The 568,869-nt window shown below is 39.6% G+C and overlaps 41 protein-coding genes and 2 long non-coding RNA genes across 67 annotated transcripts in view; 17 read left to right on the forward strand and 26 right to left on the reverse strand.

The window, feature by feature from the left end:
* The first annotated feature begins 1,061 nt into the window (after window positions 1-1,061).
* On the forward strand, window positions 1,062-6,213 carry josd2 (Josephin domain containing 2). The gene is made up of 5 exons (XM_034697941.1): window positions 1,062-1,380; window positions 1,654-1,782; window positions 3,639-3,764; window positions 4,264-4,458; window positions 4,735-6,213. The coding sequence occupies exons 2-5, from the start codon at window positions 1,661-1,663 to the stop codon at window positions 4,844-4,846; spliced, it is 555 nt and encodes a 184-aa protein (XP_034553832.1). The 5' UTR covers window positions 1,062-1,380; window positions 1,654-1,660; the 3' UTR covers window positions 4,847-6,213.
* A 58-nt stretch (window positions 6,214-6,271) lies between these two features.
* On the reverse strand, window positions 6,272-29,162 carry ttyh1 (tweety family member 1). Of its 2 annotated transcripts, none has more exons than XM_034698029.1 (14): window positions 28,993-29,162; window positions 27,291-27,520; window positions 23,795-23,906; window positions 20,124-20,461; window positions 14,725-14,820; window positions 14,494-14,566; window positions 12,855-12,930; window positions 12,633-12,688; window positions 12,269-12,361; window positions 12,075-12,167; window positions 11,833-11,972; window positions 10,998-11,058; window positions 9,286-9,364; window positions 6,272-7,356 (listed from the first exon to the last, which is right to left on the reverse strand). In XM_034698029.1, the coding sequence occupies exons 1-13, from the start codon at window positions 29,125-29,127 to the stop codon at window positions 9,326-9,328; spliced, it is 1,542 nt and encodes a 513-aa protein (XP_034553920.1). In that variant the 5' UTR covers window positions 29,128-29,162; the 3' UTR covers window positions 6,272-7,356; window positions 9,286-9,325. The 2 variants fall into 2 exon arrangements, with proteins under 2 accessions (XP_034553920.1, XP_034553919.1); XM_034698028.1 differs by having other exon boundaries at window positions 10,891-11,058.
* A 7,866-nt stretch (window positions 29,163-37,028) lies between these two features.
* Window positions 37,029-60,129, reverse strand: leng9 (leukocyte receptor cluster (LRC) member 9). 5 transcript variants are annotated; one of them, XM_034696930.1, is made up of 9 exons: window positions 59,813-60,129; window positions 59,101-59,244; window positions 44,984-45,122; window positions 42,638-42,731; window positions 41,436-41,536; window positions 40,966-41,292; window positions 40,601-40,862; window positions 39,055-39,187; window positions 37,029-38,965 (listed from the first exon to the last, which is right to left on the reverse strand). In XM_034696930.1, the coding sequence occupies exons 2-9, from the start codon at window positions 59,176-59,178 to the stop codon at window positions 38,303-38,305; spliced, it is 1,797 nt and encodes a 598-aa protein (XP_034552821.1). In that variant the 5' UTR covers window positions 59,179-59,244; window positions 59,813-60,129; the 3' UTR covers window positions 37,029-38,302. The 5 variants fall into 5 exon arrangements, with proteins under 5 accessions (XP_034552821.1, XP_034552822.1, XP_034552824.1 ...); XM_034696931.1 differs by lacking the exons at window positions 59,101-59,244; window positions 59,813-60,129 and adding an exon at window positions 45,424-45,549; XM_034696933.1 differs by lacking the exons at window positions 59,101-59,244; window positions 59,813-60,129 and adding an exon at window positions 45,299-45,413.
* Window positions 45,669-55,890, forward strand: flcn (folliculin). 2 transcript variants are annotated; one of them, XM_034696935.1, is made up of 12 exons: window positions 45,669-45,938; window positions 46,108-46,320; window positions 47,411-47,569; window positions 47,684-47,905; window positions 48,031-48,197; window positions 48,284-48,375; window positions 50,878-51,041; window positions 52,277-52,390; window positions 53,175-53,298; window positions 53,405-53,530; window positions 55,088-55,190; window positions 55,272-55,890. In XM_034696935.1, exons 2-12 carry the CDS (start codon window positions 46,108-46,110, stop codon window positions 55,477-55,479), a joined length of 1,692 nt encoding a protein of 563 aa, XP_034552826.1. In that variant the 5' UTR covers window positions 45,669-45,938; the 3' UTR covers window positions 55,480-55,890. The 2 variants fall into 2 exon arrangements, with proteins under 2 accessions (XP_034552826.1, XP_034552827.1); XM_034696936.1 differs by having other exon boundaries at window positions 47,411-47,557.
* Window positions 57,379-60,645, forward strand: zgc:174888 (uncharacterized protein LOC558116 homolog). Its single transcript, XM_034696937.1, has 5 exons — window positions 57,379-57,958; window positions 58,301-58,407; window positions 58,779-58,850; window positions 59,134-59,280; window positions 59,857-60,645. The coding sequence occupies exons 1-5, from the start codon at window positions 57,946-57,948 to the stop codon at window positions 60,211-60,213; spliced, it is 696 nt and encodes a 231-aa protein (XP_034552828.1). The 5' UTR covers window positions 57,379-57,945; the 3' UTR covers window positions 60,214-60,645.
* Window positions 60,646-62,522: 1,877 nt separating this feature from the next.
* On the forward strand, window positions 62,523-70,919 carry grwd1 (glutamate-rich WD repeat containing 1). The gene is made up of 7 exons (XM_034697785.1): window positions 62,523-62,798; window positions 62,911-63,028; window positions 65,953-66,115; window positions 66,224-66,434; window positions 67,969-68,114; window positions 69,676-69,867; window positions 70,363-70,919. Exons 1-7 carry the CDS (start codon window positions 62,576-62,578, stop codon window positions 70,669-70,671), a joined length of 1,362 nt encoding a protein of 453 aa, XP_034553676.1. The 5' UTR covers window positions 62,523-62,575; the 3' UTR covers window positions 70,672-70,919.
* A 192-nt stretch (window positions 70,920-71,111) lies between these two features.
* cdc42ep5 (CDC42 effector protein (Rho GTPase binding) 5) lies at window positions 71,112-74,066 on the reverse strand. The gene is made up of 2 exons (XM_034697786.1): window positions 73,850-74,066; window positions 71,112-72,999 (listed from the first exon to the last, which is right to left on the reverse strand). The coding sequence occupies exon 2, from the start codon at window positions 72,995-72,997 to the stop codon at window positions 72,089-72,091; it is 909 nt and encodes a 302-aa protein (XP_034553677.1). The 5' UTR covers window positions 72,998-72,999; window positions 73,850-74,066; the 3' UTR covers window positions 71,112-72,088.
* Window positions 74,067-77,478: 3,412 nt separating this feature from the next.
* Window positions 77,479-88,897, forward strand: leng8 (leukocyte receptor cluster (LRC) member 8). Its single transcript, XM_034697628.1, has 15 exons — window positions 77,479-77,936; window positions 79,469-79,604; window positions 80,017-80,181; window positions 81,018-81,095; window positions 81,240-81,666; window positions 81,942-82,113; window positions 82,209-82,379; window positions 82,576-82,824; window positions 82,917-83,081; window positions 83,189-83,483; window positions 83,694-83,795; window positions 83,921-83,989; window positions 84,070-84,199; window positions 84,291-84,498; window positions 84,593-88,897. The coding sequence occupies exons 1-15, from the start codon at window positions 77,896-77,898 to the stop codon at window positions 84,753-84,755; spliced, it is 2,571 nt and encodes an 856-aa protein (XP_034553519.1). The 5' UTR covers window positions 77,479-77,895; the 3' UTR covers window positions 84,756-88,897.
* Window positions 88,898-93,115: 4,218 nt separating this feature from the next.
* On the reverse strand, window positions 93,116-101,137 carry rbfox1l (RNA binding fox-1 homolog 1, like). The gene is made up of 12 exons (XM_034698220.1): window positions 101,069-101,137; window positions 99,433-99,669; window positions 95,759-95,938; window positions 95,606-95,659; window positions 95,433-95,525; window positions 95,268-95,337; window positions 94,977-95,036; window positions 94,742-94,877; window positions 94,610-94,649; window positions 94,453-94,520; window positions 93,686-93,767; window positions 93,116-93,602 (listed from the first exon to the last, which is right to left on the reverse strand). The coding sequence occupies exons 1-12, from the start codon at window positions 101,117-101,119 to the stop codon at window positions 93,558-93,560; spliced, it is 1,116 nt and encodes a 371-aa protein (XP_034554111.1). The 5' UTR covers window positions 101,120-101,137; the 3' UTR covers window positions 93,116-93,557.
* Window positions 101,138-107,417: 6,280 nt separating this feature from the next.
* rps9 (ribosomal protein S9) lies at window positions 107,418-110,286 on the forward strand. Its single transcript, XM_034698146.1, has 5 exons — window positions 107,418-107,543; window positions 108,822-108,934; window positions 109,021-109,143; window positions 109,325-109,511; window positions 110,027-110,286. Exons 2-5 carry the CDS (start codon window positions 108,838-108,840, stop codon window positions 110,202-110,204), a joined length of 585 nt encoding a protein of 194 aa, XP_034554037.1. The 5' UTR covers window positions 107,418-107,543; window positions 108,822-108,837; the 3' UTR covers window positions 110,205-110,286.
* Window positions 110,287-110,886: 600 nt separating this feature from the next.
* Window positions 110,887-123,055, forward strand: mboat7 (membrane bound O-acyltransferase domain containing 7). 5 transcript variants are annotated; one of them, XM_034697371.1, is made up of 9 exons: window positions 110,887-111,034; window positions 112,969-113,051; window positions 114,924-115,053; window positions 115,489-115,615; window positions 115,724-115,880; window positions 116,254-116,449; window positions 117,797-117,949; window positions 118,098-118,274; window positions 120,474-123,055. In XM_034697371.1, the coding sequence occupies exons 2-9, from the start codon at window positions 112,976-112,978 to the stop codon at window positions 120,871-120,873; spliced, it is 1,416 nt and encodes a 471-aa protein (XP_034553262.1). In that variant the 5' UTR covers window positions 110,887-111,034; window positions 112,969-112,975; the 3' UTR covers window positions 120,874-123,055. The 5 variants fall into 5 exon arrangements, with proteins under 5 accessions (XP_034553262.1, XP_034553261.1, XP_034553264.1 ...); XM_034697370.1 differs by having other exon boundaries at window positions 112,972-113,051; XM_034697373.1 differs by having other exon boundaries at window positions 110,887-111,038; window positions 120,474-122,684.
* Window positions 123,056-123,145: 90 nt separating this feature from the next.
* tmc4 (transmembrane channel-like 4) lies at window positions 123,146-133,367 on the forward strand. Its single transcript, XM_034697368.1, has 16 exons — window positions 123,146-123,439; window positions 123,565-123,751; window positions 124,176-124,324; window positions 124,869-125,018; window positions 126,406-126,491; window positions 128,555-128,697; window positions 128,821-128,968; window positions 129,089-129,247; window positions 129,339-129,496; window positions 129,823-129,949; window positions 131,109-131,206; window positions 131,314-131,497; window positions 131,615-131,745; window positions 132,293-132,448; window positions 132,558-132,636; window positions 132,787-133,367. Exons 1-16 carry the CDS (start codon window positions 123,385-123,387, stop codon window positions 132,877-132,879), a joined length of 2,103 nt encoding a protein of 700 aa, XP_034553259.1. The 5' UTR covers window positions 123,146-123,384; the 3' UTR covers window positions 132,880-133,367.
* On the reverse strand, window positions 129,280-135,861 carry LOC117822570. Its single transcript, XR_004633214.1, has 2 exons — window positions 135,607-135,861; window positions 129,280-129,885 (listed from the first exon to the last, which is right to left on the reverse strand). It is a non-coding gene; the product is annotated as an uncharacterized LOC117822570 (long non-coding RNA).
* On the forward strand, window positions 135,252-140,688 carry leng1 (leukocyte receptor cluster (LRC) member 1). Of its 2 annotated transcripts, none has more exons than XM_034697374.1 (5): window positions 135,252-135,344; window positions 135,577-135,816; window positions 137,293-137,490; window positions 137,903-138,204; window positions 139,658-140,688. In XM_034697374.1, the coding sequence occupies exons 2-5, from the start codon at window positions 135,685-135,687 to the stop codon at window positions 139,875-139,877; spliced, it is 852 nt and encodes a 283-aa protein (XP_034553265.1). In that variant the 5' UTR covers window positions 135,252-135,344; window positions 135,577-135,684; the 3' UTR covers window positions 139,878-140,688. The 2 variants fall into 2 exon arrangements, with proteins under 2 accessions (XP_034553265.1, XP_034553266.1); XM_034697375.1 differs by having other exon boundaries at window positions 135,276-135,433.
* A 1,715-nt stretch (window positions 140,689-142,403) lies between these two features.
* On the forward strand, window positions 142,404-152,525 carry LOC117822756 (serine/threonine-protein kinase LMTK3-like). The gene is made up of 12 exons (XM_034697659.1): window positions 142,404-142,494; window positions 144,882-145,015; window positions 145,404-145,551; window positions 146,870-146,943; window positions 147,151-147,269; window positions 148,825-148,912; window positions 149,548-149,696; window positions 149,849-149,933; window positions 150,104-150,225; window positions 151,231-151,380; window positions 151,497-152,266; window positions 152,416-152,525. The coding sequence occupies exons 1-12, from the start codon at window positions 142,404-142,406 to the stop codon at window positions 152,523-152,525; spliced, it is 2,040 nt and encodes a 679-aa protein (XP_034553550.1).
* Window positions 152,526-152,766: 241 nt separating this feature from the next.
* LOC117823089 lies at window positions 152,767-165,131 on the forward strand. The gene is made up of 6 exons (XM_034698148.1): window positions 152,767-157,803; window positions 157,902-158,065; window positions 158,461-158,594; window positions 158,743-159,077; window positions 159,163-159,247; window positions 163,647-165,131. The coding sequence occupies exons 1-6, from the start codon at window positions 152,770-152,772 to the stop codon at window positions 163,778-163,780; spliced, it is 5,886 nt and encodes a 1,961-aa protein (XP_034554039.1). The 5' UTR covers window positions 152,767-152,769; the 3' UTR covers window positions 163,781-165,131.
* Window positions 165,132-166,284: 1,153 nt separating this feature from the next.
* Window positions 166,285-175,163, forward strand: prpf31 (PRP31 pre-mRNA processing factor 31 homolog (yeast)). Its single transcript, XM_034697128.1, has 14 exons — window positions 166,285-166,459; window positions 168,325-168,540; window positions 168,622-168,682; window positions 168,819-168,902; window positions 169,004-169,101; window positions 170,470-170,576; window positions 170,725-170,894; window positions 170,997-171,154; window positions 171,887-171,976; window positions 172,280-172,407; window positions 172,677-172,749; window positions 174,508-174,636; window positions 174,731-174,829; window positions 174,917-175,163. Exons 2-14 carry the CDS (start codon window positions 168,325-168,327, stop codon window positions 175,028-175,030), a joined length of 1,527 nt encoding a protein of 508 aa, XP_034553019.1. The 5' UTR covers window positions 166,285-166,459; the 3' UTR covers window positions 175,031-175,163.
* A 1,170-nt stretch (window positions 175,164-176,333) lies between these two features.
* cnot3a (CCR4-NOT transcription complex, subunit 3a) lies at window positions 176,334-188,129 on the reverse strand. Its single transcript, XM_034697127.1, has 19 exons — window positions 187,976-188,129; window positions 187,302-187,372; window positions 186,178-186,245; window positions 186,007-186,081; window positions 185,805-185,894; window positions 185,568-185,696; window positions 185,246-185,341; window positions 184,893-185,112; window positions 184,663-184,796; window positions 184,445-184,501; window positions 183,205-184,138; window positions 183,015-183,120; window positions 182,763-182,904; window positions 181,751-181,850; window positions 179,044-179,242; window positions 177,549-177,681; window positions 177,317-177,442; window positions 177,126-177,196; window positions 176,334-176,733 (listed from the first exon to the last, which is right to left on the reverse strand). Exons 2-19 carry the CDS (start codon window positions 187,324-187,326, stop codon window positions 176,661-176,663), a joined length of 2,778 nt encoding a protein of 925 aa, XP_034553018.1. The 5' UTR covers window positions 187,327-187,372; window positions 187,976-188,129; the 3' UTR covers window positions 176,334-176,660.
* A 4,407-nt stretch (window positions 188,130-192,536) lies between these two features.
* Window positions 192,537-198,265, reverse strand: tfpt (TCF3 (E2A) fusion partner). Of its 2 annotated transcripts, none has more exons than XM_034698058.1 (7): window positions 198,054-198,265; window positions 196,128-196,229; window positions 195,532-195,654; window positions 194,988-195,058; window positions 194,835-194,904; window positions 193,025-193,180; window positions 192,537-192,870 (listed from the first exon to the last, which is right to left on the reverse strand). In XM_034698058.1, the coding sequence occupies exons 2-7, from the start codon at window positions 196,227-196,229 to the stop codon at window positions 192,796-192,798; spliced, it is 597 nt and encodes a 198-aa protein (XP_034553949.1). In that variant the 5' UTR covers window positions 198,054-198,265; the 3' UTR covers window positions 192,537-192,795. The 2 variants fall into 2 exon arrangements, with proteins under 2 accessions (XP_034553949.1, XP_034553948.1); XM_034698057.1 differs by having other exon boundaries at window positions 193,013-193,180.
* ndufa3 (NADH:ubiquinone oxidoreductase subunit A3) lies at window positions 198,231-200,051 on the forward strand. Its single transcript, XM_034698060.1, has 4 exons — window positions 198,231-198,342; window positions 198,579-198,653; window positions 199,661-199,738; window positions 199,859-200,051. Exons 1-4 carry the CDS (start codon window positions 198,336-198,338, stop codon window positions 199,948-199,950), a joined length of 252 nt encoding a protein of 83 aa, XP_034553951.1. The 5' UTR covers window positions 198,231-198,335; the 3' UTR covers window positions 199,951-200,051.
* Window positions 200,052-200,601: 550 nt separating this feature from the next.
* zgc:158689 (uncharacterized protein LOC791177 homolog) lies at window positions 200,602-231,146 on the reverse strand. 2 transcript variants are annotated; one of them, XM_034698054.1, is made up of 16 exons: window positions 231,016-231,146; window positions 224,027-224,088; window positions 212,816-212,957; window positions 212,624-212,699; window positions 212,435-212,521; window positions 211,827-211,888; window positions 211,079-211,150; window positions 209,985-210,122; window positions 209,288-209,440; window positions 207,892-208,068; window positions 206,714-207,356; window positions 205,868-206,072; window positions 205,451-205,513; window positions 204,942-205,110; window positions 204,782-204,822; window positions 200,602-203,337 (listed from the first exon to the last, which is right to left on the reverse strand). In XM_034698054.1, exons 2-16 carry the CDS (start codon window positions 224,080-224,082, stop codon window positions 203,265-203,267), a joined length of 2,157 nt encoding a protein of 718 aa, XP_034553945.1. In that variant the 5' UTR covers window positions 224,083-224,088; window positions 231,016-231,146; the 3' UTR covers window positions 200,602-203,264. The 2 variants fall into 2 exon arrangements, with proteins under 2 accessions (XP_034553945.1, XP_034553946.1); XM_034698055.1 differs by lacking the exons at window positions 224,027-224,088; window positions 231,016-231,146 and adding an exon at window positions 215,415-215,972.
* Window positions 224,309-232,381, forward strand: LOC117823030 (neuronal pentraxin-1). Its single transcript, XM_034698056.1, has 6 exons — window positions 224,309-224,411; window positions 226,999-227,902; window positions 228,957-229,512; window positions 230,710-230,963; window positions 231,069-231,248; window positions 231,967-232,381. Exons 2-6 carry the CDS (start codon window positions 227,207-227,209, stop codon window positions 232,174-232,176), a joined length of 1,896 nt encoding a protein of 631 aa, XP_034553947.1. The 5' UTR covers window positions 224,309-224,411; window positions 226,999-227,206; the 3' UTR covers window positions 232,177-232,381.
* Window positions 232,382-238,101: 5,720 nt separating this feature from the next.
* si:dkey-283b15.4 (cytohesin-2) lies at window positions 238,102-252,155 on the reverse strand. The gene is made up of 12 exons (XM_034697745.1): window positions 251,968-252,155; window positions 248,178-248,328; window positions 246,582-246,648; window positions 246,376-246,494; window positions 246,209-246,289; window positions 245,886-245,998; window positions 243,228-243,376; window positions 243,037-243,148; window positions 242,265-242,341; window positions 241,371-241,442; window positions 241,118-241,272; window positions 238,102-240,962 (listed from the first exon to the last, which is right to left on the reverse strand). Exons 1-12 carry the CDS (start codon window positions 252,032-252,034, stop codon window positions 240,875-240,877), a joined length of 1,251 nt encoding a protein of 416 aa, XP_034553636.1. The 5' UTR covers window positions 252,035-252,155; the 3' UTR covers window positions 238,102-240,874.
* Window positions 252,156-254,512: 2,357 nt separating this feature from the next.
* Window positions 254,513-268,546, reverse strand: sphk2 (sphingosine kinase 2). The gene is made up of 8 exons (XM_034696979.1): window positions 268,291-268,546; window positions 264,058-265,660; window positions 261,985-262,134; window positions 261,810-261,904; window positions 261,568-261,683; window positions 260,173-260,376; window positions 257,969-259,565; window positions 254,513-256,525 (listed from the first exon to the last, which is right to left on the reverse strand). Exons 2-8 carry the CDS (start codon window positions 264,518-264,520, stop codon window positions 256,463-256,465), a joined length of 2,688 nt encoding a protein of 895 aa, XP_034552870.1. The 5' UTR covers window positions 264,521-265,660; window positions 268,291-268,546; the 3' UTR covers window positions 254,513-256,462.
* Window positions 268,547-268,742: 196 nt separating this feature from the next.
* Window positions 268,743-273,845, reverse strand: rpl18 (ribosomal protein L18). Its single transcript, XM_034696980.1, has 7 exons — window positions 273,809-273,845; window positions 273,156-273,242; window positions 272,917-273,024; window positions 271,315-271,413; window positions 271,076-271,199; window positions 269,826-269,895; window positions 268,743-268,872 (listed from the first exon to the last, which is right to left on the reverse strand). Exons 1-7 carry the CDS (start codon window positions 273,809-273,811, stop codon window positions 268,797-268,799), a joined length of 567 nt encoding a protein of 188 aa, XP_034552871.1. The 5' UTR covers window positions 273,812-273,845; the 3' UTR covers window positions 268,743-268,796.
* A 2,290-nt stretch (window positions 273,846-276,135) lies between these two features.
* si:ch211-120k19.1 (uncharacterized protein LOC563199 homolog) lies at window positions 276,136-278,209 on the reverse strand. Of its 2 annotated transcripts, none has more exons than XM_034698006.1 (6): window positions 278,089-278,209; window positions 277,617-277,693; window positions 277,009-277,352; window positions 276,547-276,617; window positions 276,398-276,427; window positions 276,136-276,273 (listed from the first exon to the last, which is right to left on the reverse strand). In XM_034698006.1, the coding sequence occupies exons 3-6, from the start codon at window positions 277,340-277,342 to the stop codon at window positions 276,154-276,156; spliced, it is 555 nt and encodes a 184-aa protein (XP_034553897.1). In that variant the 5' UTR covers window positions 277,343-277,352; window positions 277,617-277,693; window positions 278,089-278,209; the 3' UTR covers window positions 276,136-276,153. The 2 variants fall into 2 exon arrangements, with proteins under 2 accessions (XP_034553897.1, XP_034553896.1); XM_034698005.1 differs by having other exon boundaries at window positions 277,617-277,849; window positions 278,089-278,188.
* A 1,950-nt stretch (window positions 278,210-280,159) lies between these two features.
* On the forward strand, window positions 280,160-284,246 carry LOC117822996. The gene is made up of 3 exons (XR_004633294.1): window positions 280,160-280,270; window positions 282,095-282,284; window positions 284,042-284,246. It is a non-coding gene; the product is annotated as an uncharacterized LOC117822996 (long non-coding RNA).
* Window positions 284,247-288,052: 3,806 nt separating this feature from the next.
* myh14 (myosin, heavy chain 14, non-muscle) lies at window positions 288,053-327,921 on the reverse strand. Its single transcript, XM_034698623.1, has 46 exons — window positions 327,872-327,921; window positions 327,621-327,782; window positions 323,582-323,765; window positions 320,475-320,681; window positions 319,155-319,311; window positions 316,900-316,927; window positions 315,964-316,078; window positions 313,552-313,563; window positions 312,376-312,468; window positions 312,200-312,263; window positions 311,354-311,452; window positions 311,038-311,181; window positions 310,716-310,930; window positions 310,482-310,634; window positions 310,089-310,262; window positions 309,800-309,973; window positions 309,579-309,693; window positions 309,144-309,212; window positions 307,010-307,215; window positions 306,787-306,908; window positions 306,556-306,625; window positions 306,311-306,471; window positions 303,987-304,095; window positions 303,563-303,694; window positions 303,231-303,437; window positions 302,905-303,042; window positions 302,605-302,728; window positions 302,208-302,379; window positions 301,892-302,104; window positions 301,632-301,776; window positions 301,348-301,554; window positions 301,073-301,177; window positions 300,738-300,890; window positions 299,339-299,587; window positions 299,133-299,246; window positions 298,948-299,046; window positions 298,644-298,856; window positions 298,386-298,547; window positions 296,876-297,004; window positions 296,697-296,785; window positions 296,479-296,602; window positions 296,165-296,373; window positions 294,600-294,708; window positions 293,965-294,137; window positions 293,727-293,750; window positions 288,053-291,747 (listed from the first exon to the last, which is right to left on the reverse strand). The coding sequence occupies exons 3-46, from the start codon at window positions 323,750-323,752 to the stop codon at window positions 291,558-291,560; spliced, it is 6,138 nt and encodes a 2,045-aa protein (XP_034554514.1). The 5' UTR covers window positions 323,753-323,765; window positions 327,621-327,782; window positions 327,872-327,921; the 3' UTR covers window positions 288,053-291,557.
* Window positions 327,922-330,109: 2,188 nt separating this feature from the next.
* Window positions 330,110-370,230, reverse strand: kcnj14 (potassium inwardly rectifying channel subfamily J member 14). Of its 2 annotated transcripts, XM_034698625.1 has the most exons (7): window positions 369,677-370,230; window positions 346,204-346,275; window positions 337,191-337,259; window positions 336,235-337,042; window positions 333,856-336,118; window positions 332,521-332,838; window positions 330,110-332,015 (listed from the first exon to the last, which is right to left on the reverse strand). In XM_034698625.1, exons 5-7 carry the CDS (start codon window positions 334,912-334,914, stop codon window positions 331,785-331,787), a joined length of 1,608 nt encoding a protein of 535 aa, XP_034554516.1. In that variant the 5' UTR covers window positions 334,915-336,118; window positions 336,235-337,042; window positions 337,191-337,259; window positions 346,204-346,275; window positions 369,677-370,230; the 3' UTR covers window positions 330,110-331,784. The 2 variants fall into 2 exon arrangements, with proteins under 2 accessions (XP_034554516.1, XP_034554517.1); XM_034698626.1 differs by lacking the exon at window positions 346,204-346,275 and having other exon boundaries at window positions 333,856-337,042.
* LOC117823429 (urotensin-2 receptor) lies at window positions 351,644-361,396 on the forward strand. 3 transcript variants are annotated; one of them, XR_004633400.1, is made up of 2 exons: window positions 351,644-351,740; window positions 352,867-352,939. XR_004633400.1 is itself a non-coding variant. In XM_034698629.1 (2 exons), exon 2 carries the CDS (start codon window positions 359,412-359,414, stop codon window positions 360,555-360,557), a length of 1,146 nt encoding a protein of 381 aa, XP_034554520.1. In that variant the 5' UTR covers window positions 351,649-351,740; window positions 359,358-359,411; the 3' UTR covers window positions 360,558-361,396. The 3 variants fall into 3 exon arrangements, 2 of the variants coding, with proteins under 2 accessions (XP_034554520.1, XP_034554521.1); XM_034698629.1 differs by lacking the exon at window positions 352,867-352,939 and adding an exon at window positions 359,358-361,396 and having other exon boundaries at window positions 351,649-351,740; XM_034698630.1 differs by lacking the exon at window positions 351,644-351,740 and adding an exon at window positions 359,358-361,396 and having other exon boundaries at window positions 352,929-353,011.
* Window positions 369,679-380,231, forward strand: khdc4 (KH domain containing 4, pre-mRNA splicing factor). Of its 2 annotated transcripts, none has more exons than XR_004633399.1 (14): window positions 369,679-370,071; window positions 371,869-372,052; window positions 373,316-373,444; window positions 373,532-373,611; window positions 373,695-373,747; window positions 373,852-374,030; window positions 375,207-375,418; window positions 375,560-375,620; window positions 376,961-377,021; window positions 377,140-377,420; window positions 377,509-377,652; window positions 378,184-378,265; window positions 378,423-378,508; window positions 379,460-380,231. XR_004633399.1 is itself a non-coding variant. In XM_034698624.1 (14 exons), the coding sequence occupies exons 1-14, from the start codon at window positions 370,043-370,045 to the stop codon at window positions 379,690-379,692; spliced, it is 1,842 nt and encodes a 613-aa protein (XP_034554515.1). In that variant the 5' UTR covers window positions 369,682-370,042; the 3' UTR covers window positions 379,693-380,231. The 2 variants fall into 2 exon arrangements, 1 of the variants encoding a protein (XP_034554515.1); XM_034698624.1 differs by having other exon boundaries at window positions 369,682-370,071; window positions 378,156-378,265.
* Window positions 380,232-380,458: 227 nt separating this feature from the next.
* On the reverse strand, window positions 380,459-385,226 carry LOC117823428 (NADH dehydrogenase [ubiquinone] flavoprotein 1, mitochondrial-like). Of its 2 annotated transcripts, none has more exons than XM_034698628.1 (10): window positions 384,926-385,226; window positions 383,630-383,712; window positions 383,366-383,536; window positions 383,094-383,277; window positions 382,822-383,011; window positions 382,512-382,724; window positions 382,255-382,421; window positions 382,073-382,154; window positions 381,576-381,721; window positions 380,459-380,718 (listed from the first exon to the last, which is right to left on the reverse strand). In XM_034698628.1, the coding sequence occupies exons 1-10, from the start codon at window positions 385,007-385,009 to the stop codon at window positions 380,623-380,625; spliced, it is 1,416 nt and encodes a 471-aa protein (XP_034554519.1). In that variant the 5' UTR covers window positions 385,010-385,226; the 3' UTR covers window positions 380,459-380,622. The 2 variants fall into 2 exon arrangements, with proteins under 2 accessions (XP_034554519.1, XP_034554518.1); XM_034698627.1 differs by having other exon boundaries at window positions 383,630-383,715.
* Window positions 385,227-387,183: 1,957 nt separating this feature from the next.
* On the reverse strand, window positions 387,184-410,922 carry zbtb7b (zinc finger and BTB domain containing 7B). Its single transcript, XM_034698083.1, has 4 exons — window positions 410,555-410,922; window positions 408,587-408,685; window positions 390,642-391,717; window positions 387,184-390,276 (listed from the first exon to the last, which is right to left on the reverse strand). Exons 3-4 carry the CDS (start codon window positions 391,709-391,711, stop codon window positions 389,649-389,651), a joined length of 1,698 nt encoding a protein of 565 aa, XP_034553974.1. The 5' UTR covers window positions 391,712-391,717; window positions 408,587-408,685; window positions 410,555-410,922; the 3' UTR covers window positions 387,184-389,648.
* Window positions 410,923-420,110: 9,188 nt separating this feature from the next.
* Window positions 420,111-439,406, reverse strand: LOC117822404 (potassium/sodium hyperpolarization-activated cyclic nucleotide-gated channel 2-like). The gene is made up of 9 exons (XM_034697108.1): window positions 438,715-439,406; window positions 428,195-428,401; window positions 427,642-427,855; window positions 427,262-427,423; window positions 424,633-424,851; window positions 423,742-423,888; window positions 423,401-423,641; window positions 423,103-423,267; window positions 420,111-422,794 (listed from the first exon to the last, which is right to left on the reverse strand). Exons 1-9 carry the CDS (start codon window positions 439,404-439,406, stop codon window positions 420,300-420,302), a joined length of 4,542 nt encoding a protein of 1,513 aa, XP_034552999.1. The 3' UTR covers window positions 420,111-420,299.
* Window positions 439,407-443,663: 4,257 nt separating this feature from the next.
* Window positions 443,664-458,277, reverse strand: pklr (pyruvate kinase L/R). 2 transcript variants are annotated; one of them, XM_034698542.1, is made up of 12 exons: window positions 458,143-458,277; window positions 457,739-457,903; window positions 456,183-456,274; window positions 455,924-456,055; window positions 454,381-454,567; window positions 453,223-453,496; window positions 450,962-451,112; window positions 449,827-449,979; window positions 449,511-449,677; window positions 446,200-446,266; window positions 444,161-444,275; window positions 443,664-444,066 (listed from the first exon to the last, which is right to left on the reverse strand). In XM_034698542.1, exons 2-12 carry the CDS (start codon window positions 457,875-457,877, stop codon window positions 443,960-443,962), a joined length of 1,584 nt encoding a protein of 527 aa, XP_034554433.1. In that variant the 5' UTR covers window positions 457,878-457,903; window positions 458,143-458,277; the 3' UTR covers window positions 443,664-443,959. The 2 variants fall into 2 exon arrangements, with proteins under 2 accessions (XP_034554433.1, XP_034554432.1); XM_034698541.1 differs by lacking the exon at window positions 458,143-458,277 and adding an exon at window positions 458,004-458,025.
* Window positions 458,278-466,497: 8,220 nt separating this feature from the next.
* Window positions 466,498-474,239, reverse strand: LOC117823295 (cytochrome P450 11B, mitochondrial). Its single transcript, XM_034698441.1, has 9 exons — window positions 473,796-474,239; window positions 473,548-473,703; window positions 472,212-472,426; window positions 469,948-470,151; window positions 469,670-469,851; window positions 469,427-469,593; window positions 468,604-468,682; window positions 468,241-468,453; window positions 466,498-466,835 (listed from the first exon to the last, which is right to left on the reverse strand). The coding sequence occupies exons 1-9, from the start codon at window positions 474,122-474,124 to the stop codon at window positions 466,725-466,727; spliced, it is 1,656 nt and encodes a 551-aa protein (XP_034554332.1). The 5' UTR covers window positions 474,125-474,239; the 3' UTR covers window positions 466,498-466,724.
* Window positions 474,240-475,794: 1,555 nt separating this feature from the next.
* On the reverse strand, window positions 475,795-478,925 carry LOC117823297 (complexin-3-like). The gene is made up of 4 exons (XM_034698442.1): window positions 478,833-478,925; window positions 478,164-478,463; window positions 477,245-477,332; window positions 475,795-476,131 (listed from the first exon to the last, which is right to left on the reverse strand). Exons 2-4 carry the CDS (start codon window positions 478,400-478,402, stop codon window positions 475,907-475,909), a joined length of 552 nt encoding a protein of 183 aa, XP_034554333.1. The 5' UTR covers window positions 478,403-478,463; window positions 478,833-478,925; the 3' UTR covers window positions 475,795-475,906.
* A 5,934-nt stretch (window positions 478,926-484,859) lies between these two features.
* Window positions 484,860-492,224, reverse strand: clk2b (CDC-like kinase 2b). Its single transcript, XM_034698240.1, has 11 exons — window positions 492,159-492,224; window positions 490,182-490,272; window positions 490,031-490,097; window positions 489,836-489,952; window positions 489,590-489,756; window positions 486,960-487,054; window positions 485,636-485,765; window positions 485,456-485,538; window positions 485,290-485,369; window positions 485,120-485,210; window positions 484,860-485,033 (listed from the first exon to the last, which is right to left on the reverse strand). The coding sequence occupies exons 1-11, from the start codon at window positions 492,222-492,224 to the stop codon at window positions 484,860-484,862; spliced, it is 1,161 nt and encodes a 386-aa protein (XP_034554131.1).
* Window positions 492,225-492,900: 676 nt separating this feature from the next.
* LOC117822963 (meiotic recombination protein REC8 homolog) lies at window positions 492,901-505,289 on the reverse strand. The gene is made up of 17 exons (XM_034697948.1): window positions 505,119-505,289; window positions 503,356-503,424; window positions 503,125-503,267; window positions 502,978-503,050; window positions 502,761-502,881; window positions 502,562-502,643; window positions 499,471-499,538; window positions 499,272-499,350; window positions 499,060-499,183; window positions 498,827-498,986; window positions 498,053-498,257; window positions 495,215-495,396; window positions 495,092-495,134; window positions 494,714-494,798; window positions 494,557-494,637; window positions 494,337-494,449; window positions 492,901-493,412 (listed from the first exon to the last, which is right to left on the reverse strand). Exons 1-17 carry the CDS (start codon window positions 505,172-505,174, stop codon window positions 493,279-493,281), a joined length of 1,818 nt encoding a protein of 605 aa, XP_034553839.1. The 5' UTR covers window positions 505,175-505,289; the 3' UTR covers window positions 492,901-493,278.
* Window positions 505,290-506,200: 911 nt separating this feature from the next.
* Window positions 506,201-519,485, reverse strand: setdb1b (SET domain bifurcated histone lysine methyltransferase 1b). The gene is made up of 25 exons (XM_034697943.1): window positions 519,261-519,485; window positions 516,895-517,098; window positions 515,549-515,715; window positions 515,404-515,447; window positions 514,610-514,736; window positions 514,310-514,480; window positions 513,988-514,189; window positions 513,830-513,903; window positions 513,536-513,726; window positions 513,294-513,423; window positions 512,404-512,803; window positions 512,000-512,113; window positions 511,575-511,878; window positions 511,182-511,443; window positions 510,790-510,880; window positions 510,582-510,698; window positions 510,295-510,464; window positions 509,988-510,209; window positions 509,682-509,852; window positions 507,860-507,990; window positions 507,754-507,773; window positions 507,524-507,642; window positions 507,180-507,436; window positions 506,994-507,082; window positions 506,201-506,543 (listed from the first exon to the last, which is right to left on the reverse strand). Exons 1-25 carry the CDS (start codon window positions 519,275-519,277, stop codon window positions 506,426-506,428), a joined length of 3,912 nt encoding a protein of 1,303 aa, XP_034553834.1. The 5' UTR covers window positions 519,278-519,485; the 3' UTR covers window positions 506,201-506,425.
* Window positions 519,486-523,927: 4,442 nt separating this feature from the next.
* LOC117823183 (aryl hydrocarbon receptor nuclear translocator-like) lies at window positions 523,928-538,044 on the reverse strand. Of its 4 annotated transcripts, none has more exons than XM_034698273.1 (20): window positions 537,684-538,044; window positions 536,987-537,080; window positions 536,765-536,815; window positions 536,608-536,658; window positions 534,494-534,707; window positions 532,865-533,078; window positions 532,585-532,687; window positions 532,419-532,484; window positions 532,177-532,262; window positions 531,956-532,032; window positions 531,111-531,245; window positions 530,918-530,992; window positions 530,074-530,225; window positions 529,705-529,827; window positions 529,101-529,188; window positions 528,350-528,537; window positions 526,450-526,639; window positions 526,105-526,279; window positions 525,888-526,024; window positions 523,928-525,789 (listed from the first exon to the last, which is right to left on the reverse strand). In XM_034698273.1, exons 1-20 carry the CDS (start codon window positions 537,718-537,720, stop codon window positions 525,706-525,708), a joined length of 2,340 nt encoding a protein of 779 aa, XP_034554164.1. In that variant the 5' UTR covers window positions 537,721-538,044; the 3' UTR covers window positions 523,928-525,705. The 4 variants fall into 4 exon arrangements, with proteins under 4 accessions (XP_034554164.1, XP_034554163.1, XP_034554166.1 ...); XM_034698272.1 differs by having other exon boundaries at window positions 526,105-526,282; window positions 537,684-538,043; XM_034698275.1 differs by lacking the exon at window positions 529,705-529,827 and having other exon boundaries at window positions 537,684-538,043.
* Window positions 538,045-541,631: 3,587 nt separating this feature from the next.
* On the reverse strand, window positions 541,632-547,506 carry LOC117823548 (aryl hydrocarbon receptor nuclear translocator-like). Its single transcript, XM_034698769.1, has 5 exons — window positions 547,142-547,506; window positions 546,445-546,538; window positions 546,223-546,273; window positions 546,066-546,116; window positions 541,632-543,524 (listed from the first exon to the last, which is right to left on the reverse strand). The coding sequence occupies exons 1-5, from the start codon at window positions 547,176-547,178 to the stop codon at window positions 543,434-543,436; spliced, it is 324 nt and encodes a 107-aa protein (XP_034554660.1). The 5' UTR covers window positions 547,179-547,506; the 3' UTR covers window positions 541,632-543,433.
* A 3,582-nt stretch (window positions 547,507-551,088) lies between these two features.
* cers2b (ceramide synthase 2b) overlaps window positions 551,089-568,869 on the reverse strand; it is a 20,530-nt gene continuing 2,749 nt past the window's right edge. For both annotated transcript variants that reach the window (XM_034698498.1, XM_034698499.1), the window contains exons 2-11: window positions 563,213-563,386; window positions 561,841-561,958; window positions 561,623-561,741; window positions 558,187-558,244; window positions 557,923-557,973; window positions 557,210-557,302; window positions 556,642-556,770; window positions 555,804-555,910; window positions 555,563-555,716; window positions 551,089-552,981 (exon numbers count right to left, since the gene is read on the reverse strand). In XM_034698498.1, the coding sequence (XP_034554389.1) occupies window positions 552,826-552,981; window positions 555,563-555,716; window positions 555,804-555,910; window positions 556,642-556,770; window positions 557,210-557,302; window positions 557,923-557,973; window positions 558,187-558,244; window positions 561,623-561,741; window positions 561,841-561,958; window positions 563,213-563,385 (1,158 nt within the window). In that variant the 5' untranslated portion in view covers window position 563,386 and the 3' untranslated portion in view covers window positions 551,089-552,825. The remainder of the gene's footprint in view (window positions 552,982-555,562; window positions 555,717-555,803; window positions 555,911-556,641; window positions 556,771-557,209; window positions 557,303-557,922; window positions 557,974-558,186; window positions 558,245-561,622; window positions 561,742-561,840; window positions 561,959-563,212; window positions 563,387-568,869) is intronic.

A 568,869-nucleotide genomic window follows, 5' to 3' on the forward strand; every position in this document is an offset into this window, starting at 1 on the left:
ACGTGTTTTAGGTTAACAATAGTAGTGTGTAACTGCTTCAAACAGGAGGTAACAAAATGATTTTTATAAATTATTGTATAGTTTTTTCAAGAGTGTTTCATTTTGCAAAGGATCTGAGGTGATCTGCTACTTGTGTGCGCGTTTGTGTGAATTGTGTGTAGTGTTTTGACAAAATGGGCCCTGTTTTCAAAATCATGTTTAAGCAATAAAAAAAAACTGTATCACCAAGAAGCAGAATTGCTAAAAGTGTTTTAGGTTGCAACAGTAGTGTGCAACTGGTTCAAACAGGAGTAAGTCATGTGAAACATGTGTTTCATCCGGTAACAGAACGTGTTTTTTATAAATTAGTGTAAAGTTTTTACAAGAGTGTGTAATTTTGCAAAGGATCTGATGTGTTCTGCTACCTGTGCGTATGGTTGTGTGAATTTTGTGTAGTGTTTTGACAAAATGGGCCCTGTTTTCAAAATCATGTTTAAGCAATCAAAAAAAACTTTATCACCAAGAAGAAGAATTGCTAAAAGTGTTTTAGGTTAGCAACAGCAGTGTGTATCTGGTTCAAACAGGAGTAAGTCATATGAAACACACAAAACATGTTTTTTATAAATTAGTGTATAGTTTTTACAAGAGTGTTTCATTTTGCAAAGGATCTGATGTGTTCTGCAACATGTGTGTGTGTGGTTGTGTGAATTGTGTGTAGTGTTTTGACAAAATGGGCCCTGTTTAATCATAATAATAATTCATAGGATTTATATAGCGTTTTTCTGAATACTCAAAGTCCCTTTACATAAAATAAAAGTAAAAATAAAACAGGTAAATTAAACATAACAAGGACAGAGGTGGGGCGGGGGCAGAGGTCGTGTTGTATGCTTTTTTGAACAGGTAGATCTTGAGGTGGTTTTTGAATGATTGGAGTGAGCCAGAGTCGCACATGTGTGGAGGGAGAGAGTTCCAGAGAGCTTGGGGGACTTGTTTTCAAAATCATGTTTAAGCAATCATAAAAAAAACTGTAAAGCTTGTATTTATTCAAAAACTGTAAATCACAAACATCAGTTGATACCCATTCTCGCCACTAGAGGGCGCCTTGACATAACGGGCCCAGCCTGGTGGTTAGTGTTCAGTGTGTGTATCCGCCTTATATCCAATGAGATAAGTAGTCGGTAAAGTGTATTTGAGAATATATATTTTGTATTTTATTTAAACTAACAGAGTAGGAGCATAACGGAATTTAGCAGACGGAGCAAAGTTACACAGTGAATCCCATAAATGGGCGTGACAGGCGCACAATAACAACACAACAACAACAAAGGAACTGCTTCCGGGGTTCTGGATGTAGCTGTCAGACTCCAGCATCGTTTGATCGGGAAATTGCTTTATCAGCAGGTCAGTGCCTCATTTGACCATTGTTTATTGATAATTGTTCACTTCGCCTTTGATTTGCAAAAATGTCAGCGACCAAACCAGAGTATGATGAGAGTGATGTCACTCTTTAGCCACCCTTTGTTAGCTAGCTCAGACTTTTAAGTGGTCGCTCTCCTGAATGGACTGTGGACTGTGCTAGCTTCCATGTAGATGTGCTGTTTGGCTGCTGCTGATGTTTGCCTCTGTTATAACGGTGGTTTCTTCTGTGTGCTCTTTTTTTTTGTGGCGATGAAGCGTTAGTATGAGCGAGGGAGAAGTGTTTCATGAGAAGCAACGATTGGAGCTGTGCGCGATTCATGCACTCAACAACGTGCTCCAGGAGCGGGTCTTCACCAAGGAGACAGCCGATGACATCTGCAAACGGTAGGGGAACGTTTTCACAACATGTCTGTGTTTCTGCTGATTAAACTATTACAGTGAGAGGTAGAAGAAGAGGGGAAGACACGTAATAAGATGCTGCTATAGTTTAAAAAAAAAAAAAAACATATTAGATTAGCAGTGGTGGACAGTAACAAAGTAAATGTACTTGAGTACTGTACTTAAGTACATTTTTTGAGTATCTGTACTTTACTTGAGTATTATTTTTTGATTGAACTTCTTACTTTTACTCCACTACATTCAGAAGACAATTATTGTACTTTCTACTCCACTACATTTCTATCAGTGCTCTAGTTACTCACTACTTTTGATTTGAAGTCAGTTCATGAATTTCCTTCTCTTTCTGAAATCTGATCCTAAGACAGTGAAATGTGTTTGTGTAGTTCTGTTTGTCTCAGTGGTTTAGTCGTACCTGTATATCGTGCATCTCCATGGTTGAACGTGGAGCAAACACAGAACAAATTTCACTCAGATCAAGCAGTTCATTTAGAGGTGGTAATGATGGCTAGAATTCTCCACCTGAGCACCCATGGTCATATCTTCAGCCTGTGTTAGAGGTTTTTGAAATTAAGAATGATGCGTATCGTTTGAAATGTTCTCCCTGTTTCCCACTCTGCTCAAACATACAAACATTCACTGTCCAACCTGAGAAAGTGTGTTGAGCTACATAACATTTGTTTCATTCCAGATGAATATTTCAAACTAAGTTGTCTGTGCTTGGAGTAACTTAGTGTCTGTTTTTATTCCATGGTATAGTTTTTAGAGATTTCAAGTAATGGTTTCAAAATAAACATAATGTAACAGAATGTACTCCTATGTATTCTATACTGCACTTATGTGTTTTGAAAATACAATGTTTTGAGATTTTAAAAAAAGTACTTTGAATACTTAAGTATTTTTAAAAGCAAGTACTTCAGTACTTTAACTCAAGTAATAATCTGACAGAGCAACTTTGACTTGTATTGGAGTAATATTTGACCTGGAGGATCTATACTTTGACTTAAGTAATGAAGCTGTGTACTTTGTCCACCACTGTAGATTACTATTGTGGTGTAGCTAAGGTAAAATCTGCCCCATGGTCCCCAGTCCTACATATGACGTTACTGTCCACATATTATATCACAATCCAGTAGATCACTTCTTTTTTAAACTTGTTATACAGAAGAAGGTTGTTCTTCAAAGATATACCAGCAGAGAAGAGGAACAAAACATTGGAACATTGTTGTTTTCCTTTGCAAAATTATTATTATTTCAAGTCGGCTGGAAAAGATTAGTAAACACGTTCATGTGATCTCTGTTGACTTAATGTTTGAGTAACATACAGATGGCTTTTTTTTTAAATCACATCTTGGCTTAGTTTCACATAGCAGTGCAGTTTAACAGTGTGTTTAAAGTTAATAAAACCTCAAGTTTTATGATATGAGGGGAATGGAAACTAATACTTAAGAGTTGTGTTTTTTATAGACAGAAAAAAAACTAACACTTGGACAAACACTTTATGGCATGTGGACAATGTTTACTGAAGTGGTTTTCTAACCTAATTAACCATGAGACATAATAAGTTATAATCTATGTAGTTTATGATTATGGTCAAAGAATTTCATGCCGGAAACTTTGTGACCTGATGTAAAACAAGCTATATCTCTGTGTGTATTCATCAGGGATGTTCATCTTGACAGATAATCCCAGTGTGTAGACATTCGTATAGAAAATAGAGCAAACAGAACCTATGAAATGTCCTGATTTCTAATAATCATAACACCCATGGTCAACGCTGAGCTTTACCCAATGTGATGTCCCTTTTTAAAGATTTATTTTGCTCCTATTAATCATCTTTGCAGGCTGGCTCCGCAGTGTGTGGTGAACCCTCATCGCTCAGTGTTGGGCACGGGGAACTATGACGTCAACGTCATCATGGCAGCACTACAGAGCAGGGAGCTGGCTGCAGTGTGGTGGGACAAACGCAGGTGAGAGAGACACACAGATTCCTGTGGGACGATACACTTTTCCAGTATCTCAAGCTTGACTGCACAAACATGTTTGTATATCAAAGCATTTCAGGGGATGTCATTTCGTTTGGTCATGCATCTGATCTATTTTCATGCAAAACTGGCAGAACATTAATACAATTGTTTGGAGAATTTGTGTCTTGTGTCAGGCAATCATAAAACAAGGACATCTTGTTTGACTTTAAGAGAGATAAAGAACACTCTAACTGCACAAGCATTGGACCATAACACGAGAGCATATGTGCACTTTGCACTGTAAATCACATTTTAACCATCTCCACAGTCATGAGTATCTCTATTGTCTTACTTTATAACATCTAGTGCATCAAAAGTATGTGAAGCAGGAAGCAGTCAAGTGTGTTGTCTGCCAAATTAAATACCTTTAATGTACTGAAATAAAAACTCATTGAATTACTTAAAACATTTTAACTTCTCTCACTCTTTTTTTAAAATTCAGGACGGTTCAGAGCCTTTGCATGTCAAAGGTCCAGGGTTTCATTCTTAATGTACCATCACGAGTATCGCTTGGAATTGTGTCCCTCCCGCTCCGACGGCGGCACTGGCTTGCTGTCCGGCAAGTTAATGGACAGTACTACAACCTGGACTCCAAACTGAAGAGTCCTGCCTGTATTGGGGGAGAGGCAGAATTACGGTAAAAATGTGTTTACATCAAGAAAATGTCTCTTAGCTCTCAGGAGCAGATGTGTAGTCTCTATGTTTGTGGGTTCGCTCTGAGTTACATCAAATCTTGGCTTTTGTTTTCTGCTTAAACTCTTGTCTCATTGAGTGACTCACCCCGTGTAAGTAGTCACATGAGGCTTACCTCACTGTTTGTTTGTGTGCGAATCCTTCACTCCATCACTGCCCTCTGTCTGCGCCCACAGTTTTCTAACCTCTCCTCTTGTGTTGTCCTTTGTTTGTCTTTCAGCTCGTTTCTCAGTGAACAGCTTTCTCAGGATGTGGCCGAGATGCTCCTGGTCGTCAGGCGGGAGGTGGAGGAGGACGGCTCGTGGCTGAACTCCGACAACTCCAAGAAGTGATCTCTCTTTGTGACGGGACAAAGCATGGGAAAGGAAGAAGAAACTCCTCTGGGAAAATTAGACTTTTTTTTGTTACAAAATGAACACCTCATGACAGAAACCTCTTCAGGGAATGCACTAAATCCATGTAATATCTACACTCAGACTCACAGAGGATATTCCAAAGAGAAGCAGAGACGTTTGTTCACTCCTGACATGAAGAACTGTATTGATTGTAACAGCTGTAAAAGCGAATACTTGGATGTGACTGATGTCTCTGCGTTGTCCTGCTATGGTACCTTGTTATCACTGGGAGGGTTTGTTGAAGCTAATGTGGTTGGAGCTAAATGTGTGCTAGTTTGATGATAGGTTGATTGTGACACATGACTGATCTCACTGTTTCCTGATAGGACATCTGCAGTGTTAGTGCATGAAAAACCATCTGCAAAAAAAGTTAACTGGTCTACTTTGATAACTTAAACTATAATGTGTATCATTTTAGTGAGATGTCCACCTTAGATAGCCTTGTCACAGATTTTTACATCCAGGTTTGCCAATTTTAGATCAATATGTTATATTTGTGCAGGATGGTCGTGCAAAATCTGATCAGTCACAACCAAGTGCACCATCTCTTCCCAACACCTTTCTTTAGAACCTACTATGCACTGCAGAGTTAGATTTGTTAGCACTCTTTGTTTGTTTGTGTGAGTCCATACAGGCACGGGTACTGTGAAGGCATCACTTGGTGAGGCATTGAAGAACAACCAGTGTTTTTGCATGTTTTAATCCATTCACTACAACAGTAGAAACACTTTTCACAGCCTGCCTAAGCTGTGGAATTTTCTTTTGTTTCCTCTAGGCAGCCTTTATTTTCCTTTCATTAAACTTCATTAGAACAAAAACCCTGCAGAGATTTGATATGTGGTTGAGATCAATAATCCATCAAGAAGCATAGTCAAAGTCAAGTTATTGATGTGTTATAATGCAGCTGAAATGAAAACAGTAATGAAGCTTTGACAAAATAAAAGCTGGCATGGTGCTGAGTATGATGGATTACCATCTCAACCACATTTCATGTCTCTACAGGTATGTATCAAACAGCTGTCATGAATAAAAGCCTGTAGATCTCTGCAGTATCACCTTCCGTTAACTCTAAAAGCATCACAGGATAAAAAGACACTATTTCAGATATGCTGTATGAGTCAAACATGCAAAAACACTGGTTCTATGACTGTTGATGTAACTTTTATGTTTGTGTTGTGTCTCTCCTTTTTGATCTATGCATATCCAAAAGAATAGGAACACTGGTACCCACTAGTGACCTACTCACACATAAACCTATTGAAGCTTATTTATATTAAAGTTTGAACTCCTGTTTTAAGTATGAATCTTCTGTAACTGTGATCATTCTCTAAGCATTGATTTGTAGACACGATGCAGACGGTATGAAGGTTATTGAAGTTATTTTTATTTATATTAGACTCTTTGAGTGTAAAAGGATGCCATTCAAAAGGAGCATTGATAACCATACAAACTCAATTCAAGGGTTAACAAGGTCAGTTGGCAGGGACGGGGGATTCAATGAAATCTCCAACAAACCATACCTTATATATACACACAACATGGCGGAGAAGTCTCAGAAACCCAATGCTATACATAGTCATTATTGCTAGTTACGGTAGGGCTACTGCAGCACCAGTAGCAAGAATCATATTGCTATGTACCTGCTGTCGTTGCATGGGATTTGTAGTTCTCCACTCTCAGGGCTTGAGTGGCAGTTGTAGTTCTCCATTCAATCATTGAAAAAGGGTCTTGGCAGCCCTCAAGTATTTTTTTTAAGAGCAAAGGTTCATGATTATTCAGATATTATAGACAGTGAGATATACAGAATACCATAAGGTAATACAAGGAAAATACAGAATTGCCACCTATAAAAAGTAATAATAAAAAAAATGATACCAAGTGAGGAAACTGCATAACCATTCACAGAAAAAAATGTGTCTTGTTGCTACGTGCCAGTGCTTTTCCTACAACAATATTTATATAAAAACTTAAAAATAAATCGGTGGTACTGATACATTTAAGAATATAAAACTACAACGTTGTAACGTCAATACCATTCTGACTTGCCTCACCACTGTTCACAGTTTACACAGAGTTTGGACAGACGAGGGGAAAGAATTTAGACCAAGTGGACTTGGTTCAAAGCTTTGCTCAACCAGCATAAACCCTGTCAGTCACATCAACAGTCCCTTTAAACCTGCTTCTTTTAAGTGCTTCTAATTGTAATCATACTCAGTGGTACTGACGTTACGCACTTTTAATTGACACCTAGCATTCATTTTATTTAGATTAGTTTCTTTTTCATTTCAGTAAAGTGTCCATTCATATGAAAACTAAACATTTTTTTTCTATACATGTCCTAACAAAAAAAAAGTAAATTATAATCAACGTGAATACAGGTTCCGCGAATGGGCAGGGTTGGGGTGTGATTGACCTCCCCCGTAACCAGTCAGCATGCTGGGAGAGTACTGCACTTCCAGAAAAGATGAAGGGAATCAAGAGAGGAAGGGAGATATGGTCCAGAGGTGGATCCAGAGAAAAGGAAACAGAAGAGAAAAAAACGTATTATTCACATGTAAAAAAAATTAATACTAATCAAAAGTGCAGGCAGCATGTTTTCTCACTATCTGACAAACACACTTTATCTAAAACTTTCACTTCACCCTCCTGTTATGTTGCGTGTCAAATTGACCCTTTTTAAAGTCTATTTTAGGCAATATGTGCCTTACCAACCGGCTAAATGCAGCATAAAAATCTGGGCAGCATGTGACAGAAGAGGTGTTAATTTAACAACATAACTTCATAAAAATGAAAAAATTCTAAATTTAAAATAAAATAAACAAAAATCTATGTCATGTAAAACTATTGTATTCATATTTAGGGCTTTCCAATGTACATTAAAAATGTTTAACATTAATTTTAATGAAAAGCGAGTGAGTTATCCTCGTTGAACCATGATCTGTGAGGATTAAAGAACACCAATCGACTAAATGCTGATTTAAATGGTTAGTAATGGAGTTAAAAAATGTGATTAAAAACAAATGTGTATTGGGATTTTTTGGGGTTTCTGACATTTTCGGATAATTGAATATGCCCTGGGTCAAATTGACCCAGGAACATTACTGCTGTTCCAGAGAAACAAACATAACAGGAGGGTTAAAAAAGAAACTGTGTGTGTCCCAGATTTCAGCGCCATCTCATGATCTTCCTCAAAGAAAGTAAGTCCGCTCATTTGAGCTCTTGATAGTATCGCAACTCTAGACTCCAACTGTTTTAGAAGATCATGAGAAGACCGTCAGAGAGCTCATTCATTTTTGTGCTAATCACAAACGCGAAACGTACTCGACCGGCAGCGCACTCACAGTTTCAGTCAGAGTTTGAGTTTCTGAAAGTTAGAAAAATCCCGTGGTAGAGTTAACCCAAGCGGCAACCTCGGGTCTAAAAATATGAGGCCAATGCGGAAGTGCTAAAAACTGCAGTTCATCGAGGATCCGCTTGAGGCTGGCTAAGGAAGTACCGGAAGTCACATACACACCAATTCAAAAAAGACGATCTTTACAGAAGAAATAAACATGTTTACAGCCTGGTACAAAAGACGAGTGTAGTCTGGATAGCTCATTTCTCGATCGGCACACACTGTACGGGGAGTGAATTTTTTTCTAACGCGGCAATTTCGAAGATATTGAGATTACGAGTTTTCCAATGAGAGGCACAGCTGACTTTATTGACAGGCGGGAACACTGTAGCTGTTGGCCAGGGGGCTCAAAGCCCGCCTCTACATGTTGCAATCGCTCGACAGCAGCAATATGGCTGCCGCCGCCGATTGGCCTCAAAACAGCGTTCAGGAACAGATGGGTGACGTCACGGATACTATGTCCATATTTTATACAGTCGGTGAGTTAACCGTGTCTTTAGTGGCTGATGGCCTAGCCTCTACCCTGACTCTCAATAGTTTCTCTGGCTAGTTTCTCAACAAGAGAGCTGAGATGACCCAGATCCCTTCTGTGAAATACAGTTACTATGGAAGCGCACCTTATATAACCCCACCGAATAAAAATTAACTGTCCCTTTAAGGAACCTTTGGTAGATTTTTTTTTAAATCCAGTTTCTGTAGTTAGGAAAAAAATATTTATTAACATATGCTCAGTAAATGCTGTAATGGTCAAGCTAAGGTCCTCTGTAAAATGGTCCGATGGTGAGATAGTCAGATTTATGTTAAAAATAGTTGTGTAAAGGCTTGTTGTTCAAGGTAACATAAGCATATTGAACCCGCAGGGTCCTCGCCACCAGGTTAGTCAGTTTGACACTGATTATCAAAGCGAGCGTGTGCACTGACAGCTACGTTTAAAATGCCAGAGACTGCGGTGGTGTCACAAGTACAGGAAGGAGGAACTCACAGAGGGGGGTGGGGACTGCCTGTCAGTCAAGGGGAGGCTCTCATAGCCAGGGTTGCCATTGGAGGAAACGTTTGGAGTCCTGTATAGAGATAGAAAGAGACAAGGACAGAAGAGAGAGGGAGAGGAGGAGAGGAGGATGAAGAAGAGAGGGAAACAGGGGTAAGACACATTGAGAAGACAGAGGGGACGCAGGGAGGGGAAGGCCGCAGGGTGACAGGACCCAAGGACAGGTAACAGGAAAGAAGGAGAGATAGCGGTTAGAAATATAGTGCGGAGAAAACAGCACTCAATATAACTAGTTTGTATCAATACTGCTGGCATTGTGAGCACCATACAGTCCACTCCTGACTGCAGGATTCATACAGTAGTCTGCATTTGCATGCATTTAAAGCTAAGTGTGACTCATCAGTCCCATCTCAGCTGTTTGTTTCATGACTCTGTTGATCTGCATGAAAACCCAGAAAGCTTTAAAGCGATCCCGAGCAGATTCCATCTTAAAAGAGTGGACTGTATTTTTAGTGCTGGCTGAGTTTCTGAGCTTTATTGGTTCAATTGAGTCAGTATCCATTTGTTTTTGTCTTAAAATAAGATATGGAAGCAGCTGGTATTAGAACATGAAGTTAAAGAGTCCATGTTTAGGTTTCTCAGAGCTCTCACTAAGCTTGAAACACCAGTGAGTGTGAAAGGGAGGAGGAAACTTAAAAAGATGAGAAAATTGAAAGTGAGAAAAGGGAAAACTGAAGAAAGCAGGAAGGAAGAGAAAGCAAGAAGCAAGAAAGATAAACGGAGAGATTGGGACTCCACAGCGAGGAGATGGATGAGAGAGATGCAGGAGGGTGTTTTGGTTGTGGGTGGGTGGGTGGGTGAGGGAGGGGGGTTACCTACAGTCAACCTGAGCCTCACATCGCCGGAGTTTTTACGAGCGCGGCCTCGTCAATGACACCCTCCCCCCAACACAGCAGCACTCTGCTGCTGTTTAGGAGACAGGACGCCATTTGAGACCAGGTCTGTGAAATGAGCGAGCGGTCTACACATCGTCTGTCCTGAAACACTCGACAGACGGATAGACAGACACACAGACAGACAGACAGACCTCTGGAGTTGTGTCTGTTTCTCTGCCTACACTGGAGTCCATATTGACCTGTCTGTGTGTCTGTCTGCAATGCATGTGCTTGACCTGACTGTGGATTTACACTAATATAGACACAACTGTGCAAACCTAGCTGACTGTACTACACTAACACTACTCTCTCGTGGAGTTAGGTGTGCTTCATCTTGTATGTGTGTCATAAATAGAGATGCATGGTCTCAATGAAGAAATCTGCAGTTTTAAAAAAAGCACTATGTGTCTGCAAAAAGCTCTACATGGATCAGTCTGTTTGTGTTGTTTGAACATACTCTGTGTTGTCATATTGTGTCTAGATTATGTATAATCCCTAACCTTGGGGGGCATCAGAAAAAAGTTGCCCATTAGAACAGATCTACACACAAAACCACGTGTCTGATGCAGAACTGTATCTAAGAGCAACATCCTCCCCTTCCTGCAACATCTGGGCCGCTCTGTCTGTCTGTCTGTCTGCGTGCCTGTGTGTCTGTGTTACTCACGGGAGGGGCGGCGCGCTAGAAAAGGGGGGTGTCCACCCGGCCCCCGGGTAATTATAGAAGGGGGCCATGGCCCCTCGCTGAGACCCCGAGGCCTGAGGTCTACGTGCCTGATGGGAAGTGAAGGGGTCCTCACTCTCGCTGTCCGAGTCTTCGTACTCCTCGGATTCACTACGGTCACCAATGAAAGAGAGAGAGAGGGACACGTGTGAGCGGAGAGGTGAGGAGTACCACATTGTTCTTTTTGACACATATATTTGGATATAAAGGAATCTCATAAGTCAAATCTATCTCTCCTTAGTCTTTGAGATGGGTTAGACACTCATATATAAGGGTAAAAATCAGTGCACTCAAAATGGTAAGAAATAGTGCCAGCAGAAAAGATGCAGCACTTGAAGAACCATCACAAGCTATCACTTTAACACTTGATAATGAATCTCATATGCATACTTGTAATGTCTCAAAGCAGACTTAAAAAATGTACTAATATTTTACTCTTTAATATTTAACATTATTTTTCCACAAATTAAAGAACCCAACATATTCACCTGAGTAGAGACAGAACTCCAGCAAGTCTGTATGACTGTGTTACATCATTTTTGCATATGCCAATTCATGTTTAAAACCTATCTTGACTATATTTGAGCCAACCATATCCAATATTCTTTAATATTTCCTCTTGTAACATCAAAGATTAACTGATTCTGGATGCTTTGAACACCATTTCTTATTAATGTTGCAGCAGAGGAGTTTATATCCTCCTCGACACTGTGGATTTACTGCTTTTCAATGGAACTTCGACCCAAGATCAATTCATGTTGGCTTGCATCACTTTTTCTTTTTACTGCTTTTGGCAGTGTTTACACAGCTTGACCTTATTTTCTACCAGACATTTAAAGATGCTTCTTTAGAAAGCTACAGACATATTCCCACTCTCTCTCTCACCTGGGGAAGCTCCTCCAAGCACCGGGCAGGGAGCAGAGGATGGCAGTGAAGGCCAAAGCAGAGAGGAAAGAGTACAGAGAGAGGTAGAGCAATCCCTCCATCCCATCATAGCACAGGCCTTTCAAAGAGTCGATGTAGTCCTGCAGAAAAAGGCACAAAATTAAAACAGAAAAGCATCAATTTGGTAATCTCTGTTTTTCTGTTGGTCATCGTTAGTATGCGTGCACTGCGCATGTTGTTACCTTATTCAGTCCTCGGCAGTTCAGCAATGCCACTAGCTGATGGAAGTTTCCCTCTGTGGAGTTAAGTATCTGCTGAACCTCCCTGAGTGATTTCTACCACAGCAGAACAAGGCCCAAGTTAAAAGAAACAAACGGACTGGAAAGCTAAAGGATTTGTTTATGTTTGAGCTGCTTTCTTACTCTTTAAAACATACCTCAGCTTTGGGGAACTGTGTGAGAGCGTTTCTGTCCAGACTGGAGAGATGTGTGTGAATGTTGGACAGAGCCCTCTGTGACTGGGTCAGCAGCTGAAGCCAACAAGTTAGTGGAGTTAAGAACTTTCGTTTTGCTTTATTGCTGAAAAACAGCATTAATATGCTGTGCATGTAGAGCACATCATGTAAGGAGAGGACACGCAGTAACAGCTGGGCCTCCCGTCCTCACATAATTTGTCCTTAACCGGCCTTGAGCCGGCCTGACATGCAGCCTGCTCACTCACTTTAAATCAATGAGGGTGAGAGTGTCAGCTGAATGCCTGTGTGCAGTGTTGAATATATGAGACATGTGAGGTCACATTACCTGCTGGAATGGACTGTTCATGCGCCTGCTGCAGGTCAGGTAATAATCCAACACATCTGAATGGGGAAACAAAACAGCAGAGGACAAAAGAAAAGTGTTTTTACGGTGGGTTGTGCTGACAGGAGCACAGTTTGGAGGTAAATCAAGTTTACTGCAGAACCAGAAAACAGCCAGCACTTTCAGGCTTGTGTTATTTGTGCGGGGGCTGATGAAACACCATACCTGAGCTGGTCCCAGAGTTGAACTGTGTGGAGTTGAGTACAAACATGTTTGGATCGGAGCAGAAGTCGCTGAGAGCCTGATCGTGCAGGAAGAGTGACAGGGAGAGTGAGAGAGGATGACAGGGGAGAAAAGCAGCAGGAAAGAGGGACAGATGATGCAAAAGATGGAGGGCAAAAGAGAAAATGATCACAAGGGAAAAGTTAGTAGACACACTGACCGACTGACATACTTACCTCCTCAGATATCTAACAGCAGCTGACAGTACAGTGGCGAATATTGATCTGATGCATCACATGCTGTCCTGAATAAACCTGCACTACAATCTGACATCAAGTTTACTTTCCATTAGCTCATCAGTGATATCTACCACTCTGTCAACCTCTTTTTCCGCATCATCTCCATATATTCCTGTAAAATCCGACCTACTTTCAGACATGGTTCACCCACAAAACACGCTCAGCTTGAGTTCGCCCCACCAGAAGAGGGAGTGAGAGACACACAGAGCGCCAGGCGGCTGACGGGAAAAGCAGCAACCCGGGACAGAATAAAGTGGGCAGACCCACAGCTGGGCCATTGTTTCCCTGTCAGTGGTCAGGGACAGAGCAGCTCTGTTTGGACCCACAGGACTTGGGACATCTCCTGCCAGCTCCACATGACACTGGGACTTTTAAAGTGGGCAGCAGTGCAGAAAAACAGCCACATTTTACCCTCTTCAAACACCCCAAAACAGAGTCCCCCTTCAGAGAGTACGACCAAACTTTGCAGGGTGAACAGAAAAAGGACACTGCTCTGTTTGTGACATGAAAACATTCGTGTTTTTTTTTTATGTCCCTGCCTTTGAAAGTGGCTGTATTTCTGCCTGTAAATCACATCACTCTTGTTTTGTTGTCTTGTTGAGCTGTGAAAAGCATGGCTGGAATTTTGTCTAGCTATCATGTTTGTGAATTTCACTTTCACAGGATTAAACTCACACTTGCTTCTCCTTACATCCTCCTTCAGAAGCCCGAGGGAGGGAGGAACAGCTCCATCTTAGAGCCTTACACAGCTGATGGCAAGCTGTTGGTTTCTCTCTCTCTCTCTCTCTCTCTCTCTCTCTCTCTCTCTCTCTCTCTCTCTCTCTCTCTCTCTCTCTCTGTAAACTGGAGATGCACTCTCCTCCTCTTCCTCTCCTGAAAGCACTTCTTCTCATCTTCCATCTTCACTTCACCGAGCCAAACGCCCACATACTCGCAAACACACTTAAATGGAAAAACACGCACTTTCCCGCACAAACACACTTTGTTCACAAATGTGCACACGCGCATTGAATCTTTAATCTCTGCCCCATTTTCCAGCCTTTTTGGTCCTCTGCCACGGCTGCAGCGTTCCCTAGGAGGCAGGTCTTTTCACAGTTTAGCACAATGAGTACAGACATGACACACACACACGCACACACAAACGCATGCACACATATACACACTGCTTTGGCCTGCCATCATGGGTCGGCCTCCTATAGCTCCCTTTCCTCAGCTGTGGACAATCCTTCCAATGACAGCCTCATTCACTTCCTATCCCTCCAGTTCTTCATCCCTCTGCTGCCTCCCTTCCTCCCGCTCTCCCTCCCTGCGCTGAGCAGAGCACTTTTCGTGGGTTTACTCACCACTACAGTGGCTGTCTCCAAACCCAGGGAGCCCCAGCTCAGGAAAAGAGCCAGCCAGGCCAGCACAGTCATCCTGTGAGAGGAGAGCAGCACAAACTCTTCAGCCAAGAGGACACCCTGACATCAATCCACTGTTGTTTGGTTTGTGTTGAAGGAAACAAGTGTGTGTGTCCTTGTGTGTGTGTGTGTGTGTGTCCATGTGTGTGTGTGTGTGTGTGTGTGTACACTCACAAGATAAGCAGCCAGCGAGCCTGCTTGGCCAATCCCAGCAGGATGAACAGACACACTATGAGGTCGAGTAGCAGTAACAACACATAGGATAACCACCTAAACAAAGAGACATACAAACGCCACATACTGTAAATTATTTCTCATTACAAACTGTTGTACATGTGACGTGTGTGAAGCAAAGTTATCTATGATTCATCAAATCTTCACTCAGCATCCATTTGCAACTGTTCCCTTGTAGCTTTAAGCTGTGTTCAGGGCAGTGTCCCGGCATTTTTGACAGGGGCAGCATGAATGTGTGCAAACAGATTCTGATTATTTCTTTACCCTTCATGTCACCACTAGTCAAACTACTTTAACACCAAGTTATGCATGAAGAAAAAGTTGTAGTTTGAGCACAGTTTTACAGGCTGTAGTTGTTGGTGTCATTTAGTTGTGTACTGGACAGTAAGTGTTGTTCACAGCTTGTTGATAAGGATGGATTTTCACTCTCTAAGTTAACCTTGAACTGTTCTCTGGTTTTCAATGTAAAGGGAAACTAAAGCAGGTGCTGTTCGGTTATTTTTCCATCATTGGAAGTCGTTGGTCTTTTTCAGTTTGACTTTTAGTGAATAAAGGTTTCCACTTTGATTTTGTATGCCAGGGGTTCCCAAACTTTTCAGCCCGTGACCCCCAAAATATAGTTGCCAAAGACTCGTGACCACCACTGTCCCTCAAAGTAATTTAATGTTGCTTCTTTTAGCTTGTCTGCAGAAAATGACCCTATACTACATGAGCATGTGGCTGTGTTTCCTGTGCCTTTATGAATTAACCTACTGCCACTGATGCTTTTGATAACTGTTCACTAACCCTAAACTTAGGAGTCATCTGGCAAAAAGAAAGACAGAAAACTCATTACATTTTCTATTTTCAAGGTTTTGTTTGAAATTTAGCTACTATCTTTGTTGATATTTTTACTATAATGGGTCAAATGTACTTTTTTTTAGATTACTTAAAAAGAAACATTCTAGAAGACAACTCACGACCCCCCATTTGTGTCTCACCACCCGACCCACACTTTGGGAACCCCTATTGTAAGGTATGGATTTACTGTGATTTCTGGATATGAGCTGTGACATACATTTTCTAAGATTTTGTTTGTGCTTTCAATTTATTTAATTAATCTTTTAAATCAATACTTTTTTATTTGCCACTGCCTTCCTATCTTAGCTTATTTTAACTCACTTCAAATTTTAAATTTTAAATTTACTTTTAATATATTTCTAATTTTCTTTTTCTTTTCTGTTTTATTATATTTGTCATTTTAATTGTGCTCTTATATGCTTGTCTGAATGTTTCAAATGCTGTTAATGTTTTAATGTAAAGCACATTAAGTTGCCCTCGTGTATGAAATGCGCTATACAAATAAAGTTGCCTTGCCTTGCCTTGCCTTGCCTTGCCTTGCCTTGCCTTGCCTTGCCTTGCCTTGCCTTGCCTTGCCTTGCCTTGCCTTGCCTTGCCTTGCCTTGCCTTGAGGATAGGATAGAGTAGGAGACTGGGAGGAGAGTGTGGGGGATGACATGCAGCAAAAAGCCACAGGTGGACTGTATCTCTGCACATGGGGCACGCAATTTAACAGCCCCATGATGTGATATTTACAGATGTGTGTGAGTGGGAAATGGAAGGAGTCTACCTGGATATAAAATTCAACAGTCTTGACCTATAGAAATGTTTAAATTGAAAGCAGTGCAGAGGTCATGTGAGCTCCTTTCTGTCCTTCAGGCTTCGGACCCTAAAATGGTCTCATGTTCCTTTAAATGTATCTTGAAAGCACCCCAAATTATTATTATTATGTTTTAATGTTGCTTTGGATTTGATCCTTTTAGGAAAGGACAGCTGGACAGAGACAGGAAATGGGGGGAGAGGAGAGTGGCCTGCTCTGACTGAGCTAAACCTTCCTCTTGAAGGAAAACTGTGGTGATTTCACTGTCCCATCTCTTTATGCTAGCTGTAATTTTCAGAACAGTTCCTCCATTACTTCTTAAGAGCCCTATTAGCACTGATTTGTCATCTTGGCCATTGTATTTGTTGCGATGTGACAAATAAACTGTGTTTCAGTCATTCAGCTTTTTTCACCTGATCTCGGATTAAAACTTTCTCCTTTCACACTGTTCCCAGAATATAACAGCTGACAAGTGTAATAAGATTATGAGGACATCTCTGTCAGTGTTAAACAGAAAAAGTGAGTCATTCACACAGCGTGTGCCTGTGGTGGGATGAATAGTTTTATCTGCTGGTAAAAAAATGGCAGTAAGTCAAGGGAAGTGGTGAAGTTATGAGGGAGCTGAACCCTGTTTAACCTCTTACTCTCCAAAGAGACTGATGAATGACATCCTGTGTGTCTGCCGTGTCTGCTTTTGCTTATGGGAAGCTGTACTTTAACAATGTTGTAACTGCCAACATTATCAATCAATACCATCAACATAGTTATAGACTTTTTCCAAGCAATTTAAGAGTGCACATTATGGAAGATGTTTAAAAAGAGGTTATAGAGGCAAACCATCACCGCATTATGAGTGGGAGTGTTTGGTTTCCATTGCATAACCTCAACCATTGCAGCCATCTTGATAAACATGCAACATTTATGAATGCTGGTCAGAACAGTTTCCTCATAATCTCTTGAAACTGGGAGCAAGGGTCTGGCAGTGTTGATAAACAATGTGTACATGTTGAAGTTTGTGAAATCCTAAGGGTTTATGTGCATTCTTCTCCAAATACTTCCATCTGTTTTTTTGTTACGTCAACTTGTCAGAGTAGGAGACATTTCAGGACGAAGTTAGCTGGATTTCTTTTGGGGGAAGTTTACAGACTCCAAGCTGCAGAGAATGATAAATGTAAAGACATTAAAGTTTAAAGATACAGAAAAAAGGTCTGCAATACACAGCACATGTAATAAATTATTTAAAAAATAAGTTAACCTCTCCCACAGTTTCAGGAGAATGAGCACTAAATCAATGTGTTTATGCTCACAGTTGATTTGACTAATAAGTGTTTGTGAGGAGGATGTTCTAAGACCAGAAGAGCAAGAATTCAAGATTATTTTATGAGTGGAAAGATGAGAAAAGGGTTCCAACATCTATTTCATCAGGCACCTCTGAGGCTTGGTTTAGAGTTAGTGTCACATCTTGCACAATAAAGAAGACAAACAAAAGCTTTAATGAGGAAGACTATAAACTAAGTTTATGATCCTGAGCTTGTTTACTCTCATTTCACAGAAAACTAACAATCATTGCCAGTGTTGACCCCTGCTGCTGAGGCGTTATACATGAGTGTTTGTATGGAGTTGTTGAAAATGATTTCTGTTGATGAATAAGTAAACATCATTTGATTGAATCTAGATAGATTTGTCCCTCTATAATATAGGGTATAATGAAATATTATAATGTACTGTTACACTTTTTGGGGGATCTGGATATAGTGTACTTACTTTGATTCTTATGATAGAATAATTGGTGATTTTTAAGATCTGCTCTATTTGATGCCAACTTAATACTCCATTCACACTGCATTTATAAAAACTTTTATGTTTACTTTGCGGTTAGAATACATTTACAAAAACCTCCTCAGAAAACTTTGAATCTGTCTATTGTTATTTGGTTCAGTCAGTCAACTCACATTGAATTGATTAAAACTTTATTTCAGCAGCAAAAAATTGTTTGTGAACCTCATCCTGCCTAGCAGATTAACATTAAAAGCAAAAATGAAGGAGTGATGACATCATGTCTTAAACCCCCTTTAGTCTGAGCCTGCAGCTGGATGCTGGGGAGGTGGTAGGGCTGAAAGTTTGAGCATGGCACTGTAGGTGTAGGGCAGCAGTGGCATTGGCAAAGAAAAGGGAGAGACCTGAAATCTTGCAGCTAAAACAGAACGATTGGGATTGGGAGGATACTTTATCAGGTCAGAGTGACTCATGGCAAACATGAAAGGGGTGCAGCTTAAGTAACCTGCCTAGACTAGCATCGTTCAATAAGTTACAGACTGATCCAGGGGTTTCCAAGTAAGGGGTTTGGACCCCCAGCAAAGTCGCAAGATGTCTTTCAAAATAAAATTAATCTTTTTAATTGATTAAAATTTATATTTTATAATTTTTTTGTAACATTATGTATAAAATGTTTTAAAATTCTGAATAAAAGAGTGTTTTGGATTGGCTCATTTCTGTTAATGTACGGCTGTGAGCAATGTTTAACCCCCTTGAGGGATTGGGAGGTTTCCAGTCTCTGACACTGTTACTTTTGGGGTCACAGGCTGAAAAGTGCAGGACCTCCTGGCATAAACTATGGCTCAAACAAAAACTACACTTTGAACTGCAGTGCATTCTGTTATAAAACATCTGTGACAAAAAGAAACCATTACGTGTTTTTGATAAACTAAAAATGTGCTCTTCAACGTCCCTCTGGGTAACAATAAAATCACTGGTAATCATTTAAGAGATGCAGCCACTGGCATAGGAACAGTTTCAAAGCTACTTAATGATGTTTGTTTAATTTGTAATGCATCTATCACAAAGGGAGAAAGACCTTGCTATACCTCTCACAAACCAGCAGTAGAAAGTAATACTCTCGTTCTAACTACCTGTCAAAATGTGTGAGGTGAAATATGTGAGGTGATCAAAATGAGCATTTTGTAGTGATTACATATTACCTCACAGAAAATGAACTGTGATGTTTTAGGTTTGTGCTTGTGTGGCTTTGGCACTGACCAGAGGCTGAGACATTCTGGATTAATGTGACAGGCCTTTTGAGTAAAGTATTGGGTATCAATATATCATATTGTCCAGCAGAGGCTCTACTATGAAATAAGATAGATGGAGTAACTTCTGAAGAATTACAGCACTTGGTCAGTCTAGCTTTTTTATCTATGAAACGGACTATACTTCTGAATTGGCAAGCCAAATTGTTTTGATTTGAGCAGCTGGAAGTGGTATCTGCGGAGCGAGCAGCATCAGTTCTTTGTAGAGAGGAGTGAAGTGTGGCCACAGGCGTTCTTTAGGCATTATTATTACAGCTTTAAAAAGAAGGCCTTACATATTGGTGTTGGTCACCTTGAACATAATTATGTTTTAATGGACCCTTTCTGGAATCCTAATTTCAAGCCCCATGTGTATGTTGATAACTTAGAATTCTTTACTTTGTTTGTTACCTCCTGTCACAAGCCTTGTTCTGCTGTAGGGTATCAGGTCATCTAGATACAGTTAGGTCCTCAGTGCTTGACGGAGCTGAGCTGTCATCATTGTGTTTTTGTTTTTGTTTTTGTTTGTTGTACACGAGCATCCTCTGTGAGTCAGTTTTATGTTGTTGTACCATCATTTTGTCAAATCAATTACAATTAAAAAAACAGCTGCCCTATCTGGACTTCAGCCTCACCTGTAGTCCTCATTAACCATCAGCGTGTTGGCCGCCCAGCCCGGTGAGAAGGGGTTGGGCAGTAAGCCGCTGGCGGGCACCACTGTTGGGGCAACAGAAGGAGGGACCGGGGTCAGAGGGATGATTGATGCCCCGCTCACGCTGCTGTCATTCCCAAGGCCTGCGTCCACACTGGAGCGGGCCAGAGAGATGGAGGAGAGGAGGTTCATAACGTTCTCAGATAACCTCCGGCAGTTCCGCGTCGACACCAGGAACGGTTTACTACCCGTAAAAAGCTCCTCCATTGAGGTCAAAGGGCCAGAGACAGAGAGCTGCAGCCCGGCAATTGTGTCTGAAATCTGGAGGAGGAGGAAGAATGAGAGGGGAGTTAAGTGGGATGGTTACCACAGAAAAGAGAGGATGATGCTGGTACAATCATTGTGGTTGTTTTAAGGAGATGGACAACAGGCGATGTGGGGTTGCCGCAGCTTTCTAATGAATGTTCTTCCTAATCTATAAAGCTTGTTACAGATTGATCAAACTACCTCATACAAAACTCTGGACTTCACGTTTAATGCAACTTGAAAGCTGTTTATCTCATTGTCTCTGACATGAAGATTCTCTCAAACTGGAGATATTTGAAGGTTTTCAGGCTGTTTAGACAAGATAACAGAAAGCAGTAGTACAGAAAACAAGCAAGTGCAGACTATTAAGGATGTGTTTTAGAAATGCCTGTGTAATTACGATTAATTATTTTTTACCTACCTTATTCAGAACAGGGGGGTTTGAAGCGTACTGCTCAGGGCTACTTCTCTATTTGCAGAGACTCCACATTAGTGTTAACACCATGGCTCTTTATGACCTAACTGTGTACATGCATAAGTCTAACTTCTAAATATTACTACTTGTATTTTTATTTGATTCCTATGATGCAGCAACAAGAGAGGATACATTATCAGCTTCATCTTAGAGGGAGAGAAATATCTGAGTTTTTAACTTTAAGGTTAGTCTCTCTTTTGTTTCAAAAATGCGATTTTTCTTCATCCGAAACATTTTTCTATTTGTTTTTCTTATTCTTCAAGTCACTCACTGATGTGCTTTAACCCTCCTGTTATGTTTGTTTCTCTGGAACAGCAATAATGTTCCTGGGTCAATTTGACCCGGGGCATATTCAATCATCCCAAACTGACAGAACCCCAAAAAAATCTAAATACATTTTTTTTTAATCAAATTTTTAGCTCCATTACTAACCATTTAAATCAAGATTTAGTCCATTGGTGTTCTTAAATTCTCACAGATCATGGTTCAGAGAGGATTACTCACTTGTTTTTCATTCGAATTAATGTTAAAACTTTTTTTTTAATGTACATTGGAAAGACCTAAATATAAATTCAATGGTTTCACATGACATAGATTTGTGTTTATTTTTTTTTAAATTTCTAATTTTTTAAAATGTTTTCCTATGAAGTGATGTTGATAAATGAACATGACTCCTCTTCTGTCACATGCTGCCCAGATTTTTATGTTGCATTTAGCTGGTTTGGAAGGCATATACTGCCTAAAATAGATTTTAAAAAGGGTCAATTTGACCCGCAACATAACGGGAGGGTTAAGGATTGGTCAAAAATGATGCAGTTTTTTTGTTTGTTTTTTATTCTTATGATTCCTATTTTTTTCACATTCAAAATTATAGATATTAACACTTTTTTTCCTTATTTTTGATATGTAACGATAGGAAAATGAGTGTCAAACATAAACATCCCTTCATTATCTGCAGAGAAAAGCAGCTAAAAGATAAATATAACATTATGTATTTTACTCTGAATGTTTTGAGTCCACAATGCACGAGACAACTGGCACAGCAACACAGAACCTTTACTGCTGACTTTTTCTTTCGTGGAGTTCAGCGTGAGGGAGGATATGCTGATGTCACTTTTATTTCTATTCAGTAAACTTAATATTTGTCATCTTTTATAAACTTCCAGTGCTATTTTCCTTCATAAAATACATTTTTGAATATATTTTGATGTTTTAAAAGCTTCAAACAATGCACATGTCTGCCATGTTGTTTGAGTGGAAACAGGTGATACTGCTACAAAGGTTGAGGAGGCTGTGTGAATCCTCTTCTCTGATTGGATAATCTTAATCTGACACAATGTGTGATATTAAATGTGACTGAAGCTTCAATGGAAAAAATGCCCCTCCAAAAACAAGAAAAACTTATTTCAAGGTACTTTTACCCTGAAATAAGCTAAAAATTCTGCAAAAAGAACAAGTGAAAATTTACTTGGTAAGATTTCTTAAAATAAGACATAATATTTAGAAAACTGTGATCTTAATATTAGCAGGGAAAACTGATTTTAAGCAATATTTTAACAGTATTTTAAAGCTCAGTGTCACAGAATCAGACAGGAATGCTAACAATTAGTATTTTTTCACTCAAAAAATATTTTTGGACTAATAAATTTCATGTCAACTTCTTCATTAATTTGAGTTGTATTATAGCAGCACTTCTCCAGGTTTAAGACAATCTTGTACTCGAAGTAAGATGACAAAGTTTAATTTGAGCATTTTGAGATATAATGTCTTCTCATAGTGAGCTGGATATACTAATATTCAGTCAGGTTGTTTTTTAGGATAAGCCAGCTATGCTCTAAAGTAGGTGTTTCATTGTGTGCATGTAGTTTGAGGATGTATATTTTTATCTGATTTAGAAGAAACAGTGCCTGAAAACTGTAACCCACCCTTAAAAAAAACAACTTTTCTTTCTTTCTTTCTTTCTTTTTTCAATGGAGCTGTTTTCTGATAGATTCTCCAATAAAATACATTTACTTAAATCAAGTAAAGGGTTTGTCTTAAATCAAGATTATCCGTCTTCTACAAATTAGATCTCAGCTTGAAAAATGTATGAAATGTAAAATTACAACTCAAAACAAGATCATTTAAAGATTGTTTGACTTAACAAGATATTTAAGATGCATTGTCTTAAAACAAGTCTCTCTATCTTGCTCAAATGTTACTTGTTAAGTAAATGTATCTTAAATTAAGTGGGATAAGACATTTTGACAAAAAATGAGACAAGTTCACTTGGTAAGATTTTGAGTTTTTGCAGTGTTCGCCTATTCCTCATAATTGTGTCTATTTCTATAAAGTTGTATAATTACATCCCAGGTTGTACTTTTCAGAGTCCTTCAGCCTAACTCTCTCACGCTTTCACTTATCTTATGCTTCATGCTTAACAAGCCCGTTAGATGTGGTTAGATTGCATTGGACAATTACTCTTATGACATTTGATATGAGTGGAAATAAACTGGACTGATACATTTGTGTGTGTTCATTCACACATACTCATGTGTGTTGTTGTGTTTTCCTGGCCTGTATCTTCTACAGGGCTCAGCAGAAGGAGGACATTTATCAGCCTGACACACAAACCACTGTCTGACCACAGGGAGATCAATGCGACAGAAGTTTGTATCTGATTGTCTTTGGCTCTCTGCAGACCACATGCAAGCATCAACACATCCTCTTCCTCTCTCTCTCTCTCTCTCCCTCTCTCCATCTCCCACACACACACACACACACACACACACACACCTACACACAGACACAAACACACACACACACACACACACACACACACACACAGGGTAGATACTCTGCATGACAGTTTACTTGCGGAGAGCAGCACTCACCAGCAGATCGATGGAAGCTAGCGTATAATTGGCTGTGAGAAGAGACGAGGTCAACTGATACATCCCATCATTAGCCTCGCTGTTGCCATAGAAACCAATGCCTATGGCAACACTGCAAAGAGAAAAAAGGAGACTTGAAAACACTGTGGGAGGATGAATGTGTGTGTGTGTGTGTGTGTGTGTGTGTGTGTGTGTGTTGAGGGGGGAGAAGAAGAGATAGCAGAGGCATAAATGCAATGTTTAATTCAGTGTGTATGTACATTTTAAATGAATGTGACACAAGCAGATAGAGTTGAAGAGGATGGGATGTGTGTGCTCAGTGTGAGCATACCAACAGAGCAGTGCAGGGGAGGAAATAAACAGATGATGGGTGGGAAGAAAAGCTGACTCGTAGCACAGAACAGTTAAACTTCAGGGGGGAAAATATTTCCAATGTTTAACATAGCAACGTGTTCACACACTTTTCTGTTATTCAAATATTCAGATTAAAGCTCCAGCCAGATGTTTGTCAAATCCCCTGAAACCCGAGAGGAATGGTACGACCCAATCTCCCACAAAGTATGTGACCCAGATTAGAAAGCAGGGGGGAAAAAGGAGGAATGTGTGTCTGCGTCTGTGTGTGCTTTGCATTTCAAGCTGCCAAATGTGAACGCGGTGTAATGTGGCTGCACTTCAGATGACACACTGTTGTTTTTTTGTGACAAAAGGCCACCATCTGGAGCAAAGGGGTGTCACATGAAATATTTTCAAGATGTTAAACGCTGCATTATTTTTTCATCCTGTCTGGCATGGAGAGCTCTTTTATGGAGCACCACAGAAGGAGACGACTCCATTACTTTACATTAAGATCCATAAGGGGGAGACATGAACCACACCAACCTCAAGTCTGTACAAGATGACATCATTATGACACTTGAAATCTCATCCACAGTACATTATGTCCTGTGATATAAAAACAGTCTCAGTGTATATGAACCTGCATGTTATGGACTGTGATTTAATAACAAGCACTGCTGAAGCATTCACTTGCAGTCTAATTTTATTACAGCACACAGCTGGGCCCTCAGTGCACATTTTAAAAGGTCTGATGGGCAGCTGAGTCGTGCTTCCTCTATATGAGAGTGTGGTGGACAGATGTCAAGCAGCATTTCTGTCTAATGTACAGCAGAGACAATGCAGCGACTCGATGACTGCGTGTTCACCAGATCTAAAGGGGAACACCGGTGGGTAAGTGACTGTACTGTAGGTGGGCATGCTGAGATCACCCTTACAGACACAAGCAAAGGGGAACTACTGAAATACACACACACAGAAATCACTGTCACAGGCCTGTGGTTGGTAAACAGCGAGTCAACATGACCGTCAGCTGTCAGCCAGGCCTGCTGTCCTCTCCAGTGACATTGGTGACTGTGTGGGAGACTAAAAAGCACATGACCATAGAGGCTGACAGCGTGTGATTCACAGCCTCCATGCTGCTCCACCTTAAAGGCAGTGATGTGAAGTAACTCAGCACATTTGCCAGAATTTAAAGTTTCAGAGGAAATGCTGTGCTTTTAAAGGCATCAGTCCTACAGCGTCAGTCAGTCTAAAAGACTTTAAAAAGCTCAGAGAAACCCATGAAGTACAGTTCAGTTTTAAATATTAACAGACTGTCTTCTTCAGCCCTCGTGCTACATTTCAGAAATTTATGAGCTCTTTTAATTTCACCAGTACATTTAAAGGAACAGTTCAGAATCTTGGGGAATAAACTTTGCCTTCTTGCAGAGAATAAGATGAGAAGCAAGGTGCCGCTTTTTAGTCTGCAAGGTATATAAGACCGCAGATTAGCTTAATTAATTAAAAGAGTGGCTGTTCAAGGTTAACTAAATAAAATAAAGTTGACAGAATGAATTTTGCCAGAAAGGTATGAAAAAGCCAAAGTTTGGGATAACAAATATACCTTATATTAAGAGTATAATAATCACTTCTGGGTGATTTATTCACATCTATCCTCAAAAGTAGCTATTCTGCCAAAAAGTATTCATACTACAGATACAGATGGATCCTGTAATTGTAATATTGTACATTTTAACATTTTATCTTACTGCATCATTATTATACACGCACTGATGTATAAGAGACCCGTTTTTAGAGTTTTTGGAGGTGAAGCTTGCTCTGTTAGATATTTCCTAACCCTGATCTCAAATAATGCATCAGAGCCAATCTGGGCATTTTTTTTAACTGATCAGGGATCAGATATGTGATCTGATCACCTCACCCTGAGTCATTCATGTCAGCTGTCATTACTTACTTAGAATAGAATAGAATAGGAAATGATGACTAATGTTATATTACATTATTATTGTTTACTACAACTCATGGTCATATTACATACCCATATCTATTTATTTATTGCTTAATCTGCCATTACCAACCATAATCACATCATGTCAACCTGTCACTACTGAATCACTTACTAATACTGCCTATAATTACTGCTGTTTAATCTATATTCTATTTGTAACATTGTATATATCTAAATTATATTCTATCTATATTTATCTATTTTATTTTTACTTATTTTATTTTTCTTATTGAAACCTTTTCTTGATTGTACTTATGTCTGGGTTGCTGTTACAACTGAATTCCCCCCCCAGGGGATCAATGAAATGTGATAAAAGTCTTTACAAAAGGATTCACAAAATAATGAACTAATGATTAGGTAAAGAATAAGTAATAATGAATTACAGAGTAACTACCCATTGTAATGCCTCACTTTGTTCTTTGTTAAATAATCATTAGCTGCTCTAACAGGCTTGATTGGGAGTTACTCACTATCCACTGATTAACTAATGGGTAACTAATACTTAGTAACACATTTGTTACCTATCTAAAAACTAAATTGACAACAAAACAAGGCACATTTACTAAAGTAACAGAGGGGAAGGCTGCTGCACCAGAGCAACAAACTCTGGACTTTTAAAGGAAGAACAACTCTTGTTGAGAAAACAAAAAGGACAGATACGGATAACAGAGGAGATGGTTGAACTCATCACTTTGGACATCTCTGTGGGAGGGAATGCAGGTTTTTGCTGTCTTCTTAAACTTTGGATCCACAGTATGTATTCTAACACAGCACTGAGTGGATTTGGGATTTATTTTTGTGACTGAATATTAAAGGGAAACTGAACTTTGACGCTATTACACTGGACCCCTGCGAAGAGGACTGTGGCCTCTGTATGTGGGGTGCTTAGACCGCTAGGCCAGCAGCACCCCAATGTTACATTATATTTTCACTTCAGTAAATTCTAAGTGAATATTTCCTGACCCTGCTTAAAAATGACTTGTGTGTGTGTGTGTGTGTGTGTGTGTGTGTGTGTGTGTGTGTGTGTGTGTGTGTGTGTGTGTGTGTGTGTGTGTGTGTGTGTGTGTGTGTGTGTGTGTGTGTGTGTGTGTGTGTTTCCATCAAATACAACAAATAAGAGGTCAATAACGATGTCTGATTCCTCCTCCTCACCAGCACAGCGTGACAGCCGCCACCGCCACCCACGTGACACAGCAGATGCCCCTCCCCTTCTTCCCGCTGTAACCGTGACCTGTGCTGCCATCCTCATCCTCCTCCTCTTCCTCTGATCCCTCGCCCCGGTCGCCACGGTGACAGCAGCAATAGTGTATGAGGAAGGAGAGAACCACCAGGAGTGAGATAACGAGAGCGATGGCTGATAAGCTGGACAAAACCAGCAGAGTCTGAAAGCAAGGGAGGAAGAGGAGGGGAGAAGAAAAATCAGCGATGAGGGGATGAGGCAATGAAAGAGAAAAATGGCATTTTAATTCCATTTTTACAAGTGGAAGGGAGCAATTGAGAGAATCAAATATCACTTAATCCTGTTTAACTCCATAGCTTGTCTGTCCTCATTAGCAGCAGGAGATAGTGATTCAAAAGTAGGAGATGATCAGCCATGTGTTTAAAACAAGTGACACGGTACACTTCTTATAAACATACATTAAAGAAGGTGGAGAAAATACATTATTTGCAGCAAAGACTGTTTATATTTAATTCAAATGCTTTAACTCTTCAAATCCCTGATCGGCCTATGCACCAGAGTGATATTAATGTCACTAAGCCATCAGACTTTGCTTCTGATCAGGCTCCATGTCATAAAGTCAACATTACTGAAATGCATTTCACTCTCACACATATCTACAGCATTATCCTCCATCCATCTGCCCGTCTGTCACTCCTCGCTCCTCCACCTTCTCCCTATCTCACCTCCTGTTCCCTGAAGCCCCTCCCCACCACCCCCCACTCCACCCAACCCTCCTTTCCCCACGCTCTCACACTCTTCCTCTCCCCCACTCTCTCCCTCTCTCTTTCTTTCTATCCACACTGCTGAATCTCTATTAATAATCTGTGACCTACTTAAATACATTCACTGCCACTCTCTCTCTCTCTTTCTCTCTCGTTTTCCGTCTCTCTCACTCCCACTCCCTCACTCGCTTCTCTCTCTCTTTCTCTGTGTGCCCAGTCTTCTGTTCGGCAACCTCCTCGCATTACTCATTCCCTCTCTCATTCTCCCTCTCGGAGCACTTTCACTCTCTTTTGTCTTTCTGTTCTGCAGGATAATTTGCGTCCCCCTCCTCCCTTCTTTTCTTTGTACCGCAGAGAAGTCACAAACATGCACTGTGAGATGCTTTTTTTTTTTTTTTTAGTATGAGAGGGAGCCTGTTGGAGGAGAGGAAGGATGAAACCTTTGCAGTTTTGCAGCAGAAAAACTGCACAGTTCAGAGCAGACAATAGCGGCAATGAAAACCTGCAAATGAATCTTGTGCACTTACTGAGAGCAAAGTAGGCAAAATATCTTCATGAACAGAAGCAGAAGGGTGAGAAAAATGATGAGGAAAAAGTAGCTCTGAGTTAAGGAGCTCTTGAAGGAGTTAAGTGCTATCTTCCTGACAATAATCAGGTGAAAGATTTGGCATCAAAATGTGATTGAATGGACTACAAATTGCTGCTTCTTTGAGGGATTTCCGGGTCAGTTTATAGTGTAATGAAGCAAATTGCTCATAATCTGGTTGCTCAATTGTAGAGCAACATTCCTGTGCACTGGTACACTGAAACAGAGCAACAGGACTGTAATTATTATGCAATGAGGCACCTCAGACTGAGCATGTGGTTACAGCGTGTTACGCTAAGAGCAGATGTGGCAGGTGTCTGTTACCTGCTGGTACTCCCAGCTGTCGGGGACAAAGATGTTGTCCTTCATCTGCATGCTGAGGTCCAGCCGGGGGAGGGCGTGACACACTCTCACCCACAGTGAAGGGGTATAGCTGGGCACCGTTGTCATGGCAGCCATTTTCTATACTGCCGCTGTTACCCCCTCCTCCAACCCTGGGAGAGAGAAGAAAGAAAGGAGAGAGAGGTCAGAGAAAGCAGGGATGTGGAGTAAGAGAGGAGAGGAGAGGAGAGGAGAGAGGGGAGGTGAGGAGGAGGTAAAGGGCGAACCAAGAGAGAGGTCACTGCAAGCTCAACACAAGCAGTGTGTGCCTGCTTCAGGTGGAGACAGAGAACACAGCTTATGACCAGAGATCACCTGAGAAAAGTACAGGTCAAGATGTCAGCCATAGTTACTTCAAACAGGCTCTTGGGTGTGGGAATCAGTGCACACCACTCACTTAGAGGAAAGGTAGCGGTGTGATGTTCTGTTTTTTGTTTTGTCGGTAATATCGTAGCTTTTAAAAACACAAGACAAAACACATACAGCTCACTTTCAACGGATATTAATTTAAAGGGCTGTTATCTTTCCTAATCTATCCTTTTATCATTTTTTTCCAACACTTGGCTTATTTCACAAACAGGACAGTGCAACATGGGGGGGGGGGGGGGGGCAGGTACTGAAGATAGCATATTACATTTTATTATATAATTATCTTTGCCATATTATATTATGTTATATTACATTATTATTGTTTACTACAACTCACTGTCATATTACATACCCATATTTATTGTATTTATTGCTTAATCTGTCATTACCAATTATAATCACACCATGTCAACCTGTCACTACTGAATCATTTTAATACTGCCTGTAATTACTGCTATTTAATCTAAATTCCATTTGTAACATTGTATATATCTAAATTGTATTCTATCTTTATTTATCTATATTTATTTTTACTTATTGAAACTTCTTTATTTTACTTATGTCTGGATTGCTGTAACAACTGCATTTCCCCCCTGGCATCAATAAAGTAATATCTTATCTCTCTTATCTCATTGGGACAAGAAAAAGAAAAAAAGAAAAAAAGAGAAAAAAAATGTCTGTTGCATAAAATAAAGAATCAAGGCTGCTCGGTTTGGTGAGTTACAGAAAAGGCAACAAATTAATGCAAATACATAAATGGGATCCATCTCAGTTGGAGTTTAATTCAGCTGGGTGAGGATTCATCATCACTTCAATACACATAATAGTGTCAAGTTTTCACATAGTTTTAAGGATGCAGGGATGATGGTGGACATGTATTGTCAATATAATTTTTTTTATCAAATTTAAGGGACCATCACATCACTTAAAGATCCTGTGGGGAACTTTTACTTTGGCATTTTTCCTGTTATATTTTTGCTGACTTTGTCCTATACATGAGTAACTTTAGTTTTTAACAAGAAATCTTAGTCTCCTTTCTTTTAACAGCTCAATGCATAAGTAATCACAAGTGTCTACTACAGGCCATATAAAGGCTTCAAGTTAACCATCACAACTGTGTATTAACCATAGACTGTATAAAATATGGACGTACTGTAGTATCCATGACGTCACCCATCTGTTCCTGAACGCTGTTTTGAAGCCAACTGATGGCGGCAGCCATATTGGAAATGCAGAACTCAACCAGGTCGAGTGTGACGTAAAGAGGTTTGAGCCTCTTAGCCAACAGCTATGTGTTCCCAACCGGGAGTCCAGTCAGTCATGTCCTTATTTGGGCAAAAACTAGTAATCTTAATATCTTCTGAACCATTGTGTTAGAAAAAAATTCACCCCCCGTACAGTGTGTGCCGATAGATAAATTAGCTACGTAGAGCCAAACCGTTTTTTGAACCAGGCTGTAAACATGTTTATTAATGCTGCAAAGATCGTCTTTTTTGAACTGGTGTCTATGTGGTTTCCGGTGTTGGGCTTCATACTTTGAGACCGGAGAATGCTGCTTGGTATTAACCAGCTAAAAACTCCTCACAGGAGCTTTAACTCCCCATTTAATTTTTTTTTACATATTTTGAGGGGAAAAGAAGCTAATTTTCCTGAGCTTAGGTGTGACTACGACCCAAACTAATGTAAAATTAAGTGACAAACCAGGCAATCGACTGCATTTTTTCTAATCATTCATTTCTAATCATTCATTCAGTATTTCAAAGATTTGGACTGCTAGTAGGATGAGCAAAATATAAATCAAAGTATATAAGTGTTTGCATTTCCCTTTCTCTTTGCCAATTTTAAGCCCAAATAATTCATCAATGAGTTTAAAAACAATCAGCAGATTGAATGATAATAGAAATAGTCATTAGCCAGAGGGGCTTTAGCCTTTGAGATTACATGACCTTATTTGACAACAGGCTGTGATTCACAGTCCTCCCCCTTAACCTTATAAAAACGGTGTGTGTAATGGGAGCAGTGTGGATCATATAAGGGCTGTATGGGGTTCTTTGAAGTCTTCATGGTGGAGTATATACAGCAGAAGAAAGCTACACAAGGCACCAAGAAGACACAAAGGCAGCTATATTTGACTCAAACATCAACCCTCTGTTCGGCGTTCTCTTGCTAAAGCCGACCAAGGGGGAGAAAGTAGGGTAAATACAAAAGGCAAATCCGTTTATCCAAAACATACACTGCAATCCTCATTACAATGAAGGAGCAGAGGGAGGACGGAGGGCGAGACGGGGGCCTGGTAGGGTCCTGATACTGGCTGCCCAGATTAAGAGACCAGCAGAGCTTTAGTGTTTAAGAAAAGAGAGTTTTATAATGACAGCTCAGAGAGAGAGAGAGAGAGAGAGAGAGAGAGAGAGAGAGAGAGAGAGAGAGAGAGAGAGAGAGAGAGAAAGAGAGAGAGAGAGACATTCACAACAACAGCCATGATGCTTCAACACAAAGAGTCACACAGCTGAGCTCAGTGCTGATATTACAGGCAGATACAGTTCTGTGTTTGAGTGGAATACTGTTTGATAGATCCTGAATTAAAGGCTTCTTTTATTGTCTTTTAATGCAGCTGTTATTTATTCAACTCAACTTTAAAACAGTACATTATTCTACACTGCAGGGGCTTTGTACTCTCCCTATTGATCCAACCCATGGCCCATAAAGCTCTGCATGATAAAACTTTGGATGGACCCACAAGTCACATTCAATGCCAAACAATTTCCCTTTCACATTCGGGGCCGTTATGGCCCAGAACAAGTTAACAGCTCACCCATAGGCCAGACAGTGCTGCTGCTCTAAGCCCATTACAATAAGCCGGTTCACCTTAATGGTTCCAACAGCCCAACTGTCACAAATCGAATCACTGCCAGCACTCCATTTCCCTTATTAAAACTGTGCTGAACATAATGGTTCACACGCTGGGAGAGCTGCATCAGGCCACCACACATCAGCTCTGTAAACACACTGTACTCTGGTGTTATGGTATTCCCTCATAATCATTCATCTTGGCTGAATTTATTGGATTAGATGTATATAAGGAGCTGTTTGACAGGTCTATGAGGCGCATTCATCAGAGTTTGGAGAGGATAAAAGCAGTTTGAGCGTCGTTATAATCAAGTAAGGGAATCATTCCGCCATCAAAAGAAAATCAGGCTACCTGTTGTGTTCACCACAGCCAATAAAGTGGGTCAGTATAGAAAAGCGTTTCCTTTGATGGATGATGTTACTGTATAATAATGATTTTCACGATGGGTAGGGTTTTCTGATACGGATGCCAGTATTGGTAACAGGCTCCAATACTGTCTAAAAGTGATATAAGGCACTCGAGAGTTAACAATCAAAGCACAGATCAGACACCATATCCAAATTACCCAGCAAAATAATAAAAATCAGGTGAATTGTCATGTGACAGTAAGAAATAAAAACATTGTGGTGCTAACACAGAGTTTGATAAAAGTCAAAGAAAGAAAATGTATGCAATCAGGGTTTTCATGAACATGTTATGTATATCTTTAAAGATCCTTTGAGGAGTTTCCAGCTGGTAATGAAACAAACTGAAATGAACACTAATGCCTGTTATTTTACATGCCAGTCAACCCTCGAGCAAAGTAGATGTAATGGGAGTTGATCAACAGTACACTGCCGGAGCAGATATTTCTATTCTTTTTTCTTCTTACTATATTGAAGTTGTCAGTGTGAGTTGCATGTTAGATATTTGAAAGGAAGACGGATTAGCTGTTGTTTTCTTTGTCAAAAATCTCCACTTTCTAGTGTACAGGATGAGATCAGGATTTAAAACTCACCTTAAAACCCATTTTTATTCCTTGGCTTTCAACCCCGCATGAGACTCTGCTCCTGTTTTAGTGTTTTGTTTTGTTTTTTTAGTATTTTTTTGGCCTTTTTACCTTTATTTTATAGGACAGCTAAAGAGAGGCAGGAAGTGTGGGGAATAGAGAGCAGGGGAAGACATGCAGGAAATGGTCGACCGGCCAGGAATCGAGCCGGCAACCCCTGCGACGAGGACTGTAGCCTCTGTATGTGGGGCGCTGAGACCGCTAGGCCACCATCGCCCCCTGTTTTAGTGTTTTATGGTTTGTTTTTATTTATTGTTTCTTTTGTTTTATTGGTTTTGTTGTTTTCATTGTTTTACTATCCTTGTTTTATGCCTGCGTTGTTTGTCTATTTATGTACAGCACTCTGTTTCGGCTGTGGTCGTTTTTTAAAGCGCTTTATAAATAAAGTTGAGTTAAGCTGAGATCAATAAAAAGATAAGATTTACACTTTGTCCACAGGGGGTGCCAAAAGATACATAACCACAAAGTTCCTCACAGGAGCTTTAATCACACCAGCTTTGGAGGTGTATTATGAATTTGAACAGTACTCATGTCAAGGTATATGAAGGTATTGAGAAGGGATCCAAACAGGTTTATTAAAAGGTGGCACACATTGAACAAGCCATAAGAACCATATAAGGGAATAATCCAAGGTTCCCAGCAGGTGGTCTGTCCTTTTGTGATGTCAATTTATGTCCCAAATTATACAGGTCATGTGTATAACTACGGTAATAAAGAGTGATGGCACACATGAGGTCAAAGTTCAGGTAGGATATTCATGCTGACAGTTATTGAGGGGACCTAATGATGCGCTGATGGAAGTTAAAGGGGGGTGGAGGGGGGGTTACTGTCCAGGAGCAGCAGTTACTCAGCAGTTGTCACAGATATGAAGCCTCAAGTTGACTTGATGTTTCCTGCCAGCTTGTTATCATGCCTGTTACCATTGCATAAGTGAAGCCAAATAAATGTGATTTCTGAGTTCAGTCGTCAGCAGAGGAGAGCAAAAGGGATAAAAAAAAAAAGGGAGAAGAAAACCACTGACTCTCACCCCCCAAAATGTACATTTCTAAAAGAAAAAAGAAATCCCCTGTTTTGTTTTTAGTCTGCACGAAGCTCAGGACGACAGCGAGAATGAAATGAGCTGCATGATATGAGACTCCATCATGTCTGAATGTAAAGTACAGGGCCATTTTGTGAGACAGCTAATGAGAGCAAGGATGAGGCATCTCTGTCAGCTGAATTTAGGATCATCTGTAGCACGAGGACATCATCTCCACCTTCATCTTTTTTTATCACAGTTGGACTCGCTTGATCACAGGATGTAATTGATGTAGTCCTGTTGCTGCTGGAATGATGCATTTTGCCTCATAAAGTCAGTTACGATCCACATTAAAGCCAAAGTATCTTTCCAACAGCCCCTTAACCAACAACCTTAATGACTGTGATTTATGACTGAGGATTACAGCCCTATGACACTCTACACCAGCCAGGAGAAATTCATTAACGTCTTCACAAAGGGGTGCTAAGTTACATTTAACTCCTGTCTGTACAAACCAGAAAAAGAAGAATAATCTCAATTAAAATTCAATTTCCACCTGACATTCATCTGCAAAATTAATGCTCAGCTGAAACAATGAGACCTGGAAGTGAGTGCAGCTGACCGAAGGTAAGTAAGTGCATCTCATAGTCAGTAAGTCAGAGCGAATCAGTGCTGTGGTGTGTGCAAGAGTCCAGCATGACAAGTTGATGGTGACAAAACGCTTCCACTCTAGTGACTGAAGCCTGCACAGACCTAAATATTCAATCATGCTGCACATTAGACAAAAAGTGTTGAAGAATTTTAAGAAAAAATAATGCATGAAACAGGGTGGGAAATTATGGGATGCAGTCAAATCATTACAGCATCATGTGATAATTTTCTTTTTCTGCATGAGAGGACATGCATCCATTAGGTGTCACAGTAGAAAAGATGTGCATGTATCCATTTTGGTGTGATGCTTTCATGAACATTCGTGAAGATTTTTCTTAATAATGCATAAATGTAAAATAGCAACACACTTATTTTGTTTCACTGGATTTATGGTAATTTAAGCAACCACATAAAAATTAAGCAACAATCAAGATGAAGAATAGATCTCTTACCTCTGTCGGCTGCGTTGGGAGGTGTTCCTCTCCTTCAGTCTCTTCTCTTTGCCCGGTGTCCGTGAAATATTTACCCACTCAAAGAGGTATACTGCCAGCCATCAGCGCTTGATGCTCTTGAAAAAACATCATCTTGGAAAAAATGGCTCGGTGACATGCCAAAAATAGGTCAAAATGTAGGGGGAAAAGGAAGAAAAATAAGCAATAATTCTTGCAGTTTTTCAAATATTAAATAGCCAATAATTGTAGGGTAGCCTGGTGGCAGTGGAGAGGTGCTTGTGGTGATGGATGGGAGAGAAGCTCTCAGTGAGAGCGAGCGAGTGAGAGAGTCAGAGAGCAAAAGAGAGTGAGAGAGAGAGAGAGAGAGAGAGAGAGAGAGAGAGAGAGAGAGAGAGAGAGAGAGAGAGAGAGAGAGAGATTAAGATTGAGGAGACACCCCTAAGGGACCCTTTATCGTTGCATTGTAGCTCTTCATAGCTTAACGCCCATGCGACTTCACAACACGGCAGCAACACGATATTGCCCAAAGATAATTAATCTGTTAGCGGGGATTAGCAGGGTCCAACCCCTCTCTTACTTCATACCGAGATACCAGCGGCACACTTCTACCGCCAACCCCCACCAACATCCGCGCACACTCCCATCAACCTGACCAATCTGTGCCCAGACTTCCAGTCTGAACCTTGACCAGATTACTGAGAGAAAAGGTAAAAATGCAAACCTGCCAGCCAAGTGTGTGTGTGCTACATAATTGTGCAAAGAGTATTTTGTTTAGAAATCCACTCACATGTTTGACTCCCATTTTACCAGCACAGTCAGGTGGGGATGTGTTGGGAAGGAATGTGAGGTAGAGATGAAATAATTAGAGAATAAGCACACATGGATAATTAAGAGGGGTGAGATGCAGGGAGAAGCAACATACAGAGGGGAAAAAAAAGTGGGTTCCCATGGAGGGATGCTGAGAAAAAAGGGAGGGGGAGTGAGATGGAGTGAACAATGAATAGAGAAGGGGGAAAGAGGGATGCAATGGATTTTTTTTAAGGCAAAAGCAGTTTTCAGTGGCGGTGGTGGCTGCAGAATAGCACCAGCACTGATTGAGGGACCAGGAGGCTGAGGAGACATGCAGCAGAAGTGATGAGAGGGTGCTGATGCAGATGCTCTATGGGTGATTTGTCTGCAGATTTGAGCAATAATGGCAGCAAAAGGAGTAAAAAAAGAGTATGGTGTTTGTCTGCCAGTGGAGAAAGGGGGGCAGAAGCAAGCGAGTGAGCAGTGAGGGAGGGGGCGGCGTTAGTTTTTCTGTGTCACTGAAAGAGAGTGGGGGAAGGGAGGCTGGGAGATAATGCAAGCGAGGGAGCAAACAGGAGTGAGCCAGAGAGCATACTCACTGACTCATATAGACTATGTATAGTGGATGTATCTGTGAGGAAGACAGCAAAGAGGACAGAAAATGATGTTATGTATGCAAGAGCTGTTCAGGGAGCGATCACGCAGCAGCCTCCATGTGTTTGAATGTGAGACCACAGCAACAGCAACAGTACCACATCCAGGCCGTCCATCACTGCTCTGATAAAAACATCACAACACACAGGATTTAAAACAGCCAATTTAATATTTAATACCCTTTACAATCTACTGCTTATCATTCGTTGTAAAATGAACAAAGGCTTCTGTGGAAAACAGTGCATACAATATTCATAGAAAACAGATTGTAAAAACCGGGGAATTAAGAGCTGCAGATTACATCCACTTTGGTTAATTCATGGCCGCAAAGAAAAATGTAATCTTTTCCCCCTCGTAAACAATTTATGTCTGGTGCATAAGCCTTTATGGCAGATGCATATGTAGTGTCTGTGTGGCTGTTAAACAGTTGATATCAAAGCAAGGCATGAATAAAGTCAGGCTTGTGCATCAAAGCTGGCCTCATGCACCAGAAGTCATTTACATTCTACTGAAGGCGTTTTATATTTAAAGAAAGAAGGTATTCTAATCTGCATTGATGGTGAAATTATGGAATGACAACAGATGAAATGACAACAGATGAAAAACTATCTACATGTGTCATACAGCAGCAGGGGATCCACTGACAGTACTGTAGTTGCTTATTCTATGGGTTTGACTGATGCTGCAGCTAATGTGTATTGTGGAAACAGATTCATTTGTTGTTTAAATCTTAATGTGATAAATTAACTTTGGTCTAAAAAGATTAAAAGATTGTTGAAAAAAAAACTGAGAACAAACCCAAACTGAGTCGACGGATAAAAAAACATTTAAACATGAAATATAAACCAAACAGTAAACTATAATAAATGTAACAGCCCCTGACTGTTTTTATTCTCCATTAAGTTACATTGAGTTTACCTTCCTCTGTTCAACCATTTAACACCTGCACTAATATCCAGTCATGGATGTGTTGTAGCAGCTCTAACATCAAATTTAGCATGAATTTTCTTCTAGAATCATCAATGTCACACCGTTTAAACTACATTCATTAAGAAAATACAATCATTTTCATTCAATCCCTCATATAATCATTTAAGCTAAGCAGGACTAGAGTAACCTTGCAGGTTGATAAGGTTTAATCTGTCATTGTGCACCCCTGCATAGAGTTATACTCGACTCCCTTCAGGCCTTCCTATTCAAATTTGATTGGCCTAACTCTTAGAAAGTGCCCCCAATATATGAAATAATAATAATTTAACAATAATTGTAAAAATTATTATTTATCTTCTACAATAGTTAAAATACAAACACCAAATTTGGTTTGTTACGCCCCATCAAAAGTGCTTACGTCAGTAGTACTGCCCTCACAAGAGTATCTAAAGTATCACCGTACATGAAGGTAGTAAATGTGTTTAAAGTAGCTATCATCTGAGAGTTACGGTGCACACAGTCTCATAAAAACCATCTATTTTGGAGACTCCCATGGTACAAAGGTGTAAGGTGTTTACAGGCAGGCGACCAAAATTTAATCCCTTTCCCACCTTCAGGTCCCCTACCCCTTCAAATATCCTCTCCCCATCTCTGTCCTCTACCTTGGCCAGCGTAAGGTGGTAGCGTGGGTTGAAAGAGTCCCTGTGGAGCAAGCCCTCCTCCCTGTAAGCCTCCTGCAGGCCACTGTTGAGCTGCTGGAGGTGGAGCTGAGGTTGGGGACTCAGGTACAGCACCTTCCCGTTGAAATGTTTCAGCTTCACGGGAAAGGTCAGAGCCACGGGAGGGTTTCGATCCAAATGGGCAAACCGTTGCAGGATCTCCCCAGCAGCGGCCACCTCAGCAGGGCCGGACAGCACCAGGAGGCACATGGTGACATGGAGGCTGGAGGCTGTCTGCCAGTGAGGGGCAGAGGAGGGGAGGAGGGAGGTGAGCTCTTCCTGCAGCTGCTGGAAACAGGAGAGGACAGCAGGAGTGTTGGCTCTGAAGGTGATGAAGTGTGTGGGTCGCTTTTTAGCGGGGCGACCACCTTGCTTCTCCTCCCTCTGCTCCAGAGGGGTTGATGGATTCTGGCTGATGTTCAGGGCTCCTAGATTACTCTGTTGAACAAAGGGAATAACTGTTGAAGATAAACTTCAATATGCAGAAAACAAATGTATGTCAAGGTGGAGGTGTGTGAAGCACCCACCAGAGTATCCTCATTGCCTTCCCAACTCTCTTGCCATTCTGCTGAAGTATCCCCCTCAGTCTCCTCTTTTACACCTTCTTCTTCTTTTTCTTCTTTTTGGGATGAGGACATGTAGTCTGTTGAAGACTCCAGTCTAAATTAAAAGCAGTGGAGTTAAATCGTATGAGGGGGAAAACATTGCCTAACAACTTTACAAGTCACACAATGAACAATTTCGTGCAGAAAAAAATACATTCCAGGTTTTGATCTTGTTTTCTTGTGTTAATTGATGAGTTATGTTTATATTAAAAAAAAAAAAAAAAGCAATTATCTAGCATGTCTGCTTTAAATAGTTCAACTACCAGAACAATTTTAGATTGTTTGCACATGACGTAATTTCCGTTGCGTGGCAGTGGCGCGAAATGCAGATGGGGGTCAGGAGGTGATTTGCAGAAGTCTGCGTAGACCGGTGCAGACACATAAACACAAGATAAATGCCTACAGTTTGCGTTTTCTACGGTTTCCGTAACTGATCAAACAGAAAGAAGTTGACAACTGTTTATGGTGTCCAAAAGTGAGTGGTTCTCCAGGGGGAAAATGCAAAAAACTCTATGAAAAACGAGGAAACAGTGGATAGCAAACCTTCGTTTATGGTCAAGGGGAGCGGAGTCGGATTATGCCCGTGTGTGTGGTGACCACTTTGTCCAGGGTAAGTTGAAGTTATGTATGTATGCTGTAAATATGTCTATGTTTAAGAAGCTAACTCCTTCAAGACTTTGTAATGTTACGCTTTTCCCATCTTTGTTCTGCTGGACTTTTTAACCATTAATGACAAACAATAGGTAGTAATTGGTAATGCTAGCCAGATAGCTGATTTAATCATTTTTTGTAACAAACTACCGTTGACTGGACCGTTTAGAGTGGTTAACCTGCGGTAAGTAAACAAACGTTAGTGTTGATAGCATTGTGGCTAGGAGGACAATTCATATGGAAATTAATTTAATAATATTCACCCTGTCAAAAACCTAACGACAATCGTTGTTGAGCACCTTGATATCCAGGTCGTGGACTCAACCATTCAAGAAAAATGTAAGCCTCGAGGCTTTTAAACGCCTTCATTTGCTCGGTGGTGTAAAATGAAGTCTGGAGGACGAGGTAGTTAGTGATGTCAACGGCAGACACAATCAGAAATAAGCTCCGGTCAGTTAAAAAATCAGAAGTCCTCGTGAGAGGAGGATCTCTTCCGACATAATCCAGAATTTTTTTCTGTATCGCTGTCTTATTATGGTGTCTAGAGCAGCACAGTACAGGCTTTCCTCGGTTGCGTCCATTCTGAAATTTACTTCCTGACCCCCATTTGAATTCCACATGACACTGGCATGACGTTACTGCAAACAACCTATTAAGTCTGGTTCTTAAAATAACAATCCTGCTGTAATCTTTCAAAGACGACAATGATAAGTCTGTGTTTGTTTGAATAAATGGTGTGAAGAACATGTAGGCAATAAACTGATATTTTGTTATCAACAGGTGTTGGTGTCTATCAGTTTCACGGTGAACAACAGACCTTTTATCTGGATCCTCCATAACACATGCTCCTCGTGCTTCCTGTTTTTCCTGAGAAGTGTCTCTTCCGCACTGTGGAGCTGCTGGTGTTGAGTCAGGAGTGTGAATATTCATCTCCCTCTGCTTCTCCTCATCCAGATGTGTGTCTTCGGTATGAATACACTCGCCTGATTCACTCTCCTTCTGCCCACATACAGCAGGTGGCTGCTCTTCTATTGTTCTAGGGAGCTCTTGCTGTTCTTCCTGGCCGTCTGTGTTTATTTCTTGTAAAACAAAAGATCATATTTGGTCAGAGATACCTCTTCAATGCGAGCAGGCTTCTAGGAAAATGATTCTATGATTAACCCATAACAGATCCTCCCTTACCCTTTACTTCCCCCTCCCCTCCAAAGGGGGGAGCCAAAGATTGACCGGTGGATCCAAAGACCTTGTCGGTCCTGCTGTGGCGGTCCCACACGCGGTGCCCTCTGTAGGTGAAGTACTGGATCCTGTGTCTGGGGAGGGCCAGCTCAGTTGTGTAATCACAGTCACAGGGGTTGACGTCCCAGTTAAAGTCATCAAAGGGACGGTCCAACACACCCAGGAAGCGATCCACGTACCCCACTACAAACTCTGATGAGTCCACTGAGGAGTCCCACAGGATTCGAGAGATAACATCATCTGCTGTGCGCATGCGGGGCTTTTTGTTCACCTCTGTGTGAGGATAGTAAGAAAAAATGTTTTGACAGATTAATGAGAGGAAAAAGTGAGTCATTACAAACCAACGTCTCATTGGCCTCTTGAGAGTGTGATGTCATCAGCACATGATATAGGAAACTAGCTACACATGGTGTGACCTTTTGTCTCAGATCTTGGGTTTCTTGATTTGTTCACTTTCTTCTTGGATTTGTCATCCTGGTCAGAAGTTGCAACTCCTGAATCATCCACTGACGGGGCACTGAGAAGAGAGGGCAACAAGAGAGGAAATGTGTCAAAATAAACACGGACAAAAAGACATATGCATATTTAGTCATAGTGTTTTAGCTAAAAGAAGAGTATAAAGTTGAAGTAAAAAAAGAAACTAGAAAATAAATATCTTTAACTACATAGAGTTTCTCAATATTTGGTTAAATGATAGTTGATAGGTGCACTTCTTTCAAATCTCTGTTAAAACAATACTCAAATGTCTCCATGTATACTGGGAGAGTGACTGGGGCTGAAATTGTCCTTTTCAAACAGAATGAGAATTTTATCCCCCTGTGACGTGATCACATAACGCCTGTACTGGTTTCTCTTCACTGGCTTCCTGTCAGTTTCAGGATCCAGTTTAAGACTTTGTTGTTGGTTTTTAAAAGCTTACATGTGCTGGCACCACCTTATCTGTGTGAGTGTCTGCACCTGCATGCTCCGTCCAGAGCACTCAGGTCAACGCACCAGGTGGTTTTAGATGTTCCGAGAACAAGGCTCAAAACTTGAGGTGACCGAGCCTTTGCAGTGGCTGCTCCCACACAGTGGAACAGTCTGCCTCCTGATATAAGGCATGCTCAGACACTTGAGCATTTTAAAATCTCTACTTAAAACGCACCTCTTTGCACTGGCTTTTAATACCTATTGAGTGAGACATCCTACACTTTATTTATTTTGGCTTTTTTCTTGTTATCTATTGTGTTTCTAATATCTGTTCTTTTTTAATTACTATTTGTTTTTAATGATTGTGTTTTTTAAGCTTGTACAGCACTTTGGCCAACTGAGGTTGTTTTTTAAACGTGCTATATAAATAACGTTGACTTGACTTAACTTCAGTTGCATTTGAAGCAAAACACTTTAAGGTATCTTTTAAGTAGGAACAACAACTACAACAACCAACAATACTTAGATACTTAGTACTTTCTGTAAGGGCGTGAGTGTGTTCTTTAACTTTTAAGAGGCCATCCGTCATGGTAGCCTTTGCGCAACCATTATTTGCATACTCATTAAATACTGGTTTTACTAAACACAAATGATAAAAGTCTTCCTCTATCTTGTGGGTCAGTTTGCTGAAGAGATCAGGATAGCAGACCTGTGTGAGAAGCGACATCTGTGTCCAAAGTGGCACCTCCCCATCAGGAAAAACCTGCACACGCTGACACTGTTTTCATCCTGTCCTGCTGGCTCTGTCGGTGAAGAAGGCAAAGAGAAAGTAAGAATGACAGACGTGTTAGTAAAGTGTAATCAAATCCTGTAATACAAAAATATACCTGTGGATTAAAATCATATCAAAGAAACAGAGCACTAGCTTTTTACACGATGGCTCAGCTGATAAACGTGTGTTGCCCGGGACTTCATTCTGCACTGATTTGCATAGGGGCGAGTATTGCCAAGAACCTCAGGATACGATACGCATCATGATACTTGAGTCACAATACGATAGTATCACCATATATCACAATATTGTGATATATTGTGATATTCAACAAAGTAAACTAAGAAAAAATAGGTATGGTGTATACGTAAATCACACAATACTACTCAAAATTGAAAGGACAAATTAAGTCAAAACTATTTGATTGAAAACAACTTTTCCACTTTATTGTTTTTTAAATACTGAAGTTGTATTTTAGTTCCAACTTGGCTAAAATGTGAATTTTTATTATTACAAAAATATCAATATTAAGAGTTGAAATATTGATATCATATTGGAGGTCAAAGTATCGCGATATATTGGTGTATCAATATTTTTCACACCTCTAGATTTGTATGTAGTCACTTTCTGGTGGAGAGTTCAGGGTCCAAGACAAAATCCTCATAGTGGATCGCTTAACCCTCCTCTCAGTGAGAACCAAAGCACATCCTGCCAGTTCATCAGTTGTTAACACTGAAACGTCTGATGTCTGTCTGACGTGATCTTCTTTGAAATATTTTGAGACATTTTTTAAGATGATTTTTTTACTTTTATGCCTTGATTGAGATATAAAAAAGTAGAGAGGGTAATACTGGGAAGAGGGATATGTGGGAGAGGGCAGAGGGTTTGAAATGATCCCTCTAAGACAGGGGTTCCCAAAGTGTGGGTCGGAACCCCCTGGGGGGTCTCCAGAATGTTTTTTTTTTTAAGTTATCAAAAAATAGTACTTTTTACCCATTAATTATTATTTCTGATTTAACTTCTGTGGTTATCTGTAAATTATTGATGTCTTACTTACTTATCTTTATGGCATGTACTATCTCTGAAAAATACATTATAAAGATGATCAAATCTGGAGTACTGTCATTTTCATAGTGGAAGACTTGCTTGTTATATAATATATTCACAGGCAAAGAGCAGTAATAGAGTAGTTATGAGTCTTTTTGGATATGATGTAATGTTTAGTTTCTGCTATTTTTCTTTCAATACCTAGTTGAGTTCCACATAAGCCTCCATGTCAGTGGGATTTATTTTGCTTTCCCCCTGAGCACTAGAAAAATATTGCTTTCCCTTAGAATGCCAGACAACACAAAAATATTATTTGAGTTTGATAGTGTAATCAAAATCATAAATATATAGGTGATTTATCCCTGAGAGGACACGGTCTCTGGGAAAAACAGATGTGTTTAACAACTGATTTCCCCTCCAATACACTTCCCGAGAGTATTAATCCTGTAGCAGGTGGCAATGTCTTGCTCCAGAGGCTCATATGTCAGCCAAATTCGTTGGGATTTGGTTGCCTGTAAACTCGAACACATACCACACACCCTGTAATGCTATTTCCAGATAGTAGAACTGGATGTGACTCACGGTCCAAATCTTTTAATCATTTGCTGTAATATCTTCCCTCCCCATGGGAGAGCACAGGTCAGTCAGGACCTGACATAGGAGACAACATGAGTTCACTTTTCCAACTTCTTACAGTCATCCGTTCTCTGTACGACTGACTGGAAGTAACTGACTTAAATAATAATTATGAAGTTTCTCTGAAAGTTTATTTGGAAGGAAGCCCAGTGAGACAAGTGGGAGTCAGTGTAGACGCAAGAGTCTACAGAGGTCAAAGTCAGCTCTGGTGGATTATGACTCACTTCCCGGCTCCTGAAACATGTCCAGCACAGCAGCAGCATGGCATGGAGGGAAGTGAAAATGTTGGCAGACTTTGAAGTAGTTCATGAGCTCATTGAATTCCCCCTTTCAGGATGAGGTGCTCCATCCAAATGATAACACAACTAAGATCTCAACTGAGCTCACATGGCTAAGACTTGCATGGAAGTGAATCACAGACAGGAGGTGTTTGACTACAAGGAAATGATTCAACAGATTTCAGTAATATGATTTCAAAGAGTTAATATGATATAAATGACAGCCTCTTAAAAAGATGGACTGACATCACTTACCAGATGGAATTAAGAGTACAAAACAAACAGTTTGTCATTAAGTATAAACATGAATGGACTGATTTACCCGTTGAAGACTTTACTGTATCTTTGCCATTTTCAGGGTCAGGGGGGACCCCTGCCTCTGTGTCTGCCCCATCCTCCCTCTGGTCCTCTGGTGGAGATGGAGGCATCTCTAATCCGTCTGACGCCATGCCTGCCCAAGTCTGTGATTTAAAAAGGCAACGTTACTTCAGAAAAGTCTGCTGCTATGTCACTGTGATGTTTGCCGGTACACTTTTAGCGTTGTTTGTCCAAACACAATGAGAAAGACCTGACACTCCTCAAACTGGAATATTGAGTTCTCCCCACGAGCTTAGCTAATGCGGAAGTGGTTACAAACCTTTCATGATTCAGCAACAAAAATACCTAACATTTTAAAACGTATGTAGTATATTTTAAATTAAAAAAAAACCTCTTGAAAGCTCATTTTACAATGATTATTTATTACATCTTTCACATACTGACCCAAGGTGTAAACGATTTCAGCTTTCTATCGCCCTTTGACCCCGTACTTGTTGTCTCGTGTGGAATTATGGGTAATGAAGTTTTTAGTAGTATTTTGCCTTATAATACCTTTCTTGAAATATAACATTAAACCTTGAACAGCAAAGTAATGTGTTGATTTCTCATTTATTTAATGTTAGGATGATAAGTCGTTAATTTCGGATCAAAACGGTTAAATCTGAGGGGAGAAGAAATGCTTTCAATACGTCACTCGAGCGCGTGACTCTGCGTCATGTGACACGTTGTGTTATTGCCAGCTAGCAGCAGCTGCACAGGAGGAAAATAGAACAAGAAAAGATAAGAAAATCTCAATCTGACTGCTTTAGAAGTATGCATTTCTGAAAAACGGATCGAGTTTGTTGTGTACATGTATTTATTATGCTACTTTAATGAGTTGGTTGTTTGTACGTCGCGACCAATGAATGTGAAGTTGCATTGAGTGCCAGTCATTTGTTGAAGTTGGCTCTGTACTGAAGGTAAGATTATAACTAATACTGACAGCTTTAGTGACAGTGTCTTAAACCCCTGTATTCAGTAATTTACAAGAAACAAACACTACGTAATGAACTTCTTGATACATGTCATATCGGACTCATCATTAAGAAAAACAGGCACGGATAATAACTTATTGTTTCTGCTCTCCAGATGAACGCTTTGGTTGCTCTCTGTCACTTCTGTGAGCTCCATGGCCCTCGGACGTTGTTTTGCACTGAGGCATTGCATCCTCCGTCCCCATCCCCTTCGTCCCAGGCTGGTGCCCCGGTGCTTGGGGACAGGGACCGAGATGGTGACCGGGAGGGTGAAGGGCTGACAATGAGGGCCAACAGCTCAGCTACACAGAGAGGAGAGATGTGTGATGTGAGTGGAGGATGACAGTATGCTAGCTGCATGTTAACTTAATTAATTAATCTCTATACCTGTCATTGTAAGGCGGTAGCTGTTTAACTTTTTTCTTTTGTATTTATTTATTTATCATAACCTTTATTTAACCAGGAAATGCTCATTGAGATTAAAAATCTCTTTTCCAAGAGAGTCCTGGCCAATATAAGCAGCTGCACAGTTACAGAGTTACAAATAGACACTAGAATAATATAATAATATGTAATGAATATATATGTAATGTAATGTATGTGTATGAATTGTATGTGCTTTGGCAAAAACATGTCTTTGTTCATGCCAATAAAGCAAATTGAATTGAATTGAATCAATACACAAATAGCAGACGCATACAACAGCTACACAACAAATACCTCCAGAAAAACAGCATGAGTGACATTTGAAGAAAACATCTGCAGACAGATGCATCCGCCTCCAAGTCATTTAAGGAGCGCTTAAAAGCATCCAAAGTTATCCAAACACAAAGTTTCAGATCCTTTTGTAAGTCATTCCAGGTCGAGGGAGCAGCAAACCTGAAGGCCTTTTTTCCAAGTTCAGTCCTGATCCTCAAAACAGATAGTATCATCTCATAGTATCAAGAGATCATGAGGTCGAAGATTCTGAGATCCTGAGTTCTTTTGTGCAATGTAGGTGAGGAAGTAAGAGGGAAGTAGACCTAAGATGCACTTATAGATTAAAAGATGCCAATGTTTTTACCTGCGTGATGACAGGGAAGACCATCCTACTCTCGAGTACAGCACGCAGTGATGTCATAGTTTTGAGATTGGTGATAAACCTCAAAGCTCCATGGTACACGGTATCCAGCATGTGCAAGCTTTGAGCAGAGACATGCATGTATAAGACATCACCATAATCCAGCGCAGACACAAAAGTAGCAGCAACAAGTTTTTTTCTTGGCTTCAAAAGAAAGGCAGGATCTGATTCTAAAATAAAAACCCAGCTTTAATTTCAACATTTTAGCAAGTTGCTGAATGTGAGGGGTAATAGTCATGTAGATGAGTATTGTCTTGTATCTCAAAGTGTTGATTTTTACTCCTTCCGTGCCTCATAGGGATGTCGATCTCTTCCCGCATCTCACCCGGGTTTTGTGAGCATTGATGATGAAACAGGCATACGCTTCCTGAGCCACCAGCATCCCAGACAGCCGCAACTCTTCAGCGTCGTTCGCCAGGCCTGTGTGCGCAGCCTCAGTTGTGAGGTAAACAGTGACGTACGTCTGCATGTCTGGTGTTTGAGTTACAGGTGTCATGCATAAAATAATTGCAGCACTTTTTGAAATCCTTATTTGCTACAAACTGCTTTGCATTTTTCCCTGTTTCCTCAGGTGTGTCCTGGACGTGAAGGGCCAATTTTCTTTGGAGATGAGCAGCATGGTTTTGTGTTCTCACACACCTTCTTTATCAAAGACAGTCTGGCCCGAGGCTTCCAGCGCTGGTACAGTATTGTCATGGTTGCAATGGACAGGATCTACCTCATCAACTCCTGGCCTTTTCTGTTACGCCACCTTAGACTTACTATACAAAGTCTACAAAGCACAGCCCTCAAGGTAGGATACACATGTGAACACTACATGCCTTTATTCAGTTTATTCCAATGGAACATGAAGACTTTTTCAGCGTGCAGATATCTATTTGGAAGTATGTAATGTCTTATAACTGTGATCTCCATCAGGTCTTTGATAGTGAACAAGGAGTGTGTCCGCAGCGAGCGGTGAGGATGAACAGCGTCTTCTCGCCTGCAGTTTTCCCTCATCAAAGGAGTGGAAATGCAGCCAGATCGCTGACTTCTTTAACCCAGCATCCAAACCTCTGGGCCAGTCTGCACTCCTCCTTTAGCTGGTGAGTCAATATACCGTCACCAGTCCCAAGCTGATGACTTTTTCATTTGCTCATAATGACAACTAGTGTTTTCACATTGTCTCCAGGTTGCTAAAGGCCTGTGGTAGTCGTCTGACTGAGAAATTGCTGGAGGGAGCCCCAACAGAGGACACACTGGTGCTCATAGAGAGACAGACAGGTAACGCAAACTTTGGTAATTCATTATCTAATGGGTGTTCAGCCTGTAACTGGGTACATGATATTAACCATGGCCAAACTTCCCAGGTAAGTGGAAAATGCCTAACTGATAAATTGGAAGCCCTACAGCATCAGTCCTAATGTGCCTCTCTCTGATGTATCAATATTGGCCCCATTGTGCTAACTTTTTTTAGAAATCATATTATCCAGAACACAATGCTTTTGGTGATTTAGCAAGGGTGTCATTAAGCAGAAGGTCCCCAGAGCATGCTCTGACTCAGAATGACCATAGACTAGTCTTTCAGCACTGTCAGCTGCACATTTAGCAGACATTAAAGCTGAGCAGATTGTGGTCAGCATTACAAGGGGTTGTACATTTTTATTTATTTATTTAACCTTTATTTAACCTGGTAGGTCAATTGAGAACCAATTCTCATTTGCAATAACGACCTGGTCGAAAAGGCAACACAGGTGGCATGACAATAAATAAAAACAAAAACGAAAAACAGAGAGGACATACAGAGAAACATAGAGACAGAAAAATACAATACAATATGACAGGAGTGAACTATTTAAAAGCAACTTAAAAGCAAGTGCAGTGATGTTGAGTTACTGGGTGTAATAGGTTTTTGAAAGTGGCGAGTGGGCTGAGAGAGGTCAGCTTTAGGGATTGTTGCAGGTGATTCCAGTCGTTTGCAGCGGAAAACTGGAAGGAGGTGCGGCCAAAGGAGGTCCGGGCTTTGGGTGTGATGAGGTTGATAAAGTTACTTGAGCGCAGGCTACAGTTTGTGCTGTGAGTTTGATTAGTGACTGTAGTTATAACAGGGTTTTACCAGTGAGGGATTTGTAAATGAATAGAAAAATTTATGAGAAAGTTAAATAAAGTTGGTTAATTTTATAAAGAAAGTAGCTTCCTCAATACCATTGCAACTTTCATACTGGTGCAGAATTTGTGCCAAATCTACAAAGAAAAGGTCTATTTGCTTTCCACCACAAAAAATATGATATCTGCTGCCACATCTGTAATCTGCTCATTCCCCCCTTTTTTAAACAATATCAATATTAGTCATGCTGTGCCAAAAGTGCTCCACAAAAAGAGGTTATTGATTGGCATAACATCCCCATGCTCTCAGAGATGGAGAGTTTAAATTGATTTGAAGTTCAGGATTACTGACCACAAACTTCAAATCTAAAATGGGAACTCAAAAATTCACAGCAGCCAAAAGAAAACAGAAGACCTGGGCATTGTTATAAAAGTGAAGCTGAGACAGAAATGCTCTTCCCCCAACAAAGTTGAACATTTAGTGAAAAAAATAATGATTTACTTGAAAAGTTGATCTCTGTTAATTCAGCTTTTTTTTAGAGGTTAACCAGCTTTCGAAACGTGAAACAGTTTGGGTAGTGGGAAGAGCATATCTAGCTGCCTGATTTTCAGGACAGAAAAGGACTTGCAGACACACACACACACACACACACACACACACACACACACACACACACACACACACACAAACACACACACACACACACACACACACACACAAAACACATAAAAGTGAAATACGCAGAATTTAATGTTAATGTTGCTATTTGTCATTTTTATAATATTCTACTATATACTATGTGGTGTTACAGGTATTATGTTGTGTTTTTCAAATATTGGATCAATGTGTAGTTTTATGATTCCATCCAAATGAAACCTTTGATTCATATCAAATAGGATGGACTCCATTCAAACTGAAATGTATTAAACTAATTTCACCTGGGTTGAATTTTAACATCAGTACCTGAGTAATGAATCACCTTATAGGGGAACTTCGGTCTCCTGACAGAGGATGAAATCAGCAGATGTCATGTGTTTGCACAATGTGTCACAGTTTTATCATCTGTCTGTAGAGTCTCATGTAAAGGATCGAATCACTGGGTTTATCAGTGTGAGAGTATCAGGCCAGGAAAACACCATGATTCATCAAACCTCTGTGTTCACATACACTGCCTTTCCAGATCGTGTTTACACAGTTTTTATTCAAGATTTAGAAAGTGATTAAGAGATTTACAGCAACGAATCCGAGTACAACTCTGTGCTTAGGTTGTGTAATTTTAACCCTTAGTTCCCTTATGTTAATATTGAAAGTAACTACTGTTATTTCTGTTGAAGTTTATCACATCACAGTTACAACAGGATAAACAAATACACATTACAAAATACATGAAACTATAATCAATAAGCAATCAATAGCCAATTTGATGAACTTGGTTTTACTACCTACTGTGGCTTGATTTAGTGGTGTCACTCATGGAATTAATGATGGACAACAGTCCATTTGATACTACTGGCTTTGTTTTGGAAATAGAGGGTGGTTGGCATCACATGCTGCCTGTAAATGGAGTGTAATATCTAGACGCCCTTTCCTAATAACTTCCTGTGGAATCCCCCGACATTCTCACAGCTTTCCGTCATTCCTTTTTTTTTTGTTTTTATGTCATTCTTTGTTAACAACAGAGCAAGAGGAAGAAATGAGCTGCTGGGAGGGTGCAGAAGGAGGCGGTCCTAAGCCTCATCGGATCCAATCAGGGAGCGAGCTGGCCCACGACTTCCTGTGTGATGATGGAAAACTAGATGAATTACCCGGGCCCAAATTCAGATCCCTTAGGCATTTGAGACAGGTAAATTTGGATGCTTTCTGAATAGCTCATTGTGTTGTGCACAATTACAGTGGGGTGAGAAAGTTTGGGCACCCTAAACAAAAATTGTTGTTTTCATCTGTATTTTCTATTTCCTTCAGTGTGGCAGCTTGCTTCCCTCACATCTTATAACTGACCGAAATACAGACATTTTCAGCATGAACACTTATTAATTGAGTTAAATCAGGATGTACAATAAACTCTGAAACAAAATCAGACCGGTGCAAAAGTTTGGGCACCCTTAAACTTTCTTATGTTTGAGCGATGCTAGCAAGCGGCAACCTCCGGTCTGAAACTATGAAGCCCATGCGGAAGTGTTACAAACTGCAATTCATTGAGCATCCGCTTGAGGCTGGCTGCAGAAACACCGGAAACCACATAGACATGAATGGGAAAAAGACAATATTTGCAGCATTAACAAACATGTTTACAGCCTGGTTCAAAAAACGACTTGGTTCTACGTAGCTAATCGGCACACACTGTATGGGGGTGAATTTTTTTCTAACGTGACGGTTCAGAAGATATTAAGATTAAGAGTTTTTGCCCAAATAAGGACATGACTGACTTGACTCCCAGTCGGGAACACAGGGGCTCAAACTCCGCCCCTTTACGTCACACTCTGCCGCTGGAACAGATGGGTGACGTCACGGACACTATGTCCATATTTTATACAGTCTATGGTTGCTAGACAGCCTAAAAAGACTGATTTCCACCTTCTAAACATTGGAATTAGTTCACTGAATCTTCCACAACAAATTCACATACAACATCGACTTTGAGTACTTAGAAAAGCGCTATATATATTCTATGAATTATTATTTAAAGGTTTTGTTTCAGAGTTTATTATACATCCTGATTTAACTCAATAAATAAGTTTTCATGCTGAAAATGTCTGTATTTCTGTTAGTTATAAGATACGTGAGAAGCAAACTGCCACACTGAAGAAAATAGAAAATACAGATGAAAACAACATTTTTTGTTTAGGGTGCCCAAACTTTCGCATCCCACTGTATATTAAATGAACTGTTTAATTAACAGACAACTGATATAATCAAGAAAAGAGGAAGAAAATCTTCGATACTTTACCTACAAAAACATCACAGACATATTTTCTTATTCATCAGATTGTATTCATTATTCGATTTTAGATATGATATGGTTAACTCATACACCATTGCTGTAAGCTGTTATACATCACAGTCTGATTGGTTCTGCAGGTCCTCGGGGCGGCTGAGTTCCGTCAGCTTGTGTGGCACGTGCTCATGGGAAATCAGGTCATATGGAGAGGGGCAGACCCCGGGCTCATTCAATCTGCTTTTATAACGCTCAAGGTGCTTTGCTTTAACTCTGTTCCTTTTTCCTGATTGTTTAGGATACATGGTGTTATTAGGATGTTTGTAAACATATATAAGGACAAATTGTAACATCTCATCCAGTCAGACTTGAGTATTGTGTTGAAAATTGTGTAGCTGGTTGAGTACAGGGATGTTTAACACACTATTGGGCTTATAGATAATGTGTCATCAACAATCCCTGGCTTACATTTAATTTTGATTTCCACATGTCATATTTCATTTGGTTATCTCCCATGAAAAGTGTTTCAGTGTATTTACTGTCTGACAACGCTTACATAAAGACCAACTGTACTTTTGTTCATGGCAAACTTACACTGCTTGGCATTTTCTTTGCCTGGACATGCTCTCTTGAACTGCGATGCAAAATGCAACAACAAGACAGAGCATGCAACTGCAATACAGTTATTTATCCATTTTACTGTTGAGAAGTGTTTGATCACATGATACCAACCCTTTTAGATGCTGCTGATCTTTTTGTGAACTCACTTTTTCCAGTTTTATATGATTTTTTGCATCCTCCTGTTTTGTCCACAAGACACGTATTTAATTGTTATCGAAGGAAAAACACAGGTTTTAAATCTCTTATAAACTTTGTTACTTTAAAGTGTTGCAGTAAGTCATGACAGTGTGGTGCCATAGCTACATATTAGCATATTCAGCAGTCATTTATGGCAATAATTCATCCTGTACTTTTCCATCTGTGATGTGTCATAATGTTTACTAAGTTTACAACTTGAGTCTCTCTTCTGCCTCCCATCAGTCTCTGCTCCCTGTGGGCTGTGTGCGTTCTGTGCCATACAGTGCTCAGTACGAGGAGGCTTACAAATGTAACTTCCTGGGTCTGAGCCCAGATGTGATCATTCCAACACACGTCAGCTCCTCAGGTACAAGAGAGTCTTTGAACTCACGCTGTGATAGCTTGCCCTTACAGGTTAAGGTTTGTATTTGCATATAATTTCTTAATTTCATCCCCTCTGTTTTTTCCTGCAGAGTTTTCCTTACTGGTGGATGTCAGTACAGACAGAAGCTGCCAGATCTCAGCCGTAGGTGAAGACGACATCTCCTCATTTTATCAGTTTACCATCAGCAGTGCCAACACACAGCCCACAGACAAGGGTGAGTGCACATACCTGAGTCTTTTAATAGTCACGGTACATTTGGTTCAACTTCCAGTATCAAAAAACAAAACCAGCCCTTGACTTCCTTCACCTCAATAAAAAGGAATGCTGATTGTTGCCAATGTGGATTTGATTTCGGCAAATACACTTTTAACACAATCCCAGAATATATTTTAGAAATTTTAACGGCATTTGGATCTGAATCAGCATCAAGATGCTCAAAAAGATGAGTTATGCTCACCATTTTACTTCTATTGTATTTCGTTTCATCAAAGTAATAACAGATGTGAATGGGAAAAGTCTAGACATGTCCAATACTCTGGATCTGATTATACATGATGAGCAAACTGCATCTTCTCTACAGCTTTCATTCACATTTGTTCTGCCTACCAGTTTTTCAACTAACACATGGGAAATTGCTTAACCTGTGTGTTTAAGGTACTGAAAGGAAAGAGGAGTTGTACACCTTGGGCTTATCTTTGAACATGTTTTGAGGTTCTAGATATAAAGTGTTCAGGAATTGTTCCATTAGATGGCTTCTGTTGGCAAAGGCTGTAACTTTATCCTTGGAGGCAAATGTGCCTGATCAAAGTACATCAATCAAATGTGCTTGTGTTTGCTACTGACAAGCTCAAATTGTTATTCTACATGCCTGACAACCCACAGAAAAAGTCTCAAGATAAACTTTTTAGATAAGGTAAACCTGACCGAGCTTCTCCAGTATCATGTCCCTGCCAGGACATTGAGATCATCTGGTCAGTTACTATTGGTCACTCCCAAAACGAGGCTTAAAACCAGAGGTGACCGAGCCTTTGTGTATGCTGCCCCTCAGCTCTGGAACAACCTTCCCCAACATATCCGCTCTGCAGGATCAATTGAGGTTTTTAAATCATCTCTAAAGACTCACCTTTTCTCCCTGGCTTTTAATCAAGGTTGAGTGGACATCTGACATAATCTTAATTACATTTTAATTTATTTTATTCTATCTTATTTTACTATATATTTGCACTGTGTTTACATATTTTAGTATTGTATTGTATGTTATGTTTGTCATTTGTGCTGCTTTTGATCTGTACAGCACTTTGGTCAACCCCGGGTGTTTTAAACGTGCTCTATAAATAAAGTTTGAGTTGAGTTGAGTTGAAGATAGGATCCTTTTTAAACCAGAAACAGCCCAAACCTAAAACCACCAGACTCCATTTACAAAAACACAAGTTATACCTCAGTAGTTGCTGGTCTATCACTCCCTTTATCGTTTTTTTTTCTTAATGTTACCCTGATGTGCTTGATCAGAGCTTATTGTTCAAAACACAATTATCAAAAACAAACTTAACACGCCAGTCAAACAATGCAGCAGACGAGCAGATGTGTATGTACAAGGAGGAAAGTTACTGTTTTTGTCAGAGTAGTTTGGCAGCTTTGAGGAGCAATGTAGCAACTTTCCTCCTGAAAAAAGGATCCTGCCTTAATCCTTGTTTAGCAGTAAATACATAAGTTTGTCATTAAACAATAAAATTATGATTTAATGATGAACTCTCAAACCATCTGGTTCCAGGTCCCACGTTACTGAACAAGCTTGAGGTAGCCCTGTCCAACGAGAACCTATCTGTGGACGTCGTGTCTCACTGCCTGCTGTGTCTGAAGGAGGAGTGGATGAAGTAAGTAATCATCTTTAAAGAAGACCACCTGTGGGCTTTAGTGAGATTTCACCATTTCAAAGTTACTCCTCTGTCTTTCAGTAAGGTCAAAGTGCTGTTCAAGTTCTCCAAAGTGGACGGACGGGGGAGGGAGGACACCCAGAAAGTTCTGGCCCTTCTGGGGGCCACAGGGACCGGCGAGGAGGACAATGTCAGACTGCTAAAGTTCTGGATGACTGGACTCAGCAAAACATACAAAAGTCATCTAATGACGGCCGTGCGTGGAGGGGAGAGGAGCCCCAGCCAGTGAAAAAGAGAGGGGGGGAGGCAGAGGGGTGAAGAAAGAGGGCCTGAAAACAGGAGGAAATACTAAAGAAGGGAAAGTGAAAGCAGGGTTGTTTTCATCATTGCCTGTTTTGTGTAGCTGTGACTTTTTGTAGAAAGAAGGAGAAATGTGAATGGATGACAGGAATTCTTTGGCTCATTCATTCTTTCTTTTTAGGTGAGGGGAAATCTACTGTTAATAACCCTAATTATTCTGCTGCTCAGATTAACACATGCGGCCAGTTAGGATAATGTTTGCTTTTGTTTGTCAAAGGGAATTATTGTTAGAAGGCCATTTAAAATTAATATGACTATTTTTAACTTATTAAACAGACTTTGCACTTTCTTCATCTTTTTGCTGATGTTTTTAAATGAAATAAATGACTGTGAACTGTCACTGGCATCCTTCTGTTTTTCATTCCACACTTGGCTCCATCTTGTGGCTAACCGGGGGAAAAAAGAGGGAATGAGAGTGATTAAGAGGAGCAGAGCAGCTTTTCTCCGCCTTTTTTGTACTCACTTGTTTAAGTGGCCGTCAGCCAAAGAGCCCCAAGTGGTGTAAGACAACACTTTTTAAGGTTTTCTTCTGTCTTGAAATGTACAAAATGGTTGCATAACACTGCCTCACTCCAGCACAGCAGACCACATCAGCAGGATTTCAGCTTCTTAATGAGCCAGCCGCACACTGATCCACTATAAAGCAGAGTTTTTTCATACCTCAGTTATTTGAGCGTGTCGCTTTGCTGAAGCATGCAGACTTAAGTCAATAAAACTCAGTAACATACGGCTTTGTTTAGAAAGGAAGGCTGCTTTATTATCTTGACCCATACCTATGGAGTGATTACGTGAGGAAAAAAACAAGAGTTTCAGCTCACTCTGAATGAAGTGGGTAACCACTGACTCTGACTGCAGCTATTCTTGTAATACAATTTCCAAAACATTGTTAGCATACTGCTGAGTCCTCATAGATTTGACTTTTTTATTGTTATGGTTCTCTGTAACTTTCTCAAATCTGGATTTCATTTTGCAAGTTGCACAAATAGAAGCAAAAACATAATTTGCAGCAGCACCACAAATGAGTTACACATTAAGTCTCCTCAGCATGCAAGTAGTATGAAACAGGAAGTCAGACTGGATATTTATACCCGTCCTCAAAAGATAAAGTGTAGGTGAAGAGGTTTCGAGTTGATGATGCCCCTGGGAGCATTAATCTCACTGCTGCTCTCTCGTTTCCTTTTCGTTTTGAGAAGAGAGGGGACTTTGGGAAACTGTTGCTGTCTTTGGCTTGTGTTCAAAAAGGGACACATAGAAGAACAATTTGTCTTTGATTTGTAGGAACTACTTTGCTGTCCTTCCTTTTATGAGTAATTAACACCTCCTCTAACATCTAACAGGACACCAAAACATAATGAGACTTCACATAACCTGGGGGGACATTATGATGACAGCTGTGCACAATATTAGACCTCACAATCAACACCATCCACCTCTGTGCAGCCCGCCTCAACAGTAATGACTAAAGGAAGCTGTCACACATGGGATGACTTGCAAGTTCTGACAACACGGTGTTGCAACCGTGTTTGTTAAGGAATGTGCTCTTTAAAAAATAGAAAGAAAGATCATGTGATGATTAAACAGGATGGATAAGGAACAGGGGATCCGAGGGCGCAGAGGTGTGGGGGAGAGTCCAAATGAAAAACATACGCTCCAAGTGCATGACTAAGCCTCCTTGGGCCTGGTTTGGAGGAGGGGAGGGAGGGGAGGAGAATGGGGGTAAGAAGGAATGTGGGGAGCAAAGGGGGGGGGGAGGGGGCCGGGTCAGTCAATAGTGAGGTAAAACGTGTGGTGGTGGGAGTGGCCGAGACTTAAAGGGAGCAGACAAGCAATACAGCCTAGCACTTTCACTTTGAGCCGAGTGAGGATACACAGAGTGGCCAGAGGGAGAGAGAGAGAGGGGAAGAGGAGGCCAGAGTCTCTCCTGCTTTATCCATTGACCAGCTGCGAGAGAGAGGGGGGTGATTTAAATTAGGCTGTTCAGGAAGATTCTAGGTCAGTGGTGAGAGAGAAGGGAAAGGGAAAGAGATATAGGAACAAAAAAGGACAAAACAACAAAAGCTTTCATAGGGAAAAGGCTGCAGCCACTCAGGCTTAAGTGGGAAAATCCAAAGTGAGAGAGCAGGATGGCGTGAGAGGATAAATGAGGCATTTTTGTGGAAAGTACCAAAGGAACTCTAAAGGACAGAGTGCATAAGGGATGTCAACAAGAAGACTGAAAATCAAGCTGTGAAAAGAGGAGACGCAGCAGCAGCGCACTCAGTGTCAAAGACCTCAAGATACGACAGAGAAGGAAACTTTGCCTTTCACAGACTGACACAGAAACCCCCTGTCTGCAGAGTGACTGCCGTCAACACGAAGAAATGGAGAAGTGTCCCTTCTTAGAAAGATAAAAAGGATGTCACTGCCAGGTGAGAAACTGCAAGAAGTGCATGTCATTGCTCTTTGCAAACTTTCTTATGAAATATTAGATTATAACAACTAGTTGCTCTTGAAGTTTGAAAGCTGAATTAACCTGATTTATTTTCAACCGTTACTTTAGCATTTCCAGTGTTCTTATTTAATCAGAGGTGTTGCAACAACAGGCAACATTTCATGATGTTTTCTCTGCAGAAAAACCTAATTGAGGCAGGATGTGATGTAATGTTTCTTAGTGAGTATGCAGTGTGAACAAGCAACAAAACCACAGAAAGTTTCCATCAATTATCTGAACGTGGTCTGTCTATTCTTTTTCTTACTCATGCCTCTGTCAGTTTTGCTGTTGCTATCACTCTTGACTGTCCAATGTGGTGGATGTGACTTTGACTGGGAAGGCGTGAAAAACATTAAAACGACCATCGACTCTAATCCAACTGGATTTGTAAGTTGAGAACATTTGATGCTGTTTATGATGTTATGTAGACCATATGGTGCTTCTCAAGTAAAAATAATCCTCTCTCTAGTCTGTACAAATGACACATTCAAATAAAATTGCCAAGTGTACTATCCTTTAAAAGCCCAATCACTTACTGAGCTCCTTTAGATGTTAAGAAAGGGGAAGATTTGAATAACAAAACAAAATATAGTTATAATTTATTAGCTGTAATCTAATATCTGTAAAGTTCTATGATGATCATGCATCATTTTAAACTAATTCATGATTAAATTAAATTCAGTATGTAGTATACATGCTAACTTATTTAATCATTTGAGGGTTTGTTCTTATTTTTTCTATTTCATTTTCTCTTTCAGCGAAAAGTATTTCCAAAAAATTACTATGTCGTGCATCACTACACAAGAAGCATGCTGTGTGACACTGATCCGGTGAGTGTATTATCAGATAAAAACTGTGGAAGAGAGTTTGACATGCAATGAGTGGATCCTATATTTAGAAGTGTTCAGTTTTTCCCATCTTTACCTATTTCAGACATATCAACTTTGTCTTCTTCGGTCTTCTTATTTTTGTGTGTAGCAAATAATTGATGTTTTATGTTGCCCCCAGTCTTGCTTATTTAATGAGTAATGGATGTGGTTTTAGTGGTGGTTTGTCACATGTTTTGCATGTTAAACTTAACTTTGGTGTTGTTGTTTTACAATTTCCCTGCAGTGCTGTGTGTTCCCTGCTGCAGTTGTCCTCCTGGACTCCTGGCATGTGCTCCTTAAAAACCTCTGGGATGAGCACCTAAATCACTCCCTCATCCTGGATCTGAAGCAGACACTGGATAAAATTATAAAGAGAAACAAAAATACAGAGGTGAGGTTCCCATTCTTATAGTACTCAACTTAATACTTTGCTTTACTTTGTTGACGAAATAGGGCCAGCTCTGCTTTATTAATGTGTTTTACACCCAGTGCACTAATACACATGTTCATATAATGTGTTTTAATTCAAATGACAGTACACTAACATATGTGTTCTTAATCAATCAATCAAGCTTTAATTATAAAGCACCTTTCATTCAAATCAAATGCAACCCAAAGTGCTTTACAGGGATTGAAAAACAAGAAAGAAGCAGAAATAAAACCATGGCAAGACATATGAGGGGAAGATAATAATAATGATAATAATAAAAAATAATAAGAATACAAATTAAAAATAAGAACAACATAAAATAAAATAGAGACTAATGCACACCAAAAATTAAACATGTGTAATTAAAATAAGTTAAAGCATCAAAATTAAGAATAAAAATAGTTAAAATGAGAATTGAAAAATAAAACTAAGACTAAAAATATCTATAAAACTGAGTAGATAAATAAAAATTAAATAAATGAAAGCATCTCACCTCATGTGGATGATATTGATTTGCTCCTTGTTTTCTTGTACCAGAGGTTCCAGGAGGAGACGGACCTGGGCCAGTTCTCCACATTATCTTCCCCTCCTGAAGAACTCCTCAAGCTCACATCTGAACTTTTCACTCGCTGGCTCCATGATGGGTGCTCACCTGAGATTGAAACGTGCTCCTTGCCCACGTTGCCCCCCTCTGTGGAGAGGAAGGACTACGGTCCCTCGAGGGCCAGACTGTTGACCACCCGAGCCATCAGCAGTGAAGAGGACGCCCAGCCTGACAGGATGATAGACATTACACAGCTGCCGTCCAGCGGTGGCCCTGCAGCCTCGTCATCATTATACGCTCCCGTCTGGAGCCCTCTGCTATTCAGACTGTACTGGGGGCTGCTGCCATAGTTACTAAAAGGATCTTTTTTTAAGCTGCACACAAAATGCAAAGACATTTCCTGGCACTGAATGTTTGTTTCTGAGATGTGTGTGTCTATATGTTTGAATGCAGTAAGCTTTTTTATTTGAAGTGACATGCACAGGGTGCATTTAATGTCCAAAGCTAGTCCACATAGCTGCGTTCACTGCCCAGAAGTGCTCTGTAACAAATGATATCACACACATATAAACCTATAGCCATCGTCTTTGGAGCTAGCTACAAGCTAAAGCTAGCTATGCTCTGTATGCTAACAAGTCCAGATAAAGCCAATGCACATAAGCCATCGTCTATTGATGTGGAATTCATCACTGTTTACAATGAATTTTATGTAAATGTAAAATATTACATTCTATGGGTGTTTACTTTTGTACATAATTTTAAATTAAAGACATTTAGATATACATTGATTTTGGTTGAACTTTTTAAGGGTTGTAAAAGCTGCATTTATTGTGGTTTTTGCTGCTATTAGTGATGAAAGATTATTCAAGTATAACATTTCAGTAGGAGTTTAGCTACTTTAATTATTTACAATATTTTGTACTGATAAATCACATATTTTCACAGGGATGCCAGTAGATTAATCTGCCGGCCTATATGGTTACTTTACAGATATAATGTATGATCATAAATGAAATGAGTATTTAAATCTCCCACACTACAACAGGTTCCCTTTACCATACTCACCAAATAGAATCACAATAATTTAGCAATCAAAGGGACTAAATTCTGTTTTGCTTTTTGTACTTCAGCCTTTTTAATCTAATTTTTTTATGTTTATTTTCTCATACTTTTACTTCAGTATAGTTTTGATTGCTATACTTTTATTTTTTGAAGTACATGACATGTTTTTAACACTTGCTAAAGCAAAAGCAGTGTCTTCTTCTGTTCGTCAGTTAGTCACTTCAATATTTATATTTTATTCCCATCTGTTAATCGAGCTTATGTTTTTTTTGCATTCCAGTAACACCACTCACAGTTTATACTGGATCCATGTGAGCTCAACCATCACCGCGGTCTCTAAAAAAGTCATCCACAGTGTTCAAATCCTTCACAACTATTTTCCAACTTTGATAAACAGTGAAAGATGAGTTGCAGATGAGAGAGGAATGCGCTCTGGATGGGAAAGGACTCCAGGGATGTTCTGACTTCTGTCAAGATCTGCACAAGGAATAAAAGGGAACCATTTGCTGCTCACACTTGCCCCTGCTTGTAAACGCCCACGCATGTTATGTGCACCATTGTCCTCATTGGATCCTCCTGCAAGTTTCATAATCCTGAAAACACAGACCCAGACATTTTGCCCAGGACAGGATGGGAAAGAGTTTTGGATTGCACTTCAGTCTTTTAAAAACTGACCATTTTCTGCAGAATTTCTGTCATGATTGTTGGGGATGAGTCAGGCATGACACAGCATGAATGCAAATAACAGGAGTTATATAATCATTGGACTAAAAGAGTAATTTGGAAAAATTGAGAAAACTAAAGTCCAACAAAATCCTTGTGTATTAGCAGGGGCACATCCAGACTTTTTTGGCTAGGGGGGCTCAACTTGGGCTCTGATTTATACAGGGGTGGCATGTAGCTAGTTTTTGTTCATTCACACACAAATTGTGTTTGTTTGCCCTTTCTATATATATTAATCACATCTACTTTACTTACCTTAAGTAACGAAAATATGTTGCATTCCTGTGTATATTTATCAACTTTTAAAAACATTATTGCAAAATGTAAATCTCAGCTCAACTCAATGTCTTTAAGTCCCAATTTTAAGTACCGACAAATGGAAATGTGCAACACTGAAATTAAAAGAAAGCCTGTAGCAGCCTGTTGCAATTCAGCCTAAGTAACTGGTTTTAACTCAAGTCCTGCCTCTGAAAATCAAACAGGCAATAAGAGTTAGGGATTATATTGTTGGCACCTGTGGTGGCCAATCAGATTTCAAGGGAGATCAATGCTACTTCTTGTCCCCATCTGAAACCGTCCCTGCAACTTAAAATGGAAATGATTAATTGTATTCTTCAAAAGACTTATGTTCTCTGGGGAGTGAGAGAACATTGAACATCCACTTAACTCAGGCTGGGTTCACAGTTATGTTTCAGAAACATAGTTTGTGCAATTTCCTACACAAATATTTGTAAGTCTGAGTTTTCCTGGCAGCAGGGATCTAAGCGAGAGACAAGCCAACTGAATTCCCGTAAATGGAGGGAGAGACAGGGAGAGAGGGGAAAGAGGGAGAGACCAGGGAGAGACAGGGGAGGGAGGGCGAGTGAGTGCAGGGTGTTTAAACCACGTGGCCGCTCAGCATACCGGAAGTAAGCAAACTCTTCCAACATGTCTGCGCCCGATGAAGACACGTTTGCCGAGGAAGGACCCGAGATGGAGGAGATGGACGAAGCAGGCAGCGATGACGATGAAGGAGAAGATATGGATGAAGAAGGCGAGGATGGAAACGGAGAGAAGAAGGTTTACGTCCCCGGGATCGAGCCACTTAAGCCCGGAGAAGAGTTAGAGATGGACCGGTCCGCTTACCGCATGTACCATGAGTGCCAAACAGGCAAGTTTGAGCCGCTCAAGTTACCCAATGAATACATCTATTTTTGCCACTATGTACAGTTACAGTAGCTCCAATGTGAATACACGAACTGTGTTTTGTTGTTTGTGTTTAGGTGCTCCGTGTCTGAGCTTTGACGTGTTGAGAGATGGGGACGGAGATGGCAGGGAGCAATTCCCTCACTCCATGCTGTTGTGTGCAGGCACACAGGCAGACACAGCAATGAGCAACAGGTACACACCTCCACTCTGCATACAGATTATACATGTTGACCATGCAAGGAGGATCGAGGAGATTTAACTTACTCAGAGCAGGCTCTAACCGACTTGGTGCCCTAGGCAATATTTTAACTGGTGCCCCTTGTATTGTAACCAACTCCACCAACAATCACATCACATATACACTGAAAGGCAACTGACATACAGCTTTATGTTTTACACATCTTCTTATTTTAAAAGAACATTAATAAAATGGTAACAACACTGATTTTTAAGCAGGAAAAAAAACACAATTTCAAAGTACATAATGTAATAGTAGAAGAATTTATTCAGTCATTATATAACACAATAATTTTCAAAGTTCAGACACTGATTGATAGATAGATAGATAGATAGATAGATAGATAGATAGATAGATAGATAGATAGATTTTTATTTGGCCTTAATAAGGCGATTTGTTGTCACCGTCTGTACAAGAATGCATGTATAAAACAGAAATAACAATAAACATCCACCCAGCCTCACAACAATGGTGCACATCATCCCACATATAAACACACTGGACACATGAACACACCGGACACATATAAACACACCGGACACATATAAACACACCGGACACATATACACACACTGGACACATATAAACACACCTGACACATATACACACACCGGACACATATAAACACATATGAACACACCGGACACATATATACACACTGGACACATATAAACACACTGGACACATATAAACACATCGGACACATATATGCAAACCGGACAAATATAAACACACCGGACACATATAAACACATATGAACACACCGGACACATATAAACACACCGGACACATTATATGGGCATGTTATTTAGCTGAGCTATGGCCGACGGGACAAAGATTCTGCCAAACCGGGCTCGCCTACAGTATGGGGACAAAGCAACAGTAATATATTAAGTGATGATTGAAAAGGCAGAAGCAAAATGCTTATTTAAGCCGAACCTACATTTTCTATTTAATTAAGCTAACAGCTTCAAAGGTGTGAAGAAAACAACAAAAACAAAACATAGACAAGTAAATCATGAACACTTAAAGACTTTAAGAACTGCTTTGGAAACCTTTTTTTTTTTTTTTTTTTTTTTTTAAACATAGATGAATCACAAGCTTTTAAATGTTTACTGGCATCAGTCCTCAATTTAACCCAAAATTAAATTAGATGAAACAATATTATTTTTCCTTTTATCTTCAAATTTTCTTCCTCACTCATTTAGCTGCGCCCTCTATGGACAGACGGCGCCCCTATCATTTGCCTAAACTGTCTATGCCCCTGAACTTACTGTCATTAAAAAACAGTATGCATATAAATGTAAATGAACAGTTACATTTACTCAATTAGAAATGGACCAAGATTAAAAAATACTAAATGGATATGAATAATCAGCACAAATAAGTATGTACAAATTTGATTAACGCAGCATTATGTCACAATCACTACAACATATAAAACCCTGAATTCAGGTAAGCAAAAACTCTCCCAAAAGGACTAATGACTAATGAAAAATATAATGTAATCCTTAACACAAAATAGAATATAAATCATTTTGTATAAGTGGAATAGACAAAAGGTAAATTGGACACTATGGACAGTCATGATGACAGCACTGTACTTATGAAACCCCCAAAAGGAATGAAGAATACAAGCAACCTTCAGGTGTCACTAAACAACCTTGAAAAATACCGACTACACTGTCACAAAGAGGAAAAGCTGAGGCAAACCATTTAGGCTGACAAGATAAAGGAAGCCAACAGTTGGAGAGGAAAACAAGAGCTTTTACTTTCCTTGTTTTGTAGTCCCTCTAACCTGAGATGCAAGCAGAGGGCACAAGGACAAAATAGTTCAGACAACATACACTTAACAAATTGGGGCATCTGTACCAAGGTGCATTCGTTCTGAGGCAAAATGTAGCACAGCTGCAATGTCTGTCTGTTCTGTTTTCAAAGCCAGTAGCTGGATTTTGGGAAGAGAATATATAGAAAATCTACTACTACTACTACTAATAATAATAATAATAATATTTACACCAATAATTCATCAAATCATACATAAACCTACAAATTTGAATAATTTGACAATATTATCCGTAGTGCTCCTCGAGAGATGGATGCCTTAAAGATTTTGTTTTAGTTTTAAGCTAATATAGATTTTTGTCCCAAAAAGTCTTAAATTTAACATAAAAACTATGTTTGCAAGAGACTGAAGCAACCTGACTATGTGAATGTGATGTTTGTCTGAGAGACACTACAGTTCAGTACGTTTTAACTGTTACTATTGTTCGACTCTACATTAAAGTTTATGGACATACTTGATATTTTAAAGAGCAGAAGATTCTCACTCTCCAGTACAATTAAGGCAGTTACAGAACAAAAGTAACAAAGGAATATTCAGAGGGGACTCCATTTACAATGTTGTTAACAAGCAGAAAGTATAAATAATATTTTATTTTAATTTGAAGAGCTGAAATGCAGTAAAACTGCATTTGAGCTGTAACTTTGTGTGGGAGCATTTTTGTTGCAGAGTTGATGTCAGTGGTAGAAAACACAAACAATACAAACTTAAAAAGTTAATATTTCAAATGTAAGGGTAAGAATTGAGGAACATTAAAAAAACAGAAGCTGTTTTTGCAGTTTTATTTCTGTGATGACATCATGACAGCATGAAAACATAATTTTCCTCGTACGGAACACTTAAAGGGTCGTCTAAAGGGGGGTGGAAAATGTTGCAGATTTTTTATGGCCATGTTAGATTCTTCAGTTTCAAGTAGTTTGCTATCATCTGCATGCTCTGAAATAATAGTTTCAAATCAGCACTGTGCCCTGGTACAAGGTAAAGAGACAGTCAAGTTGTCATCTACATCCTAATCAAGTACACACTTCCTTGCAGACTTCTTGTCATGCGCATGCACAACCTTCATGGAACAGAGAAAGAAAAGGAGGGAGAAGAAAGCAGTGAAGAAGAAAGTGATAACGATGAGGAGGATGAAGATAAGAAGCCACAGATGGAACTGGCCATGATGCCTCACTATGGAGGGATTAATAGAGTCAGAGTATGTTATGTACCATTTTCCTAAATTCCTAACATACATCTTGTCTTCTAAATAAAAGGCCTTACAGGTTAATGTCCCTGAGTACTGATTGTCCTCTCATTTTTTCAGGTGACTCAGCGTGGAAAGCAGTCACTGGCTGCTGTCTGGTCTGAGAAGGGACAGGTGGAGATATTTGACCTCCAACCTCAGCTGGAGGCCGTCCACAACTCTGCTGCCATGGCAGCTTTTGTCGCTCAGCAGAAGGAAGCTACAGCTCTATTCAGTTTCTCAGGACACATGACTGAAGGCTTTGCTATAGATTGGTCACCTACAGTGCCAGGTAATTATGTACCTGTTCCTCAGTTGTAAAAAAGACTAAATGCTGCATACATGACTTATGCACGTCTCAGGTTTTGTGGCAGGTTATTTTCTTATGACACATTAAACAACATAAAAGCACTGCCTACTCGCCAGGCAAATCTCTTAAACATTGCACCACCAGTAAAAGATCTTTTAGGGTTTTGTGGTGCACACATGAGTGAGGGTTCAAAGAGCAGAAAAGGCTTTTGGCTTTCCATAATAATGATACCATCCTATGACTTAGTCTGATTGAAGCACTTGAGCTTTGTACTTTTTAAAGTACAAGGATATAAAAGTAGCCCTTCTTACCTGTTTGAATGATGTTTTTATATTTCTGTTTTATGTGACTGTTTGACTTTACTGGATTTCAGCTGAAAGTAGACGGCTAAAGCTGCCATAAAAGACATAGAAATACTGAAGCAGCACATTCCTTTCATACAAAGATGTTATTTAAGGCTACTTTGCCAACTTGTAGTAATATTCAAAGCACTTTAACTTGTGCATCCACACAGACATGATTCTTGACAGCTGTCGTTCCTGCATTAAGCTTCTGCAAATATGTTGCTTAATTCCTTGATAAAGTGTAACTTTCCCTGTTTTTCAAATAGCATTGTTTCTTCTTTGAAAATGTGCCGCTCTGCTGACAGCAGTCATTTTGATTATTGTGGCTGGACATGTGCAGCAAACAACACTCTTTTTATGTAAACATGCTCATGGCTGGATGAAGAGGCCTTGGGTTGACCTATAGAGTTAATAAACACTGTCATGTGACCCCTTAGAATGATTACTTAGTCAAGCCAGATAATGAAAAGATATCCTGGGTATGTTGAACTGGCTTCATAGCACAGGCCTCAGGCCAACTGTGCAAAGTGAAAGTAACATTAGAAGAACTGTGTGTACTCGATGTACAGGTCGGTCACTCTGTCACTTCAGCATCAGAGATTTCTGTGCAAGTTTTCAACTGCAACAGTTTAATGCCAACGATGACCAAATCTAATAGTATCAAAACATCTTGAATTGTGGTTTTAATAAAAATATATGCATGCAAATGAAATGCTCGATGGCCAACAGTTAAGCTTTTAGTATCCTGCACCTTCAAGCACTTTAATCCAGATCCTGAGAGCACCACAATTACTTTACTCAGCCTATGGAACAGGTTGTTTAAAAAACCAAGTTTCACTGAGACTAACCAGAGTTCCTTTGCTGAACATACAAGACACAAACAAACAAAAATAATTCATTTTGCTAATATATACAAAGAATCCAGTCGGAACAGTTCAAGGTGGAGCAGTTCAGAGAGGGGCCCTCATCAGCATGACTATTTGTGAACAAGGACAGAAAACCAAAATGGAGAAAGAGACATGACATCAAAAGGGTTGTTTAAAATATTTCACCATTAAATTTCAAATACTTTATTTTAGATAAGTTACATTTCACAAAAGGTGAGAAAAATCTGATTAATAGACATTTAGGGTTAAAACATCTCAAGTGTTTTGCGTGTTCTTTATTATCAGGTCGTCTTGTCAGCGGTGACTGCAAAAAGAACATCCACGTCTGGGAACCACGAGAGGGCGGGACTTCATGGCAGATCGACCAACGGCCTTTCAGCTCCCACAGCAAGTCTGTGGAGGATCTGCAGTGGTCACCCACAGAAGCTACGGTATGTTAGCAGGAAAATGATGGTGTAATAGGTCAGACTGAGGCCCTGTGTTTTTTTTTTTAAACAATATCTTTATTGACTTTTCCATGTACATTGTGCATTATACAGACATAAATATTACATTATCATTTTGTATTATTTTCTCCCAAACTAACAAATCACCCCTTCCCACCCACATTCATCTCTCTCTCAAAGTCTGTTAAACACACAAGACAGAATCTCTATTTCATTTAAAGGTACCTTGAATAAAGTAAAATATACATACACATACACAAGAATGTAAGTTACACCAGTTCTCATCGTCTTCATCATTTTTCTGGGATCTACCACAAGTCCGTATAAGTATCTCAGTCTTGGTTTTCAGCCTGTAAAAGCCCTCCTATATCTCCGCTTGTAATATAATCTATTAAATGGTTTCCAGATTCCCTCATAGACTGTTAATTTGTTTTTCAAGGTATATGTTATTCTCTCCATTGACATACATTGTGCCATATTTCTAATCCCAGTACCGATTGTAGGTGCTTCAGTTTTCTTCCATTTAAAGGCCAATGTTTGTTTTGCTTGCAGTATAGCAAAATCAATAAACTTGCATTGCTTGATTCTCAAATTAAGACCACTCGGATACACGTGTAACAAGATCATCTTGGAGTCTACTGGAATGGTTACTGACAAAATAGTACTGACATTATTGATCATCTCCCTCCAGAAGTTCCTAACTCTGTCACACTCCCAAATGCAGTGTATAAAGGTGTCTTGAGCATCTTTACATTTAAAGCAACTGTCAGGTATATTGCTGTTATATTTATTCAATTTGACATACATTCATACATTACATAAGTCCGCATTAACCAATTATATTGAAGTAATTTTAAGTTTGTGTTAGCTGTTTGGGTCTGAGCCTTCTCACAGGTTATGTTCCAGCTATCAACTGAAATATCCTCCTGAGGCACTGTGTTAAGTAAACATGGGCATTATGTCCTCTCCCCACTGACCAGAATGGTGCCTTAAAAGTTGGATGATTTATATGAAGAGAATAAGAGTCTTCACAGGGATGTCAGAGCTTGCCAGCTCACCGGTGCATTACAGGTGTTTGGATTGCAACCCAGCAGGGTGTGTGAGGGGAATGAATGTTTGGAATGAATAAAGTAGGTTTAAAGTGAGGTTTAAAACACCACCTGTGTGTTCAACTATGTGCAATCACAGACCTAAATATGAAAGTTATGTGTTCACGCTAGAACTATTCAGTCACCAAACTAGTCCATGGTATGTGGTTTGGAATCCTGCAGCCTGTTTGGGTATGTTATCTTTTTACTTATATGAGCGCACAGAGAATTTGCATTTTGTCATGCTTACTTGTGCACCCTAACTGATGTTGACTTTATTTTGCAATGCAGCAAGGAAGGACAACTGCATTAAATACAGATCAAGTCTCAAGCACTCCTCCCCAACAGTTAAAATAGTTGTGCTAGAAACAGTAGTGTCATTTTTTTCTTGTTTTGTGTATATTTGTTCACATCTCAGATTTATATCTCAAGAAACTGTTCTTTCCTGTTTGCCTCAGGTTTTTGCATCGTGTTCAGTGGATCAGTCTATTCGTGTCTGGGATATCCGTGCACCACCAAACTCAATGCTTTCAGCCAATGAAGCCCACTCCTCAGATGTCAATGTGATCAGCTGGAACAGAAGTGAACCCTTCCTCCTGTCAGGAGGAGACGATGGGCTTCTGAAAGTCTGGGACCTGCGTCAGTTCAAGGTATGGTCTAATTTGTTTTGTTAAATAACTTCGTTCTTAATGATACAGCTCATTCAGAGTCATTCATTTGTTCCCGTACAGCTGTGAATCATAGCTTGTTGATGTATGACGGCGAGTGATGATGTTACTGTTTTGTCTCTGTGTGTCATCACAACATAATAACCCCCATTAAAGCCGCAAGACAAACAGTGTTGAGCCCTTTCTGTATTACGCCATCGCTTAATCAAACACCACCACAGTCGAGCAGCTCCACCTAACTATTAACATTTGTTCCCTATTGTACATGTAACATGGTGGTGTGTTGTTACCGCACCCACTTAACTCCTGATACAGGAACCTATTTTTAATCTACACTTAACATGTTCCTGAAGCTGGTTACAAATGTACATGTTGATAAGGGAACATGTTTAGATTGATACTTTCATATCCTGAAACTGTTTGTGATTAAACAAGCATCCCATCTAAAAGCTCCTCTTGTTCCACCTCTACCTGTAGACTGGGCGACCTGTGGCGAACTTCAAACAGCACAGTGCTCCCGTCACATCTGTGGAGTGGAGCCCCGTGGACTCAAGCGTGTTTGCCGCCTCCGGCGCAGATGATGTCGTCAGCCAGTGGGATCTGTCTGTGGAGTCATGTGATGTGGGTGCCAGGGTGGAGGGGGTGAAAGACTTACCCCCTCAGCTGCTGTTCCTGCACCAGGGTCAGTCAGAGATCAAGGAGATCCACTGGCACCCACAGATCCCTGGAGTGATGATCTCCACGGCGTTGTCAGGGTTTAATGTGTACAGGACGATATCTGTGTAGCCCGTTTGTGTGTTTAAGAGAACACAGAAGACAACACACGTGTTATGATCTGTAATTCCCAGTATGTTCAATAATGTATATAACCAAACTGTGTAGTTAATACATTCTCTCTCTTATTGGCCAACAGGGAGCCAAAATGTGTGCAAATCTTTAAGATTCTGTATGTTTTACAGATACATAAAATATTTTAAGCATTCTTTATCTCATGCTTAAAATAAAAGTTTAAATCCTTGTGTTTTTAAATGGTATTTGTGATTTGCTCGGTTTGTTATCCCCATAATGGAGGAAAGCACATAATGTCTTTATTTTAAGTAGTGGTTATACAAAATAGTCCAGGCCCTAAGGATCTTCATATTCCCAGTGAACACTTTCCCCTTGTACTCTGGTCTTGCCCTGAAAACATTTCTAAAGAAAAAAAAAAGAATCCAAGCCAAGGCGGGTGAATATTTAAATATCCCAATGACTGTTTTATTGTTCTCACTTTAATCCTTTTTAAACCATGGGATTAAAAGATATGTTCCAACCAGCATTTTCATCAGATGAGCAGAATGATCTCTCTCTTACAGCATTGTGTAATAAAATACGTCTTCAATGAAGTCAACTGTAAAAGCCAGAGACGTGCAAAAATAAACCGCTGGTCTTAATTTACAATCGACCAATAATATTCCCATGATTGTCTGAGCATTAAGGTACAAGCCCAAAAGCAAAAAGAAACTCTTTGGTATGTTTAAACATGCTAAATAACTGCATTAAGAAAAAAGATCTGATTTGGTGTGAACAAAAGACAGTCACATTGCTATATCTGGAATGTGACAGATTCACAGTATTTAACTTTTATTTTCTCACAAAGTCTCTGGGAACCATTTATGAAGCTTAACACAAAGAAGAAATGAAGACTGTAATAAACATGCATATGAGATATAACTATTAAGACATGGATAAGGCACAAGGTACATTAATGTAAGCATAAAACTCTATTTAAGGCAGTAAATGTCCAGCTCACAACACATGTTGTGTGCCCTTAAGACAGCAAATGTAAGACACAGGAACTTTACAAAGCAAGCATTATTAATTTCACCAAAATCAATCTTTCACTGAGCCTCAGTTTCATAGAGAAACATCCAGATCAACATACTGCATCAAAGTGCTACGAACCTTTCATCTCTGTTACCTAGATTACACATTGAATTGTCTTCTGCAAATCTGTTACCCATGCAGATAAAACGAAAATGTCTTTTCCAGTAGAGCAACATCGTCAAACTGTGAATCTTCCACTGAGTCTTAGAAAAAAATCCAGCTTGCATTCTTTTTGGGTCTCCCATTCAAAGGATACTGAAGTAATGACTTAAAGAAAATACAGTATGCTTGATTTATTTGACAGCAAAGATTTGTTTCAAGGGGCGACTGTACCTGTCCCCTATAGACCGATTTCATCATCAAACTCATCTTCAAATGTGTAGCCCCGTCCCTCCCCCTCCTCCTCCTCTGAATCAGTCACTGAGTGGCAGCTGTCAACCCTCCTCCTGTCCAATGAGGTCTCTCCTTCATACTCTGAGCTGTGAGATGAGGCAGGACTAGGCGGCAGATCTACTCTGTGATTGGTGAACTCAGTTTCACCTCCACCTCCTACACTCTCAAGCCTCTCACCCTCAACCCTTGTTGGACTATGAACCTCCAGCTGATCTTCATCCTGGAAATCGAACCCCTGACCCTCATCCTCTTCAGATGCGTGGCGAATGATCTCCTCACGTTTGTCACTGAATCGCACTTTTGGTCGTAACCCCTTTGGCTTGATCCCATTCCCATCTGGTATCCTGCTGTCTCCCACCTGGTTCTCATCCAAACCAACCAAGTCCTTCCCGTTCAGCTCGTTCTGCATGTTCACAGACGTCTCGGTGGGGCCTTTTCCCAGCTTTGAGCCCACCAAGGAGGGGCCATTTTTGGGACTGAACACATCCTCCTCATTGGAGTCAAGCCCAATACTATCCATCACTCCTAGTACATCCCCCATCATGGACGGGCCCAGATCCAGGTCCAGGTCGAATGAAGACACTGACTCGGAGTGCTGAAGCTCAGTGTTCTGTGGGCTTCCAGAAGCATCCATGTGAACATCACTGTGGTTGACCATCACCTCAGGCTGAGCTTCATTTCCTGTACACCCCGGGTCATTGCTGGCCTGGCCCGGGCCAAGGGTGGACAGGAAAGACGTGTCGCCAAAGGCGTCGCCTCCCCTCCCAATGTGCATGGTGTGGCGAAAGTCACCCAATGGGGCTGAGATCATGGTGGGGTCCAGGCGAGGAGCCCGGGTTGATTTGTGCAGTGGCATAACTGTAGACAAAAAAAAGAACAAAGGGGGAGTGTTAATTCTTACTTTAAAAGGCTTGCAGGGTGTACATGGCAGATGTGATACTCTGAGAAAACAAGATAACACAGTGTAAAGAGAAAAATAGCAGAAAGAAACTGAAGTACTGGCTCCCAGACTCCTGATAAGACAGAGAAGAGTCAACACTTCACCATGTTGTGCAATGATGAGGGAAGGCAATGAGCATTTTGGCACTGAACTGCTGTGAAGGCCATGCTGAGACTTGTACTTGAAACACACTCATGCAACGCTAGCACATACTTTTCTCTTCCCTCAGGGATGTATGTGGACAAAACCAAGACAGTATCTTTCTCTAAAGTGAGAAACTTAATCCCTGACAGCTATAAGCCACTGAGTTGCACTGCTTTGATGGGCATCACATTCAAAGTTTAGTATGATAAAACTAGGCCAACAAGGACCTACTGAAAAGTTAATCATTATTACTTAATGTGGAAGCCAATATTACTTATATCTGATAATAATTAACAAGTGATTTTACTAACAATGTCTGTTACAGAACTGTACGCTTGAAATCAGAAGAGGCCAGTACATTTCAGAAATCATTCTGGTTCTGCGTGAGTGTGACTTACTTTTTAGAAGGGGAGGGGGCTTTCGGGCCGACCCCTGGCCTCAAAACTCTCGAAAAACACTTATAAAAAAGTGTTTTTGATACAATTTTATGAGTTATTTATGACAAATACTGAGACATGATGAGGTCTACACTTACTGACAGACTAATGAGAGTCGGATCAATGTTAAAATAATCGACTGATCTGACTGAGAGTTCCCGAAACATGAAAACAGAGTAAAACTTACTTTAAAATGAATATTCTGCTCTTTGGTCGGCTCCCTCTCAAGTATCCAACTCTTACATCTGGCTTTTGGCTTTCGCTTCCCTCTCGACTTTTCCCTCGCTCTTTTTTCTCGCCGTCGTTTGTCTGTGTGAGTTTTCTTTTTCTTTCCAAAGGGATGGGCATGGGGCGAGGAAGTGACGCGACACTTATTGGTAAAAGCTGGATCAAAGAAGATGTCGACTTTACCAGACGGTGTTCGATAGGAGCGAGACCAGTTCATACACAGGAGGCTTTCATAACAAGATATATTCAATTTGTTGTCTGTGTTGTTATAATTAACAACAGGATAGTGCAGATAGTCGGGATTGTAAGTGAGAAAAGGTTATAAATATCCATTAAAAATGTCAGATTGAAACTTAGTTTCCCTGTTATGTAATTGTGGGGAAATAAAACTGCAGCAAGGATTTATAGGATTATCAGTTAAAATCATGGTCAAAATACTGCCACTTCTAACTCGGTTTGTTCCATAATGATGATCCTACGACTTGTTTTTAACTTCATAGCCTAAAGCACTAACATTTGTATGAAATGTGCTTCAGGCTTGAGATAAAATGGAAATGAACTAAATTATATAATCCTTATTATTCTTTTTTTTTTACTTTATTTTTTTAACATGCAACAGTGCAAAGACATAAAAGTGCTCAATATTAAACAGAACAGAAAAGAAAAGAAAAGGCAGCTTTTGAAAGCAATAATCAAACAAAGTTATCCGGTATAGACTACCTTACCCAAAAAAGAGTTTAGAGAAAGGGGTAAAAAATAAAAAAGTTGTACTATGAATGATGATCACAAAAAAACAAGACAAAACAGAACAAAACAAAAGAATAGACTGTAATGGAAGGGATTAAAACTATTACTCAGTTATTTTGTCAAGAAAGAAAAAGAAAGAGAAAGAGAAGATAAAGACTATGAGAGAGAGGGAAAAAAAACAATGTTGAGAGGAAGAAGAGAGATTTGTGAAGGGGGATTCTGAATGTGTTTATGCAGTTATATGAATGTTGGTGTTTATGAGCATGTTTGATTATTTTCATTCTTAACTTTTAAATTTAGATATTGTTTAAAATATTGTTAAAAAACGTATTTGGGCCATGAGGCTGGCTAAATTCTAGATTTGTATTATTGTCAACAAGCCATAAAGCCTACTTTCCAACTTCCATGACATCTGTGACAGTCAGTTCTGGCCCATAAGTTCCCCCTGAAGATGCAAATCAGCAAAAACAAACAAATAAAATGTAATAAATATAAAAGTCCCCACACTTCAAAATGAAACAAAAAAGTAACACCCCAGTTTTTAAATGGGGAATAACACACACATAGTGCACTATTTGGTACCAGAACAGCATGTTCAGAATAAACTTCATTGCCATGGCAATGGAAGAATCATTTGCTGATGAACAACAAAGGCCACAGTATCAGGCTGTAACACAGACAACATTTGCCTGTAAAGGGCTGATTCAGTTTATGGTAAATAATATCAAAATGTGTTTAAGATGGTGGAAATAGCCTACATTATGTGAAAATTAAAGACTGTTGAATATAATTCCCCAAGAATATTTTGATGCCCAGTTAGACATTGAACTAATGTGCCCTCAGCCTGGGCCAGATTGATACATTTAGACTTCCTAAGGCAAAAGCAGAGCTTGATAACTCACCAGTACACATGGCCAATGTAATTTCACACTGTAACAATTATGAAGGGTTTGACTTACAGTCGCTGCAATTACGGTGGAATGCAGTCAGTGAAGTAAACCCTTTATTGCACCTCTGAGCTGACAAGAGTTTGAAGGGTCTCAGTCTGGTGCAAAATAAATTCACAGACAACCTTACTGTTATACATAAAACTTATAATTAAGAAATTCCTTTACAAATGACTTATATCATACAGATATAACTCAAATTAGGATCAACAACAGGAGCTGGGTAGAGATGTATTTTACGAGTCCATATTATCCAGCTTCCTCCCATGGGTTAAAGAAACAAGTATGACTGAACAGCAGGTACAAACACAATGGCGCTGGCTCGCGAGTCATTGTTTGTGAGATCTTGTCATAAATGCTCAACATATTTGCATGATGATGTAGCCGACAAGACAATTGGAACAAACTATTCATTCAGCGGGAACAGCAAATCATTCACTGTGGGAAATGGGCTGGAAATTACTCAATACAGTATCTCATTTAAAAGTTGGGCAGCCTGACCTCAGAGAGGATATTGCCCTCTAAAAAGAATGAATATTTGCATTGTAACTTGACTTCAATGAAAGATGTTAAGTTTTCCTCAATACTATATTCTTTAATTTTAAATATTTAAGTGATAAGGGCAATACATCAGGCTAAGTTTCATGTATCAAATACTATTTAGGCTACACAAATAATAGGCCCAGTTGTTTATTAAAACGTAACCTGTTTCATACAATGGTTGCACTCATGTACTCAATACAAACCAAAAGACCTGAGTGATTCGGGACTTCAAGTGCTGGAGAGACTGCAGGAAATGATTCTCTCTCTCTGAAATTCACACATCCTGCAGCTGTGTGTGCTTCACAGGAGAGAAAATGAAAAAAACTATAAATAAGGGAGTTGTTGGCTACTATAGCATATAATTCCTGGCAAAAACATGACGTGAAGGAGTCATTTTGTATAAATGTAAAGCACATTGAGTTGCCCTCGTGTATGAAATGGGCTATACAAATAAAGTTGCCTTGCCTTGCCTTGCCTTGTTGATCTGGTATAGTTTCCCAGACAGTAAATTTGATCATGAGAAAGAAATGCCATGCAAAAATTATATAATTGAATGATAAGCCTTATATTACTGATTAAGGATAAGACAAGTGATAAGACAAATAATGATTTATACATTCAACTCAACTTTATTTATATAGCACCTTTCATACATAAAACATGCAGCCCAAAGTGCTTCACAGAATAAAAGAGAGACAGAAAACAACAGCAATGGTAAAATTATAAAAGACAGGATTATAAATATAATACTTAAAAATAAAATGAAATCCTTTTTTTTTTTTGTCATAATTTTTTTTTCTATTTTCTTTTTGTTGGTTTTGTATAACTTATATGTAATTTGTCAACTGGTGGTGAACAAAGAAATACTGGAAAAAAATGCAATAAAAGTTGAATGACAAAAAAAATAAATGGTAAAATTATAAAAGGCATGATTATAAATGAAATGCTCAAAAAATAAAATAAAATCAATACAGTAAAATTAATAAAATAAGTAATAGTGGAAAGAAAAGTTAAAAATAAGGTAGCGTTAACAAGATCAGATGAATACAATAAATAAATAGATAAATAAATAATTAGATAAGATAAATATATGTTAAAGCAATGATTTGGTTATATTATGTATGAATGCTGATGAGAAAATTAGTTTATTTTCTTTCTCTTTTCACTTTGATAGGAACTTATACTCAATTTTACCCTGAGTTTGGTCTCTCAGGCATTGCAACCCCGCCTGTTTATGATTGACAGCATAGTGGGTGAATACGGTTCTGACTATATTTTCTGACCTGGACCTAAACCTAGGCATTTGATTTGTGGACCCAGAAGAGCAGTACTGACGGAAGGAGTAGCCGTGGATTTTTTTTTCTCCTGTAAGAATTCGTTCAGGGGTGAAATAACGCGACCAGCGTAACGTCACTTGACTTGGCCAAATTTACTTATCTGCCATTTTGTATCTTCACAGTCCGATTAGACGAAGTTGGATGTTAACGACAAGAGAAGCAAATATACTGAATTACCTTGTCGTTGTCTTCAATGCATCTTGATTCATAGTATGATCTAGTTAGACATATTTGAAGAGGAAGCTACAACTGCGCTCGATTGAGTGTCTTTCTTTAAGTTAAACGGTTTGGACTTGTGTTGTTTACCTTTTCCTTTAGCAGGAGAGCTAACAAGACAGACGTTAGCTGTGTTTCTCGCTAGCCAGCTAGCTTAGCTAGCGTATAACTGCACCAGCGTTAGCTTACCAAGGCTAACGGTACACTGTGGCGAAATGGCGTCCAACACGGCACAAGCAACACCTTCAACCAACTGGTAAGTCACATCTTCTGTGCTAAATATCACTTAAAACAAACATCGGAAACTTAATGCAGCATATATGAAAACGGTTACTGCTACATGTTATATAAAAGAAGATCTCCAGGGTGTTGACAAGTGTTAGCCATCGCCCAACCTGCTACATACAGGCCGATGGTGCATTTAGCGGAAAGCTAACTTAATATCTGGTTAATGTAAACGGTGACAACTGTATTATTCTGACTATTTTTAAATCGCATTTCTTGTTTAGTGGAAGGGGAATATTTAATTTTAATTTATTGACATCAAGTTGAAAGTAATTTCCCTGAATTGTTTTAGCTTTGCTGGTATGTTCTGGGTAGGCCTGCTTCCTAATGTCAACCGCGAACTGGATATCCGTTTAACAGTGATTAGATTCCTCCTAACTGTAAGCAGGGAGCTGTTAGTATACGTTGACTGAATCTACACCAACATTCACAAACACACTTACATCCAGTGGTGGAAAAAGTACACAGCTTCGTTTCTTGAGTCAAAGTTTAATATTACTCCAATACAAGTGGAAGTTGCACTGTCAATTTATTACTTGAGTTAAAGTACTGAAGTACTTGCTAAAATAACTTAAAAGAACTTAAGTATTCAAAGTACTTCGTAAAATATCTAAAAACGTTGTATTTTCACAAAGCATGATTGCAGTCAAGAATACATAGGAGTACATTCTGTTACATTCTGTTTATTTAGAAACCATTACTTGAAATCTCGAAAAACTATAACATGGAATAAAAACAGACACTAATTACTCCAAGCACAGACAACTTAGTTTGAAATGTTCATCTGGAAATAAAAACAAATGTTACGTAGCTCAGCACACTTTCTCAGGTTGGACAGTGAATGTTTGTATGTTTCAGCAGAGTAGGAAACAGGGAGAACATTTCAAACGATACGTATCATTCTTCATTTCAAAAACCTCTAACACGGGCTGAAGATATGACCATGGGTGCTCAGGTGGAGAATTATAGCCATCATTACCACCTCTAAATGAACTGCCTGATCTGAGTGAAATTTGCTCTGTGTTTGCTCCACGTTCACACATGGAGACGCACGATATACAGGTATGACTAAACCACTGAGACAAACAGAACTACACAAACACATTTTACGGTCTTAGGGATCAGATTTCAGAAAAGAGAAGGAAATTCATGAGCTGACTTCAAAGTAAAAGTAGTGAGTAACTAGAGCACTGATAGAAATGTAGTGGAGTAAAAAGTACAATAATTGTCTTCTGAATGTAGTGGAGTAAAAGTAATAAGTTCCCCCAGAAAATAACACTCAAGTAAAGTACAGAAACTTAAAAAATGTACTTAAGTACAGTACTCAAGTAAATTTACTTTGTTACTGTCCACCACTGGAAACATACACAAACGCACTTACATCTTACACAACAGAGTAAACGATCCTGTTTTATATAGTGTTAAAGGAAACTCTTGTCTCTTACTATTATAGTTTAAAAAGCTCATGTTTGTGGTTGACTAAAATTCTTGTGTTCATTTTAGGTCTTATGGTGCTGGCGCAGACGCCCAGGTTCATGAGAACCCAGAATGGGAGAAAGCCAGACAAGCACTAGCGTCCATTAACAAGAACCAGAGTCCTGCTAAGCCCCCACAAGCCAACCGGACCACACCAGAGCAGGTTTGTGTTTTATTTTGATGTGTGTGTTTGCCCTTGGCATTGAAATCTAAGCTCTGGCTTCCTTAAAGCCAACAGTACACAGATAGTGACATTGTAAGATGTTGAAACTGTAATTAATCAATTCAATCAAGGTTTCACAAGAATAGCGGCTAAAAAATGTATTTACTTGAAATTACATCACATCACATTTTTAATGGACACAGTATTAATGGACACCCCGGGATTTCCATGGCAAATACATTATGTATATGGATGTGTTAAGTTTGTTGAATTATTTATCAAGTGTTACTTATAGGCAAGTTTCACAAATATTATTTGTCTTGTATAATTGTGTTTTCTGTAGCTCCAACATGAATTATTATCTGTTCTGAATCCAAACACAAATGTTTTTTTTCCTGTGTTGCCTTTTCAGGCCGGTCAGTTTCAGCCAGCAGTATCTGATTCTACTGCCATTCAGCAGCAGCAGCAGCAGCAGCAGCAGCAGCAGCAACAGCAATACTATCCTTGGTACCAGCAAACTCAGCAGCATTATCCTGGATATACATACCCCTACAACTACTACTACCCAATGGGTCCAGTAAGTACAGAGAGAAAATGTATTCTCATGTTACTAGAATAACATTTACTAGTTACCGGAAATGTAGTGGCAACTTTTGCAACCTTCTTTTGCAACTTCTGCAGGACGTGATCTTTCTCACTCGTGCATTGTAAAGTAGGTTTACTAAAAAATGAAATGAATGCCGTATAGAATTAAACACACCGAAAATTTATTAAATATAGGCAAACAAAATCACTTCTCTTGTCGCTATTAACTTATATTTCCACAAAAGTGACAATACTATAAAAAACCAAACAAAGCTACGTTTAGAAAATATGTTGCTCCTTGTCCTGCTCAGAAGAAAGCACACATTGCATTGCACATGCTCAGTTGCTCCCATTTAGCAGCACCAATTACCTGCAGCATGACAATTAAAGGCACATACACTCAAATAACTCTGGCTCTAACAGGAACAAAACACTTGTGGAGCACTTTTTATTGATGTAGTCAGCTAAAATTGATGACAAAATTAGTTGCCGATGAATAAAAAATTCAATGAGTTGTTGGTGACATCATCGTATATATTTGTATGCTGTTGGCAGATATACATTTGTTTGCTGGAAAAGTAGATTAAGATGTTAAATCACTCAAGAGCCCATAAGTTATTTTGCTATTTGTTTCTTAATTAGTAATTAGTAATCACGATAATGGACTAGTGGATTGTCAAAATATGTGTTAGTTGCAGCCCTGTTAAACACTATAAGCTTTAAGGCTTGTAGATCTGAGAATCAGCTTCATACACTACAGTAAAATCAGTGTTTGAGTGTTTTGGAAAAGGCTCGTCCATGTCTACAAATATTTTTCTGAATTCTCAGTATGGAGCTGCATACCCTCCAAATCAGTATGGTGTACCTCCAGGGCCTTACCCAGGACCTCCAACCTCTAATGGACAGGTGACTGCTAGAATTTGCTTTGTGAATTAGTACAAATGTATAGATCTAATTGGGCTACGTCTATTATCACGTCCTTTTGCAAATTAGATTTTAATAAGTCTGATTTTATTTTATACATTAGCTTTTGTCCTTTTCTTTTCACAGCCTCCCCCTGTGCCAGGAATGGAAGAGTCCTCTAACTACCCATCTCAACCACAACCTCCTCCCCCTGCTACACCCCAACCACCCCATAGCCCAACCACCTCAGACAAACCCCCTCCTCCTCCACCCCCACCTATTCCTCCCCCACCTAATTCCCAGTACCCCCCTCCTCCCTCTCCAAATTCCTATAGTGCCAATAACCCCATGCGATATCCACCTGGTGACCCCAACCAAATGCAAATGTACAATCATTCCCAGGAAAGGCCCAACTATGGTCAAGGCTTCCAGGGCCAGAATACTTATCAGCCCTCTCAGAATACCCAACAGCACCAGCAGCAGCCAGGCCAGTACCTGCCAGGGCTTGGCAGAGGAGAGGCCAACAAAAACAAAAACCAGAAACAAGGACAGCAACTGTGGCACCGCATGAAACGTAAGATTTACTCTTTTGATGTAGCTGAGGCGTATAAGCTTTTTTACATACATATTAAAGCTACAAAACTTGGACTTTTGTATAAAAGTTAGAACTATAATTTGTAAGACTGTTAAAAGCACTGCAGGTTAAATAAATCCATTCAGACAATAGTCAGAACTCCAGGTTAGTACGGATTTAGACCAGGTGTCAGTACTAGACATACATAACATTTATCATTTAGTTTCATCTTTTTTAATTATTATTTTTTTGTGTGTGTTGTTTTGTTCTCACAGAGGCACCTGGGGCATCTTCTGTGAAGTTCAATATTTCCAAGAGACCCTATCAGGTTCAGTGTGGTCCAGTTTCCAATCAGAGTTTTCCCCCGGGCGAGCAGCCTTCAGGGTTAAATCCATCTCCTTCCTCCCCGGCTAGTGGTACAGCTGCATCCGGAGGGGCTCAGACACGGTGAGATCTTGTCTATCTTGACTGATATTGTTTTTGTGTATTTGTGTGCACATTTTAGAATATGAATTATATCCTTACAATCTCTTTTTCTCCAGACCTCAGGACTGGCCCCAAGCCATGAAGGAATATGTGCAGCGCTGTTTTACAGCCTGCGAGACTGAGGAGGACAAAGATCGTACTGAGAAGGTGCTGAAAGAAGTTCTGCAGGACCGGTTAAAGGATGGCTCTGCTTATACTATTGATTGGACCCATGAGCCATTGCCGGAGTAAGTTGAGCATTCACCTGGTGTATGTATTAATATAAACATAAACTTTGAAAATATGTCACAACTGCAAACAAGTTTTTCAGATGAACAGGCATCAACATGCTTTTATTTATATAGTTGTGTGGCTTTTTGATTGTGTGGACTGCCCGTTGAACTGACGTGTAAACATTTGGATCTCTTTGATTTTCTTCTGAAGACTAAAAGTCAAACAGTCTCGTTGGGAAACAATCCAACCCCAGAGGGCGTCAGATGGCTCTATTAGCCGTGGTGGAAGTACAGCAGCCGCAGCTTCAAGAGGCAGGGGAGGTGGACACAGACTGGGCAATTACCGAAATATATTTTCTCAAAGGAGTCCTTCCTCGAGTTCATCTCGTTCCTCCTCCCGTTCCCCGTCCCCCTCCCATAGCCGACACAGGGACAGAAGTAACCAAAGGCACAGACGCAGGTAAGACTCTTTCTTCCATTGTACTCACTTTTGTTACTGAGGACATCTTCTGTACGTCCTGTTTGAAATGTTTGATGTCTCTATTATTCCAGTGATTCTGGCTCACAGTCAGACAGCAGCATCTCTAGTGACCTCCGACCTCAACTGTCAAGACGAAGCCAGAGAGGAGCCCGTGGTCGTGGTAATGACAGAGACAGAGGACGCGGAGGTGGTGAGCGAGGACGGGGAAGAGGAGGAAAGGCCAACAGAGGAAGAAGGTAAAATATGAATTACATTGTTAAAAAGTGTAACTCTAACTTGTCTTTTAAAGTACGCCATGAAACAGGGATAGATTGTGTGAATAATCTGTAACATACTCACTCAGAAATATGGAAGATGCCAATTCAGCTGTTGGAAAGAAGAGGAAAGGCGGCAATGCTGGTCTAGATTTCCATGATCCCAACAGAGAAGCCAAAAAGCAGAGCAGAGCTGCTCGTTTTCACAAGCAGCTTCGCTCAGAGCCCCTAGTTCTCTCCATTCATACCCTGGACCTCCCTGATGGAACTCAGGAGAGTCTCAGCTGGGAGGACTGCCCCATCGTGGGAACATGCCAGGACATCACCAAGATATACCTGAGGCTCACCTGTGCACCAGACCCCTCCACTGTCCGCCCTGTGTCTGTAAGTTGTGGGAAGATGTGTAGCTTTTTAGGGCTCAGTTATCTTTAAATGGGTTTCTAATTAGTTTCCCAGCTCACTTGACATAATGTACGTTGCCAAAACCGTGGAGGGAACAGGGGGGATTGAATATGATGAATTACCTGAGCATGTCCACGTCTCCCTCAACCGCTACCAGGCTCTGACCCACATCTGAACTTGTTTCTAACCCAGGTCCTGAGAAAATCTCTGCTTGCTGTGAAAGCCCACTGGCAAACCCACCAGGACTACGCATATGCCTGTGAACAGATGAAGTCCATACGACAGGACCTCACGGTTGGTCATCTTCATATAAATTAATGTATTAGTCTTTTTAGAATGAAAATTTCAATTTTAGCTCAGCCTTGTTTTTGTTTCTTTGTTGTTGTTTTAAACACATACTTGTCCCTGTTGTCACCCAGGTCCAGGGAGTTCGTACTGAATTCACAGTGGAAGTGTACGAGTGTCACGCACGCATTGCTTTAGAAAAGGTGAGCCAGTCTCTTTTTTTCTCTTGCGTAAAGTGATGACACTGCATTTGGCATTACTGACTCCAATTTTTTGTTTCCAGGGAGACCACGAAGAGTTCAACCAGTGCCAGACCCAACTGAAGGCTCTGTATAAGGACAACCCCTCAGAGAACATCGGAGAATTTACAGCATATAGATTGATGTATTACATCTTCACCAAAAATTCAGGAGGTATGCCAGCATTTTCTTCAAATGTTAAACATCACATTCAGATGTTTTATTTCTACGTGTTGAAACTTTGACCGTTCATCCTCCTCTACAGATCTGACCACTGAGTTGGTTTACTTGACCCCTACACTGCGAGAAGATGTGTGTGTCGCTCATGCACTGGCACTCCGTGCTGCCTGGGCTTTAGGAAACTACCGTAGATTCTTTAAGCTGTACCAGGAAGCCCCACGCATGGCTTCATACCTCATTGACAAGTTTGTAGAGAGAGAAAGAAAGGCTGCACTTCGGGCCATAGTCAAAACGTAAGATGAGTTTTTGAAGGATTTCATTAAAAATGTTGTATATTTAAAACATATGCTGCATCTTATTTCTCTTCCATTTTCCCTCTGTCCACAGGTTCCGGCCCGACGTGCCAGTGGAGTATGTGCAGTCCAATCTGGGCTTCCCTTGTTTAGACTCCTGTATGGCCTTTCTCACTGGGCTAGGTGTCACCTTTGCCCCATATGACCCCGATAAGATAGACTGCAAAACCAGCACAGCCTCTTTGGCTGCTTCCTGAGAAGCGGGTGGGGATAGAGCCATAGAGGGAGGGAGCTTTACATTTCCAATGCACTGCACTTCAGACACCCCAGCCAGTTCACTGTAGTTGGCAATCCCAGAACTGTAGGAAGACACATGCAGCATCACTGTATTGCAAGACTCACATTTCAGAAGGAAGATATGATTTTGAAACCCACATTATTGTTTCATACATGGGTCAGCAGATACTGTCATACAAACATTCTAAATCTGCTTAATTCCCATTATGTCTAACCACACTTACAATGACAGAGAAGTGAGGGAACAGTTCAGGTTATCATGCAGTCTCAGCACTCAGAGGCCATGAAGTCACAGGACCAGATCAGGGAGGCAGTCACTCATCATGGTCCCTGTTCCTTTACCACCATCAGATGTCAAAGCTAACGGTGTTCTGTCATGTTTTTTCCTTCCTCAAGTCAACAGCTCCAAGACCTGAAGTCCCAAGCCTTGTCAAGCAAAAGGGAAATGTAAAAAGCTACTGTTGAAGTCACAGATCGGGCCATCTCCTCCGTGAAGCAAAGCTAGCAATCAGGTCAGCGTATCAAAGACTATGAAAACTGCAAGGTGAGAAGATGCCAGCAGCAGTTCATCTGAAAGAAGAGTTGGTGGTTTGTATGCCCTGCCCTACACCCTGTTTCCTTAAGGTATCTAAGTCGGCCCTTCATCCTGCTACTCCTCTTCGTTTACATGGCCCTCGAAAGCAATGGACTAAAGCCTCCAGTCTTTTTCCTGATTTTAATAAGAAGAACTCATTTACTGGTCACAGTCATGAAATGGTTGGCCGGCATTTAGGGGAAGTCTATCTGATAAGCATTGACTTTGTTTATGAGAAAGGAGTACAGGCGCGCGTTCCTCATCAAGGTGATGTCCTCGCTCCTCCAAGCCCCCTCTACACTGAGCTTAATCATCAGAATCCAAGCATTCGGAGGTAGAGAGGAAATCTGCCTCCCGTCATCCTCAGGTAGAGGTTCTGCCAGCACCTGGAATCCAGCAACCCCTCATCAGAACACCTCAAAGCAATGGTGAAGTCCATCCTTCATCCTCGTCGGCAGTATTGTCTTCACCAGCTATAATTCTTAAGAAACGTGAAGATCGGCTGAAGGTTAATCCTCCATGTCTGGAGCATTACTGAGAAGCCTGCTGCTGCTGCTGCTGCTGCTTCAAGAAGGAATAATAACGAGTGGTTTGTATGCGATGTGTGGCTCTGGTGTTTGCAAGGCTGGTAAGAGCAAAAGGACTTCTCTGGAGAAGGTGGATGATGGAACAACAGAGGTGTTTTCTCACATTTCTTCTGTGTTAATGTTTTGTCTTGTGTTAAGTGGACCACAGTATTGGCCTTTTTCTTGTGTTAAAATATTAAATGATAATGGAGATGCTTAGCAGGTTTTTAATGAAAATGAAGAGGCAGATATTTCAGATGAATTAAGAGTCATAAAACTGGATGATATCCTAAAATGCAAAAAGAAAAAAAAAAAACAGTTAGATCCCAGAAATGTTTCTGCACAGATACATGCTGCTGATCTGGTATTTAAGTTGATACATGAGTTTTATACTGATGCAGACAGTAATACAATAAAGAAGGAAAAGCAAGTTGAGTGAAGAGTAGAGTGTTTGTCCATTCACTAATAGAGGTGGTATAATTTTTCTAGAATTAAAGCTACAGATTAAGCCTCGGTCTAGTTAATACACCCTTTTGATCCTAGAATAAAGACTTGTTCCCAAAGTGGCAGTGGAGTAGTTGGTTTTCTCTCTTGGGCACTCTCATAGTGCACCATAACTTCTGAGACAAATGTCCCAACAATATTAAAAGTGATGAGTTGGCTCCAAAATACAGGAAAATATCCTTTTAATTCAAATATTAAAAAAACTTGACTGACTTTCCAAGAGCTGCACTTTGTCCCCTTTAACTGAGCACCTGTGCTGACATTGATAACGCAGATTGGCATAGTGATTCACTGCAGCTTTTTAGAATTTGAACAGTATTAAATGTTCCCTGTCAGACATTGAGCTTGAGTTAATTCAAACCGTTGTAACAGACCAGAACAAGAGTGGAGACACGCTTGCTGTACAATCAAAATGTTTACATGTCTACTCAGTATATTTTTTGTAAATATTGTATGATATTGCTGTGGTGTCTTTTCAATTTGGTGCATATAGTAGCATTTTTGTTCACACATGGGTAAGTGGGATTTCCTGTTCTTTTAGACCATTTGTGTGAATATGTAAACTTAACTGCAGGGTGTAGTGGTGGAGTTGGAAAAGGCCAGTTACTTCATTCGTCCCTGTAAAGCCTCAAACATTAGGATTGAACCTTTGAACCTTTGGTGTTAATCTGAATTTCCAGTAATATCTCAAATTTCGGTGTAAAAAGTTGTCTTCTTAGGGGAAAACAAATTCAGTCACTTGCCTGTTTTGTGGCAGTTTAGTATCAGAAGATGGGTTCATGTGAAGCTTTAACACGGTCAGTGGAGATTGGGTCCTGATGTAAAATATAAGTCATGTTTATGCCTTCAAAAAAAGTAATCTTTCCATCGGGCTGAAAAAACACTTTTGTAAACTTTGATCTGAAATTTGTTTTTCCAAAATGTTCCATGTTGACATTTCAGCAAACATCTTGTAATGACAATGATCTCAACATGTTTTCTTTCTTCCCACTTTCATTTACCTCACCCCCCCTGTCCTTTTTGCTGACTCCTTCCCTCAGTTCCCTACACCTTCCTCTCTCACACCTTCAGACTCCTCATCCTTCAGCTTCTTGTACTGCTGCATTGCAGGAGCACACAGGAGTGATAAGTGGGCGAAAACAACCACCTCCAGAAGCCAGCCGCGGAGAGTGAATTGTGAGCAATCCAAGTCTTGGTTTGACCCACTGAAGTTGAAGCCATACAGCTGATAAAATACATGGGAGTCTCACTCAGTGAAATATGGAAAGTGTTGATCTGCTGCTAATGTGATTTTGCTGCTAACCCAAATATTCAGAGTTTTCCTGAGCAACCTGATACTTGTTGAGTTTAAAAAAACTGCTTAATGATTGACAAAGTTAACGTACTGTTTTCTGTTTGTCCAAATGCATTTAACACAGTTGTATTGAAACACCAATAGTATTTTTTGCCAGTTGAATTTGTCTTTCAGTTTGTATTTTGCTATAATAGTAAGGAAGCATATAACTTGAATTTGCTAGATACAGAACTGAACTTTAAAGAGCCTTGTTGCGATGGTTTGATCCCCGATCATTGTAAAATGTGTCTGGACATACAGAACATGTATCTTTGAAATTCACCTTCATTTGGTAACTTTTCTTTTTCTTTATATGCAGTGGTGTTTTATAGGCAAAGTTTATTTTTTTAATTGCTGGTGTATGCGCCCATGCCAAGAAATGACTCTTTGGTCTCTTCAAATGTGATGAATTTCATTGATGCGTGTGTAAATGTAAAATATTTCACTAATGTTATAAGTGTGAATATCTGATGTCTCAGGTTTTCAGCATTGAATCAGCCCAGAATGTTTGATTTATATTTTTTAGTAGAAAATTCACTCAAGACAACTAACTATACACATTTTCATTTTAGATGCATTTGTGTTTTTCTCCCTTTCAATGCCTGATTTATGTTTTCAGAATTGCTTTGCTCCCATGTTACTGTATACCCCATCAGTCTTTGTAACTCCTTCCAGTTTGACACTAGAACAACTCCAGGTCCCACTTCTTTAACCCCTCTCATTTTCTGCTGCACCTTTTTTTTATTTTATTTTTTTAATTGTCTTCATTTTATTTTGTCTTTCCTCCCTTTCTCTTTTCCCTGCATGCTGTCCTCTCTTCTTTCCTCCAAGCCTATAGCCAGTATTACTTCTCTTCTCATTCATATTTTTTCCTTTAATGTTAAGTATGTTTGTGACCATTTGCCTTCTGTGCAACTAGTCACAATCACTAGTAAGTATTGTGTTTCCTCTGCCAAGCTTTAATAGTTTATGTTGCAGCTCACTAACAACTGAAGCTGAAGGTTTATCTTCAATGCCTCCACCCTATCCTCATCCTCACTCCTCTACAGATCTTACATGAGAAACTGCCATTTTGTAAATATTGTGTACATTTTGAACTCGAATAAAATTCAAGTATAATAAGCATTCAGCATTATGGAGTGTTGACTGAAAGAAATATTTAATTAATATTGAGTTAAACATGCATAAAAGGGGGTGGGGGGGTCTGAATGGATACAACTGTAATACTAAAGTAGTGGGATGATGTGTAAAATATTGACAGCTGTCAACTGTTTCCAAAAATTCGAACCCTTGATCATTCAAATGAGTGAAAAGGACAACATATAAATGCTGACACATACATTTTATTCCTTGAAAAACAAACATTTTACATTTTATTCTGGTAATACGGTCCAAAAAATGTTTGGATGGGCATTTTTACCATTGTATTGCATAAGCTCTACTTTAAACAATGCTAAAGGTATGAGAACTGAAGGGACCAGTTTCTGGAGTTCTGAAAGTAAAAGGTCCCATCCTTGCTGGACTTCTGCAAAGAATATCAGATTTAGATTCATTTTTCTATTCTGCCTCAGTCCATTTTAAATGGGCTCGGGCCCAAAGAACCCCTAAGCATTTTTTGATAGTTCCTCTTTGCATGGTACAGTTTCAACCTGCATTTGTGTACTAACTGTTCACGTTATTTTGGAGTGATTTTGAGCCCATGCAGTGATTTCCACTACAGAGTCATGTCGGTTTTTAATACAGTGCTGCCAGGGGGCCCAAAGAAAATGGCCTTAAGGTGCATTTCGACCAAGAGTTCTGGGGTCTTTTAGCCCCTAGAACTACTTTCCCCGGAACTAAAAGGCTCCTGTGCCCCCAATGTTGTCTGCGTTTCGACCGCGGGCCGAAGTCCCTGGTAGATTGTGCAAATCAGGGCATTGAGGTATGGAGAAAAAAATTATATTAAATAATATTTTGAAATCTTAATAAAAAAAACTGAACAATATACATTCCCAAGAACTCCCTCTGTGTTTCAACTACTGTGTTAACTCCACAAACACTGTTACGTTCAGCCGAAAGTCCCAGGACCTTTGAAAAGTACTACCCCCCCCAAGCAGGGGCTTTTCAGAGGGGAGATTATCTACCCCTGAACTAAATTTAGACCCTGGTTCCTCCAGTCGAAACGCACATAGTTCCGGGGTAAAAACGCCTATACAGTAGCCTATTGTGTTTTTGGCTTTGTCCCTTTTGAACAGGCAAACAAATGTATGTGAAAGCTGTACCACCTGGCTCCAGAAATGCTAGTGACTTTTCTGGGTTGAGCTTGTTTTACATGGACTGAGGCTGTCTGAAAAATCAAATTTGACATTCATTTTGGAAATCCTGGACACTGCATCCTCCACTCTAAAGAAGAGAGGTACAACCTGGCCTGTTATCAGCACAGTTCAAAGGCAATCATCCATGGTGGCATGGGAAGCATAAACATCTGGGAAGGAGCCATTAATGCTGAACAATGCAGGTTCTGTAGCAACATATGCTGCCATCGTGACAATGCCTTTTTCAGGGAAGACCATGCATAATACTGCAAGCAGATGCCAAGCTACATTCACACAAGGCCGACACAGCCACCTGGGAGATTTTGGTTTAAGTGGCATGTGTACAGTAGAATCTAGACTCCAACCTTCCAGGTACTAGACGATCCAGGTACTAGACGATCGACTCTACTGCTGAGCCAATGCTTTCCCCTGTCCGTTGATTGTTGGCTATTTGACGTAAAATGATGAGTAACTTCAATGTCTGCATTTGTGACAGCTTTATTGAATTAGAAAATTAACTAAATACACTAATAGTTACAGCAAATAGTAGAGGAGATACAGCACCACAGTTATTAGTAATAGGTTACTCACAACATTGCATTGTACAGTGTCCCAACTTTTTTTGGAACTGGGGTTGTAGAGATAAGTCTTCAAATTCAAGTTTTACAAAAGACAGTTTATTTTGAAATATTAAATGAGAGGCACCTGTGACACTAGTTACAAAACAGATGTGTGATTTCGTGCAAACGCATGTCCTTCAAGGTTTAATGTAGCTGTGGTTTATATTATATACAAGCTGAAAGATGTCATTAAATTCAAAAGGTAACTTAGAAAAGAGTTTTAGGATAGCCAGGGAAATCTTTAGAGAAGGTAGAAAAAGGTTGAGAAAAAACAACTCCATGTAGAACACAGAGGTAAAGCAAGGAAATGAGTTTATGTAGTCAAGAGCTACAGCAAAAACACTAAGGAAACTAAATTAGGAAAGAAGTAAATTAGAACTCAGAATTGAATAAGTAATCAGAGAAAAGAGAGAGAAAACTACACACTACAAGGCAAAGAGCAAAAAAATAAATTAAAACTCCTGTCAGGAATTTTGTTTTTTTTGTGGACCATTTTTCTCTCTGCTGATCTCATCCAGTACATATGTAGGTAGTGGTTTCGGACAAAAAAATCTTCCTTTATAATGACTTATACTGCTTTCTTTCTGTGAAAAAATGCAATTGAAAAATTTTGGAAAGCGGTTTTGGCATTGTACTGTAAATCTTATATGACACCTGCCTTGTCTGTCAGTAGACAGGGCTGACAGGCATATCAAATGACAATGTACAGAAAATCAATCTTCTTGCTGATGGTTTCTTTTGTTTTTGTAGATCATACAAATGTATCTGTATCAGTCGGTTTTGTTGCTTGCTAAAAACTCCACACAGGAGCTCTAAGAACTAGAAAATAATGGTTCAAAGTAAATACGAAAACGGAAAGAAAACAAGAATGATTATATATCATGCAAAGAAGAAAAGGCCGTAAGCAAAGGTTACTGTTTAAAAGAGAGAAAAGAGAAAATTAAAAGCAAGAAAAAGATGAAAAGTTCTGACAAGTCTTTCACAGTTACAACTATAGAGAGAGAGATAGATAGATAGATAGATAGATAGATAGATAGATAGATAGATAGATAGATAGATAGATAGATAGATAGATAGATAGATAGAAAGATAGATAGATAGATAGATAGATAGATAGATAGAAAGAAAGAAAGAAAGATAGATAGATAGATAGATAGATAGATAGATAGATAGATAGATAGATAGATAGATAGATAGATAGATAGATAGATAGATAGATAGATAGATAGAAAGAAAGAAAGATAGATAGATAGATAGATAGAAAGAAAGAAAGATAGATAGATAGATAGATAGATAGATAGATAGATAGATAGATAGATAGATAGATAGATAGATAGATAGATAGATAGATAGATAGATAGATAGATAGATAGATAGATAGATAGATAGATAGGAAGAGATACCTACTTAAACTAAAGAAGAGAATGAAACCAGTAAATTTGGAAGAAAATAGAAAAGCAGTCAAATCAAAGCTACATTTAAAATACTGTATAAATGTTTTGTGGTGACGCATGAAGGGTTGGAAAAAAAGACAAAGAAAAGATGAAGAAATAGAAAAAAGTTTGAAAACAATGAAGAAACAGCAGAAGTGAGGCTGTTTTACTCAACCACACGTTAGGGTTAATTAGGTAGAAATTGTCAAACCAAAGTGTGGAAAATGCTCTGAATCAATAAAGGACAGAAGAGGAGAGGAGAGAAAATAGGTTTTATTTAGAGGTAAACATCAAACACACCAGAAAAGAGTGAAACAGAAACAAAGAAAATGCCAAGAAGAAATGAACAGTGGTGAAGGCATTCAGCAGCTCTGAGAGAAGAAATACAAGTCAAATGACAGTAAGAAGTGAAATAAGGTAAGATTAGACAAGAGAAGAGTCGCAGAGGACAAATGATCTTAGGCACAGCTCTATCTACAGTATAATGAGGAGAGTAAAAGCCTTTAACCCTAAATATGCAAGGTCTTTAACCCTAAATATGTTCAGTTAAAGGCAACAGCGACACACTGCTTAGTTTGAATGTAAAACAGTGAGTTAAAGCAGATCAGAAAAATAAAACAAGTACAAAAGAAAGCTACAGAAAAAGAAACTAAACTGTATTAGTGAGGATTTAAAAAGAACAGAAAAGCAAAGATTAAAGAAAGCTCTGCAAAGTCAAAAAAGGTATGGATACGGGATAAGAAAAGATGGCTGTATTTTGAGCTAAAAATGTGAGAGGTAGATTGTTAGACAGGCTAAAAAAACAAACAAATTCCAATGAAGTCCAGACAAACATTAGTTCTGCGCTTGTAATAATGATACCAGTGTCACAGCTGTGTCTCAGTCGGTAACTAAACAATGTTGATACATTGTTCACACACACACACGCGCACACACACGCACACACACACGCACACACACGCACACACACACACACACACACACACTCAAACTGAGATTTAGTAAATAGCTATCATTATAAATAAATCATTTAGTACTATACAAATGTTTTTGTACAGTTTGACCCGTGAAAGTTGAAAAATCCCAGATAGTACTCAGAAAAAAATCAGTCTCACAGTATTTACCACCTACAACCCCTTCTGTAGTGTGAGCAAACATCTTTAAATAAAGAAAACAGTAATCCCTCAAAGGTTTTTAAGCAACTGTCTTACATGACATCCTCCTCCAGGTGCTAAGTATTCATTGGTAGAATTAGTCCTACAGTATTTACAACTTCAGTTTGTTTAGTCTCTCAAGGAGAGGATGGTGATGGAAACAGGAGGTAAAACCATTTCCACTTTTACAATTTTTTAGGATCTCATCATCTGTCCTGCAGTATTCATGGATCAGCCAGTCCCAGAGTTCAAGAGGGATGTCACCCCTGCCCCCACCAGATGTCTCAGTACGGGGTAAAGCGATTATATCCTCCTCTGTACAAACTTGCCTGTTGACAGAAGCAGGTGTGAGTGAAGACTGTGGAGCATGTAACAAAATAGCTTTCAACAGATGCTGTGTGTTTTTACTCACCATTGTACCAACTCCATATGTTGTTGTTGGTCCAACTGAGTGGTGATAGGGATCAGCAGCTGTGGCGTAGACCCGTCCATATCTGCTCAAAAACACGAGAAGAATAATTTAAACTCAGAAACCTTAGACTAACTTCCCACCCACTTCATGTCTTAACCCTCCTGTTATGTTGCGGGTCAAATTGACCCTTTTTAAAGTCTATTTTAGGTAATATATGCCTTCCAAACCAGCTTAATGCAGCATAAAAATATGGGCAGCATGTGACAGAAGAGGCGTCGTGTTAATTTATCAACATCACTTCCTAAAAAACTAAAAATTCAAAATGTCAAATAAAATAAACAAAAATCTATGTCATGTAAAACTATTGTATTTATATTTAGGTCTTTCCAATGTACATTAAAAAAGTTTTAACATCAATTTTAATGAAAAACGAGTGAGTTATCCTTATTGAACCATGATTTGTGAGAATTAAAGAACACCAATGCACTAAATCTTGATTTAAATGGTTAGTAATTTAGTTATTAATGAGATTTTAAAAAATGTGTATTGGGTTTTTTGGGGGTTCTGACACTTTTTGATAATTGAATATGCCCCAGGTCAAACTGACCCAGGAACTTTATTGCTGTTCTAGAGAAACGAACATAACAGGAGGATTAAAAGACGTATACGTAATACTTCTATATTGTCCCGTAAGAAGTTAAAGGAGAGTTGTTGCCCTGAAAACATTGGTGTAAAAACTACATGTGAGGACTGTGTGTGATGCCTACCCATCACTGAAAGTTGCTGTTGCAGCTGATGCTGATTGAGCCACTCTGTAAGCTGCAGGGTATCCTCCCTGTGCCGAAAAAAATCAAATAACATGAATAAAGATGTCCCACTTCAAGTGACTTCAGGGAGAAGTGTAGGAAATGAGAATAGACTTACATAAACTTCTGCTCCATACAGTCCGTCCTGATAGACAACCCTGAGGAAAGTGAGTAAATACAGTATCAAACGGTTAAGCAGTGAATAGGATAAGTGTAGAACAGCCAGTTGCACTTGGTAGCAGGGTTTTACCCGGGATAGGCAGGTACAGTGCCAGGTGTGGCAGCAGCTGAGCGGATGGTGTTGTAGACAGCTCGACCTCGACCGCGCAGAGCAGAGCCCCTGTAGGCCAAGGTGGGAGCTGCTACAGGATACGGGAAGCTGGCTACTAATGAGGGGGGAAGAGAAAAAATACAGTTAAAATGCAAAAAAAACACAATAATTGTGATTTTACGGTAATAAGAGCTCAGTGTTATAAAGAACTTACCTGTATAGAGCTCTGGTGCATACATCGCCCCCATCATAGGGTTGATCTTCCATCCAGAAGCTACAGAAAAATAGAAAGTAAGTCTGTGAAGTTTCTCAGTCATCCAGGTCTAAACATTACTGGTTTAATCCAATGGTAACTTGACTAGGTTGGACTTCAACAATTTCAAGTTACCTTTGGATCAAAGGAGAATGAGAGTGAGATTCTCACACAGCAGATATAAACAGAAGCCTCCTAGAGCCAGTTCACAATCTTAGTACAATGCACTGATATGAAAGAGGTTCGTCGTACTTGAAAGTTCACCATTCACGAGGGGCGTCTGGGGCTTCTTGGTGACTACTCTTGCAGTTGCGTTGTTAACCTGGGGAGACACAGAGCACAGAAAAATATCAATAAAAGATAATCATGCACAATATTTAGAAGGAAACCTAAAACCAGTTGGACATTCTTCCTCACCTCAATCTTTCTCCCCTCCACAATTGTTCCGTTCAGCTTTTCTCTCGCTCGATCAGCCTCAGCTGCACTTTCGAAGGTGACAAACCCAAAGCCCTGCAAGTCAACAAAGTCATACTCCATTCTGTATTTCAAACATGATGTTTCAGACATGATGATATTTCTGTGAGGCTCACCTTTGAACCCCTCTCATTGAAGATAATTTCTACATCAAGGATCTTCCCAAATTGCTGAAATTATCAAAAAGGAGACCACGTGAGTTCAGTTTGGTTCATGGACGACTGGATATAAATGCATTGTGATGCAGATAGAAATCAAAGAAATCATACCCCAAACATCTGGCGGAGGTCTGGGTCTCTGAACCGAAACGGGATGTTGGATACATGGAGGCGTTTTGGCTGGGCCTTACCTGACCCCTCCTCCTCACTTCCACTTCCTGCTCCACCTCCTGATGATACTGACACGCTCAGAGACTGGGGGTCGGAGGTCACAGAGACCAAAGCATCCTCCTGACAGTAAGAAAGTATGGAAACAGAAGGAGGAGGAAGAGAGGAAGCATGCATGTTGATAGAAGAAGAATGGACAGAAAGGAAGTGGACGTGAGGGAACAAACAAAAACAGAAGGATGGAAAACAAAGATAGAAACAGAAGAGTATGAATGAATAGAATAGATGTGAAGATAAAAGAAGGGAAAGGGCATCAGTAGGAAAGAAAAGACAGAAGATAGAGGGGATAATAAAGTGAATTCAAAAATTAGATTCATCAGAGTATGTCATGAATGCTCTAAAAGTTCAGTTACTTAAGCATCACATCATTAGGCAAAGATCATTTTCATAAAGTGATTCAAACCAAAGAGCATTCAGCAACCAGTGATCCCTCTCAGGCACTGTACAATATCAATATATATTAAAGTATCTTAAACTACAACTCATCATCAAGTTGTTGCAAACAGAGTTAATTAAAGTTTAATCTCCCCTCAGAAGATGAGGAAGACTGTGACTTAGTGCCAAGTTGCTTACTCACATTATTTAAGTAGTTGTGATATTCTGTAAATTCACATAAAACTTCCTTCATATGTAATTCATCAGAAATTAACCATGCAGGAAAAAAATCAAGGCCTAAAGTGGCAAAACCGAAACATTCACTGACCCACAATGCACCACGATGCTAGTGAGTGCACGTGTATGTGTGTACGTGTAGATCAACCATTGCAAGAATAGAAATGTTAAAGAAATGTTTTTAAGACAGATGAATGAGTCCAAACCAGAAAGGGAAAGTGAATAAAGTCTGCAAGGAAAATAGTACAAAAAGCTTCAGCACTGAGAGCAAGAAAATGAGCAGAGTGCATTGGAAAGAAAAAGAAACATCAGAAGCAGAGGGGGAAAAAATCTGGGAAATTACTGATATGTGCCAAAAAAAATGTAGTTTTGTATGCAGAAGTGAAGACTTGATTATTAGCATTCTAGTACCAAGAGGCAAATATTTGAAAGGCCTCAATGCAGCAGTGAAGAGTAAAATGAAATTAAACAATGCAAATAAGGTGCGCACAAAGCTTGAAAAGGGTGATGGGGAGGAAGGCAAGGGGGGCAGAGATCAAAACTAAACGTTCCAACAAGGTCAGTCTGGGGTCACGGTGCTGCTTTTCTGCCAAGGGTTAAAGGTAATTTGTCAAGGGGCATAATTAATAAGTTTGAGATAGACAGAAAAAGAGACACATTCATGAAGGAGAGTAATTTACACACATAAACTCACACAGGCCACTGGATTACACTACACTGGCTTGCTGTAGCTCAGTACTGATGACAGCAGACTATCACGTCCACGCACACACACACACACACACGCACACACACACCACAGACAGGCCACAGTGGAGGGGAGACAGGGAGAGAGGGTTGAGTTGGTGGTGTCATGTCACGATGCAGAATAGTGTTTCTGGACCTGAGCGATATTTCAGGGGGGAAAAGGGGGTCATCTGGTCAGCCTCCCCCTTTGACCCCCTCCCTCCATGGCGGCGTCTCAACTTTCCCCACACGAAAATCAGCGCGGACCCAAGTTTGTCAGGGGCTCTAGTAATAAAATATATAGATGGGGCCACAAAACACCATTTATAAGAGGAGATAAGGAAATAGGTAGGTAGGTAGGAGCAGGACAAAGAGCTGACCTGCCACAAAGATCAGACTAAACACCTCTGTCCTTGCCCTGCCTGACATAGATTTGATTAGTGTGTGTCAAAGCTTAACAGCACTGCAAAAAAGAAGTTACATCATATTTCAGTTGTATTGTTTCCATTAAAGAGATTTATCTGCTGATAAAATATTTCAACCTATTTTCAAACAAAGTCACATTTCCATGAATTTTGTGGAAGTCCAGAGTCATGCTACGATGTTCACACAGACAATGCTAATATGCTGATAACTAGCAAGTGAAATGTTAACCATTTTAAAAGTTGGGAATTTTAACAAGCTAAAAGGTAGTTTAATGTGTTAGCTTTTTTACATTTTTACAGATCTTAATTCAGCATGAAAGCATTATAACAAGCTATAACTTCTATTATGATGTTATAATTTTAAACAAACATTCTGAATCTTAGTTATTTATTTATTTATTTAAGCATTAAGACATGCTAAATCTTATTCATCATTATTATATCATTCGGACATGTTAAACCTAGTTTTTTTTTGTATTTTACGAAAGTGAATAGTTTTATCACTTTAGCTCAGATTTTCTAGTTAATTGTATGCTAACAATTTTGACCTGGTAATACATAGCAATTTTCAGAGCAACCTATCAGATAGTTGTTTGCACTTTTCACTCAAAGCAGGTTGAAATGATCTTACAGTCCCTGTTCTCAATTTTGAGACTTTTTTAATATGGATCGCCGTTTGTAAAGTTGTGCACACTGAAAATAGCAGCAACATTTCTTCACATTTAGCTCCAAAACGTCATAACAATGTAGAGTGAATTTTTAAAAGTCTTTTTTTAAATCACATTTAGAGATTTGTTGTTAGATTCCAAAGTTAAATCTAAAGCTAAATGTTAAAGTAAATCTAAATGTTAAATGTTAAATCTAAATGTTAAATGTTGCTCCGCGATCCTAAATATTTAGCTGAAATGCAGCAGTGTGAATTTGCATATCAGCTAAATATTTAGGATCACAGAGCAACATTTAATATTTATATTTAACATTTGACATTTATATTTAACATTCATATTTATATTTAATATTTATATTTATATTTAACATGTATATTTATTGTTGAACATTTAGATTTATATTTGGATTTAACAAAATTTTAACTTAATATATATTTTTCACAACAAAATTAAATGTAAAGAAGATCACAAGTATTCCCCTATATGTGATTTTAAAAATTGACTTTTAAAAATTCACTCTACATCATTTTGGAGCTAAATGTGGAGAAATGTTACTTTTATTTTCAGTGTGCACAACATTACAATATGGTAACAGGACTCTTTTTAGTGTTAAAAACTGCTAGGACAAAAATAAACACAACTCTTTTATTAAGATACAATTCCTTTGTATTCTATTACAAATACCAAAGTTAACTTTTCACTCACAAGAGTCACAAGAATCACAAAACCATTAAATACAATTGAATGTCATGTTGTTTGTATTCTCTCCTAGTTTGAAGCTGTCAATATAAACTCAACACTACACAGCCATAGTCTTGAAAGGTTATCTGTTTTATTGGTGGCTAAATAAGACACAGGGGAAAAGGAAAGCGGGGATTTATTTTCATCAACAAATCCCCTCTCAGCTGTCCCCAGTCTCCGCTGTAGTGTGAGCTGCATTCCCGTACATGGACCGCACAGTGGAAGTGGGGCTCTAAATATAGAGGGAAACTCTATCTGGCCATGTTCTGTGATAGGACATATGACATATGGATGTACTACCTGTGGCAGCAGGGCCTCTAGTCACTTTTAACTTGGAGATCATATTTAACTGGGGCATGAAGTCCTGTATTAAATGTGTTCTTACCGGGTTACTGGATGTCAGAACGTCAGCACCGTCATGCTGAACACCCTGATAGACTCTGAGCTGAGGATGTTCCGCATACTCTGCACTGGCATGGGCAGAGCTAAAGTCAAGAGGTGGTAGTCTACCAGCAGATGTTGGTGGGCCTTGACCTGGAGGAGGGTAGGAGGGAGGAGGGGCGTAGACCTGGGACAGGGCGGGGTCACCGCTGCCGGGGCCGGCCTCCTGTGAGGGGCCTCCCTGAGGAGAGAGAGAAAGAAAAAGAAAAAAAAAAGAGAGAGAGAGAGAGAGAGAGAGAGAGAGAGAGAGAGAGAGAGAGAGATCACATGTCAGACGTGTAAACAAACTGACCGTCATGTTTGTATTGTTAGAACTTTTTCACAATAATGAATTGTTGTGATTGACATGACTGACCCTTTGCTCCCCAACATGAGTTTGATATCTCATGTTACTCTGAAGATTCAGCTAATAGTGCAAAATACAGTACACAATTAAAAGTAACCTCATAGGTTAACTTAAGTATTTAGACACCAAACAGAGTGTCAGAGCATGAAAGGCTGCCCTACCCTTACAAGATGCAAACTTTCAGTGATTCACAAACTGATGCATCAGTAGCTAACCTCCAATCATATCATGTAAAGTACCTTAAAATCACTTCTATGTATGATGTTCTTTTTTTGACATTCTAGAGCAGGGGTTCTCAAAGTGTGGGTCGAGACCCCCTAGGGGTCATTTTTGTTTATTTACCTTTTTTTCTTATGTTTATCTTCCTTTTGGTTTGTACTGTTTATTGTTATTATTGCTTTATCATTATTATTGTATTTTGTATTTATTTATTTATTCTTCTCCTTGTTGGTCTTGTATTACTTATATATAATTTGTTAACTTGTGGTGAACGCAAAAAAAAATACGGAAAAAATGCAATAAATAAAGTTGAATGACAAAAATATAAAAATAGTAAATTTTACCCATTTATAGTAAAAAAAAAAAAAGAAATCGACAAAAAATAGACTCTAAACATGAAATAAAACCTTGAAAATAGAAACTGTAATGAGTTTTCTGCCTTACTTTTTGCCAGATGACTCCTAAGTTTAGGGTTAGTAAACTGTTAATTATCAAAAGCATCAGTAGCTGCAGGTTAATTCATAAAGGAGCAGGAAACACAGCCACATGCTTATATAGTAGGCTCATTTTCAGCAGACCAGCTAAATGAAGCCACATTAAATCCCTTTGAGGGACAGTGGGGGTTGCGAGTCTTATAAACCTATATTTTGGGGGCTGAAAAGTTTGGGAACCACAGTTCTAGAGAATTAATAGCAAAGAAGATAACTGAAAAAATACACTTAGTGTAAAGATATATCATTTTGCAGCTCTCTGACAGACAACAAGTTTCAGTTTAAATGACAGAACTTATGACTTAAAAATAAAGAGATGAGTTGAAGATAGCCTATTTCAGTCAAATCACTTAATAAGAACAAGCACATGTAATCCCTTCAAGTAAGGCACAGAGAAGCAGAGCTGAGAAATGTTAATGTGAGATCTTAACTGATCTGAACTACACATAAACAGAGGTACAAAAAATCCTTACCATCCTTTATACAAGTAAACTATCCAGTTAAGAGCTAAAGCATTGTCTTACCTCTTCACAGCATTCCTGGATCTCTGCTGCATTGTCCAACAACTGCAGCATGTTTTAATGCCAGCTGACCACCCGCCTACTGCACCATAAGTTCTACTCATCCACCAATCACACCAAATGATTGCCAGAGCTAAAAATCCAGGAAGGGGGGCACACACCAGCTGTGGTCATCTGTAACTGTCAATCACATTAACTGCCTTCACTTTAAACACCCATGAACACACGTCAGCCCACATGGCAGACCGAGCTCTTCCCCCTAGATGAAGTATTCATGAATGTAAATGCTCCTTCAGTTGCAAGTTGGGTACACCATGCTAAAGGTCGACTCTAAGAATATCACTTTGGGAGGAGAACATGGTTTTATTACTTTCACTGGAACATGTTTTAATCAATACATCCGAGCCTACTTCCCTTTGTGCCATGTGAATATGCCTGGTTGACTTTAAACTAAACAGGAGTTTACAACTAAATGGATGGTTTGTTTTCAGTAATGAGTGACACATGGTGAATTATCAGTCGCTATTTAACATCAAAAACCTGCTGGACTATATCTCTTATGTCATTATACTAGTGGTATTTCTGTGATTGAGGGAAAAAGAAAAATACAGAACAAAAAGTCTGTTTTTTTTTTACAGATTCTGTGATTCTGAGCTCTTTTAAATCCCTTCTTAAAACATACTTTTATCAAAGAGCCTTCCCAGATTTTATCTGAATTTTATTTGACTTTATTTTATTTTAACCGTCTTAAGAAATATATTTTAAAAGAATTGTATCCCTTTGGAGCTCTTTTAGGGTAATTTTATGTCTTTTAAAATGTGTTTTATTTCTTTATCTTGACTTGTGTGCTTTTATGATCTGCCGGTTTTATTTTGCTGCCCATGTAAAGCACTTTGTAAACTGTTTTTTGAAAAGTGCTCTACAAATAAAATTATTATTATTATACATTCTGGCACCCTCTGTGAACAAAGTGATACCCCTCCGCTTTGTAGATCATGTCCTGTGCTCAGATCTGTCTTTATAGTCAAACATTTCACTCAGGGTAAATCTTTTTTTGTGGAAAATGTTTCTTCAATGTGGTTTCAATTGTTTTGTTTGCCCCCTCCCCCCTATCAGAATTTACAGGCATAACCAATCTTGTTGTCTCAATCTTGTTGCTGATGGTCTCCTTTGTTTCTGTAGGTCATAAACAGGCAACATTGCTATTATAAATATGTTTCATGACCAGTTAAAAATTCCTCACAGAATCTTTAAATGATAAATTCTCAGCTATATAGTCTAAATCCACCTGGAACATTTGAAGAGTTAATTTGCAAAAACAGATAACTCACTTTTAAAAAATTAAAAAAATGTTTCAAAAAACATTTTTTCTATTACTAGCTTTAGGTATTATCGATCAGTTGAAGTTGGGTGGCTTTTACCAAGACAAATTGACATTACTAATTAGCGGTATCTTAAAAATGTAACTTTATTAAAAATGTATATTAAAAGGAAACTTGTTTTTTTTTAATTTATAAAAACGGTGATATCTGTTTTTGCAAATGAACTCTTCATTTATAACTTTAATTTACAGTTTAATACAGTGGATGTAAAGCTACAGCCAGAAGTTAGTTTGATTAGCTTAGTGAATAAAGACTACAAACAGGAGAAATCAGCTACCTTAGCTTGCAGTTTTTACTCTTTGCTTTTATGTAGATTGAATAAATTAAATATGATTATGAAACAGTTAGAGCTTTGAAGATGTGAGAAGGTGTATTGGCTTAGATCTTGACATTTTCCCCATTGTTTACAGTGTCTGGGCTAAGCTAAGCTAACTGGTTACTACTACTCCTAAATGTACTTCCAAAGTATTCTTTTAATCTATCTGGCCTTTTCTGGCTTAATGTTCTCAGCTTCACTTAATCGAAGGCTCACAGAAGTTCTTCAATCACTGCATCTTAACAGACTGATTAACGCATATCCATGCATTGCCATATGAGCAAAATGCCACAAGTTTGTCACCCAACTTTGGGACTTAGAGGGATTTATTTTAATTGCAACTTAGCTGCTGCACTTAGAGGAGTGAAATTAGAGATATGTAGATTCAGATTGTACAATCAAGAAGGAATTAGAGTTAGAAATAGTGATAGCAGGTCAACTTATAAAACCTCAAACAAAGAAGTCTGGCTGGCAGTTCTAAAGTATCTAAGCATGCTAAGCTTTGCTAATCACAAAACTCAAGGTAAGGGAGGAGAATAGTAATACATTGTAGTTCTCATGTATTTGTTAATCAGCCAAGTCTCCTGACCTGATGATGGTGCTAGATGCAGAAACAAGGAATCACTCAAAGTTTTGTAATTCATCCTTTGGGCAACTTTAAGCTTTACAAAAGTGTATGCCGATCAGTACAGCAGTTGAATATATACTATAAACCTCATGGTGGTTCAACAACAAATGTTAAGTGGGTCATCCTCTTGATACAATGGATTTCTACATAATTTTGAAGAAACCCATCCAACATTTGATCAAATATTCAAGTTTCAGAGGCAAACTTGTTAACTAGGTAGATGTCGGCTGTGGTGCTCGCAAGGCTCAAACTGTTTTCCCCTATAATTCAAGATTCAGGACCCCCTTGAAATGCTGCATCTCAAGGGGCTGTCCTATAATAAATAAATTACAAATATTCAAGCAATCTAATATATATCACATTTAGGCAGTTATCTTGTTTGATTGTGTAATCGTTTCTTATTCTGGAAAGCATAAAGCTGGAATCCCTGTGGTTTTGACTCTCCTCAAAGTGTCAGTCCAGCTATTCATAGCGGTATAATCTCGTGCTGGATCAGTTTCCCAGACATATCAAAACAACATGCCTGTATTGTGTCCCATTTATACACAGAAACAACCAATGTGTGACTATCTTTACACTTCAGACAGATAATCTAAGTGACATATGAGTGAAGATCACACAATCAGTCTGATATCACTTCCAGTCTCTCTCTCCTGCTTTACATTCCCACACACTGTAACTACCAGCCACTGTGCCTGATTCAGTATCACAGCGTCAGCAGGCGTACAGACACTGTGTCCCCTCACTCCTCCTTACAGGCTTTTTCGAAAGCCATTTGCTCCCTCTTTCTCTCGTCTCCTTCCCCAGCTGTCAGCTTGGTGTCAGAGGTCAACGGCTCAGAGCCAGGTGCCTGCTAGGACAGCTGCCACAGGATTTACACACAGACAGCGACGCTAACTGCAGATGTGGCCTTTGAGTGCTGATGACTGAGTTTCAAATGTTAGCTGACACGTGGCTTGATTAAATGTTGCAAGATAAACCTTTTTTTCACAGATGAACTCTAAATCTTACTTTTTTTTTTTTTTACTTTGATGTTTTGAAAAATATGTTTGACTTTTATCAGATGTTTGATAGTGAAGAAAAAAGTTAAAACGACAGACAGAAGGCAGAGATCAACATTTGACAGAGTCCCAAGAGTCCAGATTTCAAAACCACCCTCCTCAAACAGATGCTTTGTATCAATCATACAGAAATTCTGAGAAAAAATAACTACTTAGTACTCAGTACTTGAAATTTTAAAAAATGATGGGAGTTAAAAGTTAACACAAAAAAGTGTTAACAATGCCATGAAACAGCTGAAATTGTCAACATTTAAATGCACAACAGGCAGGTTTCACACCTATTTTAAGTAGAGTTTACTGCAGGCAACAAGATAGGTGACAGAATCTCCTCCAGTGATTATCTGCTCAGAGGAGGAGTGCTAAAAATACAGCTGGTGTGAAGCACAGAGACAAGGTAGACACATACCAGATGCACTGTGGCACTAATGGTATGTCAGGGACACTTAAACAAGCACGCACACACACACACACACACACACACACACACACACACACACACACACACACACACACACACGCACACACGCACACACACATACACACACATAACAACTGCTGGCATCACTGATACAAGTGGACTAAAGATAACCCTAATGTGTCCTTACTTTAAAATAAATAAGAACTTCCACAGCCTTAGTACTTCACCATGCTCCAACTGGGCCTCCTTAAATCTTTCCCATACTTAAACTTTTAAATCCTAATAAAAATACATCACTAACCATATTAATGTATGTAATAGTAATAGGTGACACGTTTAAATAAGAACATATTGGTCCTTCTGTTTCTTCAAGGTGTAATATCACTAACAGGGAGCAGGTTTTTGTGATGTTTTATTTGCTGAACTAAAATTAATTTCTACCTCATGAGATAAGTTTATTGTGGACAGAATGAGATGGAAGAGAGGTAAATGCATCATATATACAATATTTAAATTAACAAAAAATGCTTAAGAAAACGTCCTTGTAAGCTTTACAGATCCATCTGTGTAATCGTAGTATGCAAATTCATTTTTCTCTTTAGTTTACTGTAATTGTTTTTTATCTTTGGTTCATTTAATTTGGTCTTATTGAAAAAAATTAGCATGTTAACATGGGGATTTTTTTTGTTTGCTATAAACATTTCCGGTATTTTACTATTCATTAGTTGAGAGAGACTTTACCTGAACTATGCTGGGGTAGCATGTGGTTGTCTGTGGGTAGACGGGGAGTCCATAAGGCTGGAGAATCACAGTGGGTGAGGAGAGCATAGCCCAAAAGCCACACACAAGGAGACAAGGAACGTTGGATTATAAGGAGGAGAAGGAAAAGCACAGCAGGGGAAAGGTTGATATGCACACAGAATAGGCAGCCAGGCTGGGGAAAAGAGGAAAAATCAGAAAAAATCCCAACAAGAGAAAAAAGGAGATCCAAGAGGGTGAGGGGAAGTAACGTTAAGACTGCATAAGTTTGCAGATAAGTCAAAGAAGAAAACAAGAATAAGTCCAAAAAAACAAGTGAGATCCTGTCCAGAAAAGACAGGATATAGAGCAGTGAAACAGAAAGCAAATGAGCTTCTGTGTGTCCATCCGTTGATCATGCGGGCTGACAGACAGAAACACATGCTCAAGGGGTCCCATTTCAGAGTTGTATAAATAGTCACCCATGTACTCTCTTTTAGTTTACCACCTTACCACCTTTACTCTTTGACATGCAAGACTTCTTACTGCTTGTACACACTTGTACAATAACACCATATAAAACTGTGGTTTGGTGTGATAAAAAAAAGGCCTTAATATAACAGAGATTATTTTGACTCCTATGTACTATGAAGTCTTACATCAGTTTCTTGTGAATAATAATTTGAATGATGTTTATGAAAAGTGCAATGGAAAGTGTTGTAAGCAACTTATCATGCAATTTTTATCATCTCGACCCCTGTCTGATAGAATAAACAGTTGTCATAAATCAAAGTGACTGTACCTGACAAGGAACCTTGGACGGAATTAGCAATTGAGCCAACCCTTGAGCTGTAAGATGTTGTTTACTGTGCCTTTTAACCCTCCTGTTATACGATACGATGTACTTTATTGTCCCCGTAGGGAAATTTGTCTTTGACATCAGTGCTGCACGTTACCTGCTCCTACAAAAATCACCACAATGACACAAGAACACATAAATAAATAAGAAAAGTACAATAAATAGTACACATTCATAGAACACACAGCATACTCTTAAAGAGAGAGCACCATAACACTGTCCCAACCCTAACAGGCTATTTAATATTTCAAAATTCTACTAGAGATCGGCACAAAGGAATTTTTTCTTTAAAACGATTCAGTTAACATTTGGGGACTCGGTACCTGTTATGTTACGGGTCAAATTGACCCTTTTTAAATTTCAAAAATCCCCCCAAAATAGTTGTATTTTTTCGGTAAGAAACTTTTTCTGCTTGGCTTAATGGGGGAAATGAACATATAAAATGAAAATGGTTGATTTCACATATTTGCAACCCCCCTGCATTTTTATAGATATAGGTACTGTTTGTGGGTCAGTTTGACCTGGCAGTCAAAGTGGAGGCTGAAAGGGGTCAGAAGTGTCAATTGTCTCTTTGCATTCACCCCAGTCACACACAAGCGCGCACACACACACACCCTTTTAACATGAATTTTCATTAAAATGAGTGAGATATCCTCATTAAACCGTGACCTGTGAGGATTAAATAACACTATTGCACTGAATATTGATTTAAATGGTTAGTAATGGAGTTAATAATGAGATTAAGAAATGTTTATTGTTTGTTTTTGTTTTTTTTGTTCTGACATTTTATGATAATTAAATATGCCCCGGGTTAAATTCCTGTACCTGAGAAACAAACATAACAGGAGGGTTAAATAGACAAATATAAATAAAACACATACAGGTGGACAGTAACACGTGGTCTTTTAGTAACTGTTGTTTACTAATCGACCAACAGAGCGCGCCGAGTCCATCATCCCAACTTCCGTTTTGACGACGAGATGGATGATGGGATATGCAGTCCCGCGCGCTGGCCCTATAAGTGCACGGGAACTTCCTTTAACGTCCTCTTTACTGCGCGAGCCTGAGCGAGACAGGTACAGACAACAGACTACTCATAATTATAAGCAGAAATGTAAAGAATGTGTGACTTAAAAATGCAAAAGAGTAAATGAATGTTAAAGTAAACGGTCTTTGTAGTAGAAAAAGCTTTTGATAAACAAACCTTAACATTTTCTAACGTACAGTTAAACTAGAAAGCTAATTCGGTTTAGCTAACACTAGCATGTCACATCGAACAACGTGGTGCGGCGCGACTGCGGCCTAGCAGTTTGGCTTTAGAATAGACACTTATCACAGCATATTTCTTACAGTTGCTATTTTTTTTACATTGCTAGTTAGTCGTTTTCTTTGTAACTGTTATTCCCACTCCATTACATTCAACTCGGTACACGAGTTAAAATAGCTTCATCGCTGATAACCTAAATGTGAACATTATTGTGCTGCTAACTGGTTTATGCTAGCTTGGAGGTGTCTCCTGAAACTAACCAGGAATTAAATAAATGAAATATCTTAAGCTTTCTGTTATGTTGCGGGTCAAATTGACCCTTTTTAAAGTCTATTTAAGGCAATATATGCCTTCCAAACCAGCTAAATGTAGCATACAAATCTGGGCAGCATGTGAAAGAAGAGGTGTGAAGTTAATTTATCAACATCACTTCATAAAAATGTAAAATAGAATAAACATATCTGTCATGTTAAACTATTTTATTTATACTTCTGGCTTTCCAATGTACATTAAAACAAGTTTTAACTTTAATTTTAATGAAAAACAAGTGAGTTATCCTTTATTGAACCATGATCTGTGAGAATTAAAGAACACCAATGGACTTAATCTTGATGTAAATGGTTGGTAATGGAGCTTAAAATTGGTTTTTTTTAAAAATGTGTATTGGGATTTTTTTTGGGTTCTGACACTTTTGGATGATTGAATATGCCCCTGGTCCAACTGACTCAGGAACATTATTGCTGTTCCAGAGAAACAAACATAACAGGAGGATTAAAGTGTATTAACATTTTGTGAATTCTTGAGAATTCTGAGGGGAAACTGCAGCTAAACCAAACTTTCATATCATAGACTTACACATCATATGACTGGTTTGTGCTGTCATTTACTTAATCACAATTATTTTGAAAACTTTGATAGCTGAATCTTTACCACTCCAGTTTATTTGTTTGAGGAACATTTACAACTTGCAGTAAACAAGTACAAAGTCGATGGTTTTTTGCTGCAGACCATGTTTTCAATATTCGATCATGTGTAAGCATGTTCTTTTATGAATTTCAAATGACAAATTCACTGTTTGGTGTTGCAGGCACTTCTAAGCCGCCATGCCCGTTGCCAGGAGTTGGGTTTGTCGCAAGACTTATGTCACCCCCCGTCGTCCCTTCGAGAAGTCCCGTCTCGACCAGGAGTTGAAACTCATTGGTATGTTGTGATTCCATTGTTCTTGACTAATTGACTCGGTTATACCCTTTTATCTGAAACTGAACTTGACTTTGTCATTTCTCAAGGTGAATATGGTCTGAGGAACAAGCGTGAGGTGTGGAGGGTCAAATTCACCCTTGCCAAGATTCGCAAAGCTGCCAGAGAGCTGCTCACTCTTGATGAGAAGGACCCCAAGCGTCTGTTTGAAGGTATATAAAACTGTAGACACGTTTGATCGTTTTATTGGCCGATGATTTAAATATCAACTTGTCAGACTTTACTATGGTGTCAAGAATTCCTCGTCAATGAGGCCAAATTTGTCAGTGTATTCTTGTAACTGTCTACTTGACTCTTCAGATTTCTATAACAAGGTTCTGTTTTGTTTGCCAGGTAATGCTTTGCTCAGGCGTCTGGTGAGGATAGGTGTGCTGGATGAGGGTAAGATGAAGCTTGATTACATCCTGGGTCTGAAGGTTGAAGATTTCTTGGAGAGGAGGCTGCAGACACAGGTCTTCAAGCTTGGACTTGCCAAGAGCATCCACCACGCCCGTGTCCTGATCCGCCAGAGGCACATTCGGTGAGTTTCAATTCTCCTGGAATGCCAAAATAATAAAGGGAAAGGTACATTAGTCAGAGGGACTCATTAGTGTCTCTTGATGCTTCCTCTTTCATCAGAGGACCACAAGTTCGTAACGATCTCCGCTGAGGTCAGTTTGACTTGTCAGCAAGGTCAATTCGGTATCAAAACCGTATACCTTGTCAGTAAACATTGCCCAGAACCAATCCTGCCACTGAGAGATTGGACTGTGCCACGTGGGTGTTGTGGCTGTCAGGTAAGGTGTGGGGGATTGCACTTCGGGCAATTAAAGTTGTTTTTGTCATTGCTTATTACTCAGGCTGATGATTTAAGTAAAACATTCAGATTTTCTGTGGTGTCAAGAATTCCTCGTCAATGAAGCCTGCAGTAAATTGATGGCAGAAGTCCATCCACATATTAAATATATATTTAATATAATTATACACTTTAGCCATCAAAATGTGAATTGATTTTTTTTTTCTACAGCATCCTTAATATCATCTCTCTCTCTGCAGTGTGCGCAAGCAGGTGGTGAACATTCCCTCCTTTGTGGTTCGCCTGGACAGCCAGAAGCACATTGACTTCTCCCTGAGGTCTCCATACGGTGGTGGACGCCCAGGCCGTGTCAAGAGAAAGAACGCCAAGAAGGGCCAGGCTGGAGCTGGAGGAGCTGACGATGAGGAGGAGGACTAAGAAGGACATTGTCCAGGGAGTGTGGTGTAATACTTCCTGTTCTGTCAAAGTTTCAATAAAAATGTTGGGTCTGACCAGAAAACTGAGTTGTTGTTTCTATCTCCACTGAAAAATTTATTCTAGACATTTTAACTGATTTTATTATTGAAGCATGAGTATGAATACATGTTGAAAAGTCATGAGTTGTATAATTATAAACAAAGTGGTAAAATGATACATCATTCTAATGGAGCCAGAGTTTGTGAGAGGTACAAACGAGGAGGCTTGTCCCTCGAGCTCGTCTAAGGACTAAAGGTGACTGCGCAGTTGAAGTGGTGGCACCAACATAGTGGAATGCTCTTCCTCTAAATATTTGCCCAGCTTTCTCTGTCACTTAAAAAGTCTCCTAAAGACCCATTTATTTAAACAGGCCTTTGACTCACCTTGTACAGACTAAATGTTTTAATTATGCTATTGTGTTTTTTTTTTTTTTTTTTACAGTTTTACGATTTCATTTTAATTTGAATATTTTTCCTGTGAAGCACTTTGTGATTTTATTCTATGAAAGGGGCTATACTAAATAAAATGTACTTATTTGCTACCCCTGCAGACAAAATGGTTCAATCCACACCCACTTGAGTTACAATCTATGGTTACAATAGTACAGGCCAACCTTTTACAGTCTATGAGGCCAACACGAGGCGTCATACAGCCTCATCTACCCGGAAGCAGGAAGTCTTTAGCCATGATGCCCATATGATGAAGCCTACGCTTCTTGTGTGAATGAGTACCTTGGTGTGCAGGGTTGCCACAGTCTGGAGTAATTTAACAGTGGTGCATTCATCCTAAATGTAAGTAAGTCAAAGCTTTGTCCAACCAATGCTTAGCTCAACAGTCAGCTTTCTGTGGTAGCTGCTAAGCTACGGACCGGTTAGATTGAGCAATGCTAACGTTGCTCAGACTGATAGCAGGACATAATCCCGATCAGTCGTTTAACTGTTTTTTCTATTTTGTGTTTTATCTGTTATGAAGCCTTTAAATGTGTTCAACTGGGATGATAGCCCAATCCTGTTTCAACGTTGCTGTTCTTTAATGTCAGCGCTTAAACTCAGTCACAGGGAAGAACGGGTTGGAATGCAACAGAGTGATTGATTGGGGAAATGTTTGTGTACTGTACTATGTATGGTCACAACAACACAGGTACTTATCACTGTATTCAGCAGTGGTGGACAAAGTACACAGCTTAATTTCTTAAGTCAAAGTATAGATCCTCCTGGTCAAATATTACTCCAATACAAGTGAAAGTTGCTCTGTCAGGTTATTACTTGAGGAGTACTTCCTTTTAAAAATACTTAAGTATTCAAAGTACTTTTTAAAATATTTTAAAAGTTTGTATTTTCACAAAGCATGATGGCAGTAAAGAATACATAGGAGTACATTCTGTTATATTATGTTTATTTTGAAACCATTACTTGAAATCTCTAAAAACTATACCATGGAATAAAAACAGAAACTAAGTTACTCCAAGCACAGACAACTTAGTTTGAAATGTTCAAATGTTACGTAGCTCAACACGCTCTCTCAGGTTGGACTGTGAATGGTTGTATGTTTGGGCAGAGTGGGAAACAGGGAGAACATTTCAAACATTACGTATCATTCTTCATTTCAAAAATCTCTAACACTGGCTGAAGATATGACCATGGGTACTCAGGTGGAGAATTATAGCCATCATTACTATCTCTAAATGAACTGCCTGATCTGAGTGATATCTGCTCTGTGTTTGCTCCACGTTCAACCGTGGAGACGCATGATATACAGGTATGACTAAACCACTGAGACAAACAGAACTACGCAAACACATTTTACTGTTTTAGGATCAGATTTCAGAAAAGAGAAGGAAATTCATGAGCTGACTTCAAGCAAAAGTAGTGAGTAACTAGAGCACTGATAGAAATGTAGTGGAGGAAAAGTCATAAGTACCCAAAAAATAATACTCAAGTAAAGTAAAGATAAAAAAAAAATTTACTTAGTACTCAAGTAAATTTACTTTGTTACAACCCACCACTGATATTCAGTAATATTTCACAAAATCAAGTTGTTTTGTTTTGGGTTTTAATGGCACACTCTCATATCATCCACCTAAAAACGCTGTAGTAGCCAAACAATGGTGCACGGTGTTGCAGTTGTTACATTGTGTTCTTGTATGCAACTCAGGATGTTGCCTTGATTGGGCAGTTCTTTGCTCCACAACGAGGAGATTAGAAAAACACTCCGAAGATCTGATCATTGTAAAATGAAACACAGAGAGGAGTAGTTGTCAAGGAAAAAAATAACATCTCAAAGGAAAATAATTTAATTAAAAAAAAAACATTAGATACGGATGGTTAAACCAGATCCACAAATGTACAATGGGGGGAAAAACAAAAAGGAAAAAAGGATACAATTACCAATGGATTTTTAAAGAAACCTTTTTGGAAGTCAAATATGCAAGAAACACTGAGGTGGGTGGTGTATTAACACTTTTTTAAAAACGTGTAGGCATCATTGTTTTCTTTTTGCAAATTAACATCAAAGTTGAAAAAGTATGAGCAGTGACAAAAAAACAACAGGATTCCATATATTTCATTTCATCTCTTAACAAAATGATTAGCTTCACCAAGAAGCATTTTTTGAAGGTAATGTGATGAATATTTACAACTGATTGTCTTTGAACAATGTTGCCTTCTTTATAAATGTAGTCACTGTATGAGGCAGAGTTTGGATCTGATCAGTGTGTCTGTATCAGCAGAGCGATGTCTCCCGATGAGCTGGTGTACTTGGGAGTCCTTGCTGCTTCCATTCCTGTAGGATTTCTATTCCGTTACCTCAGTAAGTATTTGAGTAAGGTTGCACATTGAACCCAAGTTACAGACACATGAATTGAATGCATAATGAACAAAATGTTTTTTTTATTCTAATGTTTGTCAGTGCTGTTATTTAGATGCTTCACAGTTTCTGTGACTCAGTATGTGAAATAAGAAATCTTTAAGTATGTCTTCTTAAATTGTACCCGGTCTCTCTCAAGCTTTGCTTCGTGAGACAGGAAATGATCTAAAAAAGGACTTCGTTTTCACACCTAAGAGATGGACAAGATACCAAACACTAACGATATGATTTGGTTATTATTTACATAAGGAGAATGGCTCTTTGTATATATATATTAATCATTTTTTCACATAGCAAACACAGTACAAGACAGCACAGACATAGTCAAATTACAGAAGAAAAATAAAAATATACATATAAAAACAATAATAACATACATGGGTCATAACAACATATATCATATCAGATACAATCTTATCTATCTAAATTACATGTCAAAGGGGAAAAACAAGACTATGACGTATTTTTTGAAGATTAAGTGCTGGCACCCTTTCTGCAGTAAGCCAACCAGATCAGTGGGAAGATTATCTATGAAGGGTTTCCAAATATTATAAAATAGGTTGTCATTGCCCATTAATTTAGCACTGAGGTGTTCCAAAGGAAAAGCCTTGAATGTATTTCTGTACCACTGCGTGACTGAAGGAGGCTTCTCCTGAATCCACTGAAGCAAAATACATCGCCTCACTAGGAGCAGAAGTTTACCCATTAGGACGAGATGTCCTTTTGATAGAGAGAACTGTTGCAGAGGTACGTTAAGGAGAAACAATCCTGGCTCTATTCTTATTGTTCTGTGAAAAATTAAGCCAAGTTCCTGGGCAATATTTTTCTAATACCTGGATATTAAGGGGCATTGCCATACACAGTGATAGTAAGTTCCTACTTCTTTTTTACGTGAATGGCTCTTTATCTATAACTTAAAACTTCCTCCTAATGCTTGTGACCATATCTGTTATTTTCCCCAAGGGTGTACTCTACTTTGCTGTGTAGGAGAGCCTCTCATCCTTTACGGGGTTGAGGGATGATAACATTTTCTAAGCAGCATCTGTTCCACAGACCCCTGTAAGGGATTAATCATTTTTTGGGAGAGACCATGAGAAAAGTTATGATAATTATAAATAAAGTTTGTTTTCTTCAATTCTGTGACTTAAGTGCTCCTTAACCTCATGCAGAGCTTGTCAGCGTATATGTCCTCAGTCTCATTGGGTTTTGTGACTGTGGTTTTTACATTTCTCCTTTTGTCACAGAGAGTAAATTTATATCTTATCTAATGTTCCTGCTAAATTTACTCTGACTGTCCTCTCTGGCCTGCATTATTGTTGTGAAAACATGCACTGACATATGCAAGGGAGGGTTGCAAGACCTGTCCGATGAGTGTAAACAAATATTGTGTATATAAATGTGAACTAAGTGTTAAATAAGATAAGTGTAACTATATTCAGAAGCACCAGTTTCTTTTGACAGATAGTATGGTTAAATTTACCAAAATCATTACAATACAGTCAGAGATGATGTCTATTACTATGCACATACGTTCAACTTGTCAGGACCTAGAACTTGCACCACACAAAATACAACATAACTAAGATCGTTGATGAAAGTAGTCTGGTCACCTGACTCCTTTCTCACCTCTCTACTTCCTTTTTTTCCCCCTCTCACACTTTATGTCTTCAGCCCCAACCACTATTGATTGAAGTGTCATAGCTTGAATGCTCGAGAGAGTCTGTGGCTGTTTTAATGCTGTGTCTCATCTGCTTTCCCACCCCATGTTATTGCAACGGTGGAGGGCTAAAATGTATCACTTTGCTTGCCCTTCAGGTCCTCCTGTGAAGCAGGGGGCAGCTCTTCTTCTGGGCCTCTCCATCACCATCGCCACCTGTAACATCCACACACTCCACTCTCTGGTGACTGTGATTGGAACATGGATTATTGTAAAGAGCAGCTGGCGGTGAGGGATAAAGAAAGATTCTTTGACTAACTATCATCACAGTGTAACACAGTGTTTGTCCAAATATCAGATCAGCATGCCTTCAGTGATTATTTTTCATGTGTTTGATCTAGCAGTTATACCTCATGTGACTGTAATGTATGTATTACTCTGCAAATTCAATGAAATGTCAAAAAGCCCCCAAAAAATACTTCTCTCAGAAAATTGATGTGTCCAGATTTGTTTTACCAGTGGACCCAAACCAAGATTTTTTAAATGCACCAACACATTTGACAAAAAGAAGTGTATAAAAAGTTGACAATCAGAGATTTCTGGGAATTGTTGTGATGATGAAAATTAGGATCTTAATACAAACGAAAATACATAGGATAACTGCCTTAATACAGCTTCCTGTTTAACACTCACTGACTTATGGATTTATTTATTTCGTACAAGGTATGCACCAGCTCTGAGTCTCGGCTGGTCCTTCCTCTACCTCCTCTTCTTCCGGCTGGTCACTTCATTTGGGCTGCCACAGCCGACACCTTTTGCCAACGCTGTCCAGCTTCTACTCACTCTCAAGGTACAGAAACCTTACCAGAGGAGAAGTCTCTTGCTGTACCACACAGCATCTTGACATTCAAGGTATCCATGTTAACTTCAATTGTATGTAATCTGAATTTGAATGCAGATGGTGAGTCTGGCTAACGAGGTACAAAGCTTCCACATCGAGAAGAAAAAGGAAGTGAGCTCCTTTGCCAAGTCTCCTGTCACAGTTGGTCTGTCCCAGGAGCCGTCCCTCTATGACATTCTGTCGTATAGCTACTGTTATGTTGGTATAATGACCGGTAAGTCTGTGGAAACATCTGACACTTTCTACAATCTGTTCCATTTCTATTCATGTGTGTTGTTGCTGATGCTTATTTGTGTTTGCATGATTTTTAACTGTTGTCTCTCTTTATCTCACTCGCCGCTACTTGTCCAATATTGTGTGAGTCCATATTGTTTTTAGTATTATTACATGTGATTTTCTCATACTTCTCTTTTTGTTTTTTTTTTCACTCTCTTTTCCTCCCTTCAACATCTTTTCTTCTTCTAAACCACACTGCCCTCCTCTGGTGCCCTTTGTGTCTTGCATTGCCCCAATAATCCATTTTTTGTCGATCACTGTCGTATCAACACTGTCTTTATTCCCTTATCTCATCCCTTCATCATCTCAAGGTCCCTTCTTCCGCTTCCAGACGTACGCTGACTGGCTGAAGCAGCCAAGTCCACAGGCCTTGCCCTGCTGGGAGCCGTGCCTGCAGCGGTTGAAGCTGGTTCCTTTGTACGCCGCTCTGTTCCTGGCTGTAAACTCTGTCTTTCCTCTGGCCTACGTTCGCACAGAGGAATTCCTGGACCGGAACTTTTTCTTTCGGTACTGTGACAATAAATACATTCCTTATTCAGTCTTTTAATAACAGTAAAGATATCAGGTATTAGAGTTGTTGGGTTATTATCATATCATGACAGTAAAATATATTCATCTCTTAAATGTGGTGAATACTACATCAAAATATTATTTAGATTGCTCTGAGACTGTATTAACTCAAACTGCAGTATGCTGATTGAACAGCATGGTTCTAGTTGTTTTTCTAAAAACATAAATAATAGGGCTTCGGTTTCGGTCAAATTAAAGCTAGGGTTGGTAGTCTCGGAAAACTAGCATGAATTTGAATGTAGCATTTCCTCAGGACTCCGTCTAACACCTCCCCCCAACCCCTCGGAGCTCCTCCAAAACGATGCCCCCGCGGCCATATGATCGTGACTGATTCAAAACCGGTCCTCACCAAAACATTATCATAGTGAAAGTTAAAAACACAAACAAACATGGCTGCTGTTAGTACTCACAACTGTCATGCTAGCATTATCCAGTTGTACCGGCGACACGATATCAGGAGAAAAGGTATAATACATATAAAACTGTAACAGCTCCACTGTTTGTTAAACGTGTTCAGTGTAGATGTTCTTAATTCCTACAGTGTTGACAGTCAGTGAAGGCATCAGGAGAGGTGTAGAGTGTGCAAGCAGGAGAGAGGAGAGACAAGAGGAGAAGTTCTTCATTCATTCAAACATTGATTGTTGCTTTGTTGGTTGGCGTGATCACGGCCGACAGTGACCGGTTATTAAAGATCAACATGTTCACGAATCGGCTCGTCATCACTACAGCGTCGGGACGGACGCTACAGTACATCAAAATTTCTGTAGGACTTACTGAATGTCATTAGTTCTTTTGCTTGTCAGAGCCCCCGTGGTGAGAGCTTTTTAGACTCTGATCCGGACTACAGTCCTGAGCAAAGGACCTCATCGGGTCAGAGGGGACAGGACCGAGGTCACGCGAGAGGGGCAGTCAGTAGAGTCAGGGGAAGCAGAGGCAGGGGACGGGGAGTGCACGCCGGGGAAATGTACGCGCAGGAGGCGGGCAGAATGGCAGGACGGGATTTGATTGGTTTCATAAATTGGACCTTAAAGGCGGGGATTGGTTGGTGTTTTCCCAGGTTTACTCCGGCTGTAGATAGCAGCTTTTTTCACCCTTTTTTATGAACACATTATGTATTGATTGCCATTGGGACATAAAGATAATGTTAACCAGTATAACAAAAAGTGTATCTAAATCTGACTATCAACCCCAGCTTTAAGAAGGGATTATTGTCAAATCAATATCACTGCAGTTATCTCTTATTGCGATAAAAGATTAACTCTCCCTCTCTCTCTTTGTCACCAGGTTCTTCTACATGATAGTCGTGTTCTTTGTGTTTCGGATGCGTTTCTATGCAGCCTGGTGTGGAGCTGAGGCTGGTTGTATCAGTGCAGGTCTGGGCTGCTATCCAGAGAAAGCGCTATCCAAACCTGGAGGAGGACCCACTGTCACCTACAGGTACATAATCACCAGAACAACAAGTTTAGTGAAGGAGGATGCATCAGTAATTGCTCACGGACATCTTGGTGTGCAGGTTGTTCTTGAAATGTAGTATTCCTGTTTGTTTGTTTCCTCTTTTTAATGTAACCTTCCCCTACTTGGTCAGTCCTGATCCCTCCACTGAAGAGAAATATGACTTCAGAACCATCCAGAACATCGACTGCTACAACACTGACTTCTGTGTGAAGGTCCGGCATGGCATGCGTTACTGGAACATGACAGTGCAGTGGTGGCTCCATCACTACATCTACCCCAATTCTCCCTTCAAATCCTACACACTCAGGTACGGCTTTATGTGCTTGAGTTGAGTCGCTCATCAAAGAACCTCTGTGTACTGCGTTCAGGAATCAACATACAAATAGTTGTTAGTGCACTGAGATAAAATTATAGAAATGATCTTGTGAAGAGCTCAAGATTTAAAGCATGTTTTCAGTCCTCCTCTGTAGTTACTTACCAGCTTGGTCTTGAAATATAAATTATCTTTTACATAAAAGGGCCTCACTTGTAATGTGGTGCTTTAGCAAAGACATTTTTGGAAACAAATATTTATTTATTTATTTATGTATTTATGTTTTTATTTATTTATTTATTTATTTATTTATTTATTTATTAATTTATAAATCTATTTTTCTACTCTTTTTATTACATTTTGAAAATTTTAACAGATAATATCAAGCTGCTTTGAATAATAAGGCACAGGATTACATACAATGTCTTAAACCCCCCCCACCCAGCCAGTTCAGGTCCAAACTGTATGGAGGCTGGTGGACACACACTACACACACAGGCACACAACAGGGAAAAAAAAAAAAATATATATATATATATATATATATATATATATATGTACAAGCAAGCAGAAGATGCAGCAGTTGAAGGAGAAGAGTGGAAAGAGTGGGAGTAAGGGGAATTACTCATCATGAGCATCAGGAATTAGAGTAACGGATTTTGCAAATGTCAGAAAAGGATTCCATATATCTTGAAATGTTATAGAGGAGTTTCTCAAGGAGAATCTGAGTTTTTCCAGCTTAAGGTTGCAGAGGGCTTCTCTGATCCAGTGATCATAGGGGGCGAGCTAATTTCAAGTCAAACAGGATCAGCCGCTGAGATAACAAAGTAGTGAAAACCAGAACATGTGGGCATGGTTGGCAGGGGATAAATTACATCTATTACAGGTATCCCTTACAGTAGGGTATATACTAGCTAATATTTGGTTGGTATAATGAACTTTGTGGAGAATTTTACATTGAATGAGACCGTGGCGAGCGCAGATGGAGGATGAATGAACAAGCTTTAAAACAGAAACCAATTGCTGGCCAGTAAGCACTATATTTAGGTCCTTCTCCCAGGAATATTTTATTTTTATTTACACAGAAATTCTTCTTCTGACCTTCTTAGTTAAATTCCTGAGAATGAGGTGATGTTGCAGATTGGTGATATTCAATTCAATTCAATTTGCTTTATTGGCATGAACAAAGAAATGTTGTTGCCAAAGCACATAAGATTTATACACATACATTACACACTGTATATATTCATTACATATTATATACATTAAATATTTTATACGCATTAATAAACTATGGTGTCACCCATACAGCATATCTCAATGTCCTCACTTGATGCAGTATGCTCATAAAACCTTCACCTAAAATCAAATATTATGGGATGGTGCGTCCCTCAGGCTGTGACAGGCAGACACATATTTAGCAGCCAGAGGAGCTGCTGACCCTTCCCCCAGGAGAACTGACAGTTTCTCTTCTGGGGTTAATGTTGGGAAGTTTGGTACTATTTTAGTAATTTCCCTGTAGTGGGAATCTCTTAGTAAAGAGACTTGCTACAGTGGAGGAGGAATTCTCTGTTAGTTATTTTCAAAAAGTCCTTTTAGAGGATCAAAACCAACAACACTTGGCACCTTTGTTAATATTTTACTACTGACTCTCTGCCCTGTGGGTTAAGCTCACTCCTACTAAGATGCAAATTAATGAAAAGGTCACAGTTGTATGGATGTATTTTTTAAAAAAAAAGGCAAATTACATTGGAGCCCTTCGGCTTTGGCAAACTGCTGCTCAAAGAGGAGTAAAAAGAAAACCTTCTGGACGGTTTACAGCCATTGATTTGGTTCTCTAGTGAGTATTTATGGCAGCAGGATGATGTAAGTGCAAGCTGTAAAACAGGAACTTCAGCACTGGTATTCATGTTAATGTAGCAATATCTCACAGTGCAACACACACTTTATTTTAAAGTTTTTATTAGACAACAATGAAACAAGGAAAGTATATGGCTACAGGCAGTAAGCCAAATGAGGTTTTGGCTCCACAGACTGTAGTTGTTTGTGCCATCAATTCACTGTTTATTGTGCAACATGTTGGCAATAAGAGGAGTACAGAATATTAACATCTTATTTTATGAAATACAGACAGGATGAATAATTTAGATGCATTCAAACTTTTTTTTTCTTTTAAACTTATGTAACCCTCAGAGCTGGCTGGACCATGTTCATCAGCGCATACTGGCATGGACTTCACGCTGGATACTACCTCTCCTTCCTCACCATCCCCCTGTGCATCGCTGCCGAGTCCGCCATGGAGGCTTCAGTCCGAACCAAACTGGGCCCACGAGGACAGAACATCTTCGACTGGGTTCACTGGTTCCTGAAGATGCGGGCGTACGACTACATGTGCATGGGCTTTGTGCTGCTGAAGGCCGTCGACACCGTCAACTACTGGATGTCCATCTACTTCAGCATGCACATCATCGCTGTGTGCTGCATCATCATTGGCAAGGTCCTGAAAGGAGGGAGAGGGGAAGGGAGGAAAGGGGACAAGGAGGGAGAGAAAAAGGAGAATGTGAAAGAGAAAACTGGAGAAAAAGCAGACTGAATGGAGAAAAAGAACTGGTGGGATCCTTTTCTTCCAGATATGAGAGGAGTTACATCAATACACAAACTTTCAAAATTGGCCACACCAACACTCAGCTTTTTAGAAAAATAAGAGCTCAAAATGATTTCATTAAAACTGCAGCACATTAGATAACCTGATAAAGACCAACATTTTGTATACATGTACATATGCATCAAGTGAACACAGGGAAAGGAATGTATGCGCTCAATGAATGTCACTTTCATAGTGTGAATGGAGAACAGGGTTTAAATAGTGAGGAGCTCCCCTCATCTTTGTGTCTGCCTGTATAGTATGAGTACTTTTATTACATGGTAAAATTCACAGTTAGAAACAGTTCATCGAGCGATGTGCAGGTTTAAATGAGGTTGTTGAAATGTCAAGGTGCTGTTAAGTAGTAGGTTGAGTCCAACGTTGAACCTCATTGTGATCTGATAGATAATTTTAAAAAGAGGCGTATTTAATTAGACTTTATTGCATGAGTTTTCAAAAACAACAAAACATTCCAACAACACTCAGTTACATGAAAACATTGGGAGGATATTTTCATCTCCAGCCTCTGTGGGAGAATTGTCAACATTTCCCTGCTTCTTTAGAGTCTGGGGAAAAACTGCCACTGCCATTTGGCATCCTAAATCTGCATTTTCTTTCTATTTCTTTTCCACAGGAACTGCTCAAAGTGGATTAATTTTCTTGTTAAATGCAACCTGTAACTTCAAGTGAGGCCCATTACATGAGTTCTCTTGAAGCATTTCATTAATACAAGCATCATGGAGCTTTTTCAAATTCAACAACGTTCAAATGTAAAGGTTCAAAACAAGATCCAGATACTGTTCTCTATTTTTGTCTGTTTACATTTATAAAATATTCATTATTTTGTTTCTTGTTACACATTTCCCAAATGTATTTGCTGTGTATTTCCTTGTTTTCATTTCCTCCTGATTTTTGTTTCCTTAACTTATTCTGCCCGTATCTGTGTTCAAATCAAATCACATTAGGAACATAAGCACAGTCATCTCTATAGCCATGTCAGAACTAGTGCATGTAAGAGGAGCAACAGTCCATTCACTGCCAAAATGTCTCTGTACTGCCATCATGGACCATCAGGGTTGGGACCAAACATTTGATAACAAAACTTTGACAGTTCTACATCATAACTACAAGCTGCCAATGATGTTCATGAATAACGGCACAGTTAAAGCTGGGCGATGTGGGTGAAATCCTCAAATCAAATTTGGACCTTATGTCATGTAAATGGAGCTGTAGTTTTCTTTAATGCTGCCTACAGACGTGTTCATAGCGGTAAACTTCATAACCTTGTGTATTTTCTTACATTTTGAGCCTGATCTGAAAGATTCATTCAGACAGCAGAAATTTAATGAATAACTTTATATAATGTTATCTGCCCAAAGTTCATAAACTTGAATGATCATCCAGCTCTAACTGCAGCTAAACTGTATTAGTAAACAAAATGTCCTTCTGCTACTGTGTCAAACTGTGATAACTGCTGCATCTCTGCTTTGAATGAGCCGGTCTCACCTCAGAACTGAAAGTCTCTCTCCCTTGTTTGGTATAATTTGAATTGCAAACAGACTGTGTTTACCCTCAGAGTACCAAAATCAGCCCTTTGTTTCACTGGTTTCAATATTTTACAGTGATGAATGTGTCATACCCTCTGCTTACTTCTTATATAACAACTTCCTCCTTTTTTTCCCAGCTCCACATACCTCAGCGACTGTAACACTCCCTGCTTTGTAACAGTTGTCAAATACATATCAGCTTTTCCTCGTAAATATAACTCACATGTCTCCTTTTTTTAAATTTGGTGATGGTTATCCGTCAGTTTTTTGTGTATTATAAGGATTGCATGTTTATGTGTGAGTTGCAAAGATGAATGTTGTAGGGAAGAAGCTTGTTCTTTTAGTTGTCAGACAGGGAAATAATTAAGTCCTTAGCATCTGTGAATGCAAACACACCTGCTGAGTTACCTCCCAACAGTGTGTAATATTCAGTTTCACTAAGAACATGTATTTGTAGTTTACAACTACTTTGTAAATGTAACTTTCTTTGGCTGGTTCATTCAAAGTATTAATATTTCTAAGGTCATTTCCATCACTGCATACAATCAAGATTAAACAAAATATGACCTTAAGTTTTCACTACACACAAAGACACTCCTGTGATCCCTTTAATAACACAAATATCTTAAGTACAACCATTCGTCTTGTTTCTTTTCCTCCTTCGTTGTATTAAACTCTGTTACCTTCAATTAAGTGGTAACCTCCTCCTTGTCAATAATGGGTTAAATCACACAAGGAAGTACCTGTGTGGTCATTTACACAGGGAGTAAAGTCCATGAGAGAAGACAACAGGGAAGCGATTCCCGGATTCTTTATGAAGAGCTTGTTTAGTGAGTTTGCTGCTGGTGAAGTCGTATATGTGTTCACAGAAGATCGTCTTTGAAGCTTATTGTGTTAAACCACAATCCAAGAAATGGACAGTGACCCATCGAGACAAGACTTGAGGAGGGTGTACGACTACAACGAAGGTTTGTGTGTTGTTACAGCTGAGGAATCAGATTCAAAGGAGTCTCTAAACAATGCTTCTGTCTCACTGAATCTTCTTTTTAAACTGTGTAAATTCTTTTCCTGTATTTCCCTCAACCACTCAAAGAAAATGGTTACCCAGGTGACCAGCAGTCACTCCGGTCACGACGTGCTCCATCTCGAGTGTCCAATCAGAATTACCCTCAGTTTGCGTGGAACTCGACCCCAGAAGGTGGGGATGAGGAGGACAGCGGTGGTCAGCACCGGGACCTCAGGAGCAGCCCCCTGCCCATGGCACTGAAGAGAGCTGCGAGGTAACCAACCTACCTCTGAATGTTTGATTGTCTTTGATGAGGATACTTATGTTTCAGATGATATGAAAAATATTAAGCTTTGAAACAACCTAAACCACCAAATAAATCCTGATCATGAGTTAATTACCAAACTTAGATTGAAGAAGAGCACAGAAAAACGTTTCTTTTTCAGATTGATGTGAAAGCCTTTATCGAGTGTCGAACTCTCCGTATCTTATGGTTGTACTCTGCACAATTTTCTTCCAGTTTCACACAGTTGGTAGAGCAGGCATAAAGAGGCTATAGTCCTCATCTCACTGATTGCAGGATTGAGTACTGGTCCCAACAGGATATGATGCATGTCATCCGCGGCTCTCTCCTCATACCTGCCTCTCTCTCTCAACCTGTCCTATTTACTAAATCCCCAATATCCTTTCTGTTCTAGGCAGGTGCAGCAGATGCAGTTGCCCGTGGTTTCCAGACGGGATTCCTGGAAACGGAAAAAGGCCAAGGTTCTTCGTAAACTCAAAGACAATGCCAGAGAATTCATCTACATGTTTGCGCTGTGGAATAAGTCCATGCAACAGATTGGAGGTAAACCTTTAAGTCTGATGTCAGCTGAACATGAAGGGGGCTCTGTGAGGGTAGAGACTTTGTATTAGCTCCCGACTAGTGATTGTTCATACTGTATTTTCCATGAAAACAACGGTCAAGGTTCCTGTGCCCCCATTGTTGTCTGCGTTTTGACCATGGGCTTAAGTCCTGGGTAGATTGTGCAAATCAGGGCAGTGACGTGTGGAGAAAAAGAAAATATTAAATAACATTTTGAAATCTTAATAAAAAACTAAACTAGTATGCATTCCCAGGAACTCCCTCTGTGTTTCAACAACTGTGTAAACTCCACAAACACCGTTACGTTCAAACGAAAGTCCCAGGACCTTTGAAAAGTACTACCCACCAAGCAGGGGCTTTTCAGGGGGGAGATTATCTACCCCTGAACTAAATATAGACCCTGGTTCCTCCGGTCAAAACGCACGTAGTTTCGGGGTAAAGTTCCTGACGTCGAAAAACGCCTTAAACTTGTGGTTCGGTTCTGCTTTTGCTGCTTTCATACATTTATGGCCTTTTTCCCCAACAGGGAACTTTGGAGGTGGCGTCCAGTCTTATTTTATTTTCCTGCGGTTCTTGGTGGTGCTCAATTTTGTTTCCTTTTCACTGATCGCAGCTTTTGTCATCATCCCCAGCATTGTGTTGGGATCTGTTGGGGCAACCCTAGGTAACATCACAGGTAATTACATGTTCAGGCTACATTCCTATCTGTTTTGTGAGATACAGCAGAGGGTGAGATACAGCAGAGGTATGTTTTGATGGTTTTATATTTCCTGCATTTTGATGATGTAAACACTTAGTTTTTCTCAATTGTTTACACACATTTTTTGAAAGCATGCCTCATACTCTCAGAACTCTACACACAAATCAAAACACACACACACACACAATGGGCAAAACCCCTCAATTCTTCTGCAAAATTAAACTTTACATTCAAAACAATGTTATTTCTTCTCTAAATGGTATTTTGTTTTCAAATGACACACACAAACCACCATATGAATAGACATTTATAAGAACCAAAAAAACTGTACACAGTGTACATCCCAACCAACACTAAGTTGCACATACAGTGGTCTACATACAAAACAACAGAAGAATTTACTGTATACAATTACAGTAAAAAAAAAAAAAATTAAACTATGCATCCTCTCTTCTGTTTCGGTCTGGCCACAGCATCTCATCCACATAACAAGCAATGTTTTCCCTGGCCAAGCAGCGGGGGAAATATAGCTCTGATTGCTAATTGTAAAACTGTGTGACAGGTGTTTGCCCATGTGATGAGTCAGTGTTCATAGGTAGGGCAATTCACTTTAGAATTTTGAATGACAGTGTGTTCCTTGTGAAAACAAGAGATTGTCTTCATGAAAATTGTGCCAAATGCAGAGAATTGTGTGTAGTGTTTTGAAAGAAGTGTGTTGTAGAACTGCAATTTGAGTGTAAAGCAGGAATTGTGCTTGTAGTTTAGCAGAATTGGCTCAGGGGGTTGTTGCATGGGTTACATGTTGTGGTCATTGTGTCTCAAGTACCAGTATTTGTGTGTAAACAATTGAGAAAAAGTGTAAACAGTAAAACCTTCTCACAATTGAATGAATGTGTTTGAAGGCTATAAGTGTTAGATGTAAGTATACGTGCATAAAGGTAGATCTAGTGACAGTCTGCCCAGGAGAAATAAAATGATGAAATGATACTGATGTATAAAATATATTCCGAAATATCGATCTAAACAAGAATGTAATGACTTGAGGTTTGCCTGTAAGTTTGAATACTAATCCCTGAGTCATTCTTCATATATATTTTTCAATTTTTTCCTCTGAAGAGCTTCTCATTTCATCAAAGTGAGAGAGAAAGCTTTATCTAGATGACAGTGTAGGGATTAAGACTGTGACTCTGCTACAAAGTCAACCACAGGCCTGCATTAATCACCACTGCAGCTTTCACTTCCCTCGCTCTCCTTCTTTTTGTTACAATGACCTGTACATCCAGAGTGTAAACCTGCTTAAACACAGTAATCTCTGAGAATACATATAGAGATCATAAAGCTCTACTCGTATGGTGTTTTCCAGGTCCAGAGGAATGCATGGAATATGACCCTAATCCTGAGGGCCTGGTGCTGTTCTACAATTACTTCCTCAATATACTTTCAGGAACGGTGAGAAACTGCAGCATCACAATGATGTGTAAAGATATGAGAACATTTTCAAAAATTATGTTTTTCTAAATCATACATTGTGATTCCACACTTTATGTTTTTATTTATTTATCTAGTTAACATAGAGCTGTAGTGCAGGAGCTGAGGCAGAGGTTACGTGTTGTTTCTTTGTTATACTATTGATGTTTCTCAAAAAGAAAATCATACACAGTGACTTATGGTCTCATTTCTTGCTGAAAGATGGTCAAGAAAATTAATACCATTCTCATATTTGTACTAGGGATGCATGATATTATCGGCACATTATCGGTATCAGCCGATATTGCCTTTAAAATTAACTATCAGATATCGGCAAACACGGCGATATTCGCCAATATAATTAACCAATAAAATAATGGGCTGCTGCACACATGTTGGGCTCATGTTTTAAATTAAATTTGAATTTAAGCAGCAGTCTGTAAGGTACATTAAGCTGACTAATTTAGGCACATTTACTGTCAAAGAGTAAACCATTTTATTTACTTTGGGTTTAATTGCTGTACAGTTGCACTTTTCACATGTTCCCTGTGAACAGAGGTTAGGTTTACTTACTATGTCAAATATGAAATTGGCCAAATGTGCCCTGGTTGTGGGTACTGTTATGATTGTCTCAGGGAGAGCATCATCCAAGTTTTAAGTAGGATGGATCTTTTTGTATGAATTTAGTTTCAAAGCAATTGTCATAAATAAATATGCAGTTTAAGTATTTTTCTTATTTTGCACAAGAAATTAATATTACATAACAAATGTGATAAGAGTATTACCATAATACTGTACGCTAATTCAAATACAGAAGAGAATTGATGATCTCTGAAATTAGGTGTTCGGAATAAATATCGGTATCGGGAACCGGCTAAATGGGCTGTAAAATATCGGCATTTCGGATATCGGCAAAAAATCCAATATCAGGCATCCCTAATTTGTACAGTAGAGATGAAGCTACAGGCAGAACCTTGTAAGCATAGCTTAGCATGAATCGGAAAACATCCATGGCAGTTTGCTAAGATGACAAAATCCACCTAACAGGGCCTCTAAATTTACCAGAGCATGTCGTTTCTCCTTTGTTAGATCTTAACACAATAACGCACACCAACAGAAAAGCAAGCTGTTTTAAGATTTTCTGGGGGGACTATTCTTGAAAGTGAGCTGAGATTTTTTGGGGGGCCTCGACTGGTTTTTCTGAATTCCCATGTTTCTGGTCTTCATGCTAAGCTAAGCTAAAACACAAGAGAGGTAATATAATCATTAACTCTCTATTTGTCCTTTAACCACTGACGTAGAACAATGTTAATTTGAAGCATGCAGTACATTGTAATTTTATCGAGATTACCCAGTGTGGTATCTGTGACTTTTTTTCAGATGTCACAAAAAAAAAAAAAAAAAAGGTAATTAAAAAATGGCCATTATATGTTAGGGCAAGTTTTATGTCAGCTGAGCAGGGGCGTGTCCAGAACTTTTTGACTGGGGTGGCCCAACTGAGGCTCTCACATAGGCAGGGGTGGCCAGTGCATTTACAAATATATAAAATTTACCCTTTCTGTCTTCACAATCTACTTTCATTAAAGTATTAAAACGTTTTTATATTCCTTTTGACTTAAAAAAAAACAAAACATGACAAAGTGGCATACACCTCATAAGCTTAATTCTATAAGGTCTTACAAAAGATGTTTTTTCAAAGTCACATTTGAGGGCACTAATAAAGAAATCTACTGTCAGCCTTTTAACTCATCCCAAATTATAGATTTTAACAGAAACCCCACCTCTGACAAGGCAAACAGCCAGTCATAGTTTAGGATTTTGGGGTGGCCCCTGGGGCGGCCAACTGGATTTCAAGGGTTGCCAGTGCCACCCTTGGACCCCCCCTCTGGACACGCCACTGCAGCTGAGGTTTACACTAAGAAAGTCAGCACAGTCAGTAGAGTAAGTAAATGAATGTTATAGCAGATGACAGTACACTTTGACCACTCCTGTGGACATTAAGGACATCAGACATGATCAGTGACTGTCCTCTGCTCCTTGTCCAGGGCTTTTTGGAGTACTCGTATTTGTTTTACGGCTACTACACGAACACAATTGTGGACACCACCTTCTCTTACAACATCCCGCTGGCTTATCTCTTCACCGCCATCTTTTATTTCTTCTTCTGTCTTATTTGTATTACTGCACGGTGAGTCTCACAACAGTAATAATTATTACAACAGACAGAATGACATGTAAAGGCCTGAGTTTAGAGTTCAGTAACCTTGATCCACATGTATTTCTCTCTTCTGAATGGCTGTTCCCAAAACAGCATGGGGACTGCAGCTCGAGTTGCTGTGGCAACAGGAGGCAGCACTGTGGGCAACTACAGCATGATAGTGTTCACCAGCTGGGACTACGGTTGTCTAGGAGACAGAGCTACCAAACTGAAGCAGAAAAATATCCACTACCAGCTACAGGTCAGGAGGGATGTGTCCTACTTAAAGTAATGCTGAACATGTGGCGGATTTCGTAATCACTCTCTTTAAGTGAAGGTTTCAAACATCCTCTCACCCCTTCTTCTGCTCACTCTCTGTCAGGTGGATCTGGAGGAGGAGACCAGAAAGAAAAGGACAGCATCTCTAGAATTAAAACAAAAAATGGTTTTATACTCTGTCCGTGTTTTGTTGTTGTTAGTTTCATTGGGACTCACTGCAGCAGCCTGCTATGGCATCTTTAGGGCCACAGAATTCAGCCAGGTAAATGATGGGAAAGAAGAGTAACAACCATGAACCTTGTGATGTTTTAATGTTTTGGGTGATACTTTGACTTCCATCTCTTGAAAATCAGGCTGAAAGTGGGAGGGACGGGATCCTGGGTTTGATTATTGAGTATCTCCCCTCCATTGTCATCACTGCCGGAAACTTCCTGGTACCACTGGTGGATGACCGGATCGCCTTAGCGGAGAAATATTCTCCCAGCACCACTGTCATACTGGCACTATTCAGGTTTGGACTGGTTTCTGGTGACAACTCATAAACATGTTAGCCTTGGGACAAAGGGATACACATTTTGTCTGTTTTTATAAGCTGTTTTTTTTTTAAAGCCCAAAACTAATCTGTTATAAAAGTACAATGTTAATTTGATCATCTATTTAACTAAAGGAGTGGGGTTTCAAGTATAGAGCAGTAAAAAGTAGAATTAGAAGTAGCATTCAACACTGATTTACACTCAAGTCCGTAATATACTGAAAACAAAATCCTCTATAATTTGTGTTTGTGCACATCAGCTTAAGAAACTTGATTAAGATTCCTCATTTCTCCATCGTGTGTAGGGCTGTGGCCCTTCGGCTGGTGAGTCTGGGTGTCCTCCTCATCACCCTGTGGAGTCAGGTCACCTGTGAGGGGAACAGAGAACATTTGGACTGTGAGCTGTGCAAATACAATCACAAAGCCTATCAGGTACTTACATGCATGTACATTATTTTTAAATATACTTCTTCACATAGAGAACCAAATTGGTCTCCGAGCAGTTGAACAAGTACCAAAATCTTAAGACAGAAGGATGACAAACTAAAGGTAATTCTACTCTTTGGAGATAGTTGTTTGTCTAATCCAGCCTCTCTGTTATGGCTGTGTTTACGTGTGCAAACAATTCTGTTTACAATTTGTTTTTGAAATCAAGACATGGCAGGGGCAGAGTACGCTCTAAGTTGGCGAGATCAACTGGGGATGACATAAGATCAGCTGCAGCAATGAGCAAAACAAACTTGCTTGTATCTACAAACAGATTATAGTTTTTTGTTTTTTTTTGATAATTAAACCACAACAGTTTAGTTATTCTAAACTTTTTAAAAAATGGGGTATAATTAGAGTGTGTGTGTAATGTGCTGTGCTCAAGAAATATGGTGGCCCTGAAAGACAAAACAAATTTACAAAAGATGAAACACTTTAACAAAGTTGGAGACAAATTTACATTTTGGAAAACATTTTTACATTTTATAAAACAAAATTACATCAGCAAAACACTTTTACCAAGGCCAAAACAAATTTACATTTAAGAAAACAAATTTACAAAAGATGAAACACTTTTATTGTTAAGGCTGACTCCTTTTAGCCTGACTCCATTTAGGCTGAGGCGATGTGGTCTGAGGCCGTTTCATCTGAATTCTGACACATGATGAAGGTTTTGCGGAGATATGACGGAGCTTTTCCGGAGACATGATGCTTTTTCACCTGAGGTCTGACACCTCACTCTGAGACCCGAGGATGTCCTAATATGCAAACCATGTCCATCTCCGTTTGGTTTCTCTCCATCAAAACAAACTAAATGACCCCTCACTCCATCACTTCCGGATCACTTCCAGTAATTGGTACATTCCCTCTCTGTTAAAAATAAATGTTAATTTGTTGCAGAAATGGTAAAAGTGTTTCATCTTTTGTAAATGTGTTTCCTTAAATGTAAATTTGTTTTGGCCTTCAGGGCCACCTTAAGAAATACATGAGGGATGTAATTCAGGAATTTTGGAGAAACAGATGAACATACGACAAGAGTTTAGATTTTTTTCAGTATTTAAACTTTTAAAAAATGTTCATCGCTCATGTTTGTCTTGTCATGTAGTGCTGGGAAACTCGTGTGGGGCAGGAGATGTACAAGTTGACACTGTTTGACCTCCTCGTTAACATTGCTGTGCTCTTCCTGGTGGAGTTTCCACGCAGGTAAAAATCAATGTTTGAATCATTTTGTTCATATTGGATAGAATGGTAACTGTATTAATTATTAAGCAGAGTCAGTCGTGTGATTTCACTGTTTGTCTGTGTGTCAGGCTGGTGGTGGACAACTGGTCCCACAAGCTGGCTCAGTGGGTGGGTCGGCAGGAGTTTGTAGTTTCCTCCAATGTGCTCGGGCTGGTTTACAGTCAGACTGTGGTGTGGACTGGAGCTCTTTTTTGCCCTCTGCTGCCACTCATCAACACCGTCAAGTTTGTCATCCTCTTCTACTGCAAGAGGGTGAAGATGTTATTTCAACTCAGCATACATTTCACTCAATGAGGGTTTTTATTCACCATTCACCGTGTGTTCCTAACCCTGTTTCTATGTCTTCATTGCTCTTCCCCCCCCTCTCAGATCACACTCTTCCATAATTGTCGGCCAGCACTAAAGACTTTTCGTTCCACCACCTCCACCTTCTTCTTCCTGGTGGTGCTCTTGGTTGGTGGGGGCCTGGCCACAGCTGTCATGGTTTACAGTCTTGCTGTGTGAGTTCTGATTGTAAATGCCTCCTTTTCCTTCCAGTAACAATTATAACAGCAGTATTTTTAGCTTAGCTCTGGCAGTGACAGATAGTTATGCTGAAATGGAGGATAGAGTTGTTATGTAGGTCTGAAGAAGAAATAGTAAAGGTACGACTAGAAAACTTTGGATACTTTTATTTCAATGCTTTATTTCACTAGTAAGGACCACACCAGCAACCGAATGAGATTTGAAAGATAGTTTATTGATTACGGATTATTGTATTGATCGATTTTGAACTCATAGTCGCTTTGGGGAAGCTTTGTAGGGGATCCGCCCTAGCACCCGGGCATGACAAACCCCCTCAGGGCCCTATGGATAAGGAGGAGAGGAGGAGAGGAGCAGAAGGAGAAAGGGAAGGGAGGGAGAGATGCGGAAACAAGAGCGAGAAAGGAGGAAATGGTCAGATTTGAATTTATGGGAAAATGGAAGAGGCGCGGTTGAGGTGTGGCCCTGCTCCTGAAAGTTTGTTGTTTACACCACTAAATTCTGATGTTCCTTCTTTTTACCCAGAATCCATCCTTCTTTTGGTTGCGGTCCTTTCCGTATGTTCCCCAGCATGTGGTCAATTGTTCCAACCTCTTTCTTAAACTTATCTGAAACTACACAAGAGTTTCTCTTCTTCATTGGTTCCCAAGCATTCTCCATCCCTCTGTTTGTGTTAATAAGGTAAGTGGATTTGTGCCATCTGTAGGAGTATTATTCTGGTATTTACAATACATATACTCTCCTCTTCTAATTTAACAATGTGTATTTATGGCTCCTTTCTCCCTTGCAGTGTACTGATGTGCTATTTTGTAGCTTTAGCATCTGTCTATGGGAAAAGTGTTGCCCTGCTAAAAAAACAACTTAAGCAGGTACGTTTGGGAATCAACCCATAATGTGTATTTTAAAAGGGAATCATGTTTTTTCTAAATGTTCATACTATTTTTAGATGGTCGATGGTATTTCTCAAAACTCCCAAGCACCCATTTGTATTAATGTAATATTGGATCTATGGCTTACAGGAGGGCCGTGACAAGCAGTTCTTGCTCAAGCAGATTCAGGAGCTGAGTCGAAAGCTTCAGATACCAACTCACACTGTAGGAGTACGGGACTGAACACATCATGGAGACCATGTTTGACGTTCAAAAGATAATCCATCAAGATGAGGCATCACAAACAAATCTACGCACACAGTGTAAATTATGTGTTTACACTGATAGTCGCTAGATAATCCTGCATCAATGTTGTATCAGACGAAACTGCATCCTAGCTGGAGTCCTGGCTTACACGTGTCTCCCTGTTGCATCCAGAGCAATCATCCACTCATGAGCCGTTCAATGTTGTAAAAACTAAAACAAATTTATTTACGTGTTCCATAAGTGTCACAAATCCAAGTATTTGGCAGATGATGCAGGATTCCACAATATTAAACGAAACTCTTAGACAGACACGGTAAAAAACCATGCAACTCCAAACCTGTCTAGCTTCCACTGACTCCTCCCACTCTCTGTGCCACACACAAACCTATATTAAAGACACAGTTTTCTTATCAAAAAATAAACTATATGTATATAATATGTTAATCAACAAAACCTATTATGTTTTTCTACATTCTTTAACACAATAATTTCTTAATTATGCTAACACTTAATAAATCTATAAACAGTCACTAATAACATTACTTTGCCCCATACAAATGTTATTAAAGCTCCTGAGAGGAACCTTCACTGTGAGGACACAGAAGTATGTCTTTTCTCTTTGTTGAAGTTTTCCTGTAAACATTTAAGTGTTTTTTCTTGATGAAAAAATATCCTCTTGCTGTCTTTTAACTTTCAAATGTATCACTTACTACAAATCTTTGCTGTGCTGTGAATTGTATGGTCTGACACCTTACCTCCTACAGTGACTTCAGACATTAAGAAACATCATACATCCGTCTCTGTGCGGATAAAGGTCATAAAGAGGCATCACTATTAATTAAAGGCCTTTTGTGATATGGTAAAAAAAATCCTCACAGAAACCTTAAGTTTGTATAAATGTTCCCAAATATCTGAGTTTCAAATCAGACAGGGATCTGCTTTTTGTATTAAAGGAAATAATAAAGATGCATTTCTGATTTACCTATATGGTGAAATTGAATGAAGTCATACACAAAAGCCATGTTATGTTGCCAATGTTGTAAGTTAAACCACTCTGTCCATAAAATGGAGTCATATGTAGGGTTGCAAAACTCTGGGAATTTTCAAAGTTGGAAACTCTCCATGGGAATTAACAGGAATTTATGGGAATTAACGGAAATAAACATTACAACAATTATATATATTATATATATTATAATTATATATATTATAACAATTGTATACAGTCTGTGGAATAAACCAAGAATTTACTAAATTGAAGGTTGGCTCTTAATAGGGAACTTCAATATAGTTGGGGAAAATATATTTTAGCATAATCCTGACTAAAACAACCAGATTTAATGCAAGGACAGTTAAATATCTAAGCTATTTGTCAATCACATGCACATAGCACACTGCTTACTGCAGGGCTATTGAGACCACGCCCCCTACATGCACTTTTTATTAGCATGTTGAATGGTTGAATGGGACTTTTCTGGAGGGAGAGAGGCTCTTTTCATTTAACATTTTGAATGTGACTTTGTTGGGATTGCATTTTTGTTAATTTTTGAATGGGTTGGGCCGGGGGGATGAGTAATATTTAACTTAACATTCATGTTTTTGTTCTTCAATGAAATAATTGATTGTTCAATAAAATATTTAAGACTTGATAAAGTTCTACTTACAAATAAATCTGTTTTAATTGTATTATTTTGGATGGATGTCTGCTTATAACAAAACAAATATTTATGCTTGGATATGATACCTTTCCATTTAATTACCCTCAATTCCCATTAATTCCCATAACTCCCATTGTAAGTTTGCAATTTGGAATATTTCCAAAATTCCCCAGCTTAACTTCTTATGGAGATTTACCGGAAACTTTCCGGAAAGTTGGATTGCTCTTAAGAATGAAATCTCCTTGTTACAAAAATGTCTGAAACCAATTAACAGTCTCCATGCAAATAAACTGTACACATTTATAGCAGAACTGAACCTCATACTCTAAACCCCTAGTATTTAATTAGTATGCTTTTAATTGTCCTGATGACCCTACCTTTTATTGCTTTATTTATTTATTTATTTATTTTATGCTCCTGTCATTCTTTCTTTCATATGCATATCTGTTATATGGCTGGTGCGAAAATACAATATACACCACAGTAATGTTTTTTTTCAGTTTCAAAGGAGGTGTCTTGATAATGTTAGTTAAGTATGTGTGGTCTGAGTTTGTCATTATTCCTGTTCATGTCTGATTGTTTAAATAAAAATAAATAAATAAATAAAAATAAAAACAACCCTAGTCGTATATCTTCTCCTTTTACACATAAAAGTATGATTTATAGCCCCCTCTGGTGTCTCATATGTGCTATTGCCAAAACGGTGTAATGTTTACTTCCTGTTAGTGTCTGCTTGTTCCTGTGAGCTACTCTGCAACAGAAATAGTAGCTTTTTGCAAAGGGGTTGGTAACAGCATGTCCTGTTTTAAATGCTCAATATTCGAAATGATCAGTTTGTTGGGGTGAAGCAGGTTCAATGAATGTACTCACAGGTGTGTTGTTGAAATGAAACATTAGGAGGCGTTAGGTTAGGAAGTACTTGGTAGTAGCATTAGCTTATTTGCTACAAGGCAAACCAGGGGCGAATGCAACACTTCCACTGGAGTACTTTTCCATGTTTGCCCTTCTCTTCTAGGCACTGTGTTGTATTGTGCTCCCGGCTCACCTTTACCTCAGTCCACGTTAGCCCCTCGCTCAGTTAGCTGACTGCCAACGTGAAGGATCGACAGTCGTCAAGGCAACAATGAACATCCTTCCGAAGAAGAGCTGGCACGTTCGCAACAAGGACAACGTCGCGCGCGTGCGGAGGGACGAGGCCCAAGCAGCAGAGGAGGAGCGCGAGGCCAAGCGTCGCGTGGAGCGTGCCGAACAAGAGGTGACCCTAGTGTTGTCCCCATGTATCAGTGTGATGCTACAGTCTCCACTCAGAGTGTGAAGTAGGAGTTGTTTACTCTGAAGTAGCTATCGAATAGTGTGCTGTCCCTATGTCTGAGTTCAATACAAACATGTTGTGTTATTATTAGTGGTGGACAAAGTACACAAGCTTCATTACATAAATAAATAAATAAATAAAGTATAGATACTCCTGGTCAAATATTACTCCAATACAAGCGAAAATTGTTCTGTCAGATTATTACTTGAGTTAAAGTACTGAAGTACTTGCTTTTAAAAATACTTAAGTATTCAAAGTATTTCTTAAAAAATCTCAAAACGTTGTATTTTCACAATACATAAGAGCAGTAAAGAATGCATAGGAGTACATTCTGTTACATTATGTTTATTTAGAAACCATTACTTGAAATCTCTAAAAGCTATACCATGGAATAAAAACACTAAGTTACTCCAAGCACAGACAACTTAGTTTGAAATGTTCATCTGGAATGAAACAAATGTTATGTAGTTCAACACACTGTCTCAGATTGGACAGTGAATTTTTGTATGTTTGAGCAGAGTGAGAAACAGGGACAACATTTCAAACAATACATATCAATCTTCATTTCAAAAACCTCTAACACGGGCTGAAGATATGGCCATGGTTGCTCAGGTTGAGAATTATAGCCATCATTACCACCTCTACATGAACTGCCTGATCTGAGTGAAATCTGCTCAGTGTTTGCTCCACATTCAACCGTGGAGACGCACGATATACAGGTACGACTAAACCACTGAGACAAACAGAACTACACAAACACATTTTACTGTCTTAGGGATCAGATTTCAGAAAAGAGAAGGAAATTCATGAGCTGACTTCAAATCAAAAGTAGCGAGTAACTAGAACATTAACAGAAATGTAGTGGAGTTAAAAAGTACAATAATTATCTACTGAATGTAGTGGAGTAAAAGTAATAAGTCTCCCAAAAAGTAATACTCAAGTAAAGTACAGATACTCAAAAAATGTACTTAAGTACTGCACTCAAGTAAATTTACTTTGTTACTGTCCACCACTGGTCATTATAATCAAACATTGTCCACATTCACATGTTTACACAGGTTTTTCCCAGATGCTTGGTGTATTCAAGCTCTTGTTGAGATATGAGTTCAGTAATTTGTTCTGTCCTTTTTGACAACCATATATTTAGATTTCAAAAAGGTAAAAGAGAGAAGTCTTTCAGACTTTTGGACCTGACTGCACATTCAAAAGAGTTTCAGAAATTGCAGTGCTGAATTTAAGTTCAATGTTATAAGGTCTGTCTATAAATTATACCTTTAAGAAACATGTGATAAATAGTCTTAATACTTATTTGTTCACAGTCTTCTGTGTTTGTGTAGTATCTCTATCATGAAAGAGAAGTCTTGTACCTGCTGTTTAATGTTAATGCCCCATAAGACTAACAGCTGTTACTCTCAACAGGCACGCACAGAGTTTCTGAGAAGAAAATCCCGAGCTGCTCTCCAGTCAGAAGGGGGTCAGAATGATGATGATGATGATGATGCTGAAGGACGGAGTAGTGGAAGCAAAGTTCTGGAGCATCTCAATCTTTTTCCCCTAGAGGAGTCCTCAGAAAAGAAGGGGAATGAAGAATATCTCAAAGAAAAGAAAGATGAAAAGGTGATTGCTCTTTTGTAATGTACATTAGAAATATATTTGCGCTCCCACTATGGTTGCAATGTCATTCAGACTGCATGTTATGCAGTATGAAAAAATATATCTGGTTATAACTGTACATTTCTTAATAAGACAGCCACATGGCGACTGAGGACATAGCATGGGCCTTTCCTTTCTATAGACATTTGCTGACCTCTAACTATCTCTGCCGTAGTTTTGCACACCTCTATTTGTTCTTGCAGGGCAAAGTTTTAACACATGAAGAAGTTCAAGGTTTTAATACTAAATGTAACTTTAAAAACCCTCAAATTTTCACTGATATCAGTCAGAGGACAAGTGGATATTTATTCAGTTTTCTCTTCCTCTACCTCAAAAGTTTCAAGCAAATTCTAATGTTTGTTTGCTTTTTTTGCAGGAGAAACAGGAGCGAGCAATTGGCTTGCTGGTGTCTCTGGGACCCCAACCAGGGACTGAGGTCACACCTTGGTACATGAAAACCGGCGAAGAAAAAGAAGAGAAGAAAGATAAAGAGGAAAGGAAAGAAAAAAGAAAGGAAATTAGTGAAGAGGAGAGAGAGAAAAAAGATCGGAGACTGAAAGATTTATTAGACCCGTTACATGATATGAAGAAAGCAATAGCTGTAAAGGAAAGAAAACACCACAAGAGCAAGAAATCTGATAAAAGAGACAGAGGGGAAAGGAGGAGCAGTGGAGAGAGGTAAAGTCAAATTTATTTTTGTCCTTGCTTTGCTCTTTTTAAAGAAACAGTTCAGTCTCTTGCCTGTAAACCAACTATGAACAGTAGTAGCTGAAGTTAGCTAATTAGTCAAGATACAGTTGCTATTGCAAGGAAACAGCCTGGCTTTATCGAATTTAACAACCACCCAAGCTTCATTTCACACCCTTTTCCATGTTTGTTCAATTTACAAAAAACAGAGTGTACTGGTTACAGCAGCGCCTCTGTCTGTTGCCTTGAATGAACTTCTCAAACAATAGTTACCACCTCAAGACCTACCTGTTCAAAAAAGCATACAACACATGACCTCTACCCCTGTCCCACCTCTGTCCTTGTTCTGTTTTATTTCTAGTTTTATTTTATGTAAAGTGACTTTGAGTGTTGAGAGAAGCACTATATAAATCCTATGAATTATTATTATTATTATTATTATTATTATTATTATTAGTTTTCATACGGATTAAACAAATGAAACACAAGATGTTAACAAGTCACCTCAGAGGTGCTGGTAGATTTTGGTATTTCGGACTAAAGTACTCTTCTAATCATCAGTTGAATGCAAGCGGCAACCTCCGGTCTAAAAATATGAGTCCAATGCGGAAGTGTTAAAAGCTGCAGTTCATCGAGAATCTGCTTGAGGCTGGTTCCAGAAGTACTGGAAGTCACATACACATGAAAAAAGACGATCTTTACAACAGAAATAAACATGTTTACTGCCTGGTACAAAAGACGAGTGTAGTCTGGATAGCTCATTTCTCGATGAGCTCTCACTGTAGGGGGGTGAATTTTTTTCTAACGTGGCAATTTTGAAGATATTGAGATTGCGAGCCTTCCAATGAGAGGCACAGCTGACCGCGGGAACACTGTAGCTGTTGGCTATGAGGCTCAAAGCCCGCCTCTTTACGTCACAATCACTTGACAGCAGCAATATGGCTGCCGCCACTGATTGGCCTCTAAACAGCTCTTCAGAAACAGATGGGTGATCTCATGGATACTAAGTCCATATTTTATACAGTCTATGGTTGAATAGACTGGAAATTTGTAAGTCAGATAAACCTTTGCACATTAATTTCTAAAGCAGAGAAGCTTCGTATTAGAATACCAACGTTATTTCAATGACCAAATTGGTACAGCCTCATTTCGGACACAACAAAGCTAGCTGTGTCCTCATGTTTACATTCTTTATGTTATGTCCAATGAGCTTTTGGCTATTGCTTCATATTTACTGTGCAGATGTAAGAGTTCTATTTATCTTATAATCCAACCCCCTGCCAGTGACTGAATAAGTCTCATCCCCAAAATGTTGAACTATTTAAATTCTATTTTACACCACTGTCAACAGCAGACAGTTTTTGTTGTTCAATGTTTGCTAAAGTGTTGTAAGTTGTCTCACGTCAAGATATGAATAAAAAATCTGCTTCTCCTGTTTTTTCAGCTCCATAGAAAGGCTACGTGCTGAGCGTCTACAGAGGGAGGCAGAGGAAAGAAGGAGGGCCAAGGCTCTTCTTGACCAGAGGAACAGCAAAGGAAAGGAGCCAGCAAGGGAGCTCACAGAGAGAGAACAACCGTACAACAGTGCATACTTCCCAGAACTGGCCCGAAAACGTCAAAGAAGGGATCGAGACAGCTGGAGAGATGAAATACTAAAATCATGAACTATCTTTATTGGTCTTTTGATGCGTGTGATCTGTCAGTGGACATTTATACTGTCCAGAGTGTTTTTTCAAATGCAGGAAGTAGAGATAAGGCAAGAGTGATGAAGGTAACTTTGGAGACAAATGTGCATGCAGAGCTAAAAAGTGACATACTTGTAATCTGGTCAATTATCATTTATTTATTTTTTACCCATAAAGGGCAATACTTATAGGAAAGTCAGAGGTCAGGTTCTGTTTCATTTTTCTGCAGCCGGTGCAGCGTTTGTACATTATCACGTCAGCCGGGCAGGTGGTTGCTTCACAGGGGGCTTGAAGCTCAGGCTGTTCGTGAAGAAAACGCTCAGTAACAGCTGTTAAAACTGTTTTTATCGTGGCAAAATATTCGAGAGATTGTAAGGTGACCAATATCCACAGTCTTCTATTAAACCACTTACAATTAAGGCATTAGACTTTTTAGATAAAGTATTTGACGAAGAGAATTAACTAATTTGCGAATTTTCAGGCAACATTGCCAACTAGTCATGTTCCAAGCTTCCCAATGTATAGATTATAACCATAAGGATTTTTTAAGTCAGTGTAAGACTGTTCTTGGTATTAAAGCCAACAAATCAACAATGTCACGCTAGGCTTTATTGTGAACTTTGTTACATCGCTTTGACAAAAAGTTTTGTTTATCTGATTGACAGAATGGAAAGCATATTTGTTGATGTCAAAAAAAGGACTTAGTTGGAGCCCAATATGAGTTTAAAGAGTTCATATGTCTTCTTTGAAGTTGATGGTTAAAATAAAAAAAGATAGCTCAAGGTTCAAACCGTATGTGAAAGAGTCATTTATTTCATGTTTCATAACGCTCTAGTCTGACCTATAACCTGGAGAACAATGCATTTATTTTGAAATGCCAATGGAGTTGTTTATGGAGACAAAAGTCAGTGTTTCTTTTAAATAATGACGGCCACTTTGAAAGTCTAAATGTCTGCTGACAGAAACAATGGCTCATCCAGCCACATCAGTGAGCAGTACGTTAGAATGACCAGACGACTGATGCCTGAATTTTTGTAATTGCTAGAAAACATGTCCTGTTATCCAGTCTGGAGAAAAACAGAATCCCCTTCATATGGAGAGTGGTTCCTTGAACTAGGCAGGGTGGCCTCATATGAACAACTTTTCTATAGACAGACTAACAAGTGGAACGATTATCTTCTAAAGTGGAAGAGTTACCAGATCTTCATAACTAACAAGGACACAGTATACATTTTATTATTATGATTATTTTATTTTTTTAATCAATTTGTGCTATTGTTTATTTTCATTATCACCATTTTATTGCAATGGTATTTGTCTATAATAATAATAATAATAATAATTATTATTATTATTATCATTATTATTATTATTATTTTATTTTATTTTATTTTTTCTGTTTGCTGACTGAAGCAGATACACAATTGTTTTCTGTTTTCTGTTTTATGAATATCTGTAAATGTATGAATGTTGCAAAAAGATGAAAAAAGCAATACAATTGTAAATCCTAAAAAAATTTAAATATCCAGGCTTAAATAAAAGCTTCCTTTACATCCACTACTTTGATCGTTTCCATTTGATTTAGAAACATTTGGTTTGCGGTAGATTTGGTGATTATTGTTTCTGTTATAGTCTTTCTTTAATTATGACAACCACTATTATATCACTGAGTCAAAACAACGTACCTTTAAAGGTCAAAAGACAAATCAGAACTGAAAAGACTGGAATTTTTGTACTAAACAAAATAGCTGATGCATATTCGTTATGAAGAAAAACAACCTCTTTTGTTTTCTGTTTTGACCAGTTTGGGGGTCTCACAAATCCCAAATCCCAAAGAGTGACCATTAGTTACCCTTGTTTTTTTATTATTTCAAAAGACCTTGAATGAATATTTTAAGGGATTCAAAATCCAATTTGGGATCAATATAAACCCACTTCTGGGTACCACAGACACACCATTAGCTCCCTGTGGGAATATTACCACAGATTTTTTTCTTTTTTTCCGGGTACCATAATGATGATCATGCTGGACCATGACAATGCGCGCCGTGTGAGTCTGACGTAGGCAGTCGGAGGAGAAAAACACAGACGACCCTCAAACACTTGGAGAGAGGGAGAGAGAAGGAGGAGAAGAACGGCTTATATTTATTTATATAAAGGGAGAAATAGCGTACGGTTGTTTTCACCGGAGCTCCACGCAGACGGTGGCAGAGGATGCACAATAGAGCATCTCTCACACCGTGTTTAATTGCGGATTAGAGGAGGGGGAGGAGGAGAGAGCGAGAGAGAGAGAGGGGAGGAGGGGGCACAACAAGGAAGGCAAGGAGACGCTCTTTATTATTAGGAGAAAAAGCGGAGAGAGGAGGAGGGGGGGAGAGACAGAGACAGTGCGAGCCCGGAGACGGCACAGACCGTGGCGGGGGGGAACGGAGCGAGGACACCGACACCGACAGTCGGCAGCGTCGCTCGGATGCTGTTGTTGTTGTTGCTCCGGACGCGGCGACGATGCGGCCACACTGCTGGGTGATGGTAGCGCTGGCGGGGACCATGTCGTACCTGAGCCCGGAGAGAGCGCTCGGAGCCCCGCAGAGGGAAGGTGAGCGGAGTCGGAGGAGAGGAGGAGGAGGAGGGGGTGATGGAGGAGACGGGGGGTGTTGAAAACCTGTCAGTGATGCTGGAGAAAGGAGAGAAGAGGGGGTATGTAGTCAGTTATGAAAAGGCCGCTTTACATTGGGGGGTGATACTGTATTATTAAGCCAGTGTGGCTGAGGCATAATGCGAATTATCATTTTCGTAGCCTACGTGGCTGACTTAATGAAAACAGGAGCGAGGCTGATTTGGAGGTGGGTAGGGTAGGGTACCATATTTGCATACAGTGATGAAAATATTAAGGGGTGTCTCGATCTCGGGCCTCACATCGATGGCATTCAATACAGCATACTGTGTGAATAGCAGGCTAAAATCGTCGACCATTTAGTCTATAAATAGCTTCTGCTGGGCACTGGAGATGATTTAGCCTATTAACCACTGCTGGCATCTTTATTTTCCTCCATCTGAATATGCCGTCTTCTACCCCCAAGATCTGGCAGAGTGTTGTGTTTGTGTAATGTGTGCAGTCATTGTATTGTGGTGTATTGTTTTGATAAGAGCTGCTGGCACCGGAGCTGGTGGAAAAGGCCCTGTGTTAGCTTCCTATTTATATGCAGTGTCTGTCTGGACATCTGTCTAGGGAAAGATGAAAGAATAGCACTGCGCAGGAATTGTGCATCTAGATAGGAGTTGTATGTTTGAGGAGCATGTTTAGGAGACTGCCGAGGGGGTCATTTACTTTTCACATTTAGACCCTGTGTTGCAGGTGCTATGATCTGTAATGAGGAATAATGAATTAGCTTTTATCCTATGAGTCATGGGGTAAAACTTGTGTTTGACCGACTATCTAAAATGTATTGCAACCCAGAGTAATAGTTATTGTTTATTAGTTACAAAGTGTCCCTGGCCCACTTGGAGGTGCATTTATATTCTGAGCACATTCTAACTTACATTTGCTCAGCACATTAATCAAGTGAATCTTGCTTTATTTGTGTTGCAACTTTTTGTAAGCAAGAAAAAAAAAGGAAAATATAAGAAAAAAACAAGGTGTTTAAAGTGCTAATGGAAACAAAGCCTGCATATTGACCCTGCGAATGAAACAAACATCACCTCATGTCTTTTCACGGAATGCTGATTCTCTTTTTTAAATTTTCACTAAGTCGGTAAATTATTAAATGTACTTTGGAATTTATGTATGCAGTGTTTATATTATCATGACCTTATGAATGAATGTATTTTTGGGTCTGTGCAAGGATGCAGAAGGAAATTGGGATATTTTAAGAAATGACAGACTTAGAAACAAAAAGCCAAGTCATGAATTTAAAGGTAATGTTTCAATGTTGATATTCATGTTGCTCTCTTATAATATTATTCTTCAATTGTATTATTTAGCATTTCTTATGCTTACAGTTATTTTGAATTATATCAACGTGAGGTTGGTCATGTGTCATAAATACAGTGATTGCTGTACAAAAGATTGTTTTCAAAATGGTAACATTTTAGCAAACTATCTTACAAATGTTATGAGGCCTAAAATGCTGCTTTGCTCATACTTCAAAACAACAGGCTGAGTCATGTATTCCCAGGCATGGTTTAAATATTAATGTTTATATTTTATATATAAGTCCTTCACCCTTTCAACCCATCTGCTGTTTTTTTCAAGGTGTCACTGTTGCTCTCTTTTGTGAATCTTTTGTCTCATGAGTGATGGAATGTTTGACGTAGTTTGGCTACAGTATTGATATAGCTAATACCTGAAGGGTATTTAACCACCCTGCCCTGCCCCTTTTTTTTCTACAGATGGTTCACTTCCCACAATCAACTACTTTGAGGTACAAAAATCAAATGTCCCGATCCCTCCTTCTCTCACCTGAGTAGTCAACCTTCCTGATTTGAGTAATTCTTTCCAACCCTTCCTGATTCGCGCTCCTTATTTTACCTAAATGAAACTCCAGCCACCCCTCCCTGCTTCTTAACTGTGTTTCCTCAGTGGAATGCCATTTCTGATATTTCCCTTTCCCTATGCTTTCTTCCTTACTGGAATGGTCTATTATCCCACTTTCAATATTTATTCCAGTCTCTATCTTATGTATTGATTCAAACAATTTTTTTTTTAACTTCAAATTAGTTTCTTTCCTGCTTTACCCCAAACCCCCTGATGCAAGCTGTCCATTGGGGTTCTCCACTTTGTCCTAAACCTGCCGCTAAGAAAACGCTCCAATGGTTTCCCTCTAAACAAACCACCTATGTAACAAGATTTTATACTTTTCCAATTCAGTGAATACTCGTCTCCATCTCACTGACTCTAATCTAACAGTCCCTTATATTAGCACAAATACTCTGTATTTACTAAATTCTTTCCTCCTTTGTATTTTCTCACTATCTCCCTCTCAGTCTCTCAGACCAGAGCTGCGTCCCTCTCTCCACCACCTTACGTTGTCATCCTCATCTCTTGCTCGGGGCTCGTCTCTTTTGTTCTGCTGCTCCTGACCTGCCTGTGCTGTAAGAGAGGAGGAGTGGGGTTCAATGTAAGTCTTCCACATGTAAGAGATTTATTCACTTTTCTCTGCTTTCTTTAAGTTTTCACATCTTCTTTTACATGCTGGTATGCCTTTAAAATAAGCTTGCTTTGATAAAGGGTATGGAAGTGGAAGAAAGGAGTCAATAATTCAGATTTAATGAAGTAGAAATGGTCAATAATCATCTGTCAGACTAATCTCGAGTAAGCATGCATTCTTTTGCCTGAATGTATTCCTCTGTGTCTCACAGACAGGGTGTCATTAGTTCAGATTGGCTGCATCCCCATTGTCTGTTTTGATAGTAACCTTTAAACCCAACCCTGTTATTAAAAAAGTACAATTTAAATTTCTGTTATGCCAGTTTTGTGATTTAACTCTGCTGTTGGGGCTGAACCAGGAGTTTGACAATGCAGACGGGGAGGAGTGCTCTGGAGGCTCCAGTCCCATCCAGGAGGACAGCCTGTCATCATGTCCCTCCCTCCCTGAGGTCTACACCCTGCCAGTCAGGGACAGGTCCAACTGCCCCGCCCTGCAGGACGGAGCAGGTAACAACCACAAACCACTCTAAATCTGCCTGACTCTCATTTGAGCTTGCACCCCCTTGGGAAGAAGCTGAATTTCTGTCCTGCAGTGACCTCCCTCACGGTCTGTTGCCTGAGTCGCTGATGCAGATCCATTAAAGGTCTCAAACTGGGTGTAAAACCAGATGCTGAATTTCAATGGAGTGGAAACTATGATCTGAGGAAATTCTCCATCACTGCTTCTTACAAGTAGAAATAGCTGGAAATTTGGTGAGGAATGAGGATGATATCAGCACAGCTTGGGAATGCAGTACATGAGGTTTTGTCTCAGGAAGGGTACTGTGTCATTCCTTAAAGCCCCACTTCACTCTCCATGCATTTGGCTTTATTGAGATGTTCAACCTTCAGTGTGCAGAAAAATGTGTTACACCAGACACCTTTTTGCACATTCATCTGCTTATAATTCCTCTTACATCTCAACTCTAATCAGTGTTTAAATGTATAATGACAAGCATTTACGTAGAGATTGTCTAACATTTTCCAACAATGCTCAAATCCAGAAAAAGCTGAATATCTTTACATTGATTCTATAAGTGTTAGAAGATCACCAGTCTTCTTTGGAAACATGGAAAAAAAAACAGATGATAAAGAGTCTGAAAGGAACTTTGTTCATGTAAGCTATTGATACTGGCGGCTATTTTTTATTACAATGAGGAGACATAATGTGACCACAAGTTAGACGTTAGACAACATGAAGTACTTCAAAAGTCAAACAATACCTCCTCCATTAACGTACATAAGCTACTGTAATTTTTCAAAACCTTGGCTGTTAAATTTTCATCTGCAATTATGTATGTTAAAAACAAAGAGAACAACTCCCACAATGCAAGGCTTCTCTTCAACATCACCAGACTATCCCTTTTGTTATTGTTTTGATTTGGAGACCTCTAACCATAAAAACTGCCTGCTGTGTTTAAGATGTGTGATTATGAGCATTATTTTGTGCAATTTTAAGATCAGTTACAGTCTAATAAGCAATTTGAACAAATTAGATGTTGAAAGATACATGTCCACATTGTAAACACTGAAATTAACTTCACAGTAAGGAAAAAGAGATGTTATTTCCATTAGTTGAACGTCAACATAATTTATTGATTCCAAATCTTTTATTGAAGTTTGAGGTGATGACATATTTGCTCACAATCATTAAACACAAGGCCCAGTCTTATTTCTTAAAGTATGTTTGGGATGGCCCTAGGATGTTTTGCTAATGGAAGTTTCACTTTGAATTTCATATAACTCATGAACTGCAGCTGATGTTATTTTTTCTTATTTGCTACAGACTCCAAGTCTCAGTGCTTCAAAAGACACACTCTAAACTATCTGCAGGAGATAGGAAATGGCTGGTTTGGAAAGGTAAGATGATCACCTTTCAAATCCAAGTATCATTGTGTTTTCATGTAAAATACAACCAGCAACATTTATTTTTCCTTCCTTCAGCATGCTCTGCTCTGTTATATTTAATACTGGCTACTGACCAGATCAGGAGTCCTAACTCAAAATAGTTCTTTTACTGCCTCTCCTGGGCACTCTTCCATATTATTGTCCATCGATCTCTCCTAGGTGATCCTGGCTGAAGTGCTGTGTGACTGCAGCTCCTCTCAGGCCGTGGTGAAGGAGCTGCGTGTCAGTGCCAGCCCCCTAGAGCAGAGGAAGTTTTTGGCTGAGTCTGAGCCCTACAGGTAAGAAAAATGATGGAGCAGACATTTTTAGTTCTGAATACAAGACTGGGAGCAAGTAATGTTCCCATGTTCTTTTCAGACAGAAGAAAATAGTCATACCGATCCATCACAATCAAAGTTAACATAGGCTCCTAGGAACATAGGGATCTGCATCACCACAAATAACGCTTATGGAAAACATAAATTCAACATAAGAGTAACAAAAGTTAGACAAGTGATTTCAGTCATTGGAAGGATTTCAATTAGTGTGTCCTATGTTAGCTAGCACTAGCTCAGACTAGCCTACATAAACTGCTGGTCATGAAAGAAAAACTAAATCTTTAACCAAGAAAGACTTAATTTTCTTGTGTTCCATGTTAGCTAACATTAGCCAACATAAAAAAAACTAGTGATATTAGACTGAGAAAGGCTTAAATCAATGAAAGAGTGTAACACATTGGGGCGCTGGTGGCCTAGCAGTCTAAGCGCCCCACATACAGAGGCTATAGTCCTCGTTGCAGAGGTCGTCGGTTCGACTCCTGACCGTCACCGACTGCATGTCTTCCCCCCTCTCTACTTCTCACATTTCCTGTCTCTCTTCAGCTGTCCCATCATAAAGGCAAAAAAAGCCCCAAAAATATAACTTAAAAAAAAGAAAAGAATGTAACACATTTAATGTCCCACCTTAGCTAACATTAGCCATTTTCCATCATAATTTGAATGGATAGATTATACATTTAAAATAGATACACTTGTCACATTTGTCTATTCAATTTTGAAATAACAAATATTTAAGACTTCTTCTTATTTACAAAAAAATTACTATGACACATTTTACAATGTGCAGTTACTGAAAATAAACTTAAAAAGGTGTTTTAATGTCTTAATGTGTTCTTGGATTGGTATTTACATAGTCATAACTTGACTTTGACTATGACAACATAACCAGCATGTTAATTGTGTTTGACTCAGAACCTGAGTTGTATATTGGCTGTCCTTCACTCTCTGTAACACGCACAAAAAAACTCAAACACACAGAGACTCAAGAGGACGCATTCAAGGACAGGGCTGTCTGTTCTGTTCTCTACTTCTTTCTTTGGGTAAAACACACCCAGGAACAGAGGCTACCTTCTCTCTCTCACACACACACACACATACAAGCTCACAAATGTGCACCCAAAAAGTCTTTTTCACAAGGATTCTTCTGCTGTTTAAATCTCCTGTTTCTTCTGCTCTTGCTGCTGCACAAATCCTCCAATTGTCACACATTCGTCTCAATTTGTGTCAGATGAAAACACACCACACACACTCGATAAATTGCAAAAACACTGATACGCTTCATTTCAATTTTCCAACTCTCATTCACACTTAATTTGGCTTTGCTGCAGCACTTCTTTAGTGCCTCCCCTTCTCCATCCCCCTGTCTACATTAAAGCATGAGGTACTCAGGCTTCCAGCTCACTACCAGCTACCTATCCGTCCATAAAATTAAACTGTGATAAGTTTGTTCTTTATTTCATTATTTCACTATCCTGTGATTTCTTTCTCTGTCTCTGGTATCTCTCCTTCAACTCAGAAGTCTTAAACATCCAAACATCCTGCAGTGTTTGGGGCAGTGCAGTGAGAGCATCCCTTTCCTCCTGGTTATGGAGTTCTGTCAGCTGGTGAGTGCCTATGAGCCATTTAAATACTTGACAAAAGTCAAATTTAAGCTACAGTGTAATAGCTATATTTTAGATTAATCATAGATGTTTCATGGTCACTGAAATTGGTTTTGCCTCCCTTCCATCAGTTTGTTTTCCATCGCTGAGCCGGCTTAATCACTGACTGATTAAGGAAGCCGTATAAGTTGACTCTCAGGCCAAACAAAGACACAAGCAGATCAATTACAGCAACACAGTGAGAGAAGCCAAAAAACACTGGGGACCTCACAGACTGCTATTACCCTGTTTGATAAAGTCTCCTATTGTCTCTTTCCTCTCAGATAATTCTCATCCTTTTATATGGGCCCTATTTTATTTCCTTGCCCTTCCCGAAGCACAAATGACTAATACAAGGCTGTCAGCTCATTACCAATTCCCCGAGTGCTTTTGAGGCTCTGTGATGGAAAACACCTAAAAGGAGACATATTTACTGCAGAAATCACCAATATCCTCTTTGCCTATAGTATGTTCCCTCCTCTCTTAGAGGAAAGGCATAGGAACTTGGCACACGCTTCAGTCGACCTGGCTTGAACTCAACCTCTATTCAAGTCTGCATGCCAGTAACTGCTTGCATTGTGTCTTGGTTGTACAACTAGGGTGACCTGAAGAGATATCTGAGAGCCCAGCGCAAGTCAGATGGGATGACCCCTGACCTGCCAACCCGAGATCTCCTGACTCTGCAGAGAATGGCTTTTGAGATCACATCCGGTCTGCTCCATCTTCATGAGAACAACTACATCCACAGGTCAGTCAGATCTCTGATCCTTGATCTCTGATCCTTGATCTCTGTAGATAACCAGGATCAAAGTCTTTAAACAAGGTTGTGTCTTAGATAGGAAGGGTGTGAATACTGTGGCACTGTGACAGATTTACAAGATTGTGTTTTGCTCTGTACAGTGATCTTGCTTTAAGAAACTGCCTGCTGACCTCAGACCTCACTGTAAGGATAGGTGACTACGGCCTCTCACACAACCATTATAAGGTAGGTGGATCTTTTCTTTATAAAAATGACCTACCCATGTAGACTAGGAGAATTTTCACTCCAGTGTTTTTTTGTGGGAACCATAACATTAATGATTTCAGTTACTTGAATCATGCAGTAACTAAAAATATATCTAGTATAAAATTAATTATTGTTTTGTTTTTACAAAGGAGGACTATTACCTTACTCCAGACAAGCTATGGATTCCACTCCGCTGGATTGCTCCGGAGCTGCTGGAGGAGTACAGAGGATCTCTTATCGTTACAGACCAAACAAAGACCAGCAATGTGTGGTATGTTTCAATGCTATCACAGCTGTTTATATATAGTCCTGCTGGAAAAAACATAATTGACAAAACAGTCCGTTTACAGCCTTCATGTCCAACACAATACATGTCTGCCATAACTTCAATCTAAAGGGAAACATCTTACAATGTTACAATATTACGATGTCATTTAGCAGAGGCTTTTATCCAAAGCGACGTACATACCAGAACAAGAACAACACAAGCAAAGATCTAGACAAGAGGAAACAAGATCAGCAAGAGTAACAAAGTGATTCAAGTCCATTTGGATGCAGGTACTGCCAAGCAGTGTAAAGGCACTATGCAAAAGTAAATAAATATTGTTTTTTATTTTTTATTTTTTCATTTTAGTAAAATAAGAAACATCTACAATGAAACAACCAAACCATTTAAGACCCTCCATTATCATCATCAACAATTAACTTGTCATCACCACAATAATGACCAAAGTACCAAGTATTGGGTCACTCCAGAGCTGAACACAGATTCCCAAAGTAGAGCAGGACAGTGCGAGTCAACTGTAGCTGGAAGACACGATCTGCCACTGGGGACAACAGTGGAGAACAGTCTAGCTAAGTGCATAGTGCTTCCTAAAGAGCTGGGTCTATATCTTAAGTGTGCATTTCAAAAAAATGTATTGAAATACCATCACTTCCTTCTGTATCTATTTATTTAGTTGGCTGAGCTGAGAGAAAGTATTCTGGGATCAACACACACCAGGACAGAAAGACAAGTCTTTCCTGGCACAGCAGAAAAGATATCTAAAATTTTAAGAAGGATGTTTATCATCCTATTGCTTCACTAAACAAGTTATTTTGTTAACAAAGCCAAGAAGATATCTTGTCATCTATTTTCTCTTACCCTTCCCGGAGCTGTCTGCTTGAGAGTTGGACCTCTATGAAGGTGTTCCTGTAAAAGCCTTACATAATAAAAAATTAAAACGTCTTTGAAGATTAGTCTGACACCTTCTCTTCATCTGTTTTTCTCTTCCAGGTCCTTGGGGGTGGTTATATGGGAGCTGTTTGAGTTTGGGTCTCAGCCTCACAGACACCTGAGTGATGAGGAAGTGCTGACCTTCGTCATTAGGGAGAGGCAGATCACTCTCGCCCAGCCCAGACTTAAACTCTCTCATGCTGACTACTGGTCAGTGCTCTATTAAGTGTATTGTGCAGAAATGATGGTTATCTTAAAGTAAACAAACAATGCCTTACACGTGTCTCTCTAAACTTACCTCCTCTTGTTTCCTCTCCTCTCTACAGGTATGAGATCATGCAGTCCTGCTGGTTACCTCCATCTCAACGCCCCTCTGTAGCAGAAGTATTCCTCCTCCTCTCCTCACTCTTGGCTGCTGAGCGAGGAATGGTAAGGGGGAGTGTCGGGGAAGAAGATGAAGAGGATGAGGAGTATACGGACGGCAGAGGAAGGAGAGGGGAGAGTGAGGAGTCATTTGAAAGACGCTGGGACTTACTTCGTCCACCTGCATTCCAGACTGCAGCAAACGAGCGACACAGGGAGAGAGACTATTGCAGGGAGGACAGAGACAACTCCTACCCCCTTCTGGACCCTGTGGGTAACTGTATCACCCCTTCCTCATCTGAACTGGATGACATCCTAACAGTCACTGAAACCAGCAAAGGCTTGAACTTTGAGTATTTTTGGGAGAAGGCTCATGCCAGACGAGGCTACAAACCTCTTCCTCCCCCTCAGCCGATCCCTACTGTGAACAATAACCACAGACAGTCTTTGGACACTCCCACTGTGGTCCCAGTGATAAGCGCTCGCAGCCCGTCCCTCGCTAGTGAGTACTACATCAGACTAGAGGAGCACACTCCCCAGGACAAGTCGCCGACTCTTAAAGGAAAGTCGTCTTACCGCTCTGACTCAATGTGCCATGGAGACGTGGAGTTGGTGGAGATTCGCAGTGGATTGCTTGGAAAAGAGCGAGTCCCTTATTGTTCCTCTGAGAAATGTGGAAAGGGCCTTCAGACCATCAGATCTAGCGAGGTTCAACTCCAGGTGCCAAACACAGGTGTGGCTGAGTTTAGAGACACTTCGTGTAGAGTGACTGACTTCTCAGTCGTCGATTTAGGGGATGATGATGAAGAGGAGAAGAGAAAGAGCAGCGATGTTGATAAAAGATCATCCATAAGTTCTCAAGCCCCAGTCCTTCCTCCAAAGCCTCGCTCAATGTCGATGTCATCAGCCAACCACCTTCATTCACGCCCCCTGCCTGCCCCTCCACTGGGATACAGAGGACTGCCACACTACACTATTGGTGGAAAAATTGAAACAGACCCCCATCACATGAGCAGCTGCCCACCCTCTACCTTTGATCACCTAGGGCTCCACAGGGCCCGACAGACTCTACCCCCATCTCCGTCACTCTCCCCCTCCCTACCCCCATCAAGCCATCCAATTTACCCTCAACCCCCCCAAATGTGTCCCCCACCTCTTCCTCCCCACTCCAAACCACAAAGAATCTGCCCTAGCTACAACACTGCAGAGACTTATTCCAGATACAGTATGCCGCATATGCAGAGATCTCACCGAGACCCGCTTTCCTGTGACTTTTCCGACAGAGAGGGGGGTACCAGGCCCTCATTATCATTGCACAACTCCAAGGAGACCTCTTACCCTCGTGTCAAAGACTTTGACTCCCCTATTCGTCGAGAAAACCCACTGCGACCCATTTATCGCAATTTACCCCGCCCTCAGCAAACAAACGCTCAGATTGAAAGACAGTCCTCATCGAGTCCCACCTACTCAGATGAGGATGACTCTCCCTTCATGTCCCCTGAGAGACAAAGCGGTGGGACTACTGTCACTCACTCCAGCCTATCTGAAGATGCAGACCCAGCCTGTGCAGAGCTTTTCTCCAGGGGGATGAAAAGGACTCAGTCACGCCTTGACACCATCCTGCCCACAATTTGGAGGGAAGATGCCGAACTTCAAGCAGAACGTGTGGCCGCTGCCAAGAAATCCCCAATGCATCTGTTCCTGACAGAGATATCTACTGTGACAGAGTCTGGCGAATCCAAGAAAGGAAATTCATGGGAGGGAGAGAAGGCAGATAAAACAGATGGGGAGAGATGGGGGAACTTTCTGCTTCCTAACAGAGGCATGCGCCGCTCCCAGTCGCTAATCACGGAGTTGGGGTCAGCGACTCATTCATGGGGACAAGAGAAACAAAACAACAGGACGGGAGCTGAGGAGGACGATACAGTCACTAAAGAATCATTCCAGGGGGATCTTTTCCTCACAGAGATCAACACAGGAGGGATGGACTCGGATCCAGAGGGAGGATCAGAGCCTGATCCTGTAAAGTACCTCTATCCAGCAGGATCCAGACTGCGGCCCTATGTCTGTGCCCCAGGCCTTCCCTCATACACAGAGGCTGAGGAAGCCTATTCAAAGGGTATAAGGAGATCCCGCTCTCTCCTCTCTGAGATAAATATTGGGAAGCAGGAGTCAGAACAGCAGCAGCCAGAGAAGGAGCCCCGGAGAACAGAAATGACCAGGGAGGAGTTCCTGAAGGAAATCCAATCAGCAGAGACCTTCTTGACTGAAATCATATCGAGACAAAATGCTGCTGCAAACAAAAAGGAAGCAGACCCTTCTCAATCTCCTACTCCTCTGTCTCCTGAATATGAGTCCATATGCATTGACCCAAACTCTGCTCAGACCATCAGGTTTCAGTCAGAGAGCTCCATACGAGCAACCAGCAAAGGAAAAGATGACCCTCAAACTGAAGCAATCTACGCCCAAGTGACCAAGCGTGCCAAAAAGAGTGAAATAAAGGTTTCTATGAGACCCGGGATCCCAGTCCTTCACATAGGATCTAACAAACAGCCACTCAAAGTTGACAGCAATGCTGACCACTGCCAATCTGATGAGTTTGTGTTTTCAGAAATCATGCCCAAAAATGGTCTTCTGCACAACCAAACACTTGGTTGTCAAAAAGATGAGGAGGAGTGCGCAGATGGTCCAGCTTTACCTGCCAGGGGAGAGGACACAGATCTCTTTGAGCACTCTCCTACCACGTCCACAGAGAGTGTTAAAGAAACCAGCACTGTGCTACTTTGTGAAAACAAATCCCAAATTGCAAATGACACAGATACACAAAAGGCTGCTGTTATAGGGAATGGTGAGATAATGAATGAAGAAATGCAGGCAAGCAGCCCACAGAGACATCAGACACGTGGAATGACTGATACCATGTCATCTGATAATGACAAAGAAAAGCACCTCAATGATAATGTTTCTCCAGTGGATTCAGAACGCATCACAGCATCTCATGACTTGCAGAACACCAAAAACCTGGGTTCTCAAAGTAATAAAAAAGGCTATGCCGAGTCAGAAAGAGAAAATGTACAGCCACACAACGATGCAGGTCAAGAAAAACACTGTCACAATGCCCAAATGGCCTCTTCTCCTGCTGCCACTCCAACCACTCCAGACTGGGACCCATCCACTGATGTCTCACTCATCACCCCCGACTCAGTCCTGTCACCTATGACCTCCAGCTCAGCCGACTGCCTCACACCCAGTGACTCATGGACGAGCACTGGAGGAGGAAAAAATGGCAGTTGGCGAGCTCTGGGAAATGAAACACCACATCGAGACTCTGCCTACTTCTCAGATAGCGACTGGGAAGGTGACGGGATGAACCGAAGGAGCAGTGATGGAACGGTTGCCTCGAGGCAGAGCAGCAGTCGAGGAGGGGATCGGGGAACACTGACAGGGATAGAAGAAAAAACAGAGGAGGAGGGAGAGATGGGAGACAAGAGTCCCTTGAGAAATAGTGCACAGACATTGGATAAGAGAAGAGAAACTGTAGAGAATACAACAATAAAAATATGTGATGAAACGATTCTTCTGAATCAAAATGCTCCAGAAAATGTCATCTCTCTTTTTGGTAATAACAAAGACATTGTTCACAAAGGGCTGGAGCTAACGCAGAGAGATGACTCTGGCATTTTTCAAAATGAAAGCATAAATTCAACAATGCTTGGGGACGATCTGCAGGTCAAAGACTGTGTTGACTTAATTGATAAGTTGTTCTCAGACCTAGATGATGAGAAAGGGCTCCCAAACTGTGGTGGGTATATTGACAACCACCTCACAGATGGCATTATCTCTCAAATGGCAGACTGCAAATATCAGGACTCAAATGAAAATGATGTAAACCTTCATTCTAAGAGCTTTGCTGAGACAAATATTTTGATCGACTCAGTTTCTGGCAGCCAGTCAAAGGATTGTGTGTTAAAGCAAAGAAATAATGATTACACAAGCGTTACAAAGACAGATATCGATCTCCTCTCTGCACTGGACTCCCACAAATGTGAAAATGATGCTGTGGAATCTGTGACACCATCCCAAGTTTATGATGAACTGCATGGCATTCAAGGAGGAGAAGAGACCCCATCAACAGTTGAGCCATGTAATGGGAAGTCTGCCTCTGTTAAAGAGAGTGATCTGATGTGTCCTGCTTGGACTGTGGAGGTTGTGGAAGATCTGGAGCAACATGAAGAAAGTCCCGGTATAGACCACAACGAGCTGGGCCTGAGAAACCTCCATTACTTGGATAGTAGCAAGGGCAAAAATGTCACCACAGAGACGGATAAACAGCTGGCTGCTGCAGAGCTTAGTAACGCCGTTAAGGCAAAGTCACCCCTCAGAGGTTCAGCAAGTGGGATGGAGTCTGCTAACAATGTGGATAAGGATTCCTGTGAGGGCTTAGAGGTGAAGGCTAAAGAGTTATGGAGCGCCCTGGAGGAGGATGAGGAATCTACAGGATCTGGTGTTGTCAAAGGAGAGTTTGACTGCCACCGTTTCCCACAGTTTAAGGACTTGCACTTGTGGCCTGATGAAAATGACCAGTGGGCCTCTCCAGAGAGGAGGAGCCAGGATTCTGAACTGAGATCTGAGTTTTTCTCTAGGTTTAGCAACAAGGCCTGGGAGGTGGGGGAGAGGCTGGTTGTAGGTCAGGAGTTTTGGGAGACTGAAGAAAATGACGAACTTGCAGGAAGTGAACCTCACCCTGCTGTCCTAGAGGGCTGTGAAGAAACCTGGAATGATGAATCCCAAGGACTAACTTGTCATCTTGCCATGAAGGAAAAGTGGGACTCCAAAGAAGATGACCAACACATGGTCCAGCAGGAAGAAAACATTGAGAACTTTGGAGAGACTGGCAGCTTAAACCAAGACCTGAAAAGAGATATTGATGTAGAGAATAAAGAAATCCCTGAGCAAGAGACCTTGGAGCACAGTGAGAAAGACATGTTTTCCTGTACAGAGGCAGTCAGTGAAGGGGAAGGTTTACTACACTCCACAGAGAGAGAGGAGAATCAAAATTTTAACAGATGGCCTCAGAATCACCTTTTCAACATGCAAGAAGAGGTGCAGACATTAGTTGAGCAAACCGACGAAGGCACAAGTTCAAATTTTGAGAACCACCTCAGTCACACTTTAGAGATCATAACAAATGTATCTGTTAGCATTAGCGAAGCTCCTCGTGTCTTTTCAGAACTACAACATGTTGAATCAGGCTTAGATTCAGAGGCTGCAATAAGACCATGGCCTGTTAAGCAGTGCATAGAAGATAGCGTAAGCATTAGTAATGTCGAGGAGGATTACAGAGAAATGCCTCTTCCCTCCAATCCCATCTCTTGTCCCAGTGACCTTGATGAGCAGGAGGAGGTAGATCAGTCAGATCCACAGGTAGACAATTTCAGCTCAGTGGATTTTCCAAGTCCTCCACCAAGCATAGACCTTGATGTGCAGGATGATAAATTGGAGAGTTTAGACGACTCTTTTCCCAGTCCACCTCCATCTGTTGTAGAGTCAGAGGAGTTTATTAGTCACATTAATCTGGAAGACTTTATTGCTAGTACAGAGACAGAGCCGTATATTTCTCCAGCTCAAGACACACAAGTCTTGGATCCACCTGCTACAACTCAGAGTGCAGGGATCTCAGCCAATCTCAACCTCCCTCATGTGCATGTTACACTGGATGACAATAGCAACCATGCATCAAACACAACAAGGCAGGATGAGCAAAAAGATCTGATCGAGGAGACGTCGTCTGACAATACAACTTCACCCCAAGCTCCTCTCAACAATCTCCCAGAGTTACTGATTTCTGAGTGGAAGGATTTGGATGAGGAGCCCTTGGAGGATTTTGAAAAACTGGAACAACTTTGTTGCATATCTGGAGATGAGGAGGACTCTCTGGGCGACCTTTTTCTAGGGAACCTGGAGCTCCTGGAGTCTTTAAAGAAAACACCTGATCAGAAAGTTGCTAATATTGGTGAAAGTGATACAACTGAGGAGGTATGTGGCTCTTCTACTCCTGAGGGAAGTGTGTTGGATTTGATGGAGGACAGGATTCCTGTGAACTCTGATAAGCTGGCAGGGTCTGTGCCAGATATCATCCTGGACTCACAGGACAAACTGTCACTTCAAGAAGAGAGGAATGGCGGGCAGAGATCCCCTGGACAAACATCGGATGTCAAAGACCAGGGATCGCTCTCCAAGTTAACAACAAAAAACGGCCTCATGATGCAGGTGGGCAGGTTTTTTCTATAGTTTCTTGTGAAATTGCTTCTTATATTGTCTTGTTTACTTTATTTACCACTTGTTATTGTTTTGCTCTTTTGCTTCAGGTGTGTGAGGAGAGGCTACAGTTTTCCCTCTGTGAAAATGTGAAAACAAATGTGCTTTGGGGGGCAACTGTTAAAGACACAGTGACGCTTCGGCCATGGGGGGAACAGATTGCAGAAAACAGCAAAGAGCTGGTCGCTGTGGAACAACAAAAAGAGGATGAAAGGTATAAAAACAAGTCCTAATGTTCTAATAGTATACCAAATAACATGTCAGATTTAATGTTGGAAGAATCTATTAATCCAAAGAAACACGGCTGTATTTCATTGAGAGATTTCTTTTCTTGTACTCCCAAGAATATATATTTTCAGCAGTGACTAGTATTTAGACATACGGATATGGTTTAATTTTTCAAGGTTTGGGGATATGTTTCTTCGATCTTGTTGGGGTGAATGGAATTTGTATTTACAGTACGAAAAAGGCTTGTTGTGTAACTCTCCAGCTCCTAACTTGGGGTTAGTTTATGAGTGTTATTTGGGGATTTTGTGCACCTGCCCCTTCGATAATCATGTTTTAATTTAGCATTTGTTTTTGGTTTTCTGTGCTTTGTTTTGGTTACAGTCGTGAGGAGCAGGAAAGTTCGCAAAGCATTCAGGCGAACACTGAGACTGATGAAACGATATCTGAGCCATTCACTGTGATTGAACAACCTGAGGTCACAACCCCTCAGCCTTCTGCAAACCAGGCTATGAAAGGTACCTGAATCTAGCATGAATTGTAAACACTTAAGGCCGTGATCATAATATTAAACTGGCATACATGTTTTTTTAATTTGTATGATGGTATGTCTGACTGTTAGGTTTCTAATATCTCATCCTCCTCTCATGTTTTTTACTCACACAGCAAAACTAGCTCGCCTGTCTCTTGCTCTTCCTCCTCTTGCTCTGACTCTTCCCCTCACCCCAACTGGCAAAGGGGGATTTGGGGATGGATCGATTGGAAGTCGGATTGGAAGACGGAGAGGTCTGTCCTCAGGAAGCGACCAAGACGAGGAGGAGGAGGATGAACCGGAGGATGAAAGCTCTCGGCGGGTGATTGTTGTCACGGAAACAGACGTGGACAAACGTGTTGGACTGAGGAGTCTCCTGAAGTCACCTAAGGAGCCGATGGACAGAGAGAGAGACAGAGGGAGAAATGTGTCCTTTTTTGATGATGTCACGATATATCTTTTTGATCAGGTATTTACCGTACTATTTCTGAATTATTTATACATGATATCGTTAGATATAACTAAAGTAGTCGTTTATGTCCCATTCTCAACAGGAAACTCCAACCAATGAGTTGAGCTCTTCAGCGCCCACTACTCCAACCCCTGTGTCCGTCAAAAACACTAAGCTGGATTTACGTGGTAAGAGAAAAACACCCCACATTCACGGGGGAGGAAGGAGTTTACACTGTTAGACCGACTAGCAGTATGGCTGTGTGGATGGCAATGTCAGTCAGTGCATCATTTTGGTCTGCACTGAAATATCTCAACAACTTCTGCTATAAATTGCTAATAGTCTGCTAACTTGCCAAAGTAAAAGCCCTTTCATATTATTTTCATTATTATCATATAGAGTCCGACAAGGTTCAGCCATTATGCCTCTCTATTAATACTGAAGGCAAGATGTTACAGTGGTATAAATAATGGGCCTTTAAATGGCAGTATGAGAAGGCCTTAAGATAATAATAATAATAATAATAATAATAATAATAATAATAATAATAATATAATGATAATAATAATATTTTATTTATATAGTATGTTTCAACACAAGTAACAAAGTGATTCACAGTGGGCAATAAAAACAAGAAGAAGTTCAAAGCAAAATAAAGCATTTAAAAATAAAATGAAATAAAAGCTTTAAAAAAATGTGTCTTGAGTATATAACATATAACACGAGACTGACTCTGCAAGTCTGATCTCCTCTGGCAGGCTGTTCCAGAGTGTAGGAGACCTGACTGAAAACTCCCTGTCCCCTTTAGTTTTCAGTCAGGTCCTTGGAACAGCTAACAGAGCACTGCCAGGGGATCTCAGACTGCAACCAGGTTTGTAGGGGGATAAAAGCTCAGAGATATATAGAGGGGCAAGTCCATGTTGTGCTTTAAAAGTCAATAGAATAATCTTAAAAACAATTCTAAAATTAACAAAAATCAATAAAAGAGGCCTCCTTATACCTGAGTATCATAAGACAGGTAGCAGCAGAAGGTTGATTTGATTTTTTGTATTAACATGTTGCTCAAAAAAAATAAAACTTAGGGAGGGTCAGGCAAGGGTCATTGAATAGTGTTTGCATTGGTTTCAAAGGCTAAATGGAAGAAACGCTAAGATGGAAAACAAAGTGGCAACCCATCACTGCCGCTAATTTGAATGTCCACAGTGTTGTGAGGAAGAGAAACAAACAAAAGTCCCAGAAAGCTTTTCATTAGATGCCAAATCAGCATTAAGTCCAGAGTGCAGGATGAGTTATCGACTGTTTTTTCCAGGAAAACAAAAAAAACACCTTCAAGATGGTCGACAAACACTTTTTAAAAATTTACTGTAGAACCATATACTGAGGTATAGGTAACAATAAATGACACTGATAAGAAAATTCAAGTACTCAAACATTTAATGAGAACTTCAGGACATTAGTATTGTCAGTGTACAGATGTCAGCATACTGTTGTTAGCATTCAGCTGAAAGACCTACCGAGTGAGTTGCCGTAGACGTCCTCCTGCTGCAGACGTTCTGGACTCCAGCTGATACGGACGTTCTTGACTCCAGCGGCAACAGCTTCCACTTCTCATCTCATCACTATCACCTCTCTCTCTTAATCCCCTCTATCCGTCTTTCCAGACCCAACTCGGTCGAGGCATAATGGCTGTCTAACATGAGTCTGCTTCTGCCTGAGGTTTCTGCCTGTTAAAAGGAAGTTTTGAGATAACGTTTGTTCTCATTTGGCGCTATACAAATAAAGATTGATTGATTGATTGATTGAGTAATGAGCAGCAACATAGTGTCTTTAGCATGCTGTTAACTTTAAGTAACTATAAGGATAACCTGCATTAAGTCTGTTTTGTGCTATACATATTGTCAAACTCATTCTTCACCTTGAGCAGAGGAATGATGTAACAGGCACTGACAGTCTCCAACTTATTCCCACCTTCCTAAATAAAAAACTCTAATTTCAACCAACCCCTCTCCGAATATGCAGCCAGAATTAATCTTCCATAATTATCCCTCTCCACACTCTGACATGTGGAACGAAGCGAGGACATAAATCCTGTGCTCAACAATGCAGGCCTAAGCTGTGTTTCCCAACACATTTTCATTTGCTCTCTTGACTTCCTCTCTCCATCTCATACACTGATCACCTCATTTCACAGAATAATGAAAAGTTTGAGCTCAGAATTTCCTTTGAGCTGTGCACACATACACACATACACACACACACACACACACACACACACACACACACACACACTCTCTCTCTCTCTCACGCGCGCAGGAAGGCAGAAACTCCGAAATTAGATGCTTTCATGATCTTTCATAGCCTTTAGAGTTGAAACTTCAGAGCGCTGAGAGAAGATGCTGTGTTCCCTTTGAGTTATTTTTAACCAAAACCTGTCTTGTATTGCATCAGTATGATCATATTAATAGATAAATAATTTTACTTTATTTTACAATATTTTATTGGCTTGTTGCTAAAATCTCACAGTATATATCAGCAGTATTGAAGGCACACATGTCGCAGTCAGAAACATCTAAAGAGGCAACAACAGGCCCCAGGGCTTACGTAGACAATTTAAAGACTCTCAGTTCTTCCTGCCATAGAGAGATGTTCAGTCTCTCTGCAGGAAAACAAGATCTCTGATGCTGATTGTTGAAAACTAAACCCGGACATATACAGTGGGTACGGAAAGTATTCAGACCCCTTCACTTTTTCTACATTTTGTTATGTTACAGCCTTATTCCAAAATTGATTAAATTAATTTTTTCCCTCAACATTCTACACACAGAGTAGGAATACTTATGCATGTATTTGACACTGGAGATTTACTAGTAGTTGAGATTTCAATTGCTTGACTAACTTTAATGCATTTAATGAAACGCTGCTGTGGAAAATTCTGAAAGATTATCAGTATGTATTTACCAAACATATACTCAATATGAAGTATTTCTTATACTAGAAAATGTGACCAGTACATAACTTTATGAATTCTAACAAGCAATGCTTTCTGGCACATTAATCAGAAGATTTTCCTCATGGTCCTCATAACCTTTTTGCTCCCTGAGCCTGTTCCTAAGAGGTCCCTGCAGTACCTCATCCATGTTTCAGTGTAGACTATTTTAACATTAAGACGGCTATGAAAATGTTGAGTGGCCAGGAAGGTCAGTCTCAAGAGGCACAGCAATCTAAGGGATTTATTTACCCCTGTTGTGAAGTGGAAGCTTCATTGAGAGACGTACCCAGGTATCATTCAAGCTGAACCTTTACTGTTCATATTTTCTATTTACAGAAAGAAGGAAGACAAAATCACGGTCTTCAGCACCTAACCCTGCACCTAACATATAATCAACATCAAAAAAAGAATCAAGTTAGCTGTTGGAAAACAGTGACGTGTTACTTTTGTCCTTCAAAAGAAAAGCGCTTCCTGTCAACATTGGAAATGAAACTTAAATAATTTAACAAAGTAAAATATCAACACTGTATTTCTTATCACAATTAAACAATTCAAAACAACCCCAATGTGGGCAGCTGTGGCTCAGTGGGTAGAGTCAGTCATCTATCAATTGGAAGGTTGGCGGTTCAATCCCAGCTCCGGCAGTCAGATGCCAAAGTGTCCTTGAGCAAGACACTGAACCCCAAATTGCTCCCACTGTTGTTCAGAGGTGTGTGAGTGTGTACGAATGAGATTTGCTAATACTGATGGTTCCTTACATTAGTAGCCTCGACCATCAGTAAGTGAATGAGTATGAATGGGTGAATGCGGCGAGTAGTGAAAAAAGCGTTTGATTGGTCAGACAAGACTAGAAAAGCGCTATATAAGTACAAGTCCATTTACCAATGTCCATAACAAACAGCTCTATCTTACTCAAACACGGTTTATAAACAAGTACAGCTCACTCTATTCTCTTATGAACGGACATCCAAATCAGAAACTGAGCTTTTTTCTTTTTTTTTTTTATTACTTTATTTGACAGGGACCATGCAAAACAAAAACTGTCAAGCCAGAGATAGCTATAAGCCCATTTTCTTCTGTGGTCCCTGGGCAGGAAGATGTAAACAAATGTACAATACAAATGATAAAAAACATACTAGCATTTAAAACAATACATAGGCTACTCAACACAGTCCATCACTAATAAAAACACATTTAAAATTACATTTCATTGTCTCTAATTTGATGCATTCAGATGATCACATAACTGTTTTTCCTTGAGCCATAATTTCAGTTTACTTTTAAAAACACCGAGGCTTGTACAGTCTCTAATGTGGGTAGGAATTGAGTTCCATTTTCCTTTGAGCAGGAGGAGTGACCACACTAACACAGACAGACAAAAAGAGGACATTTATACCTGTCTGGCCAAACAATAGGACAGAAGGAGGGGAGGCAAGGAGACCTGATGTTAAACTCATCAAAATAAGAAGGGATGGCTAAGCTCCTAATGATAAAACTGTGTTAATGTGAAATGTTTGAGGAAGGACTACACTTAAGGGACACTTACCAGACTTTCACATACAAAGCTGTATACTTGATTTTGTTTTGTTTTCCATCAGGGCCAAACATCAAGAGCAAGGAGTCAAAGAGAAAAGAGGATTTCTCAATCAAACCAAGGTCGTCTGTTGGAGCTAATCCAGTGACATCATCGCGGTTCACTGTCAGCCCTGCCAATGACCCCCACTTGGTGTGATGTTAAATGTCATCACAGGAACCTTTAGAGTCAAAACCCTCTTGGACTGGCCAATTAATTAATCCCAACAACCAGCCATTCACCCAGAGGCTATTTTTGTATTGAAGAGGCAACTGCAAGAATGAGACTCCCGATCTAAAAGCTGGACACATTCCAGGTTTTATCAACGACAGGATTTTGTATGACAGCGGTTGTTGTGCTCCTGCCTGCATCTATTTACAGAGTTTATTCATAGCCTTTGGCTACATAGTCTTTGAAAAGGCAGCATATGCTAGAAGAAGAGGAGCCTGGAGCTTTGTAAAATCTGAAACAGATTTGACAGATATGCAGTGGGAGTCTTGCTGTGTACCAGCTAACCTTCTCTTTTTCTGCTTCATTTTGTTGTATTGTTCCCCAGATGAGCGGGGATGCACTTTGGTTGGTCATTCATCAGTCTATGTAAACTCTTGGATTCCAGTCCTCTCTTGATTACAGATGTTTTTCATTGCAGTTGGTCAGTTGTTCATGTAGGCAGCAGTTTGGAGCAGCAATCACTTGACTTCTGTATTTGAGAATACTCATTTGCATTTGTACAAATATCATAAGACAAGTGTATACAATATCATTTTAGAGCTGTTTACTTTTAGATGTATTCTTAGACTGCACGAAAAATGAAACAAGCTATGCTTCTTTACTTTTTGATTCTAATGAACTATCTCACTTTAAAACAATTATTCTATATTTGTTATATTGCTTTATTTATTTATTTATTTATTTATTTATTTATTTAGTTAGTTATTTAGTTATGTAAAGCAAATTTCCATGCAATATTTTATTTATTCAATTACTAATTTATTTATTATTCAGTTTATTTATTTGATTCTCTCTGGTTAACATAAATAAACTTAGCTATAATTTGTTTGGGACAGAATGCATCTAGGTTATACCTTCTCTAAGATCTTCATAACAAATAAATCAAAATATTTTCCCAAACGTCTTAATTGCTAAAAAAGTATTTTGTATAATTTACCTGTTAATATATGCCAATCTGTATGGAACTATGTCCTGTAATGTGTCTTTTTTTTCCAATGTCTATGAATTTTTAGCTGTCTTGTCATTTTTTTCTCTTGTTTAAGGACAGTTAATGTAGCTTAGCATGAAAAATTGAAGCATTTCATCAGTAAATAACTACATTTGTTAGTGTATCTGTTAATTTATCCCATTTTCTACTAATAACAGCCCATCATGCAGTTCAGGTCCAACTAGTCAATTTGTTTAGTCTGTTTAAATGTTGGTTTAAAACCTGTATTGTTTAAAGAATGGTTTTCAAGGGATAATGTATAAAGGAGGGGAAATAAAAACTTCAAAATGTGAACCTCTTATTGAACTTTTTCATGACAATAAATATTATTGTTTTGTAGTCCTAAAACACTTCATTTTTCACCAAGAAGATGTATACATGTATCCTACATCAGGGGTTCCCAAACTTTTCAGCCCGCGACCCCTAAAATATAGGTGCCAAAGACTCTCGACTCCCACTCTCCCTCGAAGGGATTTAATGTGGCTTCATTTAGCTGGTCTGCAGAAGATTTGCCTACCTATGTGAGCATGTGGCTGTTTCCTGTGCTTTTATGAATTAACCTACTGCTACTGATGCTTTTGATAATGAACTGTTCACTAACCCTAAATGTAGGAGTCATCTGACAACAAAGAAAGGCGGAAAACTCATTACATTTTCTATTTTCAAGTTTTTTTTTTAAATTTAGCTACTATTTTTGTCGATATCTTTTACTATAATGGGTAAAAAGTACTATTTTAGATAACTTTTTCCATTCAATTTTCTTATTACATTTCTTCAGTATTTCTTTGTTCGCCACAAGTTAACAAATTATATAAGAGTAACCAACAAAGAATAAAAAAAATAATATTTTTTTTACAATCATTATTATAAAAATAGAAATAAAAATAATAATAATGATGATAATAATAATAATAATGATAATAATAATAATAATAATAATAATAATAATAATAATAATAATAAAAAAGAAATAATAATAATTAACAGTACAAACAAAAAGGAAGATAAACATAAGAAAATAAGGTAAATTAACAAAATAATAATAATAATAATAATAATAATAATAATAATTATTATTATTATTATTATTATAATTATTATTATTATTATTATTATTATTATTATTATTATTATTATTATTAATAATATTATTATTATTTTATTTTTTATTTTATTTATTATTATTGTTATTATTATTATTTATTTCAGAGAACTTAAAAAAAAACATTCTGGAAGACATTTCACGACGCCCCATTTGTGTCTCACAACCCCCCAGGGGGTCCCGACCATAGACTGTAGATAAAAAGGTCCCGACCCACACTTTGGAAACCCCTGTCGTACAGACTGTATAAAGGTCCTACTTTATACAGTCTATGGGTCCTACACACAGATCCTACATAATTGCCTGTTCTTTTTATAGACGCCATTTCCCAGAAAGCCATGCGAATGCTGTGACGTATTTAGTCTGCGACAACCATTACAACAGTAAGCTGCAGGCTAACTTGCGTCTGGTTCATAAGTCTTGTTACGGGTCGTTTACTTGATCGCAGAAGAACTTGAAGCCTTCATAAAACATATTTGTTGTATTTTCTGTAGGAGGCCAGAGTTAAAGCTCAAAGGTGAGTCTGTTTTATACTTAAACCCTTTCTTAACCTGATTGAATACGCACAGCAAACGTAAGCTGACTATATGCTAGCTAGCTAACTGACCAAACGCCAGAAGAATAATAAAACAGGTGTTTGTGTTTTGCCCAAGTACAACCACGTTTTTGAAGAACAAATTGTTCGTATATCATATCTTGGAAAAAGACACAAAGCAGCATTCAATCAAAGTACGCGTTCTGCTTTGAGAAGGGAATACTCATTCGCTACGTATTTTGAAATGTCATGTTATATTTTTCATTATTCACAATTGCTTTGTACTTTGTACCACAACTGCTGCAGAATGAACTGCTTCAGGTGAAATAAGTTGACATCCTATCTTACATTTAAATGTTGACCCTTTAACAATTTTGTAATTTCTTATATTTATTCAGTGGTGGACAAAGTACACAGCTTCATTACTTAAGTCAAAGTATAGATCCACCTGGTCAAATATTACTCAAATACAAGTGAAAGTTGCTTTGTCAGATTATTACTTGAGTTAAAGTACTGAAGTACTTGCTTTTAAAAATACTTAAGTATTCAAAGTACTAATTAAAAAATCTCAAAACGTATTTTCACACAGCATCATGGCAGTCAAGACATAGCAGTACATTGTGTTACACTCTGTTTATCTAGAAACCATTTCTTTGAATCTCTAAAAACTATACCATGGAATAAAAACAGACTCTAAGTTACTCCAAGCACAGACAACTTAGTTTGAAATGTTCATCTGGAATGAAACAAATGTTACGTAGCTCAACACGCTTTCTCAGGTTGGACTGTGAATGTTTGTATGTTTGGGCAGAGTGGGAAACAGGGAGAACATTTCAAACGATAAGTATCGTTCTTCATTTTAAAAATCTCTAACACGGGCTGAAGATATGACCATGGGTGCTCAGGTGGAGAATTATAGACATCATTACCACCTCTAAATGAACTGCCTGATCTGAGTGAAATCTGCTCTGTGTTTGCTCCATGTTCAACCATGGAGACAGTTGTACAGCTATGACTAAACCACTGAGACAAACAGAACTAGACAAACACATTTTACTGTCTTAGGGATCAGATTTCAGAAAAGAGAAGGAAATTCATGAGCTGACTTCAAAGCAAAAGTGGTGAGTAACAAGAGCACTGATAGAAATGTAGTGGAGTAAAAAGTACAATATTTGTCTTCTGAATGTAGTGGAGTAAAAGTAATAAGTACCCCCAAAAAATAAAACTCAAGTGAAGTACAGATACTCAAAAAATGTACTTAAGTACTGTACTAAAGTAAATTGACTTTGTTACTGTCCACCACTGCCTACAACATAAGTTATGTGGATTGGACAATGATTTAACATTTAAACTGTAATAGTTAAAAAATACTATACTAAAACTATATAGGACAAATGAAGACAAGAAAGACAGCATTTGGGCTCAGCTATTTGCAGAAATTATAGATTCAAAAAGGTGTTACTGTAGTTTACGTGGCTCAGTGGTAGAGTGGGTTGTGTCCCAGAGTGTCCTTGGAAAAGACACTGAACCTTAAATTGCTCCCAGTGGCTTAACTAGCTGTGTATGAATTGGATAAGTTAATACTGATGTTCCTCTGCTATGGCATCCTCTTCCATCAGTGTATGAATGTGGTGTGAGTGGATGAATGAAGTAGGGTTGGAGTGCTTTGAGTGGTTGGCGAGACTACAAAAGACCTATATAAGCCCATTTAGATAATCTCATAAATAAATCACCTGTTCTCTGTATAAGTTGTTGCATTGTTATGTCACCTCCGAATCTCTGGCTGTCTTCGGGATTGGATCATATCATGCTGCTGAAATATATTTAACCTCTGCTGTTGATTGTAGATGTCCCTGGCGGACGAGCTCCTGGCGGATCTGGAGGAGGCCGGAGATGAGGGGGAGGATGGGTTGTATCCAGAGGGGGAGGAGGGGGAGAGTGATGGAGAAGCGACACAGGGAAGACCAGAGGGAGGGCTGGAAGACATCCCGGAGGAGATGGAGGTGGACTACAGTAAGGCAGAGAATGTTGGGTCAATTGCCAAACTCCGCAATAGTAAACAGGTGAGTTGTATCAAATGAGGTGATATTTATACTTGCGTGCCTTTTCTGGTTCTTTACACTCTATTCTGACTTTTTCTACAGTTTTCAGAGATTATGGACAAAATTTCATTGTATGTTGGCAAGCAGCGCAAGAACTCAGAGGGTAAGTGACAGATTTACATGTGTTATAGTGTGTTTGAATATATTGAGAAGTTATTCACTGCATTTATTTCAGCTGAATGTTGATCAGACCTGAGGTACATTTATTGTGATCATATTGTTGTTTTGTTTCTCATTAGTCTCGGGGCCAGTTGAGTCTGACCCAGAATACAGACTGATCGTAGCGGCCAATAACCTCACAGTAGAGATCGACAACGAGCTCAGTGAGTTGAGAGTGAATGAACAAATCAAAATGTCAAATAAAAATAAAGCATTTAATGTAGGTCCTCTCTTAATAATTTGTGTTTCTCTTTTTCTTTTTTAGATATTATTCATAAGTTCACTCGGGACAAGTACTCTAAGAGGTTCCCAGAGCTGGAGTCTCTGGTGCCAGATTCTCTAGATTACATCCGCACAGTCAAGGTGAGATAGTTTGAGATGTTTGCTCAGCTCTCATACCACAATGCTCAAATTAGAGTAACTGTTAATTAGCTCTATTAGTCATGCCATTGCTTATTTATATCTTAAGAAGTGCAAAAGACTTTTTCTTTTTGCAGAATGGAGGATGACACAAATTGAGGCAAATTAGGATTAATCAAATTCATACTGACATTGCAATTTAATACAATGCAATTTTCAAATTGCAAAGGCTGTGATTTAAAACAAAAAAAAAAGTTTAATTTACACAGACGCAACCTTACATAACATGCATGCAGTAGGGGGCCGTAATGCACCTTTCAGCTGGTTCACCGACAGCCAAAAATCTCTGAAGAACGAGACACATGCGAGAGGGGGATGAAGAAAACAACTTCAGCCACGCTAAGTTTTGATTTGTTGTTGACATCTTTAAAAATGGCCTCAGCAGAAGAACTGATCATATTGAGGCGTACAAAATAATCAACACGCTGAATATCAACATGTGGAGCAGGCTCATAAATAATCTCAGTCAATGAAGACCCAGACAACATGTGGATTTACTGCAACAGGACAACTGAACAGAATCATATTTTAGACTCAGTGTCCAGTTTTCTGTCCACTGGTTCTTATTGAGAAAAAATAACATGTTTACGTGGTCAGGTGTCAGCCAGGAGCACAACCGGGTCAGAGTCAGTACGGCAGCGGGGAAAAAAAGAGACCTGTCACTCAGCCGCAGCCCCCAGCTGAGAGTCTCCACTGTGCAAACCCCTTCAGTCAGCTGATTCACATCCAAACATGCTTTAAACTTAAAACACGTGTTTGGCAGAATTTTGTTAAGTAGTCGTGAACGCTTACAAGACTGCAAGTCAAAGTATTTACTAAGTTTACAACTGTTATTCAAGTAGATAAATAAACTGTCCTTCATATTAATTCATGCTTCATTTGCCTTTATCTTAACATAAGTCGAGCCTATGAGAAAGAACAGTTTGTGTATAATAAATCTAATACTGTTTATTAAAATACAGTAGATTTATTGCTTGTTTGTTGAAAAATACATGAAGAGGACCTTGAAAAAATAATTGCATATTAAATCGCAATCGAAATATTAAGGAAAATAATCGCAATTAGATTATTTTCCAAAATCGTTCAGCCCTAACACAAATGCAGAACGCAAATGATCAATTGCCCTTTTTCCACTATATGATTCATAGTATCATTCTTCTACAGTATAAATTGTAAAATATCAAAACTCCTGTTTGTCTCATAAATGATCATGAATACTCAGTCGGCTTTTTTCATTTTATTGAAACTTTTCCTGTAATTTTCAGACATGTGGTCTTGGTTTTATATTCTCTTTTTGTGTCTCCTACTCAGGAATTGGGAAACAATCTGGAGAAGTGCAAGAACAATGAAAATCTGCAGCAGATCCTAACTAACGCCACGATCATGGTCGTTAGTGTCACAGCCTCGACCACACAGGGGTGAGTTCACAGCTTTTTTTACTTTGGTCAATTGATTGAAAGTGCTCCCCATCCACGAGCAGATCATCCTCACCGTCACTGCTGAGAGTGACTCTGGCCATTTAAACACTAATCAATACTCTGACTGTGTGTGGTTTAATGGTTTTAGGTCACAGCTAAGTGAGGAGGAATTGAAGCAGCTGGAGGATGCATGTGACATGGCTCTGGAGCTGAACCAGTCCAAACACAGGATCTATGAATATGTAGAGTCCAGAATGTCCTTCATTGCCCCAAATCTGTCCATCATTGTTGGAGCATCCACAGCAGCCAAGATCATGGGTGAGTGATCCAAAAGCACCAAAGAAAGTAGTCAAAATGCACCAAGATATTTTCTGATGAAGATAAACAAATTTTATCACTTGTTTCTCTCTGTGGCTGCAGGTATTGCTGGCGGCCTTACAAACCTCTCCAAGATGCCCGCCTGTAACCTCATGCTGCTGGGAGCTCAGAGGAGAACTCTGTCTGGCTTCAGCAGCACCTCCCTGCTGCCCCACACTGGCTTCATCTACCACTGTGATGTCGTACAGACACTACCACCTGTCAGTAAATATATTCACATGAACATAAGTTATGTTAATGATTGTTATTACTATTATTATTATTATGTATTTTTTTAAACATATATATTTTTGGGTCTTTTACACCTTTTAATTTATAGAGGAGAGGACAGTGGATAGTGTAAGAAACTGGGAGAGAGTGGGGGAATGATAAAGAGGCCACAGGCTGGTTTTGAACCCGGGCCACCCGCTACATGAGCGCTCAACTTAACCATAAGGCCAAGTCCATCCCCACGTTAATGATTATAACTCGACTTGAGGAAATGAAGGAATCCAGCTAATCACCTGCAAAGCCCTCAATAACCTCGCCCCCTCATACCTGACCGACCTCCTCAAACGTCACTCCCCATCTCGCCTCTTCAGATCATCAGATGCCAATCTCCTGTCCCTTATCACCAAGTCCAGGCACAGCACCTTGGGGGACAGAGCCTTTGCCACCGCTGCCCCATCTCTCTGGAACTCTCTCCCTCCACACATGTGCAACTCTGACTGACTTCAATCATTCAAAAACCACCTCAAGACCTACCTGTTCAAAAAAGCATACAACACATGACCTCTCCCCCCGCCCAACCTCTGCCCTTGTTCTGTTTTATTTACCTCTTTTATTTTTACTTTTATTTCACTTAAAGCGACTTTGAGTATTCAGAAAAGCGCTATATAAATCCTATGAATTATTATTATCATATTTTTTAAGTCTTTGTTTTTTGTCTCCAGGACCTCAGGAGGAAGGCAGCTCGTCTGGTGGCTGCAAAATGCACTCTGGCATCTCGAGTGGACGGTTTCCATGAGAGCTCAGATGGCAAGGTAAAGATCCATGCACAGCACATGAATCCATTCATAAATGTAGCTGTTCAATTCTGTGATATTTTCTGGAGTATGTTAACATATATGGAGGTAACATTTTTGAAAACCTAAGAATATCACAGAGTTGGAACACCATTTCAAGAATACAACATCAATGATTTCTTCTTATTGAAGTCTCAATTCATACTTAGTGAAGTGAAAACAGCAGAAAAAAACATATTTATACACACAGTAATATTAAAGAAACATTTGATTCATTTCTAACTCCTCTGACATTTACCTCCTATGTGTCTTTTATTCCAGGTTGGCTACGATCTCAAAGAGGAAATTGAGAGGAAGTTTGATAAATGGCAGGAGCCTCCACCTGTGAAGCAGGTCAAACCACTGCCGGCTCCGCTGGACGGACAGAGGAAGAAAAGAGGGGGAAGGAGGTATGGAACCTGTCAGCTACCTTACACATGCATATAATGAGAAAGAAGTGGAGGGAAATGTGCAGATTTTTTGCATTACCAAGTAATTTATACATGGACCTTTTTTTTGTTTTTAAGTAACATGAGAGCAAAACCAAGCAGAAAACTGAGCTGCATGTTTGAGGACAACTACAAGCTTACATAATGTGCACAGCCAAGTTTAGAGTACAAGCATCATGTCTAAATATATATTGACTATAACCACTTCACTCCGGTCTCTTTTCCTGAAGGTACCGAAAGATGAAGGAGCGTCTCGGGCTGACTGAGATCAGGAAACATGCCAACAGGATGACCTTTGCAGAGGTCAGATATTTTCTACCCAGCCTCCTTTTATGCGTCTTTTCTAATCTTTTCTTTACGTGAGCTCCCTGCAGATTTAAACTTTAAGTTCACTGTTTATTTCAAGTCCTGGTCCTGTTTTCTATGTTGCTTGTACATTAGGAATGAGCTTTTCATGCAGACAAAAGTAGCTCGAATGACACAGAAAGCATAGACTGCTGACCACACTGGATGTTCTTTCCTTCTGGAGCATCTTAATATAAACAAAGATTAAAGCATTCGACATGCTGCTCACCTCAGTTTTACATTCTCACTCCTGTGAGGATGATGGCTAAGAATAGTAGCAGTACTGCCACATTAAAACAGTACACCAAGGCCTATGGGACACAGTATTCTCCTATATTACAGCCAAGAAGCAGAATCACTTTTAATGTTGACAGCTAAGCCACTTTAGTAAGAGGTGGGTTGCTCTTGGTCCAGCTTCTGGAAAATGATTAGAGTGGAAACAGAAGTTGGTGGCCTGTACGAGGATCTATTTTCTTTTTAAACTTTGTGAAGAAACTGGTACAAAACTCCTTTTTGTGGCAGTGCTGAGACGGTCGTGACTGAACAAGTGTCTCTGAGCTGCTTTCTCTACTTTCAGCAGAAGCCTCTCATTCAATTCTAATAATAATGTGTTTAGTTTAATCTCTGATATTGATTATATTAACTTTCTTTTATCCTTTTTCAGCTGTATTTAATTCTTGTACTTGATTATTGTAATTAATTAGCTTCTTTTGTGAGCTTCTGTAACAACAGATTTTCCCCGAGGGATTGATAAAGCTTGTCTTATTGAAACTAGTTGGCACAAAGGCTATGTTCACACTGCGAAGTGGCCCAAATCCGATTTTTGGGGGGGTCAAGTGACCAGGTCAGATTTGTTAGAGGTAGTGTGAACACTCAAACCTGGCCCAAATCTAATTTTTTCAAATCAGATCTAAACCACCTCCATATGTGGTCCTGAATCAGATACAGATCTGTTTTTTTCAATGCGACCTCAGTGTGAATGGCCAAGGCGGATTTGATACTTTCACGTCACTTTATAGCGAAACACATCATAATTCTGCGCGGCGGTACCCTTGCAAAAATAGAGGATAGCAACGATTGAGCAAGTCAATTGAGTGTCCTGCCGAAGGAGTCTTAGGGAGAGCCGCTGACAGATGTAATTGAAAGATTGCCCTCGACATCCGGAAGTTTTGAATAAACTCTGTCTCTATGAAACTATTAACGTTGCAGACCCACCACTCCTGACTCAGTGTCCGCATCCACATAGACCTTTCAATCGTATTTGCGGCCACAGCTCCCCAAAAAGCCGAAACAAGCAATTTGGCTCTCTTTTTCTTTATACTTGACCTCCTCCGCACCTGGTCATTCATTCTCCGGCTCCCACTGCACAAAAACTTTGTAATAAAGGTGAAAATGCTGACTTCCTTATTGTTTACGTTTGTGAAACAGCTGCATGTGACGTCATTATGACTGTTCTTTTGCGCATGTGGGACAGTTCAGAGAAGCAAACAGTTCACACTGGAATCGGATACAGGTCACATTATAGATGGTAATGTGAACAGGCAAACAAAAAATCAGATCTGAGCAAAAAATCTGAATTAAGCATTAAGCCTTGCAGTGTGAACGTAGCCAGAGTGAATTAGATAGAAGATTTTGTTTTTTCTGTTTCTATTTGAAAGATACTTTTACTGCCCGCGTAGTGCTACTTTGATCTAAATCTTTGATGTGGTGTTGTAGATTGAAGATGATGCGTATCAGGAGGACCTGGGCTTCAGTCTGGGTCAGCTGGGTAAGAGCGGCAGCGGGCGTGTCAGGCAGGCTCAGGTCAACGAGGCCACCAAAGCCAGAATCTCCAAATCCCTCCAGGTAAACTCATTCAACTGATTTGACTTACAATTGCTCAGCAGTCGATTTCTTTTCCATTTCTCAAGTTTGTAAAAAAAAAAAAATTCTATAACAGAGGACACTGCAGAAGCAGAGCATGACATACGGAGGAAAGTCCACCGTCAGAGACCGCTCCTCAGGAACCAGCTCCAGCGTGGCATTCACTCCTCTACAGGTAAAAAAACCCTCCTTTATTGAATATGAACTTCTGAACAATGTGAAGGTTGATATGCGTTAACAATCGTGCTGTTCTCGTCTGCAGGGGCTGGAGATCGTGAACCCGCAGGCTGCAGAGAAAAAGGTGGCTGAAGCCAACCAGAAGTATTTCTCCAACATGGCCGAGTTCCTCAAAGTCAAGAAGGATGCTAAGATGTGAAGACAGACATCCTACACTTCATACTGCGGTGTGATAGTATATTTTTTAATTCATCTTGCATTGTTGTCCTGCATTTGTTTTAATTTTTGGTCTTTGTTTTTCCATTTAAATAAAATGTAAAATTTTCACCAGGCGTCCTTAAGAGACTTGGTTTTTTTTTTTAAACTGATGACTCGACAGAATAAAACGAACATTAAAGTAACACAAACTAGGATGATAATCTGGATTGTTCTCACTTCATAACATATCTCTATCTGCTTCAAACAACCTTTTAAAAACAAAATCAATCCACTCAGCAGAACAAAGTCAAGTTGATTTAAAGTCAAGACTAAGTGAATCGATGCCCCATAATAGGAATAACAGGACTTTACACCACACCGACTTGTAATTTCTTAAAAGTATTTATTGAAATTTTACAATCCTGTTATAACCCCGTTTTATGACATCTCCCATGCAGAACTGTAATGAGGAAAATTGTAAATGTCTTAAAATTCACATTTTAGCAATTTCTTGACTGACCTTCCCTTTCTGAAAACCTTTAAACGCCCAAAAATAGAATCTATAAAAGGCAAATCTCTCATAACTTTGCTTTATTTTCCTTTTTTCATATCCTCCTCAGCCCCCTTTTTCCCTCCCCCCAAAAGCCTGAAAACTAATCACACACAACATAAAAGTTTAGCTGCAGTACAGATCTGAAGTTTTCACGGTTGCTTTAAATGGAAAAATTTTGATTCAGTTTAATACTTTCCCCGTTCCAAGACTTCCCAGAAACAGCGGGATCTGTCTCAGAACCAGATTCCATCTTATTGTTCTTCAGGGTAGCACATAAACGACCACGGCAGAGATGAGACATGTCTTACTCGCATCCACAAGTTTAATCTACCACCGGAATTTCAGGGTTTGTGTGTTTTCACTCTACATGTAAACAGTTGATCAGTGCACACTGTATAGGGTTCCACTTAAATATCAGGTGGTAAATTGAACACAGTGGCTTTTTAGGATGAAGTAACATCAACAGAAGAGAGTAAACTAAAGGTGGGAAGTTTGACTCAAAGCAAACTCAGATTCATCATCTAATGCACTCTGTGTTTTTTCCAGAGTAATTAAGAGGTGATTTGGGTGCAAGTACATTCACTACGCTTAGCGTGGCTCTTTGCAGCGAGGCTGATGAAAATACCTCAACAGAGAGACTCAAACATCAAGTAAATTCATTTCTCAAACCCTATTTTTAAGATTTATTTTACAAGTTTATTAATTTGTCACAAACATGAATGCGCCATAATAATGCATTTTCTTTGACATGTTAACTTAAAAACATTTTATTTGTAAAGAGAGGGAGTCAGAGACCAGTTCAATTGCATAGCAATTTAATCCATGTCCAATAAGGACTCTTTCCCTGTCACAGGGAGAGGCCCTGTGGTCACTCTCAATCAGCGTTTTAAATCGACCAAGACAATATCAATAAAACTATTGATAAACGCTCACTATCCCTAATAGTGACCATATTCAACAGGCATCGTAGGGTCTTAAAAGAAGCCAGTCCTACACACCATGACTAAATGTCCGCTGTACCTCCCCTTTCTAAACCACCAAATTACAGTAAATACAAGAAGGGCAGGTTACTCAACAATCAAATCCAAGGTTTGTGTTGTGTCAAGTCAAAGGCTTCCAGGCTGATGTCGGGTAGGTGGTACAGAGAGAATCTTGTTGAAACGGAGAAAAGAAAACAAAAACATGAGAAACATGCATGGGGTAGGCTTTCCTAATGCCACATACTGAGTGTGCACACAGACAGGCACAAACGCAGATCTCTAGTGAGGGCCCCCCCAGGTTCTGCAGCGCCGAGCCTTATGTCAGTCCCACAGGGCAGTTTTTGATGAAAGCAAAGCGCTGCACAAGGAGCGAGGGCGTCACGTCGAGATGCAGCCTATACAGACACCAGTCTCCATTTCAGGAGAGGGTTTCTACTACACATCACAATCTCTATCCACAGTTTGAAGTTCAGTCTCGGAATGTCAACAGCAGCACGTTTTGTCACTCTCCTTCCTTTTGCGTCCGCTCTGTGTGTCACTGAAGGTCTCTGTCTTCCAGGTACCTGTACTCGAAGGTGAATCCCTCCTTCTTCCGCTGGCCCCATTTCTCATAGTCAAAGTAAATGTAAGTGCCCTGCAGGGATGGACGAGTGGAAACAACGATCAATCAAAGACTCCAAACACAACAGTAAAACCAAGAGTCCAAATACTTGTAGTTCAAAGAAAGAACGTGTGAAGCGTATTCAGTCTGCACCTGTTCAAACTCGTCAGTGATAGTCTTGGGCTCCTCGTGTCTCTGGAACCACATCATGTACTTGGTGTGAAACCGCCATGACTGTTTCTTTAGAGCCTTGGCAGACAGATACTGAGCCTTGGTGCCCTGAGAGAAGCAGCAGAAATACACCAATGAGGTTAACAAGCCAGACGGGAACAAATCGGAGAGGAAGTAAACATGGAACGGGTGGGTGCATGTTTTTATTTTGTACCTCCAGGTAGTAGAAGATGAAAAAGAGCGTCTCTGTGGACAGTCTCTGGTAGAACTCTATGGAGTCAGAATGATGTGGTGGTACCTGGTGATGGAATGGCAAGGTGGGGCATGGATTCCTCATCAGGTATTGCCTATGGGAAAGAAGCACAGTTAGTTGGAAACCCAAAAAGAAGTAGAAAATAGATCAGTAATTTTAACATACAAAATAAAATGTTTTTTCTTTAAATATTTTTATTTATTTTTATATATCTTTTATTTATTTATATTTATATATTTAAATTGTATTTGTTTAAACTTAAATAAATATATTTCTATATTTTATTTATTTTTAGTTATATATTTAAATTGTATTTATTTTAACTTAAAGGTGACATATTATGCTCTTTTTCATCAACATATATTGGTCTAAGAGGTCCCCAAAACATGTCCTTAAAGTTTATGCTCAAAAAAACACTTTGAAATCAGATTTTGGCATGCCTGTAACCCCTTCTTTTTCAGCCCTGCTCAGAACAGGCTGTTTTCTGTGTCTGTGCCTTTAAATGAGAATGAGCTCTCTGACCACGCCCCCTCAGGAAGTGGATGTGGCCTCAGCTCTCCAGCACGTTGATCTAATGTTTACATGTTGGCTGAATATACACGGCTGCCCACAGACCCACGTTACTTCAACCCTCTGAATTTGATCCTGAATCTGATCCTAACGGAGAGGCGCCTGCAGCAGGACCTTTCTGAAGGATTGGTCACAGATTTAGTGTTTCTTGTTGTTTTATTTGTCAGTATGTCGACGTGTGTCTTGGTACAGAGCAACGAACATGTAGCTATGTGGCTATGCTAACTAGCACTAGCACTTTTCTATGATAAATAAAAATGATCCACTAGATTTTCAAATCTGCAGACGTGGGGAGTAAACCTGACCTTTGTGTTTATTAAGACAGCCTACAACTAGAATGCCTCCCTCCTAAGTTCCTTGTTAGCGCACATGTGTGCAGGTAATGAAAAACGGAGGAGGGGTTGAGTTGTATTTTATACAGTGTATGGGCTGAACAAGCTCCGAGCTCTGACTTCCGTTACAGACCATATGTCGTTGTGACGTATGAAAAACACTGAAAACTGAAACGGCTCGTTTCAGCACACATTTATAGGAAGGTGGAGAAATGAAAGGTGGGAAGAATGGATTTTTTCATTTTCGGGGGGTTTGTAGACATGCCAGGGACACATATTTCAGGTAGAGAACCATTAAAAAGTCGATTTTGCATATGTCACCTTTAAATAAATATATTTATATCTTTTATATGTGAAGTTTCTCTGCAAATGTGTAGCTCTTTCTAGAACCATGTTTCTAGCCACCCATACTTGACCTCAGCCTCCTTGATAGGGTGTTGGATTTTGAACAGAATAAAGTCCTCAATGTAAATGTGTGAAATTACTGTTACATTTAAAGCCCTGCATTACACTGAAATGTGTCATCACCACTGCAAAATCTAAAGCGCCCTCACCTGATCCTCTCTGAGTCAGAGGGGTGAGGCATGTGTGTCCACGCAGACTCCTGCATGGCCTGCTGGTACAGCTGGTCCTTAGGTAGAGGGGTGGGGCCAAGCGGACAGACCCCAAGCGAGGGGGGGATGCTGACCTCTGACACGGACGGCTGAGGCACGGCAGGTGTGCCGGGCGCTGCAGATGAGCCAGAGAAGATATCTGTAGGACAGAGAAAGACTCATGGTAAATGACACAAATTCTATACACATGAGAACAGACGTATTTAAGAAGAAGTGAATGTGTTCAATATTAAAACCCTTACTGACTTGGGCTAACCGCAAAGGGAAACTTACAACAATGTGAAACTGAGAAAGCCAACAACTGAGTTTGTAATTTACTTGCTGTAGACGTTCAACTCCACAGACTATAACCAGCTTGTTATAAGGTCATCATTATCTGTTAAAAGTTTCCAGCCCTTGAAGAATTACTTGAGAATATAAGTCACAGCAGTATCTAAGACTCATTATGTTCTGAGAGATATAAGAGAGTAAAAGGTTGTAACTGTCTTCCTGTGAGACTGTTTCCATTGCGTTCAGAAAAGTCCCCAGCATGCAGCTGTGCAGCTCTTTCTAGCACCTTCTGTTTTCAGCTGGTGGAGTTTGCAGTCCTGCTAGCTGCCCGTACTGGAGTTGATATGTGATACGTTACAGTTGTGCTGTTATCTGTGAGGCACTGCCCACAAAAAATTCGCCTGGAGTCATGCCTCCCACCTCCTCGTCACTTGTTGTCCAGAACCGAGAAGTCTTTTCAATCAAATCAGCACTCCTCCACAAGATCTATTTACTTTAAACTGTACCTCCGTTTACTTTAAATATATAACTATGATCGACTGACAATGCCAGCACGGTCTGCATCACTATGTAAGCGTTCAACAGTGAAGCTGCCCCTTGCATTACACCAACTATGTCAGGGGGCGTGCAGTGGGTGACAGCTGCACTTGCACTCATGGTGGCACGTGCTCGATAAAAGCCTTAGCTATTATATCAACATATTCTGGGTAGAATTACACTACCAGTCATAAGTTTTAGAACACCTCAATTTTTCCACTTTTTTATTGAAATCCAAGCAGTGCAAGTCCACTGAATAGCTTGAAATGGTACAACGGTAAGTGGTGAACTGCCGGATGTTAAAAAAAAAGGTAAGACTACAGAAAACTGAAAAAATAATGTATATTTCAGAATTATACGAAAAGGCCTTTTTCAGGGAACAAGCAATCGGTTGCTTTTCTGCAGCAATTAATGTTAGTCAAGCCTTGAAAGTTGGTGCTATCAATTTTTAAAGGTGTCTCAACTTTCTTTGATTACTTACAACCCCCTCTTTCTGCACAAAAGCAGTGTTGGAACCATAGACATATGAAGAGTAGAAGCCGCATGGGCTGCTTGGGCGCAAGAAATACATATCATACATCACATATATCACATATCAGAATATTCTATTACTGTTAAGTCCACTATGAATATTAAAATATGTGTGTCCTCTATCATACCTACATGTATGATGTTTGCAGTAAAAAAACCCTGCATGTAAATCAGTTTAGTATTCAGCAAGTTACGATTGATTAAGTGCGCTGACACTTCATTGCGCCTGCCAAACAGATTACACTGAGTGGAGCGGATGACGGACCAAGATGGCGGCCCCACGGCTCGTCAGCACCAATAGGTAGTAGTGGTTGATGCGGCGTCTACTCTTTATATGTCTATGGTTGGAACACACAGTGGTACCATACCCTCGTGAGCATTATTTGAACAGTCTTATACTCCAGAAAGTAGTGTGTTGCTTTAGAAATGGCCAGAAAAAGGCAATTAACAATGGAAGAGAGACAGACCATCCTAACACTTAAAGATGTAGGTATTTCCTACAGAGAAATTGCAAAGAAAGTCAAGGTGTCAGTGAGTACAGTTTCCTTCACCATCAAACGGCACTCAGAAACTGGGGGAAAATCTGACAGGAAGAGGTCTGGCAGACCCACAGCCACAACAAAATCAGAAGACAAGTTTCTGAGAGTCGTGGGATAGGAGGCTCACAGGACAACAGCTTCAAGCACAGCTGAATAGTGGTCTAGTAAGCAAGTCTCAGTTTCAACTGTGAAGAGAAGACTTTGAGCTGCAGGTTTGACCAGTCGAGTTGCAGCAAGAAAGCCATCGCTAAGACATCAGAATAAGAAAAAGAAGCTTGGCTGGGCCCAGAAACCCCGCCAGTGGACTACTGCAGACTGGAAGAAGGTGTTATAGACAGATGTATCAAAATTCAAAGGTGGCTACTTTGATGAGTCAAAAGTTTAGACTACATTTTGATTTATGAATTGATTCCATGATTTATTTTTGAAATTCAATTGTTTATTTGTTCTATGTTGTCATTTCAGAGCACAATAAGACATTGAACTGCATCATTTTCAATAAATAATTTGAAAATTTGGGGTGTTCTTAAACTTTTGACCGGTAGTGTACATCAACACAATAAAACACCTCTCTGCATTTTCTACTGGTGCATTGGTTGCACTGGTGTATAAGACGCACACCAAATTGTTTAAATGGTATTAAAAGCACATCTGATATACTCTTTTTTGCAAAAGTGTGTATATATGTAAAGGAAGGTTAGGAGTGTATAGCTGTGAGTTTATTATTTTGCCACAAACTACAGTGAGAAAAAGTATCTGTGTGTTCTGACCTCTGTCTGTTAGGTGCAGGTTGGGGATCTCTCCATCCAGGCCTGATCCCAGCGCTGCTCTCTCAGCCATCGCCTTCAGAGAGCTGAGAGGCTCTGGGGCCTGAGGTGGGAACAAGACAGAGACAAGATGAGAACGGGGAGGCTGATTGACAGAAAAAGAGAGAGAGAGAGAGAGAGAGAGAGAGAGAGAGAGAGAGAGAGAGAGAGAGAGAGAGAGAGAGAGAGTGTTTATAGTTTGGATCATTAAAGAATGAAAGGGCAGTGTGTGGAAGCATTAGGAGTGCGCTGGATTGACCAACGTTTTGAAATACATTCATGGATTTTCCTTTATCAGCTGTAAACTTTGTCTCCTGTGGTCACCTTCAGTGACTTTTAGAAAATATACAGAGAGCACAGTCTATTAACAGAAATGTTTTCTGTCACAGGTTGTTCAAAATATTTTACAGATAGTGTCATAACTGCTTCTTTATGGTGAAGATAACAAGATGTGGGAGTATGCTTTAGTGAATCCAAATGTATCTTGGCATAACATGATGTATATCCAAACATATGATTGTGTAATTGTGAGTTTCTATACTAGCATGTACGTGGCACATAGCCACAGCTTTATAAAACTTCTTTGTGCAAAGGTCTGTGGTCAGATAAACTCTTGATTTCCAGCTGAGCACATCACATTTTTTCTTTTCTGGACTACACAAAAAATCCTTTTACAACTACCAATGTTGATTCAGTCATTTGGTTAGCCACTCTCATTCATAATTATTAGATTTTAAGCTGGAAGTATAATGGCCATGAAGGGCGCTGAATGGTGACAAAGTTCTGACAACAGTGATGAGAGGTCTCAATATGAATGAGGTCATATATCCTGGAAAAGTTTAGTATAACAGTTGGACATCAGCCTGACAATCACAATCTTTAGTTAAGAGGCTGAAGTAACATCTGATCATGGTCTTGTTGGTTCTTATGACAAATTCTGACAATCCAATATAAGCCCCTTGCTTCGACATCTCACCTTAAGGCCCTCAGAGACCTGTGTGTAGGAGTGAGGCCCATTGAGAAGACTTCCTCCTCCAGGTGTGCTGTCTGAGAACGAGGGGGACGGAGAGCTGGGAGGCAGGGTGATGGAGCTGATTAAACTGGGGCCGTTGTCCATCCTGCACAAAGTCCAAAAGGGACAAAAAAAGTTGAAACTATCTTGTGAAAAATGAGAAGAAGAGTGAAAAGTTTCTGGCCTCTTATTAAACAAAGAAAAACGGTAACTAACGGCTGACTGGTTGAAGAACTGAGAGATGACGGTTGGCTGCTTTGTGACTGGCTCGGTGTGCTTAGAGCTGATTCTGTGGAGCTCTCTGCCACCACAGCACTGTAACCTGTGGACCAGTAAAGGATAGGTTAGGCAACATTGAAACGTAAATTAAAAGCCACACAAAGTAATGCATGACAAGGTAACATACTTGTGCTTCCATTTTGCTTCAGTCCACTAGGTGGTCTTGCAGGGGCAGCATTAACTCCTACTCCTCCAACCACGCCAACACTCCCTCCATTGCCCCCCATCATGCCAACCACACCGGGGGTAGTGCTGACAGAACTCGGTGGCACCTGAGAGGCACCAGGGGCTATGTTTTGCCCGGGTACCAGCCCCAGAATACTCCCGCTTAAAGAGCTGTGAGCTGGGCTGGAGCCCAGCAGACCAAGCCCTGTCCCCGCCCCGTTGGTGGTGACTCCACTGGAGCCAGAGGTGGGAATGGAAGTGCTGCTCTCGACTGAAATGCTGGACTGGGTGGTGCTGTTCAAACCCAAGCCTCCTGGTGCTGCTGCCTGAGCATAGGGGGCAGGTGTGGAGCCCGAAATGAGCCCTGCTATTGTATTTAGAGCAGTGGGATGGCCACCCAGGCCTAAAGCGGACATTTGGCTGGCGCTGCTGGTCCCCGTCAAGACACCTTTGCTTAATCCCAGCCCCAACCCGAGTCCCAAACTGGATGCAGGTGTGGGTCCTGATGTGGGCTGAGGCTGAGAGTTGGGCGCTGATGAAATGGGTGTGCTGGGCATGGGGAGAGAGGAGACAGTTGAGGCAGGAAGGAGCGGGTTGCTGGGTGGGCTTGGGGTGTTGTTTGAGGGGACAGAGGGTTTTGTCTGAGGTGGCTGCTGCTGTTGCTGCTGCTGTGGTTGGTTTGGTGGCTGAGGTTGTTGCTGCTGTTGTGGAGGTGGATGCTGATGTTGCTGCACCGCGCTGCTGAAGCTCCCTATGAGACTGCTGCTTGTTGGAACCGCGGAAATGCCTCCAACTACACTTGCCATGGACACAAGCGAGGAGGACGAGGAGGACCCGGAGGTGGTGGAGGATGAGAAGGAAGATAACAGGGATGGGGTGCCGTTCTTCACAGGTGACTGAAAATGACAAAGCACCAGAAAAAAAAAAGATTTCACTCTTCACAGTCCAGAGGACAGCTTCAGCTGTAAGAAAAGTATGAGGACCAAAGTTTACTGTGAACTATAAAAGCCCATTTAAGCAGGAGATGGTACAAACTAAATCAGGAGTTTCCAACCATGGTCCCACAGAGACAGAGCTTGATCCTTTTCAGTGCCTGAGGCCAAAACCCTTCAGCCAAGAATTCAGACTCTTCAGGACCACGGGTGAAGAGAGCTGTACTAAACTGTTCATCTACAGGCACAGCACAGATGAGAGTCTCTCACCTGACTAACTTCACTGTCTGTCGACCGTCCCCTTTTCTTATCGTCCTCTGAGTTCTCCTATAGGAGGAGATATCTTGATATGACAATCCACTTTTTGAAATGTTGAATCAGCAAACTGGTCAGTGGATTATACAATTGTTGTAGCAGAACAAAATGCATTTTGACAGAATGTTTAACTCCAATATACAAAGTGCAATGATACAAAGAGAAGTACTTACAGCAGTGCATGTGGCCGGGGATGGAGGGATGGGTGAAGAAGAGGTGGTGGAAGTGGGAGTGCTGCTGGAGTGAAGATACATCTCATCTTCCACATTTCCCTGCCCTGACGGAGACGTCGCAACTAAAGCTGCAGCTGTAGGAGAGAGAGAGAGGGCTGAGTGAAGTGTAACTTCTTCTTTACTAACCTGATGGGGAAAAGCATCCCAGCACTCCACAACGCTTTACTCACGGATGTCTTCCAAGTCCAGGTCATCATAGATGAACTCGTTCTCCTCAAAGTCTGGATCTTGAGAGGAATCAATGTAGTACTCTACATCATCCTTGATCTTTAAGATTGAATCCACCGCTATCGAGTCATTGTCCAGCATTCGTAGAATGGTCTCTAACATTCGAATGTGGAATCGATGCCTCTCGATCAACCGCTTGAGCTCCTCAATACGATCCTGTTTCTGCATGACAGACAGAAGGTAAGCTTGTGGTTCCTTGGACTGTACTACACTGGATATACAAGACAATTATAATATTTCTCACTGAATGTAACACAAGAAAGAGCATTGTGAATATAAAGACTGTAGAGCTTACCTCTTTATCGCCCTTTTTCTTCCTCGTTTGAACTGACAACGATTCTACCTCACTTTCAAACTGATCCACCTGCATATTTAGAGTGTCTATCGTATTCTGCAGATGAAAAAGGTCAAAACAACAATGTCAATGGACTATATCCAAATTTACTTGGAAACTTTGTGACTGCAATTGGGAAAAATAGGTCATTGATTGTTTCTTTAAAAGTCCTTCAAAAATAGATAGTACTTTTTTGGGGTGCTATTTTTCATATTTGAGAGAAAAGTCACTGAAATAATGAAACAAGTTGTAGCACAGGTAAAGACAGTAGTGAATGTATTACTGTAAGCCACGTTCCCGTTTCCTCCTTTTCCCTCTGAGCTGGATCCACTTTCTGCGCGAGCCCCAGGCCCTCTTTAGAGTATGCTTTTGTTTTTGTTTCTCGTTCCACCACCTTGAACCGCTCCATTTGCTAAAGAAAAAACAACACAATAGCGATCATTTGAAGAGCTGAAGATTCAATGCTAAATTTCACATTGGAAAAAATATAACATAAAAGAGAAATACCAGAGAACCCTACCGTCTCTATGAGTTTGCGGTTCTCGACTAGCTGCCTTTTGTCTTTGATTTCGTTTGAGGCCACCCATGTTTTTATCTGATCTCTCAATCGCTGAAAAAGAGACATGGTAGGAATAAGCAAGCGTTATCAAGATAAATGGTATTAACTTCTGATACAGAGTGCAGAAGGGGAGAACAGAAAATGATTTGTTACATTGTTTTACCTGTAGTTTTTTAATCTCTTTCTTGAGGTCAGCCTCGTACTTTTCCTTCTGGTTTGCATTGGCTGCATTGTGGAGCTACGTTAACAAAAAATAAATAATACATTCAAGACTCTGATACATCATGGAACAAAATAGGTTTCCACTGAAAGCAAGACTAAAAAATTGACTTACCTTTTGCCAAATGTCTTCAAATTGTTCTACACCTTCAGCTACTTTTTTCAAACATCTATCAATCTCACCTGTAGGGATAAGATATGATGTCATCACTATGTATACATGTGAGCAGTTGTGGACAAAGTACACAGCTTCATTACTTAAGTTAAATCATAGATACTCCATGTCAAATATTACTCCAATACAAGTGAAAGTTGCTCTGTCAAATTATTACTTGAGTTTAAGTTCTGAATAACTTGCTTTTAAAAATACTTCTTAAAAAAATCTCAAAACATTGTATTTTCACAAAGCATATGCAGTCAAGAATACATAGAAGTACATTCTGTTACATTATGCTTATTTAGAAACCATTACTTGAAATCTCTAAAAACTATACCATGGAATAAAAACAGAAACTAAGTTACTCCAAGCACAGACAACTTAGTTTGACATGTTCATCTGGAATGAAACAAATGTTACGTAGCTCAACACGCTTTCTCAGGTTGGACAGTGAATGTTTGTATGTTTGGGCAGAGTGGGAAACAGGGAGAACATTTCAAACGATACGTATCATTCTTCATTTCAAAAACCTCTAAAACAGGCTGAAGATATGACCATGGGTGCTCAGGTGGAGAATTATAGCCATCTTTACCATCTCTAAATGAACTGCCAGATCTGAGTGAAATTTGCTCTGTGTTTGCTCCACATTCAACCGTGGAGACGCACGATATACAGGTACGACTAAACCACTGAGACAAACAGAACTACACAAACACATTTTACTGTCTTAGGGATCAGATTTCAGAAAAGAGAAGGAAGTTCATGAGCTGACTTCAAAGCAAAAGTAGTGAGTAACTAGAGCATTGATAGAAATGTAGTGGAGTAAAAGTAATGTTTCCCAAAAAAACAATACTCAAGTACAGAACAGATACTCAAAAAATGTACTTAAGTACAGTACTCAAGTACATTTACTTTATTACTGTCCACCACTGCATGTGAGCAACACTAATTGTTCTTCATAACTTCAGTAAGTAAAATAAGATGTTGGAGGATAATATCATCCTGAGTCTGTGAAGGATGCAGGGATGGATGCTGGTGTGATGGATCTCTATGTGCAACATTAGTTTCATCCGGAGTCTTACCTTGAAGTTTTCTCTTGTCAGCCATGGCTCTGACTACGACAATGTCCACATTCCGTCTGTCACAGAGTAAGCTGAACAAAGAAACGTGGGAATATGTAAATATTCAAACATAACTCCAATTCATTCAAACTATCAGACCATCGGCATCCTGAGAGTGGATATGACACTCCAGGTAGCTCTTCCATTCACTTTAGCTGCACAAATATCAGTGTCTATTCAACATTAAGAACACGTCTAACCAAGGTCTTCTGCATAACGTGAATCTGTCTTTTTATTTAGTGAATGCAGCCGATCTTACTGAGTGATTGTGAGTTAAAATTAGCCACCTAGCCTGCTAACATTAATACTAGCCTGTTACTTAGCTCATACACCTCGCTCGGCAGCTAACTGGCCCGTTTCAAAACAAGCAGCACGAAGCCTGTTTACTGTTATATCTGAGATATTCATGCATTTATATTTTGGGATTCTTTACACTTATTATATGGTGGTTTTGCATTTTGAAAGGCACAACATATCAGAATCCGTTATAATCGTTAACCTGCAAGCTAATATTGCTAACTATCTGGCTAGCTGATGCATAAAATGCTAGCTAGCAGCTTAGCTAGCCAAATTTAGGAAAAAGGGAAACTGGGTCAACCCGACGATCTAGATTTATACTTGATTACGACATTTACCTAGGATATGGGCTTTCGTTTGTCTTTTTTCAAATACAGCCAAAACTTATTCCAGAAAGTCTTCTTTACTTCCAAATTGTGTTTTCTTTTCGACAAGCTCGCTCACTGTAATGTAGCTGAAGATGGACGGTACCTAAAATCCCACCTCCGTGTGAAGGCCCCGCCCTAAATCAAATCTACGAGATCTGATTGGACAGAACTCATGTCTGTCACACACAGAGACATCCGCTTGACTAAGGTCCGACAATTGGTTCAGGCGTCTGATGAATTCATTTGAGAACAAAACCAGAACTGCCAGGAGGAAAATTCAATTCAGTTCTTAAGTATTTTATTATATAGAGCAGGGGTGTCAAACTTATGGAAGCCTGTCTCCGGCAGTTAAAAAAAAAAATTAAAACATATTTTGTTAAGGAAAAGTAAAAAAAGTCATAATAATGAGATACAAAGTCATAATCATGAGATACTAAGTCATAATAATGCGATACTAAGTCATAATAATGAGATACAAAGTCATAATAATGAGATATTAAGTCATAATAATGAGATACAAAGTCATAATAATGAGATACTAAGTCATAATAATGAGATACTAAGTCATAATAATGAGATACAAAGTCATAATAATGAGATACTCAGTCATAATTATGAGATACTAAGTTATTATTATTAACCCCAACTCTAACCCCAACCCTGACTCTAACCCCTAACCCTAACCCTAATCATAACCCTAACCCTAGCCCTAACCCTACCCCTAACCCTAATCATAACCCTAACCCTAACCCTAATCATAACCCTAACCCTAACCCTTACCCTAACCCTAATCATAACCCTAACCCTAACCCTAATCCTAACCCTAATCATAACCCTAACCCTAAACCTAACCCTAACCCTAACCCTACCCCTAACCCTACCCCTAACCCTACCCCGACCCCTAACCCCTAACAGCAGATCTTTGTTTTGATTTGTCAGCATGACGGCCATGCGGCCAATCACATGTGAGGATATAGGATATAGGTGATGGAGGGGAGGCTGTGTATTGTGGCTACATCTGTTCCTTCAGAGAGAGTCTTCTCGAAGACAGGGCAAATACTCACTGAGAGTAGAAATCAGATCAGCCCATCCAAGCTGAACCATCTGATTTTTCTCAATGCCAACCTGCACTGAGGAGATTAATAATGTTTGCTCTAGTTTGGTTCTGGTTCTGGTTCTGTTTGCTTGAGTTTGGTTCTGGTTCTGTTTAATTGGAGTTTGGTTCTGGGTCTGTTGCTTGGGTTGGTTCTGGTTCTGTTTTCTTGAGTTTGGTTCTGGTTCTGTTTATTTGAGTTGGTTCTGGTTCTGTTTGCTTGAGTTGGTTCTGGTTCTGTTTATTTGAGTTTGGTTCTGGTTCTGTTTGCTTGAGTTGGTTCTGGTTCTGTTCATTTGAGTTTGGTTCTGGTTCTGTTTGCTTGGGTTGGTTCTGGTTCTGTTTTCTTGAGTTTGGTTCTGGTTGTGTTTGCTTGAGTTAGGTCCTGTTTGCTTGAGTTTGGTTCTGGTTCTGTTTGCTTGGGTTGGTTCTGGTTCTGGTTCTGTTTTCTTGACTTGATTCTGGTTGTGTTTGCTTGAGTTAGGTCCTGTTTGCTTGAGTTTGGTTCTGGTTCTGTTTGCTTGAGTTTGGTTCTGGTTCTGTTTGCTTGGGATTGTTCTGGATCTGTTTGCTTAAGTTGGTTCTGGTTCTGTTTGCTTGAGTTTGGCTCTGGTTCTGTTTGTTTGAGTTTGGTTCTGGTTCTGTTTGCTTAAGTTGGTTCTGGTTCTGTTTGCTTGAGTTTGGTTCTGGTTCTGTTTTCTTGAGTTTGGTTCTGGTTCTGTTTGCTTGAGTTTGGTTCTGGTTCTGTTTTCTTGAGTTTGGTTCTGGTTCTGTTTATTTGAGTTTGGTTCTGGTTCTATTTGCTTAAGTTGGTTCTGGTTCTGTTTGCTTAAGTTTGGTTCTGGTTCTGTTTGCTCGAGTTTGGTTCTGGTTCTGTTCAGTGGATGAGTTTGCAGTTTTGGGTTAATTTGTACAATTAAAGAAGTTTGAGTAAAATACTAAACAAAAGTAAGAATGGTTTTGTAACAGAATAAATCCACAAACTTGGGCAATTATAAGGCTTCTCATAAAAAAGTGTACATAAAAGGGTTTTCAACACAAACCATTAGTTTTTGCAAAGTTAAGGTAAAACATACGGCTTCAAAAGATTCTAAATTAAGAGCCGTTCGGGAGTCGAAAGAGCCGGCTCTTCTTCGGGAACCGAGTCAAAAGAGCTGGCTCTCTGAAAAGAGCCGAACTTCCCATCACTACAGCAGGGGAGGGGAAAAACATATACAGATTCTCTGCAAGGGAGTCCTACCAACATTATACTCTGCATCTACGCATGATACACTCTCTGTCAGAGCTTTAGAAAATGAGCAGCAGAAGTAAACAGGTGATAACCCTGGCACTCCTCTTTGATCATGACAGTGAAAGAGAGGAGGGTGTGTCTGAAGATGAAGACCATCTTGTGGTCAATTCTGAGTCTGATGACTCTGACTATGAACCAAATGAGGAAACAGATATTCATATACCTCCAAGCAGACATTCACATCAAGAATGGGGAAATACAGTGATCTTCATCCCCAAATATAAGTCAGGCAAACTGTCTACAGAAAACATTATAAAGACAGAGCCACTAGGATAGCAGTGACTCGTGTAACAGACATCAAGTCAGCTTTTGAGCAGGTCATGGTAAATGGTAAATGGTAAATGGACTTGTACTCATATATCTCTTTTCCAGTCTTCTGACCACTCAAAGCTCTTTTACATTACTCGCTCACCCAATGATGGTAGAGGCTGCTATAGTAAGGGACCATCAGTATTAGATAATCTTATTCTAGACATTCATGCACCACTGAACAACTGAGGGAGCAGTTTGGGGTTCAGTGTCTTGCCCAAGGACACTTCGGCATTTGACTGCAGGAGCTGAGATCGAATAGAGACAAGCTGTCAGCCCTTAGAACTGTGAGGGACAAGTGGGTAGAGCAACTTCCACTACTCTATAACCCAGGCCCTAATGTCACAGTGGATGAAAGGCTAGAGGCATTCAGAGGTTCCTTCCATTTTAGGCAATATATGCCTTCCAAACCAGCTAAATACAGCATCAAAATCTGGGCAGCATGTGACAGAAGAGGTGTCTCCTGTTAATTTATCAACATCACTTCATAAAAAAAAGATAATAAAAAAAAAAATATATATGAAATAAACAAAAATCTAAGTCATGTAAAACTATTGTATTTATATTTTGATCTTTCAAATGTACATTAAAAAAAGTTTTAACATGAATTTTCATAAAAAACGAGTGAGTTATCCTATTTGAACCATGATCTGTGAGGATTAAAGAACACCATTGCACTAAATATTGATTTAAATGGTTAGTAATGGATTTAATAATGAGATTAAAAATGTTTATTGGGATTTTTTTGAGTTCTGACACTTCTGGATAATTAAACATGCCCCGGGTCAAGTTGATCTACAAACATTATTGCTGTCCCTAAGAAACAAACATAACCGGAGGGTTAAGCCCTGAAACCTGCTGCAAACACACCAAACACACAGGTTACCTGTGCACCTGACACTGAGCGTAATGTTAACAGCAAAAGAATAGATAGATTATAACAATGAACAAGGTAAAGTTGACTATTTTGGACCCCTCAGCTCCAGCATGAACAGTCTGCTTGCTGGACCGTGTTGTATGCAGGGGGTGTAGTGCTAGTGTTAGTAGTTAGTGGATCATCATATAGTGCTCTAAAAGGTCTTCATGAATCTCAACCGGATTATGCAAACAGCAAGTCATCTATTTTCTCACTTTGAGAAATAAAGTCCCGGGAAAAAAGGCCGTTCAGGTCATTCTGTCAGCACTATGATTGTATGCGACCCCCAGAGGAAAAATTTGAAATAGTAGTAACTTTCATTGAAAAATTGCAGTTAATGTCTTCTATGTAATTTTTTTCACTTTGCAAAGTCGCCAGATTGGAACCTCTGGCAGGTCTGTTTTGGCCCGCGGGCCACATGTTTGACACTCGTCTTTTTTTTTTTTTTTAAATGAAACATAATTGCCAGGGGAGTGACACAGATTCTCTACACAGAAAGTCGAATCCACAAATCAAATAAAAAATCTGAAATCTGTTTTTATAATAATTCAGCTTGAAACTTAGATTTTTTATATTTTCAATAGAAATGTTTTTTCACTGTGTTCTGTTGATCAAGTCTTATCTATTGATGCAGACGTTAAGATTTAAAAAAGTGACTCCTCTGTCTCGCATTTGTCTCTCTCTGCAAACATTTCATAATGAAACACCAGCACCCTTGAAACATTTTTTAGCCTTAAAATAAATAATTAACTGAACCAAAAAAAGTGTTGCATCACATACGAATCAAACAAACCTGATAATCATGGCTCCCTTGGTCTAATGCCATCTAATACTAATAATAACAATTTCTGGATGATCAATGCAGGTACTTTTCTAAAACTGTATCTACATTGCTTGATAAGAAAACATAGGAGGTTGTACATGAGTGTTTACAGTTTATTACTAATCATAACTATATGTTGTCAGTACAAAACATGAAATTAGAAACTCATATACTCAAAACAAATTAATAAATGTACCAGGTAAGTAGCATTTTACCTAAAGTTCATTCAATGAGTTCATAACATTCAAGTAAAATTACACAGAGCAAAACCTAGCTGAACAGAGGAGGTTGCATCTTTTGAACAGTTTATGAAACTTGGTCCTCTTTTATCATCATCACACCCAGGGCAGTGCAGTGATCAGTGAGACAGTGAAGTTGGACTGGGCATCTCTCCAAACTGTGTCTCTGCCAACGAGGACATGTCGGCTTCAGGCTGGGAAAAGAAGAAGAATATAAGCACAGAAAATCATTAGTAAGCACTGTCAGATGTCTGAATGTGTACTTTTGAAGTTGCCTATATACATATTATAACACCCATTCAAGCAAAAACAGATGAAGTATTAAAAAATAAATACATTTGAATTTACTTGATCTTTATCTTTGTCTTGTCGTGAAATTCGATGCCTCCTCTTCTTTGGTGCTGCAGCATGATGCGAAGGTGCAGACGAAGCAGAACCAGACACACCATTGAGCCGGTCTTCCTCGACTCCAACTGCAGGATCTAAATGTGCTCCCGACTCTTCCTGGAACAAAAACAAGAGACTATTTCAAACATGCATCAGAGGCTTGAGTTATTTATATTTCACTGCTTCAAAACAAAAAGCAGACAGGCTGTACCACTGCCAGATTAACTGTACTTGTTGGGTTGACCTTTAAATTCAAACACAATGGAAACTACAAAGAGTTCATCATTATTATCCAACCGTATGGCCACACCAAGCAGAAGGGTCCTCTGTCAAATTCTAAATGAAAAGACAACAGCTACTGACTCAACTTCTGTTGAGCGGACAAAATGACATAAAATGGCCAAACCTGCAGAGAGTTAATCAATAGGCATCCTCCTTTTTCTTTTTCTTTTCTTTTCTTTTTTTTTTTTATTGAGTCTCTCTTGTCAGTATAGCTTAGCTAGCTTTGCCTTTTTTTAATCAGGTATTATATTTGCTTGTACTTAGTATGCGAAAACGTATTATAATGGCAATAGGCATGACATTGACCTGTGGGGGGAAGTGGTTTGGCGGCTGGGTTTTCCTTGTTTGGAATGTACGGTATGATATGGTGGCAGTATATTATTTTGTTTTATTTATTAATGTGTTTTATTTTCTTCTTTTTTTTCTTCTCTTCCTTCTCTTCTCTTTCTAATGTAAATGTCTTTATATAATCCACTCTTAATATTTTACTTTAAATGTTTAATGTGGTTTGAAGGCAAGATGTATGATCTGATTTAATTCTCTTCTGTTTGTGGAAAAACAAAAAACAATAAAACTCTGTTTTAAAAAAAAAGAAGACAACAGCTGTATGAGTTGATATCATGACACATGCAAAAAACTTATTTTCAGGGTCCTCATGACAGGTTGATCCACACACATCCTTTTATTATAATAATCCATATTATCAGGACTGAATTCAATGATTTAGTGAACCTGCACTCCAGGAGCAGGAACTGATAGAAAATAGTCAAATTAAACATGGAACTTTTGGCTTTGACTGGTCTGACTGGCACACCCACCTAACAAGCTGATTTTACTATCACGCACACTGCATTTTACCATGTTTACCCTGCATTTAAAACCACATGCTTCTTATTTTTCATCATTGTACATTCTGAAGCTGAACTTACAGACTTAAGTATATGATATGCATACAAATGAAACATACTACCCTGTTATAACACTAGGACATTTGTAATTATACGCCTATTAAAGAATGGAGTGCAAAATGTATTGTTGTTGAAAACATTATAGCCCTTCTGCTACAAAGTAGATTTTCATGGGCCTTTCTGACATTCTGTTAGAAATCAATCTGCTGTTGTTCAATGTAATGCCTGTAATAATACGTTTACATTTTTATTTCAATAACATGTATTTATCTTATAATTATATGGCATATATTTTGCTGCACACAGGATTGTAGATTAGAAAAGCTTAAAAAGCATGTCGGACTTCCACACTGCAAACAAACCAGTGGTAGCAGAACATCAAGGTTGTATTTCCCTAAACCGTATTTGATATACATGTGGTTGAAAACACCTGATCTTTTGTCTGGCAAACTAAATTGTTCAGCAGTTTGAGCAATGTATTACAACCCTGCTTATATTATGGCATGGATGATAACAATACAAAATATTAATGATGCTTCACAACTAGTTTTACATAAAGTTCTTATAAAGTTTAATTTCACCTCTAGAAGTATCGTGAGCTGGGCGTTTCTGTAGTCATCTCCATGAGCATCTAAAGTCTTCATGAGAAACCTGCAATATCAAAATTATCTTCAAATTGGCCATCATGCAGAAAACATCTAAAATGTAAGAGTTAATGTGATGAAGTTTCATACCGTCTCTCTTTCTTCAAGCGACGTGTAATTCTTTGTACCTGGTGAAGGCGACCAAGAATCTTCTGATTCACCTGAAAAGGACAATTTTGAAAGGGACTGTGAGTACACTGTCATACATGGCTGATGTAGGCTTTAAATAGTATTATCTATTTAGTTCTAACATCTGAATGTAAATGGAAGAGACTGGATAGTGTTGTAGATAAATGTGCTGAAGGTAAAGATAAAGCAGTTGTGAAAAGCAACAGAATAATAGGTTTAAGTCTTTATTTGAAATAATCATATAATTAATATACATTTCTGTAATGCAGTCTCCTATGCTCTGCAAGTGCAGTCCCAAAATTAAATCAGCTGATATGAATGAAAACATATCAGAAATCTTTCTTAGATAAAAAAAAAAAAACAGCCAGCATTTAAGTGCATAGCAAGGAAAGGTATTTGCAATCACAAAGCTGGTGCCAATAAACCCAAATACATTTCACAGACAGTGATGTATTCTTAGAAACATAACACACCTCTCTAAATCCAAATGCAAGTTTGTACAAACCTGTTCAATTTCTTTACATCTCCTGCTCAGAGCCAAATATTTCCTCTTATCAAGAGCTCTTCTCTCTTCATCTTCTTCTGCTGTACTCTCCAGCAGCTCATTGCTTCCAGGACCCAGCTCCACCTGAGAGAATCAACACACCTGTATCCTTTCTGTTTGGCTTTCTGGGTCAGTGATTCAAATCAAAAATAGTTTTCACATACAGAACACTCCTGTTGGTGAATGTAGTACATTTTTATTATCATGTTTAATGTTGTGTTGACATCATTTGACACTCAATTCTATAACTGAATACATCCATTATGTTGGACACATAAAACCTGGATGCTGACTTATGTATGTAGTTGTATCTTATATCTGAAATTATAATTTGTAGGGGATTAGACAGCTATGTAGAGTGTTTCCTTTTCCTTCTGTACTACAGGGACCACAGGCTTCACGCACCCAATGACACAACCTTCACTGTCTTCAGTCCTTTAGTCTTTTCATTCTAATATTGGTTGAATGTAATTTAAAAAAAATGTAATAATCATTAAATCTATAATGAAAACCCTCACACAATATTAATATAGCCTTATCATGATAATAAAGATTACCTCTCCTGGTCCCAGCTCCACACCACCAGGCTCCAGCTCTGCCTCCAGGATGTGTCCTCCAAAAAGAGGAGGGAGAGCCAACCCAGAGAAATCCTCCATCATCTTAAAAAACAAGAGGATTGTTCTATAACAAACTTATACCTATGTGGTTCAACTAATACATGTTGACTGAAAAGAGCTCCTGAATACGTTTACCTGCTGCTCTCACAACTGGACGACCGAGGTTATTTATTTCGACTTCGGTAGATTTAAATGGGTTAAATTTAATACATTGGTACCGAACATTGACAAAACTAAATGCTGCTAGGAGGAATGTTCTTGCTAATGCCACTACGCTTAACTTATCAATAGACGGCAAATCTGTAAAACAGGTTTCCAAAACCAAATTACTCGGTGTCAAAATAGTTAATGATCCGACCAAATCGATTATATTGTCTCCAACATGGGAAAAGGAAAAGCTATTTCAAGGAAATGTTCTGGATTTGTTCCACCTTCTGTTATGAAAGATGTTGTTAGGTCACTTGTTCTGTCACAGATTGAGTACTGTCTGCTTATCTGGTCAAGTGCTGCTGAAAAACATCTAAAAAAACTTCAAGTTGTACAAAATCGAGCTGCAAGATTGGCTCTTAACTGTTCTTTTCGTACTAATGTGCTTGAGATGCATAAAAGATTATATTGGCTAACTGTGGAGGCTAAATTAAATCCTGTCATTTATGCAAACTGTTATATGGAATGACACACCACAGTTCTTTTGAGATAGACTCATAGGCGTTTCTAGCCCATTTTGGGGGTGCTGAAGCATACAGTACTTGGTTAAAACGTAATATTTTAACAACAAAAATTCAGCAGCTCCACTGCATTTTACATGTAGTGCATTGCATTTCAAATCAAAGTCTAAAAAATAACTCCAATGCCATTTTTGGGGTATTTTTGGTGCTCACTATAGGGGTCTGGTGTACTCCAGAAACATACATACATGTTTAGATATATGTTGAGGAGCTACTGTATCTAAATGAGTTGTCTTTCCCCAGAAATAAGGGTTACCATATGTTCCTTTTATGATTCCAATCCATTTCTCTTTTGATGTGGCTCAGCATTTAAATAACCTTTATCAGATTTGATGGTTTAGTCACAGACTTTCCCAAAAAGTGTTGTACTTTTCTTTCACAAATGTGGGAATGAAATTGCATTAAAATGTACAAAACAGTTACATTTATCTTCCCCGGCCGGGCAGCTGTCTGGGTGCTCAGCACCCCTAAACATCTGATCCTAGAATCGCCCCTGGATAGACTCAAATATTCTGGTTGTAATCATAGGTATACGACATGTCTGGTTATCTGCTAACACCAAGTCCTATAACTAACTGTATGATGAGATCTGTTCTTTTTGGAGGTTCCTCTGCCTGGAATCAACTCCCCACCAACATGAGAATGATCAAAATCAGATTTTATTTTAAAAAGTCACTTAAACAAATGCTGATGAATTCCTCATAGACGTTATTATGTAATCACTGTTTTGAAAGTCTTTGCTTTATTAATTTTTGGTGCCATGTGTTTGTGACAATTTTGTTTTTGTTTACATTATTTTGTAGTTTAAATGCTACTTATCGTTTATTTGCTCAGATACTTAGTTTTATTTTTCATTTTCATTCTTGATTTTTATAATTGGCTGCTATTGCATTTTTGTTTTATGGATAACGTGTGGTTTTAAATAATTGTTTTTCTTGTTTTTGTTTTGTTGTGTGGACCCCAGGAAGACTGGCAAACACAATGTGGAAGTTAATGGGGATCCTAATAAAGAAATAAAGAAATTAATAAAGAAATAATAAATATTAGCGACGTTTAATTGAGCACAAAGTAATATAATCGATTGGAAGAGGAATAGCATTAGCGACGATGGACTTTCATTGCCTACAAAGGTACTTACATTATTAAAAATGAGTCCAAATCCGGGATGTCGGCTCAGTAGCACCTGATGCTGTGAAGATGTGAGTAAGCCACCTCTGGAAAGATCTTCATTAGGTCGATGATACTACAGACTTCAGCTCAGATAAGAAAGATTGATATATAACGAGGCAAGGACAGCTCTTCTCTCACCATTCTTTCTGTTCAAGTAATGTTTTTATGCGACGGGCGCCGAAAAATGACGTCAGATATCATTTGACTACATTTCCCATGAGCCTCTCGGTTGATAACTACAGAAGTCAACATGGCGGGTACGTGAACATTTTCTCATCTTTCATACGTGTTTTGTGTGAAACAGGCTTTTATAAGAAGCTCCGGCAGCATACAGATAAATCTTAAACTGACATGGGCTCAGATTTACTGAATCACTGAAGTATCCACTCGAAATTAAACGAAATTCGTGACCTTGGGTGTGCTGCTAACTTTGGCTAACGATAGCATGTGTATTGTATGTTGATTTTTACCTGTTTATTTATTTCACCTGCAGGATTTGGAGCGTTCCTGAAGAATGCTTGGAACAAGGAGCCTGTAATCCTGACGTCTTGTGCGATTGGACTAGTGGGTCAGTATTTTGATTTAGTTCAAAATTGTGTGTAGTCGGAGTATTACATTGCATAACCTGTCTTGGAAATATTCAAGTATCAGAATCAGAATCAGCTTTATTTGCCAATTATGCTTGAACACACAAGGAATTTGTCTTGGTAAACTGTGCTCTTTTTGTACAAAGGCATACAAATACAAGTATAAATACAATAATAATAACATCAATTATAAACATAAAAGAACAACAAATAGGCATGACGAGATTCAAGAAATCTTTATTGCCAAGTGAGCTCGCACACACAAGGAATTTGACGTGGTGAATGGAACACTGGTCTTTAACAACAAGACAGTAAGGACACAACAAGACAGTAAGGACAATAAATATATAAACCTAAAAAGTAACCCTAAAAAATTCTAAATAAAAATACTATCTGTACAAAGAAAGGTGTTGAAGTACTTTTAAGACATAGATAAATGAATTAACCTAAGCCAGAGTGCAAATGTTATTGTTATTATATTGTTGAATTTAATAGTGTTTTTCTGCTGCGAAGGCATTAGAGCAACATTTTAAAGTGAACATTACCCTTATTCTACTCACTGGACCCCCTAAAATTGTATTGGTATATATATGTTTACTGCAACTTACTTCAGTAGGCTTCTGAAAAATAATACATACCTGTGAATACCTGTGAATTACGGTGGCCCTGAAGTGAAAATCACAGCTGCAATTCAGAAAACACTACTGCAAATCAGAAAACACTACAACATTAACCAAGCTGGAAGAAATAGGTACCCTTGGGGGACATGACTCATCGCTGAATGGACTGGTCTATCCTTTGACCCAGAAGGACATGGTTTACTGAATTACCGTTGTGTTTTGTGACCTTTCAAATTGTAGATTTTTCATATGTCAGCATGTCATAGTTCGGCTAGCAGCATTAGCAGAACGTGGATTTCTTGAATAGAAAGCGTTGTGAAGTGTTATTAATATGTTAACCTGGTGTATATTAATACATCTTTCCTCAGGTATTGTTCTTCCATTCATCAGCCCCATCACAAAGTACACAGCAATGATCAATTCAGCTGTGCCATACAACTATCCAGGTAAACACAGCTGAGCATATTGTGTTAGAGTGACAGTAAAGGATGCAACACAGTACTTCAGTATTTTTTAACCATACAATAAAAAACTGGATTGTCTTTTTCTCATTTTCCCCTCTGCAGTTCCAGTGCGAGATGATGGAAACATGCCTGATGTCCCTGACCACCCATGTAAACCCGAAGGAACCAACCTGCAATGGCTTAAAAACTTGTAACTGTTCAAATCTCTCGATCGACACCCGTTCTGTTATTTTGTTCGTTTGTGTCTGAGTAAATGCTCCATGTGTCCCAAAATAAAGATTCTATATTTAATTCAGCTTTTTTACCACTTTGTTCTTTTTTGGACACATTAAATACACAAGGTGGAGGGCATTTTTAACTACATTATAACATTAAGTAAATGACCCAAGCTGAACCTCAGATACTTATAAGTGTGTAACAAAGAAGTTTGCATGAACTCTTTCAACTTCAAATCAGGAGACTAACATCATTAAACACCTTCAAATGTGAAACAAATCATATTTTTCTGTCAGAAATCATAACTCAGCATTAAGACTTCTGTTTGATTTTCCAGGGCAGATCAAGAGAGTTTTGAAACTAAGCTTCAGCACAACCCTGATCCTTCAAAAGAGGCTTAACTTGACAAAGTTGGACTGAATTCTTTGTTTCATACCTGCATTAGTCTGCTTGCATGAGTAACAGAGGCCACACAATAATGCAGGAATCTGTATGGCATGGAACCCCTTTAAAATGAAGTATTAATATAATTTGATCCCACACTTTGAATGTACTTCAAAAACATAAAAGCTACATAACTTTTATGGGGAAACAAACATGTCATCTATAAGAACTACAACGGGCAAACGTTTCCTTCATAGAACTTTTATTTCACATCACATCAATATTCAGTGTTTCAGATGAAAGTGTTCATCACTACAATAAAATGTCTTCTGAGTCAGCAGGATTTCATGTTGATGTAGCTTAGAGAACGGACTGAGCGTCCATTTAAATTGCTTTGTTTTTGTTCCACAGAACTGTGGAACTGTGTAAGATGTGTGTGCAATGTAGTAACAATATTTCACTATGGCAGAGGAGTTTTGGACTTTGGTTGGTATCCGGTTTTCAGTGGCAGTTCTTCCATAATCAAGTAGTTAAGACAGTTTTGTATAGTACATTCAGCTGTACACACAGTGTCTCCATCTGAAGCTGCGATGAGAGGTCTGCATAAAATGCACTTATAATAAACATACTTTCTGTACACAAAATATTGAAGACTAGCGGTTAATTTACTTATGATTTTACCATTCGTTAGGTGTCAAATATAACATTTTTAGATGTGTTAAACGTGCTGTTTTTTGTTAAAAAAAATGTTTCACTAGATCTATTTCTCTTTTACATTTGCTTCAAGATTAATCAATTTCATCTACTGCCTAATTTTTACATTCTTGTTAATTCACTACAGACACTTGCACAAAACTCAGCTTAAACTCATTCTGCTTTGAATGGTTCAATACAACAGACAACAGTTCCTCCTAGCTTTGGTCTACATGAAACAATGGTCTCAGTTAAAAAGAAATTCAGACCTAAGTAGATGAAAAAAAGCCACTGTGTATTTTCACTGTGTAACTGTCTGACAGGTCTTATTATGAGTTCAATTGTTCATGTTGTACTGTTAATGGAAAACTAGGAGTTAACTGTGTCAGCAAAGTCCAAATGTCATACCAAAGGGAAATATTATTTCTGAAAAGAAGTTAAATAAAAGTCAAACAATCGCACATTTTTGCACTATTAACAAGCATGAAGAAGCATTAGCTCTAGCATTTACGGTCACTTTTATTAATGATGCAATACTACTCAAAGTAGGATCAATGCTGTTAGAAATTATTTTCTACAACCCCCTGTGGGATCTTAAATCTTCAAGGTGCTACAAGATCACAGAAGCTCAAAGTAATTACAACAAGAACATAAACCATTTCAGTTTTTAAACATACAGAGTTTTATCTTTAAAACACTTCTCTAAAAATAACTATAGAGCTATAGAGTATTACTTTGGATATTTCTAGTTTACCATAAACACTTGCTCAGACGTTGGTCAACTTTCTGGTATGCTTTCATCATCACTTTCATCATCACATTTCTCCCTATTAAAAAAATCCTGTCGTCTGCCCTGGCTTTCACATCCCTCTTTAAGATTCTGCTCAGTCTGATTGGTAAACATACAGCTACAAACAACTAGCCTAGATGTTGTCTAGCTTAAGATTTGGGACTGAAAAGGAATCAAGAAGACATCAAATCCAAAGACTAATCTGGCAAAACTTTCATACTTCACACTTTGAAACCCTCAACAATAATCAACTTTCTGGAATAAAAACTTCTTTCAAAAACACCATCATCTAAATGTTCATCTGTTAATTGTCAAAGTTTGTTTCTGTGGATCTCAGAAGCTTTGTTGTATGACTTCCTTTGTTAAAAAAAAATCATCTGAGAGTCTACAACTCTCATTGATCAATTATTTTAAAAATCAAAGTTAGAATTTGTTTTCATAATTTTTTTTTGAGGCCAATACAGATTTAAATCATAAAAAAGAATTACAAACAAAGAACACTTGAATGTAAAGTTACAGCAGCAGAATGTGTCATGTTACCTGGAATTAACAGAAAGATATAACCAACAGGGACTCAAACACATGAACAGCTTTGCCCATGCTCATTAATTCTTTAGTAGAAACAGCTCAAAAATAACTTTTATGGCCAATTTCAGTATCATTTACCAAGTCTCTCTTAAACAAAAAACACTTTTTGTAATAGAAAAGACACTTGAAATAAATGCAAAACCTTAACTTCATTGAAACCAAGAAAATTCAACAATCTGGCAGTATTTCTAAAAATAGAACATTTTTATAGCACTTTTAGAGTAGGAGCCTGCCCTCTTCCCATAACACTTTGTTACAGTAAAAGTTCACAACCCGCTATGAGGAACCAGTCCCTAAATCAACCACGCAAAGAAAACAGTTATGAATATGGCACAATAAACAACCAAAAAATTAGATCAAAGGTTATGTTGAATTGCACAGTAAAATAAGTCAGAGGCATCTTTCATATACCTGACAATGTTAGTTATTCTTGACAAGTAAACGAGACCTCATACTCTAAGCTAAGTACAACCTAACATCACAACTTAGGTTTCTTAAAAACTACCTTTTATTTTTTGCACACAATTCTCAGATATTTTCAAATATTATAGTTTTGTTTTGTTTTTAACATTTTCCATAATTATCCCAAACTTAAATGGACTGAAATCACATTTATAACAGATCTTAACATATAAACTTTTTATACCTGATTTAACATATTTATCAAGAAACACAATCTATACTTTATTAATTTGCAAAAAAAGAAAAAAGAAACTCATCATCCCCAAAAAACATCGACATAAACCGGTGGTTTGTTTCCAGGATTCAACCTGATGTTTGAAGAATTGACAAACCACAGAACACACGATTGCTGCTGCTGTGTGGAAAAATAACTGTTCACTCAATGATAGGGGCAGAGCGATCGTTGGTGACAGTTTTTCTGAGTCGGATGTGAGCAAAGGGATTGATTCTGTAAGGAGGAAAACATGAAAGGTATGACAAAAGCACATTACATTTATTGGGCACTTCAGCAAGTTTTGCTGAAGAAGCAAAGATGTGGAGCATCACATGCAGTGGCGTGTCCAGAGGGGTGGCCAAGGGTGGCCCTGGCACCCCTTGAAATCCAATTTGCCACCCCAAGGGCCACCCCAAAATCCTAAATTATGATTGGCCGTTTGCCTTGTCAGAAATGGGGTTTCTGTTAAAGGTGACATAACATGCAATATGGACTTTTTAATGGTTCTCTACCTGAAATATGTTTCCCTGGCATGTCTACAAACCCCCCGAGAATGAAAAAAATCCATTCTGCCCCTGTTTTGATTTCTACACCTTTCTGTAAATGTGTCTAAAACGAGCCGTTTCAGACTTCCGTGTTTTTGTTACGTCACAACAATATCCGGTCTGTCACAGAGTCAGAGCTCGGAGCTTGTTCAGCCCATAGACTGTATAAAATACAACTCAACTCTCCTCCGTTTTTCATTACCTGCACAAATGTGTGCTAACAAGGAGCTTAGGAGAGAGGCATGCTAGTTGTAGGCTGTCCAGAACTTTTTGACCAGGGTGGCCCAACTGAGGCTCTCACATAGGCAGGGGTGGCCAGTGCATTTACAAATATATAACATTTACCCTTTCTGTCTTCACATCCTACTTTCATTAAAGTATTAAACAGTTGTTATATTCATTTTGACTTAAAAAAAACATGACAAAGTGGCATAAATCTTCTAAGCTTAATTCTTTAAGGACTTACAAAAGATGTTTTTTCAAAGTCACATTTGAGGGCACTAATAAAGAAATCTACTGTCAGCCTTTTAACTCATCCCAAATTATAGAGTTGAACAGAAACCCCATTTCTGACAAGGCAAACAGCCAATCATAGTTTAGGATTTTGGGGTGGCCTCTGGGGCGGCCAATTGGATTTCAAGGGGTGCCAGTGCCACCCTTGGCCACCCCTCTGGACACGCCAATGTCATGAGCTACAATCAGACAGCAGCACATGTTAGCATTCAGCCCCTTCCTGGTTGATATAAGAAAGTGGCTGAATGCTGACATTAACTTTGTGTTGTACATTGCAAAAGGGAGGGTTTCAAAAAATCTACTTTGGAGTGTTAGCCTTCAGATATTTCTAGCTAAGGGGAGTGACTGAATGCTTACAGTACTTGCTGACTGATGGTAAATGGTGGTGATATGTTGCTTTACTCTAAATAAGTCCCAGTGCCCTGCTGGGTTCTTACTATCCATCATCTTCTCATTTGCTGATCAATCAGGGAATTCTAAAATGCCTTATTCCCTGTTTCTGTTTAACTAACAACATAACCCCACAGCCCAACCCAAGATCAGTCAAATGTTTAGAGCTTGGACATATAAAGAGTCAAGAGTCTCTTTAAAGACACACAGAGCATCTTTGCAAGAGTTACCTGGTTGGAGAAGGTGGTGGAGAGGCCAATGCCGCAGCGATCTGAAATGTAAAGAAGATTTATGACTCAGTTCAGTTCGAATCATCCAATCCTCTTTCATTTATCCTAATGTTCAGTTGGTTGAAGTAATTCTTTGAACCTCCCCCCTTAAGTTTCTCACCCTGTTGCTGTCAGCCATGCTGTATGGGCGTGGGCGGAAGGTGCTGACCCTCTGTGGAGGAAGAGAGCGCTCCTCCTCTGACTCTGGGGTGAGGGCTGCGGTAGCCTGAGTACCCAGCTTGTCGAGCTGGCCTGTACTGGTGCTGTTAGCCTTAGAAAGGAAGAGGGAGCTAAAGAGGAGGTTTAAAGATGGAGCAGGTCATAAAGAGCACAGATGACAAAAGACAAAGGAAACATGATGAGTTGGAGGTTTGGGGTTTTGCATTGTTTCGTCCACATTGCTGTTGGGAGTTTGGGAGTGAGGGGAATGTGTTTGGAAAGGGAGAATACAAAAACTGAAATGGCAAAGACGAAGTTTCACTTTAACTTTCAACATGGAAACTACCAGATTGTTTTTCTACAAATCAATCAATGCTATCAATTTCTGCTGATAAACTGAGCTATAAAGCTGCTTTCTGTCACTTTCTTAACAACTTTAAAAAGATGCAAAGTTTTTCTATCTGGACGTACCTCTCGAGGTGATCCATCATACTATGCTGTGGCTGAGTGTAGGAGAAAGGGAACCAGCCTTTCCTGTGGAGTAAAATGTCATTGTGTTGGACCACAGCTTAACATTGAAATGAGAAGTTCAAGTAGTGAGACAAGTTTATGTTGAATAAAGAAAACTGCCATAGCTCCTTCATTGCTCTTACGGTAAGCCAAACAGAAGAAGGCTAAACAAGTGATTTCCCTTTTATTTTTTGTTCATTATGATGCCTGAAAATGACTGACCTTTTTTTGATGCCATTAAGATATTTCAAGTCTTGTTACTTTGTGCATACTAACAATGTTTAGCATTGCAAATATCTCTACAGTTAAACAATTGATCATTTAGTGGTTCTCTCTTGTGTCACCAAATTCTTCCTCGCTGTGTTCTTCAAAACGTACCGTCCAGTTCGTTCATTTTGACCATAGTGCCACCCATCTCTGGGCTCAGAGATGAGCAGAGAGATGCTGTCACCCTGCTGGAAGTGTAGTAAACAAGCTCCGCCCCCACCTCCCCCCATGCCTTCTGACTCCCCAGGAGAGTGGGCAAACATGGCTTCCACACGTGTAGGTCCAGATAAAGGCATAATCCTGGGGAGAGTGGCGCCTAGGTAGAGGAGATAAAAACGTATCTGTTTATGTATTCCAAAACCATGGTTGTGATATGATCAGTCAGCATGTTTTCAATCGATAACCATTTAGTATTTTCATTAAATCTCAATACAAGGTAGTTCTCATTGGTTATTATAGAGTCACCCAGTCTCAGGTATGATTTCAATTGCAAGTGTATAAAGGTGGGATTTGAGATGATGCATGATAGCGTTACTGTTTACTCTATGACAGCTGTATTTACACTGTATCAAGTTACTGCAAATGCAAACACATATTTCCCCGCAGCTGCTGCTTAACAAAAGAAGCTGTTTTCATCAGGAAATCATTTGTAAACATTTCAGGGCAAATTTAGGAAAGATCACCCAGAGTGTTGAAAAGCTGCGACTGGCACAACTTCAACCAATCAGCAAGGTAACCCCCTCTTTTTTCACAAACTGCTCTCCTGCCGTTGTTAAAAAAAACTTACTGTAAAGCATGAAATCAAAATGTGATTGCAATTATTTTTGATAGAATACTTGCTCTCCAGTTTTATCTTGACAAAGTAGTCTCCCCACAAGTGTTTGCCTTTTTTCTCACATACACCTGAATCATGTCTAAGTTAGAAAATACAACAGTTTTCAAATCATCACATCTCACCTTGAAGGCCTCCCAGTCTCATTTCACTGTTGGGTCTCCGAGGCAGAGGAAGTGTTGCTGTTGCACTCATGTCGGAGGCCTTCAGCAGCCTGGGGTTATGTGAAGGTGATGAAGTGTTGCTCCCTCCTGGTCCCACCTGTTGGTGCAGAAGCTGCACAGGAGTCATGGCCCTGGAGAGAGGAGCACTGTGGGGCAGTGGAGGACTGTGGGGAGCACTGTGGGTGATAGGTAGGGTCATGCCCTGCAAGGAGCTGCCTGGTGGGGAGATCTGGCTGAGCGACATCATAGTGGAAGGGATGAGGCACGGGGAGAGGTTAGATGTGTTGGTGGTCAGGAGGAGGGTGCCTTGCAGGGCAGAGATGCTGGACGGGGTGGGAGTGGATGCTGCGGGACTGGCGCTGCCGCTGGTGCCGCTTTCAGGGAGGAGGCTGACTGATGTATTAAGAGGAGTGCTGCTGTGCTGAGGAGACGCTCCCTGGGATGAACCTCCAGCAGCTCCTCCAGAGGAGAGAGAGCAGAAAGTCTGAGGGGAGCCCTGAGGAGGACAGGTTTCACTCTGGGAGGAGGAAGGGAGCTGGCGTTGCTGCTGGGAGCGACTGGAGTCTCCATTTAACATAGTGGGGATCTCTAGAAGAGAGAGCCTCTGAAAAAAACAAGCACATATACTGTTCACTTCCAGAAAAAAACAAGTCAAGAATAAAACTCCTATTACAGATTCTGAACCTTTAAATGTTCAGGTACATGAGGAGCAGACTCAGGACAAGTCTGACTAAAAGTTGAGTCACAACTTGTGTGATTTGAAATAAGATCATCAGAATCAGAAAGTAAGCTTGTAACTTCACTTCTACTTCAGCTTTTTGACTTGAAAGGACTAGATATTATTTTCATACTCAGGAGATTTTAGTTATTATGAACTGTGCATCCAAGATTTGTCTTTTAAATCCCCTATCTAATAAACTAACAGAACCGTCCCAACAGACTTGTTTTGTGCTTGACCATTGAGTTTATCCGCTGAAGTGTTGAAAGGGTTTTAAAATATCAACACGTGACATAATCTTTCTGTGAAACCAACAATAGAGAAGCAGAGATTATGAACTTAAACGTCTAAAAATGCTAAACTCAAACCAAAGTAAATGTCTGACCTAATAAAAGCCCAATAAAAACAAAAACTATCTGACCTGTTCTGGCTGAGTGGAGCCCAGCTTGGTGTGGCGGAGGACCTCAGCTATCCCAGCAGCCCCTGAGCTTTGAGGCGCAGTGTGACGCAGCAGATTCAGAGCTCGCTCTGGTAGTTTTGTGGGCAGAGAACACGACAGCTGCCATGATGACAGTTTCTGTGACAGGAGCTCTCTCACCTGGATAAGACAATAACAAAAATTAGGAAACCACAACACTGTTGAAGGATAGCAATAGCAATAGCAATTTTATTTATAAAGCACATTTCATTACACTGAAGTCCAATGTGCTTTACATGGAGAATTAAAAAAAGTAGAAACATTTTTCCAAATAGAATAAATAAAAACAGAAAAACAATAGATACAAGCAACATACATCAGACACAGCAATCAAACAAACAGCAAGTGTTGCTGCACATGCATCCAGTCACAACAGTCATTATACCATTCATACGCTTGAGAAAATAAATGTGTTTTTAGTCTTTTTTTTTTAAGTGGAGGCAGCTCATTTTGAGCCACCTCAGGGGGGAGCAACTTAGATACACGACCCAGGGCTCACTCAATAAGTTTAGAAGGATATGGCAGCCATTTCTGCACTATATAGGAAGAACCCCTGCCAATTGACTTCCACTTATTTATTTCAAATTTGTGTATGATTTCAATTTAACCCAAATATTACCCTCTCCATTATTATAATTTCTATTCTTTCTCTTTCCCCCTCTCAGTGATGTATTTCAAGCTACTCGGGTGTATGCAAGTGTGTAAGGCCATTATGTATTGTGTTCAGTATGTTTAATATTGTGTGTCTTATGTGTTGAAAAATTTAATAAAAATGTTCAAATATAAAGTGGAGACAGTTGTTATGGACCTGAGGTCAGCAGGCAGATTGTTCCAAAAAGATGGACCACAGTAAGTAAAGGCCGGACTTTGATTTGACTCTGGGTACATTTAAAGACTTCCACCTGCTGACCTAAGGATCCAGGTCGGGTTATACACTGTGAGCAGATAAGGCTGGAGTTAACCAAATGTTCCCTAAATGTTCCCTGACTAAATTTGTCAATGCACTTGCCAATTTCCAACTTCCCTATTCTGCCTGTGGCTCCCAGTCCAAATATCATTCATGCCTGCTGAGGTTGTTCATCTGCAAAATGAATCCCAAAAATACAAAAAGGTTGTGTGCTTCTTAAAACAGCTTGTAAATGTCAGGAAAACAAAATTACAACTGGAGAGAAAATTGCATTTTTGGGGTTCATTACTAAGCATTAAGACAGCACACAATGGGGACAGAACAAAATAGACAACAGTACCACTGCTCATACAGTAAAATATCATGACTCATTAATGGGTTTATGGAGAATAGTAAAGGTACCGCTAAGTTCAATAAGCGTGTGACCATCACCTTGGAGTGGTAGTTGATGAGCAGTTTGGTTACACAACACTGTCTGTCAACTAGGAAGCAGTATCGTCTCCTTTCCTCGGTGAGGGCAGACTTGTAACCTGTGGCCACCAGCGCGTCCAGCTCTCCTTGACGACGACTCATCAACTCCACAAACTGAGGAAGAAAGTCAAAGTCATTTTTATGCACGTAACCACATCATAAATCACACGAGACAGGGTGACCTTCAATGCTTTTTTTGAGGGGAGAAACAAAACACAGAGATCACATCCTGTCTGTTACACAATGATGAAACCAAATCACAGAACACCATCAAATGACCTGGTGATTTTTCCTCCAACATTAGCTTAAAGCTCACCCTTAATTTCTCATTTTCACCTCTTAGTGGCTAAATCAGTTCATCCTCTTATGTCATGCCTATTTCCTTCATGAGTATGTTTGCGCACTAAGTTGCTTGTTTCTGAAAAATCAGCTGAGGCAGATTGTTCTTTAATCTTATTCACTGCAGCGATTTCTTACACAAACGCTCATATAACCCTAGTTTTTAATCTGCTGTAATGCTGAGTGAGACAATCCATTTGTTTGGAGGATTTCTGTTTCTCAAAATGAAAATGGTCGACTAACTTAAGCTTACTCGTTTGTGTATTTTACTTTCACCTTGTGTATCACTCGTGTTTTTTCAGCTCTCGGTCTTTCTTACCTGCATTTCTCTGTCTCCATATTTGTTCGGATGTCGACTGCCTTGGCTCTTCCTGCGGAGTTTCTTCAGCTGAGACTGGCAGCGCTCGATAGACTCCGATTTAGATCTCCGCTCACTTTGATACTTCTTCAGAGTGGCCTGAGATGAAAACAGAAGAGTTATGCCACTCAGAAAATATCACATAGGTGGAGTGCTGTTCTATTCTTTATCCCGTCTGCTATCAGGCTTTTAAACTCAAACGGCAGTATTTTTAGTCATTTCAAATAACATTGGTATGACAAGAGATTATATTGTCCTTTAACCGTTACTGTTATTTATTTACTACGTTAACTTATTGCTGTCCTCCGCAGACCCTCTGGTTCCATGTACAGACCCAGTGCTTGACTTGTGACATGTAGCATGTATATATGATGGATGTGTTGTAGATGTTAAATGTTGTATGGTTGTTGTATGGTAAGCTATAAATGAATTGCCCTTCTTGGATCAATAAAGCTGTCTGAATCTGAATCTGAATATTCCATATTAGCATGGCTATGATTCCATTATTGAAGATAACCACAGCTGTGCTGATATTCAGTATATCACAACCTACTGTGTGATACTGATTTATCTTCTATAGCAAACTGATACTAGCAAACAGTAACAAAAAACGTATTCCCTCATTACTCGTTACACATCTTGAAGAACAGGACTATTGCAATGAAATACAAAAAATTTCTGCGCACTTGCTACTTTTTGTAAGTTTATGTGTTCCATTTGTTGTTTAATAGAAATATTTGAGGGAAATAAATCCATCTTATCCACACAAAGTTTGCTAAAATAGATAAACATTTGTTTATTTTCTAGTATTGGTATTCGGAATAATTGTGGTGAAGCGTTACAAGTCGCTTAAACCCCAAATGCTTTTGTACTCTATATCAGCACTAAGAAGAATACCTCTGGTCCAATCAAAATGCTTGGTCAGAACAAACTATAGGAAAATGAAAAGAAATCCAACTTTCACAATAAATTACATTCATATCTTTCTAATCAAATGAATGTGTATTTAGACAATAAACTAAGTGTTGAACATTTTAGCTCAAATGTCAACTTACTGTGAGGTATTTAATATCCAGTTCCAGCTTCTGCTCCAGCTGAGCGAGCAGCTCAGAGTGAAACAGCTTCAACTGTTGATGACAACATCAAAACTTAACAATGAACACCAGATAAACAGATACAGTGACATCCCAATGAAGGCTCAACACAGTGTGTCCAAAAAGCTAACAATACCACAGGCTTTAATTACTACTAACAATAACTAAATACTAATAATAACTAAATAATAGGGATGCCCTGATCCTACTTTTTAGGTCCCGATACCGATATTGATACCTGGGCTTTGGTTTCTGCCGATACCGATACCAGCTGATCCGATCCTGGTATTGATTTCAAAATCTCTATTCCTCAATCTGAGGATAGAATCATGTTTTGGCAACTTCAGGCTTTTCTGACTTTGTAAACCAAAATAAAATGAACATTTTTAAACTGACAGTATCATTATTCAAGAGATTATAAATGTGTACCAGCAGCCTGGTGAGTTAATCTTCATAACCAATAGATATTGTAAACACAGAAAAGCATAGAACTGAGATGAATAGATCTGCCATATGGTTGGACTCTATATATAGGCCCCTTGTCACCGATCGGATCAGTGCATCCCTACTAAATAACCTCTGAATGTTGAAGTCTTCATGGTCACTTCATAAGATTGACATTATATAAACATCTTATCCAAATTTCCAAACATCATTTTTTTTCAAAAGCATTCAGTAATTTGTGCAGAGGCTTTTAGTGCAGTCTTACCACATCCTCTAGCTGCACCTGTATCTGTCTGTGAACCTCAGCCATCTGAAACAGTGTGTCACCTGTGAGGAAACATAACATATGATATAGATAAACAAATAAACACCCTTTTAAATAGTTTTGGTGCATGCAGAAACTACTTATGCTTTAATATTCTATTAATGATATAAAAAAAAATCAGCATCCCCACATATGCAGAGGACCCATGATTAAAAACATCTTTAAACTTTCTGTTTTCACACAGTTTCTCATTTACAAAGCAGCAGTCAGCTGTGAGTGCCTCCCTCAGTCACACAGCGCTGTAGTATGTGGTGGCTGGCATCTCGCCCTCCGACTCTCCTGCCTGCCTCCCCCGCTGTTTTCAGCATTACAATGAGATCATGTGGTGTTGTTAATCTCCCAACAATGACCCTACTCTCTCCCTTTCTCTCTGTTCCCTCTCTCTCTCTCTCTACATTTCCTCGTCCCCTCTTGTCTTCCTCTCCTCCCTCACCGACACATGCAAGCAGACTGTTTAATCTTCTCCTACAGCTGTCAAGTTGACTCTCTTCACTTTATTAGGTGCCATTGCTGATTTTATTTAATGTTCTTCCCCACTCCTCACTCACCGAGCTCTTTGGAGCCTTGGCTGTCGCTCGCCAGTTCTCCCAGTTTCACCAGAGCGTCAAAGTAGCCCTTGGCAGCCACAGTAACCCCTGAAGTAGAGAGTTCACGTTAGGAGAAATATCCCGTTCAGTGATTAACGGTAACACTAACTCAACATAAACGCCAAATTTAGAGGCCTGTGTTGGGCTAACCTGTCAGTGCTCTCTCATAGTGTTTCCCCATAGTCACAAAGTTCTTCAGACTGGGATTAAACTGGTCCAGAATCCCCTGTTGGCAACAATAAGAGGACATTTCTTACCATTTCACAATGCATTGTACTGTGGGAGATTTTGTAACGGAAATATCTAAACAGGGTTCAATATCAGGCCAGTTACGAGTCTTACCTTGTAGACATTTTCTGTCATCTTGTTAACTTCTTCTGTTCGAGACATTTTGCTTCTTCTTCTGACCGGCCACTTAGTATGTTTGATTTGTTTTCTGTTCTTGTTTTTCAGGGTCCTACTCTTTACAGCAAACAGCAGTCCACTAAAGGAGAAAGGATGAAAAGTTACTGAGTGACGATGCATCACAATGATTCTAAACTGAAAATTGAAAAAAAGAAAAGAAAGGAAATCTCAGGAGTTTCAAGTTTCATCTCCACACTGAAAAGCAAAAGTCAAAGCACTTTTTTGTAATTCTGTTTCTCTTTAGAAATATTTTTGGAGCACTTTCACCTTTTTCTTTTCTTTTTTTTTTTTTTTTTTTTAAAGTTCAGCAATAAAGGGGCCCACAGGGAACAGAAGAGGTACAACTCAAGAAAGGTCACCTTGGGGGAGTATATGTAGTATATGTTTCTGTTTTCTAATTTTTCTTTTGTTTTGTATTTTATTGTTGTTATAGATGTTTGCTTTCTCTTTCATTTTCATTGTGAAGTTAGACTACACATTTTTTTTCTCGCTCTTATCCTCTTTATTTGATATTCTTATTATTGCTATTATTATTAGATTTTTGTCTTATTTATTTTCAAACTGTGACTTCCAATTATAATTTATATTAATTTTTGTCTTATACTGTCTATTTTTTTATTTGCATAAAATGTAAAAATAACAATAAAAATAATAATAACTGTGCAAAAATGATTTACTTTGACTGTAAGAAATAAAAATATCAATTTTAAAAAAAAAGGTCACTTAAATCAAAGGTGCACCACCTTTTTGTTTTTAACTGAGCTAGACCTCGGAAATGAATCCACAGGTGTTTAATGATTAAATTTACCTAACACTCACTCTTTCTCACAACTCATATGACTGAAGTTGCTGCAAAGAACAGGGACTTTAAAGATGCCACTTTCTACAACTTCTTCTTCTACTTTCTTAAAAATAATTGGGATTTTAACTATTTTTTGTCACTATATAGACCAAACTCAATGCATACAGAATAAACTGTAATACTGTTCAAAGATTGTAAGCACTGAAACAACAGGAATCATCTCATCCCTCTCTGAGGCACCATAAGTGTGAGATCAGGATTTCAAATAGCCAGAGGACTTTTAAGGCCATTCCACCACCACAACAAGTGATGAGGATATCAAGCCGTCTTGGTTTTTTTCTAAGGGCAGCACTGTCATTTTCACACGGCTCTCCTCTGAGTCTAAGCCTGCCAGTTTCTACATTATCGCCTCACAACATTACTGCAACCCAAATATTTCTCCAAGATTTAGGGGCCAGAAGAGTTATTATCAGATAAGAACAATGGGTTCCTACAAAGCGAGTCATAGGTGTCAAAGTGCTGAATAAACACGCGACAACGATGTTTCCTCAGCCAAGGGGACGATCAAGGGGGGACTGATCCGGGGTCAAAGGATTTCCAGTCTGGATTTGATGGCAAAATCCTCATTCTCTGTTTTCCCAGTGCAGCCCTCCTTTGTTATCACAGCGAGATTACAGAGAAAACGGTGACCCAGATCAACTAATGGTATATGACACAATGAAAACATTTCCAGACTCTTGCTCATTAGGGCCACCCTGGTGTAGTCTGTAATTTGACAGTGGTAGCTACATCAGCCTCATGTTTTAAAAACTGTATAGCTGTGCCTGTTGCTTGAAAGAAGAAGTTCTTGATAACTGAAGATTGATATAGCACCTATGTGGTTAGATTCACAGTGATGTTCGTTTTAAGTCATAGAAATAAAGTCCTGTTTGTTTCTGGTTGCAACAGAACACTCTGCAGGTGGTTGGGGAACTGATACAGAAGGTGCATTCATGTGGCTTGGGCTTCATAGATGTATTCAAATAGTTTGGTTTAAAACAAAACACTTGAAGCAGCCGCAGACAGTTTAGAAAAATTATCTGCGGTTATTTTTTATAACATTTTAATGCCATTTTTTCTTAGTTAAAATGTTCCAACTTCTGGTTCCTCATCCTAAATTAGAAGGATTTGATGTCCCTCTCTGTTCTATGTGATAAATTCAACATCTTTTGTGTTTTGGACTAATTTGCAATTTGACATTTTCATCCATTTTGTGACATTTAATAGTTGCAGTCTTAAGGTCACTGCAACACTGTCTATCCTTCAAAAAGAGAGCACAGAAACTTCAGAGGATAAAAATCAGACTGGCAACAAAATCATTTTGCATTTTAAGTTGTTTTTCTGTATCTTCTCTGTTTCATGCACTTGCTCCTCGCATTAATCTAAAGATCACTCAATAGTTTTCAATTTGCAGCTAAAACTGAACTCAACTGCTATGTGGGCCTGTCTTCAACATCACATTTAAACTCAACAAATTCATATATATACAGTTGTATCACTGAGGCTTGAAGTGACAAAAAAGAGGAAAAGAGAAACCTTTATGATACATGAATGAGTGTTTCCATTTGTGTTAAAATGCACCCAGCCATTTGCTCACACACTGCAGTTCACTGTAACAGCTACCTGTTGAGCTCCAGTTCCATTTGTAAAAGTTCAACAAATAATTCAGCTACTTCCAAATAAAAAGTTACTTACCTTTTCAGATGTCATTGTGGAGAGTGATAGAGGCTTCCTGTGAGTCTTTGAGTGTTAAATGAAGACTACAACACCCCCTCCTTTCTTCCTATTAGGCTACTTTCCCTCTCCGTTAGTTAGTGGGGGGTTGTTTCATCCAACAGAGCACTAAATCTCAGCCTCCCCTCCACCCCTTTTTCACATGGCCCTCTCTCTCTCTTTCTCTTTTCTCTACCTTTTTTCTCCCCCCTCTCTCTCTCACACACACACTTCCTCCCTCTTTCTGCCTCTCTTTACTCCCAGAAATCGGGGTCAGATATTTGGTGCCGTTCAGTACCTCTCCTCATTACTGAGCCGATTACCAACATGCCTTCACGCCCGCAGAAAAACCGACCACAGACCACAAACCCCCGCCCAGAACAAGCAGCTCCCAGAACAGTCAGCCTCGCGCTCAGTGTCCGCCTCCCTCTGCCTCTCTCTCTGTCACTCGGGCAGAATAACAATGAGCCAACGGGACCCCGTCTGAATAGAAGCAGGAGGAGAATAATGACTTGAACTTTTTAAGCCACAGCACAGGCAAAGGCCCATCACTGGCCTACATAAACCCAGACCATCACCGTGTTCCTGTTCCCCATTTACAGAGGGGGGACAGAGGAGGAGGGCCTTCATTAACTGCTACAAATATATTCATTTACTGCTGGTTATGTATCATGCAAATGGAAAAATATAGGTGATGGAGACAGGAGATGTGGGAAAAGTCCACAAGAGCTTGGTTGGTTGGTTGAGAGTCAACTTCAAAACTTCAAATAGTCAGTTTTTACGCCCCTAAGCTCTGGAACTCTCTTCCTCTGGACATTAAAACGGCAAGCTCTCTGGGTGTTTATAAACGCAAACTTAAGACTTACCTTTTTAATCTAGCTTTTAATTTGGAGTAATTTATTTCTAGCCCTGGACTGCATTATTCTTTTTTTATTTTTTATTTTAACCATTATTATTTGAATCATTGCTTTAACATATATTTATCTTATTTAATTATTTATTTCCTGTATTCATCTGATCTTGTTAACACTACCTTACTTTTTAACTTTTCTTTCCACTATTACTTATTTTATTAATTTTACTGTATTGATTTTATTTTATTTTCAAGTATTTTATTTATAATCCTGCCTTTTATAATTTTACCATTGCTGTTGTTTTCTGTCTCTCTGTTATTCTGTGAAACACTTTGGGCTGCATGTCTTTATGTATGAAAGGTGCTATATAAATAAAGTTGAGTTGAGTATTCAAGTATAACTACGAGTACCTGTACTTAACTATAACTATATATAATAACCCTGTATCAAGGGGAAGTGTCATATGCTACAATATATTTTACTACACTTCATGGACTACCAAATTAAAGCTACTAAAATAATATATAACATAGAATTTTAAAGCCATTGTGAGGAGCTTTTAGCTATTTTTGACTCAGACTGGAATAATACAAATGTATGGAAGGCCTTTTCTGCCAGTTTAAAAAAAAATTTAAATAATTTTTTTTTTTAGGAAAAGTAAAAAATAAAAAAAAAATTTAATTTTTTTTTTAAAGAAAAAAATTATAATAATTTTTAGGAAAAGTAAAAAAAAAAAAAAAAAAATGTTTTTTTAAGAAAAGTACAAAAAAAAAAAAAAAAAGTTTTTTTTTAGGAAAAGAAAAAAAAAAAGATAATTGTGCTTGTATGCTTCTAGCCATATCATTTTTCTTCAGAAACCATCAATGCAACCAGTGATGCATATTCCATAGGGCTTTAATTTGTCATAGCCATCTATATGCCATACATAGTTTGGCCCACGACTGACATACACACGCTTTCTCAAACTGTTGTGCGCACACAGTTCTATCCCCGTTCCCATCCATCAGTCGCATCAATTGACCCACAGTTTCTCTGTCTGTAATTATACTATTAGATACTAAGTCATAATAATGAGATACTAAGTCATAATTATGAGATACGAAGTCATAATTATGAGATACTAAGTCATAATAATGAGATAGGTCTAAATGGGCTTCATTGTGTGTTGCGCCGCAGCTACAGTTTGAAGGGGCTGCGACAAAGCTTTGCAGACCTTAATGCCTTCATAGACCATCAGTTGCAAACGTTTGGCAAGCTACAGCGGCTACAGTTGGATGCACCAAATATGTTGGATGGCCAGAATAATTACAGACAGAGAAACTGTGTGTCAATTGATTCGACTGATGGATGGAAGCGGGGATAGAACTGTGTGCACACAACAGTTTGAGAAAGCGTGTGTATGTCAGTCGTCGGCCAAACTATGTATGGCATATAGATGGCTATGACAAATTAAAGCCCTATGGAATATGCATCAGTGGTTGCATTGATGGTTTCTGAAGAAAAATGATATGGCTAGAAGCATACAAGCATAATGTTTTTTTTTATTTTACTCTTCCTAATAAAAAACTTTTTTATTTTTTTTTACTTTTCTTAAAAAAATTTTTTTTTTACTTTTCCTAAAAAAAAAAAATTTTTTTAATTTGTTTTACTTTTCTTAAAAAAACCAAAAAAAAAAACTTTTTTTTTTTTTTTTTACTTTTCTTAAAATTTTTTTTTTTTTACTTTTCCTAAAAAAAAAAAAAAGCGAATTTTTAATTTTTTTTTAAACTGGCGGAAACGGGCTTCCATACAAATGCCTTAAAATAGCCTAAAAAAGTAAAAAAAAAAAAAAAAAAAAAAAGATCATCAGTGACAAATCTGACTATTTCTAAGTAGTCATTTTTTGATCCCCATAACTGCTGCCACAGGTGTCAAATGAGATGAGATAAGATCTTTCTTTAAAAACACTACCTATGCATGTACAGGCTTAAGGCTGATTTATACTTCTGCATCGCCCCTATGCAGCAGGGTCTGACATGGACATGAGTACCACATACTTGTGTGTCGATGTGTCCTTGTCACACAGCAATTCTCTGCAGAAACCCTTGAGGGCAGTGTGGTCTCTCTGATAACCGGTCGCCTCCTTCCGGCCCCGCTACGATCTCTGTTTACTTTTCCACAGCTATTCAGAGCGAGCTATGTTAATCTACAGCTGATACATGTTGCTGTTTATCATACAGACATGATTACAGGGAAGAATAAGGAGGATGTGCTGCCAATGTGCGGGATACCGGAAGTGCTATAAATGCGGGAAATACAATGCCACTGAGCGGACCAATCACAGGGCTTGCGGTTGGCGTCGATTCTACGCGTAGTTACATTTTGGAGGAGATGCATGTCAGCTATGTGCGTAGGCCTCTGCGTAGGTATGGGAGTTACGTGGACCCCCGGCGTAGGCTACGCCGTGGATTTGACGCAGAGGCATAAATCAGCCTTTAGACCAACAAATAAAAAGGGTATCACTTTGTCCATAGGGGGCACAAATGTTACCACAGTCTGAAAGTTCCCCACAGGAGCTTTAAACATTTGTACAGGTTAAACTAGCAAATAAAGTTATTTAAAACTGCCCCACCTTAACAAGTGCAGCATTTAACTTACACCTAGTCTTTGAGAATTACAATCCAGCAATAAAAATCATTTTAAAATGTTTACTTTTAGTTACAAGTACTCTAACTTTAGGTACCCGTGTACATTTTAAACATCTTCTAGTGCTATATTTTTTACTGGGTATTTTTAAAATGTGGCAACCCTACCATCATATGAAATATATTAGTCAAGTACAAGTTTAAAGTATCTTTTGTGTGGCTGTAAACAAGATTCTGGAGGTTATGAGAACTCCTTCACAACCACCACCACTCAAAAATATCAGACCAGAAAACATTTGTTTTAATAACCAAGTCCTCAAAATGTTGTTCCTCAGAGCTTAAGAAAATTCTGATTTGTAAAACAATAAGGAATTAAAATAAGATGAACTCTTCAGTAAACTATGGTAAATTATCCCACATATAACAGCTCCATTTTATTGGAATGTATTCTAACATTATATTGACACTGAAACTGAAAGTCTGAAGTATGTTGGAAATATGATGTAAATCTGACATTATGCTTTTCCACACTACTTTGCCTTCATTTTGATAGCCTATTTTAAGTGGCTATAAAGCTGCATTTGTCCGTTTTGAACACTAGAGGGCACGAGAACACCAGAACAGGCCAACAGCCCTGTGATGGCTGTTGGCTAAAGATGACCTAATACATTGATTTATTGCCTGCATGCAGTGATGACATGTAACTGACTGCATTCAGTATGGATACAAACTTGATGAATATGTTATGTACTTGAGTAGTTTATATATATTGTGCCCCTTTATCAATCTCAATGCTTTAGTTCACAGCACCACAGGATATTGAGGTTTTTGTACAACACACTCAAAGTGCTGATGAAATATATTTTTTTCTCTGTAATTTAAACACTTACAACTTAGAAAACTGCATCTAAATATTACGGTGGCCCTGAAGGACATACATTTTTTTTACAAAAGATGAAACACTTTTATCATTAAGTCTGACTCCTTTTAGCCTGACTCCATTTAGACTGAGGCTATGTGGTCTGAGGCCGTTTCATCTGAATTCTGACACATGATGAAGGTTTTGCGGAGATATGACGGAGCTTTTCAAGAGACATGATGCTTTTTCACCTGAGGTCTGACACCTCTCTCTGAGACCTGAAGATGTCCTAATATGTAAACCATGTCCATCTCCGTTTGGTTTCTCTCCATCACTTACGGATCACTTCCGGTGTTTGGTACATTCCCTTTCTGTAAAAATGAAATGTTAATTTGTTTCAGAAATGGTAAAAGTGTTTCATCTTTTGTAAATTTGTTTCCTTAAATGTAAATTTGTTTTGTTCTTGGTAAAAGTGTTTTGCTGATGTAATTTTGTTTTATAAAATGTAAAAATGTTTTCCAAAATGTAAATTTGTCTCCAACTTTGTAAAAGTGTTTCATCTTTTGTAAATTTGTTTTGTCCCTCAGGGCCACCGTAGAAAATAATATAATAATATTTATCAAACCAAATACAATTGTTTCAACTTAAAGGGTAATTATTTCCTGCTCCCACTACCATTGCTTGAATTGATTTTTGGAAATGTTGGGGTTTGGACAAAACATTGATTTCAGTATTTAAGGATCAACTTCAGTTAATAAAATCTATTTCAAAATTAATTAGTAATCCTAATTTATTACAAACTTAAACTACAGTAAATAAATTGATACTTTCTGTATCACTGCTAGCAGGAAGTTTAGGTTTCTGACTGAAGCAGTTGTGGTGCAGTAGCAGGTTTTTCCCAAGAGGTGGCGAAAGTGTGACATCACTTTCCTGCAGCATTTCCTTAGCTTGAGACCGGGTAGCTGCAGAGTAACACACCTTCATTCTGCAGCTCTAAGACCAAAACAGGCTGGAGGCAAACTCATGCTCACAATCCACAATTCAACTTTAAATACAATTAAATAAAATGTTGACAAACAGATTACATTTGAAAAAGAGCCAGTGAATACATTTTTAAGTTCAGCTCTAATATAAATCCTCCCCCATCAGGTGTGTCCCCTGTTCAGATGTTACCTCATACTGCCTCTCCAATCCCATTACTGGAAAATTAGAAAGATCCAAATTTTAAAAAAGAGACAAAATGTATTTACTTAGCAGAAGCAGGCTGTCTCACGCTGGGTCGGTCATCTCTCCGTCTAGAAGATGTGACGTCATCTCTGTCCATCATCCTAGCAGCCTCCAGTTTGACAGCCATGACAGACCAGTAAGCCAAGCTTTGTTGGGTTCCGGGTCATTTTCTTCAGTGCACAGGGAACAATTGCATCGACTGTGGTCTTGTTTCCCTGAACCTGATCCGTAAAGCTGTTTGTGACGCTTCACTTCCTCCAGGCCTAATTTGCTTCAGATAAGAAGATTGAAAGACAGTAGAACTTGGCTCGCACTGACCTGAACAATAAACATGAGTCATGCACACACCTCTCCAATCTGTGAATCTGCCTAGCTGTCACGCAGACTTCATTGGACACATCATTAAAGCAGATTAAAGCAGTCACTGAAATGTGGTTACCTGAAAATAGATCACACAGGTGATCTTTACGTAATGTTTTTTCTGAAAGCTCTGTCCTAATGTGTGACAAAAACTGACAGGAAGTCCCGCCAAGGAAGCAAAGACAGTTGTCAAAGTTTGATAATAGATGTAAAATTTATCTGGTTAAAGGCACTATGAGGAGTTTTTCACCAACTGAAAAACAGACTGAAACCAACACTGATGCCTCTTTATGACCTTCAAAAGCAAACAAAACCATAAACAACAACACTGATACCTTCTCTGTTGACATTTTTAATGCCTTAAACCACTGAGAGGGGTTAGGTGTCAGACCACATGATTGACATTTGGCTTTAGAAACAACCTTTTCGGCTGTTTTCATTGCAAATAATCACATTGAGTGATAAATCTGGCTGTTTAGATTCAGCAGGGTGAGGTTTTTGTTGAAAACACTACTTTTGCATGTACAGAACAAGAGATAAGAGGTATCACTTTGTCCACAATGGGGCGCCAAAATTGATATAAATCAAAAGTTCCTCACAGCAGCTTTAACTCATCATTGGAAGAAGGATGCCCATGGTGAGGATGACTATTTAAGCTTGGTCAAGGATAACCGACATGACCAATATCAAAGATGTTCTCTGCATGAAGTCACCTCAGTTTTGAAGAGCTTCCACTCATGCTTAAGTTACCTTGAGACAGACCATGTGGCTGATTATTCATCAGCAGCATTCTGTATCCAGATCTGTATAAAGGAAGACAGTGGTCATCTGACCCTCTCTGACCCTGCCTTCCTTGGAAGATAAGCTTCACTTCTTACTCAGAAGTACCATATAGCAGTTAAACTGGCCCAGCAATGGTGGAGCAAAGATTACAGAGGTTCAGTGCTCTCTAGAAGAAGAATTCCTTTATGGAAGACATAAATTAACAACTAAAAGAAGGGTTAAGCTGTTCAAAGTATAGCTAAAAGTGTTCTTTGAGTACAAATACATTTTAAGTCTTTTCTCTTCTGCAAGTTTACTGATGAAGTTCATCCATTTTAAGCTTATCTGATTAAACACACGAAAAACAAGATGGAGTCAGAGAAAGGTTTAAATTATTTCAGGGAAATCCAAAGACACGAGAGGTGTCACAAAGTTTGAGTTTTCATGTTGTTACAAACTTGCCATTAAAATTAAAGTTGTATTTATAAATATATCAAATAACCACCAATCTTTCTTTATTTGACCACATCACTCCTGTTCTCATCCAACTTCACTGGCTCCCTGTACAATACCACATCCACTACAAAAACCTTCTCCTCACCTATAAAGCTATCCACAACCTGGCCCCCACTTACCCCTGTGACCTCCTTCATGACTCACATACCCTCCCACTCCCTCCGCTCAACCTCTGCTGGACTGCTAACCATACCAACGTCACGCCTCAGTACCATGGGTGCCCAAGCCTTCAGCTGCTAAGCACCCAGACTCTGAAACTCCCCCCCTCACACATAGGACAGTCAGACTCTATAACATCATTCAAATCCCAGCTCAAACCCCACCTTTTCAATTTAGCACATAACTGAACTCTGTGCACTTCAGTAGTTTTTATTTTATTCCTTATTTTTATTTTATATCATCATTTAGTCTGTTTGTTTTAAAGATGTTTTAATGATAAATCTTTTTTTATTTTATTCCCTGTAAGGTGACCTTGGGTGACATGAAAGACGCCTCCAAATCAAATCTATTATTATTATTATTATTTATTTATTTATTTATTTATTTATTTATTTATTTATTTATTTATTTATTTATTTATTTATTTATTTTATTTTATTTTATTTTTAAAAAAAAATTATTGTTATTTTTATTATTATTATTTTTTTATTATTATTATTTTTTTATATGGAACCACTGTACAAAAATGTTATCAATAACTAGCTCAAATAACTATTACTATTATCAACTTTTTGGTAACTTTTTTGAGAACAACGATTCATCAAGAAATAGGACATCATGTGAAGAAATGAAAAAACTGAAAGACTACGCTAAGATGTAACGAGGGAGACACAGTGTGACTCAGAGTCAGGGAATTAACTTTGATCCCTCACCTGTTGACCGTCTTTTGCCCAATATTGTAACCAGACTGGTTAGGTCAAGTGTCTGAGTGTGCTTATAGCTGACTGGAATTCAGTCTGACTGGAAAGGGAAGAACTGCCAGTCGTTTGTCAAATTTAAACTTAAAGAAATAACTGTAACATGTTAAAAACAAAACATGACTATTTGTATTATCCCATCACTTATCCATCACCATGTCCTACATTGTATCACTTATTATTCTGCCAAACCAGGGGGTACAAGTAGACAGTAATAAGGTTCAAATCAGGTACACGCAGTTCTGACAGAGTATAATGTTAGAGGCCGACATATGCCAGTGTGTCTGAACCTGTTACCTAATGTTGATGTGTAAGTATATGTGCCTGATCCTGCACCAACATGCCCACTCCATTGTTAGTGTGCGATGTGATTTCCTGTGACCTCAAAGGAACCATCTGCTGTCCCGCCACTGCTGCTCTGGCTGTCGTTCAAACAGGGAAGAGAGACACGGCGCTAATCAGGCCAATTACTCACATGTAGAGATCTAGGTGAGCTGTGTGACGTCGTACCGGAGGTGCTGAGCCAGCCATCTCTTCCTGGTGGAGAAGAGAATCAATTAGTGATCAATTTTTTAAAAACTAAACTTTGTATGCACCAGCACCTCATCTCTAAGATCAGAAGATTTCCACAGTATAAATAAAGATAGTGGAGTTTTAGTGAGGTGAGACAAAGTTAAAGGCAGCTGGACAGGAAAAGAGGTGTGGTTGAGAGCTGATGAAGGGGAGGGGACAGAAGAAGGGACAATGAAGGAGGGACAGAAGTGTTCAGCTAAATCTCTCTCAATCTCATCAGTGTGTGAAGGAGACTAACTCACTTCAAGTTCAGAGTGGACGCAGGCTGCACTCACAAGGACAGCAAGGTAAGAACTGTATTTCCTATTTTCTTTTAATAGCTGTCTGTTGTTGTTGTTGTTGTTGTTGTTTAGCATCAGTTCAATGTTTCAAAAAGACCAAGAAGAGAGCCACATGTGCCTTTGCAGTCAGTTTGAGGAAGAAAAGCATCACAGTAACAGTGAGCAACAGTTTAGTAAGATTATTTAGAGAATAGAGTTAATTTGCAAAAACAGATATCTACGTTTTTATATTTTATTTTTAATATAGATTTTTAATAAAGTTACATTTTTAAGATACCTCTGATTAGTAATTAGTGACTTAGTCAAAGCCACTCAACTTCAATTGATTGAAGATACCTAAAGCTAGTAATAGAAAAATGTTTAAAAGTGAGTTATCTTGTTTTTGCTAATTAACTCTTCAGATGTTATCATCTAAAAAGATACTGAATGAGAACTATTTGATGACTTAAAGCTGACATTAAACTTCTTATGCTTTGTGTTCCAAAAGCTCAAACTGCACAACATGCAGAGAAAGCTGGAAACATGTTTCGGGGAATGATTTTTCTTTTCTTCTTTACTTGCATGTGACTTTGCAGGAACTCAAGGTAGTTTAGAGATGATGCAGCTGTCTAGCATGTGTGACGGAACTTTGAAAACATTTTTCTCAAAGTCAGAGGGATGATGGATTGTTGCATGGACATTATTCTGGACCTTTTTTCAGAAGTGTTTGAAACTGGAGGTAGATTTTTGTGGTAATTTCTCAAAATGTTGTTCTTTCCAGTTCAAGTGAAATGAAGTGATCCCAAACAGAATTACACTGAAAATGAGTCCTCACTTGGTTTGTCGCAAATCGTTTTTCAAATCAATTCAACAAGTTAGATTGACAAACTTTTAAATGTAGTGTTCAACAGTTTTTGTTACCAATGTGTGATATTTGGGGGAAAATGCGGTGAAGATCATGCAGAATACAACTAGCCTTAAAATAAACAATCAAGAAAACACATCTAAATTGATTACAAAGGACATCAAGTTAAACCTGTTTTTGTCATTGAATTGATTTTTGTTAACACATATCTATCAGCATGCAGTCAACGGATAAACTTGAGACAGATGATAGTGTAAGAAGACAGCGAGTGATTCGAACAGACAACTTTTCTTAAGCTTTGAGCCTCAGACAGAAGAACCACTGGCCTACAAAATGAAGCTGACATGATCTTGTAATGCACTGGGATGATAAAAGATTTAATGCCATCCTTTCTTTGTCTCTGTTTGCAAATAAAGAGCTTTTTATTTTGCTAGTGTCAACTGCCTTTTAATCAAACGTTTAACTTCAGTTGTCAGTTTTTAATTGGGGACTAATCGTACTACTTAATTATCCACCTTGACCATATGGTGCAGGGATGGTGCTGAACCCGATGTTCAACATGGATTACCACACACATACACACACACACATTCACACAAGAAGCCCACTTATCTCTGGCTAAGGTAGCCAACAAACTGCTTGCAATTAGGTTAATTGAGTGACCTGTGGGTGGTAATAAACTTAGGGCTAAACTGTGGGGATTGGGTGTGACATGCTTTTGTGCCTCGACCATCTGTCTCTCCAGTAATCCCAGTAAACACAACTGGTGCTGCAGAGACAGACCGTGTTGAAGTTCTAACGTTGTAATGATCATTTAAAATGCAAAGGACACGATTATGGAAAATATTCTTGAAAAGGAAAATATTCCTCTTCCAGTTTCTGTGGCTCAATAAGTCATTTTTGCTTTCGAGATTTCATTGAACGCTGACATGAACTTTGTCATGCAACAGTACTTCTATGTGTTTCATCACTCTGTTATATTATTGATTAAATACAGTAAATATTGTATGAACTTCTAGCAGAAACACAGACACAAAGACACATACACACACATTTTAAAGGCTGGTCACTGCAAGCAACAGGTGGTCAGGAGGTTTAGCAGCCACCTCACATGTTTGCCATTTCTAAATGCCGACCCTGTATAATAAAGGACATGTTAAAGTGTTCAGAGGGGTCAGCAAGCCTTTATGATATAGACAGAGAGAATCAAATATATATATATGTTGAATGGGTTGAGCATCATTTATGATCCAGATTTTTAACTTGAGGACAATTCACAGTTTTTTCACTATCATTCAGAAGGTCAAAGACTAATACAACTGTTCTGTTTTTTAACCAAAGATTTGTGTGTTTGCTTTATGCACCAAAAATCAGCCCTTTACTCTAACCTTAACTCTGAAGCTTAAGTTACAGACTAAAGTCTTGTTGGCTGGAGTGGTCAGGATGTCACAACTCTGATTTGGACTAATCCTTGTCTGGACATGCTCTGGTTCTTCTGGCACATGCGTACACCACACAAAGTTACTGGTCAGACAAAGTAAAGCTTGTGAAGGTCAGAAGTGTCACCCTGAGGCGCTCATCCAGCCTCAAGTACAGCTTAGGCCTGGGGTCAGTAGTGTTTTGTCAGACGGGAATAAATGTGTTATTTGTCTAATATCAGTGAGCAAGATATATACCTATACAAGAGCAACAAACTGTGTGGACACCACCCAAAAAATTAATTCATCATGTCATGTTTTTGTTTTACAGACCTCAGTGCAGGAAGAGACAAAGAGAGAGAGACATCCTACAAAGAGGACACAAATTCATCTAACTGCTTGGCGGAAAATATTTTTGTTCACGTGCTCCCTGATGTCTCTTGTACAACAACACAGAAGTCAACACAGCCTCTGCATCAGTTGGCCTCTCACAGTTTGAAGTAAAGCCAAGCTCCTTAGTCTAACTGGCTGAACTTGGGATGAAGATCATGAGGAACTATTGGTCTCTACACCTGCTCCTTGTTCCTGTCTGTATTTCTTTGCTCCCCATCCTCCTCTGCCCTGCGTCTGCCACTTCAGGGCCTGACTATGACTTTGGAGCCCACCCACGCTTTATTTGCACTCCTGTCCCTGTGGACGCAGACCCTGCCTGTTCCCCAGCGGCGGGTCCAAGCGTGGGGGCTGCAGGGTCCAGCGGACCAGGCCATCAAAGTGCACCTCCCGCTGGCTGGTGGGGGGCGAGCGAGGAAGCCAAAGCCACCATCCTCCACCTCAGGGAGAGCCTGGTCCAGCAGAAAGAGACCATCCTGGACCAGAGGGAGACCATCAGGGAGCTGACGGCCAAGCTTGCCCTGTGTGAGGGCCTCACACGGGGCCCAACGCATCATGACGAGCATCATGGAACAGCCTCGCACTCCCAGCATGTAGGGCTGACTGGCCACCACACGTATGCAGACAACGGGCACTATAGCAACCACCAGACTCACCATGGAAACAGTAACCTCATTCCGGACTCACCACTGCACCCCTCTGCTGTGGGGCACCAATTTGATGGAGGGCACAGCAGTGGCAACCAGGGGAAGGATAAACATCCAGCAACAGGGGACATCACATCTTCACCTGAGCACATGGAGAGGATGCTGCAGGCGCTGAAAGAGAGGCTGGAAAACCTGCAGGTGAGCATCTGAAGGACAAAACTTTCTCCACAAGCAATGAGATCACTTTAGAGAGGACTGAAGACAGCTGGAAGTGTCTGCCCATTGAAGGGGAAGTTTTCCTTACCAAGTACTTCCCTTTTTGGTGGATTAAATTAGATTTTTGTAAACAATAATATTTATAAATGAGTCCAGACCTGCTCTATATGTAAAGTGCAATGAGATAACTTTTTTTGTGATTTGGTGTCATTTAAATAAAAACCAGTTGATGGAAATTAAAGAGGAGAACATAAAGAGGAAAATCGGCTGAGGCTATGTCGGAAGTGGGAGGCTTGTGATGTGGCACTTGCCCCTTGTGGCTTTTCCTCATTTAAACACATTAATGCTGCTGTCATCAGTGTCTCAAAGTAGTACTTGGCTAAGAACTCAAGTTAACAATGAGATACTTAATCCCACAAAGCCTCTCACTACTAAGAACCACTTTGATGTCCCTAAGTGGACACCCTCAGAGCAGCAATTGGCTCAGAATTGGACGTCACTGATGTAAGAAACTGTTAATAAGGTTAAAATGTTGCTAGAAGCTCATCAAATTGAGTGCGTTAGTCCTTTTTTCTTTTAGTAGGTCCATGCATGCACATTTATCTGCTCTTTCCTCTTTGGGTCATCATCACAGACAGATGTCAGACGCAGCTGAGTGTATGGTGCATTGGGGGAGTGCTGCACAAGTCTAACATCAGCAGTAATTATTGTGATCTCCCTTGACAGACTGGTAATCAGGGCACGCACCAGAACAAAGCCTGGATTACCTGTGAGGTAGAGAAGCAGAGGCAGAGACAGGAAGACGTTCAGACTAACAGCACACCTGACTGCTGTATCTATCATGGTTAAAATAGAAGGAAAATAAACTGAAACACACACTAAGGCTCTCTAAGGCTTATAAATGACAGGTTAGCAGATGCTCCAATGATTCCTTTGGGCCGTTTGGAGTTAATGCTCCTAAACAGGAAGCACAGGGGGGGACAAGAGATACTCATTGTCATCATGACCTAACCTGTTTTTTTCTTTCCCATGGCAGAAGAGGAACACATCCATCACGTACTCCAGCTCTCTCAAGGAGCTGCTCCAGAGGAAGATCAACGCTCTGGAGCAGCAGCTGCATCACGGCACTGCTTCCCTCAGCAGCTCAAACTCCCACCACAACTACGATGACAGCACCCACAAAGGTGACGGAGACCACCATGATGATGACGATGATCACCATGATAACAATGGACACCCTAATGACCACAAGAACGACCATAACGACAGCGGTCACAGTGACAGTGGGGACGACATTGATCATCACGATGACAGCCACAGCCATGACCATCACGATGACAGCCACAGCCATGACCATCACGACACAGATGGTGACCATTACGGCCATGAGGACCATGAGCACCATGAGGACCATGATGACCATGATGGCTCTGATGATGGCCACCACGAAGATGATGATGATGTTGAGCACCACAATAATGAAGCAAGCAGTCACAGTTACCTTTCACACACGGCATACAGAGTACCAGGCTCACGTAATGGCTTCCAAGCAAACAAACTGGAAACGATGCTCAACCAGCTTCACCTCGCAGGTACAAAACTACTGAAGCAACTTTAAAATATGCATTTATGAATGATGAATCACATCAAGTTACCACTCACTAATAAACTTTGGTTTAAGTGTAACATGCATATACTGAAGCTACATAAATTGCAATGGGAAACACAGATGTCAGTTTGTAGGACGTAACTCAAACAGAAAACCTTTTTGTTCCATTTTTTCTCACACTTTTAAGCCATCTTCTATTTTGGGTGGTAACTTCTTGCTACCAATTTATGTTTTTGTTCAATCAAAATCATCCTAAATTTGTATTAAAGAACAAGTAACGTAGTATCAAGGTTCAGTCTTGAATTTGGAACCAGCCTTTAACAAAACAACCTGAGGATAAAAACTTAAGAGGAGCTACAACATGGACCACACACATATTTTTTTCTACTACCATTTATAAAGTACAATTATTTTTAACCCTCCTGTTATGTTCGTTTCTCTGGAACAGTAATAATGTTCCTGGGTCAATTTGACCCGGGCCATATTCAATTATCCAAAAGTGTCAGAACCCCAAAAAATCCCAATCAGAGTTTTAAATCTACTTTTTAACTCCATTACTAACCATTTAAATCAAGATTTGGTCCATTGGTGTTCTTTAAATCTCACAGATCATGGTTCAATGGGGATAACTCACTCATTTATCATTAAAATTCATGTTAAAACTTGTTTTAATGTACATTGGAAAGCCCTAAATATAGATACAACAGTTTTATAAGACATAGATTTTTTGTTCATTTTATTTTAAATTTCGAATTTTTTTTTTATGGAGTGATGTTGATAAATCAACACAACACCTCTTCTGTCACATGCTGCTCAGATTTTTATGCTGCATTTAGCTGGTTTGGAAGGCATATATTGCCTAAAATAGACCAAAAAAAAGGGTCAATTTGACCCGTAACATAACAGGAGGGTTAAAACACAAATGTTTATGGGGCTAAATAAGGAAACTGAATTTATATAGGTGCATAGAAACACTAACTGTACAGTGAATATAGTTTTTCTAAGCCAGCTGAGAGGTGACTGGTCTGAACATTTCCAATGTAATTTCATGAGGAGTAATAAATGGTTCTGTTTTGGAAGCTTATTTGGTACAACTGAAAGCTGCAGATCAGAACAGTCACCACATGGAACACTTAAAGTGAGACTAATTATGGCAAAATATATTTTCCTCTCAAAACAGGTTCCAGCAGGAAGCAAATCAAGAGTCCTGATGCCTTCCAGATCAGCTTCCCCATGAGAACCAACTATATGTACGGGCGGATGAAGAAGACTCTACTGCAGGAAATCTTTGCTTTGACTTTGTGTCTTTGGATCAAGGCCGGTGTTGGGCCCAGCCTGGGGACGCCCTTTTCTTACTCTGCACCTGGACAGGCCAATGAACTGGTGCTGATCGAGTGGGGGAACAACCCCATGGAGCTGCTTATCAATGACAAGGTGAGGGAGACAAACGTAAACTCTGCAGCACTGTAAGCTGAGCCGAACTCACCAAGATATCTGCGCTTTTTCCTGCTTCTCACCAATTTCCCATCCTATCCACAGGCTGTGACGCTCCCTCTGACCCTGGGTGATGGGAAGTGGCACAGTGTTTGTGTAACCTGGACAACAAGGGATGGACAGTGGGAGGTGTATCAGGATGGAGTGCAAAGGGGGTCTGGGATGAATCTTTCCCCCTGGCATCCCATTAAACCTGGAGGTGTCTTCATCCTGGGACAGGAACAGGTAAAGAAGAAAATATGCAAATACTCCTAAAAAAGTCATGTGAGCTAAATATAGTCAAACTTTATCCAAACTTGGCTCCACTAAATTGAGATAATATTCCACCTGAGCTGTGATTCCTACATATTAGTTGTTTCATATATCATCTAACAATATCTTCTATATCAAAATATAAGATAAAATAAGATATTACTTTATTGATCCCCGGGGGGGAATTCAGTTGTTACAGCAGCCAAGACATAAATACAATCAAGAAGAAGTTTCAATAAGTAAAGTAAAATAAGTAAAAATAAAAATAGATGAATAAATATAGAATACAATTTAGATATATACAATGTTACAAATGGAATTTAGATTAAAAAGCAGTAATTACAGGCAGTATTAAAAATGATTCAGTAGTGACAGGTTGACAGGGTGTGATTATAGTTGGTAATGACAGATTAAGCAATAAATAAATTTGGGTATGTAATATGACCGTGAGTTATAATAAACAATAATAATGTAATATAACATAATATAATATAGCAAGATAATTATATAATACAATGTAATATGCATTATAATGTCATCAGCAATCAGAGTCAGTACGGGATGAGATGAGGATATAATATATATAATAATAACATATATATATATATATTATAATCATATATTAAAAATGTTGAGCCTATGAGTAACCCATTTGTTCACCTGTATATGTTTCTTTGTTTCTCGTCTCCAGGACACTCTGGGAGGCCGTTTTGATGCCACTCAGTCATTTGTTGGGGAGATGTCAGAACTGCACATGTGGTCACATGTCCTCAGTGCCAGTGACATCTACAGCCTGGCCTCCTGCGGCAGCCACCTAAGAGGAGATATCCTCGCTTGGTCTGAATCAGAGGTGGAGCTTCATGGAGGTGTCTCCAAATACCCCTTTGATCCCTGTCATTGAACCGCTGTGAAATCATTCAAGAACATGAAGATATCCTGAAACTTACTGAGAGTATGTGATACGTCAAGGTTTCAGGAAATCGAACTCCTTTTGACTTCCAATTATTTTTGGGATGATCATCACTTGGAATCACTGCCTTCCTTTTAACTTCTTCAGTGACTTCTTAAAAAAGAAAAACACCAATAAAGTTAATTTGTGTTTACAAGTACTTTGTAGGGACTTATAAACTTATCATAAGCTAGTGATTTATTAACACAGACAGGTGCTGTATGTGACACATTGTCATTTTGTTTATACAAAACTGGTCCTGTTGTGGTTGAATGATAAACTGTATGTTGTTAGTTTTTAGAAATGTGCTGATGAAGCAAATTGTAATCTGGATGCCTTTTAAAAAAAGGATTTCCACAAGAAATACAGCTAATGTACCAAAGAAAAGGTAGCACGGATCGGTGTTATACTTTGTTATTTAGATACTCTATCAGAGATAGATAAGTTGATTTTCTGTTTTGGGAGACAAGCCTGTGAGAGGGAATTCAATAACAGCAGCCTTTGCTGGTTTTTAAATTACTTAATGGACTCTCGGTGTGATACTGTGATAAAGCATTTCTGCTTTAAACGTTTAGTAAAGGTGATGAGACGTGTCTTTTTATACTCTGTTTGTTTGTTTGTTTGTTTGTTTGTTTGATGAAAATTGTTGACGTTTGTCATATTTTTCCTCTAATCAAATATATGAATCTTTATCAAATCTGATAATTTTGTCTAATCAAATTATTGCACTACTTTTTAATTTTTTAATTGATCTGGCCTTGACTGTATATTTGTTTTTGCACTGTATATAGAACATGGAATTCAGGCCTGGATATACAGTATATTCGATGTTTCTTTGATGTTCAGTATGACCTTTTTTTGTTTATTTTTTATGTTCCAACAGTGTAAATAAAAGTGTGAATAAAAGTGTAAGTTATCTGTCAATGTTTTTATTGTTTGGTGATCAACCCCAAATCTAAAAATATCAAGAGCTTTAATGACCACGTGATCAACTTAATCTCTTTAACTCAAGCCAACTAAACTACCATGCTATCTGCAGCTCAGATTTTTACTAACTTCACAATGCCAAATAAACCAGCGGGGACTTGGCTGACAAAATAAACTACCAAGGCATATAACCTGTGAATAAATGTAAACAAATGTGTTGAAATACACGCTATGCAAATTTCTAAATATAGGCCTACAGCTGTTACTACCCAAGTGCGTCCTAAATTTACATAGAGTTAATTTGATTCAATTCAATGACACGTAAACAAGTAATGCATGGTGAACTAGAGAAGCTTATTTGAAAGGTTTACCTTCATGCAGATGAAGAAAGACAGACGAGCTCTGCCTTTCACACGGTGTCTTTGCTTTCTAGCTTACAGATAACTTCAGGTAGTTCAGTTGTTTCAACGCAGCAGTTTCAGCGTGTTCCCTTCACATGCTCCTCAGGTTGTCTATCGGTTTACACATATGGACAGGAACTAAGGGTTACAACTAAACACTAATCCTAACCCTAAGTATAACCTTAACCCTAATCCCAACCCTAAACCTAATTCTTATCCTAACCATAACCCTAATCCTAACCCTAACCCTTATCCTCACCCTAACCCTAATCCTAACCATAATCCTAACCCTAACCCTAACCCTTATCCTCACCCTAACCCTAATCCTAACCATAATCCTAACCCTAACCCTTACCCTAATCATAACCTTAACCCTAATCACAACCCTAACCCTAACCCTAATCCTATCCCTAACCCTAATCCTAACCTTTATCCTAACCCTAACCTTAACCCTAATCACAAATCTACCCTAACCCTAACCATTCAGGTTCTGAGAATGGTTTTGTAACAGAATGAGGCATCTGATTTTTCTCAATGCCAACCATAGGACATTAATAATGTTTGTTTGAGTTTAGTCTGTTTGCATGAGTTTGGTTCTGGTTCTGTTTGCTCCAGTTTGGTTCTGGTTCTGTTTGCTTGAGTTCGGTTCTGGTTCTGTTTGCTTGAGTTCGGTTCTGGTTCGGTTCTGTTCTGGTTCGGTTCCGGTTCTGTTCTGATACGGTTCTGTTCTGGACGGTTCTGGTTCGGGTCTGGTTCAGTTCTGGTTTGGTTCTGGTTCGGTTCTGGTTTGGTTTGCTTGAGTGTGGTTCAGGTTCTGTTTGCTTGGTTCCGGTTCTGGTACGGTTCGGTTCTGGTTCGGTTCTGGTTCGGTTCTGGTTCGGTTTGCTTGAGTTTGGTTTAGGTTCTGTTTGCTTGGTTCCGGTTCTGGTTCGGTTCTGGTACAGTTCTGTTTTGGTTCGGTTCTGGTTCGGTTCTGGTTCGGTTCTGGTTGGGATTGCTTGAGTTTGGTTCTGGTTCTGTTTGCTTAAATTTAGTTCTGGTTCTAACCCTAACCCTAATCCTAACCCTAATCATAACCCTACCCCTAACCCTAACCTTAACCCTAATCACAACCCTAATCCTAACCCTAACCCTAATCCTAACTCTAATCCTAATCCTAACCCTAACCCTAATCATAACCTTAACCCTAATCACAACCCTAATCACAACCCTAATCCTAACCCTAATCCTAATCCTAATCCTAACCCTAACCCTAATCATAACCTTAACTCTAATCCAGCCATTTTCAGCCACACTTGATTCCATGAAAATATGACAATGACAAGCATTTGTATGCATAGACAGCTGTTTAAATCACACTAATAGCCCATTGTAAATGTGTTTTTAACTTCACACATCCACATTGATTGATCAAGGCTTGCGGTCTGTTCTGCAGCCGCTGTCCACTAAGCACCCCAGGAGCTGCCTGCTGCTAACAGACAGCTAAAAACAGATACTCCCCTTTTTCCAGAAAGGATTTCTGAATGTTTCTTTATTTATTCAGACAATTTTAGTTATCTTATTGCAGTTATAACAAAACAAATGAAAAGTGTACTAGAAAATACATTTATTTCAGGCCCATTAAGGGACCCCCTCCCCACTCAGGCCCTAGGTAGTCAGCCCCCCTTTTCCCCCCACTATGACGCCCCTGAACCCAAGGCTTGAGTAAATGCCATTGTATTTACCATAAATCTAACATTTAGTTTGACCCTCCATGTTTCGAGGTAAGGGGTCCTTCATAACTCTTCCGAACTCAACTGAATGTTAGAATGCTCAAATTAAAATATTTAACTTTCGGTGTTAAGCAGGTGTTATATGATGTCAATCAGGTAAGTTAGAACTGCTACTACCTGCATGGTGCCTTATGCTTAGCAAAATAACATAAGGTAGGGGGGTGGGGGGGTGGCGGTTTGGCTCAGTTTCTTGTCTTTCTCGAGCTGTCCTATTTCACAGAGGAAGGAAGCCCAAAATATAGTCTGAAGAAGTACAATTAAACAAAGAATTGCTGTGCCTGATCACTGTCATTAGTTTTGAAAACTCGAGATAATGAGTTTACAGGAATAAAGCTTAAGAAAGGGAAAACGAAAACTGGGACCTGGAAGCATGGTTTGCACACACTCATCACTGTGGACTTTACGTCAAAGCTGACTGGCCATCCCTGTGTATACGCAGGCATACAAATTGGCTATGTCTAATTTATAAATGTTTTCTTGGCTTGGTCCCAATGTATTTGTGTGTGTATCTACAAAGATCAAAAGCCACAATGCCTTGTGCTCCTGCAACAATTTACAAATGTGTGTTCCCCGTGTTCGGTAAGAGAGCATTTAGTCTTGCTGCTCCTTCTGCTTGGAATACGCTCCAGAAGGACTTGAAATTGTCGGACCTTATCTCACTGGACGCCTTTGGCTCCATCTTAAATGAAAGACAGACCCTGTGCCTGTGTTTTTAAATGCTGTTTTTGTGATCACAAATTGCACTTTATTTGCAAATAAGTTGCACTTTTCAATTATCAATTGTTTCTACATACTAGATGCTCCATGCTGTTGAGTTGTGCTATTTATTTTGACGTGTGCTGCTGACCTCTTGGACAGGTAGCCCTTGTAAATGAAGTCTTGATCTCAATGGGTCTCATCTGCTTAAATAAAGGTTAAATAAAAATGTAAATACACTACCGTTCAAAAGTTTGGGATCACTTAGAAATGTCCTTATTTTTGAGAGAAAAGTACTGTTTTTTTCAATGAAGATAACATTAAATTAATCAGAAATACACTATACATTGTTAATGTGGTAAATGACTATTCTAGCTGCAAACGTCTGTTTTTTAATGGAATATCTACATAGGTGTATAGAGGCCCATTTCCAGCAACCATCACTCCAGTGTTCTAATGTTACATTGTGTTTGCTAATCGCGTTAGAAAGCTAATGGATGATTAGAAACACCTTGAAAACCCTTGTGCAGTTACGTTAGCACAGCTGAAAACGGTTTTGCTGGTTAGAGAAGCTATAAATCTGGCCTTTCTTTGAGCTAGTTGAGTATCTGGAGCATCACATTTGTGGGTTTGATTATACTCTCAAAATGGCCAGAAAAAGAGAACTTTCATATGAAACTTGACAGTCTATTCTTGCTCTTAGAAATGAAGGCTATTCCATGCGAGAAATTGCCAAGAAACTGAACATTTCCTACAACGATGTGTACTACTCCCTTCAGAGAACAGCACAAACAGGCTCTAACCAGAGTAGAAAGAGAAGTGGGAGGCCCCGGTGCACAACTGAGCAAGAAGACAAGTACAGTAGAGTCTCTAGTTTGAGAAATAGACGCCTCACAGGTCCTGAACTGGCAGCTTCATTAAATGGTACCCGCAAATCGCCAGTGTCAACGTCTACAGTGAACTCCGGTGACTCCAGGATGCTGGCCTTCTAGGCAGAGTGGCAAAGAAAAAGCCATATCTGAGACTGGCCAATAAAAGGAAAAGATTAATATGGGTAATAGAACACAGACATTGGACAGAGGAAGATTGGAAAAAAGTGTTATGGACAGACGAATCGAAGTTTGAGGTGTTTGGATCACACAGAAGAAGATTAGTGAGATGCAGAACAAGTGAAAAGATGCTGGAAGAGTGTCTGACGCAATCTGTCAAGCATGGTGGAGGTCATGTGATGGTCTGGGGCTGCTTTGGTGCAGGTAAAATGGGAGATTTGTACCAGATATAAGGGATTTTGAATAATGAAGGCTATCACTCAATTTTGCAACGCCATGCCATACCCTGTGGACAGCGCTTGATTGGAGCCAATTTCCTCCTACAACAGGACAATGACCCAAAGCACACTTCAAAATTATGCAAGAACTATTTAGGGAAGAAGCAGGCAGCTGGTATTCTGTCTGTAATGGAGTGGACAGCGTAGTCACCAGATCTCAACCCCATTGAACTGTTGTGGTAGCAGCTTGACCGTATGGTACGCAAGAAGTGTCCATCAAGCCAATTCAACTTGTGGGAGGTGCTTCAGGAGGCGTGGGGTGAAATTTCTTCAGATTCCCTCAACAAATAAACAGCTAGAATGCCAAAGGTCTGCAATGCTGTAATTGCTGCAAAGGGAGCATTCTTTGATGAAAGCAAAGTTTGAAGGACAAAATTATTATTTCAACTAAAAATCATTATTTCTAACATTCTCAATGTCTTGACTATATTTTCTATTCATTTTGCAACTCATTTGATAAATAAAAGTGTGAGTTTTCATAGAAAACACAAAATTGTCTGGGTGACCCCAAACTTTTGAACAGTAGTGTAATAGTTATCAGAGTAAAAAATGTTTACCCTAAGAGCAAATTCAATTTAGCAAAATTCTTGTCACTCAACATTTTACTCAAAACTACAAAAATGCAGCTCGAGATAGCTTTATCATGCTTGTCTGTGTAGTTGATGTTGAGATGCAGAAATACTTTTGGTCTACAAGAGTTGTTGCTTATTGAGGTTAATTTCTATGGGAAATAAAAACACAAATCAATCCACTGTCTCCGTTTACTTTTTATTGTTACACAGTAGTTTACTGGCACCAGTGTATCGTGGTTTTCCATTTGCTACATTTACAGATGATTTATTCATCTTCACCTCACAGTAAATAAAAATAAATAAATACAAAATTAACACATTTTTATGAAAGAGGTGGCTCTGGGGTTACAGGAATCAGAAACAAAGGCCCAGTTGCAATCTGATCATTTCAATATTCATTCATTTGTTCTAATCTTAACATCTGTTTGTTCCAACATTACTTTTTTGGCAACTTTGCACATCAAGAATACCCAGAAGGTGAGGCCTGCAGGGAGTCCATGTAATATGTAGAAACACTTACACAGAACAATTCAGTGAGGCCTTAATCAGCTGGATAAATGGGGGTAGAAGGCAATCCTAGATCTGTATATTTTCACTTGCTGCATCACTAATGCAAGTCCACATGTATCGTTTAAAGAAAAAACTAAACCCTCTCCTTTAAACAACGTGTTCTTTATCAGGTGACAAAATAAGCACATAAGATACAGTACAGGTTGGTCAGAAACTGTTGTGGCTATAGCTGGTGCTGACCAGGCGGTGGCATTGTACATTATTTCTACACAGTTCATGGTTCATCCTTCAGCATATTGCAGTGTGTGTGATCACCAGCAGAGGGTGCTACAGAGTATTGAAGTAATGTCAGTCAAAGTAACAGCATTTTCTCCAAAATGCTAACAATTGATAAAGTGCAGCAGACAGTTATATTCACTACTATCTAAAAATGCCAATCCGATAAACTACTAGGAATAAGTTTATGAACTGGATGTCAGGCAAATCTATCACTGGACACAAATCTAAAACTTGTTACTGATTCATTACGTTTGAATAATTGTACTATAGTATAATGAATCAAAGCTTTGTTAGTGTTCCTTGTTTTGTTGTCTCTTCACTTTTAACACTGTGCTGTGATATTAAATTCAAATGTCTGCATTTGAGTATCTTCATAACACTTTACATGGACTGGGCAGCAACTGAAACTTAAAATGAGACTGCTTGTGCTTCATCTGAGTCTGATTTACTCTAAAATCCAACAGGGTGGTCAAGAGATAAACCAGACTACTAAACATCTCCTATCTTATCATCTATCTTCTTATTCTTAGAAAAAAAAACGAGACAATTTATTCTAGTCACAAATAATTTTCTATAATAAATGCTATTTCAAAGTCAACAAGGAACACTAACACTTTTTAAATCAGTGCACTAGCATGATCAGCGATGCATCAGTACCTGGACTGACGCCTCAGTCTAACAACATGCAGTCCTACAGTAGCTCGTACAAAAATCAGGTTTTAACAAAAGATAAAGAATAAATTAAATCATTTCTATGTGTATCGTAAACAAATATGCTAACGCCTATTTACAAAAAAAGTATACATTGTAATGAGCTGCCTTTGTGGGTTTTGTGAAACTCACTATAGTGGACAGACCGAGCTTTAACAGTTACATGTCTGAGAGTAATTACTTGTGAGAGAGAGACGTTGTAGTGTTTCTTGAGCAGAAGAGAAATGGTCTGAGGCATGCTGGGATATTACATCTGTGAGGACGTGTTGCTCAGTTTAGTGTCACAGAAAGGAACAGGCCTCCAGATAAACTATGGTTTTCTCAGCATTTGCTCACACATGATAGGAAACAGCCATATGAACAGACATATAGCTATCTGCTTGGAAAGAAGCTGCCTGTCTTTTCCTCCATTAATTCAGTAAGTAAAACAACTTTGGTGCCTCAGGTCCCAATTGGATTTTGTAGATCCACAGTAACTTGACCATTCTGCTCATACAATGTTTACAGTATCTAAGTGTAGTAGTGTGTATTAAAGCCATAAGGAATACTATAGGAAGCTATGTGCACCTCTCAGTAATCTGAGATACGTTTCTGCTTTGACTTCAGATGGTTAATCCATCCTCTCTGATCAACTCTGAGAATACGTTAGTAGTGTCTGAATAGTGAATTCACATTTTTTTCTGGGCAAGCACAATCAAGAAAGGCAATATCTTACTTTGGGAAATATGAAAAAAAAGAAAGAAAAAGATTTCACAAGAATTGAAGCTGCTTGCTACCCTGAATAAGACCATATTCACACTAATGCAAGAGGTACCTGTTCAGAAGATGATAATCCACTATAGCTTTTTAAATTATGAGCCAAACAGTCTGCTCACCATGCTTTGAAATAACAAATCAAATGTAGAAAAAGCTGCACTGCCCAGACTGATTCAAATATCTGTTGCTTTTTAAAACATTAATGGTTTACAGAACAACTCTGCAAACAGAAGATTCATAAATGCATTCTTAAAACCTCCTTATCCTGTGTTTCCAAATGTGTCCATAATTTGGGAGCATGGTGAAGTGTGGATGGAAAGCCAATAACAATCATTTGTGTGAATATGGTCTAAAACGTGTTTCACAGTTCACTTGAGAGTCGAGGATTAGAGGAATGTTGAGAGATGACAGGTGAGACTGTGTGCTCGGACTATAGTGTGGAAGGTTTGTGTGTAACAGCAGTAGTTTCAGAGAAGAAGAGGCAGCTGCAGCTGAGCTCTTCCTTTGAAAGAGACTTTCAAGAGTATGGTAGACAGGATAGCAAGTGCTCATCTTGGGGGAAGGATATGCTTGGGATCAGGGAAGAGTTAAAAGCAAACTTATGAACAGGGGGATAAGGAGTAGGGATGTAATTGTGTCCATATTGGAAGGAGAGATGAGCATGAGGAAGGAAGACGAGAGGAGAATGACGGAAATAATCTACGGTTGTTCTTCCTTCTTCTTCAGTGATATACGTTTCTTCCTGGCAGCAAGCATTTCATAGAAGGGGTCAACACTGACAGCAGATCTGTATGAGTGACAAGAGAAACACCATTGAGTTTGGTTGATTCAAGTATTTAAATTAGGCCCTTAAACAAGAGGCTGTCAAGGGTTCAGCCCAAGTTCCCACTGGTTAACAACTCCCCAAACTTTCTCCTGTGCCATCATTTTTTATTTACATACTTGATGCTGTGGATCCATTCGTCCTTCTCCTCAGGTGTGGGGGCTGAGATACGGTACACATTGTGGTTTCCCTCCACTACTCTGCCGTCAGCCTCTGTCTTGCACGCCTTAATCAGCTGACCGCGGTTGTTGGGGATGTAGAGCTCAAAACAGTTCTGTTGGCAGAGGTGGAAAGCATTAGGAGAACAATTCAAACACAGTGAATTGTGATGTTGTCATTTGTCTTTCCTGTTCAGCAAAAGAGAAAACTTACAGGTTTTCTTGGGTCTTCTACCTCTCGGATGCTAAGGTTTTCCAAGGGGATGATACCCCGCGGCTCCTTATCCTGTCAGAGAAAGACACAAAAAAAGGATATAACGCAGGAAGAGTGACTGCGAAATTCAAATGCTTTCACTTTTGATTTATTTAACCAGTCCATGAATCATCTAGAGGCTAGAACCGTACAACGGGAAGAGGCGGAGCAACGCTGTCCATTTCTATTTACTGTCTATGATTTCGACCAAGAGTTCCGGGGTCTTTTAGCCCGCAGAACTAGTTTACCCTGAACTAAAAGGTTCCTCTACCCCCATTGTTGTCTACTTTTTGAAGTCCCCAACAAGTAATCAACTCCTGTCAAAACATGATAATCCAGATTACATCTAATTTTAATCTTTAATCCAGGTCTCAGTTGCATCAGAACATTTTAGTAAACAAACATTGTTTTACTTTTCTTCATGTTGGATCAATGTCCTCTTTGAACAGGTGTTTGTTTTGTATGTTTATGTTGCTATGGGGACAGTGTATGTTGGCTATATCATCTTGTGATCAGTCCTCTTTTGTTCCTTTTGTGCGATCTGCACGGGCAACCAAACCTGTTTTTGTTGTCTGCAGATTAGCACAACTATGCATCTTATCCTCAAGTTAAATAACCAGACTTCATTGCAGACACAATGAACTGCTTTTGTTTTTGAGCAGCATTGCCAACACAATGTGAGATTCTATTTCACACATTAATCCAAATCCATAATAAAATAACATTTTCTCAGAGCGGCTAATGCAAATACAGCAGCTGCATCATTTGAGGACATTTTAATGCAATAGACGAAAGCAAAAGGAGTGTTGATGTTGAACTCCTGAAAATAATGATGCACATGGACACATGGCTTACCGTGGTGTATTCAAAGTAATAAAGGCAGTTGTCTGTAAGAATGAACCATCGCCTTTTCCAGGTTTTCACTCGTCCCCCTGAGGCATAAAAACACAGTCACAACAGTGAGCACGAAGAGAGGGAAGAGATTCTAGATGTCAAAGTTGAGGCACACTACTCTACAATCTCTACATGCTATCAACTAGCTACGTGTCTATTTCTTCTAAAAAATTTAAACCACATCAACATTGTCAGTACATACCTCCTGAGAAAAGAAGCAGCAGCAGTAGAGGATGGAAATCGCAGGGATGAAGCAGAGACAAAAATAGACCAGAGGATTTAGAGGACAAACGGGGAAAGAGAGAGAGACACACACACAGACGGGGAGGAGGAAGAAGAGGAAAAAAAGGAGATTTTAAATGTATATTAGTGACAGAGATCACAGGCCCCGCCATGCAAAAGAAAACAATGAGATTTTTAGACTGCTGTGGCACAAGAAAGTGAGTGTTGGTCACCGATATACGCAACATTTTAATGCCACGCCACTGACAACTCGAGTGGAGGCAAAGAGCCGGCAAACCTCAGAGACAGGAGGGCAGGGTCATCAGAAAATAAAGCCATCAAAGAGAACAGAGTACAGAACACAAAACATTTCACTTTCTAATGACAGAGGAAATGTAGTCTCCTGTTATCTGACTTCAATACAATGAACTGGTTATGTACGAGATATGTGTTAAAGCCAACTTGTACGATACAAATACTAGACAGCAAAGCCCCACTGGCATCATCTCACCGAGTTTAAGAAGCCAGCCCTCTCTGTCCGGGTTGAAGAAGGTGTGTGTCAGGTCATTGCCGTCATCCTCGGGGATCTTAAAGGGTTCATTCTTGATGCTTTCGTAGAGATTCTGTAATAATGAATACGTCAGTAAAATAAACTTGTTGCTCTTCTTTCTGGGTCTGTGAAGACAAACAAGCTCATCGTACTCTGAGAAGCTCCTCAGGCAGGTCTCCTCCTTCGTTGATGCCTCTGTTCATGGAGATGAAACGATCCAGTCCAGGTTTATCCCTCACATTCGGGTTGTGGAGGCTTGTGTTCAGCATAATGATAGCAAATGACAGCACGTAACATGTATCTGTAGACAGGACAGACAAGCAAGAGGATTAAAAACAGCTGTTTCCACACAGAGTAGGAGTGGACGACATGGCCTTCAATCTATAACACAGTATCTCTTTTGTTTTTTGAGGTTAAGGTATTACAAGGGACTTCCACCAGATCCGTGTCCGGTCTGGCTCCGTGCGCTCTCGTCCGTCAACACCCCACGGAGCAGGACCGCCGAACATCTGGAGTCATGTGACCAAGGTTTTCCCACCGAGGCAATCACTGAATCAAGTTTTCTCTACCTCCTCTCCTCGTCCATCTTGTCTTTATCAGCCTCTGAAAACCTCTGACCTGTTGACTCCAGGCCTGCCTCCGCTCTAAGTGACATTTCTTTGTCATAGTTAAGTTAAAAATGATCTAACGATAACACAGAGTGTTTTATTCTGAAAATTAACCAGGTTTTTATTTTGTTTTGGTGCCTGACTTCCTGTTCCGCTCCATCTGCTCTGTGGTGATTGATGCGTTGTGCTCCGGCACCCGGCAAAAATAGAAGTCTCGCGTATCTGAGCCGTTGTGTTCTGACCTGCCGGATCAGAGACTCAGCTAAAACGCAACAGAGCGGATCCAGTGGGGGTTAGTACATTGACTAGAATAGAAATCTATCAGAGCTGGTGCCGTGACGGATCGGAGACGGACCGGACACAGATCTGGTGGAATTTGGCCTTTATACTGCTGTATTACCACATAAAAAGGAATCATGCATCTGAACACATGTTCACTTGCTCATCCTCTCCCCTCTCAGACAAGTCTCTAATGCAATACTTAACTCATGTCTGTGCCTGGAAAGATGGTTTTAAGTGTGTGTTCAGTTGTGCGTCTGCTGTAACTTGAATTTGTGTGATCTGAATTTTCATTCATCTCCTGCTTACCTGTTTGTACATTAAGACCACTACTTAATTCAGCTGTGTGAAGTTGCTATTGCTGAATAGATGTATTTCGTGACATGCCTTTTTTTTAGAAAAAAGGCATTTCAACAACAAAACAGAATACTTTTATTCTGAAAAAGTGACAGAAATTCCATGTCCAATTATCTGATCTTCAGCAGAACAACAATACGCAGCAGTTGTCAGAAGTTACAGTAATTACAGTCGCTCCTCTGACCGCGAGTCAGACAGCCCACAGTCAGACTGCAACTCCCTGCAGCGTTGTTACTTGTTGACATCACGTGGCGAAAAAAGAGCCCCAAGCTCACCTGATTCCATCATTCTTTCAATTTCACTTTTGTGACACCCACTTTAACACGAGGAGGCCGGGCCCTTGAGTTAGTAAGCATGGCCCTGCTCTGAAGTGTCAGAGCAATTCATCTGCAGCCTGTTGCACCAACTGGGTGTAAGTTCAGATGTAGCCTAGTTTGAATACAATTTCTCATTTAGGCTGGAGTTTACACTCTATTAACGTTTGGGCATTGCAGCAGCTGAGATAGTTCCAACGTAAGCCTAAGTTACATCTTAATTCTTACACTTAGCTCCTAGTAGGTGTTAAGTCCTCTGTAGAGTATATCACCTGCCATGGTGCGTCATTTTGAAAGGTGGGAGGATTTGGAGGATGAGGAGATACAGAGGGTTCTCCAAGCTATATTATGTCTGCAACGCGATATCCAAGAGAGAGATTACGTCCTTTGGAAAAATATGATGACCAAGATTTGCGCTCCTGAGTATTAACCTGTTGTAGTTGATCATTTTTCCACTCAATGTCACTTTTATTATACACAACGTAGATTAAGGCTTTAGGCTATACTTATCACCTTACTTTAGTTTGTTTCAGTTGTTGGTCAGTTTCGAGAAGATTAGGCACAAAAGATAACAATCCATCAAAATTGGTGCTGTCCTCTGATTGGCTGCTGGAAGTGTAAACGTCATATCTGCGACAATGTTTCACTAGTTTTGATGTTTGGTTTAGGGTGGACTATACACCCTAACTTAGGACACAACTTACACACAGTTGGTGCAACAGGCTGCAGGTTCTTATAAGTTCTTGTGGTTTCCTGATGTTATGTTGTTTGGGCTCTTTCACTTCTGGGTTCCTGTTTTGTTGTTTTGTTCTTATGTTTCCTTTGCTTGTCTGTCAAAGCACTTTGTAAACCCTTGTTTTTAAACAAAGTTATTATTACCGCTCTCAGACCTCAGATAACTGCTTTCTATGACTTTCACCCTCTTAAGACAAAAAGCCTATCTGGATGCTGCACATACCCCATCTCAAACAATTAAAGGAAATAACTTAAAAAAACTGAAATGAACTGTGTTTACAAATTGGCAGACTCTGTTGGCTCACATATCAGGTCGTTTCTGGTAAGAGGCTCACAGTATGTGTAACTGCACACTTTCTGGAAAATCCCATTTCCTCTAATCCAGGAAAATAAAGCTTGTTATAAAGGCACAGCTCCTGGAGTCATACTGAAGAAAAAACCTCCTTCAGCAGGTAGAACATGTGGGCTACACCACCCACATGACACATATTAGAACTGTAAATGTGTATGTGTTTACCAGTGCTCTGGAAGACGCCGGGGTTGCAGTGACAGTATCTCTGAGCGAAGGCCTCCATCATTCTGTCAATCTTCTGAGCTTCACCAGGCAAACGGAAACTCCACAGGAACTGCCTGCATGAGGAAGGTCGAGGTTAAAGACAAGTAAGAACAAACTCAGGGCAGAGTTGTAGAGTCATGACTGCTCTGTTGCGTAACGTTCTTGCTACCTAACATGATGACAATGAAGGTAAGACTTTCCGTTGCAGAGATGGTTTGCTTACAAGAGAAAGCCAGAACACTTAGTCTGTTCCAAACAAAGAACACAACAAACAGACCGTTTACCTGAGGGCCTGGACGAGGTTGAGATCAGTGAACTCATGGAGGTCAACAAAAGCCTGAAGCACTTTAATGTTGAAGTCATCCCTGCAGAACAACAACAAAGAGATCACAGTTACAAACAGCTGACACAGAAGGAGAGACAGGGGAGAAGATTTCTCTGAACAAAGCACCTTTCTCCGAGGTAATCTCCTATAGCGGTCTTGTTGAGGCCCTCTCCTTTGTAGAGGAACTGAGCGATGTCCTCAGGAGTGTGTCTGAGCAGCTCGTTCTCCACCAGAAACACGATGCCCTGCAGCGAGAAGGAACAATGTGTCAACACACCACTGAGACAGCGTATAGGTTGAGTGGAAATGTACATGCAACAAAGATTTTTTACCTTTTTAGGGTCCATATTGAATTTCTTCCTTCCCATTGCCACATGTCTGCTTTTCTGTAGAGTTTTACTGAGGAGAGAAATCATGGAAAATGTAACAAAGAATGACACACAGCAGTCAAATCTCTACTCCTCAAAATGAGTATTAACTTAAACACCTTATGAGTTATGATCAGGGCGTAAAGTTAACTTTTTACCTCATCTGCTATTAGCTAGTGAACTCCAAAAATATTTTTTACCAGCCAAATTAAAGAATTCATGCCTTATTTGATTTAAAATAATTACCATACATTTTTATTATGAAAATCCAACTGAAGCATCACTTAAAGAATACAGCTGTCACTGACTTGATGACACGGGTTGAGCTCACAGGCTGTGAGGTTTTTAAGCTGTCACTGTGGCATTTTGACTTTTCATGGTCCCTAATACTTTCAAATTTCATGTTAGTTGTGCCAACAACGAATGGGCTTTGCTTCTGTTTATCCTTTGTGTGTTTGCGGCAAAGTCTGCAGCCCATGGTGTGGTTTGTCGGGTCTTAAGTCAGCCAGGACCAAGGTTGGCCAGCCTCGTCAATTTTCCAGTTTTCTTTGAATCGTCGTATAGTGACACTACTCTGTCTGTTAGCTGTCTGTTCCTCTTCCAGATCGTCTCCTGCCTCTTTGTTTATCCTTTTTGTTTGTGGTGGCTTTACGCCAGGAATGTGTTGCCACATCTTCCTCGAAACGCTCTTCCCACCACACTTCTTGAATGAATAGAACTCCAGCAGCTGACCTCACGCCGCTCCCGACGTACCAAATCACAACACAAGTACAGCGTGCCGCGAGGGTCAAAATAGCCTGACAGTAGGCAGAAATGGGCGAAAGTATGAAAACAAAACCTCACGTGCAATATTAAATTTTCCATCGGCCACTGGCGGGTGTGTGTTTTTGTTTTACCCACCATTGGCGCTTTGTAGGTGTTCATTTTACGCCCTGGTTATGATCGTTCATTTGATGCTACTATTTAATCTATTTGGCTTTTAAAAAATTAACTACTCTCCCTTTGAGCAACAAGTTCAGCATAGATTGTAATGTTTCAACACCACACATGGTGAAACCATGATGAGCACTTTCTAAATAAATTAATAAATCAATCTTGAAATTCCCATTTGTCAAAGATATGATAGCACTGTGAGGCCACCCACAACTGTAAATATGTGCAGAATGATGTTGCATTAAAATTGTGAATATGGTTGAAAGGCGATTTGAGTGTACATCTGCAATAACAGCAGTAAACTGAAATAAACTCTGATGTGTTTTTAAATGCTGTTCATTTGGTTCTTTTCTCATTCCCCTCTCTCAACTCCCCTTACTGTTGTTTTAAATGTTACAAACATTAGAAGTTCAAAAAGATGTTAAAAGATCCTAAAATGTGATGAGGAATAAAAATGGCTCCCAACTGACTAAAAAAAGACATTATGCATCGGGGAATAGTGAGTGAGTCATTACAAAGTGTGGTGTGGTGATGGATGTATAATCCTGTCACTTCGCTGGTAAATAAACACTCATTCTCATATAGTTTGGAGTACAGCAGCAATGTCCCAGTTAATATTTGCCTTACCTGCCCTCTGTGCTGGTCTCCAGTCCCTCCACCTCCAAAATTGCCTCCCTCAATTCCTCCCTGAGCCGCTGGATCTCCTGCAGCAGGACGCCCTTCCTCCTGCGGATGTCCTCTAGCTCAGAGCGCTCCTCTGGGCTCAGGTCTACTGGGACTGTTATAAGAAAAGAAGAATGACTCTGTTTCTTCAGATAGTAACTGTGCCCATACATCCAAAAGAAGAATTCAGTCAACATCAAGAGACCAAACTATTTTTAAAACTGTATTGCTACTGAAATGAGCAATGACTAACTCCATCTACTAATATCTCACAATAAGAGGGAGAGGAAAGTTGACAGAAACTAAGGAAAGCAAAGGGTGAGGTTACTCTGAGTGTTTTGTGGGACAATAAGCCTTCATTCTAAATCAAAGTACCATAACGTATCCCTTTCTGGTTCTTTTCTCATTCCCCTCTCTCAACTCTCCATACTGAAACAAGTGTGTGTAATCTGAATACTCACAAAAATATCAAAAATCAGCTTACTAATGATCCCTTACTGTAATGTAATTAGGGGTGTCCCAATCCGATATTGATATCAGTCCGATATCAGCAAAAAAGACGAGTATCAGATTATATCGGCCTGCATCTAAAATATCCGATATAAGCACTCCCATACAAGCAGTCCATTCCAGACTCTGAATTCTTATTTTGCACTTTAAAAGTATAATTTGTCTTCATTTAGGTTATTTTTCAGGGTCTTCTAATTATTTTTTTATTGATTTTATTCAATAGTAGTATATTCTTATGTTTAAGGTTAAAATTTATTTAACCCATTGGTTAACAATACATGGGTCAGCTTTTCTCATACCTACTGTTGCTGACAATTGTTCTCTGTTTGAGTAATATCACTTGATCAAGCCTTTTCTAACATTCCATACTACAAAATGAGTAATAAAAGTATGTATGATTCGTGCTGATATTGGATCAATATTGGTATCGGCCAATACTCAAGGCTGCAATATCGGTATCGTATCGGAAGTGAAAAGGTTGTATCAAGACACCCCTAAATGTAATCTATTAGAGCATTTACAGTGCTGCCCGCTTTGGCAGAAAGTATTTAATGAAGTCAGCAGACACAGACAGAAGCACAGGGCCGCTGTAAACCCCAGAGTCACACAGCTCTGTGACAATCTTACCACAAATACACAACTATGATTGACAACCCCAAAAAGACCCTTCCTCTCATGTTCAAATAGGATTCTGTCATCGCTCCTCATTCATCAGATACAAAAGTAGACATAGGCAGGAGAACAGCTGTGTGTCTAGCTGGCGTTGGAAGAGGATAAGAGTAAAATTTCCATCTCCACTGCATGAAATGCATGACATGCTTACATTACTACATATATATTTTTGGGTGGATTTACCTTGCGAAAGCATTGTGATGGGGCTTTTGTATATATCCACACAATTGTAATATGATTCTTTCAAGGAATTTCATATTTGTTTCCTATGGTTCGAGTTAGTGGTTGACCTATATCTGTTTTTTCAAGGGCTGATGCCGAGACCAGGTCAGCTGATGACTACATCCATTATACCATGCACATTCCAATCTAATACACATGGTTATCAGAGCCAGTAACATGCTTTTGATGGATTTTTATCAATAAATGAAATAGTAAAATCCATGTGGTTATGCTCTAGATTTCAGAACATGATTGATATTTATGTCAGAAGCAAAATTAAACTGCATAGTTCTATACATCATAATAACATTTATATTAAACAGCAGCCAGTAAATGTTAAAGATCGTTGATGCTGTCATGTAGGATGGTAAAAACCTGGTAACATTTAAGGGAATGTTAACATTGGTTGATGGCAGCCACGCTGATGAGGCTGCCTGCATTATCTACACACAGAGTCATTGTTTCTGAGCTCATGAGTCCAGGCATCAGCCATTGCTGATTATTTCGAAATGCCATTAAAAAATGCAACGCTACCCAATTAATCAGACAATAAGTAGTTAGAATCTGTGCATCAGCAAGACAAGCAAACATTCAAGATACACATCTTAGTTGTGAAAACCTGTCCTTTTCTGTTTAGACAGCCTCTCAAATTACACTTCCTGAGGATGCTATCAAAACTTGAACCTGCCTCTATAAATGAAGTCATATAGAGCTTTTGTCTTTATTTTTTTGAAGAGATACAGATTCATTTTTATTTTTATTTTGGGCTGGAGGCTGTTTTGTTGTGGGGGCAGATATTGTGTAACACCATGGAGTTTTTAATGTTGTGCAAGTTTTACCCTCCTGTTATGTTCGTTTATCTGCAACAGCAATAATGTTCCAGGGTCAATTTGACACGGGGCATATTCAATTATCCAAAAGTGTCAGAACCCCAAAAAATCCCAATACACATTTTTTAAAATCTAATTTTTAACTCCATTACTAACCATTTAAATCAATATTTAGTCCATTGGTGTTCTTTAATTCTCACAGATCATGGTTCAATGAGGATAACTCACTCATTTTGTATAAGATTAATGTTATGACGTGATGAATTAACACGATACCCCTTCTGTCAAATGCTGCCCAGTTTTTTATGCTGCATTTAGCAGGTTTGGAAGGCATATTGCCTAAAATAGACTTTAAAAAGGGTCAATTTGACCCGCAACATAACAGGCGGGTTAAAAAGAGACTCAAAACATATTTATTTTCTCAAGTGTATGAATGATATAATGACTGTTGTGACTGGGTGCATGTGTAGCAACAATTGCTGTTTGTTTGATTGCTGTGTCTGATTTGTTTTTCTGTTTTATTCATCCATTTGGCAAAATGTTTTTATAATTTTTTTAATTCTCCATGTAAAGCATATTGAACTTACGTGTAATGAAATGTGCTTTCTAAATAAAATTGCTATTGCTCTTGCTAAAATAGACTTTTAAAAGGTTCAATTTGACCCTCAACATAACAGGAGGGTTAACTGAGAGGGATAGACAATATGCAAGAAAAAAAGTGTCACATTAAAACAAAATAATAATCTCAACACATGAATCCAGGAACCATATTTGATCAAACCCTCTCGTGATGTTTCAACAAAATCTAGCCTGAATGAGGGTGGGGTGTATTTCAGAGCTGTGAATCAGACTGGATTATCTTTATAGGTGCGCCTAATACTCTGACAGCTTTTTGCTGTGTCTGAAAGCCCAATAATACAGACACATTTCGATACTTAAATGTTTTGCCAAAAAAAAAAAAAAAAAATCTCATGCTGATTTATGCATTCCTAAACACTTTAGATTTAGAGTTCAAAGTAGCAGCTTGTGATCAGCCCCCAAACCCTCATGAGACCAGTGTGTTTATTCAGCAAAACAAACAGCTGTTCTGAAACAGCACCAACCACGCCCACAGTCTGGATTAAGAGTACTCTTTGATTCATGCTACAGCAGGGTACAGAAAGCATGTAGTGGGTGGTTAAGAAAGTCTAAACCTAATTTATCAAACCCCCGTAGAGCCTTTTGGCCGGTCACGGTTTGGGTTTGGTTAGCTGAGAGGTTAGCTCCTGCGAAGTAATCAATATGTAGTCGGCGTCGGGCTACGCTAACGCATCTATGTGACTCATTTAAACTGAGATGTGCACCACATATACGCGTTCAGTATTCGGAAAAGACTGTATGTTCTAAAGTATACATCATGTTTTTCACTCGGACTTATCAGTATGTCACACATGAGCAAATAAACTGAGCCCAAGCTTCAGCGAGCCGCAGTTAGCTCGCGGTAGGTAGCCTGTGCACATAGCTGATCAGAAACCACTTACTGTAGTCCAGGTCATCCATTTTGGGCGCTTTACTTTTAGGCATAAATATTTCAGAGTCGACTGTCATTCAATATAAGAAAACAAGGGATATATGTGTAAATATATCCTCAAAACTAAAAAGAAAAAAAAAGACAACCCCTGGTGTCGAAATGTTGGGTCGGAGACAAAGAAGGTGGCGACACCGGAAGCAGTGTAAGACTGTCTGGTGGACTACTTCCGGTCAGTTGACTTTCAAAATAAAATCACTTAGATCAGGAGTTCTCACTTTTTTGGCTTGTGTACCCTCTTTTCAAAAACTATTTCAGCCAAGTATCCTCTTGTATGGCCGCGACAAAATTTCAGGAAATAATATGGGAAAATAACATAAATAAATGTATGCATGTGGTTTTACAGTGTCATAATAACATTGTGTGTAGGTTTGCTGTGTGTTTTTGTTGATTGTTACTGTTCTGTTTTTTTTGTTTTTAACTCTGTAAAGCACTTTGAATTGCTCTTTGTATGAATGGTGCTTTATAAATAAACTTGGCTTTTCCTGCCTAGCCTTGCCATTGAAATGAAAGATGAAACAAATTCTATACTTTTGTAAGTGCGATATTTTTCAGAAGGTTGTGGCAGCTAGTACTTTTGATGGCCCAAGGAGCACACCGATTTATCTCTGTCAAACAATGACAGACTGAACATTGAATGCTGTTGAATGTTGAATGATATTGTTGACTTGAATTATTTGTTGTGATATGCTGTGGCTTCATTATCTTAAAAAACAACAAAAAAAAACAAACCTGGCACTTCTTCTGGCACTAGATGGCAGAACCTGAGGCCAATCAACTTGAAGCACTTTGTCACACTTAAAAAGGTTTTTCCCTCCAGTCTAAATTCTTGCTTGTGTTGTAGGTCACTTTGGACAAAAGTGTCTGCTAAATGAAATTGTAGAATTGTGGAATTGTAGAATTGTAGAAACAAGAAGCATTTCAACCACCTGGCCATTGTTATCCTCCTGGCCGCAGCTTTTATTAGCATGCAAATGTAAGTGATCGCTCGGTGAACAATTGACGTCAACAGACAAAAATTAAATGCCGTTGATAGTTGTTTTTAATCAGATTTATTTTAAATTTGTTGTGATGCAACTTTTTAAAAAACATTTTTTACATTAGTCATGTACCCCTTGCAGTACTCCCACGAACCCCCATTTGAGAATCACTGACTTAGATTAATGTAAATGTTAATTTGTACACAATGTGCATGAGTGTGCTTTTAAACTACTAAAAAAAAAGTTATGTGAAAAGACCTACAGAGACAATCACTGTCAGGCAGCTCTGTGGTGTTGTGGATTGGACTGCTGCCTTGCAGTCTGATGGTTTTGGGTTCAAATTCTATTAAGGGCTTCCAATGTGAGATGAAAAAGAGACTCTTTCCTCACAAAGTTTATGAGCTGTGCTTTGAAACTGCTACACAAAAATCGTGAAATGAAAAGACCTGAAGAGGCAAGCACTGCAAAGTTGCCCTGTGGTGTGGTGGACAGGGCTGCTGCCTTTCAATGCAAGGGTTCTGTGTTTGAATCCTGGCAGGGACTGTCCATGGGTAATGGAAATGAAACACATTCCTCACACTGGAGTATGAACTGTGCTTTTGAAGTACAATATCCAAATGGTAGAATGAAGGCGTCTAGAAGAAGCCCTGTGGTGTTGAGGAACATGTGTTTTCTGTAATGTCGACGTGTTTGTGAAATGTTGTTTTGTGAAATGTTGTTTTGTGAAATGTTGTTGTGTTTTGCCCTTCAGGGCCACCGTACTAATGAGATACTAATGAAGTACAGAAATCCATTCACATTTTTTCCTTTTAAAAATAACAACTTCAGAGTAAAAATGTTTTTCTTAAGAACCCTGACATACATTACATTATACATGTTTACCTGAGTATTTCTATTTTCTTTTTTCCCTCGCGATACACTTTTGAGTACTACTTTTTTTTTTTGTCAAGTCCAGAAATAGTACAGAGCCAAGTAAGAAAAAAAACTATTGGGGAAATAGGATAGATCACAGGGCTTCCAGATGTGTTTCATTGTTTGAATTTTTTTTTTGTCCCAGCCATATTCAGACACTGACATACATTGTTCTAGAGTGTAGCTTTTCTAAATTGGCCTTCAAACAGTAAAGTTATTTGAATTTTGATATGATTATCTGTGACTGAACCCCAATTTTCAGGGAGTGAAACAAACCTGTACTTCTTTCTCTGTGTTCATGGAGCCCAGAATTCCCAGTGACACACTTGTGTTAGAAAAATGGGAAAACATGGTCTGAGCTATGATCATAGATGAAAAAATGAATAGGATGGTGAACTGAAATAACTTTCACACAGGGAGTTAACATTCTGGCAAACAATAAAACTAGAATTAAAGTGTATATAGATTCTTCCGTTTGGTGATGTTACAAGCCTAGACTAAAAGTGTTGCACAAATATACTGTAGCTATCTAACCACAGAGAAGTTGTGATAGACAAGCAGCACGGTGTGCTCAAAGGATACAACAAAATGAGAAAAACAACAGCCTTGTGAGCAAAGACTTTTACTCCATTTTCTGCAGTCAGGTTTAAACAGTTCATGATCAACAGCCAGAATTTACAGGCTAATTATACAAAGGCATTCATTTGTCCAGGCATAACCAAGACATATACAGTATGTTGATGACCCAGGCAGTCGGTACATGATCTCAGTGATTGATACACTGCACATGCTAATGATTCCTCCTTTGTTCAGACCAAATATATCAGCAGGTTTCTATTACAACATTTCAAATATTATTTATAAAACATAACAGTTCATAGTAGGGCTCTAAAGTACGATGTTTCATTTCACAGAGGAGCACGTCATTATGTGGAAGTTGTGATACTCTCTAGGTATTTTAGATCTTAGACCAAACCAGTTACTCAGATGGCTCTGCTGCTGGATGATTTCTAACTGTGAACATCTATTTCCCTTCATTTGATTCAACTCCAGATTAAAAAATCTGACGTGACAACACAGAGCTGCTGGTGCCCTTGCTTCTCACTGCAGCAGAAAGTATTTAAATGATTATGTAATCTGTCAGTCCTACCTTTCAAAAGCTAAGAGTGTTCAAACTGAGACATTTAATTCATTTCAGTACAGGAATGTCATTTAATCTATTTGTTATTTCATCTGAAATAGACTATTAATACTAGTGCATCCATTTCTAGAACATCTGATTATGTGTAATTAGTGTCTAAAGATTAATATGCATTCTAGTGTTTGTGATTTTCTGTGCTCCAGTTATTGTGCAAAACAAATGCACTACTTTTACTATTACTTAAAATAGGCTTGATGTTTCCTCTAGGCTTCCAAAGATGATTACTCAGAGATATTGATAAACTGTAGACATAAAGTAGTGCTTAGGGAAACTGTGTGTCATTCTGATATAATTCTTGAAATAACCAATCTTAAACCACTGACAAAGACACTTGCTTTGTTCACACATTTTTATGTTCAATATGCTCATCATCATGCACCCACTGACTAAGAAAAAACAGCCTATTATGTAAAAAAGTCAGGGATGGTCACCGTTCAACGGTTCCATTGCTCCCACAAATGATATGATGCTGAAAAGCTTGATCTCGCTGCTCTGCATTGAGTCACTCTCACAAATTTAAGTCATTGAAGTGCAAATTCATCCGCATTTTTCTCCACTGATCCTGAAAACAATGCTGAGGAGCTGCACAAAGATAACAGTGGGTAGGTGGGCCTACAAACATTGTACTGCAGATATATAAGGACAGCTTTGTTTTATGTAGTGGACAGAAACTCTGATAAAAAGGAGAGAGATTGAGAAAAAAACTTTGTTTCTTATATAAGTACGTAAGGGCAAAGGTACAACTGTACTGTCCAGTGTCAGATAAGGCATTACTATCAGGGACGGAAGTTCTTATACTCTAAACATTGGACATTGGACTGGACAGAAGATTAAGGGTTAGGGGCAGATGTGTTAGAATGTGGGCCCCACTGAATTTAAATGACCCTCCAAGTTTAAGAACAACTGTCTCTGAATTTAATCTGATCTCTTTCTATCCCATTGAAAGGCAACAATCAGGTAGTGCTTATCTGCATGCATACTAATATGTATACATCCAACACATGCACTCTCTGCAAAAAAAATCCAATAACATTCGATTGTTCTTCCCTCTTATTATCCCAGGCTGTGCAGTTTTCATGCTTCTCAGGGTATGTTGAATGTAATCCAACAGCTGTGCAATGAGGCGCATTTTTCATACATTTTCAAATTCGCTATTAATCCCTGCAGTCATGCTCCAATGATGCGTGGCTTGGTGGGTTATCCCTTTCATTAAACCCCAGAAAAGCAGTTCCTGCAATCCAGGCTATTATAAGTCTCTCAAACACCCCCTCCCCCTTCAGAACAAAGATGGCAGCACAGATTACATAATTCAGTTGAGTGTTGTATCTGTCAATCAGTGCAGACAGCCCCCCTGATTAGAATCTGGTAATTTTCACTCCACAGTCACCAACGATGAGACGAGCCAAGGAGGGATGGACCTGTAAAATATTAACAGACCAGAAAATAAAGTTATTATAATCACTGTGACCCAGTAGTTCTACTTAGTACTATAGAGGCTTATAGTACATCTGCCAGAGATAAAACACAGCTCCTTGTAGTTTCACTAGTTTCAGGTTCACCCTTAGAGCCTAACACGATTAAGAAAACTCAACATAGTTCTGCACAGTCATTTATACCCTATAAGAGTTGGAACCACAGGATTATCATTACTGGATACATTGCCCATGATAACAATATCATGATACAGCAATTCTGCGATAACTGATAAATTGCAAGATAGTTGTGTAATGATCGACACAATAACTGATTAACTGAAGAGTGCAATATGCCCCTAGATGGTAAGGTAAGGAATTCATGTTATCAGCGCCAAGGAGTCGTAGTGATTTGATCTAAATTAGAAGGGAAATTTATTAACAGCACCAAATTATTTTTCAAATCAAAACATCAATATTTGATGCCTGCTGTAAGATAATTGTTCTGTCCAAGCCATGACAACGTTATATTACATTGTTGATATTTTGTGTATTGATACTGATTGTATTTTGAATTCAAGTATTTTGCTTCATTTGATGGGTTACAATGAAAACAGTATCTACAGCACAGTCCAGAGAAGCATATTACAATATAATGAGCATTAGGGATAGACCGAATATCGACCGGGCCGATTATCTACGCCGATATTCGGCATGTTGAAGCATATTGGCATCTGCCTTTTTTTTCAAATCTGACAGCCAATAAGAGATCAATTTAAAACTGGGTTATTTTGGCTCATTTCTCCTGCAGTTTCTCATCACAGGGGAGGAGCTGAGTAGCATCCATTGTGGCCCCTACAACTAATAGTGATTAAAAACTCATACAACCCCACAACAAGAAAATTAAATATCCCTTTAAAACAAAGATAAGTGAAAGATTAACATTTCAGTTATATTGACATTTTGGAAAACTTTATTTACTGTAGAAAACTTTAGGGAGCTATTTATTTGTTTAAGTTTTCATCTAACTTTATAAGACATGCTGCTGAGCCTGGGAGCTCCCTGCACTTTGTGTTAGAATTTTAAACAAAGATGTCTATTGTCTAAGATAAAAAAAAACTTTAACATGTTGCAAATCTGAAAATCTGTTTAATAAACATATGCTTAAAGGCATTGAAACAAAGTTAAGTGTTTGAGTTTGCAGTAAAAGGGAAAATATTGGCGTCAAATTTTTGAATAATACAAATGAATATTGGCTCCAACATCGGTTATAATCGGTATCGGCCCTATAAAAAACATATCGGTCTATCTCTAATGAGCATGTGCTTTATGTGCTTTCAGATCTAGAGGTTGTCACATCCAATTATCTATGCTTCTCACACTCAGATTAAAGCACTTCAGGACATTCAGACATCCATTACACAATGCACAATTGTCCCTCTTTCTTACCTGTGCTTGGAGAGGCCCATAGGGCACAAGCTCTCCATCCACAGTGAGTGTCCCCCGTGTGGACAGAGGCTGCAGCCTGAAGGCTCTGCAGGTCACATGGCTCACATATGGCGAGCTGACGGAGTGGTGGGTTCCTCTTTCCATGGCAAAGAACAGTCTCAGTAGAGTGGCTCTGGAGATCCCTGCCCGCACAAAAGTCAGGTGGATCAGCCCGTCGTCAAACCTGGCCTGGGGTGCAGCATGAAGGTCAGCCCCGAGGTGGGACTGATAAAGGGCCAGGACTAAGACAAAGTCCCCTTCAATGCTGACCCAGTCTCTGGTGGGGAGGGGTTGGTCCAAGGGGGGTAACAAGTCATCTCTGGGAAGATTTAAAGGCAGTGAGACAAAAGGACGGTTCTTTTGGGGTCCTGCTGGCTCGGCAATGTCAAAATTAAAAGAAGAGGACGGCGTGCGTAAAGAGGGTGACGGTGAGGTGGAGTTTGGGGTGTTAGGGCGCGGGACGAGATAGGATGAGGAGTGTGGGGAGGCACATGAGGGTGATGATGGGGGTGTGGGAGAAAGAGAAAGTGAAAGGGAGGGCAGTTTAGGGGGGAGGGAGTTTGAGTGGGAGTGTTGGAGGAGGGAGAGGGGCCTCGGCCGGGAAGCGTTTTGGTTTTGGTCCAAAGTCTTGGGTTTGTAAGAAAAGGGAGAGTGACGGAAGGGAGAGGAAATGGTCAGAGACCGTTCTCGAGCTACGTCAAGGGGGTAGGCCTCCTTCTGGTAATAGGTTCCATTCAGATCCACGTCCTCCACCCCATACGAGGTACTAGAGTCTGGGTCAGCCTCCTGACTGAGAGGCTGGCTGAAGAGAGTGTTTGCTATCTGGCTGGAAGGGGCAGAATTCTTTCTGACTGCCTGTCTGGCTTCCTGAAGGTCGTCTTGGTAAGCAAAACAACCCTCTGGCTCTTCGTTCATCTCCTTCCTTGTGTCCACTCCACAGCCTTCTCTCCTCTCCTCTACAAACCCCCCACTCCCTTCCCCATCCTTCTCCCTATCCTCCTCCTCCATCTCACTTGAGTCTTGCTCTACTCCTCCTTCCTCTTCCCTTTCATCCTTGATCCTCTCCAGTCTTTCCTTTCCCATATTATAGTCATCCCTTTCATTGGATTCAGAACTTGTCCCCGACCTCTCCGAACATGTCCCTGACCTCTCCTCTTCTGCTTCCATCTCCACCTCCCCCTCTCGCTCCCTTTCTCTGTCCTCTGCCAGGCTGCTTGCCCTCACCACACCGGTTCCTCCTCCCCTGGCCCTCTCCCTTCTCCTCTCCCTTTCCCTCTGCCTCTCCTCTTTCTCCCTCTCCACCTCGCCCTTACGCAGGCTTCTCTGTTCGCTGATGCCCATGTCAGAGCAGGTCCGATGGATGGGGGTTCGGCAGAAGCCTTCCAGGCCTTCAGTGATACTGCGGGAGAGAGGTCTCCTTGGCGGAGGGGGTGTGGCATCTGGCGACGTGGTGCAAATGGAGGGGGGCAGGTAAGACAGACGACCCTTGTATGATCGGAGAGAAGCAATGCGCACCAGGGTGCCCAAGGTGAAGCGAGCTGAGCCCAGGCCACGATACCTGAAATAACAAAACAGCATTAGCATAAAACCTCTTTCTTTAACATATGTGATACTACCATAGACTATATAAAATATGGTCAAAGGATCCGTGACTTGACCCATCTGTTTCTGAAGCGCTGTTTTGAGGCCAATCGTCGGCAGCAGCCATATTGCTGCTGTCGAGCCAGTGTGACGTAAAGAGGCGGGCTTTGAGCCTCCTAGCAAACAGCTACAGTGTTCCTGCCTGTCAATCAAGTCAGCTGTGCTTCTCATTGGAAGACTCGTAATCTCAATAACTTCGAAATTGCAGCGTAGGAAAAAATTTCCACCCCCCCATAACATCGTGTGCAGATCGAGAAATGAGCTATCCAGACTAAACTCGTCTTTTGTACCAGGCTGTAAACATGTTTATTTCTGCTGTAAAGATCGTCTTTTTCCCATTCATGTGTATGTGACTTCTGGTACTTCCGGAGCCAGCTTCAAGCGGATCCCCGATGAACTGCAGTTTTTAGCACTTCCGCATTGGACTCATATTTTTAGACCGGAGGTTGCCGCTTGGATACTACACAGCTATGTCAGTTATGTGCTCTGTATGTTCTGCAGTATAAGCGAAGAAACACACACACCTCTCACTCTCTATGTCCACATCTGACACAAAGCCCCAGGCAACAGAAAGGAAAGAAAACAGTCTCCTGGGTGCCGCTGCACGGCTGTTGTTGGAGGGAGCAGGGCTTGTAGTCACGGAGACCAGGTCCATGGGCTGGACACCACCGCGACAGAGCAAGAAGCAGCAGTTCAAAAGAAGGGGTTCCCGAAGGCACATATCATACCTGAGGGAGATTTTAAAAAAGAGACAACAACACGTCCTTTAAGTACAGATAACAAGAGAACTGTACAGATAAAAAGGTCGACACAGAGTCCATCATCTGTCACAGGTAACAGCACAGATAAGAAGGTGATGATAAAGCAGTAACACTGTGCTCATGTGGTTCAATATAACATAATGATTATGGAATTAGACAGATCTGATCGCATGCAATATTAATCTATATATCTAGTGTGATGTTTGAAAGTAGGTTTTATTCATTTGTGACACATTCAAGTTCAAGAGGACAGAAAACTCACTATTATCTGTCTCAGGGGGGCACACTTTTTCCAGGAATAATGCGGATCAAAACCACACTTCAAAAAAGTTAACTTTTTCTTAAGAGGGAATAATTGTACTCAGGTTGTATTTCATTAACATCATTAAGTCCTTGAAGTTTAAATCATCACAGGAAAGTAGTTCATGTAAAAGAGCCAGTACAAAACACATGACTGATCAGAGATAATGAGATTCAGGTTGTCTTTATTACTCCTACCTAGAACAACGCATTGATAACATGCCAGGAAACATTCCTTCATAAAAGCTTTTGATGGTTGCCGATAGCGATGGAGCACGACGACTAACTTTTTTTTAGTATGGCTGTTTAATATTTACCATGAAAAAGCACAAAAATAACCTCTACATATATTGCAACTCTCCTTACAATTCATGTTGATATGCTTTTTTCATTTGCACAAAATCCAATTCAAACAGTAATTCCATTACATTTTATGAACTTCGTCGTTTCTTTAAAAAAAATCTAATTATATATTTATGGATTCAAATAATACGCCAGAGTTTATAGGAGATCCATTTGAATTCCCTGGGGCCCAATCAAACGACCACATGTGGTTCTTTAGGGCTCACTACACTGAAAACCTGTCAACGGCACTCCAAGTCTTAATCTGTTTTATTTGAGCTAAGCAGCTTTTTGCATTGGAAACACTGCATGCAAAATACTGATGGTATACAACAACAACTTATAAAAGCACAGATCATCAGAAAACAGGGTGTAAACTCCCAGGAAAAATATAGAGCGAGATGAAATATCAATGAAGTTTTGGTCTAGGGTTGTCCTTAATTACACACTTCTTGTGTTCTCACAGCTGAATGTTCAAGGCTCAACTGAAATTGACCAATGAAGATACATGCTTACCCTGCATTGTGGTTGATGGAGCCAGCCAGTGCATTCCCAGAGCCACAGGGCAAAATGCCGACAGGTATTTTTATTGCTTGTTCCCAGTCAGGGCGCTCCATCAGCCCATTAATAACCTGTAGGAACACAACCCAAAACTTCATCTGTGTGAACAGTAAATACTGAACTTGTATGTGAATAAAAACAAAAACATAATACATATCTTCACTTTGATATAACATCTCTGAGTAGACATTACACACCTCATGCAGCAGGCCATCCCCAGAGATAATGATGATGCCGTCCCACTCTGGGAGGGATATCTCTCTGATCAGCTCTCTGGCATGGTTCTGACGTTCTGAGAAGGATCATCTTGTTAACATCTCAGATATCTAGTTTTACTTATTTATGTGTACAGTCTTCTTGGTGCTGTGTTACCTGTCTGTATGAGGTTATAGCTGATGTTGGCCTCTCTGATCATTGGCAGGATGTGGGTCTGACACCACTGCATCGCCTGCCCCCTCCCACTGAAAGGATTGACCAATAACAGTAGTCGCCTTGGACGAGGTAGCAGACTTCTCGAGAATTCTGTATCAGAAATGAAAGGAACGCATTAGAGCATTACAACTGATACTGTTTTTTTTGGTCCAGAACAAAGACAGGAACTAAAGGTTCACTGCACTTTCTAGCCAACTGGGATCTGTCATTCCACAGTGTTGCCCAAGCCCAGACTTAGAGTGCAATCAACCATTTGAGCCCCCTTATTTCACCTCGTAGGATTTAAGTCAGTGTACAATGCTGCCACTTGTTTGTTAACCATTTGTGTTTGCTTACATGGGTAACATTACATGTAGAACTCTGCATAGAGAAATATACAAAACAAGGTTGTGAAAACCAAAACCAAATGATATGTCAGGCTGGAAAAAAACTGAGACAACTCTTCTCTAATCTGCCAACATTTAGTAAGGTAAAGATGGTTGCCAGTGGTGTAGGGGAAGCAATGACATGACTGCACTCCCAGAAATTCCTGGGTTATGCAACAAACGACACTGAAGCAAATCAACATAACTCTCTCTACTACCCACCGCTATAATGTCCATGAGCATAAAAATTGACAGAATCAACACAGCCAGTGATTCATAAACAGAGTTAGGTAAGAGAATCGAGGCTAAGTGAGCAGTGGAGCAGAAACAAGGAGTCAAGCATCAGGCTGAGCAGAACAGTAAAAATACAGCAGCAGAGTATGAATGAGGCAGGAGCAAACTACAGACAAACAGAGGAGTGGTAGGAATCGAAAACAAATGACAGCTTTATCAATGTTAAGGGGAAGAGGGCAGTGGTGTGATAGGTGAAGTTGGAGATAAAAAAAAGTGACGGAGAGATTAAAGAGAATTAAAGGTTAAAGATTAAGTCTACAGAGGAGGAAGGAGACAGGTCTTGCTATCTGTTTGATTATTTAGGGCTGAGGGGATACAACTCCTGGGAAGGGGTGGCAAGCTGCAGCAGCCCCACCCTCTCTGTCTCTACATTTAACATTGCATGATACAGACCATGTGTGCAGGACAGATAAGGGCAAAAAAAAAAAAAAAAGTATAAGATAAATAAAGTGAAGACACATATGTAGTAATGTGAAACAAACAATCAATGCTAGAGCTCAGAAATTTGAATAATAATTCCCACAGCTTCTTAGACTATATCAGTGTGTGTCTTGATTTGAATTTAACTTGTTGTCCTCGGAGACAAAATGTGTTTGTTGCACATACAGAAAGGTCCAAGGTCAATGTGACATTAAGCTATACTTAGCAAGCATTGACAAAGCCGACATAAATCAAGGTGGCATGTGGCAACAATGGTGGTTTCATGAAGTAAACAACAGGAATCAAAGTCTTATTCAAGGGTTAAATGAAAAGGTCAGCCAAAGTAAATTAAACATGTACCAGTAATAAACTTACAGTGAGCTGTTAGCTAATCACCTAAACTCTGCTTATATAAGCAACAAGGAATCCGTCATACAAAGAATTAATCGTCGTTTAGTGTTTTTGGGTTCACATTTATTGATTGCCTTTTTTTGTTACAAGTCTAAACATTTTGGAATTCTAAATTAAGAGAAACATTTGGCTGCCAGAAAGATAGGAAAATGTTTTTAATCGATTCTTGAACTTTAAAGAATGAATGTAAGCAATATAAAGTTACAACAATCTGATACTGGTGCCTAGATTTGATTGATCTAAACTACGTACCCCTCTGACACTTGTGGGATTAAATACATATCCAAAGTATGCTTGCAATTTGCTAGCTTTAAATAACATTGTACTTCCTGCTGACAAGACTCCTTGGTTGTTTGTTTTTAATCAGACAATAATTTACCAAGCTGTTGATCTTTTGGGACTTCCTGGTATTTTATATGCCTGGTACCACAACTCTATTTAGTATTGTCGACTAACATTTAAAAACATCTCTCGTCCATCATCAAACCTGAAAAGGCCAGCCTGTCGTGAGACACTCACTCACCTGTGTCAGCAGTGACAATCACATCTCTGAGTAGACATTGCACAGCAGCCGACCACCTCTCAGCTTCAGGCCTGCTTTCTGCCAGGTATGCCCTGACCTGCCTGCGCCGGGATACACCTTTCCGTCGTTTCCCTGGCGGGTACCAGTACAGCACCAGGAGAGGAGGAGCGGGGGCACGAGGGCAGCTGCATCCCACAAGTTCTGATAAAGGCAGCAGGAGACGGGCTTCCTTTCCCGGCCGCGGTGACAGACGCTGGATGTGTATGTGAGTGTGGGTGAGGGTCAAGGCATAGTTGGAGGCCAGAGCCGGAGTAGGGGAGGCAGCCGGGGAGAGTCCCCCTGGACCACCAGGGCTGTTGGGGCAGCTGTTATTGTTGCTGTTGCTGCCAGACCCCCAACTGGCAAACTGGCCATGAAGGAGGGCTTCTGCTGTGGAGGGTGAGGAAGGTTCTGGGGACCTCATTCTCAGCTTATCAAGGAAATGTCAGTAAATCAAGCTTTACTGTAGTGTGTTCTGTTATACTATATACAGTTGGAAACTTGAAGAGAAGAGTTCGGCAGCTCTTCAAGATATTCAGGGGAAATCAAAACATATGTGAACATCAGTCTGAGAAACTTATCCCTGAAATCTCTGTAAACTCATTCTTCCTCTTCAGTGCTTGAATTCAAGAAGTCACAAAAAGTGTCCGTTCCCGCTTGCCCGAAGTTTGTCTTCATTTGAAAAAAAGAAAAAAAGATCTCCTCCAGTTAGAAGGTATTTCTTTTTAGAGTATTTATCCAGTGGAGATGGAATCTGGTAAAACCAGTCTTTGCGTCACAGTTAGAAAAAAGCTCCCACCGCAGATTGATCTGAAGAGTCGTCAGCCTCTACAGTTTACTGCTGGCAATACTTCAACATATTGAAAGGACAACACTGCTCACTGATGTATAATTTTCACTGTGAGATCCGGTCATCCTAACAAGTGTTCTTCTTCACAATGATTACATTAGTAAAACGAGGTCTATGTTTCAACTTACAGCCAACTAAAATGATAACAACACGAGGCAGCTGATCAGCTACTCAACATTTACAACAAATCCTTAAATAATTACACAAAAGGACAAAACGCAAACTTAAGGATCCATGAAGTATGAAAAGACAAACATACACACCTTGTTTTGGCAAGGAGGCTTTAACAATTAAATTAATCATATGCTCATGTTAAGAATTCTTTAGAGTAGGTAGCACAGTGAGTGCCTGCAAAAAACTAATGCCACAAAGATATGATACGTGCAGGCTTTTTCAAGACCTTTGATACCTCTATTGCTATCTTTTTCTCAGTGATCTAAAGGAGGCAGACAAGAGGAATAACAAGACCAGACTTCATGACAGTAGTGTGTTACATTTAAGTTACATGCAAGCCATTACTCCATCATAACTTCATTATATGTTCTTCATAGGAAGCAGGTGAACACAAGGTAAGATTGGCAGACATCAGAACAAACAAAACAAAAACAAAAAACACAAAGACAAACAAGAGGACGGTTCCAGGTGGGTCCTTAGTTTATGTCATTGTAAAGTCCTTGAGTCAAGCATCACGTTACCGCCCAAAGATCCCTGTTCCTGAACCACAAACAAACATTGGAAAGGTGGACAACAGTCAGAAAAAGGCAGATATTTGATTTACTCAGCAGAATAAGTATATTATTAAAAAGAACATGAGGCAAATAAAGTAAACTGAGAGTGCCTAAAATTCATCTGGGATTGCACTGTGCAAAGTTTAACATTTCTGTATCACATTTTCACAATAATAGAAGAAAAAAGTACAGGGCAGAACTGTCACGATAAGAACAAGAGATTAGGGTTACAGTGTAAAGCAATTCAAGCTCTATTATGCCCCTTGACCTAAGGTGCATGTCTCGGCACACAATGACTCACAATCACACATCCTCAACTGCCCTGCTGAGACAACACATTGCTGCGGATGAAACGTTGCATGAGAATAATGACCACATCTGGTCGGTATTTTCATGTGTAGGGCTTTTGTCTAACAAGATTTAGGGAAACAGTGTTTCACAATTTGAATCTGGGATTTGAAGTCTGCATATTTCTGAACTAAATGGGCACAGGAATTTGGAGCATTTCAAATAAACAGCCTCCTTTAAAAATCCCAATAATTAAGCAGGCTCTTAAATAAAATATAAAAGAGGTTTGGCACTCACTTCATAAACTGCAGTTCCCCACATAAATACGTTTTTTTGACTGGTCATATGTTTGTAAATGTGGGCCTGTATATAATATACAAAACAATTAAGTGCCTGGTATCATTAGTGTATATTTTAAGTATTAAGGTGTCAGGTTACAGTGGTCAAAGCTGCAAGTCGGAATTAACATGTCACATCTTTCTTTGAATTCTTTTAACAGTCAGGAAACATTATGCAATCTTAGGTGCAGACACAATCAATACTTGGCTGATGTCCTGTCATGATAATACTTCCAGTGGTGGACAGTAACAGTAAATTTACTTAAGTACATTTTTTGAGTATCTGTACTTTACTTGAGTATTATTTTGGGGGGTACTTATTACTTTTACTCCACTACATTCAGAAGACGATTATTGTACTTTTTACTCCACTACATTTCTATCAGTGCTCTATTTACTCACTACTTTTGCTTTGAAGTCAGCTCATGAATTTCCTTCTCTTTTCTGAAATCTGATCCCTAAGACAGTAAAATGTGTTTGTGTAGTTCTGATGGGCAGTGGTTTAGTCATACCTGCATATCCACAGTTGAACGTGGAGCAAACACAGATTTCACTCATATCAGGAAGTTCATTTAGAGGTGGTAATTATGGCTATAATTCTCCACCTGAGCACACATATCCATATCTTCAGCCCGTGTTAGAGGTTTTGGAAATGAAGAATGATACGTATCGTTTGAAATGTTCTCCCTGTTTCCCACTCTGCCCAAACATACAAACATTCACTGTCCAACCTGAGAAAGAGTGTTGAGCTACGTAACATTTGTTTAATTCCAGATGAACATTTCAAACTAAGTTGTCTGTGCTTGGAGTAACTTAGTGTCTGTTTTTATTCCATGGTATAGTTTTTAGAGATTTCTAGTAATGGTTTCTAAATAAACAGAATTTAACAAAAAGTACTCCTATGTATTCTTGACTGCATTGAAAATACAACGTTTAGAGATTTTTTTTAAGAAGTATTTTGAATACTTAAGTATTTTCAAAAGCAAGTACCTCAGTACTTTAACTTAAAGTTTTAATTTGACAGAACAACTTCCACTTGTATTGGAGTAATATTTGACATGGAGGATCTATACTCTGACTTAAGTAATGAGGCTGTGTACTTTGTCCACCACTGAATACATCTCAGTAACAAGGACCTCACTGATGCCCATTGTTGCACCTTACGTCCTTGAAATGCAGGGCGGGGACACCCAGAAAATAATGTCAGCGAGCTAATTTAGTCTCCAACACAATGAGCCTGCTGTTGGGTGACTTGAGGGGTGTTTTTGGGCAAGTTTCGTTTGGCTCATACTCTCATCTCAAGAGCATTTCTGTGCTGTTTTTAAAGCTCACTTCAACACCCTTATTAATCGTGACAACAGCTTGACTAATCACCCCGATGAGACAAAGTTGAAGCTGTTAGAACGTCAAACTTCAACGTTGTCATCCAAATTAAACGCTAGCTAGCAGGTTGAAAGGCTGTTAGCCAGCTGACTAACTTGACTCTAGCTGCTGTACTGACAGTTATCTACAAACTGAAGAGCTATTTCACTCATTTTGCAGTCTGTTGGACAAGAAAGTGATAAAAGTTGTACATGTTAAAAACCCCATCGTTGAATGGAGGAGTTAGCAAACGCTAGCTGGTGTTATGAATACAGTCGCTACTGTAGTAGAGTGCGACCACACCAGCAACACAGCGTTCTCAGTTAGCTAGCGGTTTGCTGCTTAACATGTAGCCTAAGTTGAAGCTTGCTTTCCAACATAATTAAAACATCATGCTATCTGGAATAATGTGCAAACTGAGTGGCTCCCATTTCACTTATCCATGTATTGATTAGTTTAATGGGGTATCCAAGTTAGCGAAGATAACAGCAGTCCAACGTTAGCTAACACGCGTAATAATCATTCCATCAAGCAAAGTCATCTATAACTGGGAAGTAAGTTGGGTTTTCCTCGCACCAGATCAGGAACAACGTGGTAAAATTTAATCACACAAAAGGGTCTAACTTACCTCATCTTGGCTCCCGTGTGGAGACGACAGTGAGTCGCTTTGCTCGTCCTGTAAACTGTGGATCGGAGCAGGAAGTGCCTGGAGACGCAGGAGCAGCAGCTTTGAGCGGCGGAGAGGAAATCCAATGGCGATAAGGAAAACATTGCAACACCCACCGACATTCTCCAATCATAGACAGCCCACAACTTCCTGGCCAAGTCATGTTTTCTCCAGGCCAGCTCATATCAATACTGATCAAACGCTTTGTGACGCAAGATTCACCAACAGCCCTCCAGTCCAGACTATAAATGGAAAAACAAGATTGTAGGAAGTCTAAGTTGTAAATATACTTTAATTCCTCTGGTGTGACGTCAAAAAACATTTCCCCTCTCTGGATGATACACTGACTAATATTGTCAGTGACTTGTATATTTGACAAGTGTGTAAGCAGTCCAAAACAACACAGAGACAACTCAAATTGTACAGCCAATCTTTTATTATCAGATTGCATCAAAAACAAAGACAGACTAGTTCTTGTAGCCACGGCTGGCTCTGCGACCACGAGCCCTCTCGAACTTCCTGCCCTTGGAGCGGATGTAAGGCCTAAAAAGAAGGAGGGAAAAAAAGAGTATTACTTTGATGGCACCACAAACTCAACATTCATTCCATAAAACTTTATCCATTGGGTTGTATTCAAGTTAAGCCTTATTATAGCTAAGCCAACCTTGTACTAACCCTTATGAAATCAGGTAATTAATCAAACTCTACTATTTACTCTCTGACCTAAGTGTTTAGTACTTTATTTCCAACCTGCCTTCGCTGGAAATCATTTCTAGTGTTGTGTCATCTTGCATAATAACATTTCATCACAAATAGAATGGGGTGCAGCTGTAGAGTCGTTTAAATATTTACTCTCCAGCAAAACAGTGCACAAGTAAATATGCAAATGGATGAAGCCAAACACCAAAGGCCTTGCACATAAGAGACTGACATGTAACAGTAAAAAGCACTATTAAAATTACATATTCAAGATTGATGAATTCCATTCAGATGGCTCAAAATATTAGCTGTGAAAATGTATACAAATCCCTTAAAAGTCTAAATAACTCAATTAATACTTAAATTAGAATAACACACAAATTAGAGCACAATAATTTGAAAATCCCAGTGTAACAGACTCATCTATAAAATGCATTTATAACTACATTACACCGTCACAGGATTTCCATGTACCTACAGTTTAAGCCAATTCTGACCTTACGCAGCCAGCTACATTATTAGCAGCACTGCATCATTGCGTACCGAGATCAGGGACCTCAAACCATGGTTAGGGGTCAATTTTAATAACAAAGTTGAGCTTCTGACAAAAAGAAAGAGACAAAGACTAGACGGAGAGCATATGACAGAAAAAGTTGTTTCCTTATTTCTGAATTTGAAATAGAAGAACTCTTTTGGGGCGAAATCTCCAAATGACATTCTTAAAGATGTGTTGCACGCAAAAGGTCTTCATGCTGCTGTATCTGACATCTGTATGAACATATTTATTATACACATACTTGGTGTGGCTGTGAGGAGTTCCAGGGGCCTTTCCAAAGTGTCTGTACACCTGTCTGCCTTTGCGGGGTCCTGAAACACAAATAGATGTCCCAAATTTAAAAAAACTGCTCATCAAGATATATGGCATCTCTATAGACTTTACCATCCGAAAAAATACATATATTGCCATTCACACATTTTGTTATAATGTATCAAATGTCAAACAATATGCACATCTTGTTGTACTACATTAAATTAAAAAACAGATTCTAAAGCAGACTGTTGTCTTTTTACATTACCTTAAATGTGTGTTTTTGTACTACTAAGCATATCATTTAGTTATGTATCACCGTACAACAGTTCAAATGAAAGACTAAATATTACATTTTATTTCCACAAGATAAATCTTTGCCATCATGATTCTCTACATAACCCTTTAGCTTTCCTTTACATTGATGAGCTGATACTTGCATTCCAGCACACTTTTTTATTTCTGGCTTCATCATAAAAAACATTGGGATGAGCAGACTGAACAGCCTTAATAGAAACTGTACATTGACAGACATGCCCTTGTTTGTTGTTACAGGCGAGTATGTTAAGGTTTCTTTATCGCTAAGAAAACACGTTTTGATTGTTGACAAAGTAGTCTGAAATCAAGGGTCAGACAAAAGTCAGAATGGGCCTGCTCTTGTAATGATCAATACAAAAAAAACACAAAAGAGCATTTCCTCAAAAATCACTCAACCTTTTGATGATGGCAGTTTGGTATTTTGTAAAGCATCAAGTTTTCAATTACATAAAGCACTGCACAGAAAAACATGGGTTTGATTTGACCCCTTGTCTGTTAAGAAGAATGCTGATAAAGAAAATGATTGCCAACAATCAGGAAAAATACAGAAGACATCCCCACCACCATGATTTAAGCTGCATTTCTAATTGTTTCTTAGCACCAAGAAACATGAACTCCAGAAACGTGTCACGCCTCCTCAAAGCTATAAAACACACAAACGTGGAATTACAAGCAAGGTCAAGAAAAATCGCTTTCAGAACCTTTGCAAACACAATTATAAATATTTGACAGGGGCAGTATTTCTGTTCATCTATATTGTGAAGCTCAGATGACTACACTTAAGTGCTACATTTTTAGTAAGCTTGATGTAGAGGGTGTTTGATGGCATAGGTGTCAGGAACCAGCAATGCAATGATTGCCATCTACTCAAACCGCATCATTTCACTAATGATATGATTATACATCCACAGTTGTATTTACCTGACAGCAGAACTGTGCCCTGTCCTTTGGGAGAAGCCAAAGCTAGCTGGTCAAAGGTCATCACCTGACCGCCTGCTTTCAGGATCCTGCGGCGGGCACCATCAGTGACCTTCAGAGCACAGATCTGTGGGACAACAGGATGTTAGGACCATCTCTGAGACTGCCAACAACAATAGATGAGTGAAAATGGAAAAAATGCTAACAGACGAACTTGGCCATCCTTAAAAAGGAGGAGTTACCTTGAGCTTGGGGATATCCTGAATTCTGACATCGTCAGTGACAGTTCCCACAACAACAGCAGTTCTGTTCTCTCGGCCAGGTGACTTCATCTTACGAATCTGATTGAAATTGAGGCATAGTCAGAAATCACAGTATGAACAATTTACATGTCTGAGGAACCAACACATCTTTAACATGACTGATTCATTTGTTTACAATACCAAAACAAATAGGAATAATCACTGACCCAGGTTGAATCTAAAATCTAACTAGACCAAACCACATTGTGAAATTCAGTATATCTAGTAATATTGATTTCATGGAAGGATGGAGTGATCCCCTTTCTTTCCCGATTTCAAATTACTGATACCCAACTGCACATTTTGTTTGAATTTAGGAACACAAGCATTCTGAATAATAGAGAGAGGTTCACACCCAGGTATTATTTCCAACATCCCTCTGTGTTTAAATTAATTCTACTTTTGAAATCAGATAAGCCAAAACATATCTGTAAATTAGGGGCTTTTCTGAAGAACGTCCTTCCTTTGTTTAAGTAAGATCTGCTGTACTTCAAACATGCAGTGTGCCATCATTATATTTATAATTGATGTTCTGCAGCTCAATACCATGTGATCATGGTCTGAGCATCAAATTAAAATGAAATAACTCACTGGACCATTTCTATTCAAATATCAGATAAAAAGGCAGGATTCTCTGGTGATAAATCTATATAGTCAGCCAAATGGGAGTGACATAATCACAAGTGTAAAAGTTTTACATCATGGCAGCATGACATGGACAGAGCATGCGGCAGCAGTTTGACAGAAACTATTGTTTGAATTTTACGCTTGAGCATAAGTGATCAGTTTTGTACAGAAGATAATTTAGTGTAATTTCTTTAGGTCTCTATCCAAATAAAATATCTTGTCTTATATTTGGAAAACAAATCCTTTACCCCAAAGCATATTCAAAGACAATATTGATTATACATTTGCAGAATGCAGATTTAGTATTGCTGTAGCATGTAAACATTTCACTACAGCTACAACCAATAAAGACTGGTTATACTTATAAGATCACCACTCTTACAAGTGCAATACTCAAGTTAATTATCATGGGATGAAGATTACGACATGTATTTTGTTTCATGTTCTGCAAATAATTCAGCGGCAAACAAAAAGCCAACTACATTTCACTGAACAGCCACATTGGCAGGTGAGGAAAATACTTCATTTTAGAGCATGCACGTAGTCCAATTTATACCCATTTCAAGAGATAATGTAAGTCTTCCTCTGAATATTGCTCTTGGCCCTATTATGAGTAGATACAATGTAAATCTAAAGACTGACAATGAATCTCTGCATGACATTGACAGCTCACATCAACTCCTAACACTGACCCAGATTGTGAAATGTGTCCATTCACTGAAATAGCCAAATCAACTTAGAATTGTCATTATCAGTTTTCACATTGACCCATAAATATATTTCTCAAAAACGCATTCATGGCTCAAAAGCACCTACATCTGAAAACAACTGGCCCAAAATATGAAAATATCCTGTACATTAGTACATGTAAGGCTTGTTAAGATTGGACAGAAGGAAGAGATAATAGAAACTGACCAGACGAGAGACAGAGATGGGGGGCCTGTTGGTCCTGCTCATGAAGAGCCTCCTCAGGACCACCTTGTTGAATGGAGCATTAGAGCGACGGGCCAGGAACCTGTACAACTGTGAGAGCCCAGCAGCATGGTTAAAATGAGACAAAACAGAACTGTTTAAAATGAATGATTTACAAGAGAAACACCAAAGTGGATAACTTTTTTTTCTTTACTATTGGTGTTGCAGTGACAGTAATTTACCTTAACCAGGAGCCTCAGGTAGATATCCTGGCTCTTAGGTTCTTTCCTGTGAACCTTACGGTCCTTGTTGTGCCTGATGTCAACTCCCTGGAAAGAAATCACATTAAAAAGAGTTAATACATTGAATATCCTACACATTACATTAAAATGTTATGGTACATGTAAAACACTAACAATAACTACATGAAGGCTTTATTGCCTATGTTTAGTTGTTCACCCACACGGACCAATGCCGAAACAAGTTGACCACAGTGTAAATATAGTAAGAATAGTATATCACTGATGGTTTACTCCTTTAATATTTAGAGTTAGGAGCACCTAGCAGGTAATGTTAGCATGGGCCGGTTCACACGTTGACACTACAGCTAGCTGCTCTCATGGGCAACACAGCTCAGCGGCACAATATTGTGAGTGCTGCATAGTTTTTCTAGACATTGACACATTCAAACTTATGGAAAAGATAAATTATGATTATATGCAGTATTCCGAATTCTAAGCCATATTCAAAGCTTCCTTCATGATCAATCTTAGGATGTGAAGCTACGTCTGGACAGCACTGGATCGGCACAGCGGAGTAGGGTTAGCTAGTTGCATTTACATTATCAATTCACACGAAATTATGACAGATTCGTAACGTATATAGTGTTAACAACCATTTGATGACGTCATCGATAGTATATGACTCTCAAATTCAGAGGATGATCGCGGATGGTCCAACTATCAAACATTAAAATGCTATAAGCGGCACCTACCATCTTGGGCTCAGAGCGAAAAGGGAAAAGGAAGAGCTGAGGTCTCGCGATAAACAGTGCGCTGCGATCTCGGGGTTTTGATTGGCTACAGAGCAAGCGCACTTCCGGCAAGGTAGAGTCAAAACGAGCAGATAACGATTTAGGATGGTGCCTCTAGTGGTGAACACGGCGCAGGCAACAACAATTCAAGATTCAAGAGATTCAAGATTCAAGAAAGCTTTATTGCCAAGTGAGCTCGCACACGCAAGGAAGTTGATATGGTGAATGGAACACTGGTACTTAACAACAAGACAGTAAGGACAATAAATATATAAACCTAAACAGAAATCCAAAAGTTTTAAATTCAAATGAAAATACTATCTGTACAAAGAAAGGTATAGGTATATGAAATAAGTTAAATTAGCCTAAGCCAGAGTACACATGTAGTAGATGAATATAATAATAAGATGTGTAAATTACAATATTGCACATGGTTATTGAGGTATTAATAATAATGTTAATAATACATTTTATTTATATAGTGCTTTTAAAAGACACTGTACAACTGTTAAAATCAATACAAGCAAGGAACACAAGTCAATCCAAATCCAAAAAAACAAAACAACAGTACAATCCCAATCACTGGTATTGCACCGGAAATCAAAGGGTTGCACATGTATGTGATCTGTCAGAGGAGTCTTATGTGGTTTACTCTTGATTGCTCATGAGGGATACTGCCTGAGGGAAGAAGCTGCTCTGGTGCTCAGAGTTCTAAAGAGGTGGAGGCCCAGGTGAGAGGGGTATGTGAGGATTTTCCCTGCCCTTTTCCTCATCCTGGAGGAGTACAGGTACTGGAGGGACGGCGGGGGGGGGGGGGGGGGGCGTCGATGATCCTCTTTGCAGTCCTGACTGTCCGTTGCAGTCTCCTCATGTCTGATTTGGTAGCAGAACCGAACCAGACAGTGAGGGAAGAGCTAAGGACAGACTCTATGACTGCAGAGTAGAAATGTTTCAGCAGCTCCTGTGGCAGGTTGAACTTCTTCAGCTGGCAGAGGAAGTACAGTCTCTGCTGGGTCTTTTTCACCACAGAGTCTATGTGGGTCTCCCACTTCAGGTCCTGGGAGATGATAGTGCCCAGGAACCTGAGAGACTCCACAGTGGCCACAGTGCTGTTGAGGATGGTGAGGGGGGAAGGCGCAGGGGAAATTCCTGTTCGACTACAGATTGCATGGCTAATTAAGACTTTTAATTTAATTTTCTCTGTGGGGGGCTCTTATGTTATAACTATAGAATTACAAAATTAATTTTATACTCTACAAATGTCTCAGTTTTATCAGTCCCCCTAAAAGGCTAGCACTGAACTTTGCAGACAGTGGCATGATGTAATTGCAGTGATTGGCATTTAATCTTGCACACATTATCAGGTCGCCAGTCAAATTAAAAAACATGTAGATCATTTCTTGCAATTTGAGGGTTTTTGAAACTTTTGTTGGGCCCAATCAAGCCTTACTGCAGCTACAGGGCTGAAGCCTGTTTGTGGCTCGTTCTGTGGTAATTTAAACAGCAACTCTTTGTTCATTGATAGTGGCTGGCTGTATTTTTTCCTCTTTTTAGTCTGTCTGTCTGTCTGTCTGTATGATCTTTCTTATTAGATCTTTGGGGAGATCTCATGTTTCTCATGATCTCTCCTTTTTTGCAATAAATTATGAAACAGAATATTTAAATGAATTGCATTTTAAAAACAAAAGAAAACTTAAAGTGAAGTTGAAATCAAATAATGTTTCTTCTTGCAGGTTTTAGATATGGGGCTAAATATAGGCTATTATAAAATATAGTTTATGGATAAATTTATTATTAATAATAATAATTTACATGATTGTACGGTCAGATTATTGAAACAATATTCAAAAGAACAACATCAAATCAAAATACTGCTTATTTACATTCATTTGATAAAAAAAAACATTAGCATTGCCAATAAATATATTCCATAATATGACGCAGAGAATCAGTTAATAGCAGTTCATAAAAGAAAATCGCAGCTCTGTTCTTCCCTTTGCTCAATGAAAAATAAATAATTCATCAATATGTAGCAGTTAGGTTAAACTCAAACATATTTTCATTTTTGTTTTGAAGCCCTTTACTTGTTTCCTCAATAAATACAGTCAGTTCTGCCCTTTGACTGAGCTTCATGATGTTTCTTTTCAAAAATTTCTCACTAAAGAAGTCTTTCCTCAGAGAAACATGCATCACTGTGGATCTGTGGTTTATTTGAGCTTATGGTCAGGCTGCTGTCTGAGGTGACACAGGAAGATGGTGAAAGCCAGAGCAATGCCTCCAAGAAATGTTGTCCGAGCCACAGGTGGGACCAGGGCAAAGTTCACAGCCTGATGATGGAGGAAGACATAAAAAAACAGTTATGTTATACTACATGTGTATGTACATGTCTGTGAGGCTGTGAGTGAAGACATATAGTTACTGAAAATATCCAATAATACATGAATATGTTACCTGCATTGTTGACCAAAACACCACTCCAGCCTAAAGGGAGAAACAAATGACTGATTATAGATAAACAGACAAATAGAGAGATATTTTTTGTTGGCATATTATTTAAATAAATGATAATCTAATAAGGGCAACCTTTAACATTACGGTACCTTGTAAGAAGTCCAAAATTTCTGTCTCCAGTCTTCAAGTGGGTCATCTTTTTTTTCGAGTAAACTCAAACCTGAAAAAGAGAGCTGCCCTGTAAATCCAACATGTTTAAAAATCATACATACATATTTAATGAGAAATCACCCAACTTCTTTAAAATAATTATGTTTGTGCAAAAATGTGAAGTCAGTCTGTGTAAAAAAAATAAATCATACTCATAAACAATGAATCATTTTCAATAAATAGCTGGTCTCAGAGTCTTATATATACTGTATTTGGGGATATTGAAGTTTTTTTTCAACATTGCTCATATATACAACATACATATTATACAGGTTAGATCTTCAACAGAAACTAAGAGCAGCTCAACAGACTTTGGCATCATTCAACTGGAAGATGAGACCCAAACATTGGAATAAATAGTTACCGACATAAGCACAACAAGTGTTCTGTATCACTCTTACCAATATAAAAGGCACTGATGGTGAGAGGAGCTGCAATCAGCTGATCCACCACAACTTTCCCCATCACTGCTTTTACTCCTCCTCCTGGCAGCATCCTCTCCAGCCCTCTGAGCCAGTGGTAGTTGAAGTTAGCATGGAAACAGAAGCCGACAGTCGCCACTCGGGCCGTCTGAGACCAGTTGATTTTTGTTGACTTCTGTGCTGTGGTTTCTGCCTCATGTTTGCCTCCCAGCACACTCTGCTGTATGATGTCAGCAGAGGCAAATAGTGTTGTATATCCCAGGACGTTACTGATGTATGGGTGAGCTTTGAACGCAGCCCAGGCCCGGTTCATGGTGACAAACCTGATCAGATGGAGGATTTAAGCTCTTTTGCAGTAAAAATGCTGAATGTGACTGAATATGTGACACTTTAAAGAGATAAAGGCTTGTAAACTTTTGTCCAACTTAAACAGAGCATCAAAGACATGTAGCTAAATAATGATTTTATTAAAACTAAAAAACATTAAAAACATGAAAATGAGAAAATCATTCACTGCTGTCCTAAAATGGCACTTCAAAATGAAAACTGCAGACTTAGCATTTTCTCCAAGAAGACGTGAAACCTACCTTTCAGTCCAGCTCTTCTCACCCTGTCCGTTAAAGTTGCAGAGCACGCAATAACTTTGTCTCTTTGCTCATTGGTCCTGTTTGACAAAGAGGAGGAGGTCGTGAGAAGAATCTAACACCTGGGAAACACAGCACGCCTGAGTGAGGGAGGTTTTCCTTCTCAGCAGGTCAAAGTTCTGCCTCTGTTTCAGAGAATGTGTGATAAGACCTTTATCAGCCTGCTGGAGAGGAATCTGAGAAAACAGCACATGTTAGGAATGAAACAAAGCAATAAGCTGCAGCAGAATGAAGAAACATACACGTGCTGTGTTTTTCACTTCCTAAAATGTAGCATTGAGTAGCTTTAGCCCTGTTAGCATTGTAGATGAGTCCAATGCACACCGTTTTATGGCAGTGTGATCAATTATTCTACCTCTTTATACATTTTTGCTAATGTTCGTAATGTCTGTGCAGAACAGTTGAAGTTACTTACTGCATATTTTCTCACTTCCTGAAGTGTTAAAGTTGAGACCAAAGTAGGAAGTAAACTGTGCAGCTCTCTGCTCAGAAGCCATGTGGTGGCTATAAATAGATGACACTCCTGCAAAAATGCTCCCCTGCTTGAGTAAAATTCCTTAAGATGCACGTATATTTTGTTTTAAGTGAGTTTAGGCTGTCAATGTTTGCAAATTGAGTTCCCTTATTTATTTAAACACTGCACGACTCCTTTTTATGTTAAAATAATAGATATATTTTTCATCCATATCTTTTATTGATACATTAAATACCAAAGAGAGCACCCTGAAATATAACCATTGATCCTGATTCTAAAAGAGAAACACAAAACAAGAAAGATACAAATGTTGAATACCAAAGAGACTGAGGACACGCCCAGATCTTAAAGACAGACCAAGCGGCAACCTCTGGTCTAAAAATATGAGTCCAATGCTGAAGTGCTAAAAACTGCAGTTCATCGGGGATCTGCTTGAGGCTGGCTCCGGAAGTTCCTGGAGACCACATACACACCAATTCAAAAAAGATGCTCTTAGTCTTTACAGCAGAAATAAACATGTTTACAGCCTGGTACAAAAGACGAGTGTAGTCTGGATAGCTCATTTCTCGATCAGCACACACTGTATGGGGGGGGGATTTTTTTCTAACGCGGCAACTTCGAAGATATTTAGATTACGAGTCTTCCAATGAGAGGCACAGCTGACTGCGGGAACACTGTAGCTGTTGGCTAGGAGGCTCAAACTCCGCCTCTTTACGTCACAATCACTCGACAGCAGCAATATGGCTCCCGTCGACGATTGGCCTCAAAACAGCGCTTCAGAAACAGATGGGTGACGTCATGAATCCTATGTCCATATTTTATACAGTCTATTTGGGACAGACTTGTCTAATTCCAATGTCATTGATATATTATGGCCGTGTCACCAAGCATGCTGATGACTGGCCTTCATGAGAGCATGGAGCAAAAGGGAAGTCTTTTAATTTCAACTTAAACAAAAGTTGGCTGGTAGTTGGCTTCAATGGTGACATAATAAGACATTTCCTGAGGTCCAATATAAATCATGACCATGACTCAAAAAAGTTGAAATATTTAATAGAGAGTCCAACCAAGTGCACAGGTTCTGTATATAAATGTTTCAATGTAGTAAAGATGGTGTGATTGTTAAGAGTGTTGCTATACATCAGCATTGTGGTGGGTGGTCGGAGACAAATACTGTACCTGAAAAATATGTTGGTTACCTTTTTGGGGGGGCTGTCAAACGTACTACTCTTCATCCAAGTTCTCATGCAAATGAAATGAAATTATGCGTTTAGAAAAAGAAGGTTTGAATGGATGTAGAGCTGTCTTAAGATTAGTACAACTGATTCATTATTGTTCCGGAAATGTGTTGGATGGAAAAGCTGGTCTGTCCATTTATAGTTTAAGGACATATTTTAAAGAAACCTAATAAAATGTTGAAGATAGAAGAAGGTATGAATAACCTGATATAGTTATCATTTAACTAAAATCTTGTAGGGTTACTTGATTGAACATACAAATTGTTTGATATCTTTTTTTTGTTTCTCATCTTTGTGAAACGATCTGTAGTCACTCACCTGCTGCCATAGATATGTTAAATCCTGTTCAGTGGAAGATATGCTATTGAACTGTAAAGGTCAATTAAAGCCACTAGCAACCATGTTATCTCTTCCCTCTGAGAATGTGTTAATGAGGGCCAGAGTTTAAGCTAATCATTTAAGGGCTTGTTAACTGCCTCAAATGGTGCGTTTGTGTCACTCAGTATTTAACAAGCTTCCTTTAGTGTGGCACACAATGGACACGCGTGCAAACACCTCCACCAGCGGTTGACTTCTCAGATAATTGCCTCTTTCTTTTCAGAACCTCTCATCGTGTCCCACTTCCTCTTCCTCTATCAATTTGTGAAGTTGGCTTCCATTCAAACAGCTAAAGAAAACGACGGGGGAAATTTGAGCATTTGCATTGAGCTCTTAAATCACTTGACTTAATTTGCTGCACACAGATATACAATACACACCCTGACGTACATAAACAAAGAACTACACCTCACCTCTCTCTCTCTGAAGCAGCCCGCCTCTGTCAGTCTGAGTCTTCAGAGCAGTTTGTAGGGAGAGGGGAAGACAGCAGCCTGAGGAGGAATAAGGTAAATATGTTTCATGCTTTATTTTTCTATTGAGCTGAACTCCATGACACTAGACATAAACACTTACTGGATGCGTCTAAATGATCATCTCTCTGCTGTAACAGTAATGAAATACTTAGATGCTTTCAGAAATGTTAAAACAGCACAATGTTAAAATAATCTAAGTAAAAACTGGCTTTCATAATTCTGAATAAAAGCACATGTTAAGTGTTAGTAGCAGTTTAATTTTCAAGAGTCTCACATTGTTTTGCTGAAATTGCTCCTTTTTCTGTTTTGTAATTATCTCATAGTAAAACATTAGCTGTACCGTCATGTTTAGATTTAATTGCAATGATACAAATGATTTTATAAGCCCTGCAAAGCTTTTTTTTCTATATTGATTTTATCTTCACAGAAAAAAAGTCGATATTTCCTCATGAAACAACACTGGGAAGGATTACTTCTTATGACACAAATCTTTCTTTACTTTTTGAAGCTTGAAAGTGTTTTTTACATTTGTTGTTGTGTTTATCTCATTTAAGATTTAAAATAGATTTAGTAGTGTGACATGATGATCTTTATTTCTGTGCAGATAAAATGTGTTACAGAGATGCAGAGAACTATTGGTTTGATATTGACGGTCGTATCCAGTCTCAATGGGACCAATTCAATTATTAGTTTTGTGGCACCCTAATGTGGCTGTCCTTGTTGATGTTATCTAATCAAATTGTTTTGCTATAGTGCATTTACTTATTTTAATGCTTCTTGATACTTGTGGTGGTTTTTTCATGTTTTTGAGTCAGCAGAGAAACCATTGAAAACATGGATGGTTCCCTCAAGGAGCTTATCCTCAAACTATGTTAATGAACACAATTTAAAAAAAAGAGTAAAGTAAATACAAGTATAAGGAACAGTACTTAAACAAAGATATTGACAATAGCCATTTCTCAATCAAAACTAATATTTTTAAGTATGTTTAATTTTCAACGGAATGATGTATATTATCAATTATTAAAAAATGAATTACAATTATAACTGAGATAAACATCTCTTAACCCTCCTGTTATGTTCGTTTCTCAGGAACAGCAATAATGATCCTGGGTCAACTTGACCCAGGGCATACTTAAGGATTCAAAAGTGTCAGAACCCAAAAAATCCCAATACAATTTTTTAAAATCTCATTATTAACTCCATTACTAACAATTTAAGGTTTTGCACTATCTACTTTGCTGCTGTAAAACTTAGGATAATCCTTTATTTGTCCCGCAACGGGGAAATGTATCGCTTATCTTATCTTAAATCAATATTTAGCACATTGGTGTTCTTTAATTCTCACAGATAATGGTTCAATGAGGATAACTCGCTCGTTTTTCATGTGTGTGTTCGTGATTGGGGTGAAATATGTCACACAGTTGCAAAGAAACAATTAGTATTTGACAGTTCTGGCTCCTTTTAGCCTCCACTTTGACTGCAGGGTCAAATTGACCCACGAACATTATCTATGTAATATAAACATGCAGGGGAGGGGGTTTCAAATATGTGAAAGGAACTATTTTTATTGTATATGTAGATTATGCTAATTAAGCCAAGCAGGAGAAGTTTCATACCGAAAAAATACTTTTAACAATTTATTATTATTTTTTTACTATGAAATGGGTCAATCTGAGAAATAACAGGAGGGTTAAAGAACTAATACCTTAAAATGATCCTGACATTTTATAATCAGAAAAGTTTTATCTCAGTTTCGCTCACTGACTGAGTCAACAGTGACTTCTTTTGGACCTCTTTTGTCTCACTACCTGTTTTCTCTAAACACATCTCTTGACTCCATCCTTCTTCCTCCAGTCATGCGTCCATCCATCTCTTTGACTCTGGAGCCTGGGTTGGAGCGAGGGGTCCCCTGGGGTCGTGACCTCTACACCTTTGTGACTTCAGCAGCAGGTCACATGATGAGGACTCTGCAGAAACCCAGAAAGAACCGACCATCCAAACGGCAGGTCAACCACCGCCGCTTCCTGCACAACATGATTCAGAGGTGGGTTGGAGTATCAGGAAAATATAGATTTCAGATGTATTAAGAAGTGTAACAGTCTAAGCTAGTAATATCTTGGAGAAAAAAATGGAGGTGGTCATCAAATGATTGGAGGAAAACAAAAACTCTGTTACTGACAATTAAAAGATGTTTCATAAAAACTTTTACCTTCCCAATACTTTATCCATGACCCAGAATTAAATATTGGCCAACATATAGTTTCCCTCCAATACCACTTGCATTAAAACATATTTATTTATAATACTATTTGGAAAAGCAGCATGCTACTGGTGTAGTCTTAGAGTCAGACCTTAAGAAGATATCAAGGATTAAAGGACTCATGTCTCAGCAGGATGCAGAAAAACTCATCCATGCATTAATCTTTAGCAGACTAGACTACTGTAACGGGGTCTTTACAGGACTCCCTAAAAAGTCCATCAGACGCCTGCAGCTCATAAAGAATGCTGCTGCTCGAGTCCTAACAAGGACCAAGAAAGTAGACCACATCACTCCAGTTCTTAGATCTCTACACTGGCTTCCTGTCTGTCAGAGAATAGACTTTAAAATCCTGCTGATGGTTTATCAAGCACTGAATGGTTTAGGCCCAAAATACTTTGCTGATCTGCTGCTACTGTATGAACCATCTGGACCTCTGAGGTCATCAGGTACTGGTCTGCTTTCAGTCCCTAGAGTCAGAACGAAACATGGTGAAGCAGCTTTTAGTCATTATGCACCACATATCTGGAACACACTCCCTGAAAGCTGTAGGTCCGCTCCAACTCTCACCTCTTTTAAATTAAAGACTAAGACTTTTTTATTTGCCACTGCCTCCTATCTTAGCTCATTTTAACTCACTTTAAATGCAAATTTTAATTTTATTTTTAACATATTCTAATTTTCCTTTCTTTTCTGTTTTATTATATCTGTCTTTTTCATTAGCAGTAGCACAATTCTCAAACTATTACTTTGTCCTGTGTCCATCAAAAAACTTCACCATCGAGCAGCTGCACCCATCTTAGAAACAGCCTCTCAAAACGAGTTAACAAACAACAGCAGATTTTGTAATGTTGAGCGGATTCAAGCTACCTAGATTCACCTGTTGCAGTCTTTGAGCCAAGCTAGACCTGCCAGCTGCTCACATTAGCTGTATGTAGTAATACAGGCTTAGGGAAGGGTTTTTTCTTTTCATCCAACTCTTGGTAAGTAGGCTGGCTAGCATTTTGTGCAAGATTTTAGAGGTTAAAAATTCAAAAGACAAAAGCTATGTCCCACATAGCAAAATTGGTCTCGCCCGGTTCTGGTCCACACAATACACTTAGACTCGGCCAACATACCGCAAAGAATGACGGCCCTTAAGTGGCCCAGATATAGTTTGCCAAAGACGGCATCCGGCCAGGTGCAGAAAAACTGGTGGCCCTGTGCTGGCCCAGATCTAGTTCACCAGAGGTGGCCCACACATGGGCCAGCACCAGGCCAGCTGCAGACATGTGTGGGCCACCTCTGGTGATCTAGATCTGGGCCAGCACAGGACCATCAGCGTGTCTGCAGCTGGCCAGGTTCCGTCTCTAGCAAACAATATCTGGGCCACTTAAGGGACATCATTCTTTGCAGTATGCTGGCCGAGTCTAAGTGTATTGTGGGCCAGAACCGGGCCAGACCAATTTTGCTATGTGGGGTACTGAGGCATCTACTGTTTTCAGGCATTCCAAGAGCTACTGATGGTAAATGTTGCCTGTCGTCTCGTTTGTCTCTTCCCACAGAAAGTTTGCAGACATAGAAGCAGCAAATCACAGACTGGCATCAGCTTTAAATGATAATGAGAAGGAGAAAAACATGTTGTCTCTGCCATCACAAAAGACAGAGACTCCTGACCGGTCAGGTTTCCCCTCTGATGATACTTACCTCCAAGATCACGACAAATGCAGTCATCACACAGGAGCAGATGACATGAATAAGTTCAGGAGTGCTGTGCCTGTTGGATCACATGAATCTGAGAACAGAGAGAAGAAACAGCCAGAAGTGGGACATCTCTGGAAACGACACCCCAAATCACAGCACACCGTGTGCAACGCTAGAAAGAACAACCAGAGCAAAGGGAGGCAGAGAAAAGAAAGTCACAACCACAAACTGGGGGATTTCACACCTACGGCCTCTCAAAGCGGTACAGACGGTTACCACAGGTCAGAACTATTGAATCAGCCGGGGTCAGCCCACTTCCCCCAAGAGGTCTCGCCAACAGCTCATCAGGATACCAGTTTCTTCACATTTGGCCAAAATATGGACATCTCTTCATCCTTTTCTCCACAGCTCTCCCCGTTGTCTCTCGACTCTTGTGACTTCTCAATGCAAATGTTCAAAGACGTGCTGACCCAGAAAAACTCTGAGGACATTTCTGAGAATCATTGGACAGACTTTATAGATCTTTTCAGTGTTGGCAGTAAGGATTTAGGAGGCTGCATGGATGTGGAGGCTTATCTTGAAAGTATCTGTGCTTGCCAAGGTGATGATGGGAAGGAAGGCAGAGTGGATGTGGGATTTTCAGATCAGTCAGATAGTTGCACAAAAATCTGCAGTGACAGATCCGAGGTGGAGGATTTGCACACTGAGACGGGTGATTATAGATGTGAATATGGGTATATTTGCTGTGGAAATCAAGGATTGAGTATAAACTACAAAGGACAAAACAAAGAGACACAGTTTAACAATTGTAAACCCTCCCATGATACTTACATTACGCATAACCTTCTCTCTACATCGATCAGCTGCCTCAACCCCTCGCAGCTGCAGACATACCAGCATCCTAATCAAGAGAGTTCCTGTATGCTGATAAATTGTGAACACAAGCAAAACCTTACACCGTTTGAGGGTGTTGCTCAATCATTTTCTGTGCCACTTCACGACCCTGAGCACCGTCCAATACCAACACCACCACAGGAGGGAGACTGGCTGTTCACTGATATCTTAAAGGACAGGGAGTCACCTGACTGCCGGTAAATTGTGTCTACTTTCAAAAATGATGCATGGATTGATTCTGCTGTTGATGTTTGGTGTGAAGGTGAGCGTGTTTGATCCATCTCTTTCACCTCATTTCAAAGAAGAACGAGAATGAACCATTTTTAAAGTATAAACATTTTTAGAGAGGTTCAGACGGGTGAACACACTGGTGTAAAGTACTTTTAATGATGCATTTACTGCATTTATGATCATTGTGCATTTGTTTTTATAGTGGTAGTCTGTTTGTGCACTGTATATATTCACAATGCTGTTTTGTACTCTATTGAACACAAGATACATTGTGTGTCCAAATCAGAAGGTCTATCTTATCTGATCTCTGCTCCTGATTTTGATGTTAGTATGTATTGATTGTAGCAAAAACATTTTCCATCCACAATTTAAGTATGATAGCTACATTTTATTTTCAACTTAAATACTAACAATTACCTATTAACCCTCCCGTTATGTTCATTTCTTAGGGACAGCAATAATGTTCCTGGGTCAGTTTCACCCGGGGAATATTCAATTATCTGAAAGTGTCAGAACCCCCAAAAATCCCAATACACATGTTTTTAAATCTAATTTTAACTCCATTACTAACCATTTAAATCAAGATTTAGTGCATTGGTGTTCTTTAATTCTCACAGATCATGGTTCATTGAGGATAACTCACTCGTTTTTCATTAAAATTCATATTAAAACTTTTTTTAAATGTACATTGGAAAGCCCTAAATATGAATACAATAGTTTTACATGACTTAGTTTTTGTTTATTTTATTTATTTTTTAACTTTTTTTTTTTTTATTCTTATGAAGTGATGTTGATAAATTAAAATGACACCTCTTCTGTCACATGCTGCCAAAATTTGTATGCTGCATTTAGCTGGTTTGGAAGGCATGTATCTCCTAAAACAGACTTTAGAAGGGTCAGTTTGCATCGCAACATAACAGGAGGGTCAAAACAACAAAATACACATTTCCTTTATTGTTGCTTCAGTAAAATGTACACCTCTTCTCTATATGTTGACATCGTGGGCAGGCTCATTGAACTTGACTGTTATGTTGGACGAAGTATAGCCAGACCATGACGTGCACAAAAACCAGGAAGTCAGAAAAGAAAAGACAAGAATAGAGACTGGCCAGGGACTCCAACTAATGTTTTGACAAACTTTTTTCAGTCAACTCCAAAAACAACCATGAGCCAGGACCAGGATCTGGTTGTTAGGACAAGAGGCTAGCACTAGTGTTACTGACCAGCAGACAGCTAGCTTGAGTGAAAGCACTACCACCATGTCCACTTAAGAGAGGAGGCATGAAGTAGACCTTGTGGGCAGGCTAGTTTGTAAGTACTTTAAAATACAATAAAACAGGATTAGCAACTCTAATGACATATTGTAAACACCTTTATCTTTCTTTACATTAAGGTTGTTTTTTTAAATGTATTTTGGCAGTAAAAATTATATTTTATTCATCCTATTGACTTCATTTTTTCTCATTTAACTTTGTACCCAAACCTCTTTTAATGGGCCAAGCTATTCCCAGTGTTTCAGACTCCCAGCCTTTTTTTCAGGATGCTCTAGAGAGATTTCCACCCTCTTAAACAAACTTAATTTTATGGTTGAACACATTTGTCTGGCAGTACTTACACAGATTCAGCACATTTTTCCTCCTCACAAAAAACCTTGCATGTACGGAAAGTATATGTTACATTTGATGTTACTGAGTGTGTGTGAATATTCTGTGTTGTAGTTGCAGTGCTGCTACTGTTGCCAAAATGTTAAATGTATGTTTAAGTGGTGACGTATTTATGATACTAATAAACAAACATAAATAAAGTTGCATAAATACTGAGGAATATTGTCATACTGTGTGTTGAGATGGAGTTAGTATTAAGATCTTACAGCAATACAGTAATTTAAAAGTGCAAAAAAAGCTGCTCTGGATATGATACAAGAGTAAAAATCTGTATGCATTGATGACATTTTACAAGCGTAACTGGTTGAGGTTAAGGCAAATACTACTAACCATTTAAATCAATATTTAGTGAATGGTGTTCTTTAATTATCACAGATCATGGTTCAATGAGGATAACTCACTCGTTTTTCATTCAAATTAATGTTAAAACATTTTTAATGTACATTGGAAAGACCTAAATATGAATACAATAGTTTTACATGACAGATTTTTTTGTTTATTGTATTTTACATTTTGAATTTTCTTTGTTTTATGAAGTGATATTGATAAATGAACATGACACCTCTCCTGTCAAATGCTGCATTTAGCTGGTTTGGAAGACATACTGTATATTGCGTAAAATGGAAGGAACCTTTGAATGCCCCCCACTTTGACTGCTGGGTCAAATTGACACACAAACAGTATCTATGTAATATAAAGATGTGGGGGGATGCAAATATGTGAAATGAGCCATTTGAATTCTATATGTTGATTTAATCTATTAGGCCAAGCAGAAGAAGTTTCATACTGAAAAAGATATGTTAAAAATTTCTTTTAGATTTTTGAACTTTAAAATGGGTCAATTTGACCTGCAACATAACAGGAGGGTTAAATAACATCTTTAAGGTAACTTGTGTTATTTCAAGATATAAGTTCTCACTTGCAAAATCTAATATTTAAGTACAGGTACATTATAATTGTGCTAAAGTGTTCTACAATAAAGACTTGTTTTCTCTCCTGATGTTGTGTGTGTGTGTGTGTGTGTGTGTGTGTGTGTGTGAAAGTTCAGTGTGAGCTCTCAAAAAACACTCAGACACACAAAGATCCAAACCAACAACATGTATTAAAGTTAACCCCAGTCAGATGTTTTATAATAACAGCATCATCAACAAAAAAAGGCTAAAACAATAAAACACATTTTTCCAAAATGTTTCAAGTTCCACAGTAGCCATAAACAAACGCAGAGAGAAAAATAACACCTCAGAGAAGCACCGGCCTCGTCTCTTGCTACACATGAACAGAACTCATCCGTTCTCGCTTCAGCAGTTTCAATCCACATGTCCTCAGATTTTGGTCTCTAAAGACGTGGACACAGCCGCCACGTTCAGACGTTGATACGACATTTTGAGATAACATTAATGTGAACTTCTGAGTCAGGACACGTGATGTTAGCTCATTTGGCTTAATGCTGTCGGCCTCTTTGAGATAAATCACAACCCTCCAGAGTGGACGTTACCAGCTGTGTTTATCTCTACTTGTAATGTGTAAAGTGCAGCGTTTACACGACATCTTAAAAAACAAAGCTTCAAACAAAATCCTTTGCATATTGCTAAGATAAAAGAATTGTACATTCAGAAAATAAAAAATAAAGCCCTTCATCAGGGCGTTAAATATATGTCGTCAGAACTTTTTCTCGACCCGACGGGCTTGATCTCTCTTCACCCGACACTCATTGGTAATCACGGTGAAGTGATATGGCAAAAACAAAGCTTAAACGTCTGAAAATATGGATACACATGAAACATACAGTCTGTCTGATTATTAATCTTTGATCAGATTAGATGTGAGCTTTGCATTTCATTCAATGTAAAAACAGAAGGAAGAAGAAGGAGCAGTCATAACAACCCTGTTCACCAGAAATCACTGAAACGGTTTGATGTGTAATAAACGGTTAACACCAACACAATCATTTTATCCTCGCCATTTGTAATGAATATATATAACCAAAATAAAAAGAACACATTCAGAGCGATTACAGAAACAGGATATTTGATTTCCTTTCACACAATCTTTATCTTTCTTTAGTTCCAATTAAAAGTTAATGCACCAGTGACATTCTTTTCATTTAGAAGGACAGTTTGAGGATTTGGGAAATACCCTTACTATTGCTGAACAGTCTGATGCTTGGAAAAATATACTTCACGAAAAGTTAGAGCCAGGACCTTAACCTTAATTAGCTTAGAATATAGACTGGAACAAGATGTAGTCATATCACCTTGTTTGTTTCATGTGTATTTAAAAAAAAAAAAGCCTAAATATATGAAGTTTAGGTTCCATAGGCAGCTATGTGACGGATTATTTCATGTGTCTATCTTAAGTCATTCCAGGAAATAGTCTGGCATAATAGTGCCATGTTATATTTCTAAACATGAAAGAGTAAATGAGTGATGTTGAGTTACTTGAAGGCAGATTCTGTCACATGCTAGCTTTTTACCTACTTTCAGGCTTTATGCTAAGCTAAGCTAACAGACAGCCTACTTTGGTTCAGATTTCAATCTTTTAGCATTTCCCAAACTGTTAAACTGTCCTTTTAAAAACATTGCCATTTGTACATCACATGAAGTTCCTGGACAGCCTTAAAGCTTTGACAGGCAAACAGGTGCTGAAGAAGGTCGTAAAAAAATAAAAAAACAAAAAAACAAACAAAACAAAACATTATATCAAACAATTAATGAAACAAAATCGTTCAAATGAAGATATTCCACTGAAGGACAGAACAGGTTTAATTCAACATTATCTTTTTGACAGCAGGGTAATCAAGCTGTGTGTGGTTGACTCCACGCACACACACGTCTTTTAGGGCTGACAGCTAGGGTAAAAAAAAAACTACTCTTGTTCTACTTGCTGTTTGCTTCATAAAAATTCATTCCTCAGTGCCTCAATTTTCATTTTTAAACCTAACTCTACTAGTATCTAAAAATGCTTTGAGTCTCATGCTCAGTTATTCTACCTTTTCTACATTAACAGCAAGCAGAGACTCACAAGCCTCTACTTCTGTTGTCTATTTATTCTACTGCTACTCTACATTTACTACTAATTTAAGTCCCTTTTTCTCATCCATACGCCCACCATTTGGTTAAAAGAAAAAAGCTTTGATGATCAATAATTTACAAAGTTACTCAGTAAAAATTACAATGTACAAGATGCTTGTGGAAATCAAATGTGATGCATTTGATGCGTCTCAGACAGAAAAAGAGGATCTGGTGTCACAAATTGTCCTGATTTGGATGAACAGATGAATCTATAAAGTTCACCCTCCACAGTTAATGTCTAGTTATGCAGCTGTGGGAGAGAATCCATAAATCTGTACTTCTTTTACAACCACCAATCTTTGCAACTTCCCCTCTGAGATCTGATGCTGTGACACTGACTGAAACACGTCTGAGCCGTGATGCGACCCAGTTCAGGCCAAAATAATCTGACTAACAGGCTTCACACAGAACAGAACCTGTGATTAATAACTTAAGTTCACATTGGATATAAATTATACAAATTTATGAAGCAATATGTTAAGACTTTAGTTCAAGAAACTATCTAATACTACCTTCTGCGGTACCTAACGACAAACTGCTTCTAATCTACAGTAAAAGGATTTATCACTTAATACAGCTTTAATGCAGCTTAATGCGTCCAGGCTGCTTTTTATGACCGGGTGTTTGTGTCTCTATAACTGGACACAAAATGAGACCAAAATGTCATCGAACTTAGTGTAGTCCATCTTCAATAAAAAGTTTCATTAAATATCCATTACTAGTTGCTCTTTCTCTATTGCTAAGTCCCCCCAGTATGTCTGATTATCTTCCCATTGGCTGTCATCACTGTTTTATCTCTCTGATTCTGATCTTAGTCAAACTGTCTCATCTATGCTTCGTTAAAAACTGACATAAATGTTGGTGTGTTAGACTTTTCTTGTTAATCACAATTTGTTACATGTATACAGATTGTCTAAACACCTTTTTAGAAATATTTTCAACCTTTTTTAAAATCAGGTTTTGTTAGTGTTTAACTCTTATCAAAGAGTTCAGACATGGCTTGATTCTGAAATACCTCCTAGTGTAAAAGATGTCACCATCATAATGTTTTCTGCATTCTAATAACTGTACAGCATCGTGAAATTAGTTGAAAACAATTCACTTTCCCATTTGAATTCTGGGAGATGTAGTTAAGTTTCTCAGAAGTTCATTCCAGAGACGTAGAAATTTCCAGTCTAGTGTTTTGATTTTATGTCACAGTTTGTTACAAAACCAAAATCAATTCCAGTTTCCTCTTTAGTAAAATCTAATTTTTACATTTTATCTGTTTGTCACTGAGGTTAAAGCGCCTGATGTATGCATCCTAAATGATTTCATAAAGTAGTGTATGTTTGTTCTGTGTGTGTGTGTGTGTGTGTGTGTGTGTGTGTGTATGTGTGTGTGTGTGTGTGTGTGTGTGTGTGTGTGTGTGTGTGTCACTCATTCACCCCTGAGAAGTCAAGGCTGTGAGAGGCCATTATGTGTGTGTGTGTGTGTGTGTGTGTGTGTGTGTGTGTGTAAATGAGGCTATGCTTGCATCACTCGGTGTTGTTGACGCTGTAGGGCGGTGGAGGGTCCAGGCTGTGTTCAGAGGAGGGAGTTGGGGTCCCAGGGAGTCCAGAGGAGGGGGTCGGGGAGGCGGGGGGCTCCTCTGAGTCAGAGTTCTCATACGAGAGGTCGTCAACCAGCGCTCTGCGTCCACGCATTGACAGCGGCAACGGTGCACGCCTGGACGAGACAAGAGAGAGAGAGTTAGAACCTGTTTAGCTGTAAAGTCACTTTGAGAAATGACTGTATTTACTCTAATATAAGACAATCCTGATAAAATCAGACTTCCTTTTTCAAAGTGGAGTTTAGGAAAAATATTTTTTACTTTTTTTAATACTTTCTGTTAATCGCCCCCATCATACTGGTTCAAACAGACCTCGTCACTGAAGTATTTTCTTTTGTAAAAGCAAAACATGGAATAAAAGCAGATTTTTAATTTCTGTTTAACTCAAAGGAATTATGTTATCCTGATTATTATGTTTCAGACTGCTTCTCACTGTGACTCTGCATGACATCAGTCATTCGTATGGGTTTTGTCCTTTGTTTGTTTTTGCAGTAAAGACCTCAGGAGCCACTTTTGTTTTTACTTTTTGCTGATCATGAATTTGGAGGCAGATGTAGGGAGGAATTAAGAGCGGTCAAAAACAGTTCTGGGTGAAACTGGGCTCTTATACACAGTCAGGGCTTTCTAACTCTGAAAAACTGCTACAAGCAGACTTGTCTACCAATATCAATGTTACAGCTAGGGCTGGGCATATGGAAAATTACGTTATTACGATAAAATATTTCATATCAGTCAATATTGATAATTATCATGATGTGAATAACAAATCATTATTTCATTTAAATTTAAACTCAGATTTATGGTCCTGAGTGAAAGTTAAAAAAACCAGACAGTTTGTTAGTTTGTATCTGGATTTAGTTTTCTGATAAATTTCTTGAATCCATCATTTCTGATGGTGTTAACAGGAAGCAGGTCTTTTGTGTAAAATCAGATTTTTGTGAAGTTTTAGTTTGTAGATTCTTATTTTCTCAGATTGAGGTTATTTCCATAATTTGATTTACATTTACAACAAATATATATCAAATTGTGTACAATGTGTCAGTTTATAGAGTATTGTTTTAAGTTGAGCTCTCCCCTTTAAGATTCATAGGGTTACAGGCAGAGTGATATTGTTTCCCACAGTACAGTGAATGCATCACGGTCGTTCGGTGCTCCGTCGCGGTGGACATTAAACGTGTTAGAAATGGATGCAAATGCAAATGAAGTTGTCTCTGTGCTCTTCCTTTAGCCACATCCTGAAAGTTTATTTAATGAAGTGTATTAAGTTAATAGTTGAAGCAGAGTCGCACAGACTCGCTGTCCCTCGTCTCAGCTGTGTTTACATTCTGCTCCTAACGTCTTTAAGCCCCGCCTACCTCTCACTCTGTCACATGATTGGCTGTTCAATGCCGTCTTCTTCTTCTGTCAAATGTTGGGTGGCAACTAGCGTTTAAGGCTCATTAGCGTCCCCTCCATTTGAAGTGGCCGGGGGGTGTAATTACATGCTTATTTATATCAATTTTTTATCAAAAATGTTTTATATTAATATCAAGAAAAATAATATTGCGCTAACTATCATTATCGAATTATCGCCCAGTCCTAGTTACAGGAGAACCCCACAGGGTGCAGTTAGCCTAGAGGTTTAAATGCATGCCCCATATACAGAGGCTATTGTCCTCAATGCACCGGTCGCAGCTGTCCTGTCAATTCAATGAAAAAATGACCCCCAGGAATGTAACTTTTAAAAACCCCCACAATGCAAAACTGTGTGTGGGAGATACGCTGGTACTTTTTCCTTTCAAAGAGCAGGAAATAACTAAAACTAAAAACAAAGTCTGCTTATAATTTATTTTAAATGAATTTGATTATTCTGAAATGTTTCAGACTGTTGTGAAAATCGATGTTGAAAGCTTTCAGGGTCAAAAAAGAGATGGTAGTTTTGTCCTTTCAACAATCAAAAACAAATTTAAACAATATACAAATATTCAAATAAATAAAGCCAAATTCATATTTCAATCTCCACATCATAACAACAGAATACACATGAGTGAATTTGATGGACCTCCACCTTTAAACACCCAAAGGTAGTAAAAAAATGACACACACAATGACCTACTTATCTCCCCTCCACTCTGGGACGCTGAGTGTTGTTGTGACGGAGACAGGTGGACAGTTTGTCAGTGTTAGATGGACACAAAGAAACAAAGAAACAAAAGAGCAAACAAAACAAATCATATCAAGTTAATGTGGGGGTTAAAACAAACAAAACAATAACAAATGATGATGAACACACCACACACACACACACACATATAGATGGTCACACATTTAAACATACACACACATGTGGCTACCTGAGCTGGTTACGGAGGGAGGTGATCTCCCGATTCATTGTCTGGCTGCTGTCAGAGACCTCCTCCAGCTCCCTCTGCAGCTTCCTCTTCTGAGCGTTGGAGCGAGAGTTCTCCTCCTCCACCTCCTCCAGCTGCCTCTTCAGCTGCTTCAGGCGGACCATCGACTTATCCAGCTGGAGGAGGAAGAGGAGGAGGAGGAGGAAGGTAAGAGGGGAAAAAGAAGAGAGAGAAGAGAAGCAATGTATGAAAAGAGAGATTAGTCTGAGTGGGAGTGATCGGGATCAGGAGTCAGATTAAACCTGGGAGATTATCACTGATAATGTTTTGAGAGGAGAGTCAGTGTCTCTGCTGTGGTTGAGGGATTTTTTTTTTTTTCAAGTATGGGCTGCATTCTACCTTTCCAATGAACACACAGATGCCGGGGCGGGATTAGGATTAGGCTGGACTGAGCCGGATAAATCACTCATTTTAGGATGATTTTTCAACACTCTCTGATGGCCGCAGGCACAAATTAGAGCAGCAAGTTCAGCTGCACTAACAAGCACGAAATGAGGGTGAATCACATCAAATACACCGTCCTATATTCTGTGTGTGTGTGTTCTTGAGGCTCATGTAGGTGTTGAAAATCTTTGTACCTGTTCTCTGTACTGGTCTGCATGTCTCCTCTCGTCTTCTGCCTGCATCATCACCTCCTTCAGTTTCTTCTCAGTCTTTCGCACCAGTTTGTTTGCGATTGCTCGTTCCCTGAGAGAAAGGAAAAGTTAAATATCAGCCATTTGTTGCACAGCACATGTTACATGAGCTCCAGCATGAAACACAGCTATGGGATGTGTTGTGAATGGAGTTCAGATCATGTTCTAAATTACAGTCTCATTGCTGGAAATTCTCCCTTCAGTGTTGGACATTACGTTGCTGTCTGTGCTGTAACTATGTGAGCTCCATGATTTGAATGAAGAGGAAAATGAGAAATATTCTTTTTATATCCACAAAATTAAGATGAAGTTTAACATTAATTTAACCCTCAAAGACCTAGACAGCCGCCGGCAGCTACTTGTCCTTAAATGTTCAATAACTTTTGAACTGCTAATCCTATCAACAAGCTTTCAAAACTCAGTTAGAGAGGACATTCTCAGCTTTCCATTGATATCACATATGTCTCATTCAGCATATTCAAAATAAATTCGGGAGAGTCTGGTGCCCCCAAAGATGGTCTAGGTCAGGCATGTCCAAAGTACGGCCCGGGGGCCAATCGTCGCCCAAGGTCCATTTATTTATGGCCCCAAGCTTCCATCTTAAAACGTGCATCTGCACTAGGAATTATGCAAGACGGCAATAAAGAAGAAACACAAGAACTCTTAAAGCTGACAGGTTTTCAAATTAATGTTTTCATCATGATGTGAAAATGTTCAGAAGACACAAAAGAGGACATAAGACAAGATCAAAATTATGAAATTGTGCAGAATTTGGTGCATTAAAATTGTTCAAAATAATTATTTTGTTCTAAAAATGTTGTCTGCTGGTCAGAAAAGTCTAAAAAACAACATGAAAAAGAAGTGTAATGAAATCCTGCCATAGAAAAATAATAATATTTTTCCCACATTGCCCGACCCTAATAAAAACATTTTCCTCCAGAAGAATATAAAGTTTGCCAATGTTTATGTAGCTTGTGGAGAACTGAGGACTACCTAGTTACTGATTTATTGAGGAAAAAAATGTTATTAAATAGAGTTCATATATAGCTTTTATGATTACTAAGTCTCAGTAGGAGCCACTGGCCCTGAGGTATTCTTACAACATCAAATGTGGCCCTCTTTGAAAAAAGTTTGGACACCATTGGTCTAGGTCTTTAAGGGTTAATTCAGATGAGACAAACAGGTTATGTTGAATTAAATGGCTTGATAAAACCATGAATATTCTAGAGGAATGATGAGCAAAGTGTGAAATACTTTATTGAATTTGATCTGGTAAAATTGTCTGACAGTCTAAAAATATTAATTTGTGTTGCTCACAGATTTTCAAGTACGACATTGTAAAGTTTACAATATAATGCTCCATAATATCCTCATATCATTTATTTAAAATGTAGGTACATGTAAAGTATGACATATTTTTAGCATTTTTCAAAATTTGGAGTAAATGTAAAATTGTTCAAAGAGCATTTTGTTTCGACCTGATTCCTGCACGTGTCTGTTTGTCTTACTGTCTCTCCTGTTCCATCTGCTCCTCCATCGACTCTATTTTAGCTTCCAGCGCGGCGACACTGAGCCTGTGTTTGCCCCTCACTGCTCCTTCCATCTCTGCCAGTCGGGTCTTCAGCTCCTTGTTCTGCCTGTCCAGCTGCTCCCGAGCAGACTCCGCCTTCTGAGCCAGAGTCCTCTCTCCCTGCAGCTGCACAGTCATGGTCTCCATCTGTGGATCACAAGCAGAGCAGAATCATGACCCTCTGCTAACATGCTGTCCATGGGGATTGTTTTTTATGTGTAAAAAAACACATCACAGTTGAATCTACAGTACCTGTAGAGCAGTCTTTCTCTGTCTGTCTGCTACCAGTTCAGCGTTAGTCTGCTCCTCCTCCAGCTCCTCCTCCAGTTGACTGACTCGTGCTTCTAGCCTCCTCTTCTCCTCAAATATCGCGTTCCTGAACAAACACACGTTAGACGATCCAGTCCACATATCACCTAAATACACACTCACTAATATAAAACATACATCTGTAATAAAGTGATACTAACTTTCCAGAGCTGCTATTGACCATCTCATCTGCCAACTCGTCTCTCTCCTGTTGGGCCTGTCTCCTCTGTCTATCAGACATGGCGAGCTCCTACGTGAACAAACAGGGTTTGATGGTCACTTTGATCCAGTTTTAAAAAGCAGGATATTCTTCAGCAGGGTTTCAGTGAATTAAACACACCTCAGTGTACTGCAGGACTTCTGCCTCCAGTGTCTGGATCTTCTTATCGCTGTCTTTCAGCTGTGCGATCACCTCCTCCCGAGACAACTTGGACTCTTCCAGCTCGCGTAGAGCTTCTTTCATTTGACCCTGAGACAAAAAGAGAGATGTATTTGTATTTTTGAATGGAAGCTGACAAGTACAGAGATTCAATATGTATGGTCCCCAACATCTCAGGTCAGTGTTATGTGTAGTCTGTGAGGGTTCTCGGTCATACATGTCGTGATGATTCTTCAGAAATGAAGAAGCGTTTCTAATAGGGCTGTCAATCGATTAAAATATTTAATCGCAATTAATCGTATGATGTCCATAGTTAACTGGCGATTAATCTGAGATTGATCACAATTTTTTTATCTGTTCTAAATGTACCTTAAAGGGTTAATTTTCAAGTTTTTAATACTCTTATCAACATGGGAGTGGACAAATATGCTTGCTTTATGCAAATGCATGTTTATTATTATTGCAGCAATCCAAAACAATGATAAATACTGTCCAGAACAATCGCCACACAACAATGCCACACAATATGCTGAAAGGGCATTTTGACCTGAATGTAACATTACTTAGTAATACTACTGTAAGAGGAGATTTATTTTGGTCTAAGTATTTGTATCATTGAGTTCTTTAATGAAGTTCGAAATACTTCTATTTCATATATTGCACTGCCTCTTTAAGGTTGCTCAGGGTGATATGGTTTTGAGTTAAAGTGAAGGTGTCACATGAGTTCGATGTGCTGTTGTCCTATGTTGAGGAAGAGTCATTAAAGGGATCACGATGTATAGCAGAAGTTGTCCCGTGCTCTTTCTTCCCCACAGCCCTTAAGTATAATTAATTAAGTTCCTAGTTAATGCTGTTGAAGTTTAACAGCTCCGAAGAGATTAAACAAGTTACGGCGTTACACTACCACCATGTAATATCCAACTAACTAAAAATCCTATGCTTTTAAGCAGCTCAACACAAAGTGATTGAGCTCATGCATCACAACAACAGACGCATTGTCCATGCGTCTCCGTCACATCGACAGTTTGGTCTTGTCCAGAGAACCATCTGGCAGTGCTTTAAAGCTGAACTTGCCATTCAAAACACCCTCTTTATTTATGTCTTCTTGCCATCCACAATGTTATGTTACTGCTGTATCGATTCCTGATTTCCCAAACTACGGGGCAGGCCGAGGGTCATTCACAGAACGTGCGCGCATTAATCGCTCATCAAATAAATTAGTGTCGTTAAGGAGAATTTGAGTTAACGCGTTATTATCGCGTCAATTTCGACAGCCCTAGTTTCTAAAGAGGGGAGACATCTTCAAAGACTTAAAAAAGTGCAGTTAGGTTTAACTTAGAATCTGTGTTGTGTCTTTTTAATACGTAGACAAAATGTCCTCAGCGGTGCAGGTGAACTTCTGACTACCGCTTATTCCATGTGAACAATAGTCACAAATCAGTGTCGATGATCTGGGATTTCTATTTTCTACCTGCAGCCTCCTCAGATGCTTCGTAGCCTCCTCTTTGCCGCGGCTGGATGTTTCCACCTGGGACTCATAGTCCTGCAGTTCTGATTCCAGCTGCTTCTTAGCCGAAACAGCCTGAGACCGCTGACTCCTCTCCTCCTCCAGCTGGATCTCCAACTCTTTAACCTAACAGAGAGAGGAGGACATGTTTGAGTGGGTTGAAAAAGGGGACACTAATAATCATGCAATGATATACTGTATGTAATTCCTTCCTCTCTCTACCTGTTTACTGAGCGCCCTCCTCTTCTCCTCTCCCTTCTCCTCATTGCCGATGATCTCCCTCTCAAACTGAGCCTTGAGCGCCTGCAGGGTGACCTCCAGCCTCAGCCTTGAGTTCTCCGCCTCCGACAGCTCCTCTTCTAGCTCCTGCGTCTGGACCCGTAGGTTTGTGGCTTCTGTTTCTAAGGTCCTCCTGGTCCGCTCCAGCTCGTGGACCTGACACAAGATGCAGAAAGGATGTGGTGAGTCACTGAGGACTGAGACAGACACAAAGCAAAGCAAATAGTCCCAGGATGGAGAGTCTTACATTCTTTCCGACGTCATCCTGCTGGTTCACAAGCTGTTCCATTTCCAAGCGGAGCTGCTTGTTGGACCTCTCTAACTCTTGCATCTGTTCATTGGTATCCTACACACAGACACAGAAACAGAATCACCACCACAATCCCAGACACATAACTAACGCTCTAATTCATCTTCTCTCAGTGAGCTTACATCCATGGCTCGTGAAAGTGTCAGTATTTTCGTCTCCTTCTCTCGGCTGTCTGCCTCTGCTCTGTCCTTCTCCTCCGCGAGACGAGCGCTCACTGCCTTCTCCTCTGCCAGAAGCTGGAGGAGGTGGTGGAACAGTTTGAGATCAAGAAAAGACATTTGAAGAGTATTTCATTGTACTGTTGGAGACAAAGGAAAGAGGTTCTGACCTGGTCGAACTTCTTCTGCCTCTTCTCCAGGGCCATGCAGTTCTGTCTCTCTCTTTGCAGGGCGAGCGCCAAGTCCTCAATCTCCTCCCGTAGTCTCTCCCTCTGCCTCTCCACTCTCTCCTTCTCCTCCTCTTTCTGTCTCTCCCTCTGTATGGTGCTGTCCAGCTCTCTCTGGAGTTTCCTGCGTGTCTCCTCTCCGACTTCCACTGCTGTGTTCACCTCCTCTGACTGCTTGCGGAGCTCTGCCAGCTGAGGGGTTCATAAATGCCAGAGATGTTTTCACTGAAGTCTCTCTTGAAATAATATAAATTGATTTATTGAGCTTTTATTCAGAGATTAGCAGCAGTGTTAATTTTGGCAGCTATTTTAGATTTAGTCTTAGTCTTAGTCTTTAGACGAAAAGGCCTGTTAGTTTTAGTCACATTTTAGTCTTTTCAGCCCTTTATAGTTTTAGTCGACGCAAACTCAAAACATCTTAGTATTTGATTTTTGCCAAAACATCTTCACTCTTTAAATAGTGGATGCAGTCGATCAAATGTCAGTATCAGGGTTATACCAAGTGTTAAAATCGTCAACATTTCACTCCTTTAACACTTTTGCTAGTGTAATATCTTCAGTGAAATAATTCAGCCTGGCCCTGCTAAAAAGTCAAAAGAAAACATTCTTGATGTGACCACTGTGACTGTATTTTGACTCACAGAATAATGCCATGAAAGAGCTGTATTGCACATTTACGACGGTCCTTGAATGCACCTGCAGTGACAGGCGCACTGGACAGACAGTCAGTTCACGGCACTCTGAAATGCATCTGCATCTTTGATGACTAGGAGTTGATCAAAACTTACTGAAGGTGTCTGATGTATCACCAAACTGGATTAAATCAAGCTGAAGCACAGAGCTTTTACGGTAGTAGTGGCAAAAACGGCAAACATCAAATATTAAACAGACGTCCCCCGGTTGTGTCTGTGTCACTAATGCACACCGGGGGTAAAAATCCTCAATGAAGATGAGACAGATGCATTGAGGCGGGGAGAGCTGGTTCATAAAGCACGCCTGCTGCAGGTAGAGACCAAGCTAACACTGAGCCCCTCAGATAATAACTCAGCCTGTCACAGGAATGAATCACTTTTATCCTTCAAGACGCACAGTGGGGGAAACATGGATTTTGAATGTCCGGCGGTCCGCCACTGAAGTTTTTGTCTCGTCATCTTCTCGTCAACAAAATCAAAACATATGTTCGTCAGAGTTTTTATTATCAGTGAAGCACTTTAACTCGTTTTCGTCATGAAAAAATGAGTCGTTGACGAACCTTTTATTGTCATTAATTTGTTAACAGAATTAACACTGATTAGCAGTGCCAGGGGTTAAATTGAAACTCTGCATGCATCTCTACATTTACCTGCTGGGTGAGAGTCTGACTCTGCCGAGTTAACTCTTTGGCCCTCTCCTCCTCTTCCTCCTGTCTTTCCATCAGTCCGTTCCTCTCCTCCTCCAGCGCTCGCACCCTCGTGCCCAGAGCCATCTTTTGTCGAGTTTCATCCTGCAGCTGCTCCTGAGAGACAAGAAGAAAAACACGAAGTGTCAACCAGTGCTCTGTGATATTCTGTGTGTGTGGGTTTTTCTGAGTCAGGATTGAGACATTTATTTATTGTTTTACGAAATGAAGAGTCATTTTTTTTCTCCATATGTTTTTTCCATACGCTCAAAGTGTCTGCAGGTGTTACATTGTTTTACCTTTGCATCATTCAGCTGGCTCTCCAGGCTGTTGACCTCTTTTGAGAGTTTGAGAGATTTGGTGTCTGAGGAAGATAGACTGCCGGCGACGGATTCAATCTCACACTGGAAAAAGACAAAGTGAGGTCAACTCATCAGGACAAAAAAAAGAGGATTTCCAGAAGCTATAGCACTGGAATCAGAATTTCTAAAGTTTGTACAAAGAAAAAAGTTAGGTGGGTAGGTAAGACTAAGAAAAACAAGGCCCAGTTTGGTGAGTTTGCATCCATTCGCACCTGAAGTTTGTGCACTCGCTCCTCCTTCTCCTCCTTCTCTCTGTCTGCCTGAGCCAGTCGGGCGCTGAGCTCCTGCAGCTGACTCTCTGCCCTCTTTCGGCCTCTCTCGCTTTCCGTGCGACCAGCTTGGAGGCTCTTAAGCTCAGAGCTCAGATTCTGTCTCTCTTCCTCCAGAATTCCCTTAGCCTTCTCCAGCGACTGACGGGCCTGAAGGAGAACATGGATGAGTGATGGTGCATGTTTACATGAAAAAAAGTGTTTTTGAATGAGTGTGTTTCTCTCACTCTCTTGCTGTTGTCCAGCTGTTCCTGCAGGTTGTCTATCGCGGCACTGTGTTTGACTCGGACTTCTGACAGCTGAGCTTCATGGCGGCGGGTTTCATCTTCAACACATCGCTGTAGGTCGTTTAACTCTGCCTCACGACGAGACCTGTGTAGAAGACAAGGGTTATAAATCAATCCAAAGTCATATTCTCATACTTTAAAAATCCGACCTGACAAAAGAATCAGAATTAAAAGGCTTCATTTAGAATTATTTTATTGACCTTAGCTCCTGCTGGGCAGCTGTGGTGTCCAGAGTGTCCTCCAGCTCAGTCCTTAAAGCCTCAAGCTCCTCCCCCAAGTCCCTCCTCTGCTTCTCCGCCCTCTCTCTCATCCCTCGTTCATTATCCACCTCCTCCTTCAGCTCAGACACCTGGGACATGGCCTCCCTCAGCGATCTCTGAGCTTCCGAACGACGCGCACCTTCTTCCTCCAACCTGACAGATACAGAAAGAACAGGGACAAATATTGAGTGAAAATCTGTGTTAAAGCTTTTACATGTGTTTCTTTCTCTGTATATATATTTTGTTTGTGTCTTACCGGCCCTGCAGGACGGTGATTTCCTTCTCTTTCTGAGACAGATTGCCCCTCAGCTCAGAAGACATCATGCCCAGATCGGACAGCTGCTCCTGGGCCTCCTGGGTCTCGTTTTCCATCCTCCTCTTCCATTTCTCCTGCTCCAAGCGACCTTGCTCCTCCCGCTTCAGACGCTCTGAACATGATTAAAGAAGAGTCATATATATCCAAACACTTCAACAGTAAAAACACTGAAAATTATACATTTCAAAACTTTATTAAAACATATAAGAAGCATTTAATTGAAATAAATCTTATATTTGAACTCCATAACAGCATGAAATCAAATCCACAGGTTGATCACCAACCCACCAAGTTACCTATACACTTGTACGTTGTTATGTGACATCAGGACATTTACCTTCAAGGTCAGCGATGACAGCTTCCTGTTTGTTCTTGAGTTTGTTCAGGCTTTTAGTTTTCTCCTCTTCCTCAGTGAGCTGATCTGTCACTTCACTCAGGCGCTCTTCTAACTGTTTCTTGTCCTGCTCAGAGAAAAGGAACAAACTTTCATGAAAACACAAACCATACGAGCACAAAGGGGTCATCACAGGGCTCATAATTATTTGTGAATTGTTGTACTGTATCTGTAATAAATGTTTTCATAGTGGAAAAGTGTTTCATCAGACTTCTAAAATAAAGTTCTGAATGTGATGCTCACCTTGCCAAGTCGGTCTTTCCCTTCCACAGCGTTCATCAGATCCGTTTCTAGACTCTTAACTTTTGTTTCCAAAGTCACCTTCTCCAGTAGGAGGCGCTGTCGTGCACTTTCCTCCTCCTCTAACTGCTCCTCTAAGTCCTAACAGGGTGAGAACATTTAAAAATATGCAGTGAGGGGAGAGACAGTTTTAACGCTCCAGATTGAGTGCTGTTTTTATGACTAAGCATAAAAACAGAGATTCTGGCAGGATAAAAAACTGATGAGTCAGTGTCAGTGTTCGTTCACACATTTCTGCAGAGGTCACTGTTATAATTTCATCTCCTGACCTGTATATTCTGCTGCATCTTTTTCTTCTCATTGGTCATCTGCACACCCCTCTCCTCCTCTTCCTCCAACCGGCTCTCCAGCTCGCCCAGCACCTCCTCCAGCTCCTGCTTCCGAGCGGCCAACCTGGCTCTCATCTCTTCTGCCTCCGCAAACAGCTCTGCCTCTGCCTGCAGCTGGTCGGCAAGCACTGATTTCTCTTCTATCAGCTAGACCATGACAAAGATAGAGAAGAGGTTGAAGAGGAGGAGGAGGAGGAAGAGGAGTGAGGCTCTGATTCATAGAAAACGGGGGAACAGGGGTGGACAAAGTGGAGGTTTTTTATTTTTTTTACCTGAGCGTGTTTCCGGTCCAGCTCGGAGTAGTCTTGCTCCACTCGGGTGAGGTTGTCTTTGGCCTTCTGGAGCTGGGACTCTCTGACCTGGATCTCTTCGTCTTGCCGGGTCACCTGCAGCAGGGGCTTCACCTGGAAGAGACAGAGAACATTAATTCAAACTAAGTCTCCATTTATGATATTTATCCACCATCATGCTGGTTCCATTCTTATGCTGTGAAGGCCCTAAGGTCCTTATAGAGATTATAAACACAGTTTTCATTGCCATATTATTTTACCACTTCCAGTTTTCTTTAATTTAATGTATTGTGGTCTAATACAGCAGGCACCAGACATTTCAGAAAACAGGTTGTCTTTGTATATTTTAGCACAACTTTTTGTATATTCAAATGTTTGTGTTGTAAACCAGTTATTTGCACTGTACCTTTGTAAACAGCCGCCACCACTGCCAGTTCCTGAGTTTGAGGTAAGCTGCACAGTTCCTCTGCATCACCCTCAGAGCGCTCAGCTGCTGCTGCTTCTTTGTGAAGGCTCTGAGAAACAATAAAAACAACAACATCATGAATCAATCAGAATACATCTGCAGGTGTGTTTTGGGCCTGCCCTCTCATCTGTTCTTACTGGGAAGAGCTGGCAAAAGAAATTAGGATAATTTATGGAATTGAAGTTGTTTCCTGCTTTGTCACATTGTATCTTTGTAAAATGCCGAGTGGTCTTGAGTCTCAGGACAGGTATCTTTACAAAATCATCTTGGCTGCAAGCAAAAAAGCCATCACATGCAAGTGGATGCAGACAAACCCACCAACAAAGGACGACTGGACTGCAATTGTAAACGAAATGTATTCCCTGGAAAAACTCACCTTCTTCTTAAGACTACGAGCTGATGACTATGTGAAATACTGGAAAAAATGGAACTCATACACCAGAGTTTGTAACCCTTCATCTGTGTAGATGATACATATTGTTTTGTACTATTGAATGGCCTGGAACAACCTCCCTTTTTTTTATTATTATTTATTTTTAATTTAATTTAATTTAATTTATTTTTTCCCTTTTGTAAACCTGAAATTGAAAAAAAAGAAAAGAAAAAAAAAAAGAATACATCTGCAGGACATCTCTGCATGAACTCAAAGTGGTTGATTGTCTTTCAGACACAGGGGATAAACAGACTGTAGGCTTTATCTCTACTTTACACTTTACAGAATTCTTAACACATTGTCTTCTTATAGTTTTTCTCAGTCGCTTTGGTACATTTCTCGAATCATCCTCGACATTTTCAAAACAGTGAGTGCATTTCTCAAAACAATTTGTACAAATAGCAAAACACCATGGATTACCTGCAAAAGCCAGTATCTTGCTCAAAACCCTTAGTTCATCTTTCAAAAGTAAATATCTGTGTCAATGAACATGTCAGTGCCGTCAGAGTGACAAGTCCTTGTGTCATTGTGTACGGATAAGACCGTCAAGTTACTGAGTCATGTTGTCAATATAACAGTGTACTCTGGAGGGACGTTCTGATGTAAACTATGGCTAAAGTTTTGATGACAGTTATTGTAAATTGTAAGTTACACCTTAGTGTATTGTGGCTCTTATCTCGTCAGGAACATGCATATGTCCTTCCATGGTCAGACATTGTAACATTGTGTTGTGATCCGGCTATACTTGCCAGTTGATGGTTCATGAGATGCACCTTTGAGCTGTGTCAGAAAACTGGTTGATCATTGGTTGATCTAATGCTTCATACATTTCCCTTCGTTAGAGAAAGTTAAGATTCACCTATAGGAGCAATTTATCAATTCAAGACAGATTTAGAAAAAGTCTAATGTAAATGTACAGAAATATGACTGACATATTCTGACAACATGTTCAACCATGTGAAGACTTATGCGATGAACTAATGCCTAAATGTTGTGGAGGGTGAGACTATTCAACAGAGACCCATTATAATACATTTTGATCAACATGACATAAGCACTTGATAATGTAGGAAACAGCAGAGAATCGTACAGAATCATCTGCATGGATGTACCAAAGCATTTCAACTTGTTCAAAGAAATGAGAAACTGCTTTTTTGATGTGCACAAGTGACGCAATGATGTGAAGATTGAACAAGTAGTTTTGAGAATCTCAATTCTGATCTGAGAAATGTACCAAAGCGACTGAGAAAAACTGTAATACAGTGACAGCATTATCAGGATTATGAACAGTGACAACTTCATGATGATCAGCACGCAGCTCTCTCACGAAATCACACTTTTATAATTCAAGAACGTCCCCAGGGACACTTTGTTTCATATTAATGCTTCTTGATTTCTTGTTTAATGTTGTTGCATTAACTTGATTACTTTAAATGACGTTCAGGTCTGAAATGTGCTACACAAACAACCTAGAATATATTCATCATTTATGTTAACAGGCTTCAATCAGCTGTGCCAAACACCTGTCAATGCTACCTCAAGGCTCGAGTCGCTGATGAGGGCTGAATGAAGATTAAATATTGATGCTCCTTTAAGAGCGAAATACAAAACTGCCTCCTTTAACGAGCGCTTCTTACAGATAAACCACACAGGTGTCAAAAGTTTGCTTCTGTTGCATTCATATAGTAAACAAGTGATTTTTGACCGTCTTAAGTTAAATCCAGTAAATTCATGTGTAATAAAAAGTTGAAAATGACAGACGTAGGCAACAATGCCATGTTGTGCTGTTAAAACATCAATTGTACATTTTCCTCTGAGTTAAGTCTCTTACTTGCGTGCGAGGTAGCCTCTGGAGGCACTCTGGAAGCGTATGATGGTGTCAGTGATCTTAAGGTCTCGCTCTTCTTCCAGGTGAGCCAGGACTCCGGCTCTGAAGAAGACTTTACTCTGACCCACCCTGAACAGGTTGTGATCCAGCTCCAAAGCTTTGATCTGAATAGAGAGGCAGCGTTCAGTGTTAAAGAAGGATGTAGATTTACATCTTTTTGATGTGTCGTGTCAGAAAAAGATTCTCACCATGAGTTCTGATGCCTGTTTACCGTCCATGAAGGTGCGGGGGATAGCGTTAGGAGTCAGGATCTCATATCTGGAAGACAAATGTGAGGTTTTTTTTACTGTTTGTTTGACCAAGAGATTTGAGTCTGAGGGTGTGTAAGATGTCTCATGAGTAGGTGTTCGGTGTGCGTGTCTGAGGAAGAGGAGGGGGGTAGATAGGAGCTCAGGTGGTTATGAAAGCTACACACTCACCTCTGTCTGAACTCCTGGAATGGGATGCGATTTGGGAAGCCTTGTCTGCAGATACGGATCCCCTCCAGAACACCATTACACCTCAGCTGGTCCAAAACCAGGTGTGGCGCCAGCTTCCCGGCCTGAGAGTGACAAGAAAATAATTAAAGATGTAACTCAGACTTTTCATCCTCTTCCTTCATCTGTCTTCTCCGTTTTGCTCCTCATGCCCCCTACATCTCACCCTCTTCTCGTGGTTGGGGATGATGCAGCGCAGAAAGTTGGGGTTGGTGTTCCTCAGCGTGGCCATCAGCTTGGTTAGAGACTCCTTGTAGAGCTGACCGACAGTCCTGAACATCCCCTTTTTCGTCTTCAGATTTGAAGCACCGAACGTGACTGGCCCGCTGCTCTCCCCAGTGGACACCTGGTCCAGACCCACGATCCGGTCCACTACACGCAAACAGATCTCAGTTTCAGGAACAAGTATCAACTCAATGGAGCGAGAAGAGGATTTGTCGGACTTGAATTGGCGCGGCTGTATCTGTGTGAGTGCCACACTAATGCCATTGTGTTAGGATTTCACGCCTGTTTTCACATCTGTTATCAAGCTTTAGACGGATGATATCAGATGGTGAACAGAGGATTTTCAGCTCATTAGAGATGCAATCACATTGTGAGGAAGCAAATATAAATTACATATTTGCTAACTTTATATCAGCCTCTGAGTGAGCGACACTTTTGTGCTTGTTTAGTTTTGTTCAGGTGCGTAACAGGTTCCTGGCCAATTCTTGAACAAGTCTAGACAGGATCAACTTCAGGTTTTTCTACCTATTATTTCAAAAAACATGAGACCAAGATTATTAACTCAGTTCCTCATTTGACTTTTGCATTGAGTGGAAATTTTTCACAAATTTCCAGATTGGTCAGTCATGTTAAACACTGAAGTAGACCCATTCTGAGGCTTCTAAGTCAAGGTTTTTAAAATGTCATATATGATTCATCTCCAGAGCTCATTCAGGATCACATTTACGTGCGCAAACATTCTGGCAGGATTTTGCAGCACATCTCTGTGATCCTGAATTTTGTTTTTGACACACATTTCTATACAACTATGGTTAGTAGGGGTGCAACGATACACAAAATTCACGGTTCGATTCGATAAGTTTTTGTCACGGTTTGATACTTTTTTGATACAGAAAAAGAGAAATTTCCATGCCTTTTTTTTTTACTTGTAGTTTATTGAAATTACCAACATTTGTTTCAGCTCAAAAGCAGTTTTTAAATTAAATTAAATGTATCAAGGGCAGCTATAACTGACACGTGTGAGTGTGTGTGTGTGTGTGTGTGTGTGTGTGTGTGTGTGTGTGTGTGTGTGTGTGTGTCTGTCTATCTGCGATACAGAGAGCAGAGAATTGTGAACACGCAACCATGTAGAGACAGAAATGACATCCCGTCATGTAGCTAAGATAAATAACATAAAGCTATTTAGTCTGTTAAATAAAAGAACAAGGTATAGACCTGATCTATGAGAGAGGTAACCTCAAATCACTTCTGCTTTGACTTCCAAGGGGTGCATGACCCGGTGGGTGCGCCCCGATATAACGGCAGGGAAAACACTGTCCGGTATCAGGCTGAAGTCTTACACAGCATGCAGTACAAGACCACAAGTAATGCATATACGCACTTTAAAACCACATCACCCAGTCTAACACCACTACAGGATCACGGAACAACTCTGCTCTGCAACCAAAGAGGACACTCGTGCTTCCCTCTCGTGCGAGTGCGCACTCACACACACATATGTGAACATATGAACCCAGCAGACCGTCGTATGGTGAAATATATATTTCTATATGAAGCACAGTTTAAACAAACGTGACCAGCTTGGACTGAATGAATGAGGGAGGAGCGCGAAGTTCAGTGGACCTGCGCTCGACAATGCAGCCCGGAGGAGTTGAGCGCAGATCCACTGAACTTTCAGCACAGAGCGCCTCGTCAGAAGTTGATAAAATAAATATAAAATTGCATATTGTTCGGTTCATAGGGCGTACCGAACCATGACCACTGTATCGAACGGTTCGATACAGATATATGTATTGTTGCACCCCTAATGGTTAGATGCTTCTTTTAAAAAGAAAAAAAGCAATAATCACAAACACAGCACTGTCACTACAAGCTAAAACTCTGTGAAAGAGTACAGAGACACAACTAAGTTAACACACAGAATCTGAATGAAACTACTTCAGACACTACAGCACAGTTATCAACAAAAAGAGAACTAAAAAAAGACACACAGAATCTAGTCAGACAGGACACAAAGGAGTAACACGGGCAGAAGTGGGACTGAAGAGTGTGACAAGCAGAGGAGAGAAACCTACTGTCCGAGCCATTCGCCTGTATTGTGGCATACGAGTCAAAGAAGTAGACACGAGGAAGAGTTTGAATGTCTGATGCAGGAAGAAGGGAGGGAGAAAGATGAGAGGAAAGAGAGAGGAAGGTGGGCACCAAATTAGTGGAGAGGAGAGAGAAAAGAACGGAAGGAAATTGGAGCAAGAGCAAGGAGGACACAGGAGACGAGATGGAAGAACAGAGAGGTGACAGAGGAGAGAAGTAGCGGAGAAAGAAATACAGTTAGTACATCTTCCACCAGAACACCAAAGTATTTATGGTTGCAGGCATTAAAGTGTTTCAGATGATGGTAGATTACTGTCATTGTCTCCCACTTTTACCAATTGTACATGTATGAAGTCTTTAAAAGAGAACTTTAAAGGTGAAATGTGCAATGGAGGGACATGAGAGAAAATCAGTCTCACCCTCTTTCCAGAGTTCTGACACAAAATGATCAGAAGACTGGTGCAGAAGAGACGCCACGTTGTCGTTCAGAGGATCCATGTTCTTCACTAGCCAATCATCAGCCTTGTAGTCCACCTAAGAGAAATTACCGAGGGGTACAGAGAGCACGTTTTTGATTTGATTCCTCTAATTGGGAAACATGGCAGACATGGAAGAAGATGAAGAGGAAATATTGGGATACCTTTCCAGCATAGTGAATGATGGAGAAGTCCGCCTCCTGTCGAGGCTGCTTTGATCGGAAGTATTTTGGATGGGTGCCTTGCTCGTTGGAGACCTTCTCCACAAACGAGCGGTCTGTTGCCCGGGGGAACCAGCACTCTTCATCCAGCAGGGCCAGAACACCAGGCGGGTGAGTCTGACAGCGACAGGGAAAGTAGTTTAGAATTCAAAAGGAATCAAAGCAGAGTGTGTGCTTACATGTTTAGTGTTTTGATTTATTTTTGAAATGTGGACTGTTTGTGAGTGCGTACTGGTTTCTCAATGAGGTCGATGCAAGGCTGCAAGTCCAGGCCAAAGTCGATGAAGTTCCACTCGATGCCCTCGCGCTGGTACTCCTCCTGCTCAAGTATGAACATGGTGTGGTTGAAGAGCTGCTGCAGCTTCTCGTTGGTGTAGTTGATGCACAGCTGCTCAAAGGAGTTAAGCTGCAGGGGAAGAATTTAAGAAAGCAAACAAAGACTCAGTCAATCATCAATCATGTAACATAACCACAGCCTACGAGTTGCAGTAGCCTCCTCTTAAGACCATTTATGACTTATATTTATCACCTTTGTGCAAACATTTCACAACAAATGATACATTGAGGTCAAAGTCTGCCATCATCCCTTGTTGTCTACAAATGAACCATCATTATATGAACAAACCTGGAAGATTTCAAATCCAGCGATATCAAGGATGCCGATGAAGGAGGCTCCCTGTCTCTGTCTGCGGTCCAAAGCTCTGTTGATCCTGTGCACCAGCCATCTGAACAGACGCTCATACGTGGCCTTAGCTAAGGCCTCAACAGCAAAGTCGGCCTGTTCAGTAAGGACACAGTGTTAGGACACACTCCACAGGGACACTTCTGTTTATCTGTTAGGGTGTACATAAAAAGTCACCTGCTCCTTCGTCTGGGCCTTCTGCACATACTCTCGACCCACTTTGATCCTGGGAGTGAGGATGGCCCGAGTGAACTCCAGCACGTTGATGCCCAGCAGATGGCACAGTTTCTGAGCAGCTGTGTTATCAGGCATAGAGGCCTGGTCGTGGTTCTTCTCCTTCATGAAGGAAATGTTCCCAAACTGGAGCACAGCAGAGATCACCTTCATCATGGCTGAGGAGAGGTAAGAGGCAGGGAGAGAAATATAACAGTGTATTAGTCAAATATAGGATAAGCAAAGTGCCCTCTCTTTTCTCTTTTTGAGCCCCCCTCTCTCTTACATGTTGACTCCTCAGGGGTGATGCCCATGATGCTCATGGAGTCTACAGTCTGGGTGAAGTTATCTGCATCGCTTTGACCAGGAACAGGAATAGAGCCTCCACTAAGGAAGCGGTACTGATCGGCAGTTCCCAACAGCAGGTCCGCTACACAGGGGAGTAAAAGAAGGTGAAACACAGTGAGGTAGATTGAAGTGAAAAACATGAGTTACTGCAGGACATGGGGACATTTGACAACTTGAATCCCTCCAAAAATGTAAATGTTGAACTGTGGCATAAAAGAGTCTTTTTGTCACGCTATGGTCGACCTTCTGCTTACCTCTCGTTGCTTCTGGAGCTCCACACAACATCTGGTAAAAGACGTGGAAAGTCCTCTCATCTTTGGCCTGCCGGGTGGCCCGGGACTTTTCAAGGAGGTCTGGATTTACATGGTCAAGGACAAGTGCATGCAAAAGTAGTATCACTATACTTAAGTCCTGATCTTCTTGTTGTGATTTTTTCTTGGACAGTCAAATTATGTTGTTTTCTGTGCAGATTTTTAAAGAAGAAAAAAAATACTGCCACTTATACCGAAGACATTAAATAAGTAAATAAAAGCAAACAAACATGACGTTTTTTTTAGAAGTCTCCTTTTAAGCCATCACAAATCATTACAGGGTTAAAATATAGGTGCATTTTGACCAAGAGTTCCGGGGTCTTTTAGCCCCCAGAACCACTTTCCCCCGAACTAAAAGGTTCCTGTGCCCCTGTTGTTGTCTGCGTTTCGACCGCGGGCTGAAGTCCTGGGTAGATTGTCCAAATCAGGCCAGTGATGTATGGAGAAAATAAATCATATTAAATAATATTTCGAAATCTTAATAAAAAACTAAACTAGTATGCATTCCCAGGAACTCCCTCTGTGTTTCAAGAACTGTGTAAACTCCACAAACACTGTTGCGTTCAACCGAAAGTCCCAGGACCTTTGAAAAGTACTACCCCACAAGCAGGGGCTTTTCAGGGGGAGATTAACTACCCCTGAACTCAATTTAGACCCTGGTTCCTCCAGTCGAAACGCACGTAGTTCAGGGGTAAAGTCCCTAGTCCCTGCGGTCGAAAAACGCCTTATAAGAGACTGTTTGTCCAATCTAAACGAGGCAGGTAAATGCAGAGATGGGTAAAAGGATACAGGTCTCAATGTTGGCACCAACAATGTACCCGGCAACGTCAAAATTGATGCGGATGAATTTCCCCTAGAGTAGAAGAAAAGATGGTGTAATGTTTTCGATTACTGCTGCGCTACATCATCAAACAAATCACAGTGATGATAGAAGATTCAGTGTGGTGTATTGGGTCTGCTCGTACAAATCTTGAGGAGTTGTCGTTCTTGACAGTCTTTGCGTTGCCAAAGGCCTCCAGTATGGGGTTGGCCTGCAGCAGCTGTCTCTCAAGCTCGCCCTGAGACACACAGGAGACATCAGATCAGATATCTCACACTACATACTGGATATAAGAGCTTCAACCAGAGATCTCCACAGGGCCTTTTTGCTAAAATGCACCACTTCCTCCTGCCTCCTTTAGAGTATCCACTGATCTGTTATGTAAAAAAAAATAATGCATGACTCATGTTTGAAAAGCTGTGACACAAAATGGTGCATTTTTAAAGCCGTAAATAACATCTACAACACACACCATCCCTTCACCCAGGAACAAATGATTCTCAACATCAATAAGAGTAATGGACCCTCATTAGTGATGCAGTCAATAATAAGGGCCGCTATATAATTGATTAAAATTTTATCTCCCACATTATTAAAAGGCAGTCTCTAGACACCAACTACCACAAGTCAGTTGAGAACCACTGTTGAGGAGAGAGATGGACAGAGGGAAGCTGCAGCTTTGATGCTTACACTTTGCAGCTACATATAGGCTGATTCCAGCTTGCTGCAATGTATTACTGCGGTTGTCGCATTGCCAGTGCAGCAGCTGTTGATGCAGCAGCAGCAGCAGCAGCAGCCAGTGATGAGGAGTCACTATAGCTAAAGGTGGTTTTACTGTAAACTGCCAGGGAAATGCTAGCTCACCAACACCAAAAGCAGATACACAAACACACAGGGCAAAAGGTCAGTGCTTCTTCATCGTGTTCATACAGACAGGCCAAGTATTTCATGTGTTTCTTGCTACACACAAATAGATGGCTGCAACTGCACTGCCACATCCACTCACACAGCCACAACGCAATCACTCAACACAAAGGGGATGATTCTATAGCAGAAATGCCACACCGCTCAAAAGGTGCCTAAAAACCTGTGGCATTTACAAGTCAATGGGTGCTGGGAAGTCATGTCTAAGCCCAATGAGGAGAATCAAATCTGATTTGCCCAGAGATAAAGACCATGATTTAATCAGATAAATGTCAAGAAGAAAAGCGCTATGATCAGAAGATATGATTGTCTTTATGTATCAAGAGAAGCACATCAGGTCAGGTAACACCGCCCCCAGTGAATAAACCCCAAGTGGTCTTAATACTTTTATACTCACATATTGCATACTCTGAAGAAGTGTACGGGACAAATGAAGTTTTATGGGGAAGAGAATGAGTGAAAAAATGGATGACATAAACAAATGAAAAAACACAAATAAGACAACAATAACAACAACAAACAAAGAAATACAAAGAGGCAAAATCAAATATAGTGCACAAGGTTATGAAGAACCACATCATTACTAACAGTTAAAGGTCAAAGGTTACTCTGTCGGTTAGACGTTCGTTAAGCAGGAAACAAAGCAGGACGAAAGCAAAGGACAGGGAAGCAGGATAGAGATAACTCACCCTGTTCCCTAATGTACTGCCTCTTGTTAAGGAGCGAGAGCCATCCATCTGAACATGCAGGAAAGAGAGGAGGAGGAGGAGGAGGAGGACAATGCAGAAAGAGGAGAATGAGGGGAAAAGGTGCAGGAAGGAAGGAGGGTAATGTTTGCAGAAAAAGAGGACTGAGAAAACGCACTCCAAGGTGAAGTAAAATACAGTCAGTGGTACAAGCAGGAAGACCCATGATGACTTATATCATAAATAAAGAATCAGTCAGTGTAGAAGGTAAGTAAAGAGGACAATGGTGTTAACAAGGTTTAGCAGATTATGAGGAAGTTAGGGAGCAAACTGATGGAAAGAGCATTTAACATGAAAACTTGAAAAAACTACAACAGGAGGAGGTCACATTGAGTTAAAGAATTTTGGGAAATACATTCAAGCGTCTTTTTCTGAGGAGTAAAAGAGAAGATTGATACTACTCTCTCTCTTTTCTGAGCGCTGGTAGGAGGACATGGTTAGCTTAGCTTTGCATAAACAATGGGAGCAAGTATAAACAACTTGCCTGGGTTGAAATAGACCTTCTAGCTAGGGTTGCAAAATTCCAGGAATTTTCAAACTTGGAAACTTTCCATGGGAATAAACAGGAATTTAAGGGAATAAATGGGAATAAACCAGGAATTTACTAAATTGAAGGTTGGAAGGATTTTTTTTGCTTCATTCTAGCTTTTTATGTACTATCATTGTAATTTCATCATCATTATTATTATTTTCAATGTCAGCTGTCGTCTCTGATGAACTTTTTTTTTCCTACATATATTCTTGTTGAATTCTTGTACTGTACACCTTCTTGTTTGCTGCTGCAACTCCATGAATTTCCCCATTGTGGGACGAATAAAGGAGTATCTTATCTTATCTTATTTATTTTAAGGTTTTGTCTAGAACTTTCTGAAAATGTACAATTTAAGCGTTACTCCTATTTATTTATTTATTTTTTACTTTTTCTGTCTGTGTTTTATATGTGTAATATTCTGCCAATATATGGGGGTGGGGGTTGTTGTGTGTTTTCTGTAAATTTTGATACATTCTGTAAATACCCTTAAAAAATTTGAAAATCAATAAAACGTATGTTTAATGAAAAAAAATATGAAGGTTGGCTCTTAATAGGGAAATCAAATAAAGTTGGGGAAAATATATTTTAGCATAATCCTGACTAAAACAACCAGATTTCATGCAAGTACAGTTGAATAGCTCTGCTATTCCTCAATAACATGCACATAGCACACTGCTTACTGCAGGGCTATAGAGACCACGCCCCCTACATGCACTTTTTATTTGCATGTTGAATGGGACTTTTTTGGAGGATTTTTTGGGGACTTTTTGGGGATTGGGATTGGGTCGGGGGGATGAGTAATATTTAACTCAGCATTCATGTTTTTGTGATTCAATGAAATAATTGATTGTTCAATAAAATATTTAACACTTGATAAAGTTCTACTTACAAATAAATTTGTTTTAATTGTATTATTTTGGATGGATGTATGCTTATAACAAAACAAATAATTATGCTTGGATATGATACCTTTCCATTAAATTCCCATAAATTCAAATAATTTCCAATTTTTTGGAATATTTCCAAAATTCCAAAGTTGTCTGCAAGCATACTTCGGTATTGTCTATGTGTGGTTCACTGGTGCCATGTCTGTGCGCCTCTATCCAGCTACTGACGCAGGAGACGTAATGACATGAAACAAGAGAGGTCTATGTCAGAAAGCGCCCTCTACTAATAAGAGAAGGGTATCCCGATTGATTTTTCATCTCCCACACCGATTTTCAACTTGTTTATGATGTACCGTTACATTCCTAGAGATATAAGCTTGACAGAGCCGGGCTTGTTGTTGCCCCTGTGCTTATGTCAATAGCCCCCCAAATCCAGCTACTGCACCACACAGAAAACATAGGTGTGGTGGATCTTCACATCTAAATTGAAAGTTAACACATCAATACCATTTGTAGTTAAAGCAACACTACATTGCTATAATATGACCAGATTCATGTTCCTAAAAGATCCTTTGTCTCCTTGTGTGTGTTTTTTCAAGCAGCTTTTCAACTTTTACGTCTGTGTTCTCTCTGAAGCAACGTACCTGTATAGCTTCCTTGTTCCTGCCCGGTGTGCCACCCTTATGGGAGGAGGCCACGTGAGCCAAATACTGGATGACTTTCTTTGTGTTCTCTGTTTTCCCAGCTCCAGACTCGCCTCTGAAATACACACAAACACACAACATTGATATATTCCCTTTTTTTCCCCAACTAAACAGTCCTTCCCAAACACATGTGGGCCAAATTGTCAACGGTACATAAAAAGCGGTTTAAAGAGAGGAACCCACAGGAAAGAGTGACCAAACCCACATTCATCACACCAATAAAATCAAGCCCATGCAGAGCGCTCAAAGCCGCAGGTCTAAACAGAAAGCAGGTGTAGAGGATACAGGCGGTGTCAGAGCTGTTGTTTTTGGAGGAGAATGAAGAGGAATGGAGTAAAAATAGCAGCTGTAAAAGATCTAAAAGAAGAAGACGCCTCATCCCAAATACTCTGATTTAAGAAGATTCTTGACAATGACAGGAAATGTCTGGCAGGAAGACAAGATGACAGGGAGTGATGGCAGACCCTCAGGCAAGCAGGTAGGGTTTAAAAAGCAAGGCAGCAAACAGTCAGGAGGATGCAATCACATCACAGGTCTGACTCTTTAATAAGATGTGATTTTTCTGCTCGGATTCTTCAATGTGTTTGATAATGGCCCATGACAAACATCAGTGGGAACACTGGCATTAACTCTTTAACTTTTATTTTTAACTTGATTTTTTAACCTTTAAAAAATGTTTTGTATACACAACTGACAGAAATCTGAATTTAATCACAGCAATTTGCTTAATTTAACACATTAAAGCAACATGCATTTGCTTGCAGGCTCCCAAACACACTAAAGAAGACACAAAAATCATGCACACACTCCAACAGAGCCTCACGGCAAATAACAGTCACACACAGACACATTGGCATCCCACAGAAGGCTACTCACGTGCAAAGGATTGACTGATCTTCTCTGTCTGTGGAAGAAAAATGAGCACATAGACAAATTAGTGATGGACTGTAAATCTCTCACACAATGTATGACAGACAATACAGATGAGTTCTTCAGACAGACAGAGCTATCCATCAATGCATCTACTATTGACGACTACGCTGACTGCAGTGTTTACCTCACAAGATCCCTTCAGGCTTTAAGAACTAGCTTTAAAGTACTTGGCGACCTTATATGGCAATGTTTATTTTTATTGTTTTATCCATCTTAGACGAGTGGACAAATTCACTTCACTCTACAGACAACTGCGTACACTCTGCAGAGGGTGAACGGTATATGCAGTAATTTGGTTGGTTATGACGTATTTTAAATGTCTTTTGAAAGATTGAAAACGTCTTTCCTTACGGTCCACCAAGCTTTTTTCAAATATGCTACGTGATAAAAAACAATCTGTCCCTCCATGTGGATCACTTGTTGCGGTGAAAAAAGAATTACTGGCAAGAAGTCCAAAATAAGAGTTGTGTTTTTATGGAAACTTTTGGAAACATACTGTTCATGAAGGAGAGATATTATTGATCTGTGTGAAACTCTGGAGATACTCTGACACACTCAGTTTTAGACTTTATAAAGATGCAGTGTCAGAGGCTTCAGAGGTTAGAGGTCAGGGGTGAGTATTGGCAAGAACCTCACAATACGATACGCATCACGATACTTGGGTCACGATACGATAGTATCACAATATATCTCGATATCACAATATTGTGATATATTGCGATATTCTACGCAGTAAACTAAGAAAAAATTGAGATGGTGTATGTAAATCACACAATATTACTCAAAATTGAAAGGACAAATTAAGTCAAAACTATTTGATTGAAAACAACTTTTCCACTTTATTGTTTTTGAAATACTGAAGTTGTATTTTAGTAAAATGTGAATTTTTATTATTACAAAAAATCGATATATATATATTACTGTCTACCAAGCTTTTTTCAATAAAAATGTTAAGTGATGAAAAAACAATCTAAAAGAGTTGCTGGCAAAAAGTCTAAAATAAGAGTTGTGTTTTTATGAAAACTTTAGGAAACATACTGTTCATGAAGGAGATATATTTGCTCTGTGTGAAACTCTGGAGACACTGACACACTCAGTTTTAGACTTTATAAAGATGCAGTGTCAGAGGCTTCAGAGGTTAGAGGTTATATAATTTTGGCACTAGGTTAAACATGAGGTTAAATCAACGACTGGCAAGACATCAGAATCAACATCAAACAGCTACAAGGATCACAACCCTCTTTGAAAGGCCACATATGTTGACACATGATTCCTTAAAAAAAAACAGTACTGAATGGGAGCGCTCTATGCTACTGGTTAGGTCATGTTACCGTACAGCAAGCCTCCACCCCAACTAACTAGAGCCTCCACTGGGACTCCCACTTCATGTCTTCATGGTTAAATTTGTACAAATGGACTCAAACACAGCCCTCTGTGAGCATAGCAGTCCCTCCTTCAGTAGTCTGCAGTGTGCAGAGAAGCAGGTCACCAGCTGAACTGGTCTCTCTCTGCAGGCTGCTAAACCACACAACACTGCTTTTCAACCATTGGACATTGTTTGCAACTTATATGGCTTTAAAGGTTCCCACATGTTGAGTCTGGAAGAATTCATACTGGTCCTACAGGTTTAAATCACTGTGGAAACACACCTACAACAAACCCTGAGGGGGGGTGGAGGGGGGTGACAAATACATAGACACAGCCTCATCTGTCCTTTCCTGTTATCTCATGACGGCTCCCTGAGGCAGAGACGTTGCTCAATCGTGCCTTAACGGCTTTTCAAGCGATTGGTGGGAATTCTCTCTGTTGGTCTCATGAACTCATCATGACGGGTAGGGCCTTTAAAAAAAATGCCTGTCATGCACTCTAGTCAGGACTATAATATGTGGTTACTATCACCACCACAACAAATACACTATATCACTGAAACTATTTGTAACAAGAACAGCCACGCCTTAAAAAGAAATCTGTTACACAAAATACTGAGCTGCCTGTTTGTTTTCCCTTTTAAGGTTTTTGATAACAGTCACGAGTCGGCATGCAACACCACACCTTCACGTTAGCATTTACTGTGTGGCTCAGTGAGCAAAGATCACAGACCAGATAGAAGTTCCAGCTGAGCTGATAGCAGGTTGTATGCAGCATGCTGCAGTGTCAGAGGTAGTCCAGGGTCTGAGGTTGCAGATAGTGTTGATTACCTTGTAACATGCTGCGATAGGCTGCCTCTGATATGGCGTAGATGTGCGGGGGCATCTCGTGACGTTTTTTGCCACGGTACATCTCCACGATGGACTCTGTGTAGATGGGCAGGTTCTTGTAAGGATTCACCACGACACAGAACAGCCCTGAATATGTCTGTACAAACACACAGGAGAGAGATTCACATTAAGCTCTTCTTAAAGGTGAAGTTCTCATAAAGCAAATTCACTTAAAATTTCAGCTTGACAATCAGCACTCTGTGCACGTGTTTGCTTAAGTGCTTGGTCCTAAATTTAAAGCTGGACTGTAGCTGTGGGGGCCTGACTTCTCTTGCTTGATAACTGCAGATGAAGCACATTCTCAATAAACTATAGCTTCAGCTAAGCCAGAAAAGATGTTAAGCACAGCGCTGTTGTTCAAGTGCTTTGATATACTGAGCCATTTAATAATTTCCTCCTCTCTTATGTAATTTATGGAGATGCAATGAAACAAAAAACCTAACCTGAACATTCACATGATAATAATAAAATAAACTGATTTCAGTCAAACAAACAATAAGTCATCAGGTGTGAAACTAAACAATGTGGCACATACATGACATCCTGTATATGGCATCAAATTATAAATAAATGAAATCACAATATAATAGGCTGTTCTTAAAAGACTCCACAGCTCCTCGTAGTAGATTTAAAACATATTTATATACACATTTATTCAGAAAGGAGAATTTATAAATGCAGCTAGTTATCATATTTTCTGTTCAGTGTCCATCCACACCCAGACATGAGTGCTGTAACAATACATTCTAACTGTGGGGAAAGCCATGAATGATATTCAGCCCACTTTATCTTATCTTGAATTGTAATACGCCTCGAAAAGCTATTCCAACTATTTCTGCCCGCTCCTCTCTCCTACTCTTAATCTGCCCTCTCAGCTTCATCCCATCTCAGTCATTGCACCACTGACAGCTCAACCACCTTTTATTGCCTGTTTATCATTCATTAATCACACATAAAGCACCAGGTATGCTTCCTGGATATGCCACTTATCATTGGTTTACGTCATAGATTTCATTCCTATCTGTTCTTTCCAACTCACATTTTTTTTCTACAGGAGAAACTAGAGAAGCCTCCCACTGCCACCACTCACACATGAATACCTCTGTAAACTGACTCCTCACCTCTTTCCAACCTGTATCAGTTACACAGGAGATGCAGGTGAGCTAACTGCTAATACATGCATGTTCAAAACATCACACACTGAACTGTTTCAGTGTGTTCATTCAAAGGTTTAGGCTGTTCCCTGTTTAGTGCACTCACATAGATCAGGCCGGAGTAGTATCTCTCTCTCAGGTTGTGCAGCACAGAGGCTTCGTTGAGGCAGGTGAGGTCGGCCATGTCCTCCACTTTACTGAAACGTGGGGGGTTCATCCGTTGAATCTCCTCCCTGGACAGGGTGACCCGCCGCTGGCTCTCCGTGAGCTCGACCTCCACCTCATCGCCGCGCTCTTCACGAATACTGGCCGACTGCGGAGAGAAGAAGATGGAGGTTCAAGCAAAGAAACTGGGGTAGATAAAGGTGGAGGGAGTTTGTGTTTGTTGGCAAAATCTTAACTTGTTGGAGGTATTAGGATGTTACACAAGGGCGGGGAAGGAAACAGCATGATATCATAATATTTGGTTGGGCAATGTTGTATTTGTTTTGTACTATACAACACGATACACTGATGCAAGTTTCAACCTTAAATAATAAAATAATTCAGGTAATACTTTGAACACAAATAAAATATTTTGTTACTATAATGACAAAGGCAATTGGAAGGAACTGAGTTAAATCCAAGTGGCAACCTCCGGTCTAAAAATATGAGTCCAATGCGGAAGTGCTAAAAACTGCAGTTCCTTGAGGATCCGCTTGAGGCTGGCTCCGGAAGTACCAGAAACCACAAACACAGCAATTCATAAAAGACAATCTTTACAGCAGAAATAAACATGTTTACAGCCTGGTACAAAAGACGAGTGTAGTCTGGATAGCTCATTTCTCTATCGGCACACACTGTGAGGGGGGTGAATTTTTTTCAAACGCGGCAATTTTGAAGATATTGAGATTACGAGTCTTCCAATGAGAGGCACAGCTGACTTGATTGACAGGCGGGAACACTGTAGCTGTTGGCTAGGAGGCTCAAAGCCTGCCTCTTTACGTCACAATCACTCGACAGCAGCAATATGGTTGCTGCCGCCGATTGGCCTCTAAACAGCGCTTCAGAAACAGATGGGTGACGTCATGGATACTACATCCATTATTGTTTCTGAAGCGCTGTTTTGAACTCAATCGTCGGCAGGAGCCATAGTGGTAATGCTGAACTCAACCTAGCTTAGTGTGAGGTAAAGAGACGGGCTTTGAGCCTCCTCGTCAACAGCTTTGTGTTCCCGCCTGTCAGTCAGGTCAGTCATGTCCTTATTTGGACAAAACTCAAAATCTTAATATCTTCTGAACCGTTACATTAGAAAAAAAAATCACCCCCGTACAGTGAGCCGATAGAGAAATGAGCAATCCAGACCCAAGCCCTTTTTTTAACCAGGCTGTAAACATGTTTATTAATGCTGCAAAGATCGTCTTTTTTGAATTGGTGTCTATGTGATTTCCGGTGTTTCTGCAGCCAGCCTCAAACGGATTCTCAATGAATTGCAGTTTATAAAACTTCCACAAGGGCTTCATAGTTTGAGACCGGAGGTTGCTGCTTGATTAAAACAAAGATTGTGACAGGCTCTTAAAGGTACAGTGTGCAGAAGTGGCAATAGTTAGCAATATCTAGCAGTCAGGTTATAGACTGAAACGCTCCCTTGCTCACTCCTCTCGTTGGTGAAGCAACGGTGGCCTTTGAGGTCAAAAAGCTCCTGTGATGCATGGTTAGCATGATCCTGTACTTGTCGAATTATAACCATTTAAAATATCTCTCAAGAGGCATCAATTTAGCCTGATGGTTACATACAATGTGCCCCATGTATAGAGGCTGCACTCCTTAAGGCAGGCAGCCAAGGTTTTAATTCAACCTGTGACCCTTTGCAACATGTCATTCCCCAATCTCCTACCTTTTCCACTGTCTTATCCACTCAATAAAGGCATAAAAGCCCCAAAATAAACTAAGGGGGAAAAAATGTCTATCAATACAAATTACTTTATACACAATCAATTTCTTCTTCTTCATCTTCAACATCTTCTTCAACTTTTTCTTAATTTATTCTATTTTAGGTTGTTTTTATGTAAGGCACTTTGTGTTACAATGCCATTGTATAAAAAGCGCTTTATAAAAAAAGTCTGATTTGAGTGATTGGTTGATTAACACATATAACAATCTAGTTTAGTCCACAAAATGTACAGTACAAGGAGCTGGTCTACATTTAAGAGGCAGAAGTATTGAAAATATGTGAGTGAAATGTTTAGAGAATCTCAGCAAGCTCTTGAGTCAGAGTGTTCATTGTTTCTGACAGCAGACAAGAATAGCTGCTGACTGAAAATGGAGGAGGGGAGCTGTCTTGTCATGCTGCTGGACAGGAAGTGGTGAACTCTGGGTCTTACCAGGTCACAGAACTCAGCTCTGCTTCACTCTCTCTGCTCCTTGACACGCACAACACAGAAAATATGTTTGTGTCTGTGTCTGCGTGTGTGGGTGTGTATTAGTCACACACTGATTTGCATGCTCGGAATATTAAATTAGAAGAAATCAGTGTGTCTCCCTGTGTTGTATTATGAATGTGTATATATATGTGTGTATTTGTCCAAAAGTGCTGTTCTCTGATCATGAGTGTAAAATGAAGTCAGTGTCTCTACAACGGCCTCTTTAACATTAGGAGGCTGAAGGAGAGTATTGTTCTATTCATAGAGCGCTCTATGAAAGCAGTCCAACAGAGAGGGAGAGACTCAGAGATAGGACATTGAATTCATATGTCACATCCTACAGTGTTCTGAGCACCAATGAAAACGGATGAATCTGCTTTTTACAGAAACCAAGGATAAGTGGAACAAATTCATATTATGACATGAGCCTTATGATCTTCATTAGGCCTGAATATATCAAATTGTATTAAAAGATTATAATAGGGGACAGCAAGTGTGGGAAAAAAAAAGCAGTCATGGGGACATGAACCTCATAAAGTATCATAGCCACACATAAAAAACTCCACTCACACCCTACGCTGCTTTGCCTTACCTGTTTGACACACCTTTTTAAAGGCTCACAATTGAAGCTAATTATTTACCACAGGGATTAATACTGAGATAATAGTGGGGAGTGTGAATGTGAAAACAGAGTTGTAAACATACATTTAGTCCTAAAATTGAACATGTGTAAGCTCTTCACATCCAGTGTGTTTTCAGTGCTTGCTGTATAAACAAATGTCAACAGTTTGTGTCAACAGTTTCCGCTCACCTCAAAGCCGTTCTTCTCTGACGGCACCCATACCAGCCTCTTTGCAGCCCAGTCAGCCTGGCTCGCAGCAGAGAACACCGAGTTGGAGGTGGGAGATCCAGGTCCGGGCCCCGCCCCTGATGTCAGGTAGCGGGTAATATCATTGGCAACGCCCCCCACTGGCTTGGTCATGGTTGCACTGGCACTGAGAGAGGAAAGAACGGGAGACAAGAAAGACAAGGGGACAATAAAGTGAGGCGATTACAAACTGGAGCACTGAGGAGGATGTAAAGGAGTGTTTGACAGTGACACTGATGTGATTCTGTGTCAAGACACACACACACACACACACACACACACACACACACACACACACACACACACACACACACACACACACACGTACACTGCATGTGCGCCCACCCACTACAAAAAAAGAAGAGCAGTAACAGCACGCAAGACGCATGCAGGCTACATCTCGCTAAGATTGGGTCAGGGATGGCCTAATTGAAAGACACATCAAATGAAGGAGAAGTAAAAGGAGGAAGAATGACGGGGAGATCAGTGGGTGGGGGGTGGAGGGATGGAGGGAACAGCGAGATACATCAATCGACTGAGTAAACTGACATGACAGTGAGAAGAGGAGGAAGGGGGAGGAAGAGGACATAAGGGTGGGATAGCAGAGAGGAGAGAGGATTGGCATGGACTAAGAGAAAATAAAGCATCCTTCCTTCCACTACAGGCCGCAGGACTCACTGAGCGAGCGCACCCAAAATGTAAAGAGGAGGATCCTTGTGGATGATCCTTCCTGTGAAAGACGAGGTGACAGTGGCTCCAAAGTGGTGACTACTCTAAAACGTGAAGAGCATCTCCAGTCAGAGGGACTGTGGTCACTACAGCAGGATGTGTGAGATTTGCTGTGACAGCTCAGATTTAATGTGCAGGAGTGACTGCGTGAGAAAAGTTCTCATGGTGGAGGAGGAGACACTTTAACTTTTCATTGAGGCAACAAGGGCTGACACTGTTTCAGACACGCTGGAAAGATGGGTGGACTTACCGAGATAAATCAATCAGAAAGAATGTGATTGTTAAATTTGATAACTGGCAAATAAAAAAGGAGAACTCAAGGAGATTCCAAATTTGTCTTGAGCCTGACTTACAAAAAAATGACAAACCACTAAAACATGAGAAGCTTTTGAGATGCTACCCAACAGTTTCTTCAGATAAGAACTCCTGAAGACATGGAAGAGATATCTGACACTTCTACAATCCAAAAAGGAGCAAGAGGAGTTTAAATGTCCAGGCGCTGAAGTGTTTTTCTTTATATTACATATCGATCTGTTACGCTTCGGTTCAGCTATAGAGCTGCGCCGAATGAGTAAGGCATGGAGAAATTACACACTCGAGCTGTTTGATTAACGTGTAAATAAAGCATCTAGATACTTTCTTCTCTATTGTCTGTGATAGTACACAGAAATAGTTTGGACTTCAACTCAGACAAAAGAGGGATTAAGAAGTCATCCGGCTGCACTGTTGCAGATTTGCAATAGACCAAACAATGATGAAAGAAAATAGCTGGTAGATGAATCAATTATGAAAATTAACTGCAGCAAAACTGATAAAAGCCCATGAAATGTTAACTTGAGACCATGACATTCATGGAGCCCACAGTCTTGTAAATAATAGACTAATAATAGCAACACAACAAGAAGATGACTACTGAATTAAAACATTTTTCTTTTTGGAAACAAAAACAACTCTATCATTGTTATTATTATAAAACCAAATAACTCATGAGCGTCTGCCTCCTGTTGTGTTTTTCTAGAACGGTATGAAACACTTTTGTTTAAAAGCAAAGTCAACTTTGATCAGACAGGTAAGACTATTGCATCTGCCTGTGCGGTTTCTGTGTGTGTCAACTATTAGGCGTCTCCATGCCTCAGCAGGTATGTCATCTGGCCTGATTCCTGCTGTCTCCGTTTTTTTTTCAGCTCAGTCTGTTCATGACAGGTAGCTGGTCCCCAACCCTGCCTTAACCATACCTGTTACTCCAATATGACTCTGGGTGTGGAGCGAACACGATGACAAAAGAGCTGCCACCACCCAGCCACTCAGTATGGAAACTATGTGATCCCTCAGTGGCATAAAACAGCTGTGCATCTGTTATTAATAGGCTGGTCTTAGTCTTTATTTTTCTTATTGTCCAACACATGAAAAGACCAAAGCTGGCATTGTCTGCTGCATTCAACCCTACAGGAATCTTTAACATTACAATATTTTCAGCTAAATTCTCTACATTTACATGAAGCAGTTCATCAAGAAATATGTTTTAAAAGAATTGTATTCCTTTAGAGTTATTTTAGGGGTGTCTTTTAAAATATGTTTTATTTCTTATTATCTTGACTTGTGTGTTTTTATGATCTGCCTGTTTTATTTTGCTGCCAATGTAAAGCACTTTGTAACCTGGTTTTTGCAAAGTGCTCTACAAATAGAATTATTATTAAACTATTATTATCTGTTGAGGACATGGGTTAAGGAGTATTTTCAAGTAGAGAGCCTTAGGTTTGAGTGAAGAAACTATGCTTTCTGTCCAAGGTAATAAAGATTCATATCTTCCAGAGAATCTGTGTATTTTATCAATTTTGATCAATATGGTAGTGGAGAACACATATACATGATGGCCTGGGCTGCACAGATGATATGTAAAAACACAAAATTCACTGTTCATTGTTGGTTTTGGTCTTTTTATAGATTTTGTTACCGGTAAGATAAATATAGAACACTGGCAGTCCCATCTATAAAACATTTGCAGACAGTCCTCAGAGTAATCAGAACTAATGGGATGAGAGCTAACCTTTCAAGGTTTGGACACGTACACGTTATAGTAAAAACATCTTAGTCATCATTAACCATTTTCCATTACCAGCTCTGGTTCTCATGAGCGTTTGATCTTACAACACACCCATGTTCTGAAATCACCTGTGATAGACAGAAGAAGACTGAAAACTGACACAATAGCTGCAGTGTAGGATGCTGCTGGGTCCCATCAATGTTAATGATACCCCTATAGCAAAGTCTTTACCCACACGCCCACACAAAGACAGTCAGGGACCTCACAGGTTGTCGCAGTACACTCTGGACTGACCATCTAACTCGTCCTGCAGCAGCTGGAGTTGCCAAAACCTGCCTGCTCTCCCCCATAGCAACACCCTGAACACTGAGCAGCAGCACACAGACAATACACCCAGAGTTTTGACTGAGGTCACTCACTGCAGGGGGGCACACTGCTGTGTGTGTGTGTGTGTGTGTGTGTGTGTGTGTGTGTGTGTGTGTGTGTGTGTGTGTGTGTGTGTGTGTGTGTAATTAATGTGGGTGCGTGGATGTGCGTGTGATAAACGGGGTGGGGGGAGCACAAGTGGAGACGCCTTTTTTCTTCAGCTTTCATGCAAAGTGGCATTGCATCGGTGATGATATTGTGGCAACTGCGCACTTCAGCGGACAGTAAGGAGAGGTGACATTAAGAAGCCACTAGATATGATCATTAATTACAGTGCGGCTGCAGACCAGTGTTACAGCTGCGCCGTGCCCCTTTACAAATTACCTGCATTTAGGCTGCTGTGTGGCTCCAGCACAAAACTGGCGAGGGCAACCACACCTTGAACATTAGACATGAACAATCACATGGGCCCCAGCCTTTAATTGAGTCATGCATTTGGCAGCTACGAAACTAAGCCGTTTTCACAAGGAACACATTTAATGTTCTTTTTAATCTAACGTAGATCACAGTGGGCCTAAACTCTATCATTTAATGGCTTAAGATCCCCTCATAACATGAACATTACAAAGCCATAGTTCCCGTTGCTCAGACTTTAGGTCATGTCGATATAAGCCTAAGAGAAAAGAGATGAAACCTTGTGGAAAGCCTCATGTCTCTGTGTAATGCCACTGTATTTAGACTAACCTAGCGAGGCTAGCCTGCTACACTGAAATATGATACGTTGGGGATATTACACTGGCTATTTACGAGTTGGATTAGAGTAAAGGCAATTAAATCTCTCACCTTCAGGTTCCGCTCTGAGTCGTGGATAAGGCTGTGGAGCGAGGAGAACCGGGGTGAGGCTGGTTCTTAGATATTTCCCTGCCTGATAGGTGTGTAGCCTACCGCATATGCGGCTTTTATCATTGCAGCGCTCTCTGTGTGGAGCCGCACTCACACTTCTCTCTGAGAATAAAACAGACAGAAAGCAGTGAGGGCAAGGCGGCGGCTTCACGAGAGGAGACGGACTTCCTGCTGGGAAACCAACCACGTACCAGGAGACAGTTTTCAGCCACGCATCAGAAAGAAACGACTCCAATGAAAATCTACAACCGAGGAGTGGACCCGCCTTTTCAATACAACAGGAACTGTCCGCCCCAAAGCTGGCATGAAACGGGTGCGGTGACGAATGGTGTTAAGGATAGCACAAGAAGCTCAGCCATCAGCCAATGGTAACACTGAAGGGGCGGGGTTTAGTGTGACTGACAGGTCCAAGGTCCAATCAGAGCTCTGCAGCAGGTGCCTGTGCGGCACTCTCGCGCTAAAGACGGGAGATTTGCGCGCCCTTTGTTTACCACTCTGTGGCGGCGAGCGTCTGCAGACACAGATCCTGGATCAGGTTTCTGTGGATCCCCTTCCAACACAAGCGACGTCTTGCCCAGAATAAACTGACACCAGGCGTGATTCAGATCATCCCAGAAAATCCGACTGAACCCGGCTGGCCAGGGTGCCAGGGTTTCGTGGCCGTAGGTGAATTATTACACCGGTTAAAAAGATCTCACAAGAGTCAATCTTCAGGTATGTTTTATATGATCATACAATGTCATATAGAGAAATATGACGTTAGCTTATCGGATGGACCAATTGCTCTATGGATTGGTGAAGACTGTGAGCTATTAGTCTTTTTATTATTTTTATTATAATTTGAACCATTATTATTTAAATCATTGCTTTAACATTTATTTATCTTATTTAATTTTTTATTGATCTATTTATTTCTTGTATTCATCTTATCTTGTTTAGGCTACCTTATTTTTAACTTTTCTTTCCACTATTACTTATTTGATTAATTTTACTGTATTGATTTTATTTTATTTTTTAATATTTTATTTATAACCATGCCTTTTATACTGTTTTCTGTCTCTCTGTTATTCTGTGAAGCACTTTGGGTTGCATGTTTTATGTATGAAATGTGCTATATAAATAAAGTTGAGTTCAGTGCTTCAGAGTCCTACCCAAGGTTAATAAGAAGACCTGAACTTGTGATTTAATTAATTAATTGTGATTAATTTGGTCTTATACAACTTTGTAATTGCCTGCTGACATGTTTATAGTAAAAACATCATTCACTAAATTCACTAAATATTTCAGTTTCTACTATGGGTAGTTATGACAGCGACAGTGTAGGATCAAACCTAAAAAGTTAGGTGAAATGACCATTGGTAAAAATTAAGATATGGACTTACATGTTTGTATAAGATCACTTTTCACGGCAGATTGAATATTTTCTGGATTCTTTACATTAAACATAAACCAAATGGTTTTTAAAAGGTCATAATTATTTTTACAACAGGTGTTTTATTTTTCCCTTTCAGCAGTGATAAAATTATTCTCGTCGTCGTTCATTTTTACACAAAGATAAATCTTTGTTTAATAATCCACTTAACTCCTATTTACTGTCCAAGTCTTATAATTCACTCTTAACATAATATTTGTAGTTTTTATTTTATAGGTTTTGACATTCTGCACAAAAATACTGTTAATTTAATGTTAAGGTCCAGGCTGACTCTGACAAAGGGTGAAAATCAGTGAAAATGTTGTATTGTGAAAATGAACGGTGTACAGAATACATTTTCAATTGACATAAGCTATAAAAATAAATTGACAGATGCAACAAATCAACCATGTGTTTTAAGTTTTGGAGCAGACAGGTTTCCCCTTCTCTTAAGAAAAATGACCTGTTGAGGTATTAAAGCTTTTATTTTCAGGCTGTTGATTATAAGTACTTGCGGTTTAAAATGTATGTGAGCTGTGAGTTGTGTATCCTAAGTAACCAGTGAAATGACCTAAAAATCCAGTCTTATTGTTTCCGGAGTGAAGTCCCTTTCAGAGGTAAAGTGGTGGTGCTGTGTATTCAAGTTACATTTCATGGAAGTGGAGGCTGGGAGGACAACATGACCTATGCAGCCCAGAAATAGAACATGGTGGTCATGAAGTGGAAGTGTGAGGGAGGGCACAAACATACAGTATAACAGTATTGACACTAATTGTAACAGATAACATGTTATAAATACCTTTAATCCTTATGTCTTCTAGATGTGAAACAATGAGACTGATGCATCAAAGTTAACCTGTGCTAACCCTGCGATACTACTGTGCAGCTGTAGAGCTTCATTACTGATATTTTTTCTACTGTATTGTGAAGTATGTGATGCAGATTATGGGATTATGCTATATTTCTGTCACTGAGTTACCTTTCCTTTATAAACATCTTCTGTAATCAAACACCAAAATACTCAGATGGCATAATTTACTGCAACAAGAGTTGAAACAGACAGGAACATTCCAGGTGTCTTTCAACAAAACTACAAAGTGCAACTATTACAGACAAATCAGATAAACGCTTCATTATGTTATTGGTGCATGTTCATACTGATACTGATGCTTACTCACTTAACAAGCAGAACCCCTATAATTAGTTATAACTTTTCACAGCATACTGCCAAAGTTCACATTGTATTGGGAGAGTTGTTATCAATTTAAACATGAAGTTAAATGCTGAAGATGAAGTGGCAGTTGCAGGATCTCTGGTCTGTCATAAAGGCACCACTAACTACACTGCTCTTACAACTTGTGAGAGAAACCAACTGTAAAACACCAGATTAAGAGAAGGGTGTCACATGAGTGTGTGGCCATAAAAATACAGAGTAGTTTTCTATGAAAGTTAGAGCTGGAGGTGACTAAAGGCCTCCACTTCATGTACAAAGTTTATGTGAACAAACTCCATTTACTCTTAATTCAGCCCATACTGTCAAGGGCCCTCCAGGAACCAAGACACTTAAAATATCCAAATGTAATAAAGCAAACAACAGATTGATTTTAGATACTCAGAACATGAAAAGATGCTGTAGATAGTAGCACAGGAAACAATGTATGGTGTTTAACTGGTCTGGATATAACATTCTTCATCTGCAGTGGCTTGAAAATGACTAGCAATAAAATGCTCTGATCAAAAAAATGCTTTGATCAAGTGGTATTCAACTCAACACAATATGTTATATAAAGCAAGTGTTACAATTTGTGAACATAATTTAGCATGACAGAAAAGCCAAAAATCAAACAACATTCAACACATAACACTGAATGGAAACCGCTGGGAACCGCTGCTAGTTTTCAGCTGTTTCTTCATGTTACTGTTGCTCTATTTTGGCTCTAGACACAGCCTAGCCTAATAATGACCAACTAGACTCTGATCAGACACCCAAAGTATCAAAAGAAATGTGCACTATCCATACTTACCATAAGAAAATAAAGCAATAAAATGATAAATCAGCCTTAGAGTGGAATACATTCCTGAGTTGTACCTCAGCAGGTACAATACCATTCATTTCATATAGACGCTCCCCAAAACAGAGGTTAAGAAGTCCTGCAGATCATGAAACTTGAAGGTGCAGTTACAGTTTATAGACACCATGGGGTGCTGTTGCATATTCTGCCGGTCAGGCATTGGAGACGATGCGGCATGTTGTGGTAGTGATGGGCCAGCTGTGAGACTTGGCAGACTATTTCTTAATGATTCTGAAAGACTGCCAGGACCAATCAGACAACTAGTTGCTTCCACATTTAGACTGACTCAAAACTCTCTACTGTTTGTCTTTCTACTTCCTGTCAAATACCCTGTGCAGCCTGATCTCATCTCATCTAAAATTTGCACACTTTCAAAAAATTCAACCCTATCTCTTGACTTGCTCCCAATTCTGGTCTTTTTTTCATTACTATGAAATAATGATTAACCATGACTCTTCCTTCCCTCTATTCTGACACTGACACACTTCATGCCCTACCTATGTTTTATCCTGCCTCTTTCTCAGCCGGTTTCCACCTTTCTGTCTTTCTCTTTATGCCTGTTCCTCAGCTAAATTGCTCAACTTCCTGTCTGTTCTACCCATGACCTCCTATCTGACAGGTTTAGTTGTAGTGGAGATGTTCTGCCAGGGATGGCCTTCGTGTTGGAGGTGAAGGTCTCTCAGGATCTTGGTCAGGCTCATCATCAGGGGAGACAAGTTGCAGAGCCACTTCATTCTCATAGCAGAATGAGGAGTGTGAGCTTTCAGCATATTTCTGTTCAGCCAGCTCTTTAGCGCTGCACGAAGGTGTATTTGGAATTTCATAAGTTCGATGAAAGAACGAGTAGTCCACCTGAAAAAAGGGCAGAAGACAGGACTTTCAGTACAAATTTTTATTTCACAAAGTTATGGATGAATTGTATGGTATAAGTTAAAGGAGCTATGTTAGCAGTTCTAGCAGTTTGCTGATGGAATGTCATTTAGTTTTACTATTATCAGCTGTTGGAAATTGTAGCCCTTTGTATCCATTACACATTAGCTTTCAGAAGGCATTGGGATATGGTGATGGTGCCAGATGACAAATTAGGGGTCATTTTTTCTGAGTGAATAAGATACATCTTTGGGAAACAGCCTCTTGACATGACTGCAGCAATTGAAGCATAACTGAATGTAGAAAAAGTTGTGCGTGTTGATCTGATTGTTGACACTTTTTGCTTGGAACCAAAGGAGTACACCTAAAACACAATTATAAATGTGCTTCCTATGTAAAGGAGTAATGGAAACCACTTCACACATTGCATTTCAGAGAGGGAAGCATCCAAAAGCCTCTAACGATCCCTCTATCCTTTCTGTCTAACCTGGTAGCAGTCTTTCCTCTCAAAGAGCACTGGTTCAAATCGATGTCCCCAGAGGATTTCAGATGTCAGATAGGAGCTACGGCACTGTGTCGTCATGGCTGTGGCCTCCACCATGCCCTCGAGTATGACCACCACCTCCATCTCAGAGTCATTCTCCAGTGTCTTTTGGTCGATCTCGAAGAAGGGTGATTCCTCATTGATTTCGTGTACAATTGTCACTGGAGAGACCAAGAAGATGCGATCTGTGCCGGTGTCGAAACCCACGTTGATGTCAGCATTGTCCAGTGGGAGGAACTCTCCCTCATCTGTCACCCTGGGCTGAAGTTGAGAAGGTGGAGAAAAATCAACTTTCAGAATAAGGTATATGTTGCAAAATTAGATTTCAACCCAATAGAAAATATTAAGAGACTTCTAGAAGCACTATCCAATGATGTAACAAACAACCAGGACAGGTGTGACATGATCAAATAAATGAGATTATACTGTCATTCTGCCTATAATACATAAGACCCTGGTATAGAAAAATGTGTGAATTCATCTGTCATTTTAAATGTCTTACCCTGAGCCAAAAGCTTAGGATTTGAGTTTGACTGTACAAGTCTTTACTCATATCATCCATGCATAGGCTTATCATTCACTCAACCCTTACAATTCAACGGTGTCCGGCACCAGTATTTAGAATAGTATTTTTTTGATCCTTGCCAACATAATCCCATCTGGCCCATCTGAACTAAGAGATGGTTATGCTTTTATAATAGCGATCACATTTTCTGTGCCGGCCCCCCAATGATCCACAGATTTTGACCTTCTGGACAATTGTCACTAGATACACAAATGTATACACACTGCAATGATGATGACTAAACATTGTTAAATAAAGGGATCATGTCTAAAACTCTCCATTTAAGTCCAGACAGTAAGGTTCAGACAAACACACATGATACGATCACCTATCCCACACACAGTGCAAACAAGGGAAATGAGATGATGAAGGACAATGGTTCTCAGTTAAAGAATTGTGGGCAAGTTAATCCATGGTAAATCTTCCTAACCCCTGAGGGAAAATAAAACAAGCTCTCATTAACTACGGTCCAAAGAATACAGGCCAGATGGTCTCAGCTCTCTCTCTCTCACTACGGCAACCTTTTTCCTTCTACTGCTACCTCTCACAGTCTTTCACTCTTGTCACTCACTACTACTATTTTACCATCCCTTATCTGTTTTACCATATGTATTAAATCTCTCCTATGTATTTAAAAAATGCAAAGGCTTGTGATGTTTTTAAATGCCATGCTTTCCAACCTCTTTCTTTCATACGTAATTTACTTAACTTACTTTCAGCAGTTGTGCTCGTACATGTGCCTCTACCAGGTGGCTCTTGCGTAGGTTTCCAACCCTCCACATCATGCAGAGCTTTCCATCCCTTAACGCCACCACAGCTGTTTCAGAGAACACCAAAGTCTCGTTGCGCTTCTTGGGCTTGGCAATCTTTGCCATGACTGCCCCGATGATGAAGGCGTCAATAATGCAGCCCACAATGCACTGCAAAACGACCGCCATCACCGCCAGGGGACATTCTTCGGTCACGCTTCTGAATCCGTAACCGATGGATGTCTGTGTCTCCAAGGAGAATAGAAAGGCCGCCATGAAGCTGTTCACCTGGAAGAAGCATGGCTCCTCAACCACAGCCTTTCTATCAGACTCTACACCAGACCCGGTCTCTCCTGATCCTGGAGAGGAATCCGAGCTTGGTTTAAGTCGGATGGAGAGGTCCCCATGTGCAGAGGCAATAAGCCAGAAAGCAAATCCAAAGAGCAGCCAGGAGAGAAGAAAGGAGAGGGTGAAGATGACCAGCATCCACCGCCAGCGGATGTCCACACAGGTGGTAAAAAGGTCACTGAGGTAACGCTGGCCCCTTTCGCTCATGTTGACAAAGGTGACGTTGCAGCGTCCGTCCTTGCCCACAAAGCGTTGTCGGGGCCGGCGGCTTGAGCGCCTGTTGCGCCGGCGGCTGGCAGTGGAGGGGGAAGAGAGAGAATCCTGATTCGAAGAAGGCCAGCCTTTCCCTCTTCCTCCTACATTACTGCCTTTTCCACTCTTTATCCCAGAGCATATTCCCCCTGCTCTCACCCCGCCTTCTCCTGCATCTCCCCCAACTGGCTCTCCAATTGCGCTCTGCCTCCGTGCATTGTTGGTGTTGGTCTGAAGAGGTAGAGTTTTGCCGTTCAGGGCATGGGTCGGGGAGGGGCTTGTTGGGGTCCCTGACCCTGTTGGACTCCCCCCTGCTCCAGCCGTGTCTGCAGCACTCTGTGCCAGCCTCATGACCTCCTCTTCCTCCACTGGCCCATCAACCACCGCACTGAAGCGGCGTTTAACACGTGCCGCTCCCATCATGCACTTTCAAGTTTTGTTAGCTCCAATGAAGGAGATCCTTGGTATTCCTCAGTGTGCCTTGATTTGATTGTTCTTGTTTTTTTAAGTAACTTGATACAGTCAATTTAAATGTTTTGGGAAAGGATGGTCTTTCAATCTGTGTTAATCCAAAGATAACAGCAAGTCCATAGTGTCTGGTGATAACCAGAGCCTAGTTCCCTCCAAGGCCATTGTTCAATCACTTGTTCTTACACCAACTTGTAGTGCTGATTTCAAGGACAGTATCTTTTTACAGAGATAGATTCCTCAACAAAAGCTATGCTTTCTTGAATTAGTTCCAGAGATGCAATAATTAACAATCCAATTCCTTAAATAAAACTCACAGAAGTAATGTGAGTAAAGCTGAAAAGAAGGAAGTCAATGGAAATCAAAGGAGTCTATACCTGTGAGCCCAAGATTGAGGGAAGGTTGACAAGGACTGATATGGGAGGATTGATCTCAAACATCATCACAAAAGCATGCAGGATAATTTTTTTCAGTCGAAAACAAAAAGGGAAGCCTCCAGCAGGCACCAGTTCACAAAAACTATGAACTCAATATGCAATAGAACTGTACGGGCACAGATGTTACTATGTAAAGGATATAGAGCTCATTGCAGGGTATCTTACACAATATTTTGACAAGATGCAAACAGGACAGACATCTAAATTGGACAATGTAATAACATATTCATGCAGTCAAAAAGGGAAAATAAATCATGCCAAATCTTACAATTTTCCATGTTCACAACCTCTTGGCATGGGCATGAGGAAATAAAGAACACAGTACTTTCAGTACATCAAAGCAATAAATACTGTAGACACAATTTTGTAAGCAGTTTCATCTCTTTTAACAGACTTAAGCTATACTCAACTTGCTATAAGTTGCCTTCACAAGTCAAGGAAACATTTTTGCCTGTCTTGAAGGTGCCAATTGATATAATAACTTTTGGATTGCCATTTCCAGTTCACTCATGTTACTGCTTTAACTACTTCACTTTTTCTTTTTAAAGGTCTACTTATCCGTTTGATGGCCATTGTCAATTTGGTTAACACTTTTTTTGCGTACTGAGAGGATAAAACTGACCTTAACTACACTGCTGTTTGCAATCACCTGCAACAGTTAGTCTTTCAGAGCAGACATACCTCATGTGAGCTCATTATTACAGCTGACAAATCATCAATGCCTGACAAAAGATAAGAAGGGAAGAAAACAACAGAGATTACTTTGATTCAACTCTGACCTTAATCATGTTCATAGTTAAATATGTAAGATTTATAAGGAGAGAAAAGTTAAGCTCACATGTCACCTGTGAAAGTTTTCTACAATTTCACAGAAGTTTGGTGCCAAAGTGGAGAGATCAGGAGTACAACTGAGAAGAATGTATGCACTTGGTTTGAGATTGTAGTCTTTACTCGGGGTCTCTGTTTGAACCAGATCCCAGAGGCTACCTGAACATAAGAGAAACTTTCTGCATACAAAAATTAAAGATTATTTCATATCGATGCAAGAGAAACTTTAAGTGTACCATGAATAACATCTACAAAGCTTGCATAAGCATGCATAATTCCTTAATAGGTGGAAACAATTTTAAACAATAGAGGATTGTAAACACCTGGCAATAAAAAGGTTATGCTTATACTTTAAGTATTTACCTTGCCCAACCATTTCCAGAGAACTTTATAAATGAATCCTGACAGATTCTCAAGAGTATGCACATCCAGTGTATAACAGTGGAAACAATCAATCGTTCATCTATAACCCTGCTCTGCGGTGAGTACTAAATGAACTGAAAAACAAAAGCGATTCCTATAACTGTGATTATATAGTAAAAGCCATTTTATCCAGCAGCATGGCAAACAAAATCCTACAACAAATAAAAATGGGGAAAAAGATCCCTCCTGAAGTGTGAGGTGACATAAGGGTTCATCTTTGCTTGTGTGTTGACTTCCTTTTATGACACATAGTCAGTTGAAGCAATGAGCTTTTGGGGAAAGACTCTTGGGAGCAGACAATCAGGAGAGTCTGCTGGTTTTTCAGTCCTCTTTCCTGGATCTAGGTGGTAGTTTGTTTCCCTTTACTTAGGTCTTCTTGTTAATATGCTGCAAGTCTTGAAAAGAGAACAAAGAAGAGACATTTAAACTGATGTAATTGTTTAGGTTTCATGTCTCAAAAAAGGTCTTTGTTAATAAAACATTCATGTTTTGTATCAATTCAAAATAATAAATATGCAGTTTAATTTTTTTAAATGGTCATACCAAAGTTTTCCTGTGAACAGTCTGGATAAACTTCTCCAAGATGAAAGTGAACCTATGGAAGGATGGAGTCTGAACAGAAACAGAGAGAGAAGGAAACAAGTTATTTGACATATATACGCTTTTCAGTGTATCTGAATCTATGGGAATATACATCACTATCAAGTGCATCTTATACTCATAACAGCATGTTTCTTTATATTGATGGACACAGACCTTTTGGGAGAAGATTGGGGAATTATTTGATTTTAAAGAAGCCTCTGATGGGTAAAAAAAAAAATCTGATGCATTATATTTGGTTCATGATAACACGTAGTACAGGGTGACTAATCTTTGGTGAATAAGTAATTGTGGATTAAAGCCCATTAGGGCTGAAACAATACAATGTTTTACACAGAATTCCAGCCATGTAGAACAACTATTGGAAATAAGCTGCGAATAGCCATATATGTCCAAAAACCTACATTTACCAGCAATAAAACACAGGAAAACCCCCAAGAAAACTATAACCCAACAAAGTAAATTCATATATTTAAATTGATAAAATTATTGATATAATCATAGACTTTTAGACCATGCATCGATGCCAACCTTTTGCACTTTGAGGGAATGGGGAAGAAGGGGAGACAGAACAACCCCTATAAATACATTTACCAGTCTTTTCAGACATATGAGTCTCTGGCGCTGTCTAAACATTTCACTTTTTGTTATACTTGTTGTTATAATTTATATTTTATACCACATAATATTTGCTTCTACATTATTTCCATCTATAGAGCCAGCACCAGCAGCAGAGTCCTTCCTATTCCTCCTGTCACTCGTGGTTTAATTTTCTATTGACTTTATCCTGATCAACTTGTGGGACACTACAATGCCAATTGATGCCATGCTCACACGCTCTGGGAATTCGCCTGTGCACATTATGCTTCTGCTGACCGTCAACCCTCCTCCTCTGGCAAGTACAATAGTCACCTTTTTTCACAGAAGTTTAAATTCAGCTATGTTTCCTCTCATTCTTTTAAAATAAGAAATGTGTTTTCCTGCGTCTCAACAAATTTAAGTTGCATCTCAATTACAGAACAATGTGTTTATTATATATTGGGCATTTTTCCCAACTAGACACTTTGGCCAATGATATCTTTATCTTCCAGACAATTGAAGATAAAACCAGCGAAAAGCTGGTAGATATCTGTTAACGTGAGTTCTGCCCCTCACACTCACAGACACGCACATACACACTAGCAGATATTGCCTAAAATATAACAATCCAACAGCAGATATTTTAATTTGACTGCAGTGAGTCCGGTCAGCAGGTGTAAGAACAAAGAGCATAGTAACACAGTCAACATAGTATACTAAATAAATGTTCTGTCCAATGAACTTAAAACATATTTATTTTGGCCTGTGGGAAATGTTACAGCCATAAAGGTAAAAATAAACCTAATAAATAAATTGGGAGCATACAAAATGTCTTATTAAAGTACTTGGTTAATGGCCAGAATAATTGATGGAATACTCGATTACTAAAAGAATCCATTACTGTAGTCCCAGAGCCAATAGAGGGATAGAACTGGGTGGGATTTTCTTGAGTAAAGGTTATACTGGGATGTGGCTCCAATGAAGGACTGGGATAAATCAGTGCTCTGTGTCAACGGGGGGTGAAGAGGTAATATGTCTCGCTGTGGAGATGGTGATATGCTGTGGATTACAGCTGCAATTGTGACTCTGGTAACCTCCCAAATGGTTTTGCTAATCCTCTGAGGACTTATGTAAGAGCCACCACTTTTATAGAAAGTGGCAAGAATATCGTTTTGCATCCTTTTGCCTGGTTAATTCAACAGAGTCTGCTGCATAATAGTAGAGTAAATCACAAATTTAAACAAGGAATGGAAGACTTTAGACAAGAGTTCAAAAGCTGCTGGTTTAGGAAAATCTGCAATGACAGAAATTTGATTTACATCATAAGCTATCATATATTTAACTAAAACAATTGTAACATTCAAATCACCTCAAAAAAACAAGACACCACTAAACATTTAATTGACAATCCATTCTTAATGAATAAAAAAATGAGATTGTAATGTTGATCAAAGAGTTTCCAATTTCTTGTGGTCAGGAGCAAACCTTAGCTAGCACAGGAGTCCCTGCTGCCCAGAGAGGTTTGTTGTGTGTTTCCGGGCAATGTGTTTCCTCTTGTGACAGCATCGCTTGCATTTGGTTTGCGCTTATTCTGCTTACCCATCTTTCCAAAGTCATTCTTTGTTTGTTTGACTAACATTACAGCACATTCTGATAACTGCTTGCCATTATTTTCCAGGCACTTGGACATAAACAGAGTCAAAGATGTTCCATGATAATTTCAAGATAAAAGTGCAACTTGAGGGGGTTATGTGTGTGTGTATGTGTATTCACATATTTTACAGGTTTAATGTGTGCATTTTTTTTTTTGCATTTTGGCCTTTAATGGATAGGACAGCTGAAGAGAAACAGGAAATGTGGGGAGCAGAGAGTGGGGGAAGACATGCAGAAAATGGTCGACCAGCCGGGAATCAAACTGGCGACCTCTGCGACGAGGACTATAACCTCTAAACACTTAGACCGCTAGGCCACCAGCGCCCCTAATGTATGCATTTTTACTATCATCAGTATGATATACTGACGTGTTGGATCAGACAGTTGGAGTCAAACTCTTTGTGTGGTCCAACTCCAGATATATCACTCTGTTATGCTGAATTGCACTTTAAAGTGCGTATTTGCACTATTTTGTATATCTGATGCTCTTGTGATGTTCTGTGTCTTCATTGTCATGCTATCATGATGTATTGTTTCCATCTGTTGTTATTTATCTTCGTTTGTTATGAACTCTGTTTTGACTACAGATGAAAATAAGCCTTATGGCTTACTCTGGAGTCCTTACATGGAATCTAGGCTAAAATGTTAATTATTATGCACTGTCTCCTTAAGTAAATACATATAAAAAGTATTTTATTTTGGTAATGTTGTATTGTTAAACACCAAATAAATAGATCCATACACCGATACTTCATTCTTGTCCCCTGATGATTTTACTATTATTTATTTTTAAATATTTATTTTATTTTATCTTTTTACTTTTAAACATATTTCTAATTTTCCTTTTCTTTTCTGTTTTATTATATTTGTCATTTTAATTGTGTTTTTTTTATGCTTGTCTGAATGTTTTCAATGCTTTTAATGTTTTAATGTAAAGCACATTGAGTTGCCCTCGTGTATGAAATGTTCTATACAAATAAAGTTGCCTTGCCTTGCCTTGATGTGGTGACCAATCATGCACAGATGGTGTTTTTTTGTGGCAGAAAGGGGTTCATTCTACTGATTTCAGTCATAGGCTCTTATAAGTCATCTCCCTTAGATCCTTAGTTTATTTCTACAAAGCTGCAGATCATATCCATCAATGTTTTTATATTCTGTATATCCCAGTGGTCTTTCATGGTCCTGGTCTTCACAAAATGCAGATTGTTCTTAACTTGTGCTGCTCAATGTTCAGCCTCTGTGTGAGGAGATGGTCCTGACCTTGAGGCCTTAACTGTGGCTGCTGCCAACACCAGCAAATAAACACGTTCTCAGGTCTGCTATCTTTGTGATTAGGTTGAAGTGTTGCTGGACAACTAACATTAGCAGCTTGAGAAGGTGCTGAGGGATGTGTGTGTTTTTGCGTTTGTGCGTTTGTATTTGTTTGTGTGTGTAGAAGGAAGCCATGCGAGAACATGTGTCCTGTACTGCCTAACCTTATCATGGTGAGGTGGCATGTCTCAAATAACTTCTCATGTAAGAACATTCATGCAGGGGTGTCTGCGAAAGTTGTCCGTGTTGAGTTCGCACTATCAGGATCCCCAGAACAATACCTGACCAGCAGTGCAGCATTATGTGATAAGTTGGAACAGGTTGGGAATTCTAATCTTGGTGGTTCCTTCAATCAAACATACACACAATGAAAATGAATGGCACATTATAAAGCCAAATACACAACATGCAATACATGTGAAAAGCATCTTAATCATGGATGACAGTTCCCTGAACCTGACATCCAGCATTTATGATCCCAGGTGTTTGAATGTGATTTTGAATAATACTAAGTTAGGACAGTTCAAAACATATTTGATACAAATACAATTATTTATTAACCATTCTAGAGCTTTTATGATATGTAAATATATTTATCAGTCAGGTAAAGGGAAGTAGTAGGTAACAGGGTGAAATGCTTTAAAACTCTTCTCTTGTTTTTTTGTACTTTCTGTAATAATTCTCATTAATTTTGAAATAAATGTAACAACTTTATCAACATCAGCTAAAATTGAATGCCAAAAACTTATACTGAGAAAGCATGTTCAGTCTTAATGATTTTGTGGTTCTACATCCAGGTCTCCTGCATTATTCTTAAATGGCCACTGATCATAAGTGCAGCAAAAGCAGCTCCAGGGGACTACTAGATGTTGAAGGCCATCTTTTGGAATCGTCTGTCTAATTTTTCAAGAGTTCTGAGAATTAAATGAGCCAAATAGGTGTACAGCCACACATTTTCACATTTCTGAAGGACTGCATTCATCCACACCATCTATCCTTTCCTTTTTCATTGTCGGTGTCTCATAATGTATTCTCTCTCTTTGTAGCACCTCCCCTGCCCTCGTTCTATCCAGATTATCTGTCCATATTAAGGTGTTATGTGGCCAGATTAGATTTGCAGGGAGTATGATTTCATTGTCATTGAAAACGCACTGAATAAATTATGTTCCTTATTCTGCTCTGTCACTCCCCCTTTGTCACATGTGATCTGTTGTGTTTCCTTTTTTTATTTCCCAAAAACAACTACTCTATAAAATGTTGTTCAAAAGATAATACTGCTCCGTTAAGTATTTTATTTGTGGTAAAAATAGGCTGCATAGTTCCATGGCCTGTAGTTTTATCAGCTGTGTACACACAATCTCCAATAAAAACTCTACATTGCACAACACAGTACAAATACAGAGACATCAATACATGTAATTGATCAATGGGAGTTACAAACCAGGGCACAGGCTGCATAGCTCTCACAGTGTCACATTTCTGTTTCATGGGCCTGTTTTCTACATCATACATCTACTAATGTTCACTTCACAAAGCTGGTTATTTCATGTTCAGAGTGCACAACAGGGCTACTGCCACGAGTGTAACAGGGATGCCTAAAAATATCAAACTTACACCCAATGATATAACAACGCCACAATGACCTTTAGCTTATCAGATCAATGCTCTGCTAGGGAAGTGTTGATCTAGCAGCATCAGTCAGGGCATCGGAGCATGAAAAAGGAATGGAAGTAAAAAGTGAAATCAAGCTGAACGTAAAAGGCATTTGATGTTTAGTCTGAATTATATATGAATACTGTGGGTTTTTTTCAGAAATACTGATATTTGACATTATTTGTGATATTTTTCAAACCCTTCCAACCACTTTTCTATTCTAAAATGTTAAAGTGGATGACCATAATGGTGTTGTGTATATTGTTTTATAATGTCAAATAGTCAAATAACTTTTATACAAACACAACTGGTTTCACTATTTTGTACTATAGAACAGAATAGTAAAGGTTTCTGAAAACACCTTCCTAAATATATTATTGTCTTCTTTTGTGACTGTGATTTTCAATATCTTTCAAGGTATTAACTTTTTTTTAATACTTCAAAATATATAAATGGGCTTCAAGAAACACTAATCAACAAATTGCTTCTTTATCTTTTTTTATATCTTATATTTATAATTTCATCCCTAAGTTTATTTTCCAAAAGTAGGCCAGTAAGTTGTATGCTGTGAGATCTATCACTTACATACAGAATATCTTTTAGTGTGTTATAATAAACACAAAAACATGATCACTCTTTAACCATGGCGTGGTTAAATCTGAGCTCTGTTGTGATGAGCAACACACACACAAATAAAAAACACACAACTGTGGCATCATTTTGGCACAGGGCCTTATTCCAACTAATTGAGTCTTTTCTGCTGCCATCCCTCCCTCAGCTGTGTGCAGTGATCGAGGTCATCATATGATGACGCCTGAATGTTAATCTGTGGAGTTAAGACTGTGCAGGTTGCAATGTGTGTTTAAACTCCAAACAACTCTTCTTTTTTAATCAAAAGAATTCTCAGAATTGAGACATACGTCACCAAGACTAGATAGACTTTTTTTTTTTTTTTAAATCAGACCTAACTTTGTCACTTTTTGTAGCACTCCCATCGCCCTTTCATTTAGAAACATTCACATTTAGTCCAGCAAATAAATTGCTGCACTGCCATGACGACATTTTGCCATTTTATAACAAAGCATTGTCTTTTTTGGTTATTTATTACTGCATCTTGTAGTTTGTTATTGTAAGATGTCATAAGAAACTCCAAAATACATGTGGTTCCTTACTTCTGAAAGAGTCCCAAGCATATCAGACTGCAGCAGCAGATATGTACACAAGAACAGTATTGTACTGAGGGGTGCTAAGATGGCATTTGTAATGCAGCACACAAAATGATGAAAAACTACTGAGTGAGCTATGGTGATGGATTACTATCATTTACTGCTCTACAGAAGGGGAGAAATGGGGATTTAATTCTGGCATCGCACTCTTGGCACTCATAATTTGCACATCAAGGTGTGAAAAATATACAGTTAAAAGCAGTTGAATTAACTGGGGTACAAAACCAATGTCATGCTGAAACTAAATGTCTGTTTTTTTTGTTATTTCTGTGTTATAAAAGGACACTGCATACAATGCTGCCATGTTCTTTACATCACACCTCTTGTTTCTTCAATAAAAGGGCCATTCCTATATCCTGAACACTGAATAACTGGAGAATTGTTTTACTCCAGTAGTTTGATTGAATTGTTTTGGATTATTTTAATACAATTATGATAAAATAACAATTTGGGTTTTGAGTAGGGCTTTATACCAAACTTATAACAGGCCTCACAAATTGAAATCATGACAACTCTTTTTTAATATCCAGTGCTTAGGACAAACTTCTTTAAGTACATCATCAATGAGTCGCTACTTGATTACAACTTGATTTAAGAGCTACTACTTATATTCCTAAAACATCTAAAGCAACTTGTGTATATTTCCTATTGTACAAGTTGCAATGACATGTCTATTGCACGTGTTTTCAAGTAGTTTACCACCAAGTCCCCCCCTTGTCCATGAACATTATTCTGAAACCCATCTCAAAATACAGATGTGTTTTTCGTCACTTCATTGTTTACTAGAACAAAAAAGGATTAAGGTCTATAACACAAAGCTTCATTGTCTCCTTTTAGGAAGCTATAACTTAGTCATTGCACGCCCTTACCCTAACACTATGTTATTGTAGTGGGCCTATATTTGTCATACACTCGTCCTGCCAACAATTTATAGGCTATTGACCAGGATTTAAATCTGTACTTCACAAATACACAAGTATAGCTTTACAAACATGAAGGGAAACTTGTTTGATCAGTAAATTTAGTCTATAATACCAAAAGTTGGATTCTTATTCCATTCCCAAGTCCCATTTGGAGCCAAAATCAAATCAGAAAATGATGATTGATAATGGAAAACAGAAGCAGTTTCAACAGTTCAGTGTTAAATATCTGAAACAGCTTCACCCCTTCCTTAATACTGTGACGTTAGCTATCTTAATGTTCAAATGTAGCACATTATTTAAACTTGCTCATAATTTTAACTTCAAATATCAGGTTGCAAGCAGACAACTTAACTGCAGAATGTCATGGATAGGCTTTATTTAAATTAAAAAATCGTTTGAAACTAATAGTTTAATTTTTCAAAAGTTCTTAAGCAGTGGAATTCATCCAGCACTTACCCACTGTTGACATTATCCTCCCGTTAAAACAGCGCACTTTGATGAAGTCTCTTTTTTTCTCCATTTAATGTAATGGTTCGTTTTTATGGTTAATAAAAAAAAACTCTAATTCGAAGCCGTGCGCGAGCCGTCCAGTTGTGGCGGTCCTTTCAACTGTCCGCGAGCCCTCAGGTGGCGGATGAGCGCGCTCACGTCACGTCACCATGTTATCTGTCCCCAATCAAAGGCAAGAACGCACGCGCCTCTCCGGACCGCCTGTGTGATACGGTCTATGGTGTGACCTTGTCTCATACACCAATACATCACAGTTCACATGTGTCGTACCCACAAATTATCAAACTACAACAACTCGTTTTTATTATTTGAAGGGAAATACTTGATTTGCATACAATTACTATTAATTTCATGCTAAATAATGCAATATAAAATGGGACTGTGCAATTATCTGATTCACTTAATGTCTGCCTGTTGAATGCTGGATGTGTCTCGTGGTTTTATTTATTTGTATTTATTTATGTTTTTCTGCTGTTTTTATGATTTTTTTCATTTTTCTTTAACTGTTGTTCTTTAATGCATAATTTTGCACTGAAAGGGGCTGCACCTCAATTTCGTTGTTCAATGTACAATGACAATAAAGATATAATCTATTCTATTCTATTCTTCTAGTATAACTATTTTACCCTTTGCATTTCTCTTCTGATTTCTCTCTATAAGCATACAAAGGTGCTGATTTATCATGAAACACAAAAGACTGGATTAAGAGTTGAATCTGGCTGTTTTGCTACCAAAATATTTTGTGATGTGCACGGATGAATATAAATTTTTTCACCTAAATGTTGCTCAGCTTTGTTTTATCAAACATAGAAACAGTTCATGTTTTGGCACAACCATGCACCGCTATAATGATGACAATACAAGATCATTGGGGGTTGAATGTGAATTTGAATTCTAAATCCATGCAGACAGAAAGAGAGTGAGACACAATCACACCAGGGAATGTGTAGCAAGATTACATAATTACAGTGTTTAAAGTGGGTTTGTTTGAGTGAGTGTCTGTGTGTGTTTGTGATGGAGAGAGAGAGAGAGAGGAAAAAAGAGAAAGCAAGAGAGAGAAAGGGGGAGAGAAAGCGACAGTGTGTGTTTACTAATACTTACTAATACTTAATCTGATTTAATCCCAGTCAAGGCGCCCAAGAAGTGACCTATGATGTCATGAGCTCTGTCATTCTATGGAGATAAGGAGAAGATTGAAGACAACTGAAGGCAGACAGCAACATGCAGCAGCCACAACAACCAAAACATAATCATGAAAACATTTGGATAATGAGACAGCTGCACTGAAACATAATCATAAATTTCCCTCATCACTGTTTCAAACACATGAATCTGTTTGAAGAACCTAATCATAAATAATAATTAGAATAATCATGAACAATAACCTTTTTAAGTGTGTTCTTGTTCTAATCCTGCACAAAAAGATACTTCACCCACATGGGGGCAGCACAACATTGACATATTATCACATGCAGGATGTTACAGGGACAATAATGAAACACCTAATCATTTAGTAGGTAGCTAAGAAGTAACATCTCGCTGCATACTGCTGAAAACAAGGTTGATCAGAGTGATGCTAACATGTGTGACTGAGGAGAATAGGATTGTTGGGTGAGATGCCGCCTAATATCTATCAGATGTTACAATAAAATTGCTACATTTATAAAGCCAGGTACTGATACAGAATAAAACACTGATCACTAGCATCAGATACAGTTACTGACTCTATCAATAACCATGCCTCATGCTACACAAGGTGAAGGTTTCAACCTACCCAGACATGCCAGCGACTGAATTTCCCCAGATTGTGTTTAACAAATGCAAAGAAACAAACTTGTTTGCTTTTGGTTGACTCACTAGACAATGTTTGCGTGTGTGTGTGTGTGTGTGTGTGTGTGTGTGTGTGTGTGTGTGTGTGTGCGTGCGTGCGTGCGTGCGTGCGTGCGTGCATGCGTGCGTGTGTGTGTGTGTGTGTGCGTGCGTGCATGCATGTAAGCTGTGTATGTTTGCCTCCACAGATCAGATTGTTTACTTGAAGGTATCCAGTGGTGGACAAAGTACACAGCTTCATTACTTAAGTCAAAGTATAGATACTCCAGTTAAAATATTACTCCAATACAAATGGAAATTAATCAGTCAGATTATTGACTGTTACATTCTGTTTATTTAGAAACCATGACTTAAAATCTCTAAAAACTATACCATGGAATAAAAACTGAAACTACGTTACTCCAAGCGCAGACAACTTTGTTTGAAATGTTCATCTGGAATGAAATAAAGGTTACGTAGCTCAACACGCTTTCTCAGGTTGTACAGTGAATTTTTGTATGTTTGGGCAGAGTGGGAAACAGGGAGAACATTTCAAACGATACATATCATTCTTCATTTCAAAAACCTCTAACACTGGCTGAAGATATGACCATGGGTGCTCAGGTGGAGAATTATAGCCATCATTACCACCTCTACATGAACTGCCTGATCTGAGTGAAATGTGCTCTGTGTTTGCTCCACGTTCAACTGTGGAGACGCACGATATACAGGTACGACTAAACCACTGAGACAAACAGAACTACACAAACACATTTTACTGTCTCAGGGATCAGATTTCAGAAAAGAGAAAGAAATTCATGAGCTGACTTCAAAGCAGAAGTAGTGAGTAACTAGAGCATTGATTCACTTTGTTACTGTCCACCACTGAAGTTATCCAATAAGTATTTTTACCCTACATAGAGCTACTCTATGTGAAAGTGATAAATTGATAAATGTCATGTCAGTAGCATGACTCAAATTACGACAGCTTTTAGGGCTAAACACTATTTTTTAACAGTGGGTGCCATGTTAGCTCAAGTTGCAGCTTTGGTTACCAAAACTGAAAATGTACAGTGCTGAGAAAAAGTATTTGCCCCCTTCCTGATTTATCATATTTTTGCACATTTTTCTCACTTAAATGTTTCAGATCATCAAACTAATTTTAATATTAGACAAAGATAACCAGAGTAAACATTAAATGCAGTTTTTAAATGATGATTTTAATCATTAAGAGAAAAAAGTTGACCTGACCCTATGTGAAAAAGTATTTGCCCCCCCTTGTTATATCACAGATTAACTGTGATAAACCAGATTTTTTTGGAAAGCTGAGCTTTCTGAGACCAGTGTGGCTGAATTAAAACAATTCTGTAAAGAAGAGTGAGCCAAAATTAATCCAGAACGATGTAAAAGACTCATCGCCAGTTATCACAAACACTTGATTGCAGTTATTGCCTCCAAGGTTGGTACAACCAGTTATTAGGTTTAGAGGGCAATTACTTTTTCACACAGGGTCAGGTGGGTTTGGATAACTTTTTTCCCTTAAAAACTAAATCATCATTTAAAAACTGCATTTAGTGTTTACTCTGGTTATCTTTGTCTAATATTAAAATGTGTTTGAAGATGTGAAACATTTAAGTGTGAACAATGTGTGCACTGCAGTTGCCATCTAAATGCATCACACAAATAGCTGAAAGCAGAAATAAAGTTATGGAATAGTTATTTTCTTAAAGTGGGGTTGTTTGATCAATATCAAGTCTATGCTGGACTGCATATAGCAAAAACAGTCTGCGTGGCCCCTGTTTGGAGAAGCCGCCTGGGAAATATTGGAGCTAAGCTATGCACAGGGTGACAGGAACTCACTGACACTAAAAAAAGTCCTGCATGTTAAAATTTTTCAGTTTATATAAAGACCATATATATTTTTGTATATTTCAGGCACCTGTTTATTGCTTCTTCTGATTAATCTCAAGTTGTGTCAACTCCCACCTTCTTGACTGTCTGGATGTCTTCTGACTGCGCCTGGCCATCGACCATTAGGATCTTGGTACTGGCTTACTGGCTAAAATAAACCTGTTCCGTCATAATCCCCCATTCCATTTCCTATTTCCAACCCCACTACGCTTTCCAAATCTGACCTCTACCCAGGACTTCTCACCTTACAATCACACTTTAAACGTGAGATCAAAATCTATAAAATAATTAGTAAAAACAACAACTGTAATCGAGCAATATTGCAATGAAATATAAGTGAAAAGTAACATCAAACTAACATTTTATAGTATCGAGTGACAAGGTTCAAAGTCCTGATTGAGGTGGTTTGCTATGCCTATTTTTATTCAAAGCTGATTGTAGTTCAGGTTATTTTTATTATTAAGAAAATGTGCGTGTTTGTTGTTGGGGGAGGGGGAGTGTTTGGTGTCACATTATGGACGATGGTGACTTTGTGATAAGATCTTGTCCTTAAAACACTCTGCATTAACTACTGAAACTGTCACTACCAATATCTGTGGTGGATATTCTGCATCTGTTGATTTGATGTATGTTGACATTACAATAAAGTCAGTCAAAGTTACATTGATTAGAAATTCAACTGGGCACTCTCTGTCATTTTAAATTGCATAAGTGTTTGAATAAAAACACTCGCCTAATTGTAATTGACCCATGGAAATCTGTCCAGGGGGGGTGGGGGGTTGGGGGAGGGGGGTGGGCAGGGAGGGAATGACAGGGAGGGCATGATGATGCAGCACTTTGTGAATGATGATATAAAAAGGACCCTGAGATGTTATTGTTGAAGATTGGATTGAAGAATACTAGAACCAATGACAAAAGCAGGAGAGTGCTTTTCAAAATCAGTTCAAAGGTTTTATCTAGGACTGAAAACTCCACCTTGTCTGTTATGTTTTTAGTGCTGAGATTGCCCTGCTCCATGAGCGGTTAAAGGTTGTTAATTCAAATCTGGTTTATACTAAGAACCAACCAAAGGTGTTGAATATAAAGTCAATGCAAGGTGCAACAAAACTGCTGTTCTTGAAGTGTCTACTTGAGACTGGCTGTAAAAGCCAAGGAGACTCTATTAACACTCATCTGAAAATGCCCATTTTTACAGCAAAATTAAACATGTTCAGAAATGTTTTCTCGTCTCAGTAGAAAATGGAGTTTCTTTCTTTGTACAAACTATACAGGGGCTATTCTATATTATGTATCATATTTAAGTAACAAGTTATGCATCAATTTGATGGCCTTGCTGACTTGATAGACAGGTGGGCACATTGTAGCTGGATGTCGGGAGGCTTATGGCCAGTGGTGGACGGAGTACACAACTTCATTACTTAAGTCAAAGTATAGATACTCCAGGTCAAACATTACTCCAATACAAGTGGAAGTCACTCTGTCAAATTGTTACTTGAGTTAAAGTACTGAAGTACTTGCTTTTAAAAATACTAAAGTATTCAAAGTACTTCTTAAAAAATCTCAAAACATTGTATTTTCACAAAGCATGATGGCAGTAAAGAATACATAGAAGTACATTCTGTTACATTATTTTTGTTTTAAAACGATTACTTGAAATGTCTAAAAAATATACCATGTAATAAAAACAAAAACTAAGTTACTCCAAGCACAGACAACTTAGATTGAAATGATCATCTAGAATAAAACAAATGTTACGTAGCTCAACACGCTTTCTCAGGTTGGACAGTGAATGTTTGTATGTTTGGGCAGAGTGGGAAATGGGGAGAACATTTCAAACGATACGTATCATTCTTCATTTCAAAAACCTCTAACACGGGGTGAAGATATGACCATGGGTGCTCAGGTGGAGAATTATAGCCATCATTACCACCTCTAAATGAACTGCCTGATCTGAGTGAAATCTGCTCTGTTTGCTCCACGTTCAATGCGTGGTGTCACCGAGAGCACATCCATGTTTTGTACAGTCAATGGTTTATACAAAGCAGAGCTTTTCTACATCTGTAATTCGAACAAGCTGTGTTGGCATGAAAAGGAAATACTGTCAAAGCCAAACACACATCAGAAGAATCTCTCTCCTCTGTTCATTCCTTATCATTTCCCAAAAATTGCCTTAGGAAACTTTCAAATGTTGTAACGGGTGATTACTAGGACTGAACTTGTGGACTCCTTCATTCATGTGAAATAAAGTTGTTTTTTAAGTAAAATCACTGCAGCCCCCTGAAATAAACAAAAGGAAAATTCACATCTGGGAAAAAGTTTTCATTTGACTTGTTTGACTCGTAATGAAGCAAGAGCAACAGCTGAACAGTGACTCAACATTTCCACTATTTAGCCTCAGCTGTTGGCATATTTCACAGAGTGGTATTTACAGTGAACCATCTATTGTACAAATTCTATTTGGAAACTTGATATGATTCCTGTTTGAGTTTTTAAAAATAATTTAAATGTGATATCTAAAGTAGGGTGTGAAGTATTATCCATTATCATCATTGGAGAAGCATGCAGGGATGCAGTACTGACTCTGAGCCACCAGTGGGCAGATTTAAACAGTTTTTTGCATCTATCAGGGAGCCTGCAGTTCATAGAGGTCTGTGGTTCAGATCATTACCTTTAAAGTTTTCAGAGTGAAGTGGTGATTAGCTGATTAGACTAGGTGGCTACAGATTGACCAGGGGCTACACACCTGGTCTGAGGAACTAATGACAAGCCCCAATTTCAATGAGCAGCTGTGCAGACACTAAACTTCTCACCTTGAGGTGTTTTACGAGCTGGAAGATGCTAAACAGAGGCAACAACAGACAAACAATACCTGCTCAGGGCTTATTCACTTAGAAGTAAACTGGAGCATTTAGCATGAGGTAAGCATAAGTGATGATTTTCTTCCAAGACAAAGTGAGATTTCAGTCATTTCAAATTCATTTTTCACTCAAATCTATTCAGTGTCTATCACTGCAAAGGTAGAGTATCCTGATTATGGCAGAGGGGTGTCACCCAGTTTTACAACTGCAACTATAATTCTAATTTTCTGGTACCAGAACTTAACTTGGACTTTATCAACTGAATGCTACTTGATACTACTACTTTTTTTCTATCAGATATTTAAAATTAAGACATTGCTATTAAAATGTGATCATTTTGACTAAAATTTTGTTATGCTTCTTTTTTCTGAAGCATATAAAGCATTCAAAACTAGCTTCACATCAACCAGTGACAACCCTTAACTATCTCATAATAAAGAATGCAAAAACTAAAATCTTAGGTGCATTTCTCTGATTTCTATTCAAAATATCTCATTATACTTAATGAGTCATGTTCACCAGACAATCCACATCCATATTCATTCACATTTCAGGATATTACCAGATAAAAATAATGAGTAAAAATATCTGCCAATGCAAGATGACGAGAATACTTGTTTCAAAAGATGTATCAAGAAACGTTTGCTTGCCTATATTTATCTTATTTCAAGCAACCAATGCCTTGGTTTTTGCAGGTTATATCTTAAAACAATATTTGTATTTTGACTTGTCAGGTAAATGTGATTGATGTTGAGTGTAATGAGATCATTTGAAGCAAAATTCGACAAATACACTTGCTTCAATTTAGGTGTACAGTGTACACAAATAATTATGACCCACTGAAATATTATTGTACACTGACAACAGCCCCTCTGCATTAAGCGTACTTTTATGTTTGTTGAAGTGAACTTTTAAATGTAGGTCTTTCACTTTTATAGGGAAGTACTGCATAGATAATTTGGTGTTCCTGCTAAAGTACATGATTTTAAGACTTTTACAAGTAACTTTCTCAGTCAGCAAAAGGCCTGTTCCCTGCTGCCTATCTTAATAACTTTGCATGTACGCCTGTTAAAAAGCTGATCTGATTCTTCATATGGAGCTGCAAACTCAGGCTCAGTGTCCTCCAACAGGTTCCATATTTTGTCACGGTCACACAAGGTCCAAATCTAATGCTCTGTGATTTCAGGTGTAGGCGTATATTGGTTCAGTGTGTCTGCCCTCAGCAGGTTTACTTCAGGGGCAGGCAGGAAGAAAGATCCCCTCCGCTTCATACACGGTCAATGGGAGACTGTGCTCATTAAAAAGTATGTTAAAGCTCAAAGTCTACACAGGTAAGCAGATGATGAATACTGCTGACTCATGTAGAAAGACCACTAGATCTATTTATATTTTTTAATCCAAACTGTATTTAGAGAGGTTAACTTATTGAGACAAATGGGCCCAGTGGGTAGAGACCACAGTCCATGGTTTTGTTGTAAAATCTCCTGTTTTGTCCAAATAACGTTCCAAAAACCAAATATCTGTGTACTATCATATTAAACTGACAAAAGGAGAAATACATGTTTTGAAAAACAGAAACTGAATTTCTGCCTTTTAGAAACTGAGAAAAAAAGAATAGTTATCAAAATAAAACAGATGTTTATCTTTCAGTTAGTACTTCTGCTCTAGTGTCCTTTCTTTACACCTCATTCAGAAATGGATAAGGATTCATTTCTCCAAAGCCCGTTTGTCACAAATTTATCATTCAGTTACTGACAGCTGTGATAAATGTCCCGCTTCCTCTTGTACCCTAACTCATATGTTTTACTCTTGCTCATTATTAGCTAGCTTTTGGCAGAGCTACTTTACCACTATATCCAAAATACTCTCAGTAAATATAAATGTTTCTCCCCATATTGCCATATTTGGATGTCCTGAAGACTAACCTCAAAGCAGTTAGATGTTATAATTCTTTATTGGCGAGACGCTGTCTTCTCTCTCACTGAAAGTCCACCAAAGCTCCTTCCAGCACTCAGTGGCTCAAGGATGTCATGTCTTTTCTAAAACTTGAGAAGATAAGATACTCACTAAGAGGCAACTCTGGAAAGTTTTATGATAGGTGGCAATCCTTTCTATCCTTCTTCAAAACTCTGAAGTTTTTGGCTCCTGATTAACAATCTGGGTGCATAACTGAACTAAATACTCACAGTCAAAATGCTAAGCATGGTGTTGAGGAAAAGGGAGAAATTTGATGTGTTACTGTAAAGACAGACCGGCAGAAGGGGAGGGTGTAGGTAGCGGCTCAATAACTCATCACAAGTTGTGAATCAGCCTGCTCCAACAACCATTTGTCACACACGAGAAAACGTCCGCCCATTTAATCAAGACGACGCTACTGAGGACGGTGGACCAGCAGGCATCAGGCGGGTTGCTGAGAAAATGTTGAAGCTAATTAGTGAAATGAATGAAGAAAGCAAGGACAGCCAGGAGCAGGGTTAGAGAGCTGATGATGTTTACGTGCTGGTCGTTTGTCAAACGGTGACTGCCCACTGATTGGACACGTTACAGCCCCCTTCATTTGGCTATGCTGCATAAATACATGAAGACATACAGAATAATAAAGAGTGTTTTTTAAGGGAAGTGTGGCTGTGTTTTCAAGCTCCATTTTGTTTTCACATGCTCGACCTCTTGTGAACTCACAGTAGCACAAAAACTCCTTGGGGCCCTGTGTTGCCTGAGCACATGAGGTGAGGAAACAATGAAATCAAAAAGTGCTGGAGAACATTTTTGTTTCATGTGCACACAATAAGTATAATGAAATACATCAGTATACTAAGAAGAACTAGAACTTCGTGTTATCCAGGCCTTGTCCTGGTATTGCTCTGTAACAGGCATCTCTGATCATTAACAATTACCTGGTTCATGTTAAACAGAACTTAAGAAAAAGACTGATATATTCAGTTCTTTGATGCACAAACTCCAAATATTTAGATTATTGTAGCTCTGAGATTTAAACCAAAATGCAACTGGACTTGATAGAAACTATAGAGGTTTTTTTTGCTTTTAATTCTGGATGTCCAATTAGCTACTGGACTAAATGACAGAACTGTATGTATATATTAGGGGTTTAGACTGAAGGGTGAATAAAGCAAGCAATTTTAAAGTATCATCCAGGGCTAGTTCATTTTATTTATTTGTTTACATTTATTTTGGGTAAACAATTACAAAAATAATGGCTAATTGGTATGAAAAAGAACAACCCATTTGTTTAGTAAATATGTCCATATAGATAAACACTGGATAAATGGAAATGCTTTGCTTTATGATGTATTAGAAAACTTATATTTAAAACAGTTATTCAATTATAAAATGTCTCTCTTTACACCTTCATATACTGACAGGAAATAAGCATTTTACAACCTACAATGCAACCCAAATCCTAATGTATTGGACAGTTGACTGCCTCTTCTCCTGAGCCTCCATCCTTGCATCGTCCAGATTTGCATATTAAGATGGCTGAAGAATAATTAACAGTGGGAACACGAGCAGTGTAGGTCAGAGCAGTAGAACAGGCTCAGGTAAATGTAATTAGAAATTATATAATGTGTCGGCACAGACTGAGATTGATGTGTCCCGACAGAGACAAACAAACAGCACAGTACTCAGACCCTTTCAGCATCCAGACCACACTCCTCTTTTTCCAGGTTTGTATTTTAAAGTTAAGCAATAACGGTTTCCAAAGCCTGGTGTCCCGTCCCCCCTTTTCCCCCAAAAAAGCTCCTGATACAACCTCATTGAACTTTTGGCCTTCTTCTTTATTTCCACATAATAAGAAGTTCTACCTGTCCTCTTGTACAAAGTCGCCTGGTCTTCACAGACCTCCATGGTCATCACCCCCCTCTCCTATTTTGGCATGCCTGTGCCAGGTATTTGAACAAATTCCTCACACCCCGCGGGGATAGGTATGTCCCCCCCTCTTCCAGACGTCCCCCTGGCCTTTACTGCCTGTCTCTGTCTATCTTGTGTACGCCAGCACATGTATGAAGCGGCCAACATGAGGCGTACAGCCTACACATTTTACTGCCTAGTCACAACTAAATCATTTCTAACTTGTTCAGCCTCTTGGAGCTGGCAAACCACAGCTGTGGGTATGATGCCGGCCGGGCCAAAAACAACTTGGTGGATAACAGGCGACTGTGAGCTGCTTTTGATAACTGTTGAAAGAAAGAGACGTTTATTCTGTGATGTTGGTGAAGGCCACTTATTGGATCTACCAGTTCAACTTTTCTCTGACATGGAAAAATGTTGATCCAGGCGAGGATCCTGGACAATTAATTTTCTTTATGACTCAAACACCAAATCATCATACGAATCCTTTGTGCGTGAGTGTGTGAGTGAGCCGCCATGTGTTTGAACATGGTCTGAACATGAGCTGATGTGGTATTGACATTGGGTCAGAGTTGAAGTGCATTAGTTATTGCAGTGCGTCATGAAAATGACAGCAATGTTTCAAATGTTTCTGCGCTTGTCTCTTTGCCATTCCACAGAGAGTCTAAACTTCACACTCTTAGATTCAATCGTACTAAAAGGATCCACTGTGTGAATTTTAATTCACGCTGACACTTTTCAGAGAACTATACACAAACTGTGGGATTAAAGACAAATCAAAAAGAGTTTTATTTGACTCATTTCTGTTAACGACAAACACCCGTACATTTGGGTAACAGGACAGGTCTTTTACCACTATTTGGCCATCTACTTTCCCTACAGTATCTTTACTACCAAGATAACATATACAATAAAGACAACCTAATGAAGTCCAAACAGGAAACCAGAAATAACGTGTCGTCTTCCTACTGATAGGTATTAACCTTTTTAATTTCTCTCTGACTCATATTTATTGTTTTCAAAGGTCAGCTAAATTATTTTCTAGTGTCTGTTTGGATCTGCAGCTTTGGATCACAAATGCATTATTTTGTGTTTAGTACAGTTGGCATTAAACAAGAAGGTTTCTTTTTTTTTGAAGAGAATTAATGGTCAATCGTAAAAACGTGAAAACGTGAAGACTTAAGATTAACCTCACTACTTCCCATTGTTGTTTAATACACAGAGATAACGTATTCTTCAGTGTTTCCACTGAATAAACAAAGGTTTTATAAATCCATCCAAATAAAATATTAGCTTTAAGCATATAATGTTTGACCTTATGTATGACTTATACAGCGCTGGACTATTTGCCAAAAATATGATGCTAGGATACCATTTATGGACCGATTTTTTTTATGGAAAGTCTTTGCAGTGAGTTCACTGTGAGATTTATGCCTCGCTCAGAGGGATTGAAACAATTCAAGAGTCAGCAAACCAAACTAAAGATTACTATAAAAACCCCTCACATGGGACTGTAAAACATTATTAAAAACACATATATTCACTGAGTATTTTAAATTGTCATACCACCACTCAGCAGGCTTCCTCTGTATTCTTCATCAGCAATAATTCAAAGCCATCTGTGGCCATAAGTGAATGTTTTTATGATGAGACGTGTTGCCTTATAATGTGAGTATTTCAACCACAACCCCCACTGGATATGTTCAAATAGACTCCTCAAATATCATTCCTATTATTGTTTCCCTCATTATTAATTATTACAAGATGCTAAATGTTATAAAGATCATTACTTCATATTCTGTCGCTGTTCTGGACCCCAGTACAGTTCCAACAGATACTAAATATTCAGTTTTCTGCAGGATGAGCCCCTTCACTCTGCATCCCGTCCCACCCCCTTCCACTCTCACACACACTCCTCTCCGTGGACTCACACAGACTCCCTCTCTACACATCAAACAGAGCTGCACCAAGCAGCACAGATCAGACCAGAAAAAGTTACATTGGCCTTCACCTCCTCCTGCAGCTGAAGAGAAATAATCCCAGTTTTAAGAATCAGAAGGATAATTCAAAATGGGGACAGAGTTTTGTCAACAAAAATATTTGTGGACTATTATTTTTTACAGCGGCTAGGATCAGACTGTGCTAAGGTAAGTTTCTGAGACATTAATCCGCAGAATAACTAGCTAATTAAATATAATTTATATGCTATGTAGATTAATTTACAGTCTTTTTTAGCGCTGATTTGAACCCTAACATCAAGTAGGCCAGGTATCTAATGATATAGTCATTTCTTTCTCAGAAGATATCTCAAAGACAGTCGCATATAAAGTTTAAATTCAAATTTCAAGTGAGATAAAGTACAAAGTTGTTTATTCATTGCTCACAGTGTGGTCTTAATATATAACCAAAGTCATGTCATAAAAGCTTCTTATGAAATAATTTGGTGTATAGTTTCAGATTCATTGTAAAAACACAATAAATAAATGAACACAACACATCTGAACATCTCAACTTCAAGATTAGTTTGAATTAAATACATATATAAATAAACTATTCTTCTGCTGCTTTATTTTCTGATTGGAGGGCTCCTATCATGGATTTTACCCAGCTGTTATTTAATGCGGTGAGCCGGTGAGGTCTGGAGGCGCGCGGCTCTGCAGGGGTTTGGCTGCTCCTCTGCAGTTCAACAGTAGCTCTTAACCCCGGAGCAGCCCGGGTCACCATGTGTCACACAGGCAGGCCCTGTCAGGCTCCCCACGGCTGCTTTGATGTCACAGCAGATTACATTTCTCCAGCACATCATAAGTCTTGGACAAAGAACTGAGATCTTGTCTGTCAACTAACAAAATAATATCACAGAAGAAAACGCATTAAGAGTAAACGCTCTGTCTGTCAGGCAGTAATCTGTATCCGTCTTAAAGTTCAGTTTAAACTCTGAAACTGCAAAGCGTATTAAACAAAGTCGTCATGTTCGCCTCATTGCGCCGTCCACTGACTCGGCAGATTTTAATGCACCGTTCCAAACGCAAACCACTGGTGTGTAAAAACATACAACATAACCAAGAAATCTAATCTAAACAGAATAGAAAAGAATGCCTGTATTGTCATCCAACACTCTGACACAATGCGTTCAATGATATGCTGTGCTTCTGGAAAAAAATGTCACATACATGCATTCAACCACACACATGCACGGTCAGTCAGATAAAAAAAAATATAAAGAGAAGATTTGACAACTTTTTTTGCTCTAAAAAACGTGTAAGCCATGCCCGTTCTTTCCCACTTATTACTGTCCCACTCAGCCTAATTGTTGCCCAACTGCTGACCTTTAGGAGGAGCTGGTTGTGAAAGTTTCAGTTGAGATTTACAGTCTTCAGATGGAGCCCTCCTACTCTGAAAATCCAATTATTTTACTAAAACCATGACAGGCTCGCCTGGCTCCCCGTGAAGCTGTAAAACTGAAAGGCAGTGCCAACCAGAGCGGATTTCTGCGAGAATATAAACCATGATGGTTTCGCTGACATCTTCATTCCTACTACATGTTTATTTGACTTTTATTACATTATCTGCTTTCAGTATTCAGTATATGAATCACTTTGTTAGCAGGTCCAAATGTGTAATGGTTTTGTTGTCCTTAAACCGTGTTGAACAAATAAAATATCCAGAAACAGAGAATGTAACTAGCAGGACATCACAGGATTGATACTAACAAGATATTCTTGTGTTCTCTTCTAAATTTGTTTTCCTTTTTGATCCAATCCGCCCTACCTCCCTCCTCTTTCTTTGAATCCCTCTCTGTAACTGGATCAGACATTAAACGTCGCTGAATTACCCCTAATTTCCAAGCTTTTTGATTTTAACACCATGGACCTCTCAGGCTCTTTGCCTCCACCTTCCCCTTACACCTTCCCCGTTACCCCAAATATCTCTTTACCCTCTTCCTCTCCCTCGCTCTCTCCCTCACCCAGCCTAGCCTCCACAGCTCTCTTCTGCTCCCTCCTCTCCCTCCTCTCCCTGATGGGCATCACAGGGAACCTGTACACTCTGGGTCTCCTTCTGAAGCGAAGGAGAAGCAGGAGGAGACGTGGAGCAGGACTGACCTGCTGCCATATCAGGGTACCGGTACTATCCTGCCTGGCAAACACCTCCTCCCCTTCCTCTTCTCCAATCTCCTCTTCCTCCTCCTCCTCCTCCTCTCTTCACCTCCAGGTGCTGAGCCTCGCTCTCGCTGATCTGCTCTACCTTTTCACCGCCCCCTTCATTGTATATGACAGCCTGGCGTCTGGCTGGGCCTTCGGTGAACTGGGCTGTCGCCTCCTCCTGAGCCTGGACCTCCTTACCATGCACGCCTCCATCTTCACTCTCACAGCCATGAGCCTGGACCGCTACCGTGCTGTGGCTCATCCTCTGCACACATCCTCCTCTAACTCCTCAGGCCTGCTGCGGGTTGGCCTAGCCTGGGGGCTGGCGGTGGCTCTCAGTCTACCGATGATGATCACGCTTCACCTGGAAGACGGAGAGAACCAAGAGGGCCAGCTATGTGTGCCAGCATGGGACGAGCAGAGTTCAAAAGCCTACATGAGTGTGCTTTTCTGTACTAGCATCCTCGGACCAGGGCTGGCCATCGGAGGGCTTTATGCAACACTAGGCAGACTGTACTGGGTGTCTCAGACCAGGCCGGCCTGGGCCACTGGGAGCAGCACCACTTGTCCTCCCCGTGCACCCAAACCCAAAGTCCTGCTTCTTATCCTTGGTATCGTCCTGGCCTTCTGGGCTTGCTTCCTTCCTTTCTGGATTTGGCAGCTGCTGCCCCTCTACCAGCCTGACATGCTGCGGACAGTTCCAGTAGGGACGCAGGTGACGGTGAATCGGATCCTCACAGGGCTCACCTATGGAAACTCATGTGTGAATCCATTTTTCTACACACTGTTGACAGGAAAACGAAGACGCAACAGACAGATACTGACATCAGGAAATCAGCTCTGTCGCAAGAGCAGTCCGCTTCAGTAGTGTGTCTCTTATAATAGAGACAATAGAGTGAGAGTATGAGAGCATTATTATGAGTTTCCTTATAGACACCAAAAATATCTTTTTTCTTAGTCTGTAAACTAAGAAATCAGAAAAAACTAAACCAATGAAAGCACTTTGTATGGCTGCTTGGTGAAAAATTGTCTGACAATCAAACAGACAATCGCTGCCACCCAACTAATGCTTTACCTGTAAACCTTGTACAAATGTTGGTGGTCCAATTAAATGGAGTGTATTTAACTGCTGCAGTAGACTAGTTTACTGATTGACAATTCATTTTTATGATGTTATCTTTGTGACAATGGTAAAGTGGTTACTGCAGTAAATAAATATAAGAGTCATTTAACCAAAGAACATACAAGAGGAGAGGAGTTGTTTATTTAGTCCACATAATTTGTATCTGTCTCTCTGTGCTGTATGAACGGGAGAGTTTTTCTGCATGTGGCTCATGCACAATCATTTCCAGTAAAGCCCTGATGCACTTCTGCTTGTTTTCAGAGACTATCAAAGACAACGTTTGTTTGTGAACAGCTGGTTGGTTCTGCTCAGGACCTCTATGGGACATATTTCTGAGACTTTGTTTGTTGATTTAATGAATTATGTCTGAGCAGCTCAACAGTCTTTTGTTTGCTTCCCCTGAACCCAACAAATCTAAAACAACATTTTTTTTTCTAAATCATGACCTGCATGTTGGGTATGAAAATGTACTTATTATTCTGACTCATGCAATGCTCTGCATGGCCTCGACTTTTGTTGACTGTAACTGTTGTTTATAATAATGCGTAATATAAAGCCTTAAATAAAGAGTATGCTTTCTGTAAGACACTGTGTGATTTGATTTTAAAATAGCTAAAAAGATCACAAAGTTGCCTTTTCTGCCATGTTGTTATTTGTTATTCAATAACACTGTTTGGGCTACCCTTGACTCTGTTGCTCTAGGCAAAAATTAAAAAATCTAAGCCTTTGGTCTCACCGTGGCTTGATAACAGTAATGTCAGAGAGCATGCAGAAAGGCAGAGTGGCAGTGGAAGCAGGAAAAATTGCACACGTCATTTCAAATCATGAAGGATCTCTTGAATAGGTATCAGCTGACAGTAAAAAATTCAAAGGCTGAATACCACTCCAATGTTATTGATAATAACTGTCATTTCAACTACTACTAAAATCTGTTACCTCTGCCACCTCATCTCCTGACTCAGAGATGGCTGTCTTCAATTGTGAGGATTTCCTTATTTTCTTTTGAGAAAAAGTGCTTGACATAAGAGCTAGCATAGATCATTCTGTCAGTAGCCCATACATATATCCACAGATCACTGCAGTTCTGAATCATCTTGGCCCCATCACTAAACCAGAACTCTTTCACATTAAACTGGTTTTCTTCAGATTTATCCAAATCAACCTCCTTCTCTGTTCCTATTCCCTGTGGTGTTCCCCAAGGTTCCATATTCGGTCCAATCCTCTTCGCAATATACTTGCTTCCACTAGGCCACATTATTCAAAAACACAACATTTCTTTCCAATATTATGCAGACGATACACAACTCTACCTCCCCCTCGAGCCCAACAACCTCAACAAACTGACCGACCTCAAAAACTGTCTTCTAAAAGTAAAATCATGGATGGCTGCTAATTTCTTACAACTCAATGACAATAAAACAGAAGTTATTTTATTAGGACCACCACATCTGATCAATAGTATTTCTCCTCATCTTGACTCTCTCACTGCCCCCCTCCATGAAACCTCATGCAAAAAACCTTGGAGTCATATTCAATTCAGCATTACACTTTGACAAACAGATAGTAAAATAAGTTTCATGCAGCTCCGCACCATCTCCAAACTCAAATCAATCTTAAGCAGTTCAGACCTGGAAAAAGTTATCCACACCTTCATATCATCACGCATCAATTACTGTAACTCCTTATATTTTGGCATCACTCAGTCCTCATTATCTCGCTGTCAAATAGTCCTAAATGCAGCAGCTAGGATTCTGACAAGGTCAAAAATAAGAGACCACATAACCCCAATTCTTGCCTCCCTACACTGGCTTCCGGTCAGTTACAGAACTCATTTTAAAATACTCCTGTTTGCTTATAAAGCACTACATGGTTTGGCCCCCTCCACATCACTCTGTCAGAGCACTCAGATCTACTACAGATCTTCCCACCAAAACTTCTTGTCTCTCCGGACATCAAGGACAAAGAGCTATGGGGACAGGGCCTTCTCTTTCTGTGCCCCAAAACTGTGGACTTCTCTTCCCCCCACCACCCAGTTCTCTGTTGTAAAGTACTTTGGATCAACCGTGTTATGTGTAAAGTGCAATATAAATAAAGTTGATTTGATTTGATTTGAAAAACAAGCCAATTTCACTAGAGATCACGTTGATCTGATCGTTACAAACATAAATGTGAAACTGAAGGCAAACCTGAGAAACAATAATGAAGAATTGAGACAGAAAGAGGTTAAAAAAGCCGATGCTAACTATGTTGTATGCAAAAGAAAGACCAAAATTCAAAGGTGCTTGGTGTAGAATAATCCTTGAGTCAGCATGTCTGTGTCTCTCGAGGGTCTTCCCTGCTCTTGTGTACACACTCGTCGGCTGGTGTTATTGTGTCTCCCTGCAGCAGCGCCTTGTCTCTGTCTGTCGGAGTCAAAGGCTGCACTGTACTCTACTGCAGACCCCGCTGCTCTTTGACGCAGATGAGCAAATATTGTTGTTTGACAGAGAGAAGGAAGGATGGGGAGGAGATGATGGGACAAAAGGGGCAGACTGGTATCATATAAGCACGGTGCTGTGGTCAGAAACAGGGTGTTTCTGGCTGGTGAGGAGTGGTTGAGTGGTAAATTTGATCAAACTATTTCCAAAGGAGGTTGTTTTAATTTAAAGTGTAAAAAAATCCAATGCTGCACATGATAACCTGGAACGACTAAATGAAAAATAATTTAAATGATGTTAGCCACAGATGCAACATTTAAGAAGCACTGTGTATATATTTCTTACATGACAAAAATGACATCCATACAAATACTTCACTGTAAGGAAGTGATATACCTCTTCTTATGAAAAGGACTTTAAACTTCAAGTGTTGTCTCAAACTCTTGGTGAGCTCTGGATGAAGAATTACATTTTTAATTTCATCAATGATCTCTCAGAGTGGGTCTCATGTGACACATCTGCTGTTTTTCTTTGTCCAGCCAAATCACACAGAGGGAGCGTTGAGCTCTACTTAATGTGTTTAACTGTGTTTTGACTTGACATTCAGTAATGTTTGTGAGAACATAATCCGTAGGTAATTACTTTAAGTGATTTAATGTAAAATGAAACTTGAATAACATAATGAAAGCCACATAGAATTTGAGTTTATTTATTTGCACACAAAGTGCACGTCATTCAGTAAATGAGAAAAAGAAAACCTGAGGGCTACAGGAGAAGCTATGAAGCGCTGCAGGGCTTTTCATGGTAATACCAACAGGTTGAAGAGAGACACATACCTAAAGCATTTGTCAGGGGAGCGGCTGCATTTCTGTGCACTGTGATGCCATTATTCCTTCTGTAGTCTCCACTGCCTGCCATGTGTTTCGAGTTACCTGGCCCAGCTACCTCTGAGCAGAACGTTCCCACTGCTGTTATTATCTGGAGCCCAGCGCGCTCACACCACAGGGGGCGCCTCTGTTGTGGAGTTAATGCAATATCCATCCAGCTTTCACAGACAACCGAGGCGCTCTCAGCACATTTGTCGATTTAAAAGGAATGTCTTGCAGACAAAGAGTCAGCTCCTTGTAGGATTGAAATCATAAGCCCTCGTGAGATTGGGTGATTTTTGGACCCCTGGGTCATACCAAAATGACACAAGATGGAGGGTGTAGCTTGAGTAAAGATGAAACCTTTCCAAAGAAGACACTTTAGCAGCAATGTGGATATTAAAGCACAGAGGGCTTGTTGTTCAATTTTCTAAGTCTGCATAGTGTACAGGTTTCGGGTGTCTGCGTGTTCTAAAACTCAATATATCAGATGATTAAGTCTTCCCTCAGGTCGACGGGGATGACTGAGTGTTTGATAAACTTCAAATGCATGCTGTTTGGTCAGCTCATACAAATGAATGGAAAATATTGTCTCACATGGCAGGCTGGCCGATCTATAAACTTTGAGTTGTTTGTGTTGGTAGATGCCAGCAGCGGCCAACTCGCTCCAATCATAACTTTTGTCCTCCTGTGCAAAAGACGCTTATGATTTCATCCTGAGATTGAAATCAAAGTCTGCAGGGAAAACACAAGGACAAATATTGTCTAATGGGAGCGTCTCTCTGTTCTACCTGAGGATTGCATAAATCCAGCACATGTCCGTTTCCTGGAACCACCAAGCATCTTTCCATCCCCAGCGCCCCGTTTGCCCCGCCTGTCAGGCCCTCCTCTTGACCAGTGTGCGAGGCTGCTGCAGGTGCCCCTCCCCTGGGCAGCCTGTGCAGGAAAGCACCCCACTGTGCAGACGAGACTACGCCGCAGCCCGCGCCAAATTCACGCTGTGAGGTGTATAAGAGGCTCCCATTCTCCCCAGACATACACAAAAAAGATTCTTAGCACTCCTCCTCTGCCTGCCTTCCATGAAAATTCAATCTTCCCATCTGTTTTCCCTCTCTCAATCACTTTTTGTCCCCTGTATACTTTCTCTTTCACCACACTCTCATCTTCTGCATGGTATCACCTTACACCATGTTAATATACAACCTTACTTTTATTAAGGAATAACACTCTCATCAACAAGTTATTAGATCTCCAGCTTCAGCATCTGTGAAATCCCAGCATCATAAATCAAACACACTCAGTCCAGTTCTATGATACAGCTCATGTAGGCAACACAGTATTAAAGAAAATAGTTTGTAATCACTGGTTTGACAGCAAACACAGAAACCTCGGCACTGACAGTGTTTCTTTGTTCGACCTCTGGCAGCCCCACCACGAGGTGCCCTCCTCCCTATCACATCCCTTGACTTCACACCTCAGTGTCAGCCGCCAGGATCAGGCGAGGCCCAGCTTGGCCTGGCCTGGAAGGCCGGAGGTTACATCAACTGACACACACATTATGGTTCACACTGGGGCTCTTACTAGGAAAGACAGTAAATATGGCACGTCGCCCTCTCCTCCCTCCACCATTTTTCTATTCTCCCCTCCCGCCTCCTCTTCCTTCTCCCACTCCTCTGCCTCCTCCTCACGGCACGCTGCCCGTAAACAGTCATCCCTGTCAACTCAGGCGTCAAGGCTCCCCTTACCTTTGACCTTCTGACACTTAACTCATCTGATCCCTGTTGTTTGTTCATGGCTGATGATTCATTTCAACCACTCAAATTAGACCAAAAGCCTCTGTGTCATCTGATGTTTGATAGCTGCAACTATTGTTGCATGATGAAACTACTGTTGATCAATCTATTTGTGGTTGTTTTAAAGTCAAAACAGGAAACTCTGAAAAGCAGTTTATAATTCAAATGTGAAGGTATGCAAGTGTTTTTAGTTTGAGACACTGAATATTTTGGGGTTTAGAAAATATGTTTGACAAGACAAGATGTTTAAATAATAAGCACTGGACATTACAAAATATTTACTGACATTTTAACATTTGTTCTTGATTCAAAATTATGATCAATCTAATAATCAAAAATGTAATCTGCAGAATATCAACAATTCAAATTCAGGATGTAGCCCTGTTACAAATACTTTTATGCCTTTTGAGGGTGCTCCCCAAAGGTCCCAAAGGTATGTTTAATTCTTACTTATTAAACAGTGTAGAGACAAAGGCCTCCAGGTACTGAAGGTACAGCCTTGGGGAGAACTTGGTTTTGTCTGAGGAGAAAAATAAAGAGTGAAGGTTGAAGAGTTCAGGTGGCGCTTTGGTCGCAGTTAGAATAAGACTGCCGCCTGCAGGTGAGATAAAGGAACAGAACAAACCCCATACTCTCTCCTGTTCTCCACATAACTGTACTTCTTTTTCTGTCTTTTATTTTTTTTTGGGGGGGGGGCATAGTAGTATCACAGTGCCAGAAGAATGTTGGACATAAATGGGGTTAATATCAACATTAAATTTAATAGTTCGTCATCTACTTATGCTAGCTTGACATGATCATGCATTTGTGCTTTTTGTGTGGCTGGGCAGCAACTATAGGCGTTTTTCGACCGGAGGAACTTTACCCCGGAACTACGTGCGTTTCAACCGACGGACCCAGGGCGAAAAAGTAGTTCAGGGGTAGATAATTCTCCCCCCTAAAAGCCCCTGCTAGGGGGGTAGTACTTTTCAGAAAGCCCCAGGGCTATTGGGGGGCAGGGCCTGCAATGCTGAACGTGTCTGATTGGTAGATTAACCGCAGTGTTTTTATTCCGCCCGCCGTTCACAATAATATCACACACGTGTGATTCACTTGATTTCTCTTTCTGTTATTTGTTCTATCTGTTTTGTATGTGTGTGTACTTTTCAAAAGAAGAAGCTGTGATTCACTTGATTTAGCAGCTTGTAACAGTAGTCCTCTCTCAGCCCTGTAAACTGGAGACCTTCAGCTGAATGTAACGGTATTTGTGGAGTTTACACAGCTGTTGAAACACAGAGGGAGTTTTAAGATTCAATATCCTCATCAAATAAGTATTAAATGATCGTCTATGGATCTATTTTTTGTACCCCATGTTGTTGTGCAGCACAACAAGCTCAACACCATTTTAGATGGAGATACTGTCATGTTCCACCCACATAATAAACAACACCACTGATTCAAGGAGCTCTGTCTCACAAACTTCATAGAAGCCAAAAAACAATTAGTGTAGTTTACTGAATATCTACAGCGTCGTCTTATGTACTCTCTAATTTCATGTCTAAATCCTGTTGTTTTCTCTGACTGTATTAATGTGGACTGTGTCCAAATCGTTACAGCTTTTCTTTATGAGTGTTATCTGTACTTATTAAGCTAACTACATTGAGGGGAAGCTGTTCTAAGCAAAGCATTCATGATTTTCTACCAAGGTTAGTCCTTTGAGACACTGTTGTTGTGATATAAAAGTACCATGCCCAGAACAACCCTGTAACAGCTACACAATGGTTGCACAAGTTCTTCTTCTGGTCTGTCTTTGCCCCGGCTGAACTTCGAGCTTGGGTGGCTCAGTAACTGACCCATCCCAGTGAGAGAGTCCTCAGAGGGGAAGACACCACCCACCATGTCTCAAGAGCTAAACTCTGCAACCTCTGTTCACCCAACAAAGAGCAAGTAATGACAAATGAATTTAATCCACAACATTCAAGGAGCCACTTAAGTAAGGAAAACCGAAGAAGTGTAAAATATGTAAAATCACAAAATACGTTTATAAGTCAATTTGATAGCATTTAAAATTTTAAGATTATATAGCGAGAAAAGAAGTTGTCATCTTGTTTGGAAAAAACACATTAATCCAGCTGCTGAATGGCTGTAAAAAGACTGATCACTTTACTTTGAATTAAAAAATGAAGTCAAGAAAAGAACCCTTAGTGGATGAGGAAACCCTAATGGACGAGTATGAGCAAAGCCAGTGTTGTGATTGAAATCTAATAACATGCTTGTCAAAGTAAGTCACCTGTTCTTCCATACACCTGACACAACTGCGTCTAATCACACTCAAGACAGCCTACTTTACCGACAGTTTTCAACACCTCACATCCCAGAACAAAAGAAATTCAGCTTGTTCTATTAGTTGTTCAATCTATTGATCCATGTCGCCCCCACACAGCGTTCTCACCTTCCACAGTAACCTGCACCTCCAGGACATGTCTCCGAGCTCCTGGGTGGTCAGTAACTGAACACCTGTACCCGACAGAGAGACTGAATAACCCAAGACATCAGAATAGCCTAACAGTCTGTAGGCATGATGCTGCGGTCTTGGTGTGTGTGGGATGCTGGACATTGCTTATACTGCTTTTATTACCCACACAAAACAAAGTCTTAAGAGGCAAACAGTGCCTTTAGCCAGAGTCTGAGCACCATCACCAAGAAACCTGTGGAGCTGCAGTTCTGTCATTTCAACTATGTCGACTTTGAAAGATTACGTGGACTTTATTTACTTTGACAGAGGTGACAATGTGTCCAGTTTTTCAAGGTTTTCAAGCTAATTAAAGCCCCCACAAATTAAATAACTACTATTAACACTTTTACAGACACATTAAATATCCTAGCCCTATTAAAATATGTCAGTTTAGCCCATAAAATATTCATCTTCTGGTTTATTTTTTACTTTGTGCTATTAGAAACTATAATAATGAGCTAATCATGCCTCATAGATATCTGCATAAAAAGCTGGGACAAACATTATACCTACAATTTAAAAGTTTTTTTTTTTTTTTTTCATGTATTTCTTCTTGGGGATGTGATGCTTGTTTGGTAAACTATTTTCATGTCTAAATGATGAAGTAAAGCGAATGTAAATGTAAAGCTCTGTCTATTCATAAATGATAGTTTCATTTGTACGCACTTAAAAGAAACACAAAGTGATAAAACCACTCTCTCAAGAGCCTTTAACCCTCCTGTTATGTTCGTTTCTCTGGAACAGCAATAATGTTCCTGGATCAATTTGACCTAAGGCATATTCAATTATCCAAAAGTGTCATAAACCCCAAAAATCCCAATACACATTTTTTTAAATCTAATTTTTAACTCCATTAATAACCATTTAAATCAATATTTAGTCCATTAGTGTTCTTTAATTCTCACAGATCATGGTTCAATGAGGATAACTCACTCATTTTTCATTAAAATTCATGTTAAAACTTTTTTTAAATGTACATTGGAAAGCCCTAAATATAAATACAATAGTTTTACATGACATAGATTTTTGTTTACTTTATTTTACATTTTTATTTTTTTATTTCTATGAAGTGATGTTGATAAATTAACACAACACCTCTTCTGTCACATGCTGCCTATATTTTTATGCTGCATTTAGCTGGTTTGGAAGGCATATATTGCCTAAAATAGACTTTTAAAAAGGGTCAATTTGACCCTCAACATAACAGGAGGGCTATAAGTCTCATTAAATGTTCTACCGGTTAAAAACTTGAGTTAGATATTCATGTAAAGGTGTTATAAAAGCTTTTACATACCTCCAGTGAGTGTTCAGGTTTGGTCATGAAGCTGAAGCAGCAGGCTTTTCACTCCGCAGATAACTTTGATGCCTCCCATGAAGAAACTCTCTAATGGAGATGTAGAAGGCCGGACAGGTGCGGTGGTGGTGGCAGGCAGCACCAGCACTTGGACATTTTGACTGGATATGTGTTCATGTGTTGGTATCTGGCGCCTTCTTGTGGTTCTGTGAATTAAACACTGTTACCGGAGGCGGAAACACAGAGACATGTCCGAGCAGATGCTAGCAACAGACACCGAAGGGGAGAGAGGCTGAGCGAAGCTAATCGAGTGTTTACCCATCATCTTTTGCACTGAGAGCACGAATTCCGTTTGACAGGACATTGATGTCATTTTGTGGAACCCAAAACGGCGGGTGAGTGTGTCACATGGCCTGTTTTATTTGTTTACGTGTTCTCTCCCCGCCGTCGATATGCTCTCAGCTAGTAGCCGGCTAGCTAGCTAACATTAGCTAGTTTATGTAATCATGGCGGTTGTTGTCGTGCTGCTGCACCGCCTCATGATAGTTATCTTGTAGATTCATGCTTTATAAAGAGACCTGCCAACACTGGACTGTGAAACATAGGGAGATTTTCTGGAGTATCGTAACATCAGCCCATACCCTGAAACCATATCCATATATAACCCTGTAGCCTACTGCAGATTTCTTGTTTTTTTGACTTGTCTTAGTTTATTCACACACATCATCACAGATGTACATCCATATACATGTGTGGAAAGGGGTGACCCGGAGGAAGCTATATAAAGCTTTTAATAGGGGACCCAGTTTCCCACAAATATAGTGGTATCAGACAAGATACAACCACAACATACTAACAGACAACAAACACACAACAGACAATCCCAATATTGTGGTTACATACATAGATTAGTGCATTGATATGAACAGTAGATTAATCATGCATTGCAAGAAGCTGCAATTTTAAAACCATTATAGTATTATTCAATACAGTTTTGAATGCAGGAGTCTCTGTAACATGAATCTACATCTCTATGTGCTTTTTAAAGTCATTTATCTGGGTCCTTTAAATCATATTTATTCGTACCTGCCAACTTTTGACTGTGAAACATAGGGCGATTTTCTAGAGTATTGTAAAATCAGCCCATACCCAGCAACCCTGTGCATATATAACCATGTACTGCAGATTTTTTTTTGACTTGTCTTAGTTTTATTCACACACATCATCACAAATGTACATCCATATATATATTCAGTAAACATTTTCGCAATGGTTGGATGTGTGGAAAGGGGTGACCCCAAGGAAGCTATTTAAAGCTTTTAATAGGGGGCCCAGTTTCCCACAAATAAAGTGGCAACAGACAAGATATAACAACAACAAACACACAACAGACAATCCCAATATTGTGGTTACATACACAGATTAGTGGGTGCATTGATATGAACAGTAAATTAATCATGCATTGCAAGAAGTTGCAATTTGAATACCATTTAATTCCATAATAGTATTATTTCAATACAGTTTTGAATGCAGTAGTCTCTGTAAGATGAATCTACATCTCTATGTGCTTTTTAAAGCCATTTATCCGGGTCCTTTAAATCATATTTATTCACACCTGCCAACATTGGACTGTGAAACATAGGGACATTTTCTGGAGTATCGTAAAATCAGCCTATACCCAGCAACCCCCTCCATATATAACCCTGTGCTGCAGATTTCTTTTTTGACTTGTCTTAGTTTTATTCACACACATCATCACAAATGTACATCCGCATATATATACTCAGTAAACAGTTCGTCTAATGAACACTTCAGCTACCGGTGTCACACAGCTACCTGTGTGTCTGTGTTTACCTGCTGTCAGAAAAGACCTCATGCAGCGCAGCATCCTTTGGATCAAACAATCTACAGAGAGAGGAGGGGTGGACATTTTTGGGGGTTTGAATCTAAGGCTCAAATAGAGGACTTCTTGAGAAAGATGTTGAGGGACACTCATTTGATTGACATCAACGTGAAATAGGGAGATTGTTGGAAGAAATAACAAATCGGGAGTACGGGAGTTCTAACTCTTTACAAAGTGGTCAACAGGGGTTGTCTTGATGCTAGTTTATGTTAACGTTTTACAAATGAACCCAAAGGTTTGTTCAATTTTTGTTATCTTATTTTCCTGTCATGTCGTTCTGTCCTTGTAGCCGCCGTAGCAAATGGGACCAGCCCGGGCCCGGCTCTGGCTCTGTTGGGATGGGGGAGGCTGAGGCTGCACCCACCGGGGCTTTGGATGCTGCAGCTGCTGTGGCTGCCAAGATCAATGCTATGTTGGTAGCAAAGGGAAAACTTAAACCCTCGCAGATAGGAACCCCGGGACCACCTGACAAGGTAAGTACTGTTTGTGTTTGATTAACCCCCACTGAAGGACTGTTTAAAGACTCAATCAGCCCAGGGTATCAGGGCCTGTTAGCTGAGATGTCCATTATGTTTTTCTATATTGTGTGAACTTGTATAAGTATGCCAACCATACCATCAAGGTCTGTAGTTTCCATATCATGGTAGCTTCACCTTTGTATCTCTGGCTGTACGAGGCCTGTGTGCGCCATGTTGTATAATAATTGATTTGGCTTCTCCATGCAATTTCATAATGATTAGACATCTCAAATGAATGGGAGCAGTTATTATAAAGTATGCACTTATTGGTCGATTTAAATTGTACCAGATTGGAAGACGTCATAATTTTCACTCTGTATTTGTGGTAATAGTCAAGTTGACAATAACAGTTACCTAGTTTTTTGCTTTTGTTGTGATAATCAAGATAATTTTCCGCCATGAGATTCATTCTGAAAGTTAAGTAAGGCTTTAGTTTTCTCCATATCTCTTAGAGTTAAATATATCCACGTTTGATCATCATTTTATGATTTTCAAAGACATTTATTGTCAATTATTTGTGTCTAAAAGTGACTCTTTTCCCTTAAAACATATATAAGAGCAGGTGTTTTTCCTTTCTTTCACAATTCTTTTTATTGATTTTGTAATTACAGTGCATGTAAGCATTGACAGTGTAAAATGCACCAATGGCAGTACTTCAATATAACACAATACAACAATTTTACTGGCCTTTTCATGACCATAACCCCCAAGCCCCTCCCGTCCAAACCTCACATTACTTAGATAAGAAAAAACAACAACGATCCTTAACTGAATAATACAAAAGAAACCAGTAATAAACAAATAATTAAATAAGGATACGATGGACAATTGAAAAAAAACACAAACAGACAGACCAAATTAGGTAAAATAAATACATAAATACAAATAAAAAGTTAAATAAACATTAAGGCATTAAAGATGGATAGAAGGAAGAGGGGAGAGAAGGGGAAAGAGAGAGGGGAAGGGGGGCCACTAAGCTTCATCTGGGTGAACAGTTGTTTTGTTTAAGTATTGCAGGTGTTTTTCCATTAAAATAAATGTTTACCACTAACTTCTTCTCTAAACGGGTGTTCTTCAAATATTTATTTAAGGGCACAACAGGTCATCACATAAAAACATGTTCAATCTTATCTTGATGGGAAACACTAAATATTAGTTTAGGTGCCTGTGACCATTGCCCATATTACACAAATCTTATATCCTTCTCTCCTCTCTCAGATAATCGGTGTGGCAAAGCCTCTAGTGCCAACGAAGGCCAAAGATGACCTGGTCGTAGCTGAGGTTGAAATCAATGACGTCCCAATCACCTGTAGGAACCTCTTGACTCGTGGGCAAACACAGGATGAGGTCAGTAGTAATGTGGGCAATCGGGTTTCATAGAGTAAAGGTTATCACAGGGTTTGTTGGGTATTTAGCACTCTGTTATGTCTGCAGATCAGCAAAGTGAGCGGTGCTGCAGTTTCAACCAGAGGCCGTTATATGACAGCAGAGGAGAAGGGCAAAGCTCTACCAGGGTGACTTGTCTAATCTCTCATTTTCTTTAACCGATCATAAAATATATTTTGTGGTAACTCAACCTTTGCTTTTTCCCACAAAGGGATCGACCTCTGTATCTGCATGTCCAAGGACAGACTAGAGAGCTTGTAGACAGTCAGTATTTAAACAGACTTATCCTTTAATCAGTCATGAAAGTTTGTTTTATTTATGATGGAATCAAACTGAGTGTTTCTTTCCCTCCCTCCCTCCCTCCTAAGGGGCAGTCAATAGAATCAAAGAGATCATCACTAACGGTGTGGTGAAGGCCGCAACTGCTTCATCTTCTTCGTCAACCTTTACCCAGAGTGCAGCTTCAGTCACAGTTTACCAGCAGCACAACCCACCACCTCCTTCACTGCCCCCAATAACACACCACAAACCACACTTTCAGTCTGGGGTAAGTCAGTTTTCTTTTCATCTTTTGCATCTTGTGAACTCAGACAATGCTATATTTCACATCTCCACCCCCAACCCACCCCCACTCCACAAAAAAAAAAGCTGACAGAGATGAAAAGCTTTCTTGTGTTAAGTAGACATTACATATTACAGTGTATAGACTTGCTATAGCTTAATTCCTGTAAGTCATTACACTATATTAAAAACAGCATCTGCCTCTGAAATAAAGGACACTGCATTTTCAAATTAGGATTCCATGTCAGAGTTTGGACAACTTTTGCTACTAATATAAGATAACATATTGAAATTGTGCATGAATGTGTGGAAAAGCCTTACATGCAAAATTCATCTGATTGTAAAATGTTATTTTCTTTCTTTCTTTATTATGGGGTCCAACACATATACAATCATGCACACTAACACACAATCAGCAAAACAAGACAAACAAACCACAAAACAAAAACAGCTCCTCATCATGAATTACAAAATAACATACAGAAGAGAAACAAATTGGTCATTCATTTGGCAGATGTCAACACAAAACCATAGTAACAAGTGTGCCTCGAGATAATAATGTACATCCACACATATATGAATGTACTAATTTGCATTTATTAAACACAAAGCATGTCTGAATGATCACTTATGTTACTAGGATCATGTGTTTTGACATATCAAATACAAGAAAAGGGTTAAAAAAACAATTATAATTATTTCACTCTTATCAAAGAAGCAGTTCTACCTTCATCCAAGTTAACCAATTTTATCAATATCTGTTTTCTTGTTCGGTAACTCAGGTGTTTTTTCATTACGTTTGATTAGAGACATGAAGATAATTTTTTAACAATAATTTGAAGCAATCTTTATTAACTTCTTGAGTTATATGCACTGGCAAAAAGTTCCACCCAAGCATGGCTCTGTATAGGACTGTTCTCTGTATTCTACCTGTTCTCACCTTCGGTAGAATGAACCTTTTTCCTTTTGCACATCTGGTTTGATACTTATGTTGAGCAAACTGAGAGCATAATGTTTCATACAATAACTTTGGTGTCTGTGTCACAAGTACACTTCTGAGAAAATTTAGCAAAGCCTTTTTAACAGGCTTGTGAATGATAGTAATTATCATCCGTAATGCATGTTGTTGTATCATGTCCTCATGTTGTCTTTCTTTCCCCAGATGCATTATGTTCAAGATAAAGTCTTTGTTGGTCTGGAGCATGCTATCCCCGGGTTTGTGGTCAAAGAGCGGGTTGAAGGTCCTGGCTGTTCTTACCTGCAGCACATACAGGCTGAGACTGGGGCAAAAGTCTTCCTCAGAGGGAAAGGATCAGGCTGTTTAGAGCCGGCCTCTGGACGAGAAGCCTTTGAACCCATGTACATCTACATCAGGTGGGTGCGGATGTGCTATAAATGAAGAAAGATTAAGAACATGTGCCAAGATGATTCCTGCATGTGCAATAACATAAAAAAAACAGACTTTTGATACATGGTAGGATGACTAATACCAAATATAATCTATCCTCTTTCCAGTCATCCTAAACCAGAGGGACTTGCAGCAGCAAAAACATTATGTGAGAACCTGCTACAGACAGTGAGTCATGTCCTGCATTATGAAATAATAAACCACAATACTTTGTCCAGGTGTTTGCTTTACCATTCCAACTACAATAGTGACTGATACAAACTCAGCTATAAAAAACGCTCTTATATCCACATGATAGCTTGATAGGTATTTTTGGGTTTTGCTGATATTTTTATCCATTGAAGGTAAAGCTTGATCAGTGACTACAGCAAACTGACCACTCTTACAAAAATAAATAATGTCATCAGCCATCTCTGGCAAACAAAGTGAAAAACATAAAAAATGATGTACTTCTTGGTATAGGAAAGGCATCGTTGGTTGAAGCTTTCATGGATGTTCTCTTGAGTTATAAACCCTTTAGGACAGTAAGACAATGGGTTTTTTTCTGTTACAATGTATAAAAGATATTTTAGAATTTTTTTTCAACCATAAGTTTGAACGTTAGTTTTTTGCTATTTGCAGTACGACAACACAAATGTTTAAACTTGAAGGTAGTAGGTGCCAAATTAGGAGGCAAGAATAAAAAGCATTACATGTTTTCTTTTTTTTTTTATAACTTTTTCTATTTAGCTTTTCCTTAATACATATATACACCATAACAAACGAACAAATGAGACAAAAAAGAAAATAAATAAACATTTAAACAAAAAAAAAAGGACAAGCAACACACACAAACAAACGCTCTTTAAATAAAAGTAAGCTGATAGAAAATAAAAGTAACACACATTTACAAATCAAATGATGCCTCACTGCAACAACAGCAATAATTTCATCAACATATATGTGTATTTAAATATTTGAATATTTCTAAGTCCTTTTTCAGGAAGAACTGCATCTACTGCCCCTTGAAAACAAATGTTGTTTTTTCCTTCTTTCTTTATTTTTTCTAAAATGAGGCAGCACATGTACAGACCTTCACAACAACATTTGACAAGACAAAGACTGCAACATAGCACTATAAGTCCACAGACCACTGCTTATCTATATACCACCATATCCATATCCACCACTATATGTTTCCTCTAGAAACCTTCCCCAAGGCTGGAGAGGAGCAAACACCAGAGGTCTTGAAAATATGTCCTCTGTTTTGTCTTTCTGCAGTCAGTTTCTCTAGGGGTAAAAATTGTGCCGATTGATCAAGGAATATCTTAAATCTTACATCTTTTCATTCGAAGTGAATAGTTTGTATTTTTTGTATGGTAGGTTTGTACAATATTTTTTCAATGGCCAAGTAATATATTGCATTTTTATGTCTTACTATTTCTTAATATGATTGGCTGTAAAAGTACATTTTCATTTTTTAGTTTCATTAACTGCTAAACATGCCTCCAATGCTTGTCTGTCACCAGGTCCATGCAGAGTATTCTCGATTCCTCAATCAAATGAGCTCAATGATGCCATCACAACAAGGTAAAGTTCAGCCCATTATCACTTATCAAGTCCTAGCTTGCAGCTATAATATCCTCAGTCAATGCTTCTTTTATTATTATGAAAGTCAGACTATCCCCCCCTCCTCTTCATCCTCCAGGCTTTGCACAGCCTCCAGTGTTGAATGGGATACCCCCACAGCCTCCTTACTACCCTCCTGCTGGTTTTCAGCCAGTCTACCCCATGCCTGTTCCACCACCACAGCCACAACCTGTCCTCCCACCATATACCGTCCCACCTCCTGTACCTCACTTGGCACCTGCAGGTGTGCCTCCTCAGTACACCCTCCCCCCTGCCCCCTCTCCTGCTCCTGCTCCAAACCCAGTTCTAGCTCCAGTTCTGGCCCCTGCACCAGCTGCTGCTCCAGGAACATTGCCCCAGGTAAGAAATAAAACCATCTTAAATTATCTTAACATCATGTGTGACAGTCTCAAAGCAATAATACTGTTTTTTTTTCTCCTCACTTCAGATTCTTCCTCCTGTACCTTTTCCTCAATCGGCTGCTGCTCCGCCCAAAGCTCCACCTCCTGCTCCCCAAACCAACCCACCACAAAAAAGACGCTTCACTGAGGAGGTCCCAGACGAGAGGAACAGCGGCCTACTGGGATATCAGGTATTCAAAAGCTTTTCCATCTACAGTATATAGCCTCAATATTGACCATTATCTTTTTTGACCAACTTGAACCCCTTTTGATCATTTTTAAAAGATCTCTCATAGTTTCATCAGTTAACCAAATGCAAGCTCTGTCTGTATCTATCTATATCTGTTGTGCTTTATTTAGTACCACTTTATTTTTTTCACATTTTTATTCAGGCAGATTAGGAAGGTGCTGGTTACTGTGGGTCACTGACAGTTTACCTTTTTTTTCTACTAGCAATAGAGAATAAAAAAAAACAACCCCCCCCCTTTTTTTTTTTTTACTGATAAGCTTTAGATATTTTTATAGTGACTCTGAAGCTGACAGTTCAATCAGACCTATGGTAAGCTATTCACAGCCACATATTTTTAAACTTAGTGTTGGCATAGCTGTTAGTAATATAGTATTATAGTAGTGTTAGGGCAGGGTTTAGTTGAGGATGTCTGCTAATCGCACCTGTGTGTTTTTCTGCTCATAGCATGGACCCATTCATATGACTAATTTAGGTGCAGGCCTCCCAGTGGGCAGCCCGGAGAATACAGGACCCCCACAACCGAGTTCCTCCGGCCCACCGAGTGAGAGGGACGGGTACAAAGAGTTTTATATTATTACATTTAATAAGGCTTTGACAAATTGTTGTTTTCATTAGCTTCTGACCACTATTTCTCATGGATAAGTCTACAAAATGTAAAAAAAATAAAAATTATCCAATTTATCTCACACAATTTTTCTTTGCTTTTTACAGTAGGCAGCTAATGCCTCCACCTACATTGCCTGTGAATGGAGTGAGACCCAAGATGGAGGAGAGAAGGGCACCGCCAGGCCCTGTGGGTAAGGAATTATCCTGTGGGTTGACAAATCCCTGCCCAAATCCAAATCCACAGCTCCTGTGGACTGTGCCACTTTCAATAAGCCTCGTTCTGATCAGTACCTTTTAATGTAGAGCTGCAAAGAGCAAAATGTAGATCCCCTCCTGGGCCACTAGGCTGTGTCTAATGTCAGAGCTCTTAGCTGAGATTACTAAACAGGTAGAACAGAAATCCTAAGCTGACATGTCATCACACATAATTGCCAGAGAAGCTTTTATTTTTTCCTGGTTTTAAATAATGAAGCCTTCCATCTGTAGCCAGTCAGAGTTCCACACAGACTCACACTCAGCTTCAACCTCCTTTATACTTCTTCCAATTCTTATAGGACTCTTCTGCTGTGACGAGAAATCTCCAGATAGAGAGGTGGAGCTATGACCGCAATTTTTCATTGTTCGTTTCTTGTGTAAAGTAGGCTGAATAGTCAAGTCCACCTTACCGTCCCATTCTGATGACATCATCAGTCTGGCTTGTCCATGGTTTGTTTTCTTTCCCAACTAACAAGAATCTCTCCTGTTTTGTGTTTTTCTCTTTTTCTCTGTGTTTTTCTTCTCTTCCATGTATCTCTGGGGATGATGCTGGATTCTGATTGGGGGTGGGGCACGACTCTTCCTGTGATGCTGTCCTCCTGCTTGATTGGATGGCCTTAATTCTGTCGCTCCCCACCAACCAATGGCTGCGTTCAACGGCCGCCCCCTCCTCCACTCTACTGACAAATTACGATTCAAATCTATTAACTATTTGTTTCTCCCTAAATGTGTTTGGTATAATTATCTTTCGCCTGTCTTATGTGATACTTCCTGCTGCTGCTGCTGTTTTTGTGTTTGTCTGTTGTATCTCTTGGCCCATATTTTCTCGCTCCCCACATTTGCCCCCTCCTCCTTTCTTGTGCGTGTTTCCCCTCCTCTTCTTTCAGAGCCTGCAGTGAAGAGACTGAAAACTGGTTTGGTGGCATACACAGGCGACTCCTCTGATGAAGAGGAAGACCATTCAACCTCCAAAGCCTCAGGGCCAGGTAACCCTGGGGCAGCTCCCCCTACCTCCACCTCCTCAGGCTGGACACAGGGCTATCGCTGCCCTCCTCCACCACCCCCTCGTGCTAAAACACAAACACAGCAGCAATCTATGCCTTTCTGGATGGCACCTTAAAACAGGGAAGATCTCCCTCAGTATTTTGTGCTGAGTCTTAAAGATGTGCACCATAACTGAGCCTGCTTTTTTCTCTCTATTGCGTTTATCACACGGAGGACTCTTTGGGTAGGAACTTGGATCCTAATGGACTTACTAATGACTTGGTAAACTCCTTTTTCTTTGTATTTTGGGGCACCCATTATAGTTTGAAGAAGAACATTTGCAGGACTGATACTCCAGACTATGCTGTGGATGTTTTGAGAGTAAAATTCTGCCTCTGGTTTATTTGAAAAGTATCAAAAAATCATGTTCATTAAAGGGTTTAAATATAGTGTCTTTGTAGAAAACTACATCACAGGGCCATGATGTCAAACATCATTATCATTTTTTATTTTGTCCTAATTCGTCCTAATTCGTCACCCCCCCTCCATCAAAGCCCATGGCACCATCCTTTTGTATTTTGGTCTTTTGTACAGATGATATAGACTTACATGTAGTAAACATATGGAAATTATTTCATGATTTTATGAAATAAATAAACTTAATTTATTGCCGTGTTTGGGCTTCTGTGTCTGTGTTACATGTACTTTCCTTATTAAATGCTTTTCTGCCACGTGGAAAATTGACATCACAAATCAAGTCCGTTATGTCTGCCAATTATCTTTCAACTTTTCTGTTTGCCCAAATAAGAAGACCCAATGGGATTTATTTGTAGGACTAGTAAAGACTTTCCTCCTGGCATTGAAAACATTTTTCACTTTGAAATTTTAACAGTGATGGTCAGTTTAAACTTGGAAGACATTTTTAATCTTAAGCAGTACCATATGCAGTTTATTGTTGAGAACATTTACATTTGAAAACTATGTTACAAAATAATTTACACAAAGCTCCACAACATGGTACGATGATGATATCTTTGGGAGTTCTTATATTGACATCTGCATAGTTTCACATCATCTCAATCGCTGGCTCTCTTGGAGGGTTTTTCTGGTTATACTGAGCAATGCGGTTCTCCATGACCGGCCTGAAGTGGCGAATCAGTCCCTGTAGGAAAAAGAAGCAGAAATTGAAAAAGGACAAAGGGGCTTCAGTGTTTCCCCTAGGTGTACAGCTTTGGGGGGCAGCATCGTCTTTGATGACAAGGAGTTGATCCAAATTTACTAAATGTGTCTGATGTATCACCAAACTGGTACAAATCAAGCTCTAGACGCAGAGCTTTTTACGGTAATGGCAGTAAAAACAGCAAACATCAAATATTAAACAGACGTCCCCCGGTTGTGTCTTAGTCACTAACGCACACCAGGGGTAAAAATCACCAATGAAGATGGGAGCTGGTTCACACAGCTTAATCTCTAAAGATTAGACGCACAGCAGGGAAAATATGAACTCTTAATGTTTTTGACGGTCCTCCACTAAAGTTTTCATCTGAGTTTGTATTATCAGTGATGCACTTTAGCTCGTCAATGTCTTGTTTTTGTCATGGAAAAACCGAGTTGTTGATGACCATTTATCGTATCATTGTGCTGTGATGTGTGTATGTGAGCGCATCGGGGCGGAACTCTGCCATGCGCGATACAGAGAGCAGATGAGCAGAATGACATCCCGTTATGTGAATAGGATAAAAAACACAAGGATATTTAGTCTGTTTAGTAAAGGAACAAGTTTAAGACCTGAGCTATAAGAGAGGTAACCCTGATTTACATCTGCTGATCTGGCGCTATATCAAAAATAAAATTAACTGAACTTCCAAGGGTGGCGGGTGCCGCTGTTGGGGGGGCGCCCCCCCAGTATAATGGTAGGGGAAACACTGGGCTTGGTTATATACAAATTAGCCCCTGTTGATGTTTTACCAACAGCCAAATTTGTTGATATGTATCTTTAAAAAAAACAGATTTTGTCACCTGCACAGGCCAGGCAGCTCCATCCCCCAGAGCACAAATAGTGTGTCCTTCAATCTGCTTGCTGAGTTCCCAGATCATGTCAATCTCTGACACTGCTGCTTCTCCTCGAACAAATCTCCACATCATATTATCCATCCAGTCAACTCCTGGGGAAGAAGATACAGAGAGTAACAGCAAATTTTGAGATAAAAAAAAGAATCTGTTAACTTCAAGTAGTAGCTGGGACAAAAAAACAAGGTCTTATGAAAAATACCTGCCTCCTTTTTCAGACAACTTAACCCCATTTAAGAGGTTTTTTTTTTATTACAAAAGCACCAGGATTTCTTTTTAACCTTTGACATCAGAGTACTCAAGGGAGCTTTGGTTTTATGGACATTCTCTTCTTTCTTATCTCACAATAGACAAGAAGGGATGTTTGTAAGAGGAGTCAAAGCATTATGAGACCAACTGCAAGATGAGCCTGGTTGCAGTGTTGAATTCATTTTGCAGTTCCTCACCTTCTCTGCAGGGGGTGCACTGTCCACAGCTCTCATGTTTGTAGAACTCAACAAGACGTGCAATTCCCCTTATAACATCAGTCTGAAAAAAACAAACATGGTTCTCAGCTCATCTTTGCAGACAGTTTTTCACTGAATTTGCACTGTATTTTATTATGTACAGTATTGAAGGTTCAGTTTACCGATTTATCCATAACTATGATCGCAGCAGTTCCTAATGCTGTCTCTGCTCGGACCAGGTCATCAAAATCCATGAGCACATCATCGCACACATGGCGAGGGATGATGGGAGTGGAGGACCCTCCTGGGATCACTCCCAGTAGATTGTCCCAGCCACCCCTCACCCCTCCTGCACCAATCACAGGAGAGGAGAGAGGAAGTCATCTATTTCATAGAGTAAATGTACATCAACACAGAGTCAGACTGTAAACATACACACCTGCATGTCTCTCTATTAGCTCCCTCAGAGGAATAGACATCTCCTCCTCTACAGTGCATGGTGTGTTCACATGCCCGGAGATGTTGAACAGCTTTGTCCCAGAGTTCCTTTCCCTCCCAAAGCTGGCGAACCAAGCTCCACCTCGACGACAGATATCAGGTGCCACAGCAACCGTCTCCACATTGGATACTGTTGTGGGGCATCCAAACACGCCTTGAAGGCAATAAAAGGAAGCAACGGATTACCACTTATAGTTACAAAACCCCCAATCTGAACCCCAGTGAAGTGGATACAGTGGCTTTTATCTCACCTATATCTGCAGGGAAAGGCGGTTTGAGTCGGGGTTTCCCTTGTTTGCCTTCGAGAGACTCAATGAGGGCCGTCTCCTCTCCACAGATGTAAGCTCCCGCTCCCCGCATCACGAAAACGTCAAAGTCATACCCAGAACCACAGGCGTTCTTCCCGATCAGCTTGGCCTTGTATGCCTCATTTATAGCCACCTGTTTGAAGAGCAGAACAGTGTAAAACGCAACATCCAGGGGGGATTGTCAAACCGTATACAGTATGTGTGCTTTTTTATACCTGTAGATTAGATGACTCATTGTAAAACTCTCCTCTGATGTATATATATGCAGCACGAGCACCCATTGCTGCCCCAGCCACCAGGCAGCCTTCTATTAGCTTATGGGGGTCGTGACGCATTATCTCCCGGTCTTTACATGTCCCAGGCTCGCCCTCATCAGCATTCACCACCAGGTACTTGGGCCTGGGATAGGAAAGAAGGAAATATACTGATCACAGTGATGCTTGCCTGAAGTAATTCTGTCAGATTCTAACTGTTTCCTGTTTTCCACCTTCCACTGCTTGGTTTGTTCATGAAGCTCCACTTCATGCCTGTGGGGAAGCCTGCCCCGCCTCTTCCTCGAAGCCCTGAAATCTTCACCTCATTTATGATCCAGTCTGTTCCCTTCAGTATAATCTCCTTGGTCTTATACCAGTCCCCTCGTTTGAGTGCTCCCTTGAGTCTGGTAGTAAGAAAGAGTAAGAGAGATTACTGCTCACTCAGATTTGAGGTCTTTACTGAATTGGCAGAATCATTTTGCTTTCTCTCCTTTTACCTCCAGTCATGCCGGCCATATAAGTTGGTGAATATCCGGTCTTGGTCGCTAAGAGGGCCAAACTTGGTCTTTTTTGGCTTTGCCTTCTTACAGATGAAAACACAAGGAAATGAAGACATGGTTGTGAGCAATAATGGTTATTTAGAAGAATGCATGAAAATAGAGTTACTAACATTTGACAGCTACAACAAATGATTGTTTAAACTGGGTGTTAATGTGTGCTGAATTTCTGTAAAAAAAAATGTTAAATTGGACAACAGCACATCTGTTCATAGACTCACTGCAGCCCTATATCAGTTAAGGGTATACAATTTTGAAATTACAGTGAAAACGAAAATATAATCTGGAATCTAAATCATCAGTCAATCAATATTTATTAGTTGAAACGTTTCACATATAAGTCCATAGAATAATGAGTTGTTTGTTTTTAATGGATGTCCTTTTTATTTATTGTTATTATTATTTTTTTATTTTATGTCTTTATTTCGATCATGTAAAAGTAAAATAGAAAAAAACATACAAGTAAAACAGAAGAAATGGTTATACCAACACCCTCAAAATCAATCACTTCCATTAGCAAACACTAAAACATTTTACTTGACATGTGCAAAAAGGATTAGGAAGAAGTTAAAACTTATCTAAACCTATCCCTTTATTTACTATTATATCAATATTTCCTTTTTCCCCTCTTTTTTTAACTTAGTTTTTATTTCAAATTCAACAATTTATACAATAGTTCTTAATTTTTCCTTTTTTGTTGATGTCCTTTATTTTATAAGAGTTTATGTAATGGGTTTTACTGAATGCAAGATCTTGCTGATTTAAAATTAATACCCTATGGCACCCAATATTTTAGTCCAGCATTTAAAATATCACCATTAGCTTCTAGATATGAACTTTTGGAACTCATCCATAATGTGGAAAACACTTGGTGTAAAGCTGACACATAATAATGTGATTTTGCTGCAACATAGTAAAATATGAAGTATTTTAAGACTTTTCGGCATCAAACACAGATCTTCAGTATTTTCAGTGATTAATAAAGTCTATTACCGTCTTGCCTTTTTATGTCATAAATAGAAGTAGTTTACACTGTATGTAGTCTGAATATACCTTGACCCCCCAAAGGAAGTCGTTATAAAACATGCTATGACACATTAGTGGTGTATCTATGTCTCTCTTTGAAAAACGTGGTGCTGTAGATAATCTTAAGTAAACACTTAGATCACACGGTTTTTACAGTATATTCTTATTTAAACAGTCTATGTAAATACTGCGTAGTAAATGTAGGCCTACCTGTAGCTGTGCCGCAGTGCTGTAGGTCAGACGCGGAGTGACCTGACGCACCACAGCTCCCCACAACACACGCCGCAGCAGCATCGTGCACGAGCCTGTAGATTAAAAAAAACACACCTCTACCTCACACTGAAGAACTTTAAAACCCAAAGATGCTGCTCTCGGGGACTGGTTGACTTTTGAGTGCACCAAACATCGATTTTTGATACACCGTGTCTTCAGTGAGGTCCAGTGTTGGCCTGCAGGTTCAGCCTAATTCAATTAAGGAGATTAACGAACTACGTCAGATCCTGCCTCAGCTTCAAGTGCGACGCTTAACAGGTACTGTATCTTTCCCACATGAGCACGTGCACACTCAATCCATTTGTATGAGTTAGTGTGGTATTGGGAGTGATAATAATTGGGTACACTGTGCAGAGAAAACAGGGGTTTATTTGTATTGTTAAGGCCACAAACAAACAACATAAGTTGTCCTGATTGTGTTGCCTTTACTAAGTTTGATGAAAGGATCATATGTTTAAAGAGAACTGGTGCTGGGCAATACCACACTTTTATGATTCGATACATACCGAATACTTTTTTGGCAATTTATTCAACACCCGATACCAATGCCGATACTTTAAGTGATTTAAAAATATAATAAAATGCAATGCTTGAAAGACAACTCCCATGACAAATACTGTTCATTTCACAACTTTAATATGCAAAACCTTTGGTGGCCTTTTTTAAAACAATGAAATAAATTTAGAAAAACACATAAATAATTAACATCCTTTATCTAATTTAATTATTTAATTATCTGAGTGGAAAGCTTAAAACAGCCTCTTTGGTACAAAACTTTGGAGTAAGTTACGCTAAAAGAGTTATCGATACTCAAATGAGTAGTGTGTGAGAATCGATATATCGATACCACAGAATCAATACGCCCACCACTGAAGAAGACATTTTGAACTCAGAAAGCACAGCAGTTTATGATAAAATTGGTGGCTGTGTTGTATTAAGCTTGTCCTAGGCTGTCAAGACAAAATAGGCTATTTGGCTGCCATTTCACTCAAACACTGAAATGTTGTTACAATGTAATACTGCTGAGTTTTATATTGTAAGAAGTATAAATTCGTTGCCTAGTTAATAATATGGTTACTGTGTTACGCTTTTACTTAAGTTTTCTTAGAGCCCAATGAAAAAGTAAAAAAATAGCATCAGCTCTCGCCTAGTTCAATAAACAATGGTAAAAGTGGTCTGGATGCTAGCATTAGCTGTTGCAGTTCACTGGTGATAAAAAAAAAATGTGGTTCCTCAGATTGAGCTACAATTTGCCTTTTCAGTTTCAATTTTTTTGTAAATTATTGTAATTTTCTTATTCCTTTATTTTGTGTGACTTGAAAACAAGTATTTTTGTATTCTGCTTTGCATACTCATTTAAATACCAGGAAGGCTATTTGCATGGATTTAAATTTTCTTAATTTTCTGTTTATTTGTAGAACAAATGATCAAAAAGTTATATTATAAGAGATTACAGAGATAAAGGGCTGAATCACTGGCCTGGTATTTATCACAGATGTGTTTATATGTAAGGAGTTAGGTTAGGAATTTCAGGGTAACACACGATACGATACTCTATACATTGCCCACAACTCAATAATTTAATGAGACAGGGGTTCTGTAGTAATAGATAACCTGGAAGACAATCACATAATGGTACAACACAATATCTAAATACAAAGATCCCCTAAAAATTTAAGTGCAGGATTAATTTGAATACTCAGAGTCAGGAAGTAGTGACCCAGTGACGGAAATCTGTTTAAAGCGCAGCATATTTTTAAATTAAACATTGATATTTTGAATCAGATATGTTTATGCTATATTTTTAATGCATTAGTCTGGACAATGATATATTGCCATATTGGTATATTGTCTCAACCCCAACAGTAACACTCAAAATAAAACATTACAGAAAAGAGGGTGTTTAATGTGTTTTTAACAGTGTCTTCATTTATATTTTATCCACCAGAGGGCACAATTTACTTTGTAACTGTAAATCATTTTTCAATTCTATTACTCCCCACCGAGTACGTTATTCTTCTCCATTCTCTCTTTGCAAACCCAGGAGTTCATTTCTTAAACTGATAGATTATGCCTGATACGTTTTAATATTCATGGATGTCAATACCAGGCCATAACCATGTACTAATCAGGTGCTGGTCACTACTGCATGTAGAGTTGTTTTGTAATGTAAATCAAAAAAGAAACACAGAAAATAGCAAGCATATAGATCTTTATTATTCCTTTACATTAACTGAAACAAATGATGGGAAAATGAATTCATGTCTTTTGAGAAGATTCCACTAAAAACTGAAAGACAAAAATGTATCCCTGATAGCGGGGTCCCTCGTTAGACCAGACCCCATGTCCCTTCACCGAAGCCGAGAAAACAAAGAGCTCACATAGAAACACATTTCACAGCTGGCATCAGATAACCCTTATTCCTTCACAAGCGCTGACTGGGAAAACCAACACCCTGCAGGAACAAGACCAACTGTCGTACTGTCAATCCAGTAGGACTGGTTCCAGTAAGGCCACTAGCTTATTACGATAATTTCTCTGATTTTGTCTTGCAATTGGTTTATTCGTTTGTCAATACGATACAAAATCTCTTATTTTAATCTACTGGTCTTACACTTGTATGAAGGGTGTCAATTGTCCAGCAGCACCAGGCCATTTATTCCCATTTTTCATTTTGTATAATCACTTAGTGCATTGCTCAAGGTTTCCTGAGAATAGTTGAAGCACAAAAAAAAAACTAAGGCAACATCATCCAATATACATTATATTGACAATAACTCTGTACTATTATGTGCTATGCAAGAGGAAGAATATTCAACGTATGTGGGTTTTAAAGAAGCATTTCGGTTTCAATCACAATCTTAATCGAGTGAGTTAATGGATTAGATATTGAAGGTCAATCAAAAAGGCTCAAAGCTCTCAAATCTCATAGTGCAAATAAACAGGAAACAAAAATACAAAACAAGAGTGGATAGTGCACACAAAGCCCGATTAGCACAACTGCTACACAAGGTTCTGACTACATGGGTTTCAAGGATTGGAAGTAAAAAGACAGCTGCTGTCACTTAATGTCATTAGACCCTGCAAAAGGTGTTAATGTACTGGTCCAGAGAATTCAAGAATAAACTCAAAAGAGGTTTTTGGTCGCAGATGTTAACTCAAAAGTGAATGGCCCCTTTAAACACATGGTGGCTGATCTATGAGAACTGCCATGCAATAACATGTGATACAGTACAGTAAATGTTGAATTAACAACAGGAAATCATGCTGAAAATGTCAAACAGAAAAAGGACCGTGTTAAAGTGGAAGTTTTTAAACCCCTGACAATTTCTGTTCCCTTCTCTGTACCCCGGAGGATGGAATGTGCCTGAATTATTGCAGTACCTGACAGGGTTCAATGTGCAAAGAATGCTTCTGAGGACAAATTGCCGATATAAGAGACAAGTATTCCCTTAAAAAGGCATTAAGGTGTATGGAGATGTTGAGCCAAAAATCTTAAAGCGCTTTGCTGCTTCTTGTAAAACTTACATAAGAAATGGACTGTGTCACACCATAAATTTGGTCTCAAGAGGAGTTTCAGCAGAAGAATTGTAATAAATAACAATAAATAAATAAGTAAAAAAAAAAGGGCAAACTTCTTCATTCATCCACTCATCTTGCACCTATTTTCTTTTTTTTTTTTTTAAACAAGGAACCCAAAGAGTGCAATGAAAGACTAAAATATATAGCCTCAAGGGGAAAAAGGAATCGTCTTAAACACAATCAGAATCAACTAATGGACTCAGGCATTGTCTCTTTTGGTCAGGCATTTAACACAAAGCTCTACAGCTCTGAAACACTCATATATAGAAGCAGATTCTTTCTCATGGCTTTCAAAATGGTTGGGAAGAAACTTCTCTTCAAACCCAACATTGGCTACAATTCTCCTCTCTCCACCTGTTAACATAAGATTTAAGAAAACAGTTCAACTAAAATCTTTGGTTTAAGCACCAAATTAAAGCAAAATTTCAATCACTTACAGAAAATATCATTTTTGTACACAATGTAGAGAACAAGTGTGATGAATGAGACTGTACTTCCACTGATAAGCACCAGAGGACAGTATACACACAAACCAATTCTTGTGATCAAGATGATATTACCTGTGAATTGCACCTGGTTCAATACGTATATATTAAAACTAAAAATATAGATTATTAGATATCCCTTAAAGTTGCAGCTCTGAATGTTGCTTTGATTTTGATTTGCATAGTGAAAAGCATCCCAGGAACCACACACTCAAACACACATCTCAAGCTGGAAAATCAAATCACACAGCTCAAACTTTAAATACATAAAAATAAACAGCAAAAGAAAAATAAAGTTAAAAGACAAATAACTGAAAGCAAAGATTCAGAAGACAAATTTTTCAAATATCTCAGAAAACCCGTTTTCCTTTTTTTTCCCTCTCATTTTTATTTACTTGTTTTTTTAAGCGCTCTCTCATATGGGAGAAGCAGGAATAGTCCAGCCACCTGAGTGATTTTTTTTTACTGTGGATACTTTACCACACAGACACATATACATACACACACACACACGCACGCACGCACGCACGCACGCACGCACGCACGCACGCACACACGCACACACGCACACACGCACACTCTCTCTCTATTCACTATTCCTCTTCCTCTGCTTCATCTTCTCCAATTTCCTCTTCACCATCATCTGCCCATCGGTCACGCTGCAAACCCGGTGAGTGGGTAACTCCTGGATCTTCTCCCTCAGCCTCTCTGCCTCGCAACTCAAGACCTCGCAGGATTAGCTGTGGGTAGCCAGCCAGCCTGCGAGGTCCAAGTTGAGCCAAAGCCTGAAGGGCGAGAGATCGCCCCCTCTCAACATCACCTGGGAACATGAAAGAAGGGCCGGCACCGGACACACTCCCACCATCAAGTAACGCGTGCGGAAGAAAAGCTGAGGAGTGGGCCTGTAGGGACAAAGCCTCAAGTTGGTTGGACTGATCCCTCCCACCGCCATCCACAATCTCATCCTCACCTAGCTCGGGCCCGCGTTTTGGCCGGCGTATGCGCACTTCCAGGCAGCTGTGTCCCTTGCGATGGCGCTGGAGATGATCTTCTCTGGCAAAGGCCTTATGACAGAGTGGGCACTCAAAGGGCCTTGCACCGCTGTGGAGGGACAGGTGGTTTTTGAGGTCATATGAGTGAAGGAACCGGGCAGAGCAGTGTGGGCATGGGTAGGGGCGCTCGCCTGTGTGTTTCCTCATGTGGATCTTCAACTTATCGTTCCTGAGGGAGAGACAGGTAAAGAGGGGCGAGGCGAGAAGAGGAGAGAGAAAGGGACAAAACATCATTTTTTGTTGTATATTACGCATAGAAAAGTTGAAAAACTGCTGCTTCTTTAATCAATACTCTTTCTTGGCTAGTCATGGCAGATGGCTGTCAATCAATGAGTCTGGTTCTGCTCAAGGTTTCTGCCTGATGTTTTTCCTTGCTTCTGTTGCTTGTTCTTATTATTTAAATGCTGTCTCTGATAATAATTCTGTATTACCAAACCTACTAGGCCTGCTTTCTATCTTAAGTACTATGAGACTACTTTTGTTGTGAATCTGCATTTCATGTATAAAAATTGATCAATTAAAAAGTTCCTGTACCGGGTAAAACGCACTCCACAGGCAGAGCACTGGAAGGGCTTCTCTCCAGTGTGGGTCCTCATGTGACGGGGCAGTTTTCCTGCTCCATGGATGATCTTCTGACAAACAGGGCACTGCTGGGGTGTCTGAGACTTCCTCTTCCTCCCACCTCCCGCTACTGATGCAGCTGCTCCTCGATCTGCTGCAGAGGGAGATATGGAGGTGCTACCCATCAGCATTGCATCGTCAACACAAGCCCCCATGTCGTCATCCTCTGACATCTTGTTATTCAAGAGTGGGACAGGAGGTGGATGGGCTAAAAGGGGACGCTCATGCAGCCTGTGGAGGAGCCCTCCATTAATTGTTGCCCCTCTTCCTGGCTCTCTGATCATCCTGAGATTTCCATTCTGGAAAAATTCTTGGTGACGCTCCCCCAGTTCTGGGCTGGGAGGCTGGGTAGACGGCAAGGAGCGAAAGCTGTCAGATGCAGGGGATGAGTGCGAGACAGGAGAAGTGGGTGATGGGTTTAAAACGGAGGAGTTAATGTAATGTGGCCCCATATTTTTCAACTTCTTTCTGTCTGTTTTTCTTCGGGACGCTTTCACTACACTGCTCTGTTCTTGAAACATCCTCATGGTAGCTGTGTGTTCGGCTCTCTGCTCCTCGGCTGTCTCCCCTTCTGCCTCTGCTGTCTCCCCAAGGATGTCTCTGCATGCGTCAGCAACACACTGAATACCTAGAACCTGAGCCCCTTGCAGCACATCCCTCATCCCCGAGCTGGGGATGGTCAGGGTGGCAGTGTAGGCAAACTCCAGCAGGGCATCAAGGGCATCGGGTGCCACACAGTCAAGTTGGCACACGCTGAAACCTCCTCCGCCCTCGCCGCCACCTTCCTCTGCCCCAAACAACCGGCGGAAGTAGAGACTTACGGCGGCCATGACGGAACGATGAGTTGGGTAGCGTGCCCCACGAGATGTCAGAGTGAGGTCACAGAGGAGCCCTGCCCTTCTTTGGTCATTCAGGTGGGACAAAAGCTCATTGCTGTGCTCCGGGAAGGGGATCCCAATTAGACCGTCCTCTCCTGGAGACATTGCCACCTGAGATAAAGAAGGGGAAAGATAAGGTAAGAGGAGGAGCTGAGTTCCAAATTACCCTTCGTGTCAATACTGATACATGTATCGAAATGGGCCTCAGATACTACCTAAATGCTGTTTCAGGTATCTATGACTAAGACAGACATTGCATCAATCATCTTAGCCAGTTAGCCTCCCAAAATAATCAAAATGTATGAGGTTGATCCTTTGATGAATAAATACAACCACAGTGCAGTGCAAGAAAGAGTTTAATGTTAGAAACTGTAGTACTGGTTATTGGCCTTTTCTTAAATCAAGTTATTTCATTTTAATTACCAGTAAGGAAGAAATTATATCCAGATATATTTTTCTTTTTCTGTTCTTTTTTTTATTGAAACGTAGCTTTGCAGTTCCTAAGAATAAGAGCACACCCTTTCCTTACATCAGAGAGCTGTGTATAAATTTAAAGGTGTCTAAAAGTAGAGCTACCGTAGCGTGACTGAGACAAGGAGGTTTGTTCACGTGAAGGACAATTTAAACCCGGCTTGGCAACAACTCTCCCCTCTTATCCTTCCCTCCCCACCTCCTCAGTACTTTCTCTACAGATTACTAAATCAGGAGGCGGCGATTTTGGCCAGTGAGATGGGGGTAGGGACACTAGAGGACAAATGGGATAGAGATGACAGAGCCAGTAGAGTAGGCAAAATATATCGGCAAGAAGGAGATGAAATAGTTGTCAAGAGCAAGAGGAGGTACATAAACATAAAACCCAAATGATCAATCTGAAAGACTCAAAAAGGATGAAGGATTACATAATGAGCTGTGGGTGCTGTAGCCAAAGGCAGTGGGTTAATTCCCGTGTGAAACCTTTATAGCATTAGCTGGTTAATTAAAATACCTGAAGAAGAAAGAAGGGCTAACGAAGAGAGGACAGAGGAAAGAGGAGCAGTTGAGGGAGAGGGAGGAAGTGACGGCTAGAGTGGGTGAAAGGGGGGAGTACCAGCAAAAGAATGAGGAAGGAAAAAACAGCAAGAGCACAATAAAAGTATGACACTGTGACACTTCAACATATCCAGTCCGGCTGTTAGACTAGATGTCATTTATCTAAATACCACTTTTGTCTTCTTTTTTTTAAACCTACTAATTGTATCCTTTGTTAGACTGAAGGTGAAATGAAGTAAAGCTAGAACAATAACTTCATTTCTCTTTGAGAGTTATTACAAGGCCTGACATTAATAAGACCCAACGACTCCCTTCTCTGGCTCCCTAAGCTCGCACCTCACCCCGTCCACAATATACCTGCTCAACAATATCTCTTAACACACCTGAGCAGACCAGATTTTCCACAAACAACCCACCCTATAGAGTCACCCTCCCTGCCCTTTATCTCCCTCCCATAGCAACTGGCAGCCCCCTAGCCATCCAATAACAGTGTTCGCACAGAGCCCAGAGGGCTTTGCACAACGAAGGTACATCCACCTGACTAACCTGCTCCAAAACACACCCTATTAAACACACACACACACACACACACACACACACACACACACACACACACACACACACAAACACACAAGTATAAAAACAAATGCACACATACACACATTGCGTGCCAATCTGTGGCTCCCCCCACCCACTATTGTTCGATTTAACCTGTTATGTGACAATCTCGATGCCAGCCTATTTTAAACACATAAATGTATTCACGCACTCCACACCTTTAATTAATAAAAAATGTGAAAGCACAGCCAATGAAGTATCTCTTAACTTGCTGGCACATTTTTAATCTTTCCCTTTGCACCAATCCATATCAAACCTTGCAAATGTTGGTTCGATATGTGACATCCAAGAAACTGCTCAAGTAACCAGGCGCCAAAAAAGTTAATCTCACCTTCCCGGTCTTCTTGGGCATTGGTACAGTCAGCTGCAGGAGAGGCGGCGTGTGTCTCACGGCATCCATCTTTCTGCTCTCTATAACTCCTCTCCTTAGCTTTCCTTATCTCTCGCTTTGAAAACCACTTTTTTTCCTATTTCCTTTCGACCTTAGATGTGTAACTTTAAAAGGTAGATCTCGTCGTCAGAACTCAACGTTAAGCGTTGATCCTTGGGGATGTGTACCCGTTTTGCACATTCTGTCACTTGCTCCTCTTCCTGTTGTATCAAAAGAGGGTGCACAGTGACGAAGGCAGATTTAGAGATACCCCTCCCCCCCACAGTCGCCTACGCGCCCCCTTTCGCCAAAACCCAACAGCCCATTTTCCGAACACTTTCCGATAAACAAGACGTTTTTGTCGACCTCTCCCATTTTAGAGAAAGAAGAACAGATAGATAGGATGTACCTTATCTGAGGTCATGTCATACAAAAAAAAATCTTGCTTTCTACCTATAAGCTTTAAACTACTTCAATGAGAAGGAAACCACTCAGCTCTACCAAAACACATAAGAAATATGTTTTATTTTTACTCCACTAAATGTCAAAGTTGAACAATCACGTAAGAACCAAAATCATATTGGCATTATGAGTCATATTACAACAAGCAACAAACACTCAGGTAGGTGCAATATGAGAGGTAAACCGTATTACATCATACCACAGAGTCAAACTGATGCAAAACGCACTTACTTTGAAACCAAAGTCCAACCAAGCACATGTCAGAAAATATCACTGCCAATAAGACTGAAATCAAAGTCAAAATGTCTTCAGAAGAATTGTCTCCTCAATAAATGTTATTTGCCATGAGTCAAGCTACACTGACACAGAAGAGAAAGGAAGTCAATGCACGCAAACATGCACACACTAACATTAATATTTTCCCTTAGCAAGTTTTATGACAATGAACCAATCGTGTCAGCCACTTTTGAATCAAAGATGTTGAGATTATCTGTCTGTAGCTCTTTAGAGCAGTTGCGATAAAATGCAACAACTTAAGAAGTCTACTTGTGTTTTAAATGTTTTAAATTGCCCAGCTAACAAAAATATGTATAAGAACTTGTGGCAGACCATGCAACATCACTGAAAAAAATCCCAGTGGAAACGCAGAACCTCTGTGGGAAAAGTGCGAATGCATCCCTTGTCTCATTTTAGTTAAAAACGTTAACAGACCAAAATGTTTGCCCAAACTTTGAGGTGTCCTCAACGAAGGGAAAAGTTGTTTCAAAAACACAAAATAACAAACACAGAAACGTTTGCGACCCAGCACAGACAAGTGAGACACAAAGGGGTTTTAGGAGGAGCACACTACAGAGCACATTAAATTTCCGGCGCAGGGGCGAGAGAAAAAAAACGAACACCATAGGTGGTTGGTGGTTCAAATTTGTTATTTTAAGCACATTCCCCAGAACAGATACGTATTCGGAAAATGAGATTGCATAGAACTGTTGCAGTGATTCCCATCAAGTACCTGTCTGTATGTCTGTGAGTCACTTTCTAGTGACACATGGCACACACACACATCCCCCCTCCCTCTTACTTGTCGCCTTGTTTGTATTTTTTGTTGCTTACCAAAGGCACATCTCTTATAAGTTGCTGAATCTTGCAACACATTGTAACTTTTGTTAAAGAAGCCTACATGCAGAGACCTCAAACACATTTCATCTTGCAAAAAAGAGATGTAAGCTCATACAGACATGTCCCAGTATTTCATTACATACAGTTACTGTCATTGTAAATTTATTCATGTTAATTAGAGTTAAGATCAGTAAAGTCAAATAACTGGTATCACTGTTTGCTGTTAGGTGTGTCATTTCAAGCCTTTGTTAGTCTTGCCAGAAACATTAACTATAAAATAAATTCAATTAAAAATGATTTGATCTATTACAAATCAGCCATGTTTTTAATTGTTATGCATTGCATGCTACAGATGTTAAATTATATACCATAAGCAATCTTTGTTGTTTTTCGTTCTCACCGCCTACACTTTTGTCGATCGTGAAGGAACTTACCTCCTCTGCAACTCTACCATTTCCCCATCCCTTGCTTTCAGTTTATGCACACTCTTCCTCTCTCTTGTCAATAAGGATTTATTCGTACAATTTCCAAAAATAAAACAATGACTAAGTTTTTGAATAACTTCGATTTTCTAGAGCTGCTACAACTTAGTCATAAGGCCAAACCAACAACAAGCAAAAATCTAATCAGACATGTTTAAAAGGGACTCCAACATAGATTTTTGTTTAGTATTAAGGGGAAATGGAAACTTAACTCAACAACTTGCTGTACACGTACAACTCAGGGTAATGTATAAAAATGGAGAGACATTTGTTCAGAAGCCAGGAAAATGACAGCAGCAGCAGCACCATTGACCAAACCTGAACACAAAGATTCTTTCTTCAGCATAAAAGCAGGTTCAAGTCTTCTGTGCCTATACCATGAAATCCCTATGTATAAGCTGTGTTTTTTTGATGAGTGGAACTAGAACTGTTAGTATTATTTTTATGGGTCTTATTTTCCGTTAAAGGCTGTGAGTTTTCCAAGTCCAGCTCAATTATATCGACTCCAGCTCTAAGGGGGAAAATATGACTTTATACCATTCACAGAAAACTGTGGCTTAGAGGGAGAGGGAGTAATGCTTTTATAAATTCTGATGTCAGATGTTTTCCAAAGTGCCTGTACGTGTGTGTTTGTGACCGGCTGTGGGTGCGCAAGTGTTGGTTAAAGTTGAGCATGCATGGTAGGTTGCATGTGTTGTAAAAGTTTCACAGTGCTCTAAGTACTTCAAGAACTGAAAGACAAAGATAAAGGCTGTCCTTAAACTTGAACAAAGTCCTGAATACAATTAAATGCAAAAGGATAAAAGCACACGTAACAAGGGGTTTCACAAACATTTCTAAATGTTTATTAATTGCCAAATTGTTATTCTATATGATGTCAATATGGAGCTACTAAAAAGGATCAGTGAGGAAACACTCCTCCCCACACACTGCCACATTCACAAACACAACTACAAGTGTTTACACTCCGATAAAACCCAGTAATTCAGAAGTTATTCATAACCACAACATAACAAATTATAACGCTAGAGTACCGCTGTGCCAGAAAAACAACACCACAGACAAACACACAGAAAGTAAAAGCAAGCTCATACCGTTTCTCCTCCACACCCTCGTCTTCCCCTCACAACTTCTCTTCTGTGACAGATCAATTTTAAACAGCTAAAGAAAGAAAACTTTTTCCCCTTCTTTATACTTCACTTATTTGGGGTAGTGAGAAGAGTGTGGTACTGGGACACCTTCTCTGAGGAAGACTATGGGTGGAGGAAATGGGGGGGGATGAGAAGAGATGAATACAAAGATGTATGCCAAACCAAAGTTGCACTCAGCCAGGCAGAACACTCTCTGAGGATTGTCAGTGTGCTAAACCTTTACATTTAAAGCACAGTATATACGCAATTACACACAAACAGACATGCTCAGGTCTTCTAATAATACAGCTCGTCTCTGCCAGGAGATAAAAGCTCCACCTGCTCTGCATCCCAACAGTCCCCTCTGGACTGAACATTTGCATCCCACCAGGAGATATAAAAACAGACGCGACCAGGGGGAATTTGAATCTGGATTTGAATTTGTCGAAGACAAGAGTTGAGACACCGTCATGATAATTGTGATGATTGCACCCTGTCATGACTCAAGAGGGAATTTAAAAAAAGGAGAAGTCCAGTGAGCTGATGTTACTCAGCACAAGTTTGTTCTGTCTTTTATTCAAGAAAAGACACAGCAACTAATCCCTCCCCTGTCCTTACTGTAACTGGGGCATTATGGTGTGTGGGGGTGTGTGTGTGTGTGTGTGTGTGTGTGTGTGTGTGTGTGTGTGTGTGTGTGTGTGTGTGTGTGTGTGTGTGTGTGTGGACGCATGCGCACATTGTGGTCTTAGTTCCAAGAACACATTACATTATTCATTTGGCTGGCAGAGCAGAGGCCCTTATCCCCTCGCCCTACCACACCACAAATACTCCACTGTGAGCTCCAGCAGCAGCACGTTTGCATGCCAGACCTGAACACCAGTAAGAATCTGCAGCAGGATTATCAGCTTATCAACACATGGGACAAGACATTTGGGTGTACATACAGGCCCTGGTCCTATCTGAAGTTTATTAAAATGTTTCCTTTTTTCAGAAATGGAATTCTCCATGAAAAGGCAAGGTGACACAGACCTCAAACATTCCAATGATTTTCTATGAAAACCTTCGAATTTGTTATCAGAATGACTTTTGGAAGTAACATTGGTGCTTTTGAGAGGTTATTTTAAAAACCTGTAGTGATTTGAATCACTTTGAACGTTTAAAGACACAGTGTGTCATCCCTGCCACTAAGGCTCTCCCCAAACAAATCAATAACAAAAGACTAGGTTTGATTATGCCATGAAGTAGCTTGGGATCTTTTGAGTTGTCCTCATTGAAAAATCCCATTGCCAATGGAAAACTGAAGAAATCATCATCATTCACAGACAAAGTAAAATATTAAGTTCTATTCATGTTTTGTCATTTCGTCTAATGAAACTGCCACATGTAACGTTAGCTGAGATAGTTTGCTGTCTTTCATCCTCACTCTCTGACAAATAAGGTTCTGTTTCCAAAAGACAGGCGACCAAACGAGACATACTGTGAAATGTATTTAAGATTTAACTGATTCTGAATATATTTGTAAATAATTGTTATAATGTAGGTTAAAATCAACAAAATGACTTCATGGAGTCTTGCTTTTTTTGGCCATTTGGTGGAGAATGTTTTGTAACTTTGAAGTGACAAGAAATAATATTGTGTTATCTTAAATTGGCCTGTAATACCAGTGAATGACTATTAAAGCTTATGTTTCTATAAAATATGTTTGCACACACACAACTCCGTGTCCAACTTAACTTCTGTCTTTTTTGTCCTTTTTTTATGTTAAATTTACAATTAACTGGTGTGTCTATGGTCAGTTTTCCCCCCATAATGCTAAATGTTCAAAACGTTCAAGAAAAACTGCGATGGATCCATCATTTTTTTTGTATGTTTAAAAATGTAGGACCACTTCTTAGATATTCACATAATTTTTTTATCCTCAGGAAAAGGCGTGTTTATTAATGATTCAATATAAATTGATGTTCCTACAAAAATAAACCAACATAGTGTAGTGCTTATCTTTTTTCTGAAGAAATCAGTGCAAAAATCATTGCGTATACTTTGTGCCATATGTGAAAGGAGGAGGAAGCCAGAGCAGGAAAAGAATTCAATCTGAGGTTGGAAAGAGGAAAAACAATATAAGATTTTAGAGACACCAAAAGGAAACATGAGGGAGGTATGTTTTCTAAAAACACACATGTTCTTAGAAATCACACAAAAGAAAGAGGGTATGGGGGAGGAAAAACACAAGTGAGTGAGTGAATGAAAGGGGAGTGGGTGTAGAGATACTCTGAAAGATAAAGCAGAGAAGAGGGGAGGTTAAGACAGGAAAATCTAGTCCCGGCCTCGAACAATCTGTGTTAGCGAGGAGACATGAAACAAGAGTCGACAGAGTTAAGTTACAAGGGGAGAGGAAGGGGGAGACAGAAAGAGAGGAGGGAGGAGAGCAGTGACATGACGATTGGGAGATAGAAAAAAAAAGTGCAAGAGGTAAACACATGCACGCAGCCACAGGAAGTAGCAGAGTCCTTGCAGGTGTGTGTGTCTGTGTGTGTGCAGATGTCTGGGGGAGAGATGCGGTAGCAGGCAGCTCTATCATTAGCATCACTAAAAGGGAGTTTTACCATGTGAAGGAGAACACGTACAGATGTGAGAGAGAAGGCATGCTGACAGAGTGGTTTCACACTTAACTCTCCAACTCTCATACCTCTTTATCTGGTCAGCAGTTTCTTCCCCCAAACACTCCAAAACTGTGTGGGCGAATCACGTATTGCAACCTGCATAGTTTAAAATGTAAGAGCTAGAGAGTGACTTTATTTCAGTTGGTGTGGTTTTAATGACATTTATGAGCTCTTTGAGCTGATGAATCTGATAGTACCAGGAGAGGTGATTGCTCTGCATGTGTCTTAAATGCAAACATCGAAAGAGTGATAAAGTGTCATTACAGTCAAACATACAGTCATTTATCAGCATGCTCGCTGTCACTCGTTGGGGGTGTTACAACATGTCGGATGGCGGTGCAAATAAATGAACTGAGTGGGTGTTCATCACAGTGTTCATTTATTTTGTGTAACATTTAAAGACATTTGATCTATTTATAAGTAGAATGTACAAGTTGTCTCTTTTAAATACATTTCCTGATCATTTTTTTAAGGGATACATTTAATAATAATATTTTATTTTATTTATATTAATTAAGGCAAAAGCAATATCAATTTACAACATTTAGGAAACTTCTGATAGAGACTTTATATTAATCTGCAGTAAAAATCCAATAACATGACGGAAGTAAACATTAGTCATTTTCTTTATATGACTCAGTGAATGCTGTGTTTGACATTTAAATAAAATGTGGAAAGTAAGTAAATATCAAAAAGGTTTCACATTTTCTAAAAACTGTTGTTATTTAGATTCAGCAAAATACAAAAAAAGCTACAAACACAGAGGAGCATGGAGGCGTGATTGTCTGGATTTAAGATCAGATTTTAACTGGGAATTATCTGTCAAAGCTCAATATCACAAAGTCACAAAAGGCATTGTATTAATTGGCCTGGCAGCTGCTGAAAGGATGACTGCTGTGAGATGGAAACCTCCTCACTCCTTAACTACTGTATACACTGGGTCCTTTCATTTCTGGGGGCTGGAATTATCAACTTCTAGAATTAACAGAGCTGATGACAGTAATTTGTAAAATTGATCCTCTACAGCTGACTGGCCAGTAGTCAGCTGATATATGACAGAATGGTGAATCTCTTCCCAGTTTGGGGATGTTCCACCAGGTATACATTTGTAAGCATTACAAAACTTTTTCAGTGTTTTGTTGTCGCTGGCCCAACTGTTTTGAAACGTGTTGCTGGCATCAAATTTAAATGAGCATGTGTTATAACAAAACAATTAAATTATTAGGGATAGACCGGTTATCTGCCAGGCCGGTTATCTGCCAGGCCGATTATCTGCGCCGAAATTCAGCATTTTAACGCATATAGCCCAGCTTGTGTTCCATTACTCCCTGCAGTTTCTCATCACAGGGGGCGAGCTTAGCAGCATCCGTTGTGGCCCCTACAATTTCTAATGATTAAAAACTCATACAGCCCCACTTCCAAAAAAACTGAAATATCCCTTTAAAACAAAGCTAAGCGATAGATTAACATTTCAGTCATATTGAAATTTTGGAAAACCTTATTTACTGTAGAAAACTTTAGAGAGCTTTTTATTTGTTTAAGTTCTCATTGAACTTTATAAGACATGCTGCTGAGCCTGGGAGCTCCCTGCACTTTTTTTTAGAATTTTAAACAAAGATGTCTATTGTCTAAGAAAAAAAAAACTTTAACATGTTGCAAATCTGAAAAGCTGTTTAATAAACATATGCTTAAAGGCATTTAAACAAAGTTAAGTGTTGGAGTTTGTATTATTCAAAATTTTGACGCCAATATTTTCCCTTTTACTGCAAATAAATATCAACTCCAAATATCGGTTATCGGCCTCCTTGACTACTAATAATCAGTATCGGCCCTGAAAAAAACATATCGGTCTATCTCTACTAATTATTCAGTTTCAGCATGTGATGTTGTCTTTGCACTATCTTCAGTCAAATATAGGCTTTAAATGACTTGCAAACAATTAAATTATGTCAACAACATTTTACACAGCGTCCCAACTCTTATGGAATTGGGGCTGCACAATGATTACCCCACCTTAACCACTACATTTAAAGGTGGTAGAGAACTCAATTTTCCATTGTATGAATTACATGTTTATAGATATAGAAGTATGTATACACATGTGTGTATGCATACTTCTATATTTGAATGTGTGTTTGGGATACAGGAATCTGCATCATTTTTGTTTACTGCTGTTGTACTGAAAGGGAACCTGTAACCTGATGTTCGAGTGTTTCATCATAACCAGGGGGTCTAGTTTCTTTTTTCTTTGTTTGTTTTTCATGTCTGTGTTTTTTTAATCTTGAATTTGGGGGTTGCTTACAGTTCTCTTTATTTATATATTTTTTGTTGTTTTTTGTAAATGGTTTTCCCTTTCATCCTTTTATTCATGTAGTTATCTTGTTAATTTTTCAAAATCTGATAAAAGGAGGACTCTTCATTATTCAAATGTAACCCTCCTGTTACGTTTGTTTCTTAGGGACAGCAATAATGATCCTGGGTCAACTTGACCTGGGGCATATTTAATGTTTCAAAAGTGTCAGAACCCAAAAAATCCCAATTTACATTTTTTTAAATGTCATTATTAACTCCATTACTAACCATTTAAATCAAGATTGAGTGCATTGGTGTTCTTTAATTCTCACAGATCATAGTTCAAAGAGGATAATTCACTCGTTTTTTACAAAAAATCATGTTAAATTTTTTTATGTATATTGGAAAGTGATTGGGGTGAAATATGTAACACAGCTGCAAAGAAACATTTAGTATTTGACACTTCTGACCCCTTTTAGCCTCCACTTTGACTGCAGGGTCAAATTGATTCACGAACACCATGTAATATAAAAATGCAGGGGGGGTTGCAAATCTGTGAAATGAACTATTTTCATTTATATGTTGTTCTTGGTTAGCGTAACCAAGCCAAGCAGAAGAAGTTTCATAGTAAAAAAATACTTTGAACATTTTTTAAAATGGGTCAATTTGACCTGCAACATAACAGGAGGGTTAAAAAAGTTGATTCAGGGCTTGTCCACAACAGACATTTTGTATAAATGTGTTTATGTATAAACATTTCAGTGGTTGTTCATGCATGTGAAACTCTGATGAATTGGATCTTGTGTGCGCAATATTTGGATATAAATTGTATCTTATACAAGCTGAAAGCTGAGTTGTACTTGGATCAGATTGGGTATTTGGTTGCATGATCTGGGGGGGAAGCACAAACATGATGTGTATTAAAGTATGGTGTTTCTACAGTTACTGTGTATTTTATCTGAGTCAGCCTGTGAATGTTTTTGTGAACAGAAAGAATTAAGGCAAGTTTTGCAAACCATTGTATTCAATACGAATGAAAGTATAAAAGAAAAATTTGATGGAGGATGCAGAAAATAACTATGTCCTTTTTATTTAGCGCCACATATTTGTAGATAGGAACAAGTATTCAAAGTTCTTAAGCAAAACGTTAATGCTGAGCAGCTGTTGTGTCTGTTATTTGCAGTGAGTCAAGTTTCCCCATAACTGGGAGGGTCTCAACAACTGCTGCTCCCCTCCACAGATGACCTCCTATTTCAGATGAAAATATTGCAAAAGCATTGGACAAATGTACACACATATACACACACACACACGCGCACACACACACACACATACAGAGAGACAGAAATGTTGCAAAAACTAACAGATCCTGATCAATTTCCTCTTCCTGTGCTGAGTAAAGATGGTCGACTACTAGAGCAGATAGAGAGATGCACTGAGGGCGAAGTTTCAAATAGAAAACAAGCAGAGACAGCTTTGAGAGTAATTATGCAGGAAACAAAAATATGATGTTTTGTGAAGGAAGAGACAAAGCATAAAATCAGCAGACATGTGCAAAAGATGTGTCACCTTCCTGATAACTCAGCCTGACGGCATGTCTCTGATACAGTGAAGGGAGGAGACCATTCGATTTTTTTTTTACCGTAACTGCAATCAAGGAATTATGTCAGAACTTCAGAATAACTTCATGACAAGACGTGACATGTGGTCCAACTGACTAATACACAAGTCCTGATCTAGAGAGCAGGATTAAGAAACAATGGCAGACATGAGGTTAAACCAGCCGATAACAACAGCAGTTATAATGGTTTCTTTCCCAGTCTTAGTTGCAGCTGTTTTAATCCATTAATAGAGGTAAAAGACCCCAAAATGACCTTAAAACTCTGTATATTACTTTAGTAAAAACAAAAAGAACAAAATAAGTACTTTATAAAGGTAGTATTTGAAATATGGAAATACCTAACTACACTCTATCAAGTGTTTTTTTTAATATATGAACAGATTAGGTGGATTTCATTCTTCCAAACGGGACAGTATGCAGCTTTTTTGGAGTAACAAACCTCCAGATGGAGTTCCCCTTTGAAGATCCCACATGAAAAGGGTCTGTTTCAGCTCCCATCCTCTGCTCATATTTAGTTTTTTGTTTTCACTTTCCCTGAAATGTTGTCTCACTGTACCTATTTATGATAACCGCCCGCTCACTATGTACAGAAACAATTGTACCGTTACCATAAGAGCTGAATCATGTTCACTTTTTCTCAAGCTCTGTTTGTTCAGTTTCTCTCTTTCTTCTCCAGCTCTTTACAAGAAGAAGAAGAGTCACAGCCACCTGTGGATTGGTTAATGCCGGGGAGGCGTGGGCTGCGCGGCCGGTGGTCGAGAGCGAGGGAGGGCTGTCAAATGCTACAGAAACTCATGACTGAAAAGAGGAAATGGCAGATACAGAACTTCCTCTATTGACACAGATCAAGTGGGGGCAAGACTCAACTGTAGTGGCAGCAGACTGGATTACAGACATTGTAGTCAACCCCCTGCCATTATTGCCTCTTTATGTGGAGAAACAACCACCATATATGGTGAAAACATGTTTGTGCAGAGGGACAAAAAGACTTCCAATCATACACATCAACATATAAATCACCATGACTTAAAGTCAAGTAGATATATGAAAAAAAAATATATATATAGTTTCTGTTTTTCTAGAGAGGCAAAGCCCCAGTTCTTGTGTTCAATGACACATTTTTTCCTTGTTAGAAAGTCTGAAATTGAGAGACTTTTGCAGGTTGTTTTTGGGAACTGAGCAGAAAAAACCCTGAAAGAATGGTGAAACGTTCACTTTAAAATATTAGGGTCAGAAAGAAAGCCTTTAGTTGTTTGACTCCTGTTTTCCCTCCCCTGTTCTGACTCTCACCCCACCTTCCTCCCACTCACTGGGTTTGTATGAAACTGAAAGACCCGAGTTTGAAAAAGGGGGAATTTACATGGGCTCACATGTCCTAATTAAAGCGTTTCCTGGAACTGAGTGCATGCATGTACACATTTATAAATACATGTACACATGAGTGTCTTCATGTATATGTTGGACTGGTTTTGTGTGTGGCTGTGACTGTGTGTGGGTGTGTGTGTGTGTGTGTGTCTGTTCCTCGCCTGACAGACCACTTGCTGTTACTTCCCCCTACCCCATCAGTTTGCAGACACATGGTTGTCACCAGACAAAGCCAATGTCACATGATGTGCCACACCAATTTGCCCATCACACACACACACACACACTCACTCACACACACACACACACGCACACGCACACACGCACACACGCACACACGCACACACACACACACACACACACACACACACAATGTACTTTTGATGTTTGTATAAAACTTTTGTAGAGCTAGATGTTTCCATATTTGCGTGACATAAGTATAATTTGTAGTATTAAGTATTAACAGTAGGGCCGATTAATTTCAATAGTTAATCACAATTGATTACACTTTTAATTGCATGTTTAAAATTCCATTATTTTCTATTTCAAACCAGTTTTTAAGTCTATATTAACAATGCAAAGCAATCCTTACCAGTGTCTTGATTTGAAATGAACGCACTGAAATGTACTCTCTGATCTTTAGTCTTAGATCTATTATTTCAATAAATGCTGCACTGCTACAACAGAGTGGTCTGAAACCATCAGAGGTTGGAGACAGCTTCAAAGTGCTTACCCTGTGGTGTTTCTGTTTATATTTTCGTAAGGATAACACTGTAACACATTAAGAGATATGCAGGAATGAAAGTATAAAATGTCATATCAGTGTCAATATGGTGTGCAGTTATTCAGAGATAACTGATTACTCCGAGTTAGTGCAACAGCATTAGCACTTTTCAGGAGTTCCACTTTGATTACCTCCTGTTTTTGTTTGATATAATTTTCATCTACAGATCTGAGGGCGACAACAGTTTCCTCCTGACTTCAGTCTGATTAGCTGCACCTGTATGCTTAGCTCGTATGTTGTAGCTCAAACTCAACGTACTTTGGTGAAATTTGGATTCTGCTGGACACAAAGTGCATTTTACTTTTGACTTGTCAACTGAGTCGTCGAGCAGTGCAATGAAATAATATGTGCCATTCAAAAGTGTAGCGGTGTTGTTTTTTATCACGACGGCAGCAGGAAGACGTTCCACTTGCTTAACCATGGTGTGCAAATAGCATGTGATTTAAAAAAATTAATTTGTTCATTTTGGACCTTAGTTGCATCACAATTAGCGCATTAATGCTGACAGCCCTGATTAAAAGCCTAAAAATGTCTGTGGGTGAAAACAGCATTGTGTTTTTATTGCACATGCCATCTTATTTTCAGTATTCTAGGATGCCTGATAACATTAAATAAAGGGACTACAGTTGAAAAACACCCTTTCAGCAAAATTGGGTGCATTAGAGTTGAATGTTGATGAATGTCCGTCCTCCATTAATTTTGTGAAATATGGTGAAAACAAAAACAGGAACTTGCTAATTCTTATTTTTCAGGCTATGTTCCCTCTGAAAAATAAGAATTAGCAATTCAAAATTGACCCAACAGCTATGTAAAAAAAAAGTCACACTTTTGAAAATGCGATAATACCCACTCTAAATTTACCAATGTACAATTGCATTTCAATTCAGGTTTAAAATCTAACTAGCTTTATGTTTGCCTGAAGCTATAGGAGCTGTTAATGTTGCTTCCAAAAAAGTTTTCTTGGATATCTGTCCTCTGCTATTTGGTGTGGTTCAGCATAGTATTGCCTTTAAACTAAATATCAACTCTTTAATTTCTTCTTTTTGTATCTGTGTTGCTTTGTGGTGATTATGTCATGTAACAAAACCTAAAGACTGCATGGGCCGATTTCAATAATATTTATTTTTATTTTGCCATTGCTCAGTAAAAGCAATTGGAGTATCAGCAGCCATCAAACTAGAGAAGAGTTAATGTCCATGTTGTTTATAAAATATTTAACTGCTCGACCATATTCATTCAGCTCACATTGATCCAAGTACAAACTTGTGTTTCTTGCATCATTGGTTTTGTAAATGTTTGTAAATTTACTTATTTAGTTGTGTATATACGTTGTAAGATATACTTATTTTTACTTCTTTAACTCTAATTGCTAATAACTTTTTAATAATTGCTATACATGCTCTTGTTTGCTTTATACTGTTTTGCACTGTCTACTTTGCTGCTGTAACACTTAAATTAGGATTATATTATCTTATCTTATCTTAACTTGCTGGAAAGTAGACAGGCTGAATAGAACAAACACAATTTGGATGTTTTGGATGATCATTACAGAGAAATTATTATTTTAATGGTACATCTAGAGGTTTATTTGTGTTTCTCAGACACAGGCTGTGCAATATTACATTTACTGAAATGTTTGAAGACAATTTGCTGACTTTCACAAATGATTATCTGTTTGTGCAGATTCAGATTTTTTGGATTTATTTGTTTGATGGTAACATAACTACACAAAAAGTGTTACATTCATTTGTAGTTTTTGTGCCTGCAGGGGATGATAACTTACAGACATATAACACAAGCTTAAAGTCGAAGTGACAGACGTTTTGCTTTAACATATCATTATGAAGTCAATCTTGACTGCAAAATGTAATAACTTTTGAAAAGTGAACCAGCAGTGTATGATTGGATTGCAATCTCAATTTTTATATTGTACTTCTTTCTGCCACCAGATTATCCAGAGAAAATATGCCTGGATTTACAGTACAGAGAAATTGTGCAGAGTGAGAACAACAAGAGTAATTAGAGCCAACAGAGAAGAGAATGAGAAAAAGGGCAAAGAGGCACAGAGATGAAGAAGAATGATGTTAAAAGTTAAGGAAATACATGAGGAATCCTTGGATGGGAACTCAGTTGATTGAAAGTGGGAAGCATTTCAACATTTGTATCTGACATAAGGTTCATTGTTTGTACTGCAGTACAAAGTTTAAGTATATCAGGTTCTTAAGTATGAACTAAGATTCTTTCATATTTGTTTTGTTTTGTCTCTAAATACATTCACTTGCCTTTGTGTCTGCTAAGCCGACAATAATAAGACCAATTCAAAAACCAGGGAGGGATAAAGTTAAGAGCTGTCTGATTCCTCTTAAGACGTTTTATTTGGAAGAAAGTCCAGCAGTATAACATGAAACTTTGCGACCAATCAACAAAATGCATCCACTGCGATAATTCAACATTCATTTGTTTTAGCTGCTCTCTGAAGGACCCGTCTAGATCCCCCGTATGATTCAAACAACGCACATATTTGAGCGTGTGAAACCCCTCAATCCCCCACACAGCTTTCAGTAAGAAGTTTTAAGGTATGCAAGTCAAAATAATTACAACAACGTCACGAGACAGGACTACTGGACTTTATACAGTGACTCATTGGTTTTGGTGTGGCTAAGTGGAAAGTTTAACTTACATCTCAAACCTTTTGGTCATTCTTCAACTCTTAATTTTTGGACTACACTGAGTCTAACACCATTAATTAAATAAGACATGGAACAATTTAAAAGTGTGTCTCAAAGTGTGTACTATTATGGACACAAATAAAATCATGATTCAAATCTTGGTCTGATCCCATTGCCCCACCTTAAAGTGTGGATGTTTGGAACAGGTATTAATCCCTTTGCCTGAAGTGTTGCAAGAACACTTCAGACCAACTAACTCATTTTAAGACTTTAGGAATGCTGAAACCCGAGATGATCGTTGTCCAGTGGTAGATCTGTTAGTTGATAGAGGGGGGATCCGCTTATAATATTGCACACACAGTAATTTGTAAATGATTCCTACCTCCAGTCCATAAACTCAGAAGAAGATGGGTGCCTGCTTTCTTTTGCCTCTTGCACGTCCACCTCCTCTTTGGTTCAGAGTTCAGCAGAGTTCATACACCTGTGGTAAAGTTGAAAAGTATGAAAACCTGACTTCATGTAAGAATGAATCACCTAAAAGGCCACAAGTCACGCACTGACAAGGTACACGATAAAAAATAAGATAGGTAATGAACTGATATCATGAAATCACAAAGTGCTGACTAATTGAGAGACATGTTCTTTGCTTTTTTACATGAAGTTAAATGAAGCCACACTGCATGTTGTTAATCACAAACACGCAGACAAACAGTCACATGATATTTCAGCAGGGTGGAGTGTCTGTGGTGTGAGGGGGGGTTCTTGTAATAGAGCAGAAAAAAAGGACACAGATAGAAAAGGACACAGATAAAAAAAGGACACAGATAGAAACCAAATGCTTCCTACTTTGTCTTCTTCAGAAAGAAGTTCCCCACTAGTCAGTAAAATGTTGGAAAGCCCACGCATACATGAAACCCCCCCCCCCCCCCACACACACACACACACACACACATTCACCTCTTACATGAGAATTTGATTGACAATATAATTTACAGAAGTGATGATTAACAGCTCTCTAAGAAATACTCAGAAATAAAAAAGTAGGCTAAACCTACAATGCTGAAACAAACAGAAGCATCAGTTGCGAGAATATGGCCTGTAGAGAGGTGAGCAGGATGCAGGTCATGTCAGGACGGCAGGAAGGAGGGATGAGGCACAGATGTCCAATTATATCGCAGACAGAATGGGGCAAACAGAGCTGGCATTAAGAATTTATTTCAAAACCCTGATGGCTCTTCCATGTGTGAGGAGGAACCAGCCCAGAATGAGAGAGCACTGAAAACATGTCCACTCACATGAAGGATGCTGGCACGCAGGAAGAAAAAATGTTAGATCCAACAAAAGGAGACTTCACTTCAAAACTTCTCTCCCAGTCAGCAGCCCAGAAGAAGAATAAAATAAGAGATCCCCTTAGCCCCTCAGAGACTGCGAGAAGAGCTGATAGAGCTGCGAAGACACCTGAGCCTGGAGGGCAGAAGGCATTAACTACCTGCATGGACGGCTAAAGATTTAACCAAACAGGCTGTGCCCAAGACAGGGAAACCAAACCCAAGCCAGTCGAGCTTGTTAGGCCGGTCTTTCAGAGGGGCGAGTCAGCAGCACAGACTGTAATGACACACACAAAAAGCCCACTGGCATGACAGCCCTCCCCACCCATGAGGTAGAAGCCTTAACCTAACATTACAGCTTGAGCACATCCTATTGTAACACAGGATGGTGGCAGGATTAAAATAAAACACTGGGTGCGCCATGGGGAGGATGATGATGATGATAACGATGATTAACAGACCACTGATGTGTGTTTGTAAGGGGTAGAGCATGATTTCATCATTATTTAGGTGCAAGAACTTAAATCCAATAGGTGCACTGCTCTGCGTGCCCATGGAAGCAGAGAGGCAGGTGATGTGCGTGAGAGCAGGTTAGGTTTTGGATGTCAGCCGGTGTTCTCGGCTATAATTAGCAGCCCAGTCTCCAGAAATGTACCCGCCGACCCTACTCTCTCCCTCTCTCTGTCTCTCTCCTCACCTGGACGCACACATCACACAGAAGCCGACGCACCTGCTCATAAAGAAAGAAGAGCCTGTGTTTCATTTAGTAAAATAAGCAAAGCTAAAAATGCGCCCTGGCTGCATTAGGCTATACAGAGGGAATAAAAGTCGACGGGAGTTACCGAACACCCGTGACGTGGGATTGTCCTCCCGTGACCCCGTTCAACCCGGGAAGGAGGGAGGCTATATGTTAACAAGAGCCGAGTGCTGTCATAGCAAACAGACTCGTCCTTAGATCACATTTACCTAAAGTGTGTTATAGTCTAAAAAAGAAAAGGTGAGCAGGCAGGTGAAGCGGTTACCTGAGCGCCGGTGTGTCACCTGTTCAGACCGGTCGCCTCCCACCTGACCGGGCTCCACACTTCCTGGATATTCCGTACCCACCCTGACAACTTTTCAACTTCTTCTTCTTTTACTCAGCCCACTCTTGTCTTTATGTCTTCGCGGGGGGTCGCCAGTCCTTGTCGTCCTCAACCTCACAACCGAGAGGTTGTAATCTTCTCCAAACTGTGCGTCGGCGTTTTTTTTTCTCTCACTCCACCTTTCCTGCAGACCGGCGTTCTGCACAGCTCTGACCCCCCCTGTCCGCTGCCTCCGCCGGCCCACTCCGACTCCCTGCTCCTTCTTTCTGAGAACCAGGAAGCGGCTTGCCCTACTTACGCCCAGTCACGGATTGGCTCTGGCAGGGCTGGAGACGAGACCGCCAGGGTGGGCAGGGCACAGGGGGAGGGAGGGAGGGAGAGAGAGGGGGTGGTGTGGTGGTGGGGGGTCCGGCTCTAGTGCGATAGGCCAGCAGCGATGTCTGTCGCGGTGTCGGTGGCAGTAGGAGGAGGAGGAGAAAGGTGGGCAGGTTTGCAGACCCTGTTCCTCATCCTCCCCTGCTTCTACTTCGGGCATCACTCGCATAGGAAGGTATAGTACATCGTTAAGTTAAAGATATCTACCCATGTCTAGTCGGGCTGTTGGAGGAAGCATTTGTAGTCTAAGACGACTTGGTGCCCCCTCCGCTCTTTCCATGACTCAGCATTATTCGGTCCACTCGAGCTATCCAAGGCTGATGGACTGGTAGAAGTCAACGTGTGCAGCTTCAAAAGGTCAATATGTGACGCTGACACAAAACTCTGCTTTAGTGTTACATGAAACTGTGACAGAGGATGTGTCACATCCAGTGTGAGGGCAGCAGGGACTTTCTAATGACTTTAACAGTATAGGTGAATCAGTTAAGATAATTAAGTGACACAACTGTCTTCTGCAGTGCACAGTACAGCCTATATAAGATGCAGTTTTTCCAAACAGAGAGCACAAACAGCAAAGTCTCATTTCACTACCAAACCATGAACACACAAGCATATGGCTTCTGTTAGAAGTGGTTTTGAGTATGGGAATCACCTCACTGTTTCAACGTTTGAATCTCATCCTCGTCTGCTGCTGCAAAAGTGTGTGTGTGTATATGTGTCTGCCTGTGTTGGTGGGTTAAGAAGTGAGGGTGCAGGAAGTCTATATATAATTTTGTGGTGAGCTCAGACAGCCCACCTCATAACGCCCCCCTAACCTTAAATCTGTGCTAGTTTTGTGGTTTTGCTACCAGTCAAAGACATAAAACTTCATGTGCACCGCATGTTACGTTTCCCATGTTCATTTGTTTGTCAAAGCAGGGGTTTCAAACAGGAGGGGGTTGAGAGCTCCAAAGGGGTCCCAACATAAATCTGAGAGTGATGAGTCAATTAATGAAATATTAAATAATAAGTAAACTGGCTGAATAAAATGTCTTCCCTCAAGGCTGTTAAACTATTAAAGGGAACATCATGAAACTTGAAGCGTGAAAAAATGTCACCTGTGATCAGTGGAGGAAAGTTTTACAGTGCCTAAACACACTGCAGTTAAATTCTACATAGAATCATTATTGTTATTTATGCTGTTTAATACGACTTTTTCTGGATTACAATGTGTAATTGTGCAATTGTAATTGTTGTAATTGAAAAATAATACACTATCATAATGTCTTACTTTGGAATAATGTCTATAATATAAATTAGCTCACCTTTACTGGCTGCAACATCATAATGATGCTCACAGTAATACAATAACAAAGACCATTTAATACTATATATTTTTTGTTCATAAATGAGCTATACTTTTGCTACTTAATTTACTATAATGAATGTAGATGCAAACGCACTATACATGTTCCAAATATTTGAATGTAGTTCTTTAAATTGAGTATTTCCATTGTGGTATTTTTTGTATTAAAAAAAAATATCTGAGGATTTCAACCACCTCCACCTCTACCTGTGATGAGGGGACATGTATAGAAGGCACCATATTTAAAAGTTTTGAAATCTTGGCATATGAAGAAAAAACCTTCAATTTGTTTTATAAGTAAATTCAGAACTGCATCAGTCATAGATTAGATTTACAGAAACAAAAGTGTATATAAATGCATGTGTTCAGCATTTATGGTCGTTTACCTGTCAGCCAGTTTGTATCAAGTGCTGCCTCAGGCTTTCACTCAGTCTATGTCAGAGGTAGAATCACAGGCAGCAATTAAAGGCCTGTTTATCCTCCCATCTCTATTCATGGATTGTAATCCAGGCTGGTCTGTCATCATTAACCTTCCTCCCATCATCAAGCTTCACCCGACTTGCTCCACAATAACCCCTCTTCTTCAAATTAAATCTTCTCACGGCCTCATGTTCTCTCATGTTACTGCAAAAACACAAACCTAAGCTACAAATAAAGCTAATGCCAAGGTACTCCCTCTTTTTCCATTTGTTTGTCTGATTTTTAAAGTGTCATTGCCATCTAGTGGTCACTGTAAAATCTGCAGGCAAGAAACCAGAGTGTCTGATCAACTGAGGCCTTCACTACAAAATCCCTCATCCTGCCCTGTTACACTATTTCCAACCAGTTTAGAAACATGAAATACAGCAACTTGAATATGCTTTTGTTTCAAAGCTTACCTGCTCTCATCTTCCCTGATCAAAAGTGTTAGAATAATCCTCAAACCGCACATCAAAACATGAAATATTTACAGCTACAAGAGGATTATCCTCTTAGTGATAAATCTACGTTGCTTTCAAGACCCAGGAGAAGCTATTCACACGGTGTTTAATTAATAACAAGTGTTAATATAATGTGTTAATGCCTCTTAACTGAAAGACCCTGTCTCCATAGGTTAAAGGGCTGTTAAAAGCCCCTTAAATGTTAATGAGTTAGGGGAGGTGGATAAATGTATGCAAGCGAGGGAGAGTTACAGGAAGGGCAGAGGAGGCAGGTGAGAAAACGTATTTCTATCCACTATCATTCAAGAGAAGGAGAGGTTTAAGCACTTCAACATTCACAGGCTTAACATTGGATGTGAGTGTGTGTGCCCTCTGCTGAGAGGTATAGGATTAGTGTAGAGCAGGGTTTCCCAAATTTGGGTCGGGACCCCCTGGACGGTCGCCAGGGGGTCCCTTTTTTTTTATTTATCTAAAAATATTTATTATTATTACCTTTATTTATTAACTTTGTTTTCTTATGTTTATCTTCCTTTTTGTTTGTATTGTTATTATTTCTCTACTTTTTGTATTTATCATAATCAGAATCAGCTTTATTGGCCAGGTATGCTTGAACACACAAGGAATTTGTCTTTGGTAAACTGTGCTCTCTTTGTACAAAGGCATAAGAATAAGGCATAAAAATATAAATATAAATATAATATTAATAACATCAGCTATAAACACAAAATAATAACAGATAGGCATGACTAATATGGACAGGCTGAAAATAATATATGATGATAGTGCAGTGGTGAGTAGTGCAAAGATGCTGCAGTGAATGTCAGGTAGTTTTACATTAAAATAAATTATATGTAGGATAAAGTTAAATAATAAAATAAATAAAAATATGGAATTCTGGAATTTATGTATTTTTTCTTCTCTTTGTTGGTTTTGTGTTACTTATTTATAATTTGTTAACTTGTGGTGAACAAAGAAATACTGAAAAAATGCAATAAAAAAAAGTTGAATGACAAAAGTTATCTAGAAATAGTAAACTTTACCCATTATAGTAAAAAATATCGACAAATATAGTAGATAAACTTGAAATAAAACCTTGAAAATAGAAAATGTAATGAGTTTTCTGCCTTTCTTTTTGCCAGATGACTCCTAAGTTTAAGGTTAGTGAACAGTTAATTATCAAAAGCATCAGTAGCAGTATGTCAATTCATAAAGGCACAGGAAACACAGCCACATGCTCATATCGGTAGGGTCATTTTTTTGCAGACCAGCTACATTAAGCCACATTAAATCACTTGGAGGGACAGTGGGGGTCTGGAGTCTTTGGCACCTATATTTTGGGGGTCGTGGGCTGAAAAGTTTGGGAACCCCTGGTGTAGAGGATCCAGGAGCAGAAGAGGGACAATTGGGGACTGAGGCATAGCTACTAAATTGTAACTGTTGAACAGGTTGTTCATAAAATAAGTTATTTCACAGATGAAGTTGAGTCACCAAACCTCTGAAGTCCAAAATCCTCAGAATTCAAATTTGAGTCACAGAGTTTGAGTCCAAATAAAACCATAACTGGTTCTCAGTAGGCTATCATGGTGAACTTTACAAAGTGATACAAAATATGCAAGTTAAGGATTAAATCAGGCAAAATTATGCTACTACACATGTATGGGAAACCTGGGTTGATTGTCACCCTTTTTACTCTCAAGTGAATTAATCATGATCAGTATATATTACAGGGAAATGGGTATCCCTCTCATTCTTGTAAATTACTTTATCAGCAAGTTATTAACCATCAAAGACAGTGATGCAATGTGTCAACCAAGCCTTGAGTTGGATATCAAAGTGTATTGTTTTGGTTGTCTCTTTAGTTATCAATGGGGTTTAGTACAAAAAAAAAACTTGTAGCTTTTTGTTTTTAAGCCAAATTAGTTTAAGAATCATTAACAACTCTATAATGCTCATCACTGCCCTTTGTATTTGTTTTTTTATTTGGATTATTGTCTTTAATCGAGAAAAATTAAGGTATTTAGTGTTGCAGAAAAAGTAAAGGTTGCAAAAGTAAGGATTTATTAATAAAAGGAGATAGAGAATATGCGTCTGTTTTATTTTAAAAAAAGGATCATATAGACTGTTACTTACATCTAAGTCCATGATCTGTTTTTTTGTTTTCTTCTTTGCCGACTGTCTTACCGAACTTATTTGACAAAAAAGTTGCTAGAAATAACCTGGTTTTCAAAGGAGTCCACATAATATGTTTAACTTTAACAAACAAGTAACCTGACTTGAGCATGAGGGTCAGCTCTGCTTGATCTCTTGACAAAGAATGTATGCTAGCATGTTTCACTGACTCAAGTAACCTGTGTTATTTTCCAAAGCTTGTGTATTTCTCAAAGCATTTATTTTGAAAGAGTCAAAATTGAAGAAAAAAAAAGAGGCACTTTGAAACGGTGTGTTGTTCCTCAATGATAAACAATGCGGTTTGTTACGGACTTTTCTAACAAAGAGACAACCCTCGTAGGTACATGTTTATTATGTCAAAAAATACTCAATGACATCATAACATCTGTGTTTAGATTAGTTAAGTTTGAGAATGATTGTATGTAGTCTAGCAGGGATGCTGCATTAAGCTCTATGAACAGTAGTTCCGGTTATGTTAACAAGTAATTAGCACTCACTATGTTTGTGTGTGTACAATCCATCAAGGTGTAAAGTGTTATATGTCAGGAACTTTTAATACATCTGAAATTCATTGGGGTTGAAATAAAGATGGCTTTCAACAACCCACATATTTTGTAATGACAGTTTAGTGGTTTTATTTCCTTTCAATTGTTTGCGCACTGCACCCAGTGGTGGACAATAACAGGGTAAATTTACTTTAGTACAGTACTTAAGTAAATTTTTTGAGTATCTGTACTTTACTTGAGTATTATCTTTTGAGGATACGTATTACTTTTACTCCACTACATTTCTATCAGTGCTCTAGTTACTCACTACTTTTGCTTTGAAGTCAGCTCATGAATTTCCTTCTCTTTTCTGAAATCTGATCCCTAAGACAGTGAAATGTGTTTGTGTAGTTCTGTTTGTCTCAGTGGTTTAGTCGTACCTGTATATCGTGCGTCTCCATGGTTGAACGTGGAGCAAACACAGAGCATGTTTCACTCAGATCAGGCAGTTCATTTAGAGGTGGTAATGATGGCTATAATTCTCCACCTGAGCACCCATGGTCATATCTTCAGCCCGTGTTAGAGGTTTTTGAAATGAAGAATGATACGTATCGTTTGAAATGTTCTCCCTGTTTCCAACTCTGCCCAAACTTACAAAAATTCACTGTCCAACCTGAGAAAGCGTGTTGAGATACGTAACATTTGTTTCATTCCAGATGAACATTTCAAACTAAGTTGTCTGTGCTTGGAGTAACTTAGTTTCTGTTTTTATTCCATGGTATAGTTTTTAGAGATTTCAAGTAATGTTTTCTAGATAAACATAATGTAACAGAATGTACTCCTATGTATTCTATACTGCACTCATGTATTGTGATAATACAACGTTTAGAGATTTTTTAAGAAGTACTTTGAATACTTAAGTATTTTTAAAAGGAAGTACTTCTGTACTTTAACTGAAGTAATAATCTGACAGAGCAACTTTCGCTTGTATTGGAGTAATATTTGACCTGGAGTATCTATACTTTGACTTCAGTAATGAAGCTGTGTACTTTGTCCACCACTGACTGCACCAAAGCATCCACATGTAAAATCATTTTGCTCTATTTTACTCTGATAATTGCTCCAAAAAGTCCAAGTCATCCATTTTTAAATTGTAGCTGAATCAAAAATCTATACTTACCACACATTAACTGTTCTCTCAAACATCCTGCCTGTAGTTTGTTACTGCATTTTAAGTATGTAATGTATGTAATGAGCTCATGCCTCAATATACTCCACCAGATGATATCTAAACCTGCTTTATTTTTACATCTACATATACACAATCGTTATCATCATCATCACCATCACCATCACCTTCATGATCGTGATCATCATAATCATGGTCATCACCCTGAACATCACACTCAACATCATCATTGTGTCAGCATTATAAGCTATTTTTTTCTGTTCAAAAGCTATAGCTGTGATAAATAAAAAATAAAACATTTGGTCCTTTAATATATATTGTCTAGGCAACATGGTATTTGGGGTTAAGGCAGAAATGCCTTGTTGCTACCCACACAAAACATCAAACATCACTGGAAATGGCACTGAAACAGTGTCAGAGAGCAACAGAAGGAGGAGCAGAATGAACATGAGGCTGATGGCAGCACAGAGCATAGTGTTGGGGAAGCCGAGGGAAAGGGAGAGAGTGTGTGAGCGTAAAAGAAACAGCCACCAGGGCTGTGAAATCAGATGAAAGGCAGCGAGACAGACAAGAGATGAAAGACAAAGAGGGTGAGGGTGAAAAAGCATACAACAAACCTACAAAGAGGCATGTAAATACAGTACAAGGGGATGGGAGGGAAAGAATCAAGTGAACCACTATAGACAGCAGAGCAATATTGTGTGTCACACAAAAAAACACAATTTACAGAAGTTGTCAGAGTGAACACGTAGGTTTAAAGTTTCAACTCTGTTCAAAAACTAAACACCACACACTTTGGACAACAAAACTACCAGTGGACTGGTCCTAATTCTTCAAATTCAAATGAGTATTGAATTTACAATGATGTTTAAACTCTACTTATATCATTATTCTGATGAGAAAATATTACACTTTGGTGCAGAATGGGAGGCAAGAGGGAGTTGGAGCTGGAAACCAGGCATCGTTTGCTGTATTGACTATATTTAGACAGCAGCTATTTTCCTCTGATGTCTTGCTCATGATGGGAAACTTTTGCTGTATCGATTTCATTCTGCAATGTTCCAGGTTGCATCATTATGAATCTGACAAATAATTATCATTTCAATACCTCTAGGTTGATCAGCAACTTAAAAGACAATAAAGAGAGAATGAATGTCAGGTGATATTTCAAGTTAAAACAGCATATTTGGTAGCTTATTCATTTTAGAATGCAAAAGCCAGAAAGTAGCTCAGAGATCATATTACCATTTTAATTGTTAAACAATGAAGTAGGAAAGGCTTTAAGTCCTCTCCAAAATGATGTCAGTGTGAAAGTAAATCCCTGCCTTCATTATGTTTGCATTGAAGTGGGTGAAACATTAGCATCTGTTTTCATGGTAAGACTTTTATTATGCTCAGGCGTAGAATAGCACCCCTTACTGGACATTTATAGTTAGGCCTGTCTATAATTATTGGTCACCCTATTACAACCCACTTTTCATAATGATATAGTGTGCCACATGCTTCATGTGTGCCTGTGTTTGTTTCTTGGATGGCCTTCTCTGATTTTTACAGTTTTATCTGTGAGGTGATCTAAGAATTTTGTCATATGTTCATTTTATATTTGAGTATTTTACTTCCTTCTAGTTACTAAAGGACTTTTGTCTCAGCAGGATGCAGAAAAACTTTACAGGACTCCCTAAAAGGTCCATCAGACGCCTGCAGCTCATACAGAATGCTGCTGCTCGAGTCCTAACAAGGACCAAAAAAGTAGAAATCGCATAACTCCAGTTCTTAGATCCCTACACTGGCTTCCTGTCTGTCAGAGAATAGAGTTTAAAATCCTGCTGATGGTTTATAAAGCAGTGAATGGTTTAGGCCCAAATACATTGCTGATCTGCTGCTACTGTATGAACCATCTCAACCTCTGAGGTCATCAGGTACTGGTCTGCTTTCAGTCCTGAGAGTCAGAACGAAACATGGTGAAGCAGTGTTTAGTCATTATGCACCACATATCTGGAACACACTTCCTGAAAGCTGTAGGTCCGCTCCAACTCTCACCTCTTTTAAATCAAAGACTGTTTTAATGTAAAGCACATTGAGTTGCCCTTGTGTATGAAATGCGCTATACAAATAAAGCTGCCTTACCTTGCCTTACTAGATTTTATGCTATTAATAATAAATATGATTGCACAGCATTACATTGACAGTCCAAGCTAACTAACCTTCCATAATATTAAGATAATTCAATGCATTTTGCAAGGCCCTCTGTACTGGCTGTGGTAGTTTTTTAAAGTGTTTGGCTGTCTATCATTTACTGTATACACTAGACTTCTCTATAGAAACCATAGATGCAACCAACACTCTCAATAAAAAGAAAGGGGTATGTAACTTTGTCTTGACTAAATATAAACAAATATATTGAGGGACTGTGTTATCCATAGTATTACCAGATGAGTAGTGGTATTAGTTAGTATTACTAGGTCAGCGTTTGGGACAAACTGAAAACCGAGAGATACACTTAAACACCCATTTGCTGTTGTTTTTGATAGCTAATATAGTAGAGTTTACTGTAATATATTCCTGAAATATGTTGTTTTTATGTTGAAATATGGCAAGTTATCCTTCCAGATTTTGAGAAAAACTTGGAGCACAATGGTACCACATAATATATAACATCATCAGAGGTTACCAGCCCGAGCATGACCTAAGAGGAAAATAGCTGCCATTTTAACATGGTCAACTGTGTGGGTTTCAAACTGACATTGTGATAGACTTTCTTCTCAACAGCAAAAAGATTATTGTAGTCTCACACTTATCATTATTGTAAGGGCAATTTCCTGTCACATTATGAGAGCTCAATTGTCTCACATCTATTGCTTTTTTGTCAAGAAAATGGAGGCTTTTCACTTTTTTCAGACTCTCCAAAGCTATTGTTGCTATCCCATTTCTCTGTGTATATTGTTTCCACTTCAGCTCCCCTGCTTGCTCCAACAATCACTTACACAGATGTGTATGTATACATTTGGATGTATACAGTCTTTATTCTTATTGATGGCTTGGAGAAGAGTCACATGAACACCTGGTTCTAAAACAACCACATCCTCGAGCGAATGCAAACAAGATTTACCTCTACACATGAGATTGATTAATGTCTGGGGCCAACTCTGGTGAAACTCTGTATATCCAAGGCTCATAAATGTCCCATGAGATCTCATCTTGCTTACATGTTGGCAGGAAGTTTTTGTCTTAGTCCCTCTGAGTCTTTTCTGTCAAGTGGCTTCTGAGGGTCTTTTTTCCCTCCTTTAGGAGAGGTGTTAATGGCAGGGGCGGCTGCATGTGCTGACTGGGTGGGTGAAGGGGAGGACACCTGAGAGATCTGGGCAGGTGTAGGCAATTTGAGTTTTGATGAGTGAATGGGGGCAGCTGTTGTGGTTGGTATTTGTTTTGGGGGGTTGGCAGAGGCAGATTTGATACCAGGAGAGGTGGAGATGGTGGAAGGGGTGGGATTGGATGAGCTTGTGTTTAGGCTTAAAGTTGTTGAGGATGAGGTTGTTGCTGTGGTGGATTGGGTGGAATGACTTGATCCTGAAGAAGGGCTTACAGTAACAACAGCAGGGGTTTGTTTTACAGGATGAACTGAAAAAACTATTTTTGTTGAAGGGACGGTGCTAGCTGGTATTGGGGTAGGTGCACTTTGGGTTGGGGTAAGAGCTGAGGCCTGTTTTGGGGTCTGGCTCAAAGTAGGGCCTCTAGAGACAGAGGGCTGGAGACAAGACGTTGGAGTTTGGGATTTACTCAGGGAAGGGATAGGTGTAACAGAGATGGGAGAGGGGGAAAGTGTAGGGGTGGTTGTCTTTGTGGGAGTAACAGGTGTGGTGGTTTGGGTAGGAGTTTGGGAAGGGGTAGAAGTGCGACTGCGAGGATTAGGAGTTGGTATCGAAGAAGGTATTGGGGTCTGGGCAGGGCTGGAGCTTGACAAAGGAGAAGCAGAAGGAGGTGTGTTGGAAGCTTTGGCTCGGGGGCTTTGGGGATGTGGTGGAAAAGAGGTTATCAAGGAGGAAGGTGGAGAAGAGGAGGTAAGAGATGACTTGGACCCATAAGTTTGAGGTAGTGGAACAGGACTAGAAAGAGAAGATGGAGGTGGCGTGGAGGAGGGAGAGGGAGAGGATGAATGAGGTGAGGGTGTAGGAAGGGGTTTTGGACGTGGAGTTGATGTCAGCAGCAGCGTGTTTGTTGCTGCTGAAAGAGGTGTGGAGCAGATAGGAGGAGAAGAGGAGCCAGATGGGGTCATTGGGGTTGCTTTAGGGCGAGGTGTCTGGGAGAGAACGTGTGTTGGAGAAGAAGGGGTGGGCACGGGAGAAGGGTTGGCAGAGGACAATGGGGTCTGCTTTGGAGGGGGGGAGGATGGCAAAGAAACAGCAGAAGGCAGGTGTACTGCTGTGGGTACAGGAACAGAGGCAGTTTGAAGGGCAGATGCTGTGTATGTGGCAGTGTTTGAAGAGATAGGCTGTGCTAGAGTGGGAGGGGCTGGCACTGCACCCTGTGCTTGTGTTTGTACATTGAATGGCATATTTGTCACTAGCTGGGCTGGAACATTAGATGTCAGCATTCCTGCACTGCTCCCTCTTGCTAACTGCCCCGCCAGAAAAGGAGCCGCCAGCAAATTCCCACCAGAGGCCTTCCGATGTAGGGGCGGGTGAGGCTGCACTCCAGCCCAGGAACGATGAGGCAGAGTAGGCTGTGAGGCCGACAGTAGCCTGGCTTCCTGGGTAAGTCTGCCCAGTGCTGGCAGACCCTGAGAGCTGTTTCCTCCATGACGTAAGAGAGCTTCTTTTGCTCCCTGCTGACTTGTCATAGGAAAGTTACCATCTGAGGGGACACCAGGAGCAGCAAGGGGGTTTGTGGTAGGTACCTTATGGATGGCTGAAGCTGGTGGCCCTCCACCTGTTGGGATTCCAAGTGATCCAGCAATCACTGGAGGATGATCAGTCTGGAGGCGAAGACTGTAAAGAAGAGTCCTTCCTTGTTGGACAGACGTTGGGACTGGGGAAGCTGCTGTGGGAGTTTTAGCGATAGGGGGTGATGTGACCCCGCCAGGAGGCCCCATGGTTGAGGGAGAGACAGGAAATCCTCTTGGTGACAAGCCACCCATCCCAGCCATCCCACCCATCCCACCAATTGCCATCATACCGATAAGAGAGCTCACAGAAGGGCGGAGTGGCTGCAAAACAGGAGCACGAGGAGGAGACAGGGGGAAAGAGGAGGAGGGAGAGGGAGAGATAAGAGGAGAGGGCAGGAAGAAGGCACCTCCAAGTGCATGCTGCTGCTGCAATTGCTGTAGCTGCTGCTGTTGTTGCTGCTGCTGGTGCATAAGGGCAATGGCTACATTACTGGTGGCGGCAGCTGTCTGCAAGGGGGCATGAACTAGTGGTGCCCAGATGACCGGGCGTGGCCTAGGAGACACAGTGCCACTTCCTCCAATGACTCCACCTCTTCCTGCAGCAGCTGCAGCTGCAATTGCGTCCTGCATAGCAGGCATGCTGTCATGTTTCACTATCTGTTGCACCAGCATGCTGTCACATGAACCAAGACCACTTGCTGCAAGGCCCCCCCCTGCTCCTGGACCTCCTCCACCCCGACCTCCACCACGACCCATACTGCCCCCCAGAGAACCAGCCTGGGAGGACTTCCGCAGCAGCATGGAATTCTTCCTGCCTGTAGATGCAAAAGGAAGATGACAAAAAATTAACAGAGTACTGGATGGAAACATGGGACAACAGATGACTGTGCCTTATTGTCCTTTGATAAGAAGGTCCTGGGACTAAAAGTCCTGAGTACTCTCTGTAGAGACGCAGCAAAAGATCTCAATTGACCTTTCAGCTGAGCTTAAGAATCTACACAGAATAGGAGGGATGATGGGGAATTTTTGGCACTGTGGAATAAAGACTAAATAGAAAACAGCAAGTCACTGCACTGACAAGATGTTGAGAGATTTGAAAGAGCCAATCAAAATCTACACCTACCGATACGGTCCAATCGGTCAACTGCAACAGTTTCGAAAGCACGCCGCATCATGGGGTGTTCCTCCAACACCTCATTAAAGTTGTCCACACTGAGAGAGTACAGGCGACAGTATGTATCTGCACGGACACTGGCTGTCCTCCGCCCACGGGTCAGCAAACAGATCTCTGAAAGTGGGAGAAGGAGACAAGAGGTACAACAGAACAAGCAGTTGGAGAGACTGAAATAATTGAACCACTTTTGATTACTTCTAATATACCTTTCTACAAAACATAAACCATCAATGCTGCATTTGTTCACCTCCAAAGTAAGAGCCATCACTCAGCTTGGTTTCTTTGTTGCCACGGGTCAGGACACTGACTCGTCCATGTTGGATGAAGTACATCTTTCTTCCAACAGTGCCCTCACGGATAATGAAATCTGAAGGTTGAAACACTTCGAAGCGTAGCTTGGTCAGCACGGCAGTCACAAAGTTAGGATCGGCGTTCGCAAACAGCGGCATGTTGGCCACCAAACTGCGGCAGTTAAAGCTGACAATCTCCTAAGACGAGGATATTAAAAGAGAAGGGCAGCTTTGAAGAGGGACTTGCAGAGACATATGAGAGATGTACTTGCGGGTTTTGTGTGTGCGTATACATCACCTCTTTCAGCGGCTCACTGAGTTCTCCCAGGATGTTCTCCTCATCAAACATTTTTCCCTGGAATCGGTGCTCATAGTACTCATGAATCTTTTGTCGAACATCTGCAGGAAGTTTATGGAATGACATGTACTGCTCCACCTGCTTGTACTGTAATAACACACAAACACACAAATGTACTTTGATCAGTTATTTACAAATAAACATCCACTTTAAAAGACAAGAATAGAACAAATCGTCTGGTCGTTAGGAGTCACAGCCTTTTGAGTAGTCTTCTGCTCTAAATGAAAAAAATTCTCCATGTGACCCCTAGTTAACGATGGCAAACTGCATCTGAAAATAATACTTTACTAGCTTCACATACAATCAGCACTCAAAAGTGAAAAATCAGTTAACAGTGAGATGCTTAAAGCTAGGGTTGGTAGTCACGGAAAACTAGCATGAATTTAAATGTAGCATTCTTCAGAACTCCGTCTGACCCCTCTCCCTCCCCTCAGCACATCATTTGTATTTTGCACTACATCAACTCATGTCTCACTCAGTGGTAAGAAAACACCAAAACATTATCATAGTGAAAGTTAAAAAAAACAAACAAACATGAAATGTACGCTTTGCAGGAGGCCGGCAGAACGACAGGATGGGATTTGATTGGTTTCATATTTTGGGTCCTGATGGCAGGGATTGGTTGGTTTTTTTCCCAGGTTTACTCCGGCTGTAGATAGCAGCTTTTTTTCACTCTTTTTAAAGAACACATTATGTATTGTTGCCATCAATAAAGATCATTTTAACCAGTATAACAAAAGTGTATCTAAATCTGACAACAACCCCAGCTTTAATAGCCAGAAGTTTAAGGACAAATAGTCACAGTACAGATGGATGAGTGTCATGCCTCACCTTCTCCTGGTACTGTCGTCGAGAGGAGTCCAGTGACTGGATGAGAGCGGTGGCATGGCCAATGAACATGGCGTAGCAGGTGGCACCTACAATCATACTGAGCATGGTCAGCCACACGTCAGTCATGCCTTCTGGAGCCTGGGCACCGTAGCCGATGCACAACATGTGGCTCATGGCTTTGAACAGAGCATAGGAGTACTGCACGCCCCATGTGTCGTTCTGTGTGTGGGAGGCAGAGGGAGAGGGTGACACAAGGAGTAAAACAGATCTCAAGTGTTAATTAAAAGGCGGTGCAATATTGAACTGCTCCTATTTTAGTCTGGTTAAAAGAAGCTGTTTCCCCTCAGAGGCGCTCAGCCACACCACTTCAGAAAATTACAGCTGAGATCATAACATGTAGCGATAGTGCAATTAAACTGTCAAAACCCTGCTGCAAATCAGAGCAGAAAGTGTAAAACCACACAGGAAGTTAAGGGTAGTTCTTATGCATTATTTAAAAAATAAAAGACTACAAATATAGAGACCAGCCTGTGTGTGTATTTCTGTTTTAGAGTGTGTGTGGGTCCAATTATACCAAGATATTAATGGTCCAACAGATGAGAGGACTTTCTCTGGGGAAGATCCCAGCATCAGGCTGCTTAGCAACAGTCACCCAGGCAACTGGCGAGAGACATGACTCAGCTATTCATACGACTGTGTATCTTTGTACATTCATCTGTGTCCAAGTCTTTGTGTCTGCACGCACGTGACAAAATCTCCAGCAGGTCCCCAGGCCTTCGTCTTGTTTGCGTGTGTTGACACCTCCACCTGATCTCTGTTGAGGTTTTAATTGGAAAATCTTCTTATTTTTTTTGTCACGGTGATGATTGTGAATTTAATTCCAACTAGACATGTTGCTGCATGAGCCAATTAACACAGATAGGCAGCAAACAATGTTGAATCTGATAAACACCCTCAGTCTGAACACACACAGATAACCAAGCACCAAGCCTTTCTGATCCACTGCTTTGTATTCATCTGACACAAATATCATTCACCTCATTCAAACTAACTCAGATAGTGCTATAAGCATCTCATTCAACTAAAACTAAACAATGTCCTTAACTGTCCTTTGCTAAAACAGTTATTCATTGGAACAAATTAAACTAGTGTAACTGACTTGCAGTTGAATGTCTTTGTAAACTTGTCAGGTTGCAGTGAACGTCTCTCCCTGTGCTTCCCACTGAATAAGATTGGACTGATGAATGTGATTGTTTGTAGACACATCTCGCAACAGCAGAGAGAGCAAGTTCATGATGGTTTGATCAAGGGGAGCATGTCCAAGCAATCATAGATGGAAGATTTTTTCCCAGAGAGATTATTTATTCAAGAGGAAGGAGAACGTAAACTTTAAAATTTGACAGACGACCTTTGACCGACTGTGCACGGTTATTATTTAGTCTGTTTGGATTTTTGTTCTACATCTGAATAAAATCCATCCAGGTGATCTGAGATACCCTGCTCACATGAATGGGATGCAATGGCAAAAAAAAAAAAAGTTGGAGGTCACAGTGATTGACTGTTTGGGACAAAAATAATCAATTTATTCTAGTTCATGTGGGAAATTTTCCCTAATGTAAAGGTATTTTCTCATCACTTCTATATTGATTGATTAATTTATTGATTGATTGATTCTTTTAATGACCACACAGCCAAGCTGGTGGAATTTTTTTTCAGTCCAGCTGCAGGTTCCAACATTACATTTAACAGTGGACATACGAACATAATTGTACATGTAGACGTAACATTTCAAAAGCAATAAATACAAGGGCCATGCCTAATCCTTGGTGTTTAGAGTTCAGAGTTAATCATGTTGATTGCAAGGGGAATAAAACTGTTTTTAAAACAGGTTGTTATATCACTCTTCTTAGAATCTTGAGAAACCTAGGCTCACAGTGGATGTTAAGCTTTGACCATCAAAATCTCGTCCATGATCATTGACTGTGTAAAATATGGACTTAGTATCCGTGACGTCACCCATCTGTTCCTGAACTCTGTTTTGAAGCCATTCGACGGCGGCAGCCATATTGGAAATGCAGAACTCAACCAGGCATAGTGTGACGTAAAGGGGCGGAGTTTGAGCCTCTTAGCCAACAGCTATGTATTCCCGACCTGGAGTCAAGTCAGTCATGTCCTTATTTGGGCAAAAACTCGTAATCTTAATATCTTCTGAACAGTCGCGTTAGAAAAAAATTCACCCCCTGTACAATGTCTGCCAATAGAGAAATTAGCTACGTAGAGCCAAGCCGTTTTTTGAACCAGGCTGTAAACATGTTTATTAATGCTGCGAAGATCGTCTTTTTTGAATTGGTGTCTATGTGGTTTCCGGTGTTTCTGCAGCCAGCCTCAAGCGGATTCTCGATGATTTGCAGTTTATAACACTTCCGAATGGCTTCATAGTTTGAGACCGGAGGTTGCTGCTTGTCCTTGATTCCAAGTGAACGTTGAGGATATTCCCTTCAGATGCTCCTGACATATTCTTTTGATGAGAATTGGACTGACAGATGGAGACCAATGACCGATGGAGGAACAGACATCCTGAAACATAAAATTATACCCGCCAACATGCAGATTGTTGATTTGGACTCACCACCATGAGGTTCTTGGAGACCCAGCAGTCAGGTGGGAAGTCCTGCAGCATGGGGACCAAGAACTGGAGACAGCCATCCCAGTGGCACAACAGCAGCATCATACCAATGAGGTTAACTATCCTCACCATGGCACTGGCGAGGTCATAGGTCATGTGGAAGATCTGAGGATAAAACAGAGGGAATAATGAAGAGAGTATTAATCAATTTTCAGAACCTTTCTTGTAGCCTGTTGCAGCATAGTTTAAAAGTAGATTCATTTCTACACTGAGACATGATATTTGTGAGAAAAAGTCACTTTTGATCTACCTTTTTCACAAATATTTCTCTTTCAAATGTCTTTATTTTTTTTGAGCCTCTGTTTTCTGGTCCCTGTTCTCACCTCCTCCCACTGGTGGATGTAGCGGATGAGTCTAGACAGGCGAAGAAGTCGAAGAAGGCTCAAGATTTTGGTAAAGCGGACGATACGTAGTGCCCTGGCTGTCCTGTAGACCTCAGAGTCAAGACTGTCCACCATGAGGAAGATGTAGTCCACTGGTATGGATGACACAAAGTCAACAAGGAACCAGGTCTTCAGGTACTTCTGGCGGATCGCCCTGAGTGAGAGAAGAATGGAGGTTCAGTGACATTTGTAATTTGGCAAGCAATATTTGTGGAAATGTTCCAACATTTGGTTGGCATGAAGGAATTCACATCAATATTCTGCAGGAGCAAAACTGGAGCGTGGACAAAGCCCTGCCAGCGGCTGCAAGTCACCTTTTCACATCTCACGCATCGGTCTGAACAAAAACCCAGCAGATGGCCAGAGGAGTAAATTGAAATTCATGTCAACAAGAGCTGCTATATTGATATTCTACAGAGTACAAATAGACATGTAACCAATTCCCTCATCCTTTATATGTAAAACTAATACATGCAGAAATGCCTCTACTCACCTTGGATCCAGCAATATCTCAGTGCTGTCCTCCTTCACGATGCCAGTCCTGAAGTTTAGAACCAGGTCTACCATGAAGAGTGTGTCAGAGACCACGTTAAAGATGATCCACGAGGCCGTGTTCTCGTCCCTAAAGAAAGTGATGCCCACTGGAAGGATGATCAAGTTCCCCATCATCAACATTAACATCAACAGGTCCCAGTAGAATCTAGACAGACAGAGAGAGACAGGTTTGTTCAACACTGATAGTGTTTTCAGTCAGGATGTAAGTTAGTCTTTGAGGTAGTCTCTTGTTTTATTTTCTCATGTTTCTCCTCTTCTTGAATGTTACTATGCCCATGGGATATTTAGTCATGTCGCAGTACAAACAGCAAAAGTGTTCAAAGTATAAAAGGAAGACTGACTGAATTTGTTGCAGGTATTGTGCATGTGACATGCAGTTATTCTGATTTTCCCAAATCCCAAAGTACACACTGATGCTAAGCAGGTCTGAGCTGCATTATACAGTGTGCAGATACCATAGGAATTAGTAACACAGACAAGTCATAGCCAGTGTGATATCACCCATTGTTCAGTGGACTGCCATTACCATCTTGTTGCCTCTAGCCAATAGTGAATCAATGGATAAACTTCATTCTGCCATGGCAGCAGCTTCCCAGTCTCTACTTGACCTGCCCTAAAAAAAAAAAAAAATGTTTTCTTTTTTTTTAATAATGACCACACTTTACTAAATAACCATTATGCTTTACTGCAGAGGACTAGCAACTACTGATAGAGACCACAGTAAAAAAGAAAGTGTTTTCTGAGGTTCTGCGTCAATTGAGAGATAGTATCATTTTCTGGGAGACTTCAGTGCAATCAGATTTTTTTTTAACTAAAAGGGAAGTCCCTTGCTGGCATTTAAGTAGAAAGCAGGTTCTAAGGCACTTTCACATAGCTTTACTTTTCAGAACCAGAGGACACATCCATGTCGTCTCTGATGAACACTAAAAATGTGACGGATGACATTTCTACAACCTAAAGCACAAATCAAATGTAAGAGCTGTCCCCTGTTAAAAAATCTTCATAGATCAGAGGTGATTTCTGAAAAACTCCAACAGAAAACAAAACAATAAGTTAAATGCCAATAATTATCATTGTATACACTTATAGAGCTCTATATTGTGAGACAAGGTTAGTAAGAACAACATACAATAGTTTGTTGTGGTTTTTCTAAGGATTATTTATTATTTTATTAAACCTTTATTTAACCAGATGAGAGCCATTGAGATCAAGACCTCATTTACAAGGGCGACCAGGCCAAGAGGTCAGCAGCACACATCAAAATTAATAGCACTACTCAACAGCATGGAGCATATGTACAGACAGTATGTAGAATCAATCAATAATTTAAAATTGAACTTATTTACAAATAAAGATCAGTTTGTGATTACAAAAACAGCATTTAAAAACGTAGGCACTGTTCTCTGATCTGTCCTTCATTTAAGATGGACCCAAAGGCGTCAAGTGATTTTGACATGGTTAGTGTCCTGGATAAATAGAACAAACATGTTTGTAGAGACTCGTCCTCTTCCTGCTCTGACAAGTCATGTTTTACATTTCCTACTGAGGCTCAAGCAAAAATCTAACCTCTGCTTCAAATCAACAAAACGCATTTGGTTGATTTGGGAGAAAGAAACAATTAACAACTGTACTCAGGATGACTGTGCTTTTTTCCCCCTCTGTTCCATATAACTCTGGGTGATAATCTCCTGAGGATCTGCATCATGCTCCGTTAAGTTGTGAGACATGGATCTAAAAAAGAATGGTCCATATAAAAGCAGCAGAGGCTGAGATAACTTGAGTTATGGTGTCTAGTGTGAGTTAAGGTCATAAAATGATGGTCCTCTTTCAAACCGCTGTCAAGCCCAACCTTAGATAGCCTTGATGACATAATCGGTTAATTTCCTCTATCTTTAGATCCAAAATACTCACAAGGACAAACGCTGCTTATTCTATGGAGACTGGGTTTATATTCTCCTTTGAGAATAGAACACGTTTTGTCTGAGCTGATGGTGTACCCCTTCAAAGGATAACTCTGATAGATTCAACTGTTTAAAAACTTTAGAGACTTAATAACCGTCCTCTTCTCCTGAAACTGGCCCCATCATGTCTTTCAGTTAATCCTTTTGTATCTCATTTCCTTGAAAAAATATCATGTTAAATTTTTCCTATATATAGTCTCCCCTTTGTTCCATTCCCATGTGCCAGACTTTGAGTTTAATGACTTGGGGATCATCCAGGGCTCTTAGAAAAGACAAATCTTCTCTATAGCCTTGTCCAAGTGCAGGACTGGTGCATATAAATGCTGCCCTTAAGACAATGTTCTTCTTTTACAAATGCTCTGGCAACATAAATGACATCCTTAATCTCCTTTTATCAAAAAGGCCGAGCAGAATTGAACATAATTGAATTGAGAAGAAAGAGTCAGACAAAAAGGGGAGCATAGAAGAATAACCTTGGGAATATTTCATGCTGGAGGGTATTAATGGATGACGCAGCCACAGTCATAAGGATACTGTGACAGAGGAGTCGATCCAATCATCTGGAGACGACTCCTGTCATCTTTCTGTCTGCTTCCTCTAAATCCTTTTAATCTTTATCCATCGCCTTAACCCTGTATATCAGTGACTTGCCTCTTCCTGCATCCTCTCTCTTTCTCTCCTCACACTCACTCTTGCTCTGTGAGAAAGTACACTCCAGCTCTGTGGTCGATTGCTATTGAGTGCTAATTTAGTAACACAACCTCATGGTGTGATGCTACCGCTAGACTGATGAAGATTAAGTATGAGTCATCACTCTGCTACACACACACACACACACACACACACACACACACACACACACACACACACACACACACACACACACACACACACACACACACACTTCTGTTCGACTTTGTCACTTGTACTGGAAGATGTATCACTTCATCATCACAGGAAATAAACACAGGGATTATTTACAACACCACAGACTCTGGGAATCTGTAGCTGTGGAAATGAGGCAGCAGATTTACTGCTGACTTTGAAGACATGATTAGTGATCTCTGGTTAAAAGAAAGAATTCTGTAAATCACAACATTCGTTGTTTCTTTTGTTTAGTAAATTAAAAATGATATCATCCAGAATTCCTCCCACAGTCCAAAAACATGCTTACCAGGTTGATTGATCACTCTAAATTGCCCATAGGTGTGAGGGTGTGTGTGTGTGTATGGTTGTCTGTCTCTCTGTGTTTGCCCTGTGATAGGTTGGCGACCTGTCCAGGGTGTACCCTGCCTTCCACACGAAGCCAGCTAGGATAGGCTCCAGCCCCCCGTGACCCCTAACGGGATAAGTGGTCAAGATAATGGATGGATGGATCATCCAGAATCCAGTAATGAGAGACGTTTTTTTTTATTTGTGTATAGTATAGATTATTTTCAAGAAAGAGTTAAGTTTTTTTATTGTATAGTTCTTTTATAATTCTGTTTATTTTAACTTCTTTTACTTTATTAGGTTTCCCTTTTTGTTTTCTCTGAAGATAAAGGCCAACTCCCTCTCATTTCATATTTTTTAATTTTTCTAAGGGAGGTCTTCACACAAGCCCTCTTGGGTTTCATACACTTCTTGTTTTTTGTTATTGCTTTTTTCTTTCTGTAAATATGTAATGTGTACAAATTTGTAAGTAAGTCATGTTTATTTACATGATACCTTTCAAGGACAGAGGTTAAAAAGAGCTCCACAATACAATTTTATAAGGCAAAACAGAGTGTTGGAGCTATTTACACTGTTTTGTATATTTGATTATTTTTACTTTAATCAATTTATTTATTTATTGTTATTTAATTTAAGGTAATTAACTTTGATGCCATAGCGGTATTAGTATATTTTGTTACTCACTTTTATAGGTTGATAGTTTTGCACCGGGTGACGTCTATATACATGGGCAGGTAAGATAGGTGGGGCGGACAAGTCTAAACAGATGCATCTTCAACTGCTTTTTAAAAAAACGCCACAGCACTCAATTCCAGGGACAGACAGTTCCAAAGTTTAGGAGCAACAACTTCAAATGCAGTCTTAGTTTTGAATCTGGTATGAGGCTCAACCAGCAAACGCTGATCAGAGGACCTCAGAGTCCTGCAGGAGTTAAAAGGCTATAGCAGCTCTATGATATAAGCTGGAACTTGACCAAGCAGCACTCTGTACACAATGACAAGAAGTTTAAACTGGATTCTGAAGTTGACATGAGGATGGGTGTAACATGAGGATGGGTGTAACATGAGGACTTTATGATGATTGTGTCGTCAGCTTAGCAGCAGCATTTTGGACCACTTGTTGGCTTTTTTAGGGATGCATTGCTAAAACATGTGAAAAGACATTTCCAAGAATCCAGCTGGGATGACACAAAAGCATGAAAATCATCTCTAGCTCAGATGGTCTGAGTTACTTTGAGATACCTTTATCTGTTATAATAAATAGTACAGGTGTGTAGGAAGCGGTACCTAATTGCACATTTTCAAGTTATTATAACTGAGTTGCTTTCTAGTGTACTTGTACTTTCTTAGGTAGTTTCAAACTTAGCAAAAGGGATACAAGCTTACACCACCTGCTTGACTACAGACACCTACCACTTGACAGCCAGGCAAACTAACATATAGAAGAGGTGAAGAACATCCCTTGTTCTTCGCCTCTGAAATCACAACTTCCACTACATGTGTAAAGTTTGAAATACATTCACAGGTTTATCTGTCCAAGAGGAACATGCATTCACAAATCTAACATCTATCTCAAACCACAGTAAGGTACACAGCGAGCTACAACCTGATCTTCTTCAGTACAAGGTGTCCTGAGAGCTAGATATGCATGTTGCAAGACCCCCCAAAAGAATAATGAAATACTTCAACCTGGATAGGTGTGGTATCAACATAATCTCACCACTAATATTTTCTGATCGTTATACTTTAGCTTAAAAAGAAAATCCTTTTACATAGTCTGGGGTCATATCTTGCTTTAACCCCACCTCACTCCCCACCCAGTAAGCACCCAGTACTATAAGTAGATTTTAAATAAGGTGCTTTTACTTGTACTTGATAAGATTCATAGACTGGTAGTTTTACTTCTGCTTAAGTAAGATTACATCTAACTGTACCTTTACTTGATCGGAATACTTTTTACTTACAGGAGAAAATGTGTTCATATTTAAGTTCAACAACTTCCCAAGAACTGTCAGTGCTCCTAAAATTCATGAACTCACAATATCAAGCAAAACATTCCAGAAAAAAAAACTGATTATCAATTGTCATTCTTTTTGAATCTGTAGCTTCAGCTGCATGAGGTTTAGTTAGCCTTCAGAGCAAGTAGGTCAGGACAGGATGTCGCGTGTGGATAAGGATGCTGATGAGGGGGAGTGGCCTGTTGAAACGATGCTACCTGTTGCTGTGGCTCAAATTGTATTGAGTGGCTAGCTCAGTGCTACTTTTGTTGTTTACCCTTTTACAAATCCAGAGATATGAACAAAACAGAGACTTTATTAAAGGCAAACACGACAGCGGGAAGTGGAGACAGATTCACTGAGTTTGACGAAAAGTGTTACAGATAAGAACTGCACTCCCCAACTTTGAATGAGATTATTTATCCTGTAAATATTTTTGCTTGCAGAGGGGCGCACTTGATTTTGTTGTACATGTCACTGCACATTCATCTCCGTCTTTGTACTGATTTTTCCTGTAGTTGCTGAGATGTGGCAGCTGATCCAAGGTCAGTTAATCACCAAACAGGCAGAAGACAAGAGATCCAAACTAAAAAGGATGCACAGGTACATGTTGGGCCAAATATCTGACAAATCCTGATTTCTGATCTCCTAACAGTGGACTGACACAACACTTGGCTCTCTCATACACTCACATACATATGAATTGCAAATGCAATCACTGTGTATCTCCACAGCCTCATCAGTATTCTATTTTGAACATGAACAGGTGCTGCAGGAGAACTGACCTGCATCTACCTGCTCAGCTGTTGTCAAACCAAACAGTAATTCTCCTCTAATTGAGGCTGAGTGTCTCCTGAGCTGCCTCTGATTGGTTCCCTGCTCGCTGCTGGCCAGATGTCAGTTCTGAGTGAGCTTCTGCCCATCATCCCGCCAAACATACAGTCAAACAAGAACAGCAGCAACAGGCTATTATATAATAAAGCTCTGTTTCTTTATGTGTTATGCCACCAACCCTGTAATGGCACGACTCACCTGTGGTGACAGCCCAATTGCTTTTCTGCCCGTTTGAACCCCTCCCTGCAGTTTGCCTCTCACTGCTCCAGTGTGTGATATTTTTAGTCTCTCCTTTTGTATTCTATAAGCAGCATCAGCAACACGTCTTGATGAGGTGAAGGGTTTAAGAGCTTATAAGGGGACTCCATAATGACAGACCACATAAGCATACTTATTACTGCACACACATACAGACACACTTGAGATGTGCTTGAATAGGTCTGCAATCTTTCAGAGGGCATAAATTATGTAAAGGAAACATGTTTTTTTTGTTGCTTGTTAATATGCAGGATTAAAAGGTCAGTTTCATGATTGACATGCCTGTGCCTCAGGCTTTATATTCATTCAAACCATTGTAAGTCACTGATGGCAAAACAGAACAATGCCTATTGGGTTGCAGCTCAGGAATCAGATTTGACTGAGAAGTAATTTTAATTACATTTATTATTATCACCATAATCATAATGTGTAGTCACCTTGAACAGGTTGTGGCACTAACAATGCTTACAATGCTGGAGTGGCAGGTGGATATATTTCAACCTTCCTTTAAAAATGAACATCAAAATGAGACCTTGAGCCTGTCAATTTTAGCATTGTTTGGGGATTTGCTCCATAACAGGGCTGGTAGAGGGGAACTTGTTATAGTAAGTTAAGAGTAATGGTGTGAAAAAAATTAAGATAAACTATGTGCATTCAAGAGGAATAATTGCATTTCCAGGGCCAACTAAGAAAATAAAACTGTGTGATGTAAAGTCACTCTCTTTGTAACCATACCTACTGCCAGTGGTGGACAAAGTACACAGCTTCATTACTTAAGTCAAAGTATAGATCCTCCTGGTCAAATATTACTCCAATACAAGGGAAAGTTGCTCTGTCAGATTATTACTTGAGTTAAAGTACTGTAAGTATGGTATTATGTCACTTCACATCAGTAACATTTGTCTAAATAGATTATAGTATCAGTGGCAACTTTGAAATCTTGTTTTATATGGCATTGCATTCATTTTTATTCTGAATGATGGACCCATTTAGATAAAAAGTAGAGATTAATCTGGATATGCTTTAGGGCATGGCCAGTCTGCTGCTGCCATAAGTTCCTTTTTGAGTGTTTGGTTGTAACAAGACACTTTCAAGACCCTAAAGAAGGCAGTGTTAGATTTTTCTCTTATAAACTGATGCAGTGACTGAGAATTTAAGATGAAAGTTTTGATCCAAACTTGCGGTACGATTAGCTCATAACTTAACATTGGCTAAACGCTTTCTCTTCTCCAGCCCCACCTTCTTATCTAAATATAATCTCTGTCTCAAAAAATAAAACAGGTAGCTGAAGTAGAAATGTGTAACTCAAAGATTCCAAACACCAGTGCACAATGGTTAATATCAGGGTGTCCACGCCCTCTTCTCGTACATGCTACACTCTATGATACAGACCATTAGATGATTTAAGGATTGATTTTAAGATGATTTTATTGACATTTAAAGCACAACATGGACTTGCCCCTCTATATATATCTGTGCTTTTATCCCCCTACAAACCTGGTCGCAGTCTGAGATCCTCTGGCTGTGCTCTGTTAGCTGTTCCAAGGACCCGACTGAAAACCAAGGGGATAGGACGTTTTCAGTCAGGGCTCCTACACTCTGGAACAGCCTGCCAGAGGAGATCAGACTTGCAGTCAGTCCCGTGTTATATGTCATTACTGAAGACACATTTTTACAGGAAAGCTTTTAAGTGTGATTTTATTTAATTTTAGCTCTGATTTTAAGGGTCTGCTCTATAAGTTTGTATGTTTTTGAGTTTTTAGTTCATTTTATTTTTTATCGCTTTATTTTGCTTTGCACTTCTTCTTGTTTTTATTGCCCACTGTGAAGCACTTTGTTACCTGTATTGAAAAGTGCCATATAAATAAAGTCCATTCATCCATTATCTTGACTGCTTATCCCGTTAGGGGTCACGGAGGACTGGAGCCTATCCCAGCTGGCTTCGGGCGGAAGGCAGTACACCCTGGACAGGTCGCCAACCTATCACAGAGAGACAGACAACCATACACTCACACACTCACACACTCACACACTCACACACTCACACACTCACACACTCACACACTCACACACTCTCACACCTACGGGCAATTTAGAGTGATCAATCAACCTGGTGACCATGTTTTTGGACTGTGGGAGGAAGCCAGAGTACCCAGAGAGAACCCACGCATGCACGGAGAACATGCAAACTCCACACAGAAAAGCACCTGCCCGGCCGGGGATTTGAACCAGGAACCTTCTAGCTGTGACCACTGTGCAGCCCTATAAATAAAGTATTATTATTATAAATATAGTAGTAGTGAAAATAACAGTGTCTCTGTACACAACTTGTACACACACAGGATGTTTTCCTCAAGGTTAATGAGAAGTTATGAGGAGTTATCCATCTATCCTCATCTCTTACTCTGGCCTCTCAGGGTTCCTCCTCTTTCGCTGCCCTAAAGTACAGGTGCTTAACTGAAAAGTTAGATGACTAAATTATGCATAATGCATACTCTACCTGCATAATTAAAGCATTCCATACATAATAAATGAAATCTTAATTGTGATTCTCTGACAGATTAATTAGGACTATTAACATCTTGAGCTGTCTTGAATATCAATAGGTGGCAGACGGACCGAGATTCCACGAGGCATCTATCCATCTACACACTCCTTCATCAATCCACCTCCCCTCCATCCCTCACTGACCTCATTCACTGCACCTCCTGTGAGCAGACTCATAAGCGGCGCTGGTGAGTGATCATCAAATTGACAGACAATACAAAACGACTTGGTGTGTATGTGTATATGTGTGTGTGTGTGTGTGTGTGTGTGTGTGTGTGTGTGTGTGTGTGTGTGTGTGTGTCTGTGTGTGTGTGTGTGTGTGTCTGTGTGTGTGCGTGTGTGTGTGTGTGTGTGTGTGTGTGTGTGTGTGTGTGTGTGTGCGTGTGTGCGTATGTGCGTGTGTGCGTGTGTGTGTGTGTGTGTGTGTCTGATGAGACGTAAGTGGGCCAGGAGCCTTGGGGATCAAGTCATCCATTGTTGCTGCAGCCTGTCTGGAGATTATGGATCTGTCCCTTCCTCTGTCCACCTGCACATTATTTGAGTTTATTTGTTAAAAAGAAGATAGCTGTTCCCTCTGACAGCTCACGAGTCAGCCTTTAAATAATATTCAATATTTAACCATGAGCGGATGTGTGCAATTTGACTTGTTTCAGACACATATTCACGAAGTGTCCCTCCCATAATCACCCCCATTAACATAATGGAAGCCAGAGGTGGTTGTTGTTTTCTTATTACCATCAGTAGATTTCTACTCAAGAACATTTTCATCTCACATGTCATTTTCCCCTCAGGCATCATTCATTCTCATACTAATCATTCAAAAGGACAAATCCTTACATGGAGTGACCAGCAGGAGGGGCTGTGCTGGGTTTATCATCTGATTAAATGAAAGCAAACTTAACATTTCTCCTGATTAAACATGGAAGGCATCTCTCTCAGCTCCATAATTAGCCAAACACTTCACAGCTGAACTTGTCCTCTCTATATACGTACTCACACCCTGACTGTGGAACTACTTACTCTAGAAACAAGAGGCTACAATTAATATGTATTCCCTCCTTTATTTAAGAATTGACTTACTGTTTGGTAAGTGTTGGTTAGTGTCCATCTTTAAGGCATTGTTTCCTACACCTCTTACCTTGATCGTTCCCCTGAGGACTTTTCATCCACACCCCTTTCCTTTTCAATCTGCCTTTTAGCCTGTCTCACATACTCTGCCTCTGTTTTCTCCAGAGACACATTGCATCTTTGACATCTTGTGTAACCCTCACATCACTTCACATAAACTTCTGTTAGGCCCCAAACAATGTATATTTACCGTGCTATGTCTCTTCCTGTTCAGTTGTCCTCCCAATTCCCTCTGTTCATGCTCCTCTGCCTCCCTCGACTTAAGAGTTTATCATTATGCTTCAAGTGTACTCACTAAAGTGAACTCTATTCCAACTTGCTTTGATCCATATTTCAACCAAAAGAACAGTATGTCTCATTTGTGAGTGGCTCTTATTGTGTAGACCAATATTGGGTGCAAAGGAAGCTCTCTCTCTCTCTCTCTGTCTCTCTCTGTCTCTCTCTCTCTCTCTCTCTCTCTCTCTCTCTCTCTCTCTCTCTCTCTCTCTCTCTCTCTCTCTCTGTGTATGTGAGGCTCCATACCTGAAGTCACTGTAGGGATGTATGATCCATGACCCAGCTGATTTCAGTCTCTCCTGCTCCAGAGCCACAGCTTTGTGGGATCCAAACATTCTCAGGCTGAACTTGTTGACCCCCGGCTGCAGCATGGCTCCAAACTGTCTCTGGATGAAGGTACTTTGGTTGGAGGTGCTGTAGTCCTCCCCGTCCAACCCCAGGCCAAACCCACCCAGTGCAGACTGACCATACATCTCAGGGGTCCCTGCAGCTGTGGTGTTACATGCAGTGGTGGTAGTGGTCTCCAGGCCGGTCGCCACCACCACCACTCCAGTCCCGGTGGAGGAGGTTGAAGCAAGGGCAGCACGGGATGTGGCAAAACCCACTGAGCGAGGAGGGGTAGGGTGAGCTGTGGCAGAGGAGGAGCTGGGTGGAGGTGGCAGGGGCACCGGGGTGGTTGGGGTGCCTGCTGTGCGGAAGGGAAATCCGTCCCTGGTGGAGCTCATGATGGAGAGGCGGCGACCCCGTCCACCTAAGGAGGAGCTGTCTGCCCCAAAGGAGCCCCTCTCTCCCTCCAGAGAGGCCTGGGACAGCCTGTAACCTGGGGAGGGCAGGCTGCCTTTACTGCGCCTCTTAGAGTCTCCTCGTCTGGGGAGGCTGTCACCCCCAGACCCCCCTGCACTACTGGGATTGCCCACACCTCCAGCAACTCCATCCATCCCAACTCAGGGTGGAGGAGAAGGAGGAGAGGGAGGGAGGGAGGGAAGGAAGGAGAAGATAACCTGTAGCTCCACTCTCAGGAAAACTACTCTTTACAGTATCAACTTACATATGTTAGAGATTCAAGTCAATCTGAATGTTAAATTGAAGAAGCGTAAGGAAAGTGGTGTCTGTCTGAAGTCATTCTAATGGAACTGGCAGCTGGCATCTCCACCCTCTCTTTGTGGATGTGGCCATGCTTACCTCAGTGCCCTTGGAAAAAGCTTCATCCAGACATGAAATCCTTCACGCTGCCTGGGTGGGTGACGCCAGCGGCTTCACTTTCCCCTTTTCCTGAACAGTCTCCTTTGTCCTTACAGATGTTTCTCAACCATTCCTCCTTCCTCGCCCTTGAAACGTTTCTCTCCCCCAAAGGCCCTCCCTCTCCTCTTCACAGCCGCCCTAAGCGCTCTGACGCCGGTCATACTGGCACCAGATTCCCGGTCTTTTGTAGATAACGGGGCTCGTCGCTCATTGGCCGTCTGTGTCCTGTCTGTGTCGTCCCTGTGGTCAGACTGCTCACCCAGTTTTTATATTTTCTACACATTTCATTATAGAAGATATGATCTGAGCCGTGAGGTGGCAGAGTGCATCTATCTGCGGATGAATGACAAGGACACTGGATCCTTCGTAAGAAGGAGAGGGTAGTTAATGGACATAAGGGACGCACATAATGGCACACGCGGGTGCTCACACTGCGAGGCGCACTGATTCATTCTGACACGCGCTAAACACGCACACAAAAATCAGAGTGACAGGGACACAAAATACAACGGAAACAAGATATAACACGCGAAATCTACCCCATGATTGTACAGAATCCGCGGCAAGTCTTCATTTTCAGTCTCCGAGTAGAACAAAACACTCCTCACGATGGAAGGCGCGCCTACCCGTGACTGAAGCGCTCAGACAGCCAGAGGAGAGACAAGCGTTTCTGTAACAGGCGCTCTTTGGAAAAACGAAGCGAGAATTAACTTGACCAGTTGTTTAAACTCTGAAGCCCGAAATCTACTGAAGCAGCTGCGGTCTATTCTCACTTCTGCCGACTTTCATTGACATTGTGACGGATACGAGGTGTCCTTTCCTCCTTGTGCCACCGAGGACAGAAGAACAGGCTCTATTTTTCAACAGAATAAGCTGCTCCAAGGTGAAACCGTGCGCTCTGATGAATCCAAATGCTTGCTTTGAAAAATGAAACAACTTGTTGAACGTCCAAGGTGGTTTGTTAGTCACACACAGTTCAGACCCCAGTTTGAAGCTGGATTTCACTCCTCGCTCTGACTCAACACGCAGAGGTCGAGCCGGTACGTCCACAGTGGCGCGCGGCGCATGCAAATAAAATATTAAATAAATAAATGTGCATACAAAGGTCCGGATCTAATCGGCCTGTTGCCATGGCACCCGCATCCCGATTATACGTCCCCCAAGGCCGCGTGCCCGCCCGGCAAGACGCACGCATCCCTCACAGGTACTGCTCGCGCGTCATCCTCCCCTCGCCAATAAAACGAGGGAGCGCGTGATGGAGGGATTGATGATGGAACTTTATTTAAACATCGAAGAAAGAGCAAACGTTTTAACGACACACTAGGAAAGAATGTCATAACCTAATAAGATGATTGAACTTATTCTGATACAATACACTATTATTCATGATGCTAACAGAGCTGATACTGAACATTTAGACGACAACAAATGCTATTCAGATGTCCTGCCTCATCACAGACTTTGTAATGACACAGATAAAGCTACAGTCATGGCCAAAAGTTTTGAGAATGACACAACTATTAATTTTCACAAAGTCTGCTGCTTCAGTTCTTATAATGGCAATTTGCATATACTCCAGAATGTTATGAGGAGTGATCAGCTCAACTGCAATTAATTGCAAAGTCCCTCTTTGCCTTGAAAATGAACTTTATCACCAAAAACACATTTCCACTGCATTTCAGCCCTGCCACAAAAGGTCCAGCTAACATCATTTCAATGACACACAGGTGTCACACACATTAACACAGGTGTAGGTGTTGATGAGGACAAGGCTGGCGATCAATCTGTCATGATTGAGTGACTGGACACTTTAAAAGGAAGATGGTGCATGACACCATTGTTCCTCATCTGTTAGCCATGGTTACCTGCAAGGAAACACGTGCAGCCATCATTGCATTGCACAAAAAGGGCCTAACAGGGAAGTTTATAGCAGCGAGTAAGATTGCACCTCAGTCAACCGTCTATTGAATTATCAAGAACTTCAAGGAGAGAGGTTCAATTGTTGCCAAACAGGCTCCAGGGCGCACAAGAAAGTCCAGCAAGCGCCAGGACCGTCTCCTGAAGGTGTTACAGCTGCGGGATCGGGCCACCACCAGTGCAGAGCTTGCTCAGGAATGGCAGCAGGCAGGTGTGAGTGCATATGCATGCACAGTGAGGCGAAGACTTTTGGAGGAAGGCCTGGTGTCAAGGAGGGCAGCAAAGAAGCCACTTCTCTCCAGTAAAAACATCAGGGACAGACTGATATTCTGCAGAAGGTACAGGGACTGGACTGCTGAGGACTGGGGTAAAGTCATTTTCTCTGATGAATCCCCTTTCCGATTGTTTGGGGCATCTGGAGGAAGGCTTGTTCGGAGAAGACGAGGTGAGCGCTACCATCAGTCCTGTCTCTTGCCAACAGTGAAGCATCCTGAGACCATTCATGTGTGGGGTTGCTTTTCGGTCAAGGGAGTGGGCTCTCTCACAATCTTGCCTAAAAACACAGCCATGAATAAAGAATGGTACCAGAACGTCCTCCGAGAGCAACTTCTCCCAACCATCCAAGGGCAGTTTGGTGATGAAGAATGCCTTTTCCAGCATGATGGAGCACCTTGCCATAAAGCAAAAGTCATAACAAAATGGCTCGGGGAACAAAACAGTAAGATTTTGGGCCCTTGGCCAGGAAACTCCCCAGATCTTAATCCCATTGTGAACTTGTGGTCAATCCTCAAGAGGCGGGTGGACAATCAAAAACCCACAAATTCTGACAAACTCCAAGCATTGATTATGCAAGAATGGACTGCCATCAGTCAGGATTTAGTCCAGCAGTTGATTGACAGCATGCCAGGGAGAACTGCAGAGGTCTTGAAAAAGAAGGGTCAACACTGCAAATATTGACTTATTGCATGAATTCTGTGTAATTCTCAATAAAAGCTTTTGATACTTATGAAATGCTTCTAATTGTATTTCATTATACCATATAAACATCTGACAAAAACACCTAAAAACCCTGAAGCAGCAGACTTTGTGAAAATGTAATATTTGTGTCATTCTCAAAACTTTTGGCCATGACTGTACATGTGTGTAACTTGAAATCTCAGTCTAGGGACATATTTGCCCAAACATGAGAATCAATATTTCATAAAGCAACTTTACAGATGTAGCCTGCATGTCTATTCCACTATATTTCAGACATGATTATGCTCTTTACTTCAACTCATTTATTTGACAGCTGTGTGTACTGCTCAATTTGCAGATTGCAACTTGTACAGTGCATACAGCATAATTTATAGCGCTTGTATCTAACTTTTGTTTCATTCTTATTCCAAAAGCTTTAAGTTCTTTTCAGATTACAATTATCATATCAATGTATCTATCGAAATAATTAATTAATCTAATCTCTGATATTTTAAAGAATATGCAAGACTGATTGAGATTAAATTTCCCAAGTTACAGAAAGAAGTAGTGAAAAAAATAATGAATCCAACATGCTCATTCAGCTCACTCTTTGTACTGTATGCTAATCTAGATGTTAAGGACCATAAGAAATGGGTATGTAAGGGCAGATGATTCAAGGCTCATTAGAGCAGAAAAAGTAGAAAGACTGTCTGTAAAAGACAAGACTGTCACAGTAAAGATTATCAAGAAGGAGAAAGGCCCACACAGAAGCAGATGTAATTAGTTTAAAAGAGAATAGTAGTCAGATGTTGGCATCTGGATCATCTCTGTGGACAAATGGGCAAAGTTCATTAACCGCCATCCTCTCAGCCTCTCCCTGCGCCGCTTATTACAGCCAATAAAATCCTGCCCTCACAGAGATAAGCTCTAGACAGGACCAAAAGCCTTATCTGCTAATTCTTCTATGGCTTCCAATAATGATATGCTTCAAGGATGGCAGACAGGGACAATGTTCATTTTCAATTTAAAACTACCCCCCCAAAAAAAGGAGATTAAAAAGAAGAGGCCGAACGGCTCAATTAGTGAAGCTTATAAAGTTAAACAGTTCAAGTTTTATTGTGAGGGAGTCATTGCTTTCAAGACACGTTAAACACAATTCAACATTCATGAGAACAGTTCAGGTGGCAAGGGTTTACTACTCAGTTTCAATAACACCGATAATGCTGCCAAGATGCTTCTGTTAATGGATTCCTTACAGTGAATATTTCATAATTCTGACAATTCTTTGGTTTCAGTCAAATGTGTACAAATCTGCATTAGAAAGAGGCTTAAACAATGGCAGGTCGGCAGGTGGGACTGGTCTAACAACAACCTTTTACAGGACATTGACTGCTCTCATAATGTTAGTATGCCCAGACCCTGGGATCCAGCCTGTCACCACTATCACCATGTCGCCCGGCTTGAAGAATCCTCTGGCTTTTCCTGAGGAGGGAGAAAAAAAGGAAAGAGAGTGTGTGAGAAGCAGAGCATTATGGAGTAATGAGCTAACAAATTGAGCTCACACACACATACTGACCAATGTCCATGCCAAAGTTGACCCTGTTGTCTACATCGTCGGCCCAGACAGGAGCAGGCAGAGGGTGGAAGAGGACGGGGAACACTCCTCTCAACAGCTGAGACTGACGGGCCACCTGTGGGAGAGGACGGAGACAATGAAGACTGAGAGGGATCTAATTGGTGCTGTTGAATAACAGGAGCTTGATATTACTAGGCTAGTTCACAACTGAACTTATAAAACATGAGCTTGCAGATTTGTCTAAATCTTAGGCTAACATGACAGTGAATCTTTATGGCAAATGCCAAATCACCTCAAAATGGAATCTGTTAACTTTATGTCAGTTTTTTCATTCAAGACGTTGCTATATTTCATAAATACAATAAAAATCTTGTTGAATCATTAAAAAAAAAATGGTGAATTCTCCTCTCCAACCATTAACCATAATGAACATAGTTCATAGTGCTTAGGGGGTAAACAGGCTTTACCCTCAATATCTTTATTCATTCACTGAACAATTTTGTATTTTAATGAAAAGTGATGTCTTTGCCTTAAGTGTTTCTCTGGGAAAGGTCAAGAGCTCATTAAGATCAAAGGGGTGTAACCTATTTGCAACTTCAATGTGTGCTCAACATGACAGTGTCCTTTACTGTCATCTACGTTTGCACCCTCTTCTTTCTACAGACTGTCTCCCACATTCTCTTTTAAGATTTTTTTGTAACTCAAGACCAAGATGTGTGTGTGTGTGTGTGTGTGTGTGTGTGTGTGTGTGTGTGTGTGTGTGTGTGTGTGTGTGTGTGTGTGTGTGTGTGTGTGTGTGTGTGTGTGTGTGTGTGTGTGTGTGTGTGTGTGTATCAAGATATCCCAGACCTCTTATGGTATGAAAACAAATTCTACAGGTCCCAGAAAACATCTTGTTTCTGTTTTTTTTAAATTCAAATGATGTTTTGATGTGAGATGCCGGCTAATACGAAGCTCTTTTTCTGCTTGAACAAAGCACAGCTTTGGACACTGTTGTTTTCCTATTTATAGTAGTAGTGGTCCTCAAACATCACATCAAATCATTTTTCTGCACCCCTTGATTATTACATATCATCATATTCATAGCTGATTTGTGGCGTGACACAAGGCACAATCCTTGGTCCTGACCTTTTCTCCCTGTACATGCTTCCCCTTGGTTCCTTAAATGGTCAGTTTAAGGTCATATTAATGGTTTACAATGGTTTAAAACTTTGTCAATTGTTTTTTTTTGGGGGGGATGGTTTTACAAGTGAAGGTAGGCAAAGCTAACTGAAACATTAAATATGCATGGACAATTTAAAGGTGTGGCTTCAAATATGACCACTGGTTGAAGATAACCTATGAACCAACATGTTATTGAAAAGTAAACTGGTCACTTAGTGGTATTATATAAATTCTATTTTATCACTACCATTATTATTTTTATGTACAGCACTGTGTGTTACAATATTGTTGTATGAAAAGTGCTCTACAAATAAAGTTTGATTGAACTGACTGAGTCTGATAGTACAAAACAAACTTCCCACTCATTGATCTTCCCTTGTACAAATAAACCCTGGCACATCCAACTTTCATAATGACCAACCCTGTCATATCAGAAGTTGGGGTTTGGTTGGTCACAGGATCAAGCCTCCATCAAGCAGCCATCTACTGTGCTGTATCCATCCAGATGTGCTGCTCTTTAACTGACCATGACCTCTGACCTTCGTATAGGGCATATAGCATTTGGAGGACCTTATGTGGATTGACTCCACATGACTTTAACATGAAAGGGAATCCTAATTTATTTTTTGTAAATGATGTGCAAATGTTTTGAAACAACTATCCCTGAACAGAAAGCTCCATAAAACAGAAATATACTGCAGTTAAATATCACACATAAATTCACTCAGACGGACCAATCTGATATATTTAGTGCTGTCAGCGTTAACAACAACAGTCAGTAAATACTGACTGTTTCACACTTCAGTCAGTTTTGAAAAGTGCGAGTCACACACATGAAGACAAACTGCACTGCTTGTTATAGAGGCCGACAGTACCTGAGGACTTCTGGTGACGGCTATAATAGGACAGCGGGGGCGGTACCTGGACAAGAGGTGTGCTGACCTTGGGAGAGAAGAGGGAAAATGTATGATCAGTGTCAGCACATAAAAACTTTGTCTCCTTATACAAACAGATTAAGAAATATAATCATTGTCCCTTGTTTACAAAACCCAAGCTCAGCGTTTTTTCTTGGGAATGACAGCCCATGGTAAAATGAAAGAATTAGCATTCGCTATATATTCCTCTTGCTTTATTTTTCTTCTTTTAACCACTGGGCAGGGTAACTATGTATGTTTGCAGAGCTCAGCCCATTTTTTTATTTTATTTAAAAATATGCCTTTAACCATTAGTTGATTTGGTGGATTTCAGAAGACGCAAGCTCCCTCCTCCTACATCAGTGAAATCTTACAAGTACCTGGGTGTTCACCTGAACAATAAACTGGACTGGTCAGACAACTGCAACGCACTCTACAAGAAGGGACAAAGCAGACTCTTTCTGCTCAGGAGACTCAGGTCTTTTGGTGTGGAGGGAGCTCTTCCAAATCCTTCTTTTACTCTGTGGTGGCATCAGCCATCTTCTTTGGTGTGGTCTGCTGGGGAAGCAGCATCTCTGCTGCTGACAGGAAGAAGCTGAACAGACTGGTGAAGAAGGCCAGCTCTGTCCTGGGCTGCCCGCTGGACCCTGTGGAGGTGGTGGCTGTCAGGAGGATGATAGCAAAGCTATCTTCTCTGATGGACAACACGTCACACCCCCTGCAGGAGACCCTAACAACACTGGGTAGCTCGTTCAGTGACAGACTTCTTCACCCGCGGTGTCTCATGGAGAGATACTTCCTGCAGTGGTCAGACTCTATAACCAATAACAATAACCTCACCAAAACGAACTCAAGTGCAATATTTCCCCAATCCAGTTAATCTTTCTCTTCTTACATGTGCAATACGTCTTTCTACCCATCTTCCCAGTTCTGTTCTGTACATTGTTTTATACCTAGGCTACAAGTCTGTGCACATTTTCACGGCGTCATTGGTTTTGGAAATATTTGTAAATTTGTGTATATGCCTTCTATATATATATGTTGTAAGATATGCTTATTTTCACTTCTTTACTTTTAATTGCTAATAACTTTTTAATAATTGCTATTTTATATGCTCTTGTTTGCTTTACACTGTTTTGCACTGTCTACTTTGCTGCTGTAACACTTAAATTTCCCCATTGTGGGAAGAGTAAAGGATATCTTATCTTATCTTATTAAGTAACCTTAGTGTATGTCTGTGCTTTTGTGTGTATTTATGTAGGTAGAGTAGAGACTCAATACAGCAATGTAGAGGAATTAGTTTACACTGCAAGCTGTCAGAACACACAAAAACACACAAAACACGAGCTAAACACGGTAAACATCGCAGTACACATAAAACTGTACCCTGAGGATTCAGGGCACAGCATGCAATATTCAATCTGTAGCACTGCTCTGGGATAAAAGATAACAGCTGTTGCTCCATCCTTTAAAAAGCATGTATGTCTGTCGAAGGGGAAGAAGAGAAACTAAAGAAACATGAGTAATGTGTTTACTTAGGTCTGTCTCTTTAAAGAATGAGTCTCAGTATCCCATAAATTACATCCACATTAGATGACTCTTTATTTTGGTGCCTCTTGCCACAAGTGGAAATGTAGAAAGTTTTTCCTAAATGAAAAGAAGATGGAGGCAGAGATTGTATATTTACATTAAGTTTAATTCACTTCCATGCAGGAACCTAGACTGTGCATCCAGTTGCAGATCTTCAGTGTAGATTAACTTTTTATCAACATCCCTACCTTTGAAGAATGCACTGTCATGTTCGTGAGGAAAATGACAAAGCTACAGCCAGCAGCCTGTCAGTTTAGCTTAGCACCCACTATGAGACAGCTTGCTTGTCTGCCTCAGGGTTGTTTTAACATTTTGTTTTTCTAGAGTTACACAAACAAGATTTAATATGTTGAAAGATGAGCTGCAAGGTCAAATTTGTGACCTTTACAGGGGCGTGTCCAGAAGAGTGGTTAAGGGTGGTATAGGCCCAACCTGATTTATTGCCACCCAAAAATCCTAAACTGATGGCGATTAATCAACTAATTGAGCAGTGCAACAACAGGTTGCTAGTATATTTATTTTCATTTTAATGTAGCACATTGCCTTTTGCTTTTACTTTTATGGGATATTTGGTTTTCCTCTTTAATTAATTGTATGAGGTTCTTGTGAGCAGTAAAGATGCTTGTCAGCCCCAGCCCCTTGTTGAGAGACTTGCCAGAGAACCAAAACAGAAGCTGATCTATCAACTGCTGCAAATGGGGTCATCTTTACCACGTCACTTAGCTCATTTTAAGAAACTCTGACCCAAACAAAAATGATGGTGTGAATACAATTACAATGCTTTACTTTTCTGTCAGAAAGCCCATTTATTTTGCAAAAAAAAAACCTAGCACTGATTAGCTAATCAGGTCTATGATGTACGAGTCAACTTGACTTTTTTTAATTTAAAAAAGGTATAATTTTTGGCTTTTTTTGTGCCTTTATGATAGGACAGCTGAAGAGAGACAGGAAATGTGGGGAGCACAGAGAGGGGAAGACATGTAGGAAATGGTCGCAGCCGGGAATCGAACCGGCGACCTCTGCGACGAGGACTGTAGCCTCTGTATGTGGGGCGCTTAGACCGCAAGGCCACCAGCGCCCCGAGTCAACTTGACCGGTACACTGATATTTTAATTTTTATATTTTTGCACCTCAATTTTACATCATTTTAAATTTGTAGCAATTAATAACAAACGTTCATTACAGTTCTACAGCTTGTTTTTACATCTAGGGGCCAAGCTGGCCAGCATCCTCTGTAGGTAATACACTTTATATTGACAAGTACCTCATACAATCCTACTTCAAAAAAACTTTGTTGAGTCCTTAAGCTTAGAAGATTTTAATGTTGACACTCTGCAGTGTTACTTTTTAAGGTTAATAAATTATTAAAAGAGATAATCTATTGGACAGTTAATTATAGTAGTTCAACTAGATATGATAAGTGGAGATGGAAAGGGTTAAATAATAAATGCTATTCTTTCATGTGTGTGTGTTTGCACAACCATACTTCAACCCCAATCCAAAAAAGCCATTCTGCTTCCATCTGTGGCTGCAGACTCTTCTGATAGTGGCCGGTGTGAGAGTGGTATTTATCTTCTGGTCTAACTCTCAGGAAGAAAGCAAACAAGCCAATTTCCCAAAAACTGAGCTTTTTCTAACACTACCCAGATCATCTTGTCTGTTTGTCGGTTTGTTAAACATACTTGCCACTGGTGGTCAGGACTATGATGGCCCCAGCGTAGCATTTGAAGGAGGACTCCACAGCTCCGATGGCTGTGACCTCTGTGGGGTCAGAGGAGAGAGGAGTGAGGCGACGCAGCTCCTCAAACAACTGTTGGTGGAAAATGGCTGCTTCTGCCTCTCTGCAGATCTGAGACACAGAGTCAAACCGAGAGAGAGAGAGAGAGAGAGAGAGAGGAAGAGTAAGAAAGAAAGAGGAGGGGGTTATCAGAGGGCACTAAGTCAGGTGCAACAGAGTGGAAATCATACGCACACAGAAGCGCACAGAAACACACTCACTGAGTGCATCATAGCGACTGCCTTCACTGGGAACAGTCCTTTGGCGGTCTCCCCAGATAACATGACACAGTCGGCTCCATCCAGCACGGCGTTGGCGACGTCACTGCCCTCCGCTCTGGTTGGTCGTGGGTGGGCTACCATGCTCTCCAGCATCTACACAATATGCACAACACAACAGCTTGACATTTAACCACAACCAAAATGTTTCAATAAGACACTATGAGGGGATTTGATTGTCAGTACCAACAAATAATCCCTTTTGTATGTCATTCTTTAATAAAGCAGGCCTAAGGGAGAGAATCAAGAGACAAAGGGGCTGATGTTTTATTTGTTCACTGGGCAGTAGATTAGAAAATTAGATTATTAAGACTAAAGCAGGCAATGACTGTGCATGATCATTATTGACATGTCTGAGACTCAGTGTTATGAGTCAAAAAGCTTGGCAGACAGTTGGAAAATGTGATGGCTGGAGGCATTGCCAGAGAGACTGACTTTTTGTTGTAGTTAAGAAGCTGCTACTAATGTTGATGAGTGTGTATGAGAGTGTGTGAGTGTGTGTGAGTGTGTGCGAGTGTGTGGGATCAGGTCTTGAGCAGCAAACCTCTTATAACACTGTCACTCTGAGTCAAGGGGCTGTAGCATAAACAAGATATAGCACTGTGACTCAACATGGCTGCAGGAGAGTGTGCATCTGCATGTGCGTGTGTGTGTGCGTGTGCGTGTGTGTGTGTGTGTGTGTGTGTGCATGTGTGTGTATGCGTGTGTGTATGCGTGTGTGTATGCGTGTGTGTATGCGTGTGTGTGTGTGTGTGTGTGTGTGTGTGTGTGTGTGTGTTTAACTAAAGATGGCTGTGATAGAGAGGAAATGTGTGTGTGTGTGTGTTTAACTAAAGATAGCTATGAAAGAGAGGAAATGTGTGTGTGTTTTGATGATGAACTTCAGATCAGTGAGTGTGTATTAGTGTGGGCACATTATGAAGAGTGCAAGGTTTATGTGTGTTAGGTTTCAGCATTTCTTGGACCCATTTGACATTTGAATAAACAGACTTATTTGCATATCTTATCATATCTGCATCCTTTTCTGTGTGGCTCATATGTTTGTGTTCCTGTGCGCTGGCTCGCCCCTGCCCCTGACCTGTGTGGCGCAGATGACGGGCTTGCCGGCAGAGTTGCAGCGTCCAATCATCATCTTTTGGGCGATGAAAACTTTTTCTGCTGGGATCTCAATCCCCAGGTCCCCTCTGGCAACCATGACGCCGTCGCTCTCAGCCAGGACCTCCTCAAAACTGACGGAGAGATTATGGAGAGGGAATATGAGGCCAAGAATTGAGTTAGAGGAGGGGGGAAAAGGATGGAGTTGGAAAAGAAAATGAAGAAGCTAAAGCTGGAAGGACAAAACCAATGACAGTGCTGTTCTGTATTTGTGTCTTTATCCAGGAAACAAACATTCAATTGCAGGTTTTAATCTGAAAAAAACAGAATTTATCTTACTGTTTCTGGTGCTTAAAAACATACTGAAGATACCGACATCATCTGAAGCATGAACATGTGAGGAAAAGGTAACAAATGCAACAACGTCTATTTATAGACTCTGCACAAAAAAAAGATGAATCTGTATATAGAAGTCTTGGTTTTAGTATGAGATGTGTTCTGGTTTCTGTTTTTGATCATTTGTAGTCTGAGTAGTATTAACAAATCATGTATCAGCAGGCTTTGGTTTATACAAGGAAAACAGTGTGTATGAAGAGCAAAAGCATAAGGAGAACAATCTGCTCCAAGGACATTCTTGCTCCCATACGTGGTAATCTGAGAATGATTTATTTATCGGTGTAAACAGATATCTACATGCAAGTGCAGCCTACAATCTGTGCAGAAAAATGTTTCAACATGAGCCATAAATCTGTTTTTGTCACACATCAGCAGTTGAGTTTGATGGAAAACTCATAAGCCTGTTATCCGATATGCATTTTGACTCTTTATGAACATGCTTCATGATTTTGTCTTCTTGGCAAGCTTGAGACTTGTTAATTGCATGTACAACACAAGAAAATATATTTCTTTTTCAGGGCAATACTGCTAAGATAAGCCAGAGTAAAGTCTCTGTGTGACCTATGATTAGGGATGCAACAATTGGAGATTTTGGTGGTACGATAATTGTGAGAGAAATAATCACAGTTTCACGATAATCTCGATTATTGTGCGTTATGTTTTATTTTTTGGAGACGCACTCCGCGGAATGTTTATTTATTCCCTTTGTCTTCTTGTGCCGTTTTGGCGGCGCCTTTTCTGCTGCACTGGACAGATTTTAATAAAACCAACACGTCGTTGTAATGTTGCAGTTAAAACTGAACAGTGTTCTTCATGAAAACACCATCTGACTCTGACGGAATCAGGCGGTACGGAAATGGGCGAAGGACGCTGCCTCGCACTTTTAAAGGACGGAGAAGCTCCGCACAGGTGTCACTCATTTTCAGTTTACAAGTTGCGCCAAACTTAATGTACCGGCCCCTTTTTGACAGAGACATTAGAAATACTCGGTGTAGTGGAGCCTTCACGATTAGATTAACCGTGACACTTTTAAGCGTGGTTAATAGTGAAACCGGTTAATCCCGACATCCCCACCTATTATAACAGTGAAACAATATAAAGGGAGCAGCGGGTGATGTAATGAACCACCAAATGATGATGTTTATTTAGCAAAATTCTGTAGGGATGAATTTCCCTTTGCTTTTGATCTTCACAGATGTAACCAATTACATTGTAAACAATGCAGATAATGTAAAAGGGAGTCTTGGCTGGGAGTTGTTTATCACTAACCACTAGCTTCATTGAAAATACCAAGAAGCTGGCCTTGAGTCCCAGAGACATAAAATTGTCATCCAACCATAGCCAAGGAGTTCTGAGATTGCAAATGTTACAATGTATGTTAGATGCAGATTTCAGCTAAAGCACAATATATATCACACAGAACTCTTGATTACTCAAATGTATAACTGTGTGAAATGTAATCTTTATTATTTAATCTACAATATTTAATTTAAATTAGGCCCATAGTTTAAGACTGTCAGCAGCTAGCAAGCTGCAGGAGAGAGTGGGAGGTAAGTAATGGGGATGACAGAGCTGTGACATTAATTGAAGCAGATTTATTAAGCGGCAGCTGTAACTCCTACAGTCACATCACGGGCACACATTGCTTATCATAAATGTGCAACATCCAGAGTTGACATCTGTGCATCAATCACTGACAGCTGGCTGTCCACAAGAGGGGACCATCACCATCAGCGCTGGATCGGTAGCTCCTGTCACAGCATCATCATGAAGCTCTCACTGCCTTCATTTACATTCATACATCTTTGTCTATGTGGTTTTCATTTACATTTATTTTTCTTGACTCACTTCTGAAGCCCCTGCCGGCTCTCCACCTTGCTGATCACTTTGATATCTCGTCCATGTGCTCCCAGAACTCGTCGCACGTCTTTGACATCCTGGGCAGAGCGGATGAAGCTGGCGAACACCATGTCCACACCCTGAGCCACTCCAAACCTCAGGTCGGCCTCGTCTCGCTCACTAACTGCCTGCAGGCCGATCAAATCGCAGCCAGGGAGGTTCACACCTTTCCGACTGCACAGCAACCCACCGGCCTCCACCTCTGTATCCACCCAGTCAGGGCCTGCAGGGGAGGGGGAAGAAAATAAGATGTCAATAAAATTAGTCCCAGAGTCTTGATAACCCTGAATAGAGGGTTAGCATATTTCCCAACAAAGCTCTTAAGAGAAGATGAAACTGTGGTGAATCTCTTTCAAGTTCATTCATGAAAAAAATATTTAATCAGGAGTATTTTTTTTTTTCTTTTAGGAGAGAGTTCGAATTTCATTTACATTATTTTAAAGATCCATAGAAAATGAATACAAAAGCTACAGGAGGACTGTCCATTAACTAATCTGATATGAGTTCTTTAATGTATACATCAGGTGAGCTGCTAATTACAGCAGTCTGGACAGTTTTACATATGATCCGGACTACATTACCACCATAATGAAGGAGAAGCTTATTCTGGTAAAGGACTGAAAGGCTCCAAGGAAGCCATCTTTTCATAAAATCTTATTCAGCTAAGCAGGGTTATTCCTTTAGAAAAATCTAATTAGGACTGAAGGACAATGTGGATCATTGTGTGACTGAATGGAGGGGCCTTTTGTGCATTATGAAATGATGGATTAGGTAACAAAATAAAAGAAAGGACAAGGGCTTTGAGTAAACTTTAATGAAGACAAACCAAACGAGTATTAATAACTCAATATGTAAATAATGGAAGAGAGGAATCAAGCGAAATAAGGAGAGTTAATATTTATGCTTTTGCATAATAATCTTATTTCAGTGTTTTCTATATGCTCATGCGTCACTGTCAGTGTTATCTATATATAAGTCTTTTATCATTCATGAGTTTTTGTATAAATCTTCACAGCGAAATTGATACTATCTATCTCTTCACAGTGGCCAAGGAAAACAAACACATCACTAGCATTTCAATGCAAATGTGAAGCATATGTGTATTACCTGTTTCTTTGACTTTGAGTCCGATGAGGCCGTCATCAATGTAGATTATGCCTCCCTTTTTGATGACTTTGGGCAGGCTGGGATAGTCCACCCAGATTATTTTGCCGTCTGTCTTGTCTTTGTCACTCTCTGCTGTCACCACACGGACATGGCTGCCTTTTACCAGCTCCACCTCCTCCTCCACTTTCTACACCAACCCATGGGAGAGGCAGAAACTTTGTCATCACCATCATTACATTATATTTCATGTAGACTCTTTGAGGTTTATGGATTTGAGGGATAACAAATGAGTTATCTAAATCACTTCTGAAACTAGGTTGTGCATTCAATTTGATGTTTTGGGTTAACAGATGAGTTTTTATAAATTCATGGAATGTGGATTCGCTGAATGGTTCAACGAAACTGTAGCTGTAGTTGAAATCTATGGTGTGTCTATAGGTACAGAGAGATACATACTGCTTCTTTTGCAGACTGAGCACAAAAAACAAGTGACAAAAAAAACGGATCATACAACTATTCTAAATAGTTATATCTAATAATTATAATCTTATAAACACAGAGGAGCTGGAGAAACTCACTATTTTAAAGTGTGTGCCCCATGTACAGAGGCTATAGTCCTCTTTGTAACAGCTATAGGTTGGCATTCTTTCTCCCAGGCACTTCCTGTCTCTCTTCAGCAAAAATAAACATTATGCTTACAACATGGCAATGGGCTGATGTACCTACGTCTGTAAGCACATGGGGAAAAAAAATCTAACATTTGTCTTTCTAGTACAGAGGGAGAGAGAGCGTTCCACTGTTCGTTTTTGCAATCCACAACCTGCATCCAAGCCGGGTGGCTTGATTCAACTCAACAGGCTGTTACGACTTGTGAATGTTCCTGAGCTTCTACAAACCACAGAGTTTTTATGATGCTGGTGGCTGATTATTTCTGGTAATTCACATCAGAGGATTAAGTGCTAATGATGATCACAGTGTGGGGTTAAAGTCATTTCACAATGTGTCAACTGCCTTTTCCAATCAGTCTCTGATGTCTCCTGATGTCTAAATTTTGGGTTGAAGTGGCTGCTTCTTTAGTGTTGTTTTTTAATGATTTTACTTTACAGCATGATTCATTCTCACTGTCATGGACATTCTTCCAGTTAATGACAAATATCTGCCAAGTGCAAGGAATAACATCAGTGTTCGTGATATTTAAGACAGCAAGTAAAAAAACAGGCAAGAATCAAGCAGGAATCAGTGTGCAACTTACACATCATGCGGAGCATTTTGGAATCTAATCAAGCATGAAGAGGTTTCCCACAGCTTGGAGCTATTTGATCGGCTAAGCAGATGACATAAATCAGCGACACAATGGATATCACAGTGAGATAAAGAGGAAGCCAAAAGATGACTCACTACCAGATCGTGTAGGTATTAACCTATACAAAATGATCACATGAAAGAATCTACAGATTTTCAGCCCCTCTCACACCCGACTGGATGTGATTGCTTGATTAGATGTACTGTACTCTGTCTGATAGAGGAAAGATGTTTCATTTACCCCTTTGACCAATCCAGTGCGGATCTCTGGACCCTTTGTATCCAAGGCAATGGCAACTGGACGATAATACAAGGGGTCAGGGGTTATCGTCTCCACCGCCTCTCGGATGTTCTTGATGGTTTCACCGTGGTACTGACAGGCACAGGGCGAGAGGTGGAGGGAAAATTAATGCTTGGCTGGAGGACGAATCAGAGCAGGCATGTGTATAATAAAAATTACTAATAAATAAAACAAACAAAATCACATGTAGTGTACGTACTTCATGTGAACCATGAGAGAAATTCAGACGAGCAATATTCATTCCTGCCTTGATCATCTCGTGGAGTTTGGGGACTGATCTGGATGCAGGGCCTGAAATAAACAGAAGTATGATTAAGGATGTTTTAGACTGAAAGCAAATTTGATGGTGTGATTGGCAGAGTTTGAGTTCATATTTACTGCCAAAAGTACCAAAAATCACTTATTCCAGCTTCTCAAATGTAATTGTCTTCTGCTTTTCTGTCACAGTTAAGTCAATACCTTAGTTATGGTCCATGAATAAGACCAAAAAAGTAATTTGGATGTGTCAACAAACAAAATACTGATCCATTTTTTCTTCCCTGATACTGATACCCATACCTAGGGTTTGGGCATTGCCTGATCCTTAATACTGATCAGATACAGTGTTATTTATTAACTGATAAGCTGTATGCCTCACTGTGTAGAGCAGGGACCCCAAAATATAGGTGTCAAAGACACGCAACCCCTACTATCCCTCAAAGTGATTTAACGTGGCTTTACATAGCCGGTCTGCAGAAAAAGACCCTACCTATATGAGCATGTGGCTGTGTTTCCTGTGTTTTTATGAATTAACCTGCTGCTACTGATGCTTTTGATAATTAACTGTTCACAAACCCTAAAAAAAAAGAAAGGCAGAAAACTCGTTACATTTTCTATTTTAAGGTTTTATTTTAAGTTAAGCTACTATTTTTGTCAAGATTTTTTACTATAATGGGTAAAATGTACTATTTTAAGATGATTTTAAAAGAAAAAACATTCTGGAAGACATCTCACGACCCCCCATTTGTGTCTCACAACTCCCAAGGGGGTCCTGACCCACAGTTTGGGAACCCCTGGTGTAGAGGCTTGAAGAAAACTGACTATTCTAGTCCACATAACAAACTACTTGAACATTTTGGGAACAAGTTCTTCAGTTGGCAGTAGTGAAGTGACTGTGATTTTGAGGAAACAGAGGTGATATCTGGAGAGCCTGAGGTTTGCAAGAGCTCAAAAGACATTTGTATTATGTATTATGTATTCTGTAACAATTATCCAAGCAGAATTCACATATTATATTATTTAACACTCACCTACATATACATTTTTTAAATGTAAAACTACCTCTGCTACTTACCACTGCACTATTATCATATTATTTTAGTCTGTACATATTAGTAATACCTACTTGTTGTTCTTTGTATTTATAGCTGATGTTATTGTTATCAATATTATATTTTTATTTTTATTTGTATGCCTTATTATGCCTTGTAAAAAGAGAGCACAGTTTACCTAAGTCAAACTCCTTGTGTGTTCAAGAATACCTGGCCAATAAAGCTGATTCTGAAGTATTTTCCCCTAATTATTTTCTCCTTCCTTCTGGGCAGAAGAAGAACATGGTGAGCTTCAATGTGTCACAGTCAAGAATCAAACCCAGCCAACACACTGAAGGCCACCCAGCACCCAGTCTGACACACTGCCAGTGATGACTTGTAACAGACGCCAGAAAACAAACTTGAAAACTGAGACTCAGTGTCTGCACCCGCTGGTCACACTCACCAATGGTGCAGATTATGCTGGTGTTGCGCGCTGTGATAGGCTCCTGGTCGATGTCCAGCAGACAGAGGTGCTCCAGGAAGGTGTCGGCCATGCTGGCGTCCAGCTGCTGGCGCTGGATGAAAGAGTCCGGAAGTGTCATCGCCTCGGAGTAGCGCCTGATGCGAGCTAGATGGACAGAGAAATGTTGTCAGCAGGCTTGAAGCCCGTCATAATACATTTACTGCCAACTCCACCTGTGAATACAAATTAACTAAAACCAGAACACCTGTCATTTATGTGTTAATGACGAATAAGGACAACGACTCTTCTCACAAGTGCCAGGAACTTAAAGTGGAGATAAAAACCGTGAAAACTCCGAGTATGAACTGTAAGACTGATACAAAGCACAGCGTGGAATTACTTACCAGCAGGAAGACAGCTGTCATACCAATTAGTAACATGAAAACAAAACTTTTTCTGCTTTTGAAGTTAGTGATGAAGACTTCCGGTTATAACCCTCCATACCTGTGCGTTACCTTTGTTTACATTCCGATTAGAAACTTAAAACAGGAGATTGGGTTTAGAAATGACAAGCGAGGTCTCAAATGTGGTCGTGAACTGCCCTTGCATGTAGATATGTATTTATTTATAATAATATGTTTAATATTCGTTTTTTAATCGATTACAAATCGTCTCCAGGGGACCTTGGAGATTCTGGGATTAGATGCGTCCCTCCTTTTGCTCTCTCTCGGACTGTTTTCCTGCGCGCGCACGAATCCTGCTGAACTGCTAGTGGCATGGCAAGGCAAGGTGTGGCATGGCAAGGCAAGTTTATTTATAAATCACCATTCACACAAAGAGCAATTCAAAGTGCTTAGTGGCAGGGCTGTAACCAGGATTTGACAAATACCGAGGTCAAAATTTTGCACAGATGGCACAGTAGGCTATGCACTATCTTCTGACACTGAATACCTCAACCATGGATATGTATCCTCCCATTCATTGCTGTATCGTACCAGCCTCTGAAACTTCATTTGGGGGTAACTGTGGCTTTGATTAATCCACTTGTTGTTCAGAAGGCTGTACTTCTCATCATTTAGCTTCTTATTTTTGTACCTGGCAGGATCCAATTCATGTAGACAGACTCTCCCCTCTTCTGTCATCTCTCTTCTATCTTTGTCTCCCTCAGTGCAGCTCTCCCTCTCTTGTCCCTGTGAGTCTGCTTCACTCTTTCCCTCAGCCTCCTTTCCTGTGTCTCTCTGCTGTTGATCTGCGTTATCAACACTTCTGCCTCCACGCTGTTCTCTTTCCGTTCCTTCATCCACTGTCTGTCCCTGTCTGTCCTCACTTGTCTCTCCTGCTAAATTGTAAGGAGGATCATGAAGTCAAATAAAATACACCTCCTTACAATCAACATTGAGACACATTTAAATCATTCAAATACTAAATAGTGACACAACAGCACAAGACTAAAAGTAAAATTTAGGTTATACAATGATCCTATTACTCTTACAGTTGGTATGTTGTTAAATTTAGGCTATATAAGTTCCATTATGATTGCCACAGAAAACCTCTATGGTCATTACATTGTTTGAACTGGATGAGGACAGTATTGTATGTTTAACATCAGTGTGTGTGTACTGTATATGGTACAAGGATAATCCTGTCCTGGGTGGGGAACTTTGGGCAGCACTTGACTTCTCACTCACCACTTTTCTTATTTTTTATCCCCCTCACTTCTTCCTGTCCCATTGGGAATAACGTTAAATGTTACCAGGAACTTTTATTGCGTTACCTTGGCTGTTGTGGTCTGTACATCAGAAATCGGTAGGCCTACATATCTAGTGGAATTTTGAGGCAGCCCACCCACAAACCACAGCGATGACCAAAAATTGTAGAGTTACGAGAAGATGATCTACCGTACAGTGATTAAAGGCGCAAATGATGTCCTACACAAAGTATATTTGCAGTCAGTTATGTCACTTTCTTTTTGTCACTTGAAAAAACTACAGAGGACATGACCTCGGTGTCCTCAATGGTAGTTACGGCCCTGCTTAGTGGTCAATATTACTCGGGCCCAATTTCAATGTCCTCTCTAAGCCCTAAACCCTGAGCCCTTCTTGACTTAATTAATGTCACCTATACAGTGATTGAGGGCAAGAGGCTGTAAGGACTCAAAACCGATTCACTGGAATGGGACAGCACTTTGAGACGTCTCACGTAACCTGCATGACGTCACCAGCTCACCTTAGTGGCATTAGGAATATTTATTGCCCAATTTTTACTCTCCTCAAATTCAAGGCGCTTCAGGGATGACTGTTGTCATGTGATCCAGGCTCTTACTGTACAGACTGCTTTACCACAACATTTAAAATATATAAATAGGCTATATAACCATATTAATAGGCTATATACTATATGTGAAGATGAATAGATTAAAGCTGTTTTCTATATTTGGGTCATTGACAAATAAGCCTAAAAAAAAGTTTTTCTTTTTAAAGTATTTCCAGAATGGTCGCAATGCATATTTTTGTGTCTGGAATAATGTGTTCTAACAAGGCTTGTACGTTAAACTGCTTTTTTAAGTGTTTAAATAGTTACTTTTTTACCCTTTTCTTAAGTTGAACACCCAAAAAATGTCAGGTGGCACAACCAGATATTTGTCAAAATATATGTACTTACCTATCATTTATTCTAACTGAAACTTATAGTAAGTATCCCTTAGAGTGGTTACAGTGCTTTACGCATTTTTATTTTGTGAGTATTTACAATATTTTAAGATTTTTGCATTCTATTAGCCAGGTATAAAATATACATTTTACAGTTTTAGGTTGGTTGTACCACCTGACATGGAAAGTGTTACCGTCCACCTATAAGTTGATAAAAGCTTTTCTATTATTATTCAAGAGACATCTACAAACCTTTTAACTCAGCCATGACAATTAGTAGGGTCTTCTGAATTATTTCATATGTTGAAGTCCATTATAACTACTTACTTTCAAAATAAAAGGTCCATGAGTGCGGTGGTGCCACCCTGACATTTGAGAACATGCAAATTGCTGGACAAAAGTTTTTAAATAACCTTAGGTGCCTTTAAACTATTGATATTTATGAAATTATGTTTATTTCAAAGCTCTTATATGCCAAAACATGCCATGGTGTTTTAATTTGAATTTATTATTATTAAAACTTTTTTTTTTACAGTGTTTTAAGTCAGTTCACTTGCTCGGACGGTTGCGCCACCTGACTTTTTCAGGGTTTGAGATACTGAAAAATAAAATAAATCTCAATCTTTGAATGTACTGAAATTGTATTTAAAATAAGCAGGTTTTATAGAATCAATTGATGTATGTCTTAAAAATAACTAATTATTTCAAATGAAAATAATCGATTCGGACACAAAAATATGCACGTCATGTCAATGACCCATTTATACTAACGGGCAAACTTTTTTGCATGTAACTTTCATTGCAACTTTCATGCTTCGCACTTTTTTTATTTCCATGTTAAGGTTTCGTTTACCTTTCCATGCTCGCGGGCTTCTCCTTGGAATCATGTGTTTCACGTCACAATGCTATGAACTATGGGTAATTCCCTGACGCTAAGTCTGCAAAAATGCTCACTTACGGAAAGGGGGCATCAAGGGCTCAAAAAACGTCAGTGAGAGATTCCTCATGCACTTGATGATTTGACAGTGGGATAGCCCTTAAGCCCTCGTGGACTTAGTGGGAACGCGCCTCAAAGTCAGTGAGTACTTGAGGGTGGACATTGAGATTGGGCCTCTGACTACAGAATCTAGAGTGCGTCCGACACCAAAACAATGGTCATTTGGATGTTTCTGAAGGTAAGTACGATACTAGTGTTTAGTCCAACGTCTTAAACCCTCTACTTACATTATTCAAAAAATCTGTAAAACAACATTACCTTTCATTCTAATTTACTTATGACTAACATATTAGCAAACCTGCAAAATCTGCCCAAAGAGGAAAAGATGAGGAATGCGTATGTTTAATTGGAGTCGTGTTGCAGGTTGCCATTTCTTTTCTCTGCTGTTTGGTGTTTGTCAGTTAATAAGCAGTGAGTTTTAACACTGATTTCTACAAGAAAAAAACTGCTTGATAGAGATGGAAATTAAGCTATGAGAGAAGTTGGAGTGACCAAAGTAAAAACAATGAGCTGAACATGTTCTAAAGCTATGCAGGGGCTAGAGATTGACTCCTTATACAGTGTGCAAAGTGGTTTGGATCATTATTACGTCAAATATTATTCTCCAGAAAAGCTTTTATATACAACTAAGAAGTCAACTGGTAATGCATTTTTTGTCTCCCTTCGAATCATACACAATCTATCAATTTCCACAAAGACAAGTTCCTTACCAACAAGCACATTTTATCTCATAGAAAATCAATGTCTTCACCCCTTTACTCTCACAGCTCAAACTGAGATGACAGCTCACATATGTCGCCTTTCCCTAACACCCTAAACAAGTTACAACATGTCACCACTGCTGGATTAGACCCGAGAGTACCAGTAAATACGACCTGTGTCCTTGGTGCAAAACACTGTCCGGCTTTGAGCAAGGACAATAGCATCCATTTTAGAGGATGTCATGGTCAGTCAAGCCTGCATTCTCTGCACCACAGGGACGAAGAGAGTATAGACCGGAGAAGAGGAGGACGAGAGAGAGTCGCTGCTGACACATCAACAGGTGTGAAGAGATGAGGGTGAGAGGAGGGAATGAAGCATGGAGAGTGAGGAAGAATATAACACAGATTTCTATTGAGGAAATATTGAAAACACATTTTTGTCAATTTTCTGGTAGTTATTTATGTTATATTGTCCTTACTGTTAGAGCTTTTCGCCAATGTCTTTGAATGTTTTCGATAGTTTTCTACAAATCAAAGCCCCTGTGTTGAGTGGACATGCAGAAAAGAAAACATAAAGCTTGAAGTCTGTAGAGGAAACTAGTAGTGACATGATCTTGTCAAGATGCACAGCTCCTACATCCTGTGGATAAGGTAGCTTTCTGTGTTTTCTCTTTCTCCACCTCCCTGTGACCCAGTTCTGCTGCGCTGCTGCACACATCATTACATGTCCCACTGAGATCCTCCTCTGACACATCCCAGAGTGTACACACACACACACACACACACACACACACACACACACACACACACACACACACACACACACACACACACACACACACACACACACACACGGACAGGTACCTGTTACTGGAAGGCCGGCTATAAATAAAGCAGACATCAGGTCAAAGACACAGTATCAGAGCATGCACACATTTATGACTGATAAGAGAGGTGAACCAGGTGATTGGTGGGACCTGTTTGCAGAGGGTCACATTCCTGCATGAACATTTGCAGGTCAGTGTGTTTGTGGGAAATCGATAGAGGAACAGATTTTTGTGCAACTGTGACTGTGCACTAAAGTTCAAAAGACGCCGTCATACAAAACAGTGGTTCATTATCTGATCTATCAGTTCATTGTGGAAGTGAGAAATAAAAATAGATCAAATATGTTGATACTCCCTAACTACACTGTCAGAAGTTGGGGAAATTTGAAAAGAAACAGTGCTTCTTACATATAAAAAGGTAAATTAAAAAAATTAATAGATACATAAATATATTACAAAATAGTTACTTATGGTTCATTAATGCTGTTTAAATATTTTGATAATGTAAAAAAATTGTCTTAAGTTCAGCCAAAATCAAAAAGAAAATAATTTGTAGACTTACAGGTTTTTTTGTTTTTATCCATTTTTCATACGACACAAATCCACAGTGGAGCAGTTCCTCCTTCTTAAATTGCAGATGATTTTACAGAATTATTTTTGTCTCAGAAAGAAAAGCCTATAGTTCCCGTCCCTGCTGTTATCCTTGTACGCGCTCAGGTTGTGCACTTGTCATTCTCTTGGAGTAGTGTCACCTGAACATGCAGCCTTTTTCTTTCATTTTGACCCTCTGACCCCTCTTCTGCCCCTCATCTCTCCTCCCACTTGCACCACTTGGAGTGAGGCCACTGCTTGCAACACATGGCTGATTTCAGATGAATAAGCATCATTAAATAAGCATGGCTTGGCCAGGATGATGCTTCAAAATGTAAAAAACTTTCAGTGATGATGATGAAAGTTTGTGGTGAAAATACACTTACAAAGTAAACTACAGGACAACGTCATACATGTCTTTTTGATGCATCACTGCAGATTATGTCATTCTAACCTGGAGTTTGGCACATTGACCCTGTTATAAATAGAAACGGAAAATCAGTGCCAGAGTTTCGACATCATTGTGGATTCTGATGAGTAGTCCCATAGTGATTGATCCAAAATCTAATATTTTGCATTTCCCTTATCATTGCATGTTCAGATGCAAGATTTTGGTTGCCAGAGTTTGAAAATTCTCTCGAGTGTTTAGGTTTTTATTTTCAATTTCTTCTTGTTATAACAACATGAAGTAAACTCTCTGATATTCTAAATGTTAATAAGTTACCAACACATGCTTCTGTCATTAATTCAGGTCAGTAGTTAGTTATAGATGTTAATAAGTTAGTCATAAATTCATCTTGGTTCAAATGGTCTGAAACACGTAGAGGGAGTCAGAGGTCAAACAGTTCATTAGAGATATCCATGTGGTGAACTAAAGAGATTTGAAAACCTTACATCTATGACCTGGAAACCCAAATGTATATTTCTTATGGCTTCTTACTTTAAAAAGTAACAGTAATAAGTCATATACCTTTAATTTTCTCTTATTGGTTACATCTTATAACCATTTAAAGTGCCATATTTGAAACTAATCCCTTGCCAGGAATTTAAAAGAAAACAGAGTGTGGCAGATTTAGCTTTAAATTCAAAGTGCCATCATGTTTTTTTTATTTTTGAAAAGTCTGAACCATTTCTGTTTTTAATAGTTTTCATTCACCCATTTACAGTCTTCAATTGCACACTGCTGATGTTTAATGAGTTACAGGATCATGTGTCTTCCACAAAGTGACACAGTTCACTCAGTTTCTCACTCGTCCCAAGAAAAAATGCCTGAAGCTGCAGTCTGAAGAGATGCGGGTGCCGTGGACTGCGGGTGTGATCCCGTCATTTCATAATTTAAGACCAGTCATTTGGAAGCCTTGAGTTTGGTGCTTTAAGCTGTTGCCTTCTTGAGTTTTAGTGGTCCAGAATAATCGTATTTAGAAAAGAGTGTGGTTATTTATTGCTTCGACTCTATACTTGTTTACAGGTCATCATAAGGTGCATTTCAACCGAGAGTTCTGGGGTCTTTTAGCCCCCAGAACTACTTTACCCTGAACTAAAAGGTTCCTGTGCCCCCATTGTTGTCTGCGTTTCGACCGCGGGCTGAAGTCCTGGGTGGATTGTGCAAATCAGGCCAGTGACGTATGGAGAGAAAAAAAAAAGTATTAAATAATATTTTGAAATCTTAATAAAAAACTAAACTAGTTTGCATTCCCAGGAACTCCATTTGTGTTTCAACAACTGTGTACAGTTCAACTCCACAAACATCGTTACGTTCAACCGAAAGTCCCAGGACCTTTGTAAAGTACTATCCCCGAAACAGGGGCTTTTCAGGGGGAGATTAACTACCCCTGATCTAAATTTAGACCCTGGTTCCTCCGGTTGAAACGCACGTAGTTCAGGGGTAAAGTCCCTAGTTCCGGCGTAAAGGTATATGCAGTCGATAAACGCTTATAGTAGATTGTAAATCTCAGGTAGCCACACCCTAAATATACTAATAGCTATCATTTCATACTTTATTCTAAATGGGACAGAAATTCAAAAGTATAAATTATTGCTTGATTAAAGAAGAAAACAGGCAGAGAACATGTGAGAATTCAGGTACATTTTCTAATAGACTTAAACAAAATAAGATTTATAGCAACTGGTGGAGTCACCCCCTGCCGGCCACTAAAAAATACAAGTATAGGGGTAGTTCCACACATAAGTCTTCACTTTGGAAACTAGGAAGCCACATCTACTTCCTATATGCAGTCTGAATGTGCACAGTCACATATGAACCCAGGAGGGTTGACAGAGGGTGTAAATCGTTAGCCGAAGGACAAACAGACCTTTGCTCCTGAGTCGAAAAACAATAATCTACCATGCAGCCCTCTGCTCTATGAAGCACACACCCAGTATGATATAATAGCATTGCAATTATTCTTAACAGACTGGAGTAAAGGTTACTTTTACACATGCAGACCAGAGTGCAGTAATTAGACAAAGTTGAAACACTGTGCATCAAGATTTAGTACAATACAGAGGCTAAGAGGCAGTGTTGGCATTACCTTCAGTCTTTGACATCAGACACCTATTTTTGAGTCAGTTGCCTCAGTAAAGAGAACATTAAGTCTTTTGGTGGAGTTGTCAGTAAACAACTGAAAAAAGGGAACAAGTAGAGGGATCAACATCTGGCAGTGTGACAGAAACAAACAGCAGGAAAGATTTCAGGAAATCCAGAAAATAAGGAGTAACGAAACATGTTACCATAACATCACGGTAGAGGCAGAGGGATTTTGTCAGCTGCACAGCACACAGTCACAGTATGAAATAAAGTGTTGAAGCTTCGATCTTTAGAGAGTAAAACACAAACCTGTTGGATGTCTGAAGCAGACCGAGACTAATAATGTGTAGCTGTGGAGGGACAAGCTCAACAAACATAAATGAATGCATTGGGGTGAGTTTTAGCGCCATCTGGTGGAAATACGTTTTACTGTTCATTTTGCAAATTAGTCACAAAGATGACAACAAGGGGAGGAAATTATACTTTATTGATCAGCTTTATGAATTATTGGGATGAGTGAAAAATGTGTAAGGGTGAAGAAAAGAGAAAAGCACAGTATTTGCTGCAGTGAGCATCTTCAGAGATCTGGTGGTTATGTGTGTGTGAGATAAATAGAAGCCGAGTGCTGGGATTAAACATGCCAAATGGTGATTTCATGAATCCCTTCTCCTTGTGTGGGTCTGTGTGCTTGCGCATCAGAGCTTTCTGAATGTGATCCTTGGTGGCGTCTCAGGCTGGAGGATGAGGGTGCATGTGGTTTTGATGTCCTCTGAGGACGACATGCTGAGATGGAAGCTCAGCAGGATCTGGGCAGAGGGGGAGGAGAAAGTGAAGGGAGGATAAAGCGAGGCAAGGGGGAAGGAGGGGCAAAGATAGAGTGGAAGTGAAGAAGCAGAGAGGATGTTAAGAAGGATTATAGTTATGCTTTACTTGAAAGCAGTGTTGGAAGATATCTGAATACATAATAATACATTTAGCACTTTATGTGAACTGCTATACTTCTATACTCAGCTGAATCAGAGGGAGGATTTACCAAACAACCATTTTGAAATTCAGTCAAAAGTTGCTAAACAAGTGAAAAATAAACATTTAAAAAAACATAATTTGAATACAGTATGTAGTTGATGTCTCAAAAAGGTTATCCCTCTTTCTTTGTGATTGTGTACCTTAACCCTCTTGTTATGTTCGTTTCTCTGGAACAGAAATAATGTGCCTGGGTCAATTTGACCCGGGGCATATTCAATGATCCAAAAGTGTCTAAACCCCCAAAAATCCCAATACGCATTTTTTTAAATCTAATTTTTAACTCCATTAATAACCATTTAAATCAAGATTTAGTCCATTGGTGTTCTTTAATTCTCACAGATCATGGTTCAATGAGGATAACTCACTCATTTTTCATTAAAATTATTTCTAAAACTTTTTTAATGTACATTGGAAAGACCTAAATATAAATACAATAGTTTTACATGACATAAATTTTTGTTTATTTTATATTACTTTTTTTTATTTATTTTTTTATGCAGTGATGTTGATAAATTAACAAGACACCTCTTCTGTCACATGCTGCCCAGATTTTTATGCTGCATTTAGCTGGTTTGAAAGGCATATATTGTCTAAAATAGACTATTAAAAGGGTCAATTTGACCTGCAACACAACAGGAGGGTTAAGCCGGCTCGCATTCCATTAGAAGCTGAGCTTTTCCACAAAGAGTCTTGTATTGTTTCATTTAAAAGTCCCAATCTATCTTATTGCCCCTTAGAGGGGCTATGACCCCTAGGTCATTGACCACTGGACATAACTATCTGTACATAATAGTTCAAAGGAGCTCCACCTTAACAAGCTGAAATGGTGAACTCCCACTTATGCAATGAGGCATCAGTTTTTATAATGTAGTGAGTCACACAAGGAGATTCTGCAAAACTTGGCTGTTAAATCTTTAAGTAATTTATGAAAGTTATTTTCAACTTGTATTGAATCAGGATAATAAATGAAGGACTCCTAATTGTTATGAAGTATTTTAACAACTGTATTCTGGTACTTTTACTAAAATAAATATTTCTTCCAATCAACAAATGGTTTCGGTTTTTCCTTCCTTTTCCTTTCCTTCAGCAGTATTCTTATTAAAACTTATTTTGGATTTCTTTCTCATTAGTATGAGGTCTTTCCCTCTGACCTTTTTCCTCCCCCTTACCACTTTTGTAACTCACATGCATGAGCAAGAGCTGCATCTCATTCTCAGCAATCCTCCGTCCGACACACTGTCTTGCCCCAAACCCGAATGCCAGGGAGCGGAACCCCGACCCCTCCATGCCCTGGCCTTCCTCTCTGCTGCTGCCCCACCGGCCAGGGTTGAAACACTGTGGATCCTCAAACACCTCTGCACTCCTTCCCAAAGGATACAGACAGGCCTGGACCATCGTCTGAGGGGAGATGTAATGGCCTTAAATCATATACTGAAGTCATCTGTAGCGTTAAATTTACATATTTGTCTCCAGCGCTGAGTACATATTAGAATTTGAAAGAGGACAGGGTCACAGAGGGTTAAACAGGGTTAGTGTCTGATCACTTACCCCAGCAGGTATGTGGTAATTTTGAAGAACAATATCTTTGACAGGATATCTCTGCACTGTGGTTCCAACTGGATATAACCTGATACAACAACAAAAACAGCAAAACCTCATGAAAAAAACTCACTTTTGACCACCTGCCTTTTCATCACATGATCTTGTGATCAATGGAAATCAATTCTCATTTTAGGTGTTTGAACGCTCGTAACACAAACAGACTCGTTGATGTCGGTTCCAAAACCCCATTTTCTACTGATCCAAAGACAGAAAACATTTTCCTCCTCTTACATCCATCACCATGGAACAGAGGATGTTTATGTTTTAGGTCAAAGTAAAGTTTCATACAGTGACTAACAGCCCCATGTTCTCAAAATGCAATGAAAGTCCTACCCTTCTGCATAATCTGTAATCTGTAATCTGTCAATGTCTCCAGCAGCTAATGGATTTCATCTAACACAATGGAGATGGCTATTTTTTTTTTACTCAATAGTTTGCTATAATTGAATCTACAGCACTTACAACTGTATACATAAGTATAAGCACAAGTTCAGTAACCCCTGTAAAGTAAGTAAGACCTTGTGGGAAAATCTTCCAATGCACCACATCCAAGGTCTACAGTAAAGTTTAGTGCCTATATTCTAAAATAGAGATCTTTAAATAAATGCATTTTGAACAGATCCATCCTTGGACAAAGCTTCAAGTGAAGAGAGTTCCAAGCTCTGGGACAAACTGGAATTTTTGATATTTTGTTAAAATTGTGCATTCCCCAATCAAGTTCTGAGCAGGTTTATTATTCCATAACCATAATTGTTTTAGTGTTTTGTACCTCAGAATCTCTTTGATTGTGCCTTTCAGTAGTGGCACCCCCTGCAGGGCCTTTTGAGGATCACCTCCTGCCTGTGCCCATGACGCCCTCACCTGCTGCCTCACCCTCTCCTGCACCTCTGGGTTTCGACCAAGCTCAAACAGTGCAAACTGCAGGGGTACTGCTGTCTGCAGAGAAGATTGATTTACACAGTGAGTCACACAGAGGCATAAAAAAGCAGTCCAATAACACACGTCTACACACCGTGTCAACTCCTCCAGCCATCAGTTCAGTGATGTTGGCTTTGATGAGGTCCAAAGATAGCTGCCCTTTCTCCAGGAGCTGTCCCAGAACCCCGGTGTACTGGCCTGTAGCTGCTCCAGCCTCAGACTCTCTTCTCTGCGAGGATGACAGCCGCTGGTACCCCCTCTGGATCCTCGCTTCCGCTGGAAGAAAGCCAGGACAGGGACATTGACTTTTGTGTGATAAACTAGAAATCTACAGACAATTGAAAAGTATTCCCTGCCTTGGGCTCTTCCTACCGTGGCTGAAGATGTGGTCCCATGCACTGGCATGCTGTGTCCACAGGGGAGCGCCGATACGGTGCAGCAGGCGAGGGGGCAGGTAGAGGAGAGGTGGGGTAGTTGCCAGCATTCGCTCCACAGCCCATATGAACTTCTGTGATTCCATCGAGGGAGTCGAGGAAAAGAGGCCTATACGCTCCCCGTAGATCACATGACAACTGGCTAACAGGGAGGAAAGGAGGAAGGGTAGGGCAGTGGTGCGTTCAAGGTCAGAAAAATACATGAATTAAACTAAAATAACATTGAACAATGTTTTGGAATCTGTTCAAACTCATAAAGGATTTACTAAAGAATGAACTAGGGGTTGACAGTTTTCTAAGTAGATTAAAATGCTCTGGGTTCATATTTTCAAGCCTGAAATCCAAGGATTACAAAGTACTATGGGTTGACATATTCTTAAATAAAACCCCCAAAACAGTCTCTGTGACTGCCAGAAAATTTTGCTTTTTTAATAGAACCAACCAGAAGGATATTTTTGCTTTCTGAGTGCACACTCTCAGAGGAGCTGTCTCGCCTCCACCAGACAGCTACTCTACCTAGTGTGATATCTGACAGAATTGTCAACCATTGTTCCATCTTCAGTCTAACATTGCACCCACTGCAGAGAAGTATGAAGAGAGCTGGATACACAATAAGAGGTGGGAACACTTCATTCATGTAAGGGTGACGCAAGGAGCTCTAAAAATATAACTTCTGGTTATAAAATATCTCAAAATTTCAGCAAACTATGACTCATGCGTGTTCATTGTTCCTTAGAGGTTAACTCTGGATTGGGTTATTAGTGAATATTACAGCTTCAGGCGTTCAATGATTCATAAAGGGCTAATTAAGTGTTTTTACTGACAGCTGATGTACCACTAAGAATTATTTCCTGACCTCAAGGGGTCTCATAGACATTGTTATCAGATGAGAAATAGTCTACTTCAATCAAATTGCAGTACCCAGAGTTTCTAATTAGAGTTTGGCCATTTTGTCGATTTGGCTTTAAATCCTGACGCTTTTCCCAAGGGCTGCTTGACAGGGGTTGCTATTTTTTCAACAAATGTACCACATAAAAACACATCTGCCTGAATCTAAAGCCATTTTATCTCAAAGCTGATTCATGGTTATGACACCATACTGGTTTTACAGGGTTTTCAAGTGTTTGTCAAAACAAAACAAACAAAGATGTATGGGATGTTGAGGAAAACATATCATCTATGTTGAAAATAAAATAAACAAGAGGTAATTTCTTGCCTGGTACAAGGAAATATTTTCTGTTTATTCAAGCATTTACCTAATGAAACTAACTACACAAGTTGATATTGGTTTTAATCCCAGCCTTGGCTCTGGTTGGCTAATCATTAGAGCTCCCCATCTGTGACCATTGTATTGACTAACATCCTGTTTCATGTCATAATGCCAGACAAATCAGGCAAATCAAATAAGTGGAGTGCACATATTCAAAGATCTGGACCCAGAGAAACATCCATCACCCTCAGACCTGTTTGTGTCATATTGACTACACTTCACTGACTGGAATAGAGTTTCTTGACGGCCTATTTCTATCCTAGCTTAGCACCTGGCCTGGTGTGCCATGGTCCATTAAGAGCAAAGCAGCATGACTGAAAGTCACAACCTCCCCCCTTCTCATAGACACACACACACACACACACACACACACACACACACACACACATATATACACACACACACACACACACACACACACACACACACACACACACACACACACACACACGTCACATAAGCATTCACACTTGTGAGCGTGGCTGGCTGCAGATAGGCACATAAAAGGAGCAGACCTGATGAAAGAATGCTGTTATCATTCTTTTTGGTGTTCCTATTTTTGAAGGTGTCTGTTCTCCTTGACCTTCATCCACAATCTTTTGACAATAGATATGATGCTAGTTGAACTGAGTTTTGGTTCTCCTGAAAGGTGAGAATATATTATATGAAAAAAGGAAGAACAAAAGCAGAGAGACATTAGCAGGGGGAGGTTTTTTAAAAATTCTAAAGGGTCTTCCCTGCAGATTTTAATAATTTATTCGATGTATGTCATTTCTTGTGAGTCTTAATTAAAAACACTTAATTCCCTTCTCCAGTTTGGAATTTTTGTTCCTTATCTGAATTAAAACAGGATTTTATCTCTACTTCAACAAACATAAGAAGACACAAGGAAACATCAGATGAAAAAATCACTGGGAATGATGACCTCTGACCTTCCAATGCAAAGCGGAACAGGTCAGGACTGGGATCCATTGTCAGACTGCGCTTCCCCTCCTCGCCTCTCCCCTCCCTCTCCACTCTTGCCCGCAGCATTCGGCAGAAATCACTCGCCACCTCATCAAGCAGAGGGAGAAAGCGCTTCACGGCTGCAGTCATCATCACCTCCTTGTTGAGCAGTAGACGGTCAGCCCGCCACTCTTCACCGTTCCTGTGGAGAAAAGATTTTAAAGCATCCAATCGTGAAGTAAAGAAAGTGGGTTAGAGAGGGAGCTTTAAAAAAATCTTTTTCAAGTAGATGTTCTCCTCCTGTACTTTGTCTAAGGTACAGGTGCTGTATCATAGTCTGTACAATCAGCCCTGGGAGATTGTACTATTGTTAGTTATAACTACTACATGCCGAACCAAAAAACACAACCCTAACTTTTACACACAAATACCTGTTTATATTCAGAGTGAGGACCATGTGTTTAGTCCCCATAAAGAAGGCTGGTCCCTACATTGTGAGCACTTTCAAAGATAAGTGGGATACATAATACAACGACATAATCAGTTCACATGCGTATACATAAGTGTAGCACTGACTTGAGGAAGACTCCCTTGCGGTGCTGGTGAGTCTTTCATTGCAGAGCAAGGGAGTCTGGCTGTAGAAGGAGCTAGAAAAGCTTTCCTAAGTTAATGAGCGAACCCCTATTTACTCATTACGAGAGAAGAGGTGCTGTTTTAATTTATTTTTAGACCTGGACTGCATTATTATTATTATTATTATTATTATTATTATCATTTATTTATTTTTTGTATTATTATTTTAACCATAATTACGTGAATCATTGCTTTAACATATATTTATCTTATTTAATTATTTATTTCTTGTATTTATCTGATCTTGTTAACGCTACCTTATTTTTAACTTTTCTTTCCACTATTACTTATTTTATTAATTTTACTGTATTGATTTTATTTATTCTTAAATATTTTATTTATAACCATGCCTTTTATAATTTTACCATTGCTGTTGTTTTCTGTCTCTCTGTTATTCTGTGAAGCACTTTGGGCAAAGGTGCTATATAAATAAAGTGGAGTTGAGTTGAGTTGAGTGTTAAAATCTGTTCAATCATAACCAGAAACTCTAAATCTTTCAACGATTCCTTCTCGCCTGAACAAAAGAACCCCATAAACCTTACACTTACTTGATTTCATGTTTATGTACCAAGTGGGGACTAAGTTTTTGGTCCCCATCAGTAAATTTGGTCTCCATAATGAAAGTGCTCAAACAGATTAACATAATACACATGAGCAGAACACATGCATGCAAACAGATGTGCTACTGACTTGAGGAAGACTCCCTTGCTGTGCTGGCGCGTCTCTCTGTGTGTTGCCCATGGCTGAAGGGTCATGCGTCGAGGGTGCAGGCCCTCCGAGCGAAACAGTTCGCTAATGTCAGACGGCAACATGATGTTCACACTGTTGAGGGTGCCCACCTTCTCCCTTTACACACACAAATGTACTATGAGCACATCAAAGAGCTTTGAATGTCAACACTTTTCGTATTATATCAGATCGTTGTACAAATGATGTACCTGTAAATGGGGCCCAGGGCATTGAAGGTCTTTTCCATGTGCTTGTGGAGCTGCCGGAAAATATCTTCTCTCCAGAACTTCACCAAGTTAACCAAGCCGCTCCTACCTGTGTGAGGGATCTCCTCAAAGTTCCTCACTCGTCCATCCACGGCTCTCTTTCTCATTCCTGCACTGTCAACTACTTTTCTGCTCTCTGACTTTCCATCTACGACTGTCCCTGCTGCAGTCATGCAAAGGAATCTTTGTGGATTGACACCACAAAGGTTACCAGACCCAGAAGTTCCATGTGCTCCGAAACACACCGTCGCTTGGATGAACGTGCTCCTCATGATCCAGACAAGATGTGTTTGTCGATTTGAGTTTTGACACCCCTCACTGTCCTCGCTGTTGTCTCTGCAGGACTAACGTATTCCCCTCCTCCATCTCCAGCCTCAAATCCTTGAATGTGCTCCATCGTTCTGATGGACCGATAGCAGATGATGATATATGGACCTCAAGATCAAAGTTCAAGAGAATCAAAACAGAGCTCAAATGTCAAACTGATCCAAAACACACACCCACACACGCACACACCATGTAAAATCCAGAGTCCAGATGGTCAAATAAGTCTTTATTACAACTTTTTCAGTCTTTTTACTCATTAACTTAACAATGTTTAATGTTGAGTTCCTGTTTTTTGGTGCATGATATATAATACTAGCTAAATTATAACAAAAGGATAATTATAAACTAACGACCTAAAGCTTGGCTTGTATTAATAACAATAACACTTTAGTTCATACACCCACATACATAACCCAGACAACATTCACAAAAAAACAGATTCATTATTGTTGATGACGTGAACATGTTGCCCTGAGTTTCCTGACTTGTGTATAGTTCACCCTGTTGGATCTTCATCATTCACAGGGATGTGACTGCTGCTGTAAAAAGACACAAGCTAGCGTAGCTTCTACATGCTAATACACATGCTATGCTTTTATAGATGAATAACGGTCAGAACCAAAATATATAAACATAGGGTCCAGGGGATTCGAAAATATGATTAAAACATTGTAAAGAATGTCACCTCAGTGTATAACATGTTTGTAGCTGATATATAAAATAACACCAGTTCATTTTATATGACATAAAAAATTGTTTGGATATACATACAGTATTGTCTATGGGGCGCCGTTTGTAAAGTTGTGCATACTGAAAATAACAGCAACATTTCTCCACATTTTTTTAAAGTTATATTTTTTGCCTTTTTGCCTTTATTTTATAGGACAGCTGAAGAGAGACAGGAAATGTGTGGAGTAGAGAGCGGGGTAAGACATGCAGGAAATGGTTGACCGGCCAGGAAACGAACCAGTGATCCCTGCAGCGAGGACTGTAGCTTCTGTATGTTGGCCGCTTAGACCGCTAGGCCACCAGTGCCCTGTGGAGTGAATTTCTAAAAGTAACTTTTTTAATCACATTTAGAGGAATATTTGTGATCTTCTTCACATTTAATTTAGTTGTGAAAAATATATTAAGTTAAAATGTTATTTAATCAAAATGCTAAATATATCTAAATGTAAAATGTGAATCTAAATGTTAAATATAAATATAAATGTTAAATATAAATGTTAAATGTCAAATATAGATGTTACATTGCCGCATATCAGCTAAATATTTAGGATCATGGAGCAACATTTTACATTTAGATTTAACATTTAACATTTATATTTATATTTAACATTTAGATTTAGATTCAGCATTTTGATTTAACAATGATTTTAACTTAATATATTTTTCACAAGAAAATTCAATGTGAAAAAGTTCACAAATATTCCTCTAAATGTGATTAAAAAAAAAAAGACTTTTAAAATATCACTCTACATTTCTATGACGCTTTGGAGCTAAATGTGGAGAAATACTGCTGCTGTTTTCAGTGCGCACAACTTTACAAATGGCGCCACATAATTATCATTGTTACATAAAGACAACAAATAAAAACAAACAGTGAATGGTTGCATTGTGTGTAACTGACTGAATTTGTGTGGAAGTGGAAGGACAGTTTGTCTGGTAGCAGCGGTCATGTGCAATCAGAAGGCGGCTTCCTGATCATCCCTGTGATCACGTATTGATCACATGACTTTACAAATGTGCCCAGCAGCTGGTATAGGAGTGGATGTCTTGCTGTGTTTCCTCCCTGTGAGCGTTACTGTTCCTAAACTGAGGCCTTGGAAAGCCTTCATCAGGTTGAAGCCGTTGTCCTTGCTTTTGGTTTCAGGGTGAATGATCTTCGACAGCTCATGGGGGAGTGACACTTTCCCTCCGACAGACCTCAGGTGGTTTGTGTCATTTGAGTCCTAATTATGAGGGAAAACAGAAGAGAGGGAAAAGGTTGAAAGGCAACACATGATAAAAATATAAAAACATCCAGTGTGGATAACAACTCTGTATCTGTAAAGTCCTTTCATCTCATTTTGTTTTAAATGTTTGACTAAGTAAGGGAGTTTTTCAAGAAACAGTAAGCACAACAAAAGAGGCACATCTTTTGAATTTGTATTGTTAAAGGCACAATGAGGTGGTAGGTCTTGCAGAGGCATCAGTATAAGAGTGACATTCAACATACAATCTAAAAAGTTGAGTATCCATCTAAATCTGAGAAGACATGCTTGAAAATGCACAAGTCTGGCTGATCTTTGTATTAAAACATTATTTTAAGGGATAGGACAATGTGCATGACAGCATGATGTGTCAGTGAGTCATACCACCACTGAGTCATAACCATTTCCCAGCTAGTTCACCCTCCTGTTATGTTGCGGGTCAAATTGACCCTTTTTAAAGTCTATTTTAGGCAATATATGCCTTCCAAACCAGCTAAAAAATCTGGGCAGCATGTGACAGAAGAGGTGTCTGTTAATTTATCAACATCACTTCATAAAAATAAAAATAAAATAGAAATGTAAAATAAAATATACAAAAATCTATGTCATGTTAAACTATTGTATTTATATTTAGGGCTTTCCAATGTACATTAAAAAAGTTTTAACATTCATTTTAATGAAAAACGAGTGAGTTGTCCTCGTTGAAGCATGATCTGTGAGAATTAAAGAACACCAATGGACTTAATCTTGATTTAAATGGTTAATAATGGGGTTAAAAATTAGATTTTAAAAAATGTGTATTGGGATTTTTTGGGGTTCTGACACTTTTGGATAATTGAATATGCCCCGGGTCAAATTGACCCAGGAACATTATTGCTGTTCCAGAAAAATGAACATAACAGGAGGGTTAAGTTATCCATGTTATCATACCAAGTGTTGTATGGGCTTTGAATTAAAATTCACAGGTTCAATTAAAAAAATTAAGTCTGTTCAAAGTATATGAAGCATTTCTTTGACAGCTTTCAAGAATTTCAGACAAAAACAGATGAAGACTTTAAAAAAAACTTTGGAAGTTCAGTAGAAATTACAGACCTCAGAAAGCTGATATTTTCTCCTGAAGTGAGCTCTCATAGCTGCTCTTTCTGCATTCTTCTGGGCATTCGTTGCCTCTCGCAGCCTCCTGTGCACATAGTCAATAAAACACAAATACATAAGACAAAATCATATAAAAAAAACATTGCTGCTACAGCAAAGGTGGTTGCACTGATTTGAATCCATCCAGCTGCCTTCTATCATAATATCAAATCAAAGTACCATTGTGAACATGACTTCATTGAAGACGTTGCTAATTTGACATATTCATTTTATATCATTACATATCAGAGAAATTACCAAATTTGGGAAGCATATATTTATATAGAGTTTGACAATATCATTGTCATTGTGTTTACGTATTTTAGTATTGTATGCTATGTTTGCCATTTGAGCTGTTTTTGATCTGTACAGCACTTTGGTCAACCCCGGTTGTTTTGAACGTGCTCTATAAATTAAGTTTGAGTTGAGTTGAGTTAATTGTCCAAGAAGAAAAGCTTCCAGTTTCCATTAATCACCATTTTTACAACACATGTTCCAAACAGCACAGCACGTGTCTAAACTCATGTACTTACTTTGAAGTGGAAAACTATTCAAGCACTACCAGGGAACAATTTTGATCATTTACTTGAGTATTGCCATTTCTGGACACATGGTTAATTTGTTTAGGTTTAATCCGTTGCTTTACAGATCGTCACAAAAGATATGACGCTGCATTGTTACAGATAAGTTTATTAATTAAACTAATGAATAAAATCAGCTCCATCTTGAATAAGTCTTCCATATTAATCCATTAGTAAAAGTCTATAGTCACATTGAGAAATTTGAGACTTAAGAATGTCTTGCGCAATTTCCAAAATAAGACTTCTACTTATTTTCAGTGTGCTTAAGTACTTTCTTTAAATATCCTTAAACTTGCCTCTCCTTCTCCATGTCTGCCTGGTATGATCGGATGACTGCAGGATCTTTTTGGTGTGCACTTCGCAGAGGAGGGGTCTTTCTCCCAAACCTGTTGCAACCTCCCCGTCCTCCCCCACCTCTACCCGTCTTGTTTCTGAGTTTGGGACACAACCTCCTCTCCTTCACCCCTGACACACAGCTGGTCAGCTTCCTAATTGGTGTCCTCATCGACTTCTTCACCCTCACCACAGACTCCATGATGGTCTGAAGCTCTCAGGACTGGATGGATTGAAGATAATGACCTGCTACACTGCTACTCCTGTGACAGATGGAGGGAGAATATGTAATGGTTTTCTACTACGCTCATGTTGTGTTGCTCTGATGCAACAAAACTCAGGACACACAGTCACAGGTCCTGAGGGGAAATAACTCAGTATGAGACAGACGAAGGACAAGGACAGCACACAGGCAAGGCTCAGTCACACTGACACTGTGGCCACACAAACACACAACAGCTGAGATGGATTGTTAGTCATCAAAAGGAAAGGAAATAACTAAAATGGAATGAATAGAAGAACAAGAGACAAATGACAGACTAACACATGTTGGATAGGTTATTCTTTGGGCTATTTCTCATTGTTTGTCCACACACAACGGTGACATTTTTGACAAATACACAGTTTCTTACCTCTGCAGGAGGCCACACTCGGCCTCACAGCATAAAACCCTGGTAAAGCTCAAGCCAGATGGCTTCAACTGCAGCCTTACAATCCTCTGAAACGTTTGACCAAATCAGAGAAAAGAAAAAGAAAATAAGAAAGACTCTCCACTCTCTAAGTGCCGGTGTTAATTATCCCTCACAGGGGAAATGTGCTACTGGTTTGTCCAGGTTTCAGCCTCTTCTTCGTCTGCTTTCTTCTATCAGACTCACTCCACTCTCCAACCCCCCCAGCTCCTCTATGCAGATTACCACTTAAGTCTTAATGAGCAGAATCCTGTTAGCCGTGGCAGGGAATGCCCCCGATGACTCACGTGTTTGTGATCAAGATTTACAGATGCTGGCTCATGTCATGTTGAGTGACACATGCTCCATCAAACTGACATCATCAGTGTCAACATGTTTAGACTCAGATCTGTGGTCTTAAAGGGATATTTCAGTTTTTTAAAAATGGGGTTGTATGAGTTTTAAATCACTAGTAATTGTCGGGGCCACAACAGATGCTGCTCAGCTCGGCTCTTTTAATGAGAAACTGCAAGGAGAATCAGCACGCAAGCTAGGCTACCTCTGCAGACGGTGTCATTTCTGCCACGTGATTTAGCAAATTTTTAAAGATTCCGACCTGAGCACTCACTTCAGTTTAGCTGTACTACTTGGATTTTTTTCTGCACTTTACTTTGCCGCCAGAAACGTTAGCCTAACTTGCATGCTAATTCTTCTTGCAGTTTCTCATTAAAGGAGCCAGGCTGAGCAGCATCTATTGCGGCCCCTACAATTACTATAGATTTAAAACTCATGCAACCCCACTTCAAAAAAACTGAAATATCCCTTTAAAGTGCTGCAAAAACACAGCAGGTACTGATTTGAAAAAAAAGTATTTTTTGCACTTCAATGTATGTATTCAGAGATAAACAGGTGAGGGCAGATTTAGTGATACAGATCGAAACAAAGGGACACCTGTAAGCAAAGAATCTGGCCTGAGACAGCAGTGTACGAGTTTTTCATAGAGAAAAAAAGTGTTACATAATGAGCTAAATAGGATAAAGAGAACAGTTCTGTCACTGTTAAACTGGAGGTCTTTGTTGACATTATTATTGTTATTGATCCAAAAGAAAACTGCGTTGTACTTTTTGAAGATTAAGCTAAGGCCTCCAAAATTGTTCACTCTGCTCTTTTACAGAGGTTGACTGACCTAAAGTTGTCTTAAAAAACTCTGAAAGGTAATGAAAATAAGTTGAGTGATACAATACTACATGTCTAAGTAAATTATTTTTCTTATTATTATAAATTTACAAAGAGCTGTCTCACAGGGCTCCATACTGGGTCCTATTTTATTATTAATAATAATAATAATAATAATAATAATAATAATAATAATAATAATAATAATAATAATAATACATTTTATTTATAAAAGCGCTTCAAAAGTTTCTCCAAGACACTTTACAAGAAAACAGATTATACAATAGAAAAGCAAAGGAAAACAATGCAACTAAACAAAACAAAATAAAACAAAACAAAACAAACAATCAATCAATCAATCAATCAATCAATCAATCAATCAATCAATCAATCAATTATAGGTTAAAAGCCTTTGTCAATAGATGGGTTTTGAGTCCAGATTTGAATTTGGTGAGTGAGGGAGAGAATCTGAGGTGTTGGGGGAGAGAGTTCCAGAGGGTGGGGGCAGCGACAGAGAAGGCCCTGTCCCCCCAAGTTTGGTGCTTGGGTTTGGTGAGAGGGGCGAGGAGGTTGGCATTGGTGGAACAGAAGTTGCGGGAGGGATTGCATGGTTGCAGAAGGTCGATGAGGTAGGAGGGAGCTAGATTATGGAGGGCTTTGTAGTTGATGAGGAGGATCTTGTATTGTATTCGGGAGGTGATGGGAAGCATAATTCATAGGACTCAGATGTAAATATATAAATTGATACGACTTGATATAATTAATTTAAATCAATAATTTATCTAGAAATATTGAGGATGACACCAAGCATAATTTTTATGCAGATGATTCCATTGTCTATACTTTTTTGTTTCATAACACCTGAGAAAGAGTCTGAAAGCTGCTTTGAGTGTTAATAATAATAATTTTATTTGTAGAGCACCTTTCAAAACCAGGTAACAAAGTGCTTTACATGGGTAGCAAATAAAACAGGCAGATCATAAAAACACACAAGTCAAGATAAAGAAATAAAACATATTTTAAAAGACATAAAATTCCCTTAAAAGAACTCTAAAGGAATAAAATTCTTTCAAAATATATTTCTTAAAGACGGTTAAAATAAAATAAAATTCAGATAAAATCCGGGAAGGCTCTGCGATAAAAGTATGTTTTAAGAAGGGATTTAAAAGAGCCCACTGACTCAGCAGACCTGATCTCCTCGGGCAGAAGGTTCCAGAGCGTCGGACCCCTTACTGCAAACGCTCTGTCCCCTTTTGTTTTCATTTTAGTGTTTGGAATGCACAGTAAACCTCTGCCCGAGGATCTCAATGTACGTGTCGGCTCATAGGGTGTTAAAAGGTCTGCTATATAGCTCGGAGCAAGTGTTGTCCTGAGTAATCCTTGTAAATAAAGATTCATACTCAAACAAAACCAAATGATGTGCTGCTGTTGAAGGGAGCTTTTGACAATGGTTATTAGATTTTTAAATAGCATAGGGATATGTATATGTCAATAACTTATTATTGTATCTTAGTTGAGTGACTTGTCTGTCTTTTATTCATCATATCTGGTGTCTCACAAAAACTAAGGGTAAAATTGATTGTTTTCTTCTATTTTGTGACTAAAGTAACTAATGGGGCATTTTTACTCAGTTACTGCCCATGGAGATAGTCATCGTAAAATGTTGGACTCTATACTTGGTAGCATTGTATCTCTGCTTTATGTTTTTACACATCACTTCATCTTGTGTGAGGAAGTTTTTTTTTCTTCCCCATAAGACCGTAGATTGGACCACCAGGGCGCCTTTCTTTATAAGTCTATACTAGATGAATTACTGTCTCTTTTCCACTGACTCCAAGAACTCAAAACATAGAGTTACAATGACTCATTAAGTTTGTCACAAAAACTTATTTTGGCAAATATTCCCCGTCTGAAGAGTCTTTGAATAACTTGCAGTGTACATGCAGTATATCAATTATGACCTTCTCTAATGACCTATTTGGCTTTGACATCACAGACAAACACGTCTTCTGAACCCTTCAACCAACCCACTTAAAACCCCTTCACCCTTCATTTGCCTCCTTTCCTTTCCCCCTGCTGCCCACCACTTTGATTTCTGGCAGGTGAGAACTCTTAAATCCTTTAATAAGATTACCAAGGAAAGCCACGCCTGCTCCAGTGTGTGCTCACTTACAGATCTAGGATCAGTTCACTCATCCAAGGCTGTTACAACTCGGGGAATGGAGGCTGAATTGATCCTGTGTCAGCAGCTACGGATCAGTTTCAGTAAGAAGAAATAGAGAAATGGCACATTTCACCCTACATGTGAAACATATTTATACTCTCCAGTTGATAACACCAGGCATCATCTGGCAAAATTGGGTGAAGTAACTGAGCTGATATAAATCACATTTTATCACAGGTTTTTGATAATCCCCACTTTGTTAAATCAGCTGTATTGTGTCTGGTTGTGTGACATCGAACCAGTACGTCCACGCAAGCCCACCAGTAAGAGCCACTTAAAGGATCCTCCAGGTGGATCAGTGTCCAACATGTGACACAGAGTCACTGACACCAGAGACACTCACGTGCTCCTGCATGGACTCACGAGAGGCGTGTCTTTGTCAGAAACCAAAGGTTTATACGGTGGCCCTATAGGGCAAAACACAACGACATTACAGCAAACACAACATTACAGAAAACGCAACATAATTTCACAAAGCACAACAACATTTAACAAATCATAACAACATGTTGCCTATTCTGAACACCTCAGGACTGCTTCAATGAGCTCTCTTCTGGAAGTCTTTTCATCCCATTAATTGGATATTGTACTTCAAAGGCACAGTTCAAACTCCAGTATGAGGAAAGTGTTTCATTTCCATCTCCCATGGACAGTCCCAGTCAGGATTCAAACACAGAACCCTTGCATTGAAAGGCAGCAGCCATGAACACCACATTACAGGGCAACTTTGCAGTGCTTTATGTACTTTCAATTACCATTTTTTTATTAGTTTAAAAGCACATGAAAGTGTTTCATTTCCATTTCACATTGGAAGCCCTTAATGGGTTTTGAGCCCATGATCATCAGATTGAAAGGTAGCAGGCCAATTCTCAACATCACAGGGCTGCTTGGATGAACGTACTTTCATAGGCCTTTTCATTCTACCATTTGGATATTGTACTTCAAGAGAAAATTTCCTATTACAGTGTGAGGAAAGTGTTTTAATTCCATCTTCCATGGACAGTTCATATCGGGGATTTAAAACGTGGTGTTCCCATGCAATCTCACATTAGAAGCCCATGGTGGGATTTGAACCTAGATCCATCAGATTGAAAGGTAGCAGGCCTATCCTCAACACCACAGGGCTGCTTGGACAGGTCTCACACAGTCAGCAATTCTCAAAAAAGTCTCTCGCTCTTTCAAGGCTGAGGCGAAACACTTTCCAGCAAACACAGCCTTGTGTCTGTGCTCTCTGCTCTTCTGCACTCAATCAACATGCCGAGGCTGCGAGTGAATGGCAGTAATGGGAGGAGTGTGTATGTATGTGACTTTCACAGATGGTCTGGAGTCAGTGTGATGACCTGCAGGCATCTATCAAAACACCACAACATAAGAAGTGAGCTACTCGGTCATTTCATATAAACTTTATTTAAAAATACAAATAAATGTCTTAGAGACATAGTGTTACAGAACTAGTATTTTGAAGCAGATTTGATCTGCTTTATTAAAAATTCTCAGTGGTTTCGTATGTTTTTGCCCATTTGCCCTGATTAGAATATATTTACCATACAGGTCTAGACATTGAGATTTCCTCTGATTCAGGCCCGCTAGGTTTCCTCATACACGGTAAAAACAATAATCTATCAGCTGGGGCGATTTAAGCCCTCAAGGATTAAATTGCCTCATGCACAGAGGTTATAGTCCTCGATGTGGATGACCAAGGCTTGATTTCAACCCGTGGCCTCTGGCCACATGCCATCCTCCACTTTTCGTCACAGTTTCTGACTTTGTCAGCTGTCCTATCTCTCTGAATAATGAAATAATATTCCAGAATTAAATAAAAAATACTTATTAGCTGACTGCTAAAACTTGTTTGCCCCTATTTTAAAATCAATCTGCACTCTTCCATCCTAATTTGAATTTGCTTATTGGCACATTCAGATGAGGTAAAGGCCTTTCAAAAGCCTAAAGAGGGTTGAACAGAAGAACGATGCCAAATAGATGATTATGTTGCTTCACATCTGCTGGAAGTGTAAAGTGTAGGCAGCTGTTTGCTTACTAGTGCATTTGACCGCTTGAAGATAATACATCAGATTTAGGTTCACAGCTTGTTTCCAGTTCATTGGCGTGGCAACAAAAATCTGCTCCTGCAACTTTATGACAGTACTGGGATTGAATTTACCTTGATATGTAGTATTCTAACTGTTTAAGATGACCTACTGTCCCATTTACTCCTTAATCAGCTGATATCTTCAATTTGCCTCTGTAACTGATCACCTCTCATTGATCCCATAAATCTGTCTTTCTGCTGCAGTCACCTGTAGTCTCAGCTTCATTCCCCTCCTGTTTCATCAGGGCCACAGCTCCAAAAATGTCCTTGCACTGAGCTCATCAGGAATTCTGCTCAAGTTCACACTATTCAAAAGTCAAATGGACCTGCCCAGAAAGCTAACATTTCCTGTTGTGCGCTCTTTCTTAAATCTATCTCTTTTTTTGTTCATTAGTGTCTTCTTGTTGAAGTGTGACGTAAAGAAGACATGAATTGTAGTCATTTGTAGTTGACTAACAAAAAACTTATGAACACTGTGGTGTGATCCTCATGGGGTCAAGGGTCATCTGCTCATCTCAAAGCTGTTCCTCCAGACTTGTGTTCTTCCTTGATAGACGAAGAAGGGATGACACAGCGCAGAAGGAAGTGTGATGCGTTTTGAAGCCTCATACTCCAGCATCTTCTCCAAGAGATTAAAAAAATGGTGGTGCTCGGTCCCGTGTGATAACAAATACTTCTGGAAAGACAAATAGAAAAACATGTAGCTTTAGGTCATTAATGTCTTTGGATCAATATTAAAAGTCTGCCCCTGCCTCAGCTCACCCTTAGTGGTTTGCATTTGGCTTTCACGTAGCGTCCAGCCTTAGAGCACTCATTCCAGTTGAGACGTCCCCGCTGGAAATACTTCTGCTTTCTGTTAATGAAAATCCATTTTGTAATTACAGTTTGGTAGCAAGTGTGTTTGTGTGTAATAGTGTGCATGAGTGTGTTACCTGCTCCTTTGTATCATTCTCTGAGGAATTGGTCCCAGTATACTCTCCATCATTGCGAGGTGCTCCTTGTTGTCATGAGTCTGGAAGAGAACATAAATGCACAAATGACGATCATGTCAATAATAATCTTTCAGGATAATTTCACCAGAATAAAGACATTTGTGACCTGGTAGAGTGTGAAACCTTCATAGTATTCAAACAGGATGCAACCGATACTCCACACGTCACAGGGATGACTCCAACCCAACTCTGTGGCACAAAGAAGAGGAGGAAGCATATAAATACCTTTAACATTAACATAACCAAGTGTCCCGGTGAGCCTCTGGTCCTAAGCAACCTCTCTCACCCAGTATGACTTCTGGTGCTCTGTAGTGTCGTGTTGAGATGACGGTAGAGTGGTGTTCATGGTCAAAGGTGGCACTGCCAAAGTCAACAAGCCGCACTGTGGTGTTATTTACTCTCCTCTCATTGCACTTCTGAAGGCAGACAGATGACACAATTTAAACACCTCTTAACTTTACCTCATCAATGAAAAAGTTGTTAAAGTTAGTCACAAGTAAATTTATAGATTAACTTGTCATTATTTGTCTGATGTGACAACATGTATCCAGCAGAGTAAATGTTTATGGAAACAGAACTCTACTGAAGTCTCATACCACTGGGAACATGAGAAGTCTGAATATCATCCAGATCCTAACTAAGCCAACGGTTTAGATTTCAGATCTTCAGATCCTTTTACTTGAAGATAAAGTATGCACACGAGTGCTGTTGCAAAATATGTCTGTAAACACAGCTCTGTTAATGGATCAGTTCACAGACAGTTAACAGAAAGACCTGACATTGAAGGAGCTGATATATTTTTCATTTCATTTTGTTTTAGTTTGATGCTCAGACCATGGTCACATGGTATGGAGCCGCAGAACATAAATTACAAATAACAAAACAATATAATGATGGCACACGACATGTACAGCAGATCTTCCTTAAACAAAGGAAGGACATTCTTCAGAAAAGCCCCTAATTTACAGATAAGTTTTGGCTTATCTGATTGCAAAAGTAGAATTAATTTAAACACAGAGGGACGTTGGAAATAATACCTGGGTATGAACCTCTCTCTATTATTCAGAATGCTTGTGTTCCTGCATTCAAACAAAATATGGTACTCATCGCCCACACGATCATCATTACAGAGATAACAAATCCTCTGTTTTCAAACTTGTTGATTTTATCGTTGGTTTACACAGAGAATGAGGTGCATATGTCAATGCGAAGAATTGTTGAACAGACACTAATATCTGTTCAGTTGGTCTATATGCTGGCAAAAAAAAGACTGCACAAACTCTGCAGTCAAATTTGCTGATACAGACACAAAGTTAAATTTTTCTAAGATAATTTTAACCAGTATAACAAAAAGTGTCCTCTTCTCTTCAAAGGTACCACACACTGTCCCACTGAGGTCAGCTACACAACTCATAGTCCTCCTGGACGTGTGCCATAAACGGAAAACATCCCATGTGGTTGGTTCACGCTTTCTGCTGAGAAAAATTTGCATCTAAATGGGCAACCAACAAAGCTATCTCCAGGGTTGTTCTGCCTGAGTTAATCCCTGCTCATTTAACATCCTGATTTTCTTTCATCCCTGAAGGGCCCAGGCTTCCTGCCTGCCTTACCTTCTCAGGATTGTATATGAGAGAGAAATCTGAGTTGACAAAGAGGATGTTTTCAGGCTTCAGGTCGGTGTGAGTCAGCTTGTTGTCATGGAGAACTGCAGTAAAGACAGAGAGGTGGGGGAGCATTTAGTTTGATCAGGACAGGGATGCCCTCAACTGGTTGGTTAAACAGGTAAATAAATACAATATAATTGAAAATAACATAATGTGGTCAGTTTGTCTCTTGACTATGTAAAAAAGTCCTGTCTTGGTCAAAAGCACTTTTTTTTAACCTTGATAACAACTAAATATTACTAGGTAGAGTACAGGGAATAAATATCTACTTTGAGAGATACACATTTACTCAGTGAAAAATAAGATACAACACAAAGCGATGAAACAAGGCTCTTTAAACAACTGACTTAATAGCTAACATTAGGTCAACTTGCTCAAATCAAAATGCTAACAGCTGATGGTTAGCAGTATGTACACCAGTTTGATAGTGATGGTGGTGATAAAGTTAGGAGGCCACCAAGGTTGCTAGGATTTAATCTCTATATTATAGCTCTAGCAAAACATCTGGGATAGACAGTGGTGGACAAAGTAGACTTCTTCATTACTTAAGTCAAAGTATAGATACTCCTGGTGAAATATTACTCCAATACAAGTGAAAGTTGTTCAGTCAAATTATTAATTGAGTTAAAGTACTGAAGTACTTGCTTTAAAAATACTTCAGTATTCAAGTACTTTTTCATAAAGCATGAGTGCAGTCAGGAATGCATGGGAATACATTCTGCTCTGTGCTGTTAATCTGGGAAACATGATTTCATATCTAAAAAGTTAACCACGAAATATAAACTAAGTTACTACAAGCACAGACAAGTTTCAAATGTTCATCTGGAATAAAACCAGTGTGTTAGCTACAGACCTCCACATGCTTTCTCAGGTTGGATGGCGATGTTTTGTAGGCTGTGATGAAGTTTGTGTGGTAAACAGATCAGAGAATTACAACAATACCAACCATTCTTTATTTAAAAACCTCAAAAGTGGGCTTTAAATATGGCCGTGGTGCTCAGGTGACGTTTGAGTAACGTCTGCATTTGATCTACGCTCAACTGAGGTACGGCTACACCACTGAGACAAACCAATCACAAGTACACAAACAGTTTACGGTCTTTGGGATCTGATCTGAAAAGAAAATTCATGAGCTGACTAACCCTAATCACAATCCTAACCCTAACCCTAATCACAACCCTAACCCTAACCCTAATCACAACGCTAACCCTAACCCTAACCCTAACCCTAACCTTAACCCTAACCCTAACCCTAACCCTAATCACAACCCTAACCCTAACCCTAATCACAACCCTAACCCTAACCCCTAACCCTAACCTTAACCCTAACCCTAACCCTAATCACAACGCTAAGCCTAACCCTAACCCTAACCCTAACCTTAACCCTAATCAAAACCCTAACCCTAATCATAACCCTAACCCTAATCCTAATCACAACGCTAACCCTAACCCTAACCCTAACCCTAACCCTAACCCTAATCACAACCCTAACCCTAACCCCTAACCCTAACCCTAATCACAACCCTAACCCTAACCCCTAACCCTAACCCTAATCATAACCCTAACCCTAACCCTAATCATAACCCTAACCCTAATCATAACCCTATGGTTTTGGTTCTGGTTCAGTTTGCTACATTATACTCTGCATCTACACATGATAGACTCTATGTCAGAGCTTTACAAAATGAGAAGCAGAAGTAAACAGGTGATAACCCTGGCACTCCTCTTTGATCATGACAGTGAAAGAGAGGAGGGTGTGTCTGAAGATGAAGACCATCTTGTGGTCAATTCTGAGTCTGATGGCTCCGATTATGAACCAAATGAGGAAACAGATATTCATATTCCTCCAAGCAGACATTCACATCAAAAATTGGGAAATACAGCAATCTTCATCCCCAAATATATGTCAGGTAAACTGCCTATTATAAAGACAGAGCCACTAGGATAGCAGTGACTAGTGTAACAGGCATCAAGTCAGCTTTCGAGCAGGTCATGATAAATAGTAAATGGTAAATGGACTTGTACTCATATATCTCTTTTACAGTCTTCTGACCACTCAAAGCTCTTTTACATTACTCGCTCACCCAATGATGGTAGAGGCTGCTATAGTAAGGGACCATCAGTATTAGATAATCTTATTCTAGACATTCATACACCACTGAACAACTGAGGGAGCAGTTTGGGGTTCAGTGTCTTGCCCAAGGACACTTCGGCATTTGACTGCAGGAGCTGAGATCGAATAGAGAAGTACTTTGAATACTTAAGTATTTTTAAAAGCAAGTACTTCAGTACTTTAACTCAAGTAATAATTTGACAGAGAAACTTTTACTTGTATTGGAGTAATATTTGACCTGGAGTATCTATACTTTGACTTAAGTAATGAAGCTGTGTACTTTGTCCACCACTGCTGATAATAAGCCTTGATGATAGACTGTATAACTCCATAACTTGAATAACTAAATGTTCACTAAATATCTGTTGTTGCTACTGCATCACTGGGACCACTGTTGAAAATAAGCTTGAAATAAGCACTGACGTTGATCCTGAGAAACAAGAGAGAAAGTAAAGGGGACTTACAGCTGACAGCGTGGCAGATCTGGTGCGCCATGTGTCGGATCTGGTTAATGGGGTAAGGCAGGAAGTTGTTCACTTTCTGGAAGTCAAAGGTGCTGAGAGACAGTAGTTCAAAAGAGATGCACACATGACCGTAGTAGTCAAACCAGTCAAGCATCTGCACGCAGTGACTGATGGGAAAAGAAACTCAGGGATGAGAATCATCAAACAGAGACAAATCATCATCACAACACTGACCAAACTACTTACAATTTATTGGTTGGATCTTTCTCGATTATCTTCTCCAGCACATTGATTTCCAATTTGGCTGCTTCTTTGTATTTCTCCAAGTTTTTTATGATCTTCAGAGCGACTTGACTTCCTCCTCTGAGTTCAAACATTGTGTTTTAAGTAACAAGAACAGCACATGTTTCATATGGAGTCCAAATTTCTAATGCAAATTACCTGCCGTGGTCCAAACATTGTACCACCTTCCCGAAAGTTCCCTCACCAAGAGTGTCAATAATCTCATCTAGGAAACAGATTGAGGAGAAATTAAAGGTGAGATTTTAATGTAAAATGAGATTGCCAACAGTTTTAATTGAACTGATATTACATCTGTTCTCCAGGACGTCCCCACTTCTGTAGATCAGGTGACCGCTCTCAGTGTCTCTCTCGTTATCCACTGCAGCCTCATGGCTGCTTCGCTGCAAACAAGGTCAGACACATTTATGACAAGTGGACACTGGTGGCAAGTACATTCATACATTTGAGTACCGTTGTAAAGTACAATTTGGTTGTGTGAAATCATGCATTTCCATTTTCTACATTTAAAAAGAAGATTTGTACTTTTGACTACAAAGCATGTCTTTGAAGACGAGTTACTGTGCTGCATAATCATTGATTCAAATAAAGCAGCTAATCCAGTGTGAAAATACATGAGCTACCTGGAAGATGAAGTTATAATTTGAGGCCCGAGTAGTCATTATTCTTAACAGCTTCAATGTTCAAATGTTAAAGTCATACACACACACACACACACACACACACACACACACACACACACACACACACACACACACACACACACACACACACACACACACAAACACACATATCAATTCTAACAGAATTCAAAATAACTAATTGTATGATGCTAAGAATGAAATTAACATACCGAAATATAAGAAACAATATTCTTAATCAGAATAAGCATGATAAGAAGCTTTACATTAAAAATGACTTTTAATGCTAAAAAGTCTGTACTTTTAGTTAAATAAGATTTTGAATACAGAAATTTAACTTGATCCAATTCCAAGTTATTCCTCTGTCATCTTCAAAATATTCTTAAAATGGCCCAGTTTACTTGATTTATTCTTTTTGTTGTAGAATCATTCTTTGTATTGCACCTCTGATAGGACACATTTTGTGTTGGAATTAGAAAATCTCCAGTAAGGCAATCACAAATGTGGTCCCCATGCACTGATCAGTCAATCAATCAATCAATCACTCAATCAATCAATCAATCAATCAAACTTTATTGATATAGCACCTTTCATACAAATCAAATGCAATCCAAAGTGCTTTACAGCCACTGAAATCAAGAAAGAAGCAGAAATTAAAAAATTTAAAATAAAATAACATAAAATAAAATAGAGACTAATGCACACCAAAATTAAAATGTGTGTAATTAAATAAGTTAAAGCATCAAAATTAAGAAAACAAATAGTTTAAATAAATAGATTTAAAAAGGGTAAGGATTAGAGTCGAAAATAAAACTCAGGCCAAAAATACCAATAAAACTGAGTAGATAAAAATAAATAAATAAATGAATAGATAAATAAAAATAGAATAAGATAACAGTTAAAATTACTAAAATAGTAAAGCAACATTTAAATCAACATTATAGTAAAAGGTAAATAATACATTTTTAGAGGATGATAGAGGATGATTAAATGAAAACATTTAGGACTTTGTATTAGCAAACAATTAAACTACAGACTCAGACAGACGTTGTGATCTCTGACCTCTGACTGGGCAAAAAAGTGGTCAGCTGGATTTACCTCATGCTTAATCTGATGTTTTTAGACTTACCTGCAGATAGATAGAATAGTGCTACATTTACAGTACATGCTGAAAGGGACTTCATCTTATGCATTTTTTTTAACTCAGCAGACTCCACTAATGTAGCTGCAATAAAAACAAAAATCCTGCAGAACATAAAGCTTTGAAGTTGAGTGTGATGACCTGAGCTCGTTCAAAAGGAGGTTAATATGAAATGTCAAGTGACTTCTGGCCTCTTTGGAGGAGCTGAGGCTCTATTTCCATCCACATACTGAGACTGTTATTAATATCAGAAGCTTAGCATGTGCTGAGGAGACATTTACTGCGGGACACCACACAGACAAGCAAGTGACACATATAAACACTCTGTCTGCAGGTGATTTATCTTTATAAAATATTAGGAGTTTAAAGAAGTAAAATAATAACATTGTGCAGATAGTTTCACGTAAAATGTCCACTGTGCAGATGGTAAAATAATTATTAATGCAAGAACACATCCAACACATGCAAAAGAGATGGATATACTCACGGGGAGGCAGAGGCAAATACAGTCCAGAAAGGCTTTATAGAGAGAGTTTAGCTCTGTCTTTCCCATAACAAACAGAGCGTCTCAGAGATGAAGTGTTTCAGCAGAAGAGAGGAGGATGGAGGCAGGTTGATAAAAGAATCAGTGGAAGAAAAATTAGACTGCGAGGAGTTGTAAAGAGAAAAACACAGAGAACAGGACAAAAGAGGGCTGAAGGAAAGGAAGAGAAAGTTACTAAACCACATGTAACAAAGTAAAAAAATAGCCTGCAGTGTTGTCAGCAAAAACAAGGAGGTATAAAAGATACAACTAGGCCGGCCAGTAAGAGAAAAGTGTTGAAAGTACAAAAATACTACAAGAGGAAATAAAGAAAAGTAAAAATCAAAGACAGGAAAAAATGAACTAGAAAGCTGAAGACAAAAACAGACAAGAGACGGTACAAAATGACAGGAGGAGGAGACAGGACAGACAGAGAGGGTGTGAAAGAGAGAGCTGAGACAGATGCTAATTATAAACTTCGGTCACAACCCCCTGAGAAAGTCTTCAGAAGAGAATCAAGATGTGGTCTGGGGCAGTGACGGAGGGGCAGAAAAGGAGGAGAGATCCAGTTTCACTTGACTTACAAACTGTCCTCCTTGCACCTCCTTAACCCCAGCACTGTTTTCATACACCTGTCCTGCTTCGCATGTTACAGATTCCATTCAATATACGGTGCGTGCTTTCTTTACAGAAATAACCGTCAGAAGTCTTATAAAACTTTTATTTTGGAGTTCATGTTCAAAGGGACTTGTAGCTGGAACTGAGAGGTACATTTTTGTTCAGTGCAGAATAACACAAGGCTTTAAAAATACATAAAAACATCTCAACAAAACAGTGAACAATCTGAAATCTCATAAAATTGCTAAATCTGTTGGTCATAGTGGAAAAATGGACCAATGATATAACGCAGCGCTTCTGGAATAAAAACTTCATAAAACATCAGATATAGTGGTAAAATGTTAAATGACCTAAACAATTTCAAACACGTCAACAGGACCCAAAAATGATGAATTGATGAGTAGCAAAACATTTCATTAAACACAGAAAACTTAGAAAATATTAGACTGAACTCTGATGTGTGCTTTTAAAAGTCAGGAGACAGGGACTGTAATCGTGTCACAGTCAGGACTGCTTCTTTGTAGTTGGGTCCAGGCAGAATCCATATGTCACCATAAGGCTCATTCTGCTCCACACAAAATTTCCCGGTGGATAAAGTTTCTACAGAGGAGATGAAAACAGAGTCAAAAGTATGAAGACAATCAGACGAACACAAAAAAAACAAAAACGAGGTTCAGAGTTGAATCCAAATTGCAGCTGAACTTGGGGGTTAAGTTTTAAATGATCAAGAACTGAGAAACCTCAACATGAAAAAACAGTGCTAAGAAAAACATCAGCAGACTCTGGTGTTGAAAAACAAAGCCAAAGCAGAAGTGCAAAAACTGTAGATCCTCAAATGTCCAAAAACAGAGGGGGGCCCAGTTGGAGCTCACATTAAAATGTTAATTATTCTAGCAGAATTAAACATGTTTACAGCCTGTCCTCAAAAAACGAATTTCTTTATTTGTGCGTGAGAAGGGGGACTTTACCACTCACCATTTCTGAATATTGTTATTGAGACTGTGATTGGTGCATAAGTAAACATACAAGTAATCAAGGTCATGGCTGATTTGACTGACAGCTGGGCGTGCTGTTGCTGTTTACCATGTGGCAAGGTTAAGGCTTCAACTCCACCTCTTTGCCTGCTCTAGATAAACTGAAAGTTAGACTGAGAAGCATTTCTTATCTGTGAACATCACTGAGACTATGTCCATGATTTATAGTTGATGGTTAAACATAAATAAAGCTGTTCCTGTAGCTGAAATTGTTTGAATTGTCTTCAGAACCCAATTATTTGCACGTACTGTCTCTAAATCCCCTGCTTGTTATTGGTCCTATTTATTCCTTATCACTTTACCACCCTAGTCTTAAAGCTTCCACTAGTGCCAGTTTGCATTTTCAAAGAACAGGCACTTTTCCAGTCTCAAAGTCAATCTCTTACAGAAGGCATATTGATTAAAGAGCTTTCCTCTGGTGTTGATGCTGTAAAATTAACACGTTTCAACATGACTGAGGACTCAGTGATAAATAAAACCGACGCCTCACCCAGGAGCCTCTGGAAAATGTTGCTGACAGTTCGACGGCCGACATTTGGCGCCAGAAGAGACTGAAAAAGCTGGGGTGCATCTTCGTCCTCGGTCAACTCCTCCGGCAGTAACCTACAAACACAAACACGCACATTGACTCAAACATTAGCGACTGTAACAACTCCTCTGTTCAGGGTTTCAGCCGGTTTGTTATGGTGTTTTGCGTTCACTGTCATTACCCAAGGGGCTCTGCGGCCAGCATTTCATCAGGCACCTCTGGGATGTCTTGTAGTGTAGGGACAGATCTAGAGATAGGGGTCCTGCCAACACACAGGTGTGTATATAAGCATGATGGAACTCACACACTTCACACAACTTTCAGTGTGTGTTACATACTCTTCTCTGTCAGAGGTGTGCATGGGGGAAGCTTCTCGAGACATTTCCCTTTGATCAGAGACCTCCAGTGGCAGTGATCCATGGGCTGAAACACACACACACACACACACACACACACACACACACACACACACACACACACACACACACACACACACACACACACACACACACACACGCACATGAGGCTATTGGCTATATTCATTCTATGGAGGCTTGCCTTAACCCTCAACCATAAGCGACACATGCCTAACCCTGACCTTTGACCCTGGCTGAATGCAGCTGCAGTGGAAACACATTGACAGCCAGTCACCTCCAGCCAGCTGCTTCAAAGTTAATAAAAGTAAATACATTCTCTCTTTTAACGTGGAGGTTTACCTGAGAAATCAAACATCTCTGCCTCTGCCACATCTCTGGGGACCTGTATTCACACAGAGACACACACAGTCAGGTTTTTTTTCTAACAGGTTTTACATATTTGATCCATGAACAAACACACACTTCCATCGGGCTGAGTTTGAATCTGCCTTCCTCAATTTCAGCCGCCTCAGGTGCCTCTCCCTGTCTTTCCCTCTCAGAGTCGGTGGACTCAGGACCTCTCTCCCCGACCTGCAGGTCCGAGCCAGAGAGAGACGTGACAGTCGCTGCTCGTTTCCATAGAAACTGCACCTCTGCAGGCAAGACTGTGGGGGAAAAAATAGCTCTTATGGATTATTTTGAAAGAGGTTACTAGAACCATGTCACATAAAAATAGCAGTCATTGTAAGGTGTTCACCTTTAACACAAATAATACAAAACAACCTGTTTCACAATCTACAGGAAATCTACTGGACTGTTTGACAGCACAAATAATATCACAGGTAACACAGGAAGAGAGGTGCTCCTCAGTGTTTATGGGAAGCATGACAGTCATTTCCAGGAACACCATTACATAATGGTCCTGGAGTATTGTGTGGATCACTAATGTTTATGGTACCGGTGGTGGGGACACTGTTAGTCAGAGGGTAAAGTCATACATCATGTCTCTCAGGGTGCTGCATTCCAAGCAAAACATGAACCCACAGCTTGGAATCTAGTGATGCATTAATTAATAAGTGTTTATAGTACCTAGTGTTGCATGGCATTCTCCTGACATTGAGTAATGAGCAGTTGTTTACAGTTATTAAATGAATTAATCTCCATAAATTTGTCAGCATTTCAATGTTTATATTTAGATTCTCTGGTGGCACTGCTGAACAGATGGCTGCGTCAATCCATCAGTCCATTCACTGGTCTGGTCCTGACTGAATATGTCGAAACAATCACTTTACAAGCTGTATAAAAGAATCACACAGATCATCATGTCCACCTCAGGATGAAGTGTAAAACCTCCTCTGTTCCCTTTACGTTTTAACCTGTGACATTATCAAGCCCAAAACACTCATTATTCATTACTTGAAGAAATACTCACATTCAATTAACCTCAGGTGTATTCAGAGGTGTCAAGTAACAAAGTACAAATACTTCGTCACCTTACTTAAGTAGAAATTTTGGGTATCTATACTTTACTGTAGTAATTATTTTTCAGCTGACTTTTTACTTCTACTCCTTACATTTTCACGCAATTATCTGTACTTTCTACTCCTTAAATTTTAAAAACATCCCCGTTACTCCTGTTTCACTTCGGCTTGTTTTCATTCCGGCTTGTCATCGTTCAAAAAAACACATTTATGTACATTGACATTCCATTAAAGGCTATTGGTAACATGCCTGTGAAGTTTGACTTTTTGCACAATTACAATACTTATCGGCAACTAGTCATCATAGATGAGAAGGAAGTCTTGTCACAGTAGGCATTTAGCTCTCAGCATTGCTGTGCTTCATGGAGCTGCTAATATGGCTTTAGACACATAGTCATGTCAGTATGTGAGGTGGAGGTCAAGTATCTCACAGTGTGATGCTAAACAGTGTCATAAACTATTTAGACTAGTTACATGCTTTTCTAATGGAGTGACTCCACTGCTCCAGAGCTTGACCTTTCATCATTTTCTAAAGGAGCCTTATTCCATCATTGCGATGCTTTGTGCCATTTGTAGGCCATTTTTTTTTGCAATTAACTATCAGTGTTTCAAGTGTCTGTTTGGGGTCCCAAAAGACCATCATCCAAAACAACATTTTTTCCTTTATGCTGTTTAAATAGAAATGAATAATAACTGAGTTTATGTTTTTCATAGGTCTCATTTCAAGGTACCACTACAATCAGAGGTCAGGGGTGTGTCCACATACACCATTCTAATCCTGCTTAAAACTGTGTTTGTGTGTGTGTGTGTGTGTGTGTGTGTGTGTGTGTGTGTGTGTGTGTGTGTGTGTGTGTGTGTGAGTGTGTGTGTGTGTGTGTGTGCGTGCGTGTGTGTGTGTGTGTGTGTGTGTGTGTGTGTGTGTGTGTGTGTGTGTGTGTGTGTGTGTGTGTGTGTTGTTGTTGTGGTCTTTTAAACTATTTTGTTTCATTCCATAAACTAATTAACTGTAACTTTCCTGAACTGTAATTATCTGTTTTTTTCTAAACCATATTTATCACACTTCTAACAATGATTTGAAAGGCAATACTGTTGATTTATCTTACAGTAATTCATTCTTGGGGTCCCTACGGCTTAAGGTAATGAACACATCTGTGTATGTGTGTGTGTGTGTACACTACCAGTCAAAAGTTTGGACACACCCTATTGTTCAATGGTTTTAATTTATTTTAATTATTTTCGACATTGTAGATCAATACTGAAGACATCAAAACTATTAAATAATCTGGTTTTGCCATAATCTGGATTACAACAGCAGTCAAATAGTGCTATCCATTGTGTACTAACCCTACCTCTGAACAACACAACTGATGGTCTCAAACACATTAAGAAGGCAAGTCATTTTACAAATGAACTCTTGACAAGGCTCATGTTAATTAGAAACCATTCCAGGAGACCACTTCATGAAGCAGACTTAGAGAATACCAAGAGTGAGCAAAGCTGTCATAAAGGAAAAAGGGGGCTACTTTACAGAATCTAAAATATAAAACATATTCTGGTTTGTTTAACACTTTTTTGTTAATTAAATAATTCCATATATGTTCTTTCATAGTTTTGATGCCTTCAGTATTAATCTACAGTGTTTCAAATAATTAAAATAAATACAAACCCTTGAAGGAGAAGGTGTTTCCAAACTTTTGAATGGTAGTGTATGTATGTGTGTGTGTGTGTGTGTGTGTGTGTGTGTGTGTGTGTGTGTGTGTGTGTGTGTGTGTGTGTGTGTGTGTGTATATGTGTGTGTCAGTGAGCATTACTGTTGTTTGTTAACAGTTGTGTTACTGACGGGTGCAGGGCCTGTTGAGGAGCTCAGCAGCAGGGATCATCCTTTGATGAGGGAGCAATGGGTAACTTAGTTTCCTGGTCTCAGTTTGAAGGTTTTTGATCTGTTCCTCCAACACCTCCTGTAAGATCTGTGTCTCAGGGTCAATGAAGATAAGCTGCCTCTTCTTCCTCTTCGTCCCCTTCCTCACCGTGGCAGGAGGAACATCCTGTGTAAGAGATGAGGAAAACTTAATTGGGACTTTCTTCCAACTTTAGTCCACTAACCCTTTTATTATAAGGAATCTATTATTATTGTAATTCATTAAAAATCAGATGCCAGTAAATCGTTCACTAATGCTCATAAAAAAATGTGTATTTTTTATATTGTATTTTTTTTTGTTGGTCTAAGAAAACTCTTTTCGCTGCATATTGGTCTGAATGTATTCCAACATGGACGATGCGCCTCCATCTCCTCCCATTGTAAAAAGGTGAAGCCAAAATACCACCACCATGGGTGCTGACAATTTTCATTGGGGACATATTTTGAAGCAAAGACCCCAGCAGAAGTAATCTGGCTGGTGGAACCACAGGACTCAGGTCACATCCCCTCTGCTAACTGAAACGCACATTTAATTTTTAGATAAAACGTCAAAGATCCCTCCGGTCAGAACAGCAGAACTCAGTTGTGTGATTTGTATTGGACAAAAAAAAGCAGGAGCACTTCATTAACAGAGAGTTATTCCTGTGAAGTGGTACTATATCACTTCTCACAACCAAAACCTGCATGAGCTGGCACCTCTAAGACCGGACTTTGTCTCTCACGTCCCCTTGTTGGTGGCTCTGGGGAAGGCACCGGGGGCACAGAGATGGGGGTGATCTGGTCTGCGGGGGGTCCAGACTCCTCTTGGGGCAAAAACATCGCATCCTCACCAGAAAGAGTAGTAGTGGGTTGTAATCTGACAACAATAGAGACATGGTCAGTGTGGATCTGTTTGCACTGATTCTTTCATGTGTATCTGAATCACCTACTCAATAGTGGATCCTGTGGGCTCTTTCGTTCCCTCTCTCTCCAGGTCTCCCTCTCTTTCAGCTCTTTCCATCTCCCTCTCTTGCTCCCCTAGGGTCACTGCCTCTCTCGATAGCTCCAAATCTCCTGTTGGAACACAGATTAGATAATCTCCCTTCTTTCCATTTTCAAAGTCTCGGAGAAAGAAAACAGCAGCTCCTTTTTTGACACACACCTTCCAGAAAGTTGTCCATTTGATCCAAGAGGAGGTCAATAGTGGCTGGATGCTGCTCAAGGAGGTCCACACCTTCATACTAGCAGACAGAAGAAGAAGAAGGAGGAGGAGGAGGAGGAGCGATGAATGATGAATGAAAGAGAGGACCAGCGTAACCTTTGATACAAATATGTGCTTGATCTTTTTCTGGCTGTCTTACCTCTGTGATAGGCATAGCAGCTGGCTCTGTCTCTCTCAGAGTGATGTTTTCTGGAGATGCAGTTATGCCTGAAGAAAAAAAAGACATTCTTTAGCAGCTACAGAAAGGAGCAGGAGAGGATATGGGTAATCACACTCTCTCCTGTTTGGTGAACTTTAGCTACACAACACTTCCTGACCCTGCAGCATCAGCCTCAACTCATTAGGAGGATGTTGTTGAAGGAATTCTGCTCTGACCTGACCCTGAGTGTCTCTCTGCTGCTCTGTATTACTGAGCTCTCTCCTCCTCTGTGACCTACTGGTATTTCTAAGCATACCACCGAAAACAGTCTGACATTCTGTACAGACTGGTCACGTTTTGTATGTCATTCTATAGAGAGAGAATTTGAAGACGAAAAGCAAATAATTAGGTCAGTCCTCATGTAGTCTCTCATACTAGATGTGAAATCTTCATAAAGCATTTAAAAGACAGCATCAACTACTAGATGACATTATTTTGTTTGTTGGATTAATGGATGGATGGTTAAATGGATGTATTGATGGGTGAATAGATGGGTGAATAGGTGGATGGATGGGGCGGCTGTGGCTCAGTGGGTACAGTCAGTCGTCTATCAATCGGAAGGTTGGCAGTTCAATATCAGCTCTGGCAGTCACATGCCCAAGTGTCCTTGAGCAAGACAAATTGCTCTCGCTATGAATGTAAGATGGATGAATGTATGACGGATGAATGGATGAATGGATGATGGATGAATGTATGGATGGATTAATGGATGGATTCATGGGTTGAGTGATGGAAGGATGGTTGGATGGATGGATGGATGGATAGATTGATGGATAAATGGATGATGGATGAATGGATGATGGATGAGGATGGTAGTCTGTATATATTGTCATACATATCATATATTATAAATAACACTGAGTGCTTTTCATCTTAAAGTTAGGCTTATAACATTTGAAGATTGTCTTAGAAAAATATTCAAGTGCCCTAATGAAACTGGTTTTCTTGCTGAAGTCCTCCCTAAAGGTCAAAATGATCATGAAGTACAATTTATTCATGCATGTTCAGAGACAGAAGGAGCAGATATCTGCTGTGACTTTGCTTCATGTGACGAACCATTTCAGTGTTTTGTTTTGTTTGGATGTTTTGTATGTAGGACATGTGGCCTCCTGAAAGAGATCAGAACTTGATAGCACAGCCCATCCCATTTCCTGACTTTCCTCCTAAAGACACTGATTTAATCAGCACTGAGCCGAGCTCTCTCATCAGGGAGATGCTAATCTAGGGATAAGGTATAATGCAGCCGGACACTCAAGGCGGCTGTGATTAAGTTGATGCAAGCTACCGATTCTTTAAATGTGACTGTGTTGGATAGTTGTTCATTTCTGTACAGCCTTTTACTAGTGTCAAAACTACCTGTAGCCAGGTATAGTGTTAATCAGTGAAAGGATACATACATGCACTGATATAAATTATCATATGAAAGAAAATTGGAAGAGGGGTGGGATTTTGAATACATTTTGGAAACACAGGTTAGCTGTTTGTGGTTAGTTCTGTAGCAAAAGCTAGGGAACCCTCTTTGTCACATTCATATGATTTTTACAAGTACTTCAGGCCATTTTTCCAAAACTTGTCTCTAACTATGTGTCATTGAGAAGAAACCATGAAGTGACCTTGATACGATGTACACACCAAATGTGACTCCAAAATTGAGTCACCAATTAATAAGCTTGAACTGCTCATTACCTTTTGGTATTTATTTAAAAATAAAATTGTACTGTTCAAGTGTGGTTCCAGATTTAATTTGGCCCTCATTAAACTAAATATCAGGTAATATATAAAACTTATAATATAAAACAATTTTGAAAGTCAAGTCAATTAATTTATCTTCTAAACAAAAAAATTTGACAAACGTCAAAAAGATTAGAAAGACAGTAAAAAGCAAACTGAACCACTTTAAATTAATTAGGCACTAATACCAGTCAAAGCAGCACAGTTATACATTCATGCTGTGATTTTTTCACATGTCGTTCTGTGTCACAGTGTGGAGCCCAAGCGGCAACCTCCGGTCTAAAAATATGAGTCTAATTTGGAAGTGCCAAAAACTGCAGTTCATCAAGGATCCACTTGAGGCTGGCTCCGGAAGTACCGGAAACCACATACACATCAATTCAATAAAGATGATCTTTACAGCAGAAATAAACATGTTTACAGCCTGGTACAAAAGACGAGTGTAGTCTGGATAGCTCATTTCTCACACTGTACGGGGGTAGAGACAGATGGGTGATGTCACGGATACTAGGTACGTTCAGATTTTATACAGTCTATGGAGGAGCCAAGCCCCCTTAATTATGATTAGACCTGTTGGGGCACTGCTCGGCAAAGGGGAACAGCTAGTGGCAATTATAACATTACAAATAGTAAGACTGTGCCAGTCAGCTTTTTCCATAAAAGCCTCTCAAATGTGGAGCACAATGCAGACCAAAATAAAATGAACACAAGATATATATATATTTTTTTTTAAAGGGTTAAAGGCTGGCTGAAGCAAAATCAGAGATGTGAGCATTTTGAAGTATTCCATAATGATCTATAACAGTTTATTGTGATTTTAAGTAACCTTGATATAAATACTTACCCTCTGGTCTTCTTCTTGTCTTTTACCACAATTGTTATGGTATGCATCTCATTTCGTCTAATCTTGATATCCTTCTTTTTTCTTTTAGTCTAAAAACTAAAAAACTAACTAAGCACAAGAGTTGGAAAACAGCCATAGCTATAATTTATACAGTTGTGCTCATAAGTTTACATACCCTTGCAGAATTTATAATTTCTTGGGTCGTTTCTGTTGTCATTATGACATAAAAAGAGTAAACATAGTTGTTTGACAATAAATGGCTTCACCCAACCACTAACCATGAGTGAAAAAAAGTTTTTATCTATAAGTTGCATTGTGTTACATTGTCCCTATCAAATAAACTTTATAAAATCAAATAAAATCTGTCAAATGTTTTATTCTTGTACATTCCTTTTTTTTCTGCTGCAGAAATAACCCAGTGCCCTGAAGAGGTAATTATTCCATCAGTCAGCTCACCAATGTCTGAAGCTGCAGCAGAAGCAGGACTGACCCGTTCAGCATGCTCAGGAGAGGTTTCTCTCAGAAACTCCCGACCCATCTGAGAGCAAAAAAAACGACAAGTTTTACATTAACACAATAATTATGAGTCTTCCAAGCTTTACTTTCAAATGTCTGCAAAGTGCTAAAACTATTTTCTTCCTTCATATTTGGGTACCTGTATCAGTGTGTTGGGACTGGGCATTGCATCCCGCATGTACATCACTCCAAATAAAGGGTCTGGAGCTCCTTCTGACTCTTCCAGGTGAGACAGGGCATCAGGCAAGTCCAGAGCGAGTCTGAGCAAAAACAGGAGGCCCAGCAGGAGGAAACAAGAGGCATAATGTGTTTGTAATTGGAGGACAATTTATGAGACATGGAGCACCTGTAATCACCTGCTGTGGTCATCTATATCCATTTTCTTTGTCCTCTGTTTTGCCAGCCGGCCCACAACGTCCTGAAGTTCTTCTGGAAGAATACAAAGGCAATGTCAGAAACCAAAGCGTATCTCTCTGCCTGAAATGATGGTAATCATGTCTCACCCAGGAGGATTGCACACTGTCGGTGGTAAACACGGACGACGCCATACTGCAGCTGGGAGGAAAGATAGAGGGAGAAGCGAGGTCGGGGCAGATCAGGCAGAGATGGTGGGACTCGCTCCAGCACGAAGTTCATGAGGTCATCGCTGTGCAGGACATTAGTTTTATTAGAACTGGACAGATCATAGCTCAGCCATTATAAATACGTGACTGTGAGCAAAAATAACTTCTTACCAGGTTCTTATGACGTTGACTTTCAGGAAGTCACGGCGAGTAACTCTATAGCCATTGGTAGCAACCAGCCTGGATTGTGTACAGAGTATAGTTATTACAACATGCTAACTGTCTCCAACAGAAACAAACTCACATGCACCAAAAACACTACCACCAAAATCATCCATCTCCACTCAACCTGTCTGACCTCAACTGCAGAGCCATCTTATGCAGAGCACGCACCACAACACTCGACTCCAAACACCCCCTCTACCCATTCTAATGATTCTAATGCTAACACTAATGTATTTGCTAATCTAATCTCAGATTTTTTTAAATCAAAATTCAGAGATTCAGTGATGAGAAATTCAAGAGATCAATAGCTACTTTTGGACTTTATTAATTACCAACTTTGTTTAAGCCTTCAAAGTTCCCTTGAATGCAGTGGAGTGTCCAGAGGGGTGGCCAAGGGTGGCACTGGCACCCCTTGAAATCCAATTGGCCACCCCAAAATCCTTAACTATGATTGGCTGTTTGCCTTGTCAGAGGTGGGGTTTCTGTTAAAATCTGTAACTTGGGATGAGTAAAAAGGTTGACAGTAGATTTCTTTATTAGTGCCCTCAAATGTGACTTTGAAAAACATCTTTTGTAAGATTTATTCCACTTTTTCATGTTTTTTTAAAGTCAAAAGGAATATAACAACTGTTTAATACTTTAATGAAAGTAGCTTGTAAAGACAGAAAGGGTAAATGTTATTTATTTGCAAATGCACTGCCTATCTGAGAGCCTCAGTTGGGCCGCCCCAGTCAAAATGTTCTGGACACGCCCCTGCTTGAATGACGATAAACAGATTTGATTGATTTATTCTTTCTTTATATCTAAAAAACTGTTCTTTTTTCTGTAATCCTGGATTATTCCATTTACTAGCCTATTCAAATCTGCCCTACAGTGCTTTTTATAAGTTTACAGCTAAATAGAGTAAAAAAAAAAAAAAAAGTTTTAAAAAGTAAGTAAACAAACCATTGAAGGTTTTATTTCAAAGTAATGGCATATTAAACAAAACAGAGAATGTTCTTCTCATTTGACCTTTGACCTCATCTTCAAAGCTGTTGTCTAATGAAAAATTAACTTCAAAGGCCCAAACTTTTTGTTTTGGCTAAGGCTGACATGTTCCCAGGTGCTTTTTTTCTGTACCTCTGATGCACCTGCACTTAGCCTTTTTTTTATTCATGTCCATCTGTAAAGACCAGTGCTTAACTCAAAAACTCAAACCCTGTAAGATAATCGAAAACTATAGCTCAAATAGAACTTTAAATGTAGTTTAAAAAAAATCTAAAAATAAAAATTCTAAAGTTGGATTACTTTCCACCAGAATAAAGTAGAACCGCCTTAAAAGTTCATTAGAAGCACCACACAATTTAGCTAGGGATTACATTAATCATAGTGTTGGACCACTTCATTATAAAATGTCTTGTCCCCTGAGATCAAAAAAGGGTCGGGGCATGAAATTCAATTGAAGTTAGTTCAATTATATGATGAGCATAGAGAAAGACGTGCGGCTTTGAGGAGGCCTTTTGTGGCCATAATAAAGGCCTCTTCTCCAAAACTATGAACAAATTACTTGGGAACAAACCTGCAAACTGATCATTCATCACCCACCATATACAGTTACACAGATAAATATAAACCTGCTGTCGGCTATCCTGAATAAAGTAATGATTTAACTCACTCAAACACTTAACAGCTAAAAATCGCTACATGAATTAAGGATAATTTGTACTCACCATATTGTAGAAAAACATCCCGTGTTACGGATCAAAACTGGTGGGTAGTAAAACATTTCAGCGAAAATATCACAGAAATCAATAAAACAGTAGAGCGGCTTGTTAGGGATGAGATTGTAAGGCACAGTAACATCAAAGCGGGTTTGTCTTTGGGGTAGATGATGCTGGTCGGTTTATTGTTTTTACTTTGGTACACGCGGATTGGTCAGTCCCCCTCCCTGGGAGCAATTTGATTCAGTGTCATTTTTGTGCTAAATCCTACTTTACAAATTCAACCTACCGGCGCCACATTTGATTAATATAGTAGAAAGCAGGTTTTTAGTGCATCTCGTACTCAACAGGAGTTACCATGAAGTTGTAAATAAAGATTAGTATTCAGATTAGGAAGCAAACTGCACGTGCAACATTATATATTTGATTGAAGATCTAATGGAAACTGTTATAGACTAATGGATCTGAACGGAGGAGGATTAGGGCCACTTTAAAAAATAAATAAAGGTAAATTTTTCTTAGAATTATTATTATTCTGAGATTAAAGTCAGAATTATGATAATAAAGTCAGAATTCTGAGAAAAAGGCAAAATTATGACAAAAAAGTCAGAATTATGAGATTGAAGTCAGAAGTCTGAGAACAAAGTCAGAATTATGAAATTGAAGTCATTATAAGATTAAAGTCAGAATTATAAGATTAAAGTCAGAATTATAAGATTAAAAGTCAGAATGAGGAAAAAAGTCAGAATTATAAGATTAAAGTCAGAATGAGGAAAAAAGTCAGAATTATAAGATTAAAGTCAGAATTATAAGATTAAAGTCAGAATTATGAGATCAAAATCAGAAATTCTGACTTTTTTCTCATAATAATAATAATAAAAAAAAATTTGACCCTCATTTTTTTTTCAGTGGCCCTAATCCTCTTCCGTAGATCTCTGCCTAATCTTTACTCTTTTATTATATATATATATATATATCTTTTTTACATACAATCGTTTCAAAAATAATTGAACATGTTCAAATTAAAAATTCATCCTGTACCTCATATGTCCTATGGTTGTGTTACAAAAGAACAGCTTCAGGAGAAATAGTTCCTTCAGGAAAAAAAAAACTTTTATTCAGAAACACAGCATGGATAAAATGAGACAAATCAGGAAAATATGTTTATACAAAATAAAGGCAACAAAACAGCTGCAATATAATAAAACTTGTGATTCAGCTTATAAAAAAAGAAAACACAAAGTTACAGTGTTGTAGGGCTCCTCTAAGTTTCCTATAGATGTAGCTAAGGGAGTGAAGTTGATGATGGATGAAGATCACAGCAGTCTTCCTCTGCACTCAGTGGATCCACAGCAGCAGAGTAGCACCTTCCCCTCCACACTGCCCACCTCGTAGTTGTAGTCCCAGGTCAGTTCTGTGCCGGCCCGTATCCGCCTGAACAGAGAAACAAGCTGGTGAGTGAGTGACAGACAGGAGCTTATCAATATGCTGTATGCACTTGCTGTGTCTCTTTTTGCAGACTCTGCAGTTCTTTTGAAACAATGGTGTTAGAGCTGCTGCTGCTGCTAGAAGTGAAACTATGAGCACAGTAAGTATTAAGCGAAACATTAAAGTTTCTGGCGGATGGCTAAACTTTGAATTTGGACCCCCTTTTAAGCTCTGTCAAGCTTAGTGGGCTGCAGAGTCAGGTTACCAGACGGTCATGTGATACATTGTTATTGTAAAAAAGTTGATTATGTCATCAAATTTGCTTTAAGCTGTCATTTCAGTATCATTTACATTTATTTTCCAGTCTTATCACCCCATGCAGCTTTGCATCATTGCCCAGGAAATAGTCAGCTTAACTACATTTGACAAAAAGTCAAAATCTGTTTAAAAACTCACTTGCTGGCGAAAAACGCCACCCAGGGAAACCGCAGGTCATGTGTGTCCACAAACACGTTCTGGACGAAAAGGTTAGGACTACAGCTGTGCTGTAATACAGAGAGCAGAAGAGATGGGTTCAATATAAATACGAAATAACAGAATTAAAGTGTATACATACTGAGATTAAGAAGATTATATACTAACATTGAGGTAACGCCCAAGATTTCCTTCCAACTTGGCATCAATGATGTAACAGGACTCTTCTCCATCAAAGAAGAGACGAGTGTTTTTTGAAACGTTTTCACCTCCTGCTCCAGTCTGTCCCTGCTGTCCTGATTTCCCGCCCTGACCCCCCTGCCCTCCCCCGCCTCCAGGTGGACCTGTTTTCACCATCATCCCATGGCTGCCCTTCAAAGCAAAGCCTCGAGTAGATTTCACAGCTACCTGCTTCTTCACCACACCTGAGCCAGAACAGCAGTGACAGGAGACGGTTAATTTACAATCAGTGTGCTGTCAATTCAAGAGTTTTACATTTCTCTTCTCCTCACCTGGGGTAACCTTTTCCCTCTCCTTGTTATCATCAGATCCAGAGCTGATGGTCTGAACATCATCGCTGTCAGACAGAGTCATCACGTCCTGCTTCTTTCCTGTCTCTGACTTCACTTGACTGCAAGAAACAAATAATTTATCATGACAGTGTTCTTAGTTAAAACCAAGTGATTGTCTGGAGTCAAAAAAAGATTTACAATTTTGAAAAAACTTCTTAAATGTAACACACCTTTTGCTATCTCCAGATTCCTGTGAAGGAAAACAAAATACTATTATCTACCATTATAAAAGTCAGATTATTTTTAACAGTTCTTTATAGTTCTGTAGTTCCTCACCTTCTTCATTCCCTGGCTGGTAAGCCACAAGGCCACCTTACTCTTCCCTGTCTCCTCTGGCATGGATGGGGGCTTATCTTCTTCAGCTCCTCTGACAGAAGTAGGCAATCCATCTTTACTGTCTTGACTCCCTGAAGCAGGAAATAGATAGATGAGTAAAAAGACAACACAGAAATCTAATAAACCTGCATAAGACTCATGAAATCAATGTAGGTCAGACAGTATAGAAATTATCCTTAATAAGAGATAACTCATATAAACTGTAATCACTCTCAAATTTCACCTAAATTAGGACAGTGGCATCTACACAAACTCTGTAACCTCACAATAACAATAATGTGATGTAACTGATGCAATTTTGTAAAAGATTGTTTTAATTAATTGAACCCCAATTCAAGTCATTTTAACACTTTATTTAACTGAAAGCACTGCAAAGACATCAACAAATGTTGGAACAGAGACATTTTGCTTTATGAAAAATAAATGCTCTAAATCTATTTTTACAACAATGTACACAGCATCACAACTTTTTGGGGAATGGGGTTGGATTGATAATATAATAGATTATGGTCTAGACCTGCTCTGTTTGTAAAGCGTCCAGGGATAACGTTTGTTGTGATTTAGCGCCGTCTAGAAATTGATTGATCAATTGATGAAAACCAGAAAGCAGAGCCCACATCACACCAATTTTAAAGTCTCTGCATTGGCTTCCAGTATGTTTTAGAATAGATTTTAGGATTATTTTATTGGTTTTTAAATCTCTTAATGGTCTTGGTCCTTCTTATTTATCAGATTTGCTTTTATCATATGAGCCAGTGAGAGCCCTCAGGTCTTCAGGTCTGTTAATTGTACCAAAAGTAAGAACTAAGACCCACGGTGAAGCAGCTTCTTATTATCAAGGCCCACGCCTGTGGAACACCATACCTGAAGATCTGAGGGTTTCAGAGTTTAACTATTTTTAAAAGCAAACTCAAGATCTACCTTTTTAGTCTCGCTTTTAACTGAGTTCTATTTATTTATGTATTTATTTATGTATTTATTTATGTATTTATTTATTTATTTATTTATTTATTTATTTATTTATTTATGTATTTATTTATTTATTTATTTATGTATTTATGTATTATCTATTTCAAATGTATTCACTTGGATTCTACTTTATTTATTTATGTACTTACTTATTTATTTTAAGTATAGCATCTTAAGTTATTTTAATGGTTTAATATCTTAACGTTTTATTACCTTTGAAATGTATTTTATTTTGGTGATTTTAATTCCCTGTGTTGAGTTTTAACATCTTATTTTACCTCCAGTGTTTCCTCATTAAGATATCATGAGAGAGTTTCCTCAGTTCATTCAGCAACTTATTTTTTATTTTATTTTTTTTATTTTAATTGTTTTTATTACTATTGTTGCATATATTATGTTCTTAACCTTGGTATTGTGAGGTGGGATTGGGGTCGGGGCTGGGATCTTTTTCTTAGTTTATTCTATTTTAAGTTGTTTTTATGTGCAGCACTTTATGTTACAATGCCATTGTATAAAAAGCGCTTTATAAATAAAGTCTGATTGATTGATTGAATTGGTTGATCACTGATAGAAGCGTTAATACATACAGGTGCCTGTACATTTATTTAAAAAAGATATAAAAACAACCAGGTCTAATGTGGTAACGACAGATTTATTCAATCTTGTTGGGAAAAATACCAATTTGGGTTTTCACCATCAATCAAAAGAATATATATGAAATAAGGATGTTTACTGAAGTAATAAAAGTACTTCCATTGGATAGAATCAGTGTAATTATTTTTCTTTAGCTCACCTTCTTTGTTGCCTTTCACCTGACCCCGTGTGGTGTAACTCCTCCACACAGAGCTGGAGTTGAAGTAGTTCTCCTTCACAAATGTGTCATCTGAACTGTCACTGTCATCTTCGCTCTTTGAATCCTTGTCATCCTCGTCGTTACTGTCCCCTGAGGAACTCGGGCTACGAGCTGTGACAGGAAAAAAAATACATGAAAAACAATGTGGAGACTGAGGAGCTGAGGTCATGAGAAGCAACCCTGCTGAGAACCTGAGCAGATCATTGAGAGTTCAACAGGATCTCCCACATTTGGGCTTGGACTCACCCTTTTTGGTCTGCCCACGGGGGTTATTAGACACTAAAGCTGATGGTTGAATTTTCATCCTGGACAAGTCCACGCCGCTGCCCTCGCTGTCCGAGCAGTGGGCCTCGCTCTCGTAGCCTTCCTTGAAGTTCTCCACACTCTCTATGTGGTCCAGATTAGCAAAATACTCGTCACCCATCTCAAGACCTTCTTTGTCTGCAAAGTCGTCAGTCAAGATTTTACCTGGAAGAGAAGGAAGAGGGGTTAAAGTCACATCTGCATGTTTGCTGTTTTTTCCATCACCTTTCCTTAAAAGACAGTTCCTAACCAGCATAGATGCACACAAAAGAGCCCTTGGCCACATCGTCCAGACATCTAATGCCCCAGCCTTTGTTCTGGGTCTTGAAGAGCTGGAGGCGGACCTGCAGGCCATGCTGCACCAACCGATTCGTGCACATCTGGGCACAGCATTTACACCTCTTATTGCACTCGTAGATCCTGAGAGGGGACAAAAGCAGGCAGAAAAGGATGGATAATGTCCTCTGAGATGAGACAGTAATTAAAATGCTCTTCTTATGAGGTTAGAGGTGCTTTGGTGTGTGCTTCATGTCTGACCCTGTGGGGAGGCACTCCTCTAGTCGTTTGTTCAAATATCCAGCGTTTGAGTTGATCTGCGCCCCTGGTGTGCAGCCTGTGGCCTGCAGGGTCAGCTGGTGACACGAACATTTGGATCTGTAATGAATTCAAAAGGACACGTGTTGAGATAATTAACAGAGAGGGGATTAAGAAGAATAGAGGGTCATCTATGAGCAGCTTCACTGACTTGTCTCGACAGCCGTCAGTGCAATCACATCCAACCAGGAAGTCTGCACTGGTGTTGATAAAAACTCCATCTTCAGGAATACGCTCTTTACCTAGAAGAAAGGAGAGGAAGATCTATTAGTCTCACTACAATCATATTTTCAGACAGACAGAGATATTCTTTTCTGATTTCTCTGTTTTAATACTTTCTGCACAATAACGTCTCACCACAAAATACCTATAAACAGACTTGGATGAGAATATCTGTCCCCTTTAAGAATCTATGAATGTTTAATTTGATGGACTGATCGTCTTCAGAGACAAAGTCAGTCTATCATTTGTTCTGTTCCTAATGTGTGTCATGAATTTCCCCATTGTGGGACGAATAAAGGAGTATCTTTTCTTAAGTCTTACTGTAGGCTACTTTAGGAGGAGGGGTGGAATCGATCTCATTGACGCAGGAGAGCGGGATGTCCTCCTTTCCGCTAGTGATGTCAGGGATGTAGTAGAACGGCCTCTGAGGCTGGAAGGGCCGGTCCACGAGCACGTAGGGGTCGAGACAGAACATCTCTAAGAATAAAAAGTCACAGCGAGTCTGGAAGAGGTAGTGCTGGATCTCTGCCATGTTACGCAGGCAAAGACCACAAGGAGCCTTGTAGATCACGTGGAAGGACATCTGGGGACGGACACAATGATCAAAGAGTTCAGTGTTACTGTAAAGAATAAAAAAACGTTTGTATATTTCAGGGTTAGGCGGGAACTCTGGCATCACAATTTTTCATTGCTCAACTCATCCTTCAACTGTACCTTGCGGTTGACTTTGCGACGCCCTGTCATGCGTCTGAAATCGTACAGTAAAGGTGTAAGGAGAGGGTTTTTTCCTCGATGCATGTCTGGTTTCACAGGTCGAACCCGGTTTAGACATGCAAGCTGACAAGTGTGCGCCAGGTAGAAGATGCGGTCAGTCGGGGCACGGTACGCAGGCTGGTGTGGGATTGTGGCCATTGCGTGTGTAATAGGAAGGGGGCCTGAAGTGATAATGGGCAGCTGTCTCTGAAACGGTTGTGCGAAAGTGAGCGTGGGAGTATTTTGAGTAGCGATTATTCTTATTCTGGGGATGGATAAAACAAAAGACAAAGAGAGAACACATGTTAACATATCAGAACATGAAGTATCTTAGGTGATATCACCGCCAGCAGTGCTCATTATACATAACAATAAGATGGACTCACCCAGACAGAGTGCTGGGAGTAGAAGAAAGAGACTGCATGATTTTGGAAGCATGGGTTCCTCCCACTCCAGGGATGAATGGAGAAGTGCTCTTCTTTGCCATTTGATGTTTGTTACTTGGTGTTATCAAGAATGAAAATATCAGTCAGTAACAAAGTCCCTGAAAATCTGTCCATGACCATAACACTAAATATTCAGACAATTAATTATATGGTAACAATAACAGCTGTGTCAGTTCAGTATGCACAGTGTGGCTTTGAAGGCATCACCTCAATGTTCTTTATGATACATTTCAGTTTGACCATCTCCTAGGTAGTATGGTTGCATCAGTATAACAAAGCTCTTACACATTAGAGCAGAATTCTTTCAAAAGGTTGGTTCTACATATTCAGAGGGTATCACTTACTCAATGCGAGGAGGCTGTATCTGCTGAATCTGCTGAATCTGCTGAATCTGCTGAATCTGCTGAATCTGCTGAATCTGCTGAATCTGTGGAGTCTGTGGAGTCTGTAGAATCTGTGGAATCTGTGAAATCTGTGAAATCTGTGAAATCTGTGAAATCTGTGGGGTCAGTTGAATCTGTGGGGTCTGTGGAATCTGTGGAGGCTGTGGGGTTGGCAGAGGCGTTGGGGTCTGTTGGATCTGTGGCTGTGGGGGCTGAGGACGTGTTGATGGTTGTGGTGGCTGTGGCGGCTGTGGCGGCTGTGAAGGTTGGCTTGGTGAGGACTGTGGTGCTTTAACAGGAGAGGCTCCAAGATGTCCGTCGCTGGTGTACTGAACTACTGGGCCTTTACTCCTCAACGCCCCTGAAGATAGAAACAGAGAGAAATTTAGTGGAAGATGAATAACTTACAAACATTGCATTAAATATTGCAGGTGAAAGTAAATTTTCTGAGTGCATATCTATCATCATTATGTACAAAAATAAGTAACAATATCATGGTAATAAGGATTTTACAGCCATATTTTAATTATGAAATAACAACCAAAGTGTGCACGTTGGTAAGGTCATAGCTGGCACCCATCTTTGTGACCATAATATACAAAACATGGCGCCCATCAAAATTTCAATACAACACAACTTCATTGTATTCTATTTGTTTCCAGTCGGGTAACAGATGCTTGTTACCTTACTCTTGACGATGTTCACAGGACAGCAAATGAACACAAACATCTGAGACAGCTCAGCCCAGGCCTCTTGGCAGGTCGAGTTTCAGTCAAATACAGACCAACATCCTCGTGGATATTTAATGCCTTGTGGGAATCAAATCCCTGAGTAATAAATGTGTGCGTTACCCATGTTAGGTCGTGACCTCTGCTGTCCTGCTAGCTTCTTCTCCTGTGTGTTGGCCGTGGTCATCTTCAGGTTGAACATTGGCTCCAACCTGGTGGAGCCTCTGTAGATCCACTCACTCCTCTTATCATCCTGATTAACACAAAACATTCACCCACTGTCACCAAACCTCTGAATATGACTCTTTGTTTCTTTTGAAAGCTGTGAGTAAGGGTTTAAATCAAAATATTTTACAACACCATACCAGAAAGAGGATCTTGACCAAGCTTCCGTCCACTTCCTCCACTTTGCTCTTCCACCAGGTTCCCTCCCACTCCGTCTTGATGATCTGTCCAACCTTTAGAAGCACCATAGGCCTGCTAGGATACGCAGTGATGTACTCCTCGATGAAGTCTCGACATGATGCGTCCTCTATGTCCTCCCAGGTACGCTTCACTGTAAAAACACGTCAGTTTAGAGTCGCATTTCACCAACAATCTTTAAAGCAGCTTAATAGGTAGATACAAGAGAGAAGGAGTAAAAAGAGACAGCCACTTACATGGTCGGCAAACAGGGTAGAGCTCAGGTAGCGCCACATAAGAGGCATAGCCATCATCAAAGAAGATTAAAAACCTAAAACACATATTAGAAAACAAATCTATTATATTTGCAACAGTTTAATAGCAAAACCCAAGGGATTAAAATATATCTGCTCACCTCATGCGGTTCTTGTTGTTGGGCATCTCTGCCACTATTCCAGCATAGAGCCACACCAGGTTGCCATCCTTGTACTTGGCAACGACACGAGCCCCGACAAACAGACTCTCCAAGGTGGGGTTATAGTCAAACGCCACATGATTTCCAGACAGCAGGCTCTTTCCTTTATCAAACTTCACCTTATACTTGAATATACTATTTCCTAGAATTACACAGAGGATATGCTGCATTAAGAAAACATTCAGGGAATCTTACATTTTAAGTGTTCAACATTATTTAAAAAGTTGTGCTAAAAGCAACACAAAATGCTGTGATGACACACCGACAGGGTTGATAGCAACGAGGGCTCCTCTGTGCCACGTCTTCGTACGCTTCTTTCCCAGAATGTTCATCCCGACCTTGAGCTCATCCTCTGTGATGTTTGGGTTCGGGTGGGTCATTGCATGAGACGAAACCTGGGAAACGAACACTGCTGGTGTTGCAATCTGAATACCTGATTGGTTTAAGAGCCACATTGACATTAAGTACCAAACTTACATAATACTAAGACACAGGTGTGAAGCATGATTAAGTAGGACAACAGAAAACAGTAAATGATTATAGGACTACAACTAATGTTGACCTGTCTGGGAAGGAAGCTGTGTTGGAGATCGGATCGATGGTGAACCTGGGGTGGTTTTGCTGATCATGTGGACCAACTTCTGCACCTGCTGTGAGGTTTTCTCTAAAGCTGCAGAGGTGTCTTTTACCTGATGAAATGAATACACAGGACATCATCATCTGCATGCACAGATAAGTGTTCCTCCTTAATATGGGTTTGATTTCTTGAGCTTTTCTACAAGCCTCTCTCAAAAAGTTGTTTGGTCAAACAGGCAGGACAGCATTGCAGACCAGCATTTCCTGTAAACTATGCATAATTAAACCAGACTGGAGACAGTGCATTCCTTGTTGGTGGATCTTAATGCATACTTAATTGCATGGCAATGGCGGAATTTCTGGAAATGATGGTCATTTCTGTAAAAGTACACTTAATGAACATTAAGAAATAAGGAGGTATCTATTAGTACAGTCTATTGTTTCCCTGCCATTTTGAAAGTAATAACCAGAAACACACATTTTTGATTATACATTTTTCCAAGAAGCATGTTCCAACTATGGTTATGCATTTAAATGTATTAAACTGTACTAATGTATATGTGTATATAACAATCTTCATTTGTTTTTTTTACACATGTACTATATCCACACAAATATACAATTATCTCACTAAACATTGATCATCTTGAGAACAAATATGTTTCTTTTGGAAAGACAAAAAGTCAACATGATAAACTAACTTCAGACATGCCAATGTCACCAATCAGCAAATTCAGTGTAAATATAAAAGAATATGACAAAGTTTTCTATTTCTCTCACCAGTGGATCTTTACTTGGTGTCATTGGCTTCTTTGGAGGAACCACTGACGCGTTGAGACAAACAAGAGAGAAGCAGATACTTAAAAAGCTGATCCATGTCATAACAGCAAAAAATGGTATCTGCTCTTATAAAGTAGTGACTTACAACAGCCAACAGCGATGACGTCATCATCGTCATCATCGTCAATTTCGATGACTTCAGAGGACAGCAGGCCTCCCACACCTCCCTCATCCTCTGAGCTACTCTCACGGTAAACCAGACCGTTCTTCTGGTATGTCTCCTTCACCAGTTTCTCACACTCCAGTATGGACCTGTAGGAAAAGAGAGGGGAACAAATGTGAGCGTGTCTGACACAAGCAAGACTTGTGGTTTTGTATCACTGCAAGCACTAAGATGACCGTGCATGTTGTGTATGACAATACATTCTACGATATGGTGCTGTACGCCATTCATTACAATAGATGTAAGTTTCCTTACAAATAGAATAGAATAGAATAGAATGTACTTTATTTATCCCTAAGGGAAATTCAGTTGTTTGGCAGATACAATTATAAAAATCACATAAAAACAAGTAATTCAGGTGTCTGTTAGCTCATCTCCCATTGGTTAGAGAGTTATGAAGCCTAAAGGCTGCAGGGATGAAGGATTTTCTGTAACTCTCAGTCCTGCAGCGCAGAGAGAGGAGCCGTCCACTGCCGCTGTTTCTCTGGTCCACAAAGAAGTTGTGAAGTGGATGATCTGTGTAATTTAGAATGACCTCTAGCTTCTTCTGTGTGCATCTCTCCACCACAGTCTCCAGTGAGTCCAACCTAGTTCCAATCACACTGCCAGCTCTTTTCACTAGTTTGTCCAGTTGCCTTGCATCCTTCTGTTTTATACTGCTTCCCCAGCAGACTGCAGTATAGAAGGTATCAACTGAACTCTTCAGTCACAGCTGGCTCCTGATCACCTTGCCTGGCTTTGAGCAACCTTTGAATATACCCTTGCGTTTCACATTGGTGTACATATTTAAAAATGGGAAAGCACTTATTTTGAAAATTAGATGACGAGCATTCCCATAGACTTATTTTGAAGAGTGTAACCATCCTTACTGCCATTCCTATACTGACGATGTCCACTGAGGATGTATAATTTCCCCAACAACACAGCTCACTGTCGTGCATTAAGCCTCCAACCATTGGACTTTGTATATGTAACTGTTTAAGCAGAAAATGTGTAAAAAATGAAACGAACATTATCAAACTTAAAGAGAATGAATGACTGAGTGTTCAAATGATCTATAATAACTGAAAACTGCTAAATGTTTCTGTTGTTTTCCATTGTGGGAAGTAAAGAGGACATAAGTTGTCATGAATCCGTACACATGCTAGTAACTAATATTTATTTTTAAAAAATGATGTAACTGAATTACAAAGAAGTTGTATGCCTGCAAAAACACTGTATAGTGACTTCATACAAGTAAAACTGAAGACATGAAATAGATAACCTACTGGTTGGCATCTTTGAGAAGCATCTCTGTCTTGGCTTCCTCTTCTTCCTTCTGCTCCACCCATTCTTTGAGCTCTGTCAGCTGAGCTTTCTTCTTCTGCACAATCTCGCTCTTCTCCACGGCTTCTTCAATCCACTTCTTCAACTCATCCAGAGAAACGCCCAGCTCTTCCTCCAGATTGGGGTCCCAGCCATCCACCTCCATTCTGGGAAGGAAATATCAGAAACATGACATTTGAACACGTTACTGTATTTTCACTGTTTGTGTTCTACGGTGCATTGCTTTTCTAACAGGGAATTTGCATCTCATGATTTGTTGTTGTTGTTGTTGTTGTTGTTGCTGCTCTTGTTATCAAAGTGTCACATTGCATTTTAAGCGGAATAAAAAGGGTAGGACATTCAGTCATCTTCCTTGTGTTAAGCATGTCCGAAAAAATTGATCAGTGTTGTGTTGATATGTCTATGTCTCACTATGCGCCAAAACAACCTGCCATAAGAACAGTTTTTTCCCCCAGGCTGTCACTCTGATGAACACTAAACCATAACAGTGTCATACCTGTCAGATCAATACTCTCGGTAAATATACATGTAAATATACAATGCAACAATTCTCCAAGCAGAATTCCATATTTCTATTTTTTGTATTATTTAACTACTATTTTTTTAATGTAAAAACCACCTCTGCAACTCACCACTGCACTTTTATCATATTATTTTAGTCTGTACATATTAGTCATGCCTATTGTTGTGCTTTTGTATTTATAGCTGATGTTATTGTTATTATTTTTGTATGCCTTATTCTTATGCCTTGTACAAAGAGAGCACAGTTTACCTAAGTCAAATTCCTTGTGTGTTCAAGCATACCTGGCCAATAAAGCTGATGCTGATTCTGATTCTGATTCTGATGCAGTTTTTTTTTATTCATAGAGTTTGATATCATGGATTGTTTGATGCAGAATTACTCAGTGGTGGACAGTAACAGAGTACATTTACTTGAGTACAGTACTTAAGTACATTTTTTGAGTATCTGTACTTTACTTGAGTATTATTTTTTGGGAGAAACTTAATACTTTTTACTCCACTACATTTCTATCAATGCTCTAGTTACTCACTACTTTTGCTTTGAAGTCACCTCATGAATTTCAGCCTCTTTTCAGAAATATGATCCATAAGACAGTAAAATGTGTTTGTGTTTCATTCCAGATGAACATTTCAAACTAAGTTGTCTGTGCTTGGAGTAGGTTAGCTGCTGTTTTTATTCCATGGTATAGTTTTTTAGAGATTTCAAGTAATGGTTTCTAAATAAACATAATGTAACCAAATGTACTCTATGCATTCTTGACTGCATTTATGTATTTTGAAAATACAACATTTTGAGATATTTTAAGAAGTACTTTGAATACTTCAGTATTTTTAAAAGCAAGTACTTCAGTACTTTAACTCAAGTAATGAATTGACAGAACAACTTTCACTTGTATTGGAGTAATATTTGACCTGGAGGATCTATACTTTGACTTAAGTAATGAAGCTGTGTGTACTCTGTCCACCACTGAACATACTTCTGCTATTTTGTTAAACAAATCTCAGGTTACATCTTTAATTTTTGTCAGTGGAGCACATCAATGTCACAGTAAACATTACAGGATACCTGATCAAGCCTTAACAGTGCAGAGCTGGCATGTCATGTTGGTGGTGATTTGCAGTAGAGACACTAGGGGTTCACAACTTCTAAAGGCATCAGTGAGTGCAGTGCATACTTGTGAAAACATCTGTTACAGAGCTGGACTGCAAATGAAACCTTGAACACTGAGACACATGTGGACAAGTCGTTGCTCCCTCCATAATGAACTATGCAGATGCTGATGGCGGCTGATCTACACGTCATACAAACAGCTGTGAGGGACATGTATAAAGTGATTTGACACACGGCTATCATATTTTTTTAAAATAACTTGCCAGTCCAAATGTTATCCTGCAGCAGCAGCTAGAGTCTGAGATGAGAAGTCGCGTTAGCCTCCTGCTAGCTAGCACAACAAGATACCATTTAAAAGCCAAAGTCCTGTTATATACATGCAAAGCTTTTGATATGAGCTCTGTGGACAGATTACATGCTATATCAACCAATCACACATTTCCTGCTGCAATGAGACGCATGCTTGTGAACATGGGGCTGCAAGACAACAACACTCAAAGCTCGGTAACAGTGAGCGCATGCTAGCCTCTCAGCCTAGCATTAGCATGGTGAAGATCATATCATCTGAATGTCTGATGCAAATGTATGCAAAACAAACAGCGTAATGTTCTCTGGATCTGCCGTCGCAGGCGCGTCACACGGTTACTTAAAGTTAAAGCACCACTCAACACTCACCCATCGGTGCTTTCCATCCTGCCTGCTCGAAGGTTTTAAGCTAGCTAGCTTGCTAATGCTACCGGCTGGCTAGCAACAATAAGGAGTTCATGCTGTGTGTCCCGGCGTGTCCGAGGTGGGCGGTGTTAATCGACGCGGCTAATTCAGTGCAGCAGGTCTCTGCAGAAAGGCTCCGCTCGCTCGGGCTATCGAGGTCGTTAAAATGTCCGACCCAGATACATGGTGCAGTTAGGGGCGTGACGTCAGCTCGACTCCAACTGGTGCTGTAATCTTATGGTTGATTGTAAGGCTGTTATAATGTATTTTAAACATGTTAAAAGAGACATGGAATTTATTGTGAATTTAATGATAATATATGGTAAATTTCATATTCACAAATGTAAATTGAAAAATGCACCCCCTATTTCCCTGTTTATTTACAAGAACTAAAACTATACTTTGAATCCTTTGAATTCTTTGAATTGATTGATAACTAAAAAAAGTAACCAAACAATTGACCTTTTTAATGAGTTTCTTGGAGAGGATTTCCCTCAGCGTCTGAAATATTGCATGTATTATAATTTATATATTAAAGGCACTATGAGGAGTTTTTAAACCAGCTGAGAAACAGACTGAAACCGACACTGATGCCTCTTTATGACCTTCAAAAGCAAACAAGACCATGAACAACAACACTGATACCTTCTCTGTTGTCATTTTTAATGCCTTAAACCACTCAGAGGGGGTAGGTGTCAGACCACATGATTGACATTTGGCATTAGAAACACCCTTTTTTGGCTGTTTTCATGGCAAATAATCACATTGAGTGATACATATGAATGTTAAAAGACAGCAGGGTGAGGTTTTTGTTGAAAACACTGCTTTTGCATGTACAGAACAAGAGATAAGAGGTATCGCTTTGGCCACAAGGGTGCGCCAAAATTAATATAAATCAAAAGTTCCTCACAGTAGCTTTAACAAGAGTTATATGTCCCGCTTTTTGTTTTTGGATTTTCTTTCTTTCTTTTTCCTTGTCTCTTTCATTTATTGGAGTATTTCCTTTGTCTGAAGCACATGTCTGTAGTGTTTGTCATTGTGTTGTTTACCATGTTCAATAAAAAAAAAAAATCTGACTAGTTCTGGGCAATAACACACTTTTATGATTCGATACGATACCGAATACTTTTTTGGCAATTTATTCGATATTTGATACCAATGCCGATACTTTCAGTGATTTGAAAAAATAATAAAATGCAACGCATGAAAGACAACTCCCATGACAAATACTGTTCATTTAACAACTTGAATATGCAAATCCTTTGGTGGCCTTTTTTGAATCAATGAAATACATTCAGAAAAACACAAAAATTATAAACACCCTTTACTTAAATTCTGTGAGTGGAAAGCTTAAAACAGCCTCTTCGGCACAACACTTTGGAGTAAGTTACCCGAAAAGAATCAGAAGTGACACATGCGCTTTTATTTCGCATTTATTAATTAGTATCGATATTTTATTAAAGTAATCGATACTCAAATGAGTAGTGTGTGAGAATCGATATATCGATACCACAGAATCGATACGCCCACCACTAACTCCGACAATCATTATTCCCAACCAGAGCCGGCCCTAACCGACTTGGTGCCCTAGGCAAGATTTTAACTGGTGCCCCTTGTATTGTAACCAACTCCACCAATCAAATCACATATACACTGAAAGACAACTGACATCCAGCTTTATGTTTTACAGATTTAAGTTATTTTATAATAAAAATTACCTCCAAAAGAACATTAATAAAATGGTAATAACACTGATATTTAGCAGGAAAATAATTATACTATTTCAAAATGCATAATGTCATAGGAGTAGAATTTATTCAGTCATTATGTAACGCAATCACAGTGCAGACACTTTCAACAAAGCATCAGTAATGTATTAAATGATGACTGAAAAGGCAGAAGCAAAATGTTTATTAAAGCCTAGCCTACATTTTATATCTAATTAATCTAACAGTTTCCAAAGTGTAGAGAAAAAACAACAAAACAAAAACAAATATCTTACTCCTCCTTTGAGCATAAGTTTCCTTTTTCCTTTTTTCCCCCTTGAATTCAACTTGCATGAAAGTTTGCACAAAAGCATCAGAACATTGTGTGACAGAACTTGAGAAAGAAAGCAGAATATCTGTTTTGGATCATAGTTTACTCCTTGAGAAGTCAGAAACATCTGTATCCCATTAGTGAGGAGAGGAGGGCATTTGTCTCTGTCTTTATGAAGGAGCTTTTTAAAGTCTTTGTTCTGGTATAATGATCAGTTCACATTCAATCTGAGGTTACATCAGACTTTAGGTTTTCCGTCATTTAAAGAATTTGGTCTGCTGTCCTGTACATTTTGATTCATCTTTTTTTCCTATCAAGTAAGCCAAACAAACTTTCTTTTAAGAACTTTGTTCAGGGGTGCTGGTGGCCTAGCGGTCCAAGCGCCCCACATACAGAGAGGCTATAGTCCTCGCCACAGAGGTCGCCGGTTTGACTCCCGGCCGCGACCATGTCCTGCATGTCTTCCCCCACTCTCTACTCCCCACGTTTCCTGTCTCTCTTCAGCTGTCCCATCATAAAAGCACAAAAGCCCCCAAAAATATAACTATAAGAACTTTGTTCAGACTTTCAATATATCATATATTTATGTTTTCACATAAGAGAGTCAAACCTTGCTTGAAAAAAAAAGTTGTACTTTGAATTTCTAAATTCTATCTTAACATGTTGTGATGACACTTGCCACAATCAACATTCTCAAAAAGGTCTCTGATACAAGGAGTGGTTCACCACTTAGCATTGAGAGTAACTGACGTGAATAGTGTTTGCCTTGTCTAGATCACACAAAGCTAAATTATTTCAATCCAAAATATTTAGATTCAGCATCATTAAACCAGTTCCATTCTACTTCCTTCAGGATGTTTTAACTGTATTCTTGCTCACCCATAACAATGAAGAGCTTGGGTTAATTATAAACACAGAACATTTAATACAGAAGAACAGCCCATGTTTTGTGCGGCATACTTACATTTTAGGTTGCTGCAGGTAGATCTCTTTCTTTGTGTATAAAATCTTTGGTGGAAACTGTATAATGTTAGACAAGTCCAACAACTGACTCATAACAAAAGCCTTAGAGTCTTTGGATCGTGGTAACTTGTTTTGGTCATCCCTTTAGTGGAATTGGCATGGCTGCTTTTGCTGGTTGACTTGCATTAATTAATTTATATTCAGGTTTATGGGTCCTCGGTTTGCTCCTCCTGGTATGTAGAAACAGAGATCGAACTGTAAGGGTCCAGCACCATCTGGGCACAGCGGACGATTGTCACCAAAAGGAAGAAGCAGAGCATGAAGAAGAAGAAGAGTGCAAAACCAAGGTCCACATCCACTTCAAACCTGGGTGCAGGGAGGGTTGTAGTATCCATGTTGACCAAAAGAAAAAAAACAAACGTACTCAGGCGTTTACTTCAGTCCACCATCAAAGAAGTTCAACAAATGCTCGGATTATTGCAGAATCACATAAATATAAATGAATGTTCAATAACACTTCCAACAATGCTCTTGTTGCTGATTCTTCTACAAACATTGACACCTCCTGTCCTCCTCCCGAAGAGAGGTTGGATTGGTGGACAAACAGAGCCACATTTGGCACCTGTGTCCTCCATGAAAAGTTAACGAGGAGTTTGGTGACGATCAGGCTGTTTCTGAGATTAGAACATGCAGGCATCTTTCTGGTCACTTCTCCTGGAGACCTTTACAAGTGTTGACACCTTAACAGGAGTCACTGGATACCTGCCAAATGGTAAACAGACACAGCATCACAGGAGAAAAAAAAATCTAACCTTACACAGGCTCTTTCAGTTTTGTAAAACAAATATAATGTGCAGATGTAAAGATGCTCTGATATGGAAGCAATCCCTTTACTTTACATTCACTTCTGCATATGCAAAACGGCCCTGTTTTCTAAGGTTACAAGAAAAGCAGTCAAGATGTTGAAAGGAGAAAGAAGAGATTGAGGAGGAGAAAGAGGATATGACGCCTTAGTGGCAATCCACTTGAGAGGGTTTGGAAACTGATCCTGACCAAAAAAATGCAGATTGCGTGTACTCTGATGCCACTTCAGAGATACCCACAAGTTAAAGTGACTCCATGCGAATAACAGTGGATCTAAGTTAAACTGCAGAGAAAAGATCTGCAGGCATTTAAGTGATGCAACAGAAATTGCGTAAATACTTGCATAAAATATACCTCTAAAAATCATATTTAATGTGGAGCAGTTGGAGTACTGAATCTTTCTTAGACTGTAAGCAGCATTAAACCTCGGTTTTCACCCCCAGGCTGGAAAAGTAGGTGATAGAAACTTAACCCAGGACAAACCCACAGATCTCCCTGTCTTCACAGAAACACAGAATGGGGAAGGAAAACAGATACAGGCCAACCAAAGCAACGCTGGTTTTTGTTACTTCACAACTTAAGAACAAACTGTTTCAGGGAGGTAATTAAAGACAACCATGACTGATGCATGAGCATCATCAGTAAATTGCTTGTTGAGATAAAACAGATCATTTTATGAAGTCTTAAAACACAGGTGACTTCATGATTAAGGATTAGATGATAATCTCAAAGTGTGTGTGTGTGCTTCAAAACACAGTACACTGTCATTTTCAACAATATAACAATTTAATACAAAAACCAAACATTTCTTTCTCTCATTCAACATTTCATAGACATATACAGTATATTTATATATTTGTGTTTCTAATTGATAAAAGTTCACATCATTGAAAAAACCTGGATACAGAGCAACCAAACAACAATAACAAAGACAACACAGTCACCAGCATACAAGCCTCTTTAGGAAGAAAACTGGACGATTATCAGCATGGGTTTACATACACGTACATCATTAGTCATTGTGTTTGCAGATTTTCAACAGCAATAAAAAAAGGGCCAATTTCACTACCTGTTAAAACGTTTTAAAAGTATCAAGTCTTAACCCAAAAAATTCCTCTATGATACAACTTACCAAAATATGATTGTAAAACACAGGTGGTCGAAGATGATCAGTCCATTTTGTGAACAGATCATACTGATTTTTAAATTCCATTTTGATCCTTCACACCCTGATTAAACCGTTAATAAAATATCAATCAGAAAAGGGCAGTGGAGAGGTCATCAAAAGTTTAAAATATAATAAAATACTGGGAAACAATTTAAGTTAATCAAGCATTACTATCACATCTCTCCATTTAAAAAACAATAATCAAAGACAACATTAATAAAAACATTAAAGAATGGCTTTAAAAGTACACATTTCCTGCTTGTTAATTATTGCTGTGTGACTTCTTTTGAATTTCATTTACAAAATAAGTACAAAAAGCTCATACTTGGTTCAGGTTAATAAAAGGGCGACACAAACAAGACTATCAAATCAAAAACCCTACCACTGTGTTGAAGTTAATAATGGCTCTGTATGTATCATTTTTACATACACACATACGCACTCTATATATATTTATATAGGCAAAGAAAAATAGATTGTTTACATTTCTCACCGGGCACCTTGACAAACAGTATGTAGCCTTTCTAATACTCATTATCTGTTTGTTAAAGTACATCATCCAATAATGAAAAAAAAACTGAAAAAATCCTCAAGAGGAAACACAAAATCATCAAATGTAAAGGTGAAGCCACCAATGTACATAGAAAACTGTCCTCTGTATGAATCTACGTATTGTAGAAGCGCTCCATGAAAGCAGTGCCGACATGCAGAGACATGCTGTGGATTTCAAACTGTGAACTGTGAGTGAGGTTAGCACAGAGAGTGGTGGTTTGCGTGCAACAACTGAGAATTTAAAAATCACCAAAGCTGAATATCCCTGCAATTTCCTGAGAGTTTAAATCAACGATTGGAGTGATTAGTCTACATGCTAAAGGCCAACAACATCAAAAAAACACTCTTCATCTATGCCTGAGAAAAAAAACTAGGGAGACTAAAACTAAAAGGCCTTTGTGAGTCTTGTGTGTTTAACCTGGTGTTTGTTTACCAGAGTTTAAGAGAGTGTTTCGTGCAGTCTATTCAAGTGTGGTTGTGTGATTGTGCGGTTTTATATATTTATATATATATATATATATATTTCACATATCTACAACATAGGCTGTTGAGCTTTGGGCAGTGCTAGCTAAAGAATTCTCTTACAATGGCTGGAAAATTATTTAAATAATCTTTTTTGTCAGTAGCAAATCCTTGATTTTCCTCCCCTTTATATCTGCAGGTAGATATCTCCCTCTATCTTGTGGCAGTGCAATTAAAGCCATGCAAAGCAAGGGAAGAGTGCCACTCTCAGGAGCAGGACGCAAAGAGGAGCAGAAGAGCTGTATACAAAGAGAGACTGAGGGCAAAAAAGTCAAAAAGACCAGTGGAGATGTATCGACCAGGTCACTCATTAAACGAAGGGTAGATTTGAATCTCAAAGTCTTCGCTGTTGAAGTTGGCAGGCTGGTCCAGCATAGACAGCACGTCCTGTATCCGATCAAAGAGACAAAGAGGTTTATTTTAAGTGATAGAGAGAGGGAGGAAAGAAGTGTTACAGGGAGTGAGATAAGGCTTGAATCACTCACAGGAAACATGTCTTGCTGGTTGCCCTGAGCGTGAGGATGCTGCTCTGCATTACTCTGCGAGTGCTGCTGGCCCTGCCACTGAGGCCACACTGCCTCTGCTGCCCGAGAGGGGAACTGAGCCCCGGACTGAGAGCCATCTGGTAAGAAGGACAGAGAGGTGAGAGGATGCAAAGGTAATAAAAAGAGACATGATCACACATATGTGCACTAAACCTACCATAACCATTGCTGTTGAGGTTGGCACGGTTATTCATTGGCTGGTAGTTTGCACCGCTGGTGGGGGTGGGCGCGGCACCTGTAGGCATCTGGCCAAAAGAGTTGGATGAACCACCTCCAAATCCTCCCATGGGAGCAAACTGTGGGGACATGGTCTTTGCTGCCTGGGGAGCCACCTGCTGGTTAGAGTAGGAGGAATAACTGCATTTAAATACTTGTGGATCGGGTTGAACATGAAATAACAAATAAGATGTATAACTGGGACAGACATTGGAAAAGGATACACTATAAAACATCAAATTAAAACAACTAAAATCAATCAGGGAATTTTGTTGTGCTGCCTTACCTGGTTATTAAACTGTTGTCTAATTCCAGCCGCAGCTCCAGGCCATCCTCCGGCTGGTCCTCCGTGGAGGGGGCTGCCAGTGCTGGAGGGAGTAACAGAATGTGGGGCTCCGTTTTGACGAGACATATGAGCCAGCATCTCTCTTGCTGAATGAGCCGGCTGAGTCATCTGAGGAGCCATGTTGACTTGCCTGTACGCAAGAAGAGTGAGATGAAAAAATCATCTGAATACAGAGTTAGCCAAAGTTTAAGTGCCTGTTTGTAACCGAGTTCAGTACAATCAGAAGGGACCATAATCGTGCCTGGCAGGATCTGTAACTGCTTAAAACTCATGTGGAAGCCTTTGTTCTGCTTTACCATTCACGTGGATTACAGTATGCCACAGATTTAAGTTACCCTGCTGGCTCTTTTCTGGAATGTTTTTTTTAAAACTTCATACATAGAGACAAGCTAGTAGGTTAAATAAATGTGTCATGTCGTTCATTGTGAAAACATCGAGGAGTCCAAGACTTCACATTATCTGTGACAAAAAAATATAGAAAACCACCCCGTGACTTTTATCTTAATACTGCTAGCTTTGACTGACCTGCTGTTACACAGACATGACTAAATGCCAGAGCTGGTAATGTCCTTTAGTGTGCTGTGGGAGCAGACAAGTAGGGTATCAGGCAGTCAGTCAGGTAGGGTACTAGCCAATCAGTCAGTCAGGTAAGGTGTCAGTCAGGCAGTCAGTCAGTCAAGTAGGGTATAGGTCAATCCATCAGGTAGGGGGTCACACAGTCAGTTGGGTAGGGTATTAGTCAGTCAGTCAGTCAGTCAGTCAGTCAGTCAGTCAGTCAGGTAGGGTATTAGTCAGTCAGTCAGGTACGGTATTAGTCAATCAGTCATCCAGGTAGGGTATTAGTCAGTCAGTCAGTCAGGTAGGGTATTAGTCAGTCAGTCAATCAGTCATTCAGGTAGGGTATTAGTCAGTCAGTCAGTCAGGTACGGTATTAGTCAATCAGTCATTCAGGTAGGGTATTAGTCAGTCAGTCAGGTAGGGTATTAGACAATCAGTCAGTCAGGTAAGGTGTCAGTCAGTCAGTCAGTCAGTCAGTCAAGTAGAGTATAAGTCAATCCATCAGGTAGGGTGTCAGACAGTCAGGCAGGGTACCAGGCAAGCGGGTAGGGTATCAGCCAGTCAGTCGGGTAGGGTATTGGTCAATCAGTCAGTCAGGTAGGGTATTAGTCAATCAGTCAGTTATTCAGGTAGGGTACAAGTCAGTCAGTCAGTCAGTCAGTCAGGTAGGGTATTAGTAAATCCATCAGGTAGGGTTCCAGAAAGTCAGGCAGGGTATCAGGCATGCGGGTAGGGTATGACTGATACTCAGTATCAGTCCTTCCCAAAGAGCGAGGAAACAATGTTTTAACAGTTTTATCTACACACAGTTTTCTTAACCAGGAGAGTTTTCAGGATCTTAGTTTATTTGTGCTAATCTCATTTTTACAACCTCAGAGCAATCAACTGATTTCAAGAGGCTTCATTTTGACAATACAGGCCACTACATATTGTTGCGTAAGCCCTTAGACACTGTGGTACTTCTTAATGTAGGTGTTTATAAAGTAGATTGAAGAATTGGATAACAATCCCATTATCTTCACATCTTAACTTAAGTACATTGCTGTTGGCTGAATCAATGTTATCCCTCGTTAACAATATAACCTAATTAAGTCACATCTCAAGATAACAGGATAAGAGCTGCAGGTCCTGTGTTACTGTGTCTGGGAATTCACACTGACTGACTGACTGAGCGTGCTCCAAGATTGATTAGATGACATGTTGCCTCTAGGTGTCAGACTGAGAATCTGGTTAACATGTTAACTCGTGCACTGACATGTAAACACAGATAATGACTTCTTACCTGTACGGCTCATTGGTACGAGCAGCAGGGAAGCTGTTGGCTTGAGGGTAGATCTGTGTGGAGGGGTTGGGGGTGGAAGACAGAACCTTGGTCTGATCTGGCCCTTGGTAGAGGGAGGGGTAGAGCTCTGGCTTGTCAAGGCTCTTACTGTGGTCCGGTCCTGCTGCTGTTACAGGCTGCACTGGCATCTGAGGATCACCAAAGTATAACTCAGGGATCACAATCTGGATCTCAACGATGCAAGAAATAAAACAATTTCACTGATTGAAATGCTTGTTATTGTATTATTTTAATTATAAGTGCTCCCCAAATGAAGGAGTGGGGTTAGTTGCAATAAAATTAAAAAAAATAATTACTTAGATTTATCTGTGATTGAACTCCTGTTCTAGAAAATGCATCTTGTTTCTGATTTGTGTTAATTTAATGTTAACATGTTTGTTTGGATTATCAATTGGTCTTTAAGTCTCTTCCAGATTAGATAAGTTTAAATATAATGATCAAATCTGCAAGCTTTAGGCATGAACCTACAAATAAATCCCATTGACATTTTTTCTGTTCTGTTTTCTGTTCCACTTAATTGAAGAATGCACAACATGCATGTGATCTCCCGTTGTCTGGTTCTGCTTTCCTGCTGAGCAAAGAATCAATATCCTGCCGATATCAGCCACGACAGTAAAAAAAACAAGTCATAATGTAAGCTTTAATTATACAGAGCATTCATATGTCCCAATGTGTGTGTGTGTGTCCTAACCTGTGACATTGTGATTGGACCAGCCTCATACAGACCGTCTCTGGCTCCGCCTCCCTCAAGCTCAGCCTGTTGCTGCTGCTGCAACTGCCTGAAAAGGGAAACGAGAGAGAGAGAGAAAGAGAGAAAGAGAGAAAGAGAGTTGGTCAAAAATAGCCTCATTTCCATCTCCATGCCCTCAACCGCTGAATGAGAAATCCCAAACACCTGCTGACAAAGTAGCACTCGACCCGCCACCGGTAGCCATGGCAACATAAGGGAGAAACCAGGAGAGAAGAGGAGGACAGCGGCACGCTTCAGCAAAGGAAGATCTGCTATATAAATACATACCACCAACATGCTGCTGCACCACCTGTGTTCAAAGTCGATCTCTATAAACCTTTTTTCTTCAAGCTTCAGTGACTCATAAACATGCTTCTTATTACACAACAACACTACTCTCCAACACGACAGAGGAACAGAGAAAAATAGCGAAGGAGGGAAGAATCACCAAAACTGGGAAATGAAAAAAAATAATACTGCTAGAGCCAGCAGTAGTCTCCCATGAAGAAGCAGCCCCTGTTCTCCCATGCAGGGGGGCAGATAGTCAGGCCAGGCCTGGTCTCACCTGGTGGCCACCTGCCCAGGACTGAGCACAACAGGAGGGCAGTTTGGACTGCCCTGACCAAGGGAGGGGGGCAGCGAACCCCCTGGGGAGGAGATTGGAGTGAGGGGGTCCTGAGTTGAGTTTCTACTGCCCCACAATCAGAGACGGGTACAGGGGAGAGGTGTAGGGAGAGAGCGATCAATATGTGGTTTACTGAAGGGGTTGTGGTGAGGGGGTAAGAGGAAGTAGGATGACAGTGAAAGGTAAGAATTCAAATTAAGGGCTCTTTCACAACATTTTAACACGTCAATGGTTTCATTATGCGCTGTATTTGATTGTGTAATCATGTTACATAATAGTCAGTATTGATCAAATCGGAGTGTTACTCACTTGACATTGACGTTGGTGCAGATGATATACTCAATCTCCTCTGAAAATGGGTTCTGGAAGGTGAAGGAGCTGGTCCTCATCCAGATCCACTCTCTGGATTTGGAGCGAAACCGAAACATCACTGACAAGACCTGGCCCTTCAGTTTCACCACCTGTGGACACACGTTTAGTATGACAAATATCATAACCTGGTGTCTTCATGATATACAATTCCTTATCAATTCTCCTAACGATTCCTGAGTATTTTTTTGAGGGGAAAAAAAGTAGTTCTACACAGTCTTTCGCACCAAAAGGAACCATTTATTTTTTTTACAAAATTATGTCTGCACAAGACTGAACATGAACATATTCAACTTGAACATACTGAACAATAGGTTGACCTCATTCTCGGCCCCGTGAGTCCGGACGTGGACCCTCGAGCCTGGATGTAAAGACTTTGAATTTGGAGAGGTTTACACTTTTCCTCTCCATGTTTCCTCGTGGTTCAAGGAATTCTGCGTTGCAGTTTGTGACGTAATGCAACGTACCACGCCGTGACGTGACGTCATGTCGGGAAATGAATCGTTAAGAAGAATCGATAACATTTGAGGTGTACAATTCCGATGGAATTGATCAATTGGAACCGGTTCTAAGTCGGATCCGGTTTTTGATTCCCACCCCTAACAGTGGCGCTAACAATATAAACAAGGGTAACTGAAAAGAAATGAACCGGCCTAAGAAGAACTTAACACCAGAGGAAGACGGCGGAATAATGACCACAAAAAAGCAAAATAAAAGCTGGAGATTAACCAAGATATGAAAAAGTAAAAAAAAATCATGACACAATATTTCACAGCAGTCCTACCTGTTGGAAGCTGTCTCTCAGTAAGCCTTGGTCCTCTGGGTGGGAGAGCTCCAGAATACTCTTCCCTAGTAATTCCTGTGAAACACAAAATAGAACACATCCACCATTAACCCAGACATATTACAACCAACATCAAAGGATGTTTGGGGAAACTGTCTGACAACAGTCCCTGTCAGTGAGCTGTAGGTCTTACCTGTGGCTGGTAGCCGACAGCGGCCATGCAGCGGTGGTCTACGAAGGTGAACATGCCCTGGCAGTTATGACGTGAGATGAACTCTGCTGGAACACTGATACTGTTGATGTCTGTGTCACCTGGGCAACAAGTCACCTATAGTAGGAGAAGAAAATGGGTTGTCGCATATAAGCATACAAGGAGCAAGCGAAAATCAAAACATTTCATGGATCAAAACAAGTTTCAATCCACCTATCAATCTTTATTTATATAGCTTCAATTCATAACAAATGCTATCTCAGGACACTTTATAAGAAGAGCCAGTCCAGACCACACTCTGTGTTATGCTAGCTTGATGCCTTAAAAGTTACATGTTGCATGAATCACATTTTATCCATATTTGTATGTGTGATTGAATCTAGTTGAGTATATGAAAACACCAGAATAAAGAAAACCTGAGTGCTACCTGTGGAGTCTGAGTAGTATCAGTGTTCTACAATCAGCTGCTTACAAGCAAATAAATGATTTCCAAACACTCGGACAGTGCAAATATTTGATACAATCCACTTCAGATAAGACTGCAGATTGTGACCATAAAACACTGCCTCATGGTAGACTTGAAGTTTTTAAAGATTTCATGTCTCTTACAACATTAGTAAAGGCAAGACTGTCGATTAAAAGGTCACACGTTGTTGCAGTTTGTTAGAGGTGCAAGCAAGCTCTTTGGTAAGATTTCTTTGTTTTTTTTAAATCACATTTTTAAAATTTTAAATTCAGAAAGTGTTTATTTAAAAACATAATTCTGCTAACTAGCTTTACCACAAAAAAAAGTTGCCATTTCTGCTCCGAAGAAGTATCCATCATACCTGTAATCTTCCAATAGCAACTAGACAGTAGCGGCTCCCCTGAGTGTTGTCTGCTTCATCGTCTGTTAGTGACACTCCTTAAACACAAACATGCAAAAAGAAAAAAGTATAAACATATCATAATTCATAAAAAAGTTATAAACTCAGCAGTGGACTCATTTACAGGTCCGAGCTAGATTATGAAGCGAACATGCTAAGCTTTTCAACACTTGGAATTTTACCTGCAGGGGGCCAGGACTTGATGTATCCTGTACAGTGGACCACTACGTACTGGGGGTCCCCTTCCTTGGCTGTACCCAAACCATTCCTAAGGTGAACAAAGAGATTGTTACATATACTTCAAAATAATAATTCCAACTACATGATGTTTTGATTCCTTTGTTTTAGGTGTGATTGTCCTCTGCATGCTAAATCAAACACTGTAATGAAAAAAAAAAAAAAAAGGTATTTTGGTTTTGGTTACCTGTGTCTGTTCCTAAGGAAGTTCAGTCTGTTCATAGATAATGGTTCCACCGGACAAGAGCCACATCTGCAAATACACAACGTTCAGCACTTTGACATTTATGCATCAAGCCACACATATTAAGACAAACACTGAACTGGATAGTTGACAACAGTACAAGTCACACCTCATTCTGCAGATGAACGATCGACGGGCTCCCATACTCATTCTGGCTGATGACTGCTGGCCTTCCTTCTTTACTGTTCCCGTCTTTAGGTCCAACATCCTCCCTTCAGAGACAGAGACCGAATCACCCACATTTTTGGTTGTACTGAGGTGATCTTTACAACTAGTACCTAGCATTTTAGATATTGTATTAGTATGTTTACATCTAGTATTTTTATTGTGACAACAACAAATTCTTTGTGATGAAAGAAAATCAATTACCCTCTGTGCATGTTTTGTACCTGTGTTGTTATTCTCCGCAGTAGAGAGCTGCTCCCTGAGCTTTTCTGTGTCATCTGGATGAAGCTGATCATAAAGGGATGAACCGAGCCATTCAGACTGTGACTGGTTGAGGACCGGTGTGATGGAGTCAGAGACGTAAACAATGCGGCCGGTCTCACACGACACCACGAATAAGAAGCCATCAGCTGCTTCTAGTATGAGGTGCTTCAATTCCTATAGACAGACAGCATCAAGAGCAAGGTAAGCAGGAGGTAGAACAACTCGTTTCATTTTAATTTGTCATAGATCCTCGTAGTTTTAAACTTGAATATACAAATTCCCATGCATCTTGCTCCTCATCTTTGCTACCTATGTTGTTGCCTAGAGTGGGGTGTATACTGACAATACTACACAATTATAATAGTGCCAGTTGCCGGTTAGCAGGAAGCTTCACCAATTGTGTATGAAGCACAAGGGGCTCATTTTGAGTGAACCGCCATTCACTAATTTCAATTTTGAAATAATTGAAAAGTTAATCAAGTGTCCAGAAAAACACTGGGTCTGTTTTAGGGATAGACCAACTATCTGCCGGGCCGATTATCAGCGACGATATTCGGCATTTTGACGCAATTTGGAATCGGCCTTTTTTAAAAATCTGACGGCTGATAAGAGATCAATTTAAAACTGGGTTATTTTGGCTCAAAATTCACTAAATCACGTGGCAGAAATGACACTGTCTGCAGAAACCGTAGCCTAGCTTGCGTTCCATTTCTCCCTGCAGTTTCTCATTGCAGGGGACAATCCCCTACAATCACTGGGGATTTAAAACTCATACAACCTCACTTAAAAAAAACTGAAATACCCCCATAAAACAAAGATAAGTGAAAGATTAACATTTCACTTATATTGAAATTTTGGAAAACTTTATTTACTGTACAAAACTTTAGAGAGCCATCTATTTGTTCATGTTTTCATTTCACTTCATAAGACGTGCGGCTGAGCCTGGGAGCTCCCTGTACTTTGTGTTAGAATTTTAAAACAAATATGTCTATTGTCTAAGAAAAAAAAAAAAAACTTTAACATGTTTCAAGTCTGAAAAGCTGTTTAATAAACATATGCTTAAAGGCAGTTCAACAAAGTTAAGTGTTGGAGTTTGTATCATTCAAAATTTTGACGCAATTATTTCCCCTTTTACTGCAAATGAATATTGGCTCCAAATATCGGTTATCGGCCTCCTTGACTACTAATAATCGGTATCGGCCCTGAAAAAAACATATCGGTCTATCTCTAGTCTGTTTCAATAAAAAGAAAAAAAAAAGAAAAAAGGTAAGACCAGCAACCACCAATAGTCTCTGGGTCAAAATAGCTGCACTTCATGTGAGACTGCAATGTGAGAAAACTTACTTGCAGACTTAAAGGTGCTACTTTCACTCTCATTTCGCTCAAATTGTATTTAACTCAGAGAGGTTTAGTTTGAACTATGAAGTGTTTTTAAGACTTCAGTATTGAATGACATTACTGACTCCTGCAGAAGTAGTACTGCTCTGTCCTACTCTTCACCGATGTACACACTGATGGAGCAAGTTGGAAATACATTTTAATTGCATTCCCCATTATTTTTTACATTTCTCTCTCTGAGTTCCTCATACCTGGTCAGTGAGAAAGGAAGGTTTGTATGACCCATCTGCATTGGTATTTCCACTTCCTCTCAGGGACTTCATATGAGACACGGCCATTCGTAGGATGGTAAGTTTGTCAGGTTTTCGTGCTAGTGCACTGCACGTCGGCACCATGTCTGACAGTTCTGTGATGTAGGCGGTCATCTTGTTCCGCCTCCGCCTCTCAATCTCACTGTGGTTCTCCCTGGTTTGAGGAAGAGAGGGAGGGAGGCAGAGGTGGAGAGGATAGGAGGGATCGATATGGGGGGAACAGACGGGCAGGTGGACAACATGGAGTAGAGTTTAGAGTTAATGCTGCAATGCAAGTATGCCAATTGGGAAGAAAAAGAGAGAATGAAAGAAGGTGGGAGAAATAATAGAAGTGAAAAACATAGTGTCGTCAATGATCTTAAAAAATGATCGTGGGAAAGCAAGAGAGTCTGGTCTATTAAGGCCAGTTGGTGTGATGAAAGAGAGAAGGTGCAGAAAGAGAAGGACCCTTCAGGTGTCCTGAGAGAGAGAGAGGAGACAAAAGGGAAAGAGGGAAAGTTGCTCAAAAGGAAGGTATTACCAAAGTAAAAGAAGTTTCTGGGTCACACATAGCAGAGGGGTTAGTGACACAGAACGCAGGGCTGAGAGAGACAACCAGCTTTCTTGGGCAAAGAGGCATAACATTCTGACAAGCACCAAAAAAGATACAGAGAGCAGCAAAATATTCCTCTAATGTTGTAATGTCAAGATGACAATGTGCTGAGGTCCCAGTAGGACAGGATAGTATTTGATAAGTTCATTCAATATTTAAATGAACACAAGCAGGAGAGGGAGCCTTCCATAAAGGTAGAGGCCATACCTTGCTAGTTTTTCCTTATCTGCAAAACTCTGATCTTCTTCCAAAAACCTGGAAATGAAACCAACCCACTAAAATACAGGTCCAAAAATCAGAAACAAACAGTGTTCATTTTGTGAACGAAATGATGACAATAAATGTTCATCAACGACTCATTTTTTCATGACGAAAACGAGAATATGACAAGCTAAAGTGCATCACTGATAATAAAAACTAAGACGAACATATGTTTTGATTTTGTTGACGAGACAAAAACATTAGTGGCGGATCGTCGGACATTAAGAATCCATGTTTTCCCCGCTGTGCGTCTCATCTTTAGAAAGAAAAGTGATGACTTCCTGTGACAGGCTGAGTTATTATCTGAGGGGCGCAGTGTTAGCTTGGTCTCTACCTGCAGCAGGTGTGCTTTATGAACCAGCTCTCCCCGCCTCCATGCATCCGTCTCATCTTCATTGATGATTTTTACCCCCGGTGTGCGTTAGTGACACAGACACAACCGGGGGACGTCTGTTTAATATTTGATGTTTGTCGTTATTGCTGCTATTACCGTAAAAAGCTCCCGTCTACAGCTTGATTTAATCCAGTTTGGTGATACATATGACACATTTAGTAAGTTTTGATCAACTCCTTATTGAAAGATGCAGATGCATTTCAGAGTGACGTAAACTGACTGTCTGTCCAGTGCGCCTGTCACTGCAGGTGCATTCAAGGACCGTCGTAAATGTGCAATACAGTCCTTTCATGGCATTTTTCTGTGAATCAAGAGAATCAAAATACAGTCACAGTGGTCACATCAAGAATGTTTTCTTTTGACTTTTTAGCAGGGCCAGGCTGAATTATTTCACTTACGATATTACCAAAGCAAAACTGTTAAAGGAGTGAAATGTTGACGATTTCATTTTAACACTTGGTGCAGCCCTGATACCGATATCTGATTGACTACATGAATTATTTAAAGAGTGAAGATGTTTCGGCAAAAATCAAAGACTAAAATGTTTTGAGTTTCCGCCGACTTAAACTAGACTAAAACTATAAAGGGCTGAAAAGACTAAAATGTGACAAAAACTAACAGGTATTTTCATCTAAAGACTAAGACTAAACCTAAAATAGCCGCCAAAATTAACACTGGTACCAAACAAAAAGAAGTGTAAGTGTAAAAAGAATCCCATAGAGAGGAGAGAGAGCAGCAGTGGGGTATCAATAATGTTGTTCCCTTACATACCCTCTGAACACATGTCTACCTGATTCAATCTCCTACCTTGCAAAGCGCTCTTTATCATTGTTGGAGCCTCCTGTGTCATCATCACACCTGAAGAAAACAGAGAATACATATGTTGTTATCTCAGCAGCCTTAACAGTTTCAACATTTAATGTAACACCTCATCTTGCTTCAGGACAGAAACTATTTATGTTACCTGAAGAGCTTGCTCCCTTCATCGTCATCATCATCATCGTCAAAGGCCGGCCTGCAATAAGGAAGAGAGGGCCGTGTGAGAAGCTTCTCACACATATTCTCACAAGATTATTTTAACCACAGCTTTCAAAAAGTGAACCAGTCAGCAAATATACATAACATGATACTGATACTGACATTTCAGCTTCTTTTTTTTGTCTCTAAACTGTACTGTCAGACTTACGCAGCTCTTCTTTTGTTGTTCCCTTTTGGTACAACAGCCCCTCCACTCCCTTGGGTCCCACTTGCCCCCATACCCAGATTTGGGTCTGGTAACTCTATAAATAAACACAGGGAGACTCAGTCAGTGTGGCAGAGTTGACAGGTGATTTCCTATTGTGCCTCTTGCGCTGAAAACAGAAACTAAGTCACTTCATGAAGCCCAAACCAAGAGGGAAATTTAGCATGAACGCTCATAACTAGTACACAAGTGGAGTTTTACACAAAACTCAGATTTTCTTAAGTGAAGACAGCTAAAAAAGAAACTCTCAGAGCTAACGATCAAGCTACATTCCGATATGAAAACAAACATATGTGAACCAAACTTCTACAATATTAGATCTGTGCAGACCAAACTTACATGTAGTAGTCACCTTGGCTCATTTGACAGTGCAAAGTGTATCATAACAGTGCTATTTGAACGCTAATCTAGCCTCTATGAGCTGGCTAGCATGCCAACAACCTCTCACTTATGCAATAGCCAGCTAGCCTCACTTTGCTATGGCATTAGCTCGGCTACTAAGCTAACTTAGCTGATGTTGTCACGCTATCCCTTGGAAAGTGTCCGCTTCAGCTCTCCGTGAGAAAACGCCCCTAAATACATGAAAAGTCACAAAGTATAGAGCAGCTAAACTGTCCATGTGACTTTTAGAGGACTTTACCTGGGTTTGAAGAGGACATGTCCGTTTGGAATAACATAAACAAACAAGTTCTGCTGCGAAAAAAAAGGATCCAGAAACCCTCCACCACCACCCCTCCCCCTTGCTAGCTGACGAGAGGCTAACAAGTGCCGTGCTGGTTTCCTCACGCCGTTATTTTGAGGTGTAAACGCCCAAAGCCATGACTAATAAATACAGCTCCAGAGCGACCCGGCGACGAAAAACAAGACAATTAGAGAGTTATTTCCTCTTTCCTGCTCTCTCCCTGTTTAAACCCCCTTTCTGTTTAAGATGGCGTTTCAGGCCAGCGGAGCGCAAGCTGTCTACAGTGTTGTGTTTCCTCCTCTCTCTATTGGACATCACTAAAGCCAGATACAAATGACGTGACATGTTGGGAAATCCATGTTGTGCTCCGCCCCGCTGTCAACGGAGGGACCTGGAGGTACATAAATCTGAAACATCTCAATTTAGTCTTTACCCAGCTAACAGGGAGTTTTTATTATTTATTTATTTATTTATTTATTTATTTGCACAATTAAAAGAAAAATAATTTTTAAAAAAATAGCAAAGATAAATAATACAATGTGCAGGAAGAGGCAGAAAACTCAGAGAGCTTATTTGAAGCCTCCATCCAAATAGTGTTCTAATATTAAAAAATGAATTAAAAAAAAATACGAAATTGACACATATAAAGACAACAGTTGAAACTCAAAATAAAATAACATAAGAATATACAAAATTAACAAAGAAAGAAAGAAAGAAAGAAAGAAAAAAGACTTGTTTTTTTTAAGGGTGGTTTACAGTTTTCCGGCACTGTTTCTCTTAAACCAAATGAAAAATATACATCCTCAAACTACATGCACACAATGAAACACCTACTTTAGAGCATAGCTGCCTTATCCTAAAAAACAACATGACTGAATGTTAGTATATCCAGCTCACTATGAGAAGACATTATATCTCAAAATGCTCAAATTAAACTTTGTAACCTTATTTCAAGTACAAGATGGTCTTAAACCTAGAGAAGTGCCGCAATAATACAACTCAAATGAATTACAATAATTACAGTTATAACATCAACAGAATTCAAAAGTACAAAATCTGAATATGATGTGCATGGACACCTATACTCTATGAGTATTTGGTTGAGCATGATGAGTATATAAAGTAACAGTAGTTAAAAGTTTTTTCAAGCATCGTTTATAACATTTTAAAGATAAACAGTTTTTATCTGCATTGGAATAAATATTCCAGAATTTGCTGCCCCTGAAACGTATCGAGAATTGACTTCTACAAGTAAAACATTTAGGAGGATGAAGAAATAAAGTTTGACGAGTTGAATAAGAGTGGACCTGTGAATTTAATTTGAAGTAAGTACAAAAAGACACATATTTGAGAGATATTGATGTTATAGATATTAAGAAGCTGGAGTTTCTGAAACAAAGTGTTCTCATCACATTGTCACTATGCACATTCACTATAAGTTCTGATTATGTTTCAAGACAAGGTTTTGAGTGCGATAGTAGAATAATAATTCATATAATTAGAATAGAATAGAATGCCTTTATTGTCATTGCAGCAAGTACAACGAAATTGAAAGGGTGCAGTCCTCATTAGGTGCCATTTAAAAGAGACAAAAACAATCAAGGTATAAAAAGTAACAAATACAGGGAAAAAAACACTGTCATACACACACAACATACAAATCAAATCACGGAGTCTTATTATTGCACTTGTGTATTGCACTTGTGTATTGCACTTGACTGTATTGCACAAAGTCACTGTTCAAAAAGCCCATACTCAAGCAGTGTTGAGAGCAGTAATGGCTCTTGAATAAAAACTTTTAATGTCCTGAAACGTCTGCCAGAGGGTAACAGCTCAAAAAGTGCATGTCCAGGATGAGTTGGATCTCGTAGGATGTGTTTTGCATTCCTGAGGCAGTGCGAGCCGTTGAGTTCCTCCATGGAAGGAAGGGAGCAGCCGGTGATCTTCTGGGCCGTGGTGACGAATGATATTCAAAGATGTTCATCGATTTAAATAATGTTCCCTTTTTTTGCTAACTGTTAATGAAAGAAGAACATTTTGTCTTTGGCATACAGCTGATGTTTTGATAATATTATTTAGGTAACAGACACGGTATAGAGCAGGGGCGTCAAACTCATTTCAGTTCAGGGGCCACATTCAGCCCAAGTTGTTCAGAAGTGGGCCAGACCAGTAAAATCATAACATAATAACCTGTAAATAACGACAACTCTAAATTTTTCCCTTAGTTTTAGTGCAAAAAAGCACAAGTACATTCTGAAAATGTTCACATTTAATGAACTATCTTTCTACAAAAACAGCTGTTGTATTCTTCACCATGATGAGTCTCATAGTGGGCCAAATATTTTACTCTGTAAGCCCTGAAACCTGCTGCCAACACACCAAGCACACAGGTTTCCCAGTCACCTGACACACAGTGTCATGTTAACAGCAAAATAACAGATTATAATAATGAAGGAGGTAAACTTGACTATTTTGGACCCCTCAGCTCCAGCATGGACAGTTTGCTTGCTGGACAGTGTTGTATGCAGGGGTCCAAAAAGTCGTTCAGATCATGTTTTGATAATATTCTTTAGGTAAAAGATTATTGAATGTTTTCTATAAAATGTTCCCATAATGTTACTTAACAACAAAGATCAACATTCTCAAAGCAACATGTAAAAAAATGATTCAGGACGTTTCTGATGTTTTTTAATTAGAAAATGTTTTGTTTGAAAATATTGTGGTGATATTTCATTAGCACAAATATATAATGTTTTGTCTTTAACATTCAAAGGATGTTTTGATAACATTCTTTGGGTCAGATATTATTGAATGTTTTTAGAGTACGTTATCTGAGAACAAATTATGAACATATAGAAAACCTCCTGCTGAGAATGTTTAAAGAACATTAAGGCATAATATTCAAGCACTGTTGCCACTTAACATTTTATGAAGGTTTTTAGAGAATGTTACTAGAGAACATTCTGTGAACACAAAGAAAACTTCCCGCTGAAAACATTCCAGTCACATTCTCAGTATCATTAACAGAATGTTTTTAGAACAAAAAATTGCTAGCTTGGTATTGGACTTCCTGATAAAATGGTAGAGGCTATTACAGGTTGTGATTGTTTGTCGGTTTAAAGATTAGAAAAGTGTTTCATTTCCATCCTGTACACGTTTTATCTCAGGATGGATTGAAACTTAGAGCTGACATGTAACGAAATACTTCTGCTCAAGAAGGCTCATGTAGAAATGCACTTATGAGGTGCGTGCACTTAATTTATTTATACCCCACCTCTGCATTTAAGAGGAAGAAGAATGTACTTTTTACAGCAGTGCAGTTAGATATCATCTTTATTTTGTACCATATATATAACAAAGTACATTTACTAATGTTTTTAACTTTTAAGCAAATTCAAGGTACTTGGACTTTATATGGAAATTTCTATTCAGGCAACTCATTAGTGGTTCTTCAACTACATTTCAAAGTATATGATTGTCATTTTTATGCCATATTTCAAGCTTTGGTAAATTTTCAAATCACATTTTCCTACCCTTACCATCCAGTGAAAACCATGGATATCGTAGGAATTAGATTTTGAATTTTGTAATGTATGTGTGAGAACAATATTTTAAACTTACATTTAACTAACAATTTTAAACTCAGTGGGTTAGCAAGGAATGTTTTTAAGAGAACTGAAAACAGGGCTGTTTTTCTGGGCTCATAAAAAGTGGACTTTTATAGTTGCCTGGTATATATATTAAGTAGCCAGTAAAGGTGAATCCAAACAACTAAAGTGGTATAATGAAGCCTACAGATTAATGCAGCAGTAACAATTCGATGTTTAATTTATAAGCTTAAATAATATACTGTGTATTATGTTTGCAGTCATGATGCATAAATAAATAAAAACTACTTCAAAGTGCTTTAATTGTGAATGATCTTTGCATTTATTATTCATAACAATACTTAGTTATTAAACAATAAAAATAAAAAATAATATAACACTGTAATTAGGACACAGCTGTTCCTTCTGTATCACCGGGGAAGAGGAGGTTGCTGGTTGGCCTGGGTTAGTGAAGAATGATGGGTCGTGGAATGAGGCTGAGTTTGGGAAGAAGATGGTTTTTGAAGACGAAGAATGAAGTGAGTGATGGATGGTACCAAGGAGGGAGATGATACTATTGTCTGATGTGAAGGGGAGACAGAAAAAGAGAAGGAAAACAAAAGGGCTCAAAAAAGAGAGAATGAGAGAGGGAGAGAGAGCTTCCCATAATTACAGATAAGGCACTTAACATACAAATAGATTTAAAGCATGAAGACAAAACAGCCACACTCATTTCGTGAGCTCTTCCCGAGTCTCAAGGCTCAAACACTGAACTGCTAAAAATGGATTACATCATCATTTACCTCTTTAACATCAAATAGAATACCTGTAAACCCGTTTCATAAACAAAATCATACCTAAAATCGTTCACTGAGATCAAAAGTTCAATTCTAGCCCTGGTTAACAAACATTACCCAGGATACAAGGCAGTGAATTGGGGAAATCTGGTTCATGTTTGTAAAATCTGGAAGTGGTTCATCTGTCACATTCCATTTGCTTTAGAAAAACCTTCTGTATTCCCACAAACAACCCACCTTCACCATGGCTTTATCATAGAGTCAACGGTTTTCAGTGGGAGGCAGTGCCAGTGTGACTCAACTGGATCGACCAGCTCAAACCAAACTAGAGAGGAAAAACATTCAGCTCCGCTGACACTGGCAGGAAGCTGAGATTTACTATTGCAGTGATACTTTTATTTTGGGATGTTCCTGACTGCTCAAAAAGCAAAGATTTATAGACAATGTCTCTTGTGGAAGCAGGATTTGTACTGAACAGGTGAAGCTAGATTAAGAAAATAAAATAAAAGCAAGACTTTTCTTGCAGTGTATCTACAAAAGTGACACCAAATTTACTTCCGAAACCTCACAAGGCAGTTTTTTTTCATCAATGGCACAGGTGTCATTGGAGAGCAGAGGCACACAGTCCTACTGCACAGTATAAGAGACAGTTTGTTTGTGCAAATGCGGTGCAATAGCTGACATTTACGAAATTGCATAGACAGAAAATTAGGGAAATAAATGCCCCATTGTCTCACTTTCATAAAACGTACTTTCATTCTCTTTTGTTCTTTTAGTAGGAAACAAAAAAAGGGAACAACATAAACAACACAGCATCAAAGCAGAAAGCTTTAACATGGCATTTTAACAGCCATCAGCTGGCTCTAAGGCACACTGAACAAGGAAAGCTAAAGTAGAAGCAGCATCACTCCCCCCACCCTCCCTCCCATCACTTTGCTCCTCTCCATTTCCTCTCCTGTCTCTTTGAAATTTGGGGACTGGCATCACACACTGACATTGATACATGAACATAGTGTCTATCATCTGCTGGATCTTAGTGCCCTCTAAAAGTAAGTATGAACGTGTATGTGCAGAAGTAACAGTGTCACATTTCATCAACAAAACCTGCTGTTCTGTGTTGTAGGGAATGACATGCCCCTCTCCCCCAACCACACTCTTTCTTCATCCTTTTGCCTCTTTTCATCCCTCCCTCCTGCACCCCTGCTGAGGGATATGAGTCCTTCTCACATTCCTGCGTCCTGACACCCGTTAGTTTTTTTTCACTCTGTCTTGCTGTGGTTGTTGTTGTGGACTGTGTGACCGTTCTGCACTGGTCCATTTGTCTTTATGTCCTTTTTAACTCCCTTCTCCTCTTCTTCCTCCTCTTCTGTTTCATCTGTTTCATCTTTGTCACTCCTTTCATCATCCACTTTTTCCTGGAAACACAAAATAAAACAAAAAACAACACATTTTAAAAGACTCCTTCTGAAACATGTCATTAATCAAGCAGACCCCCTACTTAAACTGTTCTTAAGCTCTGGTTACTGTCAGAACAAACTCTAACTGTCACAGCCTGGGAAGCAGGCGAAGTCTGAAAGCTTGTGTATAACTTTCTCCTGCAACCTCTGGTCCTCCTCCCTCATTGAAACAGATATCCATTTCCCTACTTCAAGTGAGGCCAATCACAACAGAGAACTAATATATTAGAATATGTATATAAATTCTGCTGCAGCATCTTTATTTAAAAACAACGATGGCTGCCGCTGATGTGAAACATTCTGCATCTGCTTTTGACTCAGAATTAGAAAAACTGGATGGCAGTTCTGCTTTCAAACAAGAAATAGATCTTGACTACTGAACTGCATCAGTGATGCTAAATATCGGTGTTTCACAAGAGGTTGTATGTATTGGATGTTGGAACTGGGTACCTAGCCCAGCAGCCTACTGCATCTGTTGATCATGCATCTTGGAAATCAATAACAATAGGAGAGCTTAAATATTTAATTGCATTTGCATATCTTCTACGTCAGGCAAACATCAGAAACCTTGTATCTCAAAAACTACTACTTTACAGGCATTAAAAAAACCTTTTCTCATTACTAAACACTTCATGAGATTCAACAACAAGCTTTTTTATTACTTTTTCTACTGTCACATTTTAGAAAGCCTACTTGCAAACATAAAGGAGACCAATGCCATTGACTAAAGTCTTCAGGTATTGGACTTTTAATTGTACCAAATGTAAAAACTAAAACCCACGGTGAGGCAGCTTTTTATTATCACGGCCCGTGCCTGTGGAACACCCTACCTAAAGATCTGAGGGCTGAACAGAGCATACATATTTTTAAAAGCAAATGTAAAACCAACCTTTTTAGTCTCACTTTTATTTTTATTCTGAATAGTTTTATCTATTTATTTATTATCTACTTCAAATTTTAGTCACTTTGATTCTACTTTATTTATTTATGTACTTATTAATTTATTTTAAGTATAGCATCGGATGCTCTTTTAATGGTTTAATATTTTAGTGTTTAATTATCATAGAAATTTATCTTATTTTGGTGATTTTAATTCCCTGTGTTGAGTTTTAACATCTTATTTTACCTCCAGTGTTTCCTCATTAAGATATCATGAGAGCGTTTTCTCAGTTCGTTCAGAAACTTCTTTTTTCTTTCTTTATTTTATTTTTATGGTTTTCATTCCTATTGTTGCATATATTGTGTTCTTAATCTTAGGATTGTGGGGTGGGTTTGGGGTCGGGGCTGGGGGTGGTTTCTCTTTCTTTTTCTTAATTTATTCTATTTTAATTTGTTTTTATGTACAGCACCAGTGTTCATTTCATCAACGAAATTATGACGATAAATGTTCGTCAACGATTCATTTTTTCATGACGAAAACGAGACTATGACGAGTTTAAGTGCTTCACTGATAATAAAAACTAAGACGAACGTAGGTTTTGATTTCGTTGACGAGACGATGACGAGACGAAAACATTAGTGGCGGATCGTCGGACGTTCAAAATCCATGTTTTCCCCCGCTGTGCGTCTAATCTTTAGAAATAAAAGTGATGCTTTCCTGTGACAGGCTGAGTTATTATTTGAGGGGCTCAGTGTTAGCTTGGTCTCTACCTGCAGCAGGTGTGCTTTATGAACCAGCTCTCCTCACCTCCATGCATCCGTCTCATCTTCATTGAGGTTTTTTACCCCCGGTGTGCGTTAGTGACAAAGACACAACCAGGGGACATCTGTTTAATATTTGACGATCACCGTAAAAAGCTCCCGTCTACAGTTTGGTTTATTTCAGTTTGGTGAGACATCAGACACATTTAGTAAGTTTGGATCAACTCCTTATTGAAAGATGCAGATGCATTTCAGAGTGACGTAAACTGACTGTCTGTCCAGTGTGCCTGTCACTGCAGGTGCATTCAAGGACCGTCGTAAATGTGCAATACAGTCCTTTCATGGCATTTTTCTGTGAATCAAGAGAATCAAAATACAGACACAGTGGTCACATCAAGAATGTTTTCTTTTGACTTTTTAGCAGGGCCAGGCTGAATTATTTCACTTACGATATTACCAAAGCAAAACTGTTAAAGGAGTGAAATGTTGACGATTTCATTTTAACAGTTGGTGCAACCCTGATACCGATATCTGATTGACTACATGAATTATTTAAAGAGTGAAGATGTTTCGGCAAAAATCAAAGACTAAAATGTTTTGAGTTTCCGACGACTTAAACTAGACTAAAACTATAAAGGGCTGAAAAGACTAAAATGTGACTAAAACTAACAGGTATTTTCATCTAAAGACTAAGACTAAACCTAAAATAGCTGCCAAAATTAACACTGGTACCAAACAAAAAGAAGTGTAAGTGTAAAAAGAATCCCATAGAGAGGAGAGAGAGCAGCAGTGGGGTGTCAATAATGTTGTTCCCTTACATACCCTCTGAACACATGTCTACCTGATTCAATCTCCTACCTTGCAAAGCGCTCTTTATCATTGTTGGAGCCTCCTGTGTCATCATCACACCTGAAGAAAACAGAGAATACATATGTTGTTATCTCAGCAGCCTTAACAGTTTCAACATTTAATGTAACACCTCATCTTGCTTCAGGACAGAAACTATTTATGTTACCTGAAGAGCTTGCTCCCTTCATCGTCATCATCATCATCGTCAAAGGCCGGCCTGCAATAAGGAAGAGAGGGCCGTGTGAGAAGCTTCTCACACATATTCTCACAAGATTATTTTAACCACAGCTTTCAAAAAGTGAACCAGTCAGCAAATATACATAACATGATACTGATACTGACATTTCAGCTTCTTTTTTTTGTCTCTAAACTGTACTGTCAGACTTACGCAGCTCTTCTTTTGTTGTTCCCTTTTGGTACAACAGCCCCTCCACTCCCTTGGGTCCCACTTGCCCCCATACCCAGATTTGGGTCTGGTAACTCTATAAATAAACACAGGGAGACTCAGTCAGTGTGGCAGAGTTGACAGGTGATTTCCTATTGTGCCTCTTGCGCTGAAAACAGAAACTAAGTCACTTCATGAAGCCCAAACCAAGAGGGAAATTTAGCATGAACGCTCATAACTAGTACACAAGTGGAGTTTTACACAAAACTCAGATTTTCTTAAGTGAAGACAGCTAAAAAAGAAACTCTCAGAGCTAACGATCAAGCTACATTCCGATATGAAAACAAACATATGTGAACCAAACTTCTACAATATTAGATCTGTGCAGACCAAACTTACATGTAGTAGTCACCTTGGCTCATTTGACAGTGCAAAGTGTATCATAACAGTGCTATTTGAACGCTAATCTAGCCTCTATGAGCTGGCTAGCATGCCAACAACCTCTCACTTATGCAATAGCCAGCTAGCCTCACTTTGCTATGGCATTAGCTCGGCTACTAAGCTAACTTAGCTGATGTTGTCACGCTATCCCTTGGAAAGTGTCCGCTTCAGCTCTCCGTGAGAAAACGCCCCTAAATACATGAAAAGTCACAAAGTATAGAGCAGCTAAACTGTCCATGTGACTTTTAGAGGACTTTACCTGGGTTTGAAGAGGACATGTCCGTTTGGAATAACATAAACAAACAAGTTCTGCTGCGAAAAAAAAGGATCCAGAAACCCTCCACCACCACCCCTCCCCCTTGCTAGCTGACGAGAGGCTAACAAGTGCCGTGCTGGTTTCCTCACGCCGTTATTTTGAGGTGTAAACGCCCAAAGCCATGACTAATAAATACAGCTCCAGAGCGACCCGGCGACGAAAAACAAGACAATTAGAGAGTTATTTCCTCTTTCCTGCTCTCTCCCTGTTTAAACCCCCTTTCTGTTTAAGATGGCGTTTCAGGCCAGCGGAGCGCAAGCTGTCTACAGTGTTGTGTTTCCTCCTCTCTCTATTGGACATCACTAAAGCCAGATACAAATGACGTGACATGTTGGGAAATCCATGTTGTGCTCCGCCCCGCTGTCAACGGAGGGACCTGGAGGTACATAAATCTGAAACATCTCAATTTAGTCTTTACCCAGCTAACAGGGAGTTTTTATTATTTATTTATTTATTTATTTATTTATTTGCACAATTAAAAGAAAAATAATTTTTAAAAAAATAGCAAAGATAAATAATACAATGTGCAGGAAGAGGCAGAAAACTCAGAGAGCTTATTTGAAGCCTCCATCCAAATAGTGTTCTAATATTAAAAAATGAATTAAAAAAAATACGAAATTGACACATATAAAGACAACAGTTGAAACTCAAAATAAAATAACATAAGAATATACAAAATTAACAAAGAAAGAAAGAAAGAAAGAAAGAAAAAAGACTTGTTTTTTTTAAGGGTGGTTTACAGTTTTCCGGCACTGTTTCTCTTAAACCAAATGAAAAATATACATCCTCAAACTACATGCACACAATGAAACACCTACTTTAGAGCATAGCTGCCTTATCCTAAAAAACAACATGACTGAATGTTAGTATATCCAGCTCACTATGAGAAGACATTATATCTCAAAATGCTCAAATTAAACTTTGTAACCTTATTTCAAGTACAAGATGGTCTTAAACCTAGAGAAGTGCCGCAATAATACAACTCAAATGAATTACAATAATTACAGTTATAACATCAACAGAATTCAAAAGTACAAAATCTGAATATGATGTGCATGGACACCTATACTCTATGAGTATTTGGTTGAGCATGATGAGTATATAAAGTAACAGTAGTTAAAAGTTTTTTCAAGCATCGTTTATAACATTTTAAAGATAAACAGTTTTTATCTGCATTGGAATAAATATTCCAGAATTTGCTGCCCCTGAAACGTATCGAGAATTGACTTCTACAAGTAAAACATTTAGGAGGATGAAGAAATAAAGTTTGACGAGTTGAATAAGAGTGGACCTGTGAATTTAATTTGAAGTAAGTACAAAAAGACACATATTTGAGAGATATTGATGTTATAGATATTAAGAAGCTGGAGTTTCTGAAACAAAGTGTTCTCATCACATTGTCACTATGCACATTCACTATAAGTTCTGATTATGTTTCAAGACAAGGTTTTGAGTGCGATAGTAGAATAATAATTCATATAATTAGAATAGAATAGAATGCCTTTATTGTCATTGCAGCAAGTACAACGAAATTGAAAGGGTGCAGTCCTCATTAGGTGCCATTTAAAAGAGACAAAAACAATCAAGGTATAAAAAGTAACAAATACAGGGAAAAAAACACTGTCATACACACACAACATACAAATCAAATCACGGAGTCTTATTATTGCACTTGTGTATTGCACTTGTGTATTGCACTTGACTGTATTGCACAAAGTCACTGTTCAAAAAGCCCATACTCAAGCAGTGTTGAGAGCAGTAATGGCTCTTGAATAAAAACTTTTAATGTCCTGAAACGTCTGCCAGAGGGTAACAGCTCAAAAAGTGCATGTCCAGGATGAGTTGGATCTCGTAGGATGTGTTTTGCATTCCTGAGGCAGTGCGAGCCGTTGAGTTCCTCCATGGAAGGAAGGGAGCAGCCGGTGATCTTCTGGGCCGTGGTGACGAATGATATTCAAAGATGTTCATCGATTTAAATAATGTTCCCTTTTTTTGCTAACTGTTAATGAAAGAAGAACATTTTGTCTTTGGCATACAGCTGATGTTTTGATAATATTATTTAGGTAACAGACACGGTATAGAGCAGGGGCGTCAAACTCATTTCAGTTCAGGGGCCACATTCAGCCCAAGTTGTTCAGAAGTGGGCCAGACCAGTAAAATCATAACATAATAACCTGTAAATAACGACAACTCTAAATTTTTCCCTTAGTTTTAGTGCAAAAAAGCACAAGTACATTCTGAAAATGTTCACATTTAATGAACTATCTTTCTACAAAAACAGCTGTTGTATTCTTCACCATGATGAGTCTCATAGTGGGCCAAATATTTTACTCTGTAAGCCCTGAAACCTGCTGCCAACACACCAAGCACACAGGTTTCCCAGTCACCTGACACACAGTGTCATGTTAACAGCAAAATAACAGATTATAATAATGAAGGAGGTAAACTTGACTATTTTGGACCCCTCAGCTCCAGCATGGACAGTTTGCTTGCTGGACAGTGTTGTATGCAGGGGTCCAAAAAGTCGTTCAGATCATGTTTTGATAATATTCTTTAGGTAAAAGATTATTGAATGTTTTCTATAAAATGTTCCCATAATGTTACTTAACAACAAAGATCAACATTCTCAAAGCAACATGTAAAAAAATGATTCAGGACGTTTCTGATGTTTTTTAATTAGAAAATGTTTTGTTTGAAAATATTGTGGTGATATTTCATTAGCACAAATATATAATGTTTTGTCTTTAACATTCAAAGGATGTTTTGATAACATTCTTTGGGTCAGATATTATTGAATGTTTTTAGAGTACGTTATCTGAGAACAAATTATGAACATATAGAAAACCTCCTGCTGAGAATGTTTAAAGAACATTAAGGCATAATATTCAAGCACTGTTGCCACTTAACATTTTATGAAGGTTTTTAGAGAATGTTACTAGAGAACATTCTGTGAACACAAAGAAAACTTCCCGCTGAAAACATTCCAGTAACATTCTCAGTATCATTAACAGAATGTTTTTAGAACAAAAAATTGCTAGCTTGGTATTGGACTTCCTGATAAAATGGTAGAGGCTATTACAGGTTGTGATTGTTTGTCGGTTTAAAGATTAGAAAAGTGTTTCATTTCCATCCTGTACACGTTTTATCTCAGGATGGATTGAAACTTAGAGCTGACATGTAACGAAATACTTCTGCTCAAGAAGGCTCATGTAGAAATGCACTTATGAGGTGCGTGCACTTAATTTATTTATACCCCACCTCTGCATTTAAGAGGAAGAAGAATGTACTTTTTACAGCAGTGCAGTTAGATATCATCTTTATTTTGTACCATATATATAACAAAGTACATTTACTAATGTTTTTAACTTTTAAGCAAATTCAAGGTACTTGGACTTTATATGGAAATTTCTATTCAGGCAACTCATTAGTGGTTCTTCAACTACATTTCAAAGTATATGATTGTCATTTTTATGCCATATTTCAAGCTTTGGTAAATTTTCAAATCACATTTTCCTACCCTTACCATCCAGTGAAAACCATGGATATCGTAGGAATTAGATTTTGAATTTTGTAATGTATGTGTGAGAACAATATTTTAAACTTACATTTAACTAACAATTTTAAACTCAGTGGGTTAGCAAGGAATGTTTTTAAGAGAACTGAAAACAGGGCTGTTTTTCTGGGCTCATAAAAAGTGGACTTTTATAGTTGCCTGGTATATATATTAAGTAGCCAGTAAAGGTGAATCCAAACAACTAAAGTGGTATAATGAAGCCTACAGATTAATGCAGCAGTAACAATTCGATGTTTAATTTATAAGCTTAAATAATATACTGTGTATTATGTTTGCAGTCATGATGCATAAATAAATAAAAACTACTTCAAAGTGCTTTAATTGTGAATGATCTTTGCATTTATTATTCATAACAATACTTAGTTATTAAACAATAAAAATAAAAAATAATATAACACTGTAATTAGGACACAGCTGTTCCTTCTGTATCACCGGGGAAGAGGAGGTTGCTGGTTGGCCTGGGTTAGTGAAGAATGATGGGTCGTGGAATGAGGCTGAGTTTGGGAAGAAGATGGTTTTTGAAGACGAAGAATGAAGTGAGTGATGGATGGTACCAAGGAGGGAGATGATACTATTGTCTGATGTGAAGGGGAGACAGAAAAAGAGAAGGAAAACAAAAGGGCTCAAAAAAGAGAGAATGAGAGAGGGAGAGAGAGCTTCCCATAATTACAGATAAGGCACTTAACATACAAATAGATTTAAAGCATGAAGACAAAACAGCCACACTCATTTCGTGAGCTCTTCCCGAGTCTCAAGGCTCAAACACTGAACTGCTAAAAATGGATTACATCATCATTTACCTCTTTAACATCAAATAGAATACCTGTAAACCCGTTTCATAAACAAAATCATACCTAAAATCGTTCACTGAGATCAAAAGTTCAATTCTAGCCCTGGTTAACAAACATTACCCAGGATACAAGGCAGTGAATTGGGGAAATCTGGTTCATGTTTGTAAAATCTGGAAGTGGTTCATCTGTCACATTCCATTTGCTTTAGAAAAACCTTCTGTATTCCCACAAACAACCCACCTTCACCATGGCTTTATCATAGAGTCAACGGTTTTCAGTGGGAGGCAGTGCCAGTGTGACTCAACTGGATCGACCAGCTCAAACCAAACTAGAGAGGAAAAACATTCAGCTCCGCTGACACTGGCAGGAAGCTGAGATTTACTATTGCAGTGATACTTTTATTTTGGGATGTTCCTGACTGCTCAAAAAGCAAAGATTTATAGACAATGTCTCTTGTGGAAGCAGGATTTGTACTGAACAGGTGAAGCTAGATTAAGAAAATAAAATAAAAGCAAGACTTTTCTTGCAGTGTATCTACAAAAGTGACACCAAATTTACTTCCGAAACCTCACAAGGCAGTTTTTTTTCATCAATGGCACAGGTGTCATTGGAGAGCAGAGGCACACAGTCCTACTGCACAGTATAAGAGACAGTTTGTTTGTGCAAATGCGGTGCAATAGCTGACATTTACGAAATTGCATAGACAGAAAATTAGGGAAATAAATGCCCCATTGTCTCACTTTCATAAAACGTACTTTCATTCTCTTTTGTTCTTTTAGTAGGAAACAAAAAAAGGGAACAACATAAACAACACAGCATCAAAGCAGAAAGCTTTAACATGGCATTTTAACAGCCATCAGCTGGCTCTAAGGCACACTGAACAAGGAAAGCTAAAGTAGAAGCAGCATCACTCCCCCCACCCTCCCTCCCATCACTTTGCTCCTCTCCATTTCCTCTCCTGTCTCTTTGAAATTTGGGGACTGGCATCACACACTGACATTGATACATGAACATAGTGTCTATCATCTGCTGGATCTTAGTGCCCTCTAAAAGTAAGTATGAACGTGTATGTGCAGAAGTAACAGTGTCACATTTCATCAACAAAACCTGCTGTTCTGTGTTGTAGGGAATGACATGCCCCTCTCCCCCAACCACACTCTTTCTTCATCCTTTTGCCTCTTTTCATCCCTCCCTCCTGCACCCCTGCTGAGGGATATGAGTCCTTCTCACATTCCTGCGTCCTGACACCCGTTAGTTTTTTTTCACTCTGTCTTGCTGTGGTTGTTGTTGTGGACTGTGTGACCGTTCTGCACTGGTCCATTTGTCTTTATGTCCTTTTTAACTCCCTTCTCCTCTTCTTCCTCCTCTTCTGTTTCATCTGTTTCATCTTTGTCACTCCTTTCATCATCCACTTTTTCCTGGAAACACAAAATAAAACAAAAAACAACACATTTTAAAAGACTCCTTCTGAAACATGTCATTAATCAAGCAGACCCCCTACTTAAACTGTTCTTAAGCTCTGGTTACTGTCAGAACAAACTCTAACTGTCACAGCCTGGGAAGCAGGCGAAGTCTGAAAGCTTGTGTATAACTTTCTCCTGCAACCTCTGGTCCTCCTCCCTCATTGAAACAGATATCCATTTCCCTACTTCAAGTGAGGCCAATCACAACAGAGAACTAATATATTAGAATATGTATATAAATTCTGCTGCAGCATCTTTATTTAAAAACAACGATGGCTGCCGCTGATGTGAAACATTCTGCATCTGCTTTTGACTCAGAATTAGAAAAACTGGATGGCAGTTCTGCTTTCAAACAAGAAATAGATCTTGACTACTGAACTGCATCAGTGATGCTAAATATCGGTGTTTCACAAGAGGTTGTATGTATTGGATGTTGGAACTGGGTACCTAGCCCAGCAGCCTACTGCATCTGTTGATCATGCATCTTGGAAATCAATAACAATAGGAGAGCTTAAATATTTAATTGCATTTGCATATCTTCTACGTCAGGCAAACATCAGAAACCTTGTATCTCAAAAACTACTACTTTACAGGCATTAAAAAAACCTTTTCTCATTACTAAACACTTCATGAGATTCAACAACAAGCTTTTTTATTACTTTTTCTACTGTCACATTTTAGAAAGCCTACTTGCAAACATAAAGGAGACCAATGCCATTGACTAAAGTCTTCAGGTATTGGACTTTTAATTGTACCAAATGTAAAAACTAAAACCCACGGTGAGGCAGCTTTTTATTATCACGGCCCGTGCCTGTGGAACACCCTACCTAAAGATCTGAGGGCTGAACAGAGCATACATATTTTTAAAAGCAAATGTAAAACCAACCTTTTTAGTCTCACTTTTATTTTTATTCTGAATAGTTTTATCTATTTATTTATTATCTACTTCAAATTTTAGTCACTTTGATTCTACTTTATTTATTTATGTACTTATTAATTTATTTTAAGTATAGCATCGGATGCTCTTTTAATGGTTTAATATTTTAGTGTTTAATTATCATAGAAATTTATCTTATTTTGGTGATTTTAATTCCCTGTGTTGAGTTTTAACATCTTATTTTACCTCCAGTGTTTCCTCATTAAGATATCATGAGAGCGTTTTCTCAGTTCGTTCAGAAACTTCTTTTTTCTTTCTTTATTTTATTTTTATGGTTTTCATTCCTATTGTTGCATATATTGTGTTCTTAATCTTAGGATTGTGGGGTGGGTTTGGGGTCGGGGCTGGGGGTGGTTTCTCTTTCTTTTTCTTAATTTATTCTATTTTAATTTGTTTTTATGTACAGCACCAGTGTTCATTTCATCAACGAAATTATGACGATAAATGTTCGTCAACGATTCATTTTTTCATGACGAAAACGAGACTATGACGAGTTTAAGTGCTTCACTGATAATAAAAACTAAGACGAACGTAGGTTTTGATTTCGTTGACGAGACGATGACGAGACGAAAACATTAGTGGCGGATCGTCGGACGTTCAAAATCCATGTTTTCCCCGCTGTGCGTCTAATCTTTAGAAATAAAAGTGATGCTTTCCTGTGACAGGCTGAGTTATTATTTGAGGGGCTCAGTGTTAGCTTGGTCTCTACCTGCAGCAGGTGTGCTTTATGAACCAGCTCTCCTCACCTCCATGCATCCGTCTCATCTTCATTGAGGTTTTTTTACCCCCGGTGTGCGTTAGTGACAAAGACACAACCAGGGGACATCTGTTTAATATTTGACGATCACCGTAAAAAGCTCCCGTCTACAGTTTGGTTTATTTCAGTTTGGTGAGACATCAGACACATTTAGTAAGTTTGGATCAACTCCTTGTTGAAAGTTTCAGATGCATTTCAGAGTGCCGTGAACTGACTGACTGTCCAGTGCCTATGGCGCTGCGAGGTGCATTCAGGGACCGCGGTAAATGTGCAACACAGCCCTTTCATGGCATTTTTCTGTGAATCTAGAGAATCAAGATACATTCACAGAGGTCACATCAAGAATGTTTTTGTTTGACATCTTACCAAGGACAGGCTTAATTATTTAACTTAAAATGTTTTGAGTTTCCGCTGACTAAAACTAGACTAAAATGTTTTGAGTTTTCGTCAACTAAAACTAGACTAAGACTATAAAGGGCTGAAAAGACTAAAATGTGACTAAAACTAACAGACATTTTTGTCTAAAGACTAAGACTAAGACTAAATGTAAAATAGCCACCAAAATTAACACTGTACAGCACTTTGTGTTACAATGTCATTGCGCTTTATAAATAAAGTCTGATTGATTGATTGTTAATGGGAAAAAATTATAAATTAGGAAATATGGAGATACAAGGTTGCATATGAATCCATAGCTTTGTATGATCTGTATTTTATTTTGTGGATTCTTATGTTTGTCTCGTAATTAAAGAGCGATAATAACGATGCAGATGCTTCAATCACTGTGATTGGGGATTTTAACAGAATCTTGAACTTGTCATTGTATTCCTTTGTTTTCTTACATTGTTGGTGAGGAAGCGGACTGCTATGCGTATGATGAGGACAGCCCAGAAGATATGTAGACACTGTAGAACCATCAGAAGGCCGTTGAAAAAGTAGTAGCCGAAGAAGGGTTCATAGATGGTCACTGGGTACACCCATGTGCAGTAAATGATTCTGAAATGAAGGAAGGTAAAGGTAGCTTTATTAACCTGCAGATGAATACTACAATGAGACATTTGTTGAAACATTATGTGGCTATACCTGAAGGGGAAGATGACCAGACGAGTGATTATGAAGATTGCAGCAAATACAATGAAGATGTAGTTACAGGCATTCCTCCATCCAGCATAGTTGAACATCTTAGCAGACTGTGAGAGGAAGTGAAAGGTTTGACTCAATGGTAAAGTTGTTGATAAATAGATGATGTACTTCTTTGAAAAAGGAAAATGGTTTTGCTTGAACTCATACATTGTTGTAAAAAAAGTGAAACAACCAAACCAGAATTAGACTTATGTTACTGCATTCTCTATCCGGTGGTAGTGACTTGTTAACCACAAGAAGCAACACCCTGAAGCACCTGCTGTAACATCTTTTTTGCTCTTAAAGGAGCCGTATTTTGTTGTTTATGTTTTTCACTGGGTGAATGAATCAACCCAGAAACTGGTTCATTGTGCAACCTTTGCAAAGCTGGTTCTGGTTTCGCTTTTAAAAGAAAGAGGCTGCATATTATCTTAAGGTACACTCTGTTTGACTTTTTCCCATTACAGCCAACCTGAGTATAGTTTTGTCCACAAGGTGGCGGTGTATTATCAGTCTGTTTCTATCAGAATTGACCACAGCACTCATGTCTTTATGTCTGAACATAACTTCAAACGGAGTAAGGATGCAGTCAGAAATCATCTTTATATCATTTTTATTCTTAATGAGTAATACTGACGGATAGAAAGTTGATGTAGTGATCATTTTACACACTTCATATCTACACTTTGACAGTTTTCATTAACAGCTCACAGGTGGTGCTATCAGGCACGTGTCTGTTGTAGAAAAAGTTTTTTTGTGTGAATGTAATGTACTGGAATAACCCTCAGGAGACTTTTACCTCAAGGAGGTAATCAGAGGAGTCGTGCACCAGCATGATGAGAGTCCCAGCACGGATGTAATTTACACACCAGGAGAAGCTGATGAGGAGGATGGTGGCTACATGATGAACAATTTGTTCCTTAAAGTCCTAAAAACAAAGACACACAGCAAAGAGACAAGTTAGCTACATGTGAGCTGAAAAAAAGGAAACGTTGGGAATTTGCATAATTCGTGTTTGAGTGGGTCTGAGCACTAAGTGTTAAATCCCTCAAAGAAGGCAACTTGGTTAGAGTTTTGTGTTGGAGAAACACACTGTGCTTCTTGGGAAGGATTTTCCCCACTGTGCTCAGCTGACCCAGGTTGTGCAAAGTCCAAACACACACACACACACACACACACACACACACACTCAAACCCAGGTGTAATAACAGTCTAATTTCCACCCACAGTTCAAGTCAGATGTCAAACTGAACAGAGAACATTTTCTCTATCTTGTTTACAGTTGATCATAATGTCCTGACTACAAAAAAAATGAAAACAAACAGCTGTGCAATCTCATGAATGTTCCCCCAACAATATTTACTTACTTTGCGTTTCACATCAGACGCCACACTGAAGAGCAGAGAGCTGTAGAAACCCAGCTCGATCATGTAGTACCAATACTGAGAGGGCAGAAGAGTCTTAAAGAGAGAAACAGAAATTTAGTCTCAAAAATATGAACATCAGTTTTTCTTTTGATCAAGTGGTCAACTGTTTGGTGTGAAAATGTCCAGAACATGTTCTTCTTTCACAGGCGCCACATGCAGAATGCTTGTTTAGTATGACGTAGAGTCAAAATGCAAACAATACAACGATGATTTCCAGGTTGCATGTAATCAGCTGTAATATAGCTTAACTGTCAACCTGACTTGGACCAAACAGAAAGATAACATATAATGATTTTATTCAGATTTTTCTAAAACCAGCTCATGCCAAATTTGACTGGAAGTAGCAAAAGTATTCACAACAGGTCTGCAGGTGCTTACTGAACTCCAAATAAAAGGGAGCAGAGCAACCTCCTGCAGCCACTTTTAATTTCCCCCTGAGTTTAAAGATGTTTGAGGTCTCTAAAAATCCAGCAGAGACATATAAAACCATTCAGCAGAGGGAAATTAATTGTTAAAGGTCTTGTTTAATGAAAATTTAAAAGTTTACATTTCCCAGAAAGCCTTTTATTGATGCAGCTGAATTTTTTTTCTTCTTAATTTTTCAAGAAGCTACTCTGCTGCATTCATTGTGCAAAAACATCCCAGAGACGTACCAGCACCGGAAAACCCTGCCACATCTCCTGCAGGTCATACAGCCAGGGTTTCTGGAGGGAGAGAGGCGACGTGAATGAGACAGCAGGGTTTGACAGGTGAGTTCAAATTACCTGAGTCAGCATGGCAATGAGTCAACTATGATCACCAGGTCACTGATGAGAATATTAACATTAAGACACACTAGGAAGAGGAGGAGGAGGAGGAGGAGGAGGAGGAGGAGGAGGAGGAGGAGGAGAGTTGGAGGTTAATGTGGCAGTACTCACATCGATGAGGGCGGCCAGGCCAGCAATGAAAGCAAGAAGGTAAAAGGTAAATCTCCAACTGTAAGAGAACACACACACACAGAAACACACTTTCTACTCAGTCAATGAGGAAAAGACAATAGACACATTTTGGAACACATGAATGCATCAAACACACACACACAAGCAGATGCAAATATGGAGTGCATGGAGAGAAAACAGGCCAAATGAACAGGCTGGAAAAATCTGGTGAACTCTGGCGAGTCAAATCAGGACACACACAGACTCATGCACACACACACTGGCACACAAAGAGGGCTGTCAGACAGTGTCCTCCCTGTTAATATCCTGTAACAGAGACAGTGAGGGATCATTCCCCCCACAGCGTCTCATACAGGTGCAGAGACGGGGTCTCACACAAAAAACACAGCACACAGTGAGAGGGACAGAAGAGAAAGGTGAACACAAAAAAAGAAGAGAGCAAGGAGAAAATAAGGCAGAGGCACAGAGAGCCTGTTGTGTGAACATAAACAATAGATTGATTCAGAGGAGAAATGTCGCAACACGCACAACGAAAGACACGCACAACGAAAGACACGCACAACGAAAGACACGCACAACGAAAGACACGCACAACGAAAGACACGCCACAAGCGGCGAGCGACAAACAAGCAGTCACATGCACGTACGCTAAACCGGCACAAGCGTCAAATGTATAACATCAATCAACTGTTGAATTCAATCATAATGTTACATGTTACACAGACATCTGAAGCAAACATACAGCTGCCTGAGTTATCTGTTCCAGATTAGAGAGTTAAAGGTTCATTTAATTTCATAATTTGGATATCATTTGATCAGGTTTTGAGTTCATTTAAGGTTCACAGATTGTCCTGCCATGACGTTGAGCCAAATAGTGTAAATATTGGCCTAACATTTCAAGTTTGCCCTAAATCAATAGTCAGGTGCTGATTGGTTGACTGAGTCTTGTTGTGGTCGCTGTCCTTGTTAACCCTGATCACTATAGACCACTTCCTAATGAGCTCTCAGGGGAACAAAAGGAACAATTTTCACAGGCCTTGTTCTGGATAAATGACAGATCTAAAATATGTTTTAAAGACTCTCTGAAAGTAATCTGAAGCTTTAGCAAGGCTGTGTGGTGTCACTTTTTATTCACATTAGTTAGATGTGCAGCAGGTACCATCTCCAGGGAGAGGTGCATTATGTTTGTAGCCAGCTTTCTGGCAGAAGTCCCTGATTGCTAAGTTCTCCATTTAATGGTCTTTGCTCTGTATTGTCAGTGAGGACACGATGGTAAGAGGGAAGAGAACGAGGAGAGCATCGGCAAAGGAGAGCGAGCAAGAGAGAAAGACTGAGGAAGGGGGCAGAGTTTAGATTTGCTTTGAGTCTTTGGCAAAGAGTGAATTGCAGTTTGAAATTGTACTGAGTTGCGGGAACACCACTTCTTACTAATTTTGCTTTAATATGTTCAGCCATAGATAACAATAGAAGCAATTCCACACCTTTAACCAAGGAAGTGGCCCTGCCACTGGCTCTTGTTGTACAGATTTCCCGCAACAACTCATGGACAAAAAACGGTCTGGTGGCATAACTGTGACGTACTAAAATGTACAATTTACTTATTTTTTGTGCATTTATGTTGTCTCAAACTATTTCAAGTGTATCATCAGTCTAGCCCCTGAAACCCTCTATAGATATGTACTAAGACTATGTACTAGGGTTGCAAAATTCTGGGAATTTTCAAAGTTGGAAACTTTCCATGGGAATTAATGGGAATTTACTAAATTGAAGGTTGGCTCTTAATAGGGAACTTAAATATAGTTGAGGAAAATATATTGGATGTTGGATGTTGAATGGGACTTTGTTGGAGGGAGAGGGGCTCTTTTCATTTAACATTTTGAATGGGACTTTGTTGGGATTGTTTTTTTGTTCATTTTTGAATGGGTTGGGTCGGGGGATGAGTAATATTTAACTCAACATTCATGTTTTTGTTCTTCAATGAAAGAATTGATTATTCAGTAAAATATTTAACACTTGATAAAGTTCTACTTAAAAATAAATCTGTTTTAATTGTATTATTTGGATGGATGTCTGCTTATAACAAAACATATTTATGATTGGATATGATACATTTCCATTAAATTACCCTCAATTCCCAGTTAATTCCCATAAATCCCCATTGATTCTCATAATTCCCATGGAAAGTTCCCAATTTGGAATATTTCCAAAATTCCCCATGGAAATTTACCGGAAACTTTCCAGAAATTTTCCACCCCTCTGCAAACATGGACAGGACACTAACAGAACAACTAGGAACATGGTGAATGTTAACTGTAATATTAAACATCGTAGATCTAAATTTGGACAATCTGCTTTATACATGAAGGGCTGCCAACTGAAATAAATATATACCTGATACGAAATCTTCAACAACAAAGGTTCAGTGCTGGATAAAAGTAAACCAGAGGTGTAATCACTTTTATCTTTTTGTATTTTATATTGGTATATAGAATATGTGCATTGTATATTATGATATATGCCCAGGCTAAAAGATATTAGATGGTGCACATTCTACTGTGTATATAAAAGCCTGACTAGGTACAAGAGTTGAAAGTGAGCGAAAGCTATAACTTCTCTGTGTGTTGCATTAGTTTCATGATTTTAATAGGAACTATGCACAATTACATGATCCCTGTCAAATAAATTAAGCTCTATTTAATTAAATTGTTCAGTGATTTATTTCATACAAAGCAGTAATAAAGAAGTCTAACCATTAAAGGGTGTATGCCTTGTTTTCATTTGAGTGAACTGACCCTTTAAGTCACATGATAAGCTTTACTTTAATCTGTTGACAAACATGAAAAATGGCCCTGACAATGAAACAAGCTGTGATGACAGTCATGTGGATTTAGGGACATCATATTTAAAACACAATATATAGGTTGGATTAATTCTAATATGGAGCATAAACAGATCCCTTACTGTACTTGTTCTAAGGATAAGATTCTCTGTGCTAATTATATTTTCAGTTATCTGGACACAGCGTGAATCCTGCCAGCTGTTATTAGCTAGTTTAAACAGCTGTGTATTATCAGGTTTACATATTGTTGGTTTAGCTTCTGCCGCACGTGAGCATAACCAACAGTGGTGACAGAGCCCCTGTTGCAGAGGCCTTGGTGCTAATGAGTATGTGAATGGTTTGAGATTTGTGTGCGTGCAAGAGGAGTAAGGGCTGAAGGCATGGTAGCAGCAGAGTGGCATTGTAATGAGTGCATGTTAAAAATAGCTGCTTTTGCCCTCAGAAATGTGCTCATATAGCCTGAGGAACGCAAGGGTGTTCAGCTGTTTCGACCTGCTCCATAGGTCTATACAAGCCTGTACATATACAGTATGTGTATCAGTGCATGTGTGTGTGTGTTTGCAAGAGTGTTTGTACCTGGCCTCTCGAAACTTTTTCAGCAAACTTGGTCTGTCCTGGTTCCTTCGCCTCCTGAACCATCGCTGCACTTGTCTTTCTGAGGAGCCGGTCTGTTTGCAGAGACTTGCTATAGATGTCTGAAAGCAGCAAAAAAGAGACAAGATTTAAGAATCAAACTTCCTGATAACTACTCCACCTTTTACGGTGTGTGTGTGTGTCTGTGTGAAAACATGTACCTGTGTGGGGTTTTTGGAAATGTTACAGTAGTAGGATTCCAGTGCGGGGTTGTGCGGGGCTTTGAGCCGTACTTTCTCTTTGACCCCGAGCAGAGAAGCCAGAGGTATGGCCACCGTCCTGCAATTACAGAAAAGATTTTTGTGATCAAACAGAGATTGAATGTAAAGGCAATGAGGTAATTAAAGTAGAATGGATACAGTTGAGGTCGAAGTTCCTGCAAGCTGAGATATTGTCCATCTAAATTTGAGATAATTTAGTGCATTAGGTGCAAATGGATCTGCCAATGTGCTTTGTCTGCATTCTGCTGCCACTTCTTTAACACAGGTTTTGTTTCCTTTTTGGGTCCTGTTCAGATAAAAGTCATCTACTTCTTTTATTTGATTACTGGATGGGAAACACCAGGTTCCAAATACTGATTTTGGGCGGCAGTAGCTCAGTCCGTAGGGGCTTGGCAATCTAAGGGTCGCCGGTTCAAGTTCCAGCATGGACGAAGTTTGGCAAGTGGACTGGTGGCTGGACAGGTGCTGGTTCACTTGCCTGGGCACTGCCGAGGTGCCCTTGAGCAAGGCACCAGACCCCCAACTGCTCGGGGTGCACTGGTTGACAGCAGCATCCTCACTCTGACATCTCTCCCTAAGTGCCATGTCCACTGCATGTTTGTGCATAAAATTGTATGTATATATACCAAACTGTGCGTGTAGCATGAGCAGAAAATAACACGAGTGGAAAAATTGAATTTTCCCCCTGGGGATTAATAAAGTATGTTTCTCTCTTTCTTTCTTTCTTTCTTTCTGATGAGCCTTTCTCCTGTAGCAACATCTAAACTTGTGTCCCACGGTTTGTGTAGCTATTTTTTTAAACAAACTGCAACTTATTGTGCATTTCCCTTTAAAATGTAAAAAAAAAAAAATACCGAGTGTCATTCATGTCTTAATGTCTAACAACATTTCTCAAGTCCATATTAAGCCTTTCTTAAATGTTTGAACTCTGCGGCTGGATGGGAGATTAGAATAAAAAACGCTAATGAGGGGAGCTTCTTGGCATTGGCAATAAAGCACAGGTGGACTCTGTAACGGTTGTCTGATTTCCAGAAGATTAACCACTGGAAACAAGAACATTGTACTCGTTTCAGCAATAACATGAATCAGTGGAAAAGTTGGAGCTCTGGTGACTATAATCAGGGGCACTGCAGAGGGAATATCGAACATTTTTTGGGGATAAATCAAGAGATGAAAACCGCATTCTGGAGGACGATAATATCGCTCTAGGTTTCAAGGTGACAAACAGAGGGTGTCAATCAAACAGGGAAAAGAGTTAAATATCTTTGTAAGAGAATTCACAGATACACGGAACATTAGGAAACAGACTGACCTTTCAAAGATCTGACGTATGATGAGGAATGCAAGTGCAATGGGTAGCGCCACCCATAAATCGTGGGCTTTTGCGTATACTCGTCCATCCCGATCCTCCAGGTCAGCCCAGCCCAGGCCCTTCGGAAACCACAACCGCTCCTGCCAGAACCACTCTCTCAGCCCCAACAGCATCCTGCAACACGAACACACCAGGAGTCAGCAACAACTCAATCAGTTTATTTGACTCACATATCCTAGAGGCAGAATCCACACCCTGAAGAAAAACACACATGGTTAAATGGGTCCATCTTAAACCTTAAGGCATAGGCTACTTATAGGAGCTATATAGTCTTCAGCTATATAGGTATGGCCGTATATCCAGGAGGACATCTGTGATTAGGACTTTTTGGTACCATGTAATTAAGCGAAGATGTCTCCCTCTCACTTGAAACCTCAGTGAAGGTTTTCCTAATGCATTAAACAGAGCAAAAGCTGCATGCAAGGAGCTCAAGAGGCCCGACAAGGGAGGAGCAATCAGACCAACAACTGAATTTTAACCTTTCAACACCACCAGTGCTCCCCTGAACCAACAGCAGCTGCATGAGTTTAATTCACAGAGTACAGAGATGAATATTTCTGCTGCTGGGATGAGGGAGTGGCTCAAAGAGGGGGTAAAAGAGCGTTGCTAAAGATGAAGTATCATCAAAGGGATATGAGTCATGATTGGTCCATATGTGCGGAGCAGTGGGGGCGCCCCCACACACTCCGTCTCTGGAGTCCCCTTGCAGATCTACAGTAACTCCCCTCCCGCTCAGTGTAGCTGTAAATGTCTGAGCTCTGTAACTGCTTAACTTCCACTCCCATCCCCGCCCTGCTGCTCCCTGCCAGGAATCAAGAAGGATTCCCCCTTTGGCCCAGAGCGCCAAAGCTGTGTGTAATGCTCCCCCTCCCTCAGCTACGTTCAAAATAACAGCTGAAACTGGAAGTGGATGTGCTTTGTGCAGAGGATTCACAAAATTACAACGCAGACTTTTTAAAAGTTTATTTCTTAGAATTTGATGCCTTTATTTAGAGATAGGACAGTGGACAGAGGAGGAAAGTAGGAAGAAAGAGTGGGGACTTACATGCGACAAAGGGCTGTGGGTTGGAAATAAACTTGCGCTGCCTGCTTCAAGAACAATATCCTCCGCATGCGGGGCGCTCGATTTAAAAACTGATACCAAACCAACGCTCCAGTGAAGGTATATTTTCTGAAATATCCTTTAGTCCTTAACTACAGTTGAAAACGCCCACTGACATTACATTTCATAATCAAATAATCTTTTGAGCATTTCCTTCTGCTTTTATGACATCCTTCCTGTTTTGTCTTTTGCTTTTTATTCTGTAATTGTGAAGCACTATGTGACTCCTCTTCTAGAAAGGTGCAATTTTCATTTAGTTAGCATGAGCTGTGTATCTTCGGTATAACATTTGTAACGTTTGCTGTTACTATCGGCAAATCATCCCTACTGATCAAACAGTTTGATGCCCACTTAACTAAAGCGGGGGGCTTTTCACTGGTACTTTGGACCAAAAATCTAATTAACAGAGTTTAAATGTTTTTCACCAAAAAAAACAACCTTTACAATAATATGAAAAATACCATCAAATGAATTTTAGGCAGATTTGTCCAAACTGGCATATGAATAACAACAATAACAAGAAACATTCACACCATAGACTGTATAAAATATGGACGTAGTATCCGTGACGTCACCCATCTGTTCCTGAGCGCTGTTTTGAAGCCAATCGATGGCGGCAGCCATATTGGAAATGCGGAACTCAACCAGGCAGAGTGTGACATAAAGAGGAGGAGTTTGAGCCGCTTAGCCAACAGCTATGTGTTCCCGTCCGGGAGTCAAGTCAGTCATGTCCTTAAATGGGCAAAAACTATTAATCTTAATATCTTCTGAACCGACACGTTAGAAAAAAATTCACCCCCCCGTACAGTGTGTGCCGATAGAGAGATTAGCTTCGTAGGGCCAAGCAGTTTTTTGAACCAGGCTGTAAACATGTTTATTAATGCTGCAAAGATCGTCTTTTTTGAACTGGTGTCTATGTGGTTTCCGGTGTTTCTGCAGCCAGCCTCAAGCGGATTCTTGATTGCAGTTTTAAAACACTTCCGCATGGGCTTCATATTTTGAGACCGGAGGTTGCCGCTTGATCCACACACACACACACACACACACACACACACAAAAGAATTATGGATATGTATCTTAAATCTTATCACCTAATTGGTGAATAAAAATAAAACTAAATCTGATCCGTTCTGGATTTTTGCGATACACAGATCATCCTTCATCAAAGCTCATGTGAGGAGCTTTTGGGGTTATGTTTCTTTGGCCACCCCTGTAGTTAAGGTGTTAAACTTACTGGATCTCTTTGCCAATCTCTTCTTGAACATGTTTAAGTTATTTCCTGACAAAGACATCTAATCCTTCTTAATTTTTCATTTTGAGCATGCAATTCACAATGAATTTCTGATGCTTACAACCTAAAACAAAAAGTCTGTTTTGGGCAGTTTGCTGTTAAGCGTCTAGTCTGAAACCTACCCCACAACAGTGTCGACAGGCATATACACTTCTCTAGAAACAATCAGTCTTGTTGCGGATGGTCTTGTTCGCTTTTTAAGGTCACATAGAGGCATCAGTATTAATTTATGTCTGCTTCATTACCAGAGCAAGACACCTCACAGGAGCTTTAAGTCAATCCTTAAGGTGAAACACATGGCTAGTGGTTGCACCCTCTGAAACTGTCCATGAGAGATGTCATGGTTGAGTAAGCCACTAGTTTTCCACATCATGTCATGTTAGTCATGGCCCCTGTTTCCTGTTGCAACAGCACTGCTGGCCGAGCTCTGGGCTCTCCTTTCTCTCTAACTCTCCCTGCACAGGTAGTTGTGGATGGGAAGGGGTGACACATTTTTTCTCCCTGTCATTTTGCCAACCCTGCCTCTTCAGTAGCACTACATTGCACTCTTCCCTTGAGTGTCCGGACAAATCTTGCTGAACAACATGTTTGTGTGCAGGCTGGCTCCATAAAGAGCAGAGTAATCACACCAAAAACAGATAACAAAGAAATGAGCCTCTGAGGAAAAATAAAGACAGTACAAAGGGCAGAAGTGCTGAGAGAGGCAGCATACGTGGGTAATAAATGGCTTCTAATAATAACAACCTAATTTAAGCTGTTAATGAGTGCTTCAGTTGTAATTTGGATCAACATACACGCATGCTCAAAAAAAACAAAAAACAATCAGAAGACTTCAAACTCAAAAACAGTTTCTTTGTTTCTGTCATTCCTGCTGTGTTAGGAGGTTCAGAAGATACATTTAGGCTGACTAGGTGAGAACTCAGTGAATTCAGCAAGTTTAAGCTTGCTCCCCCCCACACATCTTTCCCAACACAAGATCCCATTGGCCCACATAATCACATGATCAGACTCTGACCATTTCAAAGGTCCAATAAAAATAAGGATGCCTCTGGCAGGGGAGGGAGAAAGGAAGTTCTCTGACTGTCTGCTTTACTATGAAAATACATGAGATGGATGTGCTGATTGTTCACAGAGATCCAGCTCCAGAGTGCAGCTCCAGATGTTACTGAAATGTCTATATGCTTAGTTTACACTCCCATGATGCACTTTGTTAAGAATGGGTGAAATGAGGGGAACCAACCTCAGAGGAAAAACCTAAACCGACCAGACTGGAACCTGGTACAGAGTCCAGGAATATTTGGAGAATGTAAACATACTGCCATCGTACAGAGGGAGTACTCAGATGCTCTCACTCAATGTATGACATCTAGTGCAGTTTTACAGCCAATTTGTTTATCTCACTGATAGGACATAAGTTGACAAGAGGAACAAAAGTCATGAGACAGATGCAAAACTTTGACTGTGAGTCACCCAAGCGTACCATCCATGTGTGTTTGACTACCCGTTTACTCATATCCATCCATGCTCAAACTGCTCTCTGACGGCCGACTCATTCAAACCACAACTTTCAAAAATAAATGGTTTGGTGAAGGTTTGATCATTCAGAGGTGAACACCACATCCACAACTGTTGATATAACACGAGGTCAAAAGACACAGGAACAACTGTGTCAGGCTGACTCAGTCAGATAAGTCAGCAGCCCTTCATTATAACATGGCATTGAGTGTTACAATAGCTCGTGTTGGGTTTCATACACAGCACAGCATTAGGTGTACCGACTGCTATCCTTTACAGCTAAACAAATACATGCCTGCAGGGCAGGAAAGCTAAAGCTACATACTGCTTCTCTGACGTGTGGCGTATTGAGTTCATTCAGTACTAAGCACTTAAATACAGTTTGTCTGAAGCTTCAAGTGAAGCACTGTACTGGTAATCAAAATTGGTCTTTATGGACTGGTAAGATTTTTTTGTTCTAATAATTCTTGAATTAACAAATACTTTTAAACTTTTTTTTGTCTATCATCTAAAGGGCTTTATGGGTACAAACCCATTCATTGTCAGTCCCAAAGCTGAGTAACACTTTAGCACCAGTATCATCATGAGTCCTGAAATAAGAGCCAGTTGTGAGTCTGACATATTGATTCACTGCACATAGTATTTGGCCCATAAAGGCCATGCTGTAATAATTTCTCAGTAATGCAGTCCATTACTGATATAATGATGAGATTTCCCTAAGAATAGCTGCAATAAAACAGGCTGTAAAACTGCAATAACATGTGCTCACTCCACTGATAAACTGTTTGTTTGTCAATTAATTTAGATCTCATAAAAGTCGCTCTAGTGCACTTTAAATGATGTAATGGGTCAGTTTTTATCTAACAGAGCTGATAACCTCCAACACAAGTAAACAGCAGAAATTCTGCATGTTTACATAATAGCCTGGACCAGCAGGTAAGTATTCAATCATCAAATCACTGATAACAGAGTTTTACTAGTGCCAGTGTTTGTAGTTTCTAGTCTCTGTGATACGTACATGATTGAATTTGGGTATTGACTGCTGGTCAGATACATCTAACTGTTTGGATAGGTCAAGGTGGCTTCAGGGAGATTGTCAAAGTGGAATTACTCAATCATAACTTTTGAACAAATTGTGAAATGTATGATTACAACACAGCATTATTGTAGTGCACTTGTGCAAAGTTGTGGCTCTACCAAACATCAGTCAAACTGTTGATTACAGTAGAAGTATTCAGTTAGTCAACGTTCTGTACTGTCATCATTTATGTCTTGTGGTTCCACGTGCAGCCACAGATTGCAGACCACTGTAAAAACCCTGATAGAAATCCTGAGGCACATACTGTGGGATAAAGTTGCAGTTAGTTCAGGAGGCTGACTTGCTCTCTACAAATGGTTCATTAGTTGTAACTCATGGCATGCACAGGGCATTTAGAGCCAGAGGGTTCGTGGGGTGACTCAGGCTCATCCTTCACATTTTAGAAATTCCAGTGGACTTAAGTTTGACTGAAAAGAGTTTGGTGTAATTATACTTAAGTACAAGACACGGTTATTGCGCAAGCACAGAGATAGCAAGAAATGATATGCTGCAAGTAAGAGAAAATGTAAATTCACCCCAAGGACAGACAGCCAGTCTGTGGTGATCTGCTTTATCAGTTTATCCATGTTTTAGATAGAGATCACAAAAAA

This window comes from Notolabrus celidotus, chromosome 12, assembly GCF_009762535.1.
Source record: "Notolabrus celidotus isolate fNotCel1 chromosome 12, fNotCel1.pri, whole genome shotgun sequence".
NCBI classification, from domain to species: domain Eukaryota; kingdom Metazoa; phylum Chordata; class Actinopteri; order Labriformes; family Labridae; genus Notolabrus; species Notolabrus celidotus.

Bases quoted from the DNA above. Each gene is read 5' to 3' on its own strand.
- rpl18 (XM_034696980.1), bottom strand. The intron at 271,414-272,916 runs GTCAGTTTCTAT...AATTTCAATCAG, and splicing joins CCATCTCTGTCTCTCGTCTG to ATTCGTAAGATGAAGTCACC. The intron at 269,896-271,075 runs GTAAATACAACT...TTTGTGTTTCAG, and splicing joins GGGCACAGTTCTGCTGTCAG to GACCCCGCAAAGGCAGACAG.
- LOC117823428 (XM_034698627.1), bottom strand. From the start codon at position 385,009: ATGCTGCTGCGGCGTGTGTTGTGGGGAGCTGTGGTGCGTCAGGTCACT. The intron at 382,155-382,254 runs GTAAACTGAACC...TGTTTTTTTCAG, and splicing joins TCATAGTTATGGATAAATCG to ACTGATGTTATAAGGGGAAT. The intron at 381,722-382,072 runs GTGAGGAACTGC...CTTCTTCCCCAG, and splicing joins GTGCACCCCCTGCAGAGAAG to GAGTTGACTGGATGGATAAT.
- tfpt (XM_034698057.1), bottom strand. From the start codon at position 196,229: ATGATGGAGGATTTCTCTGGGTTGGCTCTCCCTCCTCTTTTTGGAGGA. The intron at 195,655-196,127 runs GTAATCTTTATT...TGATTCTCTCAG, and splicing joins TGGAGCTGGGACCAGGAGAG to GTGGAGCTGGGTCCTGGAAG. The intron at 194,905-194,987 runs GTATGAAACTTC...TTGATATTGCAG, and splicing joins CGCTTGAAGAAAGAGAGACG to GTTTCTCATGAAGACTTTAG.
- LOC117823295 (XM_034698441.1), bottom strand. From the start codon at position 474,124: ATGAGGAGCACGTTCATCCAAGCGACGGTGTGTTTCGGAGCACATGGA. The intron at 468,683-469,426 runs GTACAAAACACT...TTGTTGTATCAG, and splicing joins ACAATCAAAGAGATTCTGAG to GTTATATCCAGTTGGAACCA. The intron at 466,836-468,240 runs GTGAGTTACAAA...CCCTCTGCCCAG, and splicing joins TGCAGCTCTTGCTCATGCAT to ATCCTGCTGAGCTTCCATCT.
- cdc42ep5 (XM_034697786.1), bottom strand. From the start codon at position 72,997: ATGCCACTGCACAAATCAACCCGGGCTCCTCGCCTGGACCCCACCATG.
- setdb1b (XM_034697943.1), bottom strand. The intron at 512,804-513,293 runs GTAACGCACACA...TTCTATCTTCAG, and splicing joins GAGGTCACGACCTAACATGG to GGGCGTTGAGGAGTAAAGGC. The intron at 512,114-512,403 runs GTAAGTGATACC...GATAACACCAAG, and splicing joins ATACAGCCTCCTCGCATTGA to TAACAAACATCAAATGGCAA.
- si:ch211-120k19.1 (XM_034698006.1), bottom strand. From the start codon at position 277,342: ATGAACCGGGCCTGGGCTGCGTTCAAAGCTCACCCATACATCAGTAAC. The intron at 276,618-277,008 runs GTAAGAGTGATA...TCTCTTTTTCAG, and splicing joins CATCAGTGCCTTTTATATTG to GTTTGAGTTTACTCGAAAAA. The intron at 276,428-276,546 runs GTACCGTAATGT...TTCTCCCTTTAG, and splicing joins AATTTTGGACTTCTTACAAG to GCTGGAGTGGTGTTTTGGTC.
- rps9 (XM_034698146.1), top strand. From the start codon at position 108,838: ATGCCCGTTGCCAGGAGTTGGGTTTGTCGCAAGACTTATGTCACCCCC. The intron at 108,935-109,020 runs GTATGTTGTGAT...TCATTTCTCAAG, and splicing joins CCAGGAGTTGAAACTCATTG to GTGAATATGGTCTGAGGAAC. The intron at 109,512-110,026 runs GTGAGTTTCAAT...CTCTCTCTGCAG, and splicing joins ATCCGCCAGAGGCACATTCG to TGTGCGCAAGCAGGTGGTGA.
- mboat7 (XM_034697369.1), top strand. The intron at 115,881-116,253 runs GTAAGTCTGTGG...CATCATCTCAAG, and splicing joins TTATGTTGGTATAATGACCG to GTCCCTTCTTCCGCTTCCAG. The intron at 117,950-118,097 runs GTACATAATCAC...CTACTTGGTCAG, and splicing joins GGACCCACTGTCACCTACAG to TCCTGATCCCTCCACTGAAG.
- LOC117823089 (XM_034698148.1), top strand. From the start codon at position 152,770: ATGCAGAGATCTCACCGAGACCCGCTTTCCTGTGACTTTTCCGACAGA. The intron at 158,066-158,460 runs GTATAAAAACAA...TTTTGGTTACAG, and splicing joins CAACAAAAAGAGGATGAAAG to TCGTGAGGAGCAGGAAAGTT. The intron at 158,595-158,742 runs GTACCTGAATCT...TTACTCACACAG, and splicing joins TGCAAACCAGGCTATGAAAG to CAAAACTAGCTCGCCTGTCT.
- josd2 (XM_034697941.1), top strand. From the start codon at position 1,661: ATGAGCGAGGGAGAAGTGTTTCATGAGAAGCAACGATTGGAGCTGTGC. The intron at 1,783-3,638 runs GTAGGGGAACGT...TCATCTTTGCAG, and splicing joins GCCGATGACATCTGCAAACG to GCTGGCTCCGCAGTGTGTGG. The intron at 3,765-4,263 runs GTGAGAGAGACA...TTTAAAATTCAG, and splicing joins GTGTGGTGGGACAAACGCAG to GACGGTTCAGAGCCTTTGCA.
- tmc4 (XM_034697368.1), top strand. From the start codon at position 123,385: ATGGACAGTGACCCATCGAGACAAGACTTGAGGAGGGTGTACGACTAC. The intron at 123,440-123,564 runs GTTTGTGTGTTG...AACCACTCAAAG, and splicing joins GGTGTACGACTACAACGAAG to AAAATGGTTACCCAGGTGAC. The intron at 132,637-132,786 runs GTACGTTTGGGA...TATGGCTTACAG, and splicing joins TAAAAAAACAACTTAAGCAG to GAGGGCCGTGACAAGCAGTT.
- leng8 (XM_034697628.1), top strand. From the start codon at position 77,896: ATGGCGTCCAACACGGCACAAGCAACACCTTCAACCAACTG. The intron at 83,990-84,069 runs GTGAGCCAGTCT...TTTTGTTTCCAG, and splicing joins CACGCATTGCTTTAGAAAAG to GGAGACCACGAAGAGTTCAA. The intron at 84,499-84,592 runs GTAAGATGAGTT...CTCTGTCCACAG, and splicing joins CTTCGGGCCATAGTCAAAAC to GTTCCGGCCCGACGTGCCAG.
- cnot3a (XM_034697127.1), bottom strand. From the start codon at position 187,326: ATGGCTGACAAGAGAAAACTTCAAG. The intron at 185,895-186,006 runs GTAAAACAATGT...TCTCTTTTTCAG, and splicing joins AAGAGATTAAAAAACTACAG to CGATTGAGAGATCAGATAAA. The intron at 182,905-183,014 runs GTTAGTTACCGT...GACTTTGTGCAG, and splicing joins AGTTCTTCAACCAGTCAGCC to GATGGACAACGGCCCCAGTT.
- sphk2 (XM_034696979.1), bottom strand. From the start codon at position 264,520: ATGAGGTCCCCAGAACCTTCCTCACCCTCCACAGCAGAAGCCCTCCTT. The intron at 262,135-264,057 runs GTGAGTGAGTGT...TTTCTGATACAG, and splicing joins GATTGTCACTGCTGACACAG to AATTCTCGAGAAGTCTGCTA. The intron at 260,377-261,567 runs GTAAGCATGTAT...AATCTCCCTCAG, and splicing joins TCCATCAACCACAATGCAGG to GTATGATATGTGCCTTCGGG.
- prpf31 (XM_034697128.1), top strand. From the start codon at position 168,325: ATGTCCCTGGCGGACGAGCTCCTGGCGGATCTGGAGGAGGCCGGAGAT. The intron at 171,155-171,886 runs GTCAGTAAATAT...TTTTGTCTCCAG, and splicing joins TCGTACAGACACTACCACCT to GACCTCAGGAGGAAGGCAGC. The intron at 174,637-174,730 runs GTAAACTCATTC...ATTCTATAACAG, and splicing joins GAATCTCCAAATCCCTCCAG to AGGACACTGCAGAAGCAGAG.
- grwd1 (XM_034697785.1), top strand. From the start codon at position 62,576: ATGTCTGCGCCCGATGAAGACACGTTTGCCGAGGAAGGACCCGAGATG. The intron at 66,116-66,223 runs GTATGTTATGTA...TCATTTTTTCAG, and splicing joins GAGGGATTAATAGAGTCAGA to GTGACTCAGCGTGGAAAGCA. The intron at 66,435-67,968 runs GTAATTATGTAC...CTTTATTATCAG, and splicing joins TTGGTCACCTACAGTGCCAG to GTCGTCTTGTCAGCGGTGAC.
- zgc:158689 (XM_034698054.1), bottom strand. From the start codon at position 224,082: ATGGCTGGCTCAGCACCTCCGGTACGACGTCACACAGCTCACCTAGAT. The intron at 210,123-211,078 runs GTAAGTTGACAT...TTTTCATCTCAG, and splicing joins TGGATATTAAATACCTCACA to GCCACTCTGAAGAAGTATCA. The intron at 206,073-206,713 runs GTGAGATGTGAT...TCCTCTACCTAG, and splicing joins GAGACTGGGAGGCCTTCAAG to GCGCCACTCTCCCCAGGATT.
- LOC117823429 (XM_034698629.1), top strand. From the start codon at position 359,412: ATGGACCTCTCAGGCTCTTTGCCTCCACCTTCCCCTTACACCTTCCCC.
- LOC117823297 (XM_034698442.1), bottom strand. From the start codon at position 478,402: ATGGAGTCTGTGGTGAGGGTGAAGAAGTCGATGAGGACACCAATTAGG. The intron at 477,333-478,163 runs GCAAGTTTAAGG...CTATGTGCACAG, and splicing joins GCAGACATGGAGAAGGAGAG to GAGGCTGCGAGAGGCAACGA. The intron at 476,132-477,244 runs GTCTGTAATTTC...CCTCATAATTAG, and splicing joins GAAAATATCAGCTTTCTGAG to GACTCAAATGACACAAACCA.
- LOC117823030 (XM_034698056.1), top strand. From the start codon at position 227,207: ATGAAGATCATGAGGAACTATTGGTCTCTACACCTGCTCCTTGTTCCT. The intron at 227,903-228,956 runs GTGAGCATCTGA...TTCCCATGGCAG, and splicing joins AGAGGCTGGAAAACCTGCAG to AAGAGGAACACATCCATCAC. The intron at 229,513-230,709 runs GTACAAAACTAC...CTCTCAAAACAG, and splicing joins CAACCAGCTTCACCTCGCAG to GTTCCAGCAGGAAGCAAATC.
- pklr (XM_034698541.1), bottom strand. The intron at 453,497-454,380 runs GTAATACACATA...CCTCCCCTGCAG, and splicing joins ACTCAAAGTCAAAGAAACAG to GCCCTGACTGGGTGGATACA. The intron at 451,113-453,222 runs GTGAGTCAAGAA...TCTCTCCGTCAG, and splicing joins AGCCGGCAGGGGCTTCAGAA to TTTTGAGGAGGTCCTGGCTG.
- LOC117823548 (XM_034698769.1), bottom strand. From the start codon at position 547,178: ATGTTATTCCAAACGGACATGTCCTCTTCAAACCCAG. The intron at 546,117-546,222 runs GTAACATAAATA...TGTTTTCTTCAG, and splicing joins GAAGGGAGCAAGCTCTTCAG to GTGTGATGATGACACAGGAG. The intron at 543,525-546,065 runs GTAGGAGATTGA...TTGTGTTTCCAG, and splicing joins GATAAAGAGCGCTTTGCAAG to GAAAAAGTGGATGATGAAAG.
- zgc:174888 (XM_034696937.1), top strand. The intron at 58,408-58,778 runs GTAAGTTGAGAA...TTTCTCTTTCAG, and splicing joins ACTCTAATCCAACTGGATTT to CGAAAAGTATTTCCAAAAAA. The intron at 59,281-59,856 runs GTGAGGTTCCCA...TTCTTGTACCAG, and splicing joins AGAGAAACAAAAATACAGAG to AGGTTCCAGGAGGAGACGGA.
- khdc4 (XM_034698624.1), top strand. From the start codon at position 370,043: ATGTCATTTTGTGGAACCCAAAACGGCGG. The intron at 372,053-373,315 runs GTAAGTACTGTT...CTCCTCTCTCAG, and splicing joins CCCCGGGACCACCTGACAAG to ATAATCGGTGTGGCAAAGCC. The intron at 377,653-378,155 runs GTATTCAAAAGC...TTCTGCTCATAG, and splicing joins GCGGCCTACTGGGATATCAG to CATGGACCCATTCATATGAC.
- LOC117822963 (XM_034697948.1), bottom strand. From the start codon at position 505,174: ATGTTTTACTACCCACCAGTTTTGATCCGTAACACGGGATGTTTTTCT. The intron at 502,644-502,760 runs GTACCCAAATAT...TTTTGCTCTCAG, and splicing joins GTCCCAACACACTGATACAG to ATGGGTCGGGAGTTTCTGAG. The intron at 499,184-499,271 runs GTGTGTGTCAAA...GTGTTCCAACAG, and splicing joins AATGGACAACTTTCTGGAAG to GAGATTTGGAGCTATCGAGA.
- myh14 (XM_034698623.1), bottom strand. From the start codon at position 323,752: ATGACCAAGCCAGTGGGGGGCGTTGCCAATGATATTACCCGCTACCTG. The intron at 303,438-303,562 runs GTAAAAAAAATA...GTCATGGTCTAG, and splicing joins TGGACCGGAAACACGCTCAG to CTGATAGAAGAGAAATCAGT. The intron at 297,005-298,385 runs GTAGAAAATAGA...TTTTTGTCTCAG, and splicing joins AGCATCTGAGGAGGCTGCAG to GGTCAAATGAAAGAAGCTCT.
- leng9 (XM_034696930.1), bottom strand. From the start codon at position 59,178: ATGCCAGGAGTCCAGGAGGACAACTGCAGCAGGGAACACACAGCACTG. The intron at 41,293-41,435 runs GTCACACCATGT...ATCCTCACACAG, and splicing joins CCCAAGATCTGAGACAAAAG to AGGTGAACAAAAAGCCCCGC. The intron at 38,966-39,054 runs GTGGGTGCTTCA...TTTGTTCAACAG, and splicing joins AAGGCAATGAGGATACTCTG to AGTAATCTAGGAGCCCTGAA.
- zbtb7b (XM_034698083.1), bottom strand. From the start codon at position 391,711: ATGTCTCCAGGAGAGGACGGTCTAATTGGGATCCCCTTCCCGGAGCAC. The intron at 390,277-390,641 runs GTACAGGAACTT...TCTCTCCCTCAG, and splicing joins TGTGGAGTGCGTTTTACCCG to GAACGATAAGTTGAAGATCC.
- LOC117822404 (XM_034697108.1), bottom strand. From the start codon at position 439,406: ATGGATGGAGTTGCTGGAGGTGTGGGCAATCCCAGTAGTGCAGGGGGG. The intron at 424,852-427,261 runs GTGAGTCCAAAT...TCCCACACACAG, and splicing joins TCTCCAAGAACCTCATGGTG to AACGACACATGGGGCGTGCA. The intron at 423,268-423,400 runs GTGAACAAATGC...TCCCACTTTCAG, and splicing joins TGATGGCTCTTACTTTGGAG to AGATCTGTTTGCTGACCCGT.
- kcnj14 (XM_034698626.1), bottom strand. From the start codon at position 334,914: ATGATGGGAGCGGCACGTGTTAAACGCCGCTTCAGTGCGGTGGTTGAT. The intron at 332,839-333,855 runs GTAAGTTAAGTA...TCTCAACTTCAG, and splicing joins TACGAGCACAACTGCTGAAA to CCCAGGGTGACAGATGAGGG. The intron at 332,016-332,520 runs GTTAGACAGAAA...CCCTTTTTTCAG, and splicing joins AGAGGAAAGACTGCTACCAG to GTGGACTACTCGTTCTTTCA.
- LOC117822756 (XM_034697659.1), top strand. From the start codon at position 142,404: ATGCGGCCACACTGCTGGGTGATGGTAGCGCTGGCGGGGACCATGTCG. The intron at 145,016-145,403 runs GTAAGTCTTCCA...GGGCTGAACCAG, and splicing joins GAGGAGGAGTGGGGTTCAAT to GAGTTTGACAATGCAGACGG. The intron at 149,697-149,848 runs GTCAGTCAGATC...TGCTCTGTACAG, and splicing joins GAGAACAACTACATCCACAG to TGATCTTGCTTTAAGAAACT.
- clk2b (XM_034698240.1), bottom strand. From the start codon at position 492,224: ATGGGAAAGACAGAGCTAAACTCTCTCTATAAAGCCTTTCTGGACTGT. The intron at 487,055-489,589 runs GTAAGTCCCCTT...TCTTTACTGCAG, and splicing joins GATCTGCCACGCTGTCAGCT to TTCTCCATGACAACAAGCTG. The intron at 485,766-486,959 runs GTAAGGCAGGCA...GTCTGCCTTCAG, and splicing joins TCATATACAATCCTGAGAAG to AAGTGCAATGAGAGGAGAGT.
- flcn (XM_034696935.1), top strand. From the start codon at position 46,108: ATGAACGCTTTGGTTGCTCTCTGTCACTTCTGTGAGCTCCATGGCCCT. The intron at 48,376-50,877 runs GTAACGCAAACT...TGTTAACAACAG, and splicing joins GCTCATAGAGAGACAGACAG to AGCAAGAGGAAGAAATGAGC. The intron at 55,191-55,271 runs GTAAGTAATCAT...TCTGTCTTTCAG, and splicing joins CTGAAGGAGGAGTGGATGAA to TAAGGTCAAAGTGCTGTTCA.
- si:dkey-283b15.4 (XM_034697745.1), bottom strand. From the start codon at position 252,034: ATGACAGTCGACTCTGAAATATTTATGCCTAAAAGTAAAGCGCCCAAA. The intron at 245,999-246,208 runs GTAAACGGTCTG...TTCCTCATGCAG, and splicing joins AACCTCGTCCAGGCCCTCAG to GCAGTTCCTGTGGAGTTTCC. The intron at 241,273-241,370 runs GTAAGTTTTCTC...CTCTGCCAACAG, and splicing joins TAGAAGACCCAAGAAAACCT to AACTGTTTTGAGCTCTACAT.
- leng1 (XM_034697374.1), top strand. From the start codon at position 135,685: ATGAACATCCTTCCGAAGAAGAGCTGGCACGTTCGCAACAAGGACAAC. The intron at 135,817-137,292 runs GTGACCCTAGTG...TACTCTCAACAG, and splicing joins TGGAGCGTGCCGAACAAGAG to GCACGCACAGAGTTTCTGAG. The intron at 138,205-139,657 runs GTAAAGTCAAAT...CTGTTTTTTCAG, and splicing joins AGGAGGAGCAGTGGAGAGAG to CTCCATAGAAAGGCTACGTG.
- ndufa3 (XM_034698060.1), top strand. The intron at 198,654-199,660 runs GTCAGTATTTTG...ATCTTTCCTCAG, and splicing joins TTGTGCGATTGGACTAGTGG to GTATTGTTCTTCCATTCATC. The intron at 199,739-199,858 runs GTAAACACAGCT...TCCCCTCTGCAG, and splicing joins TGTGCCATACAACTATCCAG to TTCCAGTGCGAGATGATGGA.
- ttyh1 (XM_034698028.1), bottom strand. From the start codon at position 29,127: ATGGCTGCCATGACAACGGTGCCCAGCTATACCCCTTCACTGTGGGTG. The intron at 14,567-14,724 runs GTGAGTGTACAC...CTCCTCTCACAG, and splicing joins GCTCGCTGGCTGCTTATCTT to GATGACTGTGCTGGCCTGGC. The intron at 12,362-12,632 runs GTAATGTGACCT...TGTTGGCTTCAG, and splicing joins TGAACAGTCCATTCCAGCAG to CTGCTGACCCAGTCACAGAG.
- LOC117823183 (XM_034698272.1), bottom strand. From the start codon at position 537,720: ATGTTATTCCAAACGGACATGTCCTCTTCAAACCCAG. The intron at 532,688-532,864 runs GTACAAAACATG...CTGTCTCTGAAG, and splicing joins TGCGGAGAATAACAACACAG to GGAGGATGTTGGACCTAAAG. The intron at 532,485-532,584 runs GTGTGACTTGTA...GTGTATTTGCAG, and splicing joins TCGTTCATCTGCAGAATGAG to ATGTGGCTCTTGTCCGGTGG.
- rbfox1l (XM_034698220.1), bottom strand. From the start codon at position 101,119: ATGCTGCAGTTGTTGGACAATGCAGCAGAGATCCAGGAATGCTGTGAA. The intron at 95,338-95,432 runs GTGAGGAAGAAT...GTGTCTCCCCAG, and splicing joins TGGAGGGGAGAAAGATTGAG to GTTAACAACGCAACTGCAAG. The intron at 94,650-94,741 runs GTAAAACCCTGC...CACTTTCCTCAG, and splicing joins ACTGTACCTGCCTATCCCGG to GGTTGTCTATCAGGACGGAC.